Source organism: Patagioenas fasciata, chromosome 1 (genome assembly GCF_037038585.1).
Source record: "Patagioenas fasciata isolate bPatFas1 chromosome 1, bPatFas1.hap1, whole genome shotgun sequence".
NCBI lineage: Eukaryota > Metazoa > Chordata > Aves > Columbiformes > Columbidae > Patagioenas > Patagioenas fasciata.
Window position 1 is genome coordinate 203538573 of NC_092520.1, and position 576716 is coordinate 204115288.

Genomic DNA, 576716 nt, shown 5'->3' on the forward strand with positions numbered 1-576716 from the left:
CTGACCTAGATAAACTATGTAGGTTCACTGCATAATGTAGGTATGATGGAAGAACAGGTTTATGAGAGTGCTTTTCATTAATATATCGAGAAATTAAAAGGTCCAGAGTAGAGAAATATAATGTTCCAAAGAGCACAGAAAAAGAGAAAATGGGGAAAAAAAGAGCTATTTGAGTAGATGGCAACAGGTCACATATTAAAACTTCAAAAGAGCTGGTCACAAGGGAAATTAAGAGGAACATTTCAGAGAGTGTATGATTAAGATGTGGATAGAAGCACTGCAGTCAGCAGTGGGACCTGTGCTCCTGCTTCTCGTTTGACTTATATCAGCCTCATTCCAACAGCACTAGGTCATCATCAGACAGAAATGAAAATCTGACTGCAGTGGACTCCTCTTATTCTGAAACTGAGAAATGAAGGGTGCCTGGACACAAAGCATGAGCTCCCATTTGTATTGCACAGTTCTTTAGTCAACACCACCTTTAGAAAGATGGATTTCAACTGGTACTGGTGGTTTCCCTGTTTCCCTGCTCAAGGGGGAAGGTTTCCATCCATAGTGGTGGCTGCAGGTTCTGCCCCCCAATGCCTCCTCCAGCTGATACCATGAATGATTATGCGGTGGGGGAATACAATGTTTATATAGGCAATGGCAAAGAAAGGCCATAGAAAATCCCTGGAGGGGAATAAATTTCTTCCCCCAGAAGAACACTCAGAAATCTCCAGGCAACAGAAGGAAAAAGCCCTTGCAGGATGCCATTTATCCCAAGAAGGACATGACCAGTGGCAACACTAGTTCTTTTGCTCAGTCTCTCTCTAACATGTAAAAGTTTTCTATTGTATATTCTATTGTATTCTATTTTTAAAATGATACCTTTACATCAGATCCAGTCAATCTGAAGAGCCAATCATGCCTTGTTTTCTGGCTTATGCTTCCTAAAGAACATCACCTTGGTCCACCAAAAACAAACAAAAAAAAACAATGAACATAAAACAAAAAACCACAAATATTTATATTTAGCCTCATAGTCAAGTATTTAAATTGATTCAAGCCTTTTGAACTGCTGAGTGCACCAACAAAGGGAGGCACCTGATAATAAAATCCATGTTTTGTTCTGTAAAGTAATAAAGAAGGCAGATTTATGTGCTGCTTTGAGTTGGCTAGGATTCTAATGAAGTTTGGGCATCTGTTTATCTTATTTTCTTCTCCTCTATCCTCCTTTCTGTGTCTCTCTCTCTCCCTGCAGCCAAGTCACTGGTGTAGGTTCTGAAGTCCCCCTGCCAGAAGCTTGCCCATCTGTTCTACAACGTCTCCTTGTAACGATGCTGGCATTAATTTTTTTCTGTAGCTTTTTTTTAATGGTGTTCACCAGAAATGTGCAATCTCTGAATCACAGCCCACTTCACATCAGAGTGATAACTTGTTTGAGTAAAGCCCTAGAAGACAGAATCTCTTAATTTTGCATTAACATGCACTTCAGTTCTACTTCAGCAGAGATGGGCAGTGGGAAAGCAGACCTGAGTCACCTCTTAGCTGAACGCATTTTTAACTTCCACATGCATTAAACAGGGAAAGGTTTACTTCAAAATATTTCTAAGAAGAGAGAGAGTGAACCACTGAAGTCAATTAAATCATGTTATTCAACATGTTGTAATGGACAGTGACTCATTTTTAAGCACGGGCTCTTACATCCTTCGAGTACCACAATGCTGACCAAAGCAGTACCTTTCTCAAAGGAATACAGAAATAAATGTAGCAAGTGAGTGTAGACAGCCTTGTTCTCACTTCAACTTGTGATAGGTACTTTTTTTCCCCTTCTACTTTCTTAGGAGGCTCAGGGACTCATAGACTCTGGGACACGTTTCCTTCCCACTATACCAATATAAATCAGAGGAACTCCATTTTAACTAACCGATTTTCTGTAAGTCCATGTAAGTGGATCACAAGGTCTGCACATTTCTCATCCTTTCTACTTTGCATCTCACTGTTTTCAATAAAAATTATCAAAAAGCAGCTAATATTACTTTATATATTTAGCATATGCTATGCTATAACTCTTCCCACAAGTCCTGTATAATCCTTCAGGAGAATTTTAAATGAACACTAATACTTAGGAAGTGAGATCTAGAAGTTAGCTGCGTGAGAAATATGTATTCTAAACTTAGAGGGCATACACTGTCATCTAGCGGCAACAAGAGGAAATCTTAATACATAGTAGCTCATGACCACTCAGCCTTTAAAATATTGGATTTTTTAAAATATTTTTTACTCATTTTTTAATAGAGAATAGCAATAGGGAACAGTCCATGCCATTCCAACATTTCTGATGGCATCTCACAACAGTCAGTGCTTGTAACAGGAAATAGGTTCTGCATTTTAATTATTTTTAAATTATTTTGTGAAAAGTGATGGCAGTATTTTAAAGATTGAAAATCTTTTATAAAATATGAAAAACCAAAACAATAATATGTATTTAATAAGTGTAATTAGAAACAAAACTTATTAGAAAGAAACTAAACAAAAAGGTCAAAAATAAAGTTCTATTTTACATTTTCCATAAATGTTTAAAATAACACTTGTAAAATCAACTGAGTTTGATTCTGTAAGATTATAGGTCAAATAAATATTTTCCCATACTTAGCTATTGTTTCTGTTGATAAATTTTGATAACACTTATGAGACTGACTTGTAAAAGGATATTTTAAGTTGTTTTCAGGACCTGAAAGTGGCTAAAGAAATTTTTCATTTCCTAATTCAGCCACACGTCTAAGGAGCAATGTTTATTGCCAGCTCTCTAGCAACTGTTACGTTGATTTGCCATTCTCTGCTTTACCAGGGAGGATGCTTGCCAGCAGGAACAGCAAAAAGGACCCTGGGTTTGTATTCCAAGCTATTCATCCTGCTGCCTGTAGCAAGAATCCACTTTACTTATCTGATGTCCATGGTTGGACACATCAGTTGAAGGTGTTGCAGAGTTAATCTCCCCAATGTTTCTTAAAGAAGCTCTCAGGTTCTGATAGGTGCTGGTGTTTGATTAATAGTTTTGGCCGTTCTGAGAATGAATTTTATCATATGGCTTACAACAAGCCCTGTGCTGAGAGCCAGTTTAAACAAATTTGTACAGATCTTTTTACACATGGTCCTGAAATGAAGCTGTGTCTGAGGGGAGCTAATTAAGGGAGGGTCACCAGGCAGTAACTCCTATCTTCCCTTATAGTCAAGAGAGAAAAATTTATGTTCCCCAGAAGGAAGGTAGAGGCAGAAATTTGTTTGACCTGTTTCAAGTAGCTGCTCTGGGCTGAGATGAATCCCAGTCAGGACTGTCCATTTCTCTCCATTGGTTATAGGGGGAGCAGGCAAGCTCAGCTGTAGCTAACCTAGAGATGAGGTTTGCCCAAAGGAAACATGCTGAGGACCGCAGGGCTGAGAAAAGTCATCAGTCATGGTTCAGATCTTGGATGCTGAGCAGAGACATCCCCTTATGGGCAGGATGTCCATTCAGATAGTTTGACTGGAGCCCTACAGTCTGGTTGTTGCAAACCAACGTGCAACTAGTGACGCAAGAGAGATGCTGTTAAGGCGACGAGCCTGCTTTGGTGATTCACTCTTCAAAATTTGGACATGAGAAAGTAGAAGTTATGGTTGAGCTTGCTGGCTGTCATTTATATAATGTACCATTTGCATAATGGAACTGCATATTATCCAAGAATAAGGCAGTTTATCAAGCCTTGAAGGCATGAAACTCCATAAATGAACTGCAGTGGCTTAAAACCAGCACAAAGATCTGGTTTTGAGCTACTTTTCTCCTTTTTTGTCCTTGTAACAGCTATTCACAAAATAAACTATCAAGATTCTAAAAGCAAAATGCAGTAATAACACAGAAAAAAATAAATGCAAAATATTAAATAGATGTAGAAATATTTTCTCAAATCTAAATTATTGTTTTACAAATTAATAAAGAGGATTAGAGATTGATTACTGACTGTGACCCAAATGGTAGGAAAAGAAATATGACTTGTCCTTAACCCCTACACAAGTGATAACAGATTAATTTTGTGAGTATATAGTACAGAAAAGTTATAACACCACTTTTAACATTAGAGTCCTGTAGGGAGGTTTATCTCACCTACTTCAGAACTCTGTAAATTATGTGTACATTCTAAATTTGTTGACCATGATTTTCCTTAAGTCAACGAAGAGGGATGGACACTTTCAAAGATGGCCATCAATTGTAGATATCTTCTGTTAAGGGGTCTTAAAACCATTTTCTGTGCTCATCTCTCTCTCTTGCCTGCAAAGTACCAACACAAGTTGCTGTCCCTGTATTCCCACAAGCAAACACTGCTGCAGAAAGAGGTGTTTTCTTGAACTACTGGCAATTTCTCTCTGTTCCTCCACTTCCTTGCCCTTCTCCCCTCCAATTCATGATTTTGGGCCATATGAGAAACTACCATGGTCAGAACTGTCAAAAAGAAGAGGCTGCTTTTAACCTCAGTCCCTTCTGTAAACCAGGTCACCATGGCCAATCTGGGCCAGTATCAGAGAGGGAAAAGCACAGAGGGAGGAAGGAGCGACTGTTTTCAGGAGAACTGCTCTGACTTTAATGCTCAACAGACACTGCAGCAAGGTGGAGCCTCGTGGTGACTGCAGGGAATTTTACCGTAATTTCCAATTATTCCTTATTGCAAGTCTTTTAGCACGAGTTTGCTGTTTTCTTTATGTCCATGTAGATGCCTGTCTTTCACAATGGGTTCCCGACTGAGAAACTCCAGTCATACTTGGCATATGTCAGCCTGACTGCTCCAAGTGCTGCTGGGGGTTTTGGTTATCACTCTGAAGTCCATCACACAGAGTGGAGCCTACAACTGTAAAAATAAACAAGAAAAATATTGGAACTTGTGGAGATTTGTTTCAGTGCATGCACAGCAGATTTATGCACCATCAGCCTGCATTCATATCTTTATTTTACAGAAGAGTTTTCAACAGCTCATCCTAAACCCACCTCTAACCCTACAAGTACCACAGCATTTTTCAGACTTTCAGAGGCGAGAATCACACATACCTTAAAGACCTGAAATATTTATTGGTCTTAAAGTTAACAACTATGGGTTTAAGGATTTCATTTGGAGCTTACTGAGTCCTAAATTTAATCTGAAGTGTATTTTCTCGGAAAATGCTCCTTTAAACATCTGCCTTGTTATCACAATTGTAATTAAAAGGATTTAGGATCAATATTCTCTATATACACAAACAAGCTGATGGATAGGATTTTGTGTTTTACAAAACGCCATTACAATCCCGTGTTTCTGAGTCAGTTATGACATTCTGCAATTGATCCTGAGGCAGAACTTCATAAAGGCTGTTAATGTTTGCACTGTTGAACAAATATTCTAAGATATTTGAAATCCCAAAATCTCATCTGTGCATTTCAGTGCAGTGTACACACAGTAATTATGTCAACACTGTTGTATCCCACGTGAATAACAAGGAGATGCTTTTCATTTATTACAGTAGAAACATGAGGATGCAAAAATCAAAATTATCCAGAGATGCAGTGTTGCATTGAGGGCCATAAGGCAGTGCCAGAATGTCGTGAAGCCTGATGTCTCTGACATTTGCAGGCTTTTTAGTGCCACAGTGGTGTGTAGAGCTCAGTTGCCTGGTCAATCTGTCCATTTCCTTGAGTGTCCAGCAACCAAGATCAGAGGTAATGTAAAATAACAGAAATAAAGTAATGGGAGGGCAAAGTTGGGTTCCAAATACATCACAGCAAGTTTCTATTCAAATACTCAAACTACTCTGAGGAGGCTGCTTTGGTGTTCTGCTGCAGCTGCCTTGTATTTTATCTGAAAGTAGACTCCCTTTGTAAACGATATAGGGAAACGCTCTCCTCTGACAACTGTTTGACAAGTTTTGAGATGGGTTATCAGCAATAGCTGGTGAGAGTTGTGTGCAAAAAGGCAAAAAAATAAATCTTTTGCAATTTTCCAAGGATAGTTTGGAAGGATCCAGACAACGTGAACCAGAGATCCGTGCTGTCTATGCCCAGGGCTGGGCAGATAGCTACAAAGTGCTAGGAAAGAGTAATTCATGGGCCACTCTCCTCTACTGATCTGAATGAGGTGTCTTCAGTTTATGTTTCCCTGTTATTCTGCAATTTCAGACAAATACACATATTTATATGCCTCTCCATGTAAATATTTACAGCTGTCATTAAAGAACAGGTGAGAAAAATATTCTGCTTCCAAATATGACAGTTGCTAAACTACACTCACAAAAGAGGGAAATTCCCCAAAGCCTGAAACTGTATGTCTCGGTCTCAAAGTTAATCTCATAAAATGCAAAGGGTGTTAAAATCTTACTGGATATTTCTCATCTTAGTGTGGTTCTCTCTTGAGATAACTCTTCCAACAGCATCATTTTTTGCATGAAACAGAAATCTTCCTTATGCCTACTTCTGCCCTCACTTTTAAGCACACTTAATACCTCTTTGAGAGCTTTTATTCAATCAAAATTATGCCTCCCCAATATTTCTAACTTCTGAATACCTATGTAATCTATAAAATCAGTGTTTTGTTTGGGGGAGAAGGGGGAAAGGATTGTGCTCAGTTTAGCAAATGAAAAAAAAAAAAAAGGTGAATTTTATTCCTCTATTATACTAAAGGGAAAGGCGTATTTTGAGTGATCAACGTCCTTAGTGAGGAGAATCCATGAAACTCTCATATGAGACAAATGGTTTTCCAAAACGTGTCTGTGAGTTTAACATAAAGAATTGTTACATACCTATTATATGTATAGATGACAATATAAATAGTTCGTCATTTATAGTAAGATTTCCACTCTGCAGTTGAGAGGGAATTCGGTTGAACATTCATACTTCAATTTTTTCTGTCTCTCCAAAATAAATCAATTCAACTGAACTTCCTATGCTGCACCTCATTCCTGTGACCAAAGGGGTTTGGGTTTTTTGTTTGCTTGCTTGCATTTTGGTTTTGGGGGGTGCTTTTTGTTTGTTTTGGGATGGTTTTTTGTGTGTGTGTGGTTTTGGGAGGTGTGTTTGTTTCTGGTTTTTTTTTTTCTTTTCAGCAAGTTCATTTAAAAACAAATAGAAATAAACCAACCAAACAACAAACAAAAGAATGTAAAGTGTTTCACAAATAACTCAACATATCTCCAAAATGTTCTTATTCTTGGTTTGCTGTGGGATTTCAAAGCTATGGGGATTAAAAGAGTAAGGAAAGTAATGCCACGTAAGCTGATAGTTCTGCATGTATACACAAACACTTAAGGCACACATTAGTAAATACACATTTCTTCTGAGCTAGCACTTTTATTAAATTGTCTATTAGTTTATTAGAAGGAGGGTGGACTTACAAGCAAGTAATTGTGGAGAGTTTTAAAATATATAACATACATATAGTGATCCTGGTTTATGTTATCATCTATACAGGCATTATTTAGGTAAGACCGAGCTCATGGGTTTTGTGACAATCCCAGCTGCAGGGGCTCAGCTCACTCCTGTCTGGTATGATCAAGCAGAAGACAGTGTGAGGGCTTAGAGACACGTACCTTCTACAGGTGCCTACTTGAAAACCGGTAGATGAGGAGATTGTGGGTTTCTTTCTTTCTTCTGGAAGGTAGGATTTAGTGTGCACTAACAACAAGTGCCAAGGGAATAGCTATAGCTTGGGACTGGTGTTTTCTCATTCAAAAGGAGCTGCAAGATTCCAAACATTTTCAGCTTTGCCTATTTTCAGCAATCCTATGCTGCCTCTAGTAATTGCAGAGTGAACTGGGAACTGCAGATGTGATGTTTGGAAAAGCATGGTACAGAGGATGAACAAACAGGCCATATAATGTCTAACTTTATCACAGCTTGAGACTTCCAACACCCAAATAAATTCTTGGTCTTCTGACTGCTTTTCCTTATGCAAGCATAATCCAGACCTTCTTAGTATTCTCTGCTGCTCAGCGTTTTAAGTTGGCTTTTCATAAAGCTTGCTTATTAAGAATTCATAGGCAATTCTACTCATGAAAAATTATTCTTTTTAAAGCACAGAGAGCAAAGGCAACTTTTTCCAAGGTTGCCATCTGTTAGAAAGTTGGCCGTTAAAATAAAGCAATCCTGTTGTAAAACTGCTTTTCAAACTGAAACAAATTCTTTAAAACTGAGGCCTAAAACAAGAAAAAAAAGAAGGACAATCAGAGCTGTAGAAGGACTGAAGTCCAGAGTGATAACATACAGTAGAGATAAGCTAAGATAATCTGTTCCCTAACAGTACTTAATGGAAGAAACTAATAAGTAGGCATAAGCATGTTTTTTACCTTCCTATTTTACTACAAGCGAAGACATCCACATGAATTAGATTACCCTGCCATAAAGCTGAGAGAGTCATGGAAAGCCCAAACACGAGCTGTGTCTGTGTGAGCAGCCCAATGTTATGCGGGAGTTGGAGGGTACAGACCCCAAGGCAGGTCCTGGGATGCTGGGGACAGAAGGGCGGCAAGAGGGTGACAGAGCCCCAGGACTTGATACCAAAGTACAATAGATCTATGCCGGAAGCTATAGTTTGTGACCAACCACCTCAGGAGTCCCTCACCTAAAAGAGGAGGATGTTATTGTCACTGGACTTTGGGGATATGATAGTTCTTTAAAGTTAAATTTGATTTGCATTGCTAAACGCTAAATTGCTACTGGGATCCTGTGGGTAGGGATGAGGTAAAAGGTGCTCCTGCAGCAAGCGTGGTCCTTTCTGCCCTCCAGGGAAAGCAAACTACTCCTGCCTGCTTTCATAGGCTTCTTTAAGTCTTCTCACAGTCGGGCAGGTTATTTCTCTCACTGATCCTTTCTCTTTTCACACAATAATTTCTCATCTCCTCCATCCAGACAGGTTTGAGATAGGTCCGGTTGGTTAGGGACTTTATTTCCCTGTTATTGCTGGCTGGAGCAGTATGTATTTTTGCACAAAGTGATGAGGTTGCAGATGCAAAATATTCTTTTTATTTCTCTTGCCCTATATCTCTCATATCTCCCATATACAAATATGAAATTAATATTTTACAGAAGAATGTGAATTTTATTCTCTGCTAAGATGCCTGTGCTGGTTTGCTATATGGTCACAACCTACAGAGATAAACACTCATTGGAATTCATATCAAACATTATGTATAAATGCTGGACCAAAACCAACCAACCAAACAAACAAAACTCCTTTATATATTTTGGAATATAACATAAAATAAAATTAGTATAATAATGCAAAATAAGAAGTATAATGTCTCATTCAAGTCTATGTAATCAACTGACATTTTATAGCTGAAATTTCATTCCATTTGTGCAGACAATGAATGTTTGTGAAATTTTCACTAGACTTGACAATGTGGCTATTTTAACAGCAGAGGTAATTAGAGGAAAGAGTTACAATACTGAGAACAAATACTACTGTAAAAAAAACCCACTCACTACTGTAGTTAATGTGAAGCTAAGACACTCCTAAATGGCAGAGCAGAGGTGTTGTGAAATCATAAAATTAATTTGTAACAAATTATTCCCACTGGAAACTGTATTTTAAGACAGAAAACTTGAAGTCAGGGGAAGTTCAGCATTCCTTTGAGAACTACTTTGCATTGCATGCAACCTGAGGTTCAAGACATAATAAATAAAAGATCTGAAATGTGAGCTACAATGGAAACATTTAATTTACCTTTTGAATGGCCTTAACCATGGCAGACAATTTTTCCCAGGTTCTTGGAGGCACTGATATTTCAGCAAAAGAAAGGTGATTTCTTATGAAAAGAACAGTCAAGTTTTCCCTACCATGTGAGATCAAAATCAAAAGATGGCATTCTACAAAAAAATCACTGGAAAAGTCTACAGATATATAAATATCTGTAAACTTTTCCCATCTATAAACCACAGGGATAGCTGAAGTACTATCCCTGTGTCTAAGGGTCTCAAGAAAGAGAAATTTATCAAAAATACCAATGATAAAAGAAGAATGTATTGATCTAAGTTCAAAGAATTTCTATGATTGTATCTACTTACAAGTAACTGAATTTCCAAAGTTCAATATTTGATCAAATTTATTTAACTTCTTGAAATGATAATAATTTATATTTAAGAGAATCTTAGACTCAAGTTATATTTCAAATACAATAATCTAATTTCAGCAATGAAATAGATTGCTTATATTGCTAACAGGTAGTCAGGAGCGACTAGATGGCTCCAGGCATGAGAGTAAAGGGCCCAGGTCCTTCCCTGATCTCATTGGTGAAGGGGAAATGTGTGTGAAGGAGCAGATAGTTCTGCAAATCAACATCTACTTGTGCAATCAGTGTCATAAATAGGGGTTTGGCTTTCAAAAAGATAGGATGCTTTTTGAGGATTGAGGACCACTAGAGAGAGATGGGAACCACCTGAAAAAGTAGGGCAAGAGGGTGTTTGTCAACAGGCTGGTGTGACAACCTTGAAGCACTCCCCACATGCGCAGCAGAACAAAGACCTTGTTATGCCTTAAACGTCTGTTTTTTGTTACTTTGGGAGGAAGAGATAGATGACACCTCATCTTATCTTTCCTGAAGTTTTATGTCCATGAAGGCAGACACCTTGGAAGATAAGGACAATTAACAATGTTGCTGTGAAAGGTTTCATGGCCTAATTGGGATGATAGGGATGAACCATCTGTCGGACAACCAACTACCAGAAGAAACCACGAACCAATAGCTACCCCTGATGGGCAAGACAACTCACTTCTGGTCAGTACCGTGAACTTTAACCTAGTTTGAAGAGAAGAGTCTAGAAGAATCTTCCTAATTAGCATGAAGAGCGAGCAGAAGGAGGAGACGAATCGCCTTCTCCTATCTCGTGTGTAAATTAACTGGGTTATAAAACAACCTCACGTATGATATGGGGCAGCGGCATGTAAATCTTCAATGCATCCCCCCCTCCAGAGGTCATTGTGGGACCCATGTACCTGTGAAGTGGTGATATCTTACTCTCCCTCTCTGTCTCTCTCTCTCTCCCTTTCTCTTTCTGATATCTTAGTTTTCCTCTTCTCTTTCTCTCTTCCTTTTTCTTAAACATATAAAGTAATACCATTGTAAGTTCTGCTGCTAAAGTCTTGATAAGTTTCGCATTACACTTACTAATTGTTGCCAATCCACCACTTTTAGAAGGGTATTTGCTGCCAATGTATTGATAAGTTTTGTGGTACTATAACATACTTGTGCCAAGTCACTGATTGCTGTAATTTGCATACCATCATGTACCTTTAGTAAATTCATAATTGGACCCCCGGAGTGATTGTCTGTCATTCACTTCACATTGCCGCGCAGAATTACCCAGAGTTAACTCAAACCTGATCTCATCTGTTGAGTCAGGGCGTGTGTCGCGTTCAGAGTTAACTCATCCCTCATCCCATCTGTTGGGATGGGACAGCTGGCCAGCCTGGTGAGGTGAGCTTTAAACTAAAAATGATGAGAGAACAGGGGGGCAGGAGCAAGAGACACCTCAGAATCGGTAAAAGCAATAAAGAGACACCAACTTTAGGAGTACACAGGTTGAGACTGTCACTGCTATGGTCTTTACTCAACACTTTCTCACTCCTCATCAGGTCACATAGTAGTGTCGGTGACTGAGAAAACCTAGAAATAGTTCCTTTTATTGAGAAGAAGTGTACATAATTTCCTTAGCATCTTTGGTCTGGAATGGGTTTCCTTTCTATATAGCTCTTTTTTTAGCCAGCACCATACTGTTCTTGAGAAGGTATGATTTCACCAGTCATCCCTCTCCAGAAGGACAAGAGTCATTATAGTAAGGGGAAAGGTCAGTGGAGTTTTGGCATATATTTCAGAGGCTTAAATTAAAACAGCATTTCGCAAACCACTCAGGAAATCATGCTCCTTTCATTCAATCCCACAAGCAGAAAACATCAAAATAAAACTACATAGCCTAAAATAATGCACCTTCATTTTTTTTTTCTTGGTTTCATTCTCGTGTTTATGGACAAAACACAGCTGTTTCTGAGATGCTAAACAAAAGACAGCTTTGTTATAACTAAATATAACCCAGATGGGAGTGCCTTGGTGCACAAACTCCCACAGTCAGTGCAAGGTTTTGCAAGGCACTCTTTTAGAGATTCTGTTATTTCAGAAGTGCTTATCACCAGGCTGTACAGCAGCTTCCTGCCTCCCTCAGGATTAGGTGCAATGCATCAAAGCACCAATGCACCCACAGCCTGGCTCCTGCAGCCCAACGTGTCTCAAAGGGCTGTATGTGGTAGGGGATTCTACATTACAGAGTGAAGTCTTCTATCTACTCTGAAAATTGTAACAGAGTAAATCCTTGGAAGATGCTGTGTAATTAAATGCTTTAACAAGGCTAAAAAACCAACTATTTTGGACTTAAACAAAATAATACAAATCTTGAACATTAAGAAACTTAAACCAGACAATATTTAAAATAAATGCATTGGCTAGTTCATCCCAACAAACTTTCAGTTGACACGGAACACATAGCTACTTTTCTAGAAAATTACATCCTTCTAGGAAAAGCCATTTCCCTGAACAATATACAATGCACAGCACAGTAAGAAGATGCAAGTTTGAGAAGTAAAAACATGCAAAACATAAAAACAGAGTCCACCAGTAGGTGGCAAAATAGTGTTTTCAAAGTGATAACACCAGGATCGAGGTTCACTGACACTGTTTTTAGAAAGCTTGCTTGCCAAAAAGGGATGATTAGAAATAAATAGTGCATTGTAATGTTGCAGTGTGTTTCCATTTGCTGGAAAACCATCATTGATCTGTAGCTTTACTTCACAGTGTTACTGATAGGATTTCTCTTACTGCGTAGCTAGTCTTTGGCAGAAGTCAGTGGCCAATATCTGTTCGTTTGTATGCCCAGCTTTCCAGGTTTTTTCCCATCTGACGTAACGAGTTTGATGAGACAGCAGGATTTAACAGACCTACAACTACTAATCACTCACAGCCATAGGGTTGCAGTCTACAAAATTTTCTTAAATTTTGTCTCATCTTGCACAGTATAAAATATGAACCACTCTGACCTCAGTAGAATCATACAAGTATGAGATGGTGAGATGAAAAGTCATATTATGTTCATAGGTAGAACCTAGATAACTTTTTAATGATGCTGTGAAACAAAATATAAAAAAAAAATTATGCTACCAGATAAATAATGCAGATTTCCTCTATAAACTGGGATGGGATGTGATGCTGAGCAGCCTCACCTTGGCTGGTTCTGAAGCATCCAGTGCTCCCTAGAAACATGACTGCAATGTGCAAAGGGTACGAACACTATGCTACAGAAAAGCAATAAAACAACTGCTGTTAATATCTAATCCAAAATTCAAAGGAAAAAAGGCATTGTGAGACATCCTTGAATGCTGTTAAGGCTGTGGGGCTTACCACTGTTTATTAGTCTTTACACTTGGCTCCTAGTTGCTGTGACAGTGGAATAACTTTTTCTCTGCGGATTGTGGTCCAACTAACTTCAAGATTTCCCATCTATTCCTTCACAGTGTGCCCAGTTCACTTCACATGTTTGCTTCTTCTCAGTCTATACTGGTCTTGAATGACTACTTTATCTGTTCCACGAATTAAATTTGCCCTCATCAACTTGTCTTAGCTGCAGAACACCTGGCTTTCTAGGGAAACACCAGGATTTAACAGACCTACAACTGCAGATAAACTTGCAAAGAGAAAACTGTACCAAAACTGTCACAAATCAAACAGAGGTCAAGCACAGATTTCTTTGCCTCTGAACCTCTTTTTATTACCCAATAAGTCAATAATTAAAGAAAAGAGCAGGATTTGAGTTTGCTCCAGGCTGCGGGACATCCCCTGCCTGGTGGTGAGATGACATGCACGGCAGCTGGTACCAACCAGGCCCAGCCCCAAAGACAGCTTCAGTCTCAGACAGTAAAAACCCTCTGACATCTTGTCTAAATTATTTCCATTCTGCTGTACTCTGTCAAATCAACACGGTGTGCTCAAATAAAATTTAAAGTATGTTTTAAGTATGCTGGGGTCACAATGAGTATTCCACTAGAAATACCCTCAGGTCTGCACTGCAGCTTTCCCAGAGATGTCCTTCTGGTCCTGTGTACACACATACAATGGTTATTTAATGAAGTCACAAAATTAGATCATTAATGAGTGGACAAGGATAAATGCTGAAAATTTGGAATACAAATTCAAGGTAAACTGGCTGTAAAACAGGGAGGAAAACAAAACAAAACAAAACAAAAACACAAGCAATGTTACAGAGTTCATGGTTCAAATTCAATATACACCCAAAATTCTTTCCAAGAAGACAAAGACAGTTTATGTGATTGTGGTATAGTAGATAAATTATTTTCAGCATATCTGCCACACTTGCCAGTATATTTCTACTAGTATGTTTCTGAGAAACAGGGAAACAACCCAAACTTCGATAAAACTTAATTAGCCTCAGGTAGGATGTGTCCCAAGAATAGAGGAACTGATGCTACTTATGGAGCACTCACATTACAGAAAATCAAGGGAACAAGGGTGCAGTAAAAACTGCACTGGCAGATGCAGAGCTACATCAGGCAATGTTATTGTACATAATTGGGCTAAAAAAATCACATTTGTAATCTAGTAGAAAAACCTCTTAGTTAGGACATGCAAATGGAGAGCCTGTTCTCTCTTGAGTGGCCATGCTGAAGAAAACGCTAGTTTTTAAAACTGTCTGGAATATATAAATAAAAATGAAATAAAATACTGACCTTCCTAAACATAATATTCAGTCTTAGCTTGATATTTTTTATTTTTTCTTGTGATCCTAATCAGGCCATGTCTTTATAAAGGCTGGAGACTGAAAATGCAGGCTTCATTCTTATTAGGCATCTGACCTAACATCAGCTGACCTCTTGGCGTCAGCAGAACACATGCGTATTACACTGTAATCATGTTAATAACAGAAAACAGCAGTTGTGATATACCCTGGTCACTTCACTCCCTGATGTAATGCATTGTGGTTGTTCCTGGGTGATTTTTGTAGAAGCTATTTGAGTTTCAGCCCTCTGTCACAGCAAGTCTATGGAATCCAGGCACAACTGAACTGCCAGCGGTCACCGGGGCCTCAGCGGGGACAAGGTTCCAACTCCTGCTGCAAAAACTGGAGCTGTCAGGTTGAACCCAACCACAGGCAGTTTTGAGCAAAAACAGTAAGTGAAGAGCTGGTCGGAGAGAGTCAGAAAGAATCCTGAAGCCACAAATCCAGTAGCAGTGGAGCTGGGACCAGGAATAAGTGGTTCACAGCAGCTTAAAAGCTTCCCCTCAGGCTGTACCACGTTTTGTGTGTGCCACAACGCATCACAATTGGGCACAGGAGTGGACGACTCGTTTGCCCCTCTAACAGCTCATCAGCTGGTACAGACTTCCCCAGCTGTCTGAAAGTGATTCATAGCCTGAATTATCACAGTAAATCATTTTAATAGATATACTCATGTTTATAACTAAACGCATATAGCTAATGTAACTCTGCATGTGAAGACAAAATATTGTCCCTTGGTGTTTTATTAAACAGTTGAATGCTTTCAAAAATTAAAATGTCAGAATATGTGATATTGCACCATTTTACAGTTATTTTGGAGTGAGTATTCCAGCAGAAGTTATTTATTCATTTAAAATAAGTCAAATTTATGCTTCAAGGTATCACAGATATAGCATTTCTTACAAAACTGATAGAAATCATAATCTATGACAGATGTTGTTTTTTCCCGAACAGTAAGGTCACATGCAGAATCTTTTGCTGATCATGTTAGTTTACTGTAAACCCAACACACCTTCAGGCCACACCTTGTCCACGTTGTTTTTGTGAAGGCATTTGGGCTGCAGCCTGTTACAATGAGATGCTGAGATTCCTCATCTCTGTGACTGAAGGGGACTATTATCAAAAGAATAGATGTTAACTCAGATACTTGGGATGAAAACTAGCAGAAGAATTTGATCTACTCACACACTTCTGTACTAATTAGAATTACTTTGAGCAAATGAGTTTTTTGATAGAGCTTGCCAAACATGATTTGTTTGAACAGAATATTTTACTTTTATAGAGGAAGTTAATGGCCTACAAATATAATGCATGAGAAAGAAGAGTTTAATAGTCTTGAATTTTCCAGTCTAACATTGGTAGCATTCCAGACTAAGTGCCTCTCACACTTCTGGTACAAACATACAAATTTTATACAAACTTTACAGTATCCACAGCTGGATACATTGGGCATCTTGAATGTATTTTATTTCCATAGTTTGCTTGTGGATTTGATACTCCCTTAAATCGCAGGCCTGTGTGTTCTCATGCATTCCTACAAACCCCCAAAGCCTGATCCCTGGCCACCCCACAGCTGCAGTCTGCACACCGACACAGTCCTGGAGCAGAGCGAGAGAGTCAACGCAGCCTCATCTGGGAAACCTCAGGATTCAATCACCCCTCCTGCTCTCAGCCCTGGCAGACAATATCATTCTTTGAGGACACATGAAAACATGGGATTGAGTCAGCTGCTCCAGCTGCATTCATAGTTTTCATGCTATTTCAGATGAGCAGTGAGGTGCAATCAGCACTCCATTCATTTTCCAGAGAACTCCCTTTCCTCCCTATGGGGCCGCAAGCTTGGAGAACACAGCCACAACAAAACAAAGACTATGTTCTTAATTTAGGAACCATATCTATATATTCTGCATGTGGGCACTTATTTCACAGAAAAAATTACAACATTTTCTAGACTGTAAAGCTGAAACATTTATTTGGGCATGCTGTCAAGATCATCTATTTGAACTACTGTCAGCCACTGTTAGAAGCTACACAATATACCGGTTGTTTCCATTTGATAGTTTACTGTGTGCTATAAATAAGAATGCACAAAAGAAGAAAAGAAGCAATTGTGTTTCATCTTGGGCAGTTAAATGGAATGAATTATTTCTGTTTTCAGAATTCTCTTTACACTTTTTATATTATGGAATTATTTTTCTCAAAGCTTGCCATCAAAATACATAGCTCCAAACTCACCATTGGCATAAATCTGCATTAGTATACTTACACGAGTGGAATTCTCTTTATTTGTACTGTTGGTAATTTGCTTCAAGAGTTCATGTGCCTAGACATTGGCAGCCATAGCTTGATGCCATTAAAACATTCATGAAATGTTACCTGGGTGTATAAATAATACTGCAGAACACCCTGAGCTCAGCTAATTTGGGGGGGTGGGGGGGCAGTGGAAAACCGGGAATTTCAACACACAAGGTAACATCCCCACTTCTGGGGTGTACTGTGGCATTTTCTAACTAAGCTTCATTACACTAGAAACTCATTTACAATACTTTACTACAATGACACATAAATCTATTGTTTTACTACTCCTATTGTTTTACTTGTTAACTTCTATGCAGTCCTGTATTTCAGCTTCCCTCACTGAAACGTTTTTTCAACCAATTTTTCTGTCTCTCACGTTAGGTGGGACTCATATCTCCTAGCTCTTATCATCTGAAAAGTGGCATAACCTAGGCTAGTCATACAGATTTCCTTTGTAATCAGTGTGGAGGGAAGGATAAATCTAGGGGGTGACTCATCTAATTCTAAAATGGTCGAATATAATAAGAGACAAACTGTCTTTCACAAGTTTCTATCTCTCCCATTGCTTACATGGAGGTAACATAGATTAGAAAAATTGCTTAGATTAAATGCCTAATTCGTAGACAGCTAAAATGAGAAGAAAAAAAATCATAATTAGTGATGGGAGCACAATTTGGATGCAGCTGATCTACCTCTAACCACCGTGGCAGCCCTGGTGCTGGCATGCACTGCAAACCCATCCTTGGCGAAGAGACGATCAACCCATGGTCAGCTCCATGCTGCTTTCTGGACTCCTACAGTTCCAAGAACAGGTCCAGTAAGCACAAGCCGTGTCCTGCTGTGGGCCACCCAGGAGCAGAGATCAGAAAGATGGGAAGTGGAGGCTGAGACAGACAGGTGGTGTCAGAGAATAGTGCTGGTACTATTGCACATCGGAGTTCACTGATCTGTGCACATCCAGCTTGTGTTCAGGGGGGAATCTGAGGATTCTTCATTTTCTCTGTATACAGAGTTCTACACTGCATGTAGCTACATGTTAACATGTTGTAAAAGAAACTTTTTCTATTAAAATGAAGATGCGTTAGCAGCCAGGGGTCCAGGGTTCTCAGTTATGATCCTTCCTATTTCTTTCTTCATAATGGAACACACCCACTTCCTCCCTTCCACTAATTATGACAGCAATTAAAGTGAATAGCTCATGAGTCTCTCTGGTAAACAGGATTTGTTTAATATAGTAATGCCAGCATTTTACTGCCCTCAGCAGACACTGTGTTTTCTTTGTTGTAGGTTATTGCATCTGCAATAGGAGGAGCAAAGGTTTATGTTTATCAGCTTCCCAACTGCTACAATTCACTGCCAGCCACATTTGTTTACAAGGATACTAGGAGACAACAGAGAGAAAAATTAGCTGAATGCAATCTTCTAACCATAGCTCTGTGAGTTATATTCACAAATTGTTGAAGAACTCGTGTCATTTTACAGAAGAGCAATGAGGAACTCAGCCGAACTCGGAGAACTCCGGCTATATGTTAATGAAAAGGACAAAGCTAATTTCTTGCAAATAACAGCAAAAATTAACAAAGTTGTCATGCTGATTAGCTACAGTTTGGGTAAATAACTGGAATAGAAGAGATGCATAGAATTTGGGGCTCTAGTAAAAAAACGTCAACAACCCTTCAGCCCTTCCTTCCTCCTCCTCCCCCCCATGCCTACCAAAAAACTTCCCTCCTCTCTTGGGGTATGAGACACAGCCAGGGACAGAATCAGAGCCAGGCCATGAATCTGAGGAAAGACAGCAGAAAACTGCACAGATCAATGATTAAAAGTCATCTGATTGAAAAGGGAAAAGTCCCTAAAGGAAAAGTATTTACGATTTGTCTCTGTGTCACCATTTAATTGCACGGTGACAATAAATGGAGGCAGATGCTTTGTTGACTCCCCTCCTCTCAGCACCCTGTCCCCACCAAGGAAAGGCAATAGGAGGGCAAAGAGAGGCAAGGAGAGGGAGGACTTGCAAGTTGGAAAAAGTTAAAAATGTTTTACTAATGCTACTAAAAAAATAGATAAAATAATGCAAATTATACAAAACCAATCTTGAAATTCCCAGCACAGGTCAGTTCTGGTTGCTCCAGCAGCTGCAGGGCAGGCACCCAGAAGTCCTGGGTTGGACTCTGCAGCAAGTCGGAACTGGATTCAGGGATGCAGGGTCTGTCACTAGGCCTCAGGTCCCAGGGACAGCAGACAGGGTCCTCCCCAGATGCCAGCCATAGTCAAAGAGAACAAGACCCTCATGAACTCCCATTTTTATATGGTGTTATGACGTGGATGGGATGGAATACTTAGTTGGTCAATTTTAGTCACCTGTTCAGTTCGTTCTTCCTTGCTGATGTGACATGAATTCTTATCAGAGACCTTGAATTCCATTGCTGTGTCTACCAAAACATGTATCCAACTTCAGAAAAGTGCGGTTACTTAGAACTTAGCTGAAAGGAAAATTCACTAAAAGAGAAACTGGTCTTGTTTTTAGCAAAACCAGGACACTCTGCAATGAAAAATATGAAACCAGACCAGGTATGCAGCAAATCTACTGGAAGGTAATGATTGCAGTCAGAGTTTTCCTTTGACATCATTAAAATGTTTCTGTTGTCTAATAGTAAATAATATAGTGTGGGCAAGAGCTAATATGTAGGACAGTGATTTGGTAACAAAAAACAGATTATACTCTTGTTATATTTATTCTAATTGACAGAAAAACAATGACAGGCATTTCTCCAGTATTTCGTAATTTGTTGAGAAGCAAAATGAATGAGGTTTTCTGTAATCAATAGTGGCACTGGCCCCTTTGGGGCATGTTTTTCACACTAACCATGGTAACAGTATTAAGTATTTCCATTAACGTAACCCTATGTCATCTGCCATACTATGCATTATTTAGTGACCTTTGTCAGACATATAATTGCTTTTTAAAATCAGCAGGTGTTTTGTAAGACTATTTGATTGTATCCCTTGGAATTGGCTCTTCACGCCACCCCATCTTTTTGCTGGTTTTAGGAGCACATGGAGAAATGAACTGACTAATTAGAGAGAAGTGTTCACACAGTGCCCAAACTGGAAACCTAGAGAGATTTCATAGTAATCTGATGCTCAGAGAGTGCAGTAGTATAAACAACCAGTTCAGATCCATAGAAACAGGTGTTGAGTTTAGTAAAAGGTCCTGTGATTGCCTGTTAGTTTCCCATTTTGAACAGCAGATCATTTCCTGATGTTTTTCCCTGATTGATTCAATGACTTTATCAGTTTTTAGTGACAGTATTTGATTTCTACATCCTTTTCAAAGTTTCAATATAAAATCAGAAGCTCTTTGTCAGACTTGGTTGTCATCCCTCATTCCTTCTTTTCAGTCGTGACTGTTTATTTATTGAATTTATTCCACCTACCCTCCAGCTATTAGCTATATATTGTCTCCATAGCAATCCCTCTCTTCTCATCAGCATAGAAGCAAAAAGAGGCTTGGTAATTGTAATTTTAGATGCAAGGTGTCATTTGAATTCTTTCAGGAGTGCAAACAGCAGGAGATGTGGCATTTCTGACACTTTTGGATAGCATCACTGTGTGCATTATTTTTTCCATATTCATGTTTCATCAACCATTTGCAAATTTTCATTTAACTTGACTTACTTTAGCATTGGCTTTGCTCACATTTTGTAATCATTAATGATATGTGTTCTTCCCATCAGGCTGCTTTCCTCACGCAATTTTACATTTACACATTTACATTACAAGTTTTAAGAGGCCTTTAACTAATTATCCTTCCCATAATGTGGGGAGAAATCACTTGCTTAAACTCCCAAGATAACAGGTGAATATGGCAAATCTTTGTCATATCTTTTCTATCATTTTGGCTTTTTCTACAACAAACCAGTATTGTTAATATCAAGAAAGTTCGCTTTCTCCCCACAGCCAACAATGCTTAGTATACATCTTTTTCCTTGAACCATTCACAACTAATCCCATATTTATAAGAAAGAATACATTTTTGTATGTGTACACTAAGAAAGTCATCCAAGGGATCGGATGTTCTGTTTCTGCTTTGTCCAAGTTTCTGCTTCCATGTTCAAACAGTCTTTATGTACTAACAAAAATGACACCCCATATTTAGAGTTTATTACAAAGAACTAAGCTGAGTACAGATTTATCACTGATTGCAATGTTGCTATATAGAGGCTGAAACACAGTATGACATCTAATTCACCTTGAAGTCTTTTTTTATTTTGTATTGTTATCTATAGAATGAATTAAGAACAGGTGGGTCCTTAGAACACAGTAAGCTTTGGGATACACCTTGGGTAGTTTGCTGTCTACCATAAGCCTTAACTAAACACCATGTAGAAACATGTTAGTAGGGGCAGACAGGCTTATAAACAAAACTCGGGTGGAGAAACTAAGCCAAAGAGGGTTGTCAGACAGAAATTTGACAGAAAAGGTGGTTACATGTAATTTGGAAAAAGCAAGCTGTGCCCCCAAAAAGGTCAGTGAAATCCAGTCACTATCAGACACTCTGTGCAGCAACAGCTTTATCTGATTTTCACTTCAATTATTTAAATATTCATTATAAATTCACTGGGATCAAGAGAAGGGCTAAAATAAGATCTTTATATCCTTTCTTTTGAAAAACACTACAGCTTTCAGGAAACCTTGCTTTTTTCTCTGTATCTTTCAGTTTCTTCTCATGCAAGTTCTACCAAATTTTATTAGATTTTGATATATTATAGTTGGAAAGGTCTTTATTAATCAGTAAGTATATTAACCAAAAGTAAAGAAGGAACGATTAATCTGTCAGGCTTTTGACAATTTGTTGTCAAGCAGTGCTGGATTGCTTTATGACTTCTTTATATGTTTTTGGCAATGAGCTGATTCAGTGCTACTTTCATAATGAACATGTTTCCTGCTATCAGGGACCTGTCATTCCATAACTCTACACTGATAAGCAGAGATGATGCACTTGTTCAGTTAAGGACCAGGTATCAGGTTCTGCAAAAAGGTGGAGCCCTGCTCATTTATGCTGTTTCCCCAGCAGTCTGTCCATAAAGGAGCCCATGCGGAAGAAATGAACTTGGAAGAGCAGAAAGAGGATTTGGAAACAAGCAGTCTTTAACAAAAAGATCAAATTATGATCTTTGCTGTTATTTAATAGTTAGAAGGGCTTCATGGAAGAGTTAAAGCTTAAATATTTGTATATTTACTGTGTTAAGAGACTGAAGTATTTTTGAATAATTCCCTACCTAACTAGGCTTTGGGAAAAAAGGTCTGCCAAAAAACAGCCTTGAGAGATTAATTAGTATCAAATTAAGGACAATTATGTTCATAACAGGCATGGATTGACGACCTAAATTATAAAAACATTTTTTATTAAAAACTACTTGCTCAATGTTCAGTATTGTTATGTATCAAATTTAATTTTCACTCTTCTCAGATTCAGCCTTTTGTATTGTCGTTCCACAGATAGACAGCATATATCTTGACAAAAAGAGACAGTAACCAAAACTAGTTATCCTCAAAGCAGAAAACACTGCATGACAAGTAGTAGAGGCCTTTTTTATGATTTAGCATTAAAAAACCTGCTTCTTGATAAAATTCACCGCTGTAATTCAGTTTATACCTATTAAAATCAGGAACCTAAGGACAGATATGGAAATCTTGTTCTTAATGCAACTTATAATTAACTTCTTCATGACTAAAAAGTATTTTTGTGGGTATATGAAGGTTTAAGGACAAAAAAGTAGACCAGCGTGAATAATAAAGTATTGTCTCTAGTTAAACAAAATCAAGATACTAATGTTTCAATACCAGTTTTTATTAAACCATTTATTAGCATCACTTACAAAAAAGTTTCCTCATTGATTTGTTTTTATATGATTATCCACCGCAGTATTTTGGAATATCTACTGGGGAGCATTAGGGTCAGCTCTTCTGAAAGAGGGGATATCACAGAAGGATAATTAATTTGAAATGCTACTAAAATTCATGTATGTCAGTAGTTAACATTCTTGGTCTCATCCTGAAAGTAAATGAGAGAATGCAAAGGAAGACCATAAATTACCCTTAAATCAACAGATTTCTCTTCAGGCTACAGTGAAAAAATAATAGCAGAGAGAACAAAGAAGCTCGTGCTACAGCTCTCCTGCAGCAGATTTTTTTATACATATATGTATCCAAAGCTTTTTAATGTACTTTATGTTTTATATTCAGAGAGAAATATACATATATCTCCTTGTAAAGCCTTTGGCTTTTACAGTGTAAATTAAGTACGCTGAAATGCCACAATCCCATGTAGTTTAAGACCTTATTACCATTGACAGAAAATTCACACCGCTGCAATGTGGTGTTTACAGATGCAAGTGTATTTTTTTCAGATATATTGTTGATATTTTTATGTGAAATTACTAGTTTGACATAAGAAAGAGCAAATAAGCATTAAGAAAAAATACTAAGCAACAGTTTTTGCACCGGAAAAAGCAGGAAGCAAAGCAGAGGTGGCAGGACTCTAGCAGTGACCTAAATTATTTGGATTTGTGAATTATCTAATTCAGTTCTGTAACTAAATTAGTCTATAGGTATTTTAAATACATATTAATATATTTCTAAATAAAACCACACATATTTCATATAGATCAATAGCACATACGATCACTAATCTGTAGTTTCATAAACAATTTACAACAGATTATGGATATTTTTCCAAGCAGGTGTGTAAAAATTTGAAGACCTCCCAGATTTCTTATTTCAGCCTTTTCCATTCTTCCTTTCAGTATTTAGCTTCCAGACTACTAATAAATATTTGTAAATTTGATCACTATTAATTAGAAAATTGATCAGCATACTGCAAAATATCTGTCTTTTTTGGTTTTTGGTTTCAACTTTGCTAAATGTGATTCTAGTTTTGCAAAATGCTGAAAAATTCTGTGTTGGCTGATCATGACCCATCTGCATTATGTCACTGTCAAAAGCCTGTCTTGGCCTTGGATCAGGTTGAAAGCAGCTATTGTACAGAGGGTCACTTGCCATTTTTATGTAATTGCCCAGAGAATGTCCTGGTTCACATTTAAATGACTCCATGATACAAAATTTCTCCCAGTATTCAGTCAGGCTTTTGTCTTGCTCTGAATAGATCCTATTAAAAAGCAGAAATGTATGAATAGAGAGATATCCCACTGCCTGCTTCAACCCACTAGAAGCTGTAACATGCTTGTGAATAAACAATATACACACATATATAAAGAGGAAGTTAAAATGAAAAACTTCAGTGTGAGAAATAACATTTATATTTGGATAGACTAAGCTGGTGTGGCCAGGTCAGTACTGCAACACCTGCTCCTGAGAAAACTGCCTTGTTCCTGCCATACCTCTGCTGTTCCTTGTCCCTGAAATTTGTGTTGTTTGCTCTCTTATTATGTGCTTAAATAGGGCATAGCAAGCTATGAATGTTCATTACTAATTTGTACTGGGGACACTAGTGGAGGGTGTCTGGGTCACACAGACACTTTCAAACCCTGCCGAGGAGCCAGAGGAGCTGAGGACCCAATTCCGCAGTTTGGGCAAGGTGCTGCAGTACGCCCGACCTCACAAGCCCTCCTTGGAGCACAGTAATGCCAAGTGTTTTTATTGCACAGTCTTCTTAGCTCAGAAATTGCCACACTCCTGAACAACGCAGTGTGGGCATTCTCTCTGCAAAATCAACACACTTTCAGTGCTGGTCACGATGCCCTTGTAATTTCCATGGTCAAGTCACATTTTCGCCTCACATGTCGTCATGATGTCATAAATGGAAAGAACTATCTGCTCTCTCCCCACTTCTCATTGTCATATTTATCCATTACATAGACTATCCTGTTTGGGTATCAAATGAGAGACTGAAGAATGACACTACTCTGCACAATAATATAAGTACAACAGTGATTTTTTTAATGCAAACACCAGTATCTCTTCCAGTATCAAGATCTGAAACTTTAGTAAGAAAACTCAGCAGCCAGATCCACTAAAAGGCTTGGTAAACCTGGTAGACAGACCTGTACTGCACACTTATGTGCCCATACTTCTCTTTTCCCATGGCTTTTAGGTGATTTTTAATCGGTAACATAAATCAGGCTTTGGACTATAATTGTAAGGCCTAGCAGCTGTTAGGCTAGCAATGAGCTAAAAAGGAGTTCAAAGGAACATGAAAGGTGTCAGATATCTCCACCACATTTCACAATGAATTAAAAGGTACCTTTTATTCAAATTACAGAATTCGGTACCACAGCTATCAGTGGCAAGTCACAAAGCTTGAGTTTAACTAAGGGACAATTATGTTGTTTTGAGAACCATCTTAATTTCTGGGATCTTCTGCAAGATCACATTAAGGGAATCTCTAATTAGAAGGGATTTGCTACAGCTGATTCCTAAATTATTTTATCATAGGTATACTGACATTAAGGAAGTATAAAAAATGGATTATCTATTTTGATTTTCCATCTGTCACTGACTCTTAAATTACATACTTGCCATCTGAGAAAGTTTCAGTGGTCTCCTCAGTGACCTTTCGGTGGCTTTTGTCCAATATAGCCCAGCTCATGGTGCCTCCCGCTGAGACTGCCCACGCCGCAGCCAAACATCCCACACCCAGCGCCTCCTCTGCCTGCTCACCTTCCTCATCCTTCTCATTAAAGATTCTCTCTGGGCATTTCTATGCTGATTTATATGTTGACTGTAAATGTTCAACTTCCTTTTTTTCATGCATCCACACTAGCTGTGTAAGGAGTATTTCAATATTTCTCTCATTAAAACTTCAAGAAGAGGTAAAATTTTCTCTTTATATACTTATAGAATCATAGTATCATAGAATAATTTGGTTTGGAAGGGATCTTCAAAGGTCATCTAGACTGACCCCTCCTGCAGTGATCAGGGACATCTTCAAACAGATCAGGTTGCTCAGAGCCCTGTCCATCCTGGCCTTGAATGTCTCCATGGATGGGGCACCTACCACCTCTCTGGGCAACCTGGGCCAGTGTTTCACCAGCCTCATTGTAAAAAAATATTTCTTCCTCATGTCTATCCTGAATCTCTTCTCTTTTACTTTAAAACTATCACTGCTTGTCCTGTTGCAACAGGACCTGCTAAAAATCTGTCCCCATCTTTCTTATCAGCCCCTTTTAAGTACAGAAAGGCCACAATAAGGTCTCCCCAGAGCCTTCTCTTCTTCCGGCTGAAAAACCCCAGCTCTCTCAGCCTGTCCTCCCAGCAGAGCTGTTCCAGCCTCGGATCATTTCTGTGGCTCCTCTGGCCCCTCTCCAACAGGTCCATGTCTTCCCTGTGCTGAGCTGGACACAGCACTGCAGGTGGGGTATTCTTTGTTTACCTATAAAAACAACTTTCCCCCCCTCTCTCAGGGTTAAGCATTACAATAATGTTTTGTTGGCCTGTGTGTCACATGCAAGTTTTATCAGATATGAGAAGATAATTAAGTCAAAGTTACCAAGCACCGTGCTGAACAGAACAGAAATGAGTTCTGCTTTTTGCACAACCCTTCTACAAATCCCATCCACTGGTGAAAATCTGGACATAATTTCTACATAAATGTCACAAATGACAAAAATACATATCCAAATAAAGATACAAAATTTTATATAGATTTTAGAAATCTGCCAGCTCACTTCTCTTAAATCCCTCCACGGTCTGAATCACGGATAAAGCATATTGCTGTGTTTTCAATCTGAATGTCATGGAATACTCAGTCTAAAACCTTACAGGTTTTCACCAAAAAAATTAAAAATATTTCTTTTTGGAAAAGAAAACTCAGTACAATGTCGATCGGAATTGATTATTCCAACCTTTTTATTCATAAGGAAGTGAACTGTATTTCTGTTATTTTGACTCAGGCTGACCAGCATACTGCAGCAGGGGCTACCTCAGCAGCAGTATTTCAATGTTAGTATTTTCTAATAATATCACTGTATGTGTCATCTCATTACTACTTTTCAATAGATAATACAATAATACAAGATCTGTTTTTGTAGGAACAGACAGTTGTTGTAGAAACTTACTGTTTGTACATTAATTGAGCATACTTCAGAATATCCTGGAAAAGCACAATATAGCCCAAACTCATGCCAACTTTGCCCAGCAAAACCAAGGGCTGTGATGGGACTTACTCTTCCTTTGCTCTAATATGCAAAGAAAGCATAGATCAGAGAGAGAAGGCTTGTTTAAGATGAAGGAAATCTACAAAATGGGTCAGTTTAGTACTTATGAGAACATCATACGGTTTTTGGGTTTTGTTTGTTTGTGGTTTGTTTTGTTTGTTTGGTTGGTTTGGTTTGTTTTTTTTTAAAATGAAGTTTGTGGATTCCAAACTGTTTTGGTCGCTCTGTATGTGGTTTCAGTTTGAGACACAGTTCTGCCCATTTGGTCGAAGACACAATGCCGGTTGCTGGAAGGTCTGCTCTGAGAGCAGAGCCTCAGCCTCCAGCCCAGCGCACCCTGGCAAACAGGGGAGGGACTGCTGTGAGCCTCAGGAAGTGGAAACTCGTGAATTGCAGCTGTTGTTTGACATAATAATTCTTATCTATCAGCAAAGGAGCTGCTAAGAACTGTAATGGTTTCTCTACTGACAAGTTTTACTGAGCAGCGAGCACTGCGAGCCTCAGGCGACCCCTGTGAGCCTCAGGTTTCCGGGACAAGCAGCACTGGGAGCCCATTGCCTGTGGCCTCTGTACCCATGGGAGCGCAGCCCTCCAGTCACACCACGAAGGACATTGTCATGACAGCATTTAAACCACTGCCAGGTCATCCTTGTTCCCCAGGCTTTCTGTCCTGCAGATCATGACCCATTCTGTGTGCTAGCACTGGACCTGCTTGTCCCTCATTCTGACCAGGTCCCCGTTTCTGTATCCGCACCCATCACCGTGCTGCGGCTGGAGCTCGCTGCTGGGCTGCACTCCACAGCTTGCCTCCCACCTCTCTAACCACAGCTGGTGTGTGTTCTCTGGAGCACCACAGATCTTTTTCTGATCATAATTCTTGTCTGCAGCTTGGTCCTACTAATTTAGGGGATAGTTTGACTTCTGACTCCCTTGTCTCTACTTCCATTTTCAGCTTTTTTTAACAGCGAAGAACCTTGTGGACCTGGATTGCCTGAGCCTGGGCTAAGTTTCTGTCAAAGCTCGAATCATTAGGGCAATGGTCATTCTGCAGACAGCATTAGCATTCTGCAGTAACAAACAGTGCTCAGGCTTTCCTGTTTAAATTCCTGATAGCTTTTTCTCATCAAAAACATTTCCTGTTTTTGTTCCCTTAGGCAGTTTTATCAATACATAGTTTTCTTAATCTAGGTTCCTCAAATTCTTGCAGCAAAGGCTCCCAACTCAGTTTTATAGTTCTGCTTCATTTAGGGAAATATGTGGATCTTCCAAATGCCTCTGATGAGACAAGTTGTAAACAGCATCTACTTTCTCGGGAATAAAGCCTAGATATAGTAGCCAAAACTCATGACAGAATAAACCGCGTAGGTCTGCCAGAACAGTCAATCAGGTGATCTCGTGACACAGACAAGGAATAATTCTTTTTGTATACTGGAAGAGAAATTATTTTGTTAAGAGAAGCTTTTATTTCTGGATACTTTTACTGCTTTCTTCAACACCGCGGAATCCAAAGTTACAGTCGTCTTACAGATATTGATGACAACCTTCTTTCATTACATGGATCTAGTATTTGGTATTAACAATGCTGACAGTATTTAGGTAATATATATTATTTCTGTTGCTAACCATAACAATTTGAACACAAAATATTCTGAAAATATTTTCTTATTTTTTTAAAATTAGATTTTATTTGTGTTTCAACATTGCATTTTTATAAAAAAACATTGTTTGTGTTACTTGATTTTTATCTTGTTAACACAATTGATTATAGAAATCTTATTCAAGAAAAATAAAATCTTCTGGTACATGTGATATATAGATATATTTTTGGCAAAATTTAAACAAATTAACAGAATACTACAAGGAAAAACTTCTTAGCTTTCAAAGAAAAGACCATATTTAAAATGCAATTTATAATAGCAGGCACCATTAGACTTAATGTATTATTCAGCTAAACACTATAATGGTATTCAATTCACAATTAAATTTAAAAATTAATAACTTTGCAAGCATTGATTTTCTATATTCCACACAGGCATTGAGGAAAGTGAACTAGTCTAACTGAAAAAAAGAATCATCAGCCCACTATTACTACAAGCTTTAAGCACACTGAACATGTAAACAAAAAATAGAATGAATAACATAACCCAGGCAGCTTGGACTGATTTATATGAGTGAGCCCAGGCAAACAAAGGAGCACTGAAATATAACCAACTACAGGTTGGGTTTACTTGTTCCTGTTCAGAAGATGAAGCAAGAAGCATTAAAAATCACTATTTCCCGTAATGAGGCTAATATCTGTTTTGCTCCGAGTAGTTATTCATTTCATATAAATCAACAAAATACAACCCATCTTGCCACCACATTAGAAAATATCCTGCGTATTTATCTGCATCTCTGTAAAGACAGGAAGTGTTCTGCTTTTATTTTAGGCTACTGAATGAGAAACTTAAATGAGATTACTCAGTCCATAGAAATACAAAATTTTGAATAGAGATGGAAATTAACTTAGATGTTACAAATCCAAGGCCTAAACTATCATTATATTTTTCCTCCTAAATCATTTAAAATCAGATTTTAGACAAAAAGTTATAATGACTTTCTTCATTTACCCAGTAAAAACAATGTTTTTGCAACACAATAAGTGACAGTGTAATCTGTCTAGCTACATGAGAAGTAATTTTCAAAGATGCCGAGCACCCTGGCTGTAGATCAGGAATGCACTTAAACATACGTACAACTTGGAGCACTTGAGCAGTTCCAAAAGAGAAATCCTGGCTATACTGAACTACGGTAACTGTAAAGTAATAGTAATGATAACATTTCCATTGACTTCAGTGGAGCCAAGATTTGAATCATGAACTTTGTCGCTACTAATAAACTGCTTAAAACTAAGGTTTGTTGGTAGAGGTAATGTCTTTTGTTTAGATCTACTGCTGTAGCCACAGAAAAAAAGACAAGCTTTATGGCACACAGGCCCTTCTTCAGAAGTAGCGGAGTTCAAAGCTAAGAACAAGCTAAAAGTAAGAGCAAGCAAAGATGTAAATATAACTCTGGATTGAATCCGAGACCTTGTATAATTGAGAACAAACAGGAACATTTTGAAGATTCAACACACATGTAAACCATGGCAAAGGCCCTTCCTTCAGAACTGCTCGGTGTTGCTGCTCAGTAATAATCACTAAAAGGAGACAGGCAGTTTTATAACTTTGTTCCTTCTCCATCTTTTTTAATCAAGAAAATCCTATGGAGTCACAGTAACAGAATCCCAAGGTCTAGGATAAGGCTTGATGTCATCATGCCTGGGGAAAAGGAGGACAAACTCATTTTGATATATATTTCATAGTTGTTCTACTTGGTTTTTGTTGATGAATGATCACAGTTATGCAGTATTCTAAAATGTAAAGACTAGTGTCATAACCCACACGTAAATGCTTGCAAAAAATAAAAAGGACCACATATTACAAGTATTTTTTCATTTACATGTAAATATCATGTACCTTGCACTTGCAAGAAAACAAATAATATTTATTGGACAACATGGTCATAGTCTACTCCAATCAAAAGAATTTATCTGCAATTTATTTTAAATTTTTAATTATGAAAAAGTCTCTGAACCTCTGTAAATAATCAGCTGATATGCTTTGGCACCAAAATGATTGCTGGACTTGTAGTATATTTATAACTAGGAATTCAAACCTTGTATTACATGATATAATCTATTTAGCACAATAAGTAATGACTGAATCATCATAGAATACCATGCTGGAAGGGACCTCCAGCATCACCTGGTCCAATCTTACTTGGCAAAAGCACCATTTGGACAAGATGGCCCAGCACCCTGTCCAGTGTTGGGGAATCCACCACACGTTCATATGCAATTTTCAAATGCAGTAAAAGAAAACAGACTATTCAAACTACCTACTCATAAGAGCTGCTTTTCAGAGCACATGTGGAGAAACTAGATATGACAGTCAAAAAGTTCTTATATTTTCTTGTAGGTACCTTTATGCTTACGAGAGAGGCAAATGGAACATTCTTGCAGTAATTTTCCTCAGTGTCTCATTTAGCGTAGCATCTTAGATAGTTTTTTCAATCTCTGTATATTTACGGATCTTGAATAAAGATGTTCATCTTAAACTAATTAAAAAAAACCAACAAACTTATGATGACCTAGGATTGAAGAATAAACATTATACTGGTGGATATTTTTACATGAACAATGATGTTTACTTCCTACAATTCAAAATCGAAACAGTCACTACAAAAAAGATTTACTAAAGCTTTACACAAATGGAATTATATCCACTCTATAATTTTTGTTGATGTGACAATTGCACATTAATATACATATTAATGTATATAATTTTTACTAACATGCAATAACATTTACAAATACAATACTTGGTGGTTCACAGTTCTGTTTCATACTTGCTGTGAAATAATTTCAATTTTTTTTGTACCTACAAAAGAACAAAGCATAATATAGCTGCCCAGACCACATCACAGAGAGGTATGTATTCCATAATATTATGTTTACCTGATTTTTTTGTGGTTTATTTTGTGTATGTTTCATTTCTGCTGTGAGTATACTAAAGGTATTATGTTCTGAAGTTCTACAGGATTTTGTGCTAGCTTCTTAGCACTATGTAAGCAAATCTGTATCTGTGTGTGTGTTTATCACAAATTAATATAATCTTTATTAATCTTATTAATAATATGCTCAATTTTTCAATGAGTTCTTCTTCTGTTTATTTAAACTAAGATATCAATATAATGATTAGTTCATTTGCGGCTGAGGGTTAGAACAGACAGCAGATTATATAGCTTCTTTTTCCACAACTAATCAGAATTAAATCTAACAATATAATATTTTAAAAACATGCAGACTGCACAAAAAGAAATCTGACTTGCTGAACATTTGCTCCTTGCTCTGTCATATTATAGTAGAGGATTTATCTACAGTGTTTTGAACACTGAAATAATCAATTTACAGACTGGCACAACCTGTTGGAAACATGATCTTTTGGAAAGGCTAACATAATATGAATTAAATGTCAGATTCCCCTCTGCCCCGTTGCTGAGCCTTCTCCTAGCAAAATACATGCAGTCTACCTTCAAGTGCCTCTGTATTACACTGGACGCATACACAAAGCTGATTCTCCTCCCACATTAGTGTAATTAGCATGTCCTTCATTAAAATTAACAGAATCCTCCCTGTGTACTCCAGGGCAGCAACGAGTACTAGGTCATACTGGCCTACATGGAAATGCCTCCTCTCTCTCCCAACAGCACCATCCTCGCACAATATGCACCTTGGAATTTCCTTGGAATCTCCCAAGACACTGACAATAATTACTTGCATCCATATTAACAAGCACTATTGGTGTTAGTTTGCTACTGAGCTATAGCTTAACCAATTCAGCTTTGTTCAGCTATGGTGTTAGGAAATGTTAAAACTGAATCTGTTTCGTGGTTCCAAGAAAAATTTAATTTTGAATTAAACATACAAAATTTCTTAGAGAGGCAGTTCACAGAGGTGTTGCACATGACACCTGAAGTCTGCCCTGTCATTAGTGATATTGCTGAACAAGGACATCATCATAGCTAATTAACATCTACAGTATACACTATCTATTAATTAATCATACTGATGTGGGAAGAGAATCAGCTTTGTCTACGCATACATTGTAAGTCAGATGTTCTTCAATACTGCATGTAGTTTGCCAAGAGAAGACTTAGCAATAGGACAGAGGAACATTCAACATTTAATTAATATAGTGGATTTGTATTTGCTAACTAGCTTTGATGTCTGTTTTACCATTAGTTCAACTGTTTACATTTCAAACAGTGTAATATAGCTTCTTACTGTTAGTTGATTTAGATGTGGTGCCATATGGGACCACAGCATCACATGGGAGGCCACTAGTTAATCTGGATAAAAATGAGGGTTAATAGAATTGTAAAGAAGTCAAGAAACTGGATAAAGGCAAAATTGCAATATACACAGTTTAAAAGTAAAGTAGTAGTACGAAAGAAGATACTTTGCTTTGAATCTTGGCAGCACTGTGTTTTCTTAGCACAAAATTAAATTAATTAGATTAAATTTTAGTTTAGCTTAAGCATTGAGTTATAAATAGGCATATAGTCACACGCTTTATTCAGAAACTATTTTACTTTCATCTATTCACTTTTCCACAGATAGAAATTGAAGTTCTTTCCCACTTTCCTCTATTTCTTTCACAACAATTCTATTCAATTTCTCATATGTGATTTTGTGCACTGCGTCTGGTTAAAGATGAGAGCAAGTAAGGTGACTGAATCAGATGATTTAAATTTAAATCTGAAAAACAGCAAAACAGAAAGCTAAAAACTGATCATTATCCCCACAAAACACTGCGTATTCCATGCTAAACACAAGAAATTTTATCTCTTAAGCCAAAGCAATGGCAGCTAAATATAATCTTATAGAAAAAAGAGCCCAAGAGCAGGTGATGGGGACTCAAAAGGAGGTCATACCAAACAAGGGATATTTGTTGTTATAGCAAGCAAAACAAGAAAATCTCTTGAAATAATCCTCTCTCAGGAATGAGGCCATAAAATGCACTCACAGTTTCTGAGTAATCGCCCAACTTGTCAGATGAAGGGAAAAGCTGTACAGTTCCAGTATGAGGATGAAATACACTAACTCATAAAACCACAGTGCTGTGAAGAAACTCTGAATAATGTGTTAGAACAAACGCATTGCTGACACTTTGGAATAGAACTGATAGATGCTGTACTACCCAAATACAGACTATATTAAACTATAGTTTGTTTTACTACGCAGTAGGATATTTAAAATTATAAGACAATACTTTAAGACACCAGAAGTGATCTATAGTAGCTCCAGATATAGATTCAGGCCTCTTCTACAACTTGACATCGCGTGAGGCATTATTTGTTGTGAAGCACTGCACTGACAATTTTTTTTCTGATTATTTGGAGTTTCTTGGCCACAATAGCGCAATCATTCTTCCACCTTCTTGAGCACTGTAAAAAGAGTATGCATGATTCCACGATCATGAGATCTTCTCTTGAGGCAAAATAACTCTAGAATACAAACATCTGTCACCTGGGCCATTATTCCGTAAGCAGAAATATACAACTGACATGGGTGAACACAGATCTTTTATTATTTCAAAGGAGACTACATAAGTAAATTATACTGGCAGATCTTATGTAACCTGTAATGAGTATTTCTTCTGCTTCTGTAAAATTAAAAATCAATACAAATTGGCTGCAAATTTCAACACAAGTAACATGCATGTTAGAGAAAACATATGCAAGCAGATCTTCAGGACTAGCCCTGTTTAAGGTAATGTTGTTCATGCACAGAAAAGTGTACCTTATCCACACGACTGTAATAGGAAAAAGGTAGTAGAAAAGTCCCTAATTAAGAAATAAAGTGCTTTTAAGATAAATGGGACTAAAGGGATAATTAAGTATGTTTATATTTAAGACTAGTTATATGTGTAAAAAAGCAGACACTATACAGTTCTGTTTTCCTGCTACAGGGTGATGAGAAAAGGCTCTCAGGCCAATTTCACCCTTTACACCCAAGGGTGTAGTGACAGTGCTAAAAGGGCAAGAAGAACAGAGACAAAACCTCAGCAGACACTTTCAGTTGAAAGTATAAAAATCCATGTGTTAGGAACATGATTAAATGAAACAAAATCCATGCAAAGTGGGGGTGTCCTACTTGTAGTATCCCCGTCCTTGTAATGTCTACCTCTCTCATTATCACGTATTTCTATCTACCATAATCTCTGCTTATTACTTTCTTATCCCTTAATCTGCACACTTTCATTTGCCAATATCCAAACCACATGTTGTTTATCTCAGAAATAATTCTTCATCCTTCATTTCCAAACCAGAAAACTATCCCTAAGCTTATTAGTCCTTCTCTCCCGTAACTCCATGCTTTCCTGAGCAGCGGTCTACATGCCTGCCTCTGCCACTTTGTTACAGGAGATGCCAGAAACCCTAAAACAAGACTTAGGCCCCCATATGTGAACTGAACTGTTTTGTAAAAACTCTTCTCCCACGGTGCCAGGGTGGAAGTCTGCACAAGAGTGCAGAAAATGGACTGCGTAACATGAACGACTCGAGAGGGCAAACGGCTGGTGGCAGAGCAGCAAGTGACACCTCTCAGCTGCCCAGTCATTCTCCATAACGATACCACAATGAAGATGCCAAATAAAATGGCTCAGAGCTCTTGTGAGGTGTAAAGAGTTAAAGTTGTTCAAGGTTTCTTTAAGCAAGGGTTTGCCAGTGTTGAGCACATGTTAATCAACCAGAAAATGTCAAAATTGTCTAAGTCACGGTTTAATTGGGCATTATCTACTTCATTTTACATCATTACTTACAGTTTATTTAGCATTAGCTTTCAAACATCCCTGTAAAGAACAAAATCCAACACATCCAATAAAAATCAAACATTTGATACACTCTTCCTTAAGGATTATGGGAAAAAAACATTTGATTTACCAAGTATAGTAGCACAGTCTGACTTGAAGTCTTTGTAATCTAATGGTAAAACACCTCCCGTACTGTAAAATTCTGCTCTTTTCGAACTCATTCTGGGGACAGAAATTCTTGAGATCCTATAGAAACAAAAAACCCTAAGGACTCACTGGGGAAGATGAACCTTAATTTAACAGATTTGCCTTGTAGAGTCTTGTGCCTTATGAGATGTTTTGATCAAAACTTTTCCTGAGTTTCACTTAGTTTTATCTCATGTGCAAGCAAGGAATTCTGTGAGATCTACTTCGTTTCCAAGTGTTTGTGCTCACAAGGTGCTGGGGGGAAGTGGTGGATATAAAGTCACGCCGAAGCTCAGCTGATGCCGCTTTGAGCAGGACATTGGACCCGATGATCTCCCGGGGTCCTTTCCAACCTGGATTTTTCTATTACAGGGTAATAGGATCCTTGTTTTGTAATCCAAACAGCTCAACACGTGCGTGGTGGGGTATCATTTTCTTACGAGTTTTATACTAAAGAACAAAACGAGCGGCAAAACAACCCATTGATAGGACATGGATGTGCAGACAGTCCTACACTTGAGCTCTGAGAAAGCACACCAGGCACACGAAAGGAAACTTGACTGAGTCGTTTTGAGCCGCGGGGCAGGATCGTTCCGTCTGGCTTTTTCGTGGGGGAAGAATGCTGCTCACCGGCGAGTCTCCAGAGCAGAATCCCCGCTGCTGCCCCAGGACCGCCCCCGGCTCAGGGGACGATCGCCGTGCAGCCCACAAGCACTCAGCGCCGGCGGGGGCTAGACCCCGCGGCCCTTTGACCGATCTCGGCAGACGAGCGGCGGAAAGCGAACACAAGGCAGGCGGGGACAGCGGTACCGAGGGCGGCCGAGACGGCCCCAAGACTGAGAGCGACCTCCGCGTCTGGAACCGCCGCTGCGGGCGTTGGTACAGCCCTGCCCGGCGCTCCCCCGCCCCGCCGGGGAGTGGAACGGCCCGTGCGGAACCGTTTATACTGGAGCCTTCGCCGGCTGCCAGACGGCCGGGGCTCGCGCGCGATGACGTCACGCGGACGCCCGTTTTCAAACCTCATTCACATTTCGGTTCCGTCGCGCGGCACCCCCCCCCGCCCCAACGGCTCGCGAATGCTGTGCGCACGCGCAGTCGCTCGGCTCGGCACGGCCCTTCCCGGCGAGCGCGCGCTCGCCGCTTTCTCCCCCTCCCGCGCCGCCGTGTGGGCGGTGCGCGCGCCCGAGTGGCTCCGACGGGCGGGGCGGGGGTGGCGCCGCGGGAGCAGCGGCAGCAGCGGCCCCGGTAGCAGCGCGCTGCCTTGTCCCCCTCCGCCTGCCTCTGGCCGCGGCTGCAGGCAGCCCTCCTCCCGCCTCCCCATTCTCTTCCTCGCCGCTCGCTTGCGTGTGAGGTAAACTCGGCGTGTGGCGCCTACGCCGCTGTTGCGTTTCAGGTGAGGGAGGCGGGGAAGGAGAAAGAGAGCGGGGAGGTACTCACTCCCCTCCCTCCTCAGTGCCGCTCCGGGCGTGGAACCCCGGCGCTCCCTGCTTCTCTTCTCCCGGCCGGGTAGCGCAGCCCCTCTCCCAAAATGGGCTGCACGCTGAGCGCCGAGGACAAGGCGGCGGTGGAGAGGAGCAAGATGATCGACAGGAACCTGCGGGAGGATGGCGAGAAGGCAGCCAGGGAGGTGAAGCTGCTGCTTTTGGGTAAGGGCTCCCATGAGGTACGGGGCTCCCGTGAGGTGTGCTGCCCCCTCCTGCTAGCCCTGAGGTGGAGGCCCAGGAGAGGGCGGGGCAGGTGCCGCTGAGCCCGCTTGCAGCTCCGGTGGCACCCGGGGGTGACTGAGGGGAGGCCCCGCTCCCCGGGCTCGGCGGGGCGCGGGGATGCCGGCCTGGGGTAACGCGACGAGGGAGCGCCGCTCTGCCCCGCTGGGTAACGTGCTCATGGCCCCTCGGGAGTTTTCGGGGCAAGGGGTGGGGGGGCACAGCAGCACGGTAACGCAGGTGGGCACCTCGGCTTCTTTCAGAGTGAGAGGCAGGGACGTTCCCGGGAAGCAGCACGGCGTGGTTTGTCCCGGGGCCTTTGCTTAGAGCGGGCCCCAACTTCCACATAAATGCGATAACATCTCAAACTTTTGATGTGGATTCTCTATACCTCTGCTCAGAGGAGGGAGATTTTAGATCGGAGGGTTTGTTCTTAATGTTTATTGTAGACCCGAACATCTTGGAAACTGTTGCTGTAAGAATAAAGTGCAGAAAGCATCAAAGGAACACAAGGCAAAAGCATCATTTAACTTTTTGTGTTGTCTTATTTTTGTGCAAGTTGCTTATGTTGCTGAAATCTTGCAATGGGAAGTACAACCTTGATGTGGGTTCTAAATGTATAATATAGTGACTCACTATCATAAATCAATATAATACTATCATGTGTTCTTGAGTTTTGCTTACAAGTACTTGAAGCTAGCTTTTTTGTACGTTTTAAGTGATGTGTGTAAAGATAAATAAAACAAGCTGTTTAAAATTACAAGAAAAAAGGAAACAAGGGTTTTAATTAGAAGTACCTTTTTTTGCAGGACTGAAGCTAGTGTACAAAGAGCTGAATACTGCAAGATCTGCATTGTGTTACTGTTGTAGGGAGTTTCGTAGTATATACTGTATAGCTAGACCAGACTGGATCCTTCAAATCTAGAGTTAAAAAAACTATCGATTTTGCAGCTTTTCTCCTACTGCCCTTCACCTCCCAGAGCTACAGCTCAACACAAACTTTTACAATTACTGACCAGTTTCTTACTCTCATCGACACTGATTTTGCTGGATTGCTCATCTACAGTGTTCTATTCACTACAAACACTGTAATAGACCTCTAAAATGACTTATTTCTGTTGCAAAATTTTAAAATAGCTCCAGAAAGGCACAGGAAACTGAAGAGCTTTCATGTGTAGATGAAGAGATGAAACAAGCTAGTATGGGAAAAGCAAATGTCCTAAAATGTGTTTATAGGTTTTAAATTTTACTTGTGAGGGAAACAATTAAGGCTTTCATTTTTGGTTTGTTTTCTAGGAAGTGTTAGGGTTTTGGATGGTAATGTGCCTGTTCCTGTACACTTTTGGACTCCTCAGAATGTTGCATGGAAAGGTTGTCCTGTATGTGATCTGTAATGATGCTGCAGAAGATGTTACTGTCTTCTTTGAAGGTGGTGCCTTGTCTTCTAGTAAGGCATTAAATTATTTTCAAGAATTTTGCTGTTCTGTAAGGAACTTCTTGTACATGTAGTTTGGTAGTTGTCTTCATATCTTTCATCATATTCCATAGATATGGATGAAGTCCACGTATATAGAAAGATGCTTTAAACTTGAGAAATAGTTATGTCACTGTTTTCAGTTCTTTAATGCTCTTATATCCATCCTATGTTATGATGTTTTATTTCTCTATTTTAGAAATTCTGTGTTTATAATACTGAAAAGCTTTTGATGAAAATAAGTTTTTTTCTGTTATAATCTCATGAGATCTTAGTATATGGGACAAATGCTCAAATACATATGTTTTCTAATAGTGTTCTGAGCTGTAGCTCACTTGGTTTAATATTTCCTCCTTCCATATTAAAAAGAGGTGTGAAAACTAGCATGCAAACTTATTTTAGGACCAGTGTTTGAGTCATTATTTAAACAAAAAATACCGAAATGTTTAATGAACTCAGAATGAGGTTTTGTATATACACCCATGGATGCATTTGTGTATTTCACATGTCTGGAAAGAAATTTTTTTTTGTTACTTTTCCTTGCAACTGTGTCAGATGTCTTAAATGTTATGTGAATGCTTTATCTGCTGGTAAAACTATTTAAAGTTACTTCCACTAGAGTCATTTTCTTCTCACTGCTCACTTTCCAAATTACTTGTTCAGCCCATATGTCATAGTTTATCGTCTACTCAGTTGTACACCTACATCTATATATGGGCTTGTTCTATTAAAAAGATACTGAAGGAAAAGTACAAATTGTGGTCTGCTGTCAGGAAAATGCAATGTGTGCAAGACAGCTAAAATACCTCGCTTATGTAGAAGAAGAGCATGTAGCTGTATATCTATTGACCCAGGAAGACAGATATATTCCAGCATGCATAAAAAACCCTGTATGTTTGTGTGGTGATTGGCGAATCCTACTAGATATTAGGTGAACTAGAATGCTCAACTGAGGGAAGATGTGTTTATAAAATCAATCTATTTCTAGCCTTTAAATTTAGTTTATTCCATTATATGCTTTTCTAAGGGTTTTTCTAAAACAGGAAATTCTAGTGATTTCATTAAGAGATAGATGTGACATTGCTGGATCTAAACCATGATTTTGTGAACAATAAAACTGATTTGGGTGAGATTTATATTTTGTTGTCCTGTCTCTAGGAAGAAGCAGACATATTTAACATGTGCAAAATACTGTTGGCCTGGATTATCTACTTTCTTTCATCATATCTTTAAATTGATGTATCATTTTGTATGAATTTGACTGCAACTCGTGCATCAGATCTTGGGATGAAAATACTAGATTCTGAACATTATCCGTGGGTAACAGTAGCCTTGTAATTCGATGCACTTCAATGTTCTATCCCAACAGCAAGAGAGAACCTTTTCTGGAAAATTTCTGAGAGCTATCCTTATTATTAGAAGTAAGCTGAATTTGAGCATACAATTTGTAAGCCAAATGGAAGATCCCTGTTTATACATGGAATTTGGTGATTTTATTTTTTAAAATCATTAAATAAATTTATTTCTTTCATTTACAACTATTTTCAATCAATGTGTGACAAAGAAATACTTAAATTTCATAGGAACTCAACAAAAAAATGTAAGTGCAGTCTAGTATATTGTCCAACACTAGTAATTTAACATAGAAAAGTACTTATCCTTAAGTACTTTAATATTTGTGTCAAGATGTTCCTAAATTTCTGTTTTCTAAATGTTTGAAGGAATATTTTGGTTTATTGTATTTTTTTGTTATTTCTTGTAGATAAACTCATATACTTAGTGTGAACGAGATTTTTTTAAAAAACAGTGTATTTTTTGGCTGGCTTCCAGCTAGAGAAAGCAATAGACCCAAGTTGTTTTTCTCTTTCATGATTCCTCAAATTAACTTCTAGTGTTCAACAAAATTCTGGTGGTGTTTACAGAATGAATGTAGTTCTACTTATGTTGGGAGATGGTTGTTTTATGTGACTGATCTGTGTGTTGCATTAATATACATGTGATTCAGATCAGGTGTGGATTTGCAAGTACATTTCTGTTGAATTAGCTAAAGCACATAACACTGAATTTATGCCAACTGCAGGAGAACAGGCAGTACCTCATTTAGTATAAAGCCTTTTGGTATGAGGTTAACTCATCAGGTTTTATGAATACATTCAAACTGGCAGCATGGGTTTATAGGATTGGTGCTTTGTCTTGTGGTATATCACATTCTTCACTTTATAAAGCAAATTCAGTGTTCAGGTTCTTAGGATCTTGAATGAAAAAGGCAATGGATACATCTTAAACATTCTTTAGGAATGCATCCTGGGATCTAGGAGGCTACAGACCGTGTATTTGACAACTGTAATTGTGTCATCTTTTTGGATAATCACATTTGCAGGTTTAAAGTCATTGGATACCGATATACTCACGACCAACAGAACCACTTTTCCATTCCTGGATAGATCCTTGTGATTCGTATTGGAACACTGGGAGGTTGTGTTCTTAAAGATACCTGTTTTTTAACTTAAGACAGAGTACTGCTCTTAATCTTTTTCATTGCAGTTCTTCCTGTTCTTTAAGGCAGTAACTAGAACAATTCTATTCAGTTGCTCTCCTAAATCTTTACATCTCTGGAATATTTTTCCTGTCTGCTTTTCATTTATTACAGACCTGTATCTTTCTGTGTGCGCGGTCAACTGTCCCCCACTGCATACTCATCTTTTCAACAACATGATCCTCACAGTCCTTGCCAATACCTGCCTTCCTCCAGACCTGGCTGCACATTTGATTTAAAAAAAAGTGTTGCTTGTACCATTACTTCCCTTGTCTTTCCTCCACAGTGTTGCCTTCCACAGTTGCAGACAAAAGAGACTTTAGGAGTCTGAATTTATGGGAACTCTCAAAAAAGCCTTATTCTCACAAACAGGTATTGTACTCTTCAGAGATGTTGGCCTCATCTTTATAAGTTACGCCAACCTCATCCAAAACATTTCTGACAAAATATTTCTTGTGTCACCTTCAGAGACATCTATAGATATTTACAAAGTTCAACTCTTATTTAAAAGGTGTATTGTAATACTTAAATGTTAGAAGTTTTTTTTTTTCTTGTTGATCTTGTCTGTCTGCCACCTTCACCCTGCACCCAACTTTGTCTACCTGCTTAGATTTTGCAACAGTTCTGAACTAGGAGCTCTCTTGCATTTTAATATGGTACAATTGGACCATGGCAATCAGTGTGTTATTTATGTGGACTTCTATATCTGACTTTTTAGTTAAGTCACAGAAATCCTCAAGCCTTTGTACTAAATACAACAATAATTTCAAACAACAAAGTCAAAATTACTATATTCAGCTAGCCTAATAATCCCTCTTTTGTGAAAGGGGTTTATGGATATACAGAAAACACAGCCACTTGGTTATGGTTGTGATTGTAGAATTACTGTTTGGGTTGTTTTATGCTTGTCTCTTTCTATTTGACTGTTGGTATATTATAAAATCATCATAATAATGTTCTTTAATGTGTGTACAGACTTTGCTGGCATACTAATTATTTTTAGTCTTTTCAGGTCATTATTTCGAATCTTGATTTTGCAAGTTTCTTTATAAAATCACCATTTATGATTGTATCATGATTTTAATTCTTTAACATTTCTAGGAAAAAATCTGCTTCAGTGGATCTTGTTTTAGAAAGGGCCAAAGAGAAATGGTACGTTTTTGTACTATGTCATGATACCAGTCATAGCAACTTTGCTTTTTTGTTTCTTGATTTAAAAAGTGTAGTTATGGATATATCAAAAGTGCTTTAACTTATCTTTTGCATCAGGCACTACAACTTTAAAAAAATATTTAGGAGTTTTAAAAAATTTAAGAATTAATTTTCCTTCAAGTTGTCTTTTAAAAACAACGTAATGTTTCCTTTTTGTTGTTGTTTGTTTATTTGTTTGTTTGGTTTTTGTTGTTGTTGTTTTTTGGTTTTGTTTGTTTGTTTGTTTGTTTGTTTGGTTTTTGTTTTGTTTTGTGTTCCCTCTCTTCCCCCTCCTCTCCTGAATTAGAGAGCAAAAAAGCTCTGGTAAGGTACCTTTTGGTAAGCCATTCACTCCTGGCATCAGTGGTGCCTCAAGACTATACATAAGTTCTGTAATGCACTGATTTAATTGTTCTTCCTACTTTTTCTGGCAGTACAGTTTATTGTATCATCATTGTGCTAATATGACAGTTTACTTCAGTCTTATAAATTATATTACTGAAATGGTTGTGTATTTAAGCTAACCGCCTTTTGTGAAAGTTATTTTTAACTCACTTCAGAACTGAAGTTTACGGTATAGCTCCTTTCATAGTTGTGTTGGCACAACTTGAACTTGGACTTTGTGCTATTAAAGACTTAGGCAGTACTGATTTACATGATCATATTGTCAAAGTGGATTGTTCTTTTGCTGCTGTGTTTTACCCTTTAGTTGTTTTGGTTCTCTGAGAAGGAAGAATCAGGTAGTCGGCACATCATAAAGTCTAGCTAAATATTTTGAAACCAAGTGATGAGTTTGGCTTCAGAGGGCATGAAATTTTGAAGTCAGTTTTGCTGCTGAGCTTGACGGATGTCTGCAGTGTTTCCTGTAGTATGCTATCTGGCAAATGTCAAGGCAGAAAACTGGAAGTAGAAGAGAGATACTTAAGATGTTAAGAGTGAAGATTTTCTGCCATGGAAACACAGAAATAAAAGGTCTGAACTGACTTGATAATTAGCTATTAAAAGTTTTTTGTATATGATATGTATAGGAGAACCAGTATTGATGAAACTTGCTATTCTGAGGTTGAACCTTAGTCATTGTCTAGTTTTACTGAGATCAGCTGTCCTATTTATTGCCTTTGTTTGCTCTATGTCCTACTGTTATCTCAGGTTTTGTGTAAATTACTGTTTTGTTATTCTGTAAATGGAACTTATTTGGCTGCACCTGAGAGATTCTTTATCTGAAAAGTATTTAAGCTGGTAAGGGATACAGAGAGCAGCTGGAAAAATCAGAACTTTGAACTTGAGTGTCCCAGTTTTGAGTGACTATTCAGAAAAAGACAGTTTTTGAAGTGGCTCAACATAGTGACATTTCGGAGGGGAAGGATAATAAAATTTATTAGATGATGAAGACAATCTATTTTTGCTAAGACACTTTTTGTACTAGTGTCCTGGTTTTGTTTGAGGTAGAGTTAATTTTCTTCTTAGTAGCTGGTATAGTGCTGAGTTTTGGATTTAGAATGAGAATAACATTGATAACACACTGATGTTTTGGTTGTTAAGCAGTCAAGGACGACTTAACTTCTCATGCCCTGCCAGGTGCACAAGAAGCTGGGAGGAGACACAGCCAGGGAAGCTGACCCCAACTGGCCAAAGGGATATTCCATACCATGTGACATCATACTCAATATATATTTTAGAGGAAGATGAAGGAAGGGAGGGATGTCCAGAGGGATGGCATTTGTCTTCCCAAGTAACTGTTGTGTGTGATGGAGCCCTGCTGTCCTGGAGGTGGCTGAACACCTGCCTGCCCATGGGAAGTAATGAATGAATCCCTTGTTTTCCTTTGCTTGTGTGCATGGCTTTTGCTTTACCTGTTAAACTGTCTCTTATCTCAACCCACGAGTTTTCTGACTTTTACCCTTCTGATTCTCTTCCCCATCCTACTGGTGGGGGGTGAGTGAGTGTCTGTGTGAGACTTAGATGTCAGCTGGGGTTAAACCATGACAATGCAGTGAAATATTTGAACACATTTCTTCTTAATGCTGAACGTATTTTGTTCTCCTTGTCCATTGAGTATGAGCAGACAAGACAAAATAAGATTTTTTTTCATGAGAATCAGGGTGGGAAATGAAGGAAAGTTACGATGTCATAGACTAATTATCCATGTTTGTGACTGCTCAAAACCCTTTAACAGTGTAGCTGTTAGAAGTGTTAGTTAGAGTTGTGGATTTGGAAGATGTTGCCCATCATCATCATGGCTTTGCCCTTGGAATTTGCAAAGCTGTGGAGCCAGCTTCAAAATCTCTGGAATAATCTATAGCTTGAATATGTAACAGGAGGTAAAGTATCATTTATCTGCTTATGCTGTCTCAACAAAATGGCCTAAAAATCACCTAGTGTTGCAATAGTAATATGCATTATTCCTTGATTTGAAAGTGTGTTAACTGTTCAGGTCAAATTCTGACTTTGATTTTGCTTTAATTGATGACCAGCCACTTCCTTAAACTGTGTTTCTGTGTGATTTTTTTTTTACATTTTTGATGTTATTCTTTCAGGATCTCAACTGATGGGGGTAATTGACATAGAACATTTAAGAATCAATTCTTTAAGAGATTTGTTAAATGTATGGTAGGCAAATAAATTGGTTTCCTTTCTTTGGTAATTAAAAGGTCATTGAAGCTCTGAATAACACTATTTCTTGTATGTTTAGATATCAACTTAGTATATCAAGTAGCGGTGTTGACAAGTATCTATATGTTTATATGGGTGCTATATATTTATATTTAGAGATGCATGTAAACTGCAATATTATATGTACCTATATAAATTGATATTGAAATTAGAGAATACTTTTTGTAAAGTTACTTATTTAAAGAAATCAACACTTTTTGAATATACAGTGCTTCAATTTATGAAATAAACTGTACCTCATTACTTCTTTGTATATGCTTTTTAGAAATGTAGTATTGCATTTGAAATGTGTAATATACTTAACAAAGGTACCTGATTAAATCTTCAGTGCAATATAACAGTATCTAGGCAACCAGAATGGACAGGAAGTCTTTACAATCATTGCTCTAAACAGATTGCTTTTAAAGAAGAAATCAATGTACTGTAATGAAAATACCTCTTCAAGCTGTGAAGCAGGTTTATGAGTCTTAGTGTCTTCTAAAGTTTAATATAGTCTGTTTCTTGAAAAGAAAATACTGTTGGAATCAAATTGTTACCTGTATCCCATCTTCCTTTTGCAAAGTGGATAAAACAGTTTCTTGCATACGACATGTTGGTGCTTGTGTGTGATGTGTGTGGTGGTTTTTTTGTTTGTTTGTTTTTTGTGGATGAAGCTGTTGTTGTTTGGCTTATAATGAAAGTTGTTACCCATCACAATCGTAAGGATGTTATGTATATCTGGGGTTTTTTAATAGTTTCCAGTAAAACTGAAGAGGTTCTTGCCTACTTTCTAAATCCCTATCAGAATGCTGGAAACAAGCAGTGCATGTGGTCTAATAAGCAATTGAGCTGTTCTAGAAGCTCTGGGCTGCTAAAAAGGAGTGTTCTGACAGCATGACACTTCTAAATGCTTAATGCAATTTTGTGCTGGTTTAATAGTCAAATTGACTGACCTGTTTGGACTTAGTTTGCTGCTAGAATGGTCTATTTAACTGATATTTCATAATGGACAGGTGAAGACCTGAATAAAAGCATGATGAGGAGCAGAGATAAATGCTTTATGCAAGTGGAGTAGTGGAAATGCATAGCAGTGGGTGGAGGGGAAAATGAGTGCAGAATAGGGTTCTTTCAATTTCTGCATTTCTTGTCACAGTTTACCATAGAATCAGATTAGGAACAATGTGAAATTGTGTTCACCTGCGAGGTCCAGTTGGTAGACATGTTAAATTCTATTCAAAAGCCACTTTTGTGAAAGCCTTATTGCAAGAAGAAGAGATGGTGACAGTCTTTCTCAAGGAGTGTGTTGTTTTGTCTTGATCAGAAAATGGAGGTAGGAGTTTGTTTTCATTCTAAGCACAAGGAGTCTCAGACTTAGGTTTCTTTATGCTGGTCTAATTTATATGTCATAGCCTTGGCTCAGAAGAATCCTCTTCTACCTAGCACTTTGAAGAATGCAGGATGGTAGTGGACAAGCAGTATAACTACCAGCTCAGTGTCCAAAGAGTAAAGAGAACAGAGGTATTAGTCTCTGGTTATAACAGTAAAGTTGTAGTAATATTATAAACAGAATACATTGTGAATGTAGTATTGGAATGCAATTTTAAAACTTGGTATCACTAGAGATAAATGTCTTGCAATAACAAAATTGGGAATAAACAAGACAAATGTCTTCAGTATTTGTAGATTTTATCTAGTTAAATGTTATTTTGAATGCTCATTGATGTCAGAATCTACCAGTGATGTACTGTATGAGAGTGGTCTGACAATAAGCTTCTAAGTCACATATAAGTGTTGTCTGTATTCTTGATGGGTTAAATATGTCTTGAAGTGTTTTGAAAGTAGATTGCTCAGCTGTATGCAGATTCAGTTACTGATCCTTAATAAATCCAATAAACTCGTAGCAAAACCATTATGTGCTTTCTAAAGCTCTTAATGACATTGACAGGGATTCCTTCTAATATGCTTTAGTGCCTCAGTGTTCACTAGCAAAGGCTGTCATTTAATTCCTGGATGAGAGACTGCTTAGGTTATTTTCTCTGCACTGATCTGGAACATAGTACCTTTTGGGGTTAGATTAGATCAGGCTTTGACAACGTACTTGTTTGAGGCCTAACAATCTGCTATTTATGTAGGTATCTTATTCCTTGTTTCTGGGCTTATTGTTTGCAACTGCCTGTTTGAATGCACTAAAAATTTTATATGCTTCAAAGCTTTCTCGGCTTAATTTGTTAAATACACAGTCTGTTCAAACAGGAAAAAAAAAAAAAAAAATTTGTTCTAGTACTGTTAACCACAAATAATATTCTGCTTATAGGTAACTTTGTGTGGAAAATGCATGTAACAAAAGAATATAGTTGAGTATACACATGAATATTCTTTTCTGATTCAATTACAAATAAGAGTTCTAAAAATGTTTGCTTTTGAAAAAGATCAGTCTGGGTGGCTAGATTGTTTCATTTAACACTTCAGTCTGTGTCACTTTCTAAATCCTTAAAATTTTTTGGTGGAGGTGGAGACCTTTTTGCAGTGAATTTAGGTCACCTATCAATGTGCTTATTCTCCTTATTTTTGGGGGTCTTAGTCCTCAAGCTACAAGATTAAAACACCGTTAAGTTAGACATGAATGAAAACTGAGAATTAATGTGAACTGAAGTTTATTGTACTGCTTTTACAATAGTGGACTAACTTGTAGTATAACTGCATTTGCCCTGGCATAAACTTTTACAGTACACATTTACTTCACTTGCAAATAATGCCTTGATGTTAGAAGTAGAGCTTTGAATAAAATCAGTTGAGATTTGCATAAGATCTTTTTCCTGTTTTGATAGGAATGCACACATTTTGCTTTCTGATTTTCCCAACTCTTTGTATAGTTACATCATAACATGAAATAGCAGGGACAGTCAAATCTGCCACAATTGTAGATAATACAACAGTAGTGTTGTTCTGAATTGCAAGTGGAGCCTGAGATAAAAATATGCTGTGAATTTCAAGTCCTGTTGTATCTTTCCACTGGAATAGCCTGTGTAAAGTATGCCTCTGTTGCAGTGGGGATTTTTTTGTAAAGTATGTTTGATTGTGATTGATAATGGTCTGCTTAGGAGTAAAAATTCTCACTGGTATCTCAGTCACTGAACCTACCGTCATTGCCCACTGTATTTATAGCTCAGTGAACAGTAAAAGGTCATGAAGGCCAGCCACACTGTCAAGAAAAATGTCAGGGCACTCTGGATTTCTAGAGGTTTATTAGATATATAATTGGAGGTCTGGATGAGATATGCTTTACTCTGTTGACAGGAATTGATAATAACTGTCTTGGTAAACATTGTAAGAGTGAAGGAGGTGGTTCTTTCTGGAGCACACAGCATTTATCTCATGTAGTGTGGTTGTATACAATATCCACTCAAACTCATGTTTTGGAAAATCTTTTATGTTCTTTCATACTATAATTTCAAATTATGTAGTAATTGTTTGTGAGCATGCTTCTATGTAAGGAAGAGGAGAACCACTTTACTTTTTTTAAGTAACAAATTTAAATGTTATTTTAATTTTGAAGAGTAGGTCGGTTATTTGCTATTAACAAAGTTCCATTAGAAGCACTAACAAGTTTCTGGACTTAGAATTTTGAAGAGATTCTCAGACCTTTTAGAGCACTGGAGGCCGGCCATTGATACATTGGAGCAGTCAACTGATAGTCTTACCAAGCTGCTATCAGCATCGATGTGTTGGTTAAACCTGGAGCCACACACATTGTATCTGCTGGTGACGTGGCATACAGTTGTCAGGCAGCAAACATGAGTACTATGTGGTTTTCATGTCTAAATGTGCATTCATTCCTTTATTTAGTTTCTGACATAAGAAAGAGGTTTATTTCCAAAACTTTGAGTCTCAGCTTGTCACAGTCCTGCTGGATTTGGCATCTCACACAAAGGAAGCTGTGCCTATATCTTAATTGAAGTACATGCTTCAGATTTTAAATTACAATGGAACTGTCCCTCTCTAAGGCAATTATATTGTTTAAGAGATCTCTTGTACATTCTCAAGAGATACAAGTTGAGATACATCTTTTTTTGAAGTAGACTCAATTCAAAGGTACCATATTTCCTTTTGAATGTTTCACAGTTTCTGAAATGTGACGCTTGGGATTGTATTGAGTCTTTCCATCCTAGTGAGACAATGAGTCCACAATATGATTATGATGTAAGTGATACACATAACGGTAAAAAGGTTCCTACTATATAGCAGTAGTTGTACAGCCAGTAATTTGAAACAGTTGAGGAATATAAATATACGAACAGTTTTGAAGAACTGCATGTTATTTGTATTCAGAAGCTGCATGCATTTGAGTGTGTTGTACATAAAATTGCACATAACAAAAAATTTCTGCTAAGGTGTCATGCATGAATTTCTAAGCAAAAAAAAATTCATAAAACCCTTGTCATAAAAAATATTAAGCACTAATATAAATTTTGAAATAACTGGAAACTCAGTTCATACTTCTAGAGATAAAGATGTGAATAAAAGTTACCTTACTGTTTGCAAAATGGAGTGTGTGCTCGTTTCACCATAAGCTTTATTTTTTTAGAATTTGTGTTCCAGAGGTTATGCTGAATGTAACACCATATTTTGTTGTTTCAATGCTAAACCAATACAGTCTTTATCACTTGCTCATGTGTTTACTATAATAATAGCCTAGGTATCTAAGAAACTTAAAACAGTTTATTGGAGGTCTATGTCTAAATAAACACACAGGATGATAACAGAAGTTAATATGCGATTACTTCTTGTGGTAACAATCTATATTAATGTTTTCTTAAATGATGTTTTATATATCATATATAGACTACTTTGTTGTACACTGTTGATTTCAAGCATCTACTAAGAGCAATACTGAAGACCTAGGAAAGAAATGATTAGTTGTAATTAGTTCTTGATTTGTTAGGTAATTTACAAAAGCAACAATTGCTTACAGGCTTAAATGGTGCTGCTTCTGTAGAACTAAGCCAGCATGCAGCTACCGAAACCTTGCAAATTATCTCAGATCCTTTATCTGAGTCAATGTCGTAGTTCTAAAATCAGTCACTCCTGTGATTTCAACCAGTGATACAATCTGGGATTCACACTCTGTTACTACAAGGCTAAATTACTAAAATATTTTCTTCCTGTTACTAATCACACAGTTTCTTTCTTAATTCTTTTAAAGTTTCCTGGCACATTCAAATTCTAGTAGCTACAGAAATTTCAAGACTGATGCCACCTTATGAGTACTGTCAGCCTTTGGTTGACTACGTGAAAACAGTTGGGAAGGGCAAAAGGAACATAAACTCAGTCAGTGGCAGCAGCTGCTCCAGAATTAGAAGAATACAAGATGATGATGATAAACTGCTGGGTGGCTTCGAACAGGGGGAATGGGGACACAAGACAGGAGAGAGGAGAAAAAAAAAATAAAAAAAAAAAAATGTAGGGAGATAGAGCAGTGTGGGTGCTGATGTCAGAGGAAGTTTCATTTAGTGGTCAACCTGTCTAGTGGATGTGGAGCAACAAGTTTCCATTGTGGGTTTCATTTTCTAGACTTGATGTGTTTTGAATTTAGTAACAATGATTAGTGGCTTGAATTCTAGCTTAATTCTCGTGTCTGGTAATGTGTCATGAGGTGAGAAATTTAAGATATTATACTTCCAACCCATCTGCTTGCCATGTGCTTTTGTAAGAGTTTACTGGGCTCATTGCAGAAAAAGTAGATATCACTGGGCATTTAGCTTGTGCTGTGAGCAATGGCAGCTCAGGAACAGGCACCGTTGATCTTCTGTCTTCTGTTGTAAAATAACTAACGTCTGACAGAAGACTGGATAGGAGTGTTGCAAGAAGAGGACTTAAAGTGAATCCAACAAGGGACAAGTCAATGTATTTTGCTTTTAAATTTCACGTGTGTGTGTGTTTTAGTTAATCTGGTGCAAGTCTCCTGTTTTACAGTCTGAAAAGCTGACAAGCATCCATTAAAAGTTTTATATGAATTACTCTTGTCCATACTTGTACTCTCTTCTGGCAACATAAAAGACTATTCTACTTGTTTGTGGGTTCTGTTGTTTTGTCTGACTTAAATGGTGGTTCAAAGCCAGCCCTGTCTACTCTTCAGTTTTCATCTTACTCTTAAACTAGTTGTGTTGTGGTGGGTTTTTTTTTTTTTTGCTTGTTGTTTTTGGGTTTGTGTGGTTTGTTGGTTTGTGTTTTGTTTTTTTTTTTTTTTTTTTTGTTTGTTTGTTGTTTTTTTTTTTTTTTTTATGTGTGTGGTGGTGCTTTATTGTTCTGTTTTGTGGTTTGTTTGTGTTTTTTTTCCTCTGAAATCTAGTCCACAATTTTTTCGGTGTTAGCGTTATATTTGTGTTATTAGGAATTGTTGTACTTAACACTTGGTTTCTTCCGAAGAGGGATACTGTGAACTTTGGGAAGTTTGTGTTGCTTTGTATTTTGGTATTTGATTAATTTCTTTAGTAAGCAATGAGCAAGTGCTTCACAAGCTAGAAATCTTGCTGTTAAGATCTCAGAACTTAGAAACAGCAGTTTCTGTGCTTGGGTGCATAAAACATTGGTTTCAGAAATTTGTAGTTCTGGAATGCTTGCTACGTAGGCAGTGTGTGGGATAATAAATCATGAGATGCTATGAGTAGTTTAAAGTAATATTTTTGCTGACCTGTTATTTTAAATCAAATTATAAAATGCTTATTTCAATTATTTTTAAACACAGACTTTCTCCATTTGGAAAGTAAAATAATATTGAATCTGTCTAAAATGATGTTTGCTACAGTTTCATGGTAGTGAGTCATAGGCTCATAGAATCATTTAGATTAGCAAAGACCCTTAAAATCATAGTGTACAACCTAGTCTGTCTTTTTAATATTTTTTTTAGAAAGTTCTTGTGTTACTGGCCAAGTAGGAGCTTGGAGAATCAAATATCACTTTAGCTGTTTCTTAAATTTATTTTACCTTTGTTAGCCCCACTTCATTCCTTCAGAGTGCTATATGCAAGGTTGATCTGTTACATGTTTTTTTGGTTGTTTTTTTAAACATGAAGATGCATTGATTTATTTCTTTCTATTTCTAGAGTTAAAGATTGGCTCTTAAAGAAAAAAAAATAATAGAAATTTAGTACCTCTTATTTAGCTGAACTTGAGATACCATGGATGGTGCTGCAGGGTTAGTCATAGCCCTGGGTTTATGTTCTAGATAGGAATTCACTAAGTGTGATCACAGCTCATGCTGGATCCAGGTAAAAGGCTGTCTTGGATACTAGCTCTGGAGGTATTGACATATGAAGGTAGAGCCTGATTATTAAACTTAGAGGCAGAAGACCATTCAGATTACAGTAGATTCTGTGGGGAAAAACATGGTTCTGTTGTTTCCTGTGTGAAGTTGTGCTGATAAGTTGGAGATGCTTCACTTCCACACTTTGTCAGTCTGCATAATGAAGCATAAGGATCCACTTGCTTTCTGTCAAGCAGATGTAATAAGACTATCAGACTTAATTGAAGTTATATTCCTTGTGAACTATATGAATAAAAACTTTAAAATTCTGTGCTTCAAGTTGGGTTTTCATAGAATGTGTTGCCTTCTTTTTTTTTTTTTTTTTTTTTGCAAGGGGTGCACAAAGGACACAAAATGTGAAAGAGAGATTAAAAGTACTTATCAATTATTAAAACTTTCTTTTGTCCAGGTGATGACCTAATGGTTAGTTTAGACTTTCATTTAAAACTAAGCAAACAAAATATAAAAATGACCACCATTCTTTCGAATTTGGAGCAGATATCCTGCTGTTTACCTAATCAGAGCAGCACTGTCATGACTTTTTATTAATTTTTTCACATCGTACCTAAATAATGAGCCAATAAGACTGCTCAAATTATTGGCAGTAGTGAAGCTGAAATCAAGTTATCACACTTAAGAAATAGGCAATAAGTAGCATCCTATACTAAATGATTGAGAAATATACAATCAAGTCTGTCTAAATTTGGATAGGGTTTGGTTGTGATGGTACAGCTAGCTCTGAAATTTTATATGCAGCTGTCACATGAAATATTTAATACTGCTGCTGTCTAAAACTTTCTAAAGGAGTTAGTTCTCATTTTGCTGTATGGACAACTTATTCATGCTGAGATAAGGGAGGAAATTTTATAAATACATCTATCAGAAAACCTGGCTGAGCTCTGCATTCAGGAGTGCAAAAAAAATGAATCTCCTTTCAGTATTGGTTCCATAAGACATAATTTATTAGAGTGAAAGTAAATGACATCCATTGGTGTCCTTCATCCCGAAAACCAGCTCTATCCTCATGAAAAGTTATCAAGTTACACACTTTGTAAATTCTTGCTGGCAATTCCCAGTAACCTTATTTTGGTTCGTCTGGAAATGTCTTCCAGTATTTGCTGTATAATTAGTCTGAGGATCAAGGTGAGGCTGATTGTCCCATAACACCTCAGATTCCCCTTGTCCTTTTTTAAAGATGAATACAGCCTTATTCAGTGGCTTCCTGTAGTCACAATGACCTCTAAAGAAGAGCGATTCTTTAGTTGTGTTGGAATTGGACAACTGGTCATCTGTTTGCATAAGAAACACCTGTAGGCTGTGTGGAGATTATACTCAGTTCTGTAAAACCATATTGAGAAAGAGGGAATGTAAGAGGGAGAATTCAGCACAAGTCACAGGCAAGCTGGGAGAGTGCTGTCTAAAGGGAGTCTATCACAGCTCTAGGAGTTCCATCATTTTTTGGAGAAAGAAGCAGACGAAAGTGAGAGTAAACTAAGGTTGTTGAGACAGCAAAAACTGCATTTTTTTTCTCTGTATGGTGATAGACATAGTAGTTGTTTTTGTAAGCTTTGTATTTTAACATAGCATGCTGGTGTGATTTTGTTTGTTTTCATTATTTTAAATTTGTTAAGCATCGAGAATGATATTGGCATGTCTGGAAAACTTCGTGCAAAAAGCACTCTGTTTGTTGGTTTATTCTGGCAAGGGCTTAGTTACAAGGACTGGAACCACAGAGTTTGAACATGTTCATTTGCAGCACTGAAGACTATTAATACAGTGTGTAGAACTTAAAAAGGTTTTTGATTAGGTGTTGATTAAAAAGGCAGTTAGAAGAACTGAGCTTCAGACCTCTTTGAAGGTGAACAACTGATGATCTGTTTGCATTAGAAATACCAGCAGACTGTGTAAAGATTATGGTCACTTCTGTAAACAGAAAAGCAAATTTTTTTTTTAGCACGGAATGATCTGTTCTTAAAATATCTTGATTTTTGGATCTTCCACCTTTGCACTTACATTTTGATATTAAAGCTTGATTTGTAACAAATAAGCATTTAACTGTTAAAGGTTTTTAAATTGGTTAGATATTTGCAGTTTAGAAACAAAATGTGACTTCATATATTAATAAAACTAGTGAATTTTCACACATCTATTTTTCAGGAGCTGGTGAATCAGGGAAAAGCACAATCGTGAAACAAATGAAGTAAGTATGGTGGAATACTATGATAGAGGGGTGGATTTTTTTTTTTATTTGAATAGAGAATTTGGTTTTTTTCTTCCATAGGATTATCCATGAAGCTGGTTATTCAGAAGATGAATGTAAACAGTACAAAGCTGTTGTCTACAGTAACACCATTCAGTCCATTATTGCTATCATTAGAGCAATGGGGAGGTTGAAGATAGACTTCGGTGATCCAACCAGGGCTGTGAGTATTAAAGTACACATACAGATATACAGCTGAAATATCCATTAATTTTCAGTTTTTATCTGTTACTATTTCCTGAAGAAATCCCTTGATATCCAAAATATCATCTTTGAGGATACAAAGTTTGATTGAAAACTAAATGTCATTGGTCTTCACATGACAACATGACCTACAGAGCAATCAGCACTGGCTTGATTCGTGGCAACTGTTTGGTTTAGATACAAGTCTCCAAATTATATGTAAATTTGGAAGATTAAACATCTGAGTCTTAGGGAGTTTTTGAAAAACTTTATGCTGTCATGTCTCTTTATTTGTATGGATTTGCAGGCTGTTGTGTTCTGTAAGTCACTTAAGTTAGATGTCTTCGTGTTCCTTAAAAGCCACAGCTTAAAGAGGTAAGCATCTAGCTACTATTTACACCTCTCGATTAGGTCACAGGCACAGTGGTGCCTAAAATATTTCAAGCCTATTAACTTGATCCTGCTTTGTACTGATTTCCAGTGTGGAAGACTTTATTTTACTCAAAGCAGAGACATGGGTGTAGCCCTACTGCTGGTATCCTATTTTTTTTGTGGTACCATATGGATTAACGATTTTCCCCAGGAAATAGAATACCTTTTTCTAAGGTTTTCTGCTTCTTTTTCAATCTCATTTCGTCTAATATCCTGCATACAAAAACCTCTGATGGGTCTGTCTGCCATTCCACCTATTGAAGCTGGTCTGCAGAATTCATTCTTTTGGCTTATTATTTCTCCAGTCCTAACCCTATATTTTTACCTGTGGTCATCCTGATTATATCCATGTCTGGTCAGGTGGTTAGAGACTCTGAATTTCTGTAAAATGCTTATCTTAAGTGGTTTTGTTTGTCTTCTGGTTACAGGAATCCACTCTGTGCTGCAGTGCTTAAGTTGATCACCAAAGTTTTTAGTCTGAATAGCACTGAAACTTAGTTCAGGATGTGTACCTTTATTTTCTCTCCATAGTAATCAATGTCAGAATATGGAATGCTCACCAGTGTAGTTTTTGAAACAGGAGCTGCCCGCATTATGGTTGTCTTGCACAAAAGATGCAGGAAGTTTTTTTGCTGTTCATGTATTGAGATAAGTATATAGGGTAGTCAGAAGGATATTTTATCATAATTAAGTTCTTTCCATCATGTCGGGATTGAATTACAGTTTGGAGGAGAGGAGGGTCTTGAAAAATAAGAAACGGTATGTAAATTCTTCATTCTCAACAAGGGTTTGTGTTCAAGATCTTACTGATGGCTTAAAAAGCAATTTATAAATATTAGAGATATACCTTCAGTGACCTTGTGAAATGCGTTATGTATGGTTGCCATAAGGAAGGCAAACATTCATAAGATTATGTAAAGTGGGTTGTATTTGAAGTCTAAATTGGATTTGTAGTTGTGAATTATTAGGTAAATTTCACTTTGCTTTTTGATAGTAATTGTTTTGTGTACATATGTTAATTCTACCCCAAACCTCTTTGATTGTAAACATAACTAGTAAAAGCTTTGTTTTCCTTGGATATTCCTCTCTCCAACAAGAGATTTGTTCTCATGTTTGCTGCTGTTTTCCTTTAAGACTGAAGTTTTCTGGGGCAGCACAAGTATCTTATTGTGTGTTAGTTCAGTATTTGTGCAATGGCGTACTCGCCGCTGTCTGGCAGTGTTGGAAGGAGGCAGATGGTAGAATCATTTACTAAATACATAGTAAGCGAAAACAGAGGAGGAATAAATTTAGGCATTAGCAAATAAAATTACTAACAAGAAGATTTTGAGGACTGTTTTATATAGGATATCAATTAGAAGTCATCTGAGTTTCTGGACTTCAGAGAACTATATAAATGATGAGGGAAACTTTTGTCAGGGATAATCTTAAAATAATTGTCCATCCCTTTGCAATGAGGCAGGTCTTAGTGGTCCATATTCTTTCTTTCAGAGCAACACTGCTGTGGAACATCAGTACTAGTTTTTTTGCCAATTGTAAAGTCAGAAATAGAAAAAATAATTCAGAACTTGTACATCAGTCTCACTTAAAAAAAGAAGTATGACTACTCCTTGATTATAAAGTAGCCTTTTAAATTTTATACTGTTTTCTTGTTAAAATGTTGCTTTTCAGCAAAGAAAGCTCAAAATTGTAACTCTTGATGAAAACTGTTACATTCAGACTCTTCCTTAAATTAGTGAGTGTTTTACTCTAATTTAGTAAGTTTGTTTGGAAAAATCATGTGTTCTTATTTCTATCAGAAGATTAATGGTAAGCAGCAAGTTGATAGGGTGTTTTTGTTTTGTTTGTTTTTTTAAAGCTATTGGATCAAGGTATCTGCTTCAGTAGTGGTCAATCTCAAGACTGGTTTGTCTTCCTTTGCCCTACAGGGCATTTCGGTACTGAAGTATAAAATATGTTTTGAGAGACATTTAGTGAATGTGCTTTAAAAAGCTATGGACCACTTTCTGAATGTAAGATTTTTCTATAATTCCCTAGAGAGATGGTTAAATTAATTTCTTTGTTATCTTGTTTATGACATTTGCTATAAAAATAGCGACATCTAGAGAGGAAGCTGCCTCTTTCCTATATAATTAAAGGAAAGTAGCGATCATTGCATATGGCTTCACTTTGTTGGTCTGTAGTATTTGCCATCCTCAGAAACAGGAGTATGGGGGTAACAGAGAGCACTTTTTATTTTAATGTTTGGCTTTTAAAAAGCTGAAATTGATTCTCTTGTTCCACCTCTCATTTCCCCCTCCTGCCATTTTAGAGCATGTAGAGATTAAAACTGTTTGAAAGAGAGTAAATTTTGTATGTTTGAAAGTCAAACCATGTTAGGTATAAAATAGTATAATCATTCATGACAAAACTGACTGTCAGTTTCTAAGCTATTTCCATTATGTGTCTTAATGCATTAGCCCTTCTTCAGTTTGTGCTGCTTCTATGATTTGTAGGTCCTTGGCATTTGCATCCACAAACAATATTCAAGATCAGAATTGTCTTTCAGGTTTCTTTTATGCGGGTATATTGCTCAAAATACAATCCATAAGATGTGACTATCCAAACCTTTGATCTTTACTGCTCTGTTTTTATGTAATTATTAGTATAATCCATTAAATTTTTATTAGTTGTCTACAATTTCTCCTGTGCATGTACAGGAATCAGTATTCTGTTCATTTGTTTAGCGAATGTTCATTTTTAGATTTGTAGCCTCTCTAGCTTTAAAAAGGCATCTTGAACTATATATCAGACACTTGTTGGTCTATATGTATAGCTGCCTGTGTATACTTATAGATATATATGAATCTCTTCAAGTTTGCCTTGAGCTGACTGAACTCCAAACTATGTTGTTTTCAAGCTGTGAATATCAGCATTTCTAATATTATGCAAACAATTTCCCTGCTAGCAGTCAAAATCTCTGATTATTTAAGTCTACAGTAGACAATATCTTTAGAGCAATTACTACCTTCTGTACTTAGGATGAAGATTTTTTTTCTACAGTTTGTTTTTTGAACAGCAAAGGTGACAGAACCAGATTTTTCTACAGATTTGCATCTCTCTCTACAGTTACTGTTTTGTGAGAATAACCTTGTATGTTGCTTTTTTAAATCCTCTTTCTTGAAATACTATCAGTTCTCAGCTGATGTGTCTGAGTGTCTTTTCCTTCCTCATTTTCAGTATCGCCTGTTCTTTCTTTTAGTTATTGGAGAAACAGTACATGTTGTGAGTAGTACTTACAAGCCACAAGTGTCCTGATTTTTCTGGCTGACGTACTTTGGCAGTATTATACATCACATACAGCTAATAACAAGGTCAAACAACTACTACCTACAGGAGGGTATTAATGTGGATCTCTTTCCTTCACCCAGCTGCCATGTTATTTTTCCAGTGCCTTACAGGTCTAACATTTTAGTGTTTCTTTCGTAAGTCATAATTAGATAAAATTCCATTACATCCTGTACTCAGCCTCATTTTCATATATAGTCTTAAAATCCAGTATTTGCTCTCTTGAAAAATCTTTTTTTTTTTCCTTGATACTGCATTACCAAGAAAACTCAGTAATTAAGGTAGTAGACATTTGTAACTGATTTATCTGGAAAGGTTTTAAGAAGTAGTTTTCTGTGTCGTGATGCATGATTTGTGAATAAATTATAAATGGTTCCTTTCAAACAAGTTGGTTTTTGGAGCTTAAGTGATGTGTTTTCTTCAGTTGATCAATACACATCTGCATTGCTGAAGGTTGTAGTATGCATTGTAACCATTCTGTTCAGTTTGTGATATTTGATAAGCAATTAAGGTTAACTTTAGACTTGAGTACAAAATGTTACTACTTCTGTTTATAGGAGCTTAATTCAAGTTATAAACAGATCAGAAGCAGCTTTGTCACCTAGTGAGAAATTTGGTTTACTAGTCTTTTTTTTTTTTTTTTTGTTGAAAAATGTAGGAATGAATAGTTATGTTCACATTTACCAGGTTAAGAAAGTAACTTGTTTGCTGAATATAGTTCTTAAGTGATAAGACTTGTTTGATTTATCAATTTTTGTCTCTGCTTTCTGTTTACATCCTAAAGGATGATGCTCGTCAACTTTTTGTGTTAGCTGGAGCAGCAGAAGAAGGATTTATGACTGCAGAGCTTGCTGGAGTTATCAAGAGACTGTGGAAAGACAGTGGAGTTCAAGCTTGTTTCAACAGATCTAGAGAATACCAGCTTAATGACTCTGCTGCCTAGTAAGTACTATGTGACAAACAAGATTCTCTTTCGTCTTGTAAGTAGTAGGTAAGAGAACATAAAGGAAGTCTGATCTTTTGAGGAATTCTGCTCCCATGTAAATGGAAAATTTAGAAGTGTCTGGGCAAAGATGATGTCTACTCAGGTCAAAATGGTCCAACTAGAGCAACTAAAGAGGTGTAGTACTAATATAATGAATTTGAGTTGTGTTCTGACCAGTTGTTTCATTCTCTTCAATTGCTTTAAGCAATTGCTTTAAGCAATTTTTTTTACAAAAACATGACTCAAGTACCTGTTCAGTATCTGAACATGTCTATGACACTTGATTATGTGATGTTAATCTCTATTACCAAGGATAGTACTATCATGTTCATAATAGAGTTTTTCCTATGGTTCAACACTGCTGCATTTTCTTTGTTAATTAACGGTCTCTTTAGAAATGTGTCAAGCAAAGGTAACAATCAGGATGTGTATTGTATGCTAGGGTACTTCATTAAACAGCAAAATAGTAAGGAATCAAGGGTGTGAGGAATAAGATGTGATGGGAGCAAGTAATGGTCAGTCAAGGAAAAGTCCATGGAGGGGGAGGTGAGATGGTGAAGAAGGGCATAGCAGTGATACCAGCCTTATAGGGCAATTTTTTAAAAGCTTTATCATTTTTAATTAATTTGTAGTATTTGAAGTTGGTTTCTTCAGTTTTTCAGCCGGTTCTTCAGTTTTTTAGAATAACTATACGTAAATAAACATGCAGATGAGGTAACTGAGTGGAGATTACAGCTGAATTAACGTAATTATAGGCATCCTGAATAAATAGAAATGTGATCAAATTATATTGAAAATATGGTAACTTCCAGCCTGATTGTTACTTTTTTGCTGAAGTTTTCTAAGGATAGAGAGGGTAGATGGCAACGAGCTGAGCTCGTGATGACAGATCTCTTGACTTAGGAGTTAGCGCTTCTATAAACTTTCTTCAACATGGAGCACTTCATCTGGAGGGTCACTTACTTTCCTCTGTTAACTTCCTTTGTTCTATTTTGTTGGTTTAGATACCCCTGCCTCCAGTTTTGTAAGAAAACTGTTATTTTAGCCATACAATTGTATCCTTAAAATCACAAACTTCAGGTACACCGAGAGAAGAACATTCCTCCCCTATTTACTATGGAAAAAGCACAAATTAGATTTGCGTGGTTTGTAGAAATGCTGGGCTTCTTAGCCTTCATCACAAGAATTTTGGCAATGAAAGCATTCTTTTGTAGAAAATGTGTGCAAATAGAAATTCTTGAAGTTAATTGTTAGGCATTAAGCATTTTGTTAAACACGTTAATTCTGGTCAAAACACTGAGTTGTTCTTTTCATACCTATTACCAAATTCAGGGTAATTTTGGTCTTTGGTTCTAGTTAAAAGTAACTTGTAGCTCAGCAGGTTATGAAGATGAAGGGGTCTAGGTGGTGCAAGTAATACTGGTGTATGTAGAACCATGTTTGCATTTTGGGATTTCGAAAGAAGAATTCTATGTAGTGGAGTCAATTGCATACATTTTTTCCTTTCTAGGATGAAATATCTGTCTTTGTCTCTAAAGCTTATTTCAAAAAAACTTGGAAAACTGAGGGGAATAGTATGTCCTGTGTTTTGTCTTAACTCAGAGAAACCTATTTTATAAAAGTCAGACACAATATAATGAATGGACCTAGAACTTATGTAATTCTTTGTAATTATCTTGTTACTATTTTATGAATAACTGAAAGTAGTATTTATTTTTACCTTCAGTTACTTGAATGACTTGGACAGGATAGCACAAACCAGCTACATTCCAACCCAACAGGACGTTCTCAGGACTAGAGTGAAAACTACAGGAATAGTGGAAACTCACTTTACTTTCAAAGATCTTCATTTTAAGTATGTAAATCATTCTTTGTGTTCATCTGTCTGTTACAGTTTCTGTAACGTTCTGAAAGATGGATTTTCAGTGATGTAATATAACAGATTTGTCTAACTATAACTTCTATTCCCTCTCTTTCCCCCCACCCTGCTTTTATTTTGAAGAAAATTCCTCATGCTTGACTCCATTTTCTGAAGGAATGTAGGAGTTGTTGGAACTCCTGTAATAACTCAGAATGGATATGCAGATATTAAGTAATAACTGCTTTAGTTTTATTGAAGTTTTCTGTAAAAAAAATGGTTTATATGTAAATTAAATCTCAAAATACTGTTTTCTGCCATGTTAAATAGCTGTTCTTCTGTCAGATTCTGCCCTTTAAATTCAGTTGGAGAGGAGGAGACTTAGAAGTATTTGCTGGTGCTGTATGAAAGAGTAAATGCATTTTCCTGAAGAACTGTTTTCAAATGTGTTGTGCTTTAAGGTAGTACTTTATTTAGTGATGAAAATTGTGATTTACTTTCCAGTGGTGTGGGATTTACAAATAATGTTAATATTCTGAACATTTTATGTCCAAAGACATTCTGTGATGAAAGCACAGGTTAGTATAAATGTAATAAAATTCTGATTTGGAAGAATTAAAAGAAAATTCAGTACAACTCACATTGCATCTGCATTTAGATTGTGCAGAGATTGTTGTCAGCATGTCTATACAATATATTTGTTTAGTATCTTCATGGAAAGTTGGGTTTTTTCATTGTCAATGCATTGCAGTACTTGATATATCGATGCTTTAGGACCATCAGTATTGTGTAAATATATTTTGTTTCCTTGTTTTAGGGTTTAAGCATACAAAATTCATATTCATCCATGAAATAATAGCTGCTAAATGGAAGTGAATGTCTTGCAAACCTAAGGAGAGAAGTCTTTAATCAGGCCCCTTGAGAGGTCTTCAGTGTTCTGAGGAGCTATACAATTTCTCACTCAATTTCCAATGTTCAGTTCTCTGTTGTAGATGGGTTTAAATTCTTGTACACTCTCAATGAATTTGTATGCAGGTAGCTACTTCCAGTCTGTGCTGATTACTAGAACTATTACAAAGACCACATGATTATACTTCTCTAAAATGTTTAACTTTAGAACAGGCCTTTGGGCATGCTTAGCTGTAATGTTGTACATTTAAACACCTGTACAGCAGGTGTTAAAGTTCTAGGTGCCTTAGGAGATAGGCTCAATGAGTTACTGGAAGGGCTTGAAAAAGTATATTCTTGCATAACATTGAAAAGAACTGCTAAGAAGAACTAAAGGCATAAAAGGCTTGATTATACCAGGTTGAGGATACATAAACATGACTAGCTGTGCAATATTGTGTACTTCAATTTTCTTCTCATCTTTTCTTTCATGTTCTGCTGTGTGTGTTCTTTGAGGTTGAGCCTCATTTCAGCCTTGTCTATGAAGCACTTAGCTTTGATTATTGATTTAATCTAAAATGCAAGTAGCAACTCATTTTCATCCTGTTTCCATAGACAGTTTCAGAAGTTGTGTCTGATTATTTACTACTTTTGTCTTCAAAAAATACCTTATTTTGTAGAAATCTTCTTCTGATAATACAAGAAATTTTTATGAAAAAATCATGTCTTAGTATAAGATTATAAAACATTAGCATTAGAATTAACAGAAGTAATGACTAAAATTTAAGGTATTAATTGTTAAGGTATACATGTACAAAATATTTTCCTATGGGTGTAATCTTTAAAGTGTTTTAGAGATGGCATTATTCCATTGTAGAACATTAAATGGGTGAAGAGCATTGTCACTTGTGTGGCAGTATATGCAAGTAGAAGACCTCAGTTGAGGTCATTATGTTTCTCACAGTTTATCATCAGAAAGCCAGGGGGTCTTTGTTTTTTCTTTCGATTTTTTTCCTTCTCTACTTTTTTTTTTTTTTTTTAAGTAGAAATTGAGCAACTCAGAACACTTGGAAGATTTCTAAAAATAACAACTGTAATTGAATCCCTTCTAGTGCAATTTACGTAATCATGTAGTACACTAACATTAAACTGGTAGGTTTTTTATCTACCTGTTCCTTCTGCAGTCTTACAGCCCATAAAAAATAGGAAAGGGGGATAATAAAAAATATGGGTCAGTTTTAATAAGTGTGTAATATGTGAGACTTTCCACATATATTTCATATTTTTGTAAACACTTGCCCTGCCTCAAAGAAAATATTTGTCAAATTGAGTCTTTCGCAAGGCTGGGGACTGGAAAGAACAACTTACATAACTTCAAAAAAGGAACAAAAGCAATCATATTAAATATCTGGTGTCCTTTTGGCCCATATCACATTTTATATGGGTACTGGAATCATGTTCTTTGCTTAAATAGTCTGAAAGAAGCAGAACATAGCAAATCTGGCAACACTAGCTTTCAGAAGTATATTGTGCTAATGAAAGGACCTTGCATAAGTCCTTAAATTTGCACAATTGCAGGTAAAGCATTCAGAAAGCTACCCATTTAATAGAGCTAAGTAACATAGCTTAGCAGAGTGGTGACTGGGGAAGTGTCTTTAATGCTTTATGTTTTGTCTTAATGTGGTATAGTCACCTTGTAATTTCATTAGGGAAGTCTGCTTTCTTGAATAATGGAAAGTCATTACAGCATTTCTCTAATACCTTCATTCTTTAGATAAGGGGGGTAGATTCAGCTGTTAAAAAATTCATTTTTTTCAACAGTGCCTTGTATACCTTTATAGTTCATTGTAGACTTTAACTTAACTTGCATAAGCAAAATATGGTTCTTTTGAGTAGTCAAACCATGGACATTACCATGAATTTTAGCACCTGAGGCAAGTGCTTGAAAGATGGGTGTGTACACCTTTCCATATTGGAAGGAGGAATTTGTAAATCATTCATTCAAAACTTTTTAAAATCCATGTGCAGATTAAGTAGCTTCTGTGAATGATTCAGTCTTCTGGGACTGTGAGTTAACAGGCTTCAGTATGACTTCTAACAGGACAGATGGAAAGCTTATGGAGTTAAAGACCATTCTGTTCAGAATAGCTAATTTTTCTAAAAAATGCTTTCAGCCTTATCTTTTTTTTAAGAATTTTGTATGCCAAATAGATTCTTTTCTTGTTCTTCTTTTCTGTATGTCTCTTTCTCTGTATTCATATTATATGGAGAAGCAGCTTTATTATGTAAACCAATCCATGTTCTTATTACTTGCTCTTGAGCTGTTTGGTGTGAAATTGTGGTGCCAAAACTCCATCTAGCACTAGATTTTAGTATATAAAAATGTCAATGATGAGTGCAAAAAGGTTGTTTGCATAAAGAACTGGGAGTTTGTGAGGTGCACGATTAGAAAGACAACCCAAAAAAGAGGCAGGCATCACTGTGAAGTACACCATGGGCAGAGAGGCTATTCTGAACTGGAGCAAACATTTCCGGCTAAAATCAGTATCTGCAAATACAAACTGGAAACCATAATTTATGCTCTAGAATTTGTCTGTCTTCTGCATGTTTCCTGTCTTCCCAGGATACATGCTGTCAACATAGTCTGAATAAGCCAAAATCATACAGTGCCTCTTGTGCAGACCTATTTTCTTTACAAATTTTGGCTCTTCTTTGAAATAATACTTTTTCACGATATTGTTTTTATTAATATGGGAAGTTGTGCCATGTTTTCTTATACCTCTCAATAACAATATTGATTGTAATATTTTTGCAATGAGCAGTGCTGTATTACTGAACTAGGTGAGATCCATGCAGATTGAAACTATAGTACTGCCATCAGCATAAAGCATTTAATTGCTTCTGTTCCTTAGAAACTGTCATCCACAAAAAAGGGAGCAATTTTCTTGTTCAGTTTCTCAGTTAATTTTTCTGTCTTGTATTCTATCCTGCCCTGTAAAGAATGAGATTTGTTGTTCGACCCTACATGTCCTAGCGTCTACCAAAAAGGATACTTTATTCATTCATTTGGACTAAAGGTTGAATAACACTTTCATCTAGTTTACATTTAGTAAAGCTAACTGTGTATTTTTTATAGATTACAATTAACTTTGTTAATGAAATATACTATTGTAAATAATTGGTTTTGTTTAGCTTTCGTGTCGCACTTTCATGTCACACTTTCTCATGTTTTGTAAAATGTTGTATAGGAAGGCTTTTAAGGTTTTATTAAAATTGGGGTTTTTTTATTCTGAGACATTAAGTAGTAATAAAGGTTGCAGATTTTTATGCCTTTTCAAAAATTTTGTGATCAGACTGGCATATGTGATAGTTTCAGATTTTATTGGTTAACGTTAGAAAGCTAGAAAATCCAAAGTTCATTCTTTGCTTTGCACTTCTGTTTTGCAGAATGTTTGATGTTGGTGGCCAACGATCAGAGAGGAAGAAGTGGATTCATTGTTTTGAGGGCGTTACAGCAATTATTTTTTGTGTGGCGTTAAGTGATTATGACTTGGTCTTGGCTGAAGATGAGGAAATGGCAAGTACCTTAATGCTGAAGAAATGAATAGTTGTTGGGTAAAACCTAAATAAGTTTGAAAGGAAACCTATAAATACATCTTTTGGAGTATTGCTGCTTTATAGAATGTATGAGTTTTGTGTAAAAGGTCTCAGAGAAGTGGTGGTAGAATTCATGCTTTTGGGTTTTAAAGCATTTCTTTATTCTCAAAAGGAATACTATAAGACAATTATTCTTTTCAAATATACTGATGTTTTAAAGGATGCATATATTAATGAGGATAGATTGTCAGTAATACACATTTTAGTCTCTATGGATGCTAGAAGTGTATAATAAGAAATTGCTTGGCTTACCTGTTTCTACTTTAGCACATTTTGTTTTCCTTTCTTTCCTCAGTCTTCAGTTTTTGTTTCTTTCTAAATGTGTTTATCTGATATCTTTCCTTAGTTGCAGAAATTTTGCTCTTCCTTCTCCCTTCCAACCCCCTCCACTCCCTTCTCCTCTTTCAAGGTGTGACTCCTTTGTGTGTACTCCTCAGTATACACAGAGTATGTCCTTTTTACTAGCTGACTGGTCTGAAGTGCTGCTTATCCATTGTGTGAATCATTAATAAACTTCCATGTTTTTCCTCATATTCTACAACTTCTCATAAAACATAGGGGAGGAAAGAGAAATTAAAAAAACACCCTCTCAAGTCAAATGTAGTCAAAGAAGGTCATAGCAAGCATCCTGCTACTTAAATGTGACTGGAACTTGACTGAACTTAGATAATTTTTCTATACTGTTAAAAATTAGGATAGGCTCACTTGATTCTCTAGCTCCATAGAATTTATCTTTTTTTCTTTTTTTTACTGCTGGAATCTCAACTAGGTGCAGAATTTGGTTTTCAATTTCTGAAAGATCTAATCAGTATAAAACCAATTCAGGTAACTCAGCGACTCTGTAGAATATCTCTACTGCAAAATGTGAAAACACACAAAAAACTTCTAAAATCTTAAACAGCATAAGCCTGGAAATTAGAAGGGGAAAATAAAAGTAGTTGCTTATACTTGTGAAAGTGTTCTTTGTAGTGGTCTTGGCCTCTCTGTATATCCCTGTGGTAAAATTTGCATCTATATGCTAGAAACTTAGTTTTGTAACTTCTCTAGTTCATTTGTGATTACTCAAAAATATGTATCCTGATTTTACTACTGAAGTCTGATAAAATACACCAATGTGGTTTTTTTCCAATTACAGAATCGAATGCATGAAAGCATGAAATTGTTTGACAGTATCTGCAACAACAAATGGTTCACAGACACTTCTATTATTCTCTTCCTGAACAAGAAAGATCTTTTTGAGGAAAAAATCAAAAGGAGTCCTCTCACTATTTGCTACCCTGAATACACAGGTACTGGAGAGATGCCAAGTTTTTTTTGTTGTTGTTGTTAAATTAGTTCATTTTTGATGCACAAATGAGGAGTTTAATGACTTCTAAAATACTTACATGAAATAAAGCTGAAGATGGTGGGGAGATGTTTTTATGGATCACAAATAAAATACTGCCAAGTCAGATGAACCTTTTTAACCAGGTGAAGTGCTGGCCCACTGATACCACTTAAATGTTACTGCGGCAACTTTCTTCAACCTAATTTATTTAGCTGGTTCTTTTTTTTCTCATGTCCTGCAGGTTTTGTAGTTAGGTGTAGTTTTTTTCACTAGCAGAAATACCTGAAGATACGTGAGAATTTGAGCAGGGAGTGTAGTGTTAGAAGTAGGTGACTTATTCAGGAAATATGTAGCAAAAGAGGATGATTTAATTGAATGCATCTTAGAGCCTTTGTTTTCATTGTAAATTCAGACTAAGCCATTGTGTAGAAAATAGCATGTTGGAGGTAAAAAGCTCAGGAGAAATATGGATGTCAAATCTTTGAGTTTGGGGAAAAACCCAAACCTTTTTAAAGCATAAAATTTGAAAGTAAGTAACTTGAATGAAGGAAACAAATATCCTACTCTAGGCAACAGTGGTGGGTCATTGATTTGTTCTGTCTGCCACTTCATTAAATGGAAAGGTTCTTCCTGCAGCTGGAATTGAATTGAGCTCTTAATTTCTATTCTTAAAAATGTGTCCAAAAGGTTTCCTTCAAGTTTTATTTATGGTATCTTAAAACAATGCTTGTGGAATTACTCCTCTTCAGGTTTAGGTTAACTATTTCCAAAGAACCACATCCTTCAGAGATATAGTACATCTTGTTCTTTCTCAGTTTGAAACCTGCTTACTGAGCAATTTTCTCCTTCTAGGATCAAACACTTACGAAGAAGCAGCTGCTTACATTCAGTGTCAGTTTGAAGATCTGAACAAGAGAAAAGACACAAAGGAAATCTACACTCACTTCACATGTGCTACAGACACAAAAAATGTGCAGTTTGTTTTTGATGCTGTAACTGATGTCATAATTAAAAATAACCTTAAAGACTGTGGCCTTTTCTGAAAACAGACGAAAGGCTGTTAAATGGTAAATTACATGCCGGAAAACAGGACTTGGGCATTTGGAATATGCCCATGTAAAACCTGCATAGATATACTTAATTCTCTTCTATTTTATTTCTAGGTTTGGAGAACAACTTCGCACAATTCTAATCTGATTCTTTTCAAGGTGAAAGAAATATGAAATACATTGTGCTGAATGATAGATCAGTACTGTACTTGCCTGTTTTAACAGCTTTATTTATGTTTGTCTTGTAAATTTAAGTAATTAGTTAACACTGAGATGTCAGTTGATTGTATGTAAACTTATAATTGTAGTAATGTATTTGTATAAACGTTGAACGGAATATTTTAGTAACTTGATGTCCTCTAAAATTTCCATGTTTTATGAAGATACTCTTAGAGGAGACAGACACTTTTTGCCTTTGGATTATTTAAACATCTTGTAAAATTAAATTTTCTTTTCGTCTTAAGGGTGCATGCTGCCTTATTCTTTACTTATGTTGGTAATACTGTATATGGTATTAGCTTTTTTGATATTTAAACAGCCTTGTACACCTGCTCAGATTTAAAGAAACATAACCAATAAAACTTGTTTTTGCCTTAAGTTTTGAAAAAAAATCTTTTTATAAATTTAAAGTAAATGCAAAGATTATTTTTTAAATTGAAGTGAAATCCACAGTTCATGAAATCTGAGCTTTGCAGTCTCTGCAGTGCAAATGTGGCAACACTGAGTAGTTTAATTTTAAGGTTCAACTATCATTGAAGCTGATGGAAATGTGAAAAGGAAATTGTGAAAACCATTCGTATCAATAAAAAAAGTTTGAAACTGTGGTCTTTGCTCAGTGGAGTGAATGGCGAAATTATGTTCGGGGTTTTTTTTAGTAGACTGTTAACAAAGGCTGGACTTCAGAGTAATATTTTTTTTTTTCTGCTTGCTTAAGAAAGAAAATCATTTTCTCAAACTTTTTGCTGTTTTCTGGTAATTAAACTATCAAATTAGTTTTGTAACCATAGAAATATCAGGTCCTCCCACAAGACATGGCACAGTGGGCTCATGGATTAAAGCAACTTCCTGTTGCATAGGAAAAGAATCTTCAGTATTTTGGATAGGGTGTTTGAGTGACTTGCAAATGGTGATTCTTTAATTTCTCCTGTAACTATAATTAAAGTCTTACAGTTTTTTTTAACTTAATAAGGAATATGATTTTCTTCTGGTTATGCTTTCATTATGTTATTTGCTATCTTAGGTACATATCATCCATTGCCTTATGGGTAGTGCCAAAATTGATTTTTTTTTTAAATACAGATTTTAAAATGAATAAGCTCCTATTTGTAAATAAGTGTGTGGATGGTTGTCTTAAATGTATGTTATCTAGAAAATACAAACCTACCAAACTTGGAAATACAATTTTCTATAATTGTTAAAATATTTCAGGCAGCTACAGTACACCTTATGTTCTTTGAGAAGTAAATAAGTCTTTGAACTTGTTGCTGTTTTTTCTATAGTATTTTAGCATTTTTGTTCTTAGAAGTGTTCAACCAAAATATTTAAGTAATTGTTCTGTTATTTTTAATTATGTATGTGTTTCATTTAGCCCTCAGCTTGAGTAAAACTTATCTGCACTTCTCATTCTTTAATACTTTCTTTGTTAGGTACAGAATTGCTAAATGCGTTTCAAATGAAAGATTAGAGAGGAGAACTTATTACTGGAGGTTGTTAAATATATTCGTACAGTATGAGCTCTTTCAGCAGTTATGGTAAGCAATCTGTATATCCTGGGCTGCTTTTAATTGTGCTTTACAGTTCTGGATACATAATTGATTTTAAATCTCGTTGAACTACTTTGTGGAAATTGTATTTACACTTACATTCAAATTGTTTTTTGTACTTAATGTGAAACAAAAAATTGGGATTAATCAAAATACATAAATAAATCTAAATTTTGTGCCTTGCTTGAAAGAAATGTTTTTTCATTAAATGTGCTGATTGAAGTCTTTTTGCATTCATCCTGTGGAGATAACTAGGTAGTAAAAATGAGAAGACAGGAAGTCAAGAGTAAATTCAAAAGATTTATGCAAGAAACAGTAACATGAAAATGAATGTAAATTGATGATTATCATTTAATGCCTAAATGTTTTCCTAACAACTTCAATTGGAGAATTTTTGGAATTTCATAACTGGTGTTTTCTGAAGTATTTACAGCTTCACACAGAACAAAATTGTGAAATGCTTTTGCATGCTAGGCCGGGCAGCAGAGCTTGTCTTTTCTGACTTGATGAGTGAGCAGTGGGTATGTTCCCTTATAGCTGCTCTGTAGTGATTGATCTGTCTTTCTCCTGAGATGGAGGTTGTCAGCCTAGGCCAGTGCTCTAGGAAAAGCTACAAGAGGATTTCTGTGTTATAGTGGGAGCCACACACCTAATTTTTGCTGCTGTTGTACTAAGGCTCTGCTCCATCTCTGTTCTGTCAGGAGGGTGCTTCCTGGTCTGAGAGCACTGCAGACAACAGAGGAAATCCTACAGGTCTACCACTGTCTGAGAAGAACACTCTTGTCCCTCAGTGATCTGAGACTCCGTTCTCTTCTAGTTCTCCAGTCCTCTTGTTTCTTCATGCAAAGTGTCCAGGCAAACTGCTTTTTCTAGCCTTACACATGGAAGCTCCCTCTACTTCCTTAGATATTGCTTCAGATTATTTTAAAAAATCCAAATTTAGTATATGTAGTGAATTACAGCCTTGTGGAGGCTTCTCCAGCACCCATGGTGATGTGAACTGTGGGTTGAAGTCTCTCAGTAAAATGCAGCCATCACTTAACATGTATTTATTTTTAAGGGGCTTAACTGTAAGGAAGCATGGTTTGGCAAATTTGGTATTTTGCTTCATGATGCTACCTGTTTGATGTTAAATGTAGTAACTTCCCAGTAACTGAAACAGAGTCTAGGATCATATAATGGGAATAGCATAGCATTTGCTGGATTGCCATTTCTGTTTCCTTGTATGCAATTAGCAGCTTTGTGGTTTAAATTCTACGTAAAACCTTAGTGAGCAAGAGATTAATCTGCAGCATGCTGAACAGCATGATGGTGTGTGTTTAGAATTGGGGAAAATAAGAAGTTTCTGTTCCAAATCAGGCAAAAAGGAAACCCTACCAAGATGCTGGCTGTCCTACTGTGTGGATGCCTTTTGAAGTTATTACACTTAATACTAGTTTTAGTAATAATTTTTTGGACAAAGGCATAATTCAGATTGTTTTTTAAAGTGCAGCCCATGACTTGAGATTGATATGGAGCAGTGGAATGGTATACCATTTTTGGTCATACTCCCTTCTGGATTTTGGGAAGGAAAATTGTTGAGCCCACAGTATAGAGATATAGTTCTGTAGCAGAACAATATTTCTGTGATGCAATGCCTCAATTCTGAAAGAAATTTCAGAGCAGCTGTTGCAGAAGAAAGATATATGTATGTAAAGATGTGCCAATCAGAATGCTGTTTGAAGTTTGACTCTGTTTTTAATCGTAATGGAACAAAAGATGTTTAGGACCAAATATGTTGTCAGTGGAAATCACTGCAGCTCCGCAGAACTGGCTGTTCCCAGCCAACTTCTTTATTCTCCCTCCTTTTCTTTTTCCTTCCATTAATAGAGAAGTTTGGGAGGAGGTGGTGTCACTGTGTTTTCCCTCTCGCAGGTTATGCTTTTGTGTAGATATCTAAGCAATGGGCACCTCGAATATGCTGGTCTTTTAATTTCTTCTGCAGATAATAATCTTACATACAGACGTGTATGTTCTTTATTATCGTAATGTGAGAATATGCAGACTGATCAGAGAATAAATAACTGTACTTGAAAGTGCATGTGTTTGTATTGAAAAGTATGAAGAAAAGTCTAGGAAACCAGGAATTTGAGTGGGTGAAGTTACTCAGCTGATAGTTCCAGAGTGGTACGTGGTCTGATCAGGAGTCCTTACAGTATGACACAGAGCACTTCTCAAATACCTCTTACAAATAAGTGCCCTCCTTTCTACAAAATCAGAATGAACTTTGAGACTGTACAGTGAGTAGGAGACACATTTTAATAGATACCAGAATGCTTCCAGAAGAGTTTGGCCATTTTTCAAAGTAAAATAAGTTATTTTAACTAAAACAAATAATTCATCTGTTTTGAACTTAAGATCAAAGGTGTAACAATTGACTTCAGGAACCATAACATCTTACTCTGAAAAAAATATGAGGAGGTAGAGTCACAAATCCTGACTCTTCCTCTGTTGCAATGGAGTGATTCTCTTACAAAGTGACAGAAAAAAACATGAGATCTATTCTAAAAATTCTGTGAAATTAAGTCATCCTGAAAATGTTACATATAGTGAAAAAGGCTAATACTTGTCCTGTAGGCCAGGATTTTTTTTTGTAGACTCCTTCCATTAATCAGAAACTGGAAATACTTTGTCTTTCACCAAGAGCTTTGTTATTAAAGGAAATATCATTTTTCCAATGAGAATAGTATTAATAGTATTAACTTCAACTTTGTGTAAATTGCCAAAGCTTATTGTTCTCAGATCTTTGCCCTGAACCAAAGCAGATGAACTCATTTGCCTGTATCCTGAAGGGGTCCTCTAGCCAGCTTTATTATGTTGTGTGAGACTCCAGCTATCTCTCTTCTCTTCACCTTTGGTAAAATCATCCTTTTGCACCTTTTTTCCAGATACCATCATATTATTGTTACTATAGTTGACAATGTCTTAATTCAATTTGAAATGAATTTATCAATTATTTTTTGAGCTACCAGCAAGAAGGAAAAAGTTACAGAGCTTGCTAAGACTGATCTAATCATACATTAGCTGTTTCTTTGAGCTGGAGGGGTTCGGCCTCATGAGACCTGTATGGTTGGGTATTTTTAGTCCTTCATTCATTCTTGCAATTCTTTTCTGCATTAGTTTCCAGTTCTTTTTGTGTATCTTGAATTGCAAAGCTATTTATAAGTGAAAAGGGTTTAAAAGTGGATTTTTAACTTTCTTTTTGGTAGAGTGGATGGGGAAAGAATATGAAATTAGTGCTTTACCAAACAAACAAAAACAAAAAAACCCCACAGTTTGAATCATCTCAACAAGCTTCAAAATTTTCCATTCCCAAAGCTTAAATATTACTAAGCAATTTAATACACTTAAAAATGTGGACTGAAAAAATAGAAAAATACATTATCATAGGCTGAAATACCAAATATGCTTTCTGCTTCCTTCTGTTTCTGCTCAGACTAGAATAATTAATGGATGACTTCCATTAAGTGGTAATGTTAGACGAGGGAAAAATCAACAAAAATCAAAATACTGTGTTCATTCTGGAATAATTCAGGTAGCACATTGAGGAAAAGACGTCGATAAATAGAATATAATAGAATAATTTAGGTTGGAAAGGACCTTTAACATAACAAATTCCAGCTGTTAACTCTGCCAAGCCCACCTCTAAACCAGCCTCATCTGTGCATCTTTTAAGCATCTCCAGGGATGGTGACTCCATCACTTCCCTGGGCAGCCTGTTCCCATGCCTGACAACCTTTTCCATTAAGAATTTTTTTCCTAATATCCAATCTAAACCTCCCTTGACACAACTTGAGGCCATTTCCTCTTGTCCTGTCACTTGCTACTTGGGAGACCAACCCCCTCCATGCTACACCCTCCTTTCAGGTAGTTGTAGACAGAGGTAAGGTCTCCCATCAGCCTCCTGTTCTCCAGGCTGAACAGCCCCAGTTACCTCAGCTGTTCCTCATCAGACTTGTGTTCCATGCCCCTCAACAGCTGTGTTGCCCTTCTCTGAACTCTCTCCAGCACCTCAATGTCCTTCTTGTAGTGAGGGACCCAAAACTGAACACAGGATTTGAGCTGCTGCCTCAGCAGTGCTGAATACAGGGGCACAGTCACTTCCCTGGTCCTGCTGGCCACACTATTCCTGATACAAGTCAGGATGCTGTTGGCCTTTTTAGCCATGTGGGCACATGCTGGCTCCTGTTCAGCTGCTGTCAATCAGCACCCCCAGGTCCTTTTTGCCCAGGTACTTTCCAGCCACTCTTCCCTGAGCCTGTAGCGCTGCCTGGGGTTGTTGTGACCCAAGTGCAGGACCCAGCACTTGGCCTTGTTGAACCTCATACAGTTGGCCTCAGCTCAAGGGTCCAGCTGGTCCAGATCCCTCTGTATGGCCTTCCTACCCTCCAGCAGATCAACACTCCCATCCAACTTGGTGCCATCTGCAAACTTGAGAGTGCCCTTGATGCCCCCCTGAAACAGTACTGCAGAAATTTAACTGGATAGCAGAACACTTTAAACTTCTCGAATGAAGTCATGCAACTTCTTTGCAAGGTATTTATCCCTTGTCTCATTTGATTTTGACTAAAGGCTACTGCAAAAGTCAGACTAGAAATCTGCTCTAGAGCAATTACCCTTTTCCTACTGGATTCAGAAAGAGATTCTTAGTAAGTCAGTTGTGTTTGGGTTTTTTTGTTTTGGTTTTTTTTTTTTTTTTTGCTTTAACTCTCATAGCTCCTTAGAGAACTTCCATGTTCTTAGGTGGGCAGTGGCCCAGGAGATACAAGCTGGACTTTAAAGACAGATCTTTCTTATAAGCTGTCTTCTGGAAAGCAAAGTAGTGGAGTGAATGTGTCTATGCAGGCTTTTGTGCTTCAAGCCCAGCAAACTGATGTTGATAGCTTTTTGTTATACCAAAATAAGGTATTTTGTTCACCATTGTATCAGCCTAGCTCTTCACTTGTATTCTAAATAGATGCCCAGTAGTGCTGAATTCTTTGAAATAGAAATTATGTGAGAAGATAACATAATTTGCCTTCCTGTATCTATTAAGCTTTAAAATCTGATTTTTTTTTATTGCTGTCATCAACGTGCAGGGCATGCCATGGAGCATGATAATCATGAAACAGCATAATCAAAACGTGTTTTGAGTCAGAAAGATGGATTTGCTTCGAATTCCTGAGGCTGTAGATAATGGAGAAAGAAGAACCAAATGACAGAATTCAATACTTCAGTTGGATATTTGAATAGTTTGGCTCAATGGATCTTTGCGTTAGATCTCAGCTGGCTGCTGCTCAGTGCAGGCTCTTCAGTTCGAGAGGCAGGTGGTTAGTTTTATGGCCTTGGTAGTTTGTAATGCTTTGAATAAAATCTGTACTGTCTTTGTTGCAAAGTGTTCCATTGTAACTCTGCTTCTCTTCCAGAGCCGTTATCTTATGCAATATATGGAAAATGCCTCAAATAACCATCTTTCCATCTTTCTACACCTCTATTTTCATTGTCCTACTATGCGTTTAAATATTTCATGGTTTTGAGGGATTTTTTAATACTTTTATTATTTTTCTTCTCTGTTGTTGCTCTCTTTCCCATGTTCTGTAACACTATAGCTGTGCTAGATATTGAGGGGAAAAAAAAAAAAACACCCACAGATGCGTACAGCCTTGGTCATTCATACCATGATTATTGTGGGCCACAGTGATTAAATGTTTCCTCCACAGTTTAGAAATATCATGCATGTTTTCTTTCTCTGTTTTGGGACTCCACTTGAAGGTTTGAGTGCTTTTTCAAGTCACTGTAGGCTACCCGAAATCTCTATGTAGCAGAACACGGGCCATTAGCTCATGAAACAGACTGGTAAAAGCTGAGTAGTTTAATGAAGCTGGGAGCCAGTGTACCTTTCCGCTTACTTACAGGGTTTTTTTTCCCCCTCTAGTTATTTATCTATGGCTACAATAAATGCACTTGCCAAATAGTGTATTGATTTAGGGGGATTTAGCGGAGGGAGGTAACAGGAAAGGCAGTGAGTGGATGTTGGGGAAGAGGAAGCATCTGGGGATACCAGTGGCTGTGGGATTCATTATAGCTGAAAAATACAACTTTAACATCTCTGTAATGCTATTTTTAATCTTTGGAGAGGAAGCAGATGGAAAGAGACTGTCAGATCTGCACAACATGGAAAGATAAAGAATAAGTCCTTTTAAAGCAATGTATAATCCTTATGGGTTGGTCTCTCTTTTGTAACAGTTTCCATATGATGATCATATGGACATACAGCCCCTGGCTGTATTCCACGCAACTCCTGAACTCCATGCCATACATGTGATCAAAAGAGGTTTTGACGTGTGTTTCTGAGCACTTGCTGTGCTGTGTTTTTAAGTGTTTTGTGCATGACTATCAACTATGTCATGTGTGGCTTTATTGGGGTTGGTACTTCTGAATGTGCAGATTTTTCTTTTGCTGGTAGCAAAAGAAAACTCCTGGCTGGGTGCTGGTTTACTGGTGGTAGTTACAGCTGGTCAGCCTGCTACAAGGCAGAGGAATGCTAAGTATGAAACCATGCTGAATTAGAGATGCAATGATGATGGTATAAGAGGATTTAGAGGGCTGCCAAAACCACACTTTCTAAATCTTTCCCATTTAAAGTGAACAAACTCATACTGAATTGGAAGTTGCCTCATTTCCTAGACAAATTACCCCCTGTAACCAAGAATGCAGTGTCCTTTTGCCATGATAGATGATCATTTGAGGTGAACCGTCTGGAATAGCATTTCATGGGAATAAGGCATGGGTAGAATTCAATACCCCACAGTTAATTGTGACACATAAGTCATTCCACAAAGTGAATCACAGCCAAAGGAGTCTGCAGCATGTGCAGATGACATTGTGATTTACTGGTCAGATAGGATTTTACTGCAGTAAGTAAGCTTGAGAGATTAGCTTGTCTTGAGAGGGATATGAATCCTCTTCAGGAAAAAAAAAAAAAATCAGAACACTTACCACACTTCATCCATCAAAAAGCAGCATCAGAGGTAGGGAATTTCTCTCAAGACACTAGCAAAAGTTACTGGTACTAGGATAACTAGAATACAACAGTAAAATGTACTTGACAGTGCTGCTCAGTGCTGCCCATGTGGACAGGAATTTTGTGTTCAGCATTGCCTAACTCACACAACTGAATTCTGCTTCCATCAAGGTTAGAGGGTGACCGGCTAACATAGTGCTGACTTACCTGGGATGACCACAAAGCCCCATGCAGGCTGGTGAGTCAGGTGAACAATCACCTTCTAACATGGCAATAATTTTAATGGATGTTGTCTGATGCTTAATGGTTTAGTAGCAGTACTTTTCAACAAGACATTTGGTATACAGCAGGTGTTTAAGATGGTCTGTTTAGTCTGATGCAATTAGATCAAAATATTCTCATAAATAGCATCATATAACAACTAGCAACGAGGCTTCCTGTATTAATACTATGTTTTAATGAATCTAAATAGTTCTGCTATATACCTTAAAATACCATTTTTATTCTGAATTCAATTGCTTTTATTTATTATGTATGAGTATATAAACAATAGCATGTACAGTACAGGTGAGAATGGTTCTTGTACCTGTAAAACAGACCCTTTGCACATTGTAATGTGCTGTCTTGTTTTTAAGATATTTTCTGTAAGAACACACTGGCAGTTCTTTTCCACTAATGAAAATGATATGGGGTATTTATTACACTATTACTGAAAACAAAGGCCAAAACTGACTTCATTAGAATCTCTCAAGGATTATTTCCTTACATACCTAATTCATTATTATAAATTTCTTACTCTAAGTTGCACATGGAGTTGGTCACAGAATATGTGAATATGAGATAATATTATTCAACCTTACTCTTTAGCATGTCTCCAAAACTGCACTATTACCCCTCAGTCATTTCTGAGATCTGTTTTTTTGGGCTGCAGTGATGTAAGACCGAACGATATATTTAGTACTTAACTATCTTTGTGGCCTGGAAAGGCACTGAGCCTTTCTTTACAGGCATAGGTTAGAAAGCAGCCTAAACTTTCCAAAGAGACAGGGTAAAATACTGCTCTAGATATTAGGTATATAACCTTTTTATTGGAAAAAAAAAAAAGTATGTTTATGACCTTTTAGAATGAATGTTCACTTGAACCTTATCTTAGTCTGTTTTATCATGTCTGCCATAAAAAATAGCTGACTTCAGAGTGGAATTAACTTCTTGGAAATCTATTTCATAGCTTCACTTTACATTTTGTTTGCATTTCAAATTCAGTTGTAAGATAACGAGTGTTATGTACTAACATTGTTTACAATATCATCTGTCAGCAATCCTATTAAAGGAAAACTGAACCTCTTTTCAAGTGTTCATAAAAAACTGATACTAAAACCAGTTTGTAGCTGAAACAGAGATTGTCAGAACTGTTCCAGGCTGATGTGCTTTTTATATCCATTAGAGAAAAACAAAACACCTCAAACACACCTTGACCATAGAAAGAAGCTGAAGAAGGTTGTGTCTATGCTATAATAACTTCAATAGGTGTTATGCCATGCATCTAAGTCCTCCCAGGTGCTGCAGACTGGCTTGTGTCCATCCTGTTCTGTCTCTCTGTGCTCTGCAGGGCTGTACCATGGTTCAACTGCAGCACAAGCTGTTGCTTCTTCTGGACCATGTCTCTAGCATTCCTCATGCTCACACTTGCCTTGGCTATACCTGTTAGAGAGCACCACAGACCAAGAGAAGCAGATTTGTCAAAGCGCCTGTTACTACAGGTGCAATGCCCAAGCTCTGCGTTTCAGGGAATTTTACTCTCAACTAGCTGTAATCTGCTCTTTTGGACCAAGTGCCCCTTAGCAACTGGAATGTGGTAGGTGCGCTCCTGGTTCAGATGTTGCAGGACTTGTCCACGTTGGGAACCAGTGAGGGTGACTGAGAAATTTGCTTTGGAAGCACATTCCTGATCAAAACTAATGTAGACACACCTTATGCTATTCATTCTCTGTAAGAGCCTACGCACAGATGCTCAGCCACCGTGTATCATTGGTATAGAAGCAGGCAGCAACCTGTCTACAATTACCATGCCCAGTGCTCTTACTTCTGTTCAAGGGTCATATAGTTTCCTGGAAACTCATTCCTCTGGAAAAGAGCCTTTATCGGTGTCCTCATGGAAATCCTTCACTTGCACTGGTCAGTGGGGAATAGATTCAAAGTAAGAAGACCATCTGCTGGTGGCCCAAGCCCATGATGCCATATTTTGCTTTCAGTGTAGTTTGGTCTAATGGCTGCATACCTGAGGTTAATCAGGCCTGGTGGTGCTACCAGGGTTCTCCCAGCTGAAAATGATTACACATTCTTGTATGCAGCTTTCATAACATAATTATGATTGTGTTAACTAATAATTATAATTCTATCATTTTACAGGCCCTGTGAACCATTATGGAAGATCAGCGGTTCCTGTGAGTTGCTGCACCAACAGCTTACATCACAAATGGCCTTTTATACCTCAGCGTATTTTCCACTGAAGATGCATTTCTTCTTCTCGGAGAAAACCTCATCCTCCAGGGTGCCAGTATGTGAATCCATATTCTTCATTACCATTCAGCTTTACCAGGAAACCAAGAGGCTCCTGCACTTGCTTTGAGAGGGTCCTGACTCCTCAGTGTTGATGTTCAGAGTGTTTTCTGTCATCTCACTAAGGACAAGTGTGCTGTGGGACAGCCCTTCAGCCAGCAGTGCAAAGTGTTTGAAATCAGCCTGCAGGCAACAGAGAACTGTGAGTTGGGGCGCACTCCAGTGAATTGTTCAGCAGGACAGGGCTCAGAAAACTCAGGCTTGTCCCGGAGCTGCCTTTGTCCAAACATCCCTGCCTCCCTTCTAGCACAACTAGACATTGCACTCATCTGTATTGTTTGTGGTTCCCTGCCTAAAGCACTGATCATTTCTCCACACCGAAAGTGTGCTATATGCACAAAATGTCCTATAGTGTATAAGGACATTTATAAGGACACTTGTATAATACAAGGCAAGACCAATATGTTGGGTTTTATTCAGACCATTTAATCCTCATGAAGGTCATCCCTGTCATCTACAGGGCTAGGAAAGGTATTGTGGAAAACTCTTGGGCTTGTATGCTGAAAGGCAGCTCTCTAGGACCACCAAACCTCTACAGGGTTCTGGGCATTCCTCCTTCCTGCTGCCAGCCTTTTATCTCTGGAGAGAAACTGTTCCTCCATAATACCTCTCCTGTTTAGCAAACTGGATTTCTGTATCAACCCTTTTATGTGGGCTGTCTTCCTGGCAAAAAGTTTGCTGTTTGGGAGAGTAATAGGAGCGGAAAAGGATCCCAACAAAACATTGAAACAAACAATTTTTTTAAGATTTATTTTTACATTTTTGGTAAGGATCCATCCAGCCTGCATGTGAGGAGGAGACTGCAAAGAGATTGCCAGCTGTCTTGGTGAGAGCCTATTTGGCCTCTGCCAGGGAAGTTGCTTCCTGGACACCTACTGGAGCCAGAGAAGTGTCCTGCCATGGGGTCTGCTGAGGTTGGAGGCTTAGATTAGAAAACATGACCTGGGAACTGCTCTTTTTTTGGTATTCGTGACCTTCCTTGGAATACAGCCCTGTTTTTCTGTTTTTCCTTTTTCTCGTTTGCAACATTTTGACAATCAACACTGAATTGTATGGGCCAGCCTGGGAAGAGGTGAAGCTAAATTCTCAGATTATTTCTGTGATGAGGAACTATGCTACACTGAAGACACACTGTTGCCCATATCTGTACTTATTGGGACCTCAAAACCAGAGTTTTTAGTAAGAACCTTCAGTTTGATGATCATGCTAAAGAAAGACTTCTTAGAGAAGGGCCTTCACTGGGATAATTTACTGACGACTGCTAAACATGCTTCAGCAGGGAGGAGGAGTGCATGGCAGTACCCTGGGTTGAGCCTGGATGATCCCTCTTGATAGTAACCTAGAGACAAGAACCTGGAATGAGCTTTCCTGTAACTGTGGGAAACAACAATTGAGATGGAAGGTTGGTCTGGGTCATCTGTGGGAAGGGTTTGATGCCAATGGCCCATCCTTGTTTTTACCTTGTTGCCTGCTCTGGAGGGACTGGATTGATTCCTTTGTGTTGTTGCGATATTTGATCCAGTATTAGCCACATCATCCTTTGGGGAGACATCTGCTGGGAGTTGCTCTTAGTCTTGCTGCTTCTCAGCCAGATCTGGGACTAAGACTATGTGATCTGCTGCTCTTCCTGGTGGTGCCTGAAGCCTGAAGCAGGCACTGCAGGAAAATCTGCTGATGTTCCTTCTCCTAAGGAGGGCAACATTTGAGATCTGTACCATGGAAAGGCTGTCCTGATAGAGGAGAAGCAGCCTCAGGAGCTTGGAGTGGTCTTGTGAAAGAAGGTGGAGTGCAGAGAAGATGAGAGTGCGATAGTAATCAGGGCTTCTGTACTGGATGATTGGCGTTTTGTCATGTCCATGTCCTAGATGCCAACAGCTAGCTACTTGCTTTCAAACCATACCATATGTCCCCAGTGTGCAGCCTTGTGTTGGTACTTCCTCCTGGCCCAAGCAGGCACGATCAGAGCAAAGCAATGCAGCAGGGCTGTTCCTGTGTTTTGCCTTACCATGAAGCATCTGGGGGTGAATTATGATTGAGGCAGAAGGATGGGTGATGATGTTATATTTAAAGCTTTCCATGGCCTTAGCACCCTCAAGGGTAGTGAGTCCATGCAGTTATAGAATACGGAATACTTAGCATTTCCCAAATCCAAGGAAAGCTGTCATGGAGTTGTGGGTTCTAGTCCGCTGGGATGCCAAAATGACAAACCTGAAGATCTACAACTTCTCTTCTTGTCACAATTCAATAAATATTATTTTTCAACTGACTGGGGTGAAGAAAAATCTAGTGAAATAGCAGAGGATTCCTGTCAGGAATTTTGTGGCAGGTGATATGGCAGAACAGATGCTGTTGGCACAGGATGAAAAGGAAAAGGATTGCTGCTGGAGTTTCTGAAGTCAAATCTCCTGAAGCTGTTCTGTATCTCTAACACAGAACTCAGTTGCATGATCTGAATTTTGTATTGTAGATGAAACTGCAGATGTGAATCATTGTGTTTGGAAAAATAAGATGTGACCTCAATTTGTTTTCCTACTTTTTTTTTTTATTATTATTAAAATGATAATAAAAATGAATGGAAGATGATTATATTTTTCTTTCCAGTAACATATTTTTCTTCAGTAACAAAAAAACCAGTTGGATCAATGAGGTTTAGCAATTGTACTGGTAGAAACATTCAAGGATGCTGCTAAAAATAAACATCCTCTTCCTGCAAGGCTGTGAATATGGGCTGTAAAATGCATCTTTGAGGGAGGTATTCAAAGTAACAGGAAATTAGCTCAGTCTTATTTGAGTTTACCAGTGCTTGGTAATGATATCACCTTTCTAAAACAAGAGTTAAGTCCTGAGAACAAAAGTAGTAATTCTCTTTGTTCCACAATCCTATGCTTGAATGCAATGATGTCTGGGTAGCTATTTGGCTGAGCCAACATGCAGTTAAGAATAGGAAGGCAGGGTTGTTCGAGTTTTCTTCTGGGGGACTTACTGTCCTCTTGGGAAAACAACATATATTCATATAGAGTTTTCCTTAAGTGATAAAGCCAGTGATCAAACTCATGGATTTAATGTTGTGTTCCTTATGCCAATGAAGTTAATAAAACTGTGCTTTTTGCAGGTTTTTATTCCATTCATTTCTCCACTTAATGAAATCACCTGAAAATGGAGTGACACAAGTTAGCAGTAAATTTGGGTTGTCAGAATTCTTGTTTGTCACTTAAAAATGACAAGCCCCACCAAACAACAACAAAAAGAATTACTCTATTGTCCCAGCAAGGGAAGTGCAGGGTCTGTTCCATTAAGTACTCCCCTATTTTCCAGAAAACAGTGAAACTGGTTTTAGCAGATTAAAACTTCTTCTTTTGAACTACCTTGACAGGTTTTGCTTTCAAATGAAACATGTAACCAATAAGCCTATTTGAACTGGGTACTTTAAAAGCCAATGGTATTTTTGTTGAGAGAAAGATTTGCAATTATAACCCATATTCCAAATTTCGGTGAGTTTTCTTATCTTTGCTGCTTTTTTGTTTGTTTGTTTTGGACAGAGGATGGTTAGATATTTTTAAATGTGTTAATGACTGCACACTAGACTAACAGAAGTTTACTCACAGAAGTGATTAAATTTCAGTGCTGAAGAATCTCCTGTTTTCTCTTGTGTCATTTTTTCAAGTCAGAGAAACTTCTATTAGTGTTTGAACTATTTAATGTTCATGTGTACTTTGGCACTAAGAGGAGGCATTGTCCTCATTGCATTCATAATTTTCAGCCACCTTTTGCATTGTGCTTTTTAACACTTTTGTGAAGTGTTTCATCTTGGTGCAAACATTTAATCAAGTTTACATGAATGGCTTCCTTAAATTCTTCATTAAAAATTTGTTACAGTTCTTATGTTATAAAAATAATTCATTGTGTAGAGTTACAGAATTTATTAATATGATATTAGTATTAATTCACAGTGCTTTATTAAAAGAAATCAATACAGTTGTTCCCTTCCTATTAGTCGGAAACGGAAGGAGAGTGAAGAGAGTTGCTGGAGCAACATATCAGCCTACGGTTAAAATCAGAAATATTGTCCTGATTTCAGAATTCTTTTTCAATGCATCCCAAATCATCCACATAGGTGGTATATGCACCTACCACATAGGGCAAATCTCATATCCACAGGCAAAAAATAATTTGTTCAGATAATAATGGCTGTCCCTGTCCTACTCAAAAGACAAAAATCCTGTAGATTATGGTAAATTTTCGGAGGAAAAAGCCAAAACCTGAAGCTAACACGTGTGTGACTCCCACTTTAGGAAGGCTTACATCTTTATGTCATATTTTGGATATTTCACAGTTCATGAAGTTGTTTGTGTCCTGTCATATTGAATATGATCAGGTGTCATTATATGTGATATGATTTCCTTTCTGGCTTGAAAAGAAGTAGATAGTGAGGCTCTGACTTTGTTCTGCCTAATGCCAGGACTCTTAAGAATTTCTGGATGTCTGACTCCAGCTCTATTCATCATGTTTGATAAGCTACATTGACTCTGAGTGTCAAAAGCAAATGAACATTTACCCTTTTGGTAACTATAAGAATGAAAGAGATCAAGGATTTCCAAGGGTTTCAGTGTTCAAATCTTAAACAGTGAATTAATGAGTATCCAATGAAGGCCTCTTTGTGCTGATACATCCGAGGTGCACATTTTATTAACACAAGGTGCTTTCAGCTAAGTTACCGAGACTGATTCAATATCTGAGATTCAATAATCCCAAAGCAAAGAATATTCCAGGTGTGTTGGAAACTTTCTACAGTCTATGCAGCTTAATGCTTTCAGCTACATTCAAAGGTGATGTAAATACATGAGCTCTTCACTGCCAGGCATCCTTACTACTATCAGATAAGTTTGCTTACAATTCTTGTAAGTCTCTTATGAAACATTCACATGCGTGACCAGGGATTTCAATGTTCCTCAAGAGTTGATTTCCTTCAGGAAGTGGAGAGAAAGAGACACAGAACAGACAAAGCCATTACAAGAATAATTTCCCCGGTGTTTAAACTCAGTCATCAACAGATTTGGAAATGTGGTATAAGTGACCTTTGAAAAACATGAACTACTATCAGAACAAGCAATTTTTAAGACATATCTCAATGTTATAGGAAAGATGGAAATTACGTCAGTTGCCAAGAGACATATTTTCCATTTAAAGATTAACATTTTCGGAAAGCAAAATGTCTAATACCAGTGGAGACAGATTTTTATCTCTACACTGAGTGGTATGTTCTTGTTGTTTTGTTTCATTCTGTCCATATAAAGCTAGCTTTTTTTTTTGCTTATGTCTGTGGGTGAGGAGGAAAAGAAGCAAAGATCAAATGTTCTTCGCAGCATTCTAGATCAGACTGTCCCTAAAATTTACATACTTATCAATTTTGACATTTCAGGCTTTTGTGAATGCTTCTTTCTACTTTCTCCAATCCATATTCTATTTCACAACCACAACAAACATTTGGCAGAAGCAAAATGGTACAACTGCGGCAATGGACGCAACAAGGTAAATGGAGCATTTTTTTTCTCATGGGATGTAATTCTACATGTTAAACTTTCTTTCTGCTTTGGACACTCCACACCCTTGTAGAACAACGTCTATTTTAAAAAACTCTTCAAAGCAACCGTGTGGAATATGGGGCTGCTCTCTTTGCTAGAGGTTAGAGAAATGGCACTGAAGATGAGTGGGAGAGTTAAAAGCAACAAAGATTGTTCTGTAGATCCGACGATACTGTTTCTCTCAATGCTTCTGGGACAACACTGGCTCTTCTGATAAGCCAAGCAAACATCTCCATAAAGTGGGTGATGTTCTGGAGAAAATATTTTCTGCTTTCACTCTCTGCTTTGTGGAAGGGAGAGTCTGGTGGGCGAGGGGGTGGATTCCAACTCTCTTGGAGTTTCCAGGCTCTCTATTATGTAGAGATTCCCCAACAAACGGAGCTGCTGTGAGTGGAGAAGGGGCGGCCTTTGGCCCTACTGTGTGGCCCAACTTGGGTATGTCAGAGCTTTGGAAAACGGAGGATGTTGCCCAGAGTGCGGTAGGGTCCTTTGAAAGGACCCCAGGGCCATGGGTCTTCACTTCCCCCTCCTTTTGGGCTCCCCCAAGCTGGATTTAACATAATGGAGAGTCTTTTCTCCTGCCACCCTGTCAGCAGTTCTCACAGATGATTATCCACGGACAATCTCATTATTGTTATGATTTATTATGAATTACAGAAGCCTAGTGTAGCTGAATAACAGCACAGGCAGCGGTAGAGTTACCAGAAGCAAACATTCAGAAGTCTTTTGGCACCACACATTGTAGTATCAGTTACGGGCTGCATGTAAAAAGTTTGTAGTTTCCCACCTAGGATGGCTGAAAGGAAAAAGTAATTCTGCAATGCTGACACACAAGTGGCAGGTAGTGAAGACTAGAGAGTTGTTATATTTTTCTTTGCTTTGAACCAATTTGATCTCCAAAATACTATTTAAATGTGGTCATGATGCTGACAGCTTGCTTTCTGGAGAGGTATGTACAGCTGTGCGGAATTACTGTTGTACATTGTAGCAAGGGATTAAAATTAAAAATTTAAACTTTATGCTCATCATTGTGGTTCTTTTAAATACATGAGAGCTGAGTTGCTCAGCCAGGTAATTTGGTCTGGTTACATTAAATAATTGTATATTTATTGGATTGTGTAAGCTGAAAATTTGGCTGATTTTGTTTTGTCACATTGGGTCTTGCAGTACAATGTTGTCCATGTGTTGTCTTTCAAAATAACATGCAGTGAAAGAAAAACAGTTTAGCGAGTATTATAATTGAGTCATGAATAAAGAGTTGCAAATAATACAATCTACAGTGAGCCTAATATCTCTTGGTTTCTTGCCTGCAAGTAATCTTCCTTGGCACATGATTTTCTTGGTTTTGCAGTATCTACCAGAGCTGGCTCTGGAGCAGTTTAAACATAGCACACTGAAATACATTTACAAGATCGTGTATAATGTTGCCTTACTGCCCTGCTTTGGGAGGAGGAACACCAGACCTCTCCTGGCTTTGTGAAATGATGCTGCAAAATGTGTGACTGTTGACAGCCAAAATCTGCGTCTGGCTTTCAGTCTTCATTTCAGCTGAAAATCACAGCCTGCTCCAAAGGCATGGAGGAATGAACATGTTAAAGCATACAGGGAGATTATGATTAAGTGAATTAGTCAGAAACTGAAGAACTGGGTATTTTTGCAAAATAACAATGAGTCAAGAAGTTGGCTGAGACAGAATAAAAACTGGCCTTTCACGCTTTTATGTGTAGTCAGCGGAGCAGCTCAGCCAACACAAGTTACCGCTGTCAGCCGAGCTGTGGGATTAACCATGTGTGCACTCCCAGTCAACGGTAAACGCAAAGTCAATTTTCAAGGTGGTTTCACTTGGAATACTTTACAATGGCACTGGAGTAGTACGGAGTCATCTTACCTGGTTCTGCAGAGAAGTGGTGACACACTAACATCCCATCTTCATAGCGTTCGCTCTGGTAGCACATGTTGCTAGTTCCTTAAAGACCTACCTGAAATTTCTCGCTTTTATCTGAAAATTTATAAATAAAATATATGAACTGGATATGTGAGCATCCACTCTGGGATCTTTATGTATTAGGAAAGCATATTTCAAAATGCCTACAGTGCTTTTCCTTCTTTTTATCCAAATTTCTAAATGTTAGCATAGAAAAAGTTTCAGTTAGCTTTGAATGTCTTTGGGGAGTCCTCTCTCTCCTAGAGTTATTATGATTCAGCATGCAATTTTATACGAAAGTGTTCTTGAAGCATTTTGAAAGCTTCCCTGTGAATTATTTCTGGCCTTCTGGTATTTTATGAAGCATCATATTTTGCAATTGAAATATTTTTAGCATGATTTTTGCACGTCTGATTTTCCAAAATCATAGAGAGCCTCTCTTGAAACAGATGGAAAAAGTGATAAACAGCTGAAGGGGGGAGGCTGGAAATAAAATGGACAAGTTACAAATGATATTCTGTGTTGGACCTCCTTCTATTAACTTAATCTCTTTTGGTCTCAGACTCTTTCTGCACAGAAAACTTGAAGCTTTTCCCTTTTCCCTTTTCCCTTTTCCCTTTTCCCTTTTCCCTTTTCCCTTTTCCCTTTTCCCTTTTCCCTTTTCCCTTCTCCCTTCTCCCTTCTCCCTTCTCCCTTCTCCCTTTTCCCTTCTCCCTTCTCCCTTCTCCCTTTTCCCTTCTCCCTTTTCCCTTTTCCCTTTTCCCTTCCTTCAGAAGGGGTGGGGATGGAAGAATTGAGGGAACATCCTTTTGGAATTAATCTTCAGTACTGCAAGGCAGAAAGAAAAATCTCTTCTGACTTGATTATTTCATGATTTGGCTTTATTTTAAGTTTCTTCCAGCCTCCTCTAAAATATTAATTACTTTTGCTGTAGTCCTGGCAGCATGATTCTGTGTATGGCTATCTTTGGTTTTTCCCCTACTTTCAGCTGCTTTCAGATGCATTTGTTGTCATTAATTTCCTGAAATAGACTCACTGAATTTGTCCAGGAGACAAAAATAGCACTCTAGAGTTCTTCCTGTGCCCCAAACCACAAATCCAGGGGTGAATTTGGGTCCTCAAAGAAGCCATCTAACCTCTCCTCCTAATGAACTGTGAGCCCTTGCTTGTACACCAGGTTGTCACCATGCTTTTTGTCCCTGCAAGGAAGGATTTCTGCCTGCTGTGCGTGTTTGCTTCCTCGCTGTGAGGACATGATGTGCACTGGGTCAGCAGTTTGCTCAGGGGCAGAGTTTCGAAGCAAAGCCCTGAGCTGGAAAACCAGGGCATCCAGTGGGCAATGGGGAGTTTGTGCTCCAGTCTTCCCAAAAGATGCCTTAGAATTAAAATTCCAGCCCTGTAATTTCATTCTCATGGTGTTTTTCCTCCCACTGAAGTAAATGAAAACAGAATCAGTCCCAACAACAATAATTATTTCCCAATGATGGAAATGGGCACAGTGGGAAAGTACTCTTGCAACAAAGATTGTAATGCGTGAAGAAGCCAATATTTTTGGTTGCTGAGGGAATGCTTTAGTCCTTAGGCCCCCCAAAGGCCAGGGCTATCCGTCATGTGCTGTCACTGGAGACAGCTGGGGCACAGCAGGCACCGACTTTGTTGCTCTAGGCCTTTGTGTTGCTTTAAGATTTTTGTAATTAAATATGAAGCAGCAGTTAAGTATAATACAAACTCGACAGGATGTTTTCTCAGTAAGTCAGCGCAGTTCCATCGGCTTAATTTATAATAGTTAGCCTCTGGTGTGCTGAGATTCTTAACAGTCATGCTGACCAATATTGTTTCACTGCTCTTTTACACCAGTCTGTGTGTAGTCTTGACTCTTGCATTGTGCTGAGGCTATAGAACTTCTTCAAGGTTATCACGCATCTTGATGTATGTTTTCAAAGCACTATCAGTCCTGTTCTTCATGGTGTTTCTTGGTGTTATGAGAATAATAATCGAAGCTCCAGGGTAAATTTTAAGTTGGAAAGGCAGAAAGTAATGATTGAAGTCCAGGAGGGGGATTTGAGTTCTGCTGGGGAGCTGTGAGTTCGGGGGTTTCCTGCTGTGACCTCTCAGTCCTTCAGAAGGGCTGTAGCCTGATTTACTCCATACAGAGGTAAAGATTTAGCAATATTTGCCTTAGATGCTCCTACCGATTTGAGCAGGCTTGGCTGAAATATGCCCTAAAAGTACCTAAATACTAGATACGTCAAAAAACCAGCTATGAATCAACATCATCTAATTACAGGTGGTGGATCAATGGTTCCTTCCAGCATAAGCAAGGAAGTTGGTATCACTAATAAAATCATGGTATCACTGGAACCAAGCTTTGCATAAACCTGATGTTTGACAGATTATAGTATTTTCCAAATAAACCAGTTATACAACCTTTCCAGGTCATTTTAACATATACACATATATAATATTTTAACCAAATGTAGGATAAAATGTGTCCTAAGTATTTTCACATTTAGTTTACTTTGATTTTTTTTGTTTATTTAATATTTTTATCACTTGTAGAGAGAAGCATTTGGTCTATTCCATGTTTTTTGGTTAGTTATGCCAATTTTATATTTTGTTATCAGAAAACGTAAGACTTGTACATCTTTATACTTAGATCATAGTTGATCACCTGCTCTATGGTGCTGTCCTTACTGGGGCAAAGCACAGAGAGGTTTGATCAACACAGCGAGCATCTCTCTCCAAGGCTCCCCCTCTCTCCTCAGTATATCTTAACCCATATTACATTGGTCAGCCACTGTCAGGAAAAGACCTAAGTTATGCTCAAGAATTTGTGTCACTGGGCCAATTTCACATCTGCTACAAACCTCAAGACAGCAGGAATTAATGAAAAGCAATGTTTTCTATATTCCCCCGAAATCACACAGTTGCACTAAGCCTGTCTCATATGGTTTTAACTTTGTTCACAAGACAGGCACATGATGGAACCAATATTTCTCTTGGGTGAAACAGTAAGGGTGCTGCATAGTTCCTAGTAGTAGCTGTGTCCATGACTGAAATCAGCATCTGAGCTTTCTAATTGCTGAATGCTTTGATCAAGACCAGCCACTCCTCTTCTTGCTGGCACCAGGGCACCGTTCTTCTTCTCTGCCTGGAAACGGCAGAGCATCCCCTGACCACCAGAGCCATCATCCTGCCGTCTGCTTGGACTGTAAGGAAGAGCAAGTCCAGAGGAGGCCACAGAGGTGATCATATGGCTGGAGCACCTCTCCTATGAAGACAGGCTGAGAGAGTTGGGGTTGTTCAGCCTGGAGAAGGCTTCGGGGAGATCTTGTAGCAGAGTTCCAGTTCCTAAAGGAGACCTACCAGAGAGCTGGAGCAGGGCTTTTTACAAGGGAATGTAGTGATAGGATGAGGCGCAATGGCTTTAAACTGAAAGAGGGTAGATTTAGATTAGATATAAGGAAGAAATTCTTCTCTGTGAGGGTGATGAGGCACTGGAACAGGCTGTCCGGGGAAGCTGTGGATGCTTCATCCCTGGAAGTGTTTAAAGCCAGGTTGGATGGGCTTTGAGGTGGTCTAGTGAAAAGTGGGTTGGAACTGTATGATCTTTAAGGTCCCTTCCAACTCAAACCATTCTCTGAACTGTGAAACCAATGGAGGATTATTCTGTCGATGTATGAGACTGGGTATCTTATGACTGACACGAGTGCATTTCAGTACAACTTCTGAACATGCTGTGTTTATGCTGGAGTAATTTATAAGGCTGAACAGCTGAGAATAAAGTTGAAGATCCATGAGAGTGTCTAGGACATGGTGAAAATAGATACTGGAGAAAAGTCTGAAACCCACCTCTCATTCAGCAAAAGGTTTTGGACTTGTGAACTCCATTTTAATGGATCAAGGTGTCCTCTCTTTGTCTTATTTCCCCTTGTATCTGTAGATTCTTATGAAGATAAAGAGGGATATGGAAACTCTCACATGTTATTAACATATTTTTGTTGGATGACAAGTACCAGCCACTGCACAAAGTGAATCTGATGTCCCCCTGACACTGTCCAGTGCATCTTCCCTCAGTAACAGGGCAATAAAAGTTAAGTAGCTGCTACCTTGAACCTCCATCTGAGTTTCAGCCCAGGAAAGGACATTTAGCATTGTGTTTTCATTATTTCTTGTTCTGTAAGTCTTTGTCTTCTTTCTAATAAACCTGAGGTACTGGGGGCTTTCACTTAATTTTGAAATGAGTAGAGGAATGGGTATTTGAATCATAGCCTGGTTAAGTTCGAAAGGAATTATAATGAGACTATAAAAAGAAGAGGACTGCATGGTATGTAATCCACATGAGGCATTTTGCTAGAAATGAGACATCGTTACTAAAGCCTGCTTATGTCATTTTATTTTTCTGAATATGTTATGAAAAGGATAACATTCCCATGACATGGTGTCTGGTGGCTTTTATTGAACAGTTACTTTATGGCTGCTATTCAGGGCCCCAGATTATATAGCTTCCTAATGTAATTCAGATTATTTATTCACTGAAAACATTGAAGTAACACTATAGAAAGTCAAATGATGCATCTTGCCTTAGCTCTTGATTAAGCAAGATGGCTGGTGGATGTAGTCATGATTGGTTTTGATATGTTGAACCCTTCAATTTTCATAAGACTTTGGTCAGCTGCTTCATGCAGCCTTTTATTTTTTTTCTTTTTCTTGTATGACTTGTTGCCTATAAGCAATAATAATGTATATTTAAAGCATACATTTGTTTTCCACTATGGAAAAAAAAAAGACACCCATGGCTAAACTCAGGTCAGACACAAATTAGAAACTAATTTATGATGGTAGCCTTTAGAAGAAAGAGTTGTTGAAGAAGTATTTGAATGTTTATAAAAAGAGGAGGTCGATTTTATGTTACAGCAGCCTTCCTGCTAGCTGCAGATCTGCTTTTCCTTCAGAAGACATTCTGCAATTGTAAAGGTGTATAATTTCAGAGGATGTCACAGTTGTCATGGTGATTGCATTAATATTACATGGGCATGAAGCGTGCAATAATATCGTGTTAGTTCCTCTTGCCCTCAGGCTACCACAAGTTGTTCATTTTTTCCTTTAAAATTGTGTTAATTTTTCCCAGTGAACATTCCCATTACAAATATCAGCTAAAGTGTCTTTTCAACTGTTCACTGTTCATTTGTGTAGACAAGTTTCCACTCTACTTGCCATAGGAAGGGACTTTTATAAACTTAAATGTAAGATTTAGTTGCATTGGTCAACAAACACTGTGGGGAATGAGTTGTAGTGGATATGGTAAAAGCTGCAACTTAAAATTAGGGCATTATTATTCTTTTATCTGCTACATTTTTGTCTTTTCCTCTCATATTTTGGTCATTTTTCTTTCTCGGGTTGCAACTTGCCCCTTTTTGAGGCAATCAAAGTTTAGCTACTGCTAATCAGGCAAACTTCCATGTTATCTTTAAGAATGCATGAAAGCAACTACAGGATAGCAAAAACAAGAAGAACCATAAACCACAAAAATTCCCCATTTTTCAGGCTGTGTTGCTATTGCTTGTGTTTTACTTGCTCTGCCGGATCTAAGGAAAGCTGAATTTTGTGGGACAGGAAAGGTCATGGAGGTACCTTGCTCCCCCTTTCTTTTCAGTTGACTTCAATGGGATTTACTAAAGCTTGTAAGGATGCAAGAGGTGTTATTGTAGCTGCTTCCTGCATATATTTGATCTCACTGAAAGTGGAAAGCTCCACTGTAATTCAAATAGCTAATCCCAAAAGCATGTCTCTCTCTTATGTACACATGTGGAAGGATGAACTCAGTCTTGTAACATTTTGATAAAACCCATTTTGAACCGGCATCTGCTGCAGCATTCAGCTCCCTGCCTGTCAAGCACTGTTTGAGTCAACAACCTTCTGCTCCTCTGCCTGCACTTGCTGACTTTGATCTGGATGTTCATTTTAGGACTTCAAAGCCTTAAATAAAGCCTATCTGTCCAAGCACATGTTTGTTAAACAGTTTAGGCAGATGCATTTCTCTCCTGTTTCTGTGTGGTTACTACTCTGGCACCTCTGGTGGCTGCAGAAGTGTCAGTAAAACAAAGGGAGAAACGTCGTCTTTTAAGATACATTTACACTTTATCCAGGGGCAGTGAGTTGTCTGCACTCCTTCACAGAAAAACTCCCTTGACCAAATTCCATGCCTGTGCCATGGCCAAAATGATATATCCAGCATCTCAGAGGGGTTTGTTGATGTCCTTGCATGATTTATAAATAAAAGGCTATTTTTCAGCATGTAGCCTGCTGTGTCCACCTAGAATATGTTGCATAAACTTGTTTTCATCTTTTCCTTATGCCCTGGTTGTTCTCACAGCTTTAACCCTGCTGGTAGGGAAGTGAGTGAGCCTGGCTGACCATGACCTTTCAAAGCCTGCACCCTTGAACTTGCCTCCTCCTTCCTCTCCACAGGCTGGACTTTGCTGTGCTAAAGGCTCTGTTCGTCCTCAGACCATTGAGAAGTTGGCAGCTGTCTGCTCATGGGAGCTTTACAGTGCTTTACATTCATAGTTTTTGGTACAGGCAGAGCTTGCCTGCAGTTTGGTACGGGCAGTTTATCTGTCGGATAGAATCATAAACTTAGAGCTACATGTGTAAAGCCTTTTATAAGAAAGAATGCAAGATTGTAATCAATTAACTCCTGAGAGCCTTACAATTAACACTCTTAGTGGGATGGCATTTTTCTTCAAGCTGTTTGGAGCACTACATCGAAAGTGCGGCACTGGAGACCTGGGAGGGCCCATCAGTGAAGCTGTCACAGGCATTAAACCCGGAGCAGAAACCCTTTGCAGAGCAAGCACCGCAGTACTTAGGAACACGCACTAACTGTGCTCCAGATCACTTCCTCAGGATTAAAATTCAACCTTGCAACCTTCTTTTTCAGCACCTGAAATATTCCAACTACTTGGTTTTCTGTTGTTTTTCTACTTAAAACAAACAAACTTTATTTTTCAGTGCTAGCTTATGATTTGCAGTTAATGGGAAGGTGGAGCAGGGCCAATATTCCATTTGATCGAGAGGATCTTTTCTGCTGGGGTTTTTGTGAGGAAATGAAAACCATGAACTGCAATAAATTTGCTTATTAAAGAAGCATTAAAGATTTTTTTTCTAAAATAGTATTCTTCATGATATTTTTTCCTGAGTCAGTTGAGTCTTGTATTTCTAGAATTAAGAAAGACATTCATTAAGCTTAGCCGAGGGTTTTTTATTTGTGATACTATAAAACAAAATACAAGTCAGCTTCATTGATGTCAGTGGCATCACCACAGATATGCACAGATCTTCCCTTATTCTTTGCAAGAGCCATGGTGTTTTTAATATATCTGTAGAACCAGAACATTAAATACCCCTCTAACTAAGTCTTTCAGGGAATTTCTGGCATTATTAGAAGTGGAAAATGTCAGAAACCACAGTAGATATAAGTGTCCCTAGAAGAGACCGTTCTGCTAGGCAGAATTTCACCTTGTTGGCATCCTCCATGGGGACCGACAGCCCAAGGATGAAGTAAGAGGCATTGCTGTCACTTTGGCACGGACCAGTAGAGCTTTCATGAAACGCATCTGAAATATATTGAGAACTTCAAGGCAAAGCTCTTCCCAAGCACATTTCCTAGAATGTCTAAGGGTGACCACAGATCTCCAAACGGCAGCTTAGACTGAAGGCTGTTGAAGATCCATCTTTGCCATCCTAAAAGTCCTTACTTGTACAGCATAGACAGGTTGCATGCATCTCTGCTTAAAAATATGACAGTGCTGCTGCTTTTAAAGTGTGGCTCATTTCGATTTAACATAGTTGTGGCACCTCTGTGATCATGTTTAATATTATAACAAAAGTTCCTTTGAAGATACTGTCTGATATTTCTCCCACTGAGAGGACAATAACATTCAAGGTTAAGTAACCGTAGTGGTGCTCTTGGTGGGTTTTATTCCTGATATCATTCCTGTAGGTACTGCAAGTGTGTATGAAAAGTAACCATTTTATCTATATCAAGCATAGTAAGTAAAGACACCCCCCATAGTTTGAAAAATGAGTCAGTTTTGATACTGATGGGGCAAGTCTCTGTATGTTAAATGGGCCACTCACAGAAATACCTGGTCTTTGTCACTCTTAGCATCAGTGTGTCCAAGGTTCGATTTCCCTGTAATCAATAGTAAATGCCCTAATTGCTGTGGACAGATTTCAAACCTTGGCTCTAATTATCCCATTCTGTAGATAAAGCCAATCTGTTCTTGTCTAAATACTTCCAGATCGTTCTCCGTATTCCCTACTTGGCACTTTATCTATCTACATAAATCTGCATCAAAATATTTATCTTTAGTCATCTGATCAGCAAAGGCCAACACTGCTTTGGTTCATCTTCACAAAACTAGCACTTCCATCACAGGAGGTTGTGGTCTATGATACATCGATATTGGGAGGGCTGAAGTAGCACAGTCATAGAAACATCACTCTTGGTGAAGTTTAAAGTGAAAGTAAATTCAGAAACATATCAAAATGTCTTTGCTTTCTTTTGTACATAGTTGAAGTACAGCTGGAAAAAGATCGTTCTGTCCTTCTCTCTGTATAAATGTAAACTAATGAAAAATTTGTAACAAATTCTTAACCTTTGACAAAAAACCTGTTGTGTATTGATTAATAAATTGATTTAATTTCCTCAGAGGGAACCACAGGGTCAACATTATCTGCTGAGGCAGCGATGCAGCAAAAGGTGGTGCAGTATGGCAGTATATGTGGAATGAGATTTTTCTTTTTTCTTTTTTTTTAAGCTACTATTTCATTACTTACTATCTGGAATCATGGCTCCCACACTACGACCCTGGATCAAGGTAATCTGCAAAGTTATAAGAGGGCTGCTTGTGGTCCACAGCCTACCCTGCACTGTGGTGGAGTGGACCTAATGTATTTCTGTCTGGTACTTTGTGCTTCAGTTGAGAGACAAAATCTCTCACCCCTTATACTACCTCCTGACATGTAACAGGACTCACATCAGGCCTTACCACTGGAGTGGTGACCTGGCTGGGGACGAGGGATGTTGGAAAGCCACTGACATGGACTGTCCAGCAGCACAGACATGTGGGACCAGATCCAGGAGTTGCCTTATTGGTCTTATTAAGTTTCTTCATTTGTCTCTTCTGTGAATTGCTATCGTTCTTCCCATGGAGAAAAGACACATTATCAAACTTGGCAGAGCATGAAAACCTTACTCATACATGCTTGCTTTGGCTCTGAAATCCAGCGCATGGAAAGGGTCAAAGTCCTTAATTAATGCTTGATTGAGCTGAGCTGATAGAAGGGAAAGACGTGCATCCTCCTCTGTCCTGCAAAGGGAGCCTGTGATACAGTTCGCCAGTAAAACTGTGCAAAAACCCTCACATAAAGTGTTTTCCAAAATAGCGATTGGCATATCTGCTGTTCAAAGGGGTGCCTGCAATGCAGGTTTCTTGAAGAGGTGGGATAGCTGAGTTTTGAGGAGAGATACTGTGTTAGAAGTGAACAGAGGAAGCAATGTTCTGTTTTGCACTCCAGCCAGCAATAATCTCTTTGCCTGCTGAATACTGCATTTTTCCTTTATAAAAACATTAATCTTCAGGGTATTGGGACATGGTCAGATCCTGCCAAGAACAAATTGTTAAGTAGTTGCTGTGCTTGTTGCCTCTTAAAGCTGTAACTATTGGTTTTCATTTTGCAAAATAAGTATCATGGGGCAAAAATGTATTGGCTGTGATGGTATAACTATTTCACAGAAAAATTAATTCCAAACTGAGAGACTTGGAAACAAATAGTTCTTAGAAGGCTCTGTTTGTTTAACAGCTGTTGTTTACATATGAAACAAAAGGAAATTTGGTTAATGTGGTGTGATATGCCCTTACATTTCAAAAAAGGACCTGTTTTGAAGCCTCTATTTTCAGTTGGCATTAACTCATGCTACAGTCATGAGTTTCAAACTGACAAGGAACTGATGATACTTTCACAGGAGCTCAGCCTCCCAGGTGTCAAACCCAAACTGCACCGTCCAGAGGCAGCACAGCAGCAATTCCTCTGCTTGAACCATGCCCTCTGCTTTCCAAGGGACCTCCAGCTACAGTCAGCACTTAAAATTCCTACCTCTGCGAGCCTGTGGTTATCCAGCCTTCCTAAAATACAGTGTGAGAGAGGGTAAGTTTCAAACAGGGACATGCACCAGCTGATCGTCTTAAAGGCACTTTCTGGAAATGTCAAAAAAAATGTACCAGGCGTCTGTCAAGGGTATTTCCAGAAGGTGCCTCTATTCATTCCATGGGGTGGAACTAAAACTATCACACGTACAGAGACATTCAAATAAATTGCCCATATTTGCAAATAAAGATCTGCTGTAGCATAATAAGTTTCAGTAAAAATTATGTTAATAATGAAATATGCAGCAATTCTACAAAGGGGAAACCTGGAAATACACAGTTTGCACCAGTCTGAGGTTTAGTATAAGTTGACATAACTACCAAAATCAGTAGGAGTTCTGGTCTTCTATATCAAGATCACTTCGTCCTTGAACTTTACTCACATTTTTATGCTGTGTCACAAAGTAAAAATGGAAATATTGTCAAATACTCTATCAGCCCATCAGACAGTTTATTTTTTTCCCCCATGTAGTTTGTTATTAAAGCTGTTGCCAGTCACTGTAATGGAAGCTGTGTCAAACTGCTTGTATTCCCAAATACTCATAATTTGGGAATGTATATGTCTGTCTTCTTGTAATGACGAATACTGCTACTGTGCTGGTGACAAATTCTGCAGTGATTTCAGTAGTATTTTTGCTGTAATTTACAAGCATTTTTAAGGCTGAGACAGCAGAGGGTTCATAGGAAACCTAATTCTTAGGGTACTTGTTTCCATAAAAAGAGAAGGAAGGTCGTAACCTGTCTTTCAGCACTGGAATACTTTGACCCCTTTCATGCTTGGCTATATGAACTTTCCAGTAATTCTAGTGTATTAATAAAATGACGAGTTTAACGACACATCAGTTAATAAATCCTTTCCTTAGGCTCTTAGTTAGCTTCCACAAGACAGAGGTCGTTCATTTAGTATGTCATTGACCACTCTCAGGTATGAGGTTACCTCCACAAATCTTTTTCTATTGTCACTTCTTGGTTGGTCATTAAATTGGTGCTGTCTATGAATTTCTTTAGCCACAAATTATTTGGCAATTATTGAGAAGTTCCTTTCACCCTATCGATTGTCTTCAGGTGGTTGTTGGGAAGCAAAATGGAAACTGCTGATTTATTTTTCATGGCAATTTAAAAGTGCTTGTGAAGAAGTAGAATATAGAGGAATTTGCTGGGGCTGTTTAGCCTGGAGAAAAGGAGGCTGAGGGGAGACCTTGTCGCTGTCTACAACTACCTGAAAGGAGGTTGGAGCATGTGGGGTGTTGGTTTCTCTTCTCAAGTAGCAAATGATAGGACAAGAGGAAATGGCCTCAAGTTGTTCCAGGGAAGGTTTAGATTGGATATTAGGAATAAATTCTTAATGGAAAGGGTTGTCAGGCATTGGAACAGGCTGCCCAGGGAAGTGGTGGAGTCACCCTCCCTGGAGGTGTTTAAAAGGCATTTAGACAAGGTTCTTATGGGCATGGTTTAGTACTAGAGTTAGGTTATGGTTGGACTTGATGATCCTGAGGGTCTCTTCAAAACAATTCTATGATTCTATAACTGAATTTTGCTTTAAATATAAATGCAAAATAAGGTAAGCCTTCTGGACTAGACATTATAGAATATTTTTTAATAACTCAGACTTTTAAATGCTGTTATATTTATGTTCAAAAACAACTCAATGAGAAATTTAATGTGTAATCAACTTAAATAATTCATCACTACACCAGTCCTACTTCTTTTAACCTGAATTTGGAAATGAACGTAGGCCCAAATGCCATCAAAATATGTTTGCCTCCAGAAAACATCGTCAGCTTTCAATGTTTACAATCAACTAACAGCACTGCCCTTGAGCTATTGACTTTAGTGCAGGAAACAGGAATGTTATTTCTGGGTTTCTTTCTCTTGAAATACTGTCAGTATTCGAAGGACACTGGACATGGAGCGCGTTGGGCACTGAGCACACAGGGATCCTGTAGCTTGGCTCACAGGGTCTCTGTGTCAGGAGCTAAAAGTTTCTGGTGTGAACAGAAGGGTGGAGCTGGAGGCATTTCTGTGCGGGGTTCACAGCAGCATTCATGGTGCTGAGCTGGAGCTCACCCACTGCACTTCACAGCAGGTGCAGCGCTGTAGGATCTGCTGCTTTATGCTCCATTCCACTTGTGTTTCTTGCCTGAGGAGGGTAGCTCCTCCCAACAACCAACCTTACTCTAATAATAAACATAAGTCATCCAAATTTCATTATTTTTTGTTGGTTTCGGTCATGTTTTTTAATGTTGCTAGGCAGAGATTTTTTGCATGATGGCATCAGGGACAGAATAAGGAGCATTAAGTAGCTCACGAGCCACAAACAAGTATCACAGGCACAATGGTACATAAAACAGATTACTGTACATTGATTTTGAAACAAGCTACTTGAATTGAGTAGAAGCTAAAGGAAGGAAACATGGTGCACCACAACTCAGCAATTATTTACAAACTGAAGTAATCTGTGTTCTCACTAACTTCTGGAACCTATTTAATCATGTGAGTATCAGCACATCTGCTATCAATCATTCATTAATGACCACAAAGATATTAGGGAATTATTTGTCATAGTACATCTCCTCCCCCCAGCTTTACATATTTTATTGTTCTAAAATGCATTGTCATCACAATCCCTGCAAGTGTTACAGGCAATTTTTACACAGAACAGTCATGGCTGCAGGGTCTGGCCCTGTTACCTTGATACATTTTCATATTAATTATAATTACCATTGAAATTTCTGTTTTAATGTGTGTCCAAATTTGCAGATTCTTGCCCTTTCCTGCCCTCTTTTCTTCCTCCCATGCTGCTAAAAAATATGAGCATGTTAATTAAAAGGAATAACTGATGCAGTAGAATGCCTGATGCGGTAACTAGATCATCACACTGCTCATCCTACAGTTGTTTTATGTAGCATAAATCGATTTCTGGATTTAGTTCTCTCCAAATTTATGTTTTGTTTTGTTTTTTTCCAAAATGCTTGTTTTTGTGAGCAGCCCCTTCTTCCTCCGGGGCTGGGAGTGACACCAACTAAACTACTGGCTGGGGTGAATACTCCCTGACCCCACAGGAACCAGCCTGATTAGTGATGCCCTGCGTAGTGTTAATGCTTCATGACAAGCTCCAGTCCCACAGTTGAAAGAGGATAAAAATCTCAAAGCTTTGGATTGACTTTAATTTGTGCCTCTGTAGGGATTCCTCCATGGGAAATACTTGAATGTGACCTTCCTTTCTCTAATGTAGCTGACTGGTTTTGAAGTCCCATGAGGCACATAAGTTATTCTTCTTCTTGGTAAACAGAAGATCTCAATGCCAATAAATTCCCTGTTTTCATCACATTTCAGCTATTTTTTATTTTTTAACATGGGCTTGGAAAAATATATTAGTGTATATAAATGAAATTCTGAGTCTAGAGAGGCAATGTGAGAAGCTTTATGTCTGTAGCTGGAAACTAGATCAGGACTTAATTGTTTTTGCACTTATATATCTCACTAAAAACAGAAAAAAAAAATCAAAGAAATATCTCTTTATTCTCGCCTACAAAACCTTTAGCCTCCACTTTCCAAGCAAGGTGTGAAATATGTAAATAATCAGTGCAGGTGCTATAAAAATGACAAGACCAGGATAACCGATGTTTGGTAATGTGGTATCAGAATGATATGTAGATATTCATCAGAATGAGGTCTGAGAATCAAAGGCCAATGTTTTAGCAGGCATGAACTGTTACAGACCCATGAGTTGCCTGGAGTATACTGTATTATTGTTAAAGATACATAGCTGTTGGAATATGATACTGTTTTCAGTGAAAATTATACTCAAGCTCATATTTAGATTCTATATTGACATCTCATTCTATTAATTTTTCCTGCAGCATTGACAAAGTGGGATAATATTTCTTTTGTGGAAGCCTAAATTCTCCTTCTCCAATCACCCACCCCTCCTTCTCCCAATGCACTAGTGGTGCTCCATATTTCACAGAATCACAAGCAAACCTTCTACCTGGTACCAAACGGCCTTTGGTGTGTTTCCACAGCATCTAGGGTTACACTAGTGCAAACCTGGAAACATGTTCTTTCAAACAAGACATTTCTCACAGAGGAGAACAAAGATACTGTTGTTGGTATCTATGAAATACATATTTCCCATCAACTTCTGCTTTGTTGAAGCAGAAGTTACTCCTTAACTCTTGTTAATTTTCTAAGATGCCGGCATCTCTGGGTAGATCGCTGCGTACTTGTTGCAACAACTGAATGGACATTTAATTGCTGGGAATAGTAAAAGGTAGAAACTTGACAGGTGATGCTACGCTTTTTCATTTATTTGGACCTGCCCTTATATCTTAAATTTTCCTTTTGCTAGACAGAATAGTCCTTACTGAAATATATATATATTTATTACTCTGAAATATTCGAAAAGCTGAGCTGATTGCCACCCTTTTTTGGCTGCTCCAGGTCCATGGCATTTGAAAGCTTGTGTGCAAAGAGGGTTCAATTGACCTTGGTTTAGAGGAGAATCATGTCAGTCACAGGGTGAGATTGGGCTTAAAAGTAGGCACAGATCCATGCCTTTCTTTGCTGATAGGATCTCTCAGATCATTTGACTGAACATCATAATTTCCTCCTATTCCTCCCTGCTAGATGTCACAGTTGAGGCAAAGATCTGGAGCTTATAAAATAGAAAAAACAAGCTTCTTCCATTAGACTGTATGTTTGGAGACGGAAGCAGATAACCTGAAGGTTTAGCAGTGCCGTCAGTTAATCCATCCGAAGTTCATTTCAGTTTCATGCAGAGGCTGGTCACAGCTTCCATATGCTCTCCTTAATCTGTTATCATGGTACTCAATTTTCTGTAGGTTAATTTTTAGCCAGATCAGTTCTGGTAATACAGACAAACAGACAGTCCTCTGTTGATTGGTTGTCTATTTTTTCCCTCCAGAGGGAAGGAAGGAAGGAAGGAAGGAAGGAAGGAAGGAAGGAAGGAAGGAAGGAAGGAAGGAAGGAAGGAAGGAAGGAAGGAAGGAAGGAAGGAAGGAAGGAAGGAAGGAAGGAAGGAAGGAAGGAAGGAAGGAAGGAAGGAAGGAAGGAAGGAAGGAAGGAAGGAAGGAAGGAAGGGAGAGAAAGAGAGAAAGAAAGAGAAAGAAGAGAGAAAGAGAAAGAAAAAGAGAGAGAGAGAAAGGGAGAGAAAAAGAGAAAAAGAGAGGGAAAGGGAGAGAGGGAGAGAGAGAGAGGGAGAGAGAGAGAAAGAGAAAGAGAGAAAGAGAGAGAGAAAGAGAAAGAGAAAGAGAGAAAGAGAGAAAGAGAGAAAGAGAGAAAGAGAGAAAGAGAGAGAGAAAGAGAGAAAGAGAGAGAGAAAGAGAGAAAGAGAGAAAGAGAGAGAGAAAGAGAGAAAGAAAGAAAGAGAAAGAAAGAAAGAAAGAAAGAAAGAAAGAAAGAAAGAAAGAAAGAAAGAAAGAAAGAAAGAAAGAAAGAAAGAAAGAAAGAAAGAAAAGAAAGAAAAGAAAGAAAGAGAAAAAGAAAAGAAAGAAAGAGAAAGAAGAATGATAGGGTTAATGGTTTAAAGTTGGGGTGTAGCTGGATAACCCTAAATAGAGCAAGGTTCTTGGCCATTGTATTTGCTTTGAATTTCATTGCATGTTCTAAAATCCTGGAGGATTTGCAAATGGAACACTCCAGTATGTTTCAAAAGTGATGTGACCATGTTCATCCACTCATTTATGATAGAATTAGGTTTTATATGTAGGACATATTGTTTTCTTTAATTCTGTAAACATCTCAATTAAAATCAATGCCCCTAATGAATTTATTAAGATTCACAGAACATCTCTAATAAAGTAAGCAAACAAACCATCCAAAAGAGATTTCCAGACACTCAATCTCTGCTCTGCCTGGTCAACCCAATCTGCTACGTCTTCATCCCAGGCACTTGATTTCCTCACTTTCTGCTGTTGTGTTGCAAAGACATATGAGTTACACAATACCTTCTTATATTTCTTCTAACAGAAATGTTTCACTTACTCAGGGTCTACTAGATGTTACTCTGGAGGAGGAATAAGTACTAATGACCTAAGCCATAAAGCATTGACAATTTTCCTTTATTTTGGGGTTTTTTTGACAGTCTATGGCAGCCCTGAGACAGTTCAAATACTGTAATTCTTCTGTCCACTCTTTCAGCCCATTCTCCTCTATCAGTCTTTTTTGCATTCTCGTTTTTCTTTCTTTTCCCACCTTTCTCCCTTTGCTTGTTTGTGTTCTGTTTTTTTCCTACCTGATGCTCAGCAGACCACATGAGGCAGTGGAGGGATTATTCAGTAGTGGAATTAGGAAGAATTTCCAAGTGTTTCACAAAGCTGGAAAAAACAGTATTAAACTTCTATAGAGAAGACAGATGTTGCAAAGTGTAGGAAATGTTAAGGATCCCCCTTGGGACTGTAAATCCTGTTGTTAATATTAATAAGCATTGGAAAATAGGGCAGTCAACACTGAATGGCTTTGTGGTGAGGCCTAACAGTGTGGATTTATATTTTTGACCTGTTTTTCTAAGTAGATGTTGCATGATGATTCAGTTTGTTTGTATGATCTACCTTTTCCCCTTTCCTTTCTCCCGAATATTTTTTGATCTGCTACTTTTAACCAAAAGCAACAGGAACGTGAATGTCTCAGGTGTTCCCACTAGTTTCATGAAAATATTTAGCTGAGCACAGGAAACAGCAGAATTGAAACATTTTCAGAAGTGGGTAGATGCCCACTTTTTGCTGAAGATATAAAGGTTCTACCATTCCCAGCTTGCTTCACTGTAGTGAACGAATATGCAATTTCCTTTCTATGCTGAATGCCTCATCAGTGTCCAGGCTCATGATTAAGAGAACTGAAATAAAGTGCAGCACTTATTTTACACAAACATGGGTATCATGATTGATTCTATTAGTTCCACCCTAATAAATTCAGGGAAAAAAAGCAACAAGTTTGGCAGAATGGTCTCAAACACTATAAGCAGTTTCTTGATTTGGGAACTTTTCTGTAATTTTTCTAATGTACAGGAAGGTTCAATTTGCATATGTTGTTTATAGTTAGAGCCACAGCTCTTACATCATTTCTCATGCCTTCAGGATCTACACACCACCTGCAGGAACTATTAGATGAAATCCTGGGACTTCGGTATGCGAACAAACAGTTCTGTTAGCATACTTCAAACTAATTTCAACACACGCACTTGTGTCCTCAGAGAATACTGCTGAATGTCACCATCCTGCTGCACAGCCCTAAAAATTCATGTCTGACATCTGAACTCTGTGTTTTATTCTGACCCTTCCTCTTTAATCTGTAAAATGCTCACTATACTGTCATATCTAGCTGAGAAAGGAATATTTCTTCTTCCATGGATGGCACTTCTTGAGAGCAGTACTGAAACTACTTTAGAGGAGTGATAGGTCATCCAGGATACAAACCTGACATCTTCCATCACTTTTCTGCTCTTCTCCTTTCGTGATGAGCCACTGGCAAAGTAAATTTGTCACAAATTTACTGGACTCTAATAATTTATTTTCCTTGGGGGAAAAAAATAAATATTTCACAGTACCAGGAATACTCTCGTCAGAGAAGTTTCATCTTGAATAAGTTTATTCTATTGGGCAAATTCAGCAAAATAAATCCACCACAGATGTTGCACACTGGTTTCAATGGATGCATCTTTAATTATAATACTTAAAATTACTTTTCAAAGATCATTCTTTCATACAGCTCTTTGTTAGACCTTAGAAGGCTATTGTTGCCACCCAGCTTCTCTGGAGGGAAAGGTGGCAAAAATTGTCGATGCACCTTCCTCTCTGCAATTAGATATTTCCTTTTTTTTCCCCCCAGTTTTCCTGTAGGACATCCACAGATCCTAACAGCTCCTGCTCAGCATGAAAACCCAGGTAAGGAGGGGTGGGAGGAGTGGGGGGGTGAGGGGGGTGGGGCAGGAATGGCAAGCATCACTTTTGACACTTGCCGTTTGCATCCTCTTACGTACCAGTTACTTTGGAGAAATGTGGCCAAACCCATTAACCCCAAAGCCCCTTGACTGAAGAATGTCCTGAATTTCCAGGGAGTGAATTCCATACCACACAACCAATGTGCAAACCAGAAGCAGCGCTGAGCAGCTTCCCTGGCCCACACAGGGTGTCCTGCTTTGACTGTGATTAGCAGGATGGATTCCAACTCCCTGTGTCATTCATTCACCTGTTACGTTTCATCCCATCTCCATCACCTCTTAACATGCTTTTCTGCATTGAACATTGCCTCCTGCTTGTATGTCCCTCCTTTTAAGCCAGCTGTGAATTTCTGAGCTGATTGAACTCTTGCTGGGAGATAACTGTGTGTTGTTTTCTTGATCAGCAAGCTCTCTCACAGACCAGCTTGTCTTTCCAGAAAAAAATCTACAAAATATTCACAGTAGATTTAGCTCAAGCCACAGTCCTGCTTGAACATAAAAGGCACTATGAAAAGAAATACGTTTTCTCTGTCTCCCTGGACTGTAAAAGATGCCATCCAGCTACGCTGGATGAAAGCATGGCGTCACAGCTTGTTGTAGCTGTGAGCTTTACAAATGCAACCGTGAAATTCTTCATGTACAAAGTCAAAGGCTTCTGTCTTCTCACAACCTGTGTGTTTTTTGTCAGCAGGTATCCTCTTGCGCAGGTCTGAGGTAGTAAAGCGTGTCTCTGTATCTGAAGCAGTACTTTTCTTTGACTATTTTTAGAGAGTCAAAGGTGGTCTTTTTTATTTTTTTTTTCCTTTTCCAAATGGAGTTTAAGAGAGCCTCACTGAGGTTTGACTGTTTGTTTTATTCCTTACGTCTCTTCAGTTTTCATTACTCCGGGATGATTCACGTTGCTTTCTAAATGCATATGTTTGGATGCCTATTGTGGAGAGCTTAGCAACCGCATCACGCTAAACAGCCCATGCTGGCTGAGGCACAGCTGATGCTTAACCTTTACTCTCTCTGTCAGGAGAAAGGTCATTGCTATGATCTCATGACTAAGCAATGCTCTGCAACATTTGATTATCCTGCTTTCTACCTCTTCCTTCCTCCTCCCACCATCTTCTCCTTCCCTGGTCACTATAATATTTCTTTAACCTTGATACCTGTTGCCCTGCAAACAACATTTTGCAGTGTTGATGGTCACACAGTGAGGCAGCGTAGGTATATCAACAGTACCCTTACTCTTGGCCACTAGTTCTTCATTTTAATTACATATTCAGGAATCATGAGCCAGACTTTCCTTTGCCGTTCTTCCAATATATTTAACTGAATTTTCATTGACTAAACTGAACAGACAGACTTCAAAACTCGGGACTTATATCTCAAGCCTTGCCTACAAGCCACTTTGACAGTGATTTGACCTAGACTCACTTCATCCTAATAGACTTCGGTCATATCCTTTATTCACTACATACAGTTAATTTCTCAATTTTCTTCTTAAACTAGTAGGCAAAAATAATTTCAGATAGAATATGTTTTATTTCTAGCGACTTTGAATGACATTATTTCCAGAAATTTCAAAAAATGAAACAGTAAAGAAAGGAAGAATTTAGCTTTTTAAAACTAGGTCTGCCATCAGTATAGGCTTGTCAATCTGCTCAAAAGCAAATATAAATAATAGTGCAGAAAGGAAAGCTACTTGTCAGGTTTTAAGCACAAGCAAAATCACAGACTAACAAATTGTAAAAAGCTTCAAATTCTGTATTTAGAAAAAGGTCTTTTAGAAAACAAATTTCTACCGCAGTTTATGCAACTAAAGAATAAAAGCTGTGTGATGTGCCAAATGGAAAAGGTAGGCAGGATTAAATGGGTATTACTGGAAACAGAGGCCCCACATTCCATTTGATTTGCGTGGGAATTATGAGTAATAATAAGAGCTTCAAGGAAAAGTTAGAAACTGAATTTACCTTATATATTCTTCAAGCAATTACATACAGACCCTTTCCACAGCAAAGCCTGGAGACTTTTTGGCCGTTGTACTTTTAAAGCCATTGAAGTCATGGACCTCAAGCTTTGGGCACTTGCTGCTCTTGAGCTGCCCTCAGTGGCCAATGCCAGAGCTCCCAGATTCTCTCATTCATGCTGCAGGAAAAACCAAAACCATTATATTTTTTTATCTACCTTCAGTATCTACTTTTGATTATTTTACTAGTTTGCTAGATCAGTGTGATGAGGTTTATCCTCTTTGGCCATTTGTGGCTTAGCAGAGTATTTAAAAACATAATGATAACAAACCTACCTTGAGTTAAAATTGTGCTTGTTGGAGGTGAGGTTCTACCAATTCATGTGGAACAGTCCCAGTTCGTCAACCACTTATGAGAATCCCCATCACAAAAATAAAATATTTATTTTCAAACTCTTTGTTTCCCAATCTGTTAGTATATATTAATAAATTCAAGGTTCTACATCTGCAGGCCCAAAGGTCAACACTGAGCCTCAAAGATCTGTTTCTCTAAACCAGTCCCTTGAAGAACCTACCTCACAGGCATGAACTCCCTACATAAAAGGTCTTTCTCCATCCAGAAATCACAAATGGAGAACCTTGTGGCAAGACAAATCAGAGTTATAAAATATGGAAGATGCTAGCTGGATAAGAACCAATATCAGCATCAAACTTAGTCATTCATGTGCCAAAACATGATTTCATTTATAAAAGGAAGGGGGTCATCACAAATTACAGTAAACACATGAGATTAAATAAGAAACTAGACACTGAATGTTAAAAAATGTTGGGTTTTTTTGTTGTTGTTGTTGTTGTTTTTGTTTTTTTTAAGAATTATATACAATTTTCATGGATACCATGAAGTATAATTTCAGCTGTTTTCTGAGCAGACCATAGTGAATGACAGCAATTCAAATTTAGGCAGTAAAATCAGCAATGACACATTAAAAACATTTTGTAGCCTTGTCTTCTCTTTCAAAATGGAATTACTGAAATTGTTTATAATGAAACTAGAAATCACAGACCTGCTGCTCCCACTCTTAATTACAGCGTGAAAATTGGGCGGTGTTCTGAGGTAGGTGAATCCTTGCAATTAACAGAGTTAATTTCACTGAAATAATGCAAAATCTGCTGGTTTTCATACAATAGTACATATGATGGTTCTATATGAGTGTTGCCCTCACATGTCTTTGTATAGTTAACTCGATTCAGTATAGTTGACACAAACGCCAAAAAAATAAAATTGGCTGGATTAAAATCATGAGACTTTTACAAGCAAAAAAACTTGTTCTTTTTTCCCAATTTTGAGATTACTGATACTGAGCTCATTCCATAGAAAATAAAGACCGGACAAATTAAATCAGAGGATGTCTTCTAATTAGTGCTTGGTGGGAAAGGTTTTTGTTTTTAGTTTTTTTCAGGTTTGGTTTGTTTTTTTTTTCCTTCTGAATGAGGCAGACAGGACACAGACTCCACACCCCAGCCCAGGTGTCCTGATGTCTGGGTTACCCACTGTGCCCGAATAAATCTCTGCCTCTCTGCTCCCGTCTCTCTCTTTCTTCCTTTCCACTCTTCCTTGTTTTGTTCTATCCTAGATCACATGTTTCCGCAAACCATTCTTTGTAGGCACATTGATAGTCACAAGATCATTTGGTTAAGGTCATGAGACTTCAAGTTCTGCTTTTTTTTCCTGTTTTTAATGGGCCTGTTAGAATTGCTCCTGTTAAGTTTAACTCTACTGAGTAAAATAGAAGGGTTTAGTATTGGTCAGGCCTCAAATCTCAAGTGAAGCTGGTGATGAAATACAACATGAAAAAACAATTTCTCCAGTGAGGCACTACATGCAAAAGTTCCTGCAATTCCACACTTCTCCATCCCTGCAGAGTTTGAAATACAGCTCCTTTTGTTCTCCTTCTCCTGGTCTGCAGCACAGATTTGAGTGGAATTGTTGCTTGGATTAGGTGGGCAGGATGGACCTGAAAGCTAATGCTTTCAGTCTCATCTTTACCAACCTGGTGGCTCCATTGGTAGTATTTCTCATTTAGACTGAAGATGCTGAATTGTGGTGACTAAGTGTCCTGGTTTTGTTAAAAACAAGTTTCTCTTTTAGTGAATTTGCCTGTCAGCTAAAGCCTTCATGTTAGCTGCATTTTCCTGGAGAACCCAACACATGTTTTGGTTAAACCTAGCAATGGAATGCAAACTTATTGATAAGCACGGATGGACATCTCGCGAGAGGGGCAACGAGAAAACTGATGACCGAGAGACTGACCAATGGTGTATAACATTCCATTCACGTGAATACTTCATATAAAAGCGGGAGATCACGAGGATCTCATCTCTCTTGCTTCCCTTTTTCCCTTCTGCTTATGGCCAACATTAGGAGAGGACCTTGCTGGTCGTCCCTGCGAACTGAGGCCTAGCGACAGACTGAATCCAGCTCCAGTTGGCTACAGAGTCTAATCCAGGACTTTGGGTGCTGGCTCTGCAGTTGCTGAGACTTACAAGATTGGTTTTGTATATTTTGTATTATTTTCTCTATTCTTATTAGTAGCATTAGTAAAACACCTTTAACTTTTCCAACTCTCTTCTCTCTGTCCTTCTTTCCCTCCCGATCGCCTGTCCTGAGTGGGAAGGGGGGAGAGGGAGGGGCAAAAAGGGGGAAGTGGGGGGAGAGGAGGTTAACAATACATCTGCCAGGGTTTGATTGTCACCCCGCAATCTTAACCCTCGACACTAAGTCTAATGTGCTGAATTTGAGCATATCCTGAAATAAGAAAATGGACCATCAGCACGGTAAGACTCCCATGATACTTTTGTTGGTTTGGGTAATATTTGGTGAAGTTATTAACACATGTAACAGACATGTAAGGACAGGTTAGCCAAGACAACTGAAAATAGCAGTGACTTTGACACTTGTTGTCTGCCTGTATCACACAGTGTTTCCTGAAAATTTCCCCAAGTTTCCTGTGCTCCAGCTGGCTCTGGATCTAGATATCACCTTGTTAGTCCTCTTAGCCCTGATGCAAAACTGGGTTGGGTACCCCGGGTGCAGCTCTTTGCTAGTGTAACTGAGCTGCTTTGTGGCTCCTGCAGCACTGTGCTGCGCAGACCCTGCTGAGGCTGCCCCAGGCTCCCCAAGCAGGACAAATACATGCTTATTTAAAACCCCAGTGGAATTCAAAACCTTGAGGAGGTGGTTTTAGTTGGGATTTTTTTCTTAGTACTGAAAGAACAATGCCTCTCCTTTCTCCTCTAAATTCATTTGTGCAGCTCTGTTTCTGTTAGTGGGTCTAAGCTGCTCCATGCCACCCATGGGTAAGGTCTGTAAAAGGGCCTGAAAGTAACGGTGATGTTTGTGAGACAGTGCCTCCACCCGCCTTTGAAATTGCTTAACTTACAAAGTTTCTTTACAAATCTTCTGATTTGACCTATTGTTTTCTAGCATTAATATTGCTGAAATGTGCATGAATAAACTATCCTGCAGCAGGCAGGATATTGAAATGCACTGTTGAAATACAGTTATGCATTCTACTGTACTAAAAAGATGGTTCAGGATTTCCATTGGTGAATCTCATTACATTTAATTTGTCAGTGTAAATCATGACCTATCTTTTGATACAGTAGAGAAGATAATTACATTCATAACATATAAGTTATAGGAGTTATTAAAAAAAAACCCACCACACAAAACAACAGCCCTTGCCAACCCATATAGTGCTACGTGAGACCCTTCATGTTTGATGGAACCAGGTCATTAACCTGCATTACTCAGAAGGGAGCTATTCATTAGATTTCACTGATGACTGTTACTGAAGTACTCTGACATAAACTTGAGATTCCTTGTGTAGCTTTTGATAAGTGCCTGTGTTCAGAGCTCAGGACCACACACAGTTTGGTTGTGTTTTGTTTTGGTGGGATTTTTTTGAGAACACTGTCATAAAACCCAGTATTGTGTCCTTGCTATAATTTATTACCCTGTCTTTCCTTCACTTTGTTCTCTTATCTTGTGTATTTGAGTTCCTCACTTCTACTGGCTAAAAGAATAGCCTACAGTGTGAAAAGTTCTGTTTATCTTCACAATAGATTTAGTAACCCGATATCTCAGCTAGATAAACTTGTCCAGCAGAAAAAACCCTCCCACTTCCTCAACTATCAAGGGAAATAGTTGCTGGATCCTACACAGATCCTGGATGAGATCTTATCCTGAGATGTTTGTGTACTACCCTGATGCTTCAAGAGCTCATTCAGAGCAAACGTCATCCAGGGAGCAAAGGGAGAGCAACGTATTCTTGCCAAGCCTCAAATATTTGCTCTGAGACAGCTCTTGTGAACTGCAATCACAGGCAGCAAAGGGGCCAGGCACTGACAAGCTGTCATTCAGGTTTGGCAACCAGATTATGGGACTATCATGTAGTTTTCAGATGTGGCCACAAATATTTATTCTCTTGCTAGGGCTCAGACTTCTTAAAAACTTCTTGACTTTTGTGGCTAGATGATTTTCAAGGAAATAAAAAAAAAAAAAGTGGCTTGAAGTGTCCCATAATAAATCTGGTGGGGTGAGGATGATCATCCTGAGACACGCAGCCGCTCTGCAACTCCTGCTTCTGAAAGGACCTGCTGTTCAAAAAGGTCCCAGAAATGGAGGTGGAAATCTCTCTTCTGCCAGATCATCCATCCTCCAGAGCACCCCAGAAGAAGTCACGAAGGGCCTTCTCATTCATGGCAAGTCTGGCAAGTGTTCTCAGTAAGAACGTCACTGCTCTGAGCTAAGCAACTTCTGCGTGAAGGTCAGAAAACTCTTTTCTCTACCCACGCGTCCGTCTGTGGGTGCTGTTTTCGTTAAGATCAGCACAGCAAGCATAAACACAGGTTTCATGGAAAGTTGATGATCCTGATAAAATTATTCAACACAAGATAAGCAGTAGTATGTTAGGTCCCTCTACCGTTTCCTGTTCTTTTAATTGTAAAAAATGTGACTAGAAAGGAAAGAAAGCTCCACATAATACTAATCTTGCAGTCATAGCAACATATTTTCATCAAAAAGTGGATAATTTCGATTAGAAAATGTCACTTGGTTCTCTCAGACCTAGAAGCAACCCATGATCGTGCTTTGTACAAGTGATGAAATCCTCCAGCTACGCTTCCAGCTCCTGGCATCCCGCTCTTCTGCACCAGGAAAGACCAGACCCTGCGGGCACCAGAAATGTGAGGGCTCCAAACTGCCATTCCCACAAAGCACCACACCAGCATTTAATAGTATAGTCTATTATTCAAGTTTTTACGGAAAGCAGCTATTTTTTAAATAGAAAGAACGTGGTTTCTTTAAAAAACAGATTTTATATTAATTTTGATGGTTAGATTTCTGATGGGCAACAGTTTTTGTTACCCATGGATACTGAAAAAACAGTGAAACTTCGTAGGAGTGAAGATGCTGATGTTGCAATTTAGATCGCCTTCCAATGAGGGTAATTACAAAGTGCATGTCAACACTCCTCCGCTATCTTATCTTTGAGGATTTCTTTGCAGCTGCTTTAATGGGCGTATGCTGGTGAACAGCACAGTTTTTGGTTTTTTGGCAGAGAAGTTATTCAGTAAAGCATGTTTTGAATGTAAAACACCTAATAATCAGTTTTCACTTTATTATTGTGGACTATTAGATTTTCCTTGGGCTGGGATAAAGTTAACAATCTAGTAGTATGAATTTCATTTAACCTGGTAGCTAAACACAGAGGATATATCAGGTACCAAATCCTGTATGGATGTACAGCTTGCAAAGTCTCAGCCATGAAGCTGTATTTCAGTGTAGACTTTGGCTGAGAGGTGGTGGGTTTCTTTAGTAGGGAAAGAGAAGTTTCTTCTTATTTATTTGTTAAAAGACTCTCAAGGTGGAATACTACAGTGAAAAGTAGATTAATCAAGTGAAATCACCTTCTGCTGCGCAAAGATTTTACTGATGGATTCAGCCCTCTTCTTACTCCCATGACATATGAAGTCACTTCGAGGAGGCAATAACCGCATTAACAAATAAAAGATGTAGAGGATGGTCCCTTTAAGTAAAGGATGGTTTACTAGCCATGGTGTGATGCTTCTGCCCTTGAACACTCTTCCTTCTTTGATGTCTCCTATCTATTCATACAGTGCTCTGAGATTACAAGGATGAAGAACCCTATATAAAGTACAAGGTCTTTGTCTGCATTAAAATAAGCCAAGACAATTTGTGTTTTAAAAACAGTAGGAAAGAATTCAGCAAAGAAATCAGTTTGCTGTGTTTTGTTTTAAGATATAAGAAAAACTTTTGATAAAGCTGACACATTTTTCCATTGCAACCTAAATCACACACACGGCTTCAGAAAGTTTGATCTAGTTTTCTGCTCACAGTCAATGAACCTGAAAAATTAGAAACTAAAACTTAACAGTAAAAAAATCCCAGAAAGTCGAAATAGATGCAGAGTTCTGGGTTCTAGGCTGTAATTACAGTCTAATTCAGGCAAACTGCAATTATACATAAATAACAAGTTGAAGCAGCACTGCCCTGTGCAGATGAAATACTGAAACCAATTTCTATCTTAAGGGAAACCTGCTATGCCCAAGTGGCATATAGTATGCTGAAACAATCATAAAAAAATGTTTGATGTGCACAGCAGACTTTGTTTTATTAAGCATGTTGAAAGTGATACACCTAAAAGTCTCTAAAATAATGGTTCTTTTAGTTGATATTATGGATTTTCAATTTTACAGAGCAAATCAAAAGCACAGAAGATAACTCCAGAATGCGTCCTCTATCACACGACTTTTCAATGCCATTTTTGAGGGTTTTGTTTTGTATTTCTATACTAGACCTACTAAACTTATGGTGCCCAGATCCTCCTTGGCTGAAGAAAGATGCGGAATTTATGCATCCTATGACAGCTGGCTGGAGTTCTGCTTTGGCTGGGCTCCTGATCAGTCTCTCAACCCCCACCATGTGCCGCTGGGTTTGGGAGGCCAGATGCTCTCCGCTGGGTGTCGTAAGTCCCCAGATGGGGTCTCAGGTTGAAGAACATCCCATGCTGGACTGGGCAACATGGGGCATCTGCAATGCACTCCATCCTCCCCAGCTCATTGTGTTTGCTGACCACAGGCAGGACAGTTTGGGCAGCCCAGTTGCAAAGAACTTCAAATACCTGAGCTAAACAGCCCTGTTCAGCAAAGCTGCCAAGTGCATCCTTAATTGCCGAGCTGAATTACAAGCAAGTTCCGATGTCGTATTCATTTGTACACCGAGGTCAATGAGACTGTCACGTTGGCTGTTGTTCTGGGTTAGAAAGAGAAGATCAAAAGTGACACCCTTTTTTCTTGTCTGATGTAGCTAAGACCTTCTCCACTTTCTTCACACTTACCAGTGTGTGAGCTGTTTGAGACTGGCCGCTTCTAACAAATCCAGTTAGCTGGTTGCTGAAAAGCCACAAGAGGGGAAAAAAAGCATCCTAATACATACTAAAGATTAAAAAAGTTGTATTGTCATTCTTTGTATTTAAAGCTTTGAGGCTGGATTAGCCATTAGCCATCAGCCATATGGCTGAAGTATCCATTACATCAAATAGCAGAGAATAGGTAATTATTGGACACAGTGCTCATTTATTCTTGCCTAACCCTGAGCTGTGTGTAAGCGCTGCTATTGTTATTTCACACATGGCAGATATTTGATATGGTGTGTGTCCTGTTATTGTGACTCTGTAAAGCTTCTGAGGATTAACAAAGAAAGGCTGTAGAAATGTGCTGCCTAGAATGTCAAACACAAAAGAAAAGGTAAAATATAGGAAAAATGGACACATTGAATCTAAAGCTCAGAGGGAATCAGATAATATAGGTTTAATTTCTGATTCCACTAACAGCTTTTTTATGTGACCTTGGGCAAATCATTTAACTTTTCTCTCTCCATTTTTTTCTTCTGTAAAGCTGACACCATGGTTTGCTGAAATGAAGGGGAAAGGGACAGGTTTTGGCCTTACTTCAGCACAGAGATCATCTCATGTGAACAATGGAACATAATTTGTAATATATGCTCCTCCTGAACTAGTCATAAAATATGCAATGCTTAAATTTTCCCTCTTTTTGTTATATATCTCCTATCTGAGTAAAATAGCAGGTACTGAAAATTAACTTCCTATATCCTCCCCAATACAAGCACACAGATAACAGCAAACATTTGACCTCTTAAAGCATAAAAAAACCCCATTCTACTCATTTTTTTTTCTCCGTTAAACCGCTAGAGTTCTTTTCTAGAAGAATCACCTTTGGCAAAAGATTCATTTGTTGTAAATCTTCAGAAACTATGGCAGAAGCCTGCATTGTAGCTTTCCATTTATTGGATCTGAACAAAGTCTTACACATTTCAACAGCCGCTATAAAACAAATTGAGAAGATTAAGGTATCTCTCTTGTCACCAAGCAGACTTTTGCTAGCTCTCCCTTGGGCCGACAGCACTTTTAAACATTTATATGGCCTCGGGTTTATATCCTAACTGTCTGCAAGTAAAAAATTTTCCTAGTTGGTATCAAAAAGCCTTCGTGGATGTGCTATTCGGGAAATCAGTTATTTAGTTTCATGCTGAACTGAAATCACATGTTATGCTGTAAAGAACTGATTCTATTCCACTGTTTACATACTGTGAATAAATGTTTAAAACACTTCTTCATGTGCATGAAACTCCCAAGGGAAAGCTTGGTCAGGCTTTGCAGGAAGCAGGCGAGATCTGGTCCCACACGCCGGCTCCCGAGGGCTCCCGAGGAGCCGAGCTCTGTCCTGGCCCCGTCCCGCTGCGCCAGGGAGAAGGTGTTGTGTGGATGTCCCAGATGCTCCTCTGCAAACCCACAGGATACAGGGTTAGCTGGGGGACCATCGTGACAAATGGGAATTTCCTCTGGTAAAATAACGACACAGATTCTTCAGCAGATTATTCTAGATCACTCCGTATGGCGAGAACTGTAACCTTGTTCCTGCACTTGTATTTCAGAAATACCAAGAGTCTGACCTGCAAAAGAAAAAAATGTCTCAAAGCAGGAATTAATTTATGATAAAGCTAAACAAGCACATGTTGAACTCTTCTTATATGGTTATTTGGAATGGAAAACAATGTCTTAGGACTATATCATTATCTAATATTATGTATAAAGAAATAAATTGAATTAAGGTTCTTTGGGTCTTTACCTTACTTCTATCACTTCCTAATTTTTCTGTGTTTAACTTCAGTCGTGTCCTTTGTACTCCTCATGAGTCATACAGAAAGTATTTGGACAGCATATGCTCTCTGAATGAACAGATTTTTAAACCACGATTATTCATAGTTGTATGAGTAAACCCCCATTCTCCAACATCAGTATGTACAAAAATCACAGTCATCTGAGTACTCACAGGAAAGGAACTGCCATGGTATTAAATGGAGAAATTCTACTTTGTCTCATATTTCATAAGCTCATTCATTCAATTTGCTACTTCTTATTTGTGAAACCCAGGCCTGTCTAAATAAAAAGAAACTTTTTTGTTTTGTTTTGTTTTTATTATTTTTTTAATAATGATTTGATAGCCCCTTTCTTTCCAAGATTTCTGGCTTTTCAATGTGTCCCTGTAGATGTGACACAGGGATAAGGCTGAACTGAACGCCTTTTTGTTAGGAAAATGCAGCAGGTACAGGTTCTTTCCTTTTCTAAGACAGTTTTTTTCTTCCTTTCACACTTAAAGGACAAGCTTTGAGGAATACCTAAGGTAATATGCATTATGAATTGCACACGTCATGCTGACCTATTTTTAAATGCACTGTATTTGTCTTTTTTTAGTAGATAAATCCCTTCATTTTTGTTTGGGTGTTTTTTTTTTTTTTTTTTTCCTCATATAATGTTTGTATCCAGGGCAAGGATACAGCAGCACACAGTGATCCAGGCTTATGAGTTGTTCTGCCTTGTTAACTTCACACACACCACATCATCATCTTGACCTCATTTACCTCTTCAGAAGCCAGTGCCAGAAGCAAAGAAGATTTAGTTTTTAAGTAGTTGTTTTGGCTTCATATGTTTAAAGCTATTGAATAAATAGATCTCTCTGTAAAAGGGCTTGAGTCCCTGCAGCTATTGTTTGGTACACAGATAGTACCAGAAAGCATTATACCACACTGTAAGAGCAAGTAGGCAACCTTTGACAAAAACATGAAAAGAAAACAGATATGTCAGTTACAAACATTCTTGTTCCTAACCTTTGGTTTCATTGCTCACGAAGGGAAAAAAAGCTTTTAAAGCAGCAAATATGCAGGAATGTCACAGACACAATGGTTTCTTGATATATAGATGTGGGCTAAATATAGATGTGGGTTGTGGCAGAGGTCATTTGCTCCCTGAAATGTGGAATGTCCACTATGGGACCTGCAAATTTTTGAAGAAATGCATTGAACACATTTGGTCAGAGGGTGTTTGCTTACATAGACAAGGTGCTCAATAGTGCAGCTGGTTGAAAGGGGACCTGCCCAAATGGATGGGCAGGTGGGGAGCACTCAAATGGAGGTGTAACTCCAAAAGAAATAGTGTACTTCAAAATAGCTCATGTGGCATACAGCTGACATACCTCTCTGCAAATGTTACTCGGGTCTCTGCAGCAGCAAGAGGACCAAAGACTTCTAGCTCCACCAGTAGGATTTCATCAGTTCAGAGGGGTGAGTGTGTGTCTAAAACACAGGTACAGAGAAGCTAGTGTCCACAGATGTGGCTTATTTATATGAAAACACATGTTGCTGACTGGGTGACGCCAGTACTACTCCTCAGGTCAGGAGAGACTGAGATAGGTCTGATCCTTCTTCCAGAACTGCTTATTAGATGTTTGTATAAATCATGTAAACGAATCTTTCTCTTTCTTGCTTGCTTTCTCACTTTCTTGCTTTCTCTCTCCCTTTCTTTCTTAGAGACATTTTTGTGGTTTAACTCTCACAAGTATCCACTACTTACTTGTAACAAGTAATTATGAGAAACACTGACTCCAGGCTTTTATATTCCTCCTCACTCTGTACATGTTTTGATTTTGATTTAAGGGAGTTTACTCTAACAGTATGAGCTGATGTGACAGTCCCAGAACAAAATACACCTTGGCCAGCTCTGTATGGCTGTGGGAATAACCTGAAAGCAAAGTTTCTATGACTTAAGCAGAAATTATGGGAAACAGGGGACTCTGTCACTGAAGGATGAATGTATAGGTTCAGTGTCGTGCCAAAACTGCAGGGATGGAGTTTGTAAAAGTTTATGTCACGTGAATTTTTGAATATTGGATCATTATTAAATACAGGCAGCATGTGAAAGCAACCTGGGTCTAGGCTCAGAGGGAAGAAGGGACTGACTCTGGCCACGAACAGCATTTAGAAAGTGTTTTCCATCATGAACTCCTGGGCCTTTATATTTCCACTATTATAGCTTAGAGAGAGTTGGGGTTGTTCAGCCTGGAGAAGGGAAAGCTGCAGGGAGAACTTATTATGGCTCTTCAATACTTAAATGGAGCTTATAAGAAAGATAGGGACAGAATTTTTAATAGGCATTGTAGATATAGGACTAGATTCAGGTTAAACATGAGGAAGAAATATTTTTCAATAAGGGTGGTGAAATGCTGGCACAGGTTGCCCAGAGAGGTAGTAGATACTCTGTTCTTGGAAATATTCAAGGCCAGGCTGGACAGGGCTCTGAGCAACCTGATCTAGTTGAAGATGTCCCTGTTATGAGCAGGGGGGGTGAACTAGATGACCTTTGGAGGTCCCTTCCAGCCTGAACCATTCTATGATTTTACGATTTCTCCCTTTGGCACTGTTCCTGTTGTCATGTAGACGAACACACTTTCCAAGTCCTCTCAGCACCTGCCTTGCTGGCTACAGCCATCTACACCCAGAACCACAGAGACAGTCTCCTCCCTCCCTTTAGCTGTTACATCAAGAGTATGTTTCACTCTCCTGCCCCCAAAACCATCCAAACTGCTGTGAACTAGTGCTAAGGCTTGCTTTTCATAGCTGTTGGTGAGCAAGAAACTCCTCTGAGAAAGATGATGGTAGAGGGCACTAAACTTTAGTCCCTACGGTGGAGGTGGCTTCTTGTGGAATACACTGTTGTCCCTCAGGAGGGCACATGTAAGCTACATCCCTTCCAGCCAGTCCCTGCAAGGTCCCTCCTCACCACGGTGGCTTTTCTTTGCTCCCTGGGTCTCATCATGCCAGGACACCCGTCTCTTAGAAACGACTGGATCTTGCAAAAGTGAAAAAGTAGTTTTTGTAGAAATCCCACTAGTCAATTTCAGGTTTCTCTAAGTGTGCCATATCCTTGAACCTCACAAGTGTTCCAGCACAAAATGCTGGCTATACGCTCCAGCATTTCTTGACTGGGCTGTAGTAACCCCTCAGACCACCCTAGTGCAGCCTAGTTTACTGATTTGGAGACAAGAACAAACTGCGTACCCTCAAATCTAATTTAGTCTTTATGTGCACTGCTTTCATAAAACCAGTGTGTGATTCATGGAATATTGCCTACATATTTTCTTTTGCAGCAACCCATTCAGCAGCTGCTTGTGGAAGTTGTTTCCACCTAAGACTTGCTTCCATGGCAGCGAATTTTCTGTTTTCACTGACTGACCCTTTAATTGTGGTCTCCTAATGCCCATCCATTACAAAAGCCAGTTTTACAAGCTCAAATGCAAGCTCTCCATGAGCCAGCATCCACTTTTACACAGTGGAACAATGAAGAAATGGGTGTATGTTTATAACTGCACTGATGATCCATCTTCAAGATTCTTCCACATTAAGCTCAGTACAACACAAGATCTTTTATTGAAGCTCAGCTTTATTGCCTTCTGCATTTTTTCTAACCATTACTTCTGTTAAAGCAAAGAAGAAAGTGATGAGACCATCTGTATAAGAGCATTTAGGAAAAATCTCTGGGGATGTCATTATTGCTTTGAGATTGAAAAAAAACCACAAAAAACAAACAGAAGGGGAATCAGAATGTTTCCTATTTGTACAGTATTTCATCTTCACTTCATTCTGTGGGTCTCACAGTTCCCAAAAGTTGCACTTTCAGGGATCAGCAATTGCAAACTTGTTAGTGATAAAATTAATTTCTGCATTTCAAGAGTGTTTCCAGAAGCTGAAAAGCTTCTCGCCCCTTATATAATTTTTATTTGTGCTCTTTTCCTTTTTTTTTTTTTTCAGATTTTTGACCCAAATATGATTATTTTAATAAATGAGTGCCTTTAAGAAGATGTGACATTGTTAGTTATGTAGTAAATTATATTAAGAGACAAGATAAATGATAATGAGATAATAATAATGAGGAGATATTTATTTATTCAAAAGGCACAAAAGTATAATTAAATCTTATTTGAGACTATTAATTAATGATTCTTCTACTGTTGCTAATACTCCACTTACAGGGAAATGGAATATTATGTCAACGAGTGCATGGGAAATGATTCAATTAAAACTATAAAATATTTATGTCTCCAGGCTGTGAGCTGGCACTGTAGGTTAGAAATAAAACATGAAGTTTTGAGGCTGGCAATTTTAAGCCAGATAATTTTCACAGGGAACTTTTTCCTTTTTCACACTGTTCATTTTTCAGCATGTTTTCTGATGACTGCATCAAGAATGCTGGTCTTTGTGATTGCAAGGGAGTCAGTGCCCCTCAAGGCATGATCCAAGGAAACAGGTTAATCAAGACTTATAGCACTTCAGTATTTCAAAGGCATCGATTGCTGTTTTCAAATATAATGGAATTCAGATTCTTAAAGATCAAGGTATTCTCAGTATTTTCCAGAATACAGTTTAAAGATTGATTCTTATCCTGGTTTGTAAAAATGCATAGATAACACATACTTCACACACACACCTGGCCTCTTTCAGAAGAAGCTACTTTATGAGTAGCGATATAGTTGTGGTGTGTTTATAAAAATAGCTGTGGCACACATATCTGTGCTGAAGGCTTCAGCTGCGCATTTACAGGCATCAGTGAAGGGTGAAAACTTTGTCACCAACATCAACAGTAGACTCTGGCAGCTTATTTGGGATTCACGGTTTCATTTACTAATGCCCGTGAGTGATGTTGAGCCTGTTGCGATGTACCTGTACATATACAGATGGTTGTACACACAAAACATCTAATTCTTCACGTGCCTTTGCAATTTCACTTGCAAATTATGTCATATTGCACAGTGGCTGAGAAAGTTAGCCAAAATTCAGTTGTTACTGTTTGCACCTCATGGTTTTGTTACTGGGGCAACTGAAGGCCTTTGCTATGGAAATGTTGCTTTCAGAATTTGAGATACTGGCAGTGCTACACAGACTTATTTTGACTACTACATAATTTTGAATGATAAAGCTGGAATTAATGGACATGCCTTGAGAAAGGACTGGAATACTTTGTTTGATGTAAACAGCTAGACTAACTATTACAGTAGATTAGCAGCAGATTCACAAAATGGAAATAAAACAAACTTCCAAGCCTTTTGACATAAAAAAAGATTAACCATCAGAAGGGAGAAAATATGCTTTAGTAATGTGCTGGAACACGATTTCAAATCCAAATTTATGTCTTGAAACTTGTTGCTCTTGAAAGACAAAGTGGACATTAAAAGAACCTGCAGAGTGCTGGCTATATAAAAACCTGCCTAAATCTTTTATGATCCTCTCTGTTTTATAACGCTTCCTTCCCCATTTTGTTTGGTCTGATACTGCTTTCTAATACACCGTGATGAGTTAACAACCAAGTCTCGAATCTCAGCTCCTGTCTGATGCGCTGTGACTGTGTGACAGAACAGGAGCAGCAGCTTCAGAGCAACAAAACAAGCGTCTTAACTTGCTGGAATCACAGAAGTCCAGGCAGAGCTCCTGCTCTCCTACTCCAGCCGTTGCTAGAGGTTCACAAAGGGCCATGTGCCAGCAGTCAGACACAGCAGCACCATAGGTGGTCCTGACAGATTCTTACTTCACTCCCAAAGTCTCTTGCAGGGAATTGCCTGGGGGGACTCCCTGTGTTGTTCTCTGTTGATAAATGCTGTTACCCCAGCTGCCCCCCACAGTGGCTTTTCCTCCCTTATTTCTGGAAGGAAATATTCAGTGCAGAGAAATGAACAGAGGTGAGACCTTCCACATTTTTTCCTCAAAGTGTTCCCACAGCAAAGGTGTCTTTATGCTTAAATGCTGATCCTTTCCTAAGCCACTCTTCAAACTGAGCTCATGAGTATTTGATGGGAGAGGAGAAAATAATGAGTGATCTCATCTCAAATTATTATGAAGAGGAATGTGATTAGTATTCCCTTAATGTAGTTTCTTCAGCATGGCCGCTTCTATCAGAACTGCACCCTTGGAGCTCCCGTTAAAACCAAAGGAGAAAAACAAGACATCTTTATAGCAAATCACCTGGCTTATTTTATCTTTATTAGGCCTCTTTCTCTCCATGAGATAAACAGCCTAAATGACAGGCACTACACTGGGGATGCCTACATTCAATTAGATGAATTCCACTGCTTCTGACACTTTTTTGACATGTAATGAAAAGCCATCTGATGGAGTGGAGACACCAGTACCTTGTCACCCACACTGCTGTGAAGTATCATGAGGGGGCAGTGGAAGGAAATGACCACTCCCAATGCTATTTCTGGCCAGAAAATGCATGTCTTACTTGGGAAATGGCAGTGGGGTTTTTTGTCTGAGTAAGGATGGATAAGGAGAGAGAAGAGTCAGCCAGTTACAGATAAACAAAGGATTTGTATCCCTGTCAGCATCAGTCTGACATCTCTCACCTCCTCTGTTCACCAGAAAACCACACATGCAGAGAAGTAAAAAGGCATAGAAAATTTAAAATGCTGCATGAAAATTACCTAAAGAGTTACAAGAATTTATCAGAAAAAATGTTTTCCAGAGCTAAGATACCTGCTGTTACCTATTCTTATCTATAGCTGATGCTGTCCTCTGAAGTACCAACGTATACTGTTTCTCACTAGGTTTTCTGTCCTATTTGCTAGTTACTCATCAAAAATTCCAGCTTCTGACTTTAAGAAACAGAGGGGAAAAAATGTTTCCTTGGGTTTTTGTTATGCAGCTCACAAGCTGGTTCCAGCTGCATGTGAATCATCACCTCCAGGCTGGGCACAGCCCATCCATGGCTTTTTGTGGGAGGCTTCATAATTTGTTTCAGGAGCCAGATATGAGACTCTGCCATCTCCTCGTAGGCAAGGGTTTTCCTGGGGTTTAGGCTACCTGCTAAAAAGTGCTTCTAAGTTTTGTATTACCCAGTGTAAAAAGTGCCCTACAGACTGCAGAGTACTGCTCCATTACCTTATTAATATTTACTAACGAATATTAAGTAGAGTATTTCTCATGAAAGATTAGGAAAGAGTGACTCCTATAGTTTGCTTGCAGGGACAAGCCCTTAACACTAGTGCTCTTGATTCCCAGCAGGCTCTGGCCCTGGGTTGCCACAGCTGAGTTCAGTATGTTTTAATAAAATTCCAACTTTTAGTGAATTTTTTTTTTTCCAAAATTTTTCAACCAGCCCCACATTCTCATTCCATTAATGGGCCATTGTAGCTCAAGTGTATTTTTCATTCAGTGGAGAGTTCCTCCTGGGATTCAGAAATCAGAAGGTAAAATAACAGCTTTAAAAATATGAAGTTTTGCAATGACCTTTATCTTTAGTGTCCTGAAAATCGCAGCCAAAACCTAACTTGATGAAGAAATACAGGACTGGCTGATTGATCGATAGCCTGAAGATAGCTTTTCCCCAAATTTATTCATCCAGACAGATTCTTCAGGGAATTCTTAAACACTGTGAAAATTCCCAGGAGGTAAATTGGATGGATGAATCTTCAAATGTTAGTCACATTAAAATGATCTAGTTTAAATTTGTCCTCTGTCTCGTACTTGCTATAATTGCCTAGAGACAGTAAATTGGATGTCGTATCTGAACATCGGTGCAGTGGATCTCATTTATGTGGATAACAGTGCTTATACAGAGCAGATAGCGTGGAAAACTCAGACTGTGGATTGAACACCCACGTGCCAAGCCTAGAAGCATAGAGCTTAATTTAATATGAGTTGTGACAGTAAATTAGTGAAAAGCAGGGTTATTGTGCTATTTCACATGTAGGAATTGCTGGCTTGCTACCAAAGGCAGAATAAATATTCAGCGAGAAGCAGCTGAAAAAGGAAGCGGTTGTATTTTGTTGTTCCTGGTTGCCTCAGTATTTAAATGAAAAAGGGGAGAATCCTCCAGCCCCCTCTTGGAGATGTTGAGTTCTGTTCTGAGGGCACCTCTTGCTCCAGGCTGGTGTGGTTAATGGGTGAATGGAAGGGCCTCAATATGGAAACAATGGGGGAGTTCAGACACACCAAGATGTCCTCAGTGGTGGGACAGGCAGGATGAGGTAGCTGATTTAAAAAGTTTCTCAGATCATACGAATCAGACCACTAAAAGTGGAAGCTAACTGGAATGGTGTCTACTTCTCTTGATAAGAGGAAAACACAAACTGAAGCAAGGTAGTCATTTTTGAGTAATTCTGTGTATAGACCAACCATAGGTACAGTCATGATAAACCAGCTGCAATATAGAAGTTGTTTGGCTTTGTATCTCCAGCTTCTTTGGTGCATCAGAGGGGAATAAAACCTTGCCACATTCAGCTGAAGTCTTGTGCAGTCCTCAAGGAACTGGCAAGATGAGCTTCCCAAAACCAGAAGAGCAAAGTGAGACGATGTGGGACCTGATAGGTGGAATGGGTGACTGAAGATAAAGGTCAACCTGTCATGGGTGAATGAAAATAAAGCCCCTAGAAATGATATTAATGTTTTGATGGATTCCTGTGGCATTTGGATTAGTCTCTTAGTGGAAGACAGTTGCTGTCTGTGTTGTGTCTGAGGACACAGGAGCGCTAAACCCAGTGCTTTGTTCAGGGAATTCAAGTGACTAATAAGGAACTTAAAATGTTGGACTAAAACATCTGTAGAGATCATTTTAATAGTTGTACATGTAAGTTTAGAAAGGATGTTGTAATTACAGGTAAATCCCCACTTGTATTTTACTTCAGTCTCAGCATAACCTGAGGAGGGGAACAAATCTGGAAGGCTTTGTCACAAGAGATCCCAAGCAAACCTGCATCCTCTCTCTCCTCTGGACAGTCCCCTGGGGGTCATTGTCTGAAGTGTGTCCACTGACTGTGCTTTTCAGTGTCCCTTCAATGCATGCAAGCTTTTCCCTGGCGTGCATAAACCTGGCAGCCTGGTAAGTAGAGAAGTTGAGGGATGGGATGGGAAGGAACACAGTGAGTCCAACACAGGAATCAAATTTAATTATTACGTCTTAAATTTGCTTCCTCACAGCCATGGTCCCAGCATAGGCAGAGCAGCAGTGACTTCAGTCCTGGTATAAACATTGAATTTCCATGTGCTCTCAGGAGAAGAAGTTTTCTCTTCAGCAGATGTCCAGAGGGAGACCTGGTTCACATAAATTATGCACCTGTTTCACTAAGAGTGTACCAGTGTGCAATGTTAGATGCAATATCCAGTCAGCATACTTCTGAAAGCAGGTGTGTAATGTGGAGAATTGGCTTTAAAAAACTGTGTCTGTACCCTGCTGTCATTTCTGTAGCTGCCTGGGAGACATTGCTATTTGAGGGGGCTTGGACCTACACTTACCCCTATTATAGTAGTGTCCTAATGAGGAGGCTGATGTGCAAAAAGTATTCACAGCTGTCCCTATCTGCCACAAGATGTTAACAGTCGTCAACGCAAGAGTTACTCAGTAGCAAGGAAATATAGGTGCAGGTTAGGTGGGTATCTTGTACCCAGCTTTTGTGTCCCCAGCTCAGAATCACAACAGCAGTCTTTAGGTAGCGGATTACTCTCAAAATCACCAATTCGAGTGCCATTTGTGATAAACAGAGGAGCATCTAAAAATCTTGATGTCTACAGGCTCAGCTGCTTTGTCAGTCTTCTTTCTAGTATCCCCATTTTAACATACCCAACAAGCCTTGCTTTAAGCTTTTTCATAAACTTTATTATATTTTTGTCTAATATTTATCACCAAAAGAAGTCAAATTTAGTGATGGTAATGATAATTCTTTTTGAGATCCTGATATTTTTGGACCCTGAATTTCAAAATGGATATGAAAGTAAATATTGCTGGCCTCTATGAAGTGATGTACAAGATAAATTTAAAAAAAAAAAAAAATCTCATGCAACCTGCTGTCAAGATTGATCACAATTTCTATATCACAATTTGTATTTCTTTGCAGTTTATGAATACCACACTTCTGATATGAAATAACAATTAATTTCCTCTCTGTTTTTACCTAGCCGTAACATTCAAGCTGTGATAAAGTAACCTTTACTCTTCTCGTTCAAATATCCATTGATATGGGGTATGTTACTCAAGGGATTTGAACTGATTCCCAAAACTACGTATAGGTTTTAAAATGCGTCAGGCTGTAATACAGTACCAAAATGAAAATGAACAGTTCCTATGGTGACTACTGTTTACATGTGGAAATCATCTGTCATCAATAATCCAGTGATGCCTGAATCCGATACTAGTAAGAATTACAGCATTTTCTATCACCTTAATTTTAAATCCTAATTCTTTCTCACTAAGGCTAAGATGACATCAAGTGAACCACTAACCAGGCTGTTGTCTTGCCGAGGTGCATTTAAATGACCAGACCTGTTTGTAGCAAGGATGCTGACAATTCATTCTAACAGGATTTGGCAATTTATTATTGCTGTGTTCTGTCTGAAGACCTTCTGTCATATTCATATAATCTCTATCAGAGATTTCCAAACAAAATGAATCATAAAGAGCCATAATTAATTGGAAGAAAGCCAGATATCTAAAACAAACACTACCATTAGCATCTCCAGCAAGCCCAAAATAGTCTTGAGAGATGCCGCTGTCACAATGTAAAAGCTTTCAAAACAGCATGAAGATGTATTCTACATGTTAATGGAATGATTCTGCACAGTCCAAGGCCTGGAGAGCTATTTTTGTGAAACTAAGGTGACGACATCGTTGCTGCCAGCTGTGTAACAGCTGCTTCTCATTTAAGGACGAGGTCATGGCACACTTTGTTTTCCCAAAGTGCAAAGGAAACCCAAAATGTCACCTTAACTCAGCTGAAAGCTGCAGCCTCAGAGGGTGGCATGAAGGAAGATTTCACTTGACCACCATTTGCTGTCATCTCTATGTATGTGGGAAATTGTGAAGAATGTGTAAATTCAGTAATCAAATTGGCAGCTAATTTGAATGTGCAAACGTCAGAGTGCACTGTATATCCTACAATAAACCTTACCATATTTTTCTCTTGTTTATCTGAATTATGGGAAAGGGCATGTGCCTTGAATAAGCACATAAGCATGTTGCTGTTATTAATTCAGGAAAAAAACTATTAGTAATCAAGAGAATAGTTTATAGGAAAAAAATCACAGGAAAACAGCACAGATAAAGGAGACAGAGGGTGCTATTCAAGACATCTTTAACTGAATTAAACATTCCTCATCAGTAACTTTTCCAATCAACAATGATGCTGAAAATACACATAGTTCACCTTTTAATAGGCAAAACTTCTACTTCATCAGCAAGAGCTGCAAGTAGCAAGTTGAGGCTCCCTGGTTCTTTGCCCAGTGTTGGTCTTGTGAGCTGGCTGGGGCACCCTGGACACTGCTCCTGAGTGGATATGCTGGCCGGAGTCCCCACTCAAAAATTTGGGGCTGGGCATTAGCTAAGTGCACAGTTTTCTAACCACATTGCCTTTCTGCCCCTCCTTGTGTCTGATATTGACCCTGCCGTTAGAGAAGATAGGAAGGAAGAGCAAAAATTAGCTTAACTTGTATACACATAAGTGAAATTGTATATTATTGGCTTACTTGTAAGCTCTTAAGGGTAAGAGGCTGTTAGTCTTTTTTACAATGTATTCTATTGATTCAGATACATGAATGAGTTTGTAATATAAATAATTAGGAGACTGATTCTGTGGGTAACAGGGAGAGAAAGTTTTATGTGCCTACGCCTGTATTGTAAAGTAGGTACCAACCAGACTGTTCAATGCTAGCAATTTGTGAACTACAGCATTCAGGTTTATCTCCCTGATTTTGGAGGCCTGAAATGTACCTGAGTGAAGGTTAGCATTGTCACCTACTTCTATACTTTCTGTCAAATGAGACAATCTTTCAGCTCTGAGCTTTGAAAGGCTGAGAGGCTTCTGTGAGCATGTGCACTACACAATGTCATATCAAAATATATGTTTTTATCAACAATATACTTACTGTAAGTGGGTCTTGTAAAGAGGTGTTTTCATGCCATGTGTTTTCCTTTCTGACAACTTTAACAATATTGGCTACATTGAATAAAAGAGGGTAAAAGAAGAAAGAGTTTTATTTGGAGTGTGCGTGCTGCTTGATAGAAATCTGAATTAAATGGATACTTTCTACTCAGTAAGACTGAATCTGAAATTCAGGCCAAACTCTGTATGTGCCTAGAGGAATTTAAGATATATATAAGCTACCAATAGAAAATAAATTGCTCCTTTCTAGTTTTCTGTTATACTAAAAAAAATCAACTTCTGTGGTAGATCTGCCTGCACATACGTAATTTCATACAGCATGGCACAGAAAGAATTACATATAACTGATTGGCTGAAGAGGAAAGATGGGTGACCACAGAAGAGCTGTGAAGTGAAACATCCTGTCCCTGATGCATCAAAAATCTACAAGTGTGTACTGGCCTATAGGTGTGAATATTTCTCCTTGAATGCAAAGCAGAAGCCCCAGCAGCAATCAAGAGCAATCTTAGAAGAGATTGAGGAGAAATGCCTGTCATTACCCTTGCCAGGAAATGTAACGAAGCACTACCCTTCCCCATTAAAATGGATGCTAATCTGAAATATGAGCATGCTGACCACCAAGGAGTAAGATTAGCTGGAGCGATGGATTTGTGGATGAGTTGTGCTGATTAGCAGGCCTATAAACAAAGGTTCTTTTAAAGGTCTATTTTGCTTCTGTGCTACTGTTCAGCTCACAGACAGAAATAAAAATGGGGTGAAAATCAAAGGGGATTTAAAAATTTCTAAAATCAGTGTTTCATCTATTTCTGTACAGCTTTCAAGATATATTGGTTTGATAACGCAGGTAGAAAAAAAGCAACACAAATTTACTTCAATCAGCTGCTCTGAGGGAAGAGCTACTCACTGTGTTCTCTTCCCCTGCATGCAGTAATTCACCTCCTCATCAGGCTCAGCCACCTGTTTTCCCAGTCACCTCTGCCTGTTTCCCTGCCTGCACCCTGCCTGTGATAACACCGACCCCCTGCTGGAAAGCTGCTGCTTCCCTTCGCGGCACAACTAGAATGCGTATGAATAATCCATATGCTGTGACCCAGTCCTTTTTGATTCAAGATAAAAATGTTTCAGGGTAGGTAGGTGGACAAGATTCCTTCAGCAGCTTCGAGAGTGTTTGACTAACTAACCTGGATGAACTCGGAGATTTCTATCAGAGTCCACTAGCTCCACCTGCCCTGATCTCCAATGCTATGCCATTGCCCATCCCATACGCTATCAGGAAAAGCCACATGAAGATGACTGATTTGCTCACATTCATTCCCAGACATTGATGTGCTTTCTTCTTGTCAATAAATTACAAGTGGCTAAAATCATCATTGGTTTCTATGAGAAGTGCTTAATTTCTATTTTGCAAAAATTAGAAGGAAGTATGTCCCATTTATATGCTGCATTTATCCTAGATGATAATACCACCTTTTGTACTCTATTTTCCCTTGGAAATGACAGAATTAGAGATATTTCCATGTCTAGTTCACCAGTATGTTGGTAGTGGAGTTGCCTTCCAATAAACGTTACAGCTAGGAGATGATTCTGTAAAAGGTGTTTGGGAGATGTCAAGTCTGGAGGTAAGCCTCTGAACATGCAGGTATCCCAAAATCATTAAGTTGAATGGACCAGACGGACACAGTGTTGGTTGTGAGAAGCTATTCCTTTATGGCTTAATGGTACAATCAGAGTGATATCCTCTATTATTCTTAGAAAATAGTTGTTTTGGGGTTTTTTGTTTGTTTGTTTTAAAAATAATATTTGATAAAAGATAACAGGAGTAAAGAGAGCCATAAAAGGTATTTGATAATCGAATGGATGGTCAAGACATGCAGAAACATGGAAGGTTCTCTATCTCTAATTTACTGCTCACTGCATTCTGATGGTATGGACAAGTGGTTCCTCCAGGACTTTCCATGATGGTTGGTTGATGGAGGTGTAGGTAGAACTTGGATGGGCATCTACTAAAATGAGACCACACTCGACAACTTGTTATGAAGTAGGCACTTTTCTCCTCAGAACTGATTTCTTGGAACATGAATGTGCAAAAAACTGCTCACTTAGGGTTGCATTAAGCAGGGCTCTACTTACAGAGTTGCTGCTGGAAAGTTGTCAGATGAGATCTATGTGGTCTAGTCCAAGCTCTTTCCTTGTGTTAGCAGGAAGACTAAGAACTGTCTCAAATTTAACATTCCCCTCTCTTTCTCTTTCCTTAGGCCTAAGAAGACATAAAGTGTAACTCACCAAAGAGATAACTTCTTAATTTTTCAGAAATTTGGGTTGTATCTTTATGTCTTAACACAGAATGAGATCTCTGAGAGGGAACTGGGAGTTAGTATCTCTGTCCACAGAACACAGGATCTTGCTTAGAAATGCAGTGGAATGTGCACGCAGCTATGGACTGAGAAACTTTTCCAACTAATACAAAAAATGAAATTTCTGTGATATATTTTACACTGCTGCCTTCCATCTTCATTTACTTGTTTTACTTAGGGATCCTGATGGTGGCTGCCTTGTGACTGCAGCTACACTGATACCTTCTGATAGAGTGAAAAACCCATTGTGTCTGAAAAGATTTGCCTTTTCCAACAAGGAATTGTGCTGAAATGGGTTATCTTTCACACCCAGGAAACGTTACAGGATATCTGCTGATTTAATCTTGCTTTGCTCCAGATGGTATTGCTTAGGCAATTAAAACATTCAGATTGCGATATTTCTCCTTGTATTTGGTGGTGCTGTTTCTTTTTCTTTTTTTAATCTTCTGATAAGAATAAAAGGTTGCCATACCTTTGTAGGGAGATGGGAAGTAAGAAAAAGTTTAAACCCTGCTTGCCAACAGAAGTAGAAGAGAGTGAGAATCTTATTCTCCTTATCTCTAGTTGGCCATTTTGCATCAGGACTAGAGCAAAATGAAATAATCAGTATCATATGTCACTTTATCCCCTAGCTGAAACAGATAAAGAGTGATGAAACAACTGTACTCCTGCCCTGAAAGAGGAATTCAGGTGCTCAAACGGCCTTTTACCTACTGTTTTGGTATAACTTACTCCTAATAGTGCATATATCACAGCTTGAAATTCTGGAAGAGAACGAAGACTACGTATTAATAAGCCTTTGAGAAAAAATCTCACACAGGTCCTGCTATTGATAGATCAAAGAGCCAAAATAACATGCCAGGAACTATTTAATGGCAGTAGCTCTTCAATGATTAGGAGAAAATGTTAAATACATTGAGTAAAAAACACATCTCATAGGAAGACATCAGTAATTCACACTCATGAAAGACTTTTTTCAATAGGAGAATACAATACAGATGTAGAGCCTAAGTGAAATGTCACCAGAACTATGATCTCTATCTCCTGTGGCATCCTTCATGTCATTGTAGAGATTTGAGTGAAGTGTGTGCTTCCCTTCATTTTTCGTTTCATCTACAAAGGGAAAAAAAAAGCACTAATAAAAAACTCTGTTCTCTCAATGAGAAATCAAGTGTGCAAGCCCTTGTAATTGAGATCTAAATATATCAGACTGCAAAGTGAATTCACTTCTGGAAATCCAATTAAAATTGAAATTGAGGTCATGTGTTATCATTTTAATATGCAATATTAGTATTGTTTTCAATTGGAGTCTACTAATCACTCTGTGAAGAGTAATAAGAGGAGGTTTGTTTGTTTTTGTTTTCCAGCAGAAACCAGTTTGGAACTTAGCTGATTATTCAGACTACCCCTGCTTAGTTTTTTTCTAATTTCACTAATTTTATTTTTGTAGTTTGGTGGTCATGGAAAATATGAATAAGAGAAAATTCCACTATGATGTACTCTACAACTGAGACAAAAAGAAGTTGTTGCTTATCTCATGAAACCATGCAACAAGCAGATACCCATATATGAAAATATATTTTCCATCTTTTCACATGTTTAATGGGCACACATTTATACATATGAAAAGTTAAATATGTATATAAATATATATAAGTTAATCGAAAGCATGATAGTCATAACTGACTGGACTAATATGTCAGGTATCACTTTGCATTAGTCTTTTCTACTAGTGCTTTTTTGACTCATCATTAGATCAATTCCTTGTTCAGAAATGCTGTGTCTCATATCGGTAAGCAGGGGAATGGCAGGGCTGGAACAGCATCACCATCAAGCAGCAGAGGTTTCACCAGCACAACAGAAGAGTCACAAGCATGGAACTTTTCAGAACCTGAAATGAGTCTCATTTATTGACTTTTGGCCTGTAGAAAGGTCAGCAGAGCCACGAGTTCCTGTGGGGTATCTTCTCTGAGAAGGGCTGAACTTAATGAGGTTGGTTCCATTGACTGTACCAGGCTTCACATTGGTAAGCAGAATGGCTCTTCTGGGTCAGACCAGCCTCTATCTAACTAGAAGCGTGTCTCCAGTATTGTGATTTTAACCTTGAGAGAAGCTCAAAAAAGAACTACAGAGGACAGCAGAAGGATTAGCATAGCCCACAGCATGCTTTTTTCCATCTCGGAGGTGGAGTTGCCCCGTGATGAAACAGATCATCTAACAGATTGGATCCTTTCTCAAACTTTGTTTGGGGCTATTTTGTAAAATCATACACAAGGATATTATTAAAAAAAAAAAAAAGGTAAATATTTGGACTTGTAAGGTATATTTTTATGTGCAGCTGCAGTTGACCTTGCCCCCCTCATCCATACAGCAAGCAAAAGCCAATTTGAATCTGGAAACTGTGTGAATGCAATTCATTTGCTGAAGAGCGAGATCTAATGAGCCATGCTAAAGGGGAATTTTACTAGCTGAGGAATAGTGTTTATTATGACAGTCCAGCATACAGATGACCCACTTCTCCCTTGCAGCTATCCCCATCCAACTGTAGGGATGTCTGTTTTGTGACTTTTGATCTCTGAAACACCCTGTATGTCTTTACCTCTTCTACATCATTCAACTGTTCCATCTTTTATTTTCAATTAATGTCTTGCTAGTTTTGAGGGTGTTTCTGAGGACTGATCATTTCCCCCTTCATATAAAACAGGCAGAGCAGATGTTTTTACTTTGTCATCTGTGACCTGTACTTTTCTGTATGCATGTGTTTGTGTGAGCAGTTTGGAGGTCATGGAAAATACAAATGTGAAAAAATGCTATTATGATGTAGTTTTTCTTATTCATGGTGTTCCTTTGGTAGCCAATATCCCACTCCTTATACACAAGTTATTTTGAAACGAATACTTGCCCAGAATTCTGACACTTTCATGTGTTAAGGATAACAACAGTCACCTAATAGAGGATTTATCTTTTTTAGTGCACTGAATAAAGTAAGGATGACTTTTTCTGTTTCCATTGTTATTTTCTCAAGTTTCAAATAGATTCAAACACAACAGACAAGCACACAAAAAGTTCCTTCAATCACGAAAAGCTTTGAAATTTCTTGAGGAAGGCAGGAAATAATTTATAGAAAGTCCTTGATGCCTACAAAAACACAGAGACCTTTGGGACTTCAGATGACTGAAATTCTGATAAAATGAAATGGAAAGACAGAGGTCAGACCTTGAGATTTGCAGAAGTTTGGAAGGAATTCAGTTGCTAGGAAGCTGTTTATTTTTAAATTTACTTTATTCAAATATTTTGAAAGGATTTTGAAGTATGTCATAGACAATATTTTCTAAATTGACACAGTTATTTTATTATATGGCCCGCTTTTATTGTTTTGAAATGGTAATGTCAGCTGCTTTCTGTCTCGCAAATGTGAAGTTATGCAGTTTAACCTCTGTGTTACTATGTTAGTAACACATCAGGGATTAAGCCTGCAAATGCCTGTTCATCCGTGTTTGTACACATGGGTCAACTCATGAAAATGAATGAGAAAGTTCCTCAACATGTAAAGATTGTCACCTGTTTGAACTTTCTTCTGAAATCTATTTGCTTTGCCACTTTTTTTAAACCAGAGGCTAAGAAGAGCACTGCTATCAGCAAATTCAGTGTAAATCCAAAATAAATCTCCTAAATCCACTGGAATCATCCGGGATTTACACCAGAATGTACAGGGAATGGCAGCACCTCACTGATGCCTCTGGCATGAGGAGCTCACGGCCATGGTGCAAAGAGTATGGGGAAAAGAGGGAAACAAGGACAGGAGTTGGGTGGGTGGCAGGTCCCTTGGGTTTGGTCTGTGCCTCCAGCAGGACTCTGGGGGTGGCTCCTGATGGGAAAAGGCAGCAGGTTGCACACACAGCATGTTCTGCTCGAGGAAAATATCGCCACAGCAAAATCCCCTGCTAAACTGCATGAAAATAAAACCATGAATAGACTTGAAATATTTTGATGCAAGGTCGGTTTCACATTCTTCTGACAGTCTGGCTGTAAATGACATGAGGAATCAGTTCAGATTTTATAGCTGTACATTTGTCACCATGCCCAGAACACTCCTCTAAAGCTGTGTAGTCTGTGTGATACAAACTAGATCCCCAAGGCAGGACAGGCAGCTGTCTGTCCCTCCCAGTGATTCCGATTACAAATTTACATTCTTGCGATTGAGAAGAGGAAAAATAGAATCACATCCTAAAAACTGCCCAGAGAAAAAGTTCAGCAGACAGAAACCAAGAAAAAAATTTGCAGTGATCTAATATTCCTATTATGTTATGATTATCTGCAGAGCTCTGGCTCTGCAGTCTTTCTCTCTTTCTCTTGCTCTAATCTATGTGGGCATTTCTATTACGCCTGTCAGTGCAGCATCTGAATGCCTTCCAAGCAAGAAGAAATACTATTTCTCTTTTCCCCCCATCAGCAAAATACAGACTTTATCTCAGCTAGCATGGCGTCTTCTAAAAATGTCATTGTTCCCAGAAGGAGACCATGGAGATTTATCATAGATACAACACCTCATTCTACAGTCTGTTTTCTGTTCTGTTTATGTATTGTGTTAGGTCCCTCTCTGACAATGAGAACAAGCTGATGACTGTGGTATTAATAGGGTATTTATATAAGGAATCGTTCTTTAAGAATAGCGACAAGGTTAAGTGTGATGTAGCAACTCAAGAAGTGCTTTCGATAAACTGGGTAACTTCTCCCAGAGGAGCATCATCTGCTTTATTTATATTGCAAAGTGCACTTAAATGTAAGATACTTAGTGATACTATTTGCAGTACTAGGTCTGTCTTCTATAGGGTTTTGTTGTACACAGTCTCTGCAGACAGACACCGACCATAAGCCACAAAGTAATCACAAGTCACTGTGTAACAGATGATTTGCTTATGATTTATATGATGTAAAATGCACAAAAAGATGCTCACAGGAAGTTGTGTTGTCTTGACAGGGCTTTAATAAAGTTTCAGCTCAGTCAGCTCCTGTTCTGCTGCTGACCAGGGAAGCAGAGTAGAGACCTCTCATCTCCATTCATATTTCAAAATGAATGAACCCATCGACAAACCTTTGTTTGCATCTTCACTGAACAGAGGGAGAGACAGAGAGGTAATGTGTAAAGGGCCCTGTAATTTTAAGAACATTTATTTTACCTTCATACTTCATATTAGTAATTCAAACTGTCATACAGAATGAGACAGGAAGAAACTTGTTCACTTCTTTGTGTATTTCTCTTTTCTTCTCAGAGCAGTCCTTTGAAACCTTATTTGCATTGAAAACACTTATTGAAAAGCTGAGTCTCATGTCAGGGTTCCTATTCTACTCAGAGGATGTAATTTTTCTTTGTAAATTGGTCTCTCACACTGAATGAGCAAATAAGCATCCTGGTGGATGCCAATTAGATGAACTTTTGTATCCCAAGTAGTACTGCTGAGAGCAATTTTGATTTTGCATTTGAATATGCTTTCAACTAGATCTAAAGCACATTGTAAAATCAGATTGACCTCTCCAGAGTTTCTCCAAAGAAAAAGATTCCAGCAATGTTTAGACATTTTATTTGGACAGATTCAGAGCAAGACATTTTGATTCCTGTTTAGTCACTAAAGCTTTTTTAATTTTTTTTTAACTACCCAAATATCACATCTTAAAAAGCCAGTGTGAAAATATTTCAGTTTTGCCACAAGTAAACATTGAGAATGACTCCAACTTTTTTTGGTTTTGTACTTATCTTCAAGGAAAAATCTAGAACACTGATTCCTATCAGAGTCAAGTCAAACATTGAAGTCCTGAAACTCTTTTGAAATGCAGCTCCCACTCTCTCAGCTCATCTGTAGAGGGAAGTGCATTGGTTGCTTAAAATGTTTCCAGCTGCAGTAGTCTAAATCAGGAATTTAAAAACATTTTTGATAGACGCTGCCTTTGGTAACGACAGCACTGTGTATAATCACTGACAGGAATAGCACTGATTACTGGTATCAGTCAACAGCACTTCCAGCTCAGACGGTCTGTCTATCATTTAGAGCCAGCTTCCATACCCTTAATGCTATATGTAATGCCTCCAGAACTGCTGGGGTTTGTACCAGGGTTTGTGGTCACCTGGACTTTCACTGCTTCCTCCTATCTAAGGCTGATGTTAGGGGAGTTCTAATTAGGTTCAGAGAAACTACTTTTCAGGAGGTGTCAATCACCACTCTTCCATGAGCAGGCAGGATCAGCATCCACTTTTAAAACCTATTCCACTGCATCCGAAACCCACCAGGCTCCAGTGAAAGCACATAAATCCTTCATCTTGCCTGTGGACAAATAATATACCAGTCTTTCGCTGTAAAAATACTTTTCTCTCAGCTCCACAGAGCTACAGACTGGTGCTGCTGATGTACTGTAATTCTTGTTCATCTGGACTCACAGGCATACACCAAATCTTTTTGGAAGCAACTGTTAGGGAAGATGAAATGTGCTGGACTTCCTCTAAGACTACTTATGAATTGTTAATTCTGGTTGGATTTAAAAGATCAGATTCAGCAACGGTGGGTATTGCAGCATGAGAACAGGCACTGGCCAGTGCTCTGAGGGATCACACCAGCTACCTGAACAGAGGTTACCCAAGAAACCTCACTTATGTAGTTCCTAAAGTCCTGTGTCAATGAGAGGCATTGAGTCCAGCATTGCCAGCTAAAAAGCAATCACTAAAGGAAAGAGAGTTCAGTGAACACATAGACAGTTTCCTGTTCTTTAAATTAGCAAAGGTAAAAGTTACTGTGCATCACTGAAACAGGAGAGTGAGCAGGAGGCACCTCTCTCCCCTCTTTTTTCAGCAGTCTACCCTACATCAAGGATATTTTTCTAAGGATTTCTCAGCATGGCTAACTTTATGCCAGTGCTAGACCTGATGGGAACACTGTTGAAGGCATCTGAGTACTACTGTTGTTTTATGTAACCCTTTCAGAATAAACATAACTGAATCTGCTATTTAAAATCAGCAAGTGGAGGCTGAGCTGGAGGAGCCATTTTGCCATCCTCAGATGGTGCCACGTCCCCCACAGCCTCAGTGCCAGTCCCAGCACCCTGCTCTGATGGAGTTTGCAAGAGATGGTGTGTAACACCAGCCCTGTGGTGTTGTGCTGCTTCCACTGCCTTTTACAGCACCTGTGTGCACTCAGGAGAATTGGGGAGGGAGGAGAAGTATCTTTTTTTGCCCTTTCTTTTGAAGGGAGCTATTTCTTCAGTCACCACCCTTACAATTCCCCAATGGTCCTCTGCTGTACATTGTTTCTTGTAGCCTAAAGGAGGCTGAATTGACCAGAAGTCTGTTCAGCCACTAAGCGTGTTATCATGGTGAATTTTTATGCGGGCAGCCGATGTAATTTCAGGGAACCTTTGAAGGGCCTGGAAAGGATGAAGGAGGAAGAGCTGTGCCATCTTGACGTCTCAAAAGGCCATTGGTTTCTAAGTATAAAGATCACCCTTACCCTTCCACACCCTCCCAGCCATCAGATCCCACCTCCCCAGACCCACCTCCCACAAAACCCCGGCCTGTATCTCTCTGTGGAGGATAGTCCCACCTTCTACACAGTCTTTATATAAAGATCTGATGCACATGAGGGAGACCTGTGTTTATAATGGCAGCTCTACAAACTCATAAACAATACCTCTCATAATAGCCCTAGTTCACACAAAATTCTTGTCTTCAGGGAGTTGGAGGATAAACATGAATCTGCATTGTTCTTTGCAAGTGCTGAAGAGCAGAGCCTTAAATAGAAAGTTCCACAGTGAATGATGGCTTTGTCTCTTTAAATGCCTGCCCCACAATTTTGGGGGATAAAGTTTGACTCTTTATTACAGGTTACAAGAAACACTTTGCTACAGCTAAGAAAAGCCTTCAAATCATTATGAGTTTAAAGCTTCATGTTGTTCATGCTGTTGGTTTAGCAGCTTCCTAACTGTGCTGTAATTTTTGTAGCTGCAGAAAATGGTATGTTGCAGTTCAGAATTGTTTAGGAGAAAATGTCTATTGCATACAGATGGAGGGGCTGTGATTTTTTATTCCCAGGAGGGCTCTGTAAAATGGAATATATCAAAAGCAACCCATAAACTTTTCATATTCTCATCTAAAGATGCTTGCATGTATGCACACATGCACATTTTGGCACACTGCTTTGTTCTGACTTATGTCCAGTGACAGCACTTCATCTTACGGGCCAAGTTTGCTTTAGCCATTTCTTTTCTAGATGGAGCTGGCCTAGGATCGCCACCTCACCTGTATTCAGCTAACCTGCTGAGAGGTCAAAGTTAAAAGAGACTCTCAGTGATAAGGTATATTCACCTTCAGCAAAATTATCCAGGTCATCTTGTCCCTAGGAATTTTGGAAAATGGAATGGGAAAAAAAAAATCCTTTCCAGAAGGTTCAAAAGCCTTTGGTGTGGGGGAAAACACTATCCTAATGCTCTGCTTGAACTTCTTTTTGTTTGTGGTCAGCTGGTGTTGCTGACGTGGACCCCTCCTCAGACAACACAAAGGGTTACCTGGCAAGTGTTCAAAATGTTTGTACAGTGCTCTGAAAACATGAAATGGAGACTTGATGCAGTCCCACTGAAGGCTGCAGGCTTATCTGGAAGAAACTGATGGCAAGATCTGCCCTCCTTACATTGCATGTTTTCCATCAAACAGAATTGCCGAAGTGCAAAACGTTTCACTGCAAATCACTTTCTTCAGAGGAAGAAGCAGAGCTAATGAACCCGGGAAAGGAAAACTCACTGTTAGCAGTACAGAATCTCTCCTGTGCATGCAGAATCCTCTGTTTCAGCCTGCCAGATTGAACAGTCATTATTAATCTCATTTCACAGCACTGATTACATTAACAGTATTCTTTTGTATTGCAGAATGCTGTATAATACTGAAACCTTGAGGAGACAGAAGCTAAACAGTGAGGTTAAGAAGATGAATCCGTTACTGCAGAAGCTAAAAAAAATCTGACCTGTGGTTGATACGACTTGACCAGGAAAATTCACTTCCTAATAAACTATTCAGAGAGAGGGAGAAGGAGAGAGAGAACAGGCTGAACCTTTTATGAGATGCTAAGTGCAAGTTTTTTCTTGGCTAACATTTTTTTCAGTCATGACAGCTCTCAGTCAGTTCCAGATGAAAGCAGCTGCTTCCCTCAAATGGGCTGCAGCTTTCCTGACTTCTCCCTATTGGCCTCATGTCTGTCAGAATTTGCTGTATTATACAAACTTTCACTAGAAAGCATATGTAAGCTTTTTTTTTTCAAGGGGTGGGGGGGGCTATGAAAATACCTTTAAAGCTACCACATGTTCCATTGCCTTGGAAATGTGTTCTGTGCAATACATTTTCTCAGTATTCTCTTTACAACTACCCAATGCGTGGATTTTTGACTTATTTTGATTCTATATGCAAATTCTATGGTATGTTGCTACTCTCTGCCATTAGGTGGATATTATTCGATTTTAGCATTCAGTGAACATTAGGAAAATGGAAACACTGAGAGACATTCAGACTTTTGTCACTAGGTTATTTTAATGAATCTTGTAGGTTGTTATTGTTGCAGAATGCATTTACAAAGCGGGTAACATTTCAGGGCCCAGTTCTACCAAGTGCTGAGTACTTCCAGCAAAGAGCTCAAGTCCCTTCCTAAAGGGACCTAGGCAGCAAGGTCTTTTTTGGTATTAGATTCTCCTTCAAAGAGGTGTCTGGGTTCCCCCTTACATTTAGAAAAGTCAATCTCTCTGCAGCAAAACCTTCTCTACAGGATTTCCTATTGATCGCACCGGGCTCCTTCTGTAGCACGCTGGCTCTTGCGACCTCCCTCCGACTTGCTGAATTCTTTTCTCTCCTTTTGTAGGGAACTTCACCACTGTACTCAGGGGAGTGAATTTTTCTTCAAGAGCTGCTTGCCTGTGTCTAAATCCCTTTGCCCTGTGTAAACTGCAGGGCGCAAGCATCTCCCAGCACCCAGGTCTGGATGTCTGAACTGACTACGCTACAATGAGAGCTGCCACCTTATTTTGGGTGTTTAAGAACTGAGAAATCTAAAAGCAAATGCAATCTTTGAATATGCTGTACTTTAAAATCAGTGAGTCTGTTTGCATTTTGCTTTCTGCCTCCTACTCCTTCACAATCCATCTGTTGGATCTGTACCAGCAGGCAGAACCACATGACTTGCACTACAGGATGAAATGACTTTAAATGGCAACGTGGCACTAGTACAGCATTAACATCTCAGCAGCAGTGTGAGATTAATGTCACAATTAGCAAGTGGATGTTTGATATCTTAACCTCAAGGATCCATTGCACTCATAAATCTGTAGGAGCTCAGTTGGGTGCTCATTTGTTACAGATCACAGAGATAATGTAAACAGGCGTTTACTGGGGCCTGGCGGAACCAGAAGGTTTCTGTTTGCACAAAGAGCCTTTTTAAAAGGTAGAAATCTTGTTATAGTATAAACACCGTGATAAATGTATATAAATATTGTTTTATGGAAGAAAATTTAATACACCTGAATTCAGTAAACAGAAGTTAAAAGGAACTCCATATTAAATATTGAAAGGGGAAAGAAGTGGCTCCTTCATACTTGTGATCTCAGCGATGATAGGTTTAAGGAAATATTGTGGGCAGAATTTGTCAGCGATCCTGTGAACCTAAAGAAAAATACAAATGAGAACAGCAAAATACTGAATCATCACCTGTGCAGACCCTGAGCTAGGCGGACCAAGGTACAGCAAACAGACTTGATTTTGAGAGAGCTTTCTGGATGTCACCTGTAAATTAGTGCCAGCAGCCCCCACTGTGTTCCTAAACCACACAAAAGCCACTTTGACCTTGCAGGGTCCAGCCCTTCATGATGGGGCTACTACTGCTCTCTGCTGGTGCAAAGTCAGACTTGGTAAAACATTGCTGAATGCAAACCAGCTGCTGCCTAGGGATGTGCAGAGAATGGGTGTTCCTCATCAGGGAAGATTCTGAGATTTTCAGTATTTGTGTTTGTTTCTGGTTAACAGATGCTGGTAGTTCCTTACACATGAAAAGGAAAATAGTTAGGATCTATCAAAATATTTTATTTCAACAAAACAAGCTGTTTTGTCTGAGCTTTGAAAAATAATAAAACCCCCCAGTTTTGAAAGGGAGAAAATGGGTGTTATTTTGCCTGAAAATGTACCTGTCCTTTATTTAATGCCCTTTCCTTTAGAGCCTGGCCACTTTCACCTTGTTTCTGTAGTTCCTGTTCTCTGTAGCTCCAAAATTGTTATAATAGTACAAGTATTTTCTCTGCCTCATGTGTCTTTTCAGAGGGAGATTTATTTAGAATTTCAGATTGCATATTATGAGAAACATTGACTGTAAAAGAGCTATAAAGTAAATGACAGCTTGTTTATTCCAAAGGAGAAGTGTAATGTATTTTATTAAGATCTAGCTTTCATTTTACTTTCATGCGAGTTCTACTTACAGTCTCTATTTAACTAATGGCTTCTTTTTTTCAATGGATGAAACCCTGTTTTTTCTAACTGTTCTCTATTATAAGCACTGAATTGAAGCACATTAGAATACACAACAAGACACATTATTCAACAAAGTCATTATTGATCCCATGTAAAATAAGAACAAGGAAAGAGAGAAGAAAATATACTTAGATATTGACACACACACACACATAAAAATTCAGTGGAAATTCTAGGAAAGCCAACATATAAACTGCTAATTGCTGTTTTATTACTAACACAATATATAGTGAACATCAATTTTAAGCAGAACTCCTAGACAAAGTTTGTATTTGTTTTCTAATAATAGGACAATAAGAGAGAAAAAAAGTTATCAGATCAAACTAAGCACAAGGAAAATTATCCCCTATAGTACATCATGTTATTGATGTCAAGCAGAAAAAAACACTAATTTAATTCATGGTGAGCTCTAATCAAAATTCAGTGGAGTGACGTGATCCACCTATAACTACAGGGGGTGTAGCTCACAAACCAACTAACCGCCTGTTTTACAGGGAAAAAAGATACTTAAGAGAGACATTAAGGTTTCCTTTCTATAAATAGCTATTTGTAATAGGAATGAACATGATGTCGCCTTAAGCTGCAGTTCTTAAGCACAGCTTCAATCAACACACATAACTTGTAAAAATATCCTTAGGTTTACCGGCTTCTTTGTCCCCATAAACCGAGCAGAGTTTCAGCCCATCTCACCCCTCTCTACACATCCTGCTGACATAAAACCAGCCACTCAATGGTGCTGCTAGGTAGCAAATTGTAGTTTTGTATCTTCTGAGTAAGACCCCATATGACTGCATCTCCCTGGCTGGATAAATTCATTTTACAGCTTCTTGCTCCTGTGTGGGCAGGATTTGCTCCCATGGGTAAGCACAGGTAGAAGTTTTGATCAAAGCACGTTCAGGATGTAGGATCTTAGGTCTCACACGATCCCCCTACATGCTTCTTCAGAATTTATGGTTTGTTTTTAATGGACTGTACCAAGGATAAGAAGCTTTCACAATGCTCATCATTGGAGTCTCACTATCCTGTGATTTATATGCCATTCCCATGCTTTTAAAATGTTATAGAAAAGGGCTGTATTTATGGTGGGTTTTCTACACTGTAACAGAAAGTGGTTTTAGGACATGTAATGTATCCTACAGATACACATTATATGAAGGGTATATTATATCTTCTGAGTGTCTTGCAACCTTCATTGACACTAATAAGATTTACATGTCCCAGTGGATTAAAGAATGGACTGCAGAGTCTTTAATTCAATTTATAAGAATAAGTAGCTGACTCAGAGTTGAGAAGAGTGTGACCTTTCCACATCAGTTGTTTGCTCCTAGGGCCAATGTAGAAAAACTCCTTGTAATCTCCAGGGAGAAAAAAATTCTTTGGGTGTTTCCTGAGTGGCCTCTCTGGTCATCTTGGCCCCAGTACAGCGGTTCTACACAAAGCAGTCTCACTTGCTTAAAGTGTTCTTTTCACATTCTCAGTGACTGATGTTTTTGTTAAATCAGGGCCTTGGGAAGTATTTAATCTTCAAAGATAAAGCAGTGCAAAAGTAAGTTCATCACAGGATAACTTGTTTTGTTCTCTGAGGCTTTGCTTATTAGCAGTTCTCAAGGGAAGAGCTGAGATTTCTTTTTTTCCTCTTTTATGATAAAAGGAGTCAAACATTTGAGCAGGTGGCCCAGAGAAGTTGTGGATGCCCCATTCTTGGAAGTGTTCAAAGTTAAGCTGGATGAGGCTTTGAGCAACCCGACCTTGTGAAGATGTCCCTGTCCATGGGAAAGGTGGTCAAACCAGCTGGTCTTTCAAGGTCTCTTTCAACCAAAACCATTCTATGATTCTATGATCTTTAATGCCTCTGGATGCTTCCTGGGACTAGATGCAGGAAAACAGAAGAAAGAATGAGATTGCCATAAAAGTAAACAGTAAAAGTAAAGAGGAAGAAGACTGACAGAAACCTAGGAAAGGGAAATAAAGGATGCATGTAGAGGTATCAAGTTGCTGAAGTGGTCCACATCCCAGATAAGACCTCAGAGGTGTTTCACTTGTAACTTTTGAATTTCAGAAAACGTGAAAGTAGTCAAGGTCAGGTCTATTTTTTGAAAATGCAGGGATAGTAATGATGTTGATGTCTGCTTCCTCCTGGCTCTAGGGACCACGGGCCCACTTTGACATGTTTGTTAACATGCTCTACACTGATTTTTCTTCCTTGGTCCACAGTTATTTTGTTGCACCTAACTTTAGTATTTATGGTAGGGCTTAAACACATAAGACACTTTTCTTTTTTGTTGTACCTACAACTGGTTTTATCTGGCTCCTGGGTTTTCAGTGCCCTCACTGGTGAGTTCCCGATAGCACTGGGGCCTCTGGTATTATCCTACACTCAGACCTTTACAGGCACCACTATTGCACCATAACTTCCCTTTTTTATGCTTCCTCATTAGTCTAGGGTCACAGATAGTTCATTCTACACAGCCAAATTACTTGTTATTCCTATTTATATAAAAATGTTCAACAACAGACATTATACCAATTATACAAAGCCAAACAAAACTAAAACAAGAAAGGTAAGAGTCACCTGCTCATTAGACAATTGTCAATAAGGACAAACAACATAAAACAAAGCTCCAAGCAAGTTGAGACTAGTCTAGACAAAACCTGATAAGCTCCCAGGCCTCTGTTAACTTAACACAAAGCCTGTGACTTGTCACCTGCAACAGCAATACTGTATTTACTAATGCATGGGGCTACACAGGGCATTGTTAACTAGGAAGAAGACATTGTAAGGGAGCTGGAAAGAGATTCCACGAGATCCAGTCTTTTTATTTTTTTATTTTTTTACTATTTAATGATTAATTTCACATCTCTGAAATGCACGGCACTGGGACTGACGGTTAGGGTGACAGCGTTAGGGTTTGAACAAGAACAGTTTTGAGAAACCTGAAATCTCAATGCATCTTTGAGGACCCTGAGAAAAAGGAAAAGGGCTCATCTTGGTTTAAAGTGCTACTTTACCTTCTATCATTGACTTCTCAAGGACTGGGCCTAATTTCTAGCCTAGGACAGATTTAAAAGCAGGAGTAGGGGTAGAATTTGGGAAAGTGCATGCTGAAGAGCCCAGGTTCCTGCTGCATCTCAGAGATTCTCTGGGAAGAGGACTCACACCAGTTTCCTCAAAACTATTTTTCCTTAACCCCTTGTGGACTCCTGTCTCATGCCAGCTTTACATTTTGAAATGAGGTAGGACCAAGATCAGGGTTACATCCAGGGCTTTGGAAAGTAGTGGTTCATGAGTCCAGGTTTCTGCTGTAACTTGGAGGTCCCTGAGTGTACAGAAGAGGTTTCAAACTGCTGGAGACACGTTTTCTTCATCATTCCCTGGTCATGGGATCAAATTCATTTCCAGCTAAGGCAAAAATTGCAGTTAAGGTTAGGGATCGAGAAAGTTGTTTTCTATTATCTAATATCTCTTCTAGGGAAAGCGTAGGCACATCGCTGGGAAGATTTTTGGAAACCTCTGGCTAACTTTTCTCTGAAAGTCACGTTTCATGTTGCCATCTGGTCTCAAATATTTATTTCCCTTGTGAATAATAACCTATGAAAAAAAAAAAAAGGGGGAGGATGTTTTTTCTGTGTGTACATGGAGAGAAAAGTATAAAAAGCATATCATGTATGAAAAACATATGGCAGGTATCATGGTCCTCCCTCTTCACCCTCTGCCTGAAAGCATCCTGTTGACTGTAGTCACCCTCATGCCTCACTGGTTGGCCCTCACTGGGAATTCAGGCGCTGGATCATTTCATGCCTGCAGCAGGGTCAGGGTCAGCCATGGGCTGCTGCCTGAATTTGGATGCTCAGTGATTCCAGAAGGTAAATTTGGAGACAGTTAAGTAATGTAAAGGACTGGCCAGCCTTGAGGATAGACCAATCCAGCTCAACGTGTGGGGTCATCCAGCTCGAGTGGGACACAGGTGACCTGGATTAACCCCACGTAGTAAGACCTGTCATACTTGGTCTTAGAATCGTAGAATTATTTTGGTTGGAAAAGACCTTTAAGATCATTGAGTCCAACCATTAACCTAACACTGGCACTAAAACATGTCCCTAAGAACCTCATCTACATATCTTTTAAACCTCTTGGCTCAACCGCTGCCCTGGGCAGCCTGTTCCAATGTCTGACAACCCTTTCCGTGAAGAATTTTTTCCTAATATCCAATCTGAATCTTCCCCGGTGCAACTTGAGGCCATTTCCTCTTGTCCTATCACTTGCTACTTGGGAGAAGAGACCAACCCTCTCCATGCTACACCCTCCTTTCAGGTAGTTGTAGACAGCGATAAGGCCTCCCCCCAGCCTCCTTTTCCCCAGGCTGAACAGCCCCAGTTCCCTCAGCTGCTCTTCATCAGACTTGTGCTTCACCAGCTTCGCTGCCCTTCTCTGCACTCTTTCCAGCACCTCAATGTCTTGTCGTGAGGAGCCCAAAACTAACTGCAGGATTCGACGTGTGGGCTCACCAGGGTCAGAAAACTACACTAAAGATGAACACTTTGTCGGCAGGACAGCCCTGCCTCCCTCCGCCAGCACAGCTCCATGGCCGTGCGCGGGCACCCAGCGCAGGCTCGGCCTGTCCCGCGGAGTCGCTGTGCGCAGCGCTACCACGGCGGCCCCTGGCGGCCGCGCCCGGCGCCGCTCACGGACCCAAGGGACAGCGGAGCCGCCTCCCGCTCGTTCCTCCCGGACCGGGATTACGTGGGATCTGGGCGTCGGTTTTGGTCGATCGGTCCCCAGCAGATCCCCACAGCGGCCCCGGTTACCCAGCGCTCAACCCTGGTGGCAGCACCCGCAGGCGGGTCTCGGCGGGTCACAAAGCCACTGCTGTGCCAGGAATGCCGGCAAACTTTAGACCAGCCTAACTTTGTAAAGCATGAGCAGGAAACCCCAGAGCAGGAAACCCCATCTGTCCAGTCTTACGTGTATTAACTTTGATGCTATATTGTAAAGTCTGTCCGTTTTCTTAGGTGTTTGCTTGAAGGAAATGTGCTCATGGATTTGTTTCTTAAAGACCTTGGCTGTTATTACACTATCAGGGATCCAGAAATTAACGTTGATGCCTCCACAGTTCGAATTATTCATTTAAAATTAGATTTATTGCTGGAAATGAATCCAGAAAGCTTACCATGGAAATCCATTATTTTGAACAGAAACAAGGAATTAATGAAGTGAAGCATTACAGATCAGGCAGCAATAGGAATCCAGACAGTGCAAAACGTGTTTTAGCTCTGCACTTGCCAGATCTGCTGGGACAGCTGTACACACCAACAGCCTTGCTTACAGGGCAGTTTGCAGGACTCTTGTTTGGTGACCGTGTTGTCTGTTCTAGTGTTTTCAGTAATTACATTAACCAGAACACAGTGAGTGTATGGAAAAAAAAAAAAAAATACATTGAAATGTCTTAAAAAAAAGAAAAAAGGAACATTCTGTCAGTGATCAAATTTCAAAAGTGAGTGTTGCCTCAAGACTGAAATTCAAAATTCAGTTTAATATATTTAGAACTCCCATTCTGGTTAACATAGTTAAGTATTTTCTGTAGTTAACAGTCTCAGTAGATCAGGAGCAGTTAAAGGAGAGCAGTTCTTCATCAGCAGGTTCTTTGCACAGAGTACCAAAGTCCCAAGGCTGTGATTTTCCCACAAGGACTGGTGCTCTGCATGGGTGGAAATTATTGTTGCAGTCACAAGGTACCAGAGAAGTTGTCCAGTAGCAGGACTATTAATTATTAATATAAAAAAGAGTCAGTTCTTGTTAAAAAAAAAAAAAAAAAATTCAACAGGCCTTTACAGTCTATGCAGGAACTGGCAGTTGCTATAATATTTTATGCTTCCTCGGGGATTCAAAAAACGTGCCTCCATCTCACTGTGTTGTTTTGGTTTGGTTTGTTTTTCTTTTTTCCCAAACTGGAGAGTAACACTTGTGAATTTTATACATGTGCATTTTTTAATGTACTTTTCCCTCAGCTCTTCTAACAAAACAGTATAATAAAACTAAACATTCAGATTTGCACTGCTCTTTGTCATACACCAGTTAAGCCTGTGGGGTTTGCCTTTGTTCCATTAATGGTATGTCATTTTTAGTTGTGTATGTAACATGAAAACAAAAAAGTGCTGAACAGAAATCATCTATTGATACTCTTTAATGCTATAGCTTCCTTAAGGCTTCAAATATAAATAAAAGTCAGTTATCTGTTATATATTGTCTTTTTTTTTCTCCATTCACTAGAAAACACAGGATACTGAGGTTTTCTGAGAAGTTCTGATTACCTTCAAATCATATTGATTAAAATAGCAATTTCCTTTTGATTTCAGTAGGATTTATCAGCAGCTGGCACCTCTATGGAGCAAGAACATTTTTTTCAGTCTTCTTATGACATACAGAAAGTCAGTGTTGGTCTGCAATGTTCAGGTTGTGCCCAAGGCAGCAACTGACAACTAACAAAAGCCTAATTGATATTATTTCTTCCCTGGAGTTTTTTATTTGAGTCAGCACACAGGATGAAGAGAGGAAAGTGGACTGAGCTGAAGTCAAGCTATGAGCAAGGGAATGAATGGCTAGAAAAGCCCACAGTCTTTCAAATTTTCTTTGATTATTATGTCTGTGACTGCATCAAATACAAACTTGACATTCTGGGTGTCTGTGGCACATGTCAAGTGAGCATATATCTCTTTATCTTCTTTCCTTATGTTCAAGTCTAGGAATTGTTGCTTGATGTAATTTCCAGCATCTTCAAATGTATTTAGTCCTAGCAGAGAGAACAGTAAAAGAGAAGACACACTGCAACTGATAATTCTTCACAGCCACTAAGAAATAAGAACTCTTTTCCTGCCTTTTTTTTTCTCGTTTAATAAAGGGAATTAACCATGCACTAAGTATGAAAATTTTGTATCTACACTGTGCACCTACTTTTAAATTTCAATACCTAACAAGAAGTCTTCATTTCTTATTTTCTAATAATAATATTTGTATACTTCATTTTGGACACTCCCTATCATAGATACTTTAGGTTGATACTAAAATACAGACAACTTTTGTTTTTTCTCTGGCACTTTCTGACATAGCTTCATATATTTTCTTGCATCAGCTTGTAAGAGCTGCTGTTTTCTATTTCCAGTAGACCTTACTGTGACATACAAAAAGAGTCAGACTTCCTTTACAGAATGGGTTTTCAAAACAGGGCCAAAAACCTGGATTCAGTTATGAGTTGTGTGTGAGTGATGAGCCACTGACTTCTAAAATGTTGGCTGGGTTCATTACACCACACTCAGCCATCTGAAAATTCTAGTTCTCGCAGCTTCCTCTACTGCCAGTTAAGAGAAACAGGCATCTCCAGAGAGAGATAATCCCACCCTAGCATAAGCACTGTGAGGGAGATGAACTGGATTCTGGCCATGTCTGTTCCATATTGTCCTTTTGAGAGAAAGGCTAAATGCGTAGGCAAGATACTTAGCATTTGTATGGTTATATATAGGTGATCTGAGTCAAAGCCTCAGTCTTTAAAGCACAGCCTAAGCTAATCATCTCAATGTATTTTCTTCTGAAAACTCCAAACTTACCATTATACTCAGGAAAGCAGACATTCAAATGAACTTTCCTTATTTTCTCTTGAAAGAGGTCTTTTTTGTTTAGAAACAGCACAATGGAAGTGGCTGCAAAGCACTTGTGGTTGCAGATGCTGTTGAACAGCTGAAGGCTTTCATGCATTCTGTTCTGTATAGATGCAAAAGGTGAATGTGAGAGACTGACAAATCTCATCCCCATATGTCGTTTTTACTTTAATGTTCTTTACTGGCAAGAAGCAATACAGCATAATAGCCTTTAAATGGTTATCAGGGAACAGGAATAGTTGTGATATGCCATCAGAAAGTACATTACAACTTAGCAGCAAAAAGGGTTGTTTGTTTGTCTCTTCTGACTCACCACTTCTTTATCTTCCGCCAGAACCATGTCATAGGCACTGAGTGCAGCACAGAAAATGATGCAAGTAACTCCCTCAAAGCAATGAATCCACTTCTTTCTCTCCGATCGCTGTCCACCCACATCAAACATCCTTTGCAGAAAAAATAACATACAATGTAAAGCACTAACTAGTAAGGATGTAGTCATGCTCTTAATGTGTAGAGTGCAACCGGAAACGAATGACAATAAAATACCCAGTTTTTCCAAATAGTGGCCTATTCTATCCCAACAGGTCAATAAGTACTGCATTTTACTTATGGCTTTGTAGGCCACATAAAATTCAACATAAAGGCTAAAATACCTACATATAGGACATATATTTGGTACTCTCGAGTGGCATCCTGTGTGGAAAAAGTGGGGCTCTGAATAAGAGCTCTGTGTAGCACTAAGCCCTGCAGGCAGGGTTTTATTCAGGACAGAGTTCATACCTGAAACATTGACAAAACCCCCTCAAATCCACAGTTGTTTGTTACTTCACAGTTTTGCTTGTAGTGAACTGACACATTGATCAATAAGGCACATGACTGGAAACCAGTTGTGGGTTGACCCACTGGTTATGTTTAATTGCCTGGTGTAGATTTATATTTAGTCATCTGTTCATGGCTCTGGTGTGATGGCTGAGCTGTGCAACCTGCGGTGTGCGCCTGTGTCTGGGGTCCCTGCCCCATCCAACTCATTAGTTGCTGCTTGAGCAGCAGGTCATGGGGCGTGGGAATCTTTTCATTTGACCAGATGAAAATCCAGGGCTGTCCTCTTCTGCATTGACTTCAGTCTTTGCCAAAAATTACTGCCTTTGCGTAGTCGTATGAGCTTTTTATGGATTTTTTATATAGGGCCCAAAGCATGATTAAATGGGACATAGTTAGGGCCCAACTGAGATGGAGCTGTCACCAAAGCTACCATTGCTCTGCCTAGCAGTATCTTTCAAAATCGCTTTATTTTTCTTTTCTTGGGCTTTCTTTTCACTATTTTTCTTACATAAAAGATGCCAAACCTAGACATTTATTCAAATACATTAGAAAGGAGAAAAAACATTGTAAAAAACCCAGGTCTGTCCTATTATTACTTTTGCTGTTTCCTTGTGTGCATGATGACTTTTCCCTGTGCTGCCTGTTGTTGAACTTAAAACTGTAAAATCTAGTCCTTTGTTGCATTTTTCCTTCCTTCAAGAAAATGCATTAGATCTTATTCTCTGGATGTGCCTCCTCCAGAGTCTGAAAATTAAACACAACTGAATTTTCATAGCAATGAAAATTTTGAGATTCAGTATATAAAAAAGCACATCAGTAACAAACAGTGCAAGAATAATTTGTTACTGAAACACCATTTTTGCAGTATATTTCTTCTGTTTTCTTCACCATCAGCAACGCAGCTGATGGAAACAAAAGTTATAGTTTATCATTTTTCATCCTACTTAGAAGACATGAAACCCTTCCCAATGCTCATGAGGAACTGTGTCTGCAGCCGAGGAGTAATTAGAGAAAAATAATTTTTATTTTCTAGTACATTTCACCTCTTTGTCTGATCATTGGGTGCCTATAAACGTGAATTATTAGGAAATTAGGAGGCTGTTGTGGAGCAAGATTTTGGTGACAGTAATGCCATTCTTCCAAATGTATCTTCTCTGAGTTCAGTATGACTACGGAAGAGTGAGGTCAGTATGAATGAAATATCTTGACTTTTGGCTGTGATTAGTGCCCAAAAGTCACCTGCTGTTACATATATTCATTGATTGGTGGTATCTAACTCTGAAATCAGGCTTATGAGGAGTTAGAAAGCTTTGAAATTCAGTCTGCGGTAAACTTTCACAAGCATGTATAATCGCATGAATCTGTATTCATTTCCCTCAAACTTTTAGCATGTAGCCCTGTGAATGTGCATGAGAAGCCAGTTAAAAAAGGACAAGATCAAGGACAGAGGCAATGTTTATGGGCAGGTTTTGTTGTACTGACCTTAGCTTGCTTGGTTCTTATCACCCCAGACCTTAACAAATATACATGTAAAAGTGAAGTCCCTGAGTGAATAGCAGGTAATGTATTTCTGAAATTATCTTTTTCTTTTGCTAAGACAAAATGAGTCTTGAAAGCTCTGTGTTTGCCCAGCACTACTCTTGGAAAATTTAGCCACAGATATGGGACTAGCTGTGTATTAATTTGTTCTAATGGTACATATAGCAAGACCTGAAAACTAAAGCTTGCCTGATTTCAGTTGGACTCTTCCTAGCACGTCAAAGGAAACTACATCAGGAGAGGACCTATAAAGATCAGATTCCTTTTAAAAAATATTTAAGTATGTTCTCAGCTCTGGAAATCAAAGTCAACATTAGTGAAATAAATTGAAGAGCTCAAGAAAACTAAATTAAACCAGCAAAGTAACCACCGAGAATATAGCAAATAACAAGAGATGTTGCCTGTGCAATGGTAATTCAGTTCTCTGGAGCAGTACTTGGATTTAGACTTTCACTGCATAGATACAAAATGTTTTCTGCCTCATTCGGTTCAGAGGAGGGACAAGTGTTTAGTGAATGAGGCATCTGTTCATGTTTTCTTTTTATCCCTGTATGGCTTGTGACCCCAAACCTCATTTAAGCACATGAACTAAAACTCACTCTGAATGTGGAAGTGTTCCTCTCTTTATAGATGTTTTTATGGTACTTATCAAAATAATTGCAGAGTCATCAGGATCCCCCAGCTGTTCTCATTGCTCTGGCAATGCAAAGTCACAGTGACTGTCTGGTTAAGGTAGATTTATTGCTGCTCTGCATCCCTAGAGCAGCTCAAAACCATCAAACTATTTTGTAGTGATTTTAACTTGTATTACTCAAGTACCTAAAACCACAAATTAATTTACTAACCTAACTCTACTGTGTTGTATAGCAGAGAGGCTAAACACAGTGGGGCTTGTGTTTGTGGTGGCATTAGGAGCCTTCTTCTTGTTTGCAGACACTCAGGTAACTTAATTCTCAGTTGTGTCACATTTCAGTTGGACCTGGACACCAATTCTGATATTCCAAGGGAGGTCCAGGTTGGACATTAGGAAAAGGTTCTTCACCCAGAGGGTGCTGGAGCACTGGAACAGGCTCCCCAGGGAGGTGTCACAGTGTTCAAGAAGAGACTGGACAACACCTTCAGACACATGGTGTGAACTGTGGGGTTGTCATACGCAGGGACAGGAGTTGGACTCAATGAGCCTTGTGGGTCCCTTCCAACTCAGGACATTTTATGATTCTAATATCAGGACTGGTAGCATTCATGTCAAAGAGGGTTTACATTCTGATAATTTCTTTCTCCATCCTGATTTTGGTTTTATTTTTTATGTAAACTACGGCTGTAACTGAAGGTGCTCAGATTTCCAGTGTACAAAACTGTCTGAAAGTATGTTAATCAGAGAAAAAGATGACGTTTATGACATTTTATCCTTGCATTTGTGGGTAAATTCTGAATTTTGCACGAGTGACCAGTGTATTAAAAGGTGTCAGTAATTTATCCGTAGGGCATCTACTTCAGAATCTTATTCTCTATATGTAATCTCAGTTGTGTCAAAGCATCTGTCTGGTAGCATGGATGGTTTGGGGGATCATTAATTGCCACATGAGGAGAAAAGAAGCCCAATGAAAAATGTAAAAGTTATAATCCTGATGCTTCAGTTTCTTGTCTAGATGACATTCCTCAATGTGCACCCCAGCCTTTAAATTAAGAATTAAATTGAATTCAGTCCATAGAGAAAAGCATTACAGAACACGAAACTATCATAATTCATTCAAATACATTTTCATGTGGAATTAGATATTTTAATTAGTTCACCAAGCATAACAAAATCCTGAGTATGTGAAAGTGTCAATTATTTTCAGTCAGATTTTTTCAGAGACATTGTTTTCAAGATCTTTTCTGAACATTTTGCTCTTCATCTGAAATGAGCATGAAGGCATGCATGCTAATACTGAAATTTCCCATGGGACAGAAATGATGATTTTTTGCCAGCTGTAATGCATTCTGGTGTTAAGAGCAGTTATTTCTGTTCTCAAAGGAAAAGAGTGAAAGGTTGAGAGTGCATGCAAATTAGCAGTCATCAAATGTTTTGCATGCTGTTAAGGACATTTAGGTAGACAAATTTCATAAATGTCACAAACAATTATTCAAATGACGGGATACAAATAATGCTTTTAAGACACTTGCATATGTAAAAATGTTCTTTTAGAACCTGATATTCAGAGATCTCTTAATAACGATCCATTATATACTTAAAGTTGGAGTACTGGTACTAAAATATCTTGCTTTTTCTGTCTGTTTCAACATATTAAATAAGAGTGAATTAAAAAATATCACAATGAGATTAGCAATATTATAATGGATCAATACTTTTTAAAAGAAAATGCTTGAAGATAAAACCACATAAAACTGTTGAATACAGCTTTTGTACCTGAAGTTCAAGTCCTTGAAAGAAAACTGAGTCTCTATAATCCCAGTTGTTTTCACTCGGGAGTGCAAAACATCTTGCTCAGTAGGCACATAGTTCGGTGTTGCCAACCTGTCCAGATCGTTGAGGTAACTGAGGAGAGTGAAAAGAAATGGTGACTGGTGAATTCAAAAAGTGTAATAAACATTACATAGTCACTTCATATTGAGCCGCTTCTATGTATGTTATGTAAAATAAACATTTAAATTCAATACTATTGGTTTTTTTATACAACCTAAAGTCACAATCCAGAGCCTTTTTCTTTTTTTTTTTTTTTTCCTTTTTCTTTTCTTGTATATAGAAGTGTAATTTAGTTCTATATAATAAACATCTTTCTGAGAATTTCAGTTCAGGAAAATCCTTATTTTCCTCAGGGATGTTAAAAAAACATCTTGTCAGGAAAGGGGTTTTGCCCATTTGCTTTCAGCAAGTGGAAGCTGCCACCAGAGGGGAAGAACCGCAGGCATCTCTCTAGAAATAGTCACAGCCTGTCAGACCTGTTATAATAGTACCTTCCTTCCTAAGTGAAAGGGAGAGCAAGATATTTTGGAGGAATTCACATGCAGGGGCTGTTTTCCCTGCAGAACTATCAGTTTACAAGAAGAAGGTAAACTATAATTTAAAAAAAAAAAAACACCATACCTTTTGTAATCCACTAATTTAGTATTCTCAAAGCCCCCTGGGAAAGAGTGGATTATCTGGTTTTCTGTCCAGTACACAGACACAAAATGTGTGTGAAATGAGAATCCAAACCAGGTCTTTGGAGACTGTCCTTGTTCTATCACCAGCCCTTCTCCTATCTCTTCCAGGCACACTCAGCTTTCTTGGCCTGGCTGGACAGAGTCTATGAATCCTACCTGCTAGTCAAGAAAGCTGTGTAAGGAGGTTGTGAACTGACAAAAGGAGAAGAGCCAAATTTGACATACAGGGATTTTCCATTATTCAGATCTCATTTGTTTCTACTAAAACACACAGAGGAAAGGCAGTAATCAAACTTCATTAGCATGAATTAATAATGAACAGACTCAGAGAAGATAACCTCAGCAAGTCAGGGTTTACACAGTATAAATCACTACTCTGTGTAGGAGCTGATTAACAGGAGCTGAGAAACAGGGTTTTGGTTTTAAAAGACACTGAAGTGTAACATTAGATGGATGGTTGATTCTAGCTTGTTTTGAACTGATCATTAGAAGCCCAGCAGCAGGGGCAAAAATTAAGTTGATTTTAATGGTTCAGAGCCAAAGGCTAGATTTTCAGAAGCAGCAGGTACCTAAAGATGAAGGCAGAGGATTAGTGGGATTTTCAGAAGTATTCAAGCAGATGGAAAATATATCACTGTTGTTTTTAATGTAACTCTGGCAATAAATAATGATTATTGGCTCCTTTATAGTCTATACTAGCTCCCTTAGATACTGAAACGTATGGTGGGTTAAAACAGCCCATAACACTGATAGGGAATTAACTTTAGACTCTCTTATCTTCCTTTTAGGCAGCAAAACCTGATTTGCCAAGCACCACATACACACTAGAATGTTACCTGGTGAAGAGTTTTGTTGTTTGTTTTTTTTTTTTTTTTTCTGCATTAGGGTTTTTGTTTGTTTGTTTTTAAGTTCAGAAAGTGTTTTTCCTTTTAATTATGAGGACTTACTACTGGCTTTTAGTGCTTGGAACTGTGGTGTGGCCTGTCAGAAAGGATATATAAAAAAGCAAAAGATTGCCCCATACTATTCCTAAGGAAATACAAGGCAACTATAAAACATGGTCAAGTCAGACACAAATTGACACAAGCAATATTTTCTTTGTTTGGGTATCTTCTAAAAAAAGGTTTTTGTTTCTGTTTGAAGATATAAAGAGATGAAGAATTTTTATATTTTCATGGCGTATCCCTTATACTATATACAATTAGTGAGCTGCTAGTGCCGTCACTTTGCCTGGCTCCTGGATGGGACTTGGATCGTGCCTTTCCCTGCCCAGTGAGCGGGGCACCCAGCACCTTGTGAGGTATCACCCTACAGGTGCCCTCAGCCTGTAGGAGGAGCTGCAGAAACAGAGAAACCTCCAGTTGCAGGTGTTGGAAGATGGATCTCAGGTGGAACAACCTTCTGCTGCAGGTCTAGAGTCAGACTTATGCACTCTAGAAAAACTCTGACCCCGGTGGCACCTCCTTTCTGGGTCTTGTGTGAGTTTAGGGAGAAAACAGAAGAGGAGGACCAATCTAGCCTGCAAGAACAGCTGTAGAAACAACCAAATCAAGGAGTCCTGAAAAGCCTAAGCTTACTTACTATATCTAAGTAGCCCCAAGTTGCACCAGGGAATGTTCAGATTGGACATTAGGAAACATTTCTTCATGGAAAGGGTTGTCAAGCACTGGAACAGGCTGCCCAGGGAAGTGGTGGAGTCATCATTCATGGACATGTTTAAAAGATGTATAGATGAGGCTCTTAGGGACATGGTTTAGTATTAGATTTAGGTTGTGGTTGGACTCGATGACCTTAAGGGTCTCTTCCAACCAAAATGATCCTATGATTCCGTGATTCTAAGCTAGGAGATGTGCTCCAGCTGTGTGCTGACCCTGTGTGGACTCAGACCTGAGCACCCCGGTCCCCTACTTATCTGCCTGCCACCTCCAAGGCTCAAAAAAAGGGAACTGGGTCCATCAGGTTGGAGAATGGCTGCAGCACCACTTGGCCAGGACCAGCTGGGTGCTGAGATGGTAACACCCCAGGGAACACTCAACACTCATCCACGTAGCCAGATTAGTTTAGAGGAAACTTTATAGTTTTGTCCAGACTTAAAGTTCAACAGCTTGAAAGGTATATAGTCAAAAGACAGATCTAGATGAAAACTAAGCTGTTTCAGTTCTCCTTTTTCCTCATTTTTTCAATCTTAGAATTACTTGGAGAGAGAATAGACTTTTTAACAGTTTAAAGAAACTCATAGAAACAAGTTGTTCCTTGTTTTCACTTGTTTTCTTCAGTCAAACATTTCTAATGTATCAATGTTGTGGTTTAACCCGAGTGAGCAATATAACCACGAAAGCCACTCACTCACGTCCTCCTGCACCCCCCTCAATATGGGAGAGAATCAAGAGGGAAGGGGGAAACTTGGATTGAGATAAACACAGTTTAATAAAACAACAAAAAACTAATACACTACTATTAAATATATATATATAATATAAATAAAAGATATTCAAGGCAATTCCAAATGAACTCCGTCCACAACTGAGCAGCAAGTCCCAGCAAGTCACACCTGGTCTCAAAGCCAACCCCAGAGAGAGAATAGAGAGGAAAAATGCAGAAAGGTTCAGAGGCCTCTGCAAAATGTCGAAAGCCGGACTAAACATCCTGCAGCAAAAACTCTCCCGGCTGCACCCCAGAGAGAGAAAGAAGCACAGAAGAGGGGGCCAGAAACCAAAAGGCCCCACTCTTAAATCTGAAGCATGACGCTAATGGGATGTAATACTCTTATTGATCAGTCTGGATGTCAGTCAAGCTCTGCCCCATCCATGCCCCCCTTCCTCGATATCTCCCTGCAGGACACTCAGAGTGTCTTTGGCTCTCAGACCAGAGCAATTAAAAACATTAACTCTGTGCTGGGGTGTTGTCTTCCTGTTCTCAAACTAAGTCCAAATAATGAGTGTGCTAGCTATGAAAAGAAAGGTTTATAACTGCATGAAGAAAATTAACCCCTTTTCAGTCCAACCAGCACAATCAAAAACATTAGCAAAAAACCTAATTCTTTTCAGGTTAATTGGCAATCATTTTCTTAGGCTATTCTGCATGTGAGGAAGGGTTCTTGTCTCAAACCTTCCTATGCTGCCTGTTATGACCCTAGCCAGATGTTCAGCACCTGCAGCTGGTGTCACCTACTAGGCTGCCGAGTCACTGAGCTGGTACTCTGCTGCCCTGGCAAAGCACGCCTGGGTTCCACCGTCGCTCCACAGCTGTTTGATGAGTTCCACCAGTTCAGAAGACATGTTCCCATCCTCCAGAGCTGTTGCCATGGCACAGAGCTTCCTTTCGTCTTCCTAAAGAGAAGTTTCAGTGAATATTGTGCAAATGCACTGTACCCCTCCACCTCCTTGAAGACGTGCTTGGTATACAATGAATTCAAGGGGCTAAATTCTTCATTTTCACTGACTCTTCCAGGTAGCTATACTCACCTGTGCATGCTAACATTCTTTTACAATCTCAATTCACTTTAGTTAGTGCCAAGGTTAGACTGAAATCATGATACACAGAGTTTTCTTCTTTTTGTTTTTTATTTTTGTTTCGTTCACACAAGAGCTCAGTTTCATCTGACCGTAGATGTTCACTAAAGTTCTAGCTTGGAAGGAAGGCTTTTTTCGTAAGAGAGAGGGTTGGAGTATCAAAAACTAAGTTTAAAAGGATATTTAAAGTTTAAATGTATATTAAAGCAGAAATATATAGCTAAATATATTTTTTAGTATATTTGGAAGAAAAAATTTCTAACTTTAGGCCACAGTGAGAAATGCAGCAGAGTGAATATAACTAGTGAACGCTTGCCTTATCTATCTATTTATTTATTTATTTATTTATCTATCTATTTATTTATTTTAGGAAGAAGAAACCTGTAACTGAAATCCCAAATATTTTAGATGTATTATTCTGTAATTTATTCTGTTTGCAGTCAATTAAAAAAGGCTTCAAGTAATCTATTACATTTATTTTCAGTGATTAACAGCTTAGGAATGTATTGTAAATAAAGAACGCCATTAAAATAGTGTCATTTGATGCATTGCCAGAGCAGTAGATAGTTATGGAATATAATTCCTTCCTAGCTGTATAAGCAGACTTACAATCAATAGTGGCAAATGTAGAAATGGATTCTGACAGATGCTGTTTTGGCAGGGAGTACATATTATTCAAAAATAGAAAACATCTTCACAATAATTTGTAACAAATTTATTTAGAGAATGCACTAAATGTTTTAATAGAAATCACAGTTTATGGAATGTCTGTAGAATTCAATGACTGATCAAAAATAAAACTCTACAGTTTTTCTAAAATTACAGAGAAATTGAGTTAGCACAGAGCAAAAGAAAAAAAGGGTGAAATAACCACTAGAGATTTGCCTTCGTTTGAAAGAGGAAGGAGGACAGCTGGACAATTTCCCGTCTACATTGAACAAAACCAACTCCATTCTGCACCCCAATCTTCTTACTCAGCTGCAGCATCAGCAGAACTGGGTCATTTTTTCTCACGTGTGCGCTGCGTTTGTCCCCTGGGCTGCTCTCCAGGGTGCACACTGGTTCAGTTCAAGGTAAGATATAGAATGTTCTGTTCTTGGAGATACCACATATCATTTAGTGATTAGTACTATCGTCCTACAAGGTTGCATTTATTGGTTGAGTAGCCTACAGGGAGAAGCCTTAAGCTCAGAAACTCCAAGTGTACAGTAAATGTTCATTAGTTATCATACAGAAGGTGACAACGGGGAATTTTGATACTTACATAAAAAAAGGAAGATAACGGCAGACTGAGGTTATAACCCTGATTAATGTAATGTTTTGTTTCTCTCTGGCATTTAGACACACTTCAGATGATTTTCATATTAAAAATAAATTGCAATGGTGCTTTATGAAGAAAAATATACCTTTCTGACTCGAACGGATGTTGTTCAAAATTACGTACTGAGGCACTTTCAGGATCACTAAGAAGTATTTGCAGGCCATCCTGGAACATGGATAAACCTCTTGCTTTTGGGCTCAAGATGAGCCCAGGTTTTGGGCTAAGTGACTTTCAGCAGCTAAATATGGACTACAACAGAGCAAGAACACAATCCAGCTGAAATCAAAGCTTATATCAAAACAAGTCAGGCTTATAAATGGCTTGTAATTTTACAGAAAATGTAAGCTAAATTTGTTTTTAGAACAAAGAACAATGTTTAGTTGACATTCAAGCAAATGTGACTGAAATTTCCATTTCTCTAAAACTCATATCCACTTTGCTCTTATGTTGTCCTGAGGGAAAAGAAGGCAGGCACTTCAAATATTTTATACAGGTGTATTCAACTGTATTCCTAGAGGCCTATTCTGCCAATGAGAGTAAGAATGGGTTTATTGTGCTACAAAGCAATAAACTTAAAATAGCTGTATTTTCAGCATTTGATTAAATATAAAGCTAAGAAATGAGCTGGGCTATTTAACAAAAATCTTCAATTCCCAGTTCCCGAGGTTGTGAAATCCCTTGAAAATAATGTCTCTGAAACTGACATAGATGACAGATGATGAGAGAAGATGTATAAACCTCTCAGAAAGTTTGGCAGGGCTGAGAAGAGAGGCTGAAGTACTGAGATAAAGACAGGACATATCTCTATTACAGATAGCAAACAGATTTGGGACCATGTTGTGGACACTAGAGGCCAAGGCAGGACCTGTGTAGGTGCTGCAAGATTTGGCTGCATGAGGCCATGCAGGCAGGCAGGTGGGTCCTTATGCAGAACATGTATCAGTCACAACTGAGGAGACAGGGTTGAGTTGCGGTACATTCACATGAGCTTATTTTCTGTGCCGCTTTGGGACACCGTTACATTTGTTTGAATGACTTGTATTCATGGACCATTAAAAGAATACAGGAAGAAAACAGTTTCTGTTTTGTCAAATGACTATATGAATTTGAAGCATTTGTTTATCATTTTTTAGGTCAAAGTACCACATGACAGTGTAATGAAATTTAGACTTCTGGAACTAGGAAACTCCTTCAGACAAGCAGATGTAATTCCCTCTAAGATAAACCTCTAGAGGACAGAAAGAATTTTCCAAAACTGGAACCACTGATATTCGGACAAGCCTTTGAGACATTCTAAGCAAGGTCTGAATTACAGGCAATAGACTAAATCACCACACTGAGAAGAAAGGTATGTGTTTTTCCTTTACTTCTGCCCTTCAAAATTCAGCATAATTGCTAGAAGACAGCAGGTTTTCTTTCTGTGGCTCTTGTTCTATGTGCTTCTGCATAGGGTTGCTCACCGTGTCAGAAAGGTCAGAAAGATCAGGCTCCACTCTCTGTCATGTCAAACTGAAGTATTCCCAACATGTCTAGATAACCCTTCCTTACATGGTTCAGCCTCAAGATTTGTTCATAAAAGGGAAATATTTATAACATTTCCCAATAGCAACAAATAAGTGACTAAGCAGCCAAGAAAATGTTCTTTTATTTTTTTTTTCTTTCTTATGTCTTTGCAAGTAGAACACCTCTCTTGTAACAAACCAAATAGCAGTTTATGCAAAGGTTAGACCTCAGACATCAGTCTTGAGAAAATGAAAATAAGTAAGGACATCTTGTCACATATATAACCCAAGAAGTACTTAGTTTTCACTATCATAAATTAAACACTGAACTGTCTTTGTTCTACTAGTTTCTACTATTATATTACAAAAAATATATATTCTAGTGCCTATTTCAAGCGAAAGGGCATCATACTCACAATTCTAGCTGGGTTTTCATAACTGATTCCTAACTTAGCCATTGCTTTCACGATAGAGAGGATAGACTGCACTGCGTTGCTGTAGATGACGGGTCTGAACTCCACGCGTTCCTTGTAGGTGAAACCATCTTTATGGATGATCCTGGTGAAAAAACAGAAAACAAAAGGTTTATGGGATGCATCTGAAGAAAGAAAGTAATGAAAAGTTGGATTAGATGCTTTTATGATCAGTGTGAGAAAGAACTGAATCCATCTTGGAAAAGTATTTATCAATGGTTGATCTGCCTATTCTTCTGGAACAGGTTAACAGCAGTTTCTGCAGCTATATGACGTTAAATTAATAAGGCTGGGCTTTGACACCCCAATCTGAGTGAAAAGGTGTTTGTTTTTGCCTTGTGGGTCCGTATAAGATAATGTATGAATCCAGAACAAGATGCAGGCACATTCCTGTGGATACAGGGAAAGTTGCATAGTGGGACTTAGATCCAAAATAGTTAGTCCTTGGCTCTCACATTTCTTGTTTAGTCATTCTCATTTTTAAGCTGAATCTTTGCTAGAGTAGAAAAAATATTGCAAAAATATTCTTATATTGTGAGGTATTTTCTCAAGGAAAAAAACCAAACTTTCCTATTTCTTTGTATTAATACATCAGTTACAATTCCTAGTTACTAACAGGTGTTACTGTTACTATCTATAAGGTTTGGGGACATACATATTACTGCAGAGGATTTGCCCCACATTACAGAAGACAAAGAACTTTAGCAGTCAGATTCAATTACTTTAATTCAGAGGTGAATTATAATTTCATAGTCCTCCCTGACTGGAGAATGGCATGTGGTTAAAGTTCTCCAAGATCAGTGTGCAGGTTATGTCATGACTCAGGGAGGTATTTCTCCATGAATGGTGGAAAAGGATGAAAACTTCACCTGTTTTGATGTAGTGTGCTCTCAATTCACATCACATAATTAAACTGTGGAACTACTTGCTGTAGAATACTGTGGATGTTATGAGTTTGCATTGGTTCAGAAGAGGTTCAGAAGAAACACATACATGAGTTAACTGAGGGTGATTCAACACAACAATGCTGTCTCTGGGTCAGGATGATGCCTGAGTCACAGATTATCAGGCACTATCAGAGTATCCAGTGCAAAAATTACTGTGTGTTTTCTTGTCTGGTCATCTTCTGGAAACATCCTTGACTAGCTACAACATGAGACGGGATGCTGGGCTGGGTGGATCTGCTGTGGCTGGTTGTCTCATGCATTCATATTCCCACTACAGTACTGTAACTCCTACCAAAGCCAATGTAGAAGCTTCCTTGGTCTTCAGTAAGGAGTTGGACTAGTGAATAATTTGACCAGAAAGATTTGATTACCAACCCAGCTGTGTGTCTTAGTCACTTCATGTTTTTCTTCCTGTGGTTGAATGAGAACTGGATTTGAATGATGTACCTTTGCGTTTTATTCAAATAAGCATAAATATTGTAATAAGGCATTAGTTAGATAGCTTATACTACAAATACCAAATTCAACAACTGATATGAATATTCACGTACTTACTTCATTTGCTTTACAATAGTGCTCTTTCCTGACTCTCCAGCACCTGCAGAAGAGGAATGTTGAGAAGATGTGATTTATAGGTGATTAAATAGCAAGTATTAAAAATAACTTTCTGGAACACAGAATTTTGGATCTATAAAAAGACATACAGATGTTTTAGATCCCCATTGTACTAACTATAACACTTACTAGTGTCCATTCAGACTTAAAAACAATGAAATCTTGGCAAAAGTATGGATTCTGCAAAGGAAAGGTACATTTGAGAAGGAACATTCAGCCAACTGAGAGAAAAATATAGACTCTAATTATCAAGGAAATTAAATATGGACCATATTTCAATTTCACCCCTGGCAGACAGTGTCCATTCCGTGATTTGTAGCTGCTCATTTAAGGTTCATCACAACTTTTTGTAAGCCAAACCAACCATTTCCATGCTCATCAACCAGTCTCTTTAAAAAACTGAAAGAACAGAGCGTGAAGACTTGCATGAGGTCTAGCTTAGGATGCAGAGGCAGCACGTGAGAGATACGCCTTGACACTGATGTTTGGTCAGCTCCTCTGCCCTGTGGCCTCTGCTATGCAGTAGGTGCCTGGAGGTGGGAAACCTGCAGAGCAATGCAACAGGTCCAGCTTGGGAATGATTTGGTAGCAAATCCCCATGTCTGCCGAGGAGGTACAGTCATTTGCTTGCACAACCAGTTGCAGAACTAAGACATAGCTTTGGTCAGTTTTTTTTACCATTAATTTGCTCTTCTTATCTCATGGAAAGTGAGTAACCACAATGCTAAGGTTCTCCATTGGAAATGAGTGCAGGTGACTCTCATCTTCTGTCAGTGAGAGTGGTGAGGCTTGGCAAGAACTGCCAAGCAAGAGCTGGATTTTGAAAGCACCTGAAGAGTGGATTTGATTTTGGTTGTGAATCCATGGGACAGGAGTCATTGCTGCATTTCTCTTTGCAGATTTTAATTTACCTTACTCAGGGATTGTCAAATACTTTTGACAAAAGAAGAAATCTGAGACATAGCTATTTTAACTGAAGGCTTCTCAGTGAATGGAACAAACTGATTACAGACTTTCCAAACAGATTTTGTAAAGCTAATAACATTTAAATGACAGGGATTAATTTACTCAAATGAATTGCAAGAGACAGCAAACCGTACGCAAAACGTTTTCAAAACACATGAGGTGAATGGCAGAAAGTGTGAGAGACAAGCAAGCCTATGCAAAATGGGCTGATACTGCCATCTGCCACAGTTTGGAAAAAATGCAAATTTGCTATAGGTCATCTGTTATCTTTTCAATACCCTCTGTAGAACCTGGTAAAGCCCTGTCAGCAAGGTGGCATTTACTGCACTTTATGTAGGGAAGAGAGCAGTTGGTGGTGAGAATACATACATTCACCTTATGGAAAGATGCCAGGAAACATAACACAGAAATGAACCTCTCTTCCAGATCTGAAAGGCAAAGTTAAAATAGAGTGGGAGGCATAATTTATATCTTTTGGGTGCATTTTTCTACCTCTGCTCATCTTTAATTTATGATCCAGTATTGCCTTTATCTAAACAACAGATGACTCAGACTTTGGCTTCACTCCAGAGTATCATGTTAGTTGTAGCAGCATTTACACCCCAGGAAATGGGTCAGAAACAATTTACTTTGCACCTGCTTCCTTTCTTCCTTCCCCATCCCATTCAGCCCGCTCCTCCGGCCAGGGCCCCAGCACAGGACAGAAGGGACAGGGCTGCGTTCCCACACACGGCAGAACTCCTCTGCTCACAGAAACAGCAGCTAGAGTCCACTGTGAGAGCCCTTCCGTGACTGCACAGGGAGCTAAAGGCAGCTGCCCTTTAGGCGGCAGTCAAAAGGCCAATTATAATTGAGCCAAGATTTTCTCGGCACAAAAATCTCAGTCAGTGCCTGAATCTCTGGCCCTGCTCCTGCGAGCTGAAGGTATCCTCACTGCAAGTAAAGCTGATGGAAGTTTACTCCCATACTTCTTCCCAGAGATCGCGGTCACCATGCCCCAAGGCACACCACGTGTACCAGTGTACACACAGCATCCTGGAAGACTGTAACCTGCCTCTCTTCTTGCTTCGGACATTTGGAATGGCACCCCCTCAAGTCCCCAGCCCATCATGTTTCCGGGTGCGCTGGGACTGCAGAGGAGACCCAAGAAGTGCCGTGTGGTGTGGCTGCAAGCACTGATCCACAAGGAACCGTCCCCAGCAGCCTGACCTGTCCCCTGTTCCGGGACTGCCTGGTCTCTTCCCTGCAGAACACCAAGGCAAACAGACAGAACAGAAATAGAGGAAAAACCAAAGGCAACTTGAAAGCTGGTGAGAATATCTCAAATTCAAAGGAAAGCAGAACACAGGACCTCAGCTGTCACTTGATGTTATCGTTTTTCTAAGCAGAATTTGTTCGAATAGTTGTGGAAACTGGGGTGGGTATGAGCCGTGTTCAAGACTAGCATCTGCTGAGCTGTTGAAGAAGGTTCTTTTTATATACTAAGTTGCTTTTGTGTCTCAGAGCAAGATCTATTCTCTCTTACACTAATTATATATGTGGAAGTAGAGGTTTGATTTAGGAAAGTTTCCAGAAGCAAAATCAGGAAACTAAGAGACTACTGTCTGAATATTTTGTTTGAAACCTCTTACAAAAGCCACTGACAATGACATAAAATAACAAAAAACAGGAAAAGAAAATCTTCAAATTAGAATCAGAAGAGGTTGCAAACCTCTGCCCGAGCATTGTCTGTGCCATTCAGAACTCTGGAAACTATTAATTATCTCTTCCTGGATCTCTTTGCAAACTCAACAAACATTCTCCGTGAGAGAAAGAAACTAGAGAAAAGATCTAACCCTCTTGAGGGAATAAGGTCCTTAAATGCTCCCCCTCTTCTCATGCCCCAAAAGAGAAAATCAGTGTATTCCATTCAATTGGAGTATTGAGCCATCTTCGTGCCCAAAGCCTTCGCTTTCAATGCAGGTGTTAATAACAGGAACTTAAGCCTGACTTGGTACTATGTTAACTATGTACTATGGTAGTTGGGCAGGGTTTAATTCATTTAACTGGTTTTAAATGTCTGTACTATAAGCTTCTACATTCAGACTGCTTATCAGAGGCCTCTTATAGTCACTGGAGAAAAATACTTGCTTCTAAAATGAAAAAAAAAAAGAAAACTTCAATTTTTTGTCACCCTAAAGTAAATAGTTGAATTAAATTATGTAAGTCATATCCTAAAAGTGAGTATTTCTCAGTAAAGTGAGCTGAGGATGACCAACTCAGATGAGGGTGAGCTTTGTCCTGTCACTGAAAACTGTAGACAATGGGGCCATGGAGTCATACTTTGAAAATAAATAAGTCCAAAGTTTCAATGATTATTTCAACTGAAGCTAAGTTATTTTTGTGAAACACCACTGTAAGCACCAGCTGTTTGGGCACATTTCAGATGTGTGCAGTACTTTGCACACAAATAAACTGCAAGCTGGCTTCCAACAAAGCATAAAAACTGCCTGTGATGCGGTAGGCAAGATATGGCCCTGATACAAAGGAAATAAAGCTTTCACCTTGGAGTTTGTTCCAGACTCATAAAACAATATGATTTTTTAAAAGTATAAATATGTAGAGGCTAGACTTGTGGACAAGGTGGGGGTTGGGATGGCCTAGACAACATAGGAACAGCTGACACAGAGGACTTAAACCTCCTGATTCCCAGACAACTTGTGAAGAACAGCAGAGAGTGGCATGATTTTTCATCTCCCCAGTTTATATCTTTAGTCTTTAGGTGTATGCCATATACACTGTAAATTATCACCTCAACACAGATAATGTGCTTACCCACATCATGGAACTTAACAAACATATGTGATGTCTTTGGTTTCTAGATATAATTTCATTTTTGTAAAGGTATTTATGGGAGGATGCAGAGAGACCAGACTAGATATCAAATAATCTTCTTGGGAAATGGTCAGAATACTTTTGTTTGTTTGTTTTTACATTTTAGTACTAAGAGCATAATGATCACACCGAGAAACTTATGATATATATATACATTTTTTCTTTTTTTAGCATTTTCTACCTAACTGCCTACTCTGAAAGAAACGATGGTGAAATCTGAACCTAGAACTAGGGTAGGACTAGGCCGATTGTCTTGAATGCTTGCCCTTGATTTATGAAGTGCAAGATTTGAATCATTTCTGAGATCACTTCAGAGGTATGGAAAGGTAACAGGCCCAGATCTGAACATAGAAGATTTAATCCTCTCCTATCTGGCCATTTCACTGGTTGACTATAGAAGTGGCTATACAGTGCTTCAGCAGCTGTGATTGCAGGTGTTCAAGAGACACTTTCACTCTAGCTGTGTAATAGGCTCCAAACAGATTTACATTTCATTCACCTCCTGCTTTTTCAAGAAGAAAATTCAAGCTGTTAAGTCTATTTCTTTTTTCCTAACTTACTTTTTTTACCAAGTCCTTGGTTCCTTGTGATTTGTCAGAAAAAGCATAACAAATTTGAATCTTTATCATGTGTGACATCAATAAAGGAAGATATTATAGAAATGTACACTATAAAGAAAACTTCAGAAAAAGTATTTCAGATTCTGATGATCATCTTGTCTCATGAAAAGAGTGCTTATAGAGCTGATGAAACTGAACTAGTTCATTCATTTCAAATCTGAACATATAAGTCTTTCTCACATAGCTTGCAAGTAATCTCAAAGTATTTTACTGAAGTGATTTTGAATATGTGATAGTAATAGTGTCAGAAAAAGCCTGATAATATACATTGGGAAACACAAAAAGTGAAGTTCTTAATACTAAATATATACATGTCTTCTGGGAGGGCTAATCTAGTTTGTATCCTAGTGTAAGACAGCCTCCAGTACTCCTGCCAGGACACGAAGGTTTGGAGATCAAAGTATGTCATGAACCTCTTTACCTTATAAATTCTTCTTTATCTTATAAATTCCTCTTTATCTTAAAAGTTCCCCTTTATCCTATAAATTCCTCTTAAAGGATTTCTTACATCTTCCTCAGGTATCAGTGTTGGACAAGGTCAGAAACAGGATGCTGGAGTAGTTGGATCCTGGTTCTAACCTCATACATCAATTCCTTTTTGTAAGAACATATAGAAAGTACTGAAAGGTTTTGAACATTTGATTAAAACGATTATTCTGTTTCTTGGTGAATTTAAGCTTGTTTCAATAGATGCAGTATTTTATATTAATGTGGCACAGGGAATCTTCATATTTTCCACTGTACTGAAAAGTTTTGTAAACTGCAATCTGAATACTGATGGTGCATGAAGTTTACCAAACTGCTACTTTCCTAACATTATTTGAGAAATCTACATGGTTGTGTTTTTCTCTAATATCTTTATTAATAATAATAGTTAGACTCTCAGTAGATATAAACTTTTTGCATAAGAAACAAAACAATAGAGTTAAGCCAATTTATTTTATTGAACAGATCTAGTTAAGTCTGAATAAATGTCAGTTCAGAAGCATTTGTAAGCATTGCGGTTACAACGAAGGAAAAATAGAAACATTTCAATGACCAAAGGCTGGTTTTCTATTTGTTTGGTTAAACCAATGTGAACTGTCATCATGCTGTTAAAAGAAAAATATTAAGATAATGGCAGTTTTATTATGGTCTTGGCTATTTCTTGCAGGCTATGCAGTGCCATGGGAAAAAGAGAGAAGAATAAAGCTGTATCAAGAAAAAAAAAAAGTTATTTTGCCGCTATAGATGTTGGCTGTTAATAAATTGATCATAGCGTGGATTAGAAGTAGCAGTCTCTGAGAATATTCATCTGGATTCATTTAATTTCATTACCTTCCATTCTACTCTCCACAATATCATTTTTATACATTGAAAAAAGCTGTTTTAAGTCACTTTCTGCTGCTGCAAAAAATGAAGTGCAACAGTTTAGAAAGTAAACAATACCAATACCTTGTGACACCTGTGGATTTTCTATGTAACCAGTTATCTCTCTTAGTTCTGCAAATGAATGCATATAGATCCGTGAAAAAAAGTACATCTATGCTACATTCTATGCAAGTAAGCATCATAACATTTATTCCAACAGTAGGCTCTCATTTCTGTAATATTTTCAAAGTATTTATAATATTTAAAATTAAATATATGCAGTGACATGGCACTTTCCAGTCTGTTACATGTGACTTAGTAGATTGATGAAACAGTGTTGATAACTAGAAAACATTTTGTACATGTATTACAGGATTCTGTTCTTCAAATAAAATACTGAGAGGTGGGAAATTCGCTGTACTGAAATGTAATTCCAGAAGAAAATAACTCCTCAGTGGAAAAGCATTATCAATTATTTTTATTGTATTTACCCAACAGGAGTAGTTTGACTGTCCTGGCTTCCCTCTCTGCATCTGCCTGGAGTTTCTTTTCCAGTTCTCTGGATCTCCTGGCCGACTCCTTGCTCTCAGAACTGGCTCCATGGCCCATCTTCAGGTGTTAAAAATCCTCTGTTTGTCCAGCTGATTTCCTTCTTATCAGACTAGTTGCTTTAATTCAGAAGGCCTGTGCTTCAAGATAATTTAAAAATCCCATTCAACGTCTGTGTTTAGCCTTCAAATCAAATGGTCCCTTCAGAGTGAATGATCTCTTTTCACCTGTCACATGATCCAGAGATGCTACAGGGAAGGATTTATATAGGACATGAAAATGTGCTGTTATGAGGTCATAGAATTAAAATAATCCGTTCAAGAGCAAAACCAATGCCCAGATAGATCTGTCTTGCTTCAGACAGGTTCCAGCTTCACATGCTTCAAAGAAATGTGCAGAATATCTTGAAAGAGTGAAATTCAGAGTAACTCAGCTCAAGGAAAAAAAATTCAGCTTGTGAATCAGCGTTGGTGCCCTGAAGCAAAAAAAAGGTTTATGTGTCTTTGAAGCATTTACGTAAATTATTTTTCATCTTTCTCAGTGGTCATAGCTCTAAATGTACGTATTCCTTATTTTAAAATGACAGAATTTGGATTTATGTAGTTAAGGCATATTTTGTTACAATTGTTAATTAACATGCAAAATGTTTGCTGTATTTTCATATTATAGCAAGTGCATTTATTTTCTTGTAATGGTAACAGGTAGTTTACTGCAATTTGTAATGTCTTTGGAATGCTTTTGTGCAGCCATTCCTTGATAAATGTCATAGTCTTTTCCATTTTTCTATGATGTTATTAGCAGTTATTAGCTTTGGCTGAAAGCCCCATAACTTTTTTGTGTAAGAAAGGACACAGGCCAGATTCTCCTCATTAATGTAATAATTTCATCTTAGTTTCTCATAGTGCAATAGAAATATAGAAATATTTTATGCAATACAGTAGAAATATTGCTTACCATGTGGTATTGAGAAAATATACTCTACTGTAATATTGTGGTAGTGGGTAAGAGTAGAACTACCATCAAGATTAAAAGAACCAAAATACTTTCTTTTTGGTTTCTTCTCTTCAGATTAAGAATTTCAATAAAATATATCTTATTAGTGTGCCATACTGGAATTAATTGTAATATTTTACTTATTCACTTCATTATATATTTCAATTATGCAAACCATACAAACATAAAAATGATGAAATAATAAAATAATATTACAATTTACAATTATTGACTAGCAATAGTGTATATCACTCTGACTTCACAGTATGTAAGCTTAAAAGATTTAGCCTGGAAATAATGTTCAAGGGAAATATAAGCAGTTTGAATGGTATTAAACATATTTTTTAGGTCAGCAGATATATGAGGAATAGGGTTGGAGGCAAAGTAATTAATTCATCGTGTTGCATAGAAAAGCAGCTTTCCCACCACGGAAGTAGGTGGACCCCAGATGTAACCGGAAGTCAGCTGGTACTGAATGGGAAATACGGGAGCACAAGGAATAAAGATCATCAGTGGTACTAACAAGTTCTGTACCATAAGAGCAGGAGAGAGCTCTCTTCTAAGAAAAGATAGGTCCTTTGCTGTGTTCATCCCATTGTCTTCTCAGACTTAAAATTAAGACCACGTACTGCAATGAAGATCTGAAGTTGAGCTTTTTCAGTATATGGTGTTCAATCGGTGGAGCAGGAAGCTCTGTTTTCAGTCTCCTTGCACTACTTTGCCGGAAATGAATAATCAGTACTTGTTAACAGTTGAATTTTTTGCATATACATTTACAATGCAAGAAAACACTCTGTTTTGTTAAGCCTATATTCTTACTTTGGTTATTTTTTAAAATAGACTGTAAGAAGATATGTATGCAACCATAGTAACAAGTGGTTTGTTTAAAAAATGAAAACAAGCAGCTTCAGAATTGTGATATCAATGGCAGGTATCTGTTTATCAGAAACATAGGCAAGTACAGTGCTGCTATGGATTTCGGTGGTTTTGAAAAGTAAGTCTGTTTGAGCATTTCTGAATGCTAACTGAATTTACAAATTAACTGATAAAGTCACAAATCACGGAGAAGAACGTTGTTTCCAGATGAAGGACTCATTTCACTACTGAGTTGTTTTATGCATATAGTAGTCTACTCATTTTGCATTTTAATTTTGGAATACTGTGATGATAAAATAGGTGCTGTTCAGTTATGCCATTCAAAAACTAAATTTAGATAAATCAAGACAAAAAACTTCACATCACTTTTCCTAGATGGGAAGCAATGGAAAATCAAGTGTGCATCCCATAGTATAAGTTTCCTACCATCCTCTGTTGCTGTTTCGAGGACCTACAGGAGCTGGCTTTAAGTAAGTAGGTGTCAGATACAAGCAGGAAGTAAACAGAATAAAGACATAAAGACACAAACAGTTACTTTATAAGCATATGATATCTATGGTATCTTATCCATTTGGTTTGCTCACTTCTGCCTTCAAACCTTTACCTAAATACTTTACTGAAAAAAACAATCTGTTCTATTTCTCTGGTGAGTCAAAACAGATTTAAGAGAATGAACAGGATTCTGTTCTGCTTCACATGTTGTCATAATCATCATCATCATCATTATCATTATCATCACTAACTGTATTCTGTCTGAGGAACTTGCTGAACATGATAAAGCCAGAAGCAATAGACACTGCCTCACAGGGTTCAGTTGAATCTAAAATGTGGTATCTTTTGTCTGCTTCTTCTAGGTGCAATAATAAAATATTGATTCTCACTGTGTCTTTTCTATTGTATCAGCCACGTATGTTTGATATGACAGTGTTTGAAAGACAGTAAGTCTGGAAAATGTTCTTCAGAAATACAATCACACTTTTTAAATAATATTATGGTTTTGGAGTTGTTTTCAATGATGCACTCTAGGTGGTGCTGATAATATAGAGTGTACTCCAAAGGCAGTCTGTAGCTTGTAAGAGTTATAAGTAGTACGAGCTGTAAGTTGTATGAGACTTTCTGAAAGGCTTTAACAATATGTTCAGAAGTCATGGATTTGGGGTTCTGGATTCCAATTCCATTTTTTTGTTTTGGAACTTGTATTAAACAGATACTGTTTGAGGATTTTTGCTTGGCAAATAATGTAGGTTGTTCTCCTAATAGTCTGTCTTTCAATTGGGTTTTTATTTTCAGTTTTTTCCGAAAGTACTATACTGTTCCCAGTCAAAGAAATAGGGATAGCTTAGGAAATTCACACCTTCTTTCTCTCTTGTCTGCTTCCTAAGTCTTTGCATTTACAAACCGTTCAGACTGGATTCTGTTCATTTTTTTTTCACATTTCAGTATAACTAATGTTTTCCCTTTTCCCTGATAAAATTTGGAGGACTGACACTGATGAAAAATGAGAAGGTTTTGGCAACATTGACAAGCCCATCTAGACTTTTTTTTCCCTATTGATGTGCAGATATATCTGCTGAATGACAGGTATTCTAGAGACATAACGAAGTAGGTACAGGGATTCCTTATATGGTCCCAGTCAGTACTGGTATTAACTGGGATCCATGGCAAGCTGCATTAATGTGACATAAAGCCAGAGCTTTTGAAACCTGTTAAGAGTCAAGGTTTATTACCTCTGGTACTCGACCATGGTCATGGGGCTGAAATATTTGTGGATCTCTGGTACTATCACCACAAAGAGCTGTATTGCGGACTGCCGCAAATGATATACCAGGTGGATGTTAATCCTTCTGTGAGGTTTTCATCTCTCGGACTTACAAGAACATAAGATGGACCTGGAAGGAGGTGTTAGGCTTGACTTTGAGATCTGCCCATCTAGCCAAGCAGTAACAGGTGGAGAATCTTTGTGTAGCTGTTTGGCCATGGAGGGCTTCTCAAGTGATATTCTCCTTCCACTCCAGTCCTCTTCCAAGATGTTGTGACTCAGTCACGAAACTGAAACTGCTGAAACTTGAGTGTGACATGAAACCCACAAACATTTGTCCCAGTAAGTATCCCGTTCCTCTTAAGAATCATATCCATACATCTCAAGTCAAAGTGAAAATGTATCAGTCTCAGTATCAACTGTACTATGGCACTGAGATATCTGATGTAGGCCAAGCAAATGTGACAATCATCAAATTGATGTTACCAGCCAGCTTCATACATCTGTAAATGTTTATAGAAATGACAGTAGGAGACTGAATTATTTCTGATATTCATCAGCAGACCTTCCAGGTTCACTGGCAGCACGTTCTCCAGGTTCTTCGGTTTACCCTGTGGTGCTGCTGCCATCTGTTCTGCCCATGCATACATGTGGCATGCTCAATCTTTTTGACTCAAGGGTAGTCAGACCTTGGACTACTTTTAAGAACTTGGCCACAAGATTTGATGGAGAGATGAATATTTAGACCTTATCATGCTGCTACCCACTGTTCAGTTATATGTGTAAGATAAGATGAAATCCGAAAACCCTCTCTGGACTGTCTGTCTTCTCAGCAGGAGAATATATTGAAATTAATGGTTGTGATTCAAGTTCACAGGTTGGTCTCTTGTGTTCTGTTTTGGATAAGCAGTAGTCCTGTTTGTGAATATACACAATAATAAAGTGGGGTTGAGATGTTATGGAATGCAAATCCATTTATACTTCAGATATCTCTGCTGGAAGGGTCAAAACAGAATACATTGATATGAAAGACAGGTGATACCTGAGATACATCATGCATCAGCAAGGATGGCTCATCTTTTCCTAATTCCCCCTTCTCCAGACATACACAAAAATAGTCTTTTACTGAAATGATTTTATATTAAAATACGAAGGTTCGTTAAGAAAGAGACATTAAAGAGTACCATGTCAAACTCCTTGAGGCCTTAGAAACTCACAGACCAGTTTCATAACTTCAAGTTAAGGTAAAACTAGCTGAGATTTCTCTAAGAAAATAATAGAACAATTCAGGTTGGAAGTGACTTCCCTTGGTTTCTAGTCCAACTTTCAGTTCAAAGCAGAAATCAGTTCGAAGTTAAAGTTTTCAGGGCTTTGCATTGCTGAATTCTAAACTATGCAAAGACAAAAATTTCACAGCCTCTCCATGTCGCCTGTTTCATCACCTAAACATTCAGTGTGAAGATTTTTTTTCCATTTCTGTGGTTGGAATTTCCTTTGCTGGAGGATGTAACTTCTGCCTCTTTTCTCAGCGGAGTTTGGCTCTATCAGGTTCCCTTTTTCTTAAGGGAGGCCTGCAGTTAGATTCTCTCCTTAGTCAGGCTGAGAAAACCCAGCACCATCCTTGCCATGTGCTTCAGGCTTCTAATCTCCATTGGCTCATTACGATCTTTTTTATTTTTAATTGTTTTTTTAATTAGTGGTCCAAAACCTAGAAACATTTCTCCGGATGTATCTTCAAGATTGCTCAGTGGAAGTGTTCCTTTGACCTGTATTCTTAAGGCAACCCAGTATGTGGCTGGCCTTGCCTAAGGGCGCATTGCTATTCACACTCAACTTTCTGTCCACCATTCAGGTCCTTTTGTGCAAATCCACTTTCTCTCTAGTCGTCTCCCAGACTGTAATGTTTCATGGAGTTATTCTACTCCAGATGCAGAAATTTGCATTTGTCCTTGTGTTTAATGAGTTGGCTCATTCCTCTAGCTTGTCGAGGTCTGTCTGACAGGCAGCCCTGCCCTGTAGCGTACCGACCACTAATGAGCACTGTCCAGAGTTAATGTTAATCCAGAGCAGCGTGCAAGAACATTCGAAATACAGTGTTTGGGCAATAGCACTACTCGCTACTGGAAAAAGTTAACAAGTTCCTTGAGTCTTTTCAAGCACAGTTGAAAGTATGGCCTCGTGAAAACAGATGAGCATTGAATTCAGAGTAACCAAAGTATATGATCTAGCAATTCTTTAATATTCCCATTATGTGCCTGTTGTGAAGTCTTTTCTGTATAAACTACGTGATTCCATGATGATTTAAATATTCTGTTACATGAAAGGTAAGATTCTGGTAGTCCTATGGCCTGTAATCATCTCTTTTACTGCAGATTCCATTTATTGTTGAATCCTGCTGTTTAACCTCTTGTGTCAATTAAAAAAAACCAAATGAAACCAGGTCTACATACCTTTCATAATGATTTTTCAGAAATTAAAATAACTCTAGCGTAACTGTTTCAGTAGGGTCACATAACTGAACTTACCATTATAGATACCATGCCGGAGGTTTATGTGATGAACTATCATCTTTATTTTCCATGCTACGGAAAAAGGCCTTATTCAAGTAAGAATAACTAGTATACTGATAATTGGTGAGAAAAAAAATGATGTGGTTAATATCAGCTGAGACAGTTGTATGTCTAGTTTTCAATACTTCATATTTTCTTGCCTTTTTTTGTCGTTTATAAGATCTCCATATTTTGGAGAAGAATCCTTCGTAATATTTCCCTTTCCTTTTTATGCACTCAATATAAAAAAGTGAGTTCAGTCTAAGATTTTCTGATTCCCTTCTCCCCCCTCAGTTTGTCTTCTTCTATCTAGGAAACTTTACCAAATAGCAGAAGAAAACAGTAAATCTTGTCCCTTATCTCTATAGCAGTATCACAGTAATAGCACTGTAATATTTGCAAAGCCATTTAGTTATACAAGAAAGGAAAAGGGAATGAGGTAGTCATTCATTTTTACTGCTTACACAGGTGAAAAGGAAGTAGAAGAAGGAAAAAAAAACAACATTACAAATGCCAAGAGAAAACATTTTTAAAATAATGGTGTTACATTTTCAACCCCATCAAACAGATTTTTTCCCAAAATACTGACGTATCCAGTAATTCTTTTCTCTTTGTGTGACAGTGTCAGACTCACTCTAAGATACATGAACTGTACTAGCTGCAGTACACTTATTATCATTAGTTCTATAATTGCAACAATTGCTGATGCAATGGAATTTGTGACTGTGTGACCAAAGATTTTGGAGTTCTGGGTGGGGGCTTGCTGGCTGACTATCGGTCCAGATAAGACTCACATAATCTTGGCGTGTTTACAAATACTTAAGCTGAACATAGGCTGTGTTCTCAGTGAACCTATGCCAATTTTGTGACAGCAGACGTGTGGCTGAGCTGTTATGTTCTGTTTAAGAACTAGTCATTCCGAAAGTTTGAAACTTGATGTATAGATTTGGCTCACCAGTGACAAAAAACCCCATCCAGTGCAAAGCTATAAAAGAAGCCCAAACCCTTCAGTCTCTACTGAACTGATACTCTGACTCCATACCATACTTATGGGATGTCTGTGATACATTTAAAAGAGCTGCAAACTGCACTGAGGACAGCAAATATCTCAGGGTCTGACCTTTCTACAAAGATTAACAAATGCTCTCTCTGCTACGGTGAGTTTAAATTTTCTCCTGGCTTATTGTTGATTCACCCGAGAAAATTAAGAACAGTGAGATGTAATGCACTACAATGAATAAATGATTTGAGGTCTTTGAACTGGTTCACCTGTATTTCCCATTGGAGTGTCTGATGCTTAATCCAGCTGCATCCTGCAAAAGGTGCATCTCATTTTTTTGGGGGTAAAAAAAAAGAAAAAAGGAATCTTAGTGAGAAAGCGGGTGATGTCTGCTGTCTCTGCTAAAAGGATTTAGTTTCTAGTACAAGGTGAACAGTCAACATTGTACATTAAAAAAGCTTAAAACAATGGGGAAAGGTTTTGTCAACATCCCAGTCTGAACGTTTCCAACTCCCAATAGACCCATTTATTAAGACTGGCCAAGTCCCACAGTGCCTTGTACAGCCAGAAATGAACGAACAGTAAAAGCAAACACAATTCTGATTTGACTTGTAGAACTCCTTGAATAACAAACATTTTAACCTTTCTTTTTGGTGTCAAACTAACATGTGGGGAAAAATATGGAAAAGACAAAAAGATATTTCTCCCAGCAGATTAGTATTCCCTCCCTTTTATCTTGCAGACTTGTTCTAACTAACCAGCCTATGATTGCAGTCCCTTCAGCAGAATAGGAACAGCCCTGTACTGCAACATAGCTGTGTAGTGGCTGGATAAAATTTGATTTCTGAGTACTGAAGAGAACATCAGTAGGCAGTTTCAGAGCTTGGAGTGATTTCCGGGATATCAGCTGAATTGAACTGTGCTACATAAAGAATGTGTCCACAAAATTTATTTTCCATAAGAGTTGTTGCAATATTGTAATAAACCCTATAAAAAAGTTTGTTCCGCTGCTGACATAATGTACTGCATCTGAAGAGATCTGTTTTATACTATATAGATTCTTATACTACATACTTATGAAAACTGTCTAACATCTGTTGCATGATATTCTTCCATCCACACTCCAAGACATAATGGTAACTACATAAGATCCTTATTTTGGTAGATTTTTAGAGAACATGGTGGTATTAAATTTCTCAATGATAGTTTCCACTTTGTTAGACTTGATTGATTCATATAATAGAGCATGGCAGCAAAATGTGCTAAGACAAAAGAGAGATTTCCTAGGGAAATCTATCTATAATATTTAAATTATTCTCAGGAAACTCTGTCTCCTGCTGAGTATAACTTCTGGCAGGAAAGTTATTTGTCCAGAGAGGCAAAGTTATCTCTCAGTATCTTTGTGGCTTGTAACCATCTTTGTGGCTTGTAATCATCAACCTCTGGTTGAGCCCTATACATTGTTTTCTGTGGTCAGATCTGCTTAACTTTCAAGTGTCTTCAACCAAGATTCCTAGAATGCTTTCCTTCTTGATGATATCCTGAAATACTGTGAGACAGCAGCATGACGTACCTCATCCTGACACATGCAGCATGTGGTGGAAATACTGGGACTTTTCACTCTTTGGGTAATGTAAGAATTAGTGATGGTTTTAGTATTCTTCCATTCTGGTTATAAAGAAGTGTTCTAGTTAACAGAACTCTAGTTGACACTTCCCCTGGAAAAATGTGTATTGTCCTGGGAAGAATTCAAGGGAAAACAGAAATTATCCCATTTTTCTCAGCTCTTACTCCGCTTAAAGGGGAATGTAAAAGCTGAGCATTCCTTCCTGAGCTGGGTCGACCTCCACCCCAAAAATGTTCTGTTCTAAGAGAGGGAAGGAAAAACAAAAACAAAGTGTTTTTACTACTGTCCTGAATGGAATGAGCACAAACCCCTGAGTATTTGGGAAAGGAGATCCTAAGCACATATGTTAAGAACTCCACCCACATGGGAAAAAAAGTAAACCTCTGAATCCTCAGGTCTCATAAGAAATGAGGTCAGGACTTAGGTGCAAAGGAAATAAAAGAGCCTACAAGACTAGCCAACAAGACTAGCCGGACATTTTGTGAATGCCAATAGTGTCTAAGTGTTCCATAACAGATCACGACTGGGAGTGAGTCTCTGTGTTCAGTGGTGTCCAACTTCGTCTGCCTAAAAGGAAGTGTGAAACTAATTTGGTAATTATAGAGTAACATTGAGATGGGGAACGCCTTTGTACCCTCAGGCAGCACATTAGTTTACGCCTTCAAGAGTGATATTTTTGTTCCTCAAAACCACACGATAATTTCCAGAATTAAATGCTATCCCTCTTGGTTTACTCTCAAGGTTGTATCTTCAAGTAGAATTACTTTCTAGTCTCCTGAGGTCTTGTTCTCTTGGCATCTACGGATGCTTTGTACAAATTTCTCTACTTAGTTTCTTCTCTTTCCAGCATTTAGCATGTCTCAAAGTTGGCTTTGTCTATTCCATTGCTAACTGAAGTGCAGAAGAGAATCTCTCTGTTCTTTGGACAGAGACTGTGTTTTCCCATTTGTTCATTTGAGTATTTTTCTCATTAGGGATTCTGTAAGGTAGGGCTGCAGCTATTTACAATACTCTGTGGGAAAACGTGAGTTATCCCATGTTCTAGTGTCACATGCCCCAAATGTTTTTTTTTGTCACAGTAATTGATTTTGTGTTTTCATATTTATTATTAAATCTGTTGTGGTAGTACTTTCATGGGCTGCAGGGTGAGTTTTCCTCCAGAAGTCACTGTAGTGCCCATCCCTTATTTTAAAGTGACGCCTCCAGAAGTCACTGTAGAGTCCATACCTTATTTTAAAGTGGCATGCAGCTGGCAACCTGTGTTACTGATATGTCACACAACTCTGTCAGGCTCTTTATTTATCTGCATGCCATCTGCTGCTCCAGAGTCACCCTGATGGAAAGTCATCTCTGGGTTGAAGTGTTGGCTGGACCCCATGCACTGCCCTATGTGGTTCCAGCTCTGTGGAGGGAAGTCACATACCTGTCATGTTCCTGCCAGCTGAGCAGTCACGCCTTGTACTTCAGTGTGGTGCTCTGCTTGGGTGTTAGATTTCATTTGGTCCTCCTCAGTGTCTAAGTCCTTCTCAACTGCAGACACTGCAGGGTCAAATTCCAAGAAGTTGTGATCAAACTCCTCATATTATCATATCATATCATATCATATCATATATCATATCATATCATATCATATCATATCATATCATATCATATCAATCTTTCCAGATTTTCCACTTCATAGTTAAACCGTTCCTTACACATATAGCTTGGCAATGCAGGTTGCTTTTCCAGACGATTAGCTCTCCTAGATTATTTTGTGGCATGTGACAGAAAGAAATGAGTCTTGTCACTCAGTATTTGCCCCATACACTCAGTAATCTCTTGAATTTATAGGCAGTAGCTATATTAGTAAGTTCAAGAATGCCTGGCAAGTATCCTAGAACTGGATTGTCTGTGCTTGTAAATAGGACAATCCTGGTAAAGAATTTGGTGTGTTCATGACATTCCCTGAAGAACTCATAGACTTGACTTGCCAAAGAAAATTGGCACAGCTAAAGGCAGATTACTTGCAACCTGTTGGGTTTGAAAGCTGTGACAGTTTATTAATACAGCATTGAGGTAGACTGTGATAATTGGTCTTGGTATCTGGAGGTCTAAGTCATATGTTCTGAAGCTGACATGATGATAAGGACAATGTATTCACAAGTTGTTTCATGATCAGCCTTTCTGGATCTTGACTCTCAAAGCCTTCATTACACCTTCCTGTGCTTCCTAAGCCAGTGTCAGAGTGTGAGAACAGGCTGAGCTGTTTTCTGTATACACAATACGCACAAATCTGCGATGTCAGAGCTGGAAGTTTCACTTACTTAGATCACAAGTGTGATCCAAACTTTAGAGAAAGTCTTTTCAGTATCCCGTGTGTTTTAAAAAGATGGACCCAATTTCAAAGTAATTTCAATTTGAAATTGGGCCCATCTTTTTTAAACACTCTGTACTATCTAATGCTAACATAATATTATTGTATTGCCCTAGATCCTTTCTGTCAGGATGCTGGCTGCCACGAGGCTTTAGCTACCATGATTTTTTAACCTTTGTTATAGCCATCTCATCTCTCTCCCTATCTGTTGAAATCCCTGGAATTAAGATTACCTTTAGCATAGTACTAGTCTTACAAAACAAAAGGTCAGTAGAAGCATTATTTTTCTTGAAGCTTCATTAATATCTTTAACAGAGCAAATTAGTCAATAAATGGCACACACTTTCAAGAATGCACTTCTCTTCAGTTGGCGACAGCATCCTTCTTATTTTAGTACAATCTATGCTGATCCACATGTGTGAAGAAGCCTATACCTGTGTCTCATAGGAGCACAAAGACTATTTAGCAAAGTGGTCTTTTCAGTGCTGTCACGGCATCTTGCAGCTCCCTTCCACTCCTGTCACAGCCCGAACTGTGATAAGCGAGAAGCAGAGCAGCCTATTTTCTTAGTTTACCCACCAGTTTATTTCATAATCTGCTTGTCTGATTTGTAGGGAATGCTCAAGGTTAACACATGGAAAAATGCTTCATTCAGAAGTGACCAAGTAACGATGAGCTCCCTCCTACTCTATCGAAATTATTAGTGTGTGTTTGGTCTGTGATTGCATCAGTCTCCACAAACAGCATTTTTTGACCAACATGCTGATCAGTCACCTGCTTGTCATCGTCCCCGTGTCATCCTCTTGGAACATGTGATCCTATGTAATGAGGGTAAACTGCAAAAATGTCTTACTGCTTCCAAGATCCAAGACTGAGGAGAGTTTTTGGGAAAGGACACCAAATAACAAATGAGAAAAGATGATAAACCATTGTGAATAGACACCTACAGTGTGGGCAATATCATCCTTTTTATTTCATTTTTTTGGGGTATATCAGAGATGTCACAGTGGCCAAAGTTAAAAATGTCATGAGTTGCGTGAGAACTGTAAGAGTGAGAGGAAGAGATGTAACTTCTAAAAGACCCCTGAGAGACATACCCGAAGACACAAGAGGATATATATCTGACATGTGTGTATTTTGGGAAATGGTCATTACATTCTCCAGGGGCATTTCTAATTATGTAACACTATGCAAAAAAGAACTGAAAGATCCTCTTACTTTATCAACATTTGATAGCCCAAGATACCATTTTGAGCATCTTGTTTATACAAGTTTGTATCTATGAAAATAACCCAAGGTTTCTAGATTACATCATATTATTTTAAAAATGCACATTTGTGTAGAGGCAACAAATATGAATATTTGTAAATAACAATTTATTTTTCACATTCATGTGGTGTGTTATCAATAATTCATTAGAATAATGAGTGCTTAATAAAACTACATTCTATCACTGCTGTTACAAGGTTGAAACATATTTGTTGACAAGAGTTGCAGCTGTCTGAAGATGCCTTCAGTGTACAAGTCGACATCTGAACTAGTGCCCTTCTGCTCTTTTCATAGACAATGAAAAATAACAGGCATTTCCAGAGTTCAGTTTCCTCTCACACTTGCAGCATATAGTATAGAGACCTTATCTTTCACTGTTGAAAATCTTCAGCAAGAATGCTGGAACCTTTACTGTCTCCATCTCCAGTGTTCTCGCTGTTATTCTCAAAAAGATTCTTCTGAGCATGGTTCTCATCAGAAGCATATATTTCATGAGAACCTTCCAGCTTTTCTTTTCTGCTCCAAACTCAGCCATTCTCCAGGGAGAATTTGAACAGTGTTCCTCTCTAATGCAAGTATCTGGTGAAAGATTTCTTCACTGCAGAAGCTAAGGATGGACTATTTTTCTCAAAGTCTTTGGACACATGACAATTGCATCAATGTCCAGAGAGACTCCAAGAGTCAAAGTTCAATTTCTCATTTTAAGAAAACACTGTGAAAAAGATCTTGAATTTAGGAGCCTTTCCAGGCTTTAGCACATGAACATGTTTGACTCATTACTGGAGGTTTCTTGCAGTGGTTACTGGCAGCCACTCTGGAGACATCCTGATAAACACTGAGACCTCCTGGGCAAAAGGTCCACGTGAAATTCATGAGTGGCTCCCAAAAAGTTTGGAAAACTGACAGGAAGTTGGAAAATGGCCAAAGCTAGTGATAATTTCCAACACACTGGAATAGGAATGATAAGATGAAATAATTTTATGGATAGAAACACATATTTCATTAAAATAGTCCAGTGGTTGATCTGTGAACACAAAATGAGGAAATGGTGATCAAGAACAATGGAAGACAGGGAGTGTCCCTGTGACAACAGTCACATGCATCTTTGTGCTGACAAGAGCTCTTTTGTGTGTGGGGTGGTGTGTTTATTTTTTTTTTCCTATTCAACATGCAAGATAACACATTCAACTTCACTTTACTAGATCAGTTGTATAGTCTAACCGTACATCTAGGTCTCACTTTTGAGAGGACATTTTTATTTCAGAGGTTATATCGAATTAATAACTAAGAATGAAATCCATCTCGGAAATAATTTTGACTGTTTTGTTAGCCTGTAGTCTGAATATTAAAACATTCATTCAGAACTCATGGCTTTCAAAACGGAAAACCAGACCAAAACAAAACATACAACACCAAACCAACAGAAATGATACAGAACTGTTTTCTCTAGTAGAAAAAAGAAGTATAAATGAACTTTAGAGGCAAACAAAATTGGCTACTGTGTGTCTGGCTACACAGACTTATAGTCCATTACAGAAAAACATCTGTTTTATTACAGGCCAAGTTCTGAATTGTTTTGGTTCTGTGTGGGTGTACATGGAAATTCTATGGGGAAAAAAAAAGGAAAAAAAAAAAGATATGTAGCTCTAGGGGCAGGAAAATATTGAAAGCCTCATTTCTCCATATATATTAAGGGAAAGAAGAAAGTGGATATACAAACATGTTCTGAATATGTCTGTCTTAAAGTTTCAGGTTTGTCATAACAGGCATACCTGAAAGGAATGGTAGCTGATAATATCGTAGTCAATGTAGTCCAGGAGAGTTCTTCTCAGAGGTACCATTATACTCCTGAAATACAAAAGGAGTTTCATACGAGATCATGCTTGGTTCAATCATCTCCTTAGAGCAGCTCTTAGAGCTAAGTGCAGAAGCTCAAAACAGAGGCAAAAGTCTAGAAATAGCTTATTTCTTCTTCACATTTTCTGATTGAAAGTGTCAGGGGCATTCTAGACAAAAATGTTGTATACATTCACCTTACCACTTTATAAGTAAACACCACGTGAATGCAATGAGCAACAGATGTCCCCTGCGCCCTAATCTTTACAAGGAATATACAGCAATTTTTTTCTGACATATTTGTCTAATGAAATAAATGGAATCTGAAAGTATGACCATGAAATTATTTTATTGGTAGTAGTTTCCACAGCTTAGATGCATTTTTCTATTATTAAGTGATGAAGAATATACAAAGGGGTTAGGATGTTTAAAAGTAAGTAACAAAGCAAAGCAAAGTTGTATTAAGCATTAGGAAAAAAAAAAAAGAAAAGAGCTTAAGGAAATAATGGTCGTAGTGAAAAAAAAAAAAAAAAAGATTTCTTGTAAACTTTGGAAAATAGCCTAACAAGGAAATGCAGTGTGGAAGTGGTCACGATAGCCTAAAATTAGCAAACATGCATTTTGAGGAGAATGGAGATCAGATGTTTAGGTCAGGAAAAAAACATAGTCATAATTCATAACAAAGAAGGTTTCTATTAGATCTTATGAAAACCTCCTAATTGTACTGGTACTTAAGCATTATAGCTTAAGCTACTTAAGGTACTTAAGCTATATATGAAGGTTATGGAAATCCCTTTGTTTTATAGAAACAAATGGGATTAATTTCTACGAGACTGTTACAGTACAATAAATCCACCCCTATTTAACCCAGAGAGAGACAGAATGGGACTGTTTTTGATGTCCTATGTACCACTTCTTTTCATTACTTGTAATATCTTCATAAGAATTAGGACAAAACTGAAGATTTAGTTTCAAGATGATTTCTCTCCTCATTTCCACGAATCTTCTTGTGCCTTTACACGTATTTAGCTTGCTCAATGACCTCTTCTTCCTCAAATAGTCTTTCTGGCTAGTTGCATAGATCCTCATGATAGTTTCCCTTTCCTTCCTGAATGCTACACTGAAATATAGCACATGCCTCAATGATGTGTGCCAGATTAAAACATAGCTGTTTACTTACTTTAAAGAAAATTACAAGGGTTTCAGAAACTTTTTTTAGGCTGAGTATTTTTCCTACAGCCTCCAATCACATGGTCATACACTGCTCTGAACGGGACTCCAGGGCTCAAAGGGGAGATCAGAGTGAACAACAGAGTATCAAAGAAATGGAAAGCTATGTATTAAATTCCTCCAGAAAAAGTGAGGAGTGCCTAGTTACCACAGTATGCAGTTGTTAATGTGATCCAGATTCAAAACACAGACTAACCACCTGAATTAGCCACCCCAGTGCATAGGAGGGCTTGCTTGGACCTGTGAAGTGAGTCACAGTGCTGAAGTTGGGCACCAGCGTTTCTGATACAGTCAATGGTAGGAAGCTGTCACCTCCACGAGAGATGCTGAATTCTCCAAAGAGGTGCCAAGTGTGAAATTTAGCTTGGTCTTTTCCACCAAGAACAGATGATGTTAAGATGATCATAAAGTAAGATGGCTCTGTAAGCTAGTGATTGGGTACTCAATAGTGAATCGGCATTCGGAAATATCTATTATTTTCTTTTTATCCAGCACTTCCCAACTGCTAAAATTAGCAGAAGAAGGGTCTGAATTGTGATGACAGTTAGGTGGGAACCTTTATGGCTACTCTGGTCAAGATAGTTTGAAAGACCTTATGGCATAAAATGTACATGTCATCTGAACCTGGGGTTCAGGTTTACGCCATACTGGACAGTGAATATTCTCTTTATTCATCTCAATCTTCTTAAATGCTCTTTGTGTTTATCACTGGCACCAAAGTAGGTGATCTGAATCTTATCCTGTGTGTTTTTCATAATAGGAGCAATAAATTTGGGTGAGCCTTATTACCTATGAATGGAACTTTACTTCAGAAATCGCTAGAATGTTTTGCTTTTTGAGGATGTCTCTCAGCCTTCAAAACAGCTATTAAGGTAAGGAAACTGTTTAGCAATTTTCTCTCTGTTTTCTTCCTTTGTTGAGCATTTAATAAAATAAAAAAAACATTGCTCAGGTGGTGATAAGAAACACAGATGGTGGGCTGAATCTTCCTTATATTTATGGTGATGCATGCATTTTATAGCTCCTAATTTTTCTTCCCTCCCACCTCTAATTGTTTAATTAATTTATGACAGTTTCTAAGAGCCTGGAGGGAGAGTTTGGCAAGAATGGAGCTATTAGATCAAGATTTCAAGGAAATCTCATGTCTCGTGTCTCGTGTTATGCAGAGAGTCAGAAAGATAACCACAGTGCAGCACTAGTTTTGTCAGTTATGGACTGGTTTGCATTGCATTTCTGCTCAGTTCTAAACAGAAAAAGCTCTGATACTCACTCAGTGCATTTAAGTACTATGGTAGCACCAGGCATAAAAGCATTGTTAGTGATGTATGAGAGGATCCCTGACATCTCATGGGAAGTAGAATCTGTTTCCTTACACTGATGGCAACTAACTGACTAGTGAGACCTTTACAAGCATAAATAGATGTTTGTCTTCAAAAAAAACTTTCAGAGATTTTGACAATACTTATGAAGCATAATGCTGTAAATTTGTTCTATCCAGTCTCGCATGCTGGTCTCATGAATCAGAACCTTATGCTGCCTTGTTCCTTCACAAGTGTATAGATGCAGTAGAAATGTACATACCACTTTGTTCTTTCTTTTTAAATTTTCTTTTTCTTTCTATTTATTTATTTAGTTAGTTAGTTAGTTAGTTAGTTGTGCATTGTTTCCTTTCCTGTATCATTTTTAAAGCTTCTGTCCCTTAATTTCATGGCATTACATCCAGGAAGTGGAGGGATCCAAAGCTAAACCAGGGGTGGACAGGAGGCTTCCTGGAGCCCTGTATGCTTGCTGGATCTGAAACAGAGACCTGGTGCTTACCACCATCGAGTTAACACTGAATACTGGATCTACATTGCCGTTAGATCTATCTTAGAGCCTCTGGCATAGCCAAACAGCAGTGGAAAAAGGGAAGACGATGGAGAATGAGTAAGTTTACACTCTTTAGACTGTGGCTCCCTCAGCAGCCCCACTTAAGTGGATTTCTCTTACTATGAAGAAGGGGCAGCAGGAAAGATAAAAGAGTTTTAGCTTACAGTACCCCTCCATGGCTGACAGACAATGCTGACCACCTCCCATTTATCTCAGTTGCCAAAACCACAGCAGTCCCATCTCACTTCTGTTTGGACCATTAGTGATACCCACTCAAATGGTTCTAACATTGAAGTGACCAGCAAAAATATATGATAAATAGATAATTTTGGTTTGTCTCCAAGCTCAGTCTGATCCTGTGGGTTTGCTGTTTATCTGTGTCCAGCTAGACCAAGTTCTAAAAATATAACTCAAATGATATGCCCATACCTCAGGCCAGAATCCACCACCATATGCCCCAGCCTTAAAATTATAAAGGTGTTTTCTCTCGCTCTCACAGTAGGCTACAAAACCTTTTTCTTCCCCCATTTTGCCTGTGGGGTTTTTGCTTAGACATGAGATTAGAAAGAAAAGCAGAAGAAGGGTATTTTAAATCTGAAATCAGAATTTTTTAATTGAATTTTTTGACATAGTTGACGGAAGCAAAAAGTTTAAAGGAAAAAATAAATACATCGTTGTTCTAAAATAAAAATATTGTTTAACTAAACCCACACACCTCATAATAAGAAAGAATGAGAAGGAGAAGCAATTTCTGTATGCAGAGTGAGAAGGGGCTTTTGAAATCCCCAAGCCTAGTTGTTTCACTTGTTTAGAAAAGTACTGAGACAGAGTTAGACACACAAACATATCTGTATTTAATACATTTATAATGAAATTTTTCTGTTAGGTTGAATTTTAGAAGTAGTGTTCCAAGGAAGAGAAGAGCTATATCCTCTAATGGAAACATGAAATTAAATGAAATGTCTGAAGCTACCCTTAGACAGGTCAGGCTAATGTAATCCTCTAGGGAATGTTTCGGAGAAAAGCAGCCTACACTGTCCCCCACCTCATGCTGTACTGCATCTTCTCTTATATGTGCTATATAAAGCATTTCACAGGAAGAGCTCTGACACTAATCCTTGAATCACAGGATTCGTTTTTGTTTATTCTGGAGGCACGAATGTGTTTCCTTAGGGTTGTCTCACAATGACCTCCTAGAATCTAGACTTACCTGACACAGCAGTTCCCCATCTTGAATACATGAAACAGAGACAGGTCAAACCTTGGAGCTAACACTAAATTTTGCTGCTCCAAGAAATAGACTCGAGGGGTGGGTGGAGGTTGGCTGAGGCTGAGCAACTCCCACTACAAGGAGGGAAGAGGAAGCTGGTGGGAAAATGTATGGAGCTGGGTTTGCTGCTTCTGCTCCCTCCCAGGAGACAGGGAAATAAAGAATGGTGTCTGGTGCCTGGAGGAGCTCCCCTTCCTCCTCTACCCAGCACTACACACCAGTCCACTCACCATGGAAAGACAAACCATCTTTGCAAAGCTCCAGTATCATAAACAAGAGTAGGGGAGAAGGACAGCTGGTTTTTTTTGGTTGTTGTTTGTTTGTTTGTTTTTGGTGTTTTTTTTCTTTTTTTTTTTTTATCTGCTTTCTTAAGCAACTGTCTACATTGCCTATGACTAAATCAATCATCTATAGGGGTGAGTTACTATAACTGTGCACCTTAACTACAATTGCTAATACTTTCTGTTAGAGAGAAGAACAAGGCAGTCTGGTTTCTCAGAACAACATTGACAGAAATGGCCGTGGGCAGCTATTCAAGCTATCATTGATTTATCTCAAGTACAAACTATTTCTGGCAAGCTCAGTATGACCTAATTTGTTTATGTCAATAACATGTTTATTGGTATTAGTCCAATCTGATAAGGGTTTCATTTTGGGAAACTCATCAGGTATTTCTATAAAAACTGCTAACCATTGTGCTGCTTCATTTAGAACATTTAGTACCATGGAGTCCCTGTCTAGAACCTGTTCCTGCTACACCACTTTTCAGTGACGGTTTTCCAAAATGCCAAGCCATCTTACCTCCTTTCTCAGCTGTGCAAATGCTCTTCTTCTGACCTCCAAGTTCAAGCTTTGCATTTGAGATTTGCTTATATTACAACAAAAAGCTTTAAGGATTCACAGAGGTTTATTGGTGTTCGCTCATCAGCATGGGAAAATGCCTCTGACTGGACCAGTTGGTACCCAGGAATGGTCAGAAAACCCCTGTTGTAGTCCAGCGAAGTGGCCCTCCCTTTTATACTTGACCGTCTGAGTCATTTGGGGACTTCTCCAGGGGTTCTGGAAGGTGATACTCTTTCGCTTTCCAAGTAGAAGTAGACAAATTTATGTCCTGTTTTGATGGCTCATTGCTGTCACTGAAATAACACACTACTGCACATTTTTCAGAACCAGAATGCCCCTTTCACTCTCTTAAAACTTAAATGGATTTCAGTAAGACTGAGCAATCCAGTCATGGCTATTGTCACAGACATGACTAGCATCCATAAGCATTCGTCCCTGGCAGGTATCCATCCATTTTTTTCAGGAATGCTTAACAATCTTTTTAAATCATACATTTCCTCATATTGAATACATTTTACATACAGTGCCTTGGTTCTTGCGGGTTGTAAACAGGGTCAAAGACTTCCACTTCTCATAGATGATTTTCTGTTGCCTTTATTGTGATTCTCTCAGTCGGTGTATGCTGCTTCTAAAATTTTCTTGCCCATTACACACAACTGTTTGAGATTACTTTCCAAGAAAGAACATGTTTGGAGAGTTTCCTTTAATGGACTAAACAACATATCTGGCTGCTCTTTCTCATTAGGATTTTCTGTTTCACATAGTAGATAATTTTAGATATTTCCTGAGATACTTTGTGAAAGTAGTAACTTCAAATGCTACTTGTGTGAATTCTTCATACTACTGTTTCACCTGAGTCATGGCTACATCTTCTATTGGCAATGTAATTTTGTAGTGAGAACTTTAACTTCTTTTAAAAGAAGCTAAATGGCTTTCATTTAGTAAACATGGTTGCTCTATTGCTTTTACTTTGAGTAAGTGCTGTATGTGATTATTATAACAATACAAAAATGACAGAAGTGTTCATGAAGTATGCTAAAATTATGTACGTGTATGATTTTTAGTAAGCTTTAATGTTCTTCTTGTATAGAAACTTGGTATAAACCAGTACAGGCTAATACTTGGTGTCAGCTGACCTCTGATTTATTTGTACAGATTTGTACCATGAAAGCCAGTGAAGTTGTTTGAAGTTTCTGGAGAACTTAGTTTGTAGAAGATCTTTATTCCTTAATGATCTGTTTTTAGAAGCTTTTTTGAATAAGCAATATAGATTCGTGCTTGTCTTCAAAATTGTGTAACTTTGAAGTTAATGTAATTATGGACAGGGAAAACTAGGCTTGTTCTAATATATTCTTCTGAATAAATTGTTTAGGAACATTTTTATTTTGATGTTTTAGGTACCAGTTCATGAATTTAATATTTTAATTCTTACTGGCCTGGAGTTTTGAAACCTTCCTTACAGCAGCAACAGATATTGGAGGGCATAAGGTTGTGCTTTCTTAGCCATTAAATTGCCAAGTTGAATTGGATGTATTTTCTTTACTATGTTTGTGCATTTCTCTTCTGTCACATTGTATAGCATTTTAACTGCTGTGATTTGGTGAAAAATAGAAATCGAAACAAAACAATGAAAAAAAAACCAACAAAAAACTCCTCAAAACAACCAACCCCAAAACGTATCTCCAGTTGTTAAGGACATGGTCCCAAGTTATACTTCCCAGAATTAGTTTGCTGTTTCTGGTGTGTAATGCTGATCTTTTGGTTTACAGAATGCTGCTTACTGGAGGTTCTTCTCTTTGTACACGCAGCAAGATGCACGTGATTGTGCCTCCTCACACTCCTGAGGAGCCCTCTGACTTGCAGCCACTTTGCCTTTTGCTGCTCAGGGAAATGGCCATATGTCCAGCACAAGCAGGACCTTCTCAGTTCCCACTGATTTTTTGGCATTTGCACAACATTCCTCCTAAAGACCCTAAACAAATAGATTAAGCAGACCTTGAAAGACTTTTCCGTCTCTTTACAAGGAGACTTAATTATTTCAGGCGAATCTAAAACTTTTCTGGTAGAACACAAAGCTTGGGGAAGGGGATATCTTATTGTTAGGGTTTATTAGATGCTTTCTGAATACTGAGACAGTGACTGCTATGGTTCTGATGCTTTGGCTTTCATACTAGTATTTGACAGTACTCCCACACAAAGAAAGCACAACTGCAGTGTAAAATATACAAAACAGTGATCAACATGAAACCTTTATTTGAAAACATGTATTCCTTTGACCTCTGTAATGCAAACAAGAAATACAAGTCAGGAAAGCAAAGTCTGAAAAGTCACCGAAGGAAAAATCAGTGGTGCTTTGCTAAATTTGAAAAATGGGAGCCTGGTCCTGACTTTTGAATTGCTGCCATACTCATCCTACTGACTCCAGGGAATTTATTCCAAATCTGCTAAGTATCAGTGTAGAATATCCTGTGTACTTAACTGTTAAGGAACATCAACAGGATTGCCAGGGGTCTGCAATACCAAGGTGCAAGAGCAAAAAAGGGTATTTAATTAGCCTTAACATGCTTACGATTATGTAATGAGAGTAGTCAGTTGTGTCTATTGTCTCCCTCATGCTTTGTGAATTTCATGCTGAGTGAATTTCAGAAATTTATTTCACTGTAGGCAGGTATAAGGGGGTGTAAGTTCTGATAGTAATTACTATGGCATGATGAGCAGGTTATTCTTTGTAGTAAATTCTTGCTATGACATGGTCTCACAGACAGTGTTTCAGAGGAGCAGTTATTCTGGTATCCCTGCATTTCCCACAGCTATGGCTCAGCAGAACTTAGGCGTGTTACTAGAGCACAGGTCCTTCCCCCCGATTGCTCAGTGATTAGATGCCACTTCCTGATTACTTAACTTGAAAATGTGATTATCCTTCAAGATGCAGGAAGACTCAAATTTAGACACAGTTGGAAACAGCGTGATTTTTTTTTTTCCCCAGTAAAACAACAGGGACAAACTGTTTATACAAATACTGGCATGCTGCTCCCAGCAGCTCTACAAGAAATGCATCTGGCCAGCTGGCAGTTCTGTGCTGTTCCCAGAAGCACAGCTAGAGACTTAGTAAAGAAAATAAAACCTGTTTCTACCAAGCACTACAGAGAAATAAAGCTGCTTTAATGGCCACAGCAACCACCTATCAGGTTTACTTTAAAGATAATAAGAACAGTTCTATTTTGTGGGAGGAATTTCAGTTCAGAGTTCCTTTAAAATACTTCTTATTTTAGAATAAAGGTTACTTGTGCAATTGCTAGATTACACATTTCAAAACTTCTGACTCAGCAGTAAATCTATGTTATGTTCTTCAGAGATGCTCATGCAAAGAGTTGTTGCTGACTATGACCACAGCCAGTGGAACATTCATGAACAAATATCAGGGTCTGTGAACAGTGTTTGCTAATTGTAGAAAATCACTGAAGAAGATTATTACGTTTGGGCGACTGAAAAACTGAGTTCTTTAGCCTCACACATTTGGTATTAAATAATGCGCTTAAGCAATTTTGATTTACAGTATTTCAGTCCATGTTGCAGCACATAATCAATTCTATCCTTTTAATGCAACTGACATTTTCTAGTAATGTTCCGCTACAGCAAACGAAATATATATAGATCAAAGGGCTGAGTACTCTAATCTACACGTGTCACTTTGCAAAGCAAACAGTACCCTGGGTTAATAATTTAAAGGAACTGTTCATAGTAGCTGATAATTTTCTACAGTAAGAGAACACTGCGAAATACTGATGCTATAAAATGAAAGTAGGTGAATGTTGGACTGGCTGGGCAGGGCGCACTCGGGCTGCTCAGATTGCTGGCAGTTCTGCTCTCAGTCCAGATTTTCCTCACAGCAGTTCACCTCCATTTCTCCCATAGCAGATTTTTCAGAAACTAATGGTATATACATTTAAATATTAGATTTTTTAAAAATCATTCACTTCAATGATGAAAAATGTATTACAAATTTGTAGCTCTCAACATATTATTTTGATCAAAAGTATTGCACACACACCTTTTGAAGTATCCTGTCAAACAGATATGAAAATTCTATACCATATGTGCAGATATTGACAAACAATAATAAACCAGTTATCTTTCTTTTTTGGTCTTGATGAACATAAAGCATGATTCACGCCCCTTAAATGGCAGATACAAACATTTATCAAAGACTGCCATGAAATATTCAATAATAGAATGTAAAGACCTTTTTTCCACATAAATGGTCTCACCTAACTTTTCTGGATCAAAACTAAAATGTTATTTATATTATTAGGTAATAAAGTTTATGTAAAAATGACAAGTGATATTAGAATTGCACCTTATTGCTTGCTAGTTCCCCTATTCCGGATAAGTGTAGTTAAATATTTAAAAAGTTTTGTTTGAAATTCTGCTTGCTAGATTAGTTTTTTCTGACCTTAGATAAAACAATATTTGGCTTTTTGGTGAAAGACTAAGGTGATACTTTATTTACGGCATGCCTGTTAAACAGGAATGAATGAATTGTGATGAAATTATGAAAACATGTGGAAGTAAATTTAGCTAGCCACTCAGTTGAACAGAACTAAATGTGTAGTCATACCTCACTAACCACAAAGTGGAGAATATGTTGTAAGACAATGGTACTCTTCTTGAATCTCTAAGAGAAAAAAAAAGAGCATTAGAAACAGGAAATCAGATTCCACAAAGCTCTTACTGTTTTTTCACAGCTTTCCTGCATGTATTGTCATAGCATGGGCAGTAGCACAGTTGCCAGACTGGGTCTGCTGGGTGCTTGCCAGCAAGAACTTCTGTTGGGGCAACATGAAGTTGCAAATTTTTACTCTGTCAGCATAATCTATGCCATTTCTAACACAAACCTGACAGAAATAGATGTGCATAAAATGAAAGACGCCATAGTCTTCAAAGTCTGAATTGAAATGTGGACAAATGGCATAAAAATTAGTGTAGAAGACCTGATCACAAACTCATGTCCCCATGGGAGGTTCTTGGTGGGAATGGAAGATAGTAATGTGCAAACAATCCAAGACATCTTTAGATCCTGTTGGTGAAAATTTTCTAGTATAAATGTTAGAAAAGCCAGACAGGTCTATGCTAGGAAAATTTCATTCCCTAACTATTGTACCAATTAGTATTTATAGTATGAAATGATATGACCTTTACTAATAGTACAAACATGTATTACCTTTCTTAAGAGGTATATAGTTTAGATTGAATGCTGCATAGTCATGGATAAGCCAACATAACTAAAGGGCACTGGCAAATTGCAAGGTGCACAGCCCTCACCCTGAAGGTAAGGACTTTTATTTCTCAGACTCTTAGAGCCAGCCAAGAAAACACCAACCCCTCCAAGACCTCTGTGAAACCCTCTCATTATCTAGGGATGTGTAGATCAAGAAAGAAGCAGTGGATAATGACACCATAGATTAATAGTTGCTTTTCAGAATATTAGTATGCCTGTGTAAGCGGTGATTGGTCAAATCATGTTGTACCTGAACGCTTGGAAAGTTTAAGAACCACGTGTAAAACCACATTTGGTGTGTCCAGTTTGAATGGGACACCTCATGTGCGTGAATAAAGAATTACTCCTGCAATTCTATATTTCGTGTCCTAGCCTCTCTCCTCAGTCAGCATGGGCTAGTTGCAACATTTTCATTACATGTATTTGACTTTCTGCCCACAAAAAAAATGAGGTGGTAAATGTGGTTATAGATAGTAATTTGTACTGTAGTGACCAGGAGATAGTTGAGTTTAAGATCAAGAAGATGAGGTAGAGAAGCAGCAGAGTTGGGACTATGGACATCTGGACAATTCACTTAATCCTATTTAGGGAACTTTCAAGCAGAATCCCATTAGAGGCTGTCATGAGGGGAAAATGCACTCCAGAGATCTGGCTAACTTTTAAAGAAAACTTACTGAAAGCTCAAGAACATCACCCCATACTCCCTTTTTATAGAAAGAGGAAGATTTTTGGCAGTATTCCAGCTCAGCAAAGCAAACAATTTCTTAATGAATTTATGATGTAGAAAACACAGAAGAAGTGGAAACAAGGACAGCAATACCTCTGAGTATTCTTTAGGCATTTAGTGAAAACATCTGAAAAGCCAAAGCTCAGCTGGAGCTCAAACTGTCCCTATCTGGGAACATAGCAAGAAGGGATTCTACAAGCATGGTCGTAGCAAAAGAAAGTTTAGAGAAGATGTGTTTTCAATGAAGAAAGTCAATGTGGTGACAGATGACACTGAAAAGTCTGAAGAACTCATTGAATTTTTTGCCCAAATCACCATAAAGATTAGTCCCAGATCACTGCCTATAGGAGATGGGGAAGGAGGCAAAACAACAATGACGATGCAACAAACTAAAAACTAGTTAAAAAAGCTAAATGTATTCATAACCATGGGTTAGATGGTATTCACTGAAGTGGGATTACAGGATGACTGTTGCCTACAAAAACTTCATAGTGATTGGAGGAAGTCCCAGACTGGAAAAAAAGGTTAATACCATGGTCATCTTTGGGAGTGTCAAAAGAGAGGCTCCAGGCCAGAAAGGCTGGTCAACTTTATCTTGATCTCAATGTCATGTACTTCTGCAATCCATTTACAAGCACTGGAAAGACAAGGAAGTCCTTCAGGAACAATAACCACAAATGAACCAAGGACGGGTCATTCTTGACCAACTTGACTGCCTTATATGATGAAATGGTTGACTATGGCGATAAGGGGAGAGCAGTGGATATCAGATATCTTACCTTTCATAAGACTTTTGACACTACTTTCCACAACCTTCCCAACTGTAAACTGAGGAGGCATGAGTTGAATCAAGTGTGCATTAGATGTGCTGAAAACTGAATCGACCACTGGGCTCAAATGTTATCAGGAATGTACTGCAGAACAAGCTTTCTGGACCTATAAACACCTAAATGACTCTTGAAGTAAGAAGACTTTTCTTTGGTTGAACAAGAACACTTAGCAGACTGAACAGCTGAGGAAAGATGAGACATTGAGATAAATTGAAGGGGTCCTGTAGTCCTCTACAATAATTCATTGGTATTGCAAGACACTAAGGAAAAAAAAAAAAAAACAAACAAACCAAAAAACAAGGGTTTCCACAGGACAGGGATTATTCTTTTTTAGTCCTTGGCAAAGATAAAAGTTCAGGAAGAAAGAACTGGATGGAGGAGGGATATTTAGTATCAAGTAGAAAGTAGAAGACACTGCTTTCTGCAGTTATGGACCACTGTTCAGAGTAGGATGAGGAAAATTGTCAAACAATAACAATTTGCCAAAAAATGAAGATAATTTACACTGAGTTTGGACTGATCCAAAAGGAAAAAAATGGGCTGGAAGCTAACACAGGGCTTTGGAAGTGGCAAATAATTAATGGGGCTACCAAAGCTGCAGCCTGGTCTTCTCAGCTTTGCTGTTTGCAGTGCACCTACTTCTAGGCAGCTGCTGATTACAGTCCTTTACAGGTGTCTGCGTAGAGTGAAGATGACCTAATAGAGACTGTATTCCTGAGTTTACATCTACTTATTAGGCAGACTAGGGCCCCATTCATGCTGAACATCTGAGATGTCTAGTCTCAAAGATCAAGATCATGTAGAAAGGTAGGAATAAAACAAAGTCTGAATGCCAAAATTGTGATTTCACTGAGGTATCAAGATATTTGTTTGGAAAAACTGCAAAACAAGAATATCTATATAGAAAGATATAGTCTTTCTAAATTATCACAGACTATTTTCTCTACAGACTATGTATTTTCCAGAAGGGCACTGTATATCTATATCTTTAATGGCCTTCTCCACAGGTAGAACCTGACAGAATCTAATTAACCACAAAACTGTTTGAAATTAATAGACTATGACATAGCCCAGCAAGTTCTCAGAGTGTGCTAGGAAAATGCTTTTCTTTCTAACAGCTGAGCAAGTGACTAAATGGACAGTATAGTTTATCTTTGCTGAAAAATGTGCTGCCTGAGAACAGAGACAAAATGTTATCAGCATAACAACCCCTCAAAACATTGTACTGCTTACTCAACGAGGTCATTGTCTTATTGCTACTTCATTGCCTCAGGAGTTTAAAAATAATAAGTAAGACAATTTAGATCCCTGATTTGTGGAAGAAGTTGCAATAGCAAACTGTAGACTGACAACTGTAAAACTCAGTTTTTCACCAACTCAGGAAACTGCTGGATTTAGTCTTATGGCATAGTATAATAGAAAAAGTATTAATTACCAAATGGCAGTCTTAAAGGCATAAAAACAAACCACTTAAAGGGGAAGAGAGATAAGAATCACAGTAGAAGCGCACTATAACTGCATTGGGGCCTATTACATAACGGAGTGGGAGGGAAGAGTGAGATACACATGATCATGCTTGTGACTTCAGTTTCAAACTGCTTGTTAAGGCTTTCTTGGTGGTGGGAATTTAAACTCTTCCTGCAGAGATAATTGAATCTACAACCGCCACATCCTGTGTGGCTACTCAGGTTGCTTATTTAGACACCACTATATGCATTTTTATGAGAAAAAGTACTTATAATGGATTTGTGTTGAATTCATTTTAGGTGATATGTAAATGTTCATTCAAATCCAAGACTTTTCAGGATCTCAGCTCAGAGAGACACATATTCGTCTTGGGCAAGGCAACTGTGCTTCTAAGCAAGTAAAGGAGATTAGCTTCTGGCTATGTGAAGTCAGTCAGTTTTCTGACCTTTCCCAAAATACAGCATATGTTTTTAATAAATACCAGTCAATGTTATGCAAAAAATCTTTTGCCTGTCAAAGTCAAGCTAAAGTAGAATCAGTGTCATTGTTGCTGGAGGTAGAAGGTTTTCAACCTTCATAGTTATAAATGAGCTTTGATTTACTATAACTTTCTTTTTTAAAACTCTGTGACAGAACGGCAAACACTCCAGTCAGTGTACAGGAACAATTCTTTCAAAGGTAATGTGGCTGCTAAAATGCTTGTGTTTATTCAGTTACTAGCACAAATTCTGAGGTGTGAGTTTGAGATAACTGGAAACTTTTAAGTTTATCTCAGAAATCATTAATAATGACACATATAATTATACTCCCTGTAAAGTCTCCCAGCATGAATCGAATTTTAGGGAATATTAGGAATGAGACAGTAAAATTCCATGTGAGTTACAGCATTATTCTGTCAAATAAATGATGACTGAAGCAGAAGGAAAGGAGGAAGGGTAAAATGAGGCTGGATATTTTACTGGGATTTGAGTACAAAGGCTCTTCAGGCTGGGCCAGATCCTTCATCTTCATCACTCAGAGCCTTCCACTCACTTCTGTTCCTTTTTCTTTGCACCTCATGTTTGTTGTTGGGGTTGTGAAGTTTCCAGAAGATGTTTCAGCCTTGTTTCCCTTCCCGTGTCCATTTAAACACAAGGGAGATGTTTCTGGGTATGAGGTGGAGACCAGGAGGAGATCTGTAGTTGTCTTTCTTCGTCAGGATCCTGAGAGCACCGATAGGCTTTATTATCCCTGTCCACCCCCTCCTGGGGCCTCCCCAACCCTGCCCAGGGCCCAGGTCCCCATTCCAGCCTTGCTCAGAACCATCAGCCCCTGCCACAGCCCATGGGGAGCTCCTGACCTGCACTGCTGCGATATTTTATTTTCTTTGTCTCTCTTGAATATGCATACTTTAACTATCTGGAATTTTATGGAAGAGTCATTGCATACAAGAGGGTTTAGGGATGCCACCTCCTTGGAAAAAATAACACAGGTGATTATTGTGCATTTCCACGGCTTTCAGTGTTAAACACTACCTTAGAAGGTGCCAGGTTAGCATTTCTACCTTAGCGGTACACATTGTTAAAACTAATGAAACATGCAAAAAAGAAACCACCTAAAATAAAACAAAACCAAAACCCAATAAGACAGTGGGAGTTTTCACCACTGTCCTCAAAAAGAGCTGAATCAGTATTGCACATTCTATACCATTTGCCAAGATGATGCTTCGATTGTGGTAAAGGCTGAGAATACGCAGCCTGGATAGTGTGAAGTATTTGGTACACACCCTGCAATTCTGGATTAGGAAGTATTGTGTAAATTAAACCATATTTTGTGCAATGTTAAAGCTAGGAACATTTATGGGTTTTTCTTAATTAATAATTGTAGTAAGTACTTATTTTTAATTACAGGGAACACACTGCTTTTATTTTTTTTAAATTATTATGAGTATATTTTGTAAGAACAGTTTAATTCATGCATGCTTTAAGAAAAAACCCTGCATCTTGTGTTCCAGCTCTGTGAAGGAAAAAAATATTTTCTCAGCACTGGAGCAAATGAAGTGGAAAACTCTAAAAAGGAGTAAAGTGATGAGGCCCTCATATAATCAAAAAGATCCCTGTGGATTTTCTTCTTGGTGAAGACAAGGAGTAAGAGCCCTGGTCTCATTGGCAAATGTTACAATATTTCATCTGTTAGGGAACAGACTTCCATAGCTTATTGAGTTATTAGGTATACTGCTTCTTTTAGAACTTCTTAGAAACTGGTTATATAGAATTTGCTTAGCGTAAGTAAGTTTGCTCAGATTACAAGATGTGAACTTTAGAACATTTGACTTTGTTAAGCAAAAAGTGTCTCAGAGTGGTTCAAGACACTAGATAAGGGGAGCTGCATCCCTGGAGATAAAGGAACAGAACAGTGCCTAACAGAAGACAAGGAACAGAAGAATGTTTTGGCTATTACCAAGGTCTTTCTCCAACATCCCAACTGCAGGTGCAAAATGGCAACTGATGGACAGCACCTAGATTGATGCCCAGGCTGGACAGTGAGAGACAAACAACTATCCACAGAGATAAGAAACAACCCACTTGATAAAAATGAAGGAATCTAGTGAAAAATGGGGTGGCCCTAGACTCTAATTTTACAGTTGGCCCAAACTCATACACAAGGGGTGGGAAGCTTAGACTGTAAGGGTATAATTGCCAAAGATTGTCTCTATTTGAGGTCTCTCTTCTGGAGGGACTCAGCTCAAGCTACTCTATGCTGTACCTTGCAAGTAAATTATTTATTTATGAAGAATTTCTGGAATCCATGCCTAAGTGTCTGTTACGAGAAACCTAAGAAAGAGAAACTTCCTTAGGACATCCTTAAATACGTGCACAGAAATTTGCTGCTCTAGTCCCAGTCACTCTGCTTCTTACACCTACATATATATTTATTTGAGGAAAGAAATTATCCCAAGAGGATTTGGGGTTCAAATCCAGACAGCTAGTGGATTCAGTGAGGTTAGAAGGTTAGTCACTTCAGCTTCCCCCTGCAGTTTATAGAAAGAAGAAAAGGACTAAAGCCCCAAAGATCTGAATTGTTTCTCCAGTTTCCCGACTATCTCTGAAGAGCACAGAGGGAGATTACTTTAGCTAAACTAGTCGTGACTGGGATACCTTTAACTACTATTTAGACTTCACAAGCATCCTAAAAAACTTAATTCACCTTAGGCCTCTAGGAGTTTGTTGATGCTGTTAAATAAAAAGGGATCAGAACCAAATGAGGACCATTGAGGCCAAGTGACACTGATTGTCCTACATCCATGGTGCTAAAGCTAGTTGGAGTGGTTCAAAATGGTCAAGGAATGGTTGCACTAAACAGTCATAAATGTAGATAGTGCTCAGTCTCACTGTTCAGGCTATCTTTACTTCTATATGTAGATATATAGGTCTATGGTCTTGATGCCTGAATTTCTTCTGTCAGAGTGTACATATTCAAAGCTGCTGAGATGTAAAGCACAGTCTTAATCTTGGTGAATCAAGTAGGAGAAAACCATCAATACCTGATCTTTTTGGTATCCTCTAAGCAGCACTATGACAAAAGACAACCTGTTATGCAGAGGTAGGTGGGAAAGTGAACGGATTCAAATCTTGAAACGGTGATGCTCTTGACTACAGTCCCACTTATGAGAAACAATTGCCCATGGAGCAGTCCATTTCCATAGCTGAACAACCCCTGCTCTCTCAGCCTGTCCTCATCAGAGAGGTGTTCCATTCCCCTGATAAATTTTGTGGCCCTCCTGTGTACCTGTTCCAACAGGTCCACATCTTTCCTGTGCTGAGGGCTCCAGAGCTGGATGCGGGACTCCAGGTGGGGTCTCAACAGAGCAGAGCAGAGAGGCAGAATCACCTCCCTCGACCTGTTTGCCACAGTCCTTTTGATGAAGCCCAAGATACAGTTGGACTTCTGGACTGCAAGCGCACATTGCTGAGCCATGTCCAGTTTTTCATTTGTCAGTACCCTCAAGCCCTTCTCTGCAGGGCTGCTCTCAATCCACTCATCTCCCAGCCTGTACTGAGAATGGAATGGTATCCATGGCAAGTGGGAGAAGATATTCTAGTGGGAAAAGTCCAGATAATATTTTGTGTAGCCAAGGTCTGAAAGAGCTTCTGGTGATCCTGTCACCACATTTCATTATTAATGTCCATGTTACATTTATAGCATCCTTCCCATCAGGGACTGATATAACAGTCAGTTATCTTGGCCAGAAATCCTGAGATCCTTTTCAGGAATTAAAACTAAGGGAAGCATGACTGTGTGAACTCGAAGCAATTCACTGGGGTCAGTGAAAATAAGTAGCAAAACATCATACCAGTAAGGAGGCACAGAGGACAAGGGAATTGCTACTGCAATACAAAAGATAATAAGAAAAACATTAGGAAATCATGCTATTGTGCAGAAAAATAATAAGAATTTCTTTGGAGAAAGCCACGTTTCTTTGAAGAAGAAACCTAAAAATTGGAGGAGCTTATATAAAGACAGTATGAATGGCTATTAGTAAGAGAAAACTGATAGTGGGGTATAGAAAGATGACTACTAGTCATATAGAAGGAGGATCTATTTTAAAACAAATAAAAGTTCTTTTGACTTTTATAGCAATAAGTATTGGCAGAGAAGAGAACAACAAATTGGAAAAAAAAACGGTGATCAGAATTATTGGTGAATACTAGTGGCTCATTTGAAGGCTACCAGAGTATTTTCTGAATACTCCATTCATTTTTGAAGGGTTTTTCTCTTTTTCTTCTAAGAAAATCTAAATAGGAAATAAATTTTAAAATCCATCACAAAAGTCACACTTTTAGAGCCTTGAGACTCTTGACTAATTATAATTGTGAGTCCCTCTGAAGAATAAAACCCTGTATCAATGAAAAACTTTGCTACTAAACATCCTATGTGTCTCTGTTTTCTAATTCAGAATCAAATGAGACATTCAAACAAGTCGCATACTCTACTTTCATTTGACTGTGTTCATGAAGAAATTCTTTGTGATTCCTTTAATTGAACCACTCAATTTGAATAAACCTGTTACAGTATCTAGGGGAAGAGATTCTTTATCTACTACGTACATTAAAAGATGGACACCTACACAATAAATAAACATTGGAGTGCCAAACAGCTAGAAGCAATCAGAACATCTGCATACTGTACCTATCTTGCCAAATATTTGAGTAATCCCTCAGCCTGCAGCAGGCTGTAGCTAACTGACAAAGAGCTTTTTGTACTAAATATCTTTAAATGGAATTTTTGTTGTAAGAATCCTTTTCTGTTACTTTCTGAACCCAAGTAAGTTAATAAAAGGAAGTAATTCTACATTCTATAGGATAAATCTGTAAATGCACACCTTTTGTTTTACATTTATTTTTACTTTTTTTTTTTTTTTTAAATTTTACTCTAAGGAATACTGGGTTTAATTCCTTTATTGGAAGACAAAACAATTCGCTTTTATAATTCTACTCACAGAACCTGTAATGTCTTGCCTCAGTAGTCTCTCTTGTAGGATAAATAATTCAGTACAGTTCTCAACATTATGCTTGCTATTCTGACAGCAATTCAGAGGACACTCTAATGCAACTGCATATTCTGTCCAAAATCTCTCATCACACAGATTCCTGACTGATAACAGCTCAATTCCAGCAATTTTAGCACTGTTTTTCTTCTATGTACATCAATCCACTTATGTTTTCAGAAAAAAATATTGCATAGTTCTTTAATGTCATGAGACTTTTCTGCAGTCCTTAATACTGAGTTTTCATATTTCCTACCTGAATTAGGTTGTATTGTCACTACATTTGTCAATTCATTATTCCTTCTCTTTGTCTAAGACTGTAGGAGTGGGATTCATTACACTGGGATATACACCATAGTAAACAGCATGAATCTAATCTCAGGTGCCAGGTTGTTGTGTTCTTGCCAAAAGCACTTTCCTTTCATGTAGGAGTCTGGTGGTTAACAACAGAGACTGGAGATCAAAGTTCAGATTCTTTCTCAGCCTGTCCCATTTTGCTCCTTTACCGTCCAAAACACGATGCTGTACAACAGCAGAGGTGAAGCTGGGACTTAATCATCACACAGTCAAAAGTCGAGTTAAAATGTTCTGAAGACTAGAATTCAATTTTTTAGACTATCTGGGAAGAAGTTCACCTTGGCAGAAGGTATGGTTACTAACAGATGACTGTCTCTTTATCACCTTGTTGAAACTTTCCCAGTTTCACTTTGCTGTGGGTGTCCTTCCCTCTCAGGTTTTCTGTGCAGCCCTTCTCTTTCAGATCTCTGGTCTTAGCAGCTGTCTTCTTTGGCTGTAAAACCACTGTGTTTACATGTAAAGGCTGAGAATTCTTGTATTTTTTTATAAAAGTTTTATTAAGGACCATGAATTTCAATTGGTTCTGGTGCACTTTCCCAGAAAATTACTCATCTCCACTGGGAAACTGAGATCATGGCAGATGCCACTAACAAGAAAACCTCCACTCAATTATTCAAATTGCAGATCTAAAGTTATGATTTATTTCTTCTCTATACTTTGTGTTGTTGATAATATTAATATTATTAATTATCAACTAATACTATTACACATTAACATTATTATATTAATATCTCACTGACTTAAAATAAAACAATATTATCTTAACCCTTTATCTATAAAATGTGACCTGAATCATAAAAAATGGATTAATCCTCTACTGTTCTGATTTATTTCTAAGACCAGAGCTATGAAAAATAAATATTCTAGAGTTTTTCTGCACTGCATTTTTGAGACCTACTCCACATAAAGCTGAATAAGCTAAAAGTTCTTTACAAAGACATGGAATACTGTAATGTAACACCTGCCTATCCTGCCTCAGACAGGGGATTTTTCTGTTAATCATTTGTGACCATGTTTTGCCAGACTGTTTCAATTCTGAGACACTTTGAACACTTTTTATTGTATCATTTTTCAGATAAACTCCTGTTACCAGAGAGGATTTCAGGACTTTGCCTTACAATTGATCTTTTAAATAAATAGGGTGAGGATTTTTTTTAAGTGTATTAATGTGATATTTTAACTGAACTGGAGAAATCCCAGTCGGTTACTTGCTGCTCTGTGCGTAAGTCTTAACTATTGTGGATTTAACGTTCTCCCCTAACCAAAAATAAGATATTTTCGTACACACAGGGAAGAAAAGGATGTGTTGGTATATTTCTCAAAAGGTGAAAGTTGTTATTTCACGGGGTTTGGTCCTTATAAACAGGTCACATGGGCTTAACTGGATTTTGTTTTGTGTAATTTAGCTTAGAAATCACAACTTAGACACCCCAAATAAAAATTCTGATTTCAACAATTGCCCACAGCTCTTGCTGAAGTAAAAAAGCATCCAGTTTCTCTTTACCCACCATATCTGAATATAGAACAGACTCTTCAATCACAGGTTACACAACTGAGCTTTCAGCTTTCTTCATGCACGAATTAAACACAGACAATAACAAAATGCTTGTTCTCACCTCCACCTCCAGTCTCTTTAACTCATATGCATTCAGAGGTAAACCCAGCTGCAAATAAACAAAACCTCAAACTAGGTTGGAACATCCAATTAGCATCAACTCTTCATGCTGACTATGACAGACAAATAATCTGTTAACTCAGTTTTAATTCCTATCTACTCCAGTGGTTTCTCCATCACAGTTATCAGGAAAACAATAATTTAAAGCAGGTGTGTTGAAGTGGGAGGGAAGAAAGGACAGGATTTGCATTCATCAGTCAGAGCTGCCAGTCAGGCCAAAGCATGGAAATCCTTTAGGGTAATAACTTATTTAATGCTGTTGAGCAGTTCAGATAAGCTTTATTTTAGTTAAACGTACACAACAGGAGAGTTTGAAAAAAATAATGATGACAGTGGTGTGTCATGAAAAACAGATACTCTTGGAAAATTTAATGACATGACAAAATGAATATAACTTCAAAATCCTGTTCACTCTCTTGTCCCTTAGCGAACACCAGAATTTACAATAAACACACGCACGTATTTGTTTATCACACATGGATGCAAACTAAACTTTTCAAGACAGTTGAAAACAGTTGTATTATCATCAAAATCAGTATGAACTGCCTTTGTGATAATACATCTATGAATACACTTGCCTAATTAAAGTAAATACTTCTTGAAATCAGTTTTACTGCTATTAGAAGGGCTTTTTCCACATACAAACAGAAACTACACTGACGATGTTCCATTTCAGGTAGTATATTAATAGGTTTGTTTTTTCATTGAGCCTTCAACTACTGTTGAATTATTATTTTTTAAATAGGACTGTGCTAAACCACTTACACAGTTTGAAGTGATTACAGATTTAGGCAGCAATTGCAAGTGAAAGAGTTTCTAATTGCTGATAGATGACACGATGCTAGAAATAGGTAATGCACAAAATAAACAGTTGAGAAATCCTCTCTCACACTTGATCTCATCTTAATGACTGAGACAAGGTCAGGCCTGTCTGCTTAATGATTAAGTGCTGTCTTCCTTGTTTTGTTCACGTTATTCCCTGTACAGAGAAACCCTGTGACACTGGGGAATCACCAGCAGAGTGGTTTCCTCATAAGCAATGTTTTTCAATGGGATTTAATTAACTACTTTTATTCAGAAAAATTTAAAAGAATAACTGGTTCCTCAGATGCTGTTGAAAGAGCTGCAATCTCCAGAACATTTTCTTACTTTTTCAGTTAGGTTATTGTTAGACAATCAGTGCAGGGCTAGAAGAATCAGAAATGTTAGTCCATCAAAACAAGGCTGTTTATAGAATATTTATGATAACAGCTTCCTGTGTTTCTGAGATTAGAAATCTGTAAGAAAGGGAGTTCATTTTCAAGGACATTTAGAAGTGGTGTCTTCTGAGTAAAAAAAAAAAAAACAGAAGTTGAAACACACATCCTGCCACTGAAATATAACAGAACTTCAGTGAAACCAAAGGAAGGGAACTGCCTCTCCAGGCATTTTTTAGAAGCCTTTAATGATGTATTTTAAGTAAACAGATATGTCTTATTTAAGAACCATTGAGATAGCACTGAGTCTTGTAATTTCCTTTTCATTTCTTTACAAGCAAACTGTAAAAGTTGAATTTCTTTCTGTGTACAGTTCTCAAATTATTACCACTCTGTTCGATTTATGGAAAACAGGAAAACTAATTAAAAATTATTTGCTCTCAAGAATTTCATAATTATAATATATTTCAATATTTAAAACATAGTTACTAGAGTTCCCGCAACTGCTGCTAACATTTTGCAAAACTGTAAATTTTCAACAAGACAACCCCACCATAAACCCGCAGGAATAATAAGTTAATCTTCCTAGAATTAGGAGATTGCAAAAATAATTACTGCAAAAATAATTACTTTTTTCTTCAGTTTTGCTATCGCTCTAATATCCAGAAAAGTTGAGATACTCATACTAGCACTTACACTTGACTCTGTAAATAAGAGTATAACCATATCAAACATTGTAATATCCACAGTAAAATGATGAGCATATTGGGTAATACTGATCTCATAAAAGTCAAAGCTAACTGAAGTATTTCTGTCAGTTTACTCTTTCACAATAATTTCACTGTCTACAATGTGTTGGTTTTTTTTTTTTTTCTGTATTGGATTTATATGACAAGTAAATGGGGCAGGGGGAAGCTGCAGGGGTGGCTTCTGTGAGAAGACACCAGAAGCTGTCCCCATGTCCTGACAGAGCCAGTTGCAGCTGGCTCCGAGATGGACCCGTTTCTGGCCAAAGCTGAACCAGCCAGCAATGTCAGTGACTGTGATAACATATTTAAGAAAAGGTAAACAAAAAGGTGTGAAACAGCTATGAGAGGAAAGAAGGAGAATATGTGAGAGCAAAAACTCTGCAGACACCAAGGTTAGTGAAGAAGGAGGGGCAGGAGGTGCTCCGTATGCCAGAGCAGAGATTCCCCTGCTGCCCGTGGTGCAGACTGTTCCCCTGCAGCCCTTGGAGGTCCATGGTGGAGCAGATATCCACCTGCAGTCCATGGAGGACCCCAGACTGGAACAAGTGGATGCACCAGAAGGAGGCTGAGACCCTTTGGGAAGTCCACACTGGAGCAGGCTCCTGGGAGGACCTGTGGTCCTGTGGACAGAGGAACCCGTGCTGAAGCAGGTTTGTGGGCATGATTTGTGATCCCGTGGGGGACCCAGACTGGAGCAGTCTGTTCCTGAAGGAACTGTACTCCATGGAGATGACCCACACTGGAGTATTTTCTGAAGAGCTGAAGCTTGTGGGAAGGACCCACATTGGAGAAGTTAATGAAAGATTATATCCCATGGAAGGAACACCACACTAAAACAGGAAAGAGTGTGAGAGGTAAACAGTGGCAGAGATGAAGTGCTGTGAACAGACCAGAACGCACATTCCTCGTCCCCCTGCACTGCTTGAGAGGAAGAGGTGGAAAAGTTGGAAGTTGAGCCTGAGAAGAAGGAGATGCGAGGGCAAGTTGATTCCAGATTTATTCTTATTTCTCATTATCCTATTCTGTTTAACTGGCAATAAATTAAATTGATTTCGCTAAGATGAGTTTGTTTTGCCCATGATGATAATTGAGAAGTTATCTTCATCTCCTTATCTCAGTCCATGAGCTTTTAATTCTGTTTTCTTCCTTGGTCCAGTTGAGGAAAGGGAGTGATCAGTTTGGTGGGCACCTGGTAGCCAGTCAAGGTCAACCCACCACACTTGCTTAGTCTTTTATTTTCTTTGTTATTTTTAGTATCTGTTTTGAATCTTTACTTCTCTCCTAATTTCCTTTCACAACATAGTCATGCTCGAGGATTGTTAGTCTATTTGCTGTAAGTTCAGATAGTACTTAATTCTGGTTCTCCCTTATTAACATCACAGCTTCCTTTACCCTTTTACATACTCTTTGGAGTTGAATGTTTCCTCCCAGCTTTCTTACAATTAAGTATTGTTTATACGTGCCTGGAACAAAATGATTAAAAATGAAAAGAGAAGCCAAGTATCTTTGGGCTACTGGCCTCTGAATAGTCATTCTTGGCACTTATTTAAGTATGACTTTTGCAACGTCAAGATCTGTCTCAATCCCAATATGTTTCTTGCTCTTGATTTCTTACTTTCCGGCATCACATCGTTTGCTATGCTTCCCACAATTACTGCCAGAGCCATTAGAGACCCAAAGTGCATGTATGGTTCCAAGTCCTTACAAAGTGCAAGAAGCATTCTTGTGACATTTTGTTCAGTATCTTTGCCATTTAACAAGGATCAGCATCTGTTAAAGCTGCCTAGTAGGGCAGATAGTCTTTGACCACAAGATACAGATCTTTCCCTTCTTCACACCAGTTTGCATTCTGACCTTGATAATAATGAAAATATCAGAAGATTTTGAATGCAAGTTGTTATTTGGGCTTTTCATTAATTAGAAAATCTGCATGTTCCATAAAGGAAAAGGTAATTTAACTGTTTAAATTTGTAAATCTTGGATAAAAGAATGTTTATTCAAGATATAAATAGATCAAATTCTTAATGTTGGTCAGTTCATAAGGGAATGGTGCCTCAAGGCAGCAAGAACAGTCCAGGCATTTCTGTACCTTGTTAAAGTAGCCTTTATTTCAGAAATGCAATGACCAGATCGGTGAAGCTTACAGTTTGTATATAATAACTTAAAAGATAGAAGTTGTAAATAGTGTATTCACATATTAAGATATTAATGTTAATGATATCTTCTGCTGATATACCTGTGGCCTGATTTTTAAAACAAAATCTTTTGAGTGGCTTTATTTGTTTAGAGTGTGTCTTCTACTGAGTTTAGCTTCAGAGAGCTATTCAATAAAATCTCTACCTAAAAAAAAAATTTCTTCAATTTGACGTTGCTTTCTCATTTTCAGCAGGAAAAAAAAAAAAAAAGAAAAATAAAAAAGTCAGTTCCAGTTCTTTGGGACAACAGCCTGTTGCCTGAATTGTGATATCATGCCTTTTTTCATCTAGCAGTATACGTGACTTGTGTTTGCTAAAGTAGAAAGGAACTGTTTGTCAGTCCTTTGTAATGCCTATGGTTTTACACGCTGCACCTTCCTATGTATGTCCTTGAAGATATACTTTTGTTAATCAAGAACTCCCAAACAAAGTTGTTCCAAGAAAGGATGTGCTGAAACACACATGGGGTATACTGAAAGTTAATGCTTGTTCGAAAGACATGAGGCATGCTCAGCCTTACACTTTCCATCAAAAGATGTTTTACAGACATGGTGCTTGTGTTTGGAAAATACAAATGAGCAGCCAAAGAAATGGAAGCCAATTAACATCTGCTGAGTTGAAGAACAAATGTTAAGAATCTTTCCAGTAGGAGAGGAGATGAGCACTGTGAGCATCCTGCTGGGAACACTCCAGCTGACTCTGGTGGGCGGAATTCTGAGTTATATGGCTAAAAAAATGACAGAAAGACTTTTTCTTCTGTTCTAAGAGATAGTAGAGAACTGTTTAACTGAGCAACCTAGAGCTGAGATTTATATTTTTTTCATGATTAAAACCAATTAATATTTGGCAAGACTGAAATAATCTAAACCAACAACTTTGTTTTTCACTTTGTAGACACTATATAAGAAACCACATCAGTTCAATTTTTTAAATAACCAACATTTTTTTGATTTTAAAAGAGTTCTAGCGAGGCTAATTTCTCCGTTCTGGGGAACATGGTAATTTCAACTAAAAGGCATCTGATTTTCCAAAGGACAAAAAGCAGTCTTCATAAATCAGCTATGTAAATTTGAAGGTGTCCAGCATAACATATGACTTCTGAAAATAAAATTTTTTGAATTCATGTACATTAGGATATTGCAGTGTTTGGGTTACAGAAATAAAACAGAGATGCTGTTTTCAGCCCTACCAAGACTTAAAGAAAATACATGGAAATAAATGGGCTTTATCTCTGAAAGAAAAAAAAAAAAAAAAAAAAGAGGAATATCACAGAACTTCTGATTTTCCACTTCCTTTTATTTATGTAACTGCATTATTTCTCTGATGTAAACCCTTTTGCATTCCTGTGTCCTGTCACTTGGTCTGGCTCGTATTGCTGGGTGGCTCCAAATACGTGCAGAGTCAGTTGGAGAAGAGGACAATTGCTATTACCAATTCTGGACATGCAGGCAGCAGGTTAGGCAACCGGACTAGGAAAAATTCCTTCTCTGACATTTTGCTTTGAGACACGGGAGTTTCCAGTCTCGCCGCCTAGACACAACACCAATGCCAACTCTCCCAGCCTCCCCGCAGGCTCCGCAGAGGTTCTCTGTGAACACTCAATTACATAAGTAAATCTGGCAGGGATGGGTTGTCATTAAACAAGGAGCTATGCCACTTTGCAGTTTCAAAATTCAGACTGACTTTTAACTCTTGAACATGCATAGTAAAAAGTATTTACACTTTATAAATTTTTCTTTACATTTTTATTTCTGACTTTCGAGACTGCCAGACTTTCTATTAACAAAAAGCAGGTAGAACACTACTTTCAAAGGCTCTGAATCTTTATAAACTCTATGAAAATCCATTTCTTATGCCAGACACTGAGCCACTTAACTCTTCAGGAGCTATTTTGATTTTTCATGAAAAAAAAAGAAAAAGAAATCTTCCCATCCTACTGTTTTAGTTGAAGTGGCAATTACTCATGGAATGTGCAAGTTCAGTGCTGTTTGCTGTTGTAGTTTCAGAACAGAAATGCAACATACTACAATATCTCATATATTTTCTTGTTATTAAAGATGCCAGACAGAAAGACATAGATGTCAAATATTTGTCAGTGTAATACTTTTTCATAAATATCAATCAGCATTGCATGATGTGTCTACATTAGTGTGCTCCTTGCTAAACTTTATTATTGAACTGACTTCTATCCTAATATCTAATTAACTAGGAGTCATGATTATTTATCCATATGACTGATGCCTCTAGAACTGCTTGAAGAAAATGACTGTTTGGGATTCCATCAGCACTTCATGAAGCTTAGGCTTCATGCATTGCAACACACAGTGTTTGGCAAGTATTAATTATTAATTACTTGTGTGTTTAATTAATTTTTACTAATTACAGTATGGTGGAATAAAGAATATAAGTATAAATGAGAATAAAACCCTTAATGAATGAGATAGAATAATACAATTTCATATTGCAATTATTTAATAAAGAGTTATGCGAGCAATTTCAACCGTGATGAAATTCACTCTGAGCAAAACCCAGGAACAATGCCCATAGGGCTGTTTGCATTCATGTTATATGCCATTGTGTCAAGTCTCACTAACTGCAGTCACTTTTTCAGGACGAAACTCATCCCATAGCGAGTAAATCCCAGAGTCAAATAAGTCTCAATTACAAAACAGGGATGAGACCAGGGCAGATAAAGGTTATATTATAATTTTATTTGTTTCTGCTCCCTTCTAATACCTCATGAAATTGAATACACTTTATTTTTTAAATTCTGAAAATCCCTCAAGATCTTTGAAGTGCATATTGGCATGCCTTTTTGGGAATATTGTATAGAATAATACTACTTTTTTGCTTAGAAAGAAAGGAGAAACTTTGTCTCATGCTGGGAAATATTCTGAGTAAAATTTTTGCAGAGAAATAGACACTCGTGCCAGTTAGTTCATGAGAACTATTTTTAATTTGTCATAGAGTAAGGATGAGAGGACTAAAGTCATAAAAAGGCATATTTTTCTCTGTAGAAAATGAAGGGATTTAGGTAAACACTCAGATGTCTACAATGTAGAGAACAAAATGTGGAAGGATGAATCCTACCCACAATGGCTGTTCATTTCTTTCATTCCACAAGATGCATATTGGTTCAGAAAGCATTAAAGATTTTTCAGAAAAACAAAACAAAACAAAACAAAACAACACTATGGTCTGCTGTGTGATTTTTATTGGTTTGTGTACTTTTCTTTTCTGTTAACTTTTAATCCTGAAAAAATTTACTGAAGTTCACACACAAGAAACATTGCACTAGCTCAGTTCTTCCAGGATGCTGGAGGGCTGGACATCACATTCACAACAGTGAACAACAACCACACAAAGTTTTCGTGCAGTAAGGATGTCACATATATAGTTAATGATAGGTTTATAATGGATTTTGATCCTTAGGTTGTAAGATATAAACAAGATATGTTTTCAGGTGATCCAGAAAGATTTGGAAGTGAAAGCAGGAGATGTGTCGAGTCGGCACATTTGCATTTGTTCTATAGTTTGAAAGTTGTTCTTGTCCCATCCATAGAATGTGTACTGGGCACATGTCCAGTGCATAATGTGAATTAAAGATGAAGTATTAAAATGGTATTTCCATGAGGCATATTCCTAAAACTGGGAACCTGTCATGGATTAATTTCTTCATAAGAAAAGGAAGGCTACATAGAAATACAGTAGCCACATTAAAAAGGGCTCTAGCACCTCAGAAAACACCTCAGTTTGAGCAATGCACTAAGTGTGGCAACACGCCAATGAAATAGGTCTATGTTATTGCCCCATTCTTCAGGTGAAGAACCTGAATGGTATGAAAAGTATGGCTGGGTTAAGGCTGTGTGGGGAATCATAACACAGTCTCCAAGGTCTGTGTAGGCACAAATCCTCCTAGTCACACACATTTCAGTGAGACACACGTGGAAGTTTCCAAGAAGAAGGTGGTACTTTTCAGGGTGTTTGCACGATGGAAAATGCAAATAGGCAAGGTTGCAAGAGACAAAAGAGCTCAACTATGAGCTGAGTCTCAGGAGACATTCTTGGAGTTTACAACAAGATTCATCTATATTCATGTATACATACAAGCATGTATAAATGCTTAAATATTTGTCGGGTAAAAAAAATGAAATATTATTGCCCTTAAACGAGGACCTTTGCATTTTACTTGGGCACAGGAAAATAAACTATCCGTTCGCTACGGAAGAAAAGACCCTCTCACAAGCCTCACCGATTCAGGAGACAACATATGCCTGTCATACCAAGATGAAGATTCCTCTTACTACATGCAGATGAAGAATCAAAATACTGGGATTTGCTGTCTCCAAATGGCAAATAAGTTGTCTTTTACTAGTTTTTTTAATAACCCTGATGGATGAGAGTTGTCTGCCAGGAAAGCTGTTGGGAGGTGATAAAAATCATTTCCACTACAGTTGTTTCTGTTTTTCTTGAGGAGATTCATACACATTACTTGAAAGTGCATAAAGACACTACTTAGGTATGTGTACATTAGAATCACAGACACCGTAAAACTATAGACAGAGGCATGGTAGGCACACTGATAGATATCAGCTAACAGATGCCCATGGTGTTTGATCAAGATACTGGCATGCTCCTTTGGGTACATGGACTTTGAAAAATGCAATGTTCAGTAATCCCTAAAATGTGTAATGATTGTTAAAACAGTTCTCACACACAGAAGTGCAGTGGAAATAAACTTCCCTCTTGCATGAAAGTGCGATGTGGAGATGAGCATTTCAGTCTGCACAATCAAGACTTTGAAAGTATTGTTCTGAGATGGTCAAGATTTATCCTCTGAGACGATGTGTAGCAAGGCTTAGGAAAAGGGGAAAAAGTCCATATTAGAATCTGACTGCTGAGAAAAGAAATTGTGAAAGAAAGACTGGCGAAAAGCTAACTAGAAAACCACTAACAGAGCAGAGTGCAGCATGGAAGAAATGGTTGCCAAAAGCTGGAGGGACTGAGCACTTTTATGTCTGTAATCCTGTGGCTGTTACTACCAAGAAAGTCTTGGGAGTGTCCTGCTGAATCTTCTCCAACACCATTTTGGGAATCTGATAAGTGACTATTGTTACTTTTTGACTAAAACAGAGAAGCCTGAGTATAATTAGATGGAGGGTGTGCACTCTGCCACAAACATGCCTGGGGTGTTTCATGCTGTGATGACATGTTTACAATTCTGTAATCTTCATGCTATGTAATTTTAAGGATTGTTTTTAAATGCTAAACACTGATGAGTGCTCTTACTTCTCAAAGCAGAAGAAAGAAGTGGAGGATACACCCTATATCCTTTCTAGCTGTTGTGGGATGGAAGGAAGGGCACAGCACTGGTTTTGACAGTCCAATATGCCTAATCCACCAGTGAGCCTGTCTGCCTCTGCGTTCAAAGTTTGACTTGTTCCTAGCTTCATCTCAGATCCTCTCTCAGTTCCGGTGCAGGTAAGGTAAGGATGAGGTTTAATTTTCCTTACCTGGCGCGTCTGCTTCTTTGTGTATGGGTGAAGCTGTTAAATATTCATTTTTGTAGGAGTGGGAGGACTTCAAAAAGAGTTCTGAACGACAGCTGAGGAGGGAAAAGATAATGGATAGGAGTACCATGGGCTTTACTGTTCAGAGGCTTTAGGAAGGAACACAAACAAGAACACATTACAGGACTAAGTTATCAAACATAAATTATTATTTATAATTAACCTTTTCAGGTAAGATTAAACTGTGTGCCAAAGAACACTGTTAAATCTGGCTTTCAGTTGCAACCAGTTTTTGACGAACCAATAGCGTGAGGTTATATACCAGGCCTTCCGGCAGAGAGAGAAGGGAAGTAGGAGAAGAAATAAATAGTATCATAGGGGATTTGGGTGTCCATAAAAGTTAATGTCTGGGGAAAAGGACAGAATTGATGGAAAGCTGTAAATTCTGGAATTCAGGAAAAAAACCTAGAATATAATCCACTGGGGGAGGAGACAGAGCAGAGGAGATGCTTGGTATTGGAGTGACAGCCGAAACGATTGGGTGGAAAGCGAGGGAGATATACAGAAAGCTGGAGGAGGGAGGAGGTTCTTGGGGAAGGAAGTAGGAGAAAAAGGAAGCACATGTAGAAAGGAAAGCAGAAGGGAGGTCTGGTGACAAGCTGGAGACTGCAGCTGTGAAAACCACACAGGAAGCAATCAACACGACTCCAAGAGGACCAAAGGTAGAACAACAGTATTTACATAAGAGGATAGATCAGATAATACCCAGATTAATGGAAATTTCAGGAATATTTTTATTTCCTTCCTTTCCCTTGTCACTTCATTTTCTGACTAACTTTAGAGAAGAATAAACTTCATAGAAAGCCAGGCAAAGAGACTTATAGCATGGGATGCCTCTTGAGTTAGTACCTGTGGGATGTAGCCTTATAGCTCCTGTCATATTGACTCGTGTCAGGGTCCTGTTAACTCTCTGAGACAGTTTTTATCTTCATTATGATAGGCCTTGGCAGACAGGCTGCTCACTGCTGCTATTTGCTGTAACTGTCTGGAAGGAGGTGCCACAATCTGCAGTTGAAATTAAAAAAAAAAAAAAAAAACAACATAGTGCTTAAAACTTTAATACTTTAAGAGTTTTTAAAAAGTACTTTAAACAGTTCATAGCCGCTATGATAAAGGGATCTAAAAAGGATCCAAAAGAATATGCAGAGCAAGTCATAACACTGTCACTTGACTCAGATGTTCATTTAGACAACAAAATTCTGAACTAAAGTCTGTGGAAATAATTAGAAAGATTTCCATTAATTCAAACAGCTGTATTCACAGCTGTGACCCCTCATCCTGACCCGTCTCTGTGCTTTGTGTAAATATGTATAACAAGCCCAGATCTGAAGAGTTATCTCTAGCATAAAACTCCTTACCTGGCTTCCAGGGTGTTGCGAGGATTAACTAGAATTAGATGATGTTTGCAAAGAGTTATTGCAAAGAGCAAAGTCAATTAAGCTTGTTCTGGACTGGTAGCAGGGACCTGACACAAGAGCTGGGGCTATTGCAGAGGGTAAGGAGCTCAGAGGCAGGGGCTGGTCTTGAAAGGACCCCTCAGAGCTGGTCTTTCTTGCAAAGCGAAAGCGTGAAAGGGTATTATCTCTGTTTATAATTCCTTATCACTTGAGACAGTTTAGCTACCAAGGAGTTTAAAAGGTCTCTGTAACTTTCTGTTTGTCTTTGTGGTTGATGAAAGATTGACTGGCTCGTAGGGCGCTGGGCAGGCAGGGTTGCTATAGGGTTGCTACAGCAACTTGATTTTTCTGTGAGGAAGGAGCTAACTTAGCAGGCTCTTCTGCAGCTCTCCAGTTCCTGGCGGCCAGAGCAGTGAGAGCAGCTCTTCCCCCACACAGGTACGTGGCCCTGCTCCTGGACTAAACACAGTTTCTCAGCACGCAGCTGGACATTGTGTTTGTTTTGTGAGCCTGCTGTTGCATGCTATTGCTAGCAAAATCCTCTGACATGCTAGAATTACTAGAAGCAAAGGTAGATGTCATTCAGCCTCTGTTTTTCTTGTCTGTTTGTAATTCTAAGAATACATTTACTAAAACTTTGAAAGTCTAAATATATTGATAATAAATTGATTTTACTTGTATATTAATATCCAGATGATATTTAATATATTGTTAATATTTCACTGTACATTCAATTAAAAATTAATGTATTTGTTTTTTAAACTGTAACATCAGTATAAACTGTGAATCACTATTTACATACATATAAAAGTGTATAATATAAAGGATTATATACATTTATTATAAAAAATATGAACAAAGAGAATTATAAAGTGCATATATGATCATAAAATGCATGTTTTATATGTGTGCTGTAAATGAACACCTGAAAATACTGTTGTTAATTACAAGAAAAGGCATATATATACATTTCTCTGTAGATTTAAAATTATAATTCATGTCCACTGAAGATGCTGATGTAACATATATTAAATTAATTTTGATATGTAATTCCTGAGATCGACTCAATAAATATAACATTATAATGTAAATACTAATAACTTGTGCTGTTTCAGTGATCTGATTCACTTTAATAACTGATACAGTAAATATGATACTAACTCAGTGATTTATCAGTGATTTTTTTTCTGCAGTTGTCTAGTATTGGAGAAGTTTTTCTGTCCCTAAGTGGTACTTCAGAAGCATTTATATAATTGGCACAACCAAGAAAATGACCAGAAATGTAGATGTTTTTCAGTTAAATGATTGTATTTTGGAAATACTTTTTTTTCTTTCTTTTTTTTTTTTTTTTTTTTTTACTGATTGTTATATGCATATTTCTGTAACATGGTTTCATTTGAAAGAACAATGCCATACCTTAGTATCAGAAAATGACATAATCTGAGTTCAGGGTATCTATTAGTTTCCTGCTTCATTCACTTCTAGGGCACAGAAATCACCACTAGTACTTTTTTTCTACTGCTCTTTTCTGTGTAGTTGTTAATGTTTCTTAATACACAAGAATACTCCACAAATACTCCTCATGTCTCAAGACCTTCAGCTACTGCCAATGTATCTCTTGTGTTGAGGTTAATTTATTTTTTAGTTGTTTTTTATGTGTGTGTGTTTGAGATCTATGTTTTGTACTTTCAGTGTAATAGTTGAATGTCTTCACAAAAATATGAGAAAAGGAAAATTTCTTTGTCACACACACGAGTAGAGCATTAGCACTTAGAATAAAGCACCCTGTGGTATAAGAAAATTTGAATAATAAACGGTATGTATAATGAAGTAGTTTAGATGAAGCCTAGCTCACTACATCCATAGGGTAAGGCTGTAACAGGTGAAAAACTCCATGGCAGTTGGTACACATTTTCTTGAAACTGTCTGAGTATTGCATTCTCATCCAGACTGGTTGGCAAGACCTACACAGTCTGCACCTCCACTGCCAGCTGGAGGGGAAAATCTGCTTTTCTGAGAGTGTTTCCATTTCTGGGAGTGTTGCCGCTGCTGCAGTCTCTGAGATTTCCCCTGAAAAAGCTTAATCAGGAGGGACTTTGGCCTGTATTAATTCTCAAAATGATTTTCTATATTATCCTTTCTTTTGTTAGAAAACATACATCTCACTGGCAGAGACCTGATCTCCTGGTACTCTCTCAATCACCAATTTTGATTCTCAAAGTGGGGCTGGGGAACCATCCCAGGACATGGAGTTGGTTAAGTAAAGGTTTCTTCTTGTTTGGCTCCTTCTTGTGTTTGAGGCTGAACTGAAGTCCTGGTGAAGATCTTCTACAGATTGCTCAGACCAAGGACATGTCTCCAGGTCTGGAATACATAAATGGAAAGAAAAAAGGGTGTCAATTATTTGACAGGTCACCAGCTCTTGAGAAGTCACCAAAGTTTGACCTTAAACTTACCTCTTCATTAATTGGAAAAGTCCCCTGTACGTATGTTGCTCTTAATGACTACACAGACAAAATTATGGTGTGGCTGGTAGGCAAAAGCTGGCATAAGGGCTACCCAGTCATTCATCAAAGCCACTGCCATTGTCTATTTGGGATGACTCACTATGGTGACTATTTCTCAACCAGGTATTGCACCAGTGAAAGAGTTTTGAATTACCCCATTTTCTGTGATTTCTGAGCCAAGGAGAAGAGTTTTGCAAGAAATGTAATATATCCAAGTAGGGACAAGTTTTATTAAATTTCTCTTGACTTTCAAAACATGCTTTCAAAATTTCCCTCCTCTATCATTGGAGCCTCCTCTGTGCCGTCCTTAGGTTTCTGTGAGAAATGTCTCTAGCATTAAGTCTCACTCAGCCCTTTTGGTAGCAAATTTTTATATCTCTTTGTTGCTTCAGACTTGCCCAGAAGCCTCAGCTATTATGTTACAGTTTCGGTATTGGGTTGAATTCTACAAAGTTTCTATCTACATCCTGAGTGGCTCTCACGTGAACCCACAGGACTGGAAAAACCAAACTCCTCTCTATCCCTCTCTGGTGCTTTCTTCATCTCATTCCACTGCTAAAATCACTTGAAAATAATTTTTAAAGGGATTTTGAGAACTGAGAAATGCAGCAGTTTGTACATGCCATAGTCAGTGAAGAAGAGATCAGAAACAATTTTTCTGGGGAAAAAATGAACTGAAACAGCTGCTGGATCTTCCTTTATACATTTTTCCTTTAAAGAACCTAGTTACAATGAGACAGAGAAACTTATCACTGACAGGAGCCAAATATAACACACTATTTCCACTCTACTGCTGCCAAGTTGGCTTGAGCCAACGATCTGCTAGGATGTTTTCCATATAGACAGAACACACTGAGAATCACAAGAGGCATCACCCTAGGTCCTGACACTTCACAGAGCTGGGGAAACTACGGTTGAGAGTTGTTAGTACATTACGAAGGAGCTACACAACACTTTGGAACGAGTCCTCCATGTTTTTCTGATGGGCAATCAGGTATTGATGCATGTTTGGGAGTAACTTTTTTCAGGAGGTTGAAGACTGCTTTATATGAGTGGTTGGAGGATGCCTCAGGGGGAACACTGGAAAGCCCTGAAGGCCAACACATCTACAGGAAAAGTCTGTGGTGCAAGGTGGGCAAAAAAATTCTACAACACCTCTGCAATCTTTGGCCAAACTTTCCATTAATGTCAGGTGTGAAATATTTCGAAGTTTTCTCATTGCATTTTCTTCTTGCTTCACAACTTATTTGCACTTAGCAGAGCTTTGTACAGCTGTCCTGATATTGTCAGTATGGTGCACTGATAAAGGGAGGAGCTGAAAGACTTTCTTGGGAGTTTGAGAAGAATTGTTCTAACATTAACCTTCTAAAAGTTATATGTCTAACTTAAATGAGTCCTTAGATCCTCTAGAGTTAAAGGAGATACATCAGTACCTCGAAAGGACTTGATACATTGTTGATTACGAAAAGCATTGAAGGTACATAGGATGAATCTGGGGAAGTGCTCATACCTCTCTACTGAGAATAAGCCAATTTACCTTTTTTAGGCCAAATGCATATTTTTCACCTGGATAAAATTATTTGGATCAAATATTTGTACCTAACTTTAAACAAGAAGACAATTATTGCTATGAAACTATCTATTTCATTTCTTTCAGGTCCTTAGAGATAAGGTATTTAAAGTGAAACTGAAAAAAATGCAGTATCTTGATACCTCCTTCTTTTAAAGTGAGGTGACTGCTCCTGCCATGTAACACTGTTCTTTCCCATGGCTTTTGGAAAATTAAGTGATAGAAAATAGCAGTCACAGTGACAGTACCCAAAACAAAGACAGTGAACATGCTATTTAGGAAAAAAATATTAATTTTAGATTATTGTTTTATAATTTGGATGTTATATATTAAAGTTCTCTATAGGTAGTACTTGAAGACAGGCCATGTTCATTCTAGAGGAGACTCATATACAATAGAAGTGAAAAAAATTTGAGGCTGATCTGGATAGATAGCTTACCTACTGCTTGTTATGTATTCTTATGTATTATATGATGAGGTGATAAGCAGAAGATTTTTCATATCCATAGGCATTCAAACTGCCTTTCATTAATACAAAATTGCATTGTCTGTGAAGGAACACCCCCTAGTATCTCCAACACATGCAGAGGGACAGAAACCTCACCCAACTGGTGACATATTGCATGTGTTCTTTTGTAGTTGATTCATATTCCTTATTCTCCTCCTCCGTAGAACTAAGTGCACATGAGTGAACATGAGTGTGACAGTAGGATTTTGGGTAGGGAGTGTAGAAGATACATAAGATGATGTTGAGAGAATGAGCTGGACAAACACTGAATCTGTGCTTTTACTTTCTCTGGAAAGCACGTAAACATAATTCCTCACAGCTTTCTTTCAAAATAGGAAAAGTGCTCAAAAAAAAATAGAAATCAGGTTTTGAATGGTGAGGACATTAACCTCATATTCTCCCCCAGGACTTGGAATCTGCCAAACAACTGGAAGGTTTCTTGTTTGTCCGTTTTTGTTCTGTGTTTTGTGTTTGTTTTGTTTTAAATGTTTGGGTGCTCTGAAAAAAATCAGAGGGTGCAAAAGTACAGAAAGGAGTTTCCTGGAGTTTTCTAATGTACTTGGTAACCTCAGCCACATCTCCACATCTGACAAGGGATTAATGTCAAGATTAGTTTCTGCAAGTCTCTTTATAGGAAGGTGAAGAAAAAACCCTGATACTGACATAACTGTGGAAACACAGGAACATAAAATCATGCTGTGCTGTAGTGTACATCAGAGAATACCCATAGGAATGTGGAAACATTTATGTTGGCATCCTCAAAATTCAAATTATGTGTACCAAAAAGGTATGTCATTCCCTGTTGGAAGGGATCTTAATGTGAAAAACAAAAAAAGCAAGGAGAGAGGAAAACACTGAGTGTTTAGTAATCTCAGGGTTTACAGAATATTAACTCTTCACATTTGTTCTCTCTGTGTTTGGAAAACACCCCAAAGAATGTGATTTCCAAAAGGCCCCACTATGAGATGTCTAGAAAAGCCAGGAATCACACTCATCTTTAACATTTTCTTGTCAATAGCATATTTATTCCAGGAAATGTGGGTGGACTTTATTTAAAAACTGTGTTGTTCTGCTTCCTTCACTTTTCTGTGTCTTCATCAAGCACGTGAGTGTCATTTCCACCATTTCTCTTTCTCAACAGTTTCTCCTTGTGGGGTAGTTTGTCTGTCGTCTCACCTCTGCGGACTCTGATGTAATACATAATTTTCTCCTTTTTCTGTCATTGCTCTGTATTTTCTCCCCTATAACCTCTGAACTGTGATATGGAGCCAGAGAACATAGAAGAACCATTAAACACTTATGCTTGGTTTTAAGAAACAGAAATGACTGATAGCCAAAAGTGCACAACTTCTTTTTTAGCTCCAAATCATTTTAGCTGGTTTCTGTGGTCAAACTCGACAGTCGTGATTTTGCAGCCAAGCACTGCCTGCTAGTAGGTATTTTGCTTATTTAGGACAATAACAGGATATCATAAGTAAAAAAAATAGCAAACACAACTCAGCATGTATCTGCTGAAAACTGAGTTTCATTTTATCTGCTTTAGTGCCGCTAGGATTCCAAGAAAATCACAGCAGTAGATATTTCCCTCCCTTCTAAATGACGGACATTGAATCCCATATTATGCAAATGAAGAAAATGAGCACGGTAGGGAACATCTCCATGGGCAGGTGTGAGTAGCTGGAATTGCTTTGTCTTAGAAGAGACAAATCTACAATGAAGAATGCAGTGTAGCCTGGGGGGAAAACTGGGGGATCCAAAACAAGAGCATCCTCAGGGAGGGTAAAGCTGGTACAATTTCCCAGAGAGGCGGTAGATGTCCCACACCTGGAGACATCCAAGGTCAGACTGGATGAGGCTCTGAGCAACCTGATCTGGGTGAAGATGTCCCTGCTCATTACAGGATGGTTGGACTATGTGACCTTTGAATGTCCCTTCCAACCTAAACTATTCTATGATTCTATGATCATACAAAGAGATAGAAATAATTAATGATAATCATAAAAGTAGTGCATGGAAACCATAGTGTGGAGGACTACATCTTTCAGCAGTTAAACTCTGTTCTTTAATTAGAGAATAGAAGAAAGCAAATTTACTGCACTTTTCAAGGGTGTGGAAATGGAGTTAGTCAGGGTCTCCAACCTTTCCTGACAGCATGCCTTGTATAAAGACTGTCTTACAGGTTGCTTTCAAAGGACCAGGCCTGCTTTCACTCTCGGTTTCACTAGTAGGAGATAAAACCTTAGATTCATCAGTCTTAATCCACCTTAGATTCAATTAGCAGAAATAGATTAGAGGAAAGGAGCTTCTTCCACAAAAGCTTAGCTTTCAAATAGGGTGATATCAGAAACAGAACAGGAAACAATCAGTCAAAACACACCACAAATGTTAAACATAAACTATTCAGTGTTAAACCTTGAAAGTCTGGACCTAAGAAGCTATTTTAGGAATATCTTATCTCTTATAATAAAATAAGCCAAATACAAATCACTTCCTCTCGATGTTGCCAGAACAATATTTTAAATAAATCCATTCATTTAATTCACCTGGGATGAAGAAGAATTTAAAATATTTGTAAAAATCTTGCTGAATTGATTATTGTTAATTTTTTGTAGACACTGTGCTGGGTTTACTCTTTGGTCTACACAAATGTCAGTGTAAAAATAACTGATTTTTAGATACATCAAGAAAAAGAAGCTTCTGGGATGGAGTTCATTGAACTTGCAGTAAAAAAGGAAGGAGCCTGAGCGCTTTATGAGGAAATGTTGTAATCCAACCTGTGGAAAAAAAATCCCTTTAAAAGATATTCTGACATTTCCTGATTTTCATCACTTGAAATATATTATCATAAGGATTAAATTGCAAAGGTGTTTAGCCTGTATTTTGGCAGAGAATTAATGGACTAGTAAGGCTCTACTTACACAGCAGAGCATGCTATAAAACAAAGAATATTTGAAAATATTAAAGCTTCTTAAAGAAGCTGTCAGGAACTGGTTAGTCATAACTTACCAATATGAGCAGTTTTAAAACAAATGGATATTAGAGAAGTGACCAGGAACCAAATAAGTAAGCTAGCCTTTTGTCTCCTTTACCTTTGGCTCACTTGGATCAAAATTTGACAAAGATTGCAGCTGCTAAGTACATTACCACGAGATGTTGGTAGTGGCTTTTAGTCAGACTGTAAAAATAACCCCCGCACACAAGCTCCAATACAACCTATCTTTTTATTCAGGCAAAATGATAAACAGGGAACTGACGTCTCTTGCAATATATAAACACTCCCTCGGAGTTGAGAGGCTATGTACTTGGTGGGGAGATTTAGCTGCTTGTCTTCTGGTAACCTGATGCAAGTCATGTGCTAAGTACTTGTATGTTCAGCTGAAAAGTCAGTTGCCCTTACTCAAGGTGAGTCATACGATCGAACGTTTAAAATCAGAGAGTTTTTCTCAGAAATACTTTTAAAATCAGTTGGTGGAAAGCTCTTGAAAATATTTACTTGTAATATAAAATAAATGACAGGATTTTGCAAAGCTGTTTGCAAGAAAAAGTGAAATTTTACATGTATTAGTGAAATGCCTTGTTACTCTTTTAGCAATGTTTTTTTTATGTTCAGTGTTCCTGATTTTCCCAGTTGCATTCTGTCTTAATATTTAATATTCTTCAAACTACGGTTCTGGGGTCATGTGAATTTATCAGAAATGCATACTTTTTAAAGTGATATTTGTGGCATTTAGTATTGCAGAGAAAAAGCTCAAACATACAATTTAGATGTATGTCAAAGATTTAAAAAAAAAAAAAAAAAAGAAAATCCACAAGAATAACCTGTTCCCTGAAAATGTATCTCTTAAAAACCTAGAGCATTTTTAGTCCCACCATCTGACCTTGGAGAAAATGGAATTATATTTAAAGAAACACTGTGTTTTGTGATTGAAACTCTTAATAGGAATTTTAAAAACCCATTTAAATTTTCACTATATAAACTGCTTCTTCTCCATGTAGTTGCTCTCATTTGAGGCAATAAATCTCATTCTCCGTCAGAGTTGAAGTAATGCCATGTCAAACAACGCTTAAAAATTACTATTATAGCTGGATAAATCATTTAAGGAAACACATCTAATAGGTTTTTATTTTTTATAAGGGCTTGCTTTAAACTGACATGTGCAGAAGTGTAAGTTAAGTAATGAAGAAAAAGTTTAATAACATTTTGCATCTTTCTTCTTATTCAGTTGTTTATAAATTGCATTTTCAGAGATTTGAATGAACTGTTTCCATTGTCAGTATTCTATTAAATAATTTTCAAAATTATTAAAAAGTACATGCCCAGCATTCAAGAATGGGGTGAATATTCTCATTTATCCTGTAGTCCAATCTAAGTTTAAATGATGCTATAATCTCATAGGCAACATCTAATTTTGTTATGGTACTTTCTATTCTGCTTAAGGTATATGATTTTTGCTTGAGCAATTTTTTTTTTTTTTTTTTTTTTTTGCTTGACACAACTACGTTCATATTGGAAATTTCTACTTTACTGTTCATATTTAATGTTTAATTGTGATCAGAATAGCTTGTTGTTTTCTATATGAAATTGAATGTTATGTTGTGTGGGCTCTTCATTGCAGTTGTGTAATGGATAATTTGAATTGCATAAACTGAGATATGTCTAGACTGTTATTGCATTGTGTTTCATGGGAGAAGGGTGAATATCTTTCAGCTTTTAAAATCTTGGAATAAACTCAAGTTATTAGTAACCAGCTGCTTTCTAGCTGTTGATTACTAGTGCTCATGAGAGATACCTATTTCTGCTGAATTTGAAAAGCTTCTGTATGTAAACCAAGAAAAAAAGCCTAACAATGTCTAAAAGCCTTCTTTAAATACTTATGGAAGAGATAATTTCATTTTTTAATTTTAAAAATATGTATTTCCACTCATAAAAAATAAATCTGCTAGAATAGATAGCATTGAGGAAAAAAATCAACCTAAAATATTACTTTTCAGAATATGATTTCATTGTGAATTCCTGTTTCTCCTTAGATTTGCTACCATGTGTGACAGCAGTCAGATTTTTAAATCCCCACATCACTTATCCAATGAGTTGTACAGCTGTATTACAGTTCTGCTTTTGCTGGACTATTTAGTCTGTTAGATCCTGGTCTGAACATATCTACAAAGATAATATGACAGTTGGTCCTACTGACTTTCACTCTAAAGTTCTTTGGGTCTAATGAGTTTCTAACTTGAGTTTGCTTCAAAGTTCACTGTTATCCACATTGTGCATCTATCCATGGTATCAAAGACCCCTTAATAACTTGGTGTTTTAATAATTCAGTCAAATTGTCTATCAGTTATCCTTGTGAAAATTGCAAAAGTTTGGGAAAATGGATTTTTTTCTTAATGTTACCCCTTTGATGAGTTTTTCTTGCTGTTTTGTGCAAAGACACAGAGTAACAGAGCTGGCAGAAAGGAAAGCAACTAAGTAAACCTGGGGTTCAAATGGGGTGTACCTCCCCCAGGAGAAAAGCCAGGTTTACAGCTGAAAAGAGGTTTTTTTATTAGGTTCCTTGTATGGGCAGGTAAAGCAAGCAAAGGGTAAAATTTGATGTGGGAACCATGAGGAACGACCTGGTGGCAGATGGATGGATTGGCTGACTTTAATAGGAAGGGCATTTTTCTGAGATTGCAAGATTTGGTCATTCTGCTTGCAAGTATCAAAGGAGAAATGATTAAAATACCAAACGAGCTCACATGTACAGAAATAGTCATTGTTAACGGCAAAAGAGCCATAAACTGCTGCTAGTGCAAAAGCAGGCAAAAGGTGGGTGTGCAATGCAGATAAAAGGAGCGGTCTGGGCTCAGGTATGGACATATATATATGTACGTATATTTGTGAGTTCAGTAGCACACATCATCAGCCTGCTGACCATGGTACCTTATGTCAGTGCTGCATACTGTATGTGTCTGGTTTTGTTTTTAATAAAAGGCCGTCATAACTGCATTTAGAAAAATAAAATACATTCTATTCCTATGCCCGCTTTACTATGTAGAAATCCATGAATATGTTTTACCCCTTTAATCCTTGAGAATTCAGATTAAGTTGTTCTTCCACTACATCTTCCTGTTTTCCTTTGCTCTTTGTTTTTGGCCTTGAATGTGTAATTAACTCTGCAATTAATACCTGTTTTAAAAGTGATTTAGAGATGAACACAACATGTTAACAAGAAGAAATTGCATGGGCAGCAACATCTAAAACAGCAAACAGTGAATTTTCTGTTACCTGGAAGTATTAAAAAAATAATAAACTTAGAGATTTTGTGGATGTAGTTAATTCCTGAGCAAGAATAATTTAAAAATTAGGGAATTCTTTATCTTAGTTATTCATAAAAAGTAACAAATAGGGAAAAAATCTCTGTGAGCTTGTGTTTTACCATATCTCTCACTACTGGTGTAATTCTGATTTTCTTTACAACACCTTTCACTAAGGGCCAGATCTTAAGATATGTTAACACATATTACCAGTAATAGTTGATTTCCAATTAGTAATTGCAGATTTTTTTTTTTCCTGAGGCAGAATAGTCTTGAAACGTAAGGTGTTACATCTTTCAAAGATAGAAATCTAGACTTGCTTTAAGAATTCTGCCTTTCTGTAAGAACCTTGGTGATGGTAAGAATGGAAAATCCAGTCACACTTAAGTTGCTAAACCAAAGTTTTATCCCATCAGTAGCAGATTGTGGATTGAGAGAGACTGAGAGGACAGGCTTCTCGTAGGTGCCTCCAATTAGAGGCCACCATTCCCACCATGGTGCTGGTGGACCTTGAGGGCTTTCTTACTGGCACAATGCAGAAGCAGCCTGGGTAGCTCACCACAGCTGTGCAAACTCCTGGTTTTCCCAGAAGTGGGAGTCACTGGCATTGTAGGCTGTGATAAAAGCAGAGGGCCATAGCCTCCTCCTTTGGCACACAGAGATTTTAAAGAAGGTGCTTGCCTCAGGAGTAGTGTTAGTTGCATAATAGTTATATCAGCTTACCCTAATGAATCAGAGCAGAGAAAAAAAAAAAAAAAAAGGACTAGCTTGCCAGAAGTATATGCAACTCTTCTTTTTTTTTGGCACTGGCTGCCACTGTCTGGCTGGTTTTGACATGTTATCTCCCTACCTGCTTCACCTCATGCACTTTGTACTTTGAGCTTTGGAATGTGACTTTTGTTCACTCTCTCCTTATATTAACAGCTACTTTCAGGAAGATCAGTGAGCCTATTGGGAGCAAGAAGTATAAAAAACATCAGGCCTTGCAGGGAGGATAATTTCACGTTGTCTGTCTGCACCCTGACAAAGGAGAGGAATGGCCTGTAACAGGAACTGTGGGCTCCTCACTGGGGCCATCATCGGTGCTGTGCTGGCTATCTTTGGAGGGGTTCTGATTCCAGTTGGAGATCACCTAATAGGCAAAGCAATAAAAAAGGTACATGATTTCTAAACCTGTGTTCTGTTTCTGCCCTTTTCCTCTTTTTTTTTTTTTCTTCTTTGTTAAACTTAGTTTTTGTAATATATACAATACAAACTTCCCTGGGAATAGATACCCCAGCAAAAGATTTTTAATATATTACTTATATTGCCATGTTTGCTTTCTTGCTGTCTTTAGTGCTTCACATGAGAAAACAAAATATTGCTTTCAAGAAGTGTTTTCAGTAATGTGATTTAGAATTAAGCATTTTTTATTTTAATTATGTTTCTTTGTAGTTTCTTTGTTTTTTACCCATGATGATCCACTTACTTATTTTTCTGCATGTTTTTCATATTTTGGTACTCATTCCATGGACTTATATTTACGTACTGCAAATAATCTACACAAACTTTTGATGCAGAATTTAATCCTATATTTACATGCATTCAACACACATTCTGTGACTATATGACCCAAGCCAATGTGCTCCGCAAGACTACAGGATCTGATCATATACATCTCCTTAGCTCAAGGAGTGTGATGAGTAATTGAGGCAGAGTGTTGTAGACCCGGCAGACACATTTTTTTTGTTTTGATTTGGTTTGGTTTGGCTTTTTATTATTTTATTTATTTAAAACTTAGTGCTATCGTCTTTAAAGAAAAATGAAAGGTCAATTTGTTTAATCTTTGGTGAAAAGGATGTGTAACTAAGGGTCTAAAACATGGAGTTAAAGGCCATGGAAGCTCTGGGGTGTCCACCACAGAGACATACGAAGTCTCCTTGTGGTCACTGAAGCCAAGGTGGACTCTCTTACAGTTAGAAACCGGAAGGTCTTTGGCTGATGGTTAATCCTCCTGTTGAAGAGTGTGGTGATCTTGGACATAGTCATTCAAAGGCCCTTCTGGAAGACTGTCTTTAACAGCTATATGGATATATAAACTGTCAGGAAATGTTAAACTGTCTGTTGGGGCCCTGCCTAGATTCTGTCTTTTTTCTTTTTTTTTAATGGAAAATAAATGGCCACTACACAACATTTTCATTTTGTCTAAAAAATCAGTAAAAACCTAACTGTAGAGGAATTTTCTAATTCTTATAATATTTTTCATCAACTTTTCAAATGTATAGAGAATAAAAAAAAAATAATTCTCACTACATAATGTCTCACCCACCTAGCAACATTTTATAAAAAAGTCTTACTTTCTATATTTGCAAATACTTTTAATTGATTGACGTATTGAGGGAATGGCAGGTTTTTTAGAAAGCACAATTTAAAAATGTGTAGCTCCTTACTTTAAATATTTACTTTGAGATAATTCAGATTGTTGTCTTATGCCATTAACTATTTTTGAAGCAAATTACATGTATTAGTAATGTTATGTGTTCATCTGTTTACATATAATAATGAACCAGTTATACAGCATGGTTTGCAAATGTCTGCGTATGAAATTATACCTGCATGAGTTCTTAGTGGTAAAGTGTTTGACAGGGTAATTTTTTCCTCAACCTCTTAATGATTTTCTGCATTGTGATCATGTTTCAGATGCTTGTACCTATTTCAAGGCAGCTTGTTTGATATATACATACGTACACGTGTATGTAAAGGAAAATTTGTACCAGTATTCATATAAAACATAAAAGAGTAAATTTGTAGAGGCTTCATTTTTTAAGTAAATGGATTCATCTTTTTTTCCAAACCACAGATCATACTAGATCATACTTTTCCTTTTCCTTTCTCATTTACCTGTGTGGATGAAAGGACTGGTAAGAAAAACAGAAATTTATTATTTGCTGCAGTTATATTTAAGATAAACACAGAGCTGACTTCAAAGGAAACAAGTCTGCTGAGTAGTACATACTGAACATTCACTGTTTTTTCTGAAATTTCACTTTTGGAAATGTCATTTTTTTTAAGGAAATGTTTGGTAGAAAAAAGTCAGTTTCAATGACAATTTTATGTGGAATTTCTCAAGAACAGAGACTCTAGAAAGGTAAAAAACTAATGAGCAAGATATGGCTTGTAAGCATTTTTATTTCTATTTGGACTCGTATTAAGCAAAACCTAAACTTAGGTTCTCACCATCTGGATGAAAACGAATGTCAAAATGACATACTTTTAATAAAAGAGAAAAACTGTGTCAGATATCACCATTACAAGCAAAATCATGTCTGAAATTCTGCGTAGTCCAAAACTTGAAAAAAGACCCGAAGTTGTCCCCTCTGCTTATCCTATCCTATCTCAAAGTAAACTTGAGTTCTTAGCACAAGTTGACAGCAGAGTTAAGAACAAAACTATGTTTTTAGGAGAAATTAATTTTGCTATAGAATGTTATTGCTCGATCAGAGAAACAAATGTTGAGTAAACTTTTTTCTCCTGAATGAATAGTTTTAGGACACTTCATATTATACCAAGCCAAATCGTCATAAATGAATTTATTGTCAAGATTTAGTCAAATCATGTTATCATCAATTTACTTGCAAGCAAGTCCAGTTGAGCTTCTTAGCATCTCTTAGTAAACTGGGACAAACTTATTAAAAAAAAAAAAATACAATCAATACTTCTGACCATTCTTGTTCTGTTAACAGCAAAAGCCTGGGCATGCTTCCCTTAAGCACACACCTCTGCAGCTTATCAGACCCTCCCAGTCTCATTTCTTCTTTATTGCAGAGATTAACCTGAATAAACACCGCGGGACATATTTTCCTGGAAGGCTGCATATTGTTGTTGCAGTAAAGAGAACGCAAGTGTGTGGACAATCTCAGGTGCCCTTAGAAATTTGGCAGAGACTCACAGGGTATAGGCTGTAATCCTCTAGTAGGCAACTGCTGTCCTCCACCCATGAGCACTCCAAACAAAGTCCATGTAACATGGATTGTCAAGACCAGGCTGGCCAGTGGTCTGAGTAACCTGATCTAGTTGAAGACGTCCCAGTTCATTGCAGTGGATTGGACTAGATGAGCTTTGCAGGTTCCTTCCAACCCAAACTATTCTACGATTCTATGATTCTATGAGCAAGTAACACCAAGATGTCACCTCTTCATGTGGTCCAGTTCACTGAAATACATCTGTGATTCAAAACAAAGCACTTTGCTATCTTCTCTAAACCTAGACTGCTCTACCTGTGTCTCAGGTGCTGCCTACAGCATGTTTGAAGAATTTCAACATTACAGACATTTTCTGAATCTTTTTAGAAGCTCTTTTAAGAAACTGTCACTTGAAGAGCACACTCAAAATGACACCATCAGTAGCATCTTGGCAGGGATCCACTGACCGAAATTAGTACTAAGCTATTTCAGTTCTGATGCTATTCAAGGAAAGGAGACTTACCCCTTAAAAGTTGCTCTTGATTTCAGTACCAAAGGAAAAAAATCTTCGTTTCTCCAAACTCTACCAAGAGGGGAGAGAGGCTTTCCCATGAAAGGCTTAGGGGTTTAGAAAACTTCCCTTGGTAAGTTAGGAGTGAAACAGAAAGATTTTGGAGTTCTTTACAAAAGATATTTTGTTTGAGGCTATCAAAATATACATTTTAAAATTACTCCACACATTTTCATTGCACATTATCATGTCCATTTTCATTATTATTAGACATTGTAATGTCTAACTTTAAAAACAAAAATCAAAAGGAAAGGTGAATTCAAAATAACAAAGCGGAAAGCTTGTAACTGATACTGTTGAAAGGAGATATTTTGACATAACTTGATTACTGCTTTTTGTCTTGCCCTCCCTTAAAACCATATAATTTATTTAGGCAAAATTCCCATCATTTCAGTTATAAGAAGAATTTTTATTCTTTTTCAGTTGATCAGATTTTTTTTCCAGCTAGGTCTAACCACTCAAACTCATTGGTAGCTTTTTGCCAGAAAAATCTTTATCACCACATCTCTAAGAGTTTTTGCTTTCTACCTGAGCGCATGAGCTCAGGAGGTTAACAAAAGCCACGTAATGTTACTTAATATATTTAATTCCTAATGAATCAATAATACAGAATGGTGTATGCTTTGCCAAAATACCTCAGTGCTCTGCTCTTTATGTAGAACTCTCAGTGCTAGTCTCTGCTATTTTTAGAAATAAAGCTATCAATTTTAGCTATTATTATGTTTAGCCGTCTGTCTCTCTACATATCCGCTATGTGTGATTGGCCAGATTGTATCTCCTCAGCTACTGGAGGCACAGGAGATCCTCCTAATTTAAATTGTGCTTGTGACACTCATGTGCTACTTCTTTATCTAAACTAATGAAGCTAAAACAAATGCTGTCTCTCAGCAGAACATAAGTGATTTAATCACACATATTCCAGCATTATGAATGATAAACTTTATTTACTTTCATAATCTTATGATCAAGGACTAAAAAAGGACTAAAAGCTTTGATCCAACAAAGCCTCAATAGAAAGGTTAGTAATACGCTTTAAAAGTAATAAAAGTAATAAATAATAAATGGCTTTTCTGGAACTTAACTTCTACAGTTTTATGGAAATGTATTGTTTGTTTCCTCCAACTTATACATGCAGCCCAACACTTACAACACATAGAGAGAAACTAATTACAATTTTGCTACAGCCTAAAGCATTCATGGCCTCTCTCAGTTCCCAGAAAATGGCATATTTTGTCCATCCGGCCAGATTCTTTGTCAAAACAGCAACTTTGTCTTACATTTTGTATTTCTTTGTCAGAAATCAAGATGACTGAATTTAGCATAAAGCAACAAAGTACAGCAAGCTTGTACTGCTGACTGCTCAGCATTTCTTGAATTTATGTGTTGACAGCTTACCCCTCACAAGAGGGGGAAAAATTGTGATGGAAATAAAAAGAGTTAAAATTCCCCCTGATTTCACTCAGTCTTGCACAATTAGATTGTGAGATGAACTTGGCTGTGTTGCAATTGTATATTGCACACCTACTTTTACTAACAGTAGTTAACTACTGCATAAGATGTTAGAGCTGAATTGGGTTGACTAGGCAGCTGAGAAGTGTTTTGTACTATCAATTCCAATTTAGTAGTTTCCCAAATTACCTTGTCTTTCATAGTATCGTAAAGCATGTTAGTGTTACTAGGGGAATATACAAGTGACTAGCCATAGAATCATAGAATAGCTTGGGACCTTCAGAGATCATCTAGTTTGACCCTCCCACAATGAACAGGGATATTTTCCACTAGATCAGATTGCTCAGAACCCTGTCCAACCCGATCTTCAGTGTCTTCAGGAATGGGGCATCTACCACCTCTCTGGGCAACCTGGGCCAGTGTTTCACCACCCTCATTGTGAAAAATTTCTTCCTCATGTCTAGTGGGAGTTTCCCCTCCTTTGGTTTAAAACCATTACCACCTGTCCTATTGCAACAGGCCCTGCTAAAATGTCTGTCCCAGTCTTTCTTATAGGCTTCTTTTAAGTACTGTAAGGCAGCAATAAGGTCTACATGGAGCCTTGTCCAGGCTGAACAATCCCAACTCTCTCAGTCTGTCTTTATAGGAGAGGTGTTCCAGCCCTCTGATTGTTTTTGTGTCCCTCCTCTGGACTGTCTCCAACAGGTCCCTGTCTTTCCTGTGCTGAGGGCTCCAGAGCTGGATGTAGCACTGCAGGTGGGGTCTCAGCAGAGCAGAGGGTCAGAATAATCTCATTCAGCCTGCTGGCCACGCTCCTTGTGATGCAACCCAAGATAGAGCTGGTCTTCTGGGCTGCAAGCACACATTGCCAGCTCATGTCCAATCGTTCATCTGGCAGCACCCCCAAGTCCTCCTCGGCAGGGCTGCTCTTAATCCCTTCATCCCCCAGCCTGTATTGATACTGGTGGTGGCCCTGACCGAAGTGCAGGACCTTGCACTTGGCTTTCTTTAACCTCATGAGGTTCGCATGGGCCCACTTCTCAAGCTACTTGAGAGAGGGGTAGTATTTAGGGCTGGCCTCACCAATGATCAGATAGCCAAAACTCAGTGGCTTGGTGGTGTGAGGATATCAGTTTTATTAAATGAAGACATGAATAAAGACAGACCTTTAACCCACCATTTGCACTCTTGAAGTACGTGACAGAGAATCATACACACCACCTTTGTGGGAGAAATGTTAGTAACAATAATGGCTGAATGCCACCGAAAATAATGGTCTTGCTCTCTTCCTCTCCCTCCCTCTTTTGTCCTGCTACTTCCCTTGCTTTAACCCTGGTTGTCATCTGATCCTTCCCCCTACCCACACCCCTGAGCCAAGTGGATCACTGGTAGAAAGGTAATCTAGCACCAGTCTGGCAAGCAGAAATGACTCCCTGAGACTGAGAGCTGGCACAAAGGAAGATGGGGATCAGGTACTGGGGGCTGCAGGAGCTTTTCCCTTTGACTCCAGTGCTATCAGGTTGGATCAGCTGTTGCCTTGAATCATCCCTCAAAAGCATTCATGGTGGCACTAGCACAGAGTGAATGGTGGGCTACAAATCCACATGGTAACTTGTTGCGACCTGGCTGTCCCACGTACTCAGGTTCCAGGGACCTCTTCATACCACGGTCAAAGTAATTTTTCTCCATTAGCATTTCCTAAGGTTATAGTATGGACATAGTAGTTACTCTTGCATGAAAAATAAATGAGAACCAATCTATCTCTTTAGGTGGACAGCAAACTCATTCTAGATTGATAAAAAAATACATAATACAGTGATATATAGGAAGAGGCAGTACAGAAAGTACATGAAAAGGATCATCACATAGCTTGCAGTCTCAGTTTACAAAGAAAATCATCCTGGCTGTACTAAAAAGCCAGTATAAAGTCCTGCACAGTCTTAGCTTTCCCTGCAATAGCAGAGGGTGGATGAGAGACAAAGATCCACCCTTGGGAAAAAATAAGATCATTGACATGGAGAAAGGTGTGAGGAGTTATGTTCCTTATATTCTTCCAAGTCAACACAAAGTCATGAAATGTGAACATTGCAGAATAAGCATGTTTCAAAGTACTCAAAATGTCTGAAGTTGAAGGCAGGTTGGGGACTATTTCTGTGCTTCACAGAAGAGGAGGAGAGGTGCTACAGCTCGGGCACCCAGAGCAAACTCTGAAGCAGCAGGGAAGTTCCCATATCATTCTGTGCTATTATAACCTTAACAAAGGGTTATAAGGGGACGTAGGAATGGATGGAGGAAAAATCTTAAAGCTTTAAAGAAGTGATTAACACTTTAAAGAAATCTATCATCACAAGGTTGAAACTTTTCTATTCATGTCTGTGTCTGTGTGCTGTTAACTTCTAGAGAGATTAGTTTGTCCTCCTGACCATATAGCTGCCAGGAATCCTCAACCATTTCCCAATCCCATTTACACAGAGGCAGATCAAATCTTTGCATCTACCCCCATCTCAGGACCCTGCTGAGTACAGATCACAACCAGACTGAGCAGACTGGGTTTTACATGCGTTTGTATCAGACCGCATCTCACAGCTCCCTTTAGCAATTTCCTGTGGAAAGTGAAAAGGTGATTTTCAAATCATGTGAGCATTTCCGTCTGCACCAAGGAGGTGGTCTGCCCCACACTGGATCACAGCTTTGACAGTCTTGGGCCTCCTGAGGTTTACAAAACAAGACTGAAGAGAATTTTAGCCATCAAGTGAGTGCAAGACCTCAAGCTGATGACACATTTGCTGTGGCAAGGTTTCCTTTCCCTCTCACACAAATGCACATAAATTATAACAGATATTCAAACAGTAAGCCCAGTGCTTTATGCCAGCAGCAAGGCTTTTGCAACTCCACCATAAAACAGGCAAACAGGCTTTCTGCAAACAAAGCTCTGCCTGTGTTACGAGTTCTCCAAGACACGGTGCTCATTTCTAACTGCAGTGGTTATTAATTGGTAGTACATACAGAGTTTTGTTTTGTTTTCTTTTTTTTTGATGGTGCTAAACAATCTCTAGAGACAGAAACTTAAGCTAGAAAGAAAATCTAGAAACTTGTAATTTAAAATATCTTATCTTGCTATCTGGAGGGATTCTAGCCTTTTAATTCCTGGAACTCTATAAGCCATGTGCAAATTGCTTAATTAATATTGCACCACTCTAATAAAAAAGAATTTCATCTGTTGGAGGCAAGCAGCTTAGGTTTTTGTTCTTATTGAACCATGGAGGGGAAACAATACATTATAGCAGGGCTTTGGGAAAATCATGTAGAAAGAGGCCTGATGTAGGCCAGGCAAAGCAGGCATTTCCATGACAATATAGGTATATTTTGTCCTCATTGCCTGGACCTGAGAAACTTTTCTAACAAAATGTTATCAAAACTAGAGAGATTTCTTAGTCTCAGTTTTGGTGACAAGAGTTTTCTGACGAAAACCAGTCCTGCAAGAACACTATTTGCTTTCTTTGGGTGAAAAATTACATAGGGTCTGAGTAATGCTCAAAGATAACTCTTGTTTCTTCCCCTGGGCTACTTAAAAATGTATTAAGAGCAGTTTATGGATTCTGAAAACTGCTGAGTATTGTTCAGTTGTTCAAAGATTTTCTCTTTACAAATGCTCAGAGAGTTTGGAAAGTATTTGGGAACTAAGGCAATGATCAACCACAGCAGTAGGAAAGTTTTGCTGTTGGCTACAGTAACAATTATATCAGCCTTGTGATCACTTATTTTACAGGGACTCACTTTTGCTCTCACTAAGCAAGAAAGTCAGGCTACCTTCAAATGTTGGCCAAAAATATGTGCTGTATGTCTCATATTTATAATAAATTAGCCTTTTTCTTTTTGTTCCACTTGTTTAGGAATCTTGTATAGTCACCTGGAAAGTAAATGAAGCTTGTCACTCATTTTTTGTGGTTAATTTTAACTTTAATTTTTTGTCCTTTTAGGAAGCTGTCATTGCAAATGGTACCATTGCTTTTCAAAATTGGCTTGTGCCAGGAAGTTCAGTTTACAGGCAATTTTGGATTTTCAACGTGGAAAATCCTTCAGAGGTATTAGAGCAAGGAGCACGTCCAAAACTTGAACAAAGAGGACCTTACACATACAGGTAAGCAAAGACCCCTGAGTATGTGATGTCATATCAGTTTTGTTAAAGTCAGAGAAAGTTCTACTGAGTTAAAAGTTATTTTTGAAGATCCAGTGTTATATTTTAGCCAGACTTGACAAAAATGCCTAAACTGCAGTTACACAGAACAATCACAAACACTTTTTGTATTGGGTCTCACGATGGGAAAAGACTAATAACTAAATGGGTGTGAAGCTGTTTGCTCTTGTGAAAACCAGTTTTTCATTAGCAAGGTGTTTGCCACAATAACACAGAGGCACATTGCACTTCTTGCTGTTCAATTTTTTGCCAAATTTTTAGATAGAAGAAAATATGACAGATTCCCTAAACCCAAGAGGTTATCTTATCACCCATGTATCACTCATTTATTTTAATGATGTGTTTTGTTTCTTTGGTCCTTTATGACTTATTTTTAAGCCTATAGCTTTTCCTTTTTCAATTTTTCCTCTGAAAAGCATTCCTTTTTCTGAATGTACTAACTAGAGCCTAGTTGCAGCAGTCCATCCTCATTCAAGGAAGATTTTAATCATTTGCTTAATTTAATTATGATGTTGACACAGAACTTGTGATCCTTCTGGAGTCATTAGGCCAAATATCCAGCTATCACTAGCACCCTCGTTATGAAATTTATTTCCTAAAATGATAGGATATTTCTTTCTTGAGCTATTTGGGGATGCATATTATATTTTCAAGGTGGCTTTGCATTACAGCATCTATGGCTGAGGTGCTCTGATGCCTAAAAGATTATTTATTTCTCATTAGAAATAGAGAACTCTCGGTTCATAGAGTATCTGGGAAGACACAGGAAATGGTTACGCAGGAATCAGTAAACTAACCAGCTAACAAGTAATGCAGAAGGTGAATTCCTGCCAAACAGAAATGTTTTATTCTTGTGGTGGTGATGGTGCCTATTTTCTCGAGGACAAGTCTCTGCTAGAAGCCTGGATGAGACCATATAAGAAATGATGGCTATAGCTCTTCTCACTGCCTTGGTCATGCTCACTTGGCATAAGAGGTCTACCTGAGTCGATGTGACTATCTCTTTCAAATGCTCCTTAAATATTTTCTTATTTATTATAATGTAGAACAACTGGCCTTGAAAATCCAGCTGTCCCTATGATTCTGCTGGAAACCTTGTTTAAGGTTTTTGTTTCCAGTTAGAAGTCACATTAATGAGAAAAAAAAAAATAGAAAATGTCCCAACTTTCAGGTAGTTCTACACATTACATTATTAATGAAAATAATATATACCTTAGTGATCTGGTGACAGGGCATGCTTGAGAGGCTTATGAGAATCTCAGGAAAGCTGAAAGACTGCTTATAAATTTCCACATGTGTAGGAAATTCTATCGAAGTGACTCCCATTATGGATTTAACCTGTTGCAACACAGACCTATCAAATAAAAAGAGTGTTTATTAACCATTCTGAGTCATCCCCTTCTAATTACATGCAACCATGTGAATGTTTAGAAAAAATGTGACAAAACAGTTAATTGAAAACAAAATATAAGAAGATAAAAGGTCCATTATTAAAATTAAAAAAAAAATAAAAATAAAAAATACTTGGTTTCATTTTATTATGAAGAAAAAAATATTCCCTCAGGCACTAAGGAAATATTTCTAGAAGACAAATATTTTAGAGAAAATGGATTTTTTACATATTTTTTTACATATATGCACAAAAAAGGGGTTATAAAAAGTTCAACATTCATCTTCAAAAACATTCATCGACTTTTAAAAAAACTTCAGTAAGGGATGGTTATGTGTTGTCTCAAAAATGAAATGTTAAAAAAATTCTGTATTTTTATTTCGTATTTCAAGGGTGCGATATTTACCTAAAGAAAATATCACGGAAAACTCTGATGGCACAATATCGTACATGTTGCCTAACGTTGCTCGTTTTGAACCTGATATGTCTGTTGGGACAGAAAATGATACCATCACATGCCTCAACCTTGCTGTTGTTGTAAGTAAAGAGAAAAAAAAAACATAATGTCCACGTTCAAATGTTGAGATACTAGAGGAAATAAAGGAGAAGTTAGCATTAATAATACTGAAACTGCCACAGGATATGTTTGTTCTCTATGAACTCAGATGACATGAGTGTCAGCTATGCTGACGATAGCTGTATTACTGTCTTAAAAAGTATTTTGAGGACATGTTGCATATATAGTAACATTTCCTTGTATTCCTGAGGTAATTTTAATGGTAAACGAAAATTGACTTGTTCCTGTCAATGGAAACAAAGTCATGAGTTTGGGTGGGACGTATCAAAAAACATCCTCCTAGTCAGTTTAAATGTGAGAACGAATCAAGATTTTGTGGGTGGATTCCCTTTCTGTGTGAAGTACAGCATCGACAGTAAAAGGCAGATTTTGCATCATCTTTCCGTAATATCCTCTGTCCTGTTTAGGCAGGGGGGCTGTGTTAAGTCCCATGCTCAGTAGATGTGTGGCCTCACTATCCCAGATGCCTGCTCCCCATGGTAAAATCTCAGCACAACTGCAGGGACATCCCCTGAGCTCTCATCTCCTGCTGAGATCTTAGTACTTAAGATAATACTAACAGAGTCCCAACCCAGAGTAGTGCTAGACCCTAGTCCAGACATTTTTGTGTTGTCACAGGCTGAGAATGTTTGCCCTTAATTGACGTTTACATTTTATGGATTTGTATTCAGTCCTGGTTGTGTTGCCTGGTTGTGTTGCCCTAGATCTGTGGTGTCTGCATGTTCAGGATCTCTGTGAGAGGATGTGTGCTAGGGGCAGAGTGAAGAGATGTTTGGTGTTAACACAGTATAGAATCATAGAATGAATCAGAGAATCATAGAAGAGCCCGTGTTGGAAGGGACCTCAAAAGATCGTCTGATCCAATATTTTCTGAGAACAGGAGTTTAGATGAGATTTTCTGGAACCTTATCCAATTACACCTTGAAAATCATCAGTGATTGGGACTTTACAACATTCCAGTGATTGACTGTTCCCACCGTAAAAAAAAAAAATTCCTTTCTTCAATCAGGAAGAAACCTTTCCCAGTGTAACTTGTACCCATTGCCTCTTGTCTTCTCCATATCACTCCTTGTGAAGAAAGAGCCTCCATCCTCTTTCTGGCCATCCTTTAAGTACTGGAATACTGTGATGAAGGCTGCATGAGCCTTCTTTCCTCTAGACACCAAAGATCTAGTAAAAAAAGACAACTTACCTTATTCAGACCAGATATATTCTGTCTGTGTCCTGATTTAGGCCAGCATCTCTCTTTTGGAAAGCTGTTCTTGTTTCATCTTACTCAGAGTTCTACATGTCACGGTATTAACCAATACTGCTCAACTCCCTCACTTTGGATTATGTAGCACAGGCTCATGCCTGGAATCAGTCATGTCAGGGGAGGTGTGAACAAAGGAACCAAGCTCCATTTTGATGTTCAGAAACAAACTGGTGTAAGGCCAAATTCTCAGAGAGTCTCCGCTGATCTCATTTGACAGCACTGACTTCAGTCCAATCGATCCCTCCTTTTATAGCATAAACTTGTCTAAATAGTCATAGGGGAATTTAGAGAGATTTTTTCACACTTTACTAACCCTGGGGGGATTGAACCCACATCTCTTCTGTCTCATAATCTTGTAATATCCATACTTTCTGCTTACTTTGTGTTCAAGTTCACACAAGAGGGAGAGATTCCTGGGGCTGAGGAGGGCAGGAGATGAGAGCTAAAGGGACTCTTTCATTGCCATCCTCATAGCACTGAGTCCAAAGCGATGGTCTACTAAAGGGCTGAGGACTTGCTCTAAGAGAAAGACTTATTTTTACATGGATTTACTTGCCAGAATTTTTACAATTTCCTACTTCACTAGACAGGCTAACGCAGATCATTTCTGTTTGCTTTCCACAAGTTATTCAGTGCCTTTAGGAACTTGACTTTGTGTTTATGCCTCTGGGAACCTTCATTACAATTGGTGCCAGTAAATCTACATTATTCTTCATTGAATTAGGAGAAGATATCCATTATCAAGAATTAAAGCTTTTCAGAAAGAAATTGTTGCAAATGTGTATTCTTTCTAAATAAAGAATTAATAAAGACTGAGCACTTTGTCAGCTTTATGCAAGATATAGTTGTATTTCTGCTAGCGTAACAGCAAATCTAAATGACTTTTCTAAGCCAATAAGTATCAAGGCTCATATATTTTTACTGACTTGTTTATAGTGTGAGTGAGTCTGAAGTGTGTGACATATGGAGATGACAGAAAAGAGGTAGAAAACTGGAAGTGGTACAACCTTTGTTATACAGATAGGGATTTGAGATTCTTACTTGGAAATATTAAAAAAGCCATCTGGCCACAGACCTGGGTAAGTGGCTCTCAGTGTCCCTGCTTGAGAAGAAAGTTTGGACCAGATGACCTCCAGAAGTCCCTCCCAATCTCAACTGTTCTGTGATCCTGTGATTAGGATGTTCTAGTGAACTCATGTAAGCAGTAAAGACAAATTGTCTGCCTTTGTGTGAGTTATGCACAGTGATTGTAGTAAGGATTGTCAATTTTAAGTAGAAAATTAGTTTACAGTGAGCTACAACTCTGGAAACCAGCTTTGCTGGAGGTTTCTTGGAGTCATTCTCTGTGATTTTGATCTAAAGCACCTGTGGAATTCTATGCTAAACATTAATTTTATTGCTGTTGTAGGCTGCACCTGCAGTGTATACAAACACTTTTATACAACTGCTACTAAACACTTGGATTAAGTCTTCTAAGTCACAAATGCTGCAGAACAGAACAGTGAAAGAAATACTGTGGGGATACAAAGATCCCTTCTTAAACAAGGTCCCCTTTCCCTTGGACCCAGTTCTGGGAGTCTTCTACCCGGTAAGCAAAACCAATGAGGAGGCAAAGCCTTCAATTGTCATTCTGTGAATAAAAATCAAGGTAGCTGCTGTGAGGAAGAAAAATCTGACAATTCTACAATCTAGTTCAGTACTTTTAACTGTTTTTTCCTTCTTCTTGTGTCTGTTACAGTACAATGGGACATTTGATGGACTTTACAGAGTCTATACTGGGAAAGAAGATATTAGAAAAACAGCAATAATTGAAAGTTATAAAAACAAAAGGTATCATAGCACTTGTAAAATTAAAAATTAGACATATTTTCAAGGTATGGCTTTTGAGGTTTGATTCGCTAAGAGCTATAGATAAATGGAAAATCTTCAACAAATCAAAAGAAGTTGGATCAAGCCCTGGGGTTAGCAAAACCACCTCTCTGTTGTTAATGATTCTTTTAGGAGTCCAGATTTAAGGTAGTTATTGATTCTTTGATACAAGTATTTAATTTTGGTTTGCATCCTTAAGTAGCTAGATCCCTTTCATCCCATTCTGACGCATCATATAATGTATCTGAATAAATGAATCAACATCTCTATTCTCTAACTTTGCTAATGGCTCAAGCTCATATTGGAGCAGTTATATTTAGCAATAAAGATAATGAAATAGATAACGTGATGTAATATAATAAATGCAGAATTACTCTTTTTTATCTTAAAGGAATCTTTCATACTGGGAAGGTCACTGCGATTTGGTTAATGGCACAGGTGAGCCTATTAGAGCTTTTTTAAATTTCAGTATTTCTTGATATTGCAAGAGAATAATGAGATACATTTTCTAAGCTAATTCCCCTGCACTTTAACAGTTCTATATTCTGTATATTATATGTTTATATAAATATGAATGTGGATGTAAATATGAATGCTATTATACATGCATATTTGTGTATCTATTATTAAATCTATATGTTATACATTATTGTATGTTATTTTATATTTGCTGTACACACACCCTCTTCAGCTAGAGTAGATGTGGAAGAGATACAAGAAAAGAATCCAGCTCTCTGTTTCTACTAATTATCTTTATGCTATCATATAACTACGATATATTTTGTTTGCTATAGTAGTTGAAACTTAGATTTTCATTCTAGTACTGCACATTAATTTACTGTATTGAAAACCAAAATTAAATACACCAGAATAGACAGAAAATATTTTTACTGAGCTACAAAAAGAAAACAACATGACAAGGGAGAAGGCTGTCAGACAGGTGGCTTTCAGGTCACCAACAAGTGAAAAGGGATGAAAAAGTAGTTTAGTTCGGGATTAATAGACTAGAGAAGAATATTTTTGAATTTGCTTTTGGAATGCATATGAAAACAGTTGTGTTGTTTAAGACACATTTGTTCAAGATGATATTTTTCTTCTTGATGAGTGAAAGCACGGCTGTGAGGACACCAGAATCTGTTGAGCTGAGGCTGGCAGGTGTCATGGTGGATGCTTTTGCAGAGAGCTGTAGGCTTTCAGTGAACAAGTATCCAAACAAATAGTTTTGTTGGTATGTGGCTGTTGTTGTTGAGGTTTTTATTGTTGCTGTTGTGGTTTTCGTGGTGTTTGCTTGTTTGTTTTCCTTTGCTGCTTTCCCTGGCACAGATAATTTTCCTTATAACCTAGAGCACATGTCAAGTTATTTTGAAGCATTTCAAGTACATCACAAGAACCTGATTATCTAAAAGTCTGTGAATCAGGATGGATTAGTTCCTTTTAAAAAGAATTGATTATATGAGAGGTAATATTTTCTTAGGTTCTGGGAATTTCCCTCTTTCTTATGGAGTCTGAACCCTTTTTTCCCTAGGGTCAACATTGTGTTTTTTCTTCTTCCACAGCTGATGGAATAACCATAATCAGCTAACTAGACTAAGTGCTCCAGTACAGTGAAAACATGGAGCTTTACCTTGTTAGCAAAGGTTATCGCACAGTTTACAAGAGCATTAAGTGTGACTGCTCAGGAGAGACCATGTGTTTAAAGAAGCAGCAGGTTTAAAAAGTCTTGTGAGAATTCCTTCTTATCTTGTAAGCTTTCACACCAAAGTGCAGCATGTATAATATAAATAAATATCTAGATAAAAATATCGAGCATTATTCTACTACAGGGCTTGAAAAGAGTCCATGTTTGCAAACTCTCCAAGACTGCCAAGATTTAGAAATAGTGTGTCTAGGATGATTTTGGATCTTACTTAAGAAAAAGTGCTGCTGTCAGCAGTGGGCAAGTGGCAGTACATAATTTAGCTTTCTTGCTATTGCCAACTAGATCGAAAGATACCACAGATGTTCTCAATCTCTTGGTTATGGCTGCTGACTAAGAAACTAAATGCAAATTGTAGCAAGAAGTAACAAATGTACTGGTTAAAAGTTTGTTACAACACCTAGCTTGGAAAAATGACAGTCCTCTTACACAACTCTGGAAATGTGCATCTGAGCTATCTGTGTTCTTATTACAACAAGTAGAGGAAAAGGCATCACATAGTGCTGTTCCTGTGACCTATTTTGCATGTCTACCATGAGATGAGATGGGTTGTGCCCTAGAAGTGCTTCCTTCTCTCCATAGAGAGGATCTCAGTTTGCGAAGAAGAGGTCTGCTTGAGCAATCTTTGGTGAAAAAAGGTCTAGCACTATTAAATAGTCCATTTTGAAGTCTAAGCCTGTGTTTCTTGTAAGCGCTGAGTGCCATAACAGCAGGTGAACCAAGCATCTCTAGAAAGGTGTAGGTCTTTAGACTGCATAAACTTTGAAGCAATGGCAACAGGTATTGGGATTCGTACTAAGCAGGATTGTTTTTTGTATCCTCTGTTTTTAATGGGCTTGATCATATATATTCATATCTATGGGGAAAACAAAACGAAACAAAACAAAACACACACACACACACACACACACACACACAAGCTGCCATAATTTGGCTTGCTTTCAAAAACAATACAATCTTATCTGTAGAGTGCCTGTCACTGTGTAATAATTAGGATAAATATTTTCCCTATAAACGGTTCCTTTTGTTTACCTTTTTCACAGTTTTATACGAGAGTAGCAGCTGAGAATTGAGCTAGAAATTAAATCACATCTTCTGAGTGGAATTGTTTTCAAACTCTCATTTTATTTTATTTTATTTTATTTTATTTTATTTTATTTTATTTTATTTTATTTTATTTTATTTTATTTTATTCACAGATGGAGCATCATTCCCACCATTTGTTAAGAAGGATCAGACACTGCGCTTCTTCTCCTCCGATATTTGCAGGTATGCTGGTATTTTCCTGGTGTGCAGACACACCTGCATGTATCACTTGAATGCTCTGCTATTTCAGAGACCATCTGCTGTGGCTCTGCTTGGGTACAGGTCACTGAGGCAGTTTCAATAAACATTTCCCCTAAACACAAGTAAATTCATGACCTGATTCTACCACTTTCATTCATGTCAAATAGTAAGCTAGTTACGGTGTATGTTATTTCAGTCAGTAACAGATGTATCATTTGGGAATATCCAACAATGTTGTGAGCTGTTAGAGATCTGTGAAAGACACAGAGGATCACAGGGTTGAAAGTCTTGAGAGTCTTCTTCTAAATCAGGACCCAGCCTATAACCTGCCTTATTTGGTCTGAGAAGGCAATAGGTACAGAAAGGGTCAGTTAGATCCATCTTCGGCATTTCTACAGAAGATCCTCTGTGCAGAACAGGATTTACTGTCACCCACTAGATGCTCAAAATTGTTTTCTCACAAGATATTTTTACATATTTTATTTTTATGCATTTACAAACAAAGCTGCTGAATGCATCCCATACTGATGGCTTTTCAGCCTGCTTTTTCGGCTGTGGCTATGCAGTGTTCCCGAGTTCTCCAGTGGGATCGCTAGGAGCCATGTTAAAAGATTTAAAGGGCATCATAGTGTATTTACCTCCTTTTAACTAGGTTTAAAGTGAGCCATTTGCTTTGCAGGCTGTTAGGCTGTTTGTTTTCAATGATCAGTGTTTTTACATGAAGTTAAAGTTTTTTTTTTTTTTTTTTTTTTTGCCAAAAGCATTTTGGAAAACATTTCACAAATCATGGTAAAGGGAACTCTATGCAGAGGAAAAATGACAAAATCATTTGGATTGATTGCACACAGCTTGAGAGATCCCTCTGGCCATTTAATTCTCATAATTAGTGAACAATGAAGAAGGACAGTAACAATTACCCAAAGGTTGTGCTGAAACAGGGTCATGGAAAATGATTCTGTTCATGTTACAAAACCCAGAACCCTTCTTTTGTTTGGCTGCAATACAAAGTGTTGCTGCCCTGGTTACATTACTGTGTAACAACCGTCTCTCTGTATCAGCTGATAATGTATAAGCAAGAAGCAGCTTAAGTGACGTTGTGATTTGTATTCAATGGAATAAGATTATATGCAGAATATTGCCTGCATTGTAAAGTTTAGATTAGTATCATCAAGTTAGCAAAAACTTATAGAAAAGCTGATTTGTATTGATAAGTATCTCTACTATAGTCCAAAAAATTCATAATAACAGTGAGTGTAGAAGTTTGTAGGTAAAAGAGCTCTTAATTAATTTGTTAGATTTGTGTGTGTCATTTAGTATTAGTATTTTTGTCTTTTTGTCTGTTTTCATGGTCACCTTGGAGCTTGTACATCCTATTTGTGGAAGTGTGGAGTATTCTCCACTGCAGAGGAACACGAAGCCTGGACGTTGGGTCCCTGGAGTACTTGTTTCTTTAAAGACAGAAAATGCTGGGGAATCCTTAAGGAATGTTGCCATGAATTCAGATTTTTAATACAAATGACTGAAACGTGTTTCTCTTCTTCCATCTTCAGATCAATCTATGGAGTTTACCAGGGCAAGCACGAGGTGAAGGGAATCTCACTCTATCGTTTCGCAGTTCCTCGTGAAGCTTTTGCATCGCCTGCTGAAGTCAGAGATAATTATTGCTTCTGTACAGATCAAATCATTTCGCAGAACTGCACATTAGCTGGAGTCCTAGACATCAGTGCCTGCAAAGCAGGTATAGCAGTAACATGGTGCTGCCAAACAGGCCATTTAGCTGGGAAAAAAGCACATGTCGTATAGCTGAGGTTTCACTTAAAGATCCAGGATGTTCATGTTTATCTCTGAGTTCTCCCACAAATTGCCCATGAGACCTTTCACATTTCTGCAGCCTCATTTCCCAAAATGAGGACTATATTATCATACTTCTGTGCTATGCAATATAGTGCTATGCAAAATTGTGATACTACAGATTGAATACTGACACTGCGGGAAAGCGGGAAAGCGGGAAGGGGAAGGGGAAGGGGAAGGGGAAGGGAAGGGGAAGGGAAGGGGAAGGGAAGGGGAAGGGGAAGGGAAGGGGAAGGGAAGGGAAGGGAAGGGAAGGGAAGGGAAGGGAAGGGAAGGAAAGGAAAGGAAAGGAAAGGAAAGGAAAGGAAAGGAAAGGAAAGGAAAGGAAAGGAAAGGAAAGGAAAGGAAAGGAAAGGAAAGGAAAGGAAAGGAAAGGAAAGGAAAGGAAAGGAAAGGAAAGGAAAGGAAAGGAAAGGAAAGGAAAGGAAAGGAAAGGAAAGGAAAGGAAAGGAAAGGAAAGGAAAGGAAAGGAAAGGAAAGGAAAGGAGGGGGCACTGACTGTATAAAAGCCAGATATTATCACAGTCCTTTGTATTTGTGTTAATTCATATACACTGTGTGTGTGTGTGTACACACCTATATACACATGCAGAGATGCAGAGACACTACTGGCTTAGTTTAACATGAGTATAATAAAATAAATTTGTACAGAGTCTGCATTTTGTGCAGAGTGGACAGCATGGATTCCTTTCAGGCTTGATTTCTACTAAAACAGGATCATGAAGGTGAGGGGAAACTGAGACAGTCAGGTCCTCCCCTCCACTGCCAGCTCCACGGTGTAGATACAGACAAGCAGGATTTGTAATTACAATTTATTTAACCATAAAAATTTTGCTCATGACAGTAGAATCACAGAAATGCTCTTTTTTTTTTTTTTTTTTTTGTTCGGGGGGGAGGTGGGACTACAGACATTTATCAGGATTCTGTGTCTATATAAAAACTTATGTTTACATAGAAAATGGCGTCAGAAGATGAACACTGAAACAAGGCTTAATGATTTGAATGAGTTTCTTTGTTTGTTTGTTTTCAAATAGGAAGACCAGTATTTATCTCTCTTCCACATTTTCTTCATGCAAGTGAATCTATATTGAATGATGTTGAAGGCCTGAGCCCAAATGAGGAGGAACATGAGACGTTTCTAGATGTAGAGCCTGTAAGTCCAAATATTTAATAATTTTAACTCAGTAAACTTGCAATGTTTAAATTTAATTGTAGTAGAGCAGGCCTTTTACCAGAGGGATGACCAGAAGATACAAGATTTCCACGCTTGCTTTGGCAAGATCTTCTCACAAAAGTGTTACAGTTTTATCAGGGGAAATTTAGAGCAGAACTTTGTCTCCCTCTGACCTTCAAAGCTGGGAAAATAAATTTTGATTTTTCCTTATTGGGAATGTGGGATTAAATAGATTCTGCAAACTTTGAAGTGCGCAATAGCTTTTCTATGACATTCAAGTACTTTGAAAAAATTATTTTCTATGGAAGATCTTCTGTGCCCTCTACACCTTTTTTTTTTTTTCCCTCAGTTTCTGTAACTAGCCATTTTTTTTTAATTACCACCTAAATTGAAATTAAATATAGATGAGTTTATTTTCAAGATAATTGGTAGATTTCTGAACAGATTACCTAGACCAGGCCTAATATAGCCTTTGTGACTCAGTTTGTACAACAGACCTCCTAAACTGAATGACTTCATCACAGCTCTGATCTTGATTATCTCTGATTTTACCTCTACTTCTGTTCCAGTGATTCATATTCTTAACTTTAAGAATATTTACCAAAGTGTTTTGAATTATGTGATGAATTCTAAGGTTCCAAAATTTAAATTCGCTCTGCATTTAGATGAAAAAGGATTCAGGATTTCTCACTAAAATATTTTTAGTCATATAATTTGACAGTTAAACTATGTAACTTCAATGGTGAGATCGAAAGTTAAATCTTTGCTTCACCTTATTTGGAATAGAGACATAAATCAGAATTTCCTAAATCTGATATGAAATTTTCAAGAATCACACCCTGTCTTGTTTTTGTGGAGGATAAAGGGGAAAAGGAGATGAAGAAAAGATCTGACCTTTGTTTTGATGTGTTTGTTCGGATATGAAATGTTTGTTTTCAGCCATTTGAAAGTTAAACATTGTTCTTATTAAAGAAGAAAATATAGCTAATTTCTGGTGGGAAAAAATTCCCTGAAACATATATTTATATGAAACATTTTGTAAGGGATTTAGTACTTTTAACTTTTTTTTTTTTTTTTCTTTCAGTTTTAACTGCAAATTACAAAAGTTACTATAGTGAAGTCCCAAAATCAGAACTTCTTTAAGAAATAAGAGACCCTTAGAAACATTAAAATTTCATAAAATGGAACCTTTCAAAACATAACAAATAATACCAAAGTGCTTTTTGACACACTCTGTGTTCTAGGCTTAGGCATTCAAAAGTTTAAAATAATGAGAGTTGTTGTTTGTTTGTTTTTTTCTGGTTTTAGATCACTGGTTTTACACTACGATTTGCAAAAAGGCTGCAAGTAAACCTCCTTGTAAAGCCTGCACCAAAAATTGAGTAAGTACTACTTCATTATTTTGTTTCTAAAGACTTTTTTCAAGAGGGCTGATTGGTCTGTGAGAGTCTCAGCAGGAATAGCTGGGAAAAGAAGAAATGAAAACATTTTCCCAAAGCCCATTTATATTTTTTGAAAAAATTTCCATCATGACTTTTCAGAGCACATGAATTTCAGCAGAAGAGCAACCCTTCTGAAACAAGGCACTGTCCAAGTATTTTAATACACATTTGTTTCCCCCACAGAAGCTAAGAAGGCAATATGTTCTTAAAAACAACATTCTTACAAAACCCATATGGGGGTTATGAGGATGAACTTGAAGGCAAATACTGTTTTCTGTAACAAATCCAAAGAGAGAGAATTTGTGTATGACCTGCGACTAGGTGGATTTTATCACTAGGGCTGGTGGGTCTCTAGCTGTTTCTTCATTATCCAAATGTACATGTACAGATGTGCATTTGGGGATCCTGTACATCTGGCAGGTGGACACCACACAGATCTTCAGACCCTCACACCAACAGCTTCCTGTGCTCAACCTTTCTTCTTTCCGACTGCCCACAAGACTACATAGAAAGAGATGGTTGCCTGATACATAAAATGGCTGCTATTACTTGTAGGCTTATTTTTTTCCAGGCTAAAACTATAGTAAAAAGGTACATCTGGAAGGTAGAAATACAGTTAGTGGAGAAGAAAAGTTTTTAAATAGAGACTGGGCTTATGCACCAAACCAAAGGTAACATGCTGTAATTATTTTCTCATTTCAGAGCATTATCAAAAGTTCAAAAACCTTATATTTTTCCTCTTCTTTGGCTAAATGAGGTTAGTATATTTTCTATTAATCTTTACTGTTTTAAAAAAAGGAAAAAACAAAAAAAAACCAAACTAGTGTTTTTCTAAGTCTCGGTGCCCTGAAATTGGGCAATTTAAACTAATGCTGTGATTTGCACACAACAAGAATATTTGCAGCAAGTAAAGGCTTGCATGGTTACCTTTCACTGACATTTTTTGCACTGTTTCAGTCTGCCGTTATTGGAGATGAGAAAGCAGAAATGTTCAGAAATAAAGTCACTGGTCGGGTCCAGATGCTGAGTGTGCTGCAGACGGCATTAATGATCGCAGGTTCTGTGCTGTTCGTCGCATTCTTGGGTTCCTATTTCATATGCAGATCAAAGAAATTAAAATAAGTAAGTAGCACAAATGGCTCAACCCTTGGTGGTAAGTTTCCCTCAGGGTTTCAAGAAGTTCAGAATCACTACCTGTTTAGCTGTTCTTATTTTCTAAGTGCTAGTAAATTCAGCAGTTTTTCTCTGCTAAATCATCCAGATAATTTAGCTAATGTTTTCAAATTCTCTTCCCAGCCTTAATCTTCCACTCAGGAGAGGGTATTGGGATCTATATCAAAAGACCAATATTTTTTTTCCAAAACACAACAATATTGTTGTGAGTTCATGAAAATAGACATTTTATCCAAGACTGCTAAACTGCTCAGAAGTGCCTTCTAGTACTTCTCTGCAACAGAGGCCACACAGCTGCAGATTCCTCTGCTCTTCCAGGACATACCCATGTCTCGGGTTCAGAGAACCCACTGTAAATTACATTTTTTATTGAGTGTTGGCTAGGGTTTCTCACTTCTCTCAGGCGTGCATCATTGTCATGATGTACGTGCCCACTAAGACTAAATATACTCCTATCATGGGTAGAATAACCAAGTGATGAATTAATGCACTGACATCTAGAGAAACAAACACATTTTTTGAGTGATTTAGAAGAAATGCAGAGACATGAATGTTTGGGTGAAAAATATGTTGTAGTAAAAAGACATTTATAAGATGAAGACTTACCTCATCACATGCTGAATTCTGATTTTATTTCACTACAGGTAACAAAAGACTTCAGAGGTAGTCAGTGTTTAATAAGACTTTCAGCCAAACAGTATGATAAAATTCTGAGACAAAAGGTATGATTCAAGGCACAGTTGGTCCACATGCTATGGAATTCAACATGCTATTCCATTTTGAGAAGACCAACTCACTAACCCAAATAAGCTGATGTTTCCAAAGGCCCACACTTCTGACGTCACTAAAGAGGCCACCATGGAAAATAAGCTTTCAAACAACTTTATTTGAATCTTGTTACAAATTTTAAATGACATTCAAGCAGACTGAAGTTGAGGTGCAGCTGGATTTTAGTCAACCTTCCGCCATTTATTCAACTTGCTACTTTTTTTTCTACTGAGACTTGCAAGACAAATGGAAGCCATTTGCTGATGTTCTGTCTGTGAGCACAGATTGGGAATGACAGCACCTTTGAGCTCATTCTGTGCTCTGGATGCTCTCATTGCAATATTTCTTTCTGTTCCTTCAAGGAATGGAAGCTGCTGCAACAGAACTGCTCTCTGTCCTCTATTCAGGGATGTGAATGGCGTTGAATGTGAAGTTTATTATGTAAAGTTACTAACTGTAATACGTGACGTTAATAAAAGACTTACTAAAACATGTGGTTTATACATTTTATATGGAGATGGCTCAGACAAACACCACAGTCATTCATATATTAATGAAGCTCATCAACACTTGGCTCCACAGCTGTTTAGTCATCTGAACCGCTCCCTAACTCCCAGCCTGCTCAGCTGCTATTTTTGTTGCCTCCCATGTGCTTTTCTTTCTGGCTCTTGCTTGAACACCAGCTTCTGCTCTGCCCTAACGCCCTTTAGTCCAAGGCCTCCCCTAGAGAATGATCTGATATGTCACTTCTAAGGCCAAAAGAATATATTTCAGAATGTTCTAGACACAGGAAAGACTGAGATAATTACTTGGATCGAACATCAGAGGGTTCCACTTCCTTGCTATAGAAGAACATAAATGAAAACAGGTAGTCCCAATTCATTAATGATAAACTCTGCCACAAGGAAATTTGTGCAACCATTTGTTTGATGAGGTGCATCAGCCTGTAGACAGATAACAAACACTGCCATCTGCATAAATGCTTTACTTTTTCATTTAAACTGAATGCCATATCTTAGAAATGAAAGTCACTGGGGCAGATATTCATTGTTGTGGGGTCTCTCCTTTTCCTATGGATTCTCTGAATTCAGAATGGGATCCTAAGTTCAGCACTTTCTATGATTTCTTCTTGGATCTTTTGTATCCTTCAATAAGAGCTGCAAAGAAAAAGAAAAATCAAACATGGCCAGCCTCTCATAGCCTGGTGTTTGGAAATAGTGCTACAATGGACTTTAAACCAGAAAGGTTTGTCTTGCTGGTAAAGGACAATATCTTTGGCTGGGTATCTTTAGTAAGGTGTTTTCACCCTCCAGAAATAAAGGGAAAAAAACCCAACAGATTAAAATGCTGTTGTTTTAATCCTAAGTTCCTTGTGGACAAAGTTATGCAGCTATCAATAAAGCTGAAAAATCACGGAAATCCAAAGAGATTATTCTTGAAGACAAAGTCTATGGGGTACAGTCAAAATAATGGCAGGATATGTGGAGGCATGACACTCAAGGGAAGCTCTGCTCTCAGAGACCCCATGCATTTGATTATTCATGGCGCTTGTTAGTCAAAGAAAAATCACACCTATCTCTCATCTCTACATTCTGGATGGTGTCATATGTCATGGTCTGTTCCCATGTTAGACTGGGGATAGTTTGACATAACTTAAGGCATCCTTGGAGTCCTATGGACTGGTCAAAAAGGTATGAGGACATTAAGTCACCTTCACTGAAACAAGTATAACTCTGCTATGGTTCAAGATTTGACACCAGGTCTTATTATAAAATGAGTCTTTTGTGCCAGAATCTAACAATGAGACCTTTTCACAAAAAGAAAAAAAAAAAAACAAACAACAACAACAAGGAAACAATCGGTAATGCCTCTGTCATTTTGGATGCAATAACATTTCAGCTTCATATTCTTTGGCTTCAAGTCCATTGTCAGCAAGTTTATGTTTGCTCTACTAGTGTTGTTTAATGCTATGTCATGCTCCAGCAGCAGTCATCCAGCAAGCCAGGCCATGATTTTAAATGTCTCAGGGCCCAATTTCGCATGCACAAAAGTACATTTGTTCATATGTATGATCTCATTGATCTCAATGTAGGTTTGGACTTTTAAACAATGTTCAGCACCTATATTGCACTTGAATTATAGTTATTTTGTCCAAAGCATCGGTTGCAGTTATTGTTAATTCATGTTATTAAGGCTAATGTTAAATATTTACATTTGTTAAAATAATGCAGGATAAACATTTCTTAGAAATGTTAATGAACTCAGTAAAAAGAAAACAAAGCTCAAACTCTTCTTTCTGAGAACCTGATGTCTAATTGTAAATAAAGTCTTCCGTGTCAAATAATGAAGCCTTTGTCTTTCTTTTCTTGGTATTTCGGCTGTGCTTTCTTTTTCTATAGACGGATTTTATAAACTGATGAATAAGCGAGCTTGAGGTTAACCTTGTTATGTCATTGTTCTCTGGCACATCACAACTGCTTAGAAGTGCATATCACCTTTCATGTTGCCACATGTTACGATATAAATACCGGTGACACACAGAATTTTGCTCCAGATTGCAAATACAAGGAGAATTTGTGGGCAGAGCTCAGCACCAGCAATCCTAAAACAACTCCAGGAAAATGAGCCCAGAGAGAGAGACCTGCTTTCAGCTCCCTTGCGCTGGAGGTGCTGGCAACACAGGGTTACACATCCAGCAACACGTTTCCTTTGCTGGTTCTGCTGGTCCAGCAGGTCTGATGGGAGGGGAGCCTGGCTACACTCACACCTCATGTTCCCCACCCACCCTATATCCTTATGGGTGAAAATCACTCGCGAAAATCAGATCTGACCCAAGATCTACCAGCCCACGTATATACACCACACAGCAGGTGTGCCAGCTCTTGATCTCTAACTGTAATTACGCTTTCAAAGCCTTTCTTAAAACCTGTTCTTCCCATCTAGCCTACCTGTGTCTGTTAAGGTAATATAACATGCAACTACTCCCTGAAAAAGAAAGTTGATGTTTTATCTGTTCTTTAGCTGTGAGAGTAGGCAAAGACATATTTTATTCATGGATGTACAGACTCCAATGGTATTTAAAAAAATAATAAATTTGTTAATTAATAAAATATGTTTACAGCTTTTTGTTGTTTTCAGTGGCCATATAAAACCAGAAAACAAAGAGGCAAATGACTGACACCAAATGCAAACTGCGTTTACAAAGAGATGCTATTCATTTTCTGTTCTCTGTCCCCTCTTTGCATATCAGACGTCTCTGAGCTCTGTGGTCGCACCCTCTCCCAGCACTACCCAAAGGAGCCAGGGGCTTAAAGCCCACACAGTCAGGGCCAGACTGGGACCTTTCTCAGCAATATTATGTAAGAAAAGAAACCAAATACTTTGCAGTAGGCGCCACCCAAAGGGCATACCGTTTTTCGCAAGTTCTCCTGCTTCATTTCAGCATAGGCCATCAAAAATAACACTGCCTGAAATTCATTGTTTCTTCCTCCTGAGTTGACATCACCATGAATAGTTGCATCACTTCAAAAGCAATGCGAGAGAAAACACATCCTCAGTGTCAGCTGGATGGCAGATTGTCAGATGCAGCACTAAGACAGAAATTTTGATGCTCATTCATATTCTGGAATGTTTTGCTAAGGCCAGGGTTTCCCTTGGGTTCTGTGAACTGGTGTTTTACAACATACATACTTTATGTAACCAGGGGCAACAATATTGTTCAGGACTCTATTTCAAGCTAAGCATCACTTCTCTAACACCAGGGATTTGTGGACAAATCAGGACTTACAAATAGTCATGTATGTGCTCTTCTATGTGACTCGGGTTTTAGATGAAAAAGCTCCCACATTTGCAAATTCAGCTGCATGAGAATATTTGCATGTAGTACCGATGAAGTATAAAGGGCATTTTTTCCCTACTTTTTCCTTGTAATTTTTCCAAATGGAAATCCCACATATGTGAATGCTTCTAAAGGTAAATGTCTCCACTGACACTTCCTTTCATGATAGGATCTAAAACATGACTGGCCCTTCAAACCAGCAGCGGGAGGTAAAAGCCTACTGGAGGTGCAGGTGCTTTTAGGTACTAGCATAAATTCAGACATTTCCTGTGTTTTTGCCACAAATGTGGAACCATATCTTCGCTGTGCATTCACTCTACAGGTGTAACTGTTTATGTTTGCACAGGTGAAATAATGGATCTACTTTGTGAAGTCAGAAGTTATTGTAACAATTAACGCACACACACACACACTGTCTGTGATGTGGCAGCAGCTGCATTTTATTCTGCGCTCTCGACAACCTCAGCCTGATTGTCTTCATCAGGATAAATTGAAGAACATTGTTGACATTCATGAACTCATGCTGACAGAAAACAAGGACCAAAGGGGAACCAGGGCCCTCCAATTATTTCTATTTTTCCTATGAGCAATGAGAAAAAGCACTAAAAAAAGACTTTTGACAAAGCATACACTTCAATTCAAAGACAAATCAGTGCAGCTAAGAGGTTAATTTGGGAAATCTGCTCCAGTCACCATCTAATCCTCTAGGCGGCAGAGACTTCCCTGAGCACCCAGGAGCATCACCCACTTTTCTGAACAGATGTATGGATGTGTCTCCTGCATAAGATCATTTGGCACTTAGTACAGTCCTGAAGGAGACATATCTGATAGATATATGCGATGTTTCTAGAAGTAAAAATAATTTAGTAATTAGAGGTATCAGTCAGAATGTGCAATATGTAGGTTCCAAAAGTTCCTATTGTTATATGAGTCCACACAGATTACATCAATTCAGATGAAGACAGTATGCTACGATTCAGGTTATTCCTTCAAATGAAGATGAAGTTATAAAGGAAGATAGTTGCTAATCCACAAAGATGAAGGGGATCACAGAATCACAGAATCACAGAACGTTAGGAATCGGAAGGGACCTTGAAAGATCATCTAGTCCAATCCACCTGCCAGAGCAGGAATACCTAGATGATCTTGGCTTTATTTTGGATACTGGTTGAGAGGTAGAGGATGTGTTTTATGCTAGTTTTAATTCTTACTGGGTTAAAACCAGAAGTAATTAAAAAAATCAAGAAGCAGAAACCTTTGATCTGCCTTTCTAGCCAGGTACAAGAACTGTAACACAAGTGCTAAATGCATCTTCTCCTTGAGGAAAGAGGAAGAGGTATCACTTTTTGAAGTTTAGATGATCTATTTCTTAACACACCAGCTTTTATGAAATCAGCTGAAGACCCCGTATTTTACCCAATGTTTCACCTGAATTCCTTCCTGGGGCCAAGCACATTTCAGGCGTTGCAGCACTATCATAACATTTAAGTACTTCTGTTTAATGTTGCTTTACACAAAGATAGAGAAAGGCAAGTCTGCAGAAATAGTATAGTATGGCAATGCCCCCTACCCCTCTAGAAACTAGAGAGTGTTTAGCTCAAAGGCACCTGCTAACAGTGCCAATCCTGCAATCTGTGCTACATGGCTTCACAAACATGAGAGTGGTCAGTGGCCCTGGCTGTGGTGGTGGAGGGCAGATCATGCCACATCAAAACCTCCTAGATTGCGGGTAATAGTTGCTATTCAGTAATATCTAATATCTGTTTATTCACCACTAGCTGAAAATTGAATCTTATTAAAATTCTCATGTTTGACTGAGAACAGGTCAAACTGATGAGTTTAAACTGATCATGGTGGTACTATCTTACACTGATACATTTGACTTTGCATTTCAATTTCTCCGAGACACAGAGCAGAGACACTTTAAGCAACTACCTCTGATCAATCAGATCTGAGCTGAGACCTATTAAATGGTTTTATGAATGTTTAAATCTTTGACAAGTGGTTAAATTCATCTATTTGGTCTTCATCTGAAAGACACCAGAAACTCTCACTATTGCACAAATGATGATGAAATTGATTTACAGGCAAATATATTGATTTGTGGCATCCATAACTCACATTATATAGCAGCTGTAACTGTTACTCTTCCATTTAGACAAAACAAAAAACAAACAAATATACAAAGGAAGGAAGGAGAAAAGAGGGTGGGAAAATAAAAAGGGAGTGTACTCTCAACTAAATGTAGAAATGTAGAAATGTAGAAGGAGGAAGGAAGGGCAACTCGCATGGCTATGGTAATGATTTTTGATAAAACCCAACTGAACAACTGAAACAGTAATTTTTTTAGTGCTCCCATGAAAGGCAACGAGGATAAGAGCACTCTAGAAGGCCAGAGCAGGGAGAACAGCTGCAGAGACAGGTAGGGATGTGCAAGTGTACAGCTATAGAATAAAAAACAGGCTGCAGTGCTCCACAAAAAAGATTATAGGGCTGAACACAGCAGGCCATGGGCATTGCACAGGTTGGGGCACCAGGAACATTGTATCACTAGTGAGTTTCTTGCCCACCAGCCCCCAAACTGTTCAACCTTGATACCCTACCGCATGTGGATGTGTGCCATACACACATGCAAGCAAACCAGGAAAAGCAGGAATGCTGTGAACAGTCTCAGTTGCCTAAATGTATAAATGTAATATATCCCAGAACACCTAATTTTTTATTAGCAGCTAGTTTAGGAAGGCCTGGATCTCCCATAGAGTCCCTATCATATTACTCATCCCTCATGGATGTCTCAAATATCCCAGAGCATCTCATGTGAGAAGTCTTGTTAGACCACTCTATAATCTCCATAGTTGCATTTTTCAAGGCTGGTCTCTTTAACACAGTTGCTGGGCTGAAACAAGGTAGAAAACCAGGTCATGACTACAGGAAGCCACAAAAGTCATGTAGAAGGCTAGTCACCAACATTTTTTGGCTAGCTTTGGCAGCTTTTGACAGCTAAACTGAGGAAGTGTGGTCTGGACAGTTGGGTAGTGAGGTGGACTGTGAACTGGCTGAAGGGAAGAAACCAGAGAGTCGTGGTCAATGGGGCAGAGTCCAGTTGGAGGCCTGTATCTAGGGGAGTGCCTCAGGGGTCAGTACTGGGACCAGTACTATTCAATATATTCATCAGCAACTTGGATGAGGGAATAAAGTACACTGTCAGCAAGTTTGCTGATGACACCAAACTGGGAGGAGTGGCTGACACACCAGAAGGCTGTGCTGCCATCTAGCGAGACCTGGACTGGCTGGAGAGTTGGACAGGGAAAAAATTAATGAAATATATCAAGGGAAAGTGTAGAGTATTGCATCTGGGTAGGAATAACGCCAGGTTCCAGTGTCAGTTGGGAAATGACCTGTTGGAGAGAAGTGTAGGGAAAAGGGACCTGGGGGTCCTGGGGTCAGCAGGCTGACCATGAGCCAGTACTGTGCTCTTGTGGCCAAGAAAGCCAATGGAAACGTGGGGTGTAGAAGGGGTGTGATTAGTAGGTTGAGAGAGGTTTTCCTTCTCCTCTACTCTGCCCTGGTGAGAATGCATCTGGAATATTGTGTCCAGTTCTGGGCCCCTCAGTTCAAGAAGTACAGGGAACTGCTGGTGAGGACCACAAAGATGATGAATGGAGTGGAGCCTCTCTCATATGAGGAAAGGCTGTGGGAGCTGGGGCTCTTCAGTTTGGAGGAGACTGAGGGGTGACCTCAGGCTCTTCTCAGTGAGAACCAATGATAGGACAAGGGGCAATGGGTGCAAACTGGATCATGGGAATTTTCACTTAAATATGAGAAGAAACTTCCTCACGGTGAGGATGACAGAACACTGTAACAGGCTGCCAAGGGAGGTTGTGGAGTCTCCTTCTCTGCAGACATTCAAAACCCGCCTGGACACCTTCCTGTGTAACCTCATCTGGGTGTTCCTGCTCCGGCAGGGGGATTGGACTGGATGAACTTTTAAGGTCCCTTCCAATCTCTGACATTCTGTGATTCTGTGACTCCCTCTGAGACAGCTGGCCTTTACATATCCCTATCTCAGGTACTCAACCTTCCCTTGCTGAGCAGCCAAGTTACCCTATTCATAGATATTGGACACAGTACTTAATCTTAAATCCTTTGTTGTTCATGCTTCACACTTGAGCCCTCTTATGGAACCTCCCCTAAAGCTCTTCATAGTCAGAAGAGATAAATTAATTAAAAGATTACCATTCTGAATGGTTCAGGAACAGATTTATTACCTCCTCTTGCTAATCTCTTCTGAGCTTTTTTTTTACAGACACTTCTTGGATGTTTCAAAACAATGTTTGGGAAGAAATGGTTTCTTGCAGTCTGAAATACTGAATGGCATATTTAGATATAAAACCACATATTTTTCAGTTTTGAAAACACTGAATTTTTTGGTCCACATGCACCCATGCCACAAAACTTGGAAATGTAACACACCTGCCAGAAGTGGCAGAGATCGATGCTTTCCGACTCACTCAGTCACTGCAGTGTAGGAGTAATGTGTAAACCATGGGGCAATCCTGAAGGCAAACAGTGAATAATTTCGAATGAGAAATGAGAGTTATGTATTTGCATTTCATTTGCAAGCAAATACTGAACTGAAAGAGGAAACACTGTGCAAAGCTCACCTGTAGTTTGTCCTTTCTGCATTTACTGTGGGCACACAAGGATCTTACACACAGGAAAGGAAAATGGAAGTGCTGAGAGTTTCTTATTTCTCTTGCTGTTCCCTCACAACATTGATTCTTGCTTCTTTAGAAAAGAAGGAATAAGACTGGAGATTTCTATCAAGAATTTCCCAATGCCTTTACCTAATTACCCTCCGATCGAACATTTCTGAAAATCCTCCTTACTTTTATATGCATTTGATGTTGTGCATCTTAACTTTCAGGCCTCTCCATGCAGTGTCTGCGATGTGCAGTAGATGGCAATGCAATATCTAAGCTGAATGTCCAAGTTCTCCAGCTCTCCTGCCCAGACCGGCTCACCCTGTGCCGGGGTTTGGGTGGATACATTTGGATGTGATAAGACTCCAGCTGAGGCCCCTTTTTTTGCATTAATCCAGAACATAAAATAAGCATTGCATCACTGCCTCACACAGCTTGGTAGTGTTGCAACAGTTACCTAATTCATTCATATATGTTAGCGTATAGCTTCAAGAAGGAAGAGATATTATAGGGAATGTTTGGTTTTTTTTTTTTTTTTTTTCTGTTTTGGTTGGTTGGTTGGTTTTTGTTTGTTGTTTGTTGTTGACGTTGGTTTGATTTTGTTTTGTGTTTTTGGTGTTTATTGCTTTTTTGCCTTTTTTTTTTTGAAGCTGCATTTCAGGTTGTGAAGAAACAGTAAAATATTTGAACTCTGAGACATCACATGCTCTCAGGCCTGTGAACAACGTAAAGATGCTCTACTTGCTGCTTGTCAACTACTGCTTGGTGCCTGCTCGGAGGTCCAGGCTGGCCACCTCTGATGAAGGACATGAGAAAGTACCCAAGACCTTCATGCTCATCAGACCCAGCTGTTGACCCTTACCATGCCACAAGAAAAACAACTCCCACTTTCCAAGACTCTTCCTTTTTAATATCCCCATTCTCCATCCAGAAATCTCACCTTCTCTGATTCTCTTTGCTTTCTGTGGTTATAAGTGCACCAGACCAAGACATGCTGGAGGAAGTGACCTCAATTTTACTTACAATGCTGACGTCTAGAAATGGCTCTGTATGTATTTGTGTAGTTTTGTATTTGAAATATTTACTTAGATATGGTTACAGCATCCTTCCCAGATTTTCTGTTGTAAAGCCCTAACCATTAACTGATATATGGTCTTTATCACAGGAAATGTTTTGGTTGTAGAGAAAGCAGGTTACATTTCTATTTTTTGTATTTGGGAAGAACACACTCATTACAATGAAAGTGACTAGATAGAGAGTTAAATGTTGAGATAATGTATTTGCACCAACAATAACAACATGCAATTAAAAGGGTGCCCATGATGGCAACCCTAAATGACACAAACTGAAAAAATCATGAAAACTGCAAACTTAACTTTTTAGCTTGTCTTCAAAAATGTCTCTACAGGGTGTTCTGTAGGGTTTTCCAAGTGAGCAGGATATGAGACATTTCTGATCCCCATTGTCAAGCTGAGAGTATAAGCCCTGCTGAGAGTCAGCACCTCAGCAAGCTGATCAGGTCTAGCTGAAATGATTGTGAAGCTACTATTCAACTGTGTCAATTATATATATCTATATATATACTTCCTGGAGCTATGAAGATTGGATAGCAGTCTCTTTTATTTAGAAAATAAAACTTATTTAAAATGATATGTTTTTCCTAACATGGTCACGTTTTTAAAGCTAAAAATATTAAAAATATAAAAGGTTGTTGCGAAGACTGTTGAAATGATTTTTCAAAATTTGAGTCCCCCCAGAAATTTAATCACATTAAAACTGAAGACATCTAAGAAGAAAAAATAAGGTTTTGTTGGGTTTGATCACCCTGAATTCCAGGGCTGATTATTTGTGGATGTGTGGCAGAGTTTATACGTATATATACAAGTATCTTTTTATATGTAATTACTGACCAAAAGAGAAATGTTGGAGTCTGTGCCTGCCAAGTCATGGGCTATGATCTCTCATCCCAGTGAGATGACATCCTAACACCTAGGTGAAAGCACTTATAACACCCAGAAGACCCTTTACAATGATGGATGATCAGTTTCTTTTTCAAAATCAAACAGCTTGAATTATATGGACAGAGAGTCAGAATTAGACTGCAAGTTTTTCCTCAGAGAAATAAGGACCAAGATGTTACATCAGAAGTTACCGGTATTGCTAAACAAACAAGGTGCCAAATGCTGGGCTTGTTTGAGTTTTCCTCTCTGTTTCTGTTTGCAACATGCATGTGTGGATGTCCTGAAGATATGGTTTCTGTTGACTGGCCTACATTTGGTATGAGAAGGATATTAGATGTGTGTTCAGTCATCAACATACGTTATGGAAGTTTCTGGTAACAATTTTACGATAAGGATTTCATCCTCAATTTTACAGTCATTTGGTATAAAAGTTCTCTTATGGACTTTTGTCATATATAATTATGAAATTTGTCTTTTCATGTATTTTAAAAAAGAAATCTCTACCTTTGACTACCCACTGCAATTACTTTTTGGTACACCTGTCTTCCACTGAAGAAAAATGATTTCTAAATAGCTGTACATATACAAACTGAACTTGCCATAGAGATGATCCTGCAGGGAACTGGTCCCATAGTGAGGGCTTTTGTGTTGTTGCATTTTAGATGTTGATTTAGAAACTCATATCTATTATTCAAATTAGCTCTATAAATGAGCTTTGCAGCAAGTCTTGCCTGATTGAAGCTTGGTGCATGGTAGCTTGGCATCCCTGCTGAAGACTAAGCCTTCATGCTGAGTGCCTGAAGGGCAGGGAGAATGTTTCCGGAACTGAGGAGGTGGTGGAGGCGTGTTTAAATGACAGATATGCAACTTGTATAAACTTTCTCCATCACTGGCTTTGCCAAAGAAGATTTCATAGGCAGCTGCCATCACATAAATTCATCTCCAGCTGCTGACTCACCAGGGAGCACACACAGCTGCCGATATATAAAATACCGCCTTTTGCTACTTCTGTCCCTGTTGATCTGCTTTCTCCAGCCCTCGGCAGTGGCTGTTGCTGGTTCCTCCAGACAGACTATGTCAACTCGCAAACATGAAAAAAATGTATTGTGAAGCAGACAGTTGCTGCACACATTACATTGTTACTGCATACCCACATAAATAAGAACAAAAATAGAATTTCACCTCCTGATAAGGCTGGAACTTCCATTGCATCATCTGCAAACACACCCATTATAATGTGTACTGCATCACACCCTCCTCACCTATTTCTTCTGCCTTGATAACCACCCATTGCTTTGATAATGACTGCTTTCAACTCTGTGCACAACTGTACCTGAAACCACCAGTCTGATAACTGGCAGTGAGGCAACATTTGAGAAGATAACATGTACCATGGCCTTTCGGATGGGTGCAGCCCCACACTCTCGACCAACTTTCCCACCATAACAAAGTGAAAGTGAGCACAAGATGGGAAAAGACATGCAACCATGTGTTGGACGTGCTGTTTTTTTTCTGGGTAACTCAGCCCTGTATATGAGATTGATAATGTCTCGAAGTACCCACCAGTCCCTTTGCTTGAAGAACTCCATGCTTCAGTGCAAAAAATGCGTGTTCATGGCTTTTGCATGGGGTATTAGTGATTTACTCAGTGTGTGCCAACGGTTTGCTCAAAGCCTGGAGCAAAATTTTGGTGCAGAGACCTGCAAAGCCCAAGGTTGGGTGGCCTCTGTGTGCTGTCAGCTTGACAGCGTCCAGCTCTCTGCTGGGGAAGGGCACAGACATTTTCAGGTGCCAGCAATTTCTCAGCTTTATGGGATTAGGAAAGAATTTGTAAAGAATCACGGATTTCTTGGAAGGATTGAAGCATGTTAATAACTATAATATCACAGGATAAAAACCTTTTACTCATTTTCCAGGCCATGGTCCCAGCTCTTGGTGGTCATAGGAGGATCTCAGACCCGCAGTTGCTTCAGGGAACAGTCCTGCCTTCCAGAGCTTAAACCATCACATGCAGGGCATTTAAAACTCAAACACTCAAAGAGATCTGATCACTGAAGTACTGCTTACACCTATGGCTCTTACTAATTTCAGTGGGTCTTAAATAACAATTTGTCAGCTAGCCCAGGATCTTGGGCCCAAGGCTCAGGTTGCTCTGGTTGTAAAGAGCCCTGAAAATGTGACCCCAGGGTGATCGATCATGAGGCCTACAGATACCCACCTAACCAAAAAGAGCAAGTGATAAATATAACCCCAAACCAGACTCTAATGGGTACCATTTAAATAGTACAGCTTTGGATTGCAAAGCGAGTGTGAACTACAGCAATCGATGACCTGGGCTGCCTTCAAATAGGTGGCCTATCCAAGCTCTCACAAATTCAATTAAAATATTTCCTTCAGTGTAGTCAGGGTCAGTTTGAGACGTTTTGCCTTAATGAAAGATTTCTTACCAATAAAAACTCACTTTGTCTCATTTCTGTGTTCAGAGATTAAGTGTTGCAAGCCAGAATGTACGAAAGCAACAACCATTTAGTGAAGTTTCAAATAATGCCTCCCAGTAAAAGTTTTTGCTCTTTCTTGTACACATTTTTCTACTGAAAATTAGTGGTTTGTAGTCAAAAGTTAACAAATGTACCAGCTTTCAGCATCTGGAGAAATCATAGTCCAGAATAAATCATACGCTTTATGTAGTGTTTAGCTCTGGTGTGGTCACTTGATTCCTGAGGAATGAACACATTCTGTGTGTGTAGAACAAACTCTTCACTATAAGAATGCAATCTAGCAAACACCAGCTGTTTAGGGTTTTAGCCAACACAAAACAGGAAAAATAAAATAAAATTAAAAAAGGTAGAAAGCTGTATTTACAGCTGCATTAGCACTTAATACCATGATTTTCTTTCAGAACAAAACTGACCTTTAAGAGTAGCAAACTTGGAATATAAATGCACAACATGGCCTGATTGTGAAAACGCTGATATAGAACAGGTTTTATTCTTACAGTGTTTGTCAAGCCCTCAGCTTGGAACCACAAAGCTCTTTGGCTGTTGTACTTTTCCAGGCAAACAATGAATCTGTCTGCTTTGTGCAGTTTGATATGATAGCATGGCTTGTGCAATTCTTTTAAGCAATGAAAATATGCCTGAGACAACAAGAAGGAGTTGCCATTTGCATTATTTTTTTCACAGGGATGCTAAGGGTATTGAAATGCTCCTGGCTCAAGCACATATGGTCACTTATTGATGGGCTCTGTAGATCCTGTTACAGCAAATTACATTATATGCCCTCCTCCCTAATTGCTTAATTAAATCCCCTTGGGCTGCAACAATTTCCATATCGAAGTGGGTGGTTCATGCATAAATATAATGACTGGAGCTGAAGCAATCCTTTTAAAAGCAAAGGCATAGAATTAAATTAGACGATTTTAAATCAAGTTGGATCAGGTGGGTTGCTGTGGTCATAGGTGTGTGCTGGGCAGTCCGAGTTACTCTGTTGGAAGGAACAGTAAAGTTGTATCTCTCTTGTGCTTGTAGTGGTCTGGAAGCTGAAAAGGGTGGAGGAGACAGTTCCTGGGAGCATCTCCCCAGCAGCATAGAGAGGCTGATGCTCATCCAGGTATATCCACCAGAGTCAAGCAACTCTGTCCTCACTGCAGCCTTTCAATGGTCCTACCCTGTGACTCCTTCTGCCTTCTATCTGCCTTGCTGACCCAGAGGGAGGCTGTCACTTCTGTATTTGAAGAAGGCCAAGAGCAAAGGGCATCTGCTCTGGCCTGGGGCCTCTAAGCACTGTTACAGTGCAATATGGAGGAGGTTGATATTCTTCGGTTAGAGTACATTCCCTTTCAACGAAAGCCCAGGGAAGAGAGGAATGAACCCAGACCGCTTGCTGTGCACACCCCAGTGCGTGCCCCTGAGTGAGCTGGTGTGTATGAAGGCTTTCAGCTGATCCATGGTATTGGTGTCACAGTTCTTCCCTCCTTCTAGCACCTGCCTCTTCAGTCATCCCAGGAGGCAGCCATGCTGGGGCTTATCTCACCTACTATTATGTGTCCTTACCATGGGTGTTATACCAGCATGTGGCACCCTTCTTCTAGTTAATGGACCAAAAGAGGCACTTCTGAGTCATGATTCCTTTAAGCTGAGGGCTTATGCTGAACCGTACCACAAATGACAAAGTCTTATTTCTATCCTTTTGACCAAGGAATTGAAAGAAGTACCCCATATAAATACCTCCTCTCATGATATTTGGTTTGTTTAAGGCTGCCCAGCACTAGAAATTACATTTTGGGGTTTATTTCAGAATTAATCCTTCAAGTTTCTTTGTGTGTCATGGGATCTTGCTTCAGGAGGACTTTCTCTTCAATATGCTTTATCTAAGTCTAGATGCCTAAATCAAAACTCCCACTTGATTTAAGTGACACTTATTGGCCACAATCAGCTAAATTTCATTTGCTCACATGTGAGTACACCAGTTACCTAAGCTCTTGGGAGTTTTGAGGATTTCCACAGCAGATACTATTCTGATCACAAAGGATAAGCATATAGTTCTCAGGCTATGTGCAACCACAGCTAAATACATCCAGAGAAAGATTCCTCCCTTCCTCCCTTTTCAGTCACAGGTCATCAGGTTGACTCAAATGCCAATCTCTCCCCAAACAGAAGAGATTTTAATCTGCTTCTCTCAACTAACTTGAGGTTAGATCTCTTGTTGCATCTTGGGCAGGGTTATCTAAGTCTCTTTTGCTGAGGTTGCTTGGCTTTGCATAGAAAAAAGGAAAAAAAAAAATCTCAGAAGCCTTGACAATAGAGTGCTCAGAACTGCTACCTGGCAGAGAAACCAGCACTCTGCTCTGTTTGAGCACCAAAACCTTTCTTTTTGTACAGATTGCACAGAAAATCCAGCCCAGAGCCTTCATTTAGTTACTACTACACGAAGAAGCGCAACGTTGTGGCCTGATACTTGCTCAACATCTCTCTTGCTCAAGAGGGAGGACTGAGAAGAGCAAATCCTGCATTAATAAATCAATGAATTCTGCATTTACATAACAGGTCCTTCTGCATAGTTTGAAACTTACTCCTCCAGAAAGTGTCCTAATGTTTATTTGAAAGCCTTTGGAGTTCATAGATGTATTGTTTTTCTCAGTAGACAGGGCAATAAACAGCTGCATCAATATTTACCTTAACAGAAAAGTGTGTATGTGCATGTGGGGGGTGTTTTCTCCAGCACATAGGCTGGGAAAAAAAAAAAAAAAGTTTATTTGTTTCTTCAGTTTTCAAATTTGAGGGAAAAGTGACCTCCCTGCTATTTTGCAAACATGCAACCAGATCCATGGTGATGGTTGAGCTGTGATCAGCTTTCTTGTTTTGTTGGAAGTCACTCTGCAGCAGTATGTGAGCTGCTCCTGCAGGCTTTACAGCAGTCAGCTAGCACATTTCAGCAAAGGTTCAACTCATCTCCCTGCGTCTAGTTATAAAAAACCACCAACTGTTTGCTTACAAGAATAATATGAGGACTGTATTGGTACATATTGCTTTTATTTGCTGTAGCTCATTTTCAGCAGTTTAAATCCTTTATCTTTGTGAAAAGGCCAGTATGCAATTTGGGGTCAGTGGTGATAAGACAAGCTGAAAATATTGGAGGTTAAATATCCTGTGAGACTTATATTTTCATTTCAGCTGTTGCTGTGCGTGTGTAGCTGTCCACAGAACAGAGTGTGAGATCTGGGATGACACATTCATTTTGAATTGCAACCAATTATATGATCAGCCAAATAAAAATATAAATTCAGGCTGTGCAGTGCTCCCATACTAATTACATCACATATTTCTTCGAGTCGGTGCACCCGAGTGAATTACAAACAAACAAACAAATGAAAACACAGAACCACCCTGCAAAGACAGCTAGGGACGCTAAGGAACAAGATTTGTGGCAGCAAGGAAAATTAAACTGCACAACTGCTACAAATTCCTATGTTAAGGAAGATAAAATAACCTTCAGAGACACAAAGCACCAGTATATTTCCAAGCAGCTGTACCCTATGGCAATGGAAGAGATTTTTAAAATTTATGTTTTCAAAAATTTTTACCGCTAAAATCAACTCAACGTTAAGTTAATGAGGCACTATGAATAGCTTCTGGTCCAGTGCTGGACTGTAGAACTGCCTCATTTTAGAATTTTTAAGTGTGGAGGCACATTGTAAAACTGAGTTTTAAGTACTCTCTGATCAACAGTAAGGAGAATATGAGCCATATGATCATTAATGTAAAGCAGAAGCGCATTTCAGCACCATCTAGCCAACTTCAAAGGCAACTTCAAGTAAGCAAACAGGCCCCACCTGTCGCGTATCATCAAACTGGTAATTAACAATGTTGATATAGTTGGTGGGCTAAACAGTGCAGGTACAGGACAGTCAGGGTTGCAAAGTCATGCACATTTCCTAGTTTGGTTCAAGGCTGCATCCGCTTCTGAAAAACTGTGGTTCTTCCTACAAGACAGAACCTTCGATGAAGAAAGTGTTCAGCTGTCTTACTTATCATTCAGTGTGGAGGAAATAACTCAGTTATTTGGAGATCTGAGTGGTTTGGGTTATGCAGATGATGGAGAAGAACAAAATTGTCGCAGTTATGACTGAGATTTGTCAAATCAAGTCAACAGCAGGATGCATTTTAATTTCTCTTTTATTGCATAATGGCAGAATCTGTTGGTGATTATTTAATTCTGAGGTTTGTTTTGATTTTTTCTTAATACTACTGAGTCAATTTTTCTCAGGTTATTTATTTTTTCTTAATATGCCTTCTGAATAATTCCTCATGAGTATGTGCTTGCAATACCCTGACTTTGTATACGGTTACCATGGCCATAGTAACCTAAAATAAATAACACAGAAAATAAATGTTCTACTCAGTGACTTGGAATGAATTTATTAAGAAAGGATTCAGAGCACCCACGGTCAGGTGGTGAGAAAGATTTCAAATGCAGAAGACCCCAGACACAGGAAAAAGAAGGCTAAGCATGATTCTCAGAAAGCCAAATCCCACAGGCCTTATTTAGCCCTCAGTCCTCCAAGCTGAGTGGCTAACATCAGTAGGAGTTCACTAGGAACCTGGCTTAAGGAACTGAGAAAGAGAGTACATTGGACTGGGCTTCAATTTAATATGTCTTCAAGGAAATACTTGCTGGATCTTTCCTAGGATCTGAGGATGGGAATTGCTAGATGATACATGCATTAGCCAAGAAGTTTATGACATTGCACAAGACTCGGGGTATTTTAGTATGAACTGTCTTGACTTAGGTTCTGCTTCTTTTGTGAATTATGTATTTCCTACTCTTTTCAGGTAGCTAAATTTCAAGTTCAAGGTATGATGTATCTCATAGACTGTCTTCTTTAGTGAAATACAGGTGTACAGCATGCAGAAAGTATTACAGAAACTGTTTTTCCATCTTACAGCTGAAAGAGGTCACTACCAAGGATTATCTGCAAATCACAGCTTTCCTGGTTATTGCACTAACCTTCCCAGTGCTATTTCCTTCTTTAGGATGCTGGTAAGTCCCAAAGTCATCTTTGTGCAACTCAGTGCTTTGTCCTAGTAAAGGGACTTGAAACAGTGGCCTAGACCTAAAGGTTGTTCTGCAAAATTCTGATGATGAAAAGCAGCTGTGAACTGACTTAATCAACCAGTTAAATGGTGTTTATGACTGTTTCAGTTTTCTGGGACAGCACAGAGTAGCTGGAGTGAACCAAAGGAGAGGCCCAGAGTTGCCAGTCTGAGGCAAGGGACTGGGGACTGAACCATCTCCTTTTCTTCCCACACTGACAAATCAGGCAAAATCTGGTGTAAATGGGGCCCAGGAGGATGCAGCATCTGGCATGGCATGACACTGTCTGCCACACTCAGCTCTGCCTTCACAGCCAGTAACAGCTCAGTCAACAGCAGTTACTTCAGAGGTTTCCCTCAGAGTGAGATTTATTCTTGGCATCCAAACCTGAGTGCTCTCAATGCAGGAAGACTTGTACCATTTCCAAGATTTCTGCTGGCTGACTTTACAGTTGGCTGGAGGATGCAGGGGAAGTTTCTGTTCAGCTTATATGGTTTTCGCCATCGTGTCGTTAGCTCCTTTCAAAATAACAGCTTGCCTTCTTGACAGGAACGAATAATCTGGCAAGGCAATTCTTTCTTTGTTGATCTCTAACTGGTCTTCAGCAACACCAGAAAATGCACCGTCTCAAACTTCATTTAGGGCTTCTTGGCCAGTGTGTATCGCATCACAACAGGCCCCATGCTGGGAGACAACCAGCATGCTAAGAGGGCCAGGTGGTTAACAAATGGTAGCAAATACTATTCCCTGCTTCTGGAGCCCTGGATAATCCAACAGGCATGTTATTCGCTGTTTTAACTCTTTCCTGATAGCTCCAGACATCTCTCACTGGAGGACACAGCACAGGACAGATCCATACGTAGGACAAATCCATGTATAAGTAAATATTGTAAATCTTTCTAATCCTTAGAAATATTTGAAGGAAAAGAAAACTTGTGAGCTTGTTTTGTCCCATATATCTGAATAAGGTATTTGGATTCATGGCTTGGATAAAAAGTGATCTTTCTTTTCCATGGCAAAGGCCTTTGATTTTTCTCCCTGAAGAAAACAGTCTTTGGAACAATTTTCGTGCCCACTGTTTTGGAAGGCTCGGAGGAATTATTTTGATTATCGGCCTTTTTGAGTTATATATAATATATAATAAATAATTTATCCTACAGGTAATCTGTGACTGGCAATCTGTCATATAGATCTGTATGATACAATCTACTGATGTTTTTCTCTATGTTCTTTGCTTTATCTCAAGTTTCTTAAAGCAAAATCCTTGAGCTAGTGTACTTATATTTTCAGGCATGAAATAAAGAATAGTATGAATGTAGTGCTGAAAAAAAATACAGGATGTAATGTTACCCAAACATCTTTTGAGTGTGAACATATTCATTCAGCTAAGTAGTCTGGTTCTGATGTTTGCTCTTTAGTTCAAAAGGCTGCAAACATCTTGGAAGTACTTCTTTGTATTTTGTTTGTTAACTGACACCATGAAGCAGACAAGCTCGATGACGTCAATAATGTGTAGCACCTTTTGCAGATTATAATAGGTAATATATTTCAGAATATTGGAATGAGTTGGGTTTGCAATTAAAACAGCTAAATTAAAGTAGCCCCTCTGGGACTACTAGCCTGAGTTCAGATGGGGAAAGGAAAAGGAATGGAATAAAGAAGAGTCCATGCAGAAAATGAGGAGTAGAACCCTAAAGGAATCAGTGCCTTTGAAAGAGGAAATGTCTTAATTGTCAACAAAAAATAAGGCGAGCATACAGACTCTTGAAAGGACCCCACCAAATCCTCGTTATGAGCAGCAGAAGGACATCAGTCTTGGTGAGCTTTGACTTATAGAAGAATTGGACCTTTAAGGCTGAAAGAATCATATTTCTCACCACATGAAAACATGCAATAGCACGTCAATGTTCGCAGTGTTCATGTGAGAACCATGGAATGTTGTATTTTTTGTTTGTTTGTTTTTCTGGGGTCCTGTTCCTCTTTGTCTGTCTTTCTGAGCAAAGTCTTAAAAATGTTATAAGTTTTTTTTTCCAAATATTGTACCCTTTGCTGAAACGACTTACGTGGATATCATGGAAAATACTACATATAATATTATTTTTACTGAGATCTTATTAGGCAAAAGGCCTGAAAGGATGCTGTGGACATAATGTCATAAGATGTCAACAGTATAAACCCTGTGTCTCTTAGGGACCTTTGAAACGGAGACAAAGAGAGCAGATAATGGAAACAGAATCACTGCAAAGAGCCAAGGAACAACAGATATCCAAAGGAGTTGTGAACCCTAGGTTAGGTAAATGTATTTTTGCTTACTCTTTCCTCATGCTACATGTTGCTGTACAAGTTGATCGACTAGAAAACAATCTTTCTTATTGACTCATTTCCCACGGACAGCAGTATTGGCCTTTTTATTTTATTTGATTTTTCTAAAATTCTTCAAAGAAGTTTTAGGGCTTTTAAAAATGTTGGATATTTTGAAATCCCTTGGCCTAGACTGTCTTGAATGTGAAGCTCAGCAAACATTTGGGTTCATTTATAAGGCTGGCATTCAAAACAGAAGTAATGAAGATGATACAGTGCTAAGAATATGGGAATGCTGTTTGCTCTGTGAAGCTGTATATAGAATCCAATAATGAGTCCTGGGATACAGGGCAGTCTATCACTGTAAAGTAATTATTTGTTGACTGCTGAGCCAGCTGTCTTGAATTTATATTTTGGAGTGTTCAGAATGCCCAAGCATCTTTAAATCTCAGTCTGTAGACATGTTAAATGATGGTACATTTCTTACACTGTGCTAGTCTCCTGATGCTAAAAATAAATTATTGTTGAGATCGTGCAGAACAAGTAAGTTAGAAATAGGAGTGATTAGAAGAAAGGGCTTTTGTGGACAAATTACTTGTCTTTAAAATGCTCTCAGAGACGGTAATTCTCTTCCCACAAGATACTGATGTGTTGAGACGCAGAGGTCTGATTGTGCCCATGTTGAAACAGAAAAGGGACATAGATTAATGTTAAAGGAAGCTAAATGTATCAGCAAATACTGTATGGAAAGGAAAGTTTTTCTGTATGCATGTAGTTGTATGTATGCATGTATCTACCTGGAACCTGCTGGTCAGCATTAGTGTGTAGTTTCACTTGGGCTGGTGTCACATGAAGTCACTTCTTCCCAGATCACCTTGCAGACCATGAGGAGGGCTTACCAAGGCAGCTGTAGTGCGAAGGATAAAGAAGTATTGATTTCCTGAGACCTGGTCCATTGCTTTAAGCAAAAGTCACAATGCCTCAACCTGCTTTTATGGCCTGCCCCACAGAATTACAGCTGCTGACTTAATTCTGGAGGCAATAATTAATTCCAGAGGCAAAAATTACACCGTAGCATTGGGAGCCACCCTGTTGTCAGTGGTACCTTCAGGGCAGGCATCATTTTCCACTGGTCCCCTCTAGGCTTCTGTGGCTGCATAGAGGAGGCTGCACTTGACACAGCTCTGTCCCGCAGGGATCCTGCATGGGCACACGCATCACAAAAGACTTAATTGTGTGTGGTTTTACATCCTGCTTGAACTTGAAATGGGATCTTGGAAGGTCTTGCCACCAGAAGGGAGACCTCAGAAAATGCAGTAGCTCCCAAATGGAAAAAAAAAAAAAAAAAAAATCCAACAGACAAAAGAGAAAGTTCAGATCTTTGAAGAACTCGTATCTGGCGTCTGAAGAAGTCCAGTGTCTTGTTTTGCCACTGCTTGGAGCTAAGGGATGAAAGCAGTAAGTGTTGTACCATGCTGCAACACCGAGGAAGGGGGAAAAAGAGAAGGCAGAGAAGATCAGCAAAGAACAACTGAGCATGATGTAAAGACAGAGGATTAGATCTGGGAAAGGTTACTCAGAGTGTAAAACTCAGCCCATTTTTTCAGAGCCTAATCCAAACATTCCCGACAGCATGTGGGAGCGTTTTAAACCTCAGCTTCCAAACCAGTCTGAGTGTTGAGCAGGTAACTACCCCATGTCAGCACATCTAGGAACCAGCCAGAACAGAAACCCTGGAGTGAAGTAATCCTACCCACTCACACCTCATAAAGCCTTGAACCTATCTATCTGGGAAATCAAAATTCAGGTTTAATGACCCAGAACCTTTTGGTGAAGGTCAGTATTTTAATTATTATCCCAAAGAACTGAGAATGGCCTATGTCTTCTTGTTAAAACCCATCTGGAAAAACAGATTATAAGAGCAATAATAACACTTCTTGGATGACAGCTGCAGGAAAAAGAAGCCTCCTGTAGGTGTCAGTCACATTTCTTCATTCCAAGGACAAGCCAGGAATTGGGAGAGAGCTATGGCTCACCAGGGCGCAGCCCCACCAGCCTGCAGAATGCAGAGTCTCAGCTGAAAGAATAATCTGAACAACACAACTTGGGTCATGAGCAGGATTTCACAGAATTCAATTGTTTTTTTCTTTGTTTGGAGGTTTTTTGTGTTTTGTTGTTGTTTTTTTTTTTTTTTTTCCCCTACTGAAATAAAAGCAGAAAGCATTTATACTTCACTCTTCTTTTTTAGTCAGACATTTCTGGTTGACTTTGAACTTCTAGTGGGAAGCCAATTATGAATAAGTGCTAACCTGTTTTTTACAAGGTCTTCATATGGGATAATTTCTGCAAGAATTCACCTCTGACTCTTCACATACTGCTGGAATTCTCCGTGACTGAGTGTTCAGTGCAGAGCAGGACTCAGAACTGACTCGCTGCAATAGCCAACACCACTTTCTAGGACTGGTTTAAGGAAGTCTATGGGATCTTTTTCAGATAAAAAATTAAAGCTCCTTATTTTTAGCACACATCTGTAACAGGGGAGAGCAAAACATTTTTAAGTTGTTGCAACACACTTTATTTTGTCAGGCAAATAGCATTTCAGATATTCAATTAAATAGCACTATGTTAAACTACATTTTGTTCTTTCTTACACACTATATAATGCATATTCACTGTAATGACAGTTTCATCATGCTAGGAACTTATACACATACCTACACTTTTGAAAACAAGATTTTCTTAATAAAACACGCATATCTACAGTAACAACAATTGCAAAGAACACATTGTTAGGTCAAGATTTCAGCAAACTTTACAAACTACACAAAATAAAAACAGCCCCAAAAAATCCATACACATGAAGTTCTTAGCAGAGAACATATCTTTACATTTGGTGAAGTTATGCTTAGAAGTCATTTTGCTTTTGTGTTTTATAAGGAATAAAATTATATACATTATTTAGTAATCCTTAAAATAGGAGGTATTAAATAGCACAAACAATATTACAGTCTTACCTTTTGGTGTTACCTACAGTAGAGGGGCTACTTTAAACAAATAAAAATTGCAGTTTGTCTATTCTGTACATTCAGGGCCAAACCCTCAGCTGGTATAAACCACGGTAGCTAAATGCACAGCTAGCAAGTTACGTTAGTTTATTCCAGCCGAGCATCTGGCTCCTGATTACTCTACACATGGGGAAGGCTCGGACCAGTTATGCACTGACAGAAGCTTATTATATATATGCTGAAGTTTTCATGCAGCAGGGAAAATGTTAGTTTAAGTATAATCCCTTAAACAGTCATACCATAATAATGGTATATGAAGCAGCTTTAAAAATATTATTTTATAATCATATGAAAATCTGAGCTATGCTGATTGTTTTAACGGCATCCCTTATTGCCAATATTCTATTAGAAAACAGTGTAACTAGAATTTCTGAGGCCTAATAGGGGCCTATTAAAATATCACTGTACCTAACCACTTAAAGAGTAAATTGTACCCTTATATACCTATTAATCACTGTATTCCATCTGGAAGCAATTATAATCCTCACAATACACATTAATATCACACTAACTCTGCAGTGGATCTTCTGGGGAAATAGGAAGAGTGTGGCAGCATACAGGATATATGCACTAACGTCATTCCAGGAGGTAGTTCAATTTTGTGGCACTCGATTTTTGGTTTGTCATTTACACACTTCAGAAGTCAATCATCCTCATGAAAAAAAAAAGAAAAAAAAAATGTAGTTTGCTGCACTGAAAGTCAGCTGGGGAAAAAAAAAAATCTTATTTTCTCTTATCCATCTCATTTTCCTTGGTTGGTTGGTTGGTTGGTTGTTTTTTTTTTAACTCCAGAGTGTGCCTTTGCCAGCTCTGGGGGCCAGATCCAAGCTCACTGGAGTCAACGAGAAAGTTTCCTGATGGTTTCCACAAGAAAGACCTTAGATACCAGTGGCTACCTACTGCAGAAATATATATTTAGGCCTTGATTAAGGAAAGCACTTAACTAGATGGCAATATATGAGCAGGCTGGCATTACCATCCCCATGAAAGCAAACAGTAAGCACACAAATTAAATTCAAATTGATCCCACCAGTGTCAAAGAAACTTAGAGACAGTGTTCAAGGGGTTTGATCAATTAGCGCCCATTTCCCAGCTATTCTGTATCAGGTGGTGACAAAGTGACACATCTGACTGATATCATGAAAATACCAGAGTTACCTCCATTGCACTAGATCTTAATTCACACTGGCACAAACCCAGAGGTGTTCTCCTACACCCTATAGAGTTACTCACAGAGAATTCTAACAGAAACAGAATCAAAATAATGCCCAAAGAGTTTCAACAGAGACCCATCAAATTGTTTAAAACTGTGTTTCAAATACAATATCCATCTGTTACTGCCTGGAAGTAACAGCTTTTAAAAAAGATTTTTTCTTATCTTCTCTGGTGTCTGAAATTATTTCCATTCAATTTTTCCCACAAACTCACTTTCTTTATTTGACCTTTTATTTGACCTTTTTTTTTTTTTTTTAGTTGAACACAGCTTAGTTTTGAGCTGAACATTAGTTTCTATTTTTGAATTCTATCATAAAATATCATTAAATAAACCACAATTTTTCTAAGGTATTCACACATTTTTAATCTCTATATCTGTCTCCTTTGAATGGACTCAGTGGCTTTTGGAACACTTACATAGTAAAATGAGGAAGATTTGCCCCTATTTTTTGGCATTAGTGTTGCTAAAAAAAACCTCATAGTTTTTCCTACGATGGCTTGATGCACATTTACCCAGTTTTCAACTAAACATACTTCACTAGACACGACAGCTACTTCTTAAAGAAAAATATTTCCATTTAAACATGTCTCTCAATCTGTTAAACTTTTTGGTTTTTGACCCAAATCCATTTTTCAGTTTTATTTTTCCCTCATTCTTTTTTTTTCTTTTATTTTCCTGATCTTCTTTTCAGCAGAAGACTGAAAATAAGAGGAAATTGTGAAAAAAAAAATTGAAAAGAAAAAGGGTACAAAGACTGGAAAATGGAAATGGTTTAATTTAAACATTCTAGTTAAAATATTTGCAACTTTGAGAAAACAGCTGAAAAAATAGTGCTTTACAATTTTCAAAGACACACTTGTTTCCACATTGCAGATGATCTCCAACTTATCCATGGAACAGATTAAAGATTACCTATGTTTTTCATTTCTGCATAAACACTATACAGTATACCCACATTCTGTCCTATAAAAAAAATGGAGTGGAATTCTTTGAAAATAGCTAAAATACCAAAGTCACAGGTGTTTTTCAAACTGTATGTATAATGAACATTCTCATCTTAGCTTTGTGCCACTTATAAAGCTATGTAGTGTTACAGGGCACCCTATTTTAATAAAAATCAATATGAGCAGAGATATTTTAAGTTACATTCCAGAACTCATGAATTTATTACAACTCACACTATGCACAATAATCAGTGTTTCCTCTGACAAGCAATATTTTTTTCTTTTTCTTCTTCTAGTTCCTTCATTTGATCTCTGAATGAATGAAACACTTCTATTATACTTTACTTGCTTCCTGTCAGAATGCATTCACATAATTTAAACTATGAGTGAAAGCTGTAAACCCAATATTGAACAGTAAACAAGAAGAAACTCATGTTCTTAAATGCAGTGCAAGGAAATCTTAGTACCATCCTACTTTGAGTATGCATCTTAACCCAGATTCTTTCACCACCAGTCTGTTAGGTACAGTTCCAGAGTTGCAAGACAATGCCTTGATTTTGTAAAAATTTCTAATCAACAGTAATTAAATACTGAGATGTTAAATGTGAATCTGGCTTAAGACGAATACTCAGTTCTGTTTCTAGGACAGAGCACAACCTAATGTCAGTAAGTATCTAGGAAAGAAAATGCTCTGCATTATTTTATTTAGTTAAGTTATACTGCATTTTATTAGGAACAGGATCTTTCCTGAGGCTTGATGGATTTTCAACTAATTTTTCATCAGTTTTGCTCAAATTTGTTCTCAACAGACAAATAGAAGCCCCCTACAGTAAGGACAAATATATCTATTACTACAAAATAACATTAAGATCCAGGTAATTGATTCCTTCTATTTCTACTTTTCCTGCTATTGATAAGAGCCTTTAGTTTGCTGTAGTCCCCTCTCATCTTCTGGGATTCGTCCCTCTGCTGGCCGTGCTGTCTACTGTCTTTGCAGTACTGGTTGATCATCTGCATCTCTGAGTGGCTGAAAGCTCCCACAAAGTCCTTTGGGTGGAACTGCAGCGCTCGCACCGAGCTGGCCCAGGTCCAAGGAGACCACTTGTCAGTCATGTAGGCCACCATCTCTGGATCCAAGACTTTGAAATTGATCTTTGCTAAGGTCTGCTTGAAGCTGTTCTCTGTTGCGATGCAATGGTAAAGCCCCCGATCACTGTCTTGGACAGAGCGAATGAGGAGTCCTTGCTCAGTGGCTATGATCCTCTCATTCAGCTTGACCTAGAGGGCAAAAAGGCAGAAGAAACTTCTTAGTGAATGTTATGGAACAACACAGTATTTGACCTCTTGGTGAGTCTCACTACAAACGCTTCCTTCTTTCTTAAAGGTACCATATTTTACTTCGTCACATCTCCCAGAGACCATTGTTATTTCTACTGTTAGGAGAGAACTTACTTCAAGGTAGGTAAGTGTTGCTGAAGAAAATGACTTCAATATTTTGTTACAATAGATTTGATCAGGATGAAGACAAAAATGCAAATTTGGAGACTAAATGACAGAAGAGTTTTCATAATGTTCAAACAGCAGAGCTGAGGAAATGAACTTTTATTTCAGGGTTACACCCCTGAGAATGTCTCTTCCAGCATCAGTGACTGCTGCTGAGACTCGATGGAAGAAAGATGCAGAATTGGGGTTTGATCTGTTATTGAACACGAAGTGGCTTCTGGCTGAATATTTGGACTTTGAGCACGTTTGTGAGGGTGACTTCTGAAGAACTCTACCTGCACTGCAGAGTCTATAGCCTGGTATAAAAATTTTCATTGCAGTGGCTTGGCTGGGATTTGGCTCATTGGAAACCAATTTTTTCATTTCCTGTTTCCTTTCTGGCTTCAGACCCTGGACAATCCCTGGATATGGTCACGTCATTCGAAGGAAACAAGCTACCACAGCTTGTTGAGTTATCATCTGATTATAAATGATGGTGCAAATGTCACTTTGCATATCATCTGTGAAGTGTAAAAATTGCTAATTTAACCCATTATGGAAGAATACCAGTGCTGGCATTTTTATGAATGATTTTTCTATTTTGCCACTGCACCTTGCATTAGACCTGATTCTCCGGGGAATTAATTCATTTATTATGCTATTCTGTTACTGTAAACTTTTGCGGACATTGTGGAGATAAGATTTTCAGAAATCTAAGAGCTTGAAATGAAACTGACCTCTTGATTGCTTCAGTTTGTCTGTTCGTATTTAAAACTGCATTGATTCTAATACAGATATTGAACATAAGAGCAAAAAAGGGAGATGTTCTGCTGAAGCAAAGGGTTAAAGAATCACACCTAGATTGCCAGAACATGACATGAGAAAACCAGCATGAAAGACTCAGTGAAAAACTTGTAAGTCTTCTCTGATTTTGGAAAATAGCCTGATATGAGAATAATGTTTTTCAGTATTTATAATCTATCAATAGACACTATATTACTTAATGTTTCATTTCAAAAGATGTTTTTTTATTATTTATAGAGTAACTGCCTTAAATTTGAAATGGATTTTTTTCCCCTTTTATATTACTTAAGGAAGGCACATTCCCCATAAACAATCATACTGTATATTACAGTGCTGAAACTTGAGAGCCTTGGAGAGTGCAGTAATGGAAAATGTGATTGCACCATGGTGGGGAAATGCTTTTGTCAATACGTGTTCTTAGCCTGGACTAGTTTCTTGCTAAAGAAACCTTTCACATTTCTCCCACTTTTGCCTTTTATGTCTTCAATAGCACAGAAGGGCTACTGTCTACTGACTTCTTCCTGAACCTTACACAGGTTATTGCTTTTATGCCTATTTTCCTGGATCAATAGAAAGTCCTCAGTGCTGCAAACCTTCAGTTTGCAATTAGTGAAGGAAAAATTCATTAACTAGTTCCCTGATGTTAGGGGCTGACAGAATTTTCTGATACCTGTTCTACTCTGATAGAAATCACTGGGGCTGAGAAGTCAAGTCCCAGCTATACTGAAATGTCTGCCCTTATTTATATGAATAAAGCGCTGGTCACTGTGCTGCATCCACACAAATTCTCCAGCTTCACTGTAACACGACTGTCGGATGAAAACACAAACACTCCTTTGCCTTAGTCCAGGCAGCGGATGAGGTGCTGACTGAGGTCCCTTCCAGAGCCACTGCTCACATCACTCACCTCTTTCCTTCTGTCATTGTCTTTCTGTAGCAGCCACTTAATAGAAGCCTGAGGAGATTTGGGTGTGCATTCGAGAAAGGTGGTGTTGTTTTTGACTCCATACTGAACTATTTCTGCTGCGTTTCTGTATGCTAGAAAGAAAAATAAAACAGGTCAGGCTACTGTGAATGGTGATTTGATACAGAAAGCAAGTAAATGTAATACAGATAAAACGTCTGCAATACAGGTAAAATGAAGTATATCTGATCTTGATACTGGCCAATAATAAGTCATTTGGGGAAAAAAAAATCAGATAAATGAAATGAAATGTGAAGAAACACATCCAGTTACAAACACCAATGTTTCCAATCTGACATGGTCTACTCTGAGTAAGTGGGATAACTAAGCCCTGGGATATTGTTCCCTGTTCCCTGAAATGATCTCCTTCACTACTAGTACAAGAATGCCTGTCTAGAACTATCCAAAGGAGAATGAAGCATTTAATACATTTCTTCACTCTTCACAGTTTACGGGCTGGGGGAAGGTGGCTATATGACTCCACCACAGCCGCGAGCCCTGAAGAAGGTTCTCTCCATTCCAGCTGTGTGCAGTAGCAAAGGGAGGCGAGAGAGGGCAGACGGGGCCCCCGCTTGTCTTGCACGGCAAGGAAAGGACTTGGCTCTGAATCTGAAATGCAGTGAATACGCAGACAGGTCAGCAACAGAGAGCAGGACAGATTTATAGCACTCCAGCAACACCTGGGCAAGCGCTGAGCATATGTCATCGCTTAGACTTGTTGTGCCTCTTTATAGTCTTGACAGAAGAGCAATTGGCAGTTACTGGTAGGAACTTTTAGATGCTCATTGCTTGGCCCAAATCATAATATTTGTTCTGAAAACAATATACTTCCAGATTTAAAAGCTTATATCATACTTTTTTTTTTTTTTTGACAAAGGAACAATGCAAACACCAAGAGGTCCATATGTCTAAAATCTGACTCTGTTCTTGCACAGTCCTAAGACTGTTTTTCCTCAGCCTCTACTTTATCTCCCATTCTTTTCAGCTTCTTTCATCAACTGATCTGTGAAATTGGAATCTATTCTACTACAGGAAGGAAACTTTACTTGGTTCTAGTCCTTCAGAGTTTGCAGTACATTTATGAGGTTGTACCAAAATCAACTGTAACTTTTAGGAGAATAATGTGGAAATATTTTGCGTTCATAGACCAGTAGCTAGCAAAGAGCTTACCTGTGGGCTGACCAGTCTGTAGCTGTGGTACAATGAGAATTGGAGCTGTTACACGTTATTATTCTTATGTACACTGAAACTAAGTGTACCACAAAAAGGCATTTTTGTCTGTTTCATTGATCAGTATGTACCTGATTTCTTACCTACTCCATACTATTAGTACTTATACAATCTAAGCAAAAGATTGAGAGAATACAAATGCATTTCTCAAATGGCCATAAGGACTAACACAAGCATAACGATATTAAACAGAACATTTGAAAAGGAATCATACAAGCCCCTTAATTCTTGAATATTTTTTAAAAAATTGCAATATGCCAAAAATGTTGAGTTTATACATGCAACCTATCATGTTTAAAGACTTCATTCCAAAGTTATGGTTCCCTATGAACCTGGAAGATTTCTTGCAACTGCCTGACTCTCTGCTGTTTTGTCCTTTAGGTTGATTTCATTTTTTCCCCAAACATAGCAGTTTTGCTATAAATGGTTTTAAATATATTTTGAAAGAGTCTAAGTTGCAGTTTCTTTTTATCTTTTTTCCACTGGGGAAACAATTTCCATGTACCTATGCTATATCCCACTGCTGTCACCAAAACTTCCTTATAAATTTCCTAAAACACATAAACCTATAAATACATCCACATTAAAAAAAAATATGTTTGGAAAACAAGAAACCTCTTTCACAAGACTGTCAAGGTTTGAACATTTTTTTCCCCTCAGCCCAGAAAGCAGACACTTAACATTGTCACATTTTCCACACTGAAAGAGGAGACACCCACCCTTGGGGACAGACAATGGGTCAGTGGTCACAGCACATGACTGCAAGGTAGGACACGCAGCTCAAGTTACTTCATGATACTCTAATGGTGGAGTAACCTTTTGTAATTGTCGGTTCAAGCTACTCAGGTTCATATAAATGGCCTAATACTGTGTCATGGGGAATGACCTGCTGGCACTCTAGATTGGCAGCTAGAGCAGGATTAGCCAGATTTGGGTTGAGGGATCTATACCCAGCTGACTGTTGTGGTCTGTTTTGATCCAGGAGATTCTTGAGACCCAGCAGAGACCATTTCAGCAGAATTACTATTAACTGAACCTTTCACGTGTAACTCTTAAAGCATTGCTCTTTTATTCAAAAGATTCAATTGAAAGTTTACAGTCAGGTCTATTATTTGGTATCCAGATGAAAAGGTACTTCAGAAACAGAGGTGACTGGAGCATAATTCTCTAACATGTGCCTTTGTTTTGATGGCAAACGCTGTGATGGCCTAGCTCAGACATGCATGCAGTGGAAGAGGATTAAGCTGCCTTTATGTACGAGTCTACTCTTATTATGACTCTGGCCATATTTGACTGGTGTTCATCAATCTCGGGAAAGCGGTAGCTGGGAGGACAGCACTGGCTCCCCTGTCCACTCACTCCATGTCAGGCAGACTGAAGAGTTGTACAGTTGGAAATATGAAACTTCATAAAGAGATGTGGAATGGTTTCTTTTCCCATGTAAAAGGAGAAAGGAATAATTTCAACTGAAAAGACAGGCCTAGAACCTGCTGTTTGCTGAAAGATGTGGTCCAAAACTCATCAAATATTTAGAATAATTAGAATGAGAATATTTAGAATTAATTAGAATAATTCTGAGGTCCAAGACTTATATGCCTGAAGAGGCATTAATAAAAACTGAAAAGATTTAGAAGTAGAGAAGTCCTCAAAATAACTGTATCTGCTTCTAGTCAACACTGTCAGCTTTTCATTTAATGTGTGCTGATCTATGTATTTCATGGTTTATCATTTTATCATATATATATAAGTTTAATGTAATTGCAAGGAAATATGCTAAAATGAAACCAAACCAAAACACAGACTTGGAAAACAATTATGCTTTACCAGTAAACCACACAGATAATGTGAGTTATGATGAGTCACAAAAAGGAAAGTCATGCATTTTTTTATATAGCATGAGGATCTCTAAATTATAGTACCTTTCAGGTTGAAACCTCGGCACTGAGTCAGAGGGTTTCCATGTCTCACGTCTTGCCTACGACTCCTCCTGAAATATTTTGTAAAAAAAAAATGTTATTCCAATATAGCTACACTGCAAATACACACGTTTTTTTTTCTTTCACTAGATCAACTGTTAGGGACAGTTCATGACCTACTGTTAGTGTGCTTTATTATTGGCAGGCTACCTCGAGTGAAGATACTGTTCAAGTGAATAATTTGTTTGTTGAAGTTTATAAAATGGCTGTAATTTTCGTAGGTAAAGTTGTTTTGCAGTGGAGATGGAAGAGCTAGAGGTGATGCATAAAATAGATATCTGTTGACTGTTGTAAGACCTAACATTCAAAGCCAGAACCCCCAGCTGGAACTCTCCAGAAAGGCAAGCACCTAAGAATGAGATGCAGAAGGGTCACAGTGCTCACATCTAATGCACTAACAGAAAATTATAACATAGGGCATGTTCCCTCCTTGATTTTGGCAGGCATCTTACTTTTGGTGCCTGTAGCCACCTGGGTAGCAGAGTGACTGAAGTATTCATCCAGAATGGTTGAGAATTAAGGTTCTGTTCTGTCCTCTACTTATGTGTGACTATTTCCAAAAGGTAGTCTAACTCACCAAATCTCAGAATACTTCTACATGACACTCTGTTGTATTATTTGGATGACAGATGAAAAATCACAATTCTGTAGCAAACTATCTAGAGAGGTTACTGGGATTGGGAATGCTGGTATTTCAGTGCTCCTCAGCTAGGAGGACATAGCTTACAGAATTCAGTGCATTTTTATTCTTACGATATATTGTTTTGTTTACTGAATATTCTATAAGTTAATTCAATATTTATCAAGTAGAACAAAAAAATATATTGGTGATAGACTGTTGCAAATAGATGGTCCTGCTATATGTATTCTGAACTATGGACTAATGACCCATGAGATCAGAAACCATAAAAAGCGCCTGGAGCTCCAGTACTGCTGAGTGAAGGGTGATGCCTCTGTGGCCGCATTATACCAGGTACTGCACAAACACTCAGAGACAGTGCTTATAATCCTGTGTCACTTGATCCTTCACTGCATTGTTTGAAAAGGAAACTTTTGAAAGGTGATGTTTCAAAGGAGTAATTTCTGACATTCCAAGTATAGTTTTGAAGTTTATCATCAAAAATGTTTCATGTAATGGCTTGGGATCTTAGCCTTTGTGAACTATTTGTATGAGTCAAAGGAAACAATGAAGAATTTCTTGGTGAATTTCAGGATTCCTCTGCTATCATGTGCTGTTCCATATTGTTACAAATGGCACACTGCTTGCATTAGGCAGTTCTGAGAACGTAAACTTACAGTTTGATATTTATTAAAAAAAAAAAAAGGTTGAGAAGCTAGTGTTTAGAAAATAAAGATAATACTGTCAGGTGTTTTGAGGGAAAACAATGTTGGATGGGGAACTGCAATAATCCACGGGAGATAGAAGTGTTAAATGAAGCACATAAGTGAATGTGTCCAGCAGATACTACTGTCTAGACTATGGGATTTGGCTCCAGTTACCAATGTTTTCTCCTTCTTAATCTCTCCTTAGATAAAGGGACAACTCATTTCCTTCACATATGAAAAACAGATTTGTTTTCCATACAGTATTAGGTGTTTATTTTGGTTTGATATAAAAAAGCAAATTGCAAACAAAATGTCAGCATGAAAGCAAGCCCCAGTGGAAATAATCCTGGGTGTATAGAACTGAGATGGCAAGGAATCCACTGGAAACTGCACAGACTAGGTGTACCTGACTGCTCATTATATCTTTCCACTACTATGTTGGTGTAGGAGTTAGGTGGCCTGAGACTTGGGGATTTTTCTTTTCTTTCCTCCCCCATCTTCTGACCTTTGTTCCATAGTAGAAAACAATCATTTTGCAGACTGGAGGCTGAACATACTGAGTGAAAGCAGTAAAAACCCCAGGTACTTTACCAATGGCTACACGGCCAGGTTGAGCTTTACCTTTTCATCTGAAATAAGGAATGAATTGAGAAAACTTTGCAACAATGAAAATAATTGTCTTTCTCAGCCTGGAGGAGACCTCATTGTGGTTACAGCTTCCTCAAAAGGGGAGAAGAAAGGGCAGGCACTGAACTCTTCTCTTTCGTGACCAAAGACAGAACCTGAGGGAATGTCAGGAAGATGTGCCAGGGGAGGTTTAGGTTGGACATTAGGAAAAGGTTCTTCCCCCAGAGGGTGCTGGAGCACTGGAACAGGCTCCCCAGGGAGGTGTCATGGCCACAAGCCTGACAGTGTTCAAGAAGAGACTGGACAACACCTTCAGACACGTGATAGGAACTGTGGGGTTGTCATATGCAGGGACTCGATGATCCTTGTGGGTCCCCTTCAACTCAGGACATTTTATGGTTCTATGATTCATCCCAGGGGGTGACATTGCCATCAGCTGGCTGGGGCACTGGAGCAGAGCCAAGCTTTGCCTGTTTCTGTCTGTGACCTCCCTCTGCACAGGTAAAGGAGTGAAGCCCATTAACTACATCTGGTCTTCTGCATCTGCAGCTCAGGTGCAGGCAGTGAGCAGAGTGGTGCACAGTGGGTAAAGCTCTGGCATCCATCTGAAAGGTTTGTCTCCTCTGCAGTGATACCTCATCATGTATTCTGTAGCTTTGTTTGTATATGAAATGAAATCTTAGTAATACAAGAACTCACTACAGCCTCCTGCTATTAAATATTTCCCTTGGGAGGAGGAAAGAGGCTCCTGTTTTGCATAAGAATTATGAAATGGACTATTAGCTACATTGTAAATTAAAGAGAAATTGCTTTCCCTGTCTGCTTTAATAAATCTCATGTCAAAAACTCCAAATCTGCAGGCATTACATGGAAATCACATTTACCTAAAATTTCCCTGGAAATAATTCTTCCCACTTAGGAGCAAATGAGGAACAAAAAGAACAAATGACTTTATTCCTCAGACAGCCTGAGAGATATTTTGCTGCATTTAGGGTTATCAAAATTACATCCAGAGTGACCAACTGAATTCAAACAAAGGGAACAAATGTTTCATGGATTTTGTGTGCCTGAGATGGAAGTATTAATATTTATGATTAAGAATGTGGTTTGTTTTTTTTCTTTTTTTTTTCAGTCCACTACTTTAAATATGAAAAGATAAGTTCTTTATCATATGTTTGCCAGGCTCTTCTCAGTGACAAACAATGATAAGACAAGGGGTAGTGGGTACAAACTGGAATATAGGAGCTTCCACTTAAATATGAGAAGAAACTTCTTCACAGTGAGGGTGATAGAACACTGGAACAGGCTGCCCAGAGAGGTTGTGGAGTCTCCTCTGGAGACATTCAAAACCCGCCTGGACACCTTCCTGTGTAACCTCATCTACGTATTCCTGCTCCGGCAGGGGGATTGGCCTAGATGATCTCTTGAGGTCCTTTCCAATCCCTAACGTTCTGTGAGTCTGTGATTCTTGCAGGACACGATCCTAGGTGGTGAACGATTCCAAGCACAATAGCTACAGAGGTTATTGTCTGTACATGCTCCTGAAAGGAATAACATCCCACTTTTCCATCACCTTACAACACCGCAGGCTACAGAGCAGAACAAAAGCCTCCTTTCCTTGCAGACTTGGCTACTGAACACTGCTCACCTCTTCCCTGTGGGGTAGAACCTGGAGCAGGAGTTGCCATCCCAGGCGCAGTAGGGATCGCGGGCCAGGCAGCAGTCGGCACAGGCGCTCCCGTAGATGTGGCAGCGATGCAGGGACACCTGGGTGACCCCTTCGTCCGAGCTCACATACAACTGTTGCTGCAAAAGGGAATGGAAAGATTTATTTCAGATGTGGAGGAGCTTCACCCAAGACTTGGTTAACGCACCTAAAAAACTTTCAATTAATTTTGGAATTAGCTCAAAACCAAGAGGGGAGCCACTAATATATATAAAGCCAAGATAAACAGAAATCTCCCATGTGAACGGGCCTATAATATTTCCTCCTTCCTGTTAGAAAACACTTAGAAACACTGGGGAAATGTTAATGTTTTTTGGACATTGAGTATCATTGTTCTGTTCTGGGGCAGACAGGCTGAGTTAATATTGCTCAGATTGGAGAACTTGGTTCTTATTCAGTGAGGATTATTGGCTCAAGCCTTTGAACTAAGTATTTTCTCTGCATATAGTCACTTTAATAAATATTATGCAGAGTTCCTAGTTGGATTTTCCAGTGCACAGATTTCAAAGACATAAAACCTAGAGATTATGCTGAGGCTTAGAGCCAGATTCTGATAGCCTTATATACCTGGAAAAATAAGGACTTTTATAAGAAAGGAAAGCTTTTGCCAAAGAAGTTCAAAGTGACTGGGTCATCACCAAAATCTAGACCAAAATGATTGTTCTACTCAGAAACAATTAATCCATTTTTTAAAAAGTATAAATTAATATTGAACAAAACCCCTGAAGCTCTCCCTGTCTTTTTGTCATAAAACTAAAAAATTACACTGAATTCAATTAAGTGAATAATATTTACTTGTTAGTAGTTATGAAAAATATTGAGCAACTTGTTGCTTGCAAAATCATGGAATACATATTTTTAGTTTGCGTGTTCAAAATTTCAGCAGAAACCCTCTCAGCTGTTTTCATCATTCTTATTGCCATTGTTTATTACTAATAAACAAACATGTACAATTGCACCATGGACCCGACAGCCCCAAGACTGCCTTTTTGCATTGACCAGACTTCCAAGGGAAAATTTCTTTTTAGAACTTATAGGAAGAAAAGAAGAGCAAATTTCCTCTTTTAGTACCATTTTTTCCTTAATTGTCAAACAAAACAACAAAAAAGATGACACTGTCAGTGAATTAGACATGATACGTAATGAATATAAATTGTTTTATCTTAGTGGCTCTGGGGCATATTAAACAGCTAAGGGAAACTTCAGCCAAGTTTCTCCATATTCATCATGGAAAACCTCCTGTCTATATTTAGTATGCTGCACAAAAAAATGTATTCTAACATTTTTAAATCAATTTATATCTCAGTTAATAAGAACTAAGTAAGCACTCCAATTTTCTTTACCTTTTTAGATGAAATCTTCATTGTTGTTATAGGAGAGTTACTCTGAAAGACAAAATTCCAAACCACATTTATAAGGCCTCTCTTGTTAATACTGTTCTAATATTAAAATTAAAAATAAAATTAAATGTAAGTCATATCTAAGAACACTATAACTTTGCATACCTTGGAAAGGTGTCACTCACTCCTACTAATTTTTTGTTATTTTCAGAACTAAACAAACCAAGGAATGTCTCAATAAATATATTGGTTAAACACAACTGCATTATTATTACTCATGTGTATCAACAAGTTCTTTTACATTTCTAATTAACCTGCATCTGTGTTACCTCAGCAATACAGGAGTAGCATGTTTTGAAACCATTACTCTCACTTTGTAATAAAAAGCAATGATCCTTGACAATGATGACAAAGAAAAATCACACAATAGCTCATGCATATGTACCAAATGACCCAGATAAGAATGTCGTATTTCCCCTATACATTATCTACAGTGCATACAGTTTGGTTATCATCCAACATATACTTCCAGATTATCAGTGTCTAGAATATTAAACATGGCATGTGCATTATTGAACATTACATTCCCAGAGACCGTATACTACTGTGTGTCATCACCGTAGTCTATCATTGCCTGTGTCCAAACCAAATGTTAAAGAGCTGGAAAAGGAATTATCGCATTCATTGCCTTAAGAAAGTGAAGCAATTCGTTGTTCTCAACCAAACAAATGATAAAATTGATGGTAATAAAAATGTTCAGCACTTCTTTAAGATTTAGTATTTGCTCAATCACAAAGGAAAGCCATAACGCTGGGCCAGGATTAACTGCAGTGGACTACAAGCAGAGCAGGGAGGCCAGGACTAGAAAATCTGGCTGCGAACTATGTGAACTGGCAAAAGTTTGAAGGAGTTTAGAGTTGCTGTAGTATCTAATGAGCTGTCTGGAGATTAAAGGTCAAATGCAACATTGGATCTGATGCCACATTCTCCTTTCCTTGCTTGTACTCTGGAAAGGAATCAGTGCTTTGCTTACTCTTGATATTTACTTGCACACAGCCAATGATCTCATCCCTTCTTCTTGGAGAGACTCGCAAAATACTGCTGTGCTGCCCACACAGGTTGCAATGGCAGAGGTTACTGTATTGTGATTTTTAGGGTACAGGACAAAAAGTCTGTGCACAGAGGTCAAAAGACAAAGTTTAAGGTCAGGATTGCTCTCAGCCCACCTATCTACTTGCTCTTTTAATTTACCTTTCAGTAGATGGAATTAGTAACAGTTAGATGAAGGCTACTCTTTGGGTAATATCACTCACATGTATCTTTTTTAAAGGGAGGTCTTCAACAAAGGTGTAGAAAGACTAATTATGCCTTTATGAGGGTTAACACAGAGTATATTCTTTTTCTTAAAGGAAATTTTTAAAGCTGTCTGTCTAGATAAAGAAACTTTAAAATTTCATTTTGTATCCTCTTAATGAAACAGAAAAGCCTATAACAAAATCCTTCACTAAGTTTATAGATGCATACTACCATTTGCCCCAAGACTACCTGCTTTAAAGAATAGCCCATTCAAAAATTTGAAAGGGATTTTCAGCATGAGGGTGAACGCTTTCTTTAGGTTGTTAGAAGCTGCTACATGCCAGAGTGATTGACAGAGGTTATTCCCTTATTTCTGCCTGTAGATGTTTGTATTTCTTTTCAGCTTATGTTGTGTTAAGCCTGTAGCTTTCTTGACTCCAGAGGCATGTGGCTTTGAAGAACTGGAGTTAAGTGAAAACACCAGTTTGCTTCCACTGTGCAGCTCAGAATCAGGAAGATTATCAGATAAGCAAAGTAATACAAAAATCTTAGATTCCATCTGTAAATAGCGACAGTCTCAATACATGATGCCAATGATAAAAGTTGCCTTCTGGCAGCCACTATAACATGACCTTGTAAAAATCAAAATCCTTCTAGTCAGTATAACAATATAAAAAATAAGCAACTTAAATATAGGAGAAAAAAAACCCTTAAGCTAACTACAGTCTTCATAAGAGTGACATTTATCTTCCTCTTTGGGTGGGTATCAAGCTGACAGTATGCACATTTACTTGATCTTTTATCAAGTCAGAGTTGCCCTTGCCAAAGTCTCTTAGAACAAAGTGTTTGTGTGAACACACACACTGGAAGAGTAAAAGTAGGAGCAAGCCAAACCTGAAAAACCTCCAGCTCTTCTAAAATGAGTTCTCCACTTGCAGAGAAGTTGGTGGGTAGAACAACAACTTTTTGTATGGTTCCTTGATCTGGAAAAGATGAGAAAAAGTGAGACCATGTGGCAGAGAGAAAGAAAGAAAAAAAGAGATGCACCATTAGCAATTATGAAAAAAACAAACCACCAAAGCAAGCTCTGTGACATAGAGAAAGATATTAAAAGATGTTCAGTAATTTTTAAGGTGTGGTGTAAGAAAAAACCATGAGATGATTCCTTCCCAAGTCACAGACTGTTGATAACTTGTATGTGACTCTATATAGTATTATTCTTATGTGTGAATATGAAGAAGTCATGGTAAGATTGGAGTTAATACCATTACTGTGTACCATTCTACCCAAAAAGATCAAACAAAATCAGTATCTTCTGTACTAATTGCTGTACAGGTACAAAGACAGAGACAGTATCTGTCCTAATGATCTCAAAGTAAAAACACAGCGATATCAACAGATGAAACATAGCTGCCACAGAATTTAATATATATTGATATTGATTAATAAAACATAACAATAACTGATGACATGAAAAGGTAAATCTTCTAAAGAATAACTCCATCTGCACCTAAGCAAAAGCAAAATGAAGTAAAATGAAAGTTGGGGTGTTGTTTTTTTCATTGCTTGTTTGTTTTTTTCAGGAGAGTCAATAATCAAGTCTGTTATATTTGGTTCACAAGGAAAAAGAAAAAGCAAGGTGAAGATACTGTAGCTACTTTATCATGGCTGCCTTCTCAAAATGCAGTTCCAAGCCTCCCAAATCCATGCAGGTCAAAGGAATAAGAAGTAAGAAGAAAGGGGCAACGGCAGTGTTTTTGCGGGGTAGATGTGATCAGGGAGACTAAAGAGATATTTGTGATTAGTTTACCAAATGTGTTATGCAGAAAGAATATCTGCCCAGGAGGGACCTGTCTATGAAGGCTCTTAAAGGCTGAGACAGCCACTGAAGTACCTCTGATTTGGCAGAAAATGCAGAATGTGGGAGAATCACAAGGATAGGCACTGAGTATTTTTACTTGGAAAAACCACAGCACATAAAGTTCTTCTTGCCTGAAAGGTCTGGAAATCAGTCTGAGTAGAATTAATTTATTTGCTCAGTATTGATTCTGAGGAATGACACCACATGGTATAGATTCTGTTTGGCCTTCAAAAGTTTTATAAGCAATACAGACTTGTGCAGATAGTAAAACATTAGTACAGTATAATATAGGTAAGTATTCCATGTATTTTTAGGAATTTGTGACCAAGGAAAGGAAATCTCAGCTTCCTGTTTGGCAATTCATGATGTAGACAATGTAAACTGAAAAAGGGCCATTTTGCTTTTAAGGTCAGTGACTAAATACCATAGCTGGAACTGCAGGGCAAGTTGGTTACAGTAAATAATTTACACCTTCTTATTTCCCTAGAGGAAGCCAGCAAATAATAATATATTTTACTTAAAAAACAAACAAACAAAAAATAAACAAACAAAAAAAATCAGGTTTAAAGCCAGAATATTGATATGTAATGACCTGACCACACACAGAGAGCACATTGTATTATTTTATAATTAAAAAAAAAAAAAAAAGGAAAAGAGAAACTGAAAGCTGACAAGACTCAAAAATGTGTAGCTGTCAATTGTACCTGCTCAGGGCACATTAGGCATGAATTTTACATGAGAATTTCCTATGGAGAACATTCATTCTCATTATACAATGGCATGATAAACCAGTTCCTTCCGAAGAAACTTTACTGAAACTAAATCTTGTGATAGCACAGCTGTGGTCTAGACTGGGTGCCAGTATTAGCAAAGCTATGAGAACCTGAGAGAGATTTACTAACTGCCAGGACCCACTGAAGCTTTAAACTGCTGCAGATGCATCCCTCTGTGGAGCTAAGGAGAAGCATGTGTGTGTGTGTATTTCTGCTTCTGCTAAAGGGAATAACCCATGCACAAATGTACACAGCTTAAGCCCAGTCTAACTCTGCCTCTTCGCATCCTTTAATCAATGTCCTCTTTCTAAAGTTAAACTGTGCCATACAAAATACTGCATCAGGAGTTCAGGAAGGAGTTGCAGCCTTTTGTGGGTTTTGTTTTTGTTTCTCAACTGCCTGCAAAATGTCAACTACCTGTAACCCTGATATACAGGGCACTAAGCATGTTGACAGTGACCTTACCTGCAAAGGAATGTGAGCTTGCTGAGCCTCTGAAGAACCGGTTTATTTCAATGATCCATTAGCACATGCCCCACATTTAAAATTCCTAAGTAGTCTTTAGTCTTCAAACATTGCCCCAAACTGAAATCAGAACCTGAGGGGAGATTTTATCCTGGGCATTGGCACAGAAAATACTGATAATGCCTGACGCCAAGTCCTTGTGTCCTAATAACCTTTCTTATTTGAAAACTAGGTCCCTATCTACCTTTTTGTCACACCCCAGTAAAATACACAGAGTTAAGGACTGTTTACCTTGTATTAATTCCCTTTGACTCAATATTTTACCATTCACTTTGATTCAGTATCGTACCATGAGGGACAGATCATCGCAGAAAAGAATGTTCCATTGTTTTAAAGGAATTAGTAAACTTAATACAACATTTAAAACAGATATTCATATTAAGAAAAGTAGGCAATAAAAAGCTATTCATTAAACGAAACCACTTAGAGGAAGGAATTCCAATAGTCTGTGTGTATATATATATATATATATGCATATATATACATCCAACAATACATGGCTTGTAGGCTATAGCCCTCCACCCCTTCTACAGTTTTTCTGCTCTTTCTCAGCCTGTGCCTTAAAGGAAAGGAAATATTTGTGCCCAGAGAACACTTCTTATTCCTTTCTCAGTATTACTGATGTCTCCACTATAAGCATCGTAGCTGACAAATCAAGTCACCTATACGTGTTCTGTCAGAAAGCTTCTGCTACATCTCAGTTTTGCTTATTTCCTTTAATGGCAAAGCAACAAACTAAATTCCCTGAGTCAGAAGGAAGGTTGGAAAGGATGCAGCACTGTGCACTGCAGGAGATATTTCCAAAGTAGCAGTGCCTGAGCTGTTTCCCAGTGTATTTCACAACAGATAATTTTTTGTGTTGTGAGCCAGGCATAAAAGATCACCAATCAAGTATAAGTGTTTTTTTTTTTTTTTTTCCCACATTTAGATCAACATATGAATTTATAAGCTAATTCTGTAAAAAAACATAGACGTGAACAGGACGGTTTCCTTCTCTGTTTTCTTGTTAATTCTAGAAATACACTTGAAAACAGTTCTACATTGTTATGATATCACAGAGTCGTGAAAAAAGCTATTGTGCCTCCAGAATATCAAACCACCTTTAGAACATACGAAGTGAAGAAGCAGATCTATGCTTACCACTTCCTGACTTTTCACTGGGAGCTGTTTGCAGCCTCGCATCAGCCCAGCAGCCCGTGAATCAAGGGCAGATGGACAAAGGAGAAGGAATCTCCCTTAAGATGACTGCAACAGGACAAGGGCCTCTCATAGTGACTGCTTTTTCTGTTTCAAACCTGCTTGGGCAACTCTAGGTCTCCCAGCTTGACATGGAAGACAATGTTACTGAGATCATGTTCCCTCTGAGAGGACGGAGAAAGAGGGAACAGCAAGGGAGGAAAATGATAACATCCTGCTGGCTAAAACATGGTGTAGAGTATGGAGAGTGAGAAATAGAGAAGACGGAAATCCAATAAATGGTCCAAGGAAGTAAGGAGAGATGAATAAATACTATTACTGCTAATAATAATAAAATGAAAAAGTAAAAAGCCAACCAAACAAAAAGCTTTCTTGGAATGCAGGGTATGATTCTGGATCCATATTAGTCAACTAAGCTTCACGGATGCCTGATTATGCTAATTCCAGGTCTTACTGACCATGGGCGATGGAAAAGGCAAATCTTAATGAACAGCAATGAAAAATACACAGGTCTTTGGCTGGAATCTATATTCCAGAAGCTGAATCTGCATGTGTGGTTCTAAATCTCGTTCTCTGAATTTTTACTATATTTTCTTTCCCCAGCCTTAAGTGAACACTCCAGTGATCGGCATTGTGAGCCTCAGAGAGAGTCAAGGTCCATACACCCCTGAGCCACATCACGCACAGAAATTGAACAAAAATAAAACCCCTGAGTTTCCACATCATTTAAAAATGACTTCAATGGAGACTAACTGGTACCCTGGCAGGAGTTTCACATAGAAGACTCCTGCAGTAATCCTCTATCCCTGATATGTCAGACACTGCTGGAAACCCTCCGAAAACTTTTATCCATGTTGTACCTGTCAGCCTAATGGTAGTTTAATTATTTTTGGTCTCTAATCTGAGTTGAATATGATGCAAACAATTAACATTATGATACAAAAAGACAGCAAAGAGTTTGAACCAAGCTTAAAATATCTCTGTTCGAGAAAATATTGAGTTTCAACAGAACACGTGAGATAGTGGCAGGTTAGCAGTTGAGGCTGAGAGCCAGGTCCCCATACTTTCTGATGTCTTCAGGTGTCTGCTGTAAGCCAGGGCTCCTAGTACAGTCACCTAATCTCTCTGTGCTTTAGTTATCTACCAAATGGGTGTAACTATTTTCTAGCTCACAGAATTGCTGTGAAACCTTGTGAAGTCATTTCAAGCTGCATCAAAGAACAGAAAGATGGGTACAAATGTCTAATGACCTCATACTTGAGAGCAGAACTTTCACGTAGGCCCTGCTTAGTCAGTCTTCCGGGACACACTGTGATCTTGTTCAAACAAAAACTGAACATGGAAAATGAAACAGGTGGAGGAATACCCTCTCAGCCCACATCTCTTCTTAAAAGGCTGTGAAAAAGCTTTGGATGAGTTGGTCAACAAAGGCTTTGAATGACGCAGGCAGTGTGACCAAGAGGAAGAAGGAAACCCTGTCTGCCGCCTGTTGTGCCACTGTTGTGCAACATCATCTTCCCAAGCTCAGAGACACGAAGCTGCAGCCAGTGAGTCTGTGGGAGGCAAGTTTGCTCGTCTGACCAGTTTATCTCTCTCCGTTAGAATCTGTAGCTCATTACATTATTTCGGCTGTCGTGTTACTGGAGGCTACTATTGTCAGCAAGGTTTAGTTTTCCAAAAAGGCAGATATCATGTAACACCATGAAAATGAGTATTACAACCTCAGCTCTGAAGGCACTTACTGCATCCAGACTTCAAAAACAAGCGTTGCATCAGAGAAGAACAGAAAATAAAAAACATCGATGAACCTCATGCCACATCAGATGCATGTGGCCCACATTAATCATCTGAATAAGCAACACTGAAATCTGAAGTGTCTTTTCATGACAGGAACTTAGATCTCTTTACACAAAAATATATCCTATCTTGATAGCAAGGAGCTGAAAAAAATCCTATTGGTGCCTGTGGCTGTTTAATGTACCCAAGTTTGACCCAGACATTTAAATATTTTCATAACACCAAGAGCAATAAAAAATCCCATGCATAATCTTTCAGTTGTGCAATCTGCGTGTACTTTGACCAAAGGCTTTCGTACTGCAAGCAGTAGGTGGCATGCTTAAAAAATAAATATTAATCTCAGGAAAATGTTCTCATGCTGTTTTACTGCTGTTCTTAAAACTCAGATGGAAAACAACCTACCAAAGGATAAATGGAAAATGTCGAAAGATTGGGTTCTTTAGATATAACTGAAATGAGTAAAGTAATTACAGTAAAATTCCAGGGTGAATCAAAAACTTCAGGACTGAGTCCCAGCCTACCACAGAAATGGGATAAGCGAAGCAGAACTCTAACCCCAAATTCCCTAACTGCTTATGTTATTACTCATTGCACAGGGAAAAGGTATTATCAGCACCGCCCTTGTCAAATATGCAGATGAATGATTACATTATATGCAAGTAAGTTGTCCCTTGGGTTTCTGTTTGGGAAGATGAGGTGTACAGCACCCTTCTCTTGTAGTACTGCTCTTTATTAATAAAGACTTGCTCCTTACTCTAAATCAACTCATTTCAGTGTGGTGAAGAGATCCCTTTGGGCGGACTTAACAAAACCAGCAAGTTTTGTGAAGTGCTTTAGGAGTATTCAGGTTGAAAAGCATAGAGAAAATAGAAGATGGTTATCATTTGAAAAGTGGGTGGAATGCTGCAAGAACAATGTCTGTCCCTGGAACTTATTTTGTTAGCAATGCAGGCAGGCAAGGAAGAAAAGCAACATATTAACTCTGGACATAGGTCAGCCTCTGTGAGCAGCTGAGCACTTTTATTACAGGGTGTGAAGGAAACACTAAGTTTAGTTCACACTAATGTGAAAAAATTACACAGCTGCCTACACCCTCCCATGCCATGGTGACACGATGAAAACCACTGGGGTTCTTGGAGCTTTCTACTTCTGTTATTCTTCACTTGCATTCAGGAACTGAGGCTGAGGCTATAGAGGAGGAAGAGAGGCAAAGCTAAACATTTTCTGTGTTCTGCATCTGGCAAGACATAAAACACTTCAATTTCAAGCATGAGACAGGTCACTGACAGTGACAGACGTGGCTGGCAACATCTCAGTTCAGCAGCAGTAACTCATCATCCAAGCTGAGTGTAATTGTCACCAGGTGTCAAGTCCCATTGTCTCCGGCTGTGGGGCTCCAGGCTCCCAAGGAAATTATCACATGAAATTCTCCTATACAATGTGGTTTTTGCATTTGCTGGGATGAACTGACACAAAAGTAAATCCCCTCAGCATTCTTTTTGACAGTTAATATCTCTATCGAATCCTCTGGAGTCTCACAGAAAGCAGAGAATAAAGAAAACAAGTTTCTCCTCTCAGTGGCTGCAACTTGATCACTTTTATTTAAAAGGGCTGAGAAACGCAGTAACTTACATTGCACCAATTTCTTCTGAGGAAGATCTTGGAAGCTATTAATGTCCTGTGCCCTTCTCAGGGAGAACAATGCCTCCCCTCCAGCTAACTAGAAAGCAGACAATTATCCTTGTCTCCAGTGTAACACAGAAGATAAAGCAATGAATATAAAGTATCAAGAGCTGCAGTTTATGTATTTATACCATAATGGACCCTGTGCTGATACACAGAAGAGGATTAACAAAACATAAGAACAAGCTAAAGTATGTTAATATTTCTAACTAGTAACAGGTGTATGAGTGAGACAACACTGATAACCTAAAAAGCCAGGAGCTAATAAAATTATAAAATGAAAAGAACTGTATCTCTTGCAGAATTATGGAAATACTAAATATCAGTATTCTGCATTTTCATGCACATTTCAAATTTTCAGTACATTTCCAGTATTAACTATCACTGGTACATTAAGAATCCTATATTGGTTGGAAACTTTTCCACTAACCTTTAGTAGAATTTTCCTCCAATTAACATCAGATATTTAGAGAACATATTTGAAAACAATAGCTCTGCTATAAAACATTCATTTGAAAGATCTGTACTAGTCTACCAAGCTATTACTATGGCTAAACATAGAGATTTGGCGGGGAATAAAGTTAATAGAAAAGCAAACCTTCTCTTTTACTAGGAGTTCTTGTGGAGTCATGTAAGAGTAGTAGGGACAATATCTATTAATACTTCTTATATTTCTTCAACAGTGTACAAAGACTCTTCACTTTTATAGGAAAGGAGGAAAATGACCCTGGCGGGTCCCAAAGTCAAGAACTGTAGCTGCATTAAATAAAGTAAAAAGTAAACGTGGTTACATGTTAGAGAGGAGGGAAAAAGAACCCTCACTTCAAGAAGAAAGGCCTATCCTAATTAACTTTATTTGGGAGTTTTCAATGACTCTGCAAATAGAATTAGAAAGATGGTCAAGAACAACTTAAAAATCAGTTAGCAACTGCCAACCAAGAAAACAAAACCCCCAGAACAAAAATTGATGAAATTCCTAATGTAATTCATTAGCCTGAGATTCTCCTACTTTGTCTATGCCTCACAGTACACTAAGCATTCACAGTACAGTAGATGGTGACCTGGTAATTGACACAAGAATATGAACGAAGCATTTCTGTTTTCCCATTTCCTTTCATTGAACTGCAGAACCCTGTAGGCTGGAAGGTGGTCTGAGAACACATCTGGTCCAGTCTCCCGCTCAAAGCAGGTCCAACCAAAGCAGCTTGCCTGGGGCTGTGTCGGGCTGTGTTTTGAATCCTTTGAGTCTCTGAGGAAGAAGACTATTCTATGACTGTGTAAAGGAGAATTCACAACCTCTCTGGGCCCTTGCAATGTCCTACATTGCAACTCGTGTCCATTGCCTCTCACCCTGACACCAAGCACCTTGAGAAGACTACAGGTCTGTTTATTGCCATTAGCGAGTTGTACTGTCCCATTAAATAGGTGTGAGCAGCACTAAGCTTAGCATTCTCTGAATAAAGCCAGCTCTCCCAGCCTCTTCTCATACATCACACGCTACAGTCTCTCAGCTCATCTTGTTCCATTAGGTCAATGTTTTTGTTGTACTGCGGAGCCCACAAGTGGACATGGTACTCCTGACAGGACCTTAATACAGCGGAAGAATCCCCTCCAGCAGCCTGCTGGCTGGATATACTTCTGCTAAGACAGCACAGCATGCAGCTTGTCTTCTTAGGCACAAGGACACCCTGCTGATTTTGATAGCTGGGGAGGTTTTTCTGAAATAAGTGAAGAGAGTTCCTTTTAATCTTGCCCTTATAGAAGCCTGAGATTCTTGACAGAATTTTCAGCACCAGCTTCCTAGATCTATTATAACAGGATGGTTATTCCGAGCCCCATGTGAGTTTGCTGGCAGACACGGTTATTGTACAAGCAGAAAACAACCAAGACCCCAATAATATGTGAAACATATAAGCAATGCAATCCATTTCAATAATTATTTTCTGATGTTCAGAGACATATTTGTTCTCCTGGAGTTTTTTTCCTTTGTTCTACTTGAAACCATCTGTAGTAAAAAAAGATTAGCCTTTGTGCCTATCAACCTATAATGCCCTGTTGACCCAGTGGGAGTTTCAGATGTGAATGCATTCTAGGGTATAGCCAGAGCATGACTCTGCTTGTTTGCTTCCATCAGAGGAGTGTGATTCACGTCTGAATAAAAAAATCAGAACTGATCAGTATGAGAATCACTTGACCTGTTCCCTGAAGACAGCGTAACACCACATTCAAATTTGATGTAAGTGGAAACAAAATGTAGGTTATATTAGACAGAAATTATTTTAGAATACTTGGATCAAAGGCTCTGTGTCCACTACTGCTAGGACTCCAACTACTTGTTTCTTTTTCTCTGCTAAATATTTCCATATCTTTAGTCTTTTTTTTTTTTTTTTTTTTTTTGGTGGAGTTGTAGAATTGCCATTTCTGTCTTTGTAACATCCTGATCAGGTTGTACTTTTCTTCAGAAGTAGCTTACACAGCATATATTAAATAATGATGCTGACAGCATACAAAGCAATACAAAGCTAGGTTTTGGTATTTTTACTTATGTTAGGGAGCATCAAATTCTAATGTGGAATCATGTGGCAGAAAAACCATATTCCAGAGAAAAATAGTTCAGATCAAATACAATATACACTAGTGTTGAGTTCTGTCTCAAATAATATTGATATCAATATATTGCATTTCTTGCACATAATTGATGTCTATAAGAAACATAAAAATGCACAGAAAATAAAAAGAACATATTTTTTTAATTTCTATAGACATTTTTTAGACAGCAAATATGTTTAACCAAACATTTCTGAAAGGTATAAGATGGACCGATCTGAGCTGATTGGAAATATTAATGCGATGGAGGAAAATGACTGTTGATAAGCTTGTCTTACCTGTTCCAAGAAACAAGACATGGTATCTTCCGTCAGCAGCATTCACTCGATCCACAGCAATCTTTGTATACTTGTAGTCGGCTCCTATCCGAATGATTAATGGCCTCTTGTGTATTGGGTAAATGGGATTAAACATCAATGGGTGATTCCTGATGAAGGTCACAACATCGTCTGGAAACTCTTTGGTTGTCCGCATATTAGGTGTGAAGGCTCCTCCTGGACACTGTTAGGAACATGCACAGCAAGGCTTAACAATACTGACCATCCTTCAGAGAGTTTTCATCTCCTAGTAGTTTACAAATATTGACAGACAGTTGACAAAGCAAGTTCCCGAAAGAGCACTTCAGATTCTGACTGAAAGTAATTATGTTCCAGGAATGGGAATGAAGTGTTTGAATAGCTATGCTTTGAACTCAGATAAAGCAAACACAAACATATTTTTGCACTTTCAAAACCCATCTTGATGGCAAAGATCCATACTTCTGGACCTATTTCCACATTCTTTATGTTCCCAACTGCCTGTTGAAAAAAAATCCAAGTAACTGGTATGGAAAGCTACCAGACTCTTGCAGATGGTTAGTTATAGATTTGGTACAAAGGCAAAAGGTGAAATCTTATATTAACTGTAATATGTTCAATATCCTTCTAGTAATTATGTTGATTATGAAATTATAAAAGAGTCTGTGGCTCATCTTCATTTGAAAAAAACAATGATAGGGAGTTTATGTGGGAATCTCATGACAACTCATTTATGTCTGAGAAGGCTGACCATTCACAGGATCTTGTTCACACTTTACCCTCCGCAGAGGTTACTCAATACTCTGGATGCTTCCTTAAGTATAAAGAAGAACCAGACTAACAATCAGCCCTGAGGCATTCCGGACCTCATGAGGAAATAAAAGCAATCTTAGGATGCTCAAGTGCTTACTGAGAGTGAAACTAAAAGAAGACTGTGGGAAGAAATTCAGGAGCTATGTCAGTAACTGGTACAATGTTCTGGATGTACCTGTGCTACTTTACATTACTTTTTTTTCAGCCATCATTACCACACTTCTTCTTGTGGCTTCTGAACTTTCATTTTACCCTTTAGCAGATTACTGAGCTGTGAAACGTTCCTTGCAGTATTGGAGCTATTCAGAAATATTTCAACACAGTATTTTTCCAGCTGGAAAATGCTGATTTGTTCAATATGATACATTTCATGGCAACTTATTTATTTTGATGAGGAGCATTCTTACATCTAGGATGGAATTTCTGGTCAAAACCAGACACAAAAATAGCTAGTAGCTTAGGGAGAGATTTACCTCACCTGACTTCTGCTGTCTCCAAGTCAGGCATTTATTCTTAGCCATACAGATTTCCCCTGTAGTCAGTAATTCAGACTGGATACCCTGCTTTTAGATAGCTAAAATTACATAAAATGAATCACACTCTGAGAGACTAGGAAACTCGCTGTGGGTATATGAGTCATGTGTTCAGCTACCTGATGTGAGCAAATGTTAGAATCTGGGTCTTCACCTCCCAGAGGATCCCTTTAACCACCAGGCAGGAATGTACATTCTTCCCTTGCTGCTAAAAACTGTTCCATCTTCTGCACATAATAAACTATTCATTGGGCAATACCAGCAACAAAGTAGAGATGGGACTGCACCCTAATTCCAGGCTTTAGAATCATCTTCTGTCTCAATTAAGATTTAATTATTTATACAAAGTTGAATAGGTCTGGTAGGAATTCTTTAAAAGAAACTGCTCTGGAACAGTTACCCTCAGGAAGAAGAACCAGAACTCAGCTCAGGTATAGGTCTCTTTTTCCATCTGGCATCTTTGACAATTAATTCTTCTGCACTCTTATTTATCCTGAGAGATTTTGTTTCATTCTTGTTAGAAATGACACTACATGATAGCCCTCTAGGTCCTCACAAAATTGAATTCTGACCATCTCGCTTGCTCTACTCTTTCCCTCTATGGCTTTTTCATCCAGTCTTCCAGGAAATGTGTGGAACTGTCTGCTAAGATTAGCAACGAATTCTGATAAAAGAACTGTCTTCATAAATCTGTAGGCTATTGGCAAGAATATTTTACTTGGTAGTGGTTTGTCAGACCCCAATTCCTCTTCAGAGAGATTCTGTTTCATGAGCAGTTCAAACTACACTTTCCTTTCCTGTCCAGTTCAGTGAAAAGACTTTCTCTGATACTTTCTGTCCTTCCATTCTTGACTTGGAGATCATAAGACCTTCGCCTGTGACTTTCTGAAAAAATGTCTGTGCTATGGCTCACCTCAGTATGACCCTAAAACTTACATTATATTGTTCTTATGAGCAAAGCCTTGACAAACATCTTTAATCAATTAATTCTTTCGCTATGTCCCATGTAAACCAACGATGAGCAAAAGATGTTACTGAAGAATCCTGTAAGCTTGCCCTTTCCGGGAGGGATTGAATGTGTATCCTTCACACCTCATTCAAGGGCTTGGCTACATCATAATTATGTTCACAGTTGATCACCACACAGTTAGGTTGCAGAGAGAAACAGAATTCTTTAATTTACAGCATATTCCCCAACATGCGTAGTTACAAAAACTATTTCTGCAAAGTCTGAAAAATTGAAACTATCCTCAAACATCACCGAATTTAGTAGCAAGATGCCAATTATGTAATTTTTTCCCCTTTCTTTTTCCATAAGTAAGTTTTGCTCGTGGAGAAATTATAATAAAAAAAGGTATTTAGTAAAGGGCAGCCAAACACCGTGGAGCTGATTATGGCCAAATGAACATATTGCTTTATTTAATCCTACTGAAACTATATCTAAGCCTTTTCACTGCTTATTCAATGTACTCCAACATCTCTGCCCAGAAGTTTAGTATGAATATCTCTTTAGGCAACTGTAAAGTAGGAATTTCCAAGTCATATAAAAAGGCAACCCTGTATAGTCCAGCATCCCAGAAGTTGCAAAAAACCTGCATTCCAAGGGAAAGAGCCTCATGTTCCACAGTCTGCAAGCATGGCTATTCGAAGTCAACCTCTGAACACAAATTCTGAGAAGCAAAAAAATTCCCACATCCTGATTTTTACAGATGATTTGACACAAGTGAAAAATAGTTTGTGTCATGCACTGTGTCACTTTTTGGCAGTGAAATAAAAGCAAAGCCAAACAGGTCCCAGCTAAGAAAATATACCTTTAAGATATTGTGTTGTGACTGAATTGTCAGGAAGCACAGAAAAGCCAATAATCGGAAAACCAGCAATTATCATCTTAAAAGAATCTCTTTTGGCTTTATTTTTTGTGTGAGGTACGATCTAAGAATTTATCTTCAAATTCAGAGCTCATTGGCATATCTGAAAAATCGAGATAATTTCTGTCATCATGTTAAATCCGAATCTCAATTTTCTTTTTCCCTTTTCCTTGTGCTGTCCAAGTTCTTTAGGCCCATCTGGAATACCTCATAAGGCTCCATGAGGTGAACCAAGAATAACATGGCAGTGGTTGAGGAAACACATGCAAATACAATATTCTAAAGCAGCAAGAAACTGTGAAATGTGACTAATCACAAGAGCCTGAAACTTCCTGTTTAAATGGACCATTTATTTTCTATTATTATTTTTTTTTTTTAAAGTTTAAGCTTAAAGCCTCAGTGAATTAATGAGATTAGAGCTGTATGAATTAATTGCAAAGCATTAAACCTTAGTGAAATATCAGGTATTGATTAGCTAATTCTAGAGATCTGGGAACATGAACTCCTAAATCTTTTAGTCAGTATTAACTGCACTAAAATGTCATGAAGAATTGTGTGAACAAGGAGAGCTATTCCATGTATCTGTGCATTAGTATATGACAGAGAATGATCTGCAGCACAAAGATGAATATAACTGAAACACTAACATGGTTAATGGTTCTTGCAGTGACTTTTAAAATTAAAATAAAATTTAATTTCCTGTGATAAATGAAAAAGCAACAAAGTATTAATCTAAAAAAAATCATAGCTACATTGTTGAGAGATGATCTATGATTCTGTGTATACTTATTTAATTCTGATACTTAAGAAATTGCAAGAAGACTTCATAGGAGTCAATAAAATGCCACACTACCGTACTTCATTTAGCAAATATGGATTTAGAGAAGATTCTAGAGATAGTTCATATATTCTTCATTAAAGCTAGAAAAATTAGACTTCATCCTTCTGCTATATCTAAATTAAGAATAGTAGAAATAAGTAAACAAATAAATAAAGACAAAAGTGCATCAACAGTAATTTATATACACCATAAAGGTGATTAGAAATTTTGTTTAAAATCTTTCACAGGACATTTTTGTAGAACCTGAAAACAGAGCTAGCTCTAAAGGTGTACTGAATTTATTGGAAGATTATTACTACCTATGATAAAGTGAAAGAAAGTCCTGAAAACTTTTCGAAGCATACAAAATGCATTCTAAACAAGGAGGATTTCTATGAACTGGTGGGCATCAAAACTCATCTATTTCAAGGTCTGTTGTCTAAGATTCAGTGCCTGACAGGGTATTAGACCTAGTCAAATGGCAAGTCCCAGAAGCCTTGTCCTCCTACTACATCTTCCAAGTAACCCAGTAGAGCTGCAAAACTTTACAGAACTATGGAAAATTCATACAGACTGAAGACAGACTTAGAGATATTTGGTTCCAGACTGCAGAACACACAACAATGTCCTTGTATGCTTACTTATTTAACCATCTTTCGATCAAACACACACACAAAATGTAAATGCACATGCAAACATATGTCTGCCATCTAATGAAATAATTCTTGCAACCTTTTCAGCAGAAACAGCAAGAGTGATTAACATTTTGTTTCTTTCTAGAATATTTCCAGGTACTACGTGATTTGCATGGCAAGCTGCGAAGCAAATAAAACTGTTCTGAACAGTAACTAAGCGTCATAGTCACGTATAGTCCATTCTCCTAGGATAAATAATATTTATTTATGTATTAAACAAAGACAAGTAATTGGCAAGCCTGCATAAACATCTTCGTACTTACAGTGCCAGGTCGTGGGTATGGAATTCTGCCCTGATATGGAATCAGTTGGTGGTTTGGGCCCTCCTTGTGTGCAAATGGACCATTGAACACGGTCTGGATGTCTGATAGATGATACACACACACAGCTGAGCCTTTAAATATGGAGCTGGAAGACAGTAGCAAAAAATATTGCAACATACCAACTTTTGTATAGCTTTTCCATCATTTTGCATGGCCCAATGATGAAAGATACCTCTAAAATAATATATTTAATAGAATTTAATACTTCTGTAGCATGGATTTAATACATTTAGAATCAATTATTCTAGCTTTCCAACATACACTATTACTCCTTAAGACCTAGAACCTTTCTGAACAGTGAACTGAAAAAAAAAAGAGGGAGGCAGAATAAGAAAATTTCCTAATGTTAAATATAAAAGAAATATAATCTGGCCTCAGTTAAATCAATGGCAAAAATATTGCTGACTTCAGTGAGACAAGAGTTTTATAAACTTTGTACTGCCAAGCTCAGCACAGGTTTCCAGAACTCCCTACCCGTATATTAACCACAAGACCTCCACAAGCCTCCTAAAATACATGGCTAAAATATTAATCAAAACATCCAGCACCATTACAATTAGCTAGATTTTTATAATCTGTTGGCAGCTTTTCTAAGCAAAATGGGCACAGGTTGTGGCTTTAAAGCAATTACTCCTATACAGTCCTCAAATCCACCCACAAAACTGATCTTAGAAAGACCCTTTCAAGAGGGTTGAAGTTTGATGCTTCCTGAGGAGAACCTGGGGGGTCACCTATGAGAAGAGCATATTTTTCCACCGCTCCGGGTTCAGCAGTGGTCTCAGATGTCTCTTCAGCCAGCACAAGCCTGAGTGGCCTCCATCACCTCATGATGATTAGTGCACTAGGAAAATAATTTCCAGAGTGACACTAAAGCTGACTGAAGTTAATTAATTCTTTTCTTTTTTTTCTTTCTCTCACTTCACGTGAGGTTTGGGATATTTATCTTAACAAAGCGGAAACTCTGGACAGTCTGAAATCTGTCTGATGTTAACTGTAGGATGAAGATAAGCCAAGTGACCCTCTGTTTTCAATTGAAAGAGAAAAAAAACATTCCAGAAACAAACTGAAAACATTAGGCATAGTGTCTAAACAAGGAAAGTGTTATCCATGTTGCTCTCAGCTATATATGGATTAGCAGAAGGAATCTTTTAGATGTATTATGGTATTTTAGTGGAAATTTTAGTAGGTATTAATAGGTTTTAAGAAATGTATTTAATCTTTCCAGATGTTTTATTCTAGATTTACAGCAGATTATGCTTCCAAAACAATTTGTTTCAATATTACTTGGTTTCCTTCTGTATGGTTTAGATAAAAGTACTAATAGTTACTATTTGCTTGGACGTTTCTCTCTTCCTGCTGTTATAAGTTGGAGGTCTACAGAACTGAAGATAAATGAATTGCTAAGAAGTAAAAATAATTAGGATCACTGTATTTAACTAGGTAACGCATACAATCTACAGCCAAGCAAAGAGAAAGCAAGCATAGACCATGTGGTTAATGATATCAGAAATGCATGAGTGTAAAAACTCCAATAGAGAGAGAAAACAGCTTGATAGCCAGGAAAACGTGAAGTTTTCTCTTTGTTGTCACCTTATATGGTTCTGTGATTCAAACCTCATTTCCACTGCAGGAATACCAGGAGAATTAGGTAAAAGTGTTTCCAGCTCAGGCATGTTGCATCCGCAACCTAATCATAAGTGTGGTTTTACTGCTAAACATAACCTCAGCATTTTCTCTTTTTGTGCAGTAGGAATAATAAAATGTAGACGGCACCAGATGTTTACTAGTTATGGGATTCTCTTTTCACCAATTAAATATCATAAAATCATATTTTCCTGGCTGGTTGACACATTTGAGAAAGCAGATCCCTGGATCCACGTGAAAAAAGAAAGAAAAGTTTATCGGGAAAAAAATATTTTTTTGTGCAAGGAATCCTTTACTGGAAATTGCCATTAAAGGAATTACTAGTAAGAAGTTAAGTAAATTGCTAATTTGATCATACAAATGAAATTAAATTTTAAAACAAGCAAAAAGACCTCTTTGAAGGTAAGTAATAACAGCTAAATAATACAGGATAGCATATCAGAAATCAATGGTGAGGGAAAGAGAAAAGTAAAAAAAATAAAAGTAAAGCTGGCGGAATCTGTTGGTCCACCTGTTGGTTTATCTTTGTGGAGAGTTTCAGCATAGTCAGCCATATCTGGTACGTCCACTGCCCTTGGGAGCTCACTGAATGCTTTCTAAACTGGAAAGTAAGTGAATACTACAGACTGATAATGGGGAGCTTAAGCCTGCGAGGAGGTGATCAAATGCCATATCAGCTTGTCTTTTCATAGCCAACTGAAGTTGACATGGGTTATTTGCCATCTGTGCGATCATCTGCCAGCTGAGACACTGGAAATGATTTGTATGAATTCATGTAAGAATTCCCGGTTTGATCCTTTGGGGTGCTGGATGTCCTTCAGGAGGTGTTAAGTGCTCTCAGATGCCACATGAGTTCACTGTGTTGAAGTCATTTAGCTTTCCGCTGCTGACGGAAACATGTGGCCCCCCACAGAAATGTCTTCCCAGTGCCAGCTGACAGTGTGTCAGGGAGCAGTTTGTTCCAAGCAGCAGAGCTCTAACACGGGTGTCCCAGTAACGATGCTTAGACCGCTACTCCGGTAAAAAATGGCCATCGCAGGCATACAAAATCGCACAGAACAGCCTTTACCACAAACCATCACTTTTGGTTTTCATGTAGAAAACTGCTCAGTTCAGAAAGGTAATTTTTAAAATATCTCCTCATTTACCTTGATGTTGTAAAAATTCCATACACAAGCGTTGTTCTGGGGTTATCTGTCTCTAAAAGAAACACATCCTCTGTAAGAAAGAAAAGGAAAAAGAGAAAACATTTTGAATGTTAATAAAAAATTATTTCCCAGTTTAATGTATGATTTTATTCCTGCGGAAGCCAACAGTAGTTGTATCTCAGACTTGAATGTGAAAAAGCGGACTTATCGTATGAATGGACCATATGCATAAATATAGCACTTGAACATTCAGAAACAGTTTTGGAAAGGAACTCCACGCCATCTAGTTTTATGAAGACAAAAGGTAAAGATTTTCAAACATGTTCAGGATGCACGTCTCACATTTCTCTCAGCTGGATCTCATTTCAGCAGGTTGCTCAACAGTAGGCAAACACGTAAGTTGCAGTAGGTCAAAGACAGAGAGTTCTGACAGACAGATGTAATCCAAAGCAGGACAATTAGGTGTTTTATCATCTCGTACACACTCTAGATGCCATCAGTAGCTCATTTTCAACACAATATGAATGAGACACAGCTTTGCAGTGAAGACACAGAGAGATGTAAATCTCCCAGCTTCTGTTCTGTAGGGATTCATTGACTGCACAATGCAAAACTGTACCTGCTCACTGAACTGAATTTGCACACCATTACATCTTTTTTACCCTTCAGTGAAAAACACTTTAATTTCTGACAGTTTTTCCTTACAAATGTTTTTACTAACTCTAATCAAACTACCTCTTAAATTTATTTTAAAACACATAAAAAAACTGAATTGTTTGAGCTTTTTGTCATAAAATATGGTCTTTCCATTAATTTATGTGGCTCCTTCATTAACTCTCTGAAATTTTTAAACATTCTGTTAAATATATCAGAAGTAAAAGACTTCATCATGAAGGACTGGCAGTGTTACACACTTCTGTATCATACATGAATTTCTAGCTGTAGTTGTATTCTTAGTCTTTGCTACAGGATTGTGCTGGGAGCCCAGCATGAGGACATTGTCTCCTATTCTAGAAAACTAAAAGCAGTTATCCTGCAGTTTTGTTGAAGAAGAGTGGGCTGGTAAATCACAACTCTGAAAGAAACAGTTGCTGTGGCAGTGCCAGAAGGCACTGGGAACTTTTGAAATTCAGTCCTCCCAGCACCTGGCATATTTACATAGTTACTGCATTAGGATCTGCTCACAGGCCCATCATGTTATATCAAAACTTCGAACCAAAGCAAGTGCATCAGATGTTTGTAAAGACATAAAGCAAAAAATACTCAAAACCCCATTTGACACAATGAGAATCAGGAACAATGACAGAGAAAAAGGAGAGAGATTACAATGGAGAGAAAGTCAGAATCAGATGCAGCCACAGTGTGGGGCCCATTAGCTATTTAAATTATTTATATTTACACACATCCCAGATCTTCCAATACCTGCATTTAAAACTATAACTTTGTATGTCACAGCTGTGGACAACATAGAATTTGAAACTTTCTGATAATGTTGTTTGGTACTTATGTATCAAGATATGCATCTATTAATTCCTCATACAGCTTGTGACTGTTGTATGGAATATTCACGGAATATTTACTCAATGTATTATTGCTAGTGCCAGTAACAGGATTTATTAGTATTATCTTGAACTATCAAATTGAGGCCTCTACCCATTGATCAAAAAAAGAAAAACTGTATTGCAGAAAAGCTGTATGCTACACAGTGGTATAAGAAAATTTTTCAAAGGGATGTATGTTAAAAGAGCCTCTGTCATAATCCTAACTAGGAACAAAATAACAATAGTCTTCACTTCCATGTTCTCTTCCAAATATTAATTCTTTACATATATGATTTCTTTACATAGTCAAGATTACTTTTATTTCAAAGATAATGATAATTACCAGAGAGATTTATGAATAATATTTTCATTTCCTGTCATAAAACTGCAAGGGGAATTTTGTCGTGAATTTCTACAAGGCCAAGATTTTACTGTTAACAACTTGACTAAAGAGTTGTATGAACATCAATAATTAAATATTCACAGGCTGCAGGATTTAGATAGAACTTCTAAGAGATTTTCTTGCCATACCTAATTCATCAAAATATGTTTCTGTTCCATCTTCATCCATTACTGAGCATACAAGTCTTGCTTTCAAGAACGTTGTCCACTTGTTCACAAGGCTACGCTGACCACCTGTGTCATTCTGGAAAGCAATAATATTTTCAGAAAAAAAAAAATACAACACAGTGAACATTTTACTGGGCTTTCACACATTTTCTTCAGGTTAATTTGACTCATCATCTCAAGAATTATGCTGTCTTATTTATTATTAAAAATTAGATATGCCTAAACAAAATCCCCTAATCTAAACACTCCAGTAAAAGGAAAAACAAGAACTAGTTTTCTGAGCAGACCTTCTGTGCTGGGCTAGCAGGCTTGGGAGGGTTGGGCAGTAGATGTTGTGCAGCAGCACTGTGTGTAGGTATGACTGGGAAGCACTATGGAGACCTGTATCGTTTCATGACATCTAGAATGAAGAAGTCCGTGATACCTCTTAAAGGGCTAATAGTCCCATGGGAGGATGTATCTTCTAATCCTAGCAGCAATATAGCTGTATCTGACCTAGTAAGCCATGTGGGCCCATGAGCTGGATGCTCTGAACCGAATTCAGAAATGATGGCTAGCATGGGCCAAGCTGGGTTTGCACTGTTGCAGGTCCTGCTAGCTTGGTCCAGAGCTGGCCTGGCCACAGCTCGCTCAAGGATCTCCATCTCTCTCCAGTGCAAGGTGGAAACAGCAACTGCTAAACCAGATGGTGCAGCTCCTGCCTCATTAGATAAGTGCCGTATCTTCCCAACTGCGTAGCACAATGTCACCCAAGGAAAGGGAAAAAGGAAATGTAGAAGCTAGGCAAACTTAATTTTGATGTAACACTGTGCATGCTTCACTGGTGTTCCCGGAGCTGGTAATCAGACTTTTTGAGTGACCCGTAAGGTGTCTTTTAGGGGGGTTTCTTTTGGTATCATTGCATAAACATATTTGGCCAGTCACAAAGGTGTTGATATATGAACATTTGAATACAAGTTTACAAATATGGCTGGCTCAGATTTTTTTTTCATTGGCTTTGGGATTCTGCTGCTGGCTTCAGCATAAGCCTAAACAGGCTGAGGCCTTTCAGAAATCATCTGGACTTCATTATTACAATAACAATAAGAATAACAAATAGAGCTATAATTGTGTGAAATGTCATCTTGCAAAATACTCAAAAATGCATTTGGACACCCTCACAAAAATATAGAAAACAGAAATTATGAAAGAGATCACATGTCTCACCGCATTGCTAGGGAAGGAGTTTAACACAATCCCAAACATGTCCTTACACCTATGTACAACAACACAAAGCATCGAATTCTAAAGAAGACTCAGATGAAAGACAAGGAATACAAAAGCACTCACAACTACCTTCCTGAATCTTTCCAAAAGAATGAATGTTAAGGCTAGCAGTAATGATGCACTTACAATTTTGCTCTGATCAGAAGAAAAAATCTATTTCAACAGAAATATTAATAGCTTCTTCAGTAATTTTTCAGCTACAGTTGATATGTTCATATGAAAAAGGAAACAGAGACAATGAGGAGCACTGTGATCATAAATTAAATACTGCACAGGAGTAGCCATATTTCTTGAATTTAATTTTCCTGTGCACATTTGTTAAGTTAGGCTCACACATACATCAATGCAAGAACTCAGAAAACACAGATATTGTAAAAATGAAAACAATATTTGAAAGTTAAATCAACTGATTTAAAAGCTTTGCTCTGATATTTCAATGTGTTTCGAAGATTTTGAGTGTTTGTGTGTTTATGTGTGTGTGTGCACGAAAGACTTCACTGTTTTATTATTCCTTTTTTTTCTAAGCAAAGAATATACTTCATTCATGCAAGGATGGCAACTTTGGAAATTCAACACTGGTAACTCTTCCAAGTCAGTCAAAGAGATAAACAAATTTCTAAATATCTTATTTTCTGTGTCATTATAGGTATAGCCAGAGGTACATATGTTCAGACCCTATCTGAACAGCTCTTTTTACTTATGAATGTGGAAGGTAAACCAGGAAATTTGTTTCAAATTTAAATCAAAGGCTTTTCAGTCATTTAATCTTTTAGCTTATCATATCACACTAGCAGCTTGTCCCAACAACCTGGCAAACATAATAGTTCTTACTGGGCATATTCTTGCAATCATTGAATGAATTTGCTTTGTGCTGCCACTGTTGTCTGTGAGTCTCTCTTTGAAGAAGAAGTAGATTTTGGCATCATTGGGGTCAGTGCCATCTGGGATAACATGAGCATCCACAAAAATAGGCTCTGAAATGAAACAGTATACCAAAAAGATGAAACCAAAAGATGTATCAGTATAAGCAAATAATTATTTGACAGTTACAGACTGCTTCAAGGAAATGCTACGTAATGCATATAGAGGCACTGCTGTGGCAGGTTAGGCTACATGCTCTACCCTCACATGTGGATATACCAGATTTCACCAGGTAAATGTCTTCTTGATGTCAGCCTTAAGTTTCTGCATCCTCATATTTTATTCCACAGCAGATTTTCAGAAAAGTGATTCAAGTACAGAAGCAATAGTATTAGATTACTGCAGAGATTCAAAGACATGGAGGAATAAGAGGGAAGAACCACCGTGTTATCAGGGGCACTTAAGGAAAGTCTCATGGAGGTTAAACATGAAGGCAAGGTGCTGAAAGACTCTTTAGGAAAATAATAAACAAGGTACTTTAAAAATTCATGAGAGGACAATAGCTGTTGATACACTGAAAAAGGAAAGCAAAATATGCAAATGCTTCAACAGCATTTGAGTTAATATCAGAGGTTGATAAACAAACAAAATACTGTAAAGAAACACTGGTGTAATATGAAATGTAATGTAATTTATAATAAAATGTACATTATGACATGAAGTTGACTATGTACTAGTTTCTTGCCATCCCTTATTAGACAGCCAACCCTGTTGGTGTCAATACCTGCAGGATATATGTTTTTGTTAATTTCCTATGCTAAAATATAATGGATAGTAGTGAGAGTGCTCAGAAGACCTTCTCCCTTCTCTGGAGGAAGAAGTTTCCTGCATGGAGGCTGTGTCTTTTCAATGATCATACAAGATTGCTTGATCAGTTGAAATCCAGCACAAATCTTCAAGCAATCTGATACAAAGGTTGGATCTCTAACTTTAGACCGCAGCATTTTTCTATTCATGTGAGCCCATTCTCAATTAATATAACAAGTGTCATGACCCTGGCTCTAAAAAACATGGAAATAAATTGTGCTTGTCAAGTACCTGTTCTGAGTATATGTAACAGGCAGATTTTTCAGAAATTAAACCTTTTAATGGTTCTATTTTCCTAACTCAGTTTAGGGTGCATACTTTAGGGTGTGAGATAAGTGTAAGAATATATAGCAAACAGAAGAAAAAAACAGAAAACAGACATAGTTTCCCATTCATAGTGAACTGAATTTATCCTGATTGCAATCCTGTGATTTCCCTGTATTCACAGTCATGCAGGAATAACAAGAGTTACCCTAAAAATAGTCGAGACAAAACCACAATAATATAACTTTTATACCTGAAGGCTTTTTTAAACTGGAACTGCTGTGTTAGTTGCTCTGTAACTTTTGACATCTCTCTCTGCTCAGAGGGTTGAACACCATTTTAATTCAAAATAATTTATTTGGAAGAAGTCTTCTTACTAATAAAGTCAGGGAGAATTTTCACATTGATTTCAGTGAAGCCAAGACAAATTAGTTTTTCTACTGTGTTTTGCTAATTTATTTCTTACCACTGAAATAAATGGTAATAATTATCACTGACTTCTCTGATAATGGGACTGTCTTCTGCACATATTTTGAATGCAACTGGTGGTGAGTCTTCTGTATAAAGGTGGACCAGCCTAAATTAAATGAAGTTGGTAATTCATTAGAAAAAAGACTTAAAATCAAGCAGTCTAATTTAACGCAATGTCTGATTGGAGGTGAAGAAGGCTCTTCTGCAGAAGTCAGACTGTCTGACCATTTGTCATTTGGAAAGTTTTATATACATTCCCTTGAATAGCTTGGTTCAGCCTTAATGCAAAAAAAGGCCATCAGGCAGGGTAGTCTAAGAGGTTGGCTCATGTAGTGAATCCTTTCTGGATTTTCTACAATATGTATTTACACACATTTCTTCATGGTTCAACTCCGTAAAATAAATTCAGAGAAAAACTCTTTGAAAGAGGAGCTTTTTATTTTAAACAAAAGAAAGTAGAATCTCTGTGAAAACCATTAAGAGCTCGGGTAAAACAAAGTCATCTCACCACTCAGCCACTTGGAGTTGTGCTGGTCGGTTCGCACTGCATTCCTCCTAGTCAGGCTCCGAAAAATGGCTGCATCCGTCCCCATGAAATCAATATACATCCCTGAAAAAAGCTCTTCATCTGCAAAGATTGAAATGAAAGGGAAAAATCAAATGCATTGTTATGGCTTTTGGGAAATCCATATTATCTGTTTTTATTTTAAACTCGACAGTTCTTTAGTTACACAGGAGTCTATACAGATAAATATTGGGTCACGGGAATGAGGATTTTCTCTGATTTACAAAGACAATATAGAATGCATAAGAATAATCAGATTTTGCTTAAAACTATATAATTAACAGCAACAGCAGAACTGTACATCAGATTAGTATTATCAAAAAGAATCACAATTCAATTTTTTAAATAAGTACTTCAAAAAGCTTCTTTTGATATGGGAGTAGACAAAATGACTGGGTTGAATTTATTGCTGGTGTAAACTGGCACACCATCTATTGCAGTCAACAGATCAGTGCCAATTTTTAGCAACAGTATTTTCAAGGCTGCCTCAGGCAGCCTCAAGTGACTTCATTATTGCAGAGGCCAGACAATCATATTATTGAACTTTATACAGAGAAATAAGGAGCAACAATTATCCCCTTTTATGTACTTGATTCTAACTATAGGGTCATTATGCTTGAACAGAATCAGACACGCAACTCTTAGATTAACAGAACTACGAACTGCAGTTCCCTGTGCAGGGCTGAAAACTCAGGCCAGCAGTCAGGATGTATATCTGTGTTTGTGCGAGTCTGTGTGTATGCAAAAATACACGTATATATAATTATAATTCTAATTACATATACTACTATCATTTTCTACTCTGTGAATAACCAAGCAATTTCCACTGACTAATGACAATGAAACCCCAGAGCAGAAAACAGTAGCTAAAATAAACTCTCAGAGTGGGAGTGGTGGCTGAATACATTCCAGTACAGCTGGGTCCTTTGATTGATGTTTTTGTCTGGATTCCTGGACTACCCATAGAGTGTGGTCAAGCTGGCAAGAGTCACAGGTTCAGAAGCACTTCAGGCTATTTTTATGCTCTGTGTGTGTGTGTGTGTGTGTGCATCAATATGGAAGACTATTGGCTCATGAGAAGATTAAAACTCTGGAGATTTTGGTTTTTACTGCTGGCTAGAGCCTGAGCTGAACCCCTGCAGAGCAGCCAGCAGCCACTCTTCTGCTCTCATCTCTCCCAGTGATGACAAGATTCATACACAGGGGATTTGAACAATGCTTTCACTGCATGTTTGTGAAGCATTTATGTCCTGAGCATGTACTGACAGAACAATGTTAGATCTATACTGATTTATGACTGATTTTGTATACTGGTCTTGTTGTCTCAATTCATCAGAGCTTTATCCTTATGAAATAGATTGGCTGAAAGAGATCATGATTATGGTTCACCCTAAAAGCTATGTACAGCCCCATGCACATACACATGCATATACACTTTAACAATTGTACTACACTATGTCATTTTAATCCTATTACATATCAATGTTATTAGTTATGTCTTAAGCATTCCTAGCGTCTACTTGCTAATCATGTATTAGATGACATCTGTCAACTCCACATCCTTTGGGTTAAATTCTTAAATTCCACACAGCGCTTGGTCTGCCCAGCACAACCAGTTCACATTACTTCTCTTTGTTATTGGGGGAATTACTGAATTGATGAGGTATGCCTGCTTTTATAAATATCTCAGAATCTTGGTATGGAGAGAGACATGTATCCTGCATGTTAGTTGTGCCAAGCTTCTTCAAAGCACATTTTTCATTGCTTTGATGCAAAAAGTATCTTTGTACAAAGGCAAATTGTACCAAGTTCAAATTTGTTTTTATAGCATCAATTTCCTTTGAGGGATGAATCAGATTTCCTGCTGTATTCTAGGTCAGTGATGCCCAAAATTGTCCAGAAATTGCAGTTATATCTAAAAATGATTCTAATGTTGTTGAAGAGTTACCCAGTCTGGCAGTATTTCCCATCTTCTGAAGTGAGGAGAAGGAATTCCTCCTGCAGAAGAGTGCTCAGAAGAGAGTCCATTGGTTCAGGTCTTGCATTTTGACTCAAGCTGAGATTTATAAAATCTTCCCTTTTATTACATGGATATTGAGGCTAAATTCTGTTAAGTTTAATGTTTTTGAAGTGATTGGACTTTGTAGTATCAGGGAGAAAGTACAAAACTCAATCTATGGGACTCTTTTGAAAATTAATGCAACCTTTGCAGAATAATTTAAGCTTTGTAGACTAATTACGTCATGAAAGATAAGTAAAACACTAGAGATGGTCTCTTCAGTCACATAACTGAGACATCAAGGAAGTTAACGTGAAGTCTACTAAGATGAACAAAGTTGTCACAGATGTATTGAAAAATAGCTTACTGTATATACAGTAATTCAGAAACAATGTATTTTAATGGTGTTTCATAGAATCCAGAAGGAACAAGGATAAGAAACCTTATTTTTTAATGACAGATGATTCATTTAATAATAGCAGAACAGCAATGAGTAGCAGTGGATTAATCCAGCAGTGACTTTGAGCAAACATTTTCTTTACACAGTGAGTATCTGTAAACATTGATCATAGATCACTGATAAGATAAAGATATAAATGAAGCCAAGGTTCAGAGACATGTCTAGGTAGAATTTGCCTGTCTTCTAAAGGTGCTTCAGTTCACACATTTGTGAATGAAATTACTTGTCCTTTGTAGTAAACATATTTGCAATGGGGAATAAAAAAAAAAAGAAAATAAGTTAAATTACATTTTAACAGACCACGTAGCATAGACTATATGACACTTTTTTAAGCTCACAAGACTCCTACTATAAAGGAAATATCTGGCACAATATCTAATTGTCATTTATTTCAATGGAAGCTGAATGGCAGAAACACCACACACTGTGCCCTTGTAGACCTTAAATGAAATATGCAATACCTGTGTGCACTAAGTTTTTTTGCTAAGAAAGCCTGAAAAATCTGTGCAACTGCTGTTTCCTTCATAGCAAAAAATATAGCAAGGAGTAGGCACATGTTGAAAAATCAAGGCTTTGATACAAGACGTCTGTGAACACGCTGCAAACATGAAAGGTTGGGTTACACTATATATTTGTAACGTGGTAACTCTTGGTTGAAAAAAAATATTTCTTTTACTGATGACTTAGGTTGCATAAAGTGTATGTCTCCTTTGAGCCTTCAGTTAGGAGTGCAGTAGACACTGCAGTTATTCTTTGTATGGTATATCTCTTACAGTCACTGAGTCCAATCACCACCAATCCACAAGAATATTTGAGGTGTGTCGGTTGTACTACTTTCTGGGCTTTCAAATGGAAGAAAATTGCAAAATTGGTTGGGTATAAAGCCAACTGAAGAGTGAAGAGCCTAGCAATAGCTGGTGGGCTCTACAGCAGAGATGACAACAAAAATGAAATTCAGAGTAACTAAAGTCTTCAGGCTTTCTTTCCCTGGCTACTCTGAGATTTTACAAATAATTAAATGAGACACAAGTGCTGTCAGGATGAACAAGGTCAGAAACCGTTCAAACATAAAATGCTAGACAGGGTAATGAAAAGTTGAAACTGACCCTGGGAAAAAATCTGTAAGCTGGAAAAGGGACAATCTTGTGTTTTCTGTTTCTCCCCTTCAACAGCTCATTTCTGCATCTCATTTGTACACCCACCTTTAACTTCATGAGAACCTCAAAATAAGGATGGACTCAATCCTTTTGCCCATCAGCCAGACAAAAGGCACAGCTCCTTGGAGGCTGAATTCTGTGTCCAGCTCATTTCAGGCATCCCGTCAATCCACACCATGCATGATCACACACATTTAGACCTCAGCAACTTGGAGTCTCTGTACTTACTGATCATAACAGATACCGTGTTCACATTAGGGTTGAAAGAACAGCGTCCCTTCCCTGATTCACACTTGGAGTCGATCTTGAAGATTTGTTCCTGCAATGTAGATTTGTGTGTCACTTCTCATTTAAGAAAGCATCAGACATAAAGTGATTTTTATGCTCAGCTGTTTCTAGTATCAACAGTTCTCAGCACTACTGGGCACTTTTGCTGCACTATCAGCAGTTTAGCGTTCCTATTCAGAATTTCATTATCTTTTTTAGACAGTGTTTTCATTGGTACCCAGTTATTTTCATGACTATTGTTATAAATTCAATACACTGAAACAGAGAGTTTTTCCCTCTACCACAGTTATGCTTTGGAGAGGTTGCCCGACCTCTGCAGTAACATCTGTGGAGATTGCTTCTTTTTTTTTTTTAAGTTATTTATCATTTGCTGGATATACGGTGATACTGCCTAGGATATTATAATAAACCTACTAGAACAATAATACATACTAAAGAAAAACCTTTTATGACAACCATAATTTGGTGACAGTATAGATCATTTGCTCTTTCCTGAGCCATCAGACCCCCAAAAATCCCCTAAATCATGCTTATTTTTTTCAATATAATCTCTTGGATTATTCGTAGAGCTCCACTTCAGTAGTCACAGGTGATTTATCAATATCTCTCGTTGTAGCCTGAAATCTCTTGGAAAATTTTGCTGTTTAGGAATCTTGGTATAAGGCTTTGTTTATATTTTATGTGGTATATAAGTATGAAATCTATTTGGCAATCAGGATTACATCTTGAAATGCAAATAGTCTAAATATCTTTAGAAAATCCACCCATCTCGGAGCACTTCTTCACTTCTTGGTTCCCAACAATACTGAAGAGCACAATATGCTGAGCAGGAAGGGACTCAGCTTCAAGTCCATTCCCTAAAACTGTAGCCAGTAAGGGCAGAGACATTGATTTGTCAGATCTACTCACACACCATTGTATACCAAACAAACAACTTGTTCCTAGCCTCCTATAAAAAATTCCTAATCTTTAATAAAAGGTCAAAAGACACAACTGCAGAGAAAAACAAAAACAAAACCAAAAACCAACAACACCCAAACTTAAAACATCCCCATTTCAACACAAAAAAGTAGCTGACGAAAACTCCAAAAAAAGTCTTCTCTGATGTAGATGCCAGTGTACCAATTATTCAGCTAAGGGCAGTAACTCTTATATTCCCTATAACAATTAATGTAAATCACAGGGCAATGGGGATGCCACACAGATCACTGAGCAGTCATTTGGCAACAGGGAACTGGAGGCTCCACCACCCTGAAACACTCAGCTACAGCAGGAAGTTTTCATACCTATTATCCCAAATCCCTTTTCCCCCTCTTCTGTTTTGCCTAATTTAATCACAGAGATCTTATCTACTTCTTCAGTAATAAGCAAGTTAAACAATGTTAAAACATAAGTATGAAGTTTCTAATATGATCTTGGGTTTTTTTGGTGTTGTTTTACTTCTAGATTAATATGCAGCTTGATGTTAATCCATATTTAGTGTATTATACTACTACTTACCAATTCAAAATGCCCACAACTGCACTATTAAATCAACTCCAGGATTACGCTTAATTTTCATATATATTAAACTTTTTAGCCTATAATTAATTCACATAGTGATTACGTTTCCTTCTATTTATATTTATTTTGACATTAGAATATATTTGGGTGAATAAGAGGGTCATTACTAAAGACCAAAGCATCAGGTGTGCCAAGCAAGAAAATTAATTATATTTTTAAACCTCTATTTCAAGGAAAAGAACAACATTCTGCCTCATCAAGGAAGCTGCCTTTTTTTTTGTGAGATTATGTAGAATCCTGAAGACAAAAGAGCAAAACAAGTTTTCTAATGATTGTTGGATACAATTCTTGCTGTCAGGCTTTGTAGTTTCTAGAGAAAAACAGATGTGTTTTCTAAAATATCCATTTTGTATGTGCAAAACCACCTTTATATGCATGGAAAACTGCAAAATTAAAGGTGAAATGATAAAAGCAGAGAAAAAAATGAGTTCTCAGTAGTTCCATCAGCACTACGTAGTTCTTCATTCTGGTCTATTAATTAGTTGTGAACTGATATATGCAACGAGTTCAAAAGGAAATGCTTGGTTTTAAACTGTTATGCTATTGTTGGCCTGTACAGTAATGGCTTTGAGCATGCGATGCCTACAGTCAAGTGTCTGAAAGACTCCAGACGTCTGAAACAGCAGTTTATTTAATCAATTGATCATAGGCATGTAGCTATACAGACAAGCTAAGTGAAGCCAATTCTGCTCTTCCAAGACTTGTCTCTTTACTTTTAACTTAAGAAATTGAATATCTTGTGTCATCATGAGATGTCATTTCCCGCCCTTCCCCTCCCTCCCACTCTCATTTACACAAACCCTAAAATAATGAGATTCAAAATTTGCTGGGCAATGGTACTAGTACTTCAGTTAATAAAGGAAGATTGTATTAATTAGAGACAAATGGGATTGCTTTCCATATTTTAAATAATTTGTCAAAAAATAGGATAATGCTGAAGAAAGCTGACCTCAGTTTCAAAACAAATCAAAATAAGTTAATGCAGACTCCATTAACCGAAAGGATGGATTTACTTATTCAGTTCTGCTTGCCTGTGTTTTAAATCCAGGCCTATGAACCCCTACTTTTAGATCATTCATTAGGACTGAAGTTGCAGTGATTCAGACTACATACTCTGTTAAGGAGGCTGGAACCAGGTAGGGAATTACCAAAAGTCACTGAGATCATCCCATGCAAACATACCTGGGGAAACAATGATTTATCACCTCTCTGGCAGCCTCTGCAGTAGCCTTGAGTCTTGGCCAGAATTCCCATCCCATTCCCAGTGAAATCAATGATGAATTTCCCAGTGTCTTCCCTAGAAGCCAGCCCAGCTTTTCAAGCTGCCCTCACATGGCAAAGCTCCAGGTAGCACTCTTTGATCTTCCTTCCCAACACATCTGCTTCCACGTTCTACAGGAAAATATACTGCACGACCCTGGGCCTGCAGACATGAATCTGACCCAAAAGCTACTGAGGTGCTGGATCTCAGTTAGGTGGTTTTCTTTCTCCTTCTGGTTGCTTAATTTATTACCTATTATATTTGCACATAAACAAACATTTCAGTTTCAAATCAGGAAACTTGGACAATATACTTACGAAACATCTGGTACTTTGTATATGGAAAATCTACAGTGAAACTGAATACAGAAAAACTGGAGATCTATCTAGACAAAATGAGATTTTGTCTAGAAGATCTCACAGTGATGAGAAAACTTACTGACTTCATCACAGCAGAATATACTGGAGCAAAAACTGTGCAGCAGATGAAAGTTGCCTGAACTGGGATTGCATCTACTGGGTATTAAGTTGAAGTCCAGCAAACCTTCACATCCCTGACTAGTTGGCCAACTGAAAGGCTTCTCCCAATAATAAGTAACACATGGACGTTATAAAATTGGACAGCATAGTTTACTTTTTTATCTAATTGGCTATTTTCTTTCAAGTATTTCTTGGTGATTTTTCCAACAAACAGTAGGACTGAATTCACCAGACAACCTCATATAAAAAGTAGTATCAAATGCAGCCCAGCACACGGTATGACTGTGAAATTGTGGACAGACATCATATTTGAGGCATGGCTTTTGATCATGGCTTTGCTTCTTGCTGGTAGCAGGTCAGTAAACTATCTTTGTTATTTTTCTATTTAACATGAGTGAAGGGATTTATTTGGATCATTGATTTTGGCATTTTCAAAATTTTGAGGTTTGCATAACATGAGCAAGACCCACCACAAAGTAAGCAGATAAAATGAAAAGAGACTTACCTCAGACCTGCGTCCTCTGTTGACATAAACACACACGGGGCTGAAGGCACCGCTGCCACAGACATACAGGTGTGTGCGGTTGTACGACTGTATCACACGCACAAAATTTCCACAGCCATGCTGCAGGGAATACAGGAATAAATAATTTCACACTGGGAAATGTTATTAGATGTTATGAACTTTAGGGAATAGATACAGTTTATAATGTAAGTAGTATCATGAAAACCGCTGTGGACTTCTATTTCCATGTCGTTTTGCCTTCTCTGGGAACTGGGCGTTGATAGAGCACTAGTTATAGAGGAGTGCATGTAACTTTCCATCTCCACACAGAAATACGATTTTCATGCACAGACTTCTCTGTACCTTCCACGGGAAGAAGCATGATCTCTGCAGGAAGTACCTTTATAAAGTAGGAAGTAACTTTATAAATTTTCCTTAAGGACACCTACAAAACAGTCTCTTCCTTCTTTTTTTTTTTCCTCCCTTAATTTTTTTATGATGGCTGTGGATAATTAAAAAAAAAAACAAAGTAAGCTCTAATCTCAGATCCCATTATTTCTGTGAAAAACTTATTTTCAGAGCATTAAAACTCTGAACAACACAAAGCAAATTTTCAGTGAAATGTTGCTTCATATTGAAGATGATTTGTAACATCTTCAAATCAGCATGAAAATTAAACCAGAATGTTTAGTGCCATACAGTTTCACACCACCAAATTTACAGTTTTCTCCTTCCAGCATACCTCTTCCTTCTCTTGCCTTTTCCTATTTTGACTATGATCAATTGTTAATGTACTTTATGTCTAAAATATTTTTCTTGCTGAATATTTTTCTTTCTGAGATCTCAGAACAGCCTTCATATTCAATCATGCAAACCTTCACAAGAAAACAGTGAGAACTGTATATATTTTGGGAGCACAGGATTGGAAACTGTGCCATCAGTCATCTTTGTGAAAATCAGTGGAGTTAATTCTTGTCCAGCATACCGCACAGTTTATTTATATTTAAAGGCATTCATATTTTTGGTTCAGCAGGAGCAGGTACTGCACTACAACATCTGAAAACTAGTGCATAACTGTAGGTGCTTCAGAGTTCATGGAAAGAGTTTCTCTACAGGGAACACTACATATCTTCAGTGAAATGTTAGCTCTAGTTATATGGAAAAAAATCCTTTAACCCAGTCAAAATATATTGTTTCTCTAAAGCTGAAGGCTGTTCCTAAATGTTTCCATTTTCTCATATCCAGCTATCTTAGTTTGACTCAGAAATGGCTTTAGTAATGTCTTGATATCAAAATTGTGTGTTTCTCAGCAGTATTACCAATCCACATTACTTCTATGGAAAGGGAAGGAGGACAAGTGAGGATATACCACTAACTTACATTAAAGTATATGCCAGAAAGTAAACTAACGCTTTCTTTTCTTGATTGCATAAAACTTTTCTAGAATACTCCCAGATAAAGGATTACATGCAGAGAAGTCTCAGAATGAAAGCATTCAGGGATCAGGACTAGGAGAAAATGTCTACATGAACAGTACTGGTACTTTGAACTTACTACTCTGCTTCAGCTCCATGACATGTGCTGTCCAAAATGTCTATGACAAGAACATAGGCATGGTTAGATGAATTCCTCTCTTCTGTGAGGACAGTTTGCTGGGGTAACTGTCTGACACATACTATGTCTTCATGCCTCTTCACTTTATTATCTTCTCTGAGACTTTGCCCGTCTCTCTAATGTTGAACCACTGAACACCACTTGCAATTTGCTATGTGATTAATCTGGGTACTGCACTGTGAGTCCACAACCAGCAAAGCAAAAAATTGTCATTTCATAATATATTCTGTAGGACTGCTGTGCAAAAGCACCTATACTTCAGTTTATTTCACATTTCTTGATATTAAAGTACTTTGTGTTTTTAAATCAGTTGAGTCTGAGGTAACATTAAATAGTTGTCATTAGGATGGATGTTTGTCAAAGGCGGTGGCTAAGCTTTAGACGCCCATATACTACTGGCACTTCTCTTGGATCAGATACCAACACTCACTCAGTAATGATGTCTGGGGAAATGCCTCTCTCTAGACATCTGAAAGTCAGACATCTGTGCCACAGTCCATGTAGAGAAATAGATGTCATGCTAATGTAAGCATTCAAGTTAGCCTGGTGAACGTACTATTTAGTAATGGAAAAGGCAGCCAAAGATGACAAATTCAGACACCAATGTTTCTTTAATGGGAGGGATTTGAACCCCCTTAAATCTCCTTGAAAAAGAATTCAGTGATTATATAAAGTCCTCTATTGGCTGCTCCAAGTGATAATCACTGTTTTCTAATAGGTCAAATGTTATCATGTATTCATAATTCATGCCCTCCCCCCCCCTTTTTTTTTTTTAATTCATTTGAAACTCTTCTTCTGAATTCATTCTCTGCTTCTCACACTATTACCAGGAATGAAACTCACAAGAATGCTATTTAAATTGAATTATAAATTTCAAGTTGTAAACAGCGACTTAGCACTGGTTTCTCTTTTTCTCATTATTTCAGTGAGCTTTCAATAAGACACATCATTGATTTTAGTGGGAACAGCAGCTGTTCCTCAGTATCTTTTTTTTTTTTCTCCTTTAGGCTATTGAGGACACATACTAAGAAACTTAATGTAAACTTCTATATTTGGACCTTAATTTTTCTTCTGCAATGCACAGCTGAAATTAAAAAAATCAGCTAAAGCTGATGCACATAGGCATTCTTAATTGATTACATTGCAGGATATTAGCTGTACCCACAATTATACTGTAGTAAAAACAGAGGTTTTATTCAGAAATCTGTCCACTAATGCAGCAACATTTGGGCACTTCCATATGATTAAAAGCTAGGAAAGTTTCATCACTATATATCCACCATCAAAAGTTCTCTGGAGAGTTCAGTATGTAGTAGTTTCTTAGATTTACTTCCCTGTGGATCACATACTTTGCATACTGTTTTCTGCTTAGAGTATCATCTGCATTTTTCCTATTTTTGCCCTAGAAGAAAAACATGAGCGAGACTAGTGAACTTTTGAATTTCAAATAAAAGCATTGACTTGTGGAAGGAACCTGCCTGTAGAGACTGTTCCTGGGGTGAGCAGACAGCCAGAGTGCTTCCCCACACCAAACAACAGCTCAGCAGGCTGTTCAGCATCGTCTCCAGGGATGTGGGAAGCGGTGGATTTCCCAGCATTGGACACTTCTAAGACTCAGCTGGACAGGGTCCTCGGCCATCTTCTCTAGACTGTGATTTTGTCAAGAAAGTTTGGACCAGATGATCCTTGTTGTCCCTTCTAGCCTGGTATTCTATGATTCGATGATTCTATAACCACCAGGACATATCTGGAAAGTACTATTACCAAATTTAACTCGTAAAAAGAAAGAAAGTTGAGGAAATGGACAATGCATATATATTTCCATCTGTCAAAGTCTGAAGGTGCATTCTATCTTTATAGCTTGTTTTTTTCATAAATTCACTTTATCACTTGTCCTGCAGAGGATTTAAAAATCAAAACAAACACTTCCTTCATTTTATTTTTGGCTGCACTCAAGGTGCTCTTACTTTATTGCCAAGTACGTAATTTGTGTATGTGTGTGTATGTGGATTATAACTTACTGTAGGATCTTTGCCAGCCATTTTGCACTCTTCAACCTTGTTTGCTGACGCTGGCCAGAAAATCTGCAACGAAAGAAATATCTTTTAAATAACACATGTATTACATAATTTAAATGAAATATTTCACTGTTTAACTTACACTAATAAGTAAATATTTGGGTATCTTTTACACCTTGATTATAAGGCAAAAAAAGAATTTTCACTGATAAATGAAAATAACTTTCTGCCTTAGTATGCAGTAAACAAACCAAAGGCCCAGGTCTTTGGTTGATATAAATTAATTTTATTAAACATTTTTAAGATAAGTTGATATATTTAAACTTCTTCTAAATAAGAGATATTTTCAGCATCATTTCCCAAATTACTGTCCACCTTTACTTTTCTACTTCTGCTGAATTTCTGAAATTGTTCACACTAGAAACCAGAAGACTAAAATACTGAAAGAAGAGTCCTTCTAAAAAAGTTTGTTTTTAAGAGTAAAGGTTTGGACAATCTCATGATAAAGCCTGCTTAAAATCTTAAGTTTTCAGCCTGATTTTGTGATTTCTTTCCAAGACACCTTTCACTACAGATCTACTACCAAGATATCTACTATCTATCTACTTAGAAGATACCTTGCACTACAGATTTTCCAAGAAAGACCTCAGTGTCTGAATGTTTATCTGATCTATACTCTAAAGTTATTGAGCTTCTTCCATTATTTATTTTGATTTTGAAATAGAAAAGGCATCAATTAGAAATCTCTTCCTAGAAATTTAGTACGTGGCAGAGTCTGATAACATTTAGCCTGAAGATAACATGAAGAATAGCATTACAAGATCTCTGTGTGTGTGTGTATATATATATATATACACATATATATATGCAGAGAGTTGTAGATATCTATGCATATCTATATAAGGTTTCTATAATGGCATAAGATTAGCAAAGTGAATCTGTTATAAAAATAAATAAACAAATGAAATAACCTGTGGAATTGCAGAGATTAAATCTGACCCTAACAGCAGGTGATCACATTCACTGCTAGTAAATTGCAGGTGTTTCTGCTTTTTGTTGACATTTTTTTAAATTCTTATTTTTGCAGGCCTAAATAGACTGCTGAAATGCCTCACAGCTTTATAGTGCAGAATATACTTCACCCAGCAGAAGCCTTCCTATCTAACCAAACTCTCTGCAGAATTAAAAGCAACCTGCTATGGGAAGGTTGAAGCCCAGTAACTAGTTGAGAGGGGAATTAACAAGAAGGTTACACAAGCTATTTCAGATCAGAGAAAGTGGCCCCATTTCAGAGGAGGATTTCTGTACCATCAGGAGGAGGAAGGGTGCGTTCACGCCATCACACGAGAGGCATTTAATTTAAATGTGTAAGTCAAGAGTTAGCCTCCCTGCACTCCCTGTGCAATCAATTCAGGTAGACAGGCATGTCCAGAGGGTGATTCAGAGCAAAGCCTAATTTAACTGCTCTTAATCACCCTCCAGCAGGGCCTCTTTCTCTCTCCTGACACATTAAAAGCCTTGCCTCTTAGGCAAAGCATTTAACTTCTCTGCTGCAAGCTGGATATCTCTGCCCCTTGATACCCCTGAGGTACAGTAATTAAACCTGTAGATTAAAGGATTGGATGCATTTGGTAGAACAAGGCCTTTACAGTACAGTTTAAGGTAGTGTTGTAGCTGTGACAATCTAAAGATAGGCATGGCAAAGTCTGTAGAGAAGTAATGTCTTTACAGTCAGGCTTCTTGGCATGCAAATACTTCAGCAAGCCACCTATTCTAAAAGCAAAGAAGCTGGATTTGAACTGGCTCTTGAAACAGAAGAATATGCAAAAGTGTTTTAAACACTTGATAATTTGATTCTTTTTAGATACAGGCTGCCTACGACAGTTTGGGGAGGTGGGACACAGAGGGTCCTTAGAAAATGGCATCTCAGTAAGTGAGAGAAGCTGGAATATAGGTGGTGCCAAGAGGGAGATGAAGGTCAGAGTGTCCAGAAAGCCCCAAACAGGAGATGTTCCAGCAAGGGCCATGGTGTCCAAAAAATCCCAAATAGGAGCTGCTCCAGCCCCACATGTGAAGGGCAAGGGCTGACACAGACATAACAAAGACTGGAAAAGATTTTGGCAAATAGGGTTCGGGCACAAAATAAAAATATAGTTGAAGGTTAAAGGCAACTCTGTAGTTTTTATCTCGTGGCCTTAAAATTATCGCATGTACCTTATTATTCCTTACAGGCTTCTTTTAAAAATGTATCTCTGAATTATCTTAAATCTTGGAATGGACTGGAAACTATCAACCCATCCAAATTTTCCTTGTGAGGCCAAGACATGCTGAATGTGGCTTTGAAATGAGTAAACAGGTCAATTTTTAAACCGTGTTTGAGGAGCAGTCAGGCTAATAGCTTGTTCATCTTGCATTACACATAAAAGAAGAACTAACAGTTCAATAAAGTGCAGACCTGGGCTTCTGCCTGCTGGAAATAATGAAACACACTTTTTTCTCTTAAAAAGAAAGGCACATAGTAAAGCAACCTGGATTCTTAAAATAAATCTTGAACTTACACTGAGAGGGTCCTGGCTTATATTATTAATATTCAAAGACAGAATATGATCTTTGCTGCCCACGTAGATTCGATCCTGATCTTCATCCATTAATAATATCCTGTAATCCAGGGGACTGTGGGATATTCTGTGATATTCGGAGGTCTTAGTTTCTTGTAGCTCTGAAACAGTAAAGACAACAAGTTAATAAAGTGGTTCAATTGGCATTCTTGCTTCACAGCTGAACTTCTTTCTAAATAAAGGAATGTTTATACACAAGTGGAGTCAATAAGAGGTGAAATACCTTCATCAGACACTTGGTAATAATGTAATGCTCAAGTTAAAATATTTTTTTCCCAGCTTTAATGCAATTTTTTAATACATTAAGTATCTAGACATACCTCATAAAAAGCAGGCATTGCTGTTATTCATTCATCTAATTAATTCTTATTTTAATGGATATGATTATTTACAGCTTTAGCTTTTAAAGAAGATCATATATTAAGTTAATCAATTGGTTCAATACATTTTGAAGTTTATGACAGCAGAAAATCCACAAGATCAATGAAAACTATATAAGAACAGTTTACTTTCTTTTCCTAATGGGGAGTTCACTAAGAATAGGTTTTTATCTTTTTCAAGGTCATTTTTTTTAATTTCATCACCATGTACGGCTTATTTTAAAGAAAACAATTTGTATTCAGTCAAGCCTAAATGTACTCATTTATTCAGTTGTTCATTTATGGGATTCAGACCAAACTATCAGAACTGTAAACTAATTCTTTTTTTTCTACATAAAACTTCCTGAAGTGAAGTGAAGTGAAGTGAAGTGAAGTGAAGCGAAGTGAAAAGCATCCTTTGATTTCCGTAGTGCAGGATTAGGTCTGTTACAGGAACAGCACAAGCATCTGCAATTATTACTTGTTGCCCCTGAGAAAGCTCGGCATTTCTGTCTTTGCTTGGCCAATATATTTTGTCCTCCATTCAGATTATTTTTCTTTTCAGTAATAACAGAAGGGATATTTCTCAAGAAACTTTAATAATCTATTTGTCCTCATTAAAATATTTAACATATAATTATGCTCTTACCTCATGAGCATTATTACTGAGTTGTCTTCCCTGTGACTCTAAAAAGGTGGCAAATACACAGTACGTATGAAAGTGAAGCCCCCTATAATGTTTATTCATATATCTAAGAACTGAGTCCACATCCCTTTCATGAACTGCTTATACAGGAAAATATGGTTTGTCACTGTTGCTAAAGTTCATTATTTCCCTATAGAAAACAGTAGCTATGTTTTCCAAAATTAATCATCTTTGCCTTTTAGATGACTAGATTAACATGGGCTAATGACATTTTGGAGAACAAAACTCTCAAAACAAAGCCATTTTGAATACTTGCTCTGTTAAAAAAAAAAAAAAAAAGAAAAGAAAAAAAGAAAAGAAAAAAACAAGTGTGCCTAAAGTATGTACTTTCCGTAAAACAGATATTTAGTGGGAAGCATAATTTTTTCATTGAAAATTACTTGGACAACAATTTTTGACAAGCTGTAGACAATATACAGCCAAAGGCTGAAATCTTGGAACTTATACCTGTCTGCTAAAGATCTAATGACTGAAAGAACACTTATCAGAATATGATGTGCATTGACAAATATGACACGTAAGTCTACCTAATTTTTATCACGATTGTTGGATAGTTTCATAGGAAGATGAAAAATATACTCAATTACTGAAAGTTACAATGTTTTGATTCACTCAGATGCACGACAGCTTTCAGGAGCTAAGGGCTGCCTACATGCATTTATTTATGGTAATATTAAAAAAATAATAATAGTATTTCTATTTCATATGTCCCTCAACAAAAGATAAACATACACTCAAGATTTACAGTCTGTGCCTAAAAGCTTAAACTGAAACAGTACTCATGAAATATATATGAAAATTGTCCATATCATTTTGAGAAGGCTTTCTTCAACCCTTGAAAAATCAATGTTTTTACTTTATTTATTATAAAAAAAAATCCTCCCTGTAAGCTTTTATCTTGGATTTCCAAAGGCACCAGGGAGACTCACCAGCATTGTGCCATTAGAATGCAAGCCCTTTGCTCTCCCTGAAATTCTTAGACTGACCTTTCATAACAAACCCAGTGATCATCTCTTTTCCTGGTGGCCTTATTAACTTTACTGTAATATTTGGCGGCTGTAAGGTGAAACTTAACCTTCTCATAATGTATATTTGATATCGTAGAAAAGCACAGATAAACTGGGAGAGGCAGCAGTTTCCCCTGGCATAATGCCCCTCTTTACTGCTCCGGTGACTGACAATGACTGACAGTGAATAAATCATGACTGACATAAAAGATGATCAAGATCATGATGATTAAGAGTGAGATAAAAACAGCAACAGATATTTGATTTCCACAATTTTCATCTATTAAAATCCATTATTTTCTGGGATGTTTAACCCCTTTGCAATGATATTCTTTCTAAAGCACCTGAAGGGTAATCTGTCTCAACCAAGTTGCTGCTGAGGAGAATACCTTATGACATGCCACTAGACTACAGAAACTCTACGCCATTCATAGGAGAGAAGGAAAGCCCTGAAACAAATACTGTCATACAGATTTATTAGTTTTATTTCTTTCAGTGCTGTAGCTTACAGTCAATTGCCTCTTAGAGGTACTCAAGCAAGTGGAGATGGAATTTATAACTCCTCAAATTTTACTTTCTTTTAACAAAATTTACCACAGAATTACCCCAGAAAATTTATTTTTTTAAATATTTACTATCAGGGTGTTGTTACTTGGAAAGAGCAATGGCTGGAATGATGCTGTAAGGTCTTCCACATTCCTTTTCATGTTCAAAAGTTTTTGTAAAATAATGATGTAAACATTTACTGACTTTCAGAGCAAATTATATTCCATGCTTTGGGAATTTAACCAAACATTCAATGCAGTAAATCCTGTATGGAGAATGATGTTGTTGACATCTCTTTGTGAATATTAACAATTTTGTTTGGTAATTAAAAAAATAACAATAATACATTCCATACGCAAATAACTGTGATCCTTAATGATACAAGAATAACCTTTGTTCATCCTTTTTTTTTAACAGTCAGTGAATTTAGTTGTGTCTTTCCACAATGATAAAGCCAATACCAACTTGATTCCTACTGTTAGAAATTTGATCTTAGCAGACAGGTTATGTAGCTCTCATTCCTTTTAATGAAAAAAAAAAAAAACAAAACAAACAACTGTAGTGAGCTCTCTCCTGAGAAATATTATTATTACTGAACTGCACATTTTAGACATCCCAATAATTGGGAGATTTCTCCATACACCATGTACGGCTTACTGACAATTACACAGTTTAACAACTACTCTTTAATTATCCTTCTAATCCACCACAAAAAAAAAATGCAAGTATTATTTTCTAAAAAAGTGTGTTCTCACAGGAGAAACAACAAAATGTTTGTGTATTATTAACACCACAAAAGCCTTTGTAATGCTCAAAATTCATTGTGTTGGCCAGAACAAAAAAATCACAGCTATCAGATACTGGTAATCCAGGAAGGTGAAGATATCTCTCCTGCTGACAAACACAGTCTATTACACCCAAATTGTCCAACCTGCACATGGGTATAGAGCCGCTCATCAGGTTGTCCTCCGAATGCCTTATTTAATCACTCAACATGAACCTTTCATCACTTCTTAATTTGGATTCACTGGTGTCACAATGCTGCAAACACAGCCTGACTTTCCTAACATAAGGGATATGGTAATCCCTAATGTGTAAAATAAGACACCAATATCAGCAACTTCCCTGATAGACAGCCTAATACGGATGTTTTATACACGTTACTGAAACTAATATATTTTTTAGCACAAACATCCCAAAATATTATTATTTCCTGTTTGCAGGAAACACTTCTTACTGAAAAGTTCAGTATAATCAAGAAATATTTTACATTGCAGAATATGGCAAAACTGCAGCCATGGAATGGAAGCATTCCCACCCCAAGTTCAAAGCACTGAGTTTATCCACTGATAAATTGTGGATAAACTACGATACATGAGAGAGCACATGTGGTTCTCTCTGCACTAAACCACTCCAGGGTTTCCAGCCTGTCAGGGCTTCTTTGAGCAGACCTAGTCTGCTCTGTCAAGCTTTTAATTTAGGATCCCCTGTGATAAAGTACAAGAAACAATATGTTTTTCCTCTACTTTCCTGCTGGTATAAGGATTCCATCTCAGAAGGCTGTTTATGGGGAAGCTCAGAGTAGAGGCAGAGATTTGGTGTATGCGCCTCAAAACAAGCAGGGAGTAAAGGACAGCAATCCAGGCTCACACACAACACCACAGGGAAGGGGACAAACACAGCTTTCCAGAAAGATGGGCTACATCTCCCCAGGGAACCTCTGCTTCCCAAATTGGCACGGATTTTACGTAGCCTTAGTGATTTGGAAGTCAGCAATACAATAGTGTTTTATTTTATTCCTTCATGGGGTGCACTACTGACAGGCCTTGTGTACATCCAGCAGTAGGTTTGATGTGAGCTTCTAGTTAAGAAGGCTGAAAGACTCTCTTAAGCCTCATTAAGCCTTGAGTCTGTGCCAACGAATATGCCAGCCCATGTCAAATGTGAAACTGCAATGTAAAATCTCACCTTCCAGGAACTGGAATGAAACCACCTTTTTTTTTTTTTTTTTTCCTCCATATAAATAAATATTCAAGTAGAATGATGTTTTTGCTTATAACATCAAATGGAAATGGCACTCTTTTACTCACAGGTCACTTCCAAACAGATGAAAATGTAATTTGCACATATGAATTTAGAGATACACTGCACACAATGTTGCTAACATTGAAAGGAATGGTTATATATTTTAAAAATGTGAGTGAAACCAGACATATCTGCAAAGTTGCAAAAATTATTTCAAAAAATGCTTCAGCCAGAAGAAAAGTTCTACTTTTTTTTCCTACTCCGTATTAACTACTCTGTTTTGTAGCTTATTAATAGAAATGACTCAAAAAGATCTAGTTAAAAGGTATTGTAGTTCATCAGAATCTAATAATTTAACTATTGTTTTCTTAGCCTTATTTCTGATTTTTTAGTGTAAAGAAATGGAAGAAATAAATGTATTGTTTTTATAGTTCATATTGTACCTCTGAAAAAGTCTGCTATTTATAATATTTTCAACTGTGTGAGGATACAATGTGAATGGTTTGTTGAATTTTATGTACAGAAAGAGAACAAGGTAAGTCTGACTATTTCCTTTCAAAACTCCAGAATGAGTCACCTTTGCACTGTCGATATTCCTTTTCTTTGAAGAAATCTGTATTGATTCCTTCTACTTAAGGGAGGTGAGATAAGAGAGCTGCTGAAACATTTTGCCACAGCTCATGCCGTGTTCAAACTAAAACCCAGTCCTCAGCCAGCTCTCAAGTGAAGCTGATTAGAAATGGGTAATGCAGTCATTTGGCCAAAGAGCCACAAGCAGCCAGATGTGCTACTAGTCAGTCCCTTGTGTGCCTTAACCACACAGGGCCCAAAAAGCTCAGGCGGACCTTTGACCTTTTCTTTATCTCTTTATCTCTTCTCCATGCATGAGAAGTCTTTGTAATTTTTTTTAATGCTGTTAGAATGAAATTTGGCTTTTTGTATAAGGAGGTAATAGGTTTATTAGAAATGGAAATCACAGATGTGCACGCTTGCTAGCTTCTGGATCTGTCTGAAAGGGTTTTAATTAAATTTTTATTAAAAAAAAAGAGCGAGTTAGAGGTGAGAAAATAGATTTACAAGTGTCTCATAAAATCACACGCTAACTAATTAACAAGATCACTTGGAGGATAGGGAGGAGGGGAGTTCAGACAGTACAGGCTGAAGCAGAAACCCTCTTTGCCCAGAGGTAAAATGTGCAATTTGCTAGAAGAAAACTTAATTGATGTATTTGGAATGAGAGTAAATAACACAGAAATGTCAACGATACCGAAATATGATCTGGTATAAATATACACCTTGAAGACTCGTTAGTATATTTGCTAAATGAGTTGAAAATGGAATTTAAGCGTTACTGGATTGAGATACTGCAGTCTTTTATAAATAGAAATAATAGCACTGAGGTTAAGTCTTTGGAGAACCAGGCTCAGAGGTAGCTCTAGCATGTCTGAAGTACAATCTGTCACCTTGAGCAGCTCAACATACACATTAGGAGCTGTAAAACACTCAATAGCTCTTTGTGAAGGGGACCATGTGTTGATAGGAAAAGACATACCAGTTAATAGTTGACCTTAAGCAGAGCATTCACATATGTCAGTAGATGAGTTCTTTGTTTACAATTCATACGACACACAGAAGTCCTAAGATCCTGATAACTCATAGTCTTTAAAAATATCACAATAGAGTATTAACTGGCTTTAGATCTTGGGGCTTTTCAAAAGTTGCACCGAAAGAGGAATCACTCATGAGCGTGCTGTTTTGTTGAAACTACCAAAAACTGACAGAGAATTTTTCATCTTCGATTTGCTACTTTGAAGAACAAAGGAGGGGCAAATCCACTGAGGTGTAGGCAGCTGCCAGTTTTGTGCAGAAGGAATGTGCTTTCTAGGCAAAGGCAAACACTTAACAAGAGAAAGTCACTTACTTGTATGTGGCAAAATGTACTAGCATGGCTCTGTGGCACATTCATCAACCCAATGTACCCCATAAGTGCATTTTTATTGAAGCTTTACATTATGAAGAACAGACACTATTAAAACACTGATTATTTTTTTTTTACTTACACAGATATTGTCATGATGAAATCACACCACATTCCACATTAGAAGCCCCACTCCAAAACAAAGAGGAAAAATATGTCAACTTTTTTTCCACACTGCAGTTGCACAGCTATTCCAAGTCTTGCCAAATATTCCAGTATTGAGATTCCTCCACTGAGAATCATGCAAGACCACCCACACCCTCCAGCCAGTCAGTCTCGCTAGGCTGAGGACACTTCTTGGCATCATTTTCAGATTATTTCACTTACCTAACTGTAAACCTGGAATAACTCCTCTGAAGTCTATATAGGTATTTCAATAAAAACACTGAAGAGTGGACTTCTTATTTTTTAATAAGTGGTGTGTCCTTATAATTTTATTAGTCATCAATGTTATCCCTTTATATAATTGCAATTTCTGGGTTTTATTTCAGAAGATGTCACAAACACTGCTGCTCAACAGAACTTTCCAAAAGAAGATTATTTAAATATTACCTTCCTCATTTCTGCCCATTATTAATATATCCAGGCTTTATTCTCATTTTTAGTCCCACAAGCAAAGAGACAACTTTGGCAAGCAGGGAGAGCCATGAAGACAGGCCAACCGGGTTTAAGATTACTGCAGTTGAGTTAGGCACATCAGGTGGGAGCCAGTCTTCTCCACGTCTTGCGTGTAACAAGATTGTGTATAACAGCTCAGCAGCATGCAAAATGTGCTCCAAGAGCTGTAAGCTGCATACCGCAGAGTCTGCACAGCGGTACTGAGTTTACTCTTTTATGTCTTTCCAAAAGACAGGGAGAGGGTCCTTGCCACGTTGCCTACAGCTGCACAAGCTCAGCCCATCTCACCCACCAGCCTGGGTGCTTACAGTGGCTTTGCCATGGTGCTTGAGATGTTTTTGCTTTCCAGATGCAGGAGTGAGAAGTTTTTGATTGCCAAGTATGACATTATTTTTGAGATGGAGCAAGAAAAAAAGCCACACCCATGGAGAAGTCAGACAAATTCCACATTATTTTTCTTCTTCTGGGAGCAGTGTATGTTTTCATTGTAATCTCTTGTGTTTTCTCTCTTGCTCTTTTTTTCTAGTGGACCAGCAATCACATCATTAGAGGAACGGCTGTGCGTCCTCCTGTGATCTCAGTCAGACAGAGAAATGTTCCAAGTAGCTATCAGACTGACTGGCCATCTGAAGTCCTGACTGTATGCAGACACCAAAACTCTTTGATCCAAACTTATAGAAAGGTATGAGAAATTGAATAAAATGAATTATTGTAATTGTGTGTCTGAAAAATGAATCAAAATAGAAGCTAGTGCTATCCTCCAACTCAGAACTGGGCAACAACATGAGACTTGTGAGCTGTTCTCCTAATTCATTCATCTTCGTCCCATTTGCCACTCACGGGTTGACCCCTGGAGAGAACGAGTTCTGAGTGTACTTCTTATTCATTTTGCATCTCATTCAGGCTGTTACTTTTGTGATAAAAGCAAACCCTTTAAGGCTTAGGTTTGAGTATCTGACTATTGTTGTGGCAGATGATGTGACCTGGGATATTTCCGAATACTGGGGAGGGAAAGAGAGCAACAGGGGGACTGTAAGTAAGGTTGAGTGAAAGGTAGGTTGTTTTACTGCTTGAATTGTCTTTCTTTGCAAGTTTGCCTTTCTCTTTCAATGTAAGAGTGTATTTTGCAGGTCCACTACGGTAGCCTGTAGACAGCAAAGACATAATTTGCCCTTCACAAAACTGACAGAGGCAGCTATTCCCCAAATGTACAGTTTTGAGGTGCTAAGGCATTTTCACTGATACACTGATAACCATGCCTCTGAAGGGTAGCGAGGAACTATGAAATGTTGCAAAATGATCAACATCTTAAATAATGGAAGTATGATAGTATTCTCTTAGCTTTTCTGAGTGAAAAAGCTCTGCATATCAACTCACATGCGCAGTCTTTCTTTTTCTCTGTGAGTATATTGTCACTAAGCCGCAGAATTGTGCTTGTTGCCAGAGCTAATAAAAACTTATTGAGAAAACACAACTCAACCACTGAAATATTTCATTATGGTTTCTGTAATAAAGTAAGAACCCATTTCACCGTGGTAAGGGAGAGGAACCCTTTTCATTATATTCCTTTCTCTCCTTTAAAGAGTCACTTTTCAACCCTGCTCTGTATAAAAAAAGGCAACTAAGTATATGCAGGCTTGGTTACAGTTTCATTATTATTATTATCATTTTAATCAAATTAGGATTAGCTATCAGGTAAACATCAGGCATAAAGAGATCAAGCTAAATCCCAAGAGCTTAGCTTTTATTCATTTTTCAGTAATATAATATAAAATTTACTCAGCCATGAGCTGAAGAGGCGTGGAGGGCAGTATTTCACATTCAAAGGAATTTCATTAATAAATTCATATCAATGGATCAGTGAATTAAAGGTTTTAGACACAGACAATTCTGAATACACAGGGATCTTCATAAAAGAAGACAAGTCGTCTATAGCAAAAATAAGGAAACAGGTATATGGGATGGTAGGTATTACATACAAGTAGATAAAGTGCTGCTTCCTTTTTTAGTGTGTTTTCTTGCTTCCTATCAGTCAATGGTATGCATGTACCTGCTATCTAATCACTCTTGTCTATATATCAGATAAACATCTCTTTATACGAAGTCTAGAAAGTTAGAAAGCTCTGCTTTACATCTGGGAAGGATAAAAGAAACACTTATTCTCACTCCACTACGTGAGAAAACAAAGCAGCTGGAGGTCAACAAATGGCATCACCCCTTCAGTGAACCTTCAATGAACCCCTAGTCCAACATGATGCCAGAAGGGTCATTATATTGGAGATAATGAACTTTGCTAAAAGCAACAGCTACACTCAATTCCACAGTTCTTTCACAACTACTTCTAGAATAGGAATATCAGAATAGTAGAATAGTTCTCCACAATACACTTAATTAGTTTTTCTATATTTCTTTGTTGTTCTATATGGTTAAGTTATCCCTTGTAGCCTAATTTGGGCTCTTTGATTAAATTTGATTTTGCATCCAAAAGGCCACCCAGCCTTTTGACAGGAAACAAGCTGCTTTCAGTACGTGGGTGTCTGAGATGCCTCCTGAAGCCAAGAAAAGTTTGGTTTGTTAGAAGAACAAAGGCCAAGCCTATCCTTAAATATTTTCCTGGGGTTTTTTTTGTTGTTGTTTTTGGTTTTGTTGGTTTTTGTTGCTGTTGTTTGTTTTTGTGTTTTTTTGTTCCCCCTTGAAATACATTTTTCTGGTGTATTCAATGCATTCACTCCCATCAGATGAAAAGCCATGTGTTTTCATTAGATTGCACACTAAGATTTTTCTTTTTTCCCCAAATGACTGTAATGCCACAACATGCTTCACTGGACACAGCGTTTGGCCATGTACCCCAGAAGAATCCAGAGGCTGGATGCAACTGGAAATTATTAATTTCACCATCAATGTTCACTGTTTCTGTTGCTGAATGCCTAGGGTTGTTACGAGTACTTTCAATATTGACTTAATAAAGACCTAGCAGCTTTTTTAATGTCAATTTCAAACCCAAAATACTTAGAAGCATGTGTGCATTGAATATTGTTTTATTTAAGCTTACATCATTTCTGTGTGGATTCAGAAGCTGGCAGTAGGTCCATCACTGTTAGGTGTCATTTTTGAGATGTGGCTGTGTGGGTGTAGGAGGGCTGAGCTCAAGCCCTGCGGGGAGATGTGTTCAGTGGGTAGCGTGCTTGCTGTTTAAACACACAGAACATAACCGTATTTCACTCTTTTTCGCACCATGAAGACTGACACAAAGAGTGAATTTAGGAGCACATTCCAGAGCTGCATGCTACCATCAATCTTCAAGTGATCACCAGCTGGTATTTGGGTGTACAATAAAAGTCGTGTTTAGTGGGCTGAGCACAGCCTGGTGGATTAGACTCCACTCAACTCTAAATCCTGTCCTGCTGGTATTTTGCTTTTTGACTTAAGACATGTCAAATAAACTCTCTGAGTTACATATGTAAAGTGGAGGTAACAGTTTGGTATTTATTTGACAGGGTTGTTTTTGGGTTGCACTTGGTAATGTACAATAAAAAGCCTTTGCAATTAAAATGAAATAGCTGGAGGAAGTTATTTCAAGTGTGTTTCATATGCAAAAAGAGAGATTTGTTTGTTTGTTTGTTTTAAGTCCAGACTCTTCAGACTTAATAAGCTCAGCCAAAACTCTGGTTTGGATTTAAGAGATAACTTTTATGCTTTTCTGTTTAGATTTCATCTGAATGGGAAGTCATTTAAATAAATAAACCTTCTTCAGTCACTCACTCCATGTATAAACTAGACTTGCCGTATTTATTCGGTAGGATGACCACCCAGTATTTGGCCAAAAGAAGGAAAAAAAGTATAAGAATTCTCTCTTTTGAATGTCATAGATATTAAAAAAAATAGATAAAACCTACTTGTTTATATTCAACTCCCAATTAGGAAGTATCTCATGGTTACAGCACCGCCACTTTAAGATAAGGGCAGGCTCTAACAGGAGTGAGATATTAGTTCAATTGAATGTGCTGGATATCAATAAAGAGAAAAAGGAAATCTTTGCTTCCAGGTAAAAGACAGAAGAGACAAGAAGAATAATGTACTCTGCTAAAATACTACATGGACCTCTTAGACGTTCTGCGTAGAAACAGAAGGTTCAAGGAAGGAAGGACTCAGACAGCAATCCAAAACTGAAGGGTATTTATATTCTTGACAGATTAAAATTGGTACACTGCAGGTATAGGATAGTAGTGGACAGTATGGGATAGAAGTCAATCACAGTCAACCTCTTATCTCTGTAGCAAACCATTAATTGTAGCAGAGGATGATGCAAGTGCCCTTAGTATATGACACTGTGTCCCTGATCCTGAAAGAAAATTAAAAATACACTAACTTTAATGGCAAAATTCATAGATTGTGCTCTTTTTGTGTGCCCTGTACTCAGATTTTGGAAGCATAAGCAAAATAATGTGCCTATACATTTAAAGCATAACACGTATCTAGAACAAAGGAGATTTGTTTCATGATCAGAACAGGGAACCCTAAGTCAGAACTCCTGGGCACTTGCTCTCTGACCTTGAACAAATCTCTCACCCTCCATTTATGTCAGTTTAACCATCTGCTATGTGTTTATAACAACACTTACCTGTCTTTCAGAATTACTATTAAGTTCAACTAATGTGTGCTTGCCAAAAAAAAAAAAAAAAAAGCATTTTTATGTTCAAGGTATTATTCATGTTCCTGCTAACCATTTAGGCTTATTGCATAATACATTTAAATCACTCCATTTTACATATACAGATGCTTTAGTGTTTCTGTGTCGTATAAAATAATGTCACTTAATGCACAACCCATTTCCGCTCCGTTAAATAGATAATGTCATGAATTCTATTGTAGTAGAAAAGAAACCTCTACCATGTGACTGTGACAGAATGAATAGAAAGAGTTCTGAATAGGTTTAAGCAGAATTTGTTTACTAAAGGCATGTTAACTTTGCTACATTTGCCCATGAGGAGGAATGTCAAATAGTGACCTTTTGAACTCTTAACTTGAATGCAAGATATTTTCAACAGGTTTAAGTGTTTTCGCTGGTGTTTATTTAATATGGCCTTCACTATTATATGACATACTTTGACTAGTTCTCTTAAATAGCTTCACCTTCATAGCATTTCACAGTATACTTCAAGTGCTTCTTAGTTACAAAAAACTAAAAGCAACTCTAATGACTTTAAACTTTGTGAAACTGATCTCTCACAGCTGCCCCTCTTCCTTGGCTCTGTTTACTATTCAATACTAGGTTATTGGGTGGTTTACTGGCACTGAAAGCTTCTAGAAGCAGAGGTCTCTTGCGTCAGATATGTATTGAGTGTATAAAAAGTAATTTCAACTTATTTTTATGTATTTGTGGTGGCAATCTATTGTAAAGCCTAAATATTATCCAGTGAAGCCACTGAAATCTAGAGATACCTATCTTTCTCATTTGTGTTATGAAAGTTATTCAATCTACTCTTTCCATGGGAGTATCATTAGCCTGAGAATCACAACACTTTACACAACCCTAGGTTTTATTGTCACTGACCACTAGTCTGCTGAACTGATTTTTCACTGTATTGCTCCAAATGTTATACTCTCAACACCAATGAAATCAGCAGAGAACCACTGGTATAAAATATGGTTAAAGCATTAAGAATCAATTCTTAGCTCTCCAGCCAACAGTCAGACATAAAGTCTCCAAATTTATCAACCTTACCAGTTGACTGCAAGTAAAAATTCAAGAATTGTTACAATATGAGCTCAGGGTGAGAAATGACCTAGAGATTCAGACACTTAAGGCTCTATTGCTGGTATTAATGCAAAGCTAGAGTGCAGAAAGCAATTATTAGAAATGTGATTCTCAGCTTTACAATACTTGTCAGTCTCTCCTTCTGGAGAGAGCAGCAACTCTAAGACAGAACTGAGGAGGACAAATATCCAGCTACTTGCAGGAATGTCCCAAGGAGCAGCCTTTTGCCTTTTTTTTTTTTAATTATGGTTGCCACAGACCATTTGGTGCAGTTTGGTAAAGTCTGACTATGCATATCAGGCTCACCAAAAAATTCAGGTAGAGAAATTATTTTGTTCTGCATGACAATAAACCTTAGGCAGCCATCTACCTTACCAACCCAATGCAAAGAGAAACACTGCGCTGGGCATGTCCAGTAGTACAGCTTTCATCTATGAAATTTTCTGATTATGAGTGCAGCTGGATTTGACTGAATTAATATTCTGAATTCGAGCTCTTAATTCTCACCTAGATGCCAGTTGAGGTGCATAAGTAGTGTATTGAACGTGTTCCTTCCTCTCTGTACTGCACTTCCCTTACTCTAACTTGGGGCATGCCACAAACATTGTCATCTCTTCTGTGGGTAAACTCAGTACGCCAATGTCATTTTATATTCCAAAATTTGACCACAAAAAGAATTCACCAATACCTGTTGATTTCATAACAAAGAAAACCTCCTGGAGTCTGGCATTTCATGCTCCTTTTGCATTTCATTCTGTTTTACATGCATCACACTGAAATGATCGTGCAGATCTGTCATTGCTGCACTCAAAAGTCTAATTCCAGAGCTGAACCCCGGAGGGTGAAATGGGCTGCCCTAGACTTGTCACTGCTTGTCAGATTACCTGTCCCTTTATTGCGTCAAATCAACGCACAGTAGTCTAGAAATAGAACAACGCAGAATAAGCGATTAATGATTTACAACTTGTAAGATAAAGTAGACAGAAAGAAATTAATTCATCAGTGTTCCTCATACTGAATAAAATGGCCACAAATCCTGTACTGTCAGAATGTCCATTACCTTCCCCGGGCTTAAAACATAAGACAATGAGGGCAGTATATTTTAGGCTTGGATATGCGAAAAGGGAAGCCTTAACACTCAATGACTCTCCTAAGAATAAACATTCTGTCGAAGAAGGAATAAAGCAATTGTTTTCAGGTCTTTTCTGAAATGGACAGTGACACAAGAACCTAACTTGTCCACACCAACATGATATTCTCTTTTGTTATTGATTTCAACCTTCTTCTACATGTTCCTGTTTTTTGTTCTGTTTTTCTCTAATGATTAGAAAAGAAGCCTGGATGATTAACTCAGACTAGTTATCTAACATTTAGATGATACCACTAGAAGTAGGTGAATTTCATCAATATGATAAAAATACAACTTTCTTTGGCTTACCTGGTACCTCAAGGGACAAGTGCGACAGAAAAAATAGATAAATCTGAAAACAGCTAACTTAAGGATTTTGTTTGTCTGTTTCAACATCTGACTTTGTGGCATTGAAATTTAAAAGATCTAATTCTCTACAAATATATCAAACTCAAATGTAATTGCATCTAAAACCTCCGAGCAGGACAAAAACCACAAAGACAGGAGTGTAATTGCCATGAGAAGTTAAATTGTTGAATTTTTAATCTTAGAAAGCAAGTGACATATGAGAAGAGTATGGAAGGGAAGACAATAAAATATTTGCAATTTGAATACATTTACATTAATTTCCTGATAACATTAAATGTCATGTAATAACCCACTGCCCCTCACACACTAAGCCAATGCAAACGGAAGGTCCTGAAAATACTATTTAAAGAAGCAATCAAAATGTGACTTTCAATGGATGTAAAAAAATTAATCACATGAATAAATGTTTGCAAGTTCAGTCAGACTGCATGTTAGAGGCTGTCTATAAAGAACACTCTGCAGATCACATAATTAACACAGTTTTTCTCCTGTTCTGTTTTCCTTTCTCCAGGTCTCTAATAAGGCAAAGGACTGTGCTTTTAGCTGATATGAGCTTGTGCATATCAGTTGAGATGACAGATAGTCTATGTCCAAGAGTGAACTATAGTACACTCACAAACATTGATTAATATTTCTTTTTTTAAATGGTAAAATACAGTTGCAAAAATTGACTATTTTGTGCTGTGTCTTGACCCGTAATTTATTAATATCCTGCAAAAATTCTGTTTCAAGTAGCTGACACCAAAAATCCATTCAGTTGTTCAAATATGATATTTTAAATATCTGACAAGGTTATTTATACCTATTGTATTAATTAAAATGAGACCTTTCAATTACTTTAATTAATAGTGATAGTGTGTGGATGTGTATCTAACACATGAAAACAGAGTGCAATTTGTTTGAACTTTTTTTTTTCTGCTGTGATGATACTGTTACTCAGGAGAATTTGGTACTTGGCCACATTTAATCGAACAAAGAAAACTATGTCAATAGTCTTGGGAAAAAACAATCTAACCAGAAACAAGCAAGTATTTAAACAAGCTTGCCTCTTCACTGAAAAAGAAAAATAGGAAAGGCATAAAATAACTGCTCATAGTTAAGATATGAGGACATATAAATATGCATTACCATTCTGGAACAGACAAAGTACTAAAATATTACTAGAATCCCATCTCTTTTGCTATATGTCAAATTAGAAAGCAGTTAATTATTGTGGGTGTGTCTGTCAGAATGCCATACTGTGATAAGGGACGTGTTATTTCTGGTTCCATTTCATGACAAAGCAGACATCTTTTACCTCTTTTGTCTCATTTTGTGAATTCATTAAGTTGACACATTTTTGCCTATTATAGTGAGTAGCTGCTGGAAGGCAATTGACTTGGCTTTTAGCTGGCATTACCCAGGCTTTTCTCACAGAAAAAAATACATATTTCTGGTGACAAGGACCTTTTACACTAACTTGAGCTCTGTTACTGGCCAGCTGCACAACTGTAGGTACATAATTTCATTTGTCCACTTCTCCTCCTAACTTTGGTCTGTCCTTTTTATTCAGATTATAAACTCAAGATGAGGCCACAGGTTCTGAACCCCTGTGCAGAAGGGCTGGGGCAGCATATTACATGATTTCAGTTTATTGCAATATCAATGCAAAAAAAAAAAGTTTTATAGTGGCTTAAATAATTTGGAATTGGGTTAATAAAAAATGTCTGTTCCTTTTTAATTAGTTTTTAAACAGTGCTTTTGGCAGAAAGATTTTAGGTTCCTCATTTGTATTTTGAACAGTGTTGGAGCAATATTCTTATTGGAAACTTTCCTTCAGGTTGCCTTGTCTGTTTCACTCTGTTGGTAGATCCAGTATAAATACATTATCATTGCTATTGAGTCATTCAACCACATTAAGGACTCAAACCAAAGCCAAATCTTCTGTGGCCATTAGGATTGCAAAACAATATAAGCATCATCTTCTGGGGCAAATAAACAGGCAAGAAACACACAGGAAAGTGATATCTATCAATTGCTTTTAAATGTTAAACAAGGCAGGTCAGTCAAAGGCCAAAAATATTTTGTATGGCAGCACAAACCACAGACCCAAAGTCAGGATTGACATTAAGTTACAACAGACCCGCAAACATTTTAGGAGGAGGAAAAGCAAGGGCATTCTTCCAAAACCCCATAACTCTATCACCATTTCTGACTCACTGAATACATAAGCAATTAAGGGGGTGCTCAGCAGGTCCATTTTAAGAAGTCCAGGTTATCTAAGGGTAGGGGCATGGCTTGCACTAGTCTTTCTTTTCCACTAATCAAGTCAAGCCATAAGAAGATGTGAGTTTGTCCATACACTGATCATGCAGGCTGTAGAAAGTCACACAGTTCTCTGCAGGCATCTAGTCTGAAGTACTGAATTTAGGAGCTTAGTTTACAGAAGCTCTGTTTATTCCCACTGAGAGAAAAATCAGAGGGTCAAACAGAGCAGGGGAGTAGCTTAGATTCCTGGAGCTCCCTCTGAAGGAACCTGCCTAGACTTATTGAGTTGAAACAGGACCTAAAGAGATGAGGCTCTGACTCCAATCTACAAATAATTCTCAGTTTACAAATAATTCTCAGTCTCTGAATAAGGACACACCCAACGGTCTCAGTTCCCCATGAGATCTCAGAACAGGTGGAAAGTATACCTCCTCAAATAAAAGAACATGGACATTTTTCAAAACACCAGGCCCATAGGTCAGTGGTTATATATTTTTTTCTTGCAAGTGATTTAAAATGCTGCAATGTCATGCATGTCTTTCACAGGAATGATTAGCAATGTGAGAGTAACAAATTGCAACTTTAATCGAGAAATTACATTCTGTCTTCTTTTTATACTCTTCCAAAGAGATAGAACATTTTCAGAGGCAATCCAGCCTCTGTAGATTTTAACTTTGCACTGAGGCCTTTTACAATTAATGGGATTCACAGATTCCACAAAGATCAGTGGCTGTACTTTCAGTAAGGCAAGGCTAAAAGGCTGAAATAAACCAGAAACTTTTAAAGAATTCAAATAGGGTACAAGAAGAAAATAGGGGTAGATTTTCATCTGCTACAGCTGTAATATAGTCTACTCTGGTAAAACATTAAGCACTTGGAGTTTAACTGAAAACATACAAGAAGTTCCACTAGGACTTCTCGGGAATGCAAGCTAAGTATGTTTAAATGCTCTGTTGGACCAGTTTTTAATTTCAGGTAAAAAAGAAAGCAAAGACAGACAATTACATATGAGGGAAAGGAAAGAAAACAAGCAAGGAAATGAAAATATTGGGTTAGTTATTACAAATGGGAATACTAATGTCAGTGTTTTAAAATACACAGCAGTGTCTTACTGAAAGATAGGAAGCTAAATTTTAGCTGCAAGTTGTAAATAAACACTGGGCTGCCACAATTATGTATTGCTATCCCAGCAGAGGAAATAATCAACAAGAAATAGAAGGCTTATGGTGGGGGAAAAAAAAAAGAAAAAAAAAGAAAAAAAAAAAGAGAGAGCAAAAAGAGGGGAAAAGGGGAAAATACCATTCTAGAAAAAAGATCGCCAATACAGCAGAAAATTGTTTTGCATGCTGTTTTCTTCCTGCTGCCTCAATGCAATCTTGCTTGGATGTGCTTCAGAACACCCATTTTGAAGAGTCCTTCTAGGTTAAAGGAAAAAAGAGGGATAGTGGAAAGATACTTCTCACACACCCAACACGCTAATATATCTATCCGATAACTTATTTGACAGATAGTATTAATTTACTTCAGTTTCAAAGCTAAATTGCAACTCTTTGTGCAACACAAAAGTAAGGCAATCTCTGTCAGAAACAGTTGCACCTTTTTAAACAACTCAAAGAAGAGAAACCAGAAACATGAAGAGTGAAATTGACCTGCCAAAAGTCACCCAAGCCCACAACTTGGAAAAGTACTTACTGCCAAGGCCCAATTTCATGTCCTTAAGTTCAAGTGTAGCATCTCAGCCTGTCCTTAAGTGAAGGGAGAAACCATTTGGGAACAGTCATCCCCAAGGATGGTGTATGTAGCAGAGCCAGGATCACTTCTCAGAGCCCCAGTGCAAGCTGGCTCCTCTGAAGCCTTTCCAATGTCCTTGGAGGGACCAAGTACTCTGGCTGTGTAGTTGCACGGGTAACAAATAAACAGCACATGCTTGAGGAGAAAAATGCAGAACCCCCTACTTTAAAGAGCCATTAATGGTTTGTGGCTTAACTAAAAATAACAATGGCTGGAAACAAAATCTGAATTTGTTTTTTTCGTTATGGGTTCAAATTATGCTGTTCAGTGACCAAGACATTTCATGAGATTCAGTCCAAAGATGTTCAAATGTTACTGTCCTGGAAGGAGGGGTTGCTTGTATATCCCTGGGAAACCTGTCAGAAGGAAGTGGCTTTTATAAAGCCCACGCTAATACACTTCACTCCCAGCCTCCCACATTAGAGAAAATCGAGCTAAGACGTCACTCAGCCCATCTGCGTCTCCTACCTCCTAAACATGCTTCCCTTGTGTTCTAACAGTATATATTTCACTTGGTTAACTATAATGTTTGACGAACAAGGGAAAGTTTGATATGCACAAAAAGAATTATCTTTTCTCTTGTAAACTTGAAAAAACACCTGCCCAAACATAGACACTCTAGAGAGAAATAAGCATGCAACCTAGCAACCCAGTTTTTAGCACACAATAACCTCCAAGCACCACTTCTGAAATGGCAAAGGCTTGATGCTGACATGGAATTCCGCTGACAGCTCTTAGGTCTTCTGACTTGTCTTATTAGACACTTGTTATTCTTGTTATACTTAATGTGCTTGCACTGGATGTATACAAAGCTATTTGTTATTTCTGTTTCCTATTAGCGGAGGATTTATGTCACTGCATTAGAATGCTATTACAAGGAATAAACTCATCACTACCCCGAAAACAAAAACAACAGGGAGAATAGGAAGAAAAGAAAAAAGAAAACCCAGATGCACATCCGGAGAGAAAAAAGTTCTAAAGTTTCCTAAAAAAAATATCTATTTTGACCATGTATGTATATCTTGGTGAGTCAGTGTCCCAAATGCAAAATGTGAGGGTTTTGGCTCAAAAAGTAGAAGATTTTTTGCAACAGCCACTGACTTATCCAATAGCAGAGATGTGCTTCAAAGCAAGTTCAAGGAGTGATGAAGAATGTATGTTTGCCCCTGTGTGCTCAGAAGGAAGCAGCAGGATACGCTGGTCTTCAGTTAACCCTGCCATCCTCTTTCATGTCATCCAAAAAAGGTGCAAATTTTCATTACTCTTATAAATATCACTGCCTTGAGGAATATTACACAAGTCAAAAGTTCAGAGAATCATTTTTTTAACAAACAAACAAATATTTACACTTGGCAGACAAAGAGACATGTTCAGAGCAATCTAAATAAGGAGACCGATACAATCATATTTGCCAAATGTTGGCCTGCACTGATAGGAATGAGCAGAAGCATGATTAAATCTAATTCAAGACCATTTCTGCTAAAGAAGATCAGGAGTTGAAGATTTAAGAAAACAAAGTTACTAGTACTGCAAAGATCATAAAGTAATCATGAAAACAAGAAAATCATTTCTGTTTTACAGAGAGAATAGAAGAAGATGACTCAGTCTCTGTGAAATAAAACAATAAAACTTTCTCTATTCTTCCGTAATGAGGTCAGTTATTAAGATTCAAAGAAATTTAGTAATTTCTTCCTTGAAATTCTACTGTGAATGTTGATTCCCACTATTCTTCTATGGTTCAGCTAGAAAAGCTGAAATATCATGGGAAATATGGTAGCACCTCCAGTTTTTCCAGAAGTGGTTTGATACTTCCTGAATTTCTGTAATGATCAGAGTTACTTTTTCATTCTTTTCTCTGACATGAACTGAAGCATGATTTCAGACAAAGAGACAGTCAATTAGCAATGCTCAGTCTTACACAGGGCTTGGTCCAAGCCTGTTAGAGACCTCCCAAGTTTTTGTTTCTGAACATACCAGGCTCCACACATAGGGTCGTGTGAATGGTTACATCCCCCACGTCGGGGCACTTGCAGAGGGCGGGCAGGGCATTCTGGCCATGGGCTGAAGCCAAGGACTTCTGGAAGGAAGCATGTTTTTCAGAAAGTGTTCCTGAGCTCTTCCTGGGGTTGCAATACCTTGGTCTCCCTGATCTGCAAGATCATTTTCCTGGTGGAGGCCCTGGCACACACATCACTCCAGAGGCATAAAAAAGCCAAGACATGGAAGGAACTGATGTGAAGGTGGCCATATGAGCGAACCTCCTGTATGAAGCGTGATTTGTCAGGTTTAGTATTAGTGGCAACAGACAAACTTGACAGATAAAATAGAAATGTAATTTTCAATAGGCCAGGGAGACAGTGAACTGATGCACACTTTGTCAAACAAGGTGACCCTAGAGCCAGGCAGAAGAAGTAAGCCTGAGAAAGGACTGAGTACAGACACAATGAAAGTTGGCCTTCAAACTTCTTGTGTTTATCACCAGCAAACTAAATCTGGACTTTATTGAGGCTTTCCCCATTGGTGTAACTGACTGAGTTGTAAAAACAGGCCACATAATAATGAGGTTTTAGATAATGTTTCCCAGCACAAATGTTTCACAGAAGCTTCATTTGTTGCCTAACACTGCATAGGGAAATCATAAATACTAGCTAAAAATATATAGGTCTTTATGGACTCATAATACATTTGTATCTGTTACAACTAGCATTGAGCTGTATACAGCTAGACCTGCAGGCTAAATAATAGCAGGCTTAATTAATTTGTTAAAGACTTATAAAGTATTCAGCTTTCTAAGTACAAGAATACTATTCATCCAGGTTGACTTAATACCAATAATTGCCTCAGGGCAAATCTAGCTATGAGACAATGAAAGCATTCAAATAGCAGAAATTACATGTAGCAATTAGTCAATATTGTAAAACTAAGAAAGCAAGTGTTCCTAGTGTAAAAAAAAAAAGATAGAAAGTAGTATATAAAAATAATAAAATGCATGTATTATTCCACTTGATAAACATTTTGTCTCTCAAGCTTTTTTCCTTCTCCCTCCAGGGAAACACACAATCTCACAGACATTGTCCAGGAAGAGTTCTAATCCTGCTTGCTACCTACATCCAGGGAAAAAGTGATGGAATCAGTTTGCTTAATTTTTGGAGATTTTCATCTGGAATGGCCTACTTGACCAAACCGGAGTACCTTTCTGTGATCAGATCAGCTGCTTCAGCATGAAACTTAATATGCTTTCTTCTGAAGTTCATTAGGAGAGTAGGATGTGAACTATTCTTACAGAAACCATTAATTTATTTTTAGCAGGTTCCATAAGGAAATCTGGTAGAAGGCAAAAAATTTGACCAATGTCTCCAAAGAGTAAGATTAGCGCTCTCAACCTTCTTATATGCCATATTGAGTATTAGATTTACAAATTTAGATCATATATACAAAGCAATTTGAAAAATAGTAACCAACATTTATGTTGCAGCAGCTAATAAAAAAATAACACATAGTAACACTGCCCCAAGGATCCCAAACCACTTTAATAAAGTCTTAAAACAGAGCCCTGGGAGAAGGGAACACAGTATAGAGGACACATCTCTCAACATCCAGCTCTATGTTAAAGGGAACAGCTGTTTCACACCACATAGCAAACAACACTCAAGCTTGGGGATAAGAATTAAAGTGAATACTGAAGCCAAACAAAGATGCAGATGGCAGGTCAAACACAACAGCCAGAGGATTAGATTTTACAATGTTATACATGGGCTCACACTCTACGTCTGAGTCTTCAAACTCCAGTAACCTGACTTCTGTTTAACATTCCAGTTAAATGATAGCACCCCCAACAGCACAAAGCCATCAAACTTTACTCCGGTTGCACTGATTTAGGAGATGGTCCAACCCTGGTTCACCACCCAACCGCAGCAGCGGCAGCTGGGTGTGTCTGCGTGCGGATCCAGCTCCAGTTAACTCCAGAGCCTCAAGAGCTGGCAGGATCCTCGTGCAAACCAGAGCAGCTGCAAAACCTAGGTGGAGGGATGTCTCAAGCTGTCTGTAATGCACATGAATTTGCTAAGTGTGGAAAAATATACTGTGCAATATTTACAGTTAAAAATCTAAAAAAGCTATGTTTTGACATTGAAGACAGAGTTCTGTGGCTTTTGAGTATCTACTTGGAAACTGGTCAGTAATACTGGTTTATCGTTCATCTCATCCTCTATCTATCCAGATCTATATACGTACAAATACCCAGACACAAAGATTTGGAAAACCTTAGTTAATATTTTCAGCAGTACTTGCCAAGGCTGAAAATAAGCATTACAGAGATCAATCTTCATGATGAACACTAATTAGCTGGCAAAAAACTTAGGAAAACATGTATGCCACAAATAAGCAAAAGAAGCTTTTATTTTTTCCCAGAAAAAAAAAAAAAAAGCTAAAAGGAAAATGCTTTCCATGTGAATGGATCAATTTTAATATGCTCTGCTGGTTTCGGGTGGAATAGAATGAATTTTCTTCATAGTAGCTACTATGGGGTTATATTTCGGATTTGTGCTGAAAATAATGTTGATAACACAGGGATGTTTTAGTTACGGCTGAGCAGTGCTCACACAGGGTCAAGGCTTTTTCTGCTCCTCACACCACCCACCAGCGAGCGGGTTGGGGATACCCAAGAAGCTGGGAGGGGACACAGCCAGGACAGCTGACCCCAACTGACCAAAGGGACCAACTTCCCTTCCCTATGATGTCATGCTCAGCATATAAAGCTGTAAAAAGAAGGAATATGGGGACGTCCAGAGTGGTGGAGTCTGTTTTTCCAAGTCACAGCGAGCGGCTGTGTGGTGCTATGTTGCCAGATGGGGTTAAGCCACGACACATGCTAATGCTCTGGGCATTCATATTTTTCCTCACTTGTTCTTTTTTACTGCTTGGATTTGTAAGAGTGCCATTGGTTGCATGGCATTCAGGCCAAAATGTATATTTATATGCTGACAGTACAGCAGATTATCAACAACCACAATTTTCAGAAGAAGAGTTTTAAATGGTGCAACCTGGGCATGTGGACACAGATTTCTATTTCATCAGCATGATCTCTAACCATTAACAAGTATCTGCCGCTTCTCATGCTCAAACTCTCAGAAAGTCAGAGGCCTGGATATTTGGAAAAGGTTTTTGCTTGTCTTTTAATATTGTAGTTCAATAAAACAAAGCCTACTCATCACCCTTGAAAACTGTTACGTCCTTGAAAATCTTTTTAAACCATCCTTTGGAAACAATGATGACAGAGAAGTAGCGTATTTGTTATTATTCACTGCTCCTTTGTAAGGCAGAATTCAACCCAAAATAGCATGTTAAGCCTCCATAGCTACTAAGCTCAGAGAACCCACAATAATCTTGGGAATATTTTTGTTATTTCTCAGTGTCAGCAAAAAAAGACAGGCAAACAAACAAAGAGAAAACTTCTCAAATAATCTAAGAAGTCTGTAGTATTGCATTGCAAATAAGTTCTCTATTTTTGTGTTGAACTTATTTAAAACGTAATCAACACTGAGGAACACTGAAAGATTTAATGGCCGTGTTTCTTCTGTCCTGTGCATGTAACTGTCCAAAGCTGTGTTGCCTGGTGATAAAATCAAGTATAATATGCCCCATAGAAACAGAGAATCTAATCGTCACCTGCCAATCCTCACTGATAGTCACAATACTTGCTAATTAACTACACAGAAAAGGTCAAGGAAGGAGGCATCGGAAATGAGATTCCTGTGGTGAGGTCCTACGTACAACTCGGTTTGACCAAAACAACTTACATCTGGACAAAATTAGCACTCATACTGCAGATTCTTTGAACTCTGAGCTAGTGGCTAAAGTGGCTTGGATGCAAATATATGTATGTGTGTATATATAAACACGGACGCACACGACTCAAAAAGGCTGCCATCCAAGTTTTCTGTAGGGCCAGTCACCAAGTCCTATGAGAATCTGTGTCACATCTGTTAATGTTATACTCAGTACTTCAACCATAGGCAGAGAAAAAGCACATAATGGGATTAAGTGGACGATGCATACGTGGAAAAAAAAAAAAAAAGGACATCTTTGAGGGCACATTAAACAGTGAAGAGAACCAAGCTTTCAGATGTAAAACACATGGCTAAGGCTTGTAATTTACAATACAAGAATCTAAAAATGTAAAGAATCTCAATATACCAGCCAGGTTAAACATTTAAATTCCAACATGGAAACTTATTCTGTTGCTACTTTTCTTCAGAGCTTTGACTTTTGTTAACTCCTGTACTCCCATCTTGAGTCAGAATTCCCAGGACCACATACATCAATTGAAAGAAAAGATTTAAGTATGTTCTCAGAGCACTTTTCCACCATTTACACTAATGTTCTCTCAGTGATTTTAAAATTTGCTAGTTGACAAGGCCCAGAGTTTTAATTAAATGCTAAATATAAAGGACTATATCTTCGATATTGGTGGAAAGAATCCATAACAATGTAACATTACTGGAAAACTGGCACAGTTTCATAGTAACTCTATATAGCTTTCTAAATCCAAAATTTAGGTTTGCAACCAGCAAAAGACTTACTGTTAAAATTCTTGGACACATTTGTTGCTCCCCTTAAAAGCGTGCAAAGGAAGGACATATGTGGCACGTGCTCAGATTTCTAGTTTCCGTACCCTTTCTTCAAAACATTCTTGCAAATTATGCCACCAATGCTGTGATGCCCAGTGCCTTACAGGTCACACTGGGCTTGCTTCACAGGACTACAATGATTATATCATGGTGGCGTTGACATGCAGCCATGTCCAAACAGCTGCTAAAGAGATGACAGGATACCATCTGTCAGGAAGAACCATGCCCAGCTGCTGTCTAATCTGAAGATTACTTTGCTGACATGATGCATATGGCATGAAAAGCTTCATTACCAGGTTAGTTAACCAAGTCAAGAAAATCCAATGTTACAATAGCAAAAGCCTTTCTACAGCTCTAACAAGGAGGCCTGAAGAGAATGGTGTTCACAGCATGACACAGAGGAAGGCACTCCAACCCACCAGACAGAAGTTGAAAGCTAACAAGATACTAAAAGATCTGGCAGCCTCCGCTCTAAGGCTTCTGACACTCTCTGCCAGGATAATTTGTTCTTATAAACAAATCACGTCTGTCCTCTAAGTATATCCTCCTTTAAGGCCCCCACGTGACACAGGGGTGTATCATGGACCTCTGAGCAAGGAAACCAGTGGGTCCTTCTGTCCAGGTAGCTGCCAGCAGGCACCTCTGGCTTTGGCCCATGGAGCACAGTTAATTCTGGGAGAAAACAGATCTCACTCAAAATGCAAGAGAGAACATTCCCATAGCTCAACAGTTGAGCAAGAAAAAGGTTTTGTTTTCTAGAACATCATCTTTCTTCTTGTTATTATTGAATTGGGTTTCATTTTGTTTATCGCTTTGCCTATTAAGTAAATTGGTAGCACCTCCAAGGATTTCAAAGAGCACTGTTAGCTGACATTAACAAGGTCACTGTTTTTCTTTCTGCTGCTTGCAAGAAAAAAATGTTCGCTGTAAGCAACAAGATGCTAAAGTACCCCTTTCAATATGTTTATAATTTTACATTTCTATGATCTTGTTTTCTTGGGGATTCATACTGCATGTCTGCTGATTGGAATAAATTATACAGATTTCATTTCTGTAACATGAAAAGTATGAGAGGAATTTTCCATCTAAAAGGTTTAGCAATAGAACTCACTTTCAGTAATATTTGTCCTGTCAGGCCATAATTGCTTCAGAGAGCCCCACCCTCTAGAACTTTCAGTAAAAAAGATAATGTCATTTCATAACACAGGCATACAGTACACTGTATTTTGCAAACATGTATGGTCCTCTAGTCTCCGCCAAAATTAATAAAATAAGATAGGAAGCAAGGCCAAATACAGAAAAAGAACTTTGTTTTATCATATACTTAGTTTACAATTAGCAAACACAGTAATTCCATTTAAGGTTACAAACTGAGGACGCAAAAATCATAAAGAGTGCAGCTAGTAAAGAAGCTGGATGAGTAATGTCTTTTTATGCTTTTTCCTTTTCATTAAGGAAGAGGTTTTAGTTAACAAAGAATGCAGAGACAATATCAAAATAGTTGCTCTCCAATTCATAATTTTTAGCATGCTTTCTCCACATGCTATTTTTGCAGGATTATATGAAATACTAATTAAATAAACTATAAATTTTCCCTCTTTTCCAATACACTCTGTGCAGCTCTTAACTTCTGCATGAGTATACAAGAACTCACATGATAAGTGATAAGCAAACTGAAGGTTTAGGAGGTGGAATTCCCTTTAGATGTTTATGTAAAGCAGAACCAGATACACCTTGAGATGAAAGTAAATAATGGAGATTAAGTCTTGATTATGAACTCTCTGTGGACTGCACTGACCCAGACTGCATTACCAAATCCCTGCTGAGGCGATTCAGACTGAGTCCCAGGCACACACAATAATAAATGTTGTTCTTGTTGTCTTTACATGCTTATAGCTACCATAATACCTGCCAAATTTTTAAGTGTCTTTATTCTCATACTGCAATTCTGATCTACTGATGGGAAATTACAGACCGAGGACTAAGGTATGTGCTCAAAGCACTACAGCAAAGCTGTCAGCAGAAGGGAGGGGAACCTCCATCTCCAGGAGGCACCACAGCTGCTTGGTCAGCCTTCTGCCAAAACATATACTGGCAAAGCTCACAGAAATGTAATTTTCCTTCCTTAAACATTGAAACCTTGATAAGGGTGTGTAACACATTCAGAGCAGCAGAGGGGATGCTGTATCATGCTTGTTCCTGTGTCTAGAGTAATGCAGACTCTCTTGAATTTGGACAATTGAGATGCCTTATTTGTGCTTCAGTTTACCTACCGGATAATGCCCCCTGCAAAGTTTTCAATGTTTCTTTCTCTAAAAACATTATTATAATGCCAAATATTGTCATTGTTGCTACCATTCAAGTTTTTGAGTCAGCAGAACAGGTCTGAGCTGCTCACAAACAACCACTCTGTTGAAATTCTTTACATACTTTTGTAGTGTAGGCAGGATAAATCCTTGTAAATGTAATGGTTTTGTTCACCCTTCTCTGCAGAAACTGGAAATTTTCACTTACTTGGGGGAAGATACATTTTATATTTTCCAAACAGTGTTTTCCTTTTGAGGGTAAATATGAAATCATAAGACACATAATAAACTTTCCACTATGTTTTTCACAAAAGCTAGAACTATTGCTTCATTCACATTTTAAATGCATGCTGCTAGTGCTGCTAGCCTCAGTGAAAGCTCTCATTTACCTTTCTAACACTGCTGTACTAACAACAAAACCTACCAAGAGTGAGAAACCACACTGGCCACCCAGCATTTGCTGCAGCGAAGTCCAGACAGAATTGGTTGTTGTCTCTACAATATCCTAAACGCAGGAGTGAAAAGCTGCCAGTAGCCATTCCTCCTTTTTTTTTTGTTCTCCGCATTTTACAAAGAAGCAGCAGCTCCAAGAACAACTCTCTGGCAGGGTGCTGTACATGCTGACTTGGAAACTCATCTCTGATTCTAATCCAAACCAGCAGGCTGTGAAGAAAGCCATAGTCTCTCAAGTGCAGCAAACACTTCTCCCCCCGCTCCAGTCTACTGAGACACTGTGTCATCAAAGATTTTATTGTCTCAGCAGGTGGGGGTTACGTACCTCACAGATACCAACATTTTCAATTGCAAGTCAAACACCATGCATCGTTTTTTAAAGGGACTTTTTTTTTTTTTTTTCTTAAATGGTATGGTAAGCATTCTGTACAGTTACAGACCTATATCAAGTCTTTTAGACAGCAGAGGGATCAATGTGGCAGGAGTGGATGTGCAGTCACAACTGTATCTTAGGAAGATTTCCTCTTATAGCTATAGAACAGAACAGTTACATGCACAAATGTTGAAGACGTATTTGATTCAAACCCACTATAATTAAAACACCCTAAGGCCATTGCTGACATCCACTAAATCAACTTCAAATACCTGCACAGCCAGAAGATCAGTTCTGTGTCAGTACATGCCCGTTGTAACATCTCTTTCCACATCCTGCATTACTGCTAAGTAATTTTCTCTTCCAAAATATTATGTTGATACTTTACATAATATGTTGATAGACTTTTTGCACATATCTCTGCACTTAAAACTCAGCAAGATAGAAGACATCTCCTGTCTTATTCCTAAGAATATAGTGTGCGGTAGGTCATTATGTTTTGATGCTTATGCTGTTTGTAAAAGCATTAACTAACCTGAAAGTGCAAGGCAACACCTTTTTGTACTTCTGGTGCAACAATCATTTAAGTATTGATCGGAAAACCTGGTGTTTTTCTGGAGTACAGGAGATACCTGAGATATCAAAAATGATGCTGCTTAAATAGCTGAGCATTCTCAACATAGAAGCCTCTGGATTATACTCTCCCTTTTCCTCCATATGGATAACTTCAGTCTAGCACCTACATTCAGAATTACAAACCTAGTTCGGAGCTTCCCTGTATTTCAGTGCTTTTTAAAGGTGCAGTCAATTTTCAGTTCCTGGGACACATCCTGCAACCAAACTGTATGTAAGACTCATAATGTTATTAGAACTAAGGCTTTTAGAGTAGCTATAGCATATAAATATGTTCCCCCTAGGTCCCTAATATTTAATCATGGAAATATTAAGTGATTTTACAGCTGGAATCCTACCAGAAGGTAGATACTGTATACATTCAGCACATTAAGTATTCATCATTCCTTGTGGGAGTAGCTGATAAGAAATGCAAACAGGCAAGTGGATTTGGCACACGTGTGAGGGAAAGGCTGACCTTCACAAAGATGTGATTGATGGAAAAAATAATAGAGCTTACATTGGGGATGCCTCCCCTTTCTGCAGATCCAGCAGTGTTTTTAACTCACTGATGTTTTCACCAGACACAGCAGTTACCTTACACTTCTACTATCCAAACCTACCTTATTATTATTAATTCCCCGTGGCCTTTATAATTCTTTATCAGCATAATGAATCACGTCAATCCAACCTGACAAATGCGTCTAGCTTCCAGTTCTGCTGTGCTTACCTCAGGTGTGGCACCATAGAGGGGTCAGTCCAAGTAAAACATTCATGCTGAACCTCAAATAAAAAATAAAACCCAACAACAAACCATCAAAAGACCAAGTCCTGATCTCAGTCAGAAGCTCTCACATCCTTCCTGTCTCTCCTTGAAAAAAACTATTGCTGCACAGTGAGGGATGGGTGCTCAACATGTCTTGTTCTTTCAAAATCAACATCATCAGTTATTTATTCACTCCTCTGCATCTCTGCAGGGATACCACTAATTAGACCAATCTTGACCCAAAAAGTCATGTACAGGTGCAGTAACACTTCCTTTCACAGAATTTTTTTGTGCATGTGAGTTAGATTGGATAAACATCTCTTCTACTATTTATCTTTGAATCTAAGCTTATCTAGGTTGGCTCAGTTCTTGGCATGTACGTCACTTAGAAACTATTTGCAGACATGACGAAATCATATTCTGCAGTTGGTAAGTACCAGCCAAACTTATATGCCTTTTCAAGATAAATTCACTGAATCAAGTAATTAGTTTTTATATTTTTATGTCCATAACTTTGATGTAAATGCATAGTTTAATTTCAAAAAGGTAACTATTAGAGATATAGCCTATTCCATAAAATTGTTGCATAGTAACATTGTTTACAGTTATTACTGACCTTTTGTAGTGGTTAAGCCCTTTGAGATACTACCAAAATGTCACTACAGTTGTTATAATAAAAAAGACTTATTTTCCTCAAATTTGTTTTTTCAGAATTTGTTTTCTTGTTTGTCTGTTTGAGGACCTAGTACAAGGAAGCAAAAGCTTACTTTCACATGTAAAAACTATATTGGCTGTAGAAGAGTCTTCTGGTGTAGTTCTAGCTAACTAGCTGTTGCAACAACCAATTTTAAGGTTGGAAGGGATAACTAACACAAAATTAAGCTATTTCTCTTTGCACTTCCCAGAAAAAAAATGTGTTCAATCTCCTTCATTTATTGTACGCTTTGCAGAGGAGCTTCATTATGAAGCAAAGTGAGGCTACATGTTTCTCATTTGCAAAATACTGAAAGTACACTGGGTAGGATCCAAAATCTGACAACCTTACTCAGTTTAGGAAGGATGGTAGAATATATAGGATTTCATGAACTTCAGCTTAAGCCAGGATGCAAAATTTCTACTTCTTCCTTTAGTGCATTGCTTTTTAACATTTTAGCAGCTGGTCTTTAAATATACTGCCCTCTTTTCGTCTCCTGCCCTGTGTCACTGCATCTTTATTCACCCTTAACCCCCTGCTGCTGCATCCTCACCATGGCCTCTGCTTTCTTCCTTTTCCCTTGAGGTGTTGGTGTCTGCTGGGCCAGCACTCGAAGCCTTTGCCTAACGTGCACAGAGAGCTCACAAGTCTGGACTCTGCTCCACACTATGCCTCACTTCCAATGTCGAAGGTGAACTGGTGCATTTTTACAAATGCATGTACAGGAGTTCAATATTCATATTCATTTAATATTGATGACCAAATCCACTCAAGAAGCAGCAATTAAAGGTGAGCAAACACTTGACATCACAATAGTGCTCTAATGCACAAAATCAAGTTACAAAACCATGAAACCAATAGAATCGCCATGGCAAAACTTACTGGCATTCACAAAAATTACATTTTTCCTTTATGCTATATATGGTTCATTCCAATACCTCAAGTTGTATTTTCTTTGGGCATACTGTACTGGTCTGTTTAAATTTCTGGCTCACTTAAAATCAGGGCAAGAACATGGGACACCTCTAGAGGGATTCCAGAAATGTTAATAGACAACCTTCAGTACAGGAAACTCAACTCAGTCCAGTATGATATGGAAAAAAAGAAGGGAAAAAATTATGAAAACTGAATGAAAAATGTGGGAAATGCCAGGCTTATAATACTATGCACGACAGCACAAACCACGGCATCACTCATAGATGGCAGTCATCCCAGACCTATATCAGGAAATTAGCCGTTTTGCAAAAGCAACTGAAAAGTGAATTTTGGAGCAATTGCTAGCTCATTAAAAATCTCTGTCTCATTTCCATTGGAGCTGGTGGCAAAACATTGTATGATTTTATGGATTTGAGGCAGCAGGTTTAGATTTGCTCATTGTCACTGTGGAAAGGGATCCATATTTGAGCCAAAAATTATGACCATTAGTACATTTTTTGAGAAAAAGTTTAATTTGTAAGTTTATGTAGATGCCCACTTCTAGACATTTCACTTTTTAATAACTGGTCCATACAGCCCTAGCAGAGACTGTGATGGAGAGATCATGAAAATGAGATAACTTTTATAACACATATATAATGGAAGTGTATGGAATATACAGAAATATATAGAACATATCTGTATTATTTCTAATATATGAAAAACATATAATTGATCAGCATCAAATATCAACATTCTGTCCTCCTACAAAACTACTGGAGAAATAACAGTTTTCATTATGCTATGGACTGCTGCCAATTACTTGACTAATTTATATACCAGCAAAGGCAAGAAGTGCATGTTTTATTTATTATTCCACTCAGATGGAAGCTAATGTAATGGACCAAATCAAAATGGAGAAGCAGAGTTTGTAAGGATCACAATGTTATACCACCCTGCTAAATTGAAGAAGGATCAATACATGTAGATAGGCTTACAATGTTTTTTTCCGATAAATGTGTAATTCTCTGGGGACTATCACTTCTGTTCTTCCAGCATGACCTGTTTCAGCTTGCACAGTTAAAGTTTCTCCTATGAATCCCTACTACAAATTGAGTCAGTGACTCCCTGCCTTGTCCCCTACAGATGCAGGGAACAACTGATAACCCCAATGGCTATAACAGTGCTGAAGACTTTTATCAAGTTCCCTTCTCCCACACTATGATTCTTCTTTCCAGACTAAACAAACTCAGTTATTTCAAGCCTTCCTTGCAGGTCATATCGTTTATACCCCTTATCAGTCCTGTTGCTGTCCTCCAGGCTCTCTTTGCTTTGCCTACATCTTTGCTAAGTGCGGTGACCAAAAGAGCACTCATCACTGTGCAGTAGAATAATTGCACCCTGTGCCTGAAATGGACGTTTCCATGAATTTATCTGACACATTATGTTATTACTTAGTCTGCAAGGTAGTAAACCTAACTCCAGTTATGTGGTGTTGCTGCCTAATTTTCTTCCATTTTTCATTTGACCATTTAATTTCTTCTCCCTAATTGCACACACAGACTTTGCAGTTCTCCTTATTGAATTTCAATTTATTGATTTCAGGCCATTTTTCAATTCAGTGACATTATTTTGAGCTCTGACCTTATCCACCAAAAATCCTGAAGCTCCTCTCAGCTTGGTGTCATGTTCAAATGTGGAAATCCTATTCCATCATCCAAGTTGCTGCTGAAAATGTGTAATAGAAATAGGTTCCAGACAGCTATTTTTGCAGTCACTCTAGAGAAGTCTTTCCAGTTTGACAGTAAAATAGTATTCTTAAAGTATTTTCCACCCACTAAGCATATATTAAATTAATATAGACCTTAATTCTGTAGTTTGCTTTTATGAATTTTAAATGGAGCAATGTTAAGTCGAACTGTAACAGATTAACTTCCTCAGATCCATAAAAGCAGACACTCTATCGAAGAAGGAATTTGGATCAGACTAAAATCTACTCTAGTCCTTATAAATCTCCTTTGTTTGATTCTATTCACCTCCTTATCCTTCCAATGCACTTACACTGGCAGTTACAGCATTTTGGTTAATTTTGGAGGTTTTTGTTTCCCTTATTATTGACAGGTCTGTACCTTTTTAAACCCTCTGTTTGAGCCTTTGCAAAGAGCAGCATCATCTTTGCTGATGCACCATGCTCTGATCCATTTGGACATTACCATCCTCCAAGGACTGTTGAAAAGACTCACTAATGCTGCACTTAGCAAGTGAGAAAGAGTCTCCTATTATGTGATTAGAAAAGAAGACCCAAGTCTAGAGTGTTAAACCGTGATAACAGGATTCTGGCATTGTTTGGGCTCGTGCCAGGTAGCACTTTTGCAACCAAATATTGAGGTTGGGTACAGTACAGAAATAGCCACATATGACTCCCAGCAAATGCTTTGGATGCAGATGATCTATTTTGGAGGCAAAGGTAATTTTTATTGGCAATTTGGGCTGTTTCATGCCTCATCAGTACTCAGGAAAGTTCCTAGAAAGTCACATTTACTATTACAAATATAGCCTTGGAACTACAGTACCCAGGAAAATTCATAGAAAGTCATATTTACTATTACAAGCATAGCCTTGGAATTGAAGGATTCCATATGCCTTCCTTAACTTTTTCTAGGATAAACTTAATCAGTCTCTCACACTTGAAAATATCTAGCTGGTTCAAATATCCTTTAACTTTGTTTGTTTGTTTGTTTTGTATTATGATCAGTGTTTTTCTCTTCCTCCCCACTAAAATAAACTGTTAAACTTGTAAACACAATGTGTTTATTTGCTCACTTTTCAGTCAGCTACAGATTTGTACTTTTCTTTCATATTTCTTACTTATATCAAGTCCTGCAGGGTAAAAAATCTCTGCAGTACTTGCATAATTCAGAATCAGGCTTAAAGTGAATTGTCAATCTGCTCTAACGTAACACTTTTGAACAAGAGCAGTTCCTCCATTCTTCACTGACTCATCAATTAACAAACTGTTTCTTAACCAAAGTTAGGTTTTAGCGGAGTTATTGTTAAAACACAATTCAAATCAGTTTTGTATCATTACAAAACTTCTAATTTAGTTTATTTAAAAGCACTGCAACACAAGAAGACTACAATGATCTCTGATACTAGCAATCATTTTCAGTCTTGGTCAATTTATTTGTAGTGTTTTCCTAAATTACATGGTTAATTAGCTGTGTAGCCAAAAATTAACATTCAGTCAGTCTTATATGGTCTGTAGATTTTATAAAAGTTTCTCAACACTTTCATTTTCAGTTTCTTAACTAAAATCCTTTGGGCTAATTTTTTCCATTTTGCCTGTTTGTCTTGGGCTGAAACCCTGGAAATTTTCAGCTCCACATTTCTGCTCTTCTAAAAAAGGAGGCTATGGATAACATATCATCTTGACAACGTTAATGTCAAGAACTTGACATATAGAATGTTTGAGTATCCTTTCAATTACTGTTCTGAAATTTCACAAGGAGGAATTCTCTTCTCTCTTGTCGAAAAAGCACTCGTGTGCCCAAAATGTGCACCTTTGAGAAGTGACACTTTGCCTGTGCCCAGCAGAGACACACAGTGGACACATTCCAACCTGAACCTACTGCTGCATGTCAGGCCAACATGCCAGACCAAAAAGAAAGGAACTTGGCTCACATCAACTCTTCCACAACCTCAGTCTTACACGCTTTCTGCCCTTCCAACGGGAGGTCAGGCAGGCAATGGAAGTAACCCCTTCAAACAAACACAATGGGTAACACCAGGAGGGAGGTTGGCCTGTGGTCACAAGTGACTTCTCTAGGTTTGGTCAACAAGGGTTATCCTACTGCTTTTTCCAATTAAGTGGCAGAGGATTGAATGACCTCAGAAATCAAATCTGGCTTATGAATTTTATGAGCATTAGGATGATGGTAGAATTTCAGCAGAAGAGGGTGGAGGCACTCTGCTTTACAAAGCACTGTTGTGAAGTTTTTTATGTGTTTGTTCAGCTTTACTTTGAAAGAAAACTAACACTGCAAACTCAAGCACTCAGAAGATGGAAACTGCCTGAATAAAATATGATTTGACCTCTATGTTATTGTGAATTATATTATTATTTATAACACGTTTCTTAATTACATCAGCACATTTTTTCTTAGCACTCCAATTAACTCATTCAGTGCATGGAATATTGAATAACCTTGAAGTAATTAAATATTTTTTAATTTTCAGTCCTTGGTGATAGGAACTATTCTGCCTCTTTTGAAGACAATATTTTTAATTCCTCTGGGTTTTTCAAGGCTACTCTATGTAGTATCTGAGTGCTTTTAGAAATGTTAACTAAATTACTACTATAACATGTCTATTAACTTATAGATGGAGAATTTAATTTAAGAAAAATTGGGGCATGCAACTGAATACATGAAGATATATTTCTTTTTAAACTTTAATATTGCATAGCACTCTGTATTTCCAGTTGTATATTGCTTATTATCAAGCCACAGCTTCAAATATTTGCCATTTCTGCAATCAAACAGGAATCTCATCCCTGCTGAAAGCACTTTGTGACTAGCTGAAAACACTACTTAATGGACTAGTCTGACAATGCCAATGAAAACTGTGGAACAGACAGGAAGACAACCGAATTCCTTCAGAAACGTTGAGTCAAAATTTTTCTCTTCAACTTTGTATCTGCTGCAAATAAATGACAGTAGAGATCCACAAACGGGAATCAAACCTCAGGTCCTGATTAATCCAAAAGATGGAGATAGCTTATAAAAACTGGCATGATAATTTCACAATACATGGTCACAAAGCAGCTAAGTTAAATTTAGGCTGTCTATCTTCTAGTCTGTTAGTGACTGACCTGATCCTTCAGTAATGCTCACTTCACATGGCTGGGTTTTGGAAGAGTTTTGTAACAAGTCTAATTCTCACCCGTGCTCACTCATCAGTTCTATTTCAGGCTGATGTGAAGGGGGAGCTCTGTGAATAGCTGACCTAATATACTAAAAGGCCTCACATTTCACAAGCTCTTACGCTTTCTGATCTTTGATAATATAGTTTGTCAGTTTTTCACTTTTTATCCAACCTGAAGACCTATCAGAAAATGCCGATGGGCTCCCTCTGAGACGAGAGCCTTCACAGTAACATTTAGGTCATGGGAATCTTTCAGCTGACTTTAGCAGACAGTGGATCAGATTTTAAAAAGATGCCAAAAGCGGGTGTTTCTGTACATTTCACAGGGTTATGAATGCTTCAGATCACTGTTAGCACAACAGACAACATACAAGCTAGTACATTGAATTGTGACAACATGAGGTTTAGTCGTCCAGGCTAATGTGTGTGTGAGTTCTTGACCTACTCATTCCTTGCAAGAGATTCCATGGCTCAGAGCTAAGGTAACCGCAACCTTTGAAGTAGGTTATAAACATACGTAGTGCACAAATAACCTGGTGGTTTTTTTTTTTTTTGCTAGAGGAAATTTTCAGTGTATTTATAATGTCCTTTGATGCTCCCTGTAAATTTGCAAACAAGAGGCCACATGTCCTTTCAATGAAACTTCAGTTATAAATATATGTAAAACAAGCTGCTGGAAGAGTTTGAAATAAACAAACAGAAAGAGTTACGCATACATCACAAAAACACGGCTTAGTTACATATTAAAAGCTCAACAAGGCAAGATTTGGCTCCCACAAGTTATAAAGGGTTGTTTAAATAGCTCTTTTTAACTAGTTATTTAAACTAAGAACACCATGTCTGAACAGGAGATTAAGATATACATTGGCTATGTGTTTCAGCACTTTTTAAACAAACCCCCACAAGCGATGCACATTAGAATTAAACAGACACAATGAGAAATGACGGCTCTTTCTCCTGCATGCAATATCACTCATTTCTAGAGCTGAACTCAAACAAAACCACATCTGTGGATCTAAAATATTCAGGCATTATTTTGTCCTAACTAATGGAAAAGGGCTGGAAAGGACTGTCTCGAGACCTCTTGTCACCATGGATGGAAGCAAATCTAGAGAGGCAACTTATTTTGACAGGGTACTGACAGAAATGAGAAGTAGGTTCTGTAACCCGGGGTATGTAGTACATATTAAGTAAGAATCTACACAGATACCAGCTTAACCTGGAACTCTGGGTATTTTGTTGGTCACCAGTCATGATTAGAGGACAGAAATCTTGCTTGACTTGATGAACGTGTATTTTCTAGCCAAAAGCCTGCTCTTGTCCTTGCTAACAAGAACAGATAATTTAGATCAAAAAATATATTATGGTTGTCCCAAGTAACAGAAAGAAATGAGACTGTGAGCAAGCAGGATGTAACCAGCAGTGCTGTGAATACCTTTCCAATGGCACACAGCATAAAAAAATAGTTTGTTTCAACAGATTTTGATTAATATCATATGTCATAAAAAATATCAAGGTAGGATTCTTTTTAAAATCCCCTTTATTTTATGCCATTCACTTAGGTCTTCTATTTTCAAAGCATACAGAAATCCAGGTCTTGATGATTTGTGGGCATTTTTGTAAAAATCTATCCAAATTTCACACATATGTTTACAACTTTGGTTTTCTGCAGATTTCTTCCAGCTTATACAAGTCCAGAGGGGTTGATGCATGTGCAAGAAAAAGCTCCCAGTTCAAGCTATGCTGGTTTATGTCAGCTCATAGGGTAGTGCCAGTCTACTCCACAAATATGAAAACATCTTGCAGAAAAAAAAAAAACAAAACTCAGACTAGTGTACTGAATGTATTCCTTGGTAGGGAAGTAGCTGCTATAGACAGCCTGCTCTTCACTGAACTGATTACCATTTTGATGAACTTTTACAAACATTCATCTTTGGCTGCCCCAAACATTTGAATGAGACTAGGCAACTCTCTCATCTAGATGAGTTGCTGTTGCACAGTACACTGTTAGGTTACAGAAACCTGCTGCTGTAAGCATCCATTACCACAGCCTGGCAGTGACATATTGATTTTCAAGCTGGAACTACTTCCCTCGAGACTAGATAGCATATGGCTGTTTGTTAGACCTGCTGGGTAAAACATGTTGATGGCTAAAAGGGAAAAGATAGAAAAAGTAGGTGTGAGTCTTTGTATTTTTAAAAAATTATTACATTTTTTAAAATAATCATTCTGTCTTAGTAACTGCATTTTTTTAGACCAAATGAACTTCAGCCAGGGTCTTCTGCTGTGTTTATTACACAGATAAAAATTCTTAAGCACTGGAGTTACAATCAATAGTGTTATCAAGTTGAAACTATTAGATTTTGAACTCAAAGTATTGAAAGGCAGCACCAGGGACTATTGGTTTATATGTGACTGAGATCACAATTAAGCACCTGTTGTACAGAGCCTGGCCAGACAGCTGGACAGCCATGCAATCTGTAAGATTCTTTCTGTGAAATGCTTAATGAGCTTTATGTTAGAAAATAAAGCAAACTGGTTTAGCTCACACTGACGTCTATGCAGTGTCCAGCCCAAGACAGCTATAGGGGGGGAATATAATGGACATCAATTTTCAAATGACATTCCATCTTTTCCCCATAAAATACCTCCGTGTATGTATAGATCAGTATTTGGTATATCTAAATTTCTATGTTTAGCAGTATAGCAAGTCAGATTTATCGAAACTTTTTAGGCTGGACATGTAAAATGAATTCTATTGAATGGCAAAGTTAAACACTTCAAAGTGATTTCAACTGAGGCACTCAGAAGAGATGTGTCAAACTCTTTTACCTTCCTAATTTTGCTATATTAATGAGACATAACTCCGCCCCTGAATACACTCATAAACTTTGCTCTATGCTGAAAAGTAAGTACTGACCTGTTCATGGCAGATACTCAAAACATATGAAGAAAATAAAAACTTAAAAAGAATTAGGTGAATGCTCAGGAAATAATATTTATAAAGGTATTCTAAAGGCAAAGTTTTCATCATTCAAGCTGTCAAGTCATGCATTGGCTCCATGGATACAAGTTCCAGTTCTCTCAAATATGAGTGTATTGGAGTTTTATTACCTAGTGAAAACAGTGCTCACTACAGGGTTCAAAGTAGTTTGGAGAACTTGAAACCAAATACAAATTGAGAAAGCAAAAAGACAATGATCAGGCAGAAGATGTGAAGAGCCTTTTCCTATATGGTACAAATCCATGGTCTAGGCTGTAGCCTGTAGTGTCCCAGCTAAAAAGATCACATGATCAGGTGAACATTTAGAATTTATTAAGTAATTCTATTTAAGTGATGATTAAAGGCAGATAAATGATTAAAGTTACCCCTGATAGGAACAGCAGCTGGCATGAGATCACTGTAGGGAAGCATTTTTTTTTTCCATCCCTCAATCCCTGCTTGTATTGGAAAACAGAATAAATTAGCAAAATAAAAACTGTAGTAATTTATGTTTTAGAAAGCCAAATATTAGCTATATAATTAAAACACATATTTTGGATGTGTTCATATACAGATGACAAATCACTGCTCCAAGACGCTATGGAAGTTCTGCTCCAGGATATACTCATTACAAGAATTCAACAGTAGCAGAAGCAACACATTGCATTACACTGTTTTGGTGATTTTAGTGATTTAACGGTTTCTGAGCTTCCTCTTTGTGGGCACAGAGAAGTGAAGGTGGTGAAAGCAGCACCCTATCCTAGAGAGCGGGCACAAGGGTGGGAGGCAGAGCAGCTATGGGTACAGTGGAAGAGCATCACACTGAGCCATTTGCAGCTGCCAAAGTCCACGGGAGGAAAGGCAAAAACCTGTTCTGAGAAGGCAGCAGGCATGGTGTCAATCCTCACAACTCTCTCCCTCCCTAAATCTCTTCAAAATTCTTCTGTAATACCAAGTCATAAGACAATTACATTTCTGGACTGTTACATGAATGCTAATCCCTTGAGAAGCAAATGAGTCCCTCGTGGGAAATACTTCGGAGCATTTCAGAAAGAAAAAGTGGAACACTTGAAGCTACAGGAAATTTTTATTCATTTCAACATGATTTAATGGACACACAGTTCTTCCTTCCTTGAAGTTGATAAGTGGCCCACTGAGGTTAACTAAATTAGACTCCATGACAGACTAGCCAAAGCTTTTCATTACTCCTTTTCTGGAAAAAAAAAAAAAAAACAAAAAAAAAGGCTCTTTCCAAATTTAATTCACCTCAGAACTTTCCTGGCTGGTCTTCTCATTCTGAAACTGAGCCCACTTTTGCCTTCCTCCCGCCACCACTCCCCACTCTTCCTCTCCAGCCCCCTCTCATCGCTCGACTGCCGAGCAGAGCCTGCACGCTCACCGGTGCTGCTAAATGCTCACTCAGCCCACATTATCCCAGGACCTATCACAAGTCTCTATTCCCTGGAAAAATTATATTCTTAAAAGCTCTCTTTTATTAGAAACTTAGAAATGTATTTTAATCAGTTTTAACAAATGATGAGAGCTTCTAATGTGCAGAAGTAATTTCTGGGCAAGGACATGAAGCAACTGAATCAAACTAACCTAAAGCTGTAAGCTTGATCCACTTAAACTCAGTAAAAAAATGTCAAACTAGTTTTCACTAATACTGTCAGACCAGCGGGTTAAAAAGCAAGCACTCAAGTTCTCCTGAACTTTTCCTAACTACTTCTGGCATATCTTTAACTGCAAAGTTCAGAGACTTCCAAAAATAAACTGGTTGAGACACAGCTGCCCGCTGGCAGTGGCATCTCCAGCCGAGCAGGCTGCACTGCGCCACGGGCATGGAGGGACTGTTGTGACCTGGGACAGGCTCACAGGGAGCTCTGCCATCTGGGCAAAATGTCAGGAGAGCTCAGGTCTGTCATCAACAGTGACACTGCAGAGCAGTGCCAGGAATCCTGTCCCAGCACCATGCCAGCGGGAAACCACGGGGACATGGAGAGTGGGCAGGGATACTGATGTTTACTCACATTTGTTGCCCCAGTAAAATCAAATTCCCTGTTCAGACATGGGTATGTGTAAAGTGTTGAGAAGCAGAGGATCAAACCAGCCTTGGGAAGATTGATCATTACAGCTGCTGCAGCACTATTACACAAAACTCTGTATTTAATTTTGGAAAGTAATAATAGAGAAAGACAGCCTAGAAAATGACATAAAATGCAACTGAAGATTAGAAGGATTGATTTCCCCTGTCTTATTTTCAGTTCTGATGTCTAATTCACATTGCAAAGTGATAGTAGAGTCCTGTTTTCCTACAAGTCTTACAGATCTTCATGCCATTTTTGTAGCTTACTCAGTGGCTCTCCCATGTAGAGCTTTCTGACATGCTTAATAATGTACAATGTTCTCCTTCAGGTTATCTGGCTTTTATGCAAAAACTCTTCACAACGGGTAATGAAAAACTACTTTAAAATCCAAGGAAAAATTCTAATGATTCAAATGAAAATATAAGCATTTTGGATTTTAATACTTGCTCTAATGCTTCTTCCACTTTTTCATGCCTTCAAGGAAGTGATAAAGCTAATGGGCTCAAAAGGTACAGCCTACATTTATTTACTCTACTAAAAGAACAGCAGCATCAAATTAATTAAGCACCATAAATTAAACAGCATTCCCTATTGCATACCTAAACACTTCTGCACTTTAAAACTGCCTGCTGCATGGCACACAGAAGTTTAACCACAAAGAAAGCAAACGAACAAACCAGAAATTCTTCTTATTTTGCATATACCATATAACTGATTTTATAATCCTTTGAAACTTATACAAGCTAAAACTGCCTTTAGGCATCTTATGCACCTACAATTAAAAAAAAAAAAAAAAAGTAAGTCTACTTTATTTTGCTATTTTGATTTACCTGGGTCCAATTTTGCAAAACCACATTTGCTAGAAAAAAAAAATAACTTAAGCATTGGAGAAAATACAAGATTTTCCTGAGCATCATGGTGAGTCTTTCTTGGTTTCTATTGTTCTTTAACAAAAGCCCATTCACTTCCCCCAAGCCCTTGTTTCTCTCTACACCTTTTAACTGCAGCTCAAAAAACTGATGGATCAGCTAAACTTTTTCTCTTAAGACTGCAAATTCCTCAGCAGTGCAACTTATTTTTTGTTACATAGTAAACAAAAAGCATAAGGAGATGATTTTACATGCACATTGCACGGCAAAGACTCTGAGACCTTGCCGACTGTATCCTAGGCTGTATCACAAGAAATGTGGCCAGTAGGCTGACTGAGGCGATTCTGCCCCTCTGTTCTGCTCTGGTGAGACCCCACCTGCAGTGCTGCATCCAGCTCTGGAGCCCTCAGCACAGGACAGACATGGACATGTTGGAGAGGGGCCAGAGGAGGCCACCAAGATGATCAGAGGGTTGAAACAGCTCTCCTATGAGGACAGGCTGAGAGACTTGTGGTTTTTCAGCCTGAAGAAGAGAAAGGTCTGGGAATACCTTATAGCAACCTTCCAGTACCTAAAGGGGAGCTACAAGAAATCTGGAAAGGGAATTTTTACAAGAGCATGTAGTGATAGTACTACGTGGAATGGAACTGGAAGAGGGTAGATTTAGACTAAATATAAGGAAGAAATTATTCACCCTGAGGGTGGTGATGCACTGGAACAGGCTGCCCAGAGAATCTGTGGATGGCCAATCCCTGGCAGTGTTCAAGGTCAGGTTGGATGGGCTTTGAGCAACGTGGTCTAGTGGAGGGTGTCCCTGTCCATGGATGGGAGGTTGAAGTGGATGAACTTTAATGTCCCTTCTATCCCAAACCATTCTATGATTCTATGACTCCACTGATGAACTACATTTTCACCTCCTTTCCGTGATTATCTTCTTTCAGGATAGGCAGAGAAGACGAGTAAATGTGGAGGCTACTTTCTGCAGAATATGCCTTGATGCCACAAGAGGGGCCAAGGAAGCAGCAGATTTCTATGTGTAATAAAGTTCCGGCACCAGCGACATTTGTCTGAGTAAACAATATTATACCAAACCTGAGGCTCACACCAAACTTCAGGCCTGAATATCCTTGTTGGTTAAGTATGAGGCTGTTCAGAGCAAAAGTCTGTAGGGTCAAGTCAAAACCCTGCTTTTGAAGGAAGCCCTCAGCAGAATCGACCTACCCATACACATAAGGAATATACAGAGAGAAGAGCTGGGAGCAAGTCTCTGTTATGAAGAAATCTGATGAAATCTGCTTTCACTGCAATATTCCAACACTAGTAACAATACTGCCAAGATCAGTCACAGAGTGAGACAGAGATAACTGGTTCCTAGATCATGAGGCCTCTATTCCAGTGTTACAGCACCATATCTAGACCTCTCTGCTTCTTGTCTGCGTACACCAAGCACAGCAGACTGCCTTGGCACCGAAAAGTGAAGTCACAAAGCACTGTGGGGAGATGCAGGGAGGCAAATCTCTGAGATTAAAGCAGTCTAATGCTGCATCACCTAATGCTTGCTCTTACCAGCAACCCAACTTAATATAGGTCTCCCCCGTCACACCTGCCAAGGTAATCTTGTCTCAGGCATCAGTAAGGAAATCACTCGATCGACCTTCAGATGCATGACTTCAGGTGTCATTTCCTTTTGTAGGTAAAACCCAAGGTTTCCATCTTCAGTCAAACTGAATGTCAAAATCTAGGATTAATTAGACTGAAAACCCCTGGAACAACACACCCTTTAATTCACACATCTGTCCTACTGCATATGTGGTCTTTGGAGGGCAAGAATAGACATGTGCCTGAATATATTATAATAAAAAGCTGAGAGTACAGGCCTACGCATTTGTACAGCTGGTGAGTCCATGGCAAAATGACAAGCTTCAGCAAACAGAGTGTACATAAGCATGTAAATAGAGTTGTCCACAGTTTTTGCTCTATTACTTCACTAGTACTATGTCATTGGTGACATGTTACTGTGCCTACGGACTTGGCTCACTGAATTTTTACTATTTCAAATCTAATACCTTAATAAGCAATTAGGAAAACGATACATATTCCCTAAGTTCAAGGGAGTTACTCTGGATTTGCATGCATCAAATTACCATTACAACAATGGAAGTGTATGCACCTGCAAGAAATAAATTAAAAATGCACTGAATTGTATTTAGCATTACTTTGAAGTCTACCTGGAGGACTCCCATCATAGAAGAGCCCTTTACCACCTTAAGATTATCCATGGAAAAATGAACTCCCTTGCTAAGATCTTCAGTATTAGTAATGTAAAGGAAAACTGGCACGAGCTTGGAACACTCTAAGTATTCAAGGAACTGAAGAGATTGAATTAGCAAGGAAGATCAAGAAAACATGAACAAGCAAACCAAATCATGCCCAGTGAGGCCAAAAAGTGATTGTAAAGCAACATAACAACAGTTCTGTGTGAGTGTACTGTACTCAGATGGGATAGGATTAGGATGGAGCACAAAAGTATAATTCACTGTTACAAAGAGTTACCAAACAGAAAACAAAGGCTCATAGTTAGAAAATAACACTTATTCCTGAAATAACAGCTCAGGAAAAAAGTTTCTGTGATTAGAACATTCATTACTGAACAAGAGAAAGAACTTCAAAAATGTGCTAGGGCAACAACTTTTTTTCACTAAAACGAGGTGGATTAGAGGAGTTAAAGATTTCTAATATTTCTGATTTTCAAAATTCCTTCATTTATAAGACATGTATTTTCATTAATACTGGATTTCAATATTGGTTGATTCTATTTCTTAAGACAGAGGTCTCACAGTGACATTCTGAATGCACACACAGACAAAGGGATAGAGAAGTGTGTGTACATATTAGGAAAAGAGAGATATTTAGATATCTTTCTTACCTGAGGCAAAAATTATAAAGTGTTCTGATTTCACAAGTATCTTGAATAGATATCTATCCTGTTGCTTGAGGGAATGAGACATAAAAGCTCCAAGAAACAAGCAAAGTTAATGAAACTGAGCCAAATTCTCTGCTGGCACAATTTCATTAGAGGTAAATGCAGCTGCCCCCACATACATAGCTGAGAAGGCTACTTGAATGATGAAGAGAGAAGAGGGAGTCAGTCTAAATGTGTGGTTTCAAATTGTATTTTTCACTGTCAGCACAAACTGTAATTGCAACACAGGGCAATTTTTATTAATTACGCACTTCAGAATTAGCTTATAAGTATGCATTGCCCTGCATTTCACAGTTTTTAAATTAGTATCTTCAGGATTGTTCTGATAAAAGTATCGACTAAAAACTATGCCTCAAATAAATGTACTATTTTCACCCTGATTCTTGCTATATCTCTGTTTTCCTTCACTTCCATAAAAATAATTTATAAAACAAAATTCATAGTCTTCATTCATTTTATAGCTGCTTTCAGTGCAGTAGTTTCCTTCAAGTCATAAAGTAAATTGTTCTTACAAAGCACCAAACAACAATTTAATTAACCTTGTCAAGTTTTAAAGGAGATATTCACTAGGGCCTAAATCCATTCCAGAACACAGACATCTCTGTATGTCTGTATGCAGCATTTGGGGATCACTAGCATATAAAAATGACAGATTTGTTCACTCATAATAGCAAGAACTTAAAACCTCCAAGCACAGGAGTGTCTTCTGGCAACATACACAAATTTAAATCACTTTTGGCATCTGTGAGCCAGCCTAAAGCCAGGCCAAAGTGTTAGTAGCTTTCCAAAATTAGATGTTTCCCGACATCCAGCCTTGGAGATGAAACACAACAGCTAAACTATGCGGCCTAATCTGTGCAGAAGACAGTCAAAGTGAAGATTTTGGAGCCACGTAGCAAAAGTCCCCCTTCAGTATGCTATAGGAATCATCTGGTGGATGTGAAGAATGGAACAGGGGCTGGCCGCTTCTCCACTGTCCCACAGGTTGCTCCTAATGGACAGTTTCTGTTTTACAGAGCTACCAGCTACTATACAATAAAGTTGCAATTATGAAAACAAGAAACTGCAGCTAGGACTCAGATCTAATCTACTGCCCATTATGCTTCTCAGTCTAGTTCAGTTAATTCTTCATTTTTTTTGTGTATAGTGGCAGAGCTTAAAGAGCGGAGTAAAAAGTACACTGCTTCAATTACCTTACCTTATGTCTCCTACTTACAATAGTTATTTAAGAAACATTGGTTGAAATTGGAACTTCTAAGTCTTTGCTTCCAGATTAAGATGGAAACTAAAACACTTTTCTTCTCTATTATATACAATTCAGAAAAGAAAGCAATCTCTGCTCAGTTCTTTGAATGTAAACTATGCAAACATTTCTCTTCAGGCAATGACCCTTCATGTGAATTCCAGGCTGATGGAGGAACCTCCCTGCAGACCTGAATAGTACAGTTAAATACCAAGATTTGTGTTCTATTCCTGTCCTCAAAGATTCTCCCCTATCTGCTTCCAGGTAATGTTTAAAGAAACATGATGATTTTGGGCAGCAGTTGTTTATTTGATGGAGTTGCTTCAGCTCCCAGTCTAAGATGCCTAACTCTCCCCATGGGCTCAAAAGCAAGCACAGACACCTTTGAATTCCAGTCTAGGATCCATCGCATAATACCTTTGCCAGACATTTTAGCACGTTATTCCTTTGTTGTATTAGCCCTCACTTTGTAATATTGTTTACATGTAATTACTATATAGCATGTTGTGCATTACAGCATATAAAATATAGCAAGTAGCATCATTCATTGCTAAATTGTCTGTTGAAGCTCATCCAATATATATTAATTAAAAGTTTTCAGGTATTAATGTTAGAGACCTTTGTAGATGATTGTGACACTGCATGTTATTTACTATAGTTTGCTAGTGGAGTGAGAACAACTTAAGTTCTCAAGTCACAGCTCATCTGCTACCTCAGGTATCTGTCACTCAATTGCAATGATTCATCCTTTATCCTAGAGCTAGCAAGGCCTGGGAAAGTGTGTAACTATGAGGATGCTTGGGTGACAATTTAATGTAGGGGCAGAAAGTTAATCCAATTTATCCAGACATAAAATGCTTGTTGCTTTTAAGCTGAGCTAGTGCATCTACCTAAGAATACTTTGAATATATATTCTTATTCCAGTTCTTATTTCTTGCTTTAAGATAAATACTTTATTGGCATATTTTTGTTTGTTTAATGAGACATATGTGTGCTTCCACTGGGTGCTTAAGTGCATTAAAAAAGCCATGGTATGTGGCTACCAGGCTTACATGGTATGTAAACCAGACTGTGAAAAGTGACTGTATTCCTACCCAGTGGTTAAATGCACAAAAGAACCATGGGAACCTCGCTCTCGCCTTTATTTTTGGCTTTAGTAAAACAAATCCTAACTCTTTATTTGTCAAATTACTATCTGTTACAGTTTGAACTTTCCTTAAGCTTTACTCTCCTAATGAAGTTTAATCTGCCTTTGGCTTGGAGCAAAAGAGCATTGTGTGTTCATGTGTGGGCAGGGTGAATGTGGTTTTGCAGAAAAGGAAGTCTTCTGTATGTTGGGGGCTAAAATCAATGGAAAATGGAAGCCAGCCTATTGGCCTTGTTTTTCCAGCTGTCAAATTTTACTCTAATAAAGTAGATAGTATTTCTTTACAACCTCATTAGTTTTTCCTAAGCAAACTGACAATACCATTCACTGTTCTGTGAACGCAATCTCCATAATTTATGCTACTCATCTGTGAGAAATACTCTGAACACTTGTGTGTGTAGAAAAAGGAACCTTTCAGCAATGTGTTCAGAGGCCCAAACATTTCTCCTACCTTATTTTACTTTTTAACTTGGACAGGAGACTAGATACAGAAGGAAGCAAATGTCAATCAAATTGGGGGAGACAGTAAGTGTGAAGAATTGTCAGGGCAATGCACATTTAGCCTTGGCAAAACAGTACACAGTCTCTTAAGGAGCTTAGAAATAACTAACTGCATTGTACAGTTTAGGATTCAGTGGGTCTAGTTTTTAACAGGAATAAATATCAGAATAGGAAGAAAAAATTTGCAGCTATAGAAATTCAAATTTGTATTTGTAGAGGATAAAATTATCCCCTCAGTCCTCATAACTCAAGTATTTGCAAGTCTCAGATTTACTAATAAATTTTATTTTTCCAACACCCCTGTGAATAAGGAGGTAGCACTAGCACAAATGGCCACGTATGTAACAGCAGTCTTAAAAGGTTTATAAACACTTCAAGGTATCTCATGTTTCTTATGAAACCTTGAAGTACTGAGATTCCTTTCATTAAAGACACTCTATAACCGAGAGTTTTGTTGTTCTTTTCATTTTGAAAAATCTTTATTTGATTTTTGTCTCTGCATAATAAAACTCAAAGCAGTAATGCTGGTATTTGGGTTTTACTTTTTATCTGCCTCTGAATATTTGAGATGCTGGGAGAAATAGTCCTACTCTCAGTCTGTTTCAGAAGAATATTATTATTACTATTATCATTATTATCAAAATTGAAAAAAGGTAGCTTTAATCAGTTAGGTATGAGACATATTTAATTGACTGCAGGAGAGACATTAATGAATGATTGCTTCCCATCCACCCCCATATTATTCCCACCAGCTAACACAAACTTTAGCACTGCTCTGGTGAAAAAGAGAGCATTTTGCTTTTGATTTCACCTTCTCTTCCAAGCTGTAGTGTAATGTTCCCTCAATTAGGAAAATTAAATATTCTAAAATGTAGGAATATTAGCTAACTGTATGAGACAGCACAATTACAGAGAAGGTCTTTTTCTCTAACCTTTGTCTGAACTTGTAAATTACTGATTTCTTTTTGTGGTAGTTGCTTGACATGCCTCATTTCAGTTGCTACCAGTTGTCATAGGATGGCAAAGTACATGAAAATCTTTCATTCTGCTTCCACCAGACAAACCTCAACAAAGAGTCTGGGTGCAGTTGTGTGGGGTAGTGGCTGAAGAGAAAAGAAGGAAAAAACAAACCTGCAAACCAACCCTGTCCCTATAAATAATACAAAGTGGCAATTACTGGCACAGGCACTGAAGAAGGGACGGCAGCAAACGTGAACCCTTTTTGTCATTGCCAAGGGAGCAGCCAGGCCGGCAGTGCCACCCAGTTCCATGCATCCCAGTTCCATGGGCTTTGAAACCTCTGAGCTGGATAAACACTACATGCTGAAGTTGGGACATAAGGAAAAATTGTAAAATATAGAAACTGATCTAATTTTTTTGTTGTTGTTTTCATTCTAACTTTCATTAGAAAATTGAATACTGTCTTACAGTGAAAAAACAAACAAACAAACAAACATTGAACCCTATCATGTATCACTGCATTCACAACTGCACACCTAACTTTTAGGGTGGAGAGTGATTAATTGTAGATTTCTAATCGGAATACTCAACCCATTGAAAAATATGACTCAAAGTTCAGTAAGATGATTGGACTTCAGAAGGATGTATGCTTTTTTATTATTATTATTATCCACCAAATGAAATTTCTTTTTAGTTGCTGTTTCCTTTTGTTTTGTCAAAAACAAATGGAAACATGTAAGGCAGACAAAGACTGCTGCAATGCAAGCTATATGCTGTGGATAAACTTCTGTGGATCATTTTGAAATTAAAATGCATCTGTTCGAAGTGTATCGAGACACAGACATGAATGCAGATATTTTTTAAAGTTTTGTACCATGAGGTTTTGTAACACAAAGTTCTGTAACACAATCTTACTTTAATTTGTGTGTAACATCCATAAAATTGAACTCAGAATGAAAGCTGGAAGAAATAGCCTTTCTATGTCCTTTTTCTCCTCAAGGGTTTCCTTTCCTTTTGACATTTTGGCTTGTTTCTTTCTGAGGGCGCATTCTGTCTAGAATACCCTGTTTATGCTGGAGGAGCAGTTTGCAGTTGTTGCAAGCCTGACTTAACTGTTAAAATACCCACAAAACCAAACCTGTAAGACTTATTTCTACCTTCTGGATCACTGCTGCATGTGGCTTTCTAGCAAAAAACACATCAAGAGACTTATGTCCTCTTCCCTGTGCTAAGTACCAGGGTAGAATTCCTGTTGAGTGGGACATGTACAGGGAAGCAAAAAAGTCCTAATCCTGTAACACCATTTACATTAATTATGGTCTACAAGCTGAGGAGCACTAAATCTGTTATTCCCTTTACCTTGCTTTCAGCCTCTTTTTTCATGTGCAGGAGGAGACGAGGCAAAGAAGGTGTGGCAGCTGGGCAAACAGAGGTGGCATATTTTGCTATGAACTGTGACCCCCGATTACTAAGTAATGTTTGTGGAAAAGAACAATTGCTTTATCCAAGAACAATCTTGTTGGTATTTTCTATCAATAAAGAAATCATCAAAGGATTGTTTTTCCTAACTTAATTTAGAAAGAAAATAGTTTTAGTTGTTCTTCAGAAAATATCTTCATCTCGTCTAGTCTTTTTTATCATTGGCATTTATTGTTGTAGATAACAGCTGTTGAAAGCCTTCAATCACAGAGCTTTTGAAGGCTGATGGAAGCATCAAGCTAATATTTTCAGTGGCTCTGGGATCTGAACCCATATCCTCAGGATTAAGGTGGATCAAATGAAAATGAATACCTCTTTACAGACAAAATCCACCTATCCTTTACCACACAGAGAATGAATTTGTCTGCACAGAGTCTAGAGCAGTGAATTGAGATTTTTTAAATTATTATTATTATTCATATACAAAGTATTTTGCTCCTATTTTGTTATTACCAAAATGAAACAATGCTTTGGCTTCCCCAGTGACAAGAATTAACGCCCAAAATGTATATTAATAGAGTAATGAATTTAGGCTTTTGCTTTTAAACAGCTTGTATGAATTGAGTTATGGGCAGGAATCAAAAGTTATCCTCAGAAAGTTATAGAGAAACATCTCTAAAAATGGCTAGCAGATGAGTTCCTCATGATATCATGACATCCATCCTCAAGAAACACTCAAAAACTGCCATGGGACACAACACTCACATTTGTTCACACCCTCTGGAAAACAAACTCAGCAGTTGACTCTAACCCCACTGGAGCCAACAAAATCCTCTTTTTTCTGCCCCAGCTGGACAGTGGAACAACTTTATAGCCATTAAGTACATACACAGACAGATACATGGTCCTGATTCTGATCTTTAAAGTGGCTGAATGATGAACTATTGTAATATGAATGGAATCAGACTCTGTTCATATTATATGTGGAGCTGAGCCTGGAGAGAGGTGAAGAGGCAGTGAACAGTTACTGAACTGAGCAGCTCACCATTAGAATGGAAGAATCTCTTTCTAAGACTAAAAATAAGCCAAAGAACAAATAAAAGTTTCTGGACCACGTGGCACAGACGGAGAGATGAGAGAACTGAGTTGGTCTGGTTTTAAGAACCAAGGAAAAGGGGAAATCTTATTGCTGTGTACAACGACCTGTTGGAAGCTACTGAATCATTGACATTAAAGGGTGGGATTTCCACCCTTGGAGTTATTCACGACTGAATTGGGCACATCTCAGAGCAACCTGATCTAATCAGACCTGCTTTGAGCAGGATGTTGGCTGGAGCTCCCTTCCAACTCATATGATTCTGATTCTGTGGAAGACAGGAAAAATGTAGTTTTGTTAAATAATGTCAGTAAGAGACCATACAACCTCCTGGAGAGGTTAAAGAAAGTTTCCCTAAGTCTGTACAGCCTAACAATCAACAAACTTTTAATGATTTTTTCAAATATTCAAAATAATACAGTATCAATCACAGGACCCAAAATAATAACCTCAGAAGAACATACCATATTACTAGTTTTTTGAATGCTGGTAGTGTATGTATGCATGCATGCAAGTGTGTGCATTTATCATGAAAGAACAGAGTTCCAGCTTGCAACCTCGGGCCCCAAAAAGAAAGAAAATTACATAGCTTGGGCAAATTTAGGATGATATGCATATAGAACAGGATGTGGCCAGGTAGTTTAGAATTTTTTACTCTGGACTTTGCCATCTTAATATCATTTTTGCAAACTTTTTTTTTGCTGTACATCTGCCATATATCAGAAAACATAAAACTTACCCAGAAGGAGACTCGTACACCTCCACAAACATCGTATGTACTGCAGAAGTCTGCTTTATCTGTTCAATGTAACATTATACACATGTACAAACTTTGAAAGTAAACTCGAAACAGATGTCACTGTAAGTAAAGATCTAATATCTATTGTGAGACCAAGTGTATACTGTGAAATTTGGTTATAAATGTCACTTATTTAACCTTAATTTTAAATTGGTATTAAAGGAGTTCAACTGAATTTTAAATGAATAAATAAATTCTACACCTGTAAATTTAGTTGGATTCTGCACAGTCCACCGTAACGTGTTGATTTACTCATCATATTATGAATCAGCTCAGTTTAACAACAGGAAGTCAATCTGTTTTTCTTAAACAAGGGAACAAAGGAGATTATGCAAAGAAAATACAGGTAGAATCATATGATATTCCTTTAATTTCATTTCATGTAATGTTGCATATCTAGAATTTCTGCCATTCCTTAGAAGAGGAATTTTTATATTTTACTGTGCAGTTACAGACAGATCCATGTTTTTCCCTTCCACACCAGGGAAATCTATTGTATTAACCTGTAAGAAAACAATTTACACAACATGCAATGTTTCAGACTTGGAACCTCACACTTTAGGCACAATAATTTGCAGTAGGCATCTAAATAAAAATTCCTGATGTTGAGTGTTTATAGCTTCCATTGTGGACACAGGCTGCCAGGTCATTTGAGTCAGATTTCTGACCTTTTTGAGAAAAGCTAACTTTGTTCTTCAGAACTGCTTTAGTAGATAAGCTGTGCTGGAAACACTGCCAAAATAGATGCCAGCGTCTTCATACTCACACCTATCGATTGCTGATAAATTCAGAGAACTACAAAGGACACAGGCTGGAAAGGACATCTGAAGCTTACGTCAGCCAAACTCCTGCTCAAAACAGGACTAGCTACTGAAGTGAGATAGGTTTGCGTGGAACCTCGTCTAGCTGAGTTTCAAATACCTGGAGTGATGAGAGTCCAGCCTCCCTGTATAACCTGTTTCAGTGTCTCACTATGCCTATGGTGAGGAAGGAAAAAAAAAAAAAAAAAAAGCAAAAATGTCCTACCATCTAAACAGAATTTCTTTTCCTGATACTTGAGACTTCTGCCTTTTGTGCTGTCACAGTGCACTTATTAGAAAAGTTCAGCTCTGTCCTCTCTCTACTCTCCCTGTCAGATAGTTGAAGATATCCATGAGATGCCCCTCAGCCTTCTTCAGGCTGAAGAAAGTCAGATATCTCAGCATCTCCTTGTACACCGCATGCTCCAGCACCCATAACAACTTAGCAGTCCCTGACTGGGTGCTTTTATTTTTCTAGCACCTCTTATGCTGTGAGGGCCCAAAACAACACAGCAATCTCCCTGATTTCTCCTCTCCAGAAATCAGAACAAATAAATGGACATGACTGAAGAAAACTTTAACATATAAATGACACTGTGGGCCAGAATTGTGCTCAGTTCATGTGTAGAAAATTAATATTTTGCCTCCTAACTGAGTCTAAAGAGAATACACGTATGTACTTTCTTCAACATGAGCAGATCTGATATCAGATCTGAAGTCAGCTTCAAAGGAGCTGGAGATTAGAGCAGATGTTATGGCTGAAGGTTCTCATACATGAGTTGGGGTGGAGTAATTTCATCCCAACTCCTTCTGCCTGTGAGTAATCTCCATAAGACCCTTTCACCTCTTGGTAACTCCCACATTATCCTCTCACTCTCCACAGAGAAATAGCTGCTTTCTTGAAAGGGCCTTTTGGAGAAAAAATGTCCCACAATCTATTTCTCTCTCACTCATTTCCACATAGAACTCATAGCTATCAGCCAAGAATTAGAGCCTCGTGGAACAAAACTCATTTTCAGCTGCTCAGCAAACAGGTTGGGGCCATCACAGGCACAGAGCAGGAAAAATAAGCAAAGGGAACAGTAAACAGTGAGTGGCCACCTTGTTTATTCAGAGTGCCTGTGGTTTATTGATGTTACACACAATCTCAGGTTTAGCTGATCTTAGATGTTTTCTCTCATGTCCAACCTGATCTGAACGGGACTTTACTCCAGCTGGCTAGGGAAGCTTTCAACAGCCAGAAGCAAGCCATAAACCTCTCCCAATGCCATTGTCCCCTCATGTGTAGAAAGAGAATAACCTTAAAGCAAAGGTCCTTTGCAGTCACCACACAGAGTGAAAAGAAACAACTCAGCTGCTTGCCTGTTGGAGAAGTCCAGGCAGACTTCTTTCACCTCTCTAAGGACAAGATAAGAGAGGAACTGGCTATACAAGGAGGACAGGTTGCCTCATAAACAGCATTCAATGCCTGACTCCAATACCAATACTAATACCAATATCAGTACCAAAATAGTACGTTGAATAAAAACACGCTCAACAGAAGAAAATATATAATAATAATAATAATAGAGAGGGATCTCATCACTATACTGCAGTTATGGATGTATCTGGAGTACTCTTGAGAGGGAAAGTTCTTTGGCAATGATACCCTGAGAATCTGGAAAGAAATGTATCTTTTTTCGAAACAGCAAATAGAAATTAGGTCATTATTTGTGACAGATTCCTGTACTGCAAACAAATTCAACTCAAGAAAGATTGTTTTTTTTGTTTTTGTTGTTTTGTCTTTTTTTTTTTTTTAATAGGTATTTAATTCTATTGGATCTCACCCCCCTAACACATCTTTGTAAATTACCACAGTAGGTATGAAATCTGCCCAAGTATTGATTCAGCTGGCACAACCTTCCTCTATAAAACTCTTTTCAGAGCTCTTGCATCAGGGTGGTCTGCTCTCCCCAGCTGCCAGGGAGATGCTGAATTCCTGTGCTTGCCCCTGTCCCCCAGTGCCGGCCTTTATTGAAGTGGACACAGCAGCAGCTTTAACTAGCCCAGCCACATATATACACACAAATGCAGCAAGGGTCTTTCTGTTCTGTAAGAACCATGTTAGTGCTTCAAGAACTCACTGATCATCTTCAGGGTGGTGGGCCAGGAGGGAGAATCCTTCAGCCAAGGAAACACATACCATGCAAGTAAAGATTCTCCAGCATCTCAAAGGAAAAGATGGGACCAGATAAAAGCCCGTTGTTTGTCAGACCTTGCTGGTGGGTCAAACCATGCTGGCCAAGTTTGTAAGTCTTCTCCTTGCTTCACTTTCTGAAACTGTTAGTGCAGACAGTGGTATACCTGAGCACATTTGAAATTTTCAAATTATTTTTGCAATTTTATGCAGTTTTGCAATTTTATGCAGTTTTGCCACTTAAGCTGCCTGTGTCAGCTTAAGAACATGTTTATGTGAGATCAGGAAATAGTAGAGAGGGAGTCTGAAGAAACATCCAATGAAATAAAAATCACTGACATTTTATTCTTCTCCTACTCTACTTCTGAAAATTATGTTTGAAAAAGTCTTAACATTTGCAACCATCCATATCTCCTGGATAAATGAATGGCTGACACCCTTCTCATTTTAAAGGGACTTATCAAAGCTATAAAGATGATAAGTTATTAAACCACAGGTAATGGCTTTGCAGGCATATTCATTTTCATATTTTATAGCCATGTGTGCACAGTTTTATTTCCTTAATGCAAACCACAATAAAACACCTCATGAGGGCTTTAAACTCTTTTGTCTTTGCTGTAGGTTTGTCTGCTTCAAGAAAAAAAAAGTAAAAAGATGGTGCTTTATTTTCAACAGTGGCAGGAAGTGGGTTTTTAGACGAATCAGCTTAAAAAATTCCAGCTGTGTTCATGTTGATGCCATTGAAAAGTCTAAGCCCAGGATCAGCTCTCCACGCCAACTAAATCCTTTTCAGGCCTCAAAAAGTAAATTTTTGAAAAAATGCCAAGCCTCTCCTTGAACATAACATCTTAATTGGCTGATATTAGAAAAACAAAGTGCCATTCTGAAGATGTAAGTGCTCACTTTTCTGTATACTTCTTTGATATTGTGCCTTGTAAAAGCACTCAACATACTAACACAGAGACTGTCTCGGAAAACTGCAATGACAGGTATGCAGGCTGGTTATTTCAGACAAGGTGGAATTTCTAAGAACCGTAGAAACTAAATGTGCTAGAAACATCTCCTGTACCATGGAAATGCATCAGAAAGACCAAAGAAGTGTGTGACAGTGTTTGCCCAAGGAAAACATCGTGTTTCATTCCTTGTCTGGCTGTGGCTCGGTAGAGGATAAGGAAACTCCACTCTTATTGTCTTCTAAGGTCAGTAATTGCTTTCAAGAAGTTTCTGTATCCGTTTTAGGTTCACATTCAGTAAAATATTTGAGATCAAAAAGCAGAAAATGCAGGAGAACACATTGATGTATGTATGAAACCGTGTTTTGAATGCACATGCCTTCTTGCATTAAAAACAAATTACTGCAGGACTATTAACACATCACAGTATCACAGTATCACAGTATCACAGTATGTTTGGGATTGGAAGGGACCTCAAAAGATCATCTAGTCCAATCCCCCTGCTGGAGCAGGAACGCCTAGGTGAGGTCGCACAGGAATGTGTCCAGGCGGGCTTTGAATGTCTCCAGGGAAGGAGACTCCACAACCTCCCTGGGTAGCCTGTTCCAGTGCTCTGTTACCCTCACTGAGAAGAAGTTCTTTCTCAAATTTAAGTGGAACCTCTTGTGTTCCAGCTTGATCCCATTGCCCCTTGTCCTATCATTGTTTGCCACTGAGAAGAGCCTGACTCCATCCTCATGGCACTCACCCTTTATATATTTATAAACATTAATAAGGTCACCCCTCAGTCTCCTCTTCTCCAAACTAAAGAGCCCCAGCTCCCTCAGCCTTTCTTCATAAGGGAGATGCTCCACTCCCTTAATCATCTTTGTTGCCCTACGCTGGACCCTCTCCAGCAGTTCCCTGTCCTTCTTGAACTGAGGGGCCCAGAACTGAACACAATATTCCAGATGGGGTCTCACCAGGGCGGAGTAGAGGGGAAGGAGGACCTCTCTCGATCTACTGACCACCCCCCTTGTAATACACCCAAGGATGCCATTAGCCTTCCTGGCCACAAGGGCACAGTGCTGGCTCATGGTCATCCTGTTGTCCACCAGGACCCCCAGGTCCCTTTCCCCTACACTGCTCTCTAATAGGTCATGCCCCAACCTATACTGGAACTTGGGATTGTTCCTGCCCAGATGCAGGACTCTACACTTTCCCTTGTTAAATTCCATCAGATTATCCCCCGCCCAACTCTCCAGCCTGTCCAGGTCCCGCTGGATGGCGGCACAGCCTTCTGGCGTGTCAGCCACTCCTCCCAGCTTAGTGTCATCAGCAAACTTGCTGATAGTACACTCAATTCCCTCGTCTAAATCATTAATGAATATATTGAATAATATTGGCCCCAGTACTGACCCCTGAGGCACTCCACTAGATACTGGCCTCCAACTGGACTCCGCACCATTGACCACCACTCTCTGGCTTCTCTCTTTAAGCCAGTTTGCAACCCACCTCACTACTCTATTGTCGAGACCACACCTCCTCAATTTAGCTGTGAGGATGCTGTGAGGGACTGTGTCAAAGGCTTTACTGAAGTCAAGGTAGACCACATCCACCGCTCTGCCATCATCCATCCACCTTGTTACATTCTCATAAAAGGCTATGAGGTTGGTCAAGCATGACTTACCCTTGGTAAAGCCATGCTGACTGCCCCTAATGACCCTCTTATCCCTGATGTGCCTTGAGATGGCACCAAGGATAAGCTGTTCCATTACTTTCCCAGGGACAGAGGTGAGGCTGACCGGTCTATAATTACCCGGGTCCTCCTTCTTGCCCTTTTTAAAGACTGGAGTGACATTTGCTTTCCTCCAATCCTCGGGCACCTCTCCCGTTTCCCAAGACTTGGCAAAAATGATGGATAGCGGTCTAGCAATGACTTCAGCCAGCTCCCTCAGCACCCGCGGATGCATCCCATCTGGACCCATGGATTTATGGACGTCCAGACTACTTAATTGTTCCCTAACCCAGTCCTCATCGACTAAAGCAAACTCCTCCATTAACCTGGCTTCATCCGGCGTCTCAGGGGTACAGGGTTCCCCAGGACATCCTCCAGCGGAGTAGACAGAGACAAAGGCGGCATTCAGCAATTCTGCCTTCTCTGTGTCTTCTGCCACCAGGGCACCCACCTCATTCATCAGTGGGCCTACATTGCCTCTGGTATTAGTTTTATCTGCTATGTATTTGAAAAAGTTCTTCTTGCTGTCCTTGACCCCTCTCGCCAGCTGTAATTCTAAGGAGGCCTTGGCTACCCTAGCTGCCTTCCTGCATCCTCTAACAGCAGCCTTATATTCCTCCCAAGTGGCCAGTCCCTGCTTCCATGACCTGTAAACTCGCCTCTTCTGCTTGAGCATACCCAACAGATCCCTATTCAACCACGCAGGCCTTCTGGCTCCCTTCCTCGACTTCCTACGTGTGGGGATGCTCTGATCCTGAGCATGGAAGAAGCAATCTCTGAATGCAATCCAGCTCTCTTGGGCCCCTTTTCCTTCAAGCAGTCTTGCCCATGGGGTTTCCCTCAGCAGTTGCTTGAAAAGGCCTTCTACTGTTTCATCTTTGTTTCCTGTTACACTACTAATTTTCGTGTGCATATATACCATGATACTTATCTTCCCCTTTTGCTGTTCAAAACTTTGCATTCTTGGCCTTTTACATGAGAAGAGAATGAACCTCTTCAATCCCAGACATTGAACTGAATGAGCGATCAGACACTTGCTTCACATATTTCCCTTATCCCTGTAAATCTGCCTCTGCAGCTCCTTTAAGACAGGAGACTGAGGGATATAACCTGATTTATACAGATGTTAAAAGAAGCTAAATATTTTTCCAATTTAATTGATTCTGAACTGACAGAAATTGATTTATTCTGCATAACAAAGGAAATGGTATTAAGCAACAGAAACAACAACAAATGACCAGAATAACAGGTGACAGAGAAAGCCTGTTACTCTCAGGGAAGAATTTACAAGACCTTGTTTGGTTTAGTTTTTTTTTTTTTTCAGTTGCATTTGCAAAGCAATACAGGAACTATGAAATTGCAAAGGAAATGCTAAAATGAAACAATAGATAGTTGAAACTGAGTTTTAATACATCACACATTTACTGTGCAATTCTAAACCAGTCCTTTTCTCTATTTCAGAATGCCAGTCTGACCCTCTTAATGGCTGAAAGTGATGTCTTTAATTGAAGAATTTGGCTTCAATTTGGTGAGGGTTTTTTTGTTTTCTTTTATTTTGGTTTTGTTTTTTGTTGTTGTTGTTGTTTGGCTTTTTTTGTTGTTGCTGCTGTTGTTTATTTCTGGTTTGTTTTTTTTTTTTTTCCTGATTGGTTGGTTTGGCTTGGGTTTGGTCATGTGGTTGTTGGGTTTTATCTTTTTTTTTTTTTTTTTTTTTTTACTAAAATTAACTACCAAGACATTTTTTTTCCATTAAGCAACTTGGCAGTCCAGGGTGATTGTGATGTCTCCTGATTCACATTCTAGAAGATAATTTCAGTAAGGCAATGATTTATCTCATAGCAGTGACTAATATGAAGCAGAACAGTTTAAAAGTCTGTGTATTCATTCCAAACTATTTCTAAATGTTGCATTTCACAAAATCATATTTGCATTTGAAATTTGTACTTGAAGTATTAACTTCTCATAAAAATAGGGTGTGTTTTACATAAAGTATTTACTTACAGCTTTCAAAAATAATCATTTAAAAAACCCAAACCAAATCATTCTTGCTTCCCCAGGATTACGGATGTCATTAAAAATGACAGATCACACTCCTGAGATGATGTTGAAATCAAGAACTGGCCAAATTAACAATGAAGAACTCGGCCCTGAAAAGGTGCTCATAGACCAAACTCTAAGCTCATAATGATTTGAGGGCATTCGCATCCCAGATCTGAAATTCACCTTCTCTCCTGATCAACACACAGAGTACCTAATAGATCCTGCATTGAACTCAGTGGAGCTATATAGTGGTGAAACGCTGTTCCAGAGATTTTTCTATCAAGATGGCCTGATAGAGGGCTCCAGAAAAAAAGGGTTTTTCAGATAATGATGAAATACCATTGGCTACTGTTTCTTGTAGATAAGATGTAAGATGGTACCACTACATTTCTTCAAAATGTTGTCTCCTGGTTTTGTCAGTTAAAAATATTTATACTGTGTTTCTGAAAATAATCTGGTCATAATCTGGGTTATTAATTGTGGTAATCAAGGAGCCTTTGTAGCACTCTATTTTTGCATACTGGTTTGCTCGGGTGAGAGTAGCAGTTGTGAGTATCCCAAATACTAGCTGCTGTACAGAGGGACAGGAAACATAACCTCTATCAACCTTATTCACACAAGAAGCAAGAGACTCTTCCTCAAGGAGAGAGAGATAGCCCTATATTCATAACAATAAGAAGAAAAACTAAATTCTCTAAAGGGCATAATGTTCCCAGCTACAGAGAGAGGGCAGTTGCATGGGAGAGGCAAAGCTATCACTCCTTATCTTCTTTCTGCTGTGATACCAGAGTCTTAGCTTCCAGTAAGCAGGATTTCTGCTTCCAGGAAGAAGCCGTATCAGTGGTGGATGAAGTAATAATGCAAATGCAATTGTACCAACTTTCCATTGAATAAGAATGGAGGTATGAAGGGAAGGGAGGAAGGACAGAACACCCATCATTCATTTCATTACTGGAAACACACACTTGTCTTAATTTGCACACTTCACCGTAAGACGGAAGACCAAACTTCACACCAATTCACACAGGTAATGGAGTATGTTTTACTCCTCAATTGTATCCCCAAGACCCCAAGTCTGTAATCGGTTGAACAGGGGAGAACACACAGCCTTCATTTAACCTGGAGTCTGCTGTGGCTGTGGCAATCTGGATGTAAAATGAGACGAGATGCAAAGCCATGCTGTGAATCAGTAAACTGTGTCCTTATGACAAAAGCCTTTCCCTAAGAGTCCCAACTCTTTTTATGAAGGACTGTTATTGAGAACACTGAAAAGTCAGCACCAAGAAAAACAAAATACACATGTTGAGGAAACGGCCAGTTCAAATGACAGGATAAGGTCTTGGTCTATGTATTTATTCATGGCAGGATCTCAGTCAACGCATTTCAATAAAATGAGTAATTATTGTCAGTCACGTCACTAATTATATTTGATACACAAAAGGGCTTGTGCAGCACCACATATCAAAGTGCACTGTGAACTCATCACATATGGAAATGGATCACAGAGGAGCTCTTGTTACTGGTCCTCAAACAGTCCTTAAAAAGATGGGGTATTAGAAATGTCTACATCATTTTTCTCTCATCGCATTTTTTTAAACGTAAAAGAAGATGTGTTGTACAATAATGGCAATATAACTGCCTATGTAAGGACTTCAGCACTTGCCTTGGACGAGCAACACAAGGGAGAATTGTAATGACAGCACAGTGGAACTGGCCAAGATAAGCTGCTTTCTTCTATGACAAGTAGAGAAAGCAAGGATGTGTCAAATCCGTCAAAATATTCTAAGATAAAGTTTGACTTTTTCCATACCAAAATAAATAATAATAAGAAAAAGAGATGGTTCAGATACAGGTCAGATGGACTGAGTTGGGGAACAGAAGAGATTAAAGGAAGTAAGACTTCTCTTAGATAACACATCTATTTTTTAGCATGCAAGAAACACTGAAGTTTTCTCAAACTTCATAAAATTCAATGACTTCTTCATCCAAGAGTAGGATTAAATTTATAAGCTTTTCCTCTAAATTTGGGGGCTGATACTTAACTACCTTGAAGACAATGTACTTATTTGTGCTTTCTGACAAGGGTGGCTCTGTTAGCAACTTCAGAGAACAAACAACGAACTGGACCAGTCATCATCTGTGACTTAAGTGTTATTGCATGATAGTTTCCATAACTGAAGTCAGAGCACATGGCACATGCAATCTAACCTTAAAAACAGAACCAATGTCTTAAATTCTCCTCTCATGTACACTCATGTTAACAATAATGACTGTGAAGCCAAGGTAGTGGCACTGCGACTGAACAAGAGTTAGTGAGAAAATAAGCAGATTCAATGTCATTTGTCAAGTGGGATCTCTACCCATGGAGCTTGAGAAAGAATACTGAGCATTTTACAGATTGAAGATAAAGTCTAAATATGACCCGCAAAGACTTCAATTTGTAAATTAGGTATTTGTCTTTAAGAACAACCAAAGACTTCATTGTCAATTCAACCACATGTAAAAATACTAACTTCATTATTAAAGATAAGAAAAAAAATAGTTTTAGTTGACAGTATTCAAAACTAAGTTTTTTGATCTCCAGTGTGAGACAATTGGAGGGGAAGGATTTTCACATGGTTGGTGCTCAACACTTTACGCTTTATAAATTAGTATTATTTAGGATCCATGAAGCTGTGAAAGCCACAAATCAGTTACTTTTGAGAAAATCTGACCCACAATTTGCTGAAAATTATGCAACTATAAATACCTACAAGATTTTTGTATGAGTCTTGCATAGAAACAAAAATAAAACCACAGTTCTCCTTTCTCTCTCTTTTTCTCTCTCTCTTTTTTTTTAATAAATAAATGCTTTACTTCATTTTGCAAGTAGCTTTCATTCCATGGACACCACCAAAGATTCAATCAACTATTTTAGCATAAACCATTACCTACTAGACTGTCATCAGCACAACGTCCCCCAAATAATAAATGAACTTTTTATTAACTCTGGTAACATTAGCATTACAATGAGGGATTGTTTAAAAACACGTTGTACTGCTGTTGCTCAAGAGCTCAAAGAAAATGGTTCTCAGTTCCTTTATTTTTCCTTGAGGGTAACCACAGGGGTTGCATTAAATCTTTTAAAATATGTTGACAGTTAAATAAGTGCTGCTGTTGCTCTGGTGACATTTTATGCTTTTTAATTGTCATTAATGAAGCTGACTGATACTTTCTTAAAAGCGCTTTACGTGTTATAGTAATTTCATGACAAAAAGAGGAACAAAACCGTCTGCAAATTAGCCTTGATCCACTTCTCGTATGGAATTTTCACTGGAGACAATGGGAGAATCTGCATGGGAAAAATCTGCTTGACCAGACATTTTAGGTAGGAATGCATGAAATGCTCCCATTAAATTGAGAAATTATCACTTGGTTGTGTGTCTCCATACAAATTCAAAGCTTAAAGATGATTTGCTTGGTGGGTTTTCCAAAATAAGTACTGAAGCTGCTTTGACTGATTCAGAATCTGATGTTAAAACGGTATGGCCCAAGATTTTAGGGTTGTACCAAAACCCAAAATGTAAATGTGAGCTGGAATGAAATGAAAGTCTGACACTATCCTGGAGTCTAATAATTCCTTTCTTGTTTTGATAATATTCCCACTGATTTGAGAAAGGTTTTGCCCTGCTAAAGACTGAAGGATACAGGTCCCAATTATCTGCTCAGAAACATTCACTAACAAGGAGGAATGCATGTAGCCTGAGAAACAGCAGACACTATGCTTGATAGTTCATAAACAGATAAGGTAAGTCTTTTGCTATGGGTAGAAAATAAACTATGGTGCTTTAAATTATGATGAGTGATTTAAGTAGATTAAGGAAGATCTATTCCAGAGCCAAGGAGCCTGAGGAGGTAAGAGGAGGGGGGGCGGTACACTTATAGTTTAGGGAGTGTCAAGTCCTTGGCTTCTCCCACCCTAGGTTCCCTCTCTCTCATGCTCCATGGTAACACAACAGATGATTCCCCAACATTACAGCATCTCCTGCACAACAAAATTCACATCTTTGCAATTTTAGAATCAGAAAAAATCTGCAACCACCTTTCTTTTTTCAACTGTAAGGGCTTTTCAAGTGCAGATATACAAATATTTATGGTTCAAGCCATCACAGTTGAACAGGACAATCTAATTTGTCATCAATGGAATCACCATGACGAATCATTCCAAGCAAACTGAGAACCCCTTTGCCTGATTCTCCATAAGCCTAGTGCCACATATAACCATGTATACCTGTGCAAAGCATGCAGTTCAGCTCCAGCCTGACCCTTTCCTTCATCCAAGTAAAGGGTTCTACCAGGTGCAAAGCAATAGAAATCAGGCCTCAGGGTTCTGTATGGCACTGCAATTTTCAAGCCACTCAGGGTGCAGACAGCAATAAGTTCCACACTCACGTCAGACACACATTTAACAATCTCAGCTAAGTCATGAGCTACATTTTAATTAGACAAGGGGCCAGGCTTTTGATTTCAAAAATAGAAATTAGGGTTGCAGTCCTTCATCTATTGAAGTTAATTGCAAAGTCCCTATTATCAGGCTCTTGAGGTATTACCCAGGCTTACTTTTTAATTACATTTGAGTCTTAATGAAGTAGATGGCAAAAAGAAAAGCAGCCCATGATTCAAATGATTCACATTTTATCTTTCCTGATGAACAACAGAATAGGTCAAGGTACTTGCTGGATTTTCCCATGAGAAATGCTGCAATGTGAATAAGCTCAATTGACTTGATCTTGAAGGAGCAGGTTAACTTTGAAAAGCGTCACTCATTTTCTCCTCCTGTATACATTCTACCCTCAAAACTTATGCAATGTAATTATAGACACCAAGCCAAATCCAATTCAGAACCTGAAAGATATCATGTAAGTATCCTAAGCTTGAATGACTTGTCTTCATTGTCTAATGTCTTCTAAAACATAAGGAGTCCTAATTATAGTTTTATTTTCACATTATGCACTTTACGAGAGTGACAGTTCTCCATAAAAACTGACAACATTTCAGGGCATGGAGACAGCCAATAACTTGATATTTCTACATGATTTAAAAACAATAAGCTATGAAGGAACTTAAGCAGAAAGAATGTTATCACACTTGGCAAGAGAACAATATAAAGTTTCACCTTTTTCTCTTATATCAGTACCCATGTAAATAAATGAAGATGTATAGAACAGACATTCATACTACAGGTGGGGTCATTACCTTGTTACACATAACAACTTGCAAACTCTTTTCACATAATGAAAGCTCTTTCTTACCATCTGGAAATCAGGCTTAAAATAAATTTACTGGTTTTATATTGTATGAAAATCTCAGCCCTTTATTTCAGATATTATTCATCATATTTTAAAATGCAGAATTACTTTCTTATTTTTATGACTTTGAAAGATCCATTAAAAACTAAGGACTTTAAAATATTTTTTTTTAAAAGGCTGAAAGTTAAAATAAGAATTAGAGAAAGTAAAATGTCCATTTTAAGAGAACCAGACTTTCACTGAAGCCAGAGACTCTCAGTTTTACCCATTCAAAGCATCACTTTAAAAATCAAGGAGAGGACACCAGACTTGCAACAACTGTCCATGATAGTTCAGAAATGAGCTGTAATTGAGGCAGCCCAGCAGGGTTACAGTCAGGAACCTGAGAGCTGAGGCTTTGTCCCCAGGGGTGGTCTAGGGTGCCAGAGCTCTTGGGGCCCAAGAACCTCACCAGAGAAAGGAGGTGCTGTGACAGAAAGCTGTCACAACTCCTTTTAAAGGAAGAAGGGACAACCTCCTTTCAAAGAGGGGCAGAGAAACTAAGGTTTCCATTCACTTTGCCTTCTTTCCCCTTAAATTCCTAGGATTGTTTGGGTGGGGTTTTTTTGTTGTTGTTGTTTTGTGGTTTTTTTCCCCTTTTCCCTATGTTCTGTGTTTCCAACTTGCATGATACCTGTGAATAACAAAGGAACAAAACACAAATCTCTGGAGTCCAGGTTAAAACCATTTGCCCCTCATGATGATTCTTTCCCATTCACAAAGCTAAATATCACAAAACCTCAGTAGATCACTTCCAACTTCATGCTCATAGCAGAGGTCTGGGAAAGCCCAGATTGCTTTCCAGGCCACCATGGACACAATGTGGAAATCTGAACCATTCTGTTTTGTGTAACTGTGACAAACCTGCAGGTGTAACACACAACCATGGCCAAACTTGCTATTGCGTTGAATTGTGTAGAATCAGTACCATTTACATTAAGTCAGAATTACTTAAGGAAGGACAAGAAATTCCTTCCTACTTCTTAATTTGGCAGTCCCTCCTGGAATGTAATTTCTACTATTGCTTTTACTGGAACCATGACACTTTACACCTATTAAGTATCACACTCATAAGTTTAGGGTCCTATGCTCCACAATAGACGTCTTGTAACTGTTCAGTCTGCTGTTTGATATTTGTAGGTCTAACTTAGCACGTCTCCTTCTGGATGTCTCTCAGACTCAAGAGTACACAGTTGTGATTGTGGCAGCAGATAGCAGTTAAAGATACTTACTAGCTATGATTATCTTTAAAGTGATTTTTAAAGACTATTCATAGCACACAGAATTACTTCCATATCAGGACATGACAGTTGCAGGGCACTCCTGGACTTGGGAACCACATAAAGCATCCTAAACAAGAAACTATTGGTGCAGGGAGTAGCAAGCCCTCATGCCTCAAAGTCAATCACAGAAAAGGTAGAGGGCTGAAGAATGCTGAAGCCCCTATATGTAGAGATGGAGAATTTCTGCTCAAATTTAACAGAACTGATAAGCCCAAATAACATATAGTTTGAAGTGGTGGCTAAAATCAGCATTTAAGACAGAGATTAATACCAGAACAATAAACTACCATACTATAAAAGCAATACTGAGGTAATTGCAGTAATAAGGTACTGCTCATCACTTCAGAAGTAAATGCACCTTCCTTTTGAATACATCTGATATACTGTATAAAGTGCTCAAGGAATGATATTTTGCCAAAGGACTCTGCCTTGCTAACTGTCTTGGTAAGCTTTCCGGCAGCCTGATTTTCCGAGTATGAAGTGTTGCAGTTGGGCACTGAATGAAAGCAACTCCAGTCCCTAATAAACTTCCACTACATTTCACGTGCTGTCAACTTTTCCAAACAAAAATTAAGGACAATAAAACTTTTAGTTGTTAGCAAGCCATAATAATGTTCACAATAAAGAGAAGGTATTATTAATTATTTACCTATAGCTACAGTAGCAATGAACTTGATGTTAAAAACCAAAAATCTAATATAGGCTGACAGGTACTTCAGCAACACAAACCAAAAATAATAATTGTAGATGCAGATCAAAAAGCCAATTTCTATTCAGTTACTGAATTTAAGGGGAAGAAGAAAATGTTCAATCATAACATTTGCTTAAGAATGTTTATCTTCTTTCTTACCATTGAATGTTAGAAATACCCTTGCTTGAGGCTGGGAAGATCCTTTTACATCGCTAAAGTAAATAAATATCCCAATCAACATGTGCAGTGCAAGAAATGCCATCTTCTCAGATTTGCAACTTAATATCCAAGAAACGAAACCTGAAAGACAGAGATATCACGTTACTGTTGTTTTACAGCTTCGTGGAGCAAAAACAACACTACAGGAAGATCTGTGTTAGGAAGCTCTTCCAGCTGAAGCCATAATATATGATAACATGAAGGAGGTACAGCATTTCTGGTTTTGCTTTGTACATCTGAAAATGGTTTTATCCAGTGGTCCTCTGTGCTGGCACAAACGGAGCTCTCTGCCTGTTAGTATGAACCAACAAAACCTGAGTTTTGGCTAAGAGAGACTACTGCATGAGATTCAGTTTATTTAAATAAGGACAATTCCACCTGCTGGAAAAATGATTATACTAAATGTCAAGGCAGAGCAAAGCAAGGACAGGAGATAGAGTTTCACAAATAAAAAGCTGGCTGATATTTTTAGATGTCTCTCCTTACTTTATATCATATTTAAGCACTTCTTTTTTTTTTTGTTTTGGTGGGGGTGGGATGAGGATTGTGTTGTTTGTTTGTTTGTTTCAAGACATTTGAAGTCAAAGGTACTTGGAAATGAGCTTTTAGTTTTAGTAAGCTGAGCGCTCTAATAGCCCTCTACATCTTTTTTTTTTTTTTAAGATGAAAACCTGTCTTTACGTCACTAATTTCAAAACCATTGACACCAAAAATATTTCAACATGCTTGAAACTATTAGTCAACATTTGATTTTTGGGATAGCTGTTTTTTCCCCGCATGGATTTCTACAGAGCACTAACAATACCTGGCATTGGACAGGGCATAACACTTGATACTTCTGCTACTTCTACACATCTGTTGAATCTACTTTCACTTTGCAGAGTTTAGCTGCTAAGAAGACTGAGCTCCTCAGAGAATCAGAGAACATCCCAAAACAATCCCATCTTTTCTTAGCTCAGGGAGGGCTTGAACCCACTGGAGTCATTGGAACTTTCCTATCAATTCCAGTGGTCTTTGGACCAGACCCATAGAACCCAGCAGATGTTAGAAGCTGAATATTGCATAGATATAATTCTCCTAAACAGAATCTCTCCAAAAATTATGAAGTCCAAATTTCATCCACCTATGATAAGAACTTTGGTCTTTAGCTCAGCTACAAAAGTGAGAATAAAACACATTATCATTTTAAGCCCATTCTTTTACCCTGCTTACATATATATATATATGTATTATTTTTTTTTCTTTTTGGCATCAATAACCTTTCTACTATACACTTGTTGGTTAATCAGGTGATATATTTGATTCTATGGTAACTGCAAGCACTTTGAAGGATACAAACCCTACAGCTAGAAGAAAGGCTATACGTTTATTTCATGAAGAGTTTTGTTGCCCGCACAATCATCTTATATTTCTTTACCTCAGTTCTGGTCTAGCATTACAGTCACTCCAGTGGAAGCCAATATTTCTACATGCTTGTTCATTCAGTCCCTCTGAGATTCACACCTGTCCTAAAAGAACCAGGCTGTAACCACCATAACATGGCAGGAACCAGCTGTCAGGCAGGGATGACTTTAGGTCAACACCAATTTGGGCTGGATCCACATCACTGACTTAACAGTAAAAGCCTCGTATCTCGTTACTACCTCTGTCATTCCTACCCACTCACTGTAAATCGTTTTGAAAGGCTTCTCTTGGCACGAAAACTTCATACTGAGTTGGGGGTGGGATGGAGGGCGTGCGAGCCAGTGCAGAGAGCTGTAGCCATACTCTAAACTCTCCTTCACGATTTGCTCTGGAGTACTGAGAAATGCAGGAAGATCGAGTAATGCTACAACTCTGCTAATTGACAAAAGCACCAGTGTCAGAAACGTGCCAGCTACAGATCTGGTCTACAGGAGAAACATATCCATTCTGGCTCAGCTCCAAATTATCTCTAAGGGTCTGTTAACTAATAAAATGATAGTTGCAAGGTTTTCGCCAAGAGTAATGTTTTCAACAGGCTGCACGAACTCTAGTATTAATGCCGCTTTGTGGGCTTTAAATTTAAAACCTTGTGACTAGCCCATGGGATATCCTTTAACTAACCCCTCTTCTAACAGAGAAATGCCATTAAATCCTGATAAAATTTCTTTGCCAAGCCAAAAGAAATAGCCAATCATACTCGTGATTTAACAGATGCAATGGGATTAGTATTTTACAGTAGTAGCACTATGCTTTCTCTGCTATAGAGATAAAAAGTCAAAGAAGAACAAGTGTGTGGCTTTCTCTCTTCCCTTAAACGATACTGTAGGAAATAATAGGAAACCTTTCAGCACTCCTTCCCTCCCACTCTCATGCCTCCTGCCAATTCTAGTGCAATCAGTTACAGGAGTGAAACATTGCTACATTTCATTGCTCAAATTGCAGATCTTCACCATTAACACAGAAGTGACAAGCAACTATAAGATTCAAATTCTGAGCTGCATGGTTCCTACCCAGCTGTTAGACACATAAATAATAAATGCATATGGTGCCAAAAAGGTACCTCAGGGGGTCTGACATGTGAGTTACCTATGGAAATAGGTTTAATTTCAGAGATTTACATACCTGGTAGCTGAACACAAACTCATTGCAGGTTTCATTCTCGGTTTGGGCTTATATCCCAGTTCAGAATTTATCTCAGTAAGTCATGATACTATATTCAGCATGTCCTGTGCACATGATCTCTGCTGACAACCCACAGACCTAAAGCCTTGAAAGTACTTCTAAAGAATCTTTTAGGATAGACAAAAAGCAATGTTGAATTACATTTCTGCTTTTATAACCTATTCTAACTGTAAACAAAGCAGCAAACTGCTACCAAAGTAAAGCGGAGAAGTTTTCCAGCCACGGAATGTCGCTTTCAGCATGCTGCATTGCTTTTGGAAAGTCTTACATAGCTTTGCTGTGAAGTGCTGTGCAGGTGTCATCTGCTAAAGGCTGAGTCCTACCCTTAAATGCTGTAAGGAAAATCATTCAGCAGAATAAAGGAAAGAAAGCGTGGGGGGGGGGGGCGGGAAGCCAAACACAGAGTACACTGATCTGGAAAACATTGCTTTAACTATCTGTGAACAGTAGGAAAATTCAACCATCAAACACATTTCACATCTATTACAGCAAAGAAAAAGAACTTTTAGTTATGCTTACCCAGGTATTGGAGGAACCAGTAATACAGATTTTGATCTGGTTTCTATCAGTTTATGGACTCCACTCCTGCTACCACATCATTTTATTTCCAAACTTGGCTCATTGTAGGGGGTAGAAATAAAAAAAAAAAAAAAAAGAAAAAAAAGAAAAAAAATAGAAAGAAAAAGTCTCTCTTCCCGGTGTTCCCGGTGGTTGCAAAGGTACTCCCGGCTCCTTTGTAAAATAATCCGTATAGCTGGACTCCTAACACACCCAGAGCGCTTCTCCCCAGCCCTCAATTAAGCACCTAGGAGTGAATGGAAAGTGGCCGGGCGGGGACGGTGAAGGTTTTGGTTTCTCGTTACAGGCGCTGCCCTCGCCGCCGCCGCCGCGTTAGCGAAGCACCGAGGCCTCGGGTGCATCATTAGTGAGCAAATAGGGGCTGGAGCTCATAAATAACGGCGAGGCCACACCCCGCCCGGCGCGGCAGCCGCCCGGCCCGCCCCAGGCAGCCTGGGGCCGCCGGCTCCGCTCGGCAGCGCGGAACGCCCGCGGGCGCGTAGGGCGCAGCCTGCCCGGGCGGCGCTTCGTTGTGCGGGGTAGGGGAGCACGATACAATCAAAGGCTTTTTAGGGGAACAGCCCCCCCTGGCTTGCCCCTGAGGGTGGTTCCGTGTCGGGTACCCTCCGACTCCCATCTGCGCAGTTTGCGCGCCCGCGGGGCTCGTTAGAGGAGAGAGGGAAACTCGCCGGGAAAGTTTTTGCCCCCCCGTGCGGGCTGTCCCGGAGCTCCGAGCACGTCCCGACGGCAGCGCCGGGGCCGCTGGCCAAGCCCGAGGGAAGCGGCGGTGCCGAGTGAGGGCCGGAGTCCCCGGGAGAAAACCGAGTCCCCGGGAGAGAACCGAGCCGCCGGGGGGCGGCCCCGGGAGAGAACCGAGCTGCCGGGGAGCGGGCGCGTACGGAAGAGTTCGGGGGTAGCGGGAGCTTTCGGGGGAGGCCGGTAGATGTCACTGTGAAGAGAGGGACAGAGGCAGGGTTGTGGTGAGGGGAAAGCAGGTCACATCCAGCCCCGGTCTCAGAGTGGGTTCTTTTTCCTTTTTTTTTTTTTCCTTTTTTTTTTTTTCCCTCCTCTGAATCTGAATAATTTTATCGATTTGAAGCTTGAAAAGAAAAATGAGTGAAGAAGAGTAAGAAAGGAGCGTTGGAGCAGTAGTTAGATCTCTTGTTCAGTCTCCTGACTGCTTCAGGAGTTTTACAACAGGCTTTCAGAAGCTCTTTTGCAGTTTAGGAGACTTGGGGCTGCATTTGCTCAAACTCGTTTTTTTCCCCAAGATACTGAGCTGTTAGTTGTTGCAGACTTCCTGGTTTTGGTGAGGTTTGTGCCACCATGGCAGTCGAATAGCTCTGAAAATTTTACCCAAGGTGTCTTGAAGATGTGCACTGCAGCATAACTCCGTTAAAGACACCAGAATTTTCCACACAACAGTGTCTGGATTCTGAGTTAGGTTTTCTTGAGTTGCCTTGCAAGCATATTCAGTCCTACTCTGACCTGCTGGGTGTAAACTTCTTTTGAGTTAAGATTTCTGCTTTTGCAGGGAGAGATGGTCTCTGAGGCAGTACAGGTTTTATGGCTGGATACCGCCACAGCAATGCTTCAAAGGAGCACATCTCATTATATTCTTGCAGGCAGAAGTATGTTAACAAACAAGTACCCACAATGAATCAGTAAACGCGCTCAGGTTACGATTTTGTTTCCAACTATTACACACTCTTGCTGTACTAACCGAAGCAGTAAATAATACTAATGTATTATAGCCAGAGAGCAGGGAGTAGCCTGAATACAGTGTCTGTACATGTGTATGTCCTTATGGCCTGTGTCTGTAGGCTACTTTTATTGTATTGAATGTCATCTGCATGAGTTAGGGTCACACATATTTCAAAGATTTCAGTGCCAACATAGCAAAGTTAGTGCTTTTTTTTTTTTTTTTCAGACAAGAAATTCCAATATTAGAAGGCACTTATCTCAGAGAACACAAAAGTATGGGATGCTCCATCCTGTGAAATGAAACATCAGATTTGCAACAGATGCCAGAAGAGAAGTTGGTCCAGAATTCTGAAAAACTTGACCATCCTCAGATCATACCTTGAGGATGAATTGGCTGATGCCGTCAGATGAATTAAACTCTCCATATCATTAGTCCTTAAAAGTATAGATGCTCTTTCCGTTCTCCTCATTCACACAAATAAACTATGCAGAAATGTGCAAACATTTGCTGTCCTAGAGAGCAGTCAAATTGAGCCATCAGAGAGATTCTTCTCACTGAGCAGGTAGTGTTGCTTTGAACATGTTGCTCATCCTTGAAATGTGGTGATGTTCAAATGCCTCAGTCTGACAGCAGCAACCTGACAAAAGGAGAAGTCACTTGCCTGCTTTGGAAAATCCCCACAACCAAGTGCAATTAGAGATCACCACACCAAGCAACAGAAGTGAATCAGCTAATTCAATATTCTCCTTCTTGCTGTGGTCTGTGCAGGGTGATTCAGAGGAGAGTGCACAGAAAACCACAAAGAAAATACGAAATAACCTCTCTTTTAGGAAATGTTTGGGAGATGCGTAATGGGTGGCAATACCAGTCAAAGAAAAAGGAGAATGTTACTGTGAGATACTAATACTAAAAATCATAGTGATTCCAACTGTCCTCTCCTAATGTTTTTGCCATAATAAAAATGAAACAAACAAAACTATGATAATTCTACTTTTTATTCTTAAAATTCAGAATAATAGTCATCTAGGTAAGATCGCAAACCCATGCTCCTGATAAATATAGCATTAGAAAAAAACAAAAAGAATGTGCCTAAGCATGAATCAACCTCAGCATTACTAAAAGTCACTTGCTTTTGTCAGTGTTTCTGTATGTATGGACACGGGGGAGCCATCTGGCTATCTGCATTTCTTTTACACATGTGTTTGCTATATCATAGATAAAAAGGTAAAATTGAACATTGAGGAAAATTATGGGGCTTTCCAACACTCCCTCAAGGACTTTGGGTTTATATAATAGCAAATGAACTACAAAGAGACAAATGCAAAACTTTAATCTGTGAGATACCATCACACTCATATATCTGTTAGGCAAAGCAAGAGTATGCTAATTTTAAAAACAAAAAGCAAATTGAAACAAGAATAAGCATGCCATATTGATTTATTTGTATTTAAGATGTGCATATGTGCAGGTCAGAGCATGCTAATTAACTTTAAAAAGCAGTTTGAACTTCACAGCTGGGCTGAGTGAAATGGTTAAAGTTTTACTTTAGATGTTTTGTAATAGCATATATTAGCTTCAAGCAAAACTCATGGAATGGAAATTACTTCTCCAAACTATGAGGTGGGGTTTCAGTATTTGCTGGCATGAATCAGCCGTGTGAGTGAAACGAAAAGTATGCAAGACGCTTGCTTTCCAGGTTGAGCATTTTACAGGATAACACAGGGATGAGGATAAATAAGTTGGACTCTGCAGCCGATTTTTCATCACTCCTATATTACACAAAGCATAGAAGGTACTGTACAATTTGCTTCTAGTTCTGTCTTGGTGCATGTGAGATTCAAAACTAAGTGCAGTTACTCCTGGTTGCATCACATGTCAGGAGGGCCAGGCCCTGGCTCTCAGCTTTGGAGTCGCAGCAGTTCTGGCTCTTGCAATGTGATCTGGGCAGGAAAACCCTCATGGTCAAAACAAACAGACTCTGATTTTGTTGTATCTGTGCATGGTGTTTGCTTCTTACCCAAACAAATCATCCTAATGGACCCAGGCCTAGCTTTGGACCTAAACAATAAGTGAAGCCAGGAACAAGAAAGACAAGAGTGGATTTGGGCGTTTACTTAACGTTTTGGTTTGGGGTTTGGCTCTTTTGTTCTTGTTTTGTTTTGTTTCTCCCCACTTAGATTTTAAGCTCCTGAAAAGTAAAGAGATTATAGGAGGCCAAAAGGAACACAGAAGAGGGAAGACAGAGAAAACAGAAACTAAGATGGATGAAGATGGCAGAGAAGGAAGACAAGAACCTCCTGAGACACAGCTGAATGTTTAAAGACAACATGGTGAAATAGAATAAAATAATTTACTGGACTGGCAACAACTGGTCGTTAAGAAGATCAGCTCAGTAATCAGTTTTTGCTTTGAACACAAGCACAGGCTTACAATTCAAACAAGATCAAATGCAAGCTATTATAAAGGAAAATGTAGTAAAGGCAAGATAAAGTGACGATGAAACATAATCCATTCCTTCTTTAAAAATCAATGGAATTGTTTATACAGTAAGTGTCCAGATTCCAAGTGATCAGAGAAAATGCTATTAACTTCCACTTCCTCTGTCCTCATTTATGAATGCCAAATCACTTTATAGAAGTGCAAGGTCATTAGGTAATCCAATTATTTCATCGTTGTTTATTTTCTTTCTTACAGTTAGAAGAACTGGGGAAAGTGTGAAATATGTCAGCAGTTTATTGTGGGAAAGCTCTTAGGTGTTTGTTTTAAAGGTGTGCTAATATGAATAACAGTTTATATTCTTTTTCACAATAAATAATCCAAAGATTCAACAGATAGTAAAGGTAAAACTACTGGTGAAACCACTGTATGATCAGAGATGGCTTAAGGTCCTTGGACATAGTGTGTCTTGACTTCTCCTTGGCTTACTCAGGTGGGTCAAATAAGGACTTCTCGTGAAGAGTGAGGCTTCCTTTCCAAGGTCAAAGCCTTATAGAACTGCTGACATGTAGCTATGTAACTGACAATGTGTTGTCAAACTGAATTCATCAGTTTGCTTTTTACTATTTAAGGTTCTGTGAAAGTCCATTTGCAGGGGACAATTTGTCTTTTCACAGCTTAAGAAAAATTAGATGCTTAGGAACAGGATCAGTGTAACCACATTAATGAAGCATTATTACCTGTATGAGAACAGAGGAAAACGTGCTCTTAGTTTGATAAAACTCCAGTTGTCTCCAGTCAAACAGAACCAGCTCTGAATGTTTTCCCTGAAAGTCAGTGAGCCAGCACTTCATAGTGACCTCTGTCATTGAACAGACTGTGCTTTCTGTAAGGTCATCATCAAATAAGTACTTCTGTGTCTGTACAAAGGATGTAAGCCAGTTCCTGGTATGCTACCAGGCCTTCATGCCTCCCCTTTTCACTGAGACAACTACACTATTTCTGTTTCTAGAAGAAGTACAGTGTTTTGGTCAGATTTTCCACCTTTTAGCCACAATGACTGAATGAGGTCAGTGATATAACCAGAGTCACTGTGCTTGCACAAAGCTGGGTTTGAGTTTTTAACAAATCAAACAAGTCATCATTATTTTGCAAGCTGATTAGTAAGAATATTTATTAGGAAGACTTGTATGAAAAGAGATGGGTCATTGACGCACCAAGGATGGCTTCAGGCCAAACAAGTTATAAATACAAGAAAACTCAAGTGCATAGAGTATGCAAAAATGTGTAATCTCTGTATTGGAAGTACTTGGAATTAAGGTACTATGGGGTAAGGAACTCTACAAACACACAGGGAAGTAAAACAGGAGTAGTTACAGAGCTTTTTACTCAGACAAACAAACAGACATCAGTGGGGAGGTGAGAAGATTGCTGCAAAACAGATGGGGACGGTGACATAACACTGGGCATCATGGCTGTTTCCAGCACGACACGTCACTCTCCAGCCAGGGGCTTGATCTATTGCTACATGCTACAGGGCTCATAGTACTCAAGGAAGTCCTCTCACTCTGTTGGAAGAACGTTTTGGAAAGGTAACTTGCCAATGATTCAGCTACTTCAGTGTTTGCAGAGCATTATATGAATCATTGGTTTGAAGAAAAAAAAAATTAAAAAAAAGCAGCTTATGACTTTTCCCATTTATCTTGGGTTTGAAGCACACTCCTAGAAGTCTGATTGAATAAAAGTATCCACCCCCCAGTCTGGTCCTGGATAATACACCAACACAGTCTTATTTCCCACCCTCCTTCAAATGAAGAGTAATGACTGCATACCTCATAGTCTTCAATTTGTTTTGTTCTTTGTAAATACAGACTAAGCTTCACTGGTGGTATTTGTCAGCTAATTGCTCACTGCATTTTGTTTGCATGCTGCAAGCTGTTACTTTAGAAGAGGAGCAGAAGGGCCATTCTGCATATGCCTTGTCCTTCCTTAAACATGTCCTGTTGGCCACTGCCCCTATTACTTTCCCTAAGAAAGTTATTATGCAGAAGAAATAACAGTTAAAGAACTTGTGTCTCCAGATGAAAGAAGGAAAAAAACCTTATGAAAAAGGTAATAATTTAAACTACGTATGCCAAGAGGAATGTTGACTGAAGCAATCTGAAAAATGCCCACTTTCCCCTGGAGGTGTCAAGGATCTGTGCCTATGGACCAGAGTACACGGGGCAATGGAACAGGCCCCAGAGATGTCTCCTCTCCTACTGGTCATGGCTATCATAGGAACTGGGATTTTAAACTAGATGTTTCAAATGAACCACTATGACCATTCTTATATTTTCTTTGAGAAACTGAAGTAGCAGTGGTTATTTCAATATAAATCCAAAATACCCTATAATTCCCCCAAGGTGGAAAACGTCAAGATGTTATAAGCTTTAAGTCCTAATTCTTTAACATAGTATAATCTCAGTATCAAGGAAGACAATCTTGCTTCCGTTTCTTAGAGAGGTTGTCTTGTTGTCTGCTATGAACCAAGGCTTGTTTCTGGAATCAGCATGATACAGATGGTGTTGTACTGATGTTGTAGCTGCACTACTGATCATTTTTGTGCTGTGTTATATAGATACTCCTGCATTCTTCTAGGGTCCTGAAGAAGATGAAGCTCAGGTCTTTATTGTGTTCTGTGTTGTGTTCTTGATTGTGTGAACTCTCTTCGTCCTTTGTCACAGGTGTCCATAGTGGGCCTCCAAATGCTTGTGATTCATGGGGACAAGAGGCTCGGCTTTCTTTTTTTTCACTATTAGTGCAACAGACATTTTGAAACGCTCTTAAAAATGATTTTCTGCAGTATATGAAGTTATCATATTTCAGTCATCCAAACCCTTCTTGAAAGCTTCCCCATTGTATTCATTAGAATGTGTTGCATAAAAAAGCATGAGCCTAGTAAGTCAATGTATGTTCAGTGAGGTTTAAGAGAGTCTGCTGACTTCTTTGTACTTTTTTTTGGGCCTCAGGACAATCAGGATCTGTGTTAATTTAAAATAACATTAAGCCATCAGCTTAAAATCAAATTCTAATAGTTAAAACAGAAGGACTGACAAGCACTCATATAATCTTAGTTATTTATTAAAAATATGCTTTGTGCCTATTATTTAATTTATTTATTTAATTGCCCTCTCAAAGTTAGCACAGCATCCATGGGAGCACCTGATGCATGAAAAATACAGCATCAAATAATCTAACATTGTGAATTAAATCCCAGAATCTTCCATCATACTGAAAAGTTTCTGTTGCTTTAACTTCATTCTAGGTTTCTTATTGGAAGAAACACAATTTAAAAATCTGTCTACCTGTATTTTTTTCTTAAACAACATAAACATTCAACTAAATATTTATCTATTTATTTTAATCTTACTCTCTCCAGAACATGTTAATTAAATCTTTATTTGAAACTATTAGCAGTAGTTTGTTATAAGACAAGAAGGCAAAAAAAAATCTATAATTTGGATGGCAACCACAATGCAGTATCTTCTCCATAATTACATCTTTACAACTTAAAATTAATTTATTAATTGTCAGTTATTCAAAGTCAATTAGGAGGAAGAAAAGGCAAAAGAAAAACACAGAGTAAAATCAAAATGTTTCTTGAGAACTTTGTTATTTAGTATTTTGTTATTGCTAACTTTTAAAACACTTAATTTGTACTACTTCATGCAAGCTTATCTTAATGTACTTCAAAAGTATTGTGAAATTTGAGATAAACATTTTCAGTAATATTTCACCACAATCTTGTCTGTTTATTTCTTACAATTTACTTATATTACAAACACTTCCAGAAATCACTTAAATCCTTTGTTGTCAATATCAGTAAATATATATACATAATATATGCTTGGTCTTTGCCTTATATACGCTCATTTAATTTAACAATTGGCAAAGAACATTCATCAAAATGTTCTAAAACTGAGTTCCATATTCTAATTGTTGAAAAAATACTTAGACTGGATTGTCCTCTCAAATATCCCGAAGTGGAGCAAGTATAAAGAAAAAAAAAAAGTTAGTATAACTCATTATGACTGTAATCATGGACAACCTATTTTCTTTTTCCTTATTTTTAATTTCCAGGATAAGTGTGGGTTTGTTTGTTTGTTTGTTTGTTTGTTCGTTTAATTTTCTGAACATAAATTCATAATGTAAATTATATTAGACCAGATTAATTTTGGGGAATCCCTAGGTTTTGCCATAAGAGGGCATTATTCATGCATTGAGAATAGAAAATGCATCTTAAGATAAGCACATATGTTCTAAGAAATGACAATTCTTTACACTCAGGCACCAAAGGAGTAAAAAAGATGAATCCTTCCATAATTAGGAACATGTTAAATGGGTAACTGGGACAGGCATAGTTCACTATCTTTTTTTTTTTTAAACTGGGTAGTCTGAAAATATAAGGGAAGACCAAAGAAGAGGCAAAGTACTACTTTGGGAGTTTAGAAATTACCACAGAAGAAGACAAAGCCAGAAGTTGGTGGTTTGACCTATGGATACAATTCAGAAAGTATGCCTGGGCAGACTTAACGTTAAGCACTTGTTTATCCTCTCCATGCAAATGGAAGTTTAAGTTACATCCAAGTGTTTCCCTTGAAACAAGCAGCAAGACAGCAAAGATGAGGCCTTTAAAACTTAATTATGAAGAAAGGACTGAAGAAAAATCAGAGGATGTATGAGACAAAGGACATGAATTCTTAAGTTCCTGCTGTGAAACAAAAAAACCCAAAAACCTTATACCTGAGCTTCTAACATTTTTGAGTTAGTTGTAATAATGAGAGAAATACATAGATGTGCCATGTCAAAATATGGACCTGAGAAATCTTTGGGATGGGAAAGAGTTGTCTCTTCTCTCCTCCCCATAAAAAATTTTGGAGTAGAAGTTAGATCCCCAAACATACTGTAATGATGTCTGCTAATGTTGGTGAATGTTGGATTGTTTCCCAGAAAGACAGAAAATTCTTCATTCTGGAACAAGAAAAGTTGTTAACAAAAAAATATGTGCTGTGTGGGATTTTCAGAGCCCTGAAAGACTGTTACCATGTAATCTGCAGCTCTGCTTTTCATGAACAGAGACAGACTAAGGACCACACGTGCTGGGTGTCTTGGGCAGTGATTGTCCCTGTATGCCTGTTCTATCAGGTGTTGTGAATGACTCTAGAAAAGCATTTGGTTGCATCATACTTCTCCACTACAAGTAATTGATTATTTTAATTTTGAGTCTCTTGGAACATAATTTTCTGACAATATTATTTAGCAAGTAACAAGGATGTATTTCATTGTCCTTTTTCCCAGGAGTACATAATTTATCACATGATGTCTACCTCTAAATCACTTTCACTAACAACTATAGAGAAAAACAATTTGACAAGTAGAATATAAATTGCTTTCAGATATGCTTTGGATGTTCTCCAGCTTGTCAGATCTTTTTTTCCATTGGCATATACCAGAAAAGCACAGAGATCCAGCAGTAATGTTATTTGCAGAGATTGGTAGTTGAAATGACGACTTCGTCATCTGTGTAGTTTTATGAAGAATTAGTAATTAATACTAAATGAATTCTGCAGAGGAAAGATTTATTGTCTTTGAATTTCAACCCACTTCATTGTTGCATGGATGCTACATTAAGAGTTGGAAGGTCAATACTGCACTTGGCAAAAAAATATATATATTATTCTGGTGAAGCCATTAAGTCCACTGACAAATAATTTGCATTAACACCTGTGTGTCTTTACAAGAATTAGATACATTCCCCAAGGCAATGATACCTCAGTATCTGTACTGGAATCCCCGTCATTAAAAATGGAAATCATATCAATAAAATTATGCATCTGCAACCTCCGTTTTTTCACCTTTGTTCTGCTTTAGGCAGAATGCCAGGATTTTTGTTAAATTCATCAGGAAATAAATATTTGAAATTAAGGACTACAACTCATCTAAATTCTGGCATACAAATGGGTGAACTTATTTGGAACAGGTTAAAATTGGATAGTTCCATGATGGACAGCTTCCAGGAGTGCTGCATTTGCTCCACTTGTGGAACCACTTGCATAGATTCAAGTATATGCCTAAAAAAGTAATGCGTTTTTTGTGAAACATACTTGCTACTGGTCCTGCAAAATTCTTCCAATTTTTCTGTTGTTTGTTTGTTTGTTTTCCTTTGTCATTGTTGCTGTGATTATAATTATTACCTAGATACCTGGAGATCCAAAGCAACAGAAGCTTGCAGTTACATGTAAATAATTAGAAAATTGTGGTCACTAGCGGGGAATTATACTGGTAAGTGTCAGGCCTTTTAGGTGCAGTGAGTCTAATGGCTGCTGGAAAGGCAGGTGCTTCCATCTGGAGCATCCGACGTATCCTTCATACCCAGCTGGAGATGGTCCTGCAATAGTGTCTGTATCTCTTTGGGAGCAAGGAGCCTTCTGCCAAGCAATATTCTCCTTTGTATTACAAGCAGGCTTAGGTTATCTTTTAATAATGATAATCACAATAAAAAGACTGTACCTCTTGTGTTGTTTTAGTTCTCTCTTTAGCACAAACATTATGCAACCTGGGAACACACATTAGGTACAGGTTTCAAGATTTTTCAGTATTTTCCCTATACCTGCAAACACACAACAGCTTCATGGAATGTTATTTTGGGCCGTACATTAGAACTGTTTTGAAAACAGGAAGGGTAATCAGGTATGAAAGAGCTCTTTTCCTCTCTTAGAAGAAAATACCTGTTATCACTTCAAGATTCGTTGGTTTCCATAGGCAGCAGATATCTTTTCCTTTTATCTGTTTTGTGGCATCACTCTGAAGGAAAGCTATGGCCTTCTACACAATTCAAACTTGTATTCAGGTGTCACATTCTCCTATTTCTGCCTGGTTTGGGAACAATATTTATACAGGTTGGGCCTGGTCAAAAACCAAATGAGATGATAAAGAAGTATTTTCTTTTCACTGCTGTGGGTTTTGGATTAAAACCAACCAACCAACCAACCAACCAACCAACCAACCAACCAACCAACCAACCAACCAACCTTTTAAAAAATTGTTTTCCCCAGCTAAAATCTGAAATAAGTGCAGTACTTTAAGTTTCCTTTGTGATCTTCATGGTTAATTCCTATGTGTCATGACTTCAACCCCATTCCTATGTGCCTTAATTTCACCTCCCCAATAAGGTTCCCTTGCCACATGCTTTGTCTAGCTTCTCTGTTTGAATATGAAACTTTTCAGAAAGGATCTGTTTCTCAATGCATTCTTCACCTAATGCTGTATTGCCTTTAGATAGATTCTTGAGATTAATCCGTTATGACTCAAAGCAAACACCAAATTGCTTGTAAGAAGTAATGCCGGAACACCCCCGTGTTTCTTGATGTTATACAAAACTATTTTGTCTGAGAAATGTCACACATTTGCTGTATTTGTATGAGATCCTTTCAAATAATTAAGTGTAAAGTTAGGAACTTTGCTAAATCTGAAAGGAGTCACTGCAGAAAAGAGCATTTACCAAGAGTATTTTCTGTCATCTTTCAAACTCTGTGAGCACTCAAAGAACTATTCTGATATGCAAAAAAAAAATCTTTTAAAGTGCAAATGAATATTTGTGAGCTACTTCAAACAGCCTCAGGACTTACTACTGCCTATCTTAATCCTTGGGTAATGACTGGTTAAAAAAAATTCTGAATAATGAGAGCATTATAAAAAATCAAGTCTATTCAAAAAAAAATCATGAAAAGAAAATGGAGCTCAGGTTATTGAATACATCTTTCATTCTGAATAGTTTGTCAGACTCTATTTACATCTTAGAGAGGATGATGATTTCCTAGTTGGTTTTATAATACACATTCACTTTGTAAATATTTAAAGATGCTAATTTTCTTTTCTTATCATAGAAACTTATTTTTGACAATAATCTTTTCAAACCATCTTTGTTAGCGAAGAGGTATTTTGGCCCTTACTGCTGACTACTTCACACCTTGTTTGGTGGTTTACACAGGTGCAAGGTGATGTAAATTGCAATCAAAAGAGAATGATTTAATTTTTCATTTTATTTTTATGTTCCCTTTCCAGAATTGCAATAAGTAAAAAGCATGATTTCTAAATATAGCATTAGTAATTTCTTATGACACAGGAAAAGAGAATTTGTATACAGTTCAGCTGCTTTCAGTGAGCACATGCCCCACTGCACACCATCTAAATAAAAGTAATTTTTATGTAGAATGTAGTAATACGAGGGAAACAAACAAAAAATAATTTTTGATTGTATCGCTAAGATTCCATTTGGGGGTAGAGCATCTTAGCTGTTATTAGTAAAAATAAACTGCAAATAACAGCATTGAAGGGAGTTCAGAGTGAAAATTTCACTTTCTGCAAAAAATCAGAAACGTAACATCAAGTTATCATCATAAGCTCTAGAGAAGTTAGTTGTAAAGTATGCCTTACTGGCATTTGCAGATTTAAAAACATATCAAGATAAAATGATCAATAAAACCTTTATTTTTCAATCTTTAGTTTCAAACCAAATTGAAATCCTCTGGTATTTAACATATACAGAAAAACCCAGACAATAAAATATTCCATTCTTATAATACTGTTTCATGTCTCTGCTCTTTAAAGTCTAGATTTTCTTCAGAAATTTCTCTCTGAGGATGAAGCAAAATCCTTCAATCTATCAAGGCTGGTGCACTAGGTCAGGAAACCTGTATCTATAGCAAATAGCCGAAAGTGTTTTCTCGTTCTTCATGCCTGCGTAAATTGCAGATTTTATCAGAACATCTCAGAAAAATTAGGCTATCATCTGTTGGGCAGGGGGCACTTAAATGAAAAAAAATTATACTATATATTATATCATCATATTACATTATAATGTATAATATATAATGTATAATGTAATCACAGTCATTAAGGATTGCCTGGGTTTCGTTGTGAATTATATTAATGTTAACGCAGTGTTACTCACCTGCAGTCACCAGAACTCTCTTGTTGATACTTCTGTCACCTGAACGAAACCATAGAATCACTGCATGATAAAGGTTTGCACGGATTTAATTTCATTCAATCCCCTCTCAAAGGAGGACTAACTCTGGAGTTAAATCCAACTTCGATGTGAGATCACATCATTCCTTATCCTTACTGGTCTTGAAAATCTCCAAGGACTGATGTTCTACCATCTCCCTGAGCAGCGTGCTCCTGTGCATAGCCACACTCATAGTAAAGAATTTTTTTGCCTAAGTGGAGTCTCCTTTAATCATTTTTGGCCCACCCTTTCCTTTGACACCTCCTGTCCTTTCACTCCTGCTAGGAGAATCTGCCTCTGTCTTTGCAACTCCCTTTTATATAGTAAAGGCTGCTATTTGATTCCTTTTTGTCCTATTTTCTAGTTCTGTTTGCTCTGCCTTGCCTTAAGCCAGTCAAACTTCAGTTGATTCTGGGAATGGGCCATGAGGTAAAGCTAAGGACAGGCTGTGGGGGGGGGGAAAACAAGGTTTTCACTTCCATATACACACAGTAAGAGAAGATTTCTGTATCCATGACTAGGCGGGCATGGAGCAGGAGAGGAAGAGCCAACACAGTTGCCCAATCTGTGCATAAAAGGACAGCTGCAGCAGAGAGCTAAGCTTTCTGAGATTCATTTTTAAGTGGAAAATTTAAGAATCAATGTTGGTTTCAGAAACAGTTTGTACCAGATGAAACTGCCTCAGCATATCCTTGATCTGAGCAATGATATATATTTGAGTTTATAATTGAGGGCTGTAATTTATAGCAGAAGAGTATGTATGAGTAGTCTATGAATGAATACCTCACTGGCAATCTGACCAACTTTGTGTAAGGGGAGTGAACTGATGAATATATACCATATGTTTAGATTGTGTAAGTGGAAGCAATCCTCAGTGACTTCAGAGAGGCTGTCCTTGTTTACACCAGCTAGGAGCTAGCCTTGTGCATATAATTTGCAGATGAATAAATGCAGATGTTAGCATTCTACAAAGCTTGCAGAGTTTCAGGTTACTTTTGTTAAACAAGGCATCTAGCCCACAAGTTTATATTTGGCAACATTGCGCTGCACTGCTGTCTGAGGAGAGACATAGGTTTGGAAGTGAGTGTGGCATTTTTGAGCCTTTGGAAGAAAACAAAGGTTCATATATCTTAACTGTACAAGAAGTTTTCCAAGGCAGAGAAAATAAGGAAGTGAAAAGAAGGATATATGGAACCTGAAACACTGAAATGCGGCAGGTTAATATGTGTGCCTGAAACCTTGTACCCTGCACACCTGCCTTTTGCCAAAATACACAAGTAACTGCACTGCCTACAGCACTGGTATCTTAAGGATGCACTAGTTTACTGAAAGAAAGTTGAGTTTCCTTAAAGTTTGTGTTCAGTGTATTTATACCCAGCATAGAAAAACTGGACTTGTTGAGGATACTGACACTACCTAATGACAGATGCTCATGATAAAACCCTGATTCATGACGAATGACTCCAGCAATGTCCCTGAAGTCAAAGAGAGTGCTCACATAATTTAAGTGCTGTGCAGCAAGGAAGGAATTGTAAGGACCAAACTTTTAGATTCTGAACAGCACTGGCAAGATTTTAAAGCCCATGAGGGTATGCTCGTTAGGCATAAGAGAAATAGTTGTTGTGATGATGTATTTTATTTCATGAGGAAAATATATAGTGTACTAAACTTGGCTGACTTTTTCAGCAGTGTTTGCAAACAAATCTTCTGGGATAAACAGAAAATGAATGATACAGCTGACAATAATCTAACCAGGCAAATGTCTTTTGGTACAAAGTAACACGTACAAAATTTGCTGTTACTACATCTATACTGTAGCACCCACGAATGGTTTCCTATTTCCATGCAAAGGAATGTTGAATACTTGGCATAAAAGGCAGACAGTGTGTGTCTGATTTTGTGCCAGCTTGAATGACTGATGGATCAGGATCCCAAGGCTCATTGTAATTTCGGTAGAAAGTAGGTGAAGGTACAGCCTTTATCTTTACTATCACGTAGATGCTGAGGAGGACAGTATCATTGTTTGAAGACTGGATGACTCATTCTCTGCTATTTGTTTCCAGTTTCTCATGTTTATTTATCAGGAATATCTGTATATGCAATCAGCTCAATCATAAAGCTCATAAAGAATTGAAAACCAGTTTTGTTTCAATATATTGTGAGATTAAAATTGTAAGCCTGGATTTGTCAGTCTGCATACAGTGATTAAATAAAAGTCAGATTAGAAAATTCTAAGGCCCATATCCTGTAAAAGGTTGGAGTAGCTTGGCAAGTTGAATTCTCTGGGCCTTTTGTTCCTTGAACATACTGATCAGAGGTTTATTGTGGAGAAAATAATTATTCCGCAATGCAAGAGAACTTGCCACTGACATGTTAACATGGCTGGAGAAAAAATAAAGTCTCTTAATCAGTCAAGCCATCAACAGATTTTTTTTCCCCAGTATCATGTGCTTCTTTTCCCACTTTCTCCTCCATTTTCTGTAAGGTTTGCACAACCATTTATGCACTGGAATAAATTCACTAGGTTGGCAAAATTCACTAATGAAGATAAAGACAACCAGATCTGCAAAGCATTTTATATTTCCTCTCTACTTTTCCTGCTAATACAAGTTCACTTCCAGCTTGAGTTACAGGGTTACAGACAGATGTGAATGCCAAGCAGGGACATGCGGTATTCATTTGTGTTTTTTAATAATTGTGCTGTGTCTTTGACTTGGTTGCTGTGACTGTAGCTTCCTGTGCTGGCAGCCAGCAGAACATGCAATTGGTATAAGTCCTTCTCTTTGATCTTCTGCTCAAACTACACCTTATTCTGGCTTTCCATCTAAAGCTAGTTATCCAACCTGGCATCCTTGCTGTTTCTTACAGTTCTTTGGAAGCAGTCACCCTCAATTGAAATGCTGGCTTTAACAAGGAACATGTCAATTGCTCTTTGCTGCTATTTTATTTTTACAGTTCTCTGAACCTTTTCTTCCTTCATCTGTGTTTTGCCTCTTCACGTTTCATGTTCTCAGAACTATATTCTCTGTCCATGAATAAAAAGTCTTTACACTATGTATTATAAAAGTTACACTGTTACCTGTAAAAGTAGAAAGTATATCACTGATTTCCCTTTAAGCAATCAGGTATCCATCCTGGGTTCCTTCAAAACCAAAGTGAATTAGCAAGACCTAATGAGGAGTGCTAATACTGCATACACTACACATGGGAACAGAAATCCCTGCTAAAAGCTCTTGTTGGCCCTTTGGAACTAAAGAGGAACCAAAAGCAGGGTAGTGAAATATTCCGATAGTTCAGATATTATATCCATTCTCTCTTAGATCAAGAGCAAGCATTTATCCTTTCTCCTCAATTCTAATACATTGGAGAAAGAAGAAGACCAATATCTCTGGGGAACAATATAAACTTATGCCTCCATTATGTAAGAAAAAAAAAAAAAAGTGAGCACAAAATGAGAGAAACTGGCACTGCATCTATTGTTTGGTGCAATGTGGTGTTGAATTCAGGTACAGTGTTTCAGTGTTGGGTTGGAAAGTTTCTGGAGTAAGTACATATTTTAACTAACAAAAACCAAACATTTCTAGAACATAGGAAGCCAGTGACTACCAAAGTGGTTCTGTAAGACCCAGAAAACTAGTCACATCAAAACATCTTGTACCTTGTTAATGTGGCAGTGTAGCTGTTATACTGCAGGGGTTTTTTTTAGCACAAAAACAGGCACTTTAAACTGTTTGGTTGAGTTCCTGAGCCTCTCTCACAATTTTTGACTGAGCTTTTGTTTCAACAGACAATGAACCTACAAGAATTTCCAAAAGTGCTGTTGTTTTCCTCAGATATCTCAAGACAAAGGGATAGAAGTTAGCTCTAGGGTCTTTTTATAGAAAATACAGCTACTGCTGTTGTAAGTGTGGATGCCACGTAACTGTACAAATGTGTCACAGAAACCTACCATTTACCAGCCACTGTTTCTAGAGAAGTCTAATGCTGCCTTATTCTCTTCATAATACCACACCTGAATATAGCCAGGCTCCATTACTGCAGTATCAGAGCTGCTGTCGATGGTAACTTGTCAGCTGAATGTCTCTTTCTCATCACTGAAACATGACAGTCAAATTCAACAATGAAAGCTCTACTATATAGGCATAGAGTTATTATCAGAACTACGTAGCACATCACTCCTTTAAGGTTTAAATACACTGAACTGGTTCTGTAATTCTTTTAACCTTACTAATACAATAGTTCTACAGAAAGATGAGCTCAGAGTGTTGCAGTGGTCAAAAAAAGCAAACAAAATATAAGGAATTGTTAGGAAAGGAATAGAAAGAGTAAGAACAACAACAAAAATACTTTGTGTACAATTCCTTGTTTCATAATCTGTGTTCTTTGCTATCACAAAGGAACATGGGCAATAAGGTTGAATGAAGATATAGAACAGCATTAATACAAGCAGCAACCGAGTAGTTTGAACCTCTTCAGCCTATGAAAGAGAAAGCTTAGGAGTATGATAAAGATCTGCAAAATTAGGAGTGCCATAGAGAGGGTAGATAGGAATCTATTAGGTTTTTTGTTTTGTTTTGGTTTGGTGTGTTTTCCAGTACAAGATCCATCAGACAATCCAACTCTACTATCATCTAGTAGTAGAGAATTTCAAAACAAACATAAAAACATGGTTCTTTACGCAACAGGTTTTATGACAGTGGAGTTCTTTGCCAAAAAATGCTTTGTTTGCAAAACATTTATGCAGGTTAACAGACAGATTGGACAAGCACTTAGAAAATAAATCTCAAAGTAGCAAGAGGCAAACAGAATATTATGAGTGAAATATTCTACATACTTGCTCTGATGCTCTCATCTGGAGACATTACTAGGCTAGATGGACTCTCAAAGCAGTGTGGCTGGTTGTACATGTGATGAAAACTATCAAAACCAAATATATTAGAAGTACTTACCTGCAGTGATGCTGCCATCAAAGAATGTGAGTTTCCCAGTTGTCTGAAATTTAGAGAAAAAGAGGAAGTGCAAATCTGGGATAGTATTTTGTGACTAAACATGGGTGACCAGAAAGTTTCCCACATGGAAAATCTGTAAGGGGATAACTTTACTTGCATTTCATTTTGTTGTCTTAGGAGGACCAATTTAATGCCCAAGTCTATCATAATATGCATGGGGATATTGACTCATACAACAGAGAGACACATAAGAGCTCTGAAAATGAGGAATAATAAGTAAGTCTTCTTCAAACTTTGTAATTAAATTGATCTTACTCTCCTTTGATAGTCCAATGATGATCCTTAAAACTGGTTGAGACATAAAGCTGATCATTTGCCATTATTATGTACCCCGTAATTTATTTAAGTTCAGATCTTGAGAAGTTAAAACACTCCTGTAACATCTGAGGACTTGCAAAATTGCAGGGCTTAGCACTTATCCAAGTTGATGATTAGCAAGTACTGAGATGTTAGCCCTATGGTCCCTGGCGAATTACAACTAAGTGAAAGTTCCATTTATAGTGGTGCCTACATTTTCCCTCTGGTTTTATAAGGCTACAACATTTTTCAAGCCTCCTCCCAGGAAAGTAATGTGCTGACTAAGTCAGAATGATTCATGTTTTGTACCCTGTGTGGATGCATTCCAATAAAACAAAAATCCTGAAAATGATTGAATAAAATACCACAGAACTGAGCTCTACTATGTTACTATTAAGTGTAATGCACTGGCTTTATATAAGGGATTCAAACACAAAGCAAATATTTGTCATATAACTAATATGTAGACAAATAAACAGAATTCACTGAATGGCTTAAAATCACAGACTGTGACAACAGATACTGTGTATTTTGAGTATGGAAAAATAAGAATAACTTTATTTTACAGCACATAAAAAAATACTTCATGATTTTTTTGGCAAGGGATTGTCAGAACAAAGAGCACTTACTTCCTATAGTTCAAGGAAAAAAAGAATTAAATCACTTTATTTTCCCTATGTACTGGCAGAATTTTCTATAAGCTTATAAAAGGATGTGTAAAATTTGCAGATGATGTGATATATCTTCAATTTTGGCAGCTCTGAGCATCTTGACTGTAGACAGTGCAGTCAGCAGATTCAACAGGATGATGTCAGTTCACTCCTGATGAAGGCTGGATATGATTTTTGGAGCCTTTGTAATCTGTCTGGACAATTGACACAGACATATATTTCACATGACATCTGGGTAACTTAAAAAGCTCTTCTGGATGAAACACTGCCATGAGATAGTAAAATATTAGAAGGTGGATGCAGTTATTAAAAAAATGTGCCCTTTTAGAAGCCATATCTGCAATTTTTTGACTACCAAAATACGTTCTAAGATCTTTCAGGACAACATCTCTCAGGAAGCCCAGATACGTGCCTCATCATTGCATAGAAGACAGAGGGGTGAATGTGGATTTCTGCTGGTGCAAGGGAAGAAGAGTTGCCCATGCAGGCTGCAGGGCAGCCCAACAGCTCTCCCCTGTCTGACTCAGCATGTGTTTCCATGGCAGTCTAGGCTCCAATGCAGGGAATGCTGGGGGGGGAACAAAAGGGAGCAGTTTTACATTCCCCCCTTACTCCACTGCTGTGACTAACTCCTACATTCCTCACTTCTGTCTGTTGGCAGCAAGTATTGATATAGATTTGAACTTTCAAGCTTGGGTTGTTTTTATTAACAGAGAGTTCTCTGTACCAGGCAGCTCTTAGGGTGGGGAAAAAAAAAATAAAAGAAAAAGAGTAAAAAATAAAGAGAAATAATTCTACATAGTAAATTCTCACCTGTCTGGCAGAGAGGCAAAAAATTCAAATTTTTTTTTTAATAAATTGTGTGCTTGACCATGTGAATCCTCCAACATGTTTGGCAGCAAGCTGCGGATTGCCTAAACCCTGTTTCTGCTTGGTGGTTGTGTTTGGTTTACTGTGACAAGTCACAACAATACCTTGAAGCATAAACACTATTGATAGTTTTGGTGTTTAATTTTTGCTAAGAATTTAATTCTCACTGAATCCCCTTCTATTCCAGCAATTGATTAGTAATTCTAGTGAAACCCCACGTAGGTAACCTGTGTTTATCTCTGATTGAGAGAGCACAAAAGGTTATCTCTTACACTGTGCTTCTGCGGCATTTTATGTTTGTAGGCATAGTTTGATTGTGTTGGATTGATATGAATAAACTATATAATAGTTGATGTTCTTTTGTTTGCATAGGTTTTTGTGTTCTTATGTCTTTGAAATGGTAATTTAAGTATTGTCAAAGTGACTTACATTTCTGAGTATTTATAAATAAAATGGTGTTTTTTACACATAAATTGGCATAGTGTAGGCATTATTCTCAGTAACATTACACAGGTGCACCTGAGGATTTACAATGAAGGCAATGGGGTTGTATGGGTGTAAGCAAACAAAAAATACAAGGGTAATAGAGGAATATTTATGAGAGAATATTTATGAATATTAGTAATGCACAATTGACAACACAGATTAATCATGCACAGCATTAGCGGAGTCTAGGGTCAAGAGTGAGAAATAGATGAGAAAGTTGATTTGGCAAGAGTGCTGAAATAAAATTAAATTTTAAAATGAAATAAAATTATTTTTAAAATAAAAATTAAAAATCAAATTGTATATCTGAAACATAGTATGTGCCCAGGTTGAAAAGAGTACTGATTGTCTGCAATGTGTTCTAAATAGTTTGCTTCCTGTACTTTTGACAGCATATTTATTTGTAGTCAATAACACAGTTTCTGACATAAAGGCATACAATTTTTGAACTCACTTAGCTAGCAGATCTTTTATTGTATAAAGGTTGCTGGGGCTGTCTCCCCTCCTTCCCTAGTACAGTAAATGCATTTGTTTAAAAGCTACACAGAATTTCAAAACCTCACACGCCAGACAAAATGTAAATGGTTCTGTGACCCTGTTAACCCACTTGAGCTGACGTCTATTATTACCAGCTCTACTTATGTGTGAGGGAAATTGCTGCTTTTTTTTTCCTCTGCAAACAGTTGTTGCATCTTGGGTCAAGCCAGTTGTTCAAGGTCCAAATAAAGAGGAAGCCTCATTTCATGGTACGAGTCACTGAGCTTATGATGTAAGTGATGACTTTTTGTTTGGGCTGGGAATATTGAAGGGTAAATGAGTGAGTACAGCATCAAACTGTGTATCCAGTAAACACATGCAGATACTGGCCATGACACACATAGGAAAGACCAGTGACATCCATGCTGAAACTTTCCACTGATAATACAAACTGGAAAAAGTTTGTGTTGCTTTTTTTAATAGTATATAGAATTACAGTAAGTTTCTGTTACTATGTTGAATTTTGTCATATCAGCTAAGTTCAGTGAATATTAATCACACTTGTAAAAAATTGAAAGTGCTTTGATGTTTTAGTGTTCCTATTTTGGATTTTATCTGCTTTTTTTGGGAAATAGTGCATCAATTTGTATCCAAAATGCAGATGTGAAATTCTTAGAGTCATTACAAGCTCTTAAGAATGTAATTTTTATATTTTTCGCATTCCTGCTTTTTCCTGTGTGAAACAGAAAGTCTGATGAGAACTGTAATGCTTTGTCAATTGCTATCTTCCACTTTTGTATTGATTATTTAGCTGACAGTTAGGTTTTTCAAAAGGTATGTAGACACTCAGGGCTACCAGTAAGGCACTTAATGGGATTTTCAGAAGTTTCTGACCTAGTCTGATTTCACTGGGAGATAGGACCATCCCACTAGGCCTCTGTTGGCCACCAGACATTGATTTGTTTCTGCATAACCCTGCCAAAAATGTGTTATAAACCTGGCCTTTGATCCTTACTACTGTAAGTATTTAATCTTATTATATTTATACACTGTTGCACATGGAGTCTGGATCAAATCTCTCTCTTGGGAACCTATTATTTAATTTATTCTTCATATTTCTGTATTTTTCCTTCATGTGCTTTTTTCTGGGTCTTTAGTAACTACTCAGCCTGCTAACAAGTCTAGGTCAAATCCCATAAAAGTATCTTCTTTCTCTCTCTAATTGTCCTTTTACCTTACCTTTCCCAGATAAGTGATAAAGGAGAGTGATAAGAGTGATCCCTCTGGCACTTCCCAGCAGAGGAAGACCAAAAGCTAAAATGTTAAGTGACCTTGACCTCATCAAGGAGCAGGCAAAAGAGCTCATCTGGACATTTTTCAGAGGACCAAGTCAAGAAATGCTCTGACATTTGAGGAGTTGTACCTATATCTGTTGACCGTGTACTGTGTAGGTGACAAAGGTGATGTCTTCCTTCCTCTCTACCCAAACACCGCCTCCACCTACTTCACACTAGTATATGCACCTCTGAGCAGAATGCAAAAGAGAAAGTCTTCTTTAAAAGAGAGGTGTGGACTTCTACCTCCTCCCCTCCCCGCAGTTCTGCTAGTTGGGGTTGTGCTCAGAAACTCTTTGAATTCTTCTGACCTCTAAAATCCTGTCCAAGGGCTGCTTCTTCTATGGAGATATGCTCTGCTTCCCAGTGTCTGCAGCTTTAGTGGGGAAGTGGTACCATAGACATGTAATGCCATTCTTGTGATAGAGGAATTTTCTTCTATTTGGCCTTGGAGTTGTGCTCCTGCAAGCCATCCTGATTGCTCCAATCAAAGCTAATCCATAATCTTCACAATTTCTAATTCATCGTATGCAAATACATGGTAAAGTCTACAAAGTTTGCTTGAATTACTGTGCTGCCTCCTTCATAGAAGATAATGGTAGGGTGATCAAGGGTGAGGAAAGGGTCCTAATGAGGAATTTTCTCTCTTACTGTAAAGGAGCTGACAAGACAGCAGAGGTTCTTCAGGCTGAAATACCCAGCTGTGAGCAGCCAGTTCAGATTCACTCAGCAGTGATCTGGGCATATTTTCTTTCTCATGGCCATATCCCAGAAATTGTAAGAACTGGAATGTGGTGTTTCTGTCACACATACAATGTGTACTAACAGTTGCTAGGCTGCTTTCAGCTACTTAGTGGCACCAATATACCATAGAAAAGCAAAAAAAAAAAAAAAAAATCGTATTTTGTTACAAGAGGTAATTTCAAAATATAACTTTGGGACAAAATCCTGAAGATTCTCCATTAATTTACTGACATGCCCGGGACCCTGTGTTTTTCATGGGCATTCAATATCTGAAGTCCTCCCTGAGCTCATTGTTGATAAATACTAGAAAAGTCATCTGCTTCCCAACATCTTCAGTAGTGAGCTCAGTATCTCATAGGATTAAACCATAAGTCAAACTGTCTTTCTTTGCGTATTATTATTCAAATGGAAGCTACAAAAAGAAAAAAACAAATAGCACTGAGATGAATGCCATTTCTAATGCACACTGGCAGAAATGAAAAACCCTTATGATTGAAAATCAAAACAAAAGTTCTAGTATTTCCTTTTGACCTGGTAGTTCTTTTCTTAATTTAATTCTTGACTGGTTCTTACCTTTTATCAGCAGTGTAAATACTCTTCAGATTATTGTTGTGATTTGTCAATTATATGCTAATTTCCTTTAGCCTTAGGACAAAGTGCAAGTTGGCCTAATTTCCAAGAAAAGTACTAATCAAAGCCTCTGAACATTAATATGTAGAATTGTTGTTAGAATCTGTAACAGAGGACAGCTAGGGTAAAAATAAAGAAGTGTCCAAGCAAGGATTCCCGATTATGAAGAATTCATAAACAAATAAAAGAAAAGAAAAGCAGTTACTCTCCATCTAGATTATAAAGACAACTCATAGCAGTTCAGTAGAGTAGATGGATCTAAATCATTCCAGACTTACTAAGTGTCTTGCAAGGGTGTTGTCTTTTATTTGTGTTGTTTAGAAAACCATTGCCAAGACAGAGGCCTGGAGCTTATTATGATTGTGTATATGATATATACAATAAAAAATAGCCGATTGAAATCTTAACTAAAAACAAGAAGCAAAAACTGCCTTGCTGATCACAGACATAGCAAGAAATAACAGGCAACTCTTTGTGTAAATGGTGTCTTTGAAAATGACTTTTTAGATTTATCATTACCCTTTCACACAAGATTGTGAGTCGCTATTTTTTTTTCTTAAGAAATTGCTTTTAGAAACAGTCACTGTTCTGACAAAGGAGTCTTTCAGATATACTCTGTGCCTTTGATGGATATTTAAGTTTTTTCCTCCAGGAGTGACAAAAGAGAAATAGTGTAGATTCCACTTTTTTATAAATGTTTCTTTATACAATATGTAGTATATGTAGTTCTAATGATGCGTACTTGCAAACCTGGCAAGACAACTAAGACAATATATTTATAAAATATGGCCCAAAATCTCAGGTTTATTTACAGAAAAAGTTGAAAATAAATTTTCACAGACACTGTGAGAGAGGACAATTTGAGAAAGTATGGGTAAAGAAACTTGATAAAACATTTTAAATCCCACCAGTTGGTTTTGGGTTTACCCTACCCTTGGTAATTTCGGTGGTTAAAAAAGTACATTTTTTATTTTCAAGATTTTCCTCAATATTTGCAGATCTCTGTTGATAATAGATTATGCCCAGCAGTGGATGGAATTCCATTTTGCTTGCAACTATTAGTGATACATATTGATAGAATTTCTAGAAAATTTTGAAAGGTTATTGATAAGGTATTACAATTTTGAAGCCCTTCAACTTGATCAGAAAATAGAACCCTTATTATTTGGCAAAAAAGATCATTTAGTCTAATCTGCCTGCCACGGGCAGGGACATCTTTCACTAGACCAGGTTGTTCAAAGCCCCATCCAGCCTGATCTTAAACACTTCCAAGAATGGAAGATCAACAGCTTCTCTGGGGAGCCTGTTCTAGTGCCTCGCCACCCTCAGAGTTAAAAATTCTTTCTTATGTCCAGCCTAAATCTACTCTCAGTTTAAAACCATTGTGCCTTGTCCTATCACTACAGGCCCTGGTAAAAAGTATGTCTTGTAAGCCCTCTTTATAAATGAAAAGGCTGCATTAACATCTACCCAGAACCTTCTCTTCTCGAGGCTGACCAATCCCAACTCTCTCAGCCTTTCTTCATAGGAGAGGTGTTCCAGTCCTCTGATAATTTTTGTAGCCCTTATCTGACCTGCTCCAACAGGTCCATGTCTTTCTTGCACTGGGGACCCCAGAGCTTCCTGCAGGACTCCAGGTGGGGTCTCACAAGAACAGACTAGAGGGGGAGAAACACTTCTCTGGACCTGCTGGCCATAGTCTTTTTTTATGCAGTCCAAAATACAGTTGGCTTTCCAGGATGAAGGTGCACATGGCTTTCTCATGTCCATTTTTTCATCCACCAGTATCCCCAAGTCCTTTTCCGCAGGGCTATTCTCAATCCCTTCATTCCCCATTCTGTACTGACCCTGGTGCAGGGCCTTGTATTTGTCCTTGTTGAATCTCGTGAAGTTCACATAGGGCCACTCCTCAAGCCTATCAAGGTCCCTTTGGATGGCATGCCTTACCTGAAGCATATCAATTGCATCACTCAGCTCAGCGTCATCTGCAAATTTGCCGAGGGTGCACTTGATCCTACTCTCTGTGTCATTGAAGATGTTAAATAGTTCTGGTCCCATTATGAACTCTTGAGGGACACCACTTGTTAGCGATCTCTATTTGGACATAAAGTTATTGACTGCAACTCTTTGAATGTGGCCATCCAGCCAATTCCTCATCTGTCTAACCGTCCATTCATCAAACACCTATCTCTCCAATTTGGAAGTAAGGATGTTGTGGGGGACCATATAAAAATCTTTACAGAAACTCACGTAGACATCAATTGCTCTTCCTTGTCCACTGATTCAGTCAGTCCATTGTAGAAGGCCACTAGATTAGTCAGGGATTATTTGCCCTTTATGAAGCCATGTTGGCTGCCTCTAATCACCCCTCTGTGTTCCATATGCTTCAATGTAGCTTCCAGGAAGATCTTTTCCAGGATCTCACCAGGCACTGAGGTAAGGCTGGCTGGTCAGTCGTTCTCAACTGTGCAACTTTTCTCAGTTACAAAAGTTTTTGGTGGTGGTTTGTCTTTTTTTTTTTTTTTTTTAAGTCTTTGTGAAACAATGACACATCAGATTCAGTATATTTTCTTTTTTTTTCATAAAGTATTTTACTCTAAAACAGACTAAAGGGGTTTGATTATGGTCACAATTTAATGTTAAAAGAAAACTCTGAAGAAAAGGAATTCCTGTTATTTAAAATTTGACCAACTTTAATCCAACAGACAAATGCAATTCTAATTTGTATTACTGAAAAAAATACAAATTGCATGCAGGAGAAATTAGTCCTTAGTTCTACTGCTAAGTACAACTTTTGTTGTCCAAAATGATAATTTTAGTGTTGTAATAATAACACAATAAGGAAGGCAAGGGACAACTAATAACCTCATGTGCATTTTAATATGCTTGCCTAGAGGATAAACAGTTTGCTTTAATGTTTCCAGTAAGATACATCTTGTTTCTGTCCTCCAATACATGTACAATTTATCTCAGCTGACTTCGAGAGAGTTAGTATACCATTTGAAAAGCATGTGGTTCCTAGCATGGGTTTGGCAGTTGGCTCAGGCAAGTTTTGGGGGGGATTACTGTTAATGTGCATCAATGTTGTGAGAACATAAAGTAAGAAATACTAAACATGAAATCAGAAGATTAGACATAGAGATTTGCTCTATATCATCTGTCTAATAGTTCTGTCTTCCTGTACGATTATTTTTTAACTGCAAATATGTATGACAAACTTTTAGATTATAAACACGAGGCTCTCTACAGTACTTTTCTGTCCTTCAGAAGATGATATTAATAAAATTTCTATGAATTTAGAGTTACTAAAGCTAGCACAGCTTTTACAGGAGCCAAGCAAGAATAAATCAGTGTGTGTTTCACCCAAATATATGATTTTGTTTGTTTTTGTCTTGGTAATATTGATAACATTTTTTTTCTTCTGTGAATATAGTTTAAATTGGCTGGAAAAATTAAAGATGAAACCAAAAAGTTGACCTGAAATTTAGTAAATATATATATAAAATCTGTTTATTATAAATTCTGCCATTGCAGGGAATGAAAATGAAATCACAAAGTTGAGACACACAAAGTGAAATTGTAATAGATTTTCCTTCCTACCTGAAAGAAATAAAATTGTAGTGTCCACGTGGGAGAAATATGGAACCAGTACACATACACATTGCTTTGCTTTTCTTTCCCCTCTAGCCAAGTGTTTTCTCCTTCTTTGCATAGCTGGCTGACCTAATGGAGGCTCGAAGGCTGCTGTAGGAATCATACCCTGAAGGATTAGCTGTGCCATTTAGCTCTGGCGCTCTGCACGGGGAAGTGCAGCTCCATACCTCTCCAAAAGGCAAACTTCTTGCACAACTCTCTGTGTATTGTGTCATCAAACAAGCCAAGCCAGGGCTTTTTTTTTTTTTTTTTCTTCAGAATATTCAGCTTCTTTTCCTTTTTTAGGCAGTGAATGTGTAAGAAGCAGGGTGAGCTTCTAGCCTGAGCCACTCCCTTCCTCTTTTGGGCCGTTCAGCTGTGCATTTGCTTTTATGAACACGTGCAGATAGAGTTGAACTTATTTTGTCTGTACTCCAGGGTAAGTGGATGTGAGCCAGCTCTGATCTGTCAGTGAGCTGGCTACGTTAGCATAGCGCTGTACAGAACCTGCTGATCTCTGCTGAGACTCTGCAGTTATCACTGGGGTGCAATGACACACTCATGCATCTTCTTAGTTTAAGAGATTGGCCAGGAGTTGGGTCTCGCCAAATAAATATCTCCATAGAGTGCATATGGATGTACTTCCAGTCTGTGTCTACATCTTTATCCCGCTGTTGCGCAAGGAGAAATTAAGTGAAGCCTCCTATGCATATTTTCGCTTTCTTGATATTTAATCTTCAAGAAGTAGGGGGTCAAGCTAGCCCTAAAATAGCTATAAGAGGAATTAAGGACCATTGTGCTTATTTAATCAATGGAAAATTGTCTGTATTTGATTTCCTTTGACACTGGTTTTGTCTTTAACTGATAACAACTTAGACAAATTTAATCAAGCTCCTTTAGATATTCAGGATGTGTCTCATGGATATATATGGCAGTTCAGATATTTAGTGCAGATGTGAACATCTGTGCTTTAGGTGAGTGCCTACACTGTGGTATCTGATGCTGTAATTAAGGCCCCGTTCTTCTAAGATTGATAAGCCTGTAAAGAATAGATGTCAGGCAAAAGCATACTGTTAGAAAGGGGAACTAATCAGACTGTAATTATTTCAGTAGCACCTAGGAGTTCCAGATAACAGTCAGATGACATCTTGTTCAAAGACATATGTGGGGTAATATGAGGAAGAATGTGGATTTGTGTAAGATTCATGAATTCATATTGTCATTTTATGTTACAAAAAGTCCCAGTGAAAATGTGCATCACCTATATATCATTCTAAATAAAGTTAAATTACAAGAATTAATTATCCTGATCCACGGTACCAGACAAAATCAAAATTATGATTTGGGACAGGTGTGTCAGTTAATTTTCCTCCTTTGTGTTGAAGACAGCATGCTCCAGGGCTACTCCGATCAACAACACAGATGAAACTGCACCAGATTTGTCTCCATGTTGTGCAGCCTTTTCATACTACTGCAGCAAACCTCTATCCCTACATGCTTCCAGCAACACAGCTCTAATGTGATTTCACACACCCTTTACTGAAAAAACCCACACATATAGTAACTATGTATTGAAAGAACAGAAGGAACATATGGAGTCAGAGATCTGAGTGTCTCTCCAGTGGTATGTAGTGTGGTTTCACCACTGTGCTTTAAGGAAAGTATCCGCATGTTTACAAGCCACTGTGCATCATTTGGCTTGAGGAAGCAGGGACCGCTGCTTGGCAGAAGCATTTAGCACAGTAAGTGCAGCAGTAATATATTTAAGATGTGGTTGTAAAAAACACCTTTAATTCAAGTTACTCCATTCTGATTACCTGTATTTAGAAAGGGAACTCTGAACTTCAGAAGAACTGAATCTCTGAAATATAATTTGGCCCAGCCAAAATCTGATGTACTATTAAATATGGGTCTCAAGGGAAGCTTTGGATGTCAAGCATCTGCCTAAGAAGTAGCACATTTCAGCAACCAAATGTCAAACAAAAGCTGGAAACAGTATGTAGAAGTGTGAACACACATCTGTGGATCTGTAAATACTTTATCCCTTGAAAAATGTAATGCCATTAATCCTGAAGCTATTCAGACTCTAGTTTACTAACTGTTTTCTTCTGGAAAAAGTCAGGGCCAGATTTGGAAGCAGGGTGATGGAGGCAGAGTGTTGAATGTTTTCTCTTTTATAGTCTGGACAAGCCGTTTATCCACCACTCCCAGGTACTTCCACTCACCTAGAGAAAATTGAACAGGGATTTTCAGGCTTCCAGGAAAAATCTCGTATCCTTTGTACCGCTGACTTTCTTGAGCTGCTCTTCTTTTGCCTCTCACATTTCAACTGTTTCCTTTTGAATAGAATGCAAAATAAAGGAGAATTGTTTGTTTGCTTAAACATTACTACTTTCATAATTTGTACAAGATAAAACATGTCAGAAGATGACATTTATAACACTGAATGACATAATCCCAATGATCTAGCAGTTGTGACACTTTTCTGAAAGGTAGGAAACATAGCTCAATATTCTAAAGGAAAATGTAGTCCAAGTCGCCCTTGTAAACATAATTGACATCCAAGTAAAATGTTTACTTCATCCCAAGCTTTCCCTCCTGCTCCCCTTTTAAACAAGTAGAAGTAATCCTGTTACAGACTTCATTTTAAAGGAGGGAGAGGACTGGCTTGTCAATTGACAGAAAAAAACAACAATGGCACAAATCATCTGAAGGGAAAGACCTTATTGAGAGAGAGTGGAAATATAAACCTAACCCACCTAAAAATTCAGATGATTGATTTTGATACTTGCTCACAGTCTGCTGCTTACTGATTTTTTAATTATTTCTTTTTCTTAGTGACATTTGCAAGCTATTGTTCAATTGGAATATATTAAAATAGCACTCAGGAGAGCTGTAGGTGGCATCCTCACTTGACCAAGGTCAGTGAAAATATATAATTGGGATCAAGTTTCAGCCAATAAAGACAGAATACTCAAACTGAAGCTCATTTAAACTATACAGCTTGGTTAGAAATTGTTTATACATAATATACATTGCAAAGCAATGTGGAAATATCAAAGCTAGCATTAATTTAGTAGGCTTAGGCTTGCTACAGCAATACAGAAGCCAACACATATGTTGGTGTCTGAGCAAGTAATGCAGATAGTCTGAATGGGATTTATCTTAACAACTGCATCTTCCTACCTGACACCTGAGATAGTTAACTGAGGTCTGTTTGTAGTCTTTGAAGAAAAAAAAACTTGAGGAACAATTAATCTCCTTGTAAAGTAAAAAGCTAATGTAAGTCAGATAACCTGCACCCTGCCTGTTTATTTCTATTGATTGTGTAGTAAGGGTGACTAGATCAGATGTAGAAAACTCATATATACCTGCAAAGATATGTTGGAATAATATCACTGCCCTTGATCTCGTCTTTGTTTCCCATGGATCTGTGAGATTTTTAGCTCTTTGTTGCTTACAGATGAACTAGAAAATATCTCGAGTATGTCTTCATCAGGCTGTTCTGCCAGTTGTTTTCTTCTGTACCTTTGAGAGGTGGAAATAGGCAAAAATATATCTATTTTGAAATAAATTAAGGGCATTCCAAGGTTTTATGAAGTTTCACAGGTTTGGTTTGGAAATAGAGAAGATGGTTGGTAAACAGATCCATAATTAATTGGTTTTTTGCAGATGCTTAACCATTCTGAATGGAGTGTCGAAAAGGAGTGTCAGACAGCACAGTGACATACCTCTCTGTAAGTATTATTAGGAATCACAGGTTTGCAAACTTTCATTAATTTTAATAAATGGGAAACTGAGAGAAAAGTCAGTGCAAAACCAAAAGGGAAAGGATTTAATTTCTGATTGTATCTTCTTTCTTTAAAAGAAATAACATGAATAGTGTTTTCTTGTAGTTGGTACATTTCTTTCTAGTATGACTGATGAGAAACAAAACTTTTAAGATTTTAATTTTTCAGGAAAAAAAAAATGAAGTCAGGATGGGTTTTAACAGTTTACGAACTCTGTGGACCTTTTGCATCTTCAAAAACCTCTTAGAAATGACTGTTTCATGTAGTTTCCAAGACTTAGAAATGATTACTATACTGCAACTTCTGGCTAGCAATGAAAAATATATTAATTTAAAAAAAATATAATTTCGCAAAATTTTGTTTTGTTTTAGATTAGGCAAGTAATAAGCTAAATGTAATTTACATTATTAAATTTCCATTACTCTCTTTGTTATGCTGATGGATTTCTGGTTACTATTTTTTACTTCCACTTCTTTGAAGGTATTTATTTTATTTGGGATTTTAAAAGTAATAACAGTTAAGCTCTCTTGCATCAATGGTTTCCATCCAGTTCATATTTAGATCTAAATTTCAATCCAGACTTGAGGAAAGCCTGCATCAGAGGAGCCTGAAATTCATCTACTTGGTACAAAAAATGGAGAATGTAGCAGTGAGGTTGTCTTCTGAAAACCCTGACATGTGATAACCAGTGTCCCCGAACTACTTGGTATAGTGAATCCAACCTAAGGTGTATCTCATAGTACAACTTGAAAAGTCTAATGTAAAATACTTCACTCTTGGGGCTTCCTAAATCTCTGAAGCAGTTAAAGATTAAGAAATTGTGCAAATTAGAAGAAGATTAGGAAATCAAGACAATCATGCCTGACAAATTTTGTGGCCTTCTACGATGGGGCTACAGCATTGGTGGATAAGGAAAGAGCAACCAATATCATCTACCTGGACTTGTGCAAAGCATTTGACACTGTCCCACCTGACATCCTTGTCTCTAAATTGGAGAGGCAAGGATTTGACAGGTAGACCACTTGATAGATAAATAACTGACTGGATAGTCGCACTCAAAGAGTGACGGTCAACAACTCATTGTCCAAGTAGAAACGAATGATGAGTAGTGTTCCTCAGGGGTCAGTATTGGGACCAGCACTGTTTAACACCTTTGTCAGCAACATGGACAGCGGGACTGAGTGCATGCTCAGCAAGTTTGCCGGTGACACCAAAGTGTCTGGTGTGATCAACATGCTGAAGGGAAGGGATGCCATCCAGAGGGACCTGGACAGGCTTAAGAGATGGGCCCATGCAAACCTCATGAAGTTCAACAAAGCCAACTGCAACGTCCTGCACATGGGTCGGGGCATTCCCAATCACAAACACGAGCTGGGTGGAGAACAGACTGAGAGCAGCCCTGAGGAGAAGGACTTGGGGATGTTGGCTGCTGGGTCAAGATGACCCAGCAATGTGCACTTGCAGCCCAGAAAGTCAGCTGTATCCTGGTCTGCATAAAAAAAATTTGATCAGCAGGTTGAGGGAGGTGATTCTCCTCCTCTACTCTGCTCTTGTGAGACCCCACCTGCAGTACTGTGTCCAGATCTGAGGCCTCCAACATAAGAAGGCCATGGACCTGTTGAAGTGAGTCCAGAGGAAGGCCACAAAGGTGATCAGATGGCTGGAGCACCTCTCCTATGAAGACAGATTGAGAGAGTTGGAGTTGATCAGCCTGGAGAATGTTCCAGGGAGGCCTCATAGCAGTCTACTAGTACCTAAAGGAGGCCTGCAAGAAAGCTGGAGAGAGACTTGTTATCAGGGTCTGTAGTGATAGGACAGGGATAGTAGCTTTAAACTGAAAGAGGGTAGATTTAGATTAAAGGAAGAAATTATTCCCTATGTGGATGGTGAGGTACTGGAAGAGGCTATCCAGAGAAGCTGTGGATGCCCCTTCCCTGGTAGTGTTCAAGGCCAGATTGAATGGTACTTTGAGCAACCTGGTCTAGTGGGAGGTGTCCCTACCCATGGCAGGGGTTTTGAACTAGGTGATCTTTAAGGTCTCTTCCAACCCAAACCATTCTATGATTCCAGGAATACAGTTTGTGGCCTAAGTCTCCACAACCTCCTGGACTACAAGTTTTCTGTTAAATGTTTTAAGAGTAGAAAAAAGAATAAAACCTTGAAGTGTGAGTTCCAGATTTTAAGCTTCTTTTGTCTCTGCATCATCACACAACCTCCACTTTACTTAAGGGGTTCAAGAAACAAAACTTGTTTTTCCTTTTTGCACTCAAATATACAAAGTCGTTTGACTTGATACACTAATTATATTATTATAACTAAAAGCTGTGGTAAATGATTGTCATTCTCAATTTAAATTCAAATACTGGGAGATCAGAAAACCATGTGAACTTTGGATATGAATCCAAATCAAGCCCAAACTCTATTTTTTAACTAAATATCAATTCCAAATTCTTAGATTTTTGTATTCCAATAAAATTAATGAAAGACATATGAAAATATGTTAAAGAGAAGAGTATTCATGCTGAGCTGAATATGAAAGCAGTTGGAAAACCTATAGGCTCAATGCCAGCTGAAAGATCCTCCAAATTCTGTCTGAGCAGCTAGAGTTTGAGACAGATATGTGATTTCCAGCCCTTGGAATGTGTGCACCAAGGGATGATAGAGTTAAGAAGGTGAAAAGGAGTAAAAAAATCAGTTGTTACAGGAAGAAAATGTTCATTTTACATTACACATTCTTGGTTCAATTGTCTGTACAATACCGCAGAAGCTGCCTATAGACTTGGCAGTGAATGAGGAGACCAATACAAGTTGTGTGCTATGCTCAGAGTAGAGGAAACAATAGAGACATTAAAAAAAAAAAAATCCTCAAATAACCAAGTGCCAGGATGTGAAGTAATAAATATTTGGTACAGCTCAAGATGAATAAAAATGTTTTCATCCATGCGAGTATGATATGGAAAACCTATCTGAAACTCTCTTCAGTCGTGACTTCAGGCTGAAGGACCTCATCCCTGGAACAGATTTCAAGGGTTCAATATTTTCACAATTACACAGAACGTTACAGTGAAACAGCAGCTCTTTCCAGCCTCCCATGTACGGGCACTGCAGTTTTGCAGAGAGAATACTTTCTGGCATAATATTGTAATTCACGTACACAATGGATTATTGTAAACCATACAGACACCTTTTGTGAAGAGAGCATTGTCCATTAGAGAAATCTGGGATACCAATACAAATGATACATTTCATGTTTTGTTTTGTTTCTTTCCCTGTGTAGAAGAGTGTGAAAATAACTTCACTGTGAGAAGAGAGGAAGGGGAAAGACATTCCACAGTGGTAGAGCTGTAAAAGTGCAAGGAGTAGAAAGGTGGTTGGTTTGCACAGCTAGAATATGGACAAAGTTGTCTATAGACTTCATTTAATGATGTTAGGTGATGGACATGCATACTATGTCTTTAACAACATAAAGAAGAAATAAAGTGTTGCAAATATTCTTGAAGTGGTTTTGTACCATGGCGAATTTGAACATGAAATTTCAAGGGACTTGCTGGAGCTTCTGTGTCTCATTCACACTGAACAACTAAAAAGTACAGAGAGTACAGATAAGTCTCACTGTTAAACATTGCAAAGGTAAATTTAAATAAATTTTAAAATGAAATTACTTGGTTTTGTAGAAGTGTGCTTAGAAAATAATATTCCATCTCCAGCCTGTGGTCTGACTAGTTTGTCAAACTTTCAATGCCATTCTGATTTCAAGCCACAAATTTGTATTTGTAAACAGATTCACTTGTATGTGATATGTGCTAATGGAAGAAAGGCAATGTGCCCAATCCTTTGTTTTCTTCTTTGCAGAAAGCACGTTTTCCTGATGAAAGACAGAGTACTTATATCTTACGGTTGGTTTTATACAACAGTAGTGTCACCTTTCTGCATGTGTATGCATATATATTTAAAAATATGTATGTGTATATATATGTATACATGTGCACATATATATGAATATGAATGTGTAAATATATATATTTCTGTGCATGTCTGTATGTATGTGCATGCACACACATATATACAAATATATTTTTATATACAGAAACATGCATACACACGCACATTTGAACTATTTTATCTGTTCTGCATTTCTATAATGAGAAATCTCTTTCAAAGTGTGTGAAGCTACTATATTTGGAGAAAACAGCTGAAACTAAGCTAATTAATTAGGGTCATTCTATCTATCTATCTATCTATCTATCTATCTATCTACCTACCTATCTATCTATCTATCTATCATCTATCTATCTATCATCTATCTATCTATCTATCTATCTATCTATCTATCTATCTATCTATCTACCTACCTACCTACTTATCTATCTATCTATTTGAAGATCCAGTCCTGTTTCTGTTGATTCCCTGTTGCCACTGACTTTGTGTGTGACAATAATTGACACTAAGGTCTCATTGAAGGTCCAGTGAAACTGAAGAAAATCAATTGCAACCTATTTTGTGTTGCATTAGATGGATATGAATGGACATGTCATTACTAAGCAAATTGGATTACTATAGGTAAATAAAAGTGATACTAATAGAAGGACACAATTTGTTCAATGTTTGTGGCTTCACTTATTTTTTAAACAAATTCCTCAACATTATTAAAAACTGGTCATATTTCAGCAGTGTAATTGACTTAGAAAATGCATATACATAGTATATTCCACTGAAGCTAAATATTTGGTGCTTGAACTTGACAGTGTTAAATTGGTGTTGCTAAATTCTTATGTGTTAACGTTCGCAAGAATGTATTAGAACTAAATCACATTGCTATTACCCTTTTATTTTGGCTTCAGCAAAATGACATTGTTTTAGTTCAGGTATTATAACTGTACTGATTTGAGCCAACCCCAATGCTTTATTTCTTCAGCACCATTAAGCATTTGATAATGAACTTTCCAGGTTCAGTACATTTATGTCTTAGCTCTAATTCTCAACCTGAAAAGTCAAAATACCAAAGGTTTGGGTGGCTTATGTTCATGGTTATTTGAATCACTTTCATCTAAAAGCTGAACTGCAAATCTTTAGAGAGCAGGCTTTTTTTTTGAGATTTCGAAGACCCTTCCTCAATCCACTTTGGAAATTATTCAAAAATAGCTTCATTTTCATTATTTCACAACTTTCAGTTCTCTTCCTGCATCAGAACTTGAGAATGCAGACCAAAGGTGGAAACAACGAAAGGTCAGAGAGTTTTATGGAAGTGAAATTCCCATTTTCGGCAGCTGTCTGAGTTTGAGACAGTAGTTTTCTTGTTATTACTGTTGTTGCTATTGCTACTGTTATTAACATTATAATTCCTCCTTTAATTAAACAGGACAATATTTGTAAGAATTGTCAAATAAACAGAATTACTGCCAAAGCTTGATCCTGGTGTTTATTCAGTTCTATCACATCCCTTCTTATCAGTGGCAATGTGTTGAAGCATGTCTTTTCCCAAATAGATTTTTCATAAATTTTGTTCCTTTTTTATATCACTAATTAATGTGTGTGGTACATTGTTTACATCAATTACTAGTTAAACTGAAATTTGTATAAGAACCATAACTGTTTACACAAGGCTTCATTCTCTTACTGTTCATTTTCTTATGGTGTAATTGTAAAATCTAATGAGTGTTTTCTTAAGGGAATGTGTTCCCTCCCAAAGAGTTTGACAAAAACTTCAGTTTATTTCTGAACAAGGCTCTACTGTTTGACTACTGGCTTTATATCTGATATAATGGCTTATAACTATGGTACCTGACATACATCATGTTAACTAGTACATGTAGCTTTTAAAAAAAAAAATACATGCAACTTGACAAATCTAGAGGCTTTCCCACATATGGCAGCTTCAAAACAGCAAATATTGTCTATTTTCTGTCTGGGCAAAACTCTCAGTTCACAAAGGTTTCAATGTCACCATTTACTACCAGTCACTGAGATATAAACAAATTATTAAGATGAGGCATATATGTCATTTAAGAGAACAAGAGACAAGGCAATCTGTCTTCATCCTACTGCAAGAAGAAAAGGCTGATTTATTTTGAAAAGAATGCAAGGCATTAGAAATCACTATTTACTAGAGCTGTACCTATAAAATATCACCAAATGTTGAAAGCTAGACTTTTAAAATAATTTCAGTGAGAACCTCTGAGGTCAAGGTCCAGAATAATTGCCCAAGTAACACAACTAATAGCTACAATTCTTGAAACTAGGCACCTAGGCTGCAAACCAGCAAGGAAATTAAGAATAACCATTATGGCTAATTCTAAAGCATCTCTGAAGGCGACTTACTGAGCAAGACATCATTCTTAGCTACCCAATGTGATGTACTAACATAAATTATTCTGAACTTCCCATTCCCCATTCAGCTTAGACATCTTTATTCAGGTTACATCTTACATGCAAAGTCTAATTCACTTTAAAAAGCTATAGGTTAAAAAAAAAAAATGTTTGGAGATCAGGTAGTGGTCCACAGATGTCTTTTCCCACAAGAAATTGCTAGGAAGGTGTCACTCTTCCAGATCCCTAAATCTTTCATCCCTAGTTGTGTAGTGGCCCAGCTTCAACAAATTAGAAATGGGTTCTTCCTAAAATTTCTATATACTTTCACTCTCTATTATCACCAAAGCTCAAAGATTCTCAATGGTACGTCTGTTAGAACACTTTTAAAAAAATTTCAGGATGGGTTTGAATTCCCACAGGTTGGAGAGAGAATTTAACTCAGATTTCTCAGTTTTTAAAATTAATTTATTTACTACATTGCTGTTATGCAAAAAATAGGAGTAAGGTCACTATTACAGTGAAATAACGTGAAAGTAATGGTTAGCGCTGAAACCTGTATTTGGAGTCACTCATAATGAACCGTATTTCTTCATGGGCATGCAGATTTGGATGTTTCTTTGCCTTGAACTACTGTTGGACTTCAGCAAGAGTTTCATAGTCCAAAATGCTTCCATTCTTGCAAGGGTGAGTAGGAAAAGTGAAAAATGAATTGGAAGGTATTTGATGAGCATAGAGTGCAGAGGTAGAGGATGGATTTTATGGGTGAAATAACTGAGCATACCTTTCACTTAAACTCTGTCTTAGATGTTGAATTAGGCACTTTGGGTCCTTTCCTACAAAACTGTCAATGCCAGTAAGTACAGTTTAACTCTATAAACTATAGTATTTAATTCTGTATCTGGTGATGAATTATTTTGTCTACAGGTAAAATCAGGCCACTTTAGTAGCTTTCAGTCATTGTATTAAAAGTTTGATGAAATAAGTCAATAAATCTTCTATATTAGCATATGTAAATAAGCATGGTGCTATATAGTCAAGTGGTCAAGCTATATAGTCAAGAATATACGGAGATTTGCTTTGGACATATTCATTAATGTATGACAAGAAGGGTGAAACACTACAAAAGCAACTTCGATGTTTTACAGATTTTCAGATAATTGCTTTCACAGTAGCTATAACACAGCATTGGTGTAAAATATTTTTTATTATGCCAGATTTTCTTGGAGAGCAAAGAAAGCAGTAACAAAATACTGAAACTGAGAGAAATACTTGCATCTGTAAACACCTACAACATCTTTAAACACCTACCTGACATACAAACTTAAAGTCAAATGCTAATATTTGTGTGAAATGAGTTGCCTTTGAATGCATAGAAAGATGCTACTAAGCAGGGCAAAGTTTGCAGTCAGAGATAATTTTTCAGGTCTCCTCACTGGCAGAGTGGGTGTGGGAGGTTAAGAACAGTTTCTCTGAGTTTTATTGCATTATTTTGTTCAATGGGATAGGAAGGCAGTTGGTACCTGTGGAGCAGAAGTGAAAGATAATAAAGACATTAGACATGTCTTGTCATACAGAAACAGAGAGGAGAAAGGGCCAGGGAGCAGAAAGTGTTTTTAAAAATTCAATGTGATTTTATTTTGCATTCAATCCTTTGAAATTTGCTCTTGGTCATTAACCACCATTCCTAGTAGTGTGTGCTACGCCCTGTGGGAATGAGCTGAAATCACAGCCACTGATTTCAGTGGGCTTTGTTGGCAAAATTGTATCTTTTTTTTTTTTTTTTTTTTGTCTACATCGTGGTAACTTCTTTCACGAAGAAAGAAAAAAAAATCTTGCAGAAAAGGTGCTTTGCCTCACTTTGTTCTGGGAGCTCATAAATACACAGGATGAGCGGCATCTCTCATTGTGGTTCAGTTGTGAGTGACATCAAATGAAGTAAACCACACCAGACTGATGTGCCTGTTTCTGCATCTAACTCTTTCCTTTCTTGGGGAGTGGTGGGACGGGGGTAATTCTGATATCTTTTTCTAGCTGCATCATAAGGGAGCCTAAAGAAAAGTGTCAGAGATGAACTTTTATTTTAGGAAAAATATTTATTTTCCCCATATCCTAATAAACTCAGTCATGTAAAAGAAACTGCAGGTGCTGCTCACCCTGTTCTCTTCAAAGGTTGGATTCAGCCCAGGTCAAAATTTTAAGTCCATGAAGTCAGTGAGAAAACTCCCACTGACTCTGCTGAGGTCAGGAAGGGTAACATTAGATAATTGTCACTATGGTGTCTTCCCTGTTGTCTCAATAAAATAGGTTAAAAGTGGTTCTAACTCAGATTTACAGATGTGTACTTTTCAAGCCCAAAAAGTTGTTGAATGAAAGCCGAGACACATGTTCTTTAAATGACTGCAGCATGTTTGGGATATAGTTAACTTACAGGATGTATACAGCAGGGAAAAACAGTGTAGATTAAGAATTGTTTACACTGCAAATCCTAGGCAACAGCCTCCATTTTCAGAGTTATATGTGATTGATACAGGATTTCTCGGAATGAACAGGATGAAAATGAAACAATAGCAAGATGACATGTAAACATATATTACAGACATGTACTTATGAGTTGTAAGGATTTTTCTTCTCATTTATTAGGATAGATAAATTACCATTTACATTATCATTTGCACTAAAGTAGTTGGAGATTCTAACTGTGTTGGCTGCTGAACCAGCTAGTGAATAACCAAGCAAAGAAGGAGGAAATAGAGACAAAGAAATTTGGCTAAAACTCACAGGGTGTCTAAGTCAGCATCATACAGACACTCAAGGACACAACGGAACCAGTGCTGAGGATTAATGGTTTTGTGTACTAGACTATATGCAGGTGTTAACATACAAAGAAATAGAAGTCTTACACTGACCTATACATTACCTTACCTTTGAAGTGGTGCTGTTTTTCTGAAGGACAGCTTTTAGACTTTTTAATTAAAACAAAACAGATTGGCTGAAATTAAAATAAATGAAATTTTGAATGTACCAGCAGGTATTTAGCAGGCAGTTTTCTAACTGGGCAAATTTGAAATGATCACAAAAGATACCCAATTTGACATTAATTTTAGGTTTCCTGCTCTTTCTCATGTTGATAAATGATTGCTTTTTTTAGTTACCCAGAGGTTTGGTCTCATAAGAAGACAGAGTTTTTATGAAAAAAAAAATCCAACAACCAGAAACCTTGAGCTGAGCTATTGAAATGATAGGATTATATTAAATAGCCCTTAAGGGAAACAAAAGCAAAAGAAAGATCTTTTTCAGTAGAAGTTTGGAGTAAGAATATCCCCTTAGAAAAATGCAGTTTACATATAAAAAAAGGCATAGCTAATTTTTCAAATAACAAGCAAGACAGAAAATGCAGAAATCAAATGTCTTAAACAAATTATAAGAAATCCATGTACTATCTGGGCACTAAACCAGAGCAATTCGTGTGTGGTCATCTGAATACAAAACCAACATGCAGTTCTAGTTGAAGGAAGGGGAATTTGGCCCACAAAGTCATTGTTTACTAGCCAAAACAGAGATTTAAGAAAATATAGATTTATCTTTATTCTAATTTGTAATTTTGGAGTAAATCAAGGAGTGCTCTGTTTAGATTAGTTTTTGCTGAATGCCCCTGTTTACTTGAACTAAGTGCTGCTCAAGAAACAGAAGAAGACATAGACCAGACATTCTATAATTTAAACAGTCTGATAACAGAAAACATACCGTATGCTAAGGGGAAGTGTTTGTTGATTTTGCTTTACTTTTAATTCATTTACTAATTTAAATAGAGTTTTAAGCCACCTGCATAAATTTGAGCATATTTGACTAAAAGTTGGCCAAAGATCAGAATAGCAACAGAAGCAGCTCAAGAGAGTGAAAGCCCTGTTGCAGAACTAGAAATAAGATGAACTTTAGCAGTACGAATGAACCCATGAAGACCTCCAAACTAAGAAAAACAAAGTTAACAACGCAGGGACTATTTAATCAGGAATTACATGTAAGTGCTGTGCTGAATTAAAGTATACAGCATGTGGTGCAGTTGCAGGCACCTATGAGTAAGGTAGCATGGTACCCTGAAGAGTGTCAGCCTGGACCCCAAATGAGCCAAAATCCTGAATGTAACTCACTGCACGGAGAGAATTAGAAATATCAGGAAGCTGACCCAAGCTTACACTTTATCAGAAATGTATTTAGCACAGAGATGCATCTGCACTCTTGCTTCATCTCTGAAAGCTCCAGATCCAGCTTCTCTATCTGCCCCTGTCAGAGGCCCAAATCCTCTGACAGTTTATATGGTAAAAGTTTAGAACAGACTTCATCCTACCTGCCGAAGGTGAAAGATCAAAATGTAGTCAAAGCCAGACAGCCTACAAGAAAGTGTGACTCTACTTAATGTTTAAGGTGGCGAATGTGGTACTTTAATTCAATACAAAACCTTCATAGTTATGGCACTGAGCTGATCCAGGCTACAATCCCAGATGTTGGGACTGCAGCCTGGAAGGAGACATGCATTCCACCCGCACCCTGCGATAGCACAAACATTAGCAGAGGGACTGTGTTTCTCCAAGGTTAATGCCTTACCACGGGGATACAATCTGTTTCCCATCTGTCTCTTCGACCTTTTTTCTTTCCACCAGTGAATCCTGGAGCAATTTCAGCAGTAGGCATGTGGAGTGCGCTTCCTTCCCTGAACCACAGAGTAATTAGGGCACTCTGCTGAGAGATATGGGTTTGAATCCTTATAAGCAGGTTAAAATATTATTTACAGTCCTTTTCTTCCAAGTCATGGTGTTGAAAGCCAAAAGCAACATCAAAGCAGTATAATTTCCTTCCTATGCTTAACAAAACTTTTAGTAACATGATGGGCATACAGTGCTCATACAGCCCTCAGTCTGATCTTGTTGCCAGTATGGCAGATGTATGTTAATGGTAGTGACCTCAGTTGTCTGTCACTCAAAATGACTTATTTTCACTATGATTGAAGAAAAAATGTCCTTTGGGAATTCTTCGCCTTCCTTCTTTTCTGAATGGATTGTATAGGAAAATAATTTTACTCAGTGTTGTCCCAGATTAGGAGACATAATCCTTTCTTCTTTTCTGGATGCAGAACACCCTCCGGGCACTTTCCAACCCGCTGTCTTGACCTCCTTCGGTTTTGAAATGTTTTTCTGCTTGTACTGGACTCCCTGTGTTAATACTCTCCCTGATGCAGCACACTGGTGGAACGTACAGTCCTGTCCCAGATACAAATGTTTGGCACAGTGTTCCCAGCTTGGAATCGACTGTTTATGACTTTCCTCAGCAGCACAACAGCGCTCGGTGATTAAATACATTCAGATTTCTCTCTGTTCTACATTAGTTTATGTTGAACAAAAATATGACATTTAAATTTACCTACTTGGAACCTCACCCAAAATGAATCGTCACTGTTTTGTTTGAAGTCTTGGCTCTGGGAACACGCCAATAAACTCCTAAGAAAACAAAGGTACAATGAGATATATATAATTGGCAAGAATATTTCTACATGCAGAATCAAGGTAGAATCTAAGAGAAGTACAATGCTGGGCTGATATTGTGTCCATGTGCTGGGACAGAATTTTCTTTTGCTACCAACAAACCTAAATGCAAAAATATTATTCCTAAGAGTTGTGTGAATTTGGTCACCCTGAATGTAATTTACTGCAAAATATGATTCAAAACAGGTCAGCTCTATTCACAGACTAACATTTCCAAGTAGTTTTTTATAGTAAAAGATGGAGAGAAGGAGAAAATGGAAAGGAAGGACTAGGAAAGAAAGAAAATCCCCTTTATCTTTTAAGTCACACTTCAAAATAATCACAGTATTCCTAAATTTGTCTGAGAATTTTTCCATGGATAGGTAGCATCTTTTTTCTCAGGAAGTTCTCTATTCACCATGTTATAATGTATACGTCAATGGAGTTGACAGAGTTTTTCTTTTTTTGTAATGAATATTTAAATACTTAGTAGAACACAGAAATATGTAACATAATGATTTTGTTACTTGGTGGTTTGGACATTGACACAGTGCATAGGAATCTGGCTTCCTTTACTTTAGGGAAATGTGTTTCTTTGTACAAAGTATAACTGTGTTTGTACAAAGTATAACTGAAGTAAAAGAAAACATTTTCAATCAGTGAAAATTATCCTGAAAAAAACCAAAAATGTTTCATCAGAGGTTACTGTAGGAGAAGCACGAAGTGACCATTCAGCTACGTAACGCACAATATCACCCACAGAACAGGCTGACCTGTAAATAAGCACCAGCTACGATCTTTTTGCATCAATTATGAACTTTGTAATAAAAAAGTGTGACATCATCAGGTCTCAAAATCTTGTTATGTCAATTTTGTACTGGTTTCAGGTCAAGTTCTTGTTTATTTGGATGCAGCTCATTTGATTTGGCTCATAAATGAATCTTTCACAACTCTTTTCTAAAGCGTTGGAGATTCAGCATTGAGAGGCAAAAGTAATAGCACAAGCATGATCTGGCAGTGGAAGGCTGAAAACCGGGGCATCCAGGCTCAGATTTTGAAGATTTATTGTTTTCTGACATAGCTAGCTGTCACAGTCTCTAAAGACCCATCCCTGGCTTCTGGTTCCATGCTTCATCTGACTGCTGTTAAAGTTTAATTCAAAAACCTGCTCGTTTGCTACTTCTCCAATGTAAGTTATTGAAATGGCCAGTAAACCCTTAAAGAATTTCTATTTGCAAAATATGTATTTTACTATGGCAGTTTCTGTAGAAGTAAAATAAAAAACTCAATAATTTATCTGTTTTTAAAATTTGTATTAAAATTAGGTTGCTGTAAAAACATAGGTTTACTCTGAAACAGAAACACCTGCAAGAAGATCCCAGAATAAAGAACTGCTGTACACAGGAAACCTGTTTGAAAGTCTATACAAGTCTGACAGTATCTCAGGACAGATAGACGAAGCTTGTTTCACACCAACACTTTTTAAGATCTAGTCTCAGGTTTCAGTTCCTGCCTGTCCTGCTCCACAGTGGTCTGATCTGAACGGCAGAGTGATCCCAGTGAGAAGAAATGATACTGAGGGCTGAACCTCCTGAGCTCAGCAACCCCATCACCAGCTGTACAGCCACGCTGCCTTTTCTCCTCTTCATCTTGAGCTGTTTCCCACACAGTAGCAGCCACCAGCACTTTGGAGGGTGGGTGACTGCTCGTGGCCCCCTCCTGGCAAGTTATTCCTCCTGGAAAAGCTAAGAGACATTCCTGTATGTTAGTAAAAGAAAAAAGAAAACACATCACCTATCTTATTGACTTCTTGGGCAAATGTTATAACCAATAGATTATTACAAGGGCAAAGAAATTATTTTCTTTTGACATGTTCCTGTGCCAGTACTTCAGGGTAAATTTAAGAAAAAAAAAAGAGAGAGAGAAATGTGCCAGAAGGGAGAGTGCAGGGACAGAGACACCTCACTGTGGCTCTGGGATTTAAAAAATATTCATCCACCTCCACCTTCTGTGTTTTACCTTGCTTTGGGTAACTTCAAGACAGAGTTAAGTTGGAAATCTCACGGTGCTCACTGTTTTACTCTTGCTGTCCAGCACCAGAGTCTCTACACGCAGCACAGATGGATTCCGTTCATCTAATATGAGGTTTGTTACTCCATTTCTGGGAGCTGGAGTCCTGTCTGAGCTTGACCTTTGAACCTTTTTTTTTTTTCATAATAGAGTTTATAAAGATATAAATTTTGACCTGTCAAGAAGTAGATTCTGCAGAGCAAGAGAAAATGATACAGCTACCAACTTCATGACAAATGACAGTGATTATATCTTAGCAGGACATCTGTGGCTAATTTATGGCATCACAGGTGCACAGAAGGCAGGGGCAAGTAAGGTAGTTCAGTAGGAAAAGGACCTGTAGCAGTCTCTGCACAGGGACTTGCAAGGTTAATTGATTAGGGAAAAGAAAAATTGCACAGGCTATAGTGATAATTGTTTTTTATAAAAATTTAAAAATTCATAGTAAAATATAGAAGGAAAGGGAGGAGGGAAGGAAGGAGGGAAGGAGGGAAGGAGGGAAGGAGGGAAGGAGGGAAGGAGGGAAGGAGGGAAGGAAGGAAGGAAGGAAGGAAGGAAGGAAGGAAGGAAGGAAGGAAGGAAGGAAGGAAGGAAAATGAAATTAGAAATGAAAAGCGTTTTTTATCTTTAAACCACCACAGTTTCCTTGTTTAAAATGTTTGTAAAAGTCAAAGAGGTATTTTCAATGAAAATATTTTCTTCCATTATAATAACCAGTGGGAAAACATTGAACAGCTGTAACAGCTATAATGTAATACACCCTGTAGTAAGCAAAATATGTACTTGAAATGAACGTTGGACAGCGAGTGCAGCCTGATCCAGTTCAGCAGGGGTCACCTATGCGAACTAGGGTCAAAAATCCACTTCCCTGATTTTACAACAGGTTAGCACTATCTTCAAGAGTAAGTGTCTCTGCCTGCTTGTGATCTGGAATAAACAGATTAAATTTGCTCCGTAAATGGAAGGATGTGAAACAGCTATGCGATGGTACTAATCTGATCTTTGGTCTGATCCAAGCCGAAGGAGCCCCTCAAGCCCAACTCCACCAGTGGACCTGTTCTTGAGGTGGAGAGAGCGTCATGTCTGGCTGCCTCTGACTTCTCAAGCACGGACCCACTGGTATTTTGGGTAATGTTGTGGGAGTCTTTGGAATTACTTACATTTTTGTTTATCTGGGACCTTAATGATTCTGCTGTACTGTTTCTAGCCCACCAATGCATGTTCTTTTCAGAGGCAAAAAGAAACATGAAAAAATCACAGTGAACTAATAAAACATTTGCTGAAGACACTTTGCTCTTAGCTAAGACGCTACATGCCTTCTTCACCTCAGTCTTTAATAGTCAGAACAGTTGTGCTCCAGGTTCCCAGCCCACTGAGCCAGAAGACAGGGATGGGGAACAATAGGAAGCCCCGATAATCCAAGGGGAAATGGTTAGTGACCTGTTACATCACATGGACACCCACAAGTCTATGGGGCCAGATGAGATACACTCAGGGGTGCTGAGGGAGCTGGTGGAGGTAATCACTGAGACACTTTCCATTATCTACCAGCAATCTTGGCTAACTGGGGAGGTCCCAGTTGACTGGAAGCTGGCTAATGTGACACCCATCTACAGGAAGAGCTGGAAGGACAATCTGGGGAACTACAGAGCTGTCAGTCTAACCTCAGTGCTGGGCAAGGCCATGGAGCAGATGATCCTGACAAACATCACATGGCACTTACAAAAGAATGGGTTTGTGAAAGGCAGGTCCTGTTTGACCAACCTGATCTCCTTTTATGACAAGGTGACTGAACTAGTAGATGAGGGAAAGGCTGTGGATGTTGTGTACTTAGACTTTGGTAAGGCCTTTGACACTGTATCCCACAGCATTCTCCTGGAGAAATTGGCAGCTTATGGTCTGGATGGGTTTACTCTGCAATGGATAGAGAACTGGCTGAATGGCCAGGCCCAATTGAGCCCAATCCAGTTGGTGACCGGTCATGAGTGGTGTTCCCCACGGCTCAGTACTGGGGCAAGTTCTGTTTAATCTCTTTATCAATGATCCGGATGAAGGGATTGAGTACACCCTTAGTAAGTTTGCAGATGACATCAAATTGGGTGGGAGTGTTGATCTGCTGGAGGGTAGGAAGGCCATACAGAGGGATCTGGACTGGCTGGACCCTTGGGCTGAGGTCAATTGTATGAGGTTCAACAAGGCCAAGTGCCAGGTCCTGCACTTGGGTCAATACAACCCCAGGCAGCGCTACAGGCTTGGGGAAGAGTGGCTGGAAAGCTGCCTGGCAGAGAGGGATCTGGGGGTGTTGGTCAACAGTGACTGAAAATGAGCCACCAGTGTGCCCAGGTAGCCAAAAAGGTCAACAACATCCTGGTTTGTATCAGGAATAGTGTGGCCAGCAGGTCCAGGGAAGTGATTGTGCCACTGTGTTCAGCGCTGGTGAGGCCCCACCTTGAATCCTGTGTTCAGTTTTGGGTCCCTCATCATAAAAAGGACATTGAAATAATAGAAAGAGTGCAGAGGAGGTGACGAAGCTGGTGAGGGGTCTGGAGCACAAGTCTGATGAGGAGCGGCTGAGGGCACTGGGGCTGTTTAGCCTGGAGAAAAGGAGACTGAGGGGAGACCTTATCGCTGTCTACGACTACCTGAAAGAAGATTGTAACATAGATGGGTTTGCTTTCTTCTCCCAAGTAGCAAGTGATAGGATAAGAAGAAAAGGCCTCAGGTTGTGCCAGGGGAGGTTTAGATTGGATATTAGGAAAAAATTCTTCACAGAAAGGGTTGTCAGGCATTGGAACAGGCTATCCAGGGAAGTGGTGGAGTCACCATCCCTGGAGATGTTTAAAAAGAGTTTAGACAAGGTTCCCAGGAACATGGTTTAGTGCTAAAATTAGGTTGGGTTATGGTTGGACTCGATGATCCTGAAGGTCTCTTCCAGCTGAAATGATTCTATGATTCTTGGTGCATATAGAAAGCTCCTTTTCTTGGAGCTTCTTTTTGGTGATTTTCTACTTCGTGATTTGAGGGGTCTGTGGTTAAGGTGATTATTGATTCTTGCCCCTTTACTGGCTGAACTTCTCTGATTTAGTCAGAAAACAGGTAAAGGTCATTATTTTTACTCTTGGCAGTAGATGATCTGCTTGCAGTATTGTTTTTTTCAGAGATGGATGAATGTCACAGAAAATTTCCTTTTTACAGAGAGGATTCAAGGAGCTCTAGAGATGGTATTTCGGCAGATGATCTCTGTTTGAGTAACATTTCCCTTGAGGTGTGGGTTAGTCCAGTAAAGAATTTGCTTTCCTGATAATAAGCCTCTGGACATTTTCCCAGGTAGTGGAACTAATTCATATGATACATTTGTATGCCGTTAAAATCAAATTTTGATATATTAACCCACTTTTCAAAAAAATGTTGTGTTTAAATGTTCCACTCCTAAGCTTGCAATGAAAATTAATTTCATTATCCTATCTGCTGTGGCATGTAGAATCTCTTATCTCCAGGGTGATTTTTTCATTGCAAAAGTATTTGAAAATATCGTTTGTCATAAGCTAACAAACAGAAAATAAACAGTGTGATTTCAAATTTAATCTTCAGGTACTTTTGAAAGAAACTAAAAACAAATGCATCTCTAATATAATATTTTCCTTATTTACATTGGAAACAGCTTTATGTGGATGAGGTTTGCCAGTGATGTACATATGAGAAAGTGATATTTCCCTGCGTATGGATCATGTTATACTAAACAATAAATACAACTGTGAATAATAGAAGCTTTATAAATATACGGAAGAGGTAATAGACTCACTAGCAGTGATCTGCTTGTGATTATTCAATTTTCCTGCTGCAGGGGAAAAACAAAGGAGAAAATAGTCTTATACCTGCACAGAACTGATAAATACAGTGTTTATTGCATAAGCACATACTCAGTTACCTCTTGACCTGGGTAGACTGCTAGTCATCATAAACTAAGTATTTAGTTCCTTTCTTCATCTTCTTCCTGAATTATAGGTTAACAAATCACAATTTTGGCCAGTGTATTGCATGCTATCTGCTTTCACTGTTGTCTCATTCTTCTTCCTCTGTGCTGCTCTGGCGGTCTGTGTTTCAAAACCATACTCTGCTCTGTTCCATTGTTTTTCTCCAGGATGTCTCAAAAATAGCTCTAATGTAAATTGTCTTGTAAAAAACATATTTGCGTACATAATTTTCAGTTTTGATATCAGAAAAACAGAGAGAAAATTGTTTTGACATTTTGTAAAAAATGAATAAAGAGTGATTGTGAAATGTCAACACAAATTCCCAGGGTTGCAACATGAGTTCCAGATCAGCATGACAAAAATAAAGAAAAGGATGCATTTAAATCACTTTATGTGGTTCCTTCTTCTTAAAATCTTAGTGCAATAGGGGTGAGAAGGAGAGGAGAATAGAGGCATTCAGGAGTTACACACAAATAATTTAAAAAGAAAACTAATACCTGATAAAAATGAAAGATAGAAAATAAAGTCTGAAATGAGCATTGGGTCACTCCTCCATTTCTCTCAAGTTTACCCTAGTGGTGTGTTTTCGTTTTTCCTGCCGAACCTGACTTTGTATTTGGACATTAAAGTAAGTGCTGTAAGCTCAGCTCTGAATGTATATAGGCCACAAATTTTAAATTAGTATTCAGCCCATCCTTATGTTTGTGTTTCTTGACATTTGAAAGAGTAGACCTTGAAAATTCACTGCTCAAACTGAAGCTTTCTTAACTTGGCTGTCAGAACAAAAAAGAGCATTACTAAAACTCTAAACTTTACATTTGCCTAAATTAGTGCTGTTGAGGAGTATGGTTGTACTTAGCACAATTAGGGACAAGGGACTACAGAGCAGTTTTCTTCTCTAAGGTCAGTGACAGTTGAATCAGCTCATATACAACACAAAGAAATATTCAGCTGCTGGGACTGATATATATATATATATGTTTTGTTTTGTTTTGTTTTTCTGAGCTCATATTATTTAATTAATCAGCTGTAAACCCTTGCCTATGCCTCTTCCCTTTTATTGACCATCCTTTGCTTCTAGCATGGACTCGACCAATACAGTTGAAAGTGTTGGCATATTGTAAACCAGATCAGGGCCAGTTGAGGCAATGAACATTCCCTACATTATGAATTTTAGTTGCATGGAGCAACCACTTTATGAGTAGAGAGGTTATTCCTCACTGTCCAAATGATGGATGGAAGATATTGAACACTTGAAGTGTCTTTGCAGAATGGATCAAGTGGAGTGTGAAAAAAAAAAAAAGAGTATTTTGTATTTATTATCCTCTTCATTAAAAAGCAAAAATAAAAAGGAAAAAATAATAATAAAAAAATAAAAGGAAAAAGAAAAATATAAAAGAAAAACAGAAAAGAGAAAAAAAGAAAAACAGAAAGGAGGAAAAAAAAAAGAAGAAAAAGGTATCTCTGATATTTAGGGAGGTGGAAGTCAATGCTTACAGCAGCTTAATTTCTTTGGGTAGTGAGTTTCTAGGGTATCTTAATGGCTTAATTAATGTTGTATCCCATTGTGTGTTGCAGTTGTTTGTAAGCAACCAGATTAATTTGGATAGACAGGTTTTATTATGGTTAGTAATTGAAATAAATGGTTGCAATGCTCTGAACATAGAAGTAGCAACAGGTATCAGGGAAAAGGTGATGAGTGAAGAAGACAAAAAAGAAAGTCATGAAACTAGTGACCCGTAGAGAAAGACACAGATCAAGTGAAGGGAAGAAGCAGATGATCGTAGCAAGGACTGGAATTGAGAGAATGAGGCCAAGCAATGGGATTTGTTAGTTGGTTGCTTCTGATTATTTACTGTTGAAAACAGAATATTTTTTTTTTCTTTTTACTAAAAACAGCTAATTTAGAATTTAACCCAGAGAGCAGAGCCAGTTAAGTTGTAGAGCAAAAGGGTAAGTGTGAAAGCTGGTAAAAGGGCAATTAAAGCAACTTGTTTATAGAAGTATAATTGGCACAAGGAAAAAAAAAATCAACAGCACAGTTAACAGGAAGCCATGCTACTTTTCTTCAGTTTAAGGAAATAATAAACCCCCTAATTATTATGTTTATAGGTTTTTATGGATCCATATTCCAATATTTACATCTTTCCAGGGCAGCCTTCAGTTAAAGAGAAAATCACAGAATTATAGAACATCCTGAGTTGGAAGGGACCCACAAGGATCATCGAGTCCCTGCACAGGACAACCCCACAGTTCACACCATGTGTCTGAGGGTGTTGTCCAGTCTCTTCTTGAACACTGTCAGGCTTGGGGCTGTGACACCTCCCTGGGGAGCCTGTTCCAGTGCTCCAGCACCCTCTGGGGGAAGAACCTTTTCCTAATGTCCAACCTGAACCTCCTCTGGCACATCTTCCTGCCATTCCCTGAAGTTCTGTCATTGGTCAACAGAGAGAAGAGTTCAGCACCTGCCCCTCCTCCTCCCCTTGTGAGGAAGCTGTAACCACGATGAGGTCACCCCTCAGTCTCCTCCAGGCTGAACAAACCAAGTGACTTTAACCACTCCTCATACGGCTTCCCCTCCAAAACCTTCACCAACTTCATGACCTCCAGTAGGTAGAGCTCTGCTGGTGTAGCGATGGTTGTTATCTTAACAGATTTGGTCATTTCCCTTCAGCTCTGTCAAGAAGGGAAAAGGAAAAGGCAAGTTCTGAACTTAGCCAGGCACATGGGCAGCACTATCTCAGCTGCTTGTTACTGTAGCCAACACCTTCTCTTGGCTGTTTTGCCAAGCCACAAAATTGAATGTTAATGACATAAGGATTAAAACAAAATCCTATGGGACAGTAGCACATTTTTAGTGATGTTGTTGAGGAATGCTGAGCCAGGACTGTATCTTACAGTTAAAAATTTATGTTACTGATGTCAGTGAAAACAATAATGAAAACATCATAATTGCTGAAGTTTCAGCGAGGGAAGTACTTGAATTTTCTTTTGTTTTGTTTTGTTTTGTTTTTCTCCAAATGATAATAATAACAAAATGTCACAACACAATGGCCAAATGTACCTCTAGAAAGCTATCAGGAAGTGGGCTCAGGAGTAAATTGATAAGTGATTAAGAAAAGAAAAATCCACCCAACTGGTGCAGCAAAGAGGAAAAATATGTCTGTCAAGATCTGTGTAAAACTGTCTTGGCAAATAAGACAAAATTCTGGATTGATTTTTCCCCTGAATGGGTAAAGAATCAGCATTTCACTTCAGATACCTTTAGACATATTCAGTATAGATATCTGATCTTTTTGCTATATATAAGTATATTGAAATTAGATAATGGAGTAATTTGTTTTCACTTCTATTGACTCCACCTCCAGAAGACAATTATCCAGGTTTTAAGAAGTGAAGATGACTGGTCTTTGTCTGGAAGTAGTCGAGCCTTCCAGTGTTTCCAATTCGGTGAGATCCTACTTTATGTTTCTATTGTGGGTTCTTTGTTATGTCTGATTTATTTTTTCATTCCAGATGAAAGAAGGGAGATAAGAGTTTATATCTGGAGGCAGAGTTTATAAGGAGCATTACAGGGAACAAAGCCAATAAAAATTCTAATTAGCCAACTAAAACTAAAAGCATTTCTTCCTTCTGGCTACAAAAGAACTGAGAGAAGTCTGTTTTACTAAAATGCAGCTATCAATAATATTTTTAGAAGAGTAACATTCAACTCTTATTATTGAATAGTTGCTGTATATTATGAATATATATGTATATAAAATAAGACATTAGAAAAAATTAGTTAGCAAAGCAATGATCAATGAAAAGGACACATATTTCTAGGCCAGCAAATAATACTGAGGACTGTGATGTCTTGTTATTTTTAACCAGAAATCAAACAGTTTGATCATCTGCCACCAACCGTCTATACACACATATTATACACCAGTGCTGCATGCATCACACAGACAAATTTGCTTCTCTAAGGTCCACTGTCCTCCCAGTGAGGTCTGATACCCATTCCCTGTTTGCTTCCTGACTGCATCTAGAAGAGTTCTGAATTTGGATTTATTTTCAGAATTTTTGAAGGACATCAATAGAGTCTGAGAGACAACTTTTCATAAGATATGGTACATTCTTTGTGTAATCAAAGTCTGTAGAAAAAATGTCCAAATTCTCTGGCAAGAAATTAAGCAGTCTTGGTGAGTTCTAGTTGGTTTTGGCAGTTCCTCTGCTAGCAAATCAAGCGAGTGAATGACTGTTCCTGCTCTGAGATTAATTGTCATGATACAGACTGCATTTATATGCTAAATTCTTATTACCAAAGCCATAGTGGCTTCATCAGAACTGCCTTTTGGGCATGGTTGTTGGCATGAATTTATCTCCAAAACTTGTGCTTTCATACTAAAATAGTGCTACTAAATGAAGTCAGAATCTTCTTTATTTTCATTTGGTTTAGTGATGAGAACCACCAGAACAGGGACTGTAGATGAGCAATGCAGAGAAGATGTCTTTTCTAACTGCTAAGGGTTGTTTTTCTGGTATAACCACAGCTTTCTTAGTCTTAATAACTCACTATACCCTGTCTTTCAGTTCCTTTTGATAGTACCCCTTTAAAGGAAGCATTAGTTAATGGTGAATAATGATTTTTTTTAAAGATTACTCACCGTACTGAATAAGGCTAATAAGGAGCTGGATTTACTAAAGAGCAAACAAACACATAAAACCAATGAAAATAAATATTTTCAGCCCTCCAGCTGAAAATGTTTTATTTACCTATGCACCTTTTGTTAGCCATGAATACTGAGAGTGATGACTGAACCTATAAAGATGGCCTCAGCTGAGGTAAGAATGCAAAATTAGGTGCATGCCCTGGCACTTATCTGAGCTATGGAAAACCTCTTTTTCAAGGGAAACTAGACCGGACAACTTTTTTGATATTTTGAATACTGCATGATTTTTGTTTGGGCTATATCAGTTTTCTTAGGATATCAACCCATGAGAAAGTAGAAAGAAGAGCACAGAAATAGTCAAGACAGCACTCGGTGAAAGTGTGCTGTGTGTTCCCAAGATTCACAAGGAAAAAAACCCTTGAAGAACTCTGTGAAATGGATACAGCTGATCGGGGAAGTAGATGTAGGCTCATTTCTCGATGTTACCTTTAAAAAGTAACTTTATGTTGTACCTCTAATACAGGTAACACAACACAAATTACTCACCCAGAAAATAGTGCCCCAGCCATAATAATATTGCACAAGATTTTGAAAATTAGTTTCCTGAGGAGAGCAAAGCAGAAAGTTACATTTTGCTTTAACTTAGTGGAAAAATTCCAGATTTATTTGACTGTAAGCTGGAACAGAATATTGGCCAGAGGTTCTCAGAAACTGTAGGACAGAAAGTATTCCACATTAATGGAAAAATAAACAAACAACACTTGTATTCTGTAAGGAAATAAACAGGGATGAATTTACACCCCAAGAAGGTAAAGTTAGTTAGTACCATCAAAGGACCCAAGGTCTACACAGATATTTCTCCACACTCCTCTTCAATAACAGCAGCTTTTCTTGGGTGAACTAATGGAGCAGCTGTGCAAGCACAAAAGGCAGAAAAATATGGATTAAAAAAATAAATAAACCAAAACACCCTCTCAGGACCTCAAAGACACTTTACATTCAACGCAGCTGGGAGAGCCAGCAGACTGAGAGCCAGCACATTGAAGGAGAAAGCAGAGATGCAATGACACAGAAGGAATGTGGAAACTTGAAAATAGACTTGGCATCAGCTGAATAGCTGAAATTGGTGACCAAATGATGGATGGGTAATATAAAGTGACAATGAACAGAGAAAATAATTTCCCTGGGGAGCAGGCTTTTTGAGTAAACTAGCAGGATATTTGCCTGTAATCTATTTTTGCGTGTAATTCTACAATTAATCATTTCATCTTGAGGCATCTGCACAAATTTGTGACGCCTTCTCATGCAAGTGTAGGGCTTTCTAAGTAGATTTAATATAATTATACAACTATTTAGTATAACTTTTCATTTTTCTTCTCCTGATGGTTGGCACCACATTAGGACCTAAGTCTTGCTTATTACACAGAGGTGGACAAAGGATGTCTTGCAGGTTTCAGGTTCTGTATTTTTAAAGCTGTTTCTTTTTACAAGCTAAAAACATGGCCTAAATACTAAAAATTTTTTTTTCAAAGTTTTTTTTCTTGTTTTGTGGACTGTATAACCAGAGGAGGACAGAAGGCTGTAGAAAGAGAAGATTTTCCAATCAGACATTGCTTTCCTTAATATTTTGAAGTCCAAATCAGAAACTTTTGAAAACCATGCTTGCATGCAGCACCTTAATTTCCAACCTTTTCACAGAGTCTTTCACAAGACGTAAGTTTTGAATGTTGTTTTGGATGTGATGATTCACTCCAAAATATTAACTTTCTGTGTTAGAGGAACTGTGTTTTCAAACATGAACTGCCTGGACACAAAATTGTGTGGTGAGTCCTTTATGAGACAAGTATTTTTGTGGAAGGTACAGAGAACGTGCATTATGGCTGGTTCAGTGTGGAGCAGCACTGGAAAGGAAGATGCTGGGTGTCTCAATGCACAGAAACAGACTTATCTAGAGTCATCTGTTTTCTTTGAAGGGTATTTTGGAGCAAACACTGTCATTTAGAAAATAAATTAAGGAATTTTGTTAGTCTCTTGGATGCAATAGTTCATTTATCTCTGATAACTTAGATTTAATAGTAACTTGGTAAATGAAAAGATACATTAAACACTTAAAATATCTGTCTATACTAAGCCTTTTAAACCACATCAAGGATAGAGATCAAATTACAGCGACTGCCATAAAAAAACTTTAGTGTAGAGATTCAGCAACTACATCCTTCTCAGAGACAGAAAGATGATATATCAGATACTCTTGGGTGACATTGTTGAGAAATGCTGACTTTGTACTGGTGATTGTTGTGCATGCAGAGATGTAGTGGAATACAATTAGAAATGCTGTGCAGAATTTAAGAGGAGGGAGGAGAAGCTGAACAGTCAGGCAGGACATTCTGGCCACAAAATCTGTTACCCTGAGGAACTACTTAGTGATGCCTGAACATCTGTTGTACTCTCTTTTTATATTTTGTTACGCATTTGCTTGTAATCTCTTGGAGTCAAGTATTGCACTTTATGTCATGTGCCATGCTGGTAATCCAGACTCAAACTTCTTACTATTTCTGCTGCAAGAAAAAAAAATAGTGTTACTAATGTAGGCCAAAGGGGTACTGTCTCATTTCAACGATCCTGTGTGCAAGTTACCCGGGACAGACTCAATGTCCTACTTGCAAATATCTGGTAGATGCATCTTTCCTGGGACTCGGGCAGCAGAAGAGCTCAGGCTCCTGTCCCCAGTGGAGGACAGGGGATGGACTCTTACTGTCACTACACAGGGGCCTAATCGTGCCCCTGCTCCAGCCGTGCTCTGGCCTCACTGACAGGAGGGCATTTTAGCAAAACTTCTCATGAGAGAAATGGACTCAACCCATAGCTGCATCAGTGACATAATTTATGAAAGCTAATGGAGGTGCAATCTATAAGAGCTACTTTTCCACAAATTACGTATTGTAATGTTAGCAGACAAGGTGCAGAGGAACCCAAAACTACATATGAGTTCAAAATGATTAGGTATATGATGATATTTTTATTATTAAAAATAAATATACAGTCTATGGCAATGTATCAGAGCATTGTTACATGAATGCCCTTTTCTTATACCTTTATAGGTGTCTACTGTTTCTTAGGTGAATCTTTTGCCCTATATTATACAGTTACTTTTCCATAGTCACGCAAGGTTATATAAAAGGCTAACTGGATTATCCAACCTATTTTCTTGGCAATATGGGTTTTAGGAAGTTGTTTACTGTGTTAAGTCTCATTTAAAGACTCCATAACCTGAGCAAGAGTAGCCATACACTTGGGACAGCAAGGGGGAGAAGGGGAATAAAATCTTCTTTCTTTTTATCCATAAGGCTGTAGCAGCTTTGCCTTCTGATGATCTGTTTAAGCTCTGTTGATGAAAACTAGTTTTTATGTATGTAGGAGAAAAAGTAAGAAAAATAGAAGTCCACATAGGCTTTGAGAAGTTAAGAGGATAATTTTTCCTTAAGCTTTACTACTGCAATGACTTTTTGCACTAGAACTTTTATGCAGCTGATTTGTGGCCTTACAATTCGAGCATCACAGCTTTTCTAATCTAACTGAAAAGATGTGATGAGACACATGTTTCTGATTGCAAGCAGTATTAGGCTTGTCTTTGAAAGACCAGATAATAAAACTGTAATGTTTTTTCTTGTCTATATAACAGAGGCATGATTTATTACTTTATTTATTTTGCTTTTTTATCAATTTTTGTCAGTATAAACATAGTAAAAATTAAGCATAATTATTATCTGCAAAACACTTGGGGATTGTCAAAATGTTTGCTGTTATGAGGAGTATTTCCAGCCATTATTTCTAGATCCCACCCTAAATGTTGAGCAACATACAGTTGCTGATATGAAAAAAATCCCCATATATTACATAGCAATTCCAATATATTGCAAACACACATAATTTTTTGCATGACTCTGTGAAAAAAAAAAAAAATCACATTAGAAGATATTTGGAGTCCAGGTTTCCAGCTCAAACTTTTATCGTCCCTTGAGGGAGGGTGAGGTTGTTAGTCAGAGCAGCACTTGTAGCAACATGAAGTTTTGTGTGTCACAGGCTTTTAGTTAATATGAAGTCACAAGGAAAAAATGTGTATTCCCTTTGCCTGGCTTTCTCCAAATAACAACACAGAGCAGCAGGTGCTGTGTGTAACATGCACAAAATCAGTCAGATGGCCGAAACCAAGCAGCAGATTGCAGGCTCGAGGAACACAGTGATCAGGACCCATTGCTCTCCATTTGTCAGGCAGTGTAGAAGTGCATAAAGATTTCTAGCACTGATTTTTCAAAAGCCAGAACAAGAGCACACGATCCCTGTTAAGTCTTCTAATGCCCTAGGTGCTGGGTAACAGGTCGGTGGTCTCCCTTCTTGGCCCCTGCCGTCTCAGCCATGCTAACCAAGATGCTGGTTACCAGCCTCACAGTACCACATGCAGCGATTGAAGCTCCAGCATTACCTGTCCCACAAAGGGCTTGTTCATTCTGGCATATATTGAAAGAGAGCCTAGCCTACACATTTGTTTTGCAACCTAATCACTGATGGGTCTCTTTCCGATCATGATTTATGAGGAGCTTGTAGACAATGAGCAACCCTTTCAAAAAAGGTGGACTATGGATACATGCCTATTCTTTGTGATTCTGACTATGATGTGATCTACACTGATATCAATGTGAACCAGATTATTTCCCTATAAGGTTGTTTTTCTTTGCTAGACTCTGAGGAAATTAAAAGTCAGAGTCTTGAAAAAGTCAGTTATTAATGTATTTCATTAACCAGAAAAAAAAAAAAAATTCAGAAACATGCTGGACTTCACATGGCCTCTATGGAAAGCATACAGGTCAAGCTATTGCTGACAGAGGATGTATTTTCATAATAGTTTGGCTTCAGCAGCAAAGCAGGTTTAAAATAGCTCTTTACTCAGGCTGAAGTTATTTTTAACCTGCATCATTTAAGTAACCCAAATTGCAGAACAGCCATGCAAACATTTGCATTAGTTGGATCAATGGGAAGGTTGTGATATGAAAAAGGGAACAAGCATCTGGAGGTGGAAAGAAAGGGTCTTACATTGATTTTGTCTTCAGAGCCATTATGAAACAATAATCAGAGATTATTAAGTGGATCTCTATTTACCTAAAATGAGTAAGACAGACAGGTTCCAAAGAAAATGCCTGTTTCCCAAAATATAAAGCAGTTATAGTTCAGGTTTTTGGAAATTACTCTTGAGCAGATTTGACCACACTGGATGATTTCATTACAGGACTGTCCTGCAGGTCCTATTTACATAGTGCAGCCTCCACATAGAGAGGTGCTTATTTCCTTAAGATCAACTCTCAAGTGGACAAATATTCAGAGAGGAGACAATAGTAGCTAACAATTAAAATAGAAAGAATTATTTTGCAAACACAGTGATGTTATATGGATCTTCTTTGCCCTTCTTATATTCAACAAAGTACAGACTTCTGCATCATCAGTAGAGCTGTCAACATACAGGAATCTCTTGGAAACACTCAGTTTCCAAGAATTTCCTTTAAGAATGCAATAGAAATGGAAAGGGAAAACTGTAAGAGAGCATGAAAACAGATGAGTAAATAGGGACCTGTGTGACCTACACAGGAAAAATTATGTGGAAAACTCTTTTGAAAGACAATAAGAATCTAGGACAGTGGTTTACAGGGGATTGTGCATACCATAAGTATTTTTCTCCTGGATAAAACATGCTGAAGAACCTTGCTTTACCTACTAATATAGCTTGTAATTTCTGCTGTGGATACATGTAGTGTGCTCCAGAGACACCCAAGCAAATCAAGTCAGTAGGGTAGAAGGCACAGACCGCACTGCATCCCAGAACAGTATCAGCTTTGTTCCAAAATAGTAGTAGCAAATGAGAGCAATGCTCTTCCTAAATTAATAAATTATGACACTTCTTTTCATAGAAACAATGTCATGTGTATATTACTGCTTGTTTGAGAGCTTTCTGGATTACTTTCTCTGTAACACAGCACTTTATCTTGTAAATATGTGTATGAATTGTAAAAATAAAGGAAATAATGTAGAATGTCAAGACCTGAGTACTGAAATAAAATGCTGGCATGTTAAAAAGTCCATGTAATTTTCAACCTATTTTAAGCATTACTTAAAAGGTTACTATGTTGATTCAGAATTGCTCATTTTTCCATCAGAACAGTCAGCGTGTTTTCAGGTCAGGAATTATTATTTTATTTTTAAGTAACTGTGAAAAAATTGACAGAGAAGAGACTGAGATAAGCATGAGGACAAATAATCTCACTTAAGCTTTTTTACTTTCCAAGTACTAAAACTTCCATTCAGGTGAATAAGTAATAATTACAGAATCATCTTTTTCCAGCTCTAAGGATACAAGGGAATAGTAAGAAAAATCTCTGGAGATCTGACAAAGGAGACGTGAAAGAAATATAAATGAAAAAATAAATGAAACAGATCATTTTATAGTGTTAATGATGTGTAGCTATGAAATCCTTGGTTGAATCACCAGAACTACAACATATTTTTCCTGCTTAGCCCCTAGTGAAATATTTTAAACCATTTTACTGGTATAAATGTGAGTCAGTAGTTTCTCTGAAGTCTTGAGTACTGTTACAAAAACAGCTCAATGTTCTTTCTGGGCTCCCAAAAAGGAGTTTCTAGTTGAAGAATTTGAAAAAAAAAAAAAAAAAACCAAAAACAGAATAAGTTCAGCAAAACAAATAAATCCATTTCTCCCTGTGCTGCACCCTCACTGACACATTTGGTTGAGGTTGTGTTTGCTAAGTGTGAGATCTGAGATCTGAAGGTGGAATTTGAGATCTGAACGTGGAAGGCATTGAGTACTCCATTCCGATCACTAACTACCAAAGTCTATAGGCTCATTGACATCAGTAGGAAGATGTTCCATGACTTTAGTTAATTTTGGAAAGTATTCCATATTTCTGATTTTTAATGTAGAAGATATTTGTGCCTCATCATTCAATCCAAAGATAACAGGAAGGTGGATGTGTGGTAAATTATGTGACTAAATTTTTAAATATGGACAGGGATAAGTATAAGGATAAGTATAGTAATTATTTCAAGTATTAACAGTTCAGTTATCAAGATCAAGTGATGGACGCTCTTAAATTTATGAAGTCACAAATCTCAAAAGCCTTAGGGCTGTCATTTGTCTCACTGTATCTCCTTGGGACCTCTTGGTCAAATACCATTGTGACTGGCTGTCCCACTTCTGTTATACCCTGTCTGCATGAAGTGTTTATTGGGAAGGGAATCAAGAATATGACTTGGTGGAGGAGGTGCAGAAGCAAAGCTGTTCAAAGATAACCATGCCATTATAGTGAGCAGACTGCTCACTATTACAGCACCACAACCTCTGATTTTGCTGTGGGACAATGATAGTGCTCTCCACACACAAATGTAATCCAGAACATGTGCAAACTAAACTAGCTAGAACTGCATTAGCTGGCATTTTGTGCTTTTATGGCAGATTCTTACTGGCTGTGTGAGCACTGATGCTCCCTGGTCCAGAACACAGGCCCCTGGTTAATCCTTCAAAAAGTTTTGAACAAATCTGAACCAGCAGAATGGGTTTATCCTGGATCAGTGCTTTGTGGCATGTGTCCACGGAGTTTTGGATCTGATAGAAAGAGTCCCCAAGCCAAATTTTGTGTCTTGTTGAACCACAGCCCAGGTAAACATGAAAATAATTTTTGTTCTATAGTGCCAGATATTGCCATGTGGAATAGTTTACAAATGAGACATATGTGGTCTCTGTAACATAGAATTTTACTTTAAAACAGGATCAAATTCTTGCACAAGAACAGTGGACATTTTTTTTCTTTCCTTTTTTTTTTTTTTTTTCCCTTTGTCTTCTAATTAGGGGACTCAGGAATAGTGCTAACCTCATGTTCGCTGTCTCATGTCCCATGCTTATAATCATTCAGGGGCATTGCCTGTATCTGTTCTTCATGGGCAAAATTCCAGAGGGACGCAGCACTTTCCCTCCCTGTTCCTTTTCTGGAGCCTGAATATGGGTCCTAGGAAAAGAAACTACCCAGAAAGACAACCAAACCTGAGTCCTTATCCACAGTGGGATGCTGCTCATACTGTTTATCTTCTTCCTAAAAGCAGATATTACTTGTTAGTTGTAAAAAGTGGTGTTATGAGAGAAGAACAAATGCAAACTGTGACACTCTCTTCAGATCTTACTGTGCTTCTGAGTGAACATAAATGACTTAGGGTTTCAATCTAAATGTATCCTGAATTAATAATGTATTATTACAGTCATGTTCTACAACTGCTAGCATCAAGAAACATGATTATTATTTTTTTTCCCTTCAAGAAATGCACTTAACTATTATGAGACTTGGGCATCCTTTAAAGGGGCATACATTGATAAGATAAATCCGTGCATGAGGAAAACAAGTTAAACATGGAATGACACATAAAAAAAGTATCAAATCTGTTGTTTATACCCTAAATTAATCATATTTTAACAACAACTGAGAAACTCTGGTACACCAAGATAGGTTAATGAATACCAAGGGACAAATGAAGATTTCTGTGACACAGAAGTAGTACTAGTGCTTCAATTAAAGAATGTCTGGTTTCTTACAAGCACAAGAAAGCATAGCTTTTTTCCTCACATCTTTTCTTCTTCATCTCCAGTCCACTGGAGACAGCAATTCAGTGGGGGCCTGATCTAGTTCCACTGTAGTCAGTAGAAAAGTCTCTGACTGGGATTTGGATCAAGTCCTTACTAACACTACAGGGTGGGGTTAACAATGTAAAAAGCTATCGTTTCCAGATCTGACTATCTAAGACCAGATGTGCAAGGCAGGAAACCATATGATTAGATTCAAACAATAAATAAAAAAGGAGTTGCCCTTGTTTAGAAGCATTTTCCTCTAGTGGAGATTTTCTAACCATGACAACATACTGCAGGATTCAGTATTAAGTCATTGAATGGTTGAACCTCTATCCAACAAAGCCTACTGAATCTTTGGGGAGTCAGGATTAGCTGAAAGAACAAATGTAAGAGATCACTTCATGTCCAACTAAAGCCAACAAAGATTCTAATGCTGAACTTTCTTCTGGTTTTAATTTTCTGCATTTTGAGTTACTTATCTTATTTGAATCTCTTATTGCAGGATCCTTTCAACTGTTGTAGTGTGTTTCCAGTTCATAAAAGTAGGTATTGTTTGAAATGAGATATATTCCTTGAAACCAGCTTTGCTGTGCCTTTCCTTCTCTCCTTCCTCACCTCGCTCCTCCCCTACCTCTCTCCTCCCCTACCCCCTTTCTTTCTTGTCTTCTCTTCTTCCCTTTCTCTTTCTCCCTTCCCTGCCTTCCTTCTCCCCCTCCTTTCTTCTAACTCTTCCATGTAAAAAAACAAAAGCAACAAACCCCAAAATAAAAGTAAATAAAAAAATACCCACCACAAACCAATCCGAAGTGATCTGTGTATGACAGCCTTACATATTACAGCAATTCCCACAGCATGGTGGTCACAGAAATGAGCACACTGTGGGCCGCTTCTCTCTGTTGCACCTTGTATAATAAGAGTTGCCTGTTTAAAATGGGTTGGAAATACTGCAGTTCTGATTTGCAGCTTTTTTTTTTGCAATCACTTTTGCAATCTTTTTTTCCACTGAGACAAGTGTCTAAAGGAAGTTGAAGGCAAATCTGCAATTTTTTTAACTTTGTGTATGCTTCAAGTGTATGAGGGGAAATTGTGACTGTGACTTTTGAGGTCATTTGCCACTGCAAAACATCCGATCACATGTGCAATAGGGGGAGAGAGAGGGAGTTATGAGGTTACTCATAACTGGATCAGCCTCCAGAATGTAATAAAATATTTGGGCAGCATTTTCAGGGCCCTGTGCTACTATGTCTTTAAAACTGAAAGTTTTCACAACTGTGAGTAATTGGATTACTTTCTGGAAGCAGCCACCATGAAGAAGGTGCCTGAATAGCAACTGAAGTTAAAGTCTTTGACATACTTAAAACTCTAAATTTACCAGTCACTACTTTCCCATTTATTATCACTGTAGAAGAATGTAAGGATTTATACGTTAGTACAAAGGTGGACATTGTCCTGTTTTCATTTCCATTCATTTCTCTGTCAAGGAGGAAATAACCTGCACCTGGAATGCAAACCTCCCCGGCTACAAAAAGAGCAGTTAAAACAGAACAAACCACAACTGTTATAAATCCCAGGGCAGATGCTGTGAAGGCTTCTCTCTCCCTTGCCACTAGTATCATGTTTATTACTATAATTAAAAGATCTGTATAATATGGCAACAGTAGGTGGAGGATATGGTTAGATGCTATTTTTTTTCCTCTCCACAGAGAAACATGTTATAGGAACATGACTTTACCAACAAGAAAACAAGCCAATTTTATTTTGCCTAAAAAAAGTAGGTTTCAAAAGAAAGAAAAGTAGCAACATTCCTAAATATTGTATGGAACTAATATGGTATGGAAGGCAGAAGCTGGGTTTCTAAGCTGTAGTTCAAAACCATCACAAAATCTGCATGCACAGGAGGAATCAACTCTTCAACCTGATGGAGGTCAGCCTGTTCTAGCCAAGGTCATTCTGATTAATTTGGACAGCTACTGAGCCAGCTGGTAAACAGATGCTTTCTTATAAGTTGATGATTTAGAAAAAAATAGGTCAAATGGTTTGTTTGTGGTTGATGCAAGAAGTCTGATAAACACTGCCGTATATTTTCTTCATTGTCCAGTTTGAAGTTCTGAGGCAGCAAAAATATAGTATTATACTTAAAAATATGTTGATAACGTATAAAAATCATGAACCGAAAATGTGCAAAAGATTTGTCTGAGCTACACCACTCCACCATTGCTACTGTAGTAATTTTTGTGGGTCTTTGTAGCAACTCTGGGAAAAGTGCCCTTTTTGATTTATGTTGCAGTAATTCCCTGAGGCACAAAGCAGGTCTTGGGTGCACTCCTTCCTATCAGGTGCTGTGTGTAGATGACCATAACACAGATACACTTTTGTAATTTTTGCAAGGAAATCACAATGTCTGCTGTAAAAGGTGGGTTTGCCCTTCTGGAAAGACATGGGGTGGGCTCTCATCACACAGAATTAGTCTCAACACTTAGTTCAGAAGGTGCTTAACTCCACGTACCAAACTGCTGCAGGAAGATGTTGAAGCTGTACATGTCTGGACTTTCCCTAGGGATGGATAAGCAGCAATTCTTATTCTTTTTCACTCATTTTCTCCCTCCCCACACCTTGTTATTTTGGGCGGGGGAGGGGGAGGAGGAGGAGTTTGAAGCGGGGGGGGGGTACTGTTTGATTTGTTTTCTCATGGACCTTATTCAGGCTTGGCCTTAATTAGGTTGTCTCAGAAAATTTACAGTGCTTGGTTGTCACCATTGGCTTTTAAGCAAACACAGCCACGGATACACTGAGCTGCATTTTTCTGTCGCTTCCTCTTTTCTCACTTTTTCTGCTCTCCGAGTGGCATATCACTGATTTACACCAGTGCAAATAAGATCCATCTGTTGGTTTCACAGACACACACTGGTTGTTTCTCCTGTTAAATGATACCTTTGTGAATTGTCATTTCTGTGGGCATTTGGTCCCAAAGTAATGAAAGCAGGGGGTGTAGTGGCAGGGAAAGATAGGGCAGGGAGAAGAGGAGGGGGTCTGTACAAGTACCAGGGGTCTGCAGAGCAAAACCACCTGTTGGTAGAAGTCTCCAATCTGCCCAAGTCTGCAGTGAGCAGGAGTGCTGTGGATGCTTAGTTTTAAGTTTATCAGAAGATAGCAAAGGTGAAAATTAATGCTGGGTTTCTTTAAGTTGCAGCTACCAACACCCTATGAAACAGAAACTGTTGATTGCATCAGCATGTTGCTGATAATAGATGCATTTAGTAACTTATAGATGTTGCTAGCACGTATAACCAGCACACTTCACAATTCTGTTACAGACTTCGACATGTGCATATGTCATCTACAGCATAAAAACCTCAGCATATAACGTATGCAGATAGATATGCGTGGGCTAAGGCACAAGTTAAATAATCAAATGAATGTGAAACCCTACTTCATTTCATCACTTCTGGAGCTACACTACAGAATAAAATTTAGCTGCCTGGTCACCTGTCAGCAGATATTTTTGTGCTGTAGGTTATATGAGGAAACATCAAACTTTGTCACAGACATGTGAAGCATTTTGTGTGTAACAGGACCTAGGCATTGCTTCACAACACTGCTAACCTGGATATGAGATGATCCAAAAACTGCAATTACCTAGTAAAAAATAAACACCTTTAGTAAAGGAAACTGTTTTTCCTAGAACTGTACATTAACACATACATGTAAAGAATGGAGGAGAAGCAGTTAACAGAGATGTTATAAACTATGGAGAAATTCATTGCATCTGAGAAATGACTGGAAATTGAAAGTACTCTCTTAGGCTTTAGTCAGCAGATGTCCTGCCATTTGAGTTCAGCACTGAACTGCTCTCAAATCAAAATCACATGAGGACCTTTGGGAAGCAGTGTTTTCAAACTGTTTCCCCTTGCAATCTGTCAGAAGTTTTCCATTAAGAAATACCACCCTGGACTGGATCTTGTTAAGATCATGATTCTGATCTCAGCCCTTCCCTCTCTCTCTAATAAATGACATTTCATAAGAATTTCTTCACTACTGATAGTCTGTTCGTTTCTTCCTCCAGTTAATTTTTTATCCTCAGTGTCATTTTTTTACTGCCTGTTCCCCCAAAACAGACCTTAAAAGTGTAACTTCCCTAGAGAATTCACCGCTTTCCAGAACCAGAGATTTAGCTTGAAGGAAACTGTTTTCCCTCCACACTACAGCCTCAGACCTGTGGGTTTTTCGCTTACCAGGAGTTGTGCTTCCAAAGGCCATCAGCTTCTGGGCATCCTTTCAGGAACTGCCACTGTGAAGCTGCTGCATGGCTTCCCCCATCAAAGCTGTAGATGATGCTTGGGAGTGTGTGGCCATGAGACATGCTTGCATCACTCCTGAAGCTGTGTCCCCCTGTTCAGCTGGCTGTGCAGGCACCAGAGCACCAATGCAGTTCTGCTTTTTGGGACCAGCTCAGATGCAACATGGGTCTTTCACAGGTATCTACTTTCCCAGGAAAAAGGCCATAAATTGGGCAACACTTGTGACTTGACTCTTCATCTGATGGATGCAGCTGGGAGCCGTACACACAGAGGAACTGAATACAGAGCTGGACTTGGGCGCAGCCTTTGCTGGAGGAAGCTACATCCCTATTTTACTTCCTGACTTCACGTGATCTCCTTTGGATGATTGGGGGATTGTTAGACCAAGAATGTATTGGGTTCATGAATGACAGAAAAGTGACTAACTGTTCCATGAGTTATCGTGCTGCCAGGAAGTGTGAGGAAAGGCTTAAACAGTTGCTGTAAGAGACTTGACAGTCTCCCTTACAGTTGTATTGGAGCTCTAGGGCTGCAATGGCAACAGGGACTCTGGGTGCTCCACCACCACTCCTGGTAGCCTACCCCTTGGGATAAGGCCGAAAGTGACCTATGTGACCAAGGTCCAGGGACTGAAATGCACTGGATTTAAGGATTCAGACTGCTTTTTAAATGCTCTTTTTCCTTGATAGTGACTGTATTCCTTTGGATTACACTCTGTTATGCCCAGGAACGCTCTCTGAACACATCCTGAGCCATGGGTGAAGATATTTTTTTCATTCTTTCCACATTGCCAGTCTTCCTTGCATAGACCTACCACAACGTGTCCTGCACTGTGTAATCAAACGTTGAACAGAAGACAAGTGTAACACAGCTCAGCTTTGTGGTTCACCACATACATGGCAAAGCTGACTCTGAAGTATTGTGCCAAAGCAAACCCAGGTCTCAACCCCCAGTCTAGTATGACATGGGAGTTTTATCTAAGTGGGTTTTACAATTGATATGTTTTGATCTGTGGTGCCTAAATTAAAGCATTTCTATCAAGAAACCAGTAAAACTCAACCAATTACTTCCAATGAAGCTCCAGATGAGGAATAATCTCAGGACAGTAAAATAACAGAGAATGATGGAATCAAAGCAACCATCAAAACCAGTGATGCTTAGTTTGCTTCTGTTGGTGGTTAATTCTGGAGTGCTTCACTATCTGACAGCTTCAGAGATACCCCTGAATCCTTACCCTGAATGGGATACATTGCATATTTCCACACTTGCATTCTGATCTTGTTCTGGTTTAGATTATGTTTATTATTAAAAAATCCCTCATGCTTTATATTATTTTCACATGTTGTTTATGAAGGGTTAACAACTGATTATTATCTGTGATATAATGCAAGCCATGTATTGCAAAAGGTTTTGAGCACATCTGTAGAAGGCACAGAATGTTACAACATACTTATTGATCTGCTTGATGTTCTGGCAATTGACTGTGGCATTTATTAAAGCAGGTATCATTACTTACCAGGAAAAAATACAGCATGGAGAGTGGACAAATGGCAAAGAAACTCCTGCAGTATCAAGGCCAGTGCATGAACTTTCCCACCATCTCTCCTTATTCAGTGCAGCCTGGCTTAACTTTTTCAATGGGCCTAATGCTCTGCCCACAGTTGTGCCTATCCCACAATTTTCTGCCAGTTTTGCAGATGTTTGCCAGGGTAATCTCTGTGCTTTAGCGTGCAATGGCTGTAAAGGTGAGATGTAAGGCTAAGTGTCTCCTGGATCGTATTCACATATAATGCCACTGAATATGAGTGTTTCAGATTAAGATCAGATGCTACATAAGGTTTCCAGAGCCTGACTTCTGGGAGATGGAGGGGGTTCAGCCGCACACAGTACGTGGTCCAAATATCCCTGCTCAGCTTCCTTTCATGTTAGAACGGCCATGGACCTGAAAGCCCTGGAAAACAGCTCATTCATTTCTTAACTCAGAGTTTAGTAAGAGGTCAGAGTATGGACCTCTCAGCCTCCATGTTGAGAAGCAAAGCACAGAAAGTGATTTGTTCCTTCCTCAACTATGTACCCACAGAATGTTTAAGGAAAATGGATCTATTCATGGTAGAAACTGAGTCTATAATTTGAAAAGAGATTTATTTTTTATGCTGGAATATATCAGAAAGAAAACTAGTTAAAACAAGGTCCAGGTGTTCCAATAAAGAAAGAATTAAAGATTTTAACAGAGATGATGCTTTCTAATTTTCGATCAAATTATAACCTCTAGTATATGTCACCCAATGAGAAAAACCTTTTTTTATCATCATAGCTGATACTTATTTTCCTCAATTACCAACAACATACTAACAGAAATTGTCCATATAAAGAAATTCGTACATAGTTTTCTGCTTCATCATTGAACCTTTGCAATGTATAGACATAGTAAAGCTCTGCAATGAAATGTAAATAGAGCTATAAATGTATGTGTAATCTTTGGTAAGGCAGATGATGTCCACTGAATGTCCTGCGCTTTTCAAAACTTCCCAAAAACTTGTTATACTCAGGGTAAAATCAACTTTAGCCATCAACACAAAAATTCTAGATGAAATAGATATGTAACACTTTTACCAATTAAAGTGCAGTTTTAAAAAGTCTTTTTCCAGAAGAGTTTTACATACAGGAAAATGTAAGAACCCTCCTTAATATTTTAAATTCTCAATTTGCATTTGTGTATTTTTTTTTTTCCTCAGTTTCTGATAGTTTCCCAATTTTCACCTGCTGGTAAAAAGTAAAGAAACACTAAGACACAGTCCAGTATCCTCCTCAGCTGGATGGAGTATATAGCTTTGACTTTCAAATTGTGTTTGGCTGTAAGAGTATAGCCAAGCCCTGAAAGAGTAACGTAACATTTCGGTACCAATGTTCCTTACATATCTTTCTTTCCATGTTCCCTCTTTGGTTGCAATAACTCGTGTAAGTAGTTGGTTGATCAGTTTGGATGATCAGGCCCACCTACAAAAAGATGAGTTATCAAGCTGTGTGGTCTAAAACAGAGGTATAGCATGCAGAATATTAAGATTTATTCTGTTCATTTTATTCATGTGTGTGGTCCTGCATACTTCTTGCCTGTTGTTTACACTATACAGAATATTTTTTTTTCTGGTTACTCAGAATATGATACAGATACAGTGCCTCTTTCCTATTTAAGTAAGCAAGCTTTGCTTTCAGCCATAAAGTCTTCACTACTGTAGTTAGGGATCAAACTAGGACTGGGTGAATGGGTGTTTTTACTGGAAGAACCATTTAGTTTAAAATATTTGAAGGGAATGATTCGTGGTAAACATTTGTGTATTTATATATAAGGACTTGTAGTTGATGCCAATAACCCCAAGGGAAGGTTTTTATGAAGTTTTATTCAGGAAAGTCTGTATGTTTCAATACTAGCAGAAGGAATGAAATGACACATTTCATCTATTTTAGTGAAGTAAGGATTAGTGTATCTCTTTTTATCTAAATTATTCTGTTCCATTTTACATGCATATAGTTTCCCACGAAAAAAGTGCCTCCATGAAGCAGTATTCCTAGGGACTGAAATTAAAAGAACAGAGGCCTACCTGTCTGTCAGCCTGTGTATCTGAGGTTTTTATCCTCATATTTTCAAGCCTGTCTATTCCCATACTTTTAAGCCTTTTATCAGATAGTTTCCTATCCAAAAAAGGAATTTAATTTTATGTTTGGTCGGCTTCCACTACTTGACTTTGGCTTCTTCTTGTTACTACTGTTCCTTTCTCCTGCATATGTACCACCCCAGTGTGTTGCTATTCAGTCACAGGCAGGACCCCTCTGCCCCTATTACCTTAGTTTTTGCAAGTCTTTTATAGTTATAGGAGATAAGAATATATTCTGTCATAGAGTAATTGTCCTATTCTCCTTAGAAAACACACTTCACACAATGTCAGGTTGTTTTCACATGTTATCTTCACTTCAGCTTAATCTTGCTTCTTCAAGAAAATACTCATTTGTCCCCATCTGTCAGATGCCTTCAAATCCCTATTAATATTGTTGTGTTGCATCTCCTCACCACTTTAAATTTCTTAGCTGTTAAAAGAGTCTTTCTGAAGCTTTAATTTTCCTTATAGTCTGCTTCTGTCCTCTATTCAGATTATGTCCTATGCCAAAAAGATATCCTATCTGCTTCAGGTGTACTGCTGGCAAGCCAGAAGGCTCTTCTGCACTGAACTGACTGACAACAAACTGTCTTATATGTGGTCTTCCAGCACACAAACCAGAGGCCAAATCTAGCAAGATCTACAGGGTCTCCTCCTGGCAAAGTAAAGTAATGGACACAGCACGTTCTTATTTTGGGGGTATCCTTGCATCCACCAAGTGGATATCTGCCCCTTGCCTATTCCTTTACTGGCACCTCTGAAGGAGTCTTTTCCCATGAAGTTCCTTACAGGATCACAGCTTCTCTTGGTTCCTTATAGGATCACGACTTCTCTTGGAGCCTCATAGCGAAAGACTGTCAGACTGAGAACTTAAAGACCTTAGAAACAAGATTCCACCATTTTTATGACTGAAAATGCTTATAAAACAGACCAGATGTGTTCCCAAATGTAAAGATGAGTGAGGAATAAAATCTTGTTTGATTTTTGATACAGACATTAATTTTTATTTGAGACCAGTGATTTGTTCAAATTAAGAAGCAGTAATACCATCATGATTTGTTTGGGTCATGGTGATTTTCTCTATTTGACAGGATCATTTATAATAATTAAAATAAATAATTTCCAAATTAAACAGCCATAAGAGGACAGAAAGAGTGTTTTGTTTTGTTTGTGTGGTTTTTTTTGTTTTGTTTTGTTTTTTTTTTTTTTTTCTGAAAGACTGAGATGAACCATGACATTACCCTGATTCTGGTACAGCTGTTTCAATTTTCAAACTTCTATTCCTTCCCTCCCTCATGGTTTAAAACATAGTGTGAAAGAAATAGAAGTGAAAAGAAATAGGAAAGAATATATTGCTCTGAGTATTCTGTGCAAGCAAAAAAGTAACAGCAAAACGCAAGGCCATTAATTTTATTTATTTGTTTATTTCAAGCTGTTTAGAAATATGTTGTTCTGCCAAAACCCTGAGTGCAAATACAAAACCTTTTGTAATAAATCTTGGGAATTAAAGCCAACTTCCATATACTGTGGAGAAAATAATCTTACAGGAACAACCACTGTGCAATATCTGTCCTCAGGTATGTATGCAGTTTCCAGGGTAATCAGCAGATGGAACAAGTGCATCCCTTCTTTTATCTCACTGGATCTCCACAGAGATTTATAAATCATCACAACTAAAGAACAAAGTCTAAAATGTAACAAAATGCCCTGAATACCAGATTCATATGTCATCTAGTTTCAGGTTTGCTCCTGGACAAGCCCTAAATTGTATAGGGAGGTGAATTATGTTCATATATATGGGTGTAATGTGAAACAATGTCTCTTACATGTGTTTCTCCCACATACTTATCCCAGGTTATTCTTTTACATGTTTCTCTTACTCTATAATCTGTTTTCAAGCAAATAGGCAAAAAAGATGGAGAACGAGACGAGTCTCAACTCCATCTCAAAAGACACTCGTAAGCAAAATGAAGGCAATGAGTAAGAGTGCTGTAATTTCCTGTTAAGGCGGTTCAGAGCAGTAATGATATAGCAAGTTTATTTCTCTAAGGCAAAATAAGCACATCATCCACTGTTAGTGTGGTACAATGCGTGCATCACCCATAGTCAAGGACTTTACCTCAAACCATGGAGACAGTATTGAGGATGGACCTAACTCTACTGAGTGTTGCCCTAGAAAACAGTGTGTCTACTCACAGTGGCAAAAGTTTTGGCAGTGAGTTTTAACTTATCTCTTGAGCCCATTTAATTTATTTCTATTTTAATGCAGAGCTATATTTTTACAGAGAAATGAATATAGGTCTTTTGTAAAGCAGGTGGTTTGTTGAATAGGCGTTCTCATTTTTAAATATTGGGAAAGAAATAAGACTTCCGTGGTCTCCAGACAAATGAGACTTAGAGGTTGTAAGTCTATGACTTCCAAGTTGACCTTCCGTTACTGCTGAGTTGCTGTCAGCCATGCAAGACCGGACAGAACAAAAGTGGATTAGATTTCAGAGACATTAACCACTATACTCTGTGGTCCAAACTCTTTAGTGCATGACCTGAGAAGTAATTCTAGCTTGCCGCCACACATGGCAATATGTAGATCCTAAAATCAAGCTCATTAAAAGACTTAAACAAACAAGACAGAGAAAAGGAAAAAGTGGAGACAAATGAGCAGCAGCTAACAGAAGCTGAGCTTGGCAGCTATCTTCACTTCAGAAACTGATTATATGGATATTTCCATCTCTTAAAAACGGCTTTACTACGCAACAGTCAAACACCAGAAGAAAATGTGGAGCGAAGGAAATTAGTATGTATGCTTAGAAAGTAAAAATCTTTAATGACTTGGCCTGTGTTTAAAACAGACATATTCTGGAGATATTTAACTTACTTTAATTTCCTGTTCTACCTGAGTGTGATCTGTCCCTGAGTTCTTCTGCAATGTAAGAGCTGAAATAAAACATGATTTCCCATTCTCCTTTGAACACTGATTGAAATGTTTTGAAATGAAGAAAAAGTTTAATGGGTTTGAGGGCACAGCTAGAAGAAGTCAGAATTTGTCTTTAATCTGGAGGTCCCAGAGAAGAAGATTGCATCCATAGGCTGCAGGTGTGATCCCAGGCCTCCTCCACGTTCTCATTCTCCAGTCCTTACTGAAGCCAAGAGACAGAAATGCAAAGACACACACAAAAACACAAACCAAACCAACGAAGCAAACAAAACCCACAGAACAAAACCCAGCACTAAACAGCAGACAAAGAAAAGGCTGATCTGTGTCTTGGTTTTGTTTGGGGTGGGGTGTGGTGCGTTTTTTGTTTGTTTGTTTGTTTGTTTCTAAAAGCTCTGCAAGAAAAAGATAGACCCAAATAAAAATCTAAATTTTGCTTTAATCTCTGGGAGATCTGGGTATAGTTCTGGAAAGTTTTGAAAGACTTGACATTTAAGAAATGCAGTCTAGATTTCAAATCTAAATTTCTTATTTTAGACATACAGCTATTTGGAAGTCTACATTTGATTTTTGCTTTGGATGAAGATGTAGCTTAGCTGATCCAGTAAAAGTATTTTATCTTTTCCCACTTAGATGGTGAAAATGTCTTATTGTTCTGTTTTGTTTGGTTGTGGTTTTTTTTTTTGTTTGTTTTTTTTTGTTTTTTTTTGTTTTTTTTGTTTTTGTATGGAACTCAGTGTTAGAAAATCTGCTTTTCCAAAGAATTAAATAGCTTCTCAATTTTGAAACTTCTAGTAATCAATTGAAAGAGCTGAAGCCACACGCCACTTAGTACAGAACTGGTGTGAGTTCATACTGCTGCTTCAAATTTGTTAAAAAATATTTTGATAGGGTAATTTTGTCCTGGCAGACTCAGGATCAGATCAAGTATCATCTGTTGTCCTGCAGCTACACAAATGCAGCCCAAGCACCATCTGGTGTGCTCTGGCACAGCATGCATGCCACAACTGAAACATGATCACACGCTCAAACCAGACCTACATCAGATTGCTCTTGCTTTAGTGTGTAGATCAAGTATCAATGAATAAGGAACCACTAATTATTTGCCATGGTTTTAAAAGCAATATCCCACAGTCACTCCCGAGTATTGGGTTAATGCTGGGAGATGCTGAATCCTCCTCTCCTATCTGGTATAACTGGGGTTCCCAGTTGGGCTGCTGGTAAGCAGTCACTAAGGGACACACTGTGTTAGGCCAGGCTTAACTAAGGGACAGTTCAGCTGTGGCCACAGTTACACAACTGCTACCATGAAAAGCAGACCTGCTCTCTGGGCCTTCAGTTAAACAAGATACTTGCACAGATGTATATACATGCACAGAGGACACCAGTGTTTTCTTAGAATGTTGTGGTCAATATCCAATTAATCTTTAACTCCAAAATCTATATTTAGAAACTGCTTTCATTGTGATCTTTCCTCAGAAAATGTATTTTGGTTCTATGTAAGTAGGATTCATTAAATGTTAAATAAATAGTGTCTAATGATGCTCACAGTCTTAAGCTAAAATATTCTCTTTTGGTATTTTCTGTTTCACTTCCACATGTACAAAAAAGCACCTATATTTTTCTAGCTTTTACTTAATTTGATTCATAAAAGGAGGATAAGGAAAAACTTATGAATATTTAGATATCTATAATAAACCAGACTATTCTGATACTTTATAACTGGTATAAAAAGAAAGAAAGAAAAAAAAAAAAGAAAAAAAAGGTTTGGGGAAGTTTGTTGTCAATTTCAAGTGTTTACAACTTGTTGGGTTTTTTAACATTTATTTCTTTTAAAAAAAAGGTGGTTTTTAAGATTTCTAACAAAGCAAAAGATTAAAACATACATTTTAAATGTGTTAAAACATTCTGTTTTGTGAAAACCTTTTTTCCCCCCATTTCCAGCTTTTCAAGTATTTTGAACTTCTAAGAAAAGAAAATTAAATTCTCAGATAGAAAACTATTTCAAATGGATCCATTTTAAAAATATCAAAACATCAATTTATTTCTTAACAAGATGTTTTCAAAGCAATTCTGTAATACTGAATGTACATTTTTTCCTAGAAAAAATAATGCATACGACTCTAATCAGTTCACACCTGCGTAAAATGAGTGTAAGCAGATGTATAATGCTTCTGTTATAATGTGGTATGGCTTCCACTCACAGGGGAAATCCTGGCTCCAGCAATGTCAAAGAGAGTTTCTCAAACTCATTTCTTCACACCTAATTCATGTTTCATCTTTAAGAATCAGTGATTTCACACTAATATAAATGTTGCTACTCTTACTGGTATAATTGCCAGATCACTCACATTAAATATACTTAGTATCGGAACAATTCAGATTATTTACTTTATCTAGGGCCAAAATAATGGTTCATGCCCTAGATATTTCCTGTCTAGACTACTATATTGGTCTTTGGATAGATTTTCTGCTTTTTCCATTGTTGTTTTCAAAGTGAAATGCACAAAACTCTGTAGCTTGTTTCTTACTTTTCTAAGTTCTCAAGAAGATGATGGGTCTGTTTTCTTGGCTCATAACGTCAGAAACCTATCTCCCTGGTGAGGAATCAATCCTGTATTTTTATTCAAATTGTGATTAAATGAGAAAGCAGAAATTGATTCTGTGGGTTAATCTACAATAGAGTCCCCTTTAAATAATGGCAAACTTACAGCAGTGGCCTCTGAAGTATCCTATTTATTGCACTCCAATGAAAGATGATAACACCCTGCATTCAGTGACTCAGTAGAGACACTGAGAGGTCAAATATTCAGTTGGGTTTCATTTATTATTTTATTCTGAATATTAGCTAGATAGATGTTTCATACAAATTAACCCTATAATCTCCATCCATATCTCCAGAAAATTATCTTAATTGTCTTACAAGCCTGCCTTAATACACCTGTTTTAGAGTGCTGAGGAGTCTCTGAACCTAAATAAGACTATATCAGATGCTTAACTTTTAGATGACTAAATGTATTTGGAAGAACACTCTTATGGAATACTATCTTTCCTTTTCTTTTGAATACCTTTTAATTTGTGAAGGTTGTCTAAGAAATGTGGTGACTGTCTGTGGATTAGTAAATATTGATATTTTTAGAGTGGCTGAACAGGTCACTAAGGGATTAATACGCCATCATCTGTTATTCGTAATTGCAGTTTGAAGTTGACCCAATTTATTATAGAATTAAATAATTCTAGTCCAACCTTTGCTTCAATATCTTGTTCCCTAGCATTTGAATGAATGACCAGTCAGAATCTATAGCATACATTTTAATTAATCAATTTTCAGTTTTCAGTTTTTCCCATGACAGTGACATATTACATGTATTTCTTTAATGTATTTGTCCATACACAATTTGCTGTCTGTTATCTGAATGTTCTTTGGAAAATCATGACCAAAAAGTTACTCATTGACACTGTGTTGTGGTTTGTTTTGTACTCGGGGCACAGGCAGCTTCACTGCTTGTGTGATTTTGTAACCTTTGAGATTTCAGCTGAGGGACTTTGTTCTTCTATAAGCATGAATTTTGTTTATTGAGTTTCCTACTTAACATGTTTTTATTCAAGGAATACTATTCATGCATGCTTCCCAACCAGTGCTCCAACAAAGCTCAAGTGTTCTGTTGATCTCATTGTGAACAATTTTTAACAAAGATTTTTGGAAGCTTTCCAATAAAAATGCAACAGAAGCAGACTGGGAGAGGTTAGGCAAACAGTGCTGCATTATACATGGCCACGTATATTACTGTGCTCCAGAAAGGCTGAAGAAATGTAATTGCTCAAAGGGACCATTTATGGAGAAAAATATTAATGAACGTAAGTAAATAGTCCACAATCATCTTTAGCTTGAAGAAAAAATGAGGACCAATGCCATCTCTGATCTAGAAGATTTTGTCTCACTACAAAACTGTCCAGTTTTCAATGGTATGTGAGGCAAGTGCTCTTTCAAAAACACTTGAAGATGCTTTCACAAATCTCCAGTTTTATCCTAAATCTTTACAAATATCAGCAAGTGCAGAGTGACAGTGGTATTGATTGAGTAAGGTGTAGGCTGTTCATCCTTTATTATTCCATGTTACTAAAAGTAAAGAATTGTGGCTATCGTATGCTACTCCAATTAACATTGTGCAGACTGTATTGTCTAAACCTCGATGTCATATAATGTCGTCTTCTCCTTCTGTCTTCTTTCAGAGAGTATTTACTTACCATTGCCAGATCTACAAGCAAAAATTGTCCATGTTCTTTTCTTTGTGAAGATATTCTAGGCAGCCAGCCAATTCCTCTTTCTTCGTATTGGGATAGACGAGAGAGTACATGGGGGTGTTTGTCATCTCTCAGCTGATGTGCGATTCCTTAGAGAACAGGGCTGGGCAGGGCTAAAGCAGCCTCTGAGCTGTGCTAACAGAAAAGCAGATGCTCCTAAGGGGCTCCAGACTGATTCCAGCTCCCAGCCTCTTTTCAAAAGCTTGGTGCTTAGAGAAAAAAAAATAATGGTTACATTATCTGGGCTTTAGTGTGAATCCATGAGATATTATACCTTTGTAGCATGGATACCAATGTTGCTGTTGCAAAGGAAAGCACTCTAATAAAACAAGTGTGATTAATTTGGCTAATACTCTTGTTCTGTTAAAGACTTGCCCTATTCTCAAAGAGAGGCATCAAAAGTTGAAACCTGGGCTACCAGGAAATTGAGATTTTCTCACTAGTTAAGTATTAATAACACCTGAGCCAATATGCTTTGAGTATATGCTGGATTTCTTTCTTTACATCATCTTTGAATCCCAAATTTCCCATGGCCCTAAACCCAACAGAGAATAGTTATTTATCAGACATTACTTTTTATTTCAAGTTTTGTTTTTCCAGCACTGGTATGTATACATTAGTAATACGTATTCTCTATATATTTCCACTATAATATTATATTTCAAATGCATTTTTATCATCACATCTCTTCACACTTTCTCAATATAGATGATCCTATAATATTGCTTCACTCAGCTGCCTTGCTTTTTTAACTCCTATAGCTCTAAATACATGGCAGTTGTAACAACTATATTTATGTGTCTAATTTTAAACTTGCTGAATGATAATCGCTAAAATTGATTCAGAAACTAATGGTTTTGGAAGCTACAATAGCATAACCTTACTTGCCACTGGTTAGTGGAAGCTTAATAATATCCACAAAAAACCTATAAGATCATCTACTTCTGCTAAAACTATTGCTGAACTTTCAAAACTAGCCACTGTAAAAGATGGAGTTTTGGTTGGGTTGTAGGTTGGTTTTTTTTTTTTTTGTTTGGGTTTCGTTTGTTTGTTTTGTTTTGTTTTGCTTTTGGTTTTGTTTTGGTTTTGTGTGTGTGTGTGGTTTTGTTTGTCCATGGGGTTTTTTGTTTGTTTGTTTGTTTCCTAGACATTGTGTAGTACAATGAAGAGAGTTTGAAATGATAAACATGTTGGCATTTCATTTCAATGTTTGTGAAGTGAGATGATTTCAAAAAAGAATGAAACAAAACATCATGCTCTTGGCAGGTATATGGAATTAAATGCGTGTCTATACCACCCACTTATCCCTAGACTGGTATCAGTCTGCACTGTCAGGATGCTGCAGGACATCAATGTGCTGTTACTGGATCGGAATTGCCTCATTGTCTTCAGGGTCACTCAGCGCTAGAGGCAAATCTCTCCTCTTCCTTTGGGATGGGAAAGGGGCAGGAGGCAGAAGATGTCAGGAGAGAGGTTGAGGATATGAATGGCTCTTCCTGTCCTCTTTTCGTGAAATCTTGGACAACTACCTAATTTGCACAAAACTGACACTTTAGGTATGTCCTCTAATGCCAGGAAGGCTGAATAATTTCTCTAGTGAATTTTGGTTTTGCTGTTGTGTTTCAAGGGCTGCAACATCATCCGCAGCAGGATTGGACCTCGGGAAATAAACTGTATTCTTAAAAGCAATTTTCCACAGCTAAAAGTCTGAAATGAGACCTTGTCTGATGACTTCATCCTTGTCTTCTTCTCCAAAACCTCACAAGACCCCCAGACTTTAAACTCAGTCCAGGATCTCTCCAAGGTCTCTTAATTTAATATGATGTCATCACAGACTCAGAAAGGATCTCTCAACTTGATTTGCTCAGTTATCCTCTAAAATTACATCCCCAGGCAAAACTGAATGCTCCCTTGGTGAATGTCTGGAGGGAAGTCTCAGAAACATGTATGATTTATATATTTTAGGTAACAAACTCCAAAAAGCCACTCTCTTTATGGTACCTAGGGAAGACTGCATGAAATGATGCTGGGATTGGTAAAGGTACTGGAGAATAAAAAAAAAAGCTGAGGGCATGCAAATAAGTATGACATACATCCTGAATTCCTTTATTTAATGTTCTATATTGATCACAAGTATAAGTAAAAAGTAAACATGCTCATTCCAACCAAAAAACCTTTATGACATCATTCAGATGTTTCAAGATACATACAGAAAAATGCTACAAAAGAAGGAAGGATGCACTTTGTAAAGTTTATGCATGTTTTCATACAATACACATTAATTTTCCATGCATTTTTTATTATGTAGAGTGAATTAAGACAGGCTACCCAGGAAAAAGAGCCCCTGCTGAAAAGGTGAATTGGAAGAAGTTGCTTGAGGGAGGGGGAGCTGAAGGAAGGAGAAAAACTAGCATGCTGTGCAAGAGTGAAAAGCATGCTCCAAGCACAAGAAGTCACGAGACATAGATAGCTTGGTTCAGAAACAGGCAATGCTATAGAATCACATTGCTCCATTAGCTAAATTAGACTAATCTGTTTAACAGTGAGCACATTTTCAAAAAAATTGCTGGTGTGTGCTTGAGCTTTACATAGCTGCAAAGAAGTTGGCAAATTGGCCATGTACTTTATGCTTATTAGAAGGATTGAAAATCAGGAAAGGAACCACAGACTCTAATTTCAGCTGCTTGTGAGGTCTTTCAGGGTGATCTATGCCAATCAATAATTACAGTAACTGACGAAAAATACTCATGGTGAGTACAGTAGAGGCAGATATTAATGTATACTGATTGGTTGAAATTACTGTGCAGGACGATCATTAAAATAAGGAAAAAGTAACAGTGAGGCATTTAAAAAGAGAATAGCAGAACATTTTAGTATTTTCAGAGTATACCTCCTTTAGACAATGAAAAAAAAAACAACTATGTCAAATAACCAATTCACCTCACTTTAGACAGAGGGTGAATTTCTTTCGGGAGTGCATTGCTCACTCTACTCGTTTTCTATAGAAAAAGCCCAGCTAACTGGTAGCAAATATACCCTACACCTTTTAGAGACATATATGTAGTGGAGTTTAATAACTATTTTCCTGAAACTGTTCCATTCAAATAAGCATGGACATAGTTTAACAGTATGTAGAAAAAATTATCATGTGTAGAACTTGTATTTTGCACACTGCTCCAAATGTTTATTCACGTTTTTCTGAAATAATGCAAGCATCTAGGTCCATACGTACCGAAATATATTATTTTTTTTTTCCCCAGAAGTCCTTGATCTCTGGTTCTCTAGCTTTTCTTTCAAATTTAGAACTACTTAGAAGAGGGGGATCTGTCTTGAGACTCCCATATATATTCCTGATACATTTATATTGATAAATAGGTCAAAGTTTGTGGATATTGAGTTTCAGTTCTAAGCCTAACAATAATGGTTTTATTTATTTATTTATTTTAGACAAGGGTTTTCCTATGTGTCCTGCCTTTTTTTTTAATCATTATAATTAAAAGTAATATATGAAATTTGCAACAAATCAATCAAACCAAATTTTTAAAATCCTAAAAAAATCCTCTAAGATAGTGTTTGGTAGAAAAAGAAATATGTAATATGTTATTCAGAAAAACTTAAAACCCTGTGTATGTACAACCAAATAATTAAAAATCTGTCCTAATGAGGAAGAATCAGTACAAACAAGCAACAGCAAGATGCAAATAGACCTTTAAAAGATTCACAAACTCAACAGTTATGATCCCAACTGGTCTTCAAAACCATAGTTGATCGTTTTTCATCATAAAAAAAGAAAGAAAAGTAAACAGAATGAGACAGTTAAATGTTTGTGATTTTTACATATCCTCAGAAGAACAGGTGAGACTGAAGGAGCTGATGGCTGCAAACCCTGTTCAAGTAGCTGCCTACATTTAATCCAAGCAGGTCTACACATAACTTAGAGTATAACAAGTCTTCTATTATTAAATAGTTTGTTTCCCTTCCCTTTCCACACTTCTCAGACATTATGTAAGTAATGGTTTCTGAAAAAAGGATACTTTTAAACACTGAACTTCAGTGATATTGTTTGACACTTTAAAGTAAAGCTCAAATTTATTCATGTGGATTTTTACAAGCTTATGTTTTACTATCACATTTGATTGCCTTGCAGGTAGCTACATTTAATTCTGAATTATTTTTAAGTCAGTCCGGCTGAAAAGACTTGATATAACATTAATTTTATAATCAGATGTCACCATCATAAAAGACGTATTTTCAACTCCCACAAACTTTTAGCTGCAGATTACAACCTAAAGGTGATCACAGCAGTGACAGGAGAACTTGACTGGTCGGTTTGTATCTTTCATACCCTTGCTGTCTCATATCTTGCATGACACAGGCTGAAGCCTCCCTGCAAGTCCTGTATCAAACTCATATGTATTTTACTGAAACAAAGTATTTCTTTCTGAAAACTACACAGTATCAAATTATTTTCTCAAATGATAAAGATAGTTATGGAATCACAAAATATCTAAAGTTGGAAGGGACCCATAAAGATCATTGAGTTTAAAATGTAAAGGAATGTGATCTGTGACTGTTTTCACCATGCATATGAAAGTGGGTGCTGTGGTTTAACATTGGCCAACAACTAAGCCCCACACAGCCACTCAATCACTACCACCCCCCAGGGATGGGGAGAGAACTGGAAGGGTAAAAGTGAGAAAACTCACGGGTTAAGATAGACAATTTAATAAGTAAAGCAAAAGCCGCCCATGCAAGCAAAGCATAACAAGGAATTCAAAATAGAACAATGGAAGCCAAAGACGTTTAACTTATGCTATAAAATGGTGGAGAGTGTTTGAGTATATGTCTGTCCTTTCTAATTTATCAGAGCACTAGTCAAGTTTTTGTGTCTGATACATTGTTTACTGCAGTTTATTTTAAGTGGCTGGACTGTCCAGATTGTCAGGAAAGGAAAATGAAGAAAACCATCCAAGACATAAAACTTTATGAGGTTTGAGTCAACTAATTGTCTTTTTATGTTCTCTGCTATCTAACTGTTTATTTGTCAGAGACCAAAAAATGGTAATGTTGGCTAATGAGATTAGAATACAATTAAACCAACAAGCACATGAAACTTGATATACAGGCAGTAAACTATTGTTTTTACATTGATTTGTGCATACAAAACACACTTCAAACTGATCTAATGTGAAATTTGTCATAAGCAGAAACCAAGTGACAGCTGAGGAATTTGCTTCTAAGAAGTCACATGATTTAAAGAAAGCTGTCAAAAAATTGCAGAAGGAAAGTCCCAAATTTTCATTAATTCAGCTGCAGACCTTTCAGGGGGAGATAAAGGCCTGAGCTCCAATGATAAAAAACTACTCTCAGTGCTCATTGATGAATACTCATCAATGCCGTTCATAGCCTGGCTGAATCTTTGTCCATCACCCTCTCATTGAGGGTAACCCATAATCTTTGTGAAAGACATCGATAGTGTTCCCTTTTACAAACAGATGTGAACAATTAAACATAAGAATGATACTATCAGGTGTAGAAGAACCATTCATCGAACCCAGCATTCTGTCTCCAGCAATGGACCCAAGGTAAGAGTAAGAACAAGGCAACCACGAAAGCTTCTCCATATACTCTCCCAGCTTGTAGCTGTTTTCAGCTCAGTTAATTTCCTAAGATGGGTGTAATTTGTTTATCCTCAGTGATTTTTTTTCTCTGAACTTTTCCAGTCAGTCCTATACATTTTTATCATGCACACCATCTTTCGGAGAGGAGTTCTACACATCTGCTATCCACTGCATGAAATATCACCTTCTATTTTGTTTGTTCATTTTGCAATTGTTCCCTCCTGACTTCACCTGTACTACTTTGTCCTGAAAGACAGTGAACAGTCTATCCCTAACCTCTTCCCCTGGCATTCATGATTGTGTAGATTTCTTCTATAACTCCTATACCTTCCAAGTCACCACTTTTCCAGATGGAAAGGGTCCTAGAATACTTGCAGAAACCACACTGCTGAACACCTTTGTTGCTCTTCTCTGTAACTTTTCCAGTTGTATTAATATCATTTTGGAGATATGGAGATTAAATATTCAGTTTTCAAAATAAATGTATACAATGTTTTTTGTTTTATTCTATAGTCCCTTCCAAATAATTCCTAGTACTGCTGATTTTTTTCCACTTCTACTGAGCTTTGACCTGAAGTTTTCATGACTCTATCAATCATAATTGCAGCTTCTCACAGACTTTGTTGCAATGATCAGCTCAGAGCTCATCCTGTTATATGTGATGCTGGAATTATTTTTCCTTGAGTGCATTATTTTATGTTTATCAATTTTGAATTCCATCTTTTCTTTCATTACATTATAGCTCAGTTCCTGAAGTCCTTTTGCAAGACTTTACAACCATTGCTCATCTCTATGTGACCAGCTTAAGAAGGTCTGCAAACTTTCTTACTTTTCTGATCACCCCCTATTTTAGGTCAGTTATTTGTAAGATAAATACCACAAGTCTCGGTACAGCTCCCTGCAGAACTGCGCTGGTGTCCCTCTCTTGCCAGAGCTGGCTGCGTATTTCAGCCTTATGTTTTCTGTCTTTTCAGCAAATGATTTATCCGTGCAGGGATGTTCTTTCTTGTCCTTCACTTCTTATGCTTTGTCAAAAGCCTTTGGAAATCCAAGCAGGACTGTATCAGCAGCACAGCTTTGTTCTTATGCTTTTGTTGACTCCTTTAAGGTGTTCTATTAAGTTTTAAAGGCAGTATACCCTTTTGTAAAAGCCATGTTGATGCTTCCTAAGCAGACTATATATAAAGGTATTCACAGATTCTTCTCTTTATTAGTGTTGCTAGTAATCTGGTAAGAGCAAATATCAGACTCGGAGGACTTTATCCTTCAGAACTGCCTTGGAGCCATTCTTACAAGTTTTTGCCACTTTCCAGTCATTGTATATCATGGTAATTTTTACAAGAGGTTACACATTCCTTTTAGCATTTCAGATATCTCATTCTTTAGAGTCCCCATAGAATTCTTGGGTGATTACAGGCTCTGGTTCTGGCATTTTCCTGTTGATCTTGTTTATATATCCCACATTCTGTGGTCAGTTAAATTTTAGGCACGTGCCCTGAGTAATCTCTCACAATGGAAGGCTCTGCTTTAATGCTCTCCTTCCTCAGTGATACCCTATTGCTTTTCTTATGTGCTTTTGCCTAATCATCATTGGCTCTACAGACTCTCCTGATGGCTTCCTGATTTTGATGAATTTGAAAAAAAGACTTATTATTTGTTTTCAATTATTTTTTTGTAGTTTTCCTTCAATCTCTTTTCTTTCTGTCCCCCTCCCCCCTGTCTTATTGTGCTTCCTTTTGTGGTCAGGTAGATATAAATTTCAGCATTGTTCTAATGTAAGACAGATGATTTTTAAAATTTTAATTTATAAATTTATTATATATCAAAACCCAGAGATATATTGAATATGAAGTGGCTTATGAGTGTGCTCTACCATGTTTTGCATATGCTTTCTGACCACTCAAAAAGAATATGTACACACATTTTAACCTACAGCAGATGACATACAAAGAATTAATAATGAGCATCTTCCCTGGCATAAATCAACTTTATTCTGTTCAACGAAAGGTCCACCAATTCCACTATCTTATGTTTAACAGTGCCACCATCAGTGTTCACAGAAAGAATAAAAGAACAGTGAAACCATAGGCTGACATTTCCCTTGGCCACGGAGCTTCTGACAGCTGCTGGTTTGGTCACTTCCTCATATGAAATTTGCCCCATGTTTGATTGTCCCCTAAGTACTTGGTCCTCTGTGAATTTGCCTAATACCTCTTGGAAAGCAGCTATATATTTGAGCTTCACGGTATCCCAAGGAAATTAGTTGCTTGATTTATTTACTTATCTTGTTAAAATGCCTTTTAAAATGATACTATAACCCTCACCTTCTGTCATGTTTCCTGGAAAAGGGAATAAATTGTTCTGGTTCTATATGTGGCTACTCAAAAAAATGCACAACATTGACTTCCATGCCTAAAATTGTTGTCTTTGAATTAAGGTTAACCACAGTTATCAAGATAAACAGGCTGCAAGCAAGGATGAATAAAATGTATGCCTTTTTAAAAAAAATTAATTCAACTTACTTAAAGTTAAGGCAGCAGTCTGGAAGAACTTTGTCTTCATCTGAAAGAGAAAGCAAACTTATTTGAGCAAAAAAATTATCTGTTTTGGAAGAAGCTGTTGTAACCAGCTGCTAAGATTATTACAGCCCAAAGTGCATCCACCACCCATGGATATTTTAAATACACTGAAGAGTTTTGTTTTTTAAACAGATTTCTAATTTTCATTTTCTGTAGTCCTTGAGGCATTTAACATATTTGAAGATACCGCAATATATCATGCTCAAATTATCAAGAAATTGCTTTAATTAAGAGTTATGTACTTATATTAAACTTTATAGGAAAAAGAAATTTTAAGCTCTAGAATCACTTTTGTAATGTAATACTTACTGCTGTACACAACATTCCTTCATCATCGTGATGGAAGTGTATAATGTTTAACATTTCTGCAGTATAATTCTCCCTCAATAAATTCTTTGGAACATCTACAATTTTCTGTCTTCAGATAAACAACGTAGCAAAGGACCACACTTAAAATTGACTAAATTGCCACCAAGAAAGATTTGTCTGATGAATGCAGCTTTTTTACTCTGGTCATCCCTCAATCAATTCTTTTAAACCTGCAGTTGACACAAAGACCCAAACACTGTTTCTGTGAAGGTTTATTTGTAAAAGTTTCATTACTTGCAGCCTGACTTAGCCTCTTTGATTTTCATTTAAACTCCATCTGTATTTCAAAATAAAAAAGTCCATGTTTCATTCTTTGGCCTCGGGCACCAAATGTCCATCATCTATGCCTGTACCACTAAACTTTCTTCCTCTGCTAGACAGAGCACCCTTATCCATACTACCTGTTGGGAGCAGCCCCATTTTCAGCGTTATCTGGGTGGGTAATAGTTGACACAAGCCAAAACCATGCCACAGGATATGTTCACCAGCACACATACCACATACCAGTGTTTGAACCTTAGCTCCTGCCCTGTTTACTTTATCAGTGTAAGAGCAACCCTCAAATAATTAATGTTATATAAAGGAGTTTTGTACTTCAGAGCTGATCTATTGTTTCCAGACTATTTAAACTGTTACAGTTCATGATGTGGCTTGACATCAGCAAAGGACAAGCCAAGCCACATGATATTGCTTATTCTCCTTGGCAGGTTTTTTCTGAACAAAGAATAACGAATAGAAGAGATAGCTGGGAGAAAGAAAAAAAAAAAAAGAAAAAAAAGTCAAAAATGTCAGTGACCTCTTCAGTTCTCCTTTCACTGAAACAGAAACATTTTATAATCTTTTAACCTGGTCTATTAAAATAAAAATAATTGCTGTTAGTTATGCACAGTATTTTACCTCTCCACAGGAATTATGATTCTGTAATAATAAAAACAAGCCAGTTTTCCATATATCAAAAGAGAGAAAAAGCTCTTTGTGAAATATGTTCATGAATATTATATAAAAGAATAAGCAGAAATGACAGTGTACAGCTTGTCGAGATCTGAAGATTTTTGAAGACTATTTTTTCGCTTTGAGGGCTATTTTTTAGCTTATATATCTAACTCTTAACATGGAAGTTCAGAGTAATATGAACCAAACTGAAGGTAAAGTACGTATTCATGTACTTACTACTTTTAAAGGAACATAGCACTTTACTCAGTATAATAGAACAACCACACACAAACAACACTGGACTTTTTCTGATTCACGATGCTCTGCCGTGATGCATTGTCCTTCCTATATCTAACAGGTACGATTGTGCACCGGCTCAGAGATAGTTTTCAGCAAGAAGAGAACTCTGTGTTTGCTTCTAGGGAGGATCTGAAATGACACTCGCTGTTATTGCAGGTCCATGAAAGCACAGTGCAAGCAGGAGACAGTAGCTTTGGAGAATAAAAGGAACCCAGCAGGAGGTTACACTTACCCTGGCTAACAGTAGGTTTCCTGATAGCTTTAATTGCAATGCAGGCAAGTAATAAAGGGAAAACATCAAAGGCAGGATTCACCATGCAAGGAAAAATACCTAAATTTAAATGTCTATGTATAGATATGCCCATGCAAATTAGATGCATCAGCTCCTAATACAGATAATGGGGGTATCCAAAGGGATGACTCACTTTCCAGCACAAGATGGCCACTGCCAGCAGAGATGCCCCAGTCCTGGTGTGTTGTGCCTGGCCTCCCACTGCTCCAAAGCGGCAAACGCTGCTGCAGGGCTCCTGTGGGTTCCTCCTGTGCAGCTGTACTGCATGCCGAGAACAGCAAAATGTCACTGGCTGCCAGCATCCAGGAAAGCAAGTAAAACCCCTTGACAATATAGTCAGTCAGGTCTGGAAACCTACCACTAGTCAGGTGCAGGACTATTTCTGGGTGAAACAAGTAGTTCTCTAGCCTCCATGGTGGGCAGACTTAGATATAGCATCAAATTGACAGGTAAATAAATAGACGATCGTGTGTCTGAATCTGGATCTGAACCTGACCCTGAAGACATTTTTGAAGTGCCCACACCCGAATATCTCCTGCTATTTGAGATGTCATAGTGAGCCTGGGACATCCCTGTGATGGAGTCTGTGGGAAAACTGGCTTCTTGGAGCAGCGGATGAAGCTCAACCAAGACACCACACGGCATCTTATATGTGAGCAATGACCTGAACCTCATAGGTCTGGAAGTTAAGAAAGGTTTAGAAGAAGCTGTGTATTGTACCAAATCTTTGGCAGGTTGTGCTATCTCTTTGTTGTCCCCTTAGCAACATATTTTTCTAAGTGGACTTAGTGTTCCCTTCTTAATCTCCACTTCTTCACATTTCCCTTTGCAGAATCTGAAGACTTGCTCATTACCCAAACCCAGTCTCTCACCCTGTTTTGCATCAGTCTCCCTCAGAGCCTGAACGAGCTCCTTTAAAATGAATTTCAAAAGCATTTTCTTTGCAGATGTGGTACACTTTGTGCAGGGGATTGACTGTCTGCACTACAGTAATGATGTGTTTCAAGGCTTCTCCACATCACAGGCACCCAGAGACCCGTTGTCCTTCATCTCTTCTACTTCAGTCCTAAAGAATTATGTGAAATGGTAGTATCTGTAAAGTTTAATGAGATGACACACTTCCAGAACATGCTGAGACCTTGAATTGAAATTTTGTATTGGAAATTCAACTATTTTCTTTAAAGAAAGTGCTACGTTGATTTCAACCTTCAGTATGAGTTTGAACTAGTAATTCATTTTTCTAAATCATATGATCTCCTAATGTGAAATAGTATAAGTTTTTCCCAAAAATTAAATAATGAAGTAGTGTTTTTTAAACTCAGCACTGAAAGATAAGAAATAAGGTGTTATAGACCAACTGTATACAGGAAGAAAGAAAACTCTTGTTCCAGATTTGGTGGGGGAGAGATAACTTATCCTTGGCAAATGGGTACTCTAGAAATAGAAACAGGATCTCCAAACACAAAGCATGACAGTAAGGTTTGAGAGGCCTACTGTCAGCTATTTTTCATATGAAAACACAATAATCAGAAGGTTTATCATGACAATAATCCTTGAACAAAAACAACAACAACAACAAAAAAAAAATAGAGAAAATTAAATCACCCCTTCAAATTTCCCATAGTGCTGCTTATTATCCTTTTTCAAGTATTCAGTGGTAGCAGATTCTTTCAGTCAGGCCACATGATCTCCTGTGTTGAATTGTGAATGTTGTTAACGGTGACTTTCTGAGAGACGAACTGAGGAAAAAGCTCTGTACTGAGGCAAAGTTAATGTTCTACATAACTGAATATGCTGAATATTCTTCTATTCAAAGTCAAATAAAGAAAGTCATTTCTTTTCAAAAGCAGAACATGGAAAATTGTAAATTTGGGAGCGATGACAGAATTATATGGAATATGACAGTGATTTCCATCTAACAAATGAAGAATGATGATAGTCAGTACAAAGCAGCATTGCAGGAACTAGCTGTATTATCATGAAAAGAACATCAATTCAAGGTTAAACTGTCTTCTGAAACATTAATATGACTTTTGACCCTTCTGTTCTAACTTTAAAAGAAGCTGCCAATTTCTGCATTGCAAGACCTTATTTGGAAATAAAATCAAGCACAAAGAAAAGTTTCAAATAATTAAATGCATTAGACACTGAAGCAAATCTCTTTGGTTTTTAGAATCTCTGTTACACTTACAGTAGAAAGAAAACATTCCGGTGACTGAATACTCCCTTCTCCAGCTTTCTAATCTGCAGTTTTATTGAAGCTAGATCAAGTACTATTTTGATATGGAAACTAAAATAAGTGTTAGTGAGATCTGTACTTAGCAAAAAAATGTGTTATGAGTTGCAGCGCCTTTTCCAACATGCTAATTTAAAGGCAATTTACACAATGCAATGTGTATTCTGTACTGTGAAAAAAATATTTGGGTAAAGACAGATGCAACAGCTGTGACATTTTATGCATGTCTAGATTGTTGAGATTCTTTATAAAAGTCCTCAACAAAATGGTACTGCTGCTGCCATAATCCTTGTATGACAATCCATCGTGCTGAAAGCCAGGCCACATTCTTTGGTTTCTTTTTAAAGCTATTGGATAAAATCTTGGTCCCAGTAAAGTCAAGTAAAAATAAAAATTACCATTGCCCTGAAGTAGGTCCAGGTTTCTACCTTATGAGCAAAAAAAAAAGAAACCCATTCTTACTTGAAGATACATATTTGCTCAGCATTTTAATTTCTGTTAATTACTGCCACAAATTAAAGTGCACAATGCATTTTATCAAACTAACGCATACATTCCATTAGTACTTTACAGATTATTTTTTTTAACATTGCAGGAAGGAAAAGCTTATTGATCCATGCTATGCTAAACATTTTTTTGTATGTGTATACTCACATGATGGCAGTATTTCTTGCATTTTGTACTGCTTTAACATAACTCTCATTTTATGGTAAGAGAAAAAAGAGAAATTAATTTGTTTAAAGTAGGGCACAAAGTTGTAATTTGTAGAAATTTTGTGGGTAAAAAATATCTACATTTCTGTAGATACTGATTATTCTATAGCCTTGCATTCAAGTTGTATGCATGAGCTAATAGTTGGCACAGAATCACAATAACTGTGTTAAATTATAAATATGTTCTCAATATTTTAGATTACACATGGAAAACTTAGTGAGTCTGAGGACTGTATGATTCAGATGTTTGTTAATTGAGCATGGGTTATTTGTTTGAATCAGTTCCAAGTTAGTAATAGCAACCAAAAAGTTAATAATAATCCCTAATGGCTGTTTAGGAGACTTACTGGAAATCAGTTGACTGCTTCCGTTCCCATTCTAGCACACAACTTTTCCTTACACTTTTCAAAGCTGCGATCAGTATCCATGGAATTGCCACCAAGGCTGGTTATGCCATTGGAAAGATCAAGGAGCAAGCAGTTATTGAAGGTACTGAACTACAATTTCCAGTAGTTAGTGTTGCAAAATATTTCAAGGAATTTTGCCCTTTAAACAGCAAGAAAAATGATTATTTTATTTTTTTTTTCAGAGCTAAGAATTTAATTTAGTTTTTGGAGTTTTTCATTTGTTTTTGGAAGAAACAAGCAATATGATGAGAATTTATCCTCCAATAAGAAAATGCTTCTCAAGAGAAGGCAAAGATTGGCTCCTGGAGGTACGTGCGCTCTATCTCAGTCCTCTACATGCTGAGGATGCACCTGATTAGTAGAGCAGTTTTACACATACTAAGGTTTCAGACGATGAGCATAGTTTAAAAAGCATCTTGTTCACAAGAATTGTTTGCAAATAAATGTTTAGATTTTTTTTTTTTCTAAAGCCATATGCAAATGTAATTAAAATAGTCATTTCACTGGCCACTGATGTCAATGAGGTTTTTACTGGAATGAGTCAATCCTGAGCTTGGCTTTACATTTTGTTCACCCATGCTTAGAAGCAAATACATTTATGCAGAAGAATGTGAAAGTGTAGAATACCTGTGCACTTAGAATATTTAGTGCCGAGAAAAGCAAAGTGCAGAAAAATGACAGGTATTCTTTCCAATAACAGATTTAATGATTTATGCTTGAAAGTCATACAGCTGCCAATGATCTTGCTTGGTTATTGGTTTACACAGCATTTATCCACCTGGCACAGCACCTAAAATCCAAAATAATTTATAAATGTCCCTGATTTACTTAAAGTACCTTAACAAATGTTCAGGTCTGAGAGACTTTAACACACCCATCTCAACTCTCAATATAGAACTACAGATTTGTAACCTCTAGAATTTTTTATTCGAACTAATTTTATGGAACATATTCTGCCTGGGTAGGCAGAAAAAAAAATTAGAAAAAGTAGTTTTTGCCCAAAGAAATGTGCTCAATTAATGGTACATCCAGCATCTTGGAATTGTTCATACGGGGGCATCCATTTTGTTGCATAAATGCACTACAAAAAATGTGACTCATGTCATTTCTGTTATTTAAACATTGCATTTAGCCAGTTATGCTGTGCTGATTAGGTATCTGTGGCTAAATGAACACATTCAGAAAAAGAAAAACATTTATGTGTTTGATGACATCCTGTTTTTTGTCTCTAATTCAGTCTTTGGTCTGCCAAAAATACTAGAGATAGCAATGGAATTTGGACTACATTCTGATTATAGCTATCAGGACAAATCTGAGCTTTATTCTTTCCAGTTCGGTGAATATAAATACACTGCAATTTAATGGGTGCTTTTCTAGCCTAATCTCCCTGGAAAATTAAGGAAAAAAAAAAAACCCAGATTTTTTTTAGAAACAAAATCCAGAGCCATTTTTTTTTTTTTTTTAACAGAATATCATCACAATGAGTATTTGGATTGGAACTTGATTGGACAAACTGTTTTATGGACAGACCAGTGGGAAAGGAAAGGGGGAGCAGGTGAAGAGCCATTGTTGGAGAAAATAGGCACTAACCCCCAAAGAAATGTAAATTTGGAAAGCTACCCACCCTAGCTAAAATTACATCCTACCACTGAAATAAATTACTGTGTGTATTTTTATTCCTAAATGTACTGTCTAAACCTCACTTTTTTTTTTTTTTTTTAGCATCTATGAAAGAGAAAAATAACATCCCAATTTGACATCATTCCAACATGAACATTTTTGAGACACCTGCTTGACTCCCAGAAGTTTCTGTTCTACTCCTTTTGACTCCTATGTAAAGGTATAGTAGAGTACAGGTCAGTGTACGAAATCAGTGACATAAAGAAGTCCTTGAAAAAACATATAGAAGTCATACAGGCCACCAAGTAAACCATTTCAATGCATTTAGTACTTCATAGAAATAAGAGGCATGTTTAAAAGTAGGGACAGTCAGCTCTACTTCCTTATAATTCTTTCAGCTGATTTCCTGACCTGAAGGTAAAATTCCACTGAGCTCCCTTGGAAAGAAAGAACTCTTTCCATCTCTAGGATAGGGGGGAAAAATTGTGATTACACTGGTAAATGAGAATTATCTGTGGCCAGGATAATTTGCATTTCAATCCGTATTTGCTCCAAGAATAAATTTGCAGGAATTTTTGCTTGATTGTCTCTCAATTATTTAACCATTTCTCAGTATTATCCAAACAGCAATACCAGACGGAAAAGTTATGCCAGACATTTAGCTTCCTCAGGGTCAATCATTACACTGGTAAATCATGTCTTCCATATAAATAAGGCTGTGAAAGAAAACATGTTGGGTGTTATTATAAGTGCAAGAACATGAGATTCCTCTTTTACATGGTTTAGGGTTGTTTCTGGTGTTTCAATGACCTTACAAATTCTCTCACACAGAATTTTGAGTGTTGTTGTAGGTAGCACCGTGCCAGTCCTACAGTTGCTATAGTTTAGTTCACAGTTTTCACTGCTGCAGTAAGTCAAAGTACATATAAATGTTTATGTACTGGCAAAGTACATAAGAATAAAAATAACAGCATGCAGTAGGCAGGCAGCCATACTATAAACTTAACTTTGTACCTTTCTTTCTGCTGTCGTTTTACATTTGTCTTTCTTCTCTTGGCATCCTTGGCAAAATGCCATTTCTTTCTCACTTTCTCTTGTTATATGTCAGACTCTATAAACATTGCAATCTATTTCAAGGCTATACTGGTAAATCAAATTTAGTGGCATACCACTACAATAATGTTAACAGAGTGCTGGAGTTAGATGTTGCTAGAGCATTTTATGGTTATGTGATGATGTAGTATCAAAATGATTGGACACAGCTTACTTAGCTGATGTGCTCTGGTTATGTGGAGGCAGGGACAGAAACATATTTTTCAACAGGAGAGTGTTTCCTAATGTGACTGATAATGAGCAACACTTGTGCTTTTTTTATCACTGTCTGTGGCCTGGTAGATCAAGCAAATAGAAGGGTTTCTCCAAATAACTGTATTATTGTACAGAAGTTAATTGTCTATCCAATACAGTCCATTTCTTATATATGCCATATACTGTCATTCATTATTTACATCTAGATTGATCATTAGACCATTAAAGCCATTGATTTTGAACCTGTATAATTTTTAAATATTCTCATAAAGACTATTTTATAATGATGTGAATAATCAAAGACTATTTTGTTTGTTTATTTGTTTATCTAGGCTTTGAAAGAAAGAGAAATTTGATTGATACCATATGGGCTTGTCGTCCTCTTGCATGAGAAGAAATTGTTCTAACAAGTACACAGCTGTAGTTTTTGGCTGTTGAGATACACTTTGAAATGCACTGATTGCCAAAATAAAAGTAAATAATTATACTCTGACAAAACAAGTTCTGGTCCATTCCCAAACAGGGAACTTCTATTATAATGAAAATTGCTTTAAAAAAATCCCACCACAATCCACAAGGTTTTGCCAAAATAGATAGTAAATATGTTTTGAATTAATCAATACATTATTAGCAGTTTGAGACTTAACAAGGAGAAACATCTGAACTTCAGAGAAAAATACTGTAAAGATCTTATATAGGAACATACCTCTGACTCTGTATCTCTTCTTTTTTTTTTTTTTCTTCCCCTATGATCTGGTTGAAAAAAAGTCTTAAAATTAATATACAGACATTATGCAGATCTTCTGATAGATTTTACATTTTCTTTACTGAAAAAATCCTCTATTGATGACTCTAGTAGAGCATAAAATCATATAACAAATTTTTGTTTTTTTTTTTTTTGGCCATTCAACACACTTTTTTTCTGTTTGTGGAACTACGGTAATGGTAGGTGCTCACCTCAGTGTGGTTTAATTTGAAGGTGAGTCAGTGCTCTGTGTTTGAACTCCTTTGTCTTGTGGATGGTATTAGTCTCCCATTTCTAGTTAGTGACATAAGTAGCATATAACATTTTGAAAAATGCTCAGTTCTGATCAGCCATATTCTTAAAGGGAGAGTCTTACCTCATTTGGGAAAGATTGCTATATGATAATCCCAAATGGATAAGGACAGTTTCCTGAAGCATTTAATCAAGAATCTCAAGCTCCAAGTAAGTGCATTGGGCTTTCCAAGCTCAGAAACAAAACTACTTCAGATCTCATTTTATGGCACCTAGTTTTCCCCCTTAAATTCTTACCATCTTCACTGAGAGCTCTGACCTAGAAGATGGACATTGCACTGCTTACTTCCAAGTGCTGGACTATTTTATCAAGTGCAACACCTAACACATGTAGTTTACTTAACCTTCCATGAAGAATGGTCTACATTTCAGGCTTGGTATCTTCCAACAGTATCTGCTGTGTGGCACTGCAGCGGAGCTGTACACATGGAACAGGGAATAGAGAGCATATTCTGCAAACTCATCCAAATGCTTGATGTCTTTTGACCCTAAGTGATGGTCTGTTGAGTGGCAGCACTTGCCCACTTACATATCCCTAGCACAAGAAACATCTCCAGGGATTTATATTCTATTTTACTTAACATATTGGATTCTTTTTAGGCCTGCTCTGTTAAAAAGTACACCATATGGCAGGGAAGAGCATGATCTCCTAGCTGCTAAAATGCTTCTTGATTTTCAGTCTAGGTTTTCCTTTTCTCATTTTCATCAGTAACAAGAATGTGCTTTGGCTTTAAAGTATAAGAAGATGTATCACACCATGAAAGGAAAATGGGGCACACAGGAAGCATAAAATGCCACTTGTTAGTGGTTTTTTATATCACTGACATGAATTGGACTCAAGAGTTGGGTAAATGTGAGGAATATATTCCTGAATTAACCATAGCCTTGTTTATTAGCCAGAATTCTTTCTAATTCCAGGTCCAGGATTATTTTTTAAACAAAATATTCAGATTCAAGTAAACGTTTTTTCTTTTCTTTTATTGAGCCTAAAAATCTTTTTCAGATGGTGGCCCTTGTTCCTTGGATCACAGCTGCAGGCATTATTTTACCTTCTTTTGAGACTTTACCTTGAATGGAAATAAAATCAAGTTCCAGAAACTGGGGCAGAATGGAATAGTTTAGGCAATAATGACCATGAAGATGAATGATATGATTCAGGGAACAGTTCCATCACAGTGAAGTCAAGGCAGTTTCCACTATCCACCCAATTTTATCATATGATCAGTTTGTAGTAACAGTAATGGAACTTGGCCCAGTGTGTTAGTGACAACATCCTATTGTAAGTAGGCTACACAAGCACGTCTTCTTTGATCTTGTCTTCTTGGTCCATTGGATCTTGCATTACTTTTCTTCTTCATTTCCTTCAATACCTCATACAGGGACTTTAACTCAAGACTTTTTTACTCATTTCTTGATGAATTTGCTAACAAGCAGCTTTGCAATGTAACAGAGAGACAATGGCAGTGGCAATCATGTTTGTTCCATTTATCCTACACATTATTATTTTCTATGTATATTTAGGATTTTTTTTTCTTGTTCAGTTCAAACCACATAATGAGAAATAATATTACATCTTCCCAGATGATGTTTTTATAGCATGAGAATAGTATTAAATGTTACAGTCTACTGGAAGAAGACCTCAGGCTGAACTGCATTGAGAACTGTATCCAGATTTTGTAAAAAAGTGAGCCAGCTAGTTTAGTCTAAAAAATACCATAACAATTAATTGTCACCATTTAGGATGGGGCAACAATAACATGTGACAGATGATCTCTATTAACCCCTGCCCTCCCCACCAAGAGAAAAGGAGGATAAGGAAGAGGAGTTGGAAAACTAAAATAGCTTAACTAATAATATTAATAATAAGAGAAATAATGCAAAATATACAAAACCAATATTGAATCTCCCACTGGATCAGGGAATTGCATGTCACCTGGGCTGGCATCATGGCAGCAGCTTCAGAGCAGCGACCAGAAAGTCCTGAACTGGACTCAGCAGTAGATGGGAACTGGATTCAGGAATATGCAAATTGGATTGGATGCAGAACAGCAGGCAGGGACCTATTCAGATGCTGGCTGCAAATGAATAGAGCGAGACCGTCATGATCCCTCCTCTTTATATTGATTATGACCTGTATGGCATGGAATACCTCATTGATCAATTTGGGTCATCTGTTCTGTCAGCCCCTGCCTGCAAGTATGACCCTTTTATGACCCCTTATTTGTGGAACATGAGAGATCTGTCAATGACCTTGGCTGCTATAGAAGTAAGTATAACTATGGATACTTTTCTGTATTCTGTTTCTACCATTAGATGAGCAATACTGTGAACATCATGCATTATCAGTACTGGAAGCAGACATTGTTTGAAAAACATGTGGACAACTTCAGAAGAGCTCAGTTACTTAGAAGAAACTTAGCTGAAAGGAAAATTCAGTAAAAGCTAATTGGCCTCTTTCAGCCAAAACCAGGAAAATAACATTTATGAAGTGCTGATGATAAAAAGTGAATACAGCATTGATATTGAGATACTGTGAGAGGAAAGTAATTACAGTATCCTTGTCTTGAATGACTTTCTGAACAAGATATGAATCTCTCACAACAAAAGATAAGAGGAGGGACAGCTGGCTATAATAATAGTTCAGTGGCATCTCTTAAGAACAAACCTTTATCCTGGTGCCACAGACTAAAGTGTACAGCAAGTAACAGGAAATTCAGTATTTGTCACAGACAATATGATTGCCATAGTCTTTGATTTTGTAGTGACTACTCCGGTGATTTGACAGAACAGCAGGAATCTCTACTTGTGGCAGATGCACTCTCCTGCCCTCTTCCCACCCTGAGAGAAACAGAAACTCCAAGGCTGATGGACCACTGTGGTCATGCATACACCCCTTGGTTGACAGACAGGGCCTTTGACCAGTGAGATATCTTGGTTGAGAGAAGTTTCTGGACAACAGCCATAAATAACCACACCTCAGATTCAACAGAGTATAAATGGAGCCTGCCAGAAAGGCTCGTTGAGCTGGTGTTTGGAGCAGCAGGTGTGCAGTTGAAGACTGTCCTCCTTAGACTGACTGTCTAAGGACCATTCCTTGAGGATTGAGACACCTTGCTGACTTGGTAAACAACCATCTGGGTACACTTGAGACTCCTTACTTTGACACAGAATGGAAGATTTACATTTTGAATCATTACTTCAGAGTTTTGGGATCTGATGTCCTTGAGTCTGAGTTGGCTGTGTAGTGCTTGAAATCCTAACCAGTATCCAAACCTGTGTTGTATAATGTTACTGGAGTGTTGAATAATTTTGGATAAACCCCATTTGTAGTTAGTTTCTGATAAACAGCTCTAGTTTGAATAAAGTCTGTTTGGACATTGTTGCCTGCCTAAATTGACTTTTGGGTGCCTCTGTGAAACTACTGAATGAGAGAAAACCTGCCTGCCTTGATCTCCATTACACTACACTGGGACCAAGGCTCAGAATCTGGCAGCTGGACAAATCGTGAAAAACACCTAGAAAAACTCATTCTGTTGAGAGAGATGAAAACTTTGTTTATTTCAACTCTAAGCATTACTCTTTGGCCAAGTCGCCAACCTTTGATATAAAGGGTTGCTTTAGCTGCAGCCAGGCTTTGTGTGGAGGAAATATTATGTGCCCTTAAAGTTGGGAACTATCAGATCTTTGAGGACATATGTTAAAGATTGCATACATTGTACTTTTGCATATTGGGAGAGTAACTAACATATATTGCCCGTGCTGTTATATAAAACTGGATTTTACATAAGGTTAAACACATTGTTGGCTTGGTGTGAAGTAGTGTTAGTATCCAATAAAACTTGCTGTACAGAACACAGACTTTAAGCATACTATCTGGATCAGAGATACCAAGGTACCAGTGACGCTCCTCATTCTCGTGATATATTGATGTGTGGGTAGATTATACCTGCAAAACAAGCCCACACACTCAGTGGAAACTGTAGATCAGCCAGGAATCAGTTACCAGCTGGTTGTACTTTTTTTTTTTTTGCTGGATTCCTTAGATCATTAATGATTCATCTGCTCCAGTCAACAAAGCTTGACCATGCGTGGAACTGTTGGCAATAGTTATAATGGGCTTCAGTCATTGAAGCCAGTTAGCCAGAATTGTTATTAAATGTTTGCAGACTCATAGGAGATAAAATATTTAACCTTTTCCCTTGTAAATACAAACAAATTATGAAGATGAAATAATATTACTGTTTGTTTTTATGGTGCTGCATAGGATTTTACAACCTATTATCTATACATCTGCTTTTCTTCTAATTATTAAGTTGCAGAAACCATTGAGAATATTTCTGGAAACAGATGAGTGGTGTAGGTGAAGAAATAATCTCAACCAAGCCAAATGCCATAAGAATTTATCTTCAATGAAGTGATCTGAAGAAAACCAAAAAGACAAAATTACGTTCAAATGATTGGCAGTTATGACAAAAGCACTGACCTTAAGGTTGGCAATCCAAAGCTGACCTGTTGAGAAAGTCATATAAATATCTTTAACACCAGGTCTGGAAAATATTCTGTAGCTGCACAAAAGCCCTTTATCACTGTAAACCAAGCACGTCACTTGGAACTTGCCTTACTTGTCTGTACCTGACTTAGACCTAGGCTAACTCATCTTGCTGCTCATTCATTCAAGACAAGGCAGGGAGAGTGAATCAAAACATAACAAATTGTGCTTCAATGAGTTTTGTTTCAAAGATTGCACGGCCAAATTTTTTTTTTCAGTTCTTGACAAAACAGCTTTGTTATCTACATATGTAGAAATACACTTGTGAAATTTCAGCTGATTTTCAGCTCTGACTGATGTGTTTTTCTTAACGGCAGTCTTCAAAATATGTAAAAAGTAAAAGGTCATAAAAACAGGATTCATAATCTCTAAGGGCAGAACAGCTTTCAGACTGATCACCTTTATTGTTTAGTATTTGTAGTGGCCACGAAAGTTCTATAAATAAAATAACAGCTAGGAAATGTTTCCTTTAACAAGCTGCACTTTAAACAACTGAACCTGTTACAAGAGACTGAGAGAAAAACATCTTCTATTTTCCATCAATAACATATATAACAAGAATGTAGGTTGTTTAGCTATGTTTAGGTGCAGGATATTATTGAGAGACATTATTCAGTTTACAGTACTTCGTCGCATGCAGCAAAAAATTTTACTGCATTCAGAGAACCATTACCTGAAATAAGGATTATTCAAACTTGAAGATTTAATTGAGACTAAAATATACATTTTGCAGGTGTCTGTGCTGACTAAATTAAGCCTATTAAGCTTTTTTTAATCAGCATACTTCTACCATTGCTGTGGTATTGAACTGACTTTCTGACTTGTTCCTCTGCAGTTCACCTGCCTGATGGTCACAAATGCATGTGAAGTGACCAGAAAGAAGGTCCGTCTCTGTCCTAGAGCTGTGAGGTGACCTATGTTTCACTCAAATCAACAAAGCCCAGAATTGAAGGTGACAATGTCTTTTCGTTCCAAACTCAAAGCACTGCTGTATACTGAGGAAAAATGTCAAGAGACAGCTCTGTGGCAACACCACCAAGTAAACAGTACCAGCATTATCAAAGGAAGATGAAATTTATCTGGGATCAACCATATGCTGCTGAACACAAAGAGCAAAGGAGTTGAATCATTGAGCTCATATTGAGCAAGTCACAGAAAATTATTCAGGATTAGATATTTGCATGCTTCTTGCAAATACACATCCAGAATAATGATACGAGGACATTTTAGGCCTCATTAATACACAGTGAGTGCATTTGCTTAGTCAAGGTGGAACTGGGCCAGAATATAAATATTAGTCACAAAGGGAAACTCTCTTTCCCTGGTGTAATCCCACCCAAGTTTCTAGGGATGTACCAATGACTGATGTGGATGGCAAAGAGTCATTTTGTCTAGATCTGTACTCGGTCTGCTTTTGTTGTGTGGTGGGCCATCTGGGTAGAAAAAATGATTAGTTTCAATTTAATTAGTTGAGAAAAATGTCACTTTGTATGAGTAAAAATGGCAGTATTCACTCCAAATTATTAGCAGTCCTTGGCATGATTTCTTTGCCTTCAGTATTTTATTAATTATTTCACAAATTCAAAATAATTAGTTGCTGAAAAGCATACAAAGAATTTTACCCTCATTGCATCGAAATAATAATTTCTTCTGTTCCGTGTTTGCTCTCTGAAAGACACTTCAAAATACCAGATTTCATAGACTCAATATGTAGTTAATCTAAACAGAAAGATCGATGAATGTAATTGCTCTTCCTTTGAAGTTCAATTTCTATTTTCATTCATGAAATGAACAGGTGGACTATAAAACATGGTATCGTTAGTTAATCTTCTTTTCAAGAATTTTAAGTTAATGATTTGATAGAGTAAATTATGTTTTTAACAGATTTACTGGACCAGAGAGAATAGAGAATGAGAAGGCCTCAGGTCATGTATATCCAAAAACTGATTGCTCCTTACACTATATGTTTGATGCACTAGGCAAAAACAGAAGCAGCATATTAGCCTTGTTTCTCAAGGTCGCTGAACAGAACATTATAATAACTTAGACACAATTGGTAAAAAGAGTTTACATACTTTTTTTTTTTACAAAGAACTGAAAAGAAAGGCTGTAACTTAAAGATATTATGAAGCAGGAACTAGGAAAGCAGGTGAATAGAAAGTTGTGTTTTGGTCATATGGAGGCTGATCAGATAATAGATAGCAAGAACAAGAAATCTTCCCCATATTATTGATGTAGTATATTGTATCCTGTGAATTTACCGGTTTGCTTTTATTGAGTAAAATAATTTTATGCTGCATTTCCTCATAATCCAAACAAAATGCAACAAGAATAAATAAAATATCACTTCCATTTAGTGAGCATCCTACCATACTAATAAAACAAGAGGTTGGACGTAGAAGGAGAATTTCAAACGTGTTTTATATACTTGAGGATTTAGATAACAATATGACTTTCAAATTCATTTTTTCTTATTAAAATGAGAAAAAATAATTCATTTTATTAGAAGTCAAATAAACTTTCCTGAGCACAGATTATGATGTGAGCTTCCAAACTACACTCATGCTTTAAAGTTAATTTTTTATATGTATTACACAAGTCCTATTGATACAATGGATGAGGACCTCAGATTCTCCTGCTTACTTGACTCATGATCTACATGACATCTGGGGCACTGACTTTCTAAACCAGCATATTTTTCTGTCCAATTCACACTGTTCATATTATCATGCCAAATTTTATCTTTAATTGTAGGTGAGTGATTTCAGCAGGAGACGTGAATGACTTAAAGGATTTCCTCTCAAGCAAACAAGTGCATTTTTCTTAAGACTTCCATCATGAAATAATTAAATATAATAATAGACTTGTACAACTTCCTTTATAAATTCATATTTGGAGACAAATGTTTCTTCTAACATAAGTTATCTTGAAATAAAAATGCAGTCATTTTATTTGGCTAGTTTTGATAAATAATTCAGCATGGCCCTTACTTGAAACCAAGTGCTCTGCTAAGACATACACATTTCAGAGCGTTTGTCAGATCATGTTAGAAATGTTTTGACATGACATGAAAAAGGAAGACCTGATGAATTTATAGTTCCAATCAGAGTATCTGAGACAGATTAAAATTAAATCTACACATTCACAAAATATGAGTTCCTCCTTGTTTCCCTTCAGCAGCATTTCCCATTAGTTAAATCTTGTTTCTTCAATAGGTGAACCAGAAAGTAGACTTTTCTTTCTCTAGCTAATGAAAATACACATATGGGGAAAATACACAGTTGATGTATACTCACCCAGTGTTTGAAATAAGATGAAGTTTGCAACAGAAACCCTCAAACTTCCATCAAACAAGCTAAGGTAATAGATACGTCAACCGTGTTTATACAAAAATGGCCGAAACATCGTAATTCTTTTTATAAGTCTCCTGGCTTGATTTCTACCAAAAAGTAAACATCAAATCTATCTTGAGTAGGTTACCTCAGCTGCCTCCCTGTAAAAGAGGAGCCATTGGATACTCCTTTAATGTTTCCAGAACTTGAGAACATGTAATAGAATTCCCCCTTGTCTAACAACTAACCTCCATGATTTCTCCAATTTCTTCAAGAATTTTTAATGGACTTTTTCTCTTCAGATGCTGAATGTGCTCATTGAGTTTGAAAGATTGACCTATTCACCCTTCACCATTTCAGGTGTAAGAAAAATTCTGTGGGCCAAACCTATAAAAGGTTCTGAAGCAAAGTCACGGTTAAATTTCTTTTGCAAACAAGACTTTGCTGCAGATACTGGGCAAGATCTGGTGGATTTTTTCTTTCCAGTGTATATAAAATTCAATTTATTAGAAGCAAAAAGTAAAAGCAGTGGGAAAAACAATAGAGAAACATGTAGGTGTTTTTGGTTTTGTTTTTGTTTTTGTTTTTTAACCTCAGTATAAATGGCAAGATTTTGGCATTGGGAGAGTGAAGTGCTGCAAGTTTTCAGTGTTTAAATGTTTGTCTTTTTTCCTTTCCTATATCAATATCAGTAATTAAATGCTTAGGTCATGTGAGTTGGCAATAAATTAAATTACACAAATTGAGTCTGTTTTGCTTGTAACAGTAACTGCTTGGCAATTTCACTGTCTTTACTTTGACCCACAAGTTTTCTTTCTCTTGGTCTTATTTTCTTCTGCAATTCACTAAAGGGGGTGGAGTGAGCAAGTCGCTGTGTGGTACTCAGCTGCTTACTGGAGCCAACCCACCACAGTATTTTAGTTTACCTGATTTGTTATGATTTAATATCAATTTTTGCATCTTCATTTGTATTAACCAGCTTGCTTTGTCTCCCATATAATAAAACAAGATTCTTATTGGACACAAAGATCAAAAGGTTAATACTAGATCTTATCCAAACTTCACCAATTCTGACCTTGATCTATGGTCTTTTTATTTTTTTTTTTTAATCTCTCATTTATATGAATAAAGAAACACATGCAGTTAGTTTTTATTCCTCTGTAATGAATCGTTCCACTTCGCTTCCTGATCGCTCATGTGTAGCATTCTTTACTCACTCCTAATATCCTTCTTGAGATGATTCAACGGGTTATGCCTGGACCTTTTCTCTCAGTTCTGGCCACCTTGCTTGCAGTACTAACTCCAGACCATTTGTGCATGTTTGCTCTAGAGATGTTACAAACGTTCTCCACACTTAAATCTTTGAGTGTCTTTTTTTTTGTGTTTTGATTTTTTTTTTTTTGTGTGTGTATGTGTTTTGTTTTGTTTGTATGTTTTTTTTAATTATGATTTTTCTATCTCTTCATACACTTGAAGAAGTAAAAGGGCTTCAAGGCTTGGGAAGTGTATTCCTCCACTGTCTAAAAATAGCAGTTGTAAGACAGATGAAGTAAAAGAAGATGGAATTGATCAGCAACCTTCTTCTGATAAAGTGACAACGCAAGTTTCACTTCTAGGAATCGTTATGTCTTCTATTCAGGAAGTGACCTTCGTGGATAAAGAGCAACAAACCTGCGCTTTATTTCTTTGTGTCATCAGTTGAATTTAAATTCTTATGAATATCACATGTACCTTTCCATCCACTATTGAATGATAATGCACTAGACTGTCCGATTTTTTGTATATCTACCCACATGTTGGCTTCATGCAGCGCAATATTGAACAACAAATAGGATAATCCTGCTATAGTATATTTTCAGTATATGTATACTACCTGTGGTAGAATTAATTAGAGATACTGAATATATTAAATAGAATTTCTAGTCTTCTTCTGAAAAAAAAAAATTTGATTAATTGCTTTAAATTATGAATATTTAATGTAGGAATTATTGTCCTGATTGAATTGTCTGTTCCCTTATAACACGCATTTGTCACATGAAAATAAACAGTACCCTACATCTGCAAAAAATAAGAGATGAATCAGTCACAGCCTGAATATGTCTAATATGGAACTTGGCAGTAATGTATATGAAAATCCAATGGCTGATTTTAAACAAGTATTCATTGAAACTTAACAGATACAGTTTTCCAGAGGATGAACAAAACTCCATGTACCATACATGTTTTCAATAAACATTTGGAATGTAATTATTCTACAATAAGTATCCTATTAGAGTTATATTTAATAACAGTTGCTGCATAGTTCCTACAGACTAAAACAAATGCCTAGTATAAAAAGATTCACCAAAGATCAACCGTTATGAAGGGGATGTGTATGCTATATATACATATGAATTCATATTTATATAGATATAATTCCTTCATGTACACATATACGTAGGCTGAATATGTCCTCCATGCTTTCACATTTCTATCACATTTTCTCATACATGCATACATTTAAATCATGCAATGTTTCAACTTTAGAAGTACATGCATTTAAAATAAAATTTCTATATTAATTTGCCTTTAAAATGCAGATTTAATTCACTTTTAAGACATTACATCTTTGATACAGATTTCACATCAAGACCGGTACATTAGAAACATGGGGTTAAATGAATGTAAATGTCTTCTTTCGACCATAGTTTCCCTAAAATCTCTTTGCAGTCTGTGGTGAAAAGTAGATAATTTTCAGGCATTGCAATTGAGCCATCTTAATATTTAGCAGACTGTTTCCACAAGCTTCCTATTATGCTGCACTGACTGGAAAAGGAGCCTACAGTAATTAGTTCAGGTGTAAATGTATGCATTACAAGCCCATGACTCCTACAGTCAGGAAATCGTATATTTAATGTGTCTCTGTCTGCACTGCTAATCTATTTTTACAGAGTAATCACAAAATAAACCAAATTTTTATGTTCTGTAGGCAAAAAAATTAAATTGCTCTATACCAGCATATATACCAGTCCATCTCTGAAACACATCCTGAAAACAGTGTATTTTGTGTTCAATTACAGTATTTTTATAATCTGAAAGATTTCACTCTAATTGTGAATTTACAGCAAATAACTATATAATAAAATACAAAATAAATGTCAGTCATTTTAAAATAGTGGGAAAATAAATTACAAAATAAAACACTCTTTTTTTTTGGTCAAGATTTTATTATATCGACAAGTCTTGATGAGATAAGACTTCAAATTAGTGTTACCCCAAGAAAATATTGTGGAAAATTTCAATCCAGTTCTTTTTCCAGAGTAAAACTTTCCTTATTATTAAAGGATGATAGGTTAGACCTCGTTTTGTCTTACAAGGAATATATTTATGATATTTGTGAAGTTTATCAGTGCAATAGAACAACTTTGGTTCATTTAAATTTGTGTTCTCAACAGTGTGTGCTGAGCAGTGGTTTGTTTCAGTCTTACTTGATAGGAAACTTTATTGTCAAAATAGCCTCGTTATTTTTAGTGGCATTGCAAGCAATGAGGTGGCAGGATTTGTCCACTGGAAAACACTGGGAGATGGCTTAATATGGAATATTTATGCAGCCACACACTGTTAGAAATCTAGGTGGACTATCCTGACTGAGATATAATCATTTCCCTGAAGTGAACCCCAACCATAAATCTGGCAGACATACCAGTATCTTCTTACTCATCTTAGATTCCCAGCAGGACCATCTCTGAGTTTATCTGGCTCTACAGTTTCAGTCTGGCATGAAGTATGCAGTGAAAGTCAGAAAGAATGTAAGAGCTGAATGTGATCTGGCTGAATCAAGTTTAGAAGCCACTTACTGCCAGCACCCAACTAAAAAGCAAACAAAATAACCCCACTTTTGACTGAAACCTGCTGTACAGCAGGGTCTACATGGAACTTGACAGAGTGCTGCTGGAGGACCGAGATTCAGGATCAATACAAGAAGAACAAGATCAAGGGAGAAAACAACAACCCCTTCCAAAAAAAAAAACCCCGACCAACCAAAAACCCACCACAGCCAACAAAAAAACCCAACCTTGCCTTAGGAAGGAAGTATTCTGTTTTTTTTTTCCTCATAGTGAATCCACACCTAGTTTCTTCTCAACTGTAACCCCTTTGGCATTGCATAACTACATACTGTTATGCGGAAAACATAAAGAAAAAACTTAATATGAAACTATTCCACCCTTTTAACAACTGGAATTTATCTTGCTAAGAAAAAGCGTATTACACCATGTAAGTTTGCAGAGATACAATACATAGATCTTAAATAAACAATCAATCAGCCTCCTGAAACCACATTTACCATAAATGAAGACTTTAAAAATCACTGGAAAAGTCTGACAATCTGACAAGCTTCAGTCTGAGCCTTGGATCAGGGACAGCTAAATGTATTAGTCATTCTCCAGATTCCACAGAATACTTGATGTGAATTGTAAGAAATTTATACTGAAATTATAAAGATATGATTTTATAAAGTAATATCTTTAAAAATGTAAAGATCTATATACTACTACTGGTGGGTTCTGTTGCTTCCGAATAGACAGTCTTAGTGGATCATTGAGCTCTATGGAATGATATACTTATTGTAACAATTGCATGTTTTTATAGACACCTGTCTGAAAAAGGGAAAAGACCAGCTATATTTCATGAATTTCTAAATATCTTCTCTTTGGGAAAAAATAGTCATAATCCATTTCCACTTCTGAATTTTTTCTACAAGTTGCCTCACACTCAACATTGTTGTGCAACCTTTGTAGTTTCATTCAAAGTAATTATACAAATAAAGAGATATGCAAAAGGTTACAGCCAGGTACTACTTGGAAGAGTTCCCTCAGGTCTTGCGATACAGTGAGAAGTAATTGCATCTTAATGAATTACCACTCATCAGCTGTGCAAGAGAAGCTGACTGTGCATATTCTTCACTCACCTGGATTTAATCTAAATTATGTTCATTACTAGCTCAAGTTAATGTGGTTTACTTTGCAATTTGGAAAGCTTATAAGTATAAACAATCAATACATAAGACTATACTACAAAGATTCAAAATGTCCAGCATCAAAGGTTTGTATAAAAAGCCCAGAACTACACAAAAAAGCTAGGAAGGTTGTTTTTTGTTTTGTTTTGTTTTATTTTTTTTTTTGTTTGTTTGTTTGTTTGTTTGTTTGTTTTGTTTTGTTTTTATAAAGTTCATATAAATTGTTCTTTACTGGATAATACTGCAAAATGTGACAATGGTTAATTTATCCAAGTTTCAGTAGAATTACTTCCTGCAATATTAAGTACCTCCTTTCTAGAGAAGAAAAATAATAGGAAGCAATGGATAGTTTAATAAGTTTCAAGGTAATATATTTGATCTGAAATGGTTAAACAGTAAAAGAGGCATGTATTAAAGAAAATCACTTCTACTAAAGTAAAATTTGTGTTTCCCTGAAGATTGTCATGATCCTAATAATGTTAAAAAATGAATAAAAATATGACAAGGGGAAACTATACTTCAGTACTAAAACAGAGAAATACAAGGGCTGAGAACCTTAACTTTCTTGAAATTGTGCAATTTCAGAGTAACTTTTCTACTGTAAATATTCATGTATTCTACATTTATTTTTCATATTGGTAAACTATGTCAAGGAATTAGAAGACAAAATCTGCAAATTATTCCAGAACTTCACGTGTTGAGTTAAGGTCATAGCCCCAGGTTAACGATCTGAGACCACCCTCAGCTCTAGAGACTCTGCATCTTCATTCCTCTTTTTCCTTTCTGATTGCCAGTTTATGACCCTCCTTAACTGTTCCTTGATGCACGACTCCTAACTCCCTCACTTGCCTTCTCTTGGTTTGCCATGTCCAGTTGTCACTGGGCCATCCAGCCTTAGCTCAGCACAGGCCATGTTTAGTCTGCAATAAGGGGATAAAATCCAGTGAAGACTGGCAAGAAGATTAGTGAGAATGAAAACTTGACTCATAAGGAAACCTGAATGAGTAGATGTTTTTTTAGGCTAGAGCAGCAAATAAGACAACCATCAGCAATTCCCTATGCCCATTTTGAATAAGACAAGAAATAATAACTGTATAGCAAGAAAGGGTTACTCTGTATTTTAAGGAAACTTCTGGCAGAGATCTTGGTAAGCATAGAGATACATTTTCAAGGAAGCTATGGAATCTCTGCAGTAGGAAGGGCTTAAGAAGTATAGACAAATGAAGATAGTCTGGATGTGACAGATCTCACGAAAGAGAGAGATGACTTACTGTATTTGTAAGACTCTATGTCCATGCAATTTGTTTTACTAAATTCTATAGAATCAGGTTTTCCTGAAGCTGTCATAAATGAGGAAAGAATTATAAGATTGTTTATGGTTACTAAGCTGATATTTGTATAAAATAGATGATAGAGATCATAAATACCAGTATCTGCTATATTCAGTTTTCTCTGATTTTGACATTATCAAAGCATGGAATCCCTTAAAAAAAACAGACGAAGTTTACAACTTTGACTTACAACATATGCAAAAGAATAATTTATAATTTACATGTAAGGGTTCCTAATACAAATTTTGAAATTTGATAGATGATGTGTTTATCACCCAAATTCATTTTGGCTTGCATATCTGTTAATTCAGATGGTTTAATGTTGATATCAGAATGACAAAGTCCCTGGAGAAAAAAAAGTATTACACACTGTTTAATTCTTGTAGGGAACTGAGTGCATGATAAATTCCATTCCAATGTGTCTGTTTTAACAACTGTTGATAAAGCAGATAACAAATGTAATAACTTTGGGAAACTGGAAAATGGAGAGAAGAAAGAAAGAAAAGCAATCTGGATATTTCGCAAAGTGCTTTAGCAGGTGCTTTTATTCAAACATGAGAACATTTACATTCCTTCAAAGAAGTCAATCTGCTTTCAGACTTAAGTGTATACTTTGGTGGATCCTGAGTCCATGATATATTCTATTCAATTGACTTTAAATGTATAAAAAGTAAGATGAAATCAGACTTCTTAGAGTACGACATTTTTGTAAATCAACATTCTTCCCATAACAAGAATTAGTGACACTTATGTAGAATGAAATCACTGTTCAGTTGACCTAAAAGTATGAAGGTGTCACCTCTAAGGAGAAATGGTCATAACTAATCTCACATTAGCCACTTAGTTCAGGGCTTTTAATTCGGACTAAACCTCAGGCCTGATCACTTCTGAATACTCACTGCATAGAGATACCTAAATATTCTTGTTTTATGAATAAAAGCACATTTTGCCACTATACACTTCTTGTGTGTTCAATCTCCTAATCCTGCTGGATCTAGTCAGGTATAATATCTCTCCACTACTGGTAAATTCTCATTCTCATCCCATCCCTTTGATCACTACACTTTTCATTTCACACACTTTACCTCTCTGCTTTCCTTAGCTTCAGTTCTTTGTGTTGTGTAATGTGGAAGAAATAACATCCCATTTCTCAACTCTTTTTCATTGTTCTATGCTGTGGCTGGTACCATGGTGCTTCCACATTATCCTGTATATGAGATGTTCCTCATGGGTTGTGTCTGGGCTCTGATGTAGCCTTAAAGTTTTATTTAGCACTATTTTGATTAAGATTATACTTGTGACTATCTAACGGGCCTTAAAGAACCCTTGAGTTTTATAGAAAAAGTTCAATATGAAATCTCAGCATACACGGATGACTCAAAAATGTGATGTTTTTATGATATATAAAGCATTAATAATATATTTGTGTTGATATTCTACTTCTGTCACTACATTTCCAGATGAATTTTTTTCAGGTCAGTATTTGGTCTATTAATCTGCATACTGAAGCAATCAGAAAATGTTCCTTTTAAAACTTAATATACCTGTTTATAATCATTTACAGTTGAATATGTTAGTGACAAAAATGAGCTTTTGACCTGCAGCGAAACATTACACAGCCAAATGCCTATGAAAAAATGAATCATATTTTGCTTTAGCTCCCACATCATCAGTGGATCTGAAGAAAGTTTCAACTGCAGGACTATATTCTGTCCTTGGTTTTATACCTTTATGCTTAGAGAAGGTTAAACTAGAGTCAGAAATAGAAGACAAGAAGATGCTCCCAGTAGACTTGGTTTGACATTAACTTGTGTTAATGTTTAAGTCAGAGATAAATCAAAGCAGCTCTCATATTTTCCAGGACTGACATTTAGGAAATACCTAAAAAAACTTTCTCTGCAATTCCTGAGAGACAATAAATACAGAGTCTCATAATGCAGATTTTACAGGGCTGTTTTCTGCCTAGAAGCATGCTGGGGTTTTGCCTTTATAGCAAGGCAGGGATCGCTTTATTTGTCAGTAGTTTACTTGCCAGAAATACAGTTAAACCATTCATGAATTAAAAAAAAAAAAAAAAAAAAACTATGTACTTTTTTTTTTTTTTTTCCAAAAGGATCAAAAAACATTTGCAGTTATCTGTTCCTCAGTATGAGTTCTAGTACTCTCATATTGAACTGATATGCATGTCACAGAATCACAGAATGGAAGGGACCTCGAAAGCTCATCCAGTCCAATCCCCCTGCCGGAGCAGGAGCACCCAGATGAGGTTACATAGGAAGGCATCCAGGTGGATTTTGAATGTCTCCAGAGGAGACTCCACAACCACCGTGGGCAGCCTGTTCCAGTGTTCTGTTACTCTTACTGAGAAGTTTCTTCTCATATTTAAGTTAAACCTCTTGTATTCCAGTTTGTATCCATTGTCCCTTGTCCTGTCATTGGTTGTCACCGAGAAGAGCCTGACTCCATCCTTGTGACACTCACTCTTTACATATTTATAAATATTAATGAGGTCACCCCTCAGTCTCCTGGGGCTAAAGAGCCCCAGCTTCCTCAGCCTTTCCTCAACAAGGGAGATGTTTCACTCCCTTCGTCATCTTTGTTGCCCTGCACTGGACTCTCTCCAGCAATTCCCTGTCCTTCTGGAACTGAGGGGCCCAGAACGGGACACAATATTCCAGATGTGGTCTCACCAGGGCAGAGTAGAGGGGAAGGAGAACCTCTCTGGACATACTAACCACCCCCCTTCTAATACAGTCCAGGATGCCATTGGCCTTCCTGGCCACAAGGGCACAGTGCTGGCTCATGGTCATCCTGCTGTCCACCAGGACCCCCAGGTCCCTTTCCCCTACACTGCTCTCTAATATGTAATTTCCCAACCTATACTGGAACCTAGGGTTGTTCCTACCCAGATGTAAGACTCTACACTTGCTCTTGTTATATTTCATTAAATTTTTCCCTTCCCAACTCTCCAGCCTATCTAGGTCACTCAGCTATGATGTTGTAAACGCATACCCTTTACTTAGTTTGAGGAAAGTCGTATCCACTTATTTTCCACTATGCAGGAAGAAAGACAGGATGCTACTTTGCACATGAATCTTAAACACTGAGCAAGAAAATCACATAATTGTAGGGCAGAATCAGAATAATTTTGGTCGGAAAAGACCTTTAAGATCATCAAGTGTAATCCTTAATCTAAAACTGTGAAGTCCACCTCTGAACCATGCTCCTAAGAACCTCATTTCTGCAATCAGTCCTACGTTCTGATTCTAGCTTAAAATATAAATGCAATTATTTTACAAACCTATATAAATAAAGGAAATTGTCTTCCTTATTAGTATTGGCACCCAATACATTTTGTCAAGCAAACAGAATATATTGTGCTGGATTAAGAACAAGGATCTGAATCAAACTGTCAATAACTCTTCAAGTATGTGATGCAACAGAGGCAAGAATAATTCTTTGCATTTTTTGCAGTGTCCGGAGCATATCTGTGGAATGTCTTCTTCTGAAGAAGAGAACTGAATTCTAGTTTTCCACCTTCTCTGCAAGTATGCTACTCGGGAAAGAGGAAAATGACAATTACAGTCCCACTGTTTTTGTGACTATTAGGAAATTATCTACTTTCACTTTTATTGTTTTTCTTTGAAAATATTATTTTAAAAAATAATTATTATTCTTTTCCCCTTGATGAAAAAAGCTTTTAATTGAATGAAAACACAATGTATATATAGTTTCATATTTTGTTATACTGTTTTCAACCCATTTTTCAGCTCAATGGTTGGATCTAAAAATTGATTATGTACTATACAGTGGTAAGTAATCTGAAAAATTACTACCTTATTTGTGGCATATGACATATACAAGACAGAATCTGGTTTACAGATGATAAGCAATTAACAAGAGAAGGTGAATCAGAACAATCAGAGTGCCATTGGTGTGTAGACTAATCTTCTGTCCCAGAACAAATAAGTTAATTTAGAAACACATTCAGTGTAAAACATTCTTTCCTATTTAGGTGTACCATGTATTATGTGACAAACCCTACCTATATTCCCTATACTTCATATAGACTTATAACCTATACTAAACCTATACACAATGAATAATGAATAAATAATGCATCTTGTACCTGTAACATGTTTTTATTTGTTTATAAAGATATCTGTAGGAAAACAGCAGAATTGTAGTATGTGCCTCAGAAACATTCTTTGCCCTTGCATGAAATTCAGCTTAGTAGATTTTCCACACATCAGTTCCCTGAGATGATTGCAAAATCCACTTTCACAAAATTATTATGTGTGTTCCATAATTTGCTTAGAATAACATACTTTTCAAGTCACCATGCACCAGCTCAGCAAAAATTATTTACTGGCTAGCTGTCAGACTTCATTGAAACATTCTGTGAATGCAGTTGTTGGGAATAAAAATGCCTTCTAAAGACAAACTGCTTGCAAATAGAAATACCATCTGAGATGACACCTGGAATTAAGTCATGGTGGTTCACAGACACTGAGCAATTACAGTTTGAAATAAACCTTATTAATAGGTATTGCAGCATACTTATATGCAGATCAGGTATAGAGCAAACAGTGGGTTGCACGATTTTGCATATGCATGCATGTATTATTATCTTTTGTTCTTGTTTTTCTGACCTACAGGTGGCTGTCAAAGTAATGAAATCCCTGGCTCCTAGTAATTAATGTCCTGTCATGCATCATTAACATATTTTTCAAGAAGGGTTAGAATATTATTTTTTATGAATACTAATGCTTTTTTTGCTTTGGTCTGTTATGATCTAAGCCATAGTATACCTAGCTGTAACAGTGCACTACCTGAAATTCAGTATTTCTTCTCCCAGGTTGGACTAGGGTTATACATTTTTAAAAAAATTATACTCTAATTCAGCTAATTAATTATCAGGTAAATACATTCAAATTAGCTTCATATCTCAGTAGAGTCCAAATTGTTAGCTCATAACTGGATTAGCACCATTAATCCATAAACAGATTAAGTAAAATTTCTAGCTTCTTGAATGACTCCATATAATAGCCCAGGTACATTTGGTCTTCAGGCTATCTTCAGTGCTAGTCAAGAAGTGGAGGATGTCCAAAAGCATTAATTTCGAAACAAACTGCAGTGATCCTATTACAGGAGAACATACTAGATTGATTGAACACTGTTTTTTTCTCCATCTCACAGTGGAAATAGCATAAATAAAACTAGACGAAGTAATCACTCAAGCCTACAAGCAATTTCAACATAATTTCTTAGGGGACGTCTTTCCAGATCCCCTTATTTTCTCAAGCAATGATGATGATGAATTTTCAAGACAGGCTTTTAAGGCTCTGCTTTCTTCCTTCTATTCACCTGGACTTCTCTCACTGACTTAATAAACCCATCAAACTTAATACAAACAATTTCTCTTACAAAAATCTCAAGAGTTACCTTAATAATCAGCTAATGAACAGCTTCTTAAGTGATATAGTCACCTTTCCAGTTAAAATCCTCCTACTCCTCAAAAATTGTACAGTACAATAAAGAGATAAATCACATTTTTTTTTCTTTGACCATGCTTTTCCTTAAGGACAAAACGTTCTCATTTGACCATGTTAAATACAGAATAAGAGAAGTTCCATTTTGCAGTCTGAGCTGACTAAAGAAATACTACATCATTTTTTATAGTAAGAAAAATATGGAAACCAGAGGGGAAAAGAGGCAGTAGACAATTATTTTTGTTTATTTATTTTATTAATTCAATATTTTTATTTGTGGATACAAACGCTTTGAAATAAGGAGGCACCCAGTGGAATCTGTGGTATTTTTAGCTTGATAAATGTCAATACCTGTCACAATAGAAAATGAGTAGTAAAATGCAATCAGTCAAAAACACTATAGACAACAGTTTCAGACTTCCTAAAATAATTATTTTTCACTCATACAAAAACCATCTACATTAAATTTTGTGGAAGCTGTACAAGATACCTGTAATAACAGCCGAAGAAGTGTAGCAATGCAATAACTGCATTTAGACAGAATATGGCCTATGTGCCAGTGTACATTTGTGTGTCAATAGCACCTATGTGAGAGTACCAACCTATCATAAAAGATTTTTTGTTTGCAGTTTTCATACTCTTTCAGACCTATGGCAGCATGTGCATTTCATAAGCGTACCTTTTATAATCTGCATTTGACTAGAAGCTAAAAACTTTTGGGAATTTTCAAATGTGGGTCTTGAAGCCACTCAGTTCACTGGAGCCTGAACTGCTGTAATGCTGTCAATAACGTACTGCTTCTATCATTCTGTCACCCACATACATCATTGAAGTTACAATGACTCCCAAATTATCACTAGGTGTGATTATCATAACAGATATTTCATCAACAAGTCAATAGATCCAATAAAACCGTAGTGGTACAGGTCTTAGATGCTTGCAGATGTGTGTTTTATTATTTGTCTTTTTTTGTTCTATAAGTATATCAGAACAAGATTATTCTTAACATTTACTGCGCTCTCAAGCCTTTTCAGGGGGTAGGGATAGCAGAGAACAAATAGAGGAGAAACAGTAAGGAAGAGTCATCAATTTTGAGAAGTTATTGGCAGCATTTTCTTTTGGACATTACTTATGTCCAGCAGTTTTGCATTGCTCTTACAATTGCATCCATGTTTCCAGATCTCCAGATGGATGTACCTCTCCTCCACTCGTTGCCATGGAGTTCTACCTGTTTTAGTCCATTGTTTGCAAAAGGGAAATCAGGTCCAGGAGTTCTAAAAATCTTTAAGAGACATAGGAAAGTGCTTTCTTACCTCTATAAGAGCTCATATTTTGACAGAAAGTAAAACACATTGCCAGCAAATAAACATATATTTTGGCATGTCTGAAAAGGACAGTCTAAACATGCAGTGCTCACAAACCAGCCAAATCCCCGACTTGTGAGGTTCAAACAGACTAAGCAATATTTATGACAAGTTACACAGTCCAGTTTCAAATAACACAAGCCATAACTTCCACTATGATGCTATATGTATGCTTTTATATCTGTCTCACCACAAGGCAAAAATGAAAATTACATTAGTTCTCTTATGACTGAGAATATCAGTGCATCTTTTACGAGAATTTTTTTCTCAACCTATAATGCAGAACCTAACAAAAACTTCTGCTCTTCAAGATAACCATGTCCATTGCATTCAACCTCCAAAAATTGTCTTTCATTATTTCCGAACATATTCTCCTAGACTGGTCTGGTTCCTGGTTTAGACCCTATTTGTTTCTGGCTGGATTAATCCAGCAGCAAACACCCTGATCTCTTTCCAGCTGACACAACAGCCTTTTATCACAGCTGATATAGGCTAAATTCATACCCATATAGTGGAAAATAGGTCTTCTACCCCTTTATGCTTCTGTGACTGTAACAGTACAGCCTCTGTATACCATGTTACTTACCTCTTTACATATGTTAAAAAAGACTTTTTTCTTTTAAATGAGAATTATTTTCTTCACATTTTTCAAAGATCCTTTTGTAAAATGCCTAATAGGATCAGACTTTCAGAATATTACCACTACACAAAATATGTGCGGTAGAATACCTTTATGTTCAACAGAAAGATTTTCAAATTCCCTTGGGAAAAACAAACAAACAAAAAAACAAATTAACAAGCAAACACAACAAAAAAGAACACCCACAACTTTGCATGTTTGAAGTGGTAGTGCTTTAGACTATAATTTCTAATAGACCTCTTCCCTAGACAGTGGAGGCATCAACAGATTGCCACATGATCCTAAGAGTTTTAGGGAGGCTGTTTTTTTCATGAAATATGGTCACATAGATCAGCTTTTTATGAGGATAACAACAGGCATCTTGGTGTCAAACAAGTATTAGGTGGGAGCTACTCTAGAAGAATATTCTGAGTATTGCTATGCACAATTTATAAAAACATGGCAGGTGAGGTAGACCAGGGCAGCAATGTAATGATATAAAGTCTTGTTATTTTTTTGTGTGTGATTTCACAGTCTAGTTTATAAGGATTGTTGAAGAATTACTATTTTACGACTACAGTGCATGAAAGCATCAGAAATGAAGGTATAACACTGACCTGTCAAAAATATACCTAGATGATAATGCAGCAAATTAGATTTTGCCTCCTTTCTCCGTGTAGTTGAAAGTATCATTTTTTCAAAGTTTAGCAAAGGAGGTCAAAGGGCTGCACAAACTAGAAGAACCTGTAGGCAACTGCTTTACTGGGTACCAGCTTGGAAGGCAGGTAAATATCTTACAATCTGAAAAAATGCAGCTTAAGGAGTTTTGTGTTAAGGTTTTATTTTAAATATGTTATATTTAACTTAAAGAAAGCTGTATGGCTAAAGAGAGCAGACTGAAAGGTTTGAAGTTAAGCCTGGTCTGTTCAGAAAATGATCCTTGGTACCATGACCCAGCTTTAGCAAAGAATTGCATAATTCTGTGCCAAGCCCAGTAATACCTAATAGCCAGAAACCTTAGAGGGGTGCAAGGAAGTAAGGAAAGGTCATAGGTGCAATTTTCACAATAACTGTGAGTTCAAGCACTGATGCAGACGTAAAAACACGAGCTTTTTGTGTTAAATTTTGTTCTGAGACCTTCAATAGTCTTAAATGCTTTTTAATTTTGTCACAGATGCAATCAAGTCTCCGAAATTGTACAGGGTGTTTGAAAAAGATGAACCCAATTCGAAATGGGAACCATTTTGAAATTGGGTCCTTCTTTTTGAAACACCCTGTATTATGCAATGAAATAGGTTTTCAATCCAGAAAAATGTGTCTAGAACTCCTCTTTATTAAGAATTATGTTCTGAATAAAAAATAAGGAAAATATTTTTTAAGTGAAGACAATTTCCCACTAAGAGGGCTTTGAAAATACTCCATCTCTTTCACATGTAGAATTAAAACCAGATATCTTTCTAATAGATAGCTCAGACTGCAGTTATAGATCTTACACAAAATTACTAGTTGAGCTTTTTCAAACTTGATGATCTGGAGCTACTTCCTGCCTTCAAACTGCATAAATCTTTTGAACAGAGTTGTATTGATATTGATACATAGATGGACTACATAGGTGTACTTAAAAATGAATTTAACAAACTCTTGCAGCAAGAGTAATGCATAGAAAAGGTACCTAGCTGATGTATGTGATAGGTTTTCTCTAAAACTTTTTTTTATTCATTGGGGTATGTAAATGATTAGTAGATTTTGTTGACATGGAGTCATACTTTACTGGAAGGTTGTCTAATTAGAAAAAATGGAGTAATTGATTAAAGTTTCATCTATTTAGCACAGTAGTCAATATATAATTCCTGGCAAAAAAACCACTGCTGGCTGGAAAATGTGTCTTAAGCATGACAGTTAGCTCCCGTTTCTTGTAAAGAAAGATGACTTCTGTCATTTACAGTCTTGTAATAACAAACTTTGTTGTTTGTTCTGGAAAACTCTGAGCATAAATAAACCTACAGTAACTACTTTATACATAAGCTTGTTCCACTGAGTTCCGTGGTTAATTATAAATTTATTTAGGCACAATCATTGCCAAAATGTTTAACAATGGCCCTTCATGAACCAGGATGCTACAATTGAATTTGCATTGTATTTAGTTTTTGAAGGTAGCTGCAGATCTTCACACAAATCAGTCTCTTCAACTGGAATGGGATGGCTTTTCCATTTGATTCCTGCGTCAATGGAAATGTGACATTTTCATGTAGTTCTCACAAGACCAAAATCTGAGAACCTGTAAATCAACAGCACTCCCAAATGCAAAAATATTTTTATTTGCTAGGACTGCAGTCAGATTTACAGACTTTACTGTCAGAGACTGTAACAGGGTAGTATTCAATTATAATACATGAGGGGTAGACACATCTAGACACATCAACACAGACCAAAATCTAGATGGATATGCACTGGGTTTATACAGGGCATACTGGCTATTGATCACAGAGTTCAGCTGAAGTAATTGGTTTCAATCAGTTAACTTTAAAGAAGTTACTCCTAATTATACATGCGACTGAGAGAAGAATCTGATTTATCGATTGCTAGTTTTGAGACCTCATTAGTGATATAAAATACTGAAGCTCAATAAGTTGGGAATTCCAAAATGATTTGGCAGGAGATCCCCCCCTCCCAAAAACTGTAGGCAAGTCCACAATGCATGAAAGTTCGGCACATACTGTCCTTCTTGTTCTGTAAATATTTCTGGTATCATGCTGAAAGCAAAGGCTGAAAAATGGACAATGTGAAACACAGTGCACTTAGGTATCACATAAGCATTACTCTGCTCTGGTGTGACCCCACCTGCAGTGCTGCATCTACCTTTGGAACTCTCATCACAGGAAAGACATGGACCTGTTGGAGATTGTCCAGAGGCAGCCACTAAGATGATCAGAGGGCTGGAATACCTCTCCTGTGAGGACAGGCTGAGACAGTTGGGGTTGTTCAGCCTGGAGAAGAGAAGACTCAAAGGGAGACCTTATTGTGGCCTTTCAGTACTTGAAAGGGGCCTAAAAGAAGGATGGGGACAGGGCCTATTGCAATAGGACAAGGGATAATGGTTTTAAATTGAAGTAGGAGAAATTCATGCTAGACATGAGGAAGACATCTTTTACAATGAGGGTGGTAGGACATTGGGCCAGATTGCCCAGAGAGGTAGTTGATGCCCCATCCCTGGAGACATTCTAGGTCAGGCTGGATGGGGCTCTGAACAACTTGATTTAATCAAAGATGTCACTGTTCATTTCAGGGAGGTTGGATTAGCTGACTTTTGAAGGTAACTGACTTTTGAAGGTAACTGACTTTTGAAGGTAACTGACTTTTGAAGCTAGCCCAAACTCTTCTATAGTTCTATGATTTTACTGAATGTATTTATTACACTTTAAATACTTCCTCAATAGAAGCTACAAGAGAAATTAAATTCTGTGAAAATAGACAAAATGTTTTTGGTCTCACAATGTTATCTACATTACTGCTTTGCATTGGAGGCATTTCTTGCCAAGGATGACCTTACCAGGCTGCTGAATATGCATGTATGCTCTAATGGTACTCTCACAGAAGGAACATTGAAGAACAGTGCTTGTACAGCAGATTTGTAAAAGACCAGCAACACAGTTTATGACCAAATATCAAAAAACAGGTTTCTAGTCTTTCCAGTAATCATCAAAATATGCCAGCTTTTCACTGGGAAAGTGGGCAGGTAGCTATATTTTTAGTCATGAAGCTTATATGAGTGGATGGAGCAAGATCTCCATATGTTCTCCCTCATCCAGACCGGTATGAATTCCAGGAAAAATTCCAAGAAATCTGGAAACTGTATATGGCCACTGTAAACCAAGGACTTTAAGTGCCAAGAAGCTTCAATCTTGTCCAGATCCATACCACACCCTACATATGGGTTATGTCTAAATGCTACAATGTATGCCTAAATATACTTAAGGAGTTGCATATGTCCTTTGGAACAGAGCATTCTATTATCTATTTCTCCATCCTTGCTGTGCTGACCAATAGCTGTTGATGGTATGAAGAGAGAAATAAAGAATAAAGCCAAAGAAGAGCTCTCCATTTTTACAAGAAAATTAAATAATCACATCTTAGTAAATAACAAAGAAAAAAAGTGCTGTTCATATACTTCTACTTCAAATTGTATTCATTATTCATTTTAATTCAAACCATCAGCAATATCTTACTGATTCAGCATCATGACTGTTATTTTTCAGAATTGTCGCATATGGCTTATTCCACGCTGTATAACGTCACACAGATTCTGATACTACCAGGAATCAATGGCAAGATAAACAGAACTCTGATAGTTTACTGTAGAAAAGGGACACAAAGGGTGGATCTATTATTCTCATTATAATCAGAATCAGTAGCATATTTTTGAAGAAAATCTCCTGGCTGTCTCAATCATAGTGCTGTGGTTGCCAACATAGAGTGGTCTCAAAGCATGAAAACTGAATTCCTTTTGGAGCAAATTAATCCAGAAGAGAAATTCCTTAAAGATGCCTAATGTGCTTCAATCAGTGCTTTTAGTGCATAAGACCAAAAAAGAGGTACTCTGTATTGTAACCCTTGAAATGCATGTGGTATGGACACTGTACCATTAGCACTGACAAGTACTCTGTAAAACCGTTGTGTTGACATAAACAAAAACAATCTCCATTATTTAAGTTCTATCTAAATTGTATGGAAAATACAAAGCAGGACTTGATGTCTCGTTCATCTGCTTGTCCACAGGAGGGAACTGGCCACCTAACTACATGAATCCTCTCTTCTGGTGTCCTTATTCCTATGAAGTCATTCTACAGAGGCATCCCCAGGTCTCATCCAGAATTGATTACTCTCTAAAGTGGTACCAAGACACCCTCTGGAGGAAAGCAGTTCACAGTGGAATTGATGCAGAAATGACTACTAGCTTGAAATGGAGATCTGGTTCTATCACCTAAAGCTAAAATATATTATTTACTTTCTAAAATCAAAAGCTGAGTGAAGACATGATTTATGAAAAGACTAAGAGTATAATTCAGTAAAACCTGTCTCTAAATAAATTCAGCTAGATAGCAGAAGACAAGGTTTATATATTGGAAGAATGTGCCCCAGGGGCATTCTTTTTACGAAAGAAATGGACAAAATCAGCTAATTAATGTTAACTTAATTTTATGCTGAAGTTTGATATTAGCTTATACATGCAGTTATATTATATTAGCAATAAATATTGAGAGCCCACATTCCCTGTGTCTCTGTACCCAAATATAAGTTTATATCATCATCTCATCTGTAAGGACCACCACAGTTATTCTATGTATGTTGGCATATAATTCTTCAAAATTGTCCTTTTGTTTAATTGGGGTAGAACCTCACAGCTCAACTCCAACAATGTCATCACTTCTTATGTGGTAATTCTGTCCCTTATAACACTTCTTTTCATCAGAGATACTCTATTTCATCAGAAAGACTAACAATTGTTTGTTTTGTTTTGTTTTGTTTTGTTTTTTTCCAATTTAAGAGAATGAAACTGCTGCTATGGCAGCACACAGTGTCTATTGTCTGTTCCTTAAGTGCAAAGAATCCCAACACGTTTCCAGTCTGACCGTTTATATCACATTCTAATGTTATTTTGTCTACTGATATTTTTATATCTCAAATATTTCCACATGTGTTTCACGTCAAGTGCATGAGTGTCCCTTTTGAAACTGAGCATATATACTATTAGTAAGAACAAGACCCAAATTGTTTATAAGACTGAGATCCCTGGCTGATGTAAATCAACATAACTACAGTGGTTTCAGTGTAAAACCCTCTTAGCCAAGACTATTATTGCTTGAACAGAAAGTGATTTCTTTCACTTCCACATCTTTTCTAGCAATCTGACTAAGCTTATTTGAAATAAGCAAAAAATACCAGTCCAATTTCTATAAATAAGTGCTGTGTGAACAAAAAGCATGGAAGTTTTTCCATATTTTCAAAAAATATGTTATTTCATTGAAAAAATGCCTTGGTAATTGCTTTGTAGGACTGGATGATTTTATAGCAAACTCATTTAAATCTTTATATATTTTATTTTGTTAATGTCTAAAATGTGTTTTAAAATGCATTTTATATACAAGAAATCAATCATGGTAGGTGAGCATGAAAAAAGTAGTCTAATATTTTAGCTTTGACTGTAGATATTTGCTTGAATACTGGGAAGTAGCTCTTCTGAAGCTAATTCTTTTTTTTTTTTTATTGTTTACTTGTTTTATTTCACTTAGCCAACAAACAGTGGAATTACATGAAAAAATCCCAATGTATAGAAAGTCATGGCTCATAAAAATTCCTAGGGCCTGTACTGTTCCAACTTATATCCCATACAACTTCACTGAAGTCAAGGGCCCATGGACTTTTAAAAAATATTTGCTTATCATGATGAGACATATGCACATCCAAATTATACTGGGGATGTGTCTGAAAGTCTGTGTTGCGTTAGGAAGAATCTGAATGTTTTACATTACATATCACACTTGCATCCTATTAATAGGCACTATAGATTCAGATGTATTTTTAGATTTTGGCACAGAGTTTCTGAGAGTAAACAGCTCATTGCATCTGAAATTAATTCCTAATATAATGTGAACAGGATAAGAAAAAGCTGAGGCAGATTAGAGTGGATGAAATTCTTTGCTATCTTGTGTCTACTTAGGCCTAACTTCTGTTGAATGATCTGCACATCTTTAATCAATATGAATATTTTAAGACACCAAATTACTAAATATACAACATTGTTTGATGTTGTATCAAATCTAATGTATTCTTGGAGGTTCTGTCTCTTTATATTTATTTGTTTGAATATTTATTTCTTGCATTTCTTAGAGTTACTATAACCAACTGAAAGGTTAATATAAAATTTAGCAGGATTTTTATAATTTCGTAATATAATTCTTATTTAAATGTTACCGCAAACAGAATAGGAACTTCACATTGCTAGAATTTCTTATTTCTGGAGTTAATGCAAACAGATATAAACTAAGTCCTTTTTTTTTAAAATCTCCCCTGTTAATTATAAAGCAGTTTGAAAAAAGATTTCCTGAAACATAGGATGATATATGTATAAAAAGCAAAGAATGTAAGTCTAACAAACTGAATAAACACAGTTGAAAGTGAAAGTTTGTCATTTAAAAATCCTACAAGTTTCATATGTTCAAAACCATCAGTCACAACTAGAACCCCATCTTGTTCAGAAATATTTTAGAAGTATTTACTCTGAAAGGGAAAGCCCCAGTAGTTGTTGGCTTTTTTTGTGTGTCCTTTTATTGTGGTAGCACTCAAATATAAATAGTTTCCTGCACAAGCAGAAAAACTCAGTCCTGCACAGTAGTGTTTAGATGTCAAGACAGAAACCTAGGAAACTACTCATGATCCTAGCGAAAGAAAAAGACTAAAAACAACATAGAAAAAAATGCAACCAACCAACCAATGTATTCTGAGCATAAATACTATTTTGAGACCCATGATCAGATCATTGTGATCTTTCATATATACAACAGAATATTTGATTTCATGATCCAGGCAATGTTTCCCACTTCACTTACCATCATCTCACGTCAACCAAATCCATCGTGTTTTGTTAAAATCATTTGAAATAAGTAAGAAAAGATTTTTTGAAGCATGGAGGAAGTGGGAGAAAGTGTGAGAAAGCATATTTCTCATCCAAATTATTTGAATTTTCCTAATTCCAACTAGAAATACTGTTTACCTGGCCCTGATTCTATGCATAGATTTATCTCTGAAGCCCACAGTACATAATCTCATCTTCAGATTTTTCATGTCATTTTTTTTTCAGGATGTGATATTAAAAATCAAATAGGAAAGATTTTCACCTAATCTTATGTTTTTTTTTTTTAAGGGCACACAAAAGCTGTGAAAGATTTGAAGGCAACCAAACAGTGCCAAGGCTCAACCCCAAGTGAAGCAAATACTTGATCACATTCTAAACAGGATAGGATGAAGTATATCATGTGATGTGTATTTTATTTAGGGTTGAGTCCAAGTCTAAGGCCATCCAACAATTAAATACTATGGAACTGGTAGAAAATGTGGTCTTTAGGGTTCCCTGACACTTGTTCTGTACAAAACTGTAGACAGAGGCAAACTGTTTTGCAATTCAACCTATATAAAATAATTTTACATATCAAAGAATGGAATATTTTTTGTGGTCAGAAGAAACTTGAAGGGCTGTATAAACTTTAGTGGGCCATATAAAAGGAAAGGATAGGAAAATTGTTAACAGTAATAATGTCAATAATCATAACATTGATGACTATTGTGCTTGAGACAGGCACTGTGAGTGCTATCACTAGTACTTCTTTTGCAAATTCCTTTAAAGGTTGTAAATCTGGCATACACCCTGGGACGAGTTTTTATTCATGTGCTTTCTGTGACTCTGTTGTGAGTGGTGCTTTCTCATACAGAAAGAAGAGATAGGGAGAGAATTATTCAGGAGAAAATGTGTCAATGGAAAAAAACTGTTCTGAAACAGAAAGCAGATTACATGTCGAACAGAAGTATATCAATCTACAAATAAATACAGAGGGAAGTCCAACAGGTGCCATGACTCCAAATCTTTTATGTTTCTCATCTGCATAAATGATGCAGACAGGGAAACCAGCTGCAAATATGTTTACTGAAACACAATACTAGAGGGAGTACTAAGTACCAGGCACTTACCAAGGACACAGAGGAGGGATTTTGGATCGTCTTTGTAGAGTGATTGCACAGCACGTGTTAAAACAACATAGGGTTCAAATAGATGCTGGGATACAGAAGAAGTTTTAAAACAAGGCTTAGGAAAAGAGAATAAATATAACTTAAATATGTCAAAACTTTACATAGGGAAAAAATTACCAGCTCCAGAAGTAGATTACGCTGTCCTAAAAATTGCAAGACTCTTAGAGAGACTTTGTTTACACTTGTTCATACAACTATACTGTGGACATGAGAGCAGGAGAATTTCTTTATCTTGAAATCATTTCATGTTGTAATTATTAGACTTTCCCATCTGTATAACAATATAATACTAATAATTTTTCAGAAATTGAAGAGGGAAATAATTGTAGCTAATGTTTCAACTATAATATGACATCAAGGTGTTTTCTGTATTCTCTTTATAACTTACCTTCAGAAAAAGGATAACAGTGTATTGCCATAGTTTGTAAATTCAGTTATTCGTTTAACAAAAATGACCCTAGGCTGTGCTTTGTTATGGAAAAACTTACATTCAAACTTTGATACTGCCCTTTATTGAGGAGGTAGGAGCTACAATACAAAAATTAAAATTTAATTATAAGAAAGAACTTTAATTTTTATTGCAAATTGCAAAAATATGATTGTAATAATACCCACTTGTAGTAAATGGAATGGATTAGTGACACATCAAAGATAAATTGAATTAAATCATAGTCACAAAGAAATCCAGCTTGGAACATATTTCTTTAGGTTCTCTGGTCCAAATCCACTTCTCTTCAAAGCAGTACCAGCTTCAAAGTTAGATCTAACTTCAAAGTTAGATCAGGTTGCTCAGGGTCCTATTGAAACAAGTTTTGAATTTTATTATATCTATAAGGATACAAATTTTCACAGCTGCTCTGTGTAACTTTTCCCCATGTTTGTGAAATTTTTCTAGTATCTAATCAGAATTTCTCTTGCTGCAGCTTGTGGCTGTTTCTCCTTGTCTTAAGTAAAAATATCCAAGACCCTTTTTCTCTTCTAATAACAAAAAAACAAACAAAACCACAAACCAAACCAAACCAACCAACCAACAAACAAACAAAATCCAAAACCAGCAACAACAAAACAAAACAGGAACAAACAAACAAACAAGGCAAATAAAAAAAAAAAGTTTTCTTTCCATATATATTTCTAGAAGGATTCATTATACCTAAATTTTAGTATTTTGCCTCACTGAAGGTTTCTTACTAATAAGTGGCATAGTATGTACAGAATCTGTCCTTGCCACAAACAAGGCACGCATCTACTACGAACTGGAAAATCCAAAGTGTTGTTGGTAGACAGTTGTCAAGGAAGACAGAGCATAACAAGTTAAAACTAACTGCAGTAAGCTTATCTCTACATTCAAGAAGATGTCTTAGGGAAAGAAGAAGATACTGAAACTCCAATAATCCTGCATGAAGAGAAAAAATGCTTAGCAGGGAGAGGAAATCTTGGAGTTCTTCACACTGGTGCTTCAAGTTTGGTTAAGTTCCTATTTATAGGGAGATGAATGACAGAAAGCATGGAAGCAAGCGCTCCTAAATAGTTTTACAATTAAAAATATTCTAGCAGAAAATCACTGATTATCCCGATCATTCAGCAGTTCAAATATGTTAATCTTCAAAATGTTCATACAGTTCAGACTATTATTACAGATAATTAACATTTTTTTTCAGTAGAAAAGTTGAGCTTTTCTCTGAAGAACAAAAAAGTGAAATAATCTTTCTTGTTGGTGAGGAATCCCACAGAAAATATTCGCTATCAAAAAGACAGATTTCTACTAAGAAACAGTGCAAGTTCTTATGTGTCCTTTGACTACATGCATCTTGAATTGGACAGGAAGCTAGACTCATTTCTTGTTCAAACAGTTAATTCTTTCCTAATGTCACTGTGTTTTATTGCTATCACCCCCTAGTTATTCTCTTTAGATCTTTGGATATATTACTTTTATATGCAGAATGTGAAATATTTTGGATCGAATATTATTTACAGTGAGAATGGTCAGAAATTCCAGATGTTCATAAACAACAAAAATGAATTTAGTCAGTTCTCTCCTTCATTCCCTGTCATAACTGAGAAATGATTTAACTAATCCAGATGTGTCATATGCATTTAATTCCATCTGTGTAACAGACAGTAAGGCTGTGATCATCAATGAATTATTGCATATTAATCTCCAGAGCCATTGCTGTTACAGTTAGTCTGATATTCTGTTAAAATACACATTTATTCTAAATCTTTGGAGTAAATACGGATAATTTCCCTAAGTATTTCTTCAACTTCCATTGGTAAGGGGAGGTTTTTCCTCTTGTTGCTTATGTTGCTGCAGGAGTATTACTTATAGAAAAATATTTACAAAAATAAAAATGAAGAAGCTATGAATTTCAGTCTCAAGGGCATTATAGCAAGATAAATATATAAAATCCTTATAACAGCTTGCAGACTTGAAATATATCCTTTCTACTACTCCTTTTTTGCTGATAATGTATGGAGATGGTCTACTGTTATCTTTATAATCTCCAGTTCTAAAGACTCCAAACATCTCTGGTGATCTGTAAAGAAGGCTTTGTTTTGCCTTCTTTTTTCTCTTTGAAAATTGTTTTCTGAAAAGAAAAATGTATTAGTGTTCGTTTCACTTTACATGTTTTGAATTGCATTTAGTAGATGAATGTGTTTTGTATTCACTACAGTAAGATCTGTTACGTGCACATGAACTGTATACTCTGGTTACCTACAGCCATTTAGATTTTACATGAGAACATCTAGTGAGAGAGGAGCAAGCACAGTTAATTACTCATTTTTATTCTTTCTGGATCAGTCAGAGCAATGCACAAGGACTTAGCAGAACTTATCCATACACTAGCATTATTCAGTACTCAGCACAGCCTGATCAAAATGATCCCCAGCTAGTACAGATGGACATTGCAAGATATGGGTAAATCTACAGGTCATTCCCATAATCACTTTTGCAACATTGCAAGTAGGTGTTCTTTCTCGTCGTGAGGCTAACCCTTAGATCAAATTTTTATCTCAGATAAATGAGCAAATCTCCAAAGAGGGTACTATTGCACAACAGTATTTAATTCCAGACCTTCCTGAATAGTAAAAGTTATTTGTAACAACATAATCTTCTATAGGGTTAATAAGGAGTGATGGAACCTTGGCAGCTCAGCCTGATTCAGATGTGCTAGAGATCCCTGTGCTCTGACTGCTCCTTATGCTCAGCAAAGTTTGGGAACTTCAGATTCTGATCTATGTAGTGAAACCACTGATTCCTTATTGTTAGTTATATTTGTGTTCCTTCCCTGGGAGCCAAATCTCAATGAATTTTGAAGGCTTTTATGTCCTCGTTGTCTGATATCTGTGTTAGAGTATATTTAAAGTACTAACTTGGACTGATTAAAGAACATGGACCAAAAGGACATCAGACATATTCCACCCCAGAGGGACTGAGTCCAGTAATATGTCCTCACAGAAAATATGTATTAAAGAAGTACATTAAGTTAGCCAGCACAACAATCATATAGATGCAAAAAAAGCTGACCATCATCTGGTAAATATTCACATTCAGATTCAGTTAGGAGTTTCTGATAAAGAGAACATGAAACAATAGGAGTGTTGTATGAGTTAGTATATGTGTTAACTAACAACATATTCTCTTGCTTGAAAGCAAATTATTTTTCTAGTTCCACTTCCCAATAGTAATGATACACTGATTATTACTTTGACATCATTAAAGATGTAGGGACCAAAATCTGCAACAGGGGATCTGAAGGGACAGATGAAGTACGCAATGAAATACACTTTTACAAATTTATAAATACATAAAGTTGGAAAATGTTAAAATAAACATTAGAGAGCAGCAAATTATTTTTTTGTCAGTAGATTGAATGTTTGCAGTAGGAACCTCTGTGATAGCCTTATGAGCTGAAGTTTTCTTCTTGTGTTTATATGTAGCACAACTTTTCTACTTTAGAAGCAGAGATAGTGAAAGAATGTGTGTTTTGCACAGTCAGTGAAGAGTAATTCTGAAACGGTAGACGTGACTTCCAGAGAACTGACAGTTTTGCTCAGTGTTAGCTTTGATCCTTGGTCTCTGCCTTCACAGGTCAACTCAGAAACCAATTAGTACACTGTGAAGTAGTTTTTTGGGATATGAGCACATATGCTCTAGAATGTAGGGAACTTCATTTCATAACACCTTACTGGGTCACCAGCTATCCATAAAATAGGAAATCTCTTTATTTCCTGTGATCCAGTGATACTTCCCCTTGCTCCATTCCTACATCATGCTGCTATCCAATTTCTTCTGCTTACATATCGTACCTTTCTTTGCTGAAGAATCTCTTTGCTTTCCTTGTTCTAATTAGGATATGGATTTCCAAATGAACTAATAAACTGATTAATTATATGTGATTACTGATTAATCAGTCATCTGTTAGATGGAAGGCCACTAAAGAGCTAAGACACTTGCCAAAAACATTGAGTCAAAAGATCAAGCAAGTGTCATAATTTACCAGAATACTTCCTGTCATCAAATATGAAAACCTTCTTCCATTGTCAAATATAACCAAACTGTATCCTCCTCACATAGTGAGATGACTGACAAAAAGTAAATTTTGCAAATCAGCTCACACTGCAGGCCAGGGACTGCTTGATCCCTTGAAATATTCTTAGAAAGAGAAACAAAATTTTCATGAAGTTTAGGCCTTACTTCTGTAGAAAGCATACATTAAGTGGAGTCCAAATATATTAGAAAAATAAAGTTTTATTAGGCCAAATCAAGTCATGCGCCAGGCTGTGGAAGGTAACCAAATTTCATGTTGTCTTTCCCTGCTATATTAATCTGAAACTCTCTACAGTCCATTCAGGTAAATGCACTCAGAAGTTGTCTTCAGGATAAAAATAGATTATGAAAGTAAAGACAGGTCAAATTCTGTTTTGGTCTCTAAAGACACGTGAGAAATAAAGTGCTCTATTTAGCACATGACAAACAATTAAAACAAACAAACAAAAATAAAAACAAAGAAAGCCATAACCTTCCTCAACCCCATGACTGATAATTGTCTTGCTGAGCTGGTGACTCCCATGACCAGCTGATTCTCCTGATCTGCAGCTGCAGTGACAACTACCTCACTTGTCTGTGGAAAACTTCTGGAACATGAAGAGTCACCTGTGGCCAAGAAGTCTTGGACCTTCCACTAATGCTGACAGCTGAATCCCTGCTTCCTAGAATTCATGATGTTGACAAGTCTTGTTACTTATTCTCCTAGCACAAGTATTTTAGCAAATTGGATGAATATCTGCAGTCCTTTAGTATATTACTCCATCTATTCCTTCTCTTTCACAAGAAATCCTCTATGTTTCATGGAAACTGTCCTAGATTTTCCACATGATGAAGTTCTTAAATGCTAACTTCTTTCACATCAGGCTCCTGAAAGGTGGATAAGTTACTTCATCTCAAAGACTAATGTCAGTGGCTTTGTCATATGATTATACTATGAGCCTATGCCAAAACAAACTTACCAATGACCCCTATCTTCTCCTCAAGTAACATTAGTGACAATACTGTAAAAGACCCTTTGATCAACCATGGGGAGTGAATTGAGATAGCTGTTCATTCCCAAGGCTGATCGTAACTGTTAGTATCTTGACATGGTCATAAGCTGGTGCTCTGGTGAAAAGACTCACTGCCACGTGGATATGCCAAATATTTCATCATAATTTTCTCCTCATATAGACATACTGATATTTCCTCTTTCTATTCTTGACAGTATGAACATATGTGATGGGCACCTAGCCAAAAACCTTCTGGACCCTGGATGCTTTAGGTGAGGAGTTCCCTCTTCCTTTCCTCCTTTTTCCCCAAATTGATTTGATGTATTTTCAGGTTCTTATATTACTGATACTCAGTTTATTATGGATGGGTTGACTCAGTTGGTTGTCTTCACAGTGATACAGCTCTGGTGCAATAAGCCTTTTCAGATCTGTAGATTCAAGGCTATTCCTTCTACACACAGAAAAGCAGCCTTCCTTTGTAATTTCCTCTTTACTTGCTGGCAGCCCACACATATGCTTTGCAATACAAGTGAGCAGACTCAGGTTGCTGCAGCCAAGGATATTTGGAGCATGAAAGACACTGTGTAAGGGCTCCATGACAGAAAAGCTCCTAAGTTTTGCTCTTTAGCTTCCTTTCATCCATTAAGCAAGGCACTAAGGAGTATAGTAAGAACTACAAAACAGGGAGTGTGAAACTTTGGTCTTGATGCTTCTGGTGATGCCCAAACTGGTATAAACATAACAAATCTGCCCAGGAATAGACTTGGTTGGAACATTCAACAGAGTTTTTTTCACCTTTTTTTTTTTAATAAACAGTGCCATAACTTTGAACTGTAAAAGAGCTGACACTATAGATCAATGATCTGGCCTCAGCTATACGTTTTACCAGTAACAAATTGCTTCAGCAATAAATAAACCACTTTTGTAAGACAGGAACAAATCTCACTTTAGGTAGGGATGTTTATCTGAAGTAACCTTGGTGTGCCAGCACAATGATCTGTAGTGTACTTAGGGCACCACAGTGTTTGATCTCTTACTTGAGAAATCATATCTTAAAGCACCTTTTCTGCAGCAAGGGGTAAACTGCTTCCTGGCACAACTGGAACATACCAACTGCCTGTGCTCAAATCAGACTTTTAAATCATTCTCAAAGACTGTGACACTCCAAAACTACTTTTATAGAACACCTCAATATACAACCAAGACAATTTCTAAATTTTTTAATGTAAAATCATAAAGGCTTATCAAATCAACAGATATTATTCTGGTCACAGGAAAGCCAACTTCTATTTCCCCCTAGTATTGTTGAACTTTTGCATTGCTGCACTTATTTTTTTTTTCTTAACCCTGAAACAGAGAGAATGAGATACAGCCTGTGATCCGTTAAACAAAGTTAACTCTATTTCAGCGGTACAGTAAGATGACAAAGGATTTTTTTGCTCTCATTTTTTTAGTTCAACTTCTATTCATCAAATCCCTTTCCCAACCGAAATAACATATGATGAAGAAAAAAATGTTGATGTTACCAGAACTTGATCTTAAACACACTAATGTATTTGTCTGGGGTTCTATTAACTTGAACAGTGCAAAATTAATCTCTTAAGAAGATCAGCCTAAAGCAAATAAGTTGAGTATGTCTTTATTTGTCTTTTTATCTTGTTAGCTAAATCCAGAAAAACAAAGCAAAACTACATTCTATCAATCTGACCCATCCATCATTTTCTCCAAACATCTAGAAAATCATGCTCCGTTGTTTTACTATAGTAGGTGATGTATGTGATTTACAAATAATATCAAGAATGAGATTTTTCTTTGAGTTGCATGCTTGGTTCATCCCATGCTTTAGAAGAAAAATAGAAATGAAGAGAATAAAATAATGAGATTGCCAATACCTAAACATTTTGACAAATTTTAGTTTCTGTGTGTAATATTGGTATTTTGAAAGGCAATTGGCTTTTTTTTTCCCTTTTTTTTAATGAACTTTGTCATAAATCCAGAACTCTAACAGAGAGGAAGTAGAGTGCAGTGAAGTAGAAAGAATGCATTTATTGCTTGTGGTTTTCGGTTTTTCATCTTGCTGAGAATATTACCACTCTTCTAGGTTTTTATGAACTACTTACAGGCTGACTGCTTTCAGAGCTGTTGACTTTTGCACTAGTAGATTTATGCTACAGCACCCATTAGCGTAAGGAATTTTACAATAGGATACTACAGATAATTTTATAGCCAGAAGGATATAGTTTGCTTTTTATATAAACTTCTAAAAATATGTTGTGAACAGTTCAATTGATGAGCTCATTTAGCATTGATATACAGAGACCCTAGTATTAATCTTGCTATTTAAAATTATCTATGGAACTCCTACCTCGTATTACATTGAACCTGAAAGCCCTAAGGAAACACAAAATTAAAGTGTATTCTTAAGTATTGTTCTATAGAAAACTCTATTGGGAAGGAAGATCACTTTATTTCATCTGCCTTTCATGTGTTTAACAGGAATTAAATCATAGAATCATCGAATCAGAATGGTTTGGGTTGGAAGGGACCCTAAAGATCATCTAGTCCAATCGTTTGCTTGCAGAAATAAGCCCCTGAAGCCCCTCAAGCTTTGGATAAGGCACTTTCGGTGACCACTCCCCCTCATCTCTCACCCCAGCAATTTTGGATGCTGGTGGCCAGCCCTGCCACATTCTACAAGCTCTTTTGGGAGAAACAGGAGCACCAAGGTGAGGCCACCATGTTCAAGGGCAAGGCTTCAGCTGAGCTTTGATGTCAGCTGAGACAGCCAGAGCTGCCTCGCAGAGCAGCCAGCATGAGGATGACAGAGCCTGATGGACATATGGGTGTCTGAGGTATGTGGGCACATTTTCTCACCCAGTTGTCCTTCATACCTGCAAGTGGAATGCCTGGTCACCATCCTCAGTCTCCTCAAGTCCTGTTTGGGGAAAGTGAGTGGGACAGAAGGGATAAAAAATCTCTGTATGGAGGGGATGTATGTACAGTGGGATGGAGCATCACTGTAAATGCCAACAGAGCTCCAGCATGTAGTGGGACAACCAAAATTAACACCATATTTTCTTGCTTGACCTTCCCTCCCTGCAGGAATGATGTTTTAGATGTTTAAATGGAAAAGTTTATAATAGTTTCAGTGAATCTTGGTCCATAAACACCCATTTAGAATTTTTCTCCATATTTGGCCGTTCCCATGTTTTCCTTTGCTCAGCTTTCAAAAGATGCCTTTTCTCCACCTCATAAGAATTAATAAGATCCACTTGCCCCCCAAAATAACAGTGCTCTCATAGCTGAAAGTAAGGTGTCGCAGTAACCTAAACCCACGCTCCTTTATAAAGGGTCCCTGAACTACCATTTCAGCTGCCGGTATGGAGAACATACTGTTGTCATTACATTAGAAGCTAAAAAGCAGTTGTAATTAGGATCAGTTGCCCTGAAAAACAACCATAGTCTGGTTAGATTTCATTATCAGTTTGAACAGTCATCACTGTTAAGAAATAATTCATTTAATTTCATTCAGCTCAGTTAATAAAACTTCTGGGAATCTTCTAATATATTAAAAGTTATGCATATTCTTCTGTTCCATCTCTCAAAACAAAAATGTAAGCTTCAATTACCCAATGAAGTTTATTAAAAGCAGAGTGAAGAAACACTTCAAGGGTTTTCATACTTAGTAGCTTTCACTTTGATCAAGAAATAATAATATTTACATGTTCAGCATACAATTAAGAACGCAAAATTAGGTATGATCTTCACTGGCTTGAGCTTGTTCCTCTGTCATTATTTTTAAATCTTCAAACAGATACAGCATATATTCTCTCAGCTACTTTGAGAAGATACACTGCTCACATTTGTGTGTGTGTATGTGACAGAGGAAGATAAAAACCATGTGAACTGGTAAGAATCCAACACGTATCCTCTGGTCAAGTCCAAAACTATATCTAAAAGCAGAGCTGCATGCAGAGTTTATCTGTTTGCATAATGAACTCACTTTTGATGCATAATAAAGAGAATTTTTATTACAATATTATATCCTGGACACCAAGTAAGATTCATTTCATCTAGGGGCAGAAGTGTAATATCTGCAAAAAATAGGCAATTAAAAACCATCTGTTTTCTCTGTCCCCTCCCATTCTTACCACATTACATATCATGCACATAAGGACATCTTGGAATAATTAAATTATAGACAGAGGCCTGTCAATGTGCCCTTCACTGTTACTCTTCACCCAGACCAGGCTTTGTACATGCTTGTCTTTGATAGTGTCACTTGCTAGGTTACAGTTTATATCTCAGACCAAACGTTGCTTTCCTAATTTTCATGTCCCCTGTCTATAACATTGTGATTGCTGTATTCATTTTTCTTGTCTGTTTTATTTTGTTTATATATCTTTAGCATCCAGTTTTAATTGTGCTCTATTACACTTTAAATATAAGTGCCTTCAGGTAAGCACAATGATTTGATAGGTTGCTTTCCAGATCTTTTCCAACGCCAGATTCACTTCAGTATCTGATGACTTCTGTGAAAACCTACAAAATTCAGGCTTCTCATTGCAGTGCTGATGACTGACAACAGAAATCTAAGTAAACCTGTTCAAAGTTTTCAAATAGAGGTTTAAGAAATGGAAAGAAGAATTGTAAATATTTCTGCTAGATAATAAAATCAGCAAGTGCTGGCAAATTCAAAATGGTAAAAGGATTCAAAATACTCATTTCAAGTGTTAACAGATGACTCACTTAATGTGGAAGAATATTTTGGAATGATCACTTAGAGGAATTGCATAGTTTTATGCCAGGAAATATAAACTTGATATTATGACAAGATGACAACAGGACTGTAGGAGAAATCAAGTTCAAGGAATTCAGATTTTGGAGGTGAACTGAGGACATGGGGTTGTTTCATACTGCCCAACTCTGGATGAAACAGCAGTTTTCTATTAAAACTGAAAATAAAATAAAAACAAGTTCTGCAGAGAGCAGAAGAATGGAAGCGATGTACCCACCTTGCTTTTTTTTTTTTTTGGACCTGTCTTATAGTTTGGAAATCATCACATTCAAGAATTAAATTCCCGTAATATTCTCTTGCTGAACAACTATTTTTCTTCCTCTTATGGAGTCTAGTATAATATCTCCATCTGCCTAGTGACTGATTGTTTTCCTGATACATTATGAAATAGTTGGGTTTGTTGTTATTGTTGGGATTTTTGTTTTCATGCAGTGTGTCTGGGTTTTTAGAGTCCTCTTTCTAGTTGAATATACTGCTTATCATATTGATATATACTACCCAATATACAATCCACTTCCCTGTCATATATTGTGGAGATCCTAAATGATTAACTCTTAAACTAGTCCATAAGGTTGCATTGAGGGGTCCCTTTAACTTTGAGGAATTGGCTAAGACTCCCAGATTTTAGACTGGACACAGCCAGAGAAACAAAATTAGTTCGCTAGTTATTTGGAAATCACAGGCAACGAATGTAAGTCCCAAACATCAACACCACCATTACAGGGTTTAGAGACAGAGAGAGATGGGAAAGTTCATGCATTTTTCTTTGTACCTGGACTTCATGTTCATTCTAAGAGGCTTTTCTGTTGTGTTTCCCAGCTAACAAGCTACCAGAAAGATGTATCTCATTCTTCCTGGGGAGTAATTGCTGAAACAAGCCTTCCTTATCCCTGCACTGTCCCAGAAGAGATCTGGGTCTGAATAAAGACTTACACATGCAAATCCATCCTGGGGCTTTATTCAGACTTTCATTTCCATCCTATCCCTTGTCAAACAGAGGAAGTCACAATGTAGCTTTTAACTGTTGCATAACCTCTTACACCTCAATTTAGACCTATCTCCCTCTTTCCAAGTGAAATAAGATTTCTCAAGTCTAGACAACTATAACAGTTTTTGTCTTTTTCTGTCTTTTTTCAGGCAAAGATTTTCTTTTCATGGTGAGCAGGATTCAGTCTTCAGTGTACTGGTGTTAATTACCTTTCTTTGTGTTTGGAGTTCTTTAGTGTTGACACACTATGGAACAGATTCACTCTACAAGTATCTCCATGAGTCTAGAAACATGAGTGGGATATGGAAGACTTTCAGAATGCATTCATCACCACACCTCTGTCCTTCCCTAGGTTTTAGTCAGCAATGATTCAGTTTAAACTTTGACCTCTATTCAGACTTAGCCTTAATTTCTCCAAAGTAACTTAGAGTCACTTTTGCAAAATCACACTTGTTTTTCAGTTGATTCCTCATTATAAGAGCTATATTTTAAACTCTGAAACATAGTGCATTATGGACAGATCATTAAACCATTGTCGCATCATAGAAAAGTATGAGTAAAGGAGGATAGATGTCTTAGATAGACGTCATGCTTTAGTGAATCTAACTGCAGTAAAATGGTTGACTTCCGGTCCCTTTCTGCACTAAACATTTCAAGTACTTTTCATTAAACACACTGATTTGTATCATCAGTTTGGTTTTTCTGCAGCACTTGCAGCTCTAATCCCACGTTGACAAAACAAGAATACTGAAACCATATATCTCCCTTTGTTTACCTGCTCTGATGTAAAATACTAAGTGGCGCCATCTGATCCATTGCTTTACTTACAGTGGCTCAAATATTAAGGTTTCCATACAGATTCTGCTTGTTTATACCGTGTGTGACCTAAGTCAGCCTAGTAGAGCTGAATCTGTGTGGTCTGCAGTCTTTTACTGTTAGAACAGAAAGCAGTAATCTTCTATCCATTCAATAAAAGGGAATGCAACATTTCACGTAACCATTATGATCACCATAGGAAGGAAAACTATGTTGCATTACAGTAATACAAGAGTTAATTTCTTAAAACATTCCTATGTCTTCAAATTTAGCTTTACAATAAAACGTACAAAATAGCTTTTAGTCTTTTACATAGCCTCTTGCTACATAAATTTGCCTCATCAGTACAGGATATTTTTGAATACGCTTTAATTCTGCACTACTCTGTACAGAAGGATGTTTTTAGAGTAACTCCTGTTCACAAAAATCTTACTTTTTTTATACAAGAAGCTTAATGTATACAAATATTGTAATATACTTTCATGGTATAACTTGCATGCATGTAATAATTCTATTGTTCCTTTAAAAAGCCTGGAAATACAACATATTTATTGTATTGATTTGACTTCATTTGAGAATAAATACATCTGGGGTTATTCGTTTCTGTCCAAGAGTCAGCATCAGTCTTACAGTCATCTGACAACATCACTTTGATATATGACAGTATAATCAGCCTAACATATTGGTAAATCTTAGCTGTAAATGCAGCTCATAAGACTGAAAATAGTGTCTGAACAGTATTGCATTTATTTTATCATCTAGAAGAAAAAAAGTCTTCTGTTCTTTATTTCTTTTCTGTTATAATGAAATGTGACTTTTTATCTTTATTTACTGCTATTATTTGAATCAATTCAAAATTTAGGATCTCTGTTTTTCAATGAGAAGGACTGTTCAACCATAAAAGAGTATAAACACGTATCAAAACATCATCAAATCCTGATAAAGCAGGTCTTTTGCTTTTTGGACTTTATATCTCAGTAAGTATAAATGTAGGACAGAATCTTAGACATTATTCCCGAAGGATTAACCTAGTCCTTGAAGAACTGATTCTAAGGCAGTTTTTTTCCCTTTTTCTCCAGTTTAGAAATTCTAAACTTGGATTAGATCTGTAATAGCAATGATGGCATCTGGAAGGCATTTTAGTAACAGAAACTGAGCTAAAATATCAGAGGAATGCAACATGTGGATGAAGCATGCTAACTTTCTTTATGCATCTAGGCACTTAGATACTCTGTAGCATTAAAACTATTAAAATTTCAAGCTATCCTTTGACGTACAGTGCTGGGATTCTGATACAGATTGTGTTCCAATTGAATGGATTTCTTTTAGTAATATTAATGTAATCATTCGTGTATATTGTAACCTAATGGTAACACTTTAAGGAAGGTTGATAGCCTTGAAAGTAAAAAAAATATTGTAATTTTTCATTTTTACTTCTGGATAAAACACAAGCAGGTTTTGCTACATCATTTGGAAATCTAAGAAAGTTTAAAAAATTCTTTTTAAAGACTATTATTAACTTTTTTATTATTATCTTACTATTATTAATATCTTATTAGTATATTTTAAAGAACTATTATTTTTAATATAAATGAAATCTTGTTTACTCCTAAAAAGGTCTATTTTATTGGTTTGCTTATCTTTACTCAGAGTAAATAGGAAATATCAAAAGCAATGAGAGATGCATTCAATGAAGTTATGTGCTCATGAATGTGTGTAGTGCCAGGATAAACTCAGACGTACTTGACTCAGAAGTCCAGTTTTGTCTGGTTTCCTCATTTTCCTTTCATTCTGAGTACACAACATGTCACAGTTGCTGCAGACCAGTGCGTAGGAGATGACATATGCCTCTCCCCACCTGTGTGCCTGTAAAAATCCTGTTGTGACCCACCCCAGAACCATTTGTAGCCATTCATCAATTAGGCTACAGAAAGTGCATAGTAGCAGTTGTGCTGAACTGGATAATTAATTTGAACTCTCAGACACTATGTCACTGATTCACATAGCTCTGCCTTTACTAAGAGTGTGCAATAACGTACTATTATTAGGTGTGGAAAATAACTAAATGTTGTCCTGTTGAGCACACCATGGGATTTTTGGATCTCTGCAACTTTTAATCTTGATTAATTACTGAGCTTTCATGTCTGACTATGTAGGAAGGAGGAGGGGGGCAGAAGCTGATGAGTACTGAGCCTCTAACAAGCAACCTTCAAAGGACTCAGGAACCTGCTTCATAAATTGGATAATGGCAGGTGGCAAAGGAAATGTAATACTGACAAATGCGAAGTCATTTCCATTAAAAGGAAGAATAATAAGCATAGGTATCCGACACAGTGAACTAGAAGAAGATTCTGGGTTTCTGTTGCAGAATTAGATTAATTTGCTCAAAAAACAGCCAAATTATAAAAAGGAAAAATTTAAAAAGGCATCTTGCTCTACATCATCTGCTTTGCCTGATTTTGTACTGATAGAAAATGTCAGTGATCTTGATTATATAAAAAAACTGAAAGATATATGTCAGAATTTATCATTTTATCATTTCTAAGTGTTCTAATTAGAAAATTAAAATAAAGCAATAGTAAAATTATGGAATCTTGGGTTTAATTTCTTCAAAGAAAACTTGGGCAAAATATTTTAACATTTTACCTAAATTCAGGTAGAGCCAGAATATAGGAACTGAAGTCTCTGAGACCACTGAAAACATCAACTAGCACCTCCCATTGGGCCACACACTAGCCTGAAAGAGTAGGTGTCACATTTCTATCCAGCTTCTACATAATTCACAGAAGGGGCACAAACCTGAATTCCACAGAGGTTTCATTGGGGGCTGATATAATGCCACGAACATAGAGAACACGTGATTAATAACAGTTGAAAATGAACACCACTGGGGCTCTGATTCACAGAAAAGTGTTGTATCTTTGCAATCAGAACACAGTGGAAGGTTATTATAGATGATGCTCATCTCTTACATTGAAGGCAAGATCAAACAGAGTCTTCCCAGGAGCAGGGCAATACAAATAGGAGACGTTTTCAGTTTATTGTGAGAAGATGGGGAAAAAAGGCCTCAGCTATGACAGTTTTACTCATGAATCTCTCCAGTCCACATGAATAGCCTAGATGCATGACCATAGAGTATGTGGAAAACCTTGGGGCCACCATGGCTGTTATTCAGTTCTTTGTGAAATGGAAGAACTGAAAGGAAAAAAGAGGTGTACATCAGAGAGCGAGCAATTACAGTCCTGCAGTGCTAAGACTCTTCTCCCAGTGGTGGAAAGCATGGTTTTGAGCTCTTAATCTAATGACTGTATAAATATTTAATCCAAAGACTGAGGTGAAGATGGGAACTGAAATTTTTCTCTGTAGCGAAGTGCTTTAACAGCTAGGTTTAAAAATCTGAGTTGCTCTTTCTATATGTGTCTCAGTGAACCCTGGGCTCCTCCGTGTGAAAGAGAACAGAATCAAAAGCGTATGCTGAAATCTAGGCCTAAATATCTTTCTTTGTAGACAACGTCTGCAAGAGGAAGACCAAACATTTAGTTAGCAATGTGTCCAACAAGGTTGTGGACCCTTGTGAGGTTGCAGTGTAAAGAAAGACAAGTATGGATAAGGCCTCAGTGACTTTCTTGTCCTGAGTCCCCTCAGGATCTGAGGAGGTCCCCTGTGGCTAAGGGGTCAGTCAACCAGCTGGGGAGGAGCACAAATGGCTGCTGACCTTGAAGAAAGATGTAATGAAAATCTAAAGCCCTCTGTGAGGGCCAAACCCCACTCAGGGGAAACTGCTTGCATCTGAGGCCCCTTGGGCTTCACCTGAGATATAGCCCCAGCCATGTCACCATGGTGGTCCTGTCTGGCCTTGTCTGACCTTGCCCCATTGCTGTCTTCATGGCCCTTCCTGGCCATCCCAGGATGAGTCTGATATGGTTCTGCCTCACTGGGCCTGACAGAATCCGTACTTGTGGGCCAGCATCCAGTCCCTTTTCCCCCATGGGATGTGTCTGATGCCCAAAACTTAGGCTGCCCAGATGCTTCCCCATCTGCACAGCCCTGTCCTGCTGCCCTGGGAGCCCCTTTGCCCCCTGGACCAGGGAGCTGGCGACCAATGTGGTACTTCACAGTACACCTGAAAAACAGGTCAGGTTGTGGCACCCCTGAATGCCAATGGTCATTGTGCATTGAGATTCAGAGCTCTAGAGGAAAATCAGACTGAACTTCATCATATCATCCAAATTTTACATCTCAAATTATGGAGGTTAAAGATAGCTGAATAGAAGCATAAATTGACAAAAAGCACGCACATGTGTGCACACACACAAGCAAACAAAAACAACAATGGTGGCAGTTGCACATCCCCCTGAAATTTGGAACTGTCAATGGGGCAGTTGATGGCTCTTTAGCACCTTTTGTGCCCCACTGTGTCTGTCCCCATGCACACACCTAGGGTGGTACCAAGGTGCTCTTGCCTAAATTGTACTTTTTTTTTCCCCTCAAACTTCTAACCTTTATAAATATATCTTTTCCACTCTACTGTAATTAAACATTCAATTCTAAACTACTTTAGTGTTTTCTGGGTATTTAATTAGCAAACTGCATAGCAGTTTATTATGGATGATCAGTAAACCAAGGTTTGCATCCTGCAGGAGTCTGCTGGACACCTCGACTTGTTGCTTTGGCCAATTTTCAGGCCACATTGCATTGCCCAGCTAGCAGGTATTTTAAAAGATTATTTTGGAGAAGATCTTGCAAGGATAGCATAACTAAGACAACAGATGAACTGCAGTTTAAATTATATTGCACCATCTGCAGGAGTTTCATATACATGTCAAATGAAAGTGATTAAATAATCTTTATGAGGTTTAATAAAAGAAGATATTCTAAGCAGATGAGTCATTTCCTCCAATGGGAATGTAAAATCACTCAGAAACAGCTACCAGGATATTGTGGAGGAGGTAGGTGAAACAACAGCATATTTAGCAATGAACTTGAAGTTTTGTCAACAGATCGAAGATCAGTGAGGACCAAAGAAGACGGTAGAGGAAGGAAACTGGTGTTACAACCCCAGCATTTGTCACAAATAGAACTAGAACTACAAAAGAAAGGCAGAAGAGTATTAATATTGTCAGGTGCAGAAGTGGTCTCAATTTCAGTAGAAGTGAGGGAACCATACCCAGCATTTGGAAGCTGTAATGATGGAATATTGAGTCTACTCTGGGTTATGTGATGAGACGACATGTTCTTCATGAAATAAGGATGCATTTTTCCTGTGTTGGATAAGCTCCTAGCTCCACCTCAGCTGCTGCAGGCAAGTTTGCAGGCCATCTCAGAGTACAGGTAATTTCCAGTGTGGCAGCGTAATACAGCATCAACAGGGAAAAACTGAGGCCTTCTACACATCAACCCTTTTCTTCCTGGTTATTTGAATCTGGCTTTAGTACATTTTTTTTTTTTTTTTCTGTAAAAGTTGATAAATAAACAAAAATGTTCTTTTAGATAATACTTCTATCATCCAATGAGCCCAGCAATCTTTTATTTTCCTTCTCAACCATACTTCATATAGTACCACTTGTCTTCAGGCTGCTGATACAGACTTAGCCAATTCAGTCACAGCCTGCTCTTAATCTTAGTTAGTTCATTGCTATGTCTTTTATGTGGGGTCACCAGTGTTAAGAAATACATACATAACACATCTTCTTCATATAGGCAAATAGTTCATCTTTAATAAAAATTGCTGGCCGAACTGTTTAGAATTTATCTGGTTTTAGGTTCTTAGTGTCAGCATTCTTGTAGGGGCTGATTTCAAAACAATGGATGCTCAGGCTTATCCCGCTATCAAGTTTCTTTGGAGATGTTTTCTTACTGGAAACCAGAATATACTCAAAATTAGTCATATTCTTATTAAAAAAAAAAAAAAAAGAAAAGATAAAGTGTTCATTTTTATTTATTCTGAAAATGTAGGCTTTTCCCACAAAACATGGTAAGATCAGGATGAACACTTATATGACAAAGTCTTGTGCAAACCCCCACAGTTTTGTTTATTTTGTTATATCTCCTTTAAAAACAAGGTTTTTAATGGAAATAGTGATACTCCTAAGTACAGCCCTGAAAAATGAATTGCAGTCATAAAAATTTCTGAAGCCTTACTGAAATGCCTCCTTTATTCCATAGAATGATTTTTAATGAAGTTGGAAAATGTGCTAGTGTCATTGTCACTTATCTAAGATTATTAGTGCCTACTCCTTCTTTCAGTTCTTCTGAACTTGAAATCTGCTCAACTACATTTCAAAAGAGATTTATTTCTCATAACTTCTCTGCTGTTGAACTGCTTAAGGATGTCAGTGTGCTGTAGCTGCATGTTTTAATGTGTTGCATAATAGGAAAAGGAAAGCCCCTTGAATAAACTGCTGGAAGTTAGACATATTCAATCTCTGTTAGGCTTTTAGTAAATCCATACAGCATAAAGATAAGAAGCTTTCCATTAGCTCTCTAACAAACTATTTGCCTGAATTATGAATAGTGATTAATAAGTCTCTGCAAACCTGAAGTACTTTATCTGAAGCATTTAAGATCATTTACTTCAGTTATTCAATTTACATCATGAACTCAAATATACCCAGGAGGCCTTCATTTTTAAGAGATCAAAATGAATAATATTTAACCACTACAGCTTCTGTTACTCTGTTAGAGTGAATCAATATTGTTAAGAACATAGTGATTGCTTTACAGTTATAATACTTCCTAAAATTAAATAAGGAAATTGGCATTGTTAGTCATATGCACAAGAGGAAAAAATATTTAATGGGTATGAAATACCATTTGCATTACTGCAAAGGTAGATGGTGAACACTTTTTGCAATAATATGGGAAGCTCGGACTACTGAGAGAAGTTTGCACATGATGTTGAATGTTCCATTGGACTTCAGATTTTGAAATAATCAGAATAGCTTTTAAGATCCTTTCTCTATTTGTTTGATTTAGTTTTATATTAAGCATGGACAAATAAAGTCTGAGATACTCAGCTGAGTTATATTTTCTTTATTGTGCACATACAGAAATTGTACATCCTCTGTTTGCTTTGTTTCATGCCCTGAAGAACAACCTTGATCTCTGACCTCTGTACTTTTTCCATTCCTGTAAGTATTTTTTCTAGAAATCAACATTTATGAAGAAAACAATAATTCCAGTGCCTTCAGAAGAAAACAAAAATACTTTGTTTGTCAATATATTCCTAATATTGTGAATATATGCTAATAAGCTAATGTTGCTGAAGAAATATTTTAATTAATCACAATCATTTTCTCTAGTTAGCATTATTTGTACAAAAATAACATGAGCTAGCAAGAACTTGTGGAGAAAGTACTTCCTGTTGTAGTTTATAGATGACTTTATAGCTACATTTAAAAAAAGGGTTTTGTCATCTTGCCTTTTTAACTAACTATTATTAGAATATATTACCATTTCTCAACCTTTAGTGAGTAATACCATGTTCAAGAACTTCTAACAATACAAGAGGATAGCATTCTTATTTCCAGGATATGAAACAATTGTGTGTCTGTGCACATCGCCTAGTTAGCCCTTCTGATTTGTATAATATTTCTCTGTGTTGAATAATCCTTCTGAGAATGACAAAGAGCAACTTTCTTGCCATGCAGTGTTTTTCTATTTTGTGTAGTCTAGTCCTTGGTCCTGTTACTTGGAGTTTCTCTAATAGTGACGATTCTCAGCATGACACCTGCTTTCTCCTAGGCAGCTGATGGTCTTTTCAACATGCATTTGCCCATTGCAGTGTTATCGCTATTACCTGTAATCTTGGAAAATAAAATAATTGATTGGGATGTGATCTTGCAGCTTCAACACAGAATTAACAAGTTTAAAAACTCTGTGCAATTACAGCTTATCCTGATCTCGGCTGTATTTAGCCTTAAACAGAAAACAGCTAGGAGATATCTTGATAGGTCTTCTAGTCTGATTTTAGTAAAGCTATGGCAGAAGACATTGGTCTAGTCCAGTTTTAAATCTTCAGTGATAGAAGTTCAACAACTTTCCAAGGTAAATTATTCCAATATTTAACTATTTTTATATTTGAAAATAGTTTACTAATCTTTAATCTGAGTCTCCTTACTTGACTGTTTTTTTTCCCTGTCCTCAGTGAACGTGGAGAACAGTTGATTTCTGTTATTTTGCTGACTAATCTTCATTTATTTCAGCTATTTGTGATGTCTTCTTCAAGCCACTTTTTCATTACACTAAACAGTTTTTTCAAACATTACTCACAGGAGTTATCCTTTGAGCAGGTGTGTATCTTTTTTCAACAAAATTGTGGGTGTGGATCAGCTAATGAGCTGTACAACAAAAAAGCTACTTGAACATGCAAAACAATTACAGAGAGCAAAGGCAAACCGAATGTACTGCTTTAGAAACCTACCAAATGATCTCTCCAGACCCTTTCTCTGCTATCTTGTAATATATTAATTTTGAATGCACCAGCTGCTCGCCATGCTTCAAACTGGTATTTTTTTGTTTCCTAGCTGTTGTAATGATGGCAGAGACAGTGACTCTATCGCTGCACTTGCTCTGTTAATATTTCCACCCCAGGAATCTCCCTGACACACAAAACTAGTGCCACGCTGCTGCTTGGTAAACAAAAATGTCATTACCAAGTTAGTCACTTTCCTCTTAAAACGTAAACTGTTGAGGCTTCTTGATTTAGTCATGTTTAACATAGGTGTTAATGACAATGAATCATGTCAGGATAGGTACTTCAATGACACTCCATCAGCAGCACGGTTACACAGATGTCCCGAATCGTTACTGGTTTTGAATCCTGGTTGAGCTTTTGAAAGCTGTTAAGTCTTGTCTGCAAGTTCTGCATTCCTTTATTCCAGTAGATGCCCAGCATGAACAAATTTGCATCCAGAAATGTTAGTGGCTTACAGGGGAAGCCAACATGGTTTCTTGTACTAGGTGTAGTTGACTTCCTGACTGAAATGCAATGTCTGAAGCACTGAGTTTCTCCATATTATTCTTACTTTCGGGCTGTCATGTCCTCTAAGTGAAATCAGTTAACAGGATGTATTTTATAGAAACCCTCCCAAGCATGGGCTTATGCCACTAGGATACTATTAGGATTTTTTTTTTTTTTTTTTTCCCTCAAGCCAGCTTCTTTTAAACAAACAAAAATGGGACTTGATTCATGTTGTATAAATCCCCACTGGGTTATGCTGTTTTCATGACTAATTTCTCTCACTAACCACAGCTTTACAGCCTATGACCTTACAACAGCAAGCAAGCTGTAAGAAAACATGGGCTTGTTGTGATGGTTATGCCTTTGCTCATGTTCCAGGTCCCCTGTGGCTTGTTGACTCTCCACACAAATACTACTTCAATTGCCTCCAGGCCAGCTGCGGTACTTGAATTGCCAGGGATCATGAAAGTAAAGTCTCTACTGGACACTCTAGATTAAAAATAAAAGAAGGCATTCTAATTTATGTTAAAATCAATATAGATTCTTCTCAGTTTCACTGTATGAAGCAGAATTTTCTAAAGAAAAACAAAATATTATTTTCAGTCTTTCGTAATCTCATATACAGTCTTCAAACTCTATTCCTTTGATAATGTCATACTGATGACAGGCAATGGATTGCATGATAATAGACCTGATTGAAAAAAATAGGCATTTCACAAGCCATTAACAGTTTACCAACTAAAAGTTTCTAAGTATGTTCACATTAATTTATGACATAAATGCATTTGTTGATACCTCATGCTGGAAACTGTTAACTATATTGTCAAGACTTGTAGGTCTAACCAATTAGGTGAGTTACCTGTCTTCCTTTAAAAGAAAAATGCCAGGTTTCCATTCGAACACAAACAATATCATGTTTGATAGAATTCCTCCTATATACAATGGCTTCCTTATCCTGTATAATTACAGAAATGCAAACCATAACTTTCTATCAAGCCAGAAACACTTTATATGAAAGAGGTAAGTATGGGAGAATAGTTGAAGGATGGAGGGGAACTCCTGTGGAATATCTTCTGCAGATAAGTATGCATACATTTATGCATATATATTTGTACCATATGAGAGCTGTGTCTGGCTGTACCACTGCACAGAATTGTGAATTCTCAGATGATGAGACATGAGGTTTCTAAACAGATCATTTATCATAATCACACAATTTCAAGCTAAATATTTCTTAGATTGCTGTATTTCTGGAAAGAGGTTCCAAACTATGAGGAAGTAGCATGACCAATTTAGTAGTTGAAGGCTTTTTGTGAACTAATGTTGCATCTGTGACCTACAATGGTGTTGGGGCATGACATACAATGAATAAGTCATTAAAACAATGTCAGCCACCTTTGATCATTAAAAAATCTCATTGCACTGCTTGCAAGAGTACATAAGATGTTGAACTTGGCTTCTGGACAAGCTTTAGATTGGGTAATTTGAATCTCTTTGCGTAATACAGACAGGGTAATATTCCCTGCTATTTTGGTATCTACAGGCTCATTAAAGGAGATCTTTCTTCACTTCTCTCCTGAACTGTAATGTGTAGAACTGCTGGCAAGAACTAGACTTTTCCTCCCATATTCCCACAAACATTAAAAGCATATTTATTTGGACTCAATTTATAAGGAAGGACTTTGATATGAGATTAAACTCCTACTTTTATGTAGCCCACAAACTCATAAATTACATTTATAAGCACATTACTAAGACACATTGAAGACAACTATTTAATTAGGAATAAAACTCAGATTCAGGTAGCCTAATTTAGATATCCAGAATAATTATCTCATCGTAGCTGGATTAATCTGGACATAAAATTTATTCAGTATGGATCTCTCTTCTGTCTGCTGATTGTGTAGAGTGATTCAAGATGCATATATCAGTTTTTGACTGCCTTCTGAGTTTATGGTTCTCAGTAAGGAGATTTCAGCAGAATACTGATTCTGTTATAATCAGACAGAAAAAAAACAAAAAAAAGCAAACCACCTAAAAAAAAACCCCATCATAACATGTCTGGGTTGTCCTCTTTATAACTTTGAGTAACTGAATCAGAGCTTCATAGCCTGACTCTTCTTTAATAATTCAGAGTTACTCTGAGATATTATCTGAAGTGTGAACAGAGGTATCTCTTTCCAGATCAGCTAAAGATGGAAGTTCTAACATTTGAATTCTGTAAATGGGAAGATTTCTTGCATACTGTTGCCATTTTGAGAGTCTGGAAATGTACAGCTCTCACCCATATCCCTAAGCAGTTGTTCTGTTCCAAGTGTGAAAATGCCAGTACCTCCTGCTCAAAGCTGCTGATGTTGGGCCATTGTTGGCAAGTCAATATTGTTATGGACAGAGAAAGAGCAGGCAGAGAAAAGACCGGATCTATGACTCAGTGAAAAAGGTTACTTGACTGGGAGGAGGGGTTCCAGATCTTGTTTCCTGCTCCAAGGACCCATCTTGTCAAAGACTTAATAACTAGAACAACACCTGAGACTTGTCCCATGCAGTGGTTGTGACTCTGTCTGGGGGAAACAGAAATGTGTGTCAGAATGAGCACATTAGCCTCAGGTACCACTAGAAGTGCTAAGCGTACCTTATGTTTTCAACACTTCCATTCTGTGTAAGTCCCAACACAGATGGAATCTAGGAGGTCTGAATCTTTCTGTTTCTGTTTTTCTGAGAAGTGATAGACTTAAGTGTTTTCTCAGTTGTTTCAGCTTATGCTACAAAAGTAATAAGTGATGCTTCATCAGTTAATGTATATTTAAAGAAATGTTCTTAATGAGAATCCTATAGCTTTGCACACTTATATTCAAAAGGAAAGGCGTATTTGTGATACACTTGGCTGTGCAATACAAATGACTGATGACTGAAAGGAGAGGTCAAGTTTAAATCAGGAACTATTTCTGTATTCATCAGTCCATGATGAATAAGTGAAGCAATTACTAAGATTTTTAGCTAACCAGCAAAATGTTAATTGTGTCACTCATACACTGAGTGACTTGTTACAAGCATCTGTATTGAATTAGAGAACCACACTGAGTTTGAAAACTATGAATATTATGTGTTATTGTCCAGGCCAATGAAATATTACACTTTTCCATTTGGAACTAAAGCAATTCTTTGTTAAATTTCACTGCAGGAAGCTATTCTTTAATCACTCATCAAGACAGGACTTTCTAATGTTTGAATTCTAATTTTAGGTGTAACTGTAGTTTTTACTTTTGTAATCCATACTTGGCTATATTTCTTAAATGCAGTAAGTGTAACTGCTAGAGGAACACTGTGTTAAAACTCTACCACAAAAATGAATTTTTCTTGATGAGACGATGTACATAGTATGTGGTTAATTGATGGATTGGTGGAACTAGTGAGATTGTAAAGTATCCATGCTTCATAGCATTACCATCATTTAACTTTCTAATTCCAGTGTTCTGAACAACAGAGTAGATTTGCCAGAAGGAATACTAGGACTTCTTTTTTTTTTTTTTTTTCATGTAACTGATCCTAATAATAAATTCTGGTTGGCTACAGCTGTAATGATACATAAAATAATATGACAGAGAAGATGGAGACAGAATGTGACTGGAAAGTGGATATGGTAAAAGTGAAGAAATGAAACACTAAGAGTGGTTGCACAGTTGGTGGCTTGGACTAAAACATTAAAACTATGAAATTAAAAAAGTAAAATAAAAAGTGAAATTGGTGTCAGTGTTTTGGGCTCTGTAAAATGTTTCCTAGGCAAGTAGCAGTACTGCAGGTGTTTTGATCATTTGAGACTAACTGGGAAAAAACATAAGGAAAAATGTCATTAGAAATAATACTTCCTGGCAGAGGTGTGTATTGAATCATCTGGTAAGCCTTGTCTCTTTCTTATTTCTGTGGTTTAAATCTCCCTGCAATGTAACTAATGTTCACATTTCAATGTTTTTGCGAAGTTATTGTGAATTAATCTAGTACTCAGATCTTTCAAAAATAATGTCTCTGAACACAATTGCTAGAGCTGAGATACTTTTTGTCAGACATAATCTTCCATCTTAATTTAGCACTACATTTACATTGAAGATATTCAGAACCCATTCATGAAATACATTTCTTCCACAGCAATTCAAAATTAGAGTTCTGTTAAGTGCACTGTTTTTTTGTTTGTTTGTTTGTTTTTTGTTTGTTTTTTTTTTTTTTTTTAATTTGGTTTGGTTGTATTTGCTTGTTAGTTTGTTTGGAGTTTTTTGTGTGTTATTGTTTGGGGTTTGTTTGTTTGTTTTGTTTTGTTTTGTTTTGTTTTGTTTTGTTTTGTTTTGTCTCGTTTTCTAGGAACTGTTTAAAATGTCATTTTTTTAATGACTTAGAGTATTTTGGATATTTTTAGAAAAAAATCTTTGCATAAAAAACTTATAGTGTCATCCAACATGTGTTAAAATGATAATGAAAGGCATTCTTGGTAACATTTGGAACATTATAATCAGCCTGTGAACAATCTTCAAGCAGAAAATAAAGTTTACTTTACTGCATATGTTCTTTCTTTGGAAACATTTATTTTAGTCTATTTGCTAGTTTTGTGTTTAATCTAAAAAGCAGTACATTCAGACACAGATTGTGTATTTTCACACAACTGGTGCAGTATTGCTATAAAGATTAATATTCAAGAATCTCCCCTGTTTTAAGAAAGCAGTAATACTTCCTGTGATCTGGGTTTTACTTTTTGCAGTGTATTCAGATATTGGCAACACTAAAGACATAAGACTTTTAAGGCATTATTTAATACTTATGATGCTTTGTCTAATATCTATGGTGTCTAATGCCTTTACATCACACTTTATCACACTGTCGTTCCAAAGTTAAAAACATATAATTTTATTTCTATAGTCCTCTTCTTAGGTTAAGCTGTGGTTAAAAAGCAAACAAGGTGTAAAGTTGCCTGAGAAATAGGAAGGTCAGGACTGCAGAGAGAAGTCTATTGTCTCTACATAAACTGATGAATCTACATCAACATATGTCATCCAGGGTCACTCACAAGAACAAGAGGCTGGGGGAGGATATTGCTCCACAAGAAATAGTTCAGAGAATAGTACAAGACTGGTCAAGTATATGATAAACTGCTCTGAGGAGTGTCATTTAATAGTCTTAATTTTTTTAATCCTTTAAAGCTGAGTAAGAAAAAAGAGAAAACTGAAGGAAATGACTAATTCAGAGAAATGGTCATGCCAATCTATAACCACACACATATATAAAACATAATGCCAAATTAAACCAGATAAGTTCTTTCGTCTTACAGCAATTATTCCAAAACGAAATTAAGGTTTTGGAGTGGGTTTATTCTCATTTTCATCTGGACTTATATTTCCTTGATGTGAGTAAGAAGTAAAAAATAATCACTCCTCAGCTTATTGTCTAAAAGATACAATAATACATCTTGAAAATACAGTAGATTATGTGTATTCCATACAAGTTATTTCCATTTAACTTAATTAGAAAAAGCTTTTACAACTGGTAGCAGTGTGAGCTGGATTCAAATGTAAAGCTGGTACTAAAAAAACATCGTCTGGAACTTCAGAAACCTAGAAAAAATTGTAATATACATACTGTTCCTAGTGAGATGGTTTTCTCCATTTAAATCCACTGGCTTAATAAACAATTTTTAATAGCATAAAAGGAATAAAAGAAAAAAAAAAGTCCTAGCAAAGCAACAGAGCAGTATACAATACCTATTCTCATGCATAACTAATGCCGTTTCACAGTCTTCTTTGATGAGGCAACTGCTAAGACAGCTGGATCCTTCCCCATTCCCATGATAATACCTCACTCACACTTCGGGGCTGTCAAATCTTTGCAGATAGGAGACCCAATTTAAGCTGCTCTGCTCCTGTTAGCCACCCCTTATCGCTCCTCTCACTGTTCCTAATGCTGGGGCCTGCCCTGACCAGCTATTTTAGCTTTGTTAACAGGTTTTGTTCTTTCAGTTCTTAGTAAAAATGTGTCCAACACTCTGGGGCTAGCACAGTAACCTTCAAAGTATGAGAGACTAATGAACAGCCTTTGCTGTTCCCCATCCATAGAAATCTCTAGAACAAAATAATTTGCCTTCTGCTCTGTTTTTTGCTCTTATTTTATTTCATACCACTGCTGACAACTGTTCCTCATTCATGTTGGCCACCACGCAGGCACACTCTGCATGGTTAGTTAGTTAGTTAGTTAGTTAGTTAGTTAGTTAGTTAGTTAGATAGATAGTTAGTTAGTTTAAACTCCCACACTGTTATTATCATGTAAAAATATTCCTAATGCTATGATGTGATGGTTTTGATAACATAAATGCTCTCCCACAATACAACAATATATGTAAAATAAACATTTCAGACCTGCCCATTTGTCTCTGCTTTTGCCTCCCTGATTTTGAACTTGAGGTTTACTTCAGAATTTTAGTTATCCATATGTGTCATTATCCAGTTTCTGTCACTTTTAGAAATTTGAAGTGGAAGTGAAACTGAAAAAGAAAACAAAACCAAGGACATCTAACTCTTTTTAAGTTCAGTTAAAATAAACAAGGTGTGTATATGTTACTAAAATAGCACATCTACATCTTGACTGAGGAAAAGTTTTGGAATCATCATTTACCATGTTAAACCCCAACATGTTATCAGTTTCACTGCTACCAACAATGTAACCTGAATGAAAAAACATGTTTATGGCTTACAGTCCTATGGTCAGAAGTCGTAATCAAATTATGCTTACAGAAATACAAAATTAAATATATATATTTATGTTCACCAGGTAGAAAATATAGCACTTAGATTTCTTTGAGAGACATATGCTCATTAGATTAGTAGAGTTATTAGATTTCTTTGCTCTGATCCATTTTAGTTTTCAAGTTCTGTTAACCCAATTTGGAAATACAACCTCACAAGGGCTTAGAAACAAACTTCAAAGAAAAAGGAAGACTGCTAATATTGAGCTTTAAAATGTTACGAGCATCTGGATTTTGGTATTATAGAAACAGGCGGGAAATCTATCAGCATTTTTTTCAGAGTGGACAGCACCTGCAGCCTACAGGGGATAATATACTTCAGCTCCTATGGGAAATATGCTATAGACTGCTACCAATCTCAAGATGCTAATTATAGCCCTTTTTGTATTAAATAAAAGATTGATATTATACATTTAGTATATTTATAAAATCCAACTTGAAAACTAATCCTTCCACAGATGGGCCTGATCCAGCATTAGACTCTCACTGATTTCAGTAAGCTTTGTACTTGACTGTAATTAGAATATGCAGATGTGCATCTTTTCATGAAGCAAGTTAGTAGTACAATGAAAGGGCAGAAAGTTAATAATACACTTGAAAATGCAGCATGTGCCTGAATATTAAATACTGTTTAGATAGGCTGAGATACTTAGAGTGTTGCACCCTCAGCAAAATCCTGAAATGCTTCACATTAATGAATTATTTTTCCTTTGTGTTGCTTCAAGTTTTTTTTTGCAGAGAGCATTTTCTATTTTTTTGTTCAAATACTTTCTGGTTTGAGAGAGTGCTATAGGAAATTACCCCATATATAAATATAAACATAGACATGGTCACTGGTATTTTGAGTCTGCTATAGGCAGTCCTTGCTTGATGTATGATTACGATGTTTTCTATTTGTATAACTGCTTATCTTATCCAACTATAATTTTGTAAGAAATGTATATGAGACATGTCATGTCAGCAGGTAAATCATGTATAAAATTCTAACAATATCTTCCTGCCTATCTGAAGTAAATTCAAGGGTAGTAACTCTGAGTACTGTGTGTTATCACCCTTGAAATTTGAATCTCTGGAACTGTATTTTATATTCTCTCCAGACCATTCATGGAGGAATGTAAATACAGTCCTTAGTGCATGGTTTATAGATTGCTTTATGCAGGCTATTTCACATGGCAAAAATGTCAAGATATAAAGTGAAGACAACAAAAACATATTCAATATTGCCACCAATGAACAGATGAAATGGTTTTAAAATTCTGTGTTTGAACAAAAGTGAAAGGATAAGGTGAATAGTCATGTCTGTGAGAGACATTGACACTGAAGGCACTTGGTGCTGTAGAGAAGAGGAAGGATTTGAAGCTGATGGGACCTGGTTTAACCCTGAATAAAAACAACTGCAGACCGACCTACTCACTTACTAGTTGATCATGAATTCAGGACAGCCTCTGATCATTTTACTCTGAAAAAGGTATGAAGTACAGAAAGAGTTCTTACAACATCCCACAAAGGTGAGTAACATCATTTTTCACAGTTTATTTGATATTTCAAATGAAGATCAGTTAAATTATGTGACCTGGCTCATAGTCAATCCTAAATGAGTGGCAGAGATCAAACCAGGATTTAGGAGTTCTAGTTTCCAAGATCAGATCATGAAATTGTATCAGCAGATCAGATTTAAGTTACTAGAATTTTTACTGACATGCACAGTGGGAATAGATTTCATCCCTTACTAAACAGCAACAGTGCTCTAACACAAGTAGTCCCTCCATTTTTTCTTCTGCATGGGAGCAAAAGCCTATCCATCCAGTTCACTTAATGACAAACTGAGTGCCAAGGTGTGTTTTTGAGGGTAGCACAATGTATATAAGGGGTCACAAGACAGTAGCTATGTGCTTCGGCTTGCTTCTAAGAAGGCTGGCCAGCTGTCTCCCAGCATAATGTATGCATTGAGACAGCTGGCCGAAGTATTTCGGAAACATGTGGGAACAACATATGTGGTTGTTACAGGTCACTTGGTTACTCATGCTGTGGAACGCCTTGTAATTCCTGCACGTGGACTCGTGCCGTGGAGACAAGTCCATGGTAGCTTGCACCATGGGAAATTAACTGATAGGCAAGGATTCAGCTATGCCTTAATTCAATATTTAGCAATGTGCTGAGGAAGTGGATAAGTCTGGCAGGAAAAGTTATCAAACGAAAGAACGGGGTGCCAGGTGTAACCTGAGATGGATGAATAGCTTTGGTCTCTCAGTTGTACTTCTGGAAAATAAACTTTGGATGTAATGTCTCTTGCTTTCTTTTTTAACCCTGAAGTTTTACTTAGTTTGAAAATTCTTATACACATTTGTTCAAGTGGTATTTTAGAAAATACTACAGCCAGCTAAATTGCTGCAATTCTATTTTTCTTATATGTTATTTTTGTGTTCTGTCCACATGTCATGAACACAGCTTTTCTATGTTATTTTCTCAAAGTGTACCTCTAATTTTACTTCAGTAATCCCTTACCTTACAAATGTGATTCCTTTTAATGGTGTGCTGTCCATTTCTTAACAAATATTTGCAACAGAAGGACTCATTCACAGAGGACAATGAATACCAGGTATTTTAATTGTCTGATTCATGCTATTCATTTTGTCTTATTTCAGGAAGTCTCTGAAGCAGGTTGAGAAACAGTGTGAAATCAGTATCCAACTCACACAGAAAAGATGTGTGAGACATAACAGCTGCACACTTTATGAACAATCAGATCCACATGAGTTATTTTATGTCATGTAATTTAAAAAATACATATCACTCTGAAAAGGAATACACATTTTTATTGTATTTTCCTTTATTGACACCTCTTCAGATTTTTTCCAGACATTTTTCCCAGTGTTTGTCTGGTCTACGACTGTACTAAGAAGGTTGCAAAATCCTTTTCTTCCTAGAGAGTATTTAATTTACAGTATTTGCTTTTGTTTAGTTTCTTGTTTCATCTCTTTTCTTTTTGTTTCTTGTCTCTGTCAGTTCTTTATCCTGCACTCAGCTATTATATGATATTGTGCACTTCTGATCTTACGAGTGCTTTTCAACTTGTTTCCATTAGTGGACTGTAAGATTTTTTAACTGAAATTATCAGCAGCTTCTCTTAATACACAATACAGACTCAAATAAAACTGTTCCCAACTCTGTAACTGCCCATCCATTCATTTTCCTTTGTATGTGCAAGTAGTCACAATAAGCTCAGTAGTATTCTTCATAAACCTAACTAAATACATGAGTACTTGGAAGATTAGAACCTTACCCAGAATTCCTCCTGTCAAACAAAATTGTGTGTAATTGTTTTCTCTGGGCAGAAGGGACTTTTCTTACCATTTCATTTGGCTGAAGAATACAGGAATTCACAGAATAATTGAAGAGGAATGAACATAATAAGGTAATATCTCTGCAGAAAAGGGGTGAATTTCAGGCATTATGACCTTATGTATAAGCTCATAAAATAGATATCTGTAAAAGTCTAACAGGAGATGAGACTTTTTAACGTAGGTGCTTGTATATTGAGGTCATCTCTTCATGCCTCTTCTCCCACAAAGGAACTGTGCTTTCTGCCCTCCTCTGGTCTCTGTTTTTAGGCTATAGATAATAGAAGCCCTATGGGTTGCTAATATCATACCCCAGCACACTGAGAACATTGTGTTATCTAGTGACAATCAATATGAGTGTAATAACTTTTTAATGGTGAAACACACATGCAAACAGCAGGTTCCCTGGTCTCGGGTAATTATTTTTCACAGCTAGATCTAGATCCTACCTCCTTTTTTTCTGGGCTACCACCTCACTGAATAAGTGGCTTTCAGTAGTCCATTCAGTCTGAGGAACCTTAGGAAAGAAAAGAGATTTGAAAAAATGTTTACAGAAATTTTTCAATGACTGGCATCAGGCAATCGGTTGTCAGTGATATATGTTTGTTTTACCTTTTCAGAAAAATCCCTTAAAAATAACAAAGTGTGACCTCTGACTTAAAAATGTGATGAAAAAAATAAGAAGACAGTTAAGAGAACAGCTAAACCAGTGTTCAAATGATGAACTATTTAAACTCTTTAGTTAAAAGTAGGACATATAATTGGGAGCGTTTTCATTGGTTACAGATCGAGACTGGATCAGATCCTCCCTTTAAAGTCAGAAATTTTGTGGCTTATCCAAGTTTTTCATCTTCAGTTTTAATCCATTATAGAGAACAATGAGGCCATAAACATTCTTGAAATAAGGAGTGTCATAATTGGATTTTTCATCTCTCTTTTCAATGAATTCTGGAACATTGCCTTCACAGTCTATTTGAAATGTCTACTAACATAACACATACACATTCCTGCTTCTATTTAAATGTCTTAGTTTTCTTTTGTCGTTGTTAACTTATTTCTAAGCACATATATTCAGAATCTGTATTCCCAACATAAATATATCTGACCTTGATTTCCCAGGATAAATTAAGAAATCTGCAATTAATTGTAAGAACCAGCACTGTTTTCTGAGACTATAGGATGGCTTCTACTCAAACAAATTCCATATCCAGTTGAAGTTACATCTTCTTTTAATATAAATTCAAAGATGCAATCACTTTGCCAAGAAGGAAAAAAAAAAATCACCCAAAAGAATTGAACAAACAAAAAACCCAGCAACAACAAAAAGAATAATAATAATAAAAATAGCATGAGGAAAAGAATAAAAGGATCTTTCTGCTCAAATGAGCTATGGAAATTATCTCCAGTTGTACATTGATATTACAAAGAGAATGCTAAGGAACAATGAGCTCAGTTTTCATCTGACTGTTATTGGTTTACGAGTATCTGCACTTATTTAAACATTTCTCATGACGTCAGGCCAAATCAGCAGTCCATGAAAACAAGTGGAAATCTTCCTCGATGTTCAGTTTGCTTTGAACCAGAGATAAAAGGTCTGATACTTCTCAGACAATAATTTCTTTGTTAAACTTCATTAAAGTTATCTCTACTACGTATTTACCTCTTCCTCCCAAAGTTTAGGTGCCTAGTTTGAAGGAACATCGTGAAATTCCTTCTAAGACAAATGTTAATTATCAGTGAACAGAAACCTTACCTGTCTATGTCTGCACAGTAGTTGAAATATCTACAATACATTTCAATTACAAGATAAAGTGGACTTCACATTGCTCACATTCTAATTTTTTTAGCTTTCCTGAGTCTTTCTTACTGAATTATTTGAACATTTGTGTTGTTACTACTAATTTCTCCCTCCAAGATTTCTGAAAAAAGATACAAAGATATCTCATGATATCCATAAAATCTGTATTTTTCGAACATAAAATAAATGTGAGAAGAGCAGTATAATAAGAAAGAAGGAGTCAGGTTTAAGTGGTAACTTCATGGTCTCATTATCCCTAATTCTGGGAAACATTTATTCTAATAAATGGAATTTTATGTCTCACATCTTGTCAGCAGTGAGCAGTAAGTGTTCCCATAAAACCCGAAGTTATTTGGGTTTTCTGAAACCATCAAAGCATTTGAATTGGAACTTCCATTGGTGTGAGCATGATAGATTAGTCATGCGACTCTAAGAAACAATAAGTGTTATGAAGTTATTCCATTGCACGTGGTGTAGGAACACATATCCTTTGAGGATGAAGTACCACATGTTTGGTTTGCTTTTTCTTTAAAAAAAAAAAAAAAAAAAAAAAATCAATATGCGGAGAGAAATGAAATAATGAAATACTTAAGTGGATTTTGAAATAAGGACAGTGGACTGCAGCGTTCCTTCAACTACCATGCTAGCTGCTAGAAGGCAGCAAAGCCATATACAAGATATAGGCAAAATTACCTCCATAATCCTGTCAGTATTCACCTAACAAATAGTAGTATTGCCACTTTAACTGTTCCAAATCTCTAGGTGTATTTTTCATGAAGGAAATATCTATTTTGGATGAATAGAAGTAGATATTTTATGGAACTTCAGGGCAAAACCACATAGAACTGAACGGTAATCTCAACAATCCTTACATTTGAACTCTCTCCACTCACATTTTGCTAAGGTGCTGATGATAGAGAGCCACAAATTCTTCCTCAAGTTTAATAAAGGCTTTTCACTGGTCTATTAATTCATAACTATAATTACATATTATATTATTTTTTGGTTGAGTGTTCGAGCAGTATCACACAGGGATATATGAAGCACATGTACCCGTGACTCTTTGTCTACAAGATTCCTATTAAGTAGCCTATTACAAAAAATATGGAATATAAACGTGGAAGAACAGGCATAAAATATCTGGTATATTTATATTTCTTTCAGTTGTCATCCTGCAACTGTTGGTACAACGTTTTCTTGCTCTTGTGTCAGAGTGGTAAAACCACAGGCCCAAAAATAAATCCAATTTCTTTGTTGTTGTATTTTTGATGATATTGTAATGCAAAGAGATATAATGAGTCTTCTGTCAGAGAGACTTCAGATAATAATCCACAATCAACTGCAAATTATTCAGTTTTTGTACCAGCTGATTTAGTAAGCCAAGCTTACTTAGCTGATTTAGGAAGCCAAGCCTGAAAATCATCGAATTATGGTTTGAACTGTAGACATGAGTGGATTTCTGGTTTTTAGATTTTTAAATTCTGATAATTTGTTTTACTTTCAATTTCATAAAGAAATAGCAAAATATGACATGACATATAATATTACTTTTCAGTCAGTACATTGAGATACTTGAAAGAAACTTACTCTAAATGCTATTTTAGCTCTCAAAGGGTATTACAATTTAAGAGAAAATAATCCAAATGCAATTTTACTTCAAAGGATAAGCTGTAGGCTTATTTTTTGTTTATGTGACAGCTTTCTATCACACCTGGGAGCTTTTCTGAGTCATTTCACTGGAATATGTTAGGAACAAAGAACTAACATGCTGGTGTGAAAAAAAGTTGGTTGTTAAGACTCTTTAAAATTTACGGGGAGATAAGCGTATGTACAGATCCAGAGAGATGTTCAATTCATTTAAAAATATTTCTATCACAATATCTTTCTTTGCTAGCTAAAGCTCTGCATGCACTAGCATACAGCTGAATTATTATTTATACTTTGTATTTTCTCAAGAATGACAGAAGCCTATTGATGTTTTCAGTAGTTTTTTGTGAATAGATGAGTATGAAGAGCATACACGTTAGACCTGTCCTACTCTTCACAGGTGATTAGATACAGAAAAAACAACTCTGAAATATTCTCTGCACTTCTAGAGACTTTGTAGCTGTCTGAATAAAAATGTTTCTTGAAGTTCTGTTACAGGCATTCCTAATACACTAATGAGGTTCTAAGTCACAAAGTAGCTCCCTGTGTTTGACACTAGAACCTTGGATTTGGTACAAGACTAAGATCCTTAAGTGTCTACATATTACCTAGTTAACTAAATGACTATTACACTGAAGAATGTATGGTTTGATTCAGTTACCTAAGTAAGTACAAACCTCTAGAACAATCCAAGGTGCCAAAGTTAAAAAAATATATACATGCAAGAAGCTGGCAGATATAACACAGGAGCTCTGGAAGAACGATGGTCTTCTGGATCAATGGCTGAAGGTGTGAAAGGATATTCCTGGGCATCTCGAATGTTTCTCTGTTTAAGAAATTGAATTGAAAACCTGATCAATACAGTGGGTCTTAAGGTTTCTGGTTGGTGGCAAGTTGGATATGAGCCAACAGTGTGCCCTGGCAACCAAGAGGGTCAGTCATGTCCTGGAGTGCATCAAGTACAGCATTGCCAGCCAGGCGAGGGAGGGGATTGCCCTGCTCTGTTCTGCACTGGTGCAGCCTCACCTGCAGCACTGTGTGCAGTTCTGGGCAACACAGGATGAAAAAGATACGAAGCTACTGGAGAGTGTCCAGAAGAGGGCAATGAAGTTGGTGAAGGATTTGGAGGGGAAGCCGTATGAGGAGCGACTAAAGTCACTTGGTTTGTTTAGCCTGGAGAAGAGGAGACCAAGGGGACACCTCATGGCATTCTGCAGCTTCCTCACACAGGGAGACGAAGGGCAGGCACCCAACTCTTCTCTTTGGCGACCAACGACAAAACCCCGGGGAATGACAGGAAGATGTACCAGGGGAGGTTCAGATCGGACATTAGGAAAAGGTTTTTCCCCCAGAGGGTGCTGGAGCACTGGAACAGGCTCCCCAGGGAGGTGTCACGGCCCCAATCCTGACAGTGTTTGAGAAGAGACTGGACAACACCCTGAGACACGTGGTGTGAACTGTGGGGTTGTCACATGCAGAGACAGGATTTGGACTCAGTGATCCCTGTGGGTCCCTTACAACTCTGAACATTCCATGATGCACTAGGTAATTCTGCTTTGTTACCACTCTAGAAGGTAATTGTTTCTCCTTAAAGTTCTGTACTGCACCTGCAGCACCTGAAATCTCAGATTCCACAGTTTCCCACTATAGACCACCAACATCTGCAGTGGGATGTGACTGCATATGTGCCTAGTGCCATTTGGACACCCTAGAGGACATATTATCCTCTAGCAAGAAGGGCAAGTTTCTTCTGTAGGGTAGGTGGTGTACCTGCCGAAGCTATAGAGATATCTTGGCTCTCCTACAGAACCTCACAAAGCACTAAAAGCCTTCACTTTTGGATATAGAACCGTGCCACTGGTTCATTTGAGTTGTTTCCTGACGGCATTTATTAGATGGTTCTATCCTAATGGGAGTTTAAACACTTAATTTCAACATATGTTCCTAATTTTAAGTGTCTCAATCTAGAGCTGAATCTCTCACTACTATAACTAACCCCTCCTATTCTGTCAAGGGCTTACCCTCCATTTCTCTTTCTCTTAAAAACGCATAGGATTTGTATCCTTTCCATTAAACATTCTGTCAGAAATATATTCATTGTAGCCATTAAATAGCTAGGATCTGAATGAAAGAAGTATATATGACAGATCTTTAGGCACTTATATCACATTAAGTGATATTTCTGTTCTATAGCCGCAGTGGTGTAATTGCACTCCTACAACTATGAAAGGATAACTCCCCATGTGGACACACTTCACCCTTTCCAAACAGTGATTTTTTGTTTATTTTATATATTTTTTTTTTAATTTAATAATTACACTGCATCCAAAGAAATAATTACCCTGGAGGAGAGAAATTACTGCATTAAGGCAATGCTTATGTTGAAACAGCGTTCACACCAGTAGAGCAGCAACAATATAGTTAGACTGCTGTAATTCTCCTAGATGATGTCCCTAAGCAGACAACTCTGGCAATCTGTCATTTCTCCCTTCTTTTAGATAAGATAGTGTTGTTGGTAAGGATCCAGCTCACTGAGTTATTGAGCTGGTGGTTTCCTTTTTCTCTGTAACATGGTGAGATACATCAGACACCTGGAAATAAAATTTCTTAGCTAGAGAATTGAATTGTTCAAGTGGTTTTATTGGCTTAAGATAAATTATTCCTTTCAAGGAATAATATGATCATGATTACTGCTTTTCAAGTGTTTTTCCTTTACGTCTACATCCTATGTAGGAGTTGAGTAGGCATCAGTATAATCTGCAGGTTACCTGCAGGTGTTAGAAAAGTCAAGTTTTGTTCTGCCAGCTGGTCCAATAGAAAAACAAGCTATCCTTACAAACCTTGCTCTATGCTTAAGTTCAGTAAGAACAATGAAATAGATAAAATAGTAATTAATGTAGCAGAGGTATATATGGATATTGTATATGACTATGAGTATATAAACTAAATAGGAATATTAATATAAATAATGTAAACGTACAGACTACATTTATCTTCACAAAATTAATTTTGAAGTAATGATAAAATATTGGTTTAATGAGGGTCATACAGAATCACAAAATCACAGAATGCTTGAGGTTGGAAGGGATCTCTGGAGGTCTTCTGGTTCAGTCTCCCTGCTCAAGTAGGGCAACCTAGAGCAGGTTGCCCAGGTCTGTGTCTAAGTAACTTCAGAATATCTCCAAGCATGGAGGCTGCACCAGCTCCCTGGGCAACCTGTGCCAGAGCTCAGTCACCCTCAGAGTAAAAACGTGTTCCCTGATGTTCAGACAGCACCTTCTGTGTTTCAGCTTGTTCCTGTTGACTCTGGTCTTGTCCCTTGGCACCACTGAAAACAGCCTGTTTGCACTTTCCCTCCCCTTGAGCCTTCTCTTCTCCAAGTTAAACAGTCCCAGCTCTCTCAGCCTTTCCTCATAGGAGAAATGCTCCAGTCCTTTAATCATCTTTGTGGCCTTTGTTGGACTCTTTCCAATAAGTCTCTTGTGCTGCAGACCCAGAACAGGACCCAGTACTCCAGCTGTGTCTGGCCAATGCTGAGCAGAAGGGAAAGATCACCTCGTTGTTGCTTGTCATCCTGTAAGAGACCAAACATTTATTTTAAAGTATATTTATTACATTTAAGACCAGACATGCACAACAGTCTCCAATCTGCACAGCATTATATGTTATGTGGGCACTTTCGCATACTACAAAGAACTGGTAAAGAAATAGTACCTTATTTAAGATTTTTATTGTAAACACATATGGCTAATTGTAATTCACACACAATATTCTTTTTCTTTTTATTATTGGATTAATGTTAATCAGTTAACCAATGCATGTTCTGCATTGTTCCATTTGCAATATTGCAGATTACATGATACATACAAAGATTATATTACAGGGAAAAGAGCAAAACAATGTGAAGCACCCCCATTCTAGATTTAACAAGTTAGCATATTTTTCAAACACACCATTTTGAAAAATATATGTTGTTTGATCTCCATGGAGAGTTTAAATGAAATTCAGTAAAATTGAGATTGTGTCTTTTTGCATATGTGAAGCATTAACTCAAAAGGCACTGGAATGAGACCCATCAATTGAACTAAAAATCACCTGTGGGATTAGAAAAAAATCAAGTTATGATTGAGTTGGAAATTGTGAAAATATATCTTTTGATTTGCCTTATTTTTTTGTCCTTTAACAAGGTGAATTAATAGCACATTGTTAATGCAGTAAGAAAATTTTCGGTGCTACTGAATTCAGATACCAGTAACAGTAATTGAAAGACAAGGACATCAGAAGCAAGTATTCACCCACAAAAAATGTTTGCATCCTTTGTTTTGACACAGCATCATTTGCACATAGGCCATAGGTTTCACCCAGAAGCAAGAACTTATATGGTCAGTTTTAAAACACTGGATGTCATAACTGTGCTAAATACGAATCCACTCCTGCAACTTTATTCAATTAATTAAACTTGCTGTTCATTACCATTCTACTCCAGCATTACTGAATAAGAGGCATAAAGATATCAAAAGCTTAAGATAAAAAGCAAAAAAAAACCAAACATAACTTTCAAAAAACTCCATAATTATGTATTTAAATTTGTAGCCAGATGTACCTAAAGATATGCTAATCCTTCATCTGCACATTATTGTTCCTTAAAGCCATGCAAACCACATCAGTTTTCCATTCTCTATTGGTTGCATATAAGAAAAACAAGTACTAGGTCCACTGAAGATACAGATAGATGAACAAAATATCCTCTTCCCTCAGTCATGATTTTTCTGAAATCAATAATTCAGAGCACCACATCACATTTGCACTGACTGTCATGACATCCAGGTTAATGAGTATTAAAATCCTTATGGAGAATGAACTTCATGATTCCATAAATGAACCTAGTGAAATTCTGTCAGCTTGGAAACAAACTGTGTAAGTGTAGGGAAGCAGCTGAAATTCCATCATCTGCCCCTAAGCGTGAACAATACAGTGACATTAACTAAAGGAAGTGAAATTCTATTAAGAATAAACACCGATATAATGACATCAACTTCCTTAATTAATTAGATTATGAAGTATGAAACAATTTGTCTGTCAATAGGTAGCATTTTAAGCCAGTAGTATAGACAAAATTGAGGCATTAGTGGAGGAGTGAGGTGGCACTAGAGAAAATTATGGGCACCTTCCTTGCTGTCACACTGTGTTACTTAGGAGCAGATTGTAATTCTCCTGTGTAAGTACAAAGCTTAACTGCAATGCTTTAAAACATAGACTTGAAAGATGAGTCAATGTGTGTAGCTTCAAGCTTAACAGACTGTAATATTAAAAAGCTTTTTTTTTTTCCTGGTAATGTAACTAACCATAGAGTGGCTTTTAGTAGTCCATTCTTAAAACTATATTCCTTAGTTTCAATAGAAAGAACACAAATTAGGCCATAGTTTTCATTGTTTAATAATATTACAGATTTTAAGATATTTTTCACTGAAATCCTTCAAAATAGTTTTTTCATGTGGTCAGTCCTAAACCAGCAAGATAATAATGAGATTCTCTTACAGAACTCATCATTATCACACACGCCAGCATCTTAACACATGTTTCTGGGCAAATGGCAGACTTTGGTGATGAAATGACAGGAATAGGGTTATCTCTGTCAACCAAGTAATCCCAGATCTCCTATCATCATGCTCTTCTGCACTGATTTATGAGCTCTGTGTAGAGCCCGTGTCAAACAAAGTTACAGTAACACAGTGAACTCCCAAGGGGTAGCACTGCTGAACCCTGCAGACCTTCACAAGAAGTGTTTGCTAAGGTTCTGTACAGTTGGTGTAAGATTGGATACATCTGGGATAGATTTAGACCAAGTTTATTTCCAGCAGAGATGTCCAACTGTTCAACACTTATTGAAAGTCATTCTTACCCTTTAGATAACTGTAATCTATTTATCATTTTCTAATATATGGAGATCCGTGAAAGCGCTTGTGATTCTGTGACAATTAGGAGAAAAAAACAAATGGAAATCCTCAAAGTGAATGTTGAACTGAGAATATAAACTAAAAAAAAAATGTTTAGAAGTATCCTCTAAGGGGTGTTCACTATTTTCCATATGTGTGTAATTTGTTGGAGATGTGATTATCTTCAATAAAATGAAAAAATCAGGAAGACACTGATGTGTTATATTCATTACAAGCTAAGAAGAATAAAATCTGCTGTTCTCCCTGAGAACAGATGGCAGCACAGAAAAACATAGAAGTTCAAAGGAGAGAATCAGCTGTACTTGATATAAGGCTGTAGTACTGCCCTTTGAACAGTGAGCAATACCACAAATTCTTCCATCATCAAGACCTTTCTTTATTCCTTCTGAAGTGTTTCTTACTGCTATCAGTGAACAGTCTGTACAACTTAATCCATCATGTGCAACTTCTTTCTCCTGCTGTGTTCCCTAATTTATTAATGAGCAGAGAAGAAAATGGACATTGCAAACACGGTCATTACTGATTAGTGGAGAGTTAAGACAAAAATAGGTAAATCTAGTATGTGGGAACTAAGTAGAAGGAGCTAGTAGATTTGGTTGTATCTCAATTATTGCACATTCACTTATCTAGTCATTCAGTCCTAAGCTGGTACTTCAGAGCTATGAAGCGGTTCATGTGCTTGAGTTAATGTTGCATCAGTATTTTGGTCTTGATTTTTTGTATCTATCTATTTATTTATTTATTCATTTATCCATTTATTTATTTATTTAGATTCTGTTCAGGAATGTTCAACCTTGGAAAGGTATGAAAAGGCAATATCTGGAAAAGCAAAGCACCATATAAAGGGAGATATCTAAGCAGCAGAAGATGTTTGGGTTTTGTTTAAATTCAGCCCTTGAAGTAGAGCTACTCCCTGAGAAGTTGGTATTGAGTGTCTGGAAAAGAAAATAACCTAAACCAGAGTGTGCCTGGCATGTTCTTTTTCTTCTTTTTTTCCATGGCAACTGTGAATACAAATACTTGAAATAAACCCAGATTTCACATCTATGATTTTTCCTTCATTGTAAAAAGCAGCCTATGAGACCCCCAAGTGCTTACTATAACTCGGTAGAAAGGAAAATGCTTTAGGACATTTAAACATGAAAAATCATAAAAGAAAAAACTTGTATAATGTAACAGCTTTAAAATGTTGTCTTTCTCCAGTTTTGATATCCATTCTTCCCTGACTTGATGCTTCTCCCTACCCTCCACAAATAGCTAATTCTCCTGATGCAGGACTCCTCCAGGCTTCGCCAGTCCTCTCCAGCCTATTTTCTTCTTCTCTCCCCTTTTAGCTGCACCAGGGCTGTTTTTCTCACCTTCCACTCAGTTTCTAGGCTTACTGTCTTTCACACTAATCCACCTTGATACACACAAAACTCACCTCCCAGTGTCTCTTTCAGTTTCTGGTACTCTGCAAGTCCACAATAAAGGGAAATGTTGAATAAAGTTCTGGAAAAAGTTTGTTATCAGCACGATTCCAGTGTGTGAAATACTCGCAACAACCATATAATGGTTTATGAGTTCTTCACTACAGTAATTTTAATCCTTTTTTTCTTTTTTTTTTGGTCTTGAATTGTTCCATGGTGAAACAACATGGATGAGTACAGAATAGTACAGAAGGAAGTAGGAAGTTTTGAGTGTTAAAACCAATACGAAGAAGCAACTCAAAACAAAGGAGGTTGGAAGTGTAAAACACCCACAGTGCTGGGGGACTCTGACTTACATTTGTCCCCATAAAATATTTTCCTTCATGTTAGCTAAGTGTCAGTGCTTTACCTTCCATAAAATAGAAATGGTCAGCAAAGGTGTTTTCTGAATATCTCTCACATAGTTGAAGGTTGGAGGGCCTTTAGCAGTGAACTTGAGCAACACTGAAAGCCTGGAGATGAGTGATGTCCAGAGAGTTCAGCAGTTTTGATGGGAAATTCCTGGAAAGATGACAGTTTTTAATTAAAACTGAGATACATATACCAAGGGCATTTTACAGATAGCAATTTTCAGTCAGACTTTTGTCTATTATTTCTGGTATGAATATATGGTTTCAAAGGCAATTAATTATTGCTGTATCTTTTAAAATAATTTTGTCCATAAAGCTTTCAGAGAATTTTACATCATTCTAGGACACCATACATCATTTTAATGCCTGCTGAACATGATATTTTAATGTGTTAACATAACTACCTTGACATCCGGAATTTGGCACAAATCCTTAATTATTTTGTAGTCTGTAAAGCTCATGCTAATGAATTATTAAAGGCCCTAATTTGACTTGCAGAAAAGAAATGTCTGGAGCCATGTAAGGAGATGCTTTCTAAGGGTGGAGTGGTCAATGGTAGCTCTTGCACCATGTACTGTTCCTTCCTGCTATATTTTATTTAACCAAATCAGTCTGAAATATTCCGTTTTCTGTTACCTCCAGCATTATTAAAGTCTTCACATTCTTGTCAGTGTATCTGAATGATTTTTTAATGAAAAGAACTGTCTCAAATAGCTAGTAAGGTAAATGCCTTTTAAAAACATTTCTCACTCAAAAAAGCATTTCTAAAATGAAATATTTCATTTAAGAACTGTTGAATTATATATCCATTTCCTGTGTACCTCAATTTCATATTAAAGATAAAACTATTCTTTTACTTCAGTGAGATATTTGGAAATAGTATGTCTGGATTGAAAAATTAGAGAAATAAGTATGTTCACTTTATTGAAAAACAGGTACAGCAAGTAAAATTGCTGCAAATCTGCCACACAATCTCCCTTCAGGTTCATTTCTAATCTGTGCAATTTCAACAGTAACAAACTAATGGAAATTAAATTTTAACATAGTTTCTAGTCAGAAAAATCAAGTCCAATTTACTCAATTATCTTTTGATTACAACAGCCATTTATTTACCTTGAAAACACAGATTTAAATCATCTGCTTACGGCTGGAGAGAGAAGACGTATGAGCAGGAGAGTTTCCTCTATGCAAAATATGTCCTGTCAGAAACACGATACATCCAACCAAGACACGAAGATCCTCGAACACAGAAAGATTTCAGACTGAGCCTCCTAACCCTCTGATATGAATACGACCTGCTAGACTATCGAGTTATGTGAACCTATTACAAATTCTTTGATGGAAAGAAAAAAAACCTCACAACAGTTTCAGTCTTATTGTGTTGTTATAACTACCCAAAAATCAGAGGATCATGTATTAGAGATTATGTTAATATCCTTTGGTAGGGAGTTTCAAGCAGAACAACTTCCTGTCCATGCTTTATGTGGCCCTCAGGAACCCTCAGATTTTGATTTTGATTTTTCTATTTTTAAACTCATATTCACATGCAGCCTTGTAAATCAGTTTGAATTTTATTAACTACACTATTACAAAGAGATGTCCTTTTAAACACTTGTAGTGAATTAAAACTTAACATCAGAAAGAACAAGTCATTAGAAACAGATTGAGAGTAGAGAGTAAAGATGGGAGAGAGCCAGAAATGAAAGTCCCTGACCTGATACACAGTTGATTGCAGTCAGCAGTTCTGGAGCCAGTCATATAAATATTAATCCAAAAGATTTTTCCAGAGTATTAAATTACATCAGAAATCAGAAGAGTTTGTTTAATGTAGCATGGCTGTTTTTAAATCTAATACAGCTCAGCTACAAAAACATCACCTGTTTCTTTTTAAAACTAGAGATAGAGATGGTCTGAACCTCAGGGCGGGATACTGAACCATGCAGAAAGTCATGGGCTGGCAGACAGGAGGAGAGAGAGAAGAAATGTTGAATCCAGCATTTTCACTGAGATTATTATATAACCTTAAGTATGGAACTAAATTCATATGTCCCAGAGAGCAAGAAGAACAGGAGGATATTTGCATATGGGGGGTATATTGGTGCAGAGAGGTAGGAGAAAAAGGCTGCTTCCCATTATTTTTAATAAAACCTTTGGAATTTGGAAGCTGTTCTCTGAGTGTGGAACATACATATATATGCCCTTGCTTTTTCCTGTTCAATCTGAACCATATACAGTCCACTTTGCACCATGGACCAGGATCCACAGTCCTATACTTTCTGCATTTTTTGAAACCTGTTTAATAGATATCACAGGAAGTCCTTTAATCAAGTTGGGCACCTGAGCTTGATGTCCCATAGCACTTCTAAGGTGATATTCAATTGCTGCTATGGTTAATAATTAAATTTAAGTAAATGAACTGTCCCTTGACAGTGCTGATTTCTACACAATATCTGTAGAGTGAGACAATCAAGTTCAAAAGCTAATGTGATGTAGGCATCTCAGGTTAAGTCAGACACTGAGTATCACCCCCAAAATTATTTAAAATTATTTTTTTCATGAACGTTAACTGTTACTGGTTTGGTAATTTGAAAAATAGGAAAGTCTTCAGTGTGATATTACTCAAATTCAATTTTACTTACGTTTTATTGCTGTATCACTAAGAAAACTAGTTTTAACCATGGAAGTTAATGATCTTTTTCAGTTTTCTAGAATTTCTGAGACACTAAAAGTGTGCTTAGAACAGTAAAATACATTTTATTTTGACATTATATTGTGATTTGCAATCAGAATAAAACTGTAATTGCAGATAATTTAAAAATGAAAATCCATTTAATATGATGGAAAGAGATAATTTTGAAAATGCATTAAGAATATTTTATCTCTGCTTCAAAGGAGTAATATTAGCTTTATTAGAAATATATCAATTAAACAATGAAATAACTTCAGACAAATAATTTTGCTGAGTACAATTTATACTTATAGAAAGGAATTCAATAGTCTAACAAAAATAAGAAAAAAAATAGTAATACAGGATATAGGAGTCAAGGTAATATCAATTTCCAAACTATTTTTTTTCATATTATAATTTTTTTTTTTTTTTTTTTACCATAAACTGCATGCAGTAACACTTCTATGCAGATTACTATTTATTTCTGCACTTCAGTGACAATACGCCGAACTAGTGTTATTATCTGTGCTGGCAAAAATTAGCTGTATATATACTAGCATGCATTCTTACGGTGCAATTATTCTATATAAGATCTGTATTCGTTACAGGAGGCATGGCTGTGGTCTGGGAAGAAAAGATAGGCCACATCTTTAAATCATTGTGGAGTTTTACTTTGCAAATGTTCCTTGAACTATCAAAAGATCATCTGGAGGACCACACAAGGTCTGGTGTTTAAAAGATTTAGGAGATCATAATAGAATGAGATCTCTAGCTACTCCAAGCTTTGAAGATTTCTACTGGTCTCTGGCAATTAATCCCATCATACTTATTATCATGAAGCATAGTACTTCACATGACTAGATTTAAATTTAAAGTTTCTTTTTGAGGAAAAAAAATAAGGTACAGGTAGCTCAATGTGTTATGTTCCTGTATTAAAACCTAATGTTTCCAGTGAACATTTTAAAGTGTCAAAAACTATACCTTACTTTAAAATGTTTAAATGCTTTTAAATGCACTTACACATTATGGGCTCAGATGTTTGACTTCACAGGGAGGGTTTTTTCAATGCACAGTGGACTTTAGAGTTTCTTAATGCACATTGGGCTGTAGTGTGAATATTTTTAGTATGAGCAAAAGCCAATTATTACTGTCAGTCCAAAGGAGAAAGTTCTTCGCTTAATTTCTAGGGCCAAGAATTGCTTTTGGTCACACCCAGCCAACCTCAGGAGGCCATTGCACGAGTGCATTCGAGCTGAGGAGCTGGCCCTTTGCTCCCAGATGGATGAGCTCACCCAACATGAAGTCTGACTTTCCAGCAGCAGAGCGTAAAATTTGGAACACAGACAAATTGTTCAGCGTGAATATTGCAAGACTGAAACACAGCTTTGTATTTAAGGCTTAAGGAAAGGGAGAAGTTTAATGCAACTGACCACCAAATTATCCCAGCCTAAACATTTAGAGCAACATCTAATGCAGCAATGGCTGCATCCGTTCCTAATTTTTGAGTAATATTTAAATGAAAAAAAAAAAAAAAGAAAGAAGACAATAAGCAGGACTAGATCTACATTTGTTCTTTTTAGTTATTTACTCATTAATTACTGTTAGAGGTGCACAATGTCCTGCCCACTGTTCCCAAATGAGAAGGGAAGCTGAGATGTCATGAACGTCGTGAACTGGTCTGGGACCAAGAAAACTGGGCAGGGCAAAGGCTGTGTTCTCCTTTGGTCTCAAAAAAGCTCTGTACCTAGGTTCCTTGTGGGCAGGCATTCATGGTCTCACCTGTGGGACACTCTGGGAGACATGGGATCAAATCCCACTTCTGACACCATTTTCTGCTAGACACAAGACAGAGCAGGAAGGTTGGAGAGGACATCACGTCAGATCCTGCTGTGCGACCTTCTTTCTGCCCCACTCTGTCAAGAAGCAGTGAGAGCTGGGCTGGTCCCTGATGGAAGGCCAGCAGGGAGCCAAGAGCAATGACAGGGCTGGCAGGGCAGGAGCTGGGCCAGGCCCCACGGCAAGTGTCAGGATCAGGCCCGGTTGAGGGATATGGGGTCTGACCCATCATGAGCTGGGCACCTCTGTGGGGATGGGGATGGGCCGAGGACAGGCCAGGCCAGGATGTTGTCCTACAAGTTGGTCCAGCTTGGCATGGCCCACGGCTGAGCAGAGCAGGGCTGTGGCAAGCCTGGAGTCATTGTCGTACCTCTTTGCTGGGGCAGGGACAGAGGGACCTAAGAGCTGGAATGGGGTTCTGGGCCATGGGCAGGTTGGGGAGATCCCCAGGGGTAGACAGGGGCACTGGGGCCCTCATGGCCTTGGTACCCCTCTTCTTTCCAAGGTCACTTCTTTTCAGGAACACTTTTTTTTTTTTGGCACAACCACTTCTTCCCAGGTCCACCAGCCCCTAGTTTTCCCAGTCTCAATGGTCTATACACAGAAACACAGTGTGTCTTGCAGTTGTGGTTGTATCCCTTATCTCACTTGCCACTGTTCTTTAGTCCAAGTGCTACCCTAAATTTACATATGTTCTGTATCAGTCACAGCTAGCAAGTAACAGAAGACTGCTAGTTGAGAGCATCAAAATTTGAGAGATCAAATATTCAATTTTGCACATTCATTCTCTTCACTACATACACGTATACCCGATCATCTGCCACCTTTTAATGTTTAGTTCAAGATATTTTCTTGCCTGCAACATGTTGGTTTCCCTCCCTCAACAGTGATCCCTGTTTTTAATTTCTTTTCCACAGCAGTCACAAGACTCAAGACATCAACTATCTCCACCTCACCAAGATTTTCAAAGGTAGGACACAGCCTCAAAATATGTTGTGAGTAGACACAACTTGTATTAGGCTGAACAAAACCGAGGCATAGCTAATGAAAAGAGGGATGAAGAATTTCACTAATAATTTAATTACTTTTCCCATCCTTAACATTATTAACTTTATATGTGATGGATAACACTCCTAAATTTAGGAACTCCTTCAATTTAGAAAATAGATACTTTCCTGTTAACTATAATAATTTCAGGCATTTTTCCTGAAAATCTCTGGTATTACACTTTCTCCATGATAAATATCAGAAGAGATCATTACATAGATCTTCATATATTTTTCTGGTCCATGCTTGTTCTTTACTTCACAGTTTATCACAATTCCTCTGTAGTTAAGAATAACTTTTGTACACTACTAAATGCAAAAAAAACTACAGAAAAGAAAACTTATACTTTAGGAATGTTAATCTGTGCAAAAATCTTAATACCCTTAAATTAAAACTATGGTTTTAGAAGATGAGTTCTTACTGATGTATCTAAATTTGTGTTACTCGTAGTATGGTACTTTATATAATTTAGGATATTTTACTCTGTGGAATTTTTTTTCTGTTAATTTAGATATTTTTCCTTTCTTAATTGTGGCTCTGTGAAATTCACAGACCTGTACATTGTTAGCAGTATATATTGTTTTATGCTGCTTTTGTGTGTGGATATAAAAATGAAACCTCCTACTTGAGCTTGTCAACTATTCTGAACATTTTCATTGCCATTTCAAACATTTGTAAAGCGAATATGAAAAACAATCTGTTTCACTAATGTTTCTTGTCATTGTGAATTAATACAATTTTTTTCCAAGCATTACTGATATGAAGAAAATACCTTGGAAAAATATCAAAGACTTGCTAAGAAATGTTCCCCCTTTATTTTTTTTAGTATAAATTGCTTCCAATGTATAATCTGATATCTAAAGAAATAAAATTTAGTGCATATAAAGTCAATAGGAAGGAAGGGAGGAAGGGAGGAGGGAAGGAGGGAAGGGAGGAGGGAAGGAAGGAAGGAGGGAAGGAAGGAGGGAAGGAAGGAGGGAAGGAAGGAGGGAGGGAAGGAAGGAGGGAAGGAAGGAGGGAAGGAAGGAGGGAGGGAAGGAAGGAGGGAAGGAGGGAAGGAGGGAAGGAGGGAAGGAGGGAAGGAGGGAAGGAGGGAAGGAAGGAAGGAAGGAAGGAAGGAAGGAAGGAAGGAAGGAAGGAGGGAGGGAGGGAGGGAGGGAGGGAGGGAGGGAAGGAAGGAAGGAAGGAAGGAAGGAAGGAAGGAAGGAAGGAAGGAAGGCAACTACACTCTTCCAAAGCCAGAGTGTTAACATTTGTTGTTGTTGTTGTTACTTTCTCTTTCCCAAAACATGTTCTTGAAGTCATAATGATATTTCTTTAGAATTTCCAGAAAAACAACACTATGAGAACTTCTTGACATAGCAGCCCCTCTGATTGATAAAGAGTGTACAAACTGTCAAAGAAAAAAATAGAATTCCCTCTTTCTGGTCACTCACCAGACAGCTGTGTTTGGATTCACAAACTGATTGTGCAGGATGAGAAAACATTTTGAGTTTAAGAAACCTCTAAGTGCTGGATGTTTCTTTGGCTGCTGACTTGTTTCCTGGACACAAACCCCTCCAGTTATCTGCCTTAGGTTCCCAGGGAATCCTAGCCTTCCAGACCTCTGCAATGGCTTAAGCACAACCTCTCCAAACTGCCCTGCCACACATTTTCTATCATATCTTAAGAATCTAGGGACATATGATAGTGGAAAAGGACTGGAAAGCCAGAATGCAGGACACTGAGCACTTTTGTCATGCTGATTATGCTGCAATCAGATAACTGTACAAAAGCAGCACTGACTAGTAACCTTACAGAAGAGAGGTACTAATTTTGCAAGTGTTATAAATCGTCTGTTCTTTGGACTTACAAGTAGGACTAGACAAAGTCCCAGAAGGAGAAGGTAACATATATGTGCAACTGCACACCCACATCCACACAATCTTTTCACAATATGGAACACATTTTGTTTACATCTGTCATAGCTACTGTATGATAACTTTTTTCTTAGTGAGTAATAAGAACCATTTGCTTTGAGTTGATTATTGGCTGTGGTCAAACTTCCTGCTCCTGTTTGCAGCCTGAAATTAAACTAGAGAATCTGAGTCCTCTATAGATGTATATACAAATATATGCATGTACACGCTTTCAGGAAGACTAAATTGCAAATGAGTTCTGAATGAAGACCGTTTCTAATTCAGTATAAATCCGTCTACCTCTGAAATATCAGTCCATGAGTACTTCAATGTTAACTCTTTCCTTCCTAAAACAGATTTTTCACACAACTATTTGCAAATCTCCAACAGGGCAGCAACTGTTTTCTAGGATTTTTTTTCTGGTTACTTTTTCTTACTTTCTGGTCAGTGTAAGTAGTGCTTT

The 576716-nt window shown here is 37.7% G+C and overlaps 4 protein-coding genes and 1 long non-coding RNA gene across 22 annotated transcripts; 3 read left to right on the forward strand and 2 right to left on the reverse strand.

Annotated features, from left to right (window-relative positions):
• The first annotated feature begins 37074 nt into the window (after positions 1-37074).
• Positions 37075-69521, forward strand: GNAI1 (G protein subunit alpha i1). Of its 5 annotated transcripts, none has more exons than XM_065839080.2 (9): positions 37075-37519; positions 54889-54931; positions 55013-55154; positions 59718-59875; positions 61645-61773; positions 66112-66241; positions 67457-67610; positions 68501-68715; positions 68812-69521. In XM_065839080.2, exons 1-8 carry the CDS (start codon positions 37402-37404, stop codon positions 68689-68691), a joined length of 1065 nt encoding a protein of 354 aa, XP_065695152.1. In that variant the 5' UTR covers positions 37075-37401; the 3' UTR covers positions 68692-68715; positions 68812-69521. The 5 variants fall into 5 exon arrangements, with proteins under 5 accessions (XP_065695152.1, XP_065695143.1, XP_065695135.1 ...); XM_065839071.2 differs by having other exon boundaries at positions 37075-37224; positions 37327-37519; positions 68501-69521; XM_065839063.2 differs by having other exon boundaries at positions 68501-69521.
• A 79241-nt stretch (positions 69522-148762) lies between these two features.
• Positions 148763-185179, reverse strand: GNAT3 (G protein subunit alpha transducin 3). Its single transcript, XM_065844247.2, has 10 exons — positions 185100-185179; positions 181126-181241; positions 170841-171373; positions 164480-164522; positions 162921-163062; positions 159341-159498; positions 155433-155561; positions 150975-151104; positions 150611-150764; positions 148763-149799 (listed from the first exon to the last, which is right to left on the reverse strand). Exons 3-10 carry the CDS (start codon positions 170956-170958, stop codon positions 149609-149611), a joined length of 1065 nt encoding a protein of 354 aa, XP_065700319.1. The 5' UTR covers positions 170959-171373; positions 181126-181241; positions 185100-185179; the 3' UTR covers positions 148763-149608.
• On the forward strand, positions 178095-255210 carry CD36 (CD36 molecule (CD36 blood group)). Of its 13 annotated transcripts, none has more exons than XM_065835266.2 (17): positions 178095-178232; positions 187154-187265; positions 212586-212707; positions 214576-215862; positions 229150-229381; positions 238167-238327; positions 240167-240311; positions 243015-243194; positions 243345-243436; positions 243867-243913; positions 246371-246440; positions 248009-248196; positions 249344-249462; positions 250792-250865; positions 251628-251682; positions 251883-252047; positions 252743-255210. In XM_065835266.2, the coding sequence occupies exons 5-16, from the start codon at positions 229262-229264 to the stop codon at positions 252045-252047; spliced, it is 1416 nt and encodes a 471-aa protein (XP_065691338.1). In that variant the 5' UTR covers positions 178095-178232; positions 187154-187265; positions 212586-212707; positions 214576-215862; positions 229150-229261; the 3' UTR covers positions 252743-255210. The 13 variants fall into 13 exon arrangements, with proteins under 13 accessions (XP_065691338.1, XP_065691348.1, XP_065691367.1 ...); XM_065835276.2 differs by having other exon boundaries at positions 214576-215857; XM_065835295.2 differs by having other exon boundaries at positions 215678-215862.
• Positions 255211-275813: 20603 nt separating this feature from the next.
• SEMA3C (semaphorin 3C) lies at positions 275814-401297 on the reverse strand. 2 transcript variants are annotated; one of them, XM_065837713.2, is made up of 18 exons: positions 400871-401297; positions 397646-397786; positions 330149-330309; positions 327594-327656; positions 323959-324078; positions 320091-320181; positions 316190-316309; positions 314050-314192; positions 311914-312028; positions 309842-309911; positions 306990-307134; positions 301980-302202; positions 292153-292241; positions 289966-290007; positions 288545-288702; positions 284887-284954; positions 281681-281811; positions 275814-279765 (listed from the first exon to the last, which is right to left on the reverse strand). In XM_065837713.2, the coding sequence occupies exons 2-18, from the start codon at positions 397746-397748 to the stop codon at positions 279352-279354; spliced, it is 2256 nt and encodes a 751-aa protein (XP_065693785.1). In that variant the 5' UTR covers positions 397749-397786; positions 400871-401297; the 3' UTR covers positions 275814-279351. The 2 variants fall into 2 exon arrangements, with proteins under 2 accessions (XP_065693785.1, XP_071659586.1); XM_071803485.1 differs by lacking the exon at positions 400871-401297 and adding an exon at positions 400292-400563.
• A 90583-nt stretch (positions 401298-491880) lies between these two features.
• On the forward strand, positions 491881-501412 carry LOC139827106 (uncharacterized). Its single transcript, XR_011737302.1, has 3 exons — positions 491881-491968; positions 492069-492194; positions 501256-501412. It is a non-coding gene; the product is annotated as an uncharacterized lncRNA (long non-coding RNA).
• The last annotated feature ends 75304 nt before the right edge of the window (positions 501413-576716 follow it).

Excerpts from the sequence above, each read along its gene's own strand:
- CD36 (XM_065835266.2), top strand. The coding sequence starts at position 229,262 with ATGGCCTGTAACAGGAACTGTGGGCTCCTCACTGGGGCCATCATCGGT. Across the intron at positions 243,195-243,344 it reads TTCTGGGAGTCTTCTACCCG|TACAATGGGACATTTGATGG; the intron begins GTAAGCAAAACC and ends TGTCTGTTACAG. Across the intron at positions 250,866-251,627 it reads AAGCCTGCACCAAAAATTGA|AGCATTATCAAAAGTTCAAA; the intron begins GTAAGTACTACT and ends TTCTCATTTCAG.
- GNAT3 (XM_065844247.2), bottom strand. The coding sequence starts at position 170,958 with ATGGGCCATGGAGCCAGTTCTGAGAGCAAGGAGTCGGCCAGGAGATCC. Across the intron at positions 163,063-164,479 it reads ACTATTGTAAAGCAAATGAA|GATCATCCATAAAGATGGTT; the intron begins GTAAGTACGTGA and ends TTTTTTCACCAG. Across the intron at positions 149,800-150,610 it reads CTGCTTTCCTGAGTATAATG|GACTAAATACATTTGAAGAT; the intron begins GTAAGTTTGGAG and ends TCTCTCTGCTAG.
- GNAI1 (XM_065839063.2), top strand. The coding sequence starts at position 37,402 with ATGGGCTGCACGCTGAGCGCCGAGGACAAGGCGGCGGTGGAGAGGAGC. Across the intron at positions 54,932-55,012 it reads ACAATCGTGAAACAAATGAA|GATTATCCATGAAGCTGGTT; the intron begins GTAAGTATGGTG and ends TTTCTTCCATAG. Across the intron at positions 67,611-68,500 it reads TTGCTACCCTGAATACACAG|GATCAAACACTTACGAAGAA; the intron begins GTACTGGAGAGA and ends TTCTCCTTCTAG.
- SEMA3C (XM_065837713.2), bottom strand. The coding sequence starts at position 397,748 with ATGGCATTTCTTGCACTGCACATGTTGATTGGGATATTTATTTACTTT. Across the intron at positions 320,182-323,958 it reads ACAGAGGACGCAGGTCTGAG|GAACAAATCTTCAAGATCGA; the intron begins GTAAGTCTCTTT and ends TCTACATTGCAG. Across the intron at positions 288,703-289,965 it reads TGAAGATTTCATCTAAAAAG|CAACAGTTGTATGTGAGCTC; the intron begins GTAAAGAAAATT and ends TCCCTTTTGCAG.